This window comes from Musca domestica, unplaced genomic scaffold (genome assembly GCF_030504385.1).
Source record: "Musca domestica strain aabys unplaced genomic scaffold, Musca_domestica.polishedcontigs.V.1.1 48, whole genome shotgun sequence".
NCBI lineage: Eukaryota > Metazoa > Arthropoda > Insecta > Diptera > Muscidae > Musca > Musca domestica.
The window spans coordinates 5,666,745-6,224,176 of NW_026712340.1; the positions used below are offsets into that span (position 1 = coordinate 5,666,745).

A 557,432-nucleotide genomic window follows, 5' to 3' on the forward strand; every position below is an offset into this window, starting at 1 on the left:
TAACATTTTGGATGACCATTGGATTATATTTAGCTGTAAAATGGACTACAACAACTAACAGCCCGACGGAGTGCATAAATATTGGGCAAATGTCCCTAGTCAAAATCCTACTTTCAAAAGCAAAATCTTCCAAATGGATTTGGACATAAGGGGGCTTCTAACATATTGTAGTGTTGTAGGGTATAACATAGTCGGCCCCGCACGACGATAGCCTTTGCTTACTTGTTTATATTAAGTTCGCCATTCCGTTTGTAACACCTGGAAATATAAATGTTAAACCCCACAACGTATATATTCTTCATCAGCATAAAATTCTATGTCGATTTAGCGATGTCCGTCCGTCTGTGGAAATCACTATAACCTCCGAACGAATTGAAGTAGATTGATAAACTTTTACTGAAATGTGTGTTTAGTCTGCAGGTGTTTTGGTACTGAAAATGGGCTATATAGGTCCACGTTAACTTTTTTCAATGATTTTTTAAATATTTTAGCTACATTATTCACCGCAATTGTATCAAATGTCTTATTTGAAGTTCCTTATGGGTACTATAGCCTGTGACAGGTCCAGGTCTTTGTATAGCCCCCATATAACTGTGCCAACATTATTTTAGAATTTGATGTTCCTAATGGGTACAACAGCCTATCACTGAAAATTGTCTTTAGCAGGTCCACGTCTTCCTAATGGTACCTCTATATATTCGTTATCGTTATATATTCGTTATTTTGATGACTTTAGCTACATTATTCACAGGAACTGTTTCAAATGTCATATTTCAAGTTCCTAAAGGGTGCTACAGCCTTGTCTATACAGGTCCTTTTCTTTTTATGGCCCCCATTTAACTGTACCTCACTATATTCGGTATTTTGATGATTATAGCGACATTATTCACCGGAATTTTTAGAATTTCATATTTGCACTTCGTAATGGTTACTTCAGTCTGTGAAAGAAAGTTGTCTATGCCGACCCACGTTCTCATATAGCTCCCAAACAAAACGGTACCTCCAGATATTCAGTATTTTGCGTTTTTGGTACATTATTCATAGAATTTTTTCATGTTTCGAATTTGAATGTTGCTATTGCCTATGGCAAAACCAACTTATGCAGGTCCACGTCTTTGTATACAGGGTGAGAGCATTTTGGTGAGAATTTTCCAGAAAAAAATATTCGTGAAGGAATTCAAGGGCGATAGTGTGATTTCTTTATATTTTGGCTGGAAAACCACAAGTGGCTATCGTAAGAGCACTCCAGCATTTAAATGTGAATAAATTTTTTGTGTCTCCTACCATCGCGTAGCCCGACGTCAACATTTTGGCCGCAGAACTTGGACATTCCAACAGGACTCAGCACCATCGCACTCAGCACGCGCCACCCTAGAATGGTTACAAAATGAGGTTCCTCACGCACAATGGCCACCAACGCACAAGGAGCAAGGTTGGCACTAAAAAATACCAAAGGTTCGATCACATCAAGCAAGCGCTTCGCCGGGAATGGGCCAAAATACCGCAGATCAACATTCGGGCAGAGTGTGACCGTTTCATTGGCCGGCTAAAGGCCATAATTCGTGACAAATATGACCAATTCGAACAAATCTTAATATTTAAAGTTCGTAATGGATGACAAAAACATTTGTATGCAGGTCCACGTTTTCGTATAGCTCCCATATAACGGTACCTCCCGATATTCGGCATTTTCATGATATCAGCGACATTATATACCGGAATTATTTCAAATTCCGTATTTGAAGTTCGTAATGGGTACTACAGCCTATGACAAAAAATTTCGTAAGCAGGTCCACGTCTTCGTACATTCTCCATATAAAAGTTTTCATTTAAGTTGTAGTTTCCGGAAGTTTTTTGAAATTTTTTAAGTTCCTTCCAAATGGTAGAGGGTATTAAAATTTCAGCCCGGCCGAACTTAGCTGCTTTTTTAGTTGTTTGCTTTCATTCAATAAAATTGTTGCTGTTTATTTATCTCACCCTGTATATAATGTTATGATATATTTCCCCCGTTAAATATTATTCAATGACCGTACAAATTTATACGTTTCTTCCCAGTCCTAAACTCTAACCCCAATCCGTCGATTGGTCTATAATTGTGACCTGTAGAGCAACTGCACAATCAGGATTTTTTCCTAATTTTGGTTCATTTCAACCCCTAAATATTTTGCGATCATCTCCAAAAGCAGTAGGCTTCTATTCTGACCCTAATCCCACCACCATAATTGCGAGCGTTATCGTGACGTAACAGACATACGGATGGAAAGAAAAAACCGGAAAAAAAAATACCACCTTAGTAGCGAATAAATATAGTTTAGTGTCAATAAAAAACACACCAAATATACATTGCTACTCATAAAATGATAATGCATCAACAATTGCAAATAAGCGATGCATTTCCGGTGAAAACTAAGTCCCATATTTATTTGATTGAAACGAATCGGCGGAAATGGAAGTTAGCAAACTCGTTTACAAGTTAATGAATTAATAAATAAAAACATTTTCAAAAATCTGGGTCAATAATTTAAGTGCAGTGTTCAACTTTGATATTAATAATAGAGGATAATAATAATGGAATTCAAACCACTTAGAAAACTGTTAATTCGAAACTAGTTGAAGGTATCAGGGGGTTTTCTTGACAGATGCACATGCTCAACATATAATCATATTTGCACAGTTATTTCAATTATGATTCATTTTAAAATAAAAAATATATAAGTTGACATTTTCAGAAATTTTATATAATTATGATGTTATTTGTGTTTAATAATTTTTGTGTTCAATAATTTTAACATCCAAACCATCTAAGTTGATCCTTTAAAAACTAATACCGATTACCACAGGCAATAGTCGTAGAATTGTATACTTATCAAAAACTCATATCCTGCGTTGGGTCGTAAAATATTATTACTATGAATTATAACCAGAATAACAAACATCACATCATATTATTTTTCCTAATATTGACTAAGAAGGTACATATCATTTCAGTTAAATCAAGGAATATGAAAATGTCCATTAATTTGAAAGGACAATAAATTTGTCTAACAATATGAAAAGAATTTCTATTCCTAACATATGCATTTGTATGCAGATTTTGTCAAATAGAATTCAATCAAAAAAGCTACATTATTCACCGATTTTTTTGTTTCGCATTTGAATATTGTAATGACTTATGACAAAAATTGCTTATGCAGGTCAACGTCGTCGTATAGATCCTAATATAACGGCTACATTCGGTATTTTAAAGATTTTAACAAAAATTTTAACGGATTTTATTTATTTTAAAATTGCCAAATTCGTTCCAATCGTTGGAAGGCATTCAAAGGCCGAACTTGCAGCTTTTTGTTTTATTTTTAAATGAATAATAATTGAAATAATTGTGCAAATATATCTCCGAATTGTCTGATCGAAATATTAGTTTTTACCAACAAAACTGTTTAGAATACTTAAAAATTATTTCTCACTGTGTAAAGAGAGACAAAAAACACTTGCAATATTTTGTTATTTCAAAACACATACAATCAAAAACAAATTTTAAGGCTCTCTGCCTAGCCCTAATCTACATGTACAAAAGACGAACTTGTTTGTTTGTTTACTACTTGGAACTGGAGACATAGCATCAGAATCGGAGGTACCTATCAAAAATTTAGATTTTATATGCACATATCTATTGATCGATTACAAATACAGTCTCTAAATTTGAAATGAATAACGGGATTCGATCAGAAAATATGTTTGCCAAATTATACTGAAATCGGTTCAGATTTGGATACAGCTCCCATATATATTTTCGGCCGATTTCATGTATTTGATGCATTACATACGCTGTATACGCCACATTTAAATTAAATTTGGAATGTGTGATGGAATTTGTCTAAAAAATTTGTTTGGCAAATTTTATTGAAATCTAATAAAAACAATTATTTGAGCTTGAGGTCAAGCTCAAATAATTGTTTTTATTAACTATCGAAAAAGGTCGAAAAACCAGAGAAAATGTTTTATTGAAATCGGTAAAAAAAAAACTCGATATATATGTCAGATTCCAAAGAAATTCAAAGTGTATGGCGGAATGGACAAATTACTTTGAAATCGGCTAGGATTGGGATATAGCTCCCATATATATTCTTGGCCGATTACATATATTTGATGCACTAAACACGGTATGTACCTCCAATTTCAATGAAATGTGGAAGGTGTGACGGAATTTGGTGTAAAAGTAAATTTTGTCAAATTATATTGAATCGTTCAAAATTGGCATATGATTTTATTAAGAAGCATTGCCTCACAACCCCTTTGCAATGGTATTAGGATAAAAGTATTAAATTACACAAAAATTTAATTGAGGATACGATTATTAGGATTATTAGGAAGTATGTTGCTACCTCGAATTCTTCAATTGCAACAGAAATACCACTCAACTTCAAAAGATTGCAGTTACCTGCATGCTTGACATTTTCTCATGGTCAGCTGTTCCTGGCATGTTCACGCGTTGGTAGACCGAGCTATTTGTTTGTTTACGCATTAAAATATTACAATACTTACGTTTTTTCAATTTTTGAATTTGTTTTATTTCTTTTTTTTTTTTTCTTAACAAACAAATATTCATATATAAAATTTTGAATGCATATAAAAGCGAAAGGAGTAGCAAAGCGCGCAGGTTCAGCTAGCTTATCTATATAAATAAAAGAGTAGTGAAATAACTGACTGACTACCTAAAATGAACGTCTAGATGAAATTGCGGAAGCTAGAATCTTGAAAATTTGCACGAGGGATAGTATTGGTAAAGGCTGGGTTTTTGAAATTTCGTACTAGAAGGGTACAAAAAGAACCAAAATGTAAAAATTCAAGATGTTGTATTGGACAAACGGAATTAACTAGAATTCTAACATTTGGAATGAGAGTCACAGGTGAAGTGCAGGACCTATGCACCAAAGACTTTTGGAAGTTCAAATTTTAAGGTTACAAAAAGTTCTAAAATAGTGCTAAACCTCTATTATGTGAACGTATAGAGCTAAAAACTAGAACTAAAAGTTGGTATGAGAATCATGTTAAGAAGTACTAAGTGCGTAGCGAAATGTACTCAATGGTACTAAATTTAGAATAGTTGGGTTTCCTGTTGGTGGTAGGTTTGTGATAAAAAGGTGATTATGGAAGTGTACGAAACGTTCTAAATAGTACTATATTTGGTACAATTTATCATTTAGTTAACAGATAATGATTGAAATCATAAAATAGTGAAAAATGTAACGAAAATCACAAAATACTGAATATAGGGAGGTACTATTATATGGGGATTATACCAAAGCGTGGACCAGCCATTTTCTGTCATAGGCCGTAGTATCCATTACGAACTTCAAATACCAAATTTGAAATAATTCGGGTGAATAATGTCGCTAAAATCATAAAAATACCGAATATCGGGAGGTACTATTATATGAGGGGCTAACGAAGACGTGGAACTGCACAGACAATTTTCTGTCATAGACTGTAATATCCATGACGAACTTTAAATACCAAATTTGAAACACTTCCGGTAAATAATGTCGCTAAGAACATCAAAACATCGAATAACGGGAGGTACCGTTATATAAGAGCTATACGACGACTTGGACCTACATGGTCCATTTTCAATACCAAAAGTCCTGCGGACTTAATATACTATTGTGTAAAATTTTATCAACTTATTTCAAGTCGTACGGAAGCTAGAGTGATTTTCACAGACGGGCATCGCTAAATCGATATAGAATTTTATGCTGATCAAGAATATATATACTTTGTGGGATCTAAAATGTATATTTAGTGGTGTTACAAACGGAATTCTATGGTTGAGGGTATAAAAAGTGTTTACCTATTGTATGTCAAAGAATGGAATTAAATAATAAAACGTCATATCGAATTTGACATTAGTATTACTAAAAAGTAAAATCAAAATATTTTGAAAGCTTAGTTTTTGTTTTTCCAATAAAAATAATTTCAATAATTTCATGTATCTGAAAACCACACATGGTTGAGACTTTCTATATAATTGAAGCTATTGCTGATGATTTTCAAAGAATAGTGGCGCTTCTCAACTTGGGGCGAGTTCGTTATTTCGGGGCATCTAAACGGAAAATACGTTCTGCTGAGGAATTCTTTAAAAGTTATGTTACACATCGTTTCCTGGTCGAAGTGCAAGAAACGAAACGTACTATTATTGGTTATGCCGAAGTTAGCAACACGCCCCATGTACCCGCCTTGCCCGAAGATTGCTGGGAAAATTGGCTGAAACATCACTATTGTTCGCCACTGCCGCTGAGTCAGGGAAATACGTTCTTCTTCAACACCTTCATTTACCACAGGGACTACAATCCGCAGCTGCTGCAACATGTCTTGTGTGAAATATTTCAACGTGAAAATAAAATTCGTTATATTATTGCCGTGCAGTGTCCCGAATATGGTGTCAAGTATCCGAAAGGTTTCTATTCAATTTTCGGAATATTGAAAATTTGAAAGAAACAGATATTTTTTTTAGATCGTCCTGATTACTATTGTCTGGAACAATTTTCCACGGTCTACTATCCGAAATGTTTCAGTGCCATTACCTGCCCAAATACCGAGCAAATTCATGTGATACGTCGTGACGATGTCATACCCAAAATGCGTTATCGCAGAGCTTTGTACGGAAAATGGATTTCTATGATCAATTATTTGTTGAAAACTTGTATTTTTAGGCCTGAAGATAATGATGACATTGTTGAATTGGTGGATCGTAATCGTCCCGATGTCAAGCAACAATTGGGTGAATATTATATAGCCGAAGAGCTGCTATCTGAATCTTCCAATAGTGTAATTGTAATAACTGAAGTAAGTATTAACATATTTAACAACACGGATTTGGTACAGTTTGGTCGGTGGTGCTTATAGGCCTCTGTCACAGAATCAAATAAAGAACTGTCACTAACTTCTTAGCACATTAGATGAACAAACATAGTGGGACTCAGGGTAAAATATAATTCAGTCAAGGGTCATGGGCCTTAGACAAAAGTTCTAGCGGGAAGACTTTTCAAACGTCCTTTATATTAATTAGATGTCGGAACGGTTACCAATTGCTGATGATAGTCATATTGTCCTTGCTGATCTTCTTTGAACGGAAGTCATTGATACTTTACCTGGAGGTTTGGCTAAATTATGTGTGCTTCACTGGTAAAGGGCATCGATAGGTAAGCAATGGATTTTACTCGAGCAATAATCTGAAAGGATATGCAAGGATTCTCCTGCTAAATACCATTATAAATAATCAAGAAAGGTTCTAATCACGGTTACAGAGATTCTAAGGATAGATAAGATAAACGGACCCAGATAATGTTGCTCATTAACCGAAGTACAACTGTTACCACTCGACGTGGGTCAGAAACCTAGATTACTACAACAAAAACAAGTAAAAAGAAACTAATTTCACCGGGCCGAACTTTTAATACCCTCCACCATTTGGAAGGAACTTGAAATTTTTCAAAAAAAAAAATCCAAAAACTACCACTTAATTGAAACCCGAAGGCGAGAACCTGCTTACGAAATTTTTTGTAATATGCTGGAGTATCCATCACGAACTTCAAATATGATATTTAAAACAGCTCCAGTGAATAATGTCGCTAAAATAATTAAAAAATCGAATATCGGGAAGTACCGACATATGGGTGCTATACGAAGACGTGGACCTGCATACGAAATTTTTTGCCGTAAGCTGTAGTACCCATTATGAACTTTAAATACGATTTTTTTACAATTCTGGTGAACAATGTCGCAAAAATCATGAAAATACCGAGTACCGTTTTCATATAGCCCCCATATACGAAAACGTAGACCTGCATACGAATTTTTTTGTGTTAGGTTGTAGTACCCATTAAGATCTCCCAAAACGAAGTTTGAAATGATTCCGGTGAATAATGTTGCTGAAATCACCAAATACCGAATATTGGGAGGTACCCTTATACGGGAGCTATACGAAGACGTGGATCTGCACAGACAATTTTCTGTCATAGGCTAGAGTATTCTTTACGAACTTCAAATACCAAATTTTATATAGTACCGGTGAATAATGTTGCTGAAATCATCAAAATACCGAATATCAGGAGGTACCGTTGTATGGGGGCTATACGAATACGTGGACCTACATGGCTCATTTTCTGTCTTAGGATGTAGTATCCATTACGAACTTGAAATTCCAAATTTGAAACAATTCCGGACAGACGGATAGACATACATACGGACAGACATTGCTATATACTTTGTGGGGTCTAAAATGTATATTTCGAGGTGTTACAAACGGAATGACAAACTTAATATACCCTCCATACTATGGTGGAGGGTATAAAAAGCTTGAAATGTAGTATGAAAATAAAGATTAAATTTGATATTTGAAAGTGGTTTTGGAAATGTGTACTAAGTGTGCAAACTGTACTAAATTTGGTACAGTTTGGTTTATGGTGAATCTAGAATTTTGAAATTTTGTCTTGGGTCCCTGTTGGTGGCAGGTTTGTGTTAAAGAGTCTAAAACTGCACGGAAAGTACTAAATAGTACTATATTTTGTACAATTTAGTATTGGGTGAACAGATGGTGCTTGAAATCTAAAATTTAGTATTGCGGTCGCTGTTCATAGTTAGCCTGTTCATATATATGGAAGTTATTTTGGAAATGTGTACTATAATTGCACGAAAATTATGGTATGGTACTGTATTTGGTATTTGGTGAAGGGATGAGACAAAATTCTGAAATTTGATACTTAGATTACCGTAGTATCTTTGTTTGAGAATTGGCGGTGGTTTTGGAAATGTGTACCATAATTTTACGAAAAGTAATATGTGGTATTAAACTTATTATTGGGTGAAGGGATAGGGCAGGAATCCTCAAATATTATATTGAGATTTCTATTGGTATCTGGAATGAGATATTGCCAAATTTGGTATTAAGTGTATGTATAGAGTTTGAATCCCAAAATTTGATATTGAAGTCTCTGTTGGTATCTGGTGTAAAGATCTGTTGGGGTCTTGCAAATTTGGTATTGGGTGTGGGGATAGAGCTGATACTGTGAAATTTTATGCTTAGATTGCTCTTGATTGTTCGAAAATTACTAAATGGTACTAATTTTAGATTACTGTTGGTGTCTAGGATGGGGAGATATAGATTGTTTTGGATACGCCTACTAAATGTTTCTAAATTTGTTATTGGGTAAAGGTATAAAGCTAGAATCCCGAAATTTGATATTAGTCACTATTGGTTTCTAGGGTTTACATGTGAGGACGTTGAAATAGTTTTGTGCACAAAAGTGGACTTGGGCCCATTGTGCCACGGTTTTACTAATATCCTCCTCGGAAAACTTCAAAAGAAAATACTGGAATAATATGTAACACCTTAAAAGTCTGAAAATTTAATATGATGTATGAAGTTTTGATTAAAAAAATGTTTTCAAAGCAAACAAATTGTGCATTTTGAGTACTAAAAAGGCCTAACACGAACTGTTGGAACGAATCCAAAATTTTAAGGTGATGAAGTATCGATCACTTGCTAGTATCTCACAAAAAAAAAAAAAAAACACTTTTCGATTCGATTCGATACTTTATAAAAATCTTGTTCATTGTTCGTTGATAGTTTGTGGATAGAACGTGGAAATTTTCTTCAATGCCTGACCGATAGGTCGTCGTTATCTCATCGCCTGTATATTTTTAATAGCACGTTCACAGATAGTCAATAGCGCGTCGATGGTCAATCGATAGCAAGTCGAAAGTTCATCAACATGTCTGTTATATCTAGCATTTTATGCATTTTATGAAAATATGTCCTCTATGGAAAGTGTATTTGATATCCATCATCTGCCTAAGCTCGCAATATCAAAGGATATCATATCGCAAAATTTCTTTTTTTTTTATCCTATAGATTTCCCATATGACTGCCGGTTTTATTTGGTTAAATGGTCATGTGGATATTTTGCCTCTGCTGGAAAACTATGAACTTGATGCGTTTGGTAATTTGCTAAAATTCAATTCCCAAGAAATATTCAGAGAAAAACAAATCATTGTAAAGTAAGACATACTCCGCAATTTATTTTAATTTCAATAATAATGTTTTAAACCAAACTATAGCTCGATACGCCGACATCCAATAAATAAACTTTTTATTCACAAAGAAATCGATGAAGTATTTAAAAATTTGGATGAGAAAATTTCCAATAACGAAACAGATGAAATTAACTCTCAATGGTAAGACAAACTAGAGTCTATTCAAGGAATCTTCAAATAAAAATGTAATTTTGTTATTACAGCAGTTCAACAGATGAAACGAATGAGTTTTATGGAGGGCCAATGAAATGCTTCGAGAAACTGGAGAAATTCGCGGAAGGTATGAAACGAAATATTTAAAAAAAATCTCTCTGAACACATGACGGGTTCTGTATTTTTCATACCCTCCCCCTTGCAAAGGAGGGTATATTTATAACATCTCTAAATATTCGTCGTAGACCCCATAAAGTATATATATTCATAATCAGCATTAAATTCTAAGTCGACTTAACGATGTCCATATGTCTGTTGAAATCGTGATACAGCCCACATTATTTGACGTAGAGCGTAAAAATTTAGAAAAACAATTTGTATTGTGTCTAGGATGGTTGGTATTGAAAATGAGATATATCGGTCCACGTTTTGGTCCCCATATAACGGTACCTCCCGATATACGGTATTTTGACGATTTTTGCCACATATTTTCACAGATTTGTCTCAAAATTGGTATTTGTAGGTGATAATGGGTCCTAGTTCGTGAGGCGAAACAATGTATGAATAGGTCCACGCTTTGGTATAGCCCCCATATAACGGTACTTCCCGATATTCGGTATTTTGATTATTTTTGCCACATGTTTTCACAGATTTGGGTCCACGATTTGGTATAGCCGCCATATAACGGTACCTCCTTATATTGGTATTTTTAGGTCATAATGGGTTCTTGTTCGTGTGGTGAAACATTGCATGTATATGTCCACGATTTGGTATAACTCCCATATAACGGTACCTCCCGATATTCGGTATTTTGATGATTTTTGGCACATTTTCCAATGAATATGTCTTAAAATTGGTATTTGTGGGTCATAATGGGTTGATGATGACACGGCACATTATGTACCACCACATTATGTCAACAGTACGGTCTAACGATATGGAAAATTTTTGGCAAAATATTTTTGACCAAGGTCTATATCAACTCAATAATATTTATAATTTTAAAGGTAAAATATTAGACTTAGTGTTTTCTTCATCCGTTAATACTTCATTAAGTAAATGTTCACCTTTTGTAGAACCGGAAGATAAATATCACCCAACACTTGTCATAGACCTTGAACTTAATATTCAAACAAATTATGCAAAACCACAAACTAAGCCTCACAAATTAAATTTTTCTAAGACTAATATTAATCTCCTTCGTTCTATATTGTCCAATTCAAGTTGGTCTCATGAAGGTGACATTGAATTGCAAATTTCAAATTTTTATATCGTACTTAAAAATACGTTAACTATATCAGTTCCATTATTGAAGTTCTATCCTGACTCAGGACCAGTTTGGTTTACCCCACATCTTAGGCGCTTGCGCAACATAAAAAGTAGGTTATTTAAAAAATTTAAAGAATGTAATACCACTTTAAATTATACAAAATATTCACAAGCTCGAAGTAAATATAACATTGAAAATTTAAAGTCTTATTCGATTTATTTAAGAAAAATGAAAAATAACTTTCAGAAGAGTCCTAAAAGCTTTTATAAATTTGTAAATTCGAAACGTAAAGTCCGCGAATTTCCTAATAGTATGAAACTTGGTTGCAGGGAATCAGGGGACCACCTTGAAATAGCAAATTTGTTTGCTGACTTTTTTCAAAATACTTACTCTAAGCCTTCATCCAATCATAATGACAATTATGCTTATAATATTAGTAGATTAAATTATTTCCCCCAAATTATTCTGTCTGAGGAGGAGGTTTTAAATGGTCTTCTATCGTTAAAAAGTAGTAATTCCCCTGGCCCTGATGGAGTACCTGCTTACATTTTAAAGTCATGCGCATATGAGCTTTATTTACCTCTAACCACTATATTTAATTGTTCTTTGACATCTGGTTATTTTCCTCAAGTATGGCGATCTAGTTTTATTATTCCTTTGCATAAAGCTAATAATAGAAGTGTCGTCGAAAATTATAGGGGTATTGCAAAATTAAGTGCAATACCGAAATTGTTTGAGTTTTTAGTCTCGCGTAGACTAACGCACTTTGTTTCGTCTTTAATATCGCCTTACCAACATGGATTTGTAAAGGGTAGGTCAACTGTAACTAATTTATTAGAACTTATATGTTATGTACACAGGGGGTTTTCAATAAAATGCCAAACTGATATTATATATACTGATTTCAGTAAGGCTTTTGACAACGTGGATCACTTATTATTATTACATAAACTTGACAAAATGGGTTTCGCAACATTATTTTTATCATGGATATCATCTTATTTGCAAGGGCGTACACAGAGAGTTTCTTTCAATAATGTTCTTTCTAAACAGATAACTGTGTACTCTGGTGTCCCCCAGGGTAGCCATTTAGGTCCTCTACTTTTTGTATTGTATCTAAATGACCTTCCAACGGTTATACGTTACTCTAAGATCCTAATGTTTGCTGATGATGTCAAACTTTTTTGTAATATGGACTCTCACATTAGTTCCCTTAACTTGCAACATGATATCTACTGCCTTGTTAATTGGTGCAGTGTTAATGGTATGACGCTAAATCTCAAGAAATGTAAAAAACTGTCTTTGTTTAAAACACAACCTTTTAAAAGTGATTACCTCATTGGTTCTTACAAATTGGACAATGTAGACTCATTCGTTGATCTTGGTGTAATTTTAGACAATAAATTGCGTTTTAATTTGCATATTGATTCATGTGTAAATAAAGCCAAGTCATTGCTGGGTTTTATAAAAAGATGGTCAAAAGAATTTGACGATCCTTATGTGACTAAGCATTTATTTATTAGTTTGGTTCGGCCCACTTTAGAATACGGTTGCGTATTGTGGAGTCCTTTTTACAAAACATATTCTGCTAAATTGGAATCAGTACAAACCCAATTTCTTTTATTTGCTCTCAGAGGATTAGGATGGGATATAAATGATACACTTCCACCATATGAGAATCGCCTAAAACTAATTGATCTTCCGACACTGGAAAAGAGACGTTTAATGTTAAGAGCTTTATTTATTATAAAACTTTTACGTGGCGAAATCGATTCACAGTTTTTAACCGGTGAATTAAATTTTAATATTCCTGCTCGTAATACTCGAAATTACATACCACTTAAACTTTGCTTGGCTAAATCCAATTATGAATCTTATAATCCTATGAGGTCTTTATGTGATATCTACAACAAATTATATAACGAGATATCATTGACAGGCCCTTTGCATGTCATTAAACACACTATTTTACATCTTTAGTATTAAAGCAAGTAGTTGCCAGATTCTCTACTCTTATCTGTTATATGTTGTTTTATTTCCTGTGTGTTGTCTTTATTTGTGAATTTAAACAACCGGCTGATGTATAACTGTAGCTGGTTTCCCTAACGCACTAACCCTCCATAGTTCGGACTATGGGGTGTACGCGCTCCCTACGTAATTGGGAGTTGGCCCCCTCGGTCGGCAGGGGCGGGTGAGTTTGGCGTTGGGACCGATCGAAAAAAAAAAAAATGTTTCCTTTGCCCTAAGGTAGAGGATATTAAACTTTCGGCCCGGCCGAACTTGATATTTTTTACTTGTTTTTTAAAGCAAAGTATAGATCACATTTATTTTTCGATTATGATGAAATTTTGCACAAATCATTTGCTTTGCCTATGTCTGAGCCCCATTGCAATTTGAGATAATCGGTAATATTTATATATATCTCCCACATACAGGGTGAGATAAAAAAACTGCAACAAAGTCAAACGCGATAATTTTTACATTTTGTTTTTAACATTTATTGAATGAAAGAAAAAAATGTCGGAAATAGGGTTTCGATCAAGTCGTTTCTTTAATTTTCGAACCATTTCTGCTGATGTTGCTGTTTTCTTCCGTGCACTTCCTTGACGTCGGGCTGTGCTACCAGTATCACGGTAACGAGCGGTGGTACGAGACATATTTAAATGCTGGAGTCCTCTAACGATATCCACTTATGGTTTTCCAGCCACGAATAACTTTTTTCTGGAAAATTCTCACCAAAATGTTTTTGTGCGCTTGTAAACAATATAATGAGCTGTCCCTGAAATAATTTTAACAACTGTTTGACGGGTGACTTAGAAATGACAGCAGTCTGAAGTTGGTAGCAGTTTTTTTATCACACCCTCTATATATAACTTTATTATGCGCCAATTGGTTAATATTAGCCCAAATAGTTTGGATCTTGACACATGCGACCAAGTCGGTTCAGATAAAGCTATAGCTCAAAACAATACATTTTTCATCAGATTTTTTATTTTTATCCCTCACCGCCGTAATATGAACTCCATTACACTATTCGAAAAAAGTTACTAAATACAGCTCAGAAATACATTTGCTAAATTGTGTCAAAATCAGTTCAGATTTAGATATAGCTCCCATATATTTCTGTATCTGATTTTAAGTTTATTGTGCACCAAATATAGTTATAATAAACACTTAACACTAAAAAACACTTCACAACAATGATATTTGATACCGGACATCAGATACAGCTCGAAAATAATGTTGCCAAATTTTATCGAGATCGGCTCAGATTTTTATATACCTTTGATATACATCTTTATCCGATTTCACCGTTATTGTGCACCAACTATGAAATATCCGCTTAAATTGGATGGATTTTTTGCACATCCACCGAATTTTTCCAGTTGGTGAAACTCGGTTCTCACCTTGACCTATCTTTACTTTTTAGGATAATTTTAGTACAAATCCCATGTATTCTGACGTTCTTGACTCCTTTACACGGGAAGTTGTAATTACAGAAACCCGGAAGGTACCGTTTTCGAAGGGCTAAAAAACCTGACTTATGTTTTTGTGCTGATCAAGTATATATACAATTTATGGACTCTCTGACGAAAACTTTGGAAATTTCGAACGGATAGTATATGTCAATCTATCTTATGGTGGAGTCTATAAAATAAATGATTTATTAGCAAGTGTCCGCTGTTTGGTTTCTAATTTTTCTGTCTAAAATTTTTTTAACGGCTCATTAGTAAACCATAGAAATCAACAGTGACCTAAATATGAAATTTCAAGATTTCAGGTCTGTAATTTCCTTTTTTTTACCAAATGCAGTACAAATATTGAACGCAAATCCAACCACAGACACCAACAGTGAGATTCAAATCAAATTTCTGGATTTCTGCTCTATTCCTTCATTCAATACCAAATTTAGCAATATTTAATACTTTTCGTACGATTAAAGTACACATTTCCAAAAACAAGTCCATATCTCAATCCCAGATACCAACAGATACGTTATTATCACATTTCGGGATTCCAGCTCTACCCCTTCACCTAATACTCGATTTCCCTTTAGTGCTTTTCGAAAAATTATAGAATACATTACTAAAACCACCTCATACCTCAATTCCAGATACCATATCAAATTTGAGAATTCCAGACCCATCCCTACACCCAATACTAAATATAATACTATTTAGTACTTTTCGTGCACTTGTGGTGCACATTACCGAAACAATCTTTAATTCTTAAATCTACCACCAGCATGGATCTCAATACCAAAACTTCGAAATTCCAGCTCCATCCGTTCACCCTAAACTTAACTATTCCAAGATGAGTACCAATTATAGCATACATTTCCAAAACCACCTCCATATCTTAATTCCAGATACCATCATAGACTTCAATATCAAATGTGACAATTCCTGTCTATCCACTCAATACCAAATTTCGTACCATTTAGTACTTTTCGTTTACATATAGGGTTCATTTCCAAACCACCGATAAGTCTCAAACACAGATATCATCAATAATCTAAATATCAAATTTCAGAATTTTATTACTATCCCTCAACCCCATACGAAATTTGGTACCATTCAGTAGTTTTTATACAAATTTGGGACACATTTCCAAATCACCGCCATATTTCAAATACTGATACCATCCGTAATCTAAAAATCTAATTTAAGAATTTTATCTACATTCCTTCATCTAATACTAAATATAGTACCATTTAGTACTTTTCTTACAATAAAAGTACTCATTTCTACCTCCATATGTCCAGGCTAAACATGAACAGCGACTCTAATGTCAAATATCAGACCTCATGCACTATCTGTTCACCCAACACCAAATTGTACCAATTATAGTACTATTTAGTAATTTTCGTGCACTTGTAGTACACATATAAACAAAATTTCCAAATTCTAACTGTTCCAAATTTAGTACCATTTAATACAGTTCGCACACTTAGTACACATTTCCAAAACCATATTTATGAATCAAACTTACCTTCCAACCTTGATTCTCATACCAAATTTCAAGTTTTTAGCTCTATCCGTTCACATAAAACCAAATGGTACCTTTTTAGAACGTTTCGTAACCTTAACTTCGAATTTCCAAAAAAAAATATCCCATGTGAATTAAATTAAATTTTTAGTACATTATAGTTCTTTTCGTACTTCTTCAATTTTCGAGATTCCAGCTTCAGCAGCTTTGTCTGGGCGTTGATCCTCGGTCAGTTAGTAAGTCAGTTATTTCACCACTCTTTAATATATAGATGATAACATTTCCATTGATAGACGAATACGTTTTATATTTTATAAACAAAAAGTAACTTTTATCTGATCTTTACAACAATTTAAATATTGTACTTAATTTTTATATCCTCCACCTTGAAAAGAAACGCCTATCTCTCTGTTCGTCTGTTGAAATCACCATACAGTCCGCATTATTTGACGTAGAGCTTCAAAAATTGACAGAACAATTTGTATTGTGTCTAGTATGGTTGGTGTTGAAAATGAGATATATCGGTTCCAGCCGTAGCCGCCATATAGCGGTATCGCTACCTTCCGATATTCGGAATTTTGATGATTTTTGCCACATTTTTATACGGATTTGTCTATAAATTGGCATTTGTAAGTCATAATGTGTTCTAGCTCCGGTGGCGGAACATAGTATATATAGGTCCACGTTTTGGTATAGCCCCCATAGTTGGTACCTCCCAAAATTTGATATTTTGATGATTTTTGCCACTTTTTCCCACGGATTTGTCCAAAAAATTGGTATTTGTATTTCGTAATAGGTTCTAGCTCTGGAGGCAGAACATTGAAAATGTAGGTCCACGTTTTTCATAGCGCACATATAACGATACCCATCGATATTCAGTATTTTGATAACCCTAGTCACATTTACCGACGAAATTATTTCAAATTTGGTATTTAAGAAGATTTGGTAGATGACAATCATTGATGTATAAAATTGTCTATGGAGGTTTCCGTTTTGATACGGCCTTCATTTAACAGCCTCACCCACTTTATAGTTTTTTTTTTTAGAAAATTTAACATCATTATCTGAACGGTCTTTCTGTTATTTGTAAGTGGAACTCGTTTGAATTCGGATACTCCTATATAAAAATGTATTCTTGAACCAAGCTGGAGGGTATTAAAAATTCGGCCTAATGTTTTTTTTTTACTTGTTATGGATATAAAATATTTACAAGTGAAATTGGTATAGACATCCAACATTCAGTCAAGACGATCTTTATGCCACTCTGAAAACTTTAAAACAATTTGCTTTTCCAGAACTCAGAAGTTACGACTTCTATGTGAAACTACGCAAACGTCGCAAAAACATTCTCTACAATATTAAAAATGAGCACCCAACCATGGACTTGAATAGCCAGTCAAATGTGTTTGTCATACACCTATTTGGTTTGATGCAGCCGCATGATTTACGCAGACTATTTCGTTATCTGTTGACTGGTTTTGCTGCATTTCCAGAACGCAACTATTGTCTACTGTCCATATCTGTTGCCCAGCCGATGATACCGATCTTATTTGAAATGTTGAAATATTTTATTGTAAGTTACACACTCACACTTCTACAACTAGAGTTTCAAACCTGAAGATACATAACCTCAACATTTTTTAGCCTGTCGTACCACGACCAGGTTGTAAAATCGATGAGCATCTGTATATAACACATCGAAGTGCCATTTATGGTGATCTCACACTCTACCGCGTGGAGCCCGAAGATGTTGATGCTATTAAGCGGCTGCTAAATGATGAAGTGCCCACCATTATGGCCATACCAAGAAGGACACAACAAACCAGGCGTTCAACCATAGCGTCCAAAATTACTTTCGCCATTTCGGCCACGGATACTTCGCATATTTCTCTCATTGCCGATGATGAGGATCAATTGCAATATGATTTAAGAATTGTTACGGCCATTTTGGAAAATATTTTCTCTGATCCATTTAGTAAATATCAATGTTTTACCATCAAGTGCGGCGACTCGACCCAGCCAAAGGAGAAAAATGTCCTTGTGGGTTTTATTATATTGAGGTGAGGATATGTAGTTTAATTTAAAAAAAATATTCATGTTTTGTGTCCTCCCTGTCAATTCAAGACCCTTTACCTCCAATTCCAATTTGGAAAAGCATTTCCTTGTCCCCAAACTCAAAGAAGACCCAATCTGCAACATAGCCGAGGTGATGATATTAAAATTGCATCCCATTTTTCATTTTCAATCGGATGTTGTGTTTCGAGAGCTGGCCCGTCAATCCAACTGTTGGCATTTTTACTATTTTCGACCCACGGTAAATATAAACGAATCAGAAGCGATTTAGTAAAAACTAACACCAGGTCTGTTCTAGTTATATCACTGCCTATCTAATGACTTAATATTGAATATGCAACCCTTGGAACCGCGCCGTAACAAAAAATTATGGTTTGATAAATCATTAGAGGAACTTTCTCGGTCGCAATCATCCACTTCACAGGGAAAATATCAAACATTATCAATGCATGACCTGGACATACATCCAATTGATTTTTCCCAGGATCACTTTGCAGCATATCAAAATAATTTATCGCATTCCTCATATTTTGGCCATACCATGAATATCGTAATTTTGGGTTTTACCGATATCTGTAAAGCGTTTTTGCGATTAATGATATTTAGCTGGCATGGAATGAGGTAAGTATTATCCGCAAAAATTTGGAGAACATAAAAATCTTGTTGTTGCAAAATGGTCAGGCTTAATCCCTTTATTGTTGTTTTAAAAAAAACAACGTTTGTTTATTAGTGGAGAACGATGGTAACCAGGGGGGTAAGGCAGTGAATACCTAGGTTTCGAAAAGGGCCACCAATCCTCATCAGTTCCCTTGTTGCACATTTTCAAAACCACCCCCATATTTCCTGTCAGATTCCGAAATAGACCTCAATATCAAATTTCGGGAATCCAGCTCTATCTCTTCACCCAAAGCCAAATTTATATTTATATATTGTATTTAGTACACATTTCTAAAACCACCTTCATTTTAAACATACTTTCCAATCTTGATTCTCATACCAATTTTTTAAGGTCTTAGCTCTTTCCGGTACCAAATGGTATCATTTTAGAAGTTTAGTACAATTTTAGAACTTTTCGTCAAGATTCTAGCTTCAGTCGTTTCGTTTGGGCTGAACGTTCAGAAATTCCGGAGAGTGGGCCGATAGATCATTTTTTACACTTGTTCTAGTTTTGTAAAAACTCTTCAATTGTTTTGATCTCTTTTCTTGAGGTAGAAAGACAATATCTCTGGATCCAGCAGAGATAGTAACACATATTGAACATTATGGAAAAGTTAGAGTGTCAACAATAGTGGCATCTATTTTGTCAACACTTATTCGACTTTTGGAGGGGATTATAACAAACTATCGATTCAAAAATAAATGTGTTTTGTTTTCATAAACTTTCAAATAAGTGTGGACTTTCGGGTCAAATATACAGCTTCCCAAATTCGTTGTCCAAGAAAAAATTCTTTTCAGAAATCGGGGTAAAAATACCTACTTCGGGAAGAAATTTGCTAAACTAGAGTTAAGCTGACAAAATATATAGGGATGTAAAATTTGAAGGATTGATTTTACTCGGTGATAGGGTTATTATTGATTACAATTTTGAAGGTACACAAATGAGTGCACCAATATTGTCGATTTCCGCAGCTTATCTAAGTCATATCTTAAAATAGTTATGTGCTATGAGCTCAATGTGGGATTTCTATGTTTTTGAAAAAATTATAACCTTTCCGTATTCACACTTGACCTTATGTAAGCAAAAATAAGAAGCACAGGGACACGGTTGTAGATTTTACAAGAGTTATTTTCTTCATTAAAAATTGTACTTTCTGTTTGTCGGGTAGTTAACCGATACTGCCTAAGTTTATTACAAATATTCCGATGCACGAAAATGTGGATCAAATCGAATACTCCATCAGACAGCAGACAGACGGGCATGGCTAGATCGACATCAAATGTCCTGAAATGGATTTCGTTCATAGAATGAAAATGATATGTATTCTCTGGAACCATAAGAATTGTTGAATGTAGTCATGTCTTTGGAATTGCTCCCATATAACAGTATCCCCCGAGTGTATGAATTTTGAAGGTCCTAACAACACTTATCAACTGAATGGACCACAAATAATAGTTCAGTTGTTTGACATATGACTCAAGACCCGACATTTTTTGGGAATTCAAGTTTAGATAAGTTTTCAGCTTTTACTTGCATTTATTTTATTATTATTATTTTATTTTTTTATACCCTCCACCATACTATGGAGGGTATATTAACTTTGTCATTCAGTTTGTAACTCCTCGAAATACTCATGTAAGACCCAACAAAGTATATATATTCTTCATCGGCATAAAATTCAAAGTCGATTTAGCGATGTACGTCTGTCTGTCTGCCTGTCGGTCTGTCTGTTCCTCGCCTGTCTGTCCGTCTGTCTGTTGTAATCACGCTATCTTTCGAACGAATTGAGATAGAAGGCCAACATTTTGCACACATGTTTATTTTGCCAGTAGGCAGGTAAAGTTATAAATGGGTCATGTAGATCCTCGTTTTTATATAGCCCCCATATAACGGTACCTCCCGATATTCGATATTTTGATGATTTTAGTGACATTATTCATCGTAATTGTTTTAAATATGACATTTGAAGTTCGTAATGGATACTACAGCTTATTACAGAAAATTGTCGGTGCACGTCCATGTCTTCGTATAGCCCCCCTATAACGGTACCTCCCAATATACGGTATTTTGATGATTTTAGCGTCATTATTCACCGGAGTAGTTTCAAATTACGCATTTAGAGTTCGTAATGGGAACTACAGTCTGTGACAGAAAATGGTCTATGCAGGTCCAGGTCTTCGTTTAGGCCCCATATATCAGTAGCTCCCTATATTCGGTATTTTGAAGATTATAGGTGCAATACATACAGAAATTGTTTGAGATGTCGTATTTAAAGTTCATAATGGATGCTACAGCCTGTAACAGAAAATTGTCTATGCAGGTCTAGGTTTTCGTATAGCTCCGATATAACGGTACCTCCCTATATACGGTATTTCGATGATTTTAGCTACATTATTCACCGTTTATTTCAAGTTTCGAATTTGAATATGGTAATGGCTTACAACAATGCCACGTCGAAAAGACCCCAATATAAGGGCTATGTTCGGTATTTTTAAGATTTTAACAGAATTTTTAAGGGATTTAATTTTTTTTAAATTTCCAAATTTGTTCCAAATGGTGGAGGGTGTTTAATGTTCGGCACGGCTCGGCCGAACTTACTGCTTTTTAACTTGTTTATATTATTATGTTTTATAGAAATATTTCCGATAATTGCAATTGCTTGCCCCATGTACGGATAACTGTGATCTGTAGTCCCGGTGTAATGGAGGCCGAATATGAAAACGCTTTTCGATGTGACAGCTGTGAAAATGACGAAGACTGCTGGGTGAATTATCGCAATTGTGATGCTTTTGTACGGGATGTTACCGAACGTATGGATCTCAGGAACTGGGTGAGATTTGTGAGCGGTAACGTTAAGGCAGTTGATACGTAAGTTGTAAAATTTTACCAAGGTCAAAAATTGCATTCTGTTTTGGATGTCATTCGCAACATCTCAAATCAAAATTCGAGAATTCAAATTTTAATTCCAAACATTTCAAACGCAATTCGAGAATTCAAATTATAATTCCAAACATATCAAATGTTAGTGGAGACATTTCAATTTGAAATTCCAACTATTTATTTTATTGTAATTCTATTAATAATACGATTATTTTTTAATTCGAAAAAGCAAATACGAAGGCAACAAAAAAAATGTTACAAGCTTTTTCTAAAAATTTAGCAAGTATGGCAGTTATATCGAAGACGTGGACCTGCACATGAAAGTTGTGTCATATGCCATTACAATATTCAAATACGAAACTTAAAAACAAATCCGGTGAATAATGTAGCTAAAATCATCAAAATACTGAAGACTTGGACCAGCATAGACAATTTTCTGTCATAGGCTTTAGTGTACCCATTAGGAACTCTAAATACGAAATTTGAAACAACTCCTGGTACCATATAACGGTAGTTTCCGATTCGGTATTTTGATGATTTTAGCCACATTTTTCATTGGAATTGGCTTAAAATCCACACTAGGAGTTCCTTCTGAGCACTTTAGACACTGCAAAAGAATTGCCTATATAGATCCACATTTTTCAATGGAACTGTCAAAATATCCATACTAAAAGTTCTTTCTAAGCAATTTACCCCCTGGAAGAGAAATGTCTATAGAGGCCCACGATATCGTATAGCCCACATACAACGGTATATTCGATATTTTGACGATTTCAGGAATATTATTCACCGAAGTTGTTTGAAATTTCGTATTAAGAATTCGTAATGGGTTCTACAGCCAATGACATTGCGTATGCAGGCTCACGTCTTCGTATATCCACAATATAACGGTACCTCCCAATATTTGGTATTTTGATGATTTTAGCGACATTATTAACTGGAGTTGTTTAAAATTTCGTTCATAAAATTTAGAGTTCGTAATGGAAACTACAGTCTATGAAGGTCCAGGTCTTCGTATAGGCCCCAAGCAGTACCTCGCTATATTCGGTATTTTGACGATTTTAAGTACAATATTCACAGATATTGTTTGAAATTTCGTAAATGAAATGAAATTTGTCTATGCAGATCCAGGTCTTCGTATAGCCCCGATATAACGGTAACTCCCTATATTCGGCGTTTTGATGATTTTAGCTACATTATTAACCGTTTTTTTTTTCAAGTTTTGTATTTAATATTGTAATGGCGTTTCACAAAAGTTGCTTATGCAGGTCCACGTCTTCGTATAGACCCCAATATAATGGCTATATTCGGTATTTTTTAAATTTTAACAAAACTATATGTATATATTTTTTTGAAATTTTCCAAATCCGTTCAAAATTGTGCCGAACTTACTATTTTTTTTACTTGAATATGGATTACAATAGTTACAAACGAAGCTCTAAAACTACAAATAAAATTATTCGATTTTCGAACTTGAAATTACAATTGAGAAGATTTTAACCACAAAGGGATTTCCCGTATTACATTTGAAATGTTCAGAATTTGTAATAGAATTCTCGAATTACAAATAAAATGCTTTGAATTACATCGGGAAATGTTGTAAATAATCTGGTACTTGTTTCAGCGATAATCACCTTGTTAAATTGGAAACGGAATGTGAAATCTATTATGAAACTTTGCTGCTTATGTGTCACACGGAATATGGGGTACCCAGGGGAATGTTTGATCCCCATCCGTTGCCAGCAAATTATATAGAAATCAATAGTCGTTTCGACAAGCTCTTATTTTATCATCAGCTGGGATTTTTCCAACAAAACATTACTCATCGTTGCACCATTGTGGTCTATGGTCTTCACATCAGGGCCTTTGAATTTATAAACTTTTTAATACAACATGGTGTAGAGTCGAAATCAATATCTCTTGTAATGCCACATGAGGTGGCCAATTTACAAATGGGTCTGATGTTAAATGATTCCAGTATTGATGTTCGTATAGAGACAATTCTTCGCGAAATGGTTGAAGATTTGGGGATACAAATTTACGAACGAATGAATTTAGAGGAATTCGAATATCGCAAAGATTCGAAAATTATAAAAACGGTGGTATTTCAAAGTTTTCTGGGTGAAGAAAAACTGTCCATGGATTGCGATTTCTTTGCAAGTTTTTGGGAGAAATACATTTCCGATGATATGTTGGAGGGTATTTCTTTAAATTGATAAATTAATAAATTATTAAGAAAAAATTTGTTTCTATTTAGTTATCGAAGAAGCTGACCTGGATACTGAGGGCTCCAGTGTGCTGATAAATGAAAATTATCAAACATCCGACCCGTGGGTCTATGCAATTGGCAATTTTGTCAAGCATCGCAATGAACCCAATCACCAGTATCGTTTTGTTTGTCCCCAGGAAGCAGCTGAAAAGGTTTTTGTTTATCGATACTCATTAACATTCGAATAATTATGTTTTGAATTATCTTCCAGATAATATACTCAATGGGTCTCCAAACACAGGATGCTTCACTTAAGGAAGAGAAATTTTCCAAGCCCTACTTATTTCAAGCTCAGCTGCCCATGGATCATTATCTGTTTAAAGTAACCACACCCAAACGTTATTTGGCCAACCACTTGGATAATGAATATGGATTCCCTTTGGTAACTTATTCCAATGGCGATTTTAGTCGGGTACGACTCAATGAACATGGGATGGTCGAAGAAATTGTCATTGTAACAAAGAAGGTAGGTCGCCCCGAGGTAGAGCCCACTACACAAAATTTTAATTAGCTTTATGAAATAGGGATAGTGCTGTGGAAGGTCATTAAAGAGGTTTCTTTACCCAGCAAAAATATTCATAAAAACAAGATGGGTTACTATGTAACTCGATTCGAAAGTTCTAGTAAGCCGAAGGTTGCATTCGATTCGAACTTAAACTCTTGCTATGTAACCGTTTCGGATCGAGTAAAAAGTGACAGTACTAAATTTTGGCAGCACTTTTGAGTGTATTAGTCATTCATCGACGGATGTACCAATGTTCGATTATTTAAATACTTGGCATCCGTATTTCTTATTTACCATGTTAAGCCTATGGGGGAGTTTCCAAAAGACTTGGCAAATATTGTGATGTGATCGCTTTGTGGGGGAGGTACCAGTAGGAAAAGATCTTTATATCTCATCTTCACACCAGATTTTGTGTTAATAGACATATTTGGATGCTTGAACTTTTAAGATGCTTGAAATTTTAAGATAGTCGGATATTTTTTTACTTTTTATGAGAGATATAATTATTCAAAATTTTGATCAAATGATATGTACCTTCTGTAGGCATATGCCTGACGGTATAAAAATTGACCATCAATATATCTAAATACTAGAAACCAACAGTGACCTCAAAGTCAAATTTCAGAATTCAAGCTCTATCCATTCACTCAACGGTAAATTTTGTACCATTTAATACATTTCGAACAATCATAATACGCATTCCCAAATCCACCTCCTTATCTCAAAACTATATGCCATCAATGGCCTGTATATCAAATTTGAGAATTTCAACTCTATCCTAAAACCCAATCCCAAATATATAACCGTACTTTTCGCACAGTTTTACTAGGCATGACCTTCTCTCCACCCTAAACACTAACAGTCTCCGCGATACCAACTTTCCCAATTCCATCTCTATCCCAACACTCAATGACACATTTTGAACACTCATAGCACCCATTTCCAAAACCACCTCCTCAACAAACACCAACAGTGAGTGACATCCACACTAAATTTCAGGGTTTCAATACCAACTCATTTAGTACCTGTCGTACAATTAAAGTACAAATTTTCCAAACAATCTTCATATCTCAACCTCAGATACTAACAGTGACGTTAACATCAAATTTCGGCTCTGTAATTATCCCTTTTCCAAATTTAGTAGCAAATTTGATTATTTCAGCACTATCCCTTCACCCAGTACCAAGATAGCACCATTTAGTACTTTTCTTATAATAATAGTACTCATTTCTACCTCCATATGTCCAGGCTACACATGAACAGTGACAGCAAGAGCAAATTTCAGATTTCAAATACTATCTGTTCACACTAAGCCAAACTGTTCCAAATTTAGTACCATTTAGTACAATTCGAAAACTTAACATATATTTTTCTAAAATCACCTTTGTTTGTCAAAATTACTTTCCAATCCGTTCACATAATACCAAATGGTACAATTTTGAATGTTTAGTTAGTTCGAATTTCTAAAAATACTTTGGCACATCAATCCTACACTCCATGAGTGACTCAATTTAAGACGATTTAGCCATGCCATCCGTCCATCTGATAGTCTGTTATAATAACGCTAGAGTCAAAACAAATTAAGATAGAGACCTAAAATTTGCACAGATCACTCCTTTTTTATAGGCAGGTCAAGTTCGAAGATAGGCTATATCGGTCCACGAAATAATATAGCCCCCAAATAACGGTACCTCCGATATTCGGTGTTTTGATAATTGTAGCCAAATTCTCAAAATCCACACAAGGGGTTCCCTCAGAGTACTTTATCCCCTGAAAGAGAATTAACTATATAGGTCCACGATATCGTAAAGCCCCTATATATCAATACCCGCCGAAAATCCACACAAGGAGTTCCTTCTGAGTACTTTACCCCCTAAAAGAGAATATATAGGTCCACGATATCGTATAGCCCCCATAATAAAGATTTTAACCGAATTTTTAATGGATTTTATTTTTTGAAAATTTCAAAATTCCTTCCAAATGGTGGAAGGTATTCAAAGTTTTTCTCATTTCAGAACAAAGACTATGACTTTTTGAAATTCTTTTGTGGCCGCCATGAATTACTGCTGAATAATTTGCGCTCGCGTTGGTATCTCAAGGACATTGAAAGTTTTCTCGACTTTTTTCAAGAACCCTGGGTGGAGCTTATAATGAACGATCATTTCGAAGAATTGCAAAATTTGAATAAACTGTTAATAACTCCCTCTGCCCAGAAAGTTATGAAAATGGTAAGGCAAGCTGTAAATAAAATTAAAAAAAAATAATAAACAATACAAAATTTTGATATTTTGCAATTATAAAAATTGCAGCTTTCGGATTTTCTGCAATGTTCATGTCAGTACACAATAATAAGTTATCACAGACAGTTATTGGGTATTTTTATGACCATTTATGAAAATCCTGAAGATGCAGCTAGAATAAATCCAGATCTCGAACCTGAACAAAATTGTTTAGTTTAATGTCAAACAGTAAAAAAATTTAATTTATATTCATTACTTCGCCAGAATACCGATCGTGAATCTCGTCACAAAATTATGCGTAGCTATTGTCAAGATCTGGGCATTACAAATCAATTAGAATATGCAGCATTGGAGTTTCTAAAAAAATATCGTTGTGAATTCTCCACCGACATAGCCTTGCCGGAAGATTTTCCAAAGCCACCCAGGAAAACATTGTAGATATATTAATAAAAACTTCTATGAGACATTTTTTTTAATTTTCAATTTTTTAAATAAAAAAAAAACTTTTGAATGAAATCATCTTAAAAAAATGCAATCTCTGCTCTTTGTTCCCCCTTTTTCTCCTTCCATCAATCGATGTTCAACTAAGCACCCAGCGAACATTGTGTCACAAACTGCTTGGCCAGCGAACATTCAGCACTCTCAGTCCATCGATGGGCTGGACAATTTTTAAAGTACTCCATGTAGGTGCAGCCCAACAACATGCCCGCAAATGGACTGCATCCTCGTTGCAAAATGCTGCGACCCATCGGCAACTGTTTGAATGCCTGCAGTTTCCTCTCCGTATTGGGTTGACACTTACGGAATGCTTCGAACATAACATTGGCATATTCCGAATCATTGGAGAATTTCGTTTGTAAATCAGTGCGAATTGCTGTTAGATCAATGCTATCGGCTGTGTTCATGTACTTCGATTCGGTTAGAATGCATTGGGCAAGACACTGAAATCGGTAGTGAGATTTATTTAGAAAAAAACTTTTCTGATGCTAGGAGATTCATTCCAACTTACTGTGGCTGTAGCAACACTGGGCTGCGGATCTGTGGGCTGACCTGTAATACCCATGCGCAGAGCACATTTTTCTGTTACATCATCGCGTCCGCCATCTTTGCAGCATGTTGCAGGATCCTGAAATTGAGAAACAAAAAACATTTTAATTGATATTAAGTTGTCAAAGTTATGAGTAGATAAGAAGAGAAGACTTCTGTCAGTCTTTTTCCAAACTGGGAATAGCAGTATGCAACACCAAAAATAATTAAAGGAAAAACTAAGTAGATTACACTGTGCAACAAAATGCATTTTTTCTCAATAATTTCGGGGACAATCCCTTAAAAAATCCAGATTATGAAAATACAGCTAAAAATAGAAGACATGTTTATCGGCATCAAAAAATCGAGTTAAATGAAGGGAGCAAGATCCCCCATTATCCACACTTTTGGAAATTTTCGGATTTTAGGTATATATGGCATTCGGAAATTCGAACCAAACTAATAAAAAAATCTTTTTGGTCCTCTTTTTAAAATATATTAAAAAATTTAATTTAAACGAGATCGAAAGAAGCCGAAATATCCAACCAATTTATTTATAAAAATTTTAAAAAAATTATATATGAGGCTGTATAAAAAAGTAAAACATTTCTGAGTTAAATTGTGCCGTTCGGAAGCTAGAGTGATTTCCGCAGACGTACAGACAGACAAACGGACATCTCTAAATCGACATAGAATTTTATGCTGATCCAGAATATGTATATTTTGTGGGGTCAGGACACCAGTTCCTAAACGTGTAAGTGATTTCATAAATTGCATATGACTCACACGCAGAGTTTTCATACAAACGATCGGAGTCCACGAAACTAGATATGGATCTAGTTCGTTCGATTGAACTAGGTTGGCACAACTCAACCCTCCATACTATGGTGGTGGGTATAGAAAGGCCAAACCCACATCTTCCGTTGTAAGCTCTTCTTATATAATCTACTGAGCTTTTCCTGCAATTATTTTTGAGTTACAAAGTGCTATAAAACTCCGAATGTGTGTAGTTACCAACAAAATCAAAAGACTTAAGCTACGAACGATGATCCCTCACGATCCCATGAATGTATGTTTCTTAAATCTTTTATGAGAATAAATTGTAAAAGAGATGTGTATTTCTCACTACGTTATGTTTGCTCTAATTATCTCTTTAAATGAAGTGATACAGGGAGAGTATACAGGGTGAGATGAAGAAACAACCAAATTCAGACTGCTGACATTTCTAAGCCACTCGTCCAACAGCTGTTAAAATTATTCCAGTGACAGGTAATTATATTGTTTACAAGCGTGCAAAAGCATTTTGGTGAGAATTTTCCAGAAAAAAAGTTACCGTGCGTAGCCCGACGTCAAGCAAGTGGACGGAAGAAAACAGTAACATCAGCAGAAATGGTCCGAAAAGTAAAGAAGCGACTTGATCGAAACCCAGGTCGCAGTGGCCGAAAAATGGTTCGTGAGCTGAACATATCGCAATATTCTATTCGGCAAATATTGAAAAATGAGCTCGGGGTATAGCCATTGAAATTCCATAAAATGCAAGAACTTACAATGCAACCGAAAGGAAATAGACTCATAAGAACTAAAGATTCGCTGGCCGGAAGTGGTGAACTGCCGAATTTGGTTTTCTCCGATGAGAAAACATTCGTTGTCCAGCAATTTGTAAACAAACAAAATAATTTACTTGCCAAAGAGGTCAGCTGAAAATGTCACCAGAACTCAAGCGCCGGCCATGGTGATGGTGTGGGACGCCATAACAGCCGATGGTCGCTCTCCGCTCGTATTATTCGACCGAATATTATCGCGAAAATACTCTGGAGGGTGTATTAAAGCCTTGGGCACGCAAATATTTTGGCCGCAGACCTTGGATATTCCAACAGGACTCAGCACCATCGCACTTAGCACGCGCCACCCAAGAATGGTTATAAAATGAGGTTCCTCGCTTCATTTCCAGTGCACGTTGGACTATTGTGTCTGGAGTATATTGGAAAGCAAGATTGGCACTAAAAATACCAAAGTGTGGCCGTTTAAAGGCCATAATTCGTGCCAAAAATTTGATGCTATTTCTAATAATTTTAGCTTTCATTCAATAAAATTAAAAACCGGGCGGGGCCGACTTTTTGATACCCCACACCACTTTGCTAATTTAGTAGAGCTCCACGTAACAATTAAAAGTTTTTGTGTGAGAATTCAATCATACACGCTATGATTATAATTATAATTTAAAGTACAAAGGACTAAATATGCCGAAGCATTTGTATCTTTTAAATTCGGACTTGTATTGCCCATTATGTGCACAATTAATTTGAAATCGGATAAAAATATATATGGGAGCTATATCCAAATCGGAACGGACCTCCATAAAATTTAGCAAAGATATTTCTGAGCTGTATTTGATATTTTTCCCTGAATATCGTTGTTACGGAGTGCATATTACGGCTGTGGGTAACAAATATAACAAATCGGATGAACAATATATATGGAAGCTATAGCTATGTCGAAACCGATCTTCACCAAATTTGACATACCAGCTTCTAGACTCAATTCGGTCTTAAATGCCAAATTTCATCCAATTTGGGCAAATATTACACGTTTGGTGCACAATAAAAGGTAAATCGGTCGAAGTTATATATGGAGCTATATCCAAATCTGAACCGATCTCGATAAAATTTAGAAAATGTATTTCTGAGATGTATTTAATATATTTCCCCAAATATTGTTGTTACAGAGTGTATATTACGGCTGCGGAGGACAAAAATAACAAATCGGATAAAACATATATATGGGAGCTATAGCTATATCTGAACCGATTTCGATCAAATTTGGCATACTTATTTCCAGGCCTAATTTGTTTGTATGTGTAAAATTCCAAAATTCCAATTCCACTATTCGGGCTAATATTACACGTTTGGTGCACAAAAAAGGCAAGTCGGACGAAGATATATATGGGAGCTATATCTAAATTTTGACCGATTATCTTCAATTTCAATAGGGTTCGTCCTTGGGTCAAACAAATGATTTTCGCAAAATTTCATCTCAATCGGATAATAAATGCGACCTGCATTTTGTTCTCAAGAATACATGGACAGACGGACGGACGTACGGACTGACATGCATAAATCAACTCAGAAAGTGATTCTATGGAGATCCTCCAAAGTAACTATGGGTCTATCTCGCTTCCTTCTCTATGTTACAAACAAATGCACAAAGACATAATACCCTTACCACTATGTGGTGTAGGGTATAAAAATGTAAAAATTATGGCGTTTGACTTTGTTGCAGTTTTTATATCTCACTCTGTATTTCTCTCTACGATATGTTTGCTCTAATTATCTCTTCAAATGAAATGAGACAGGGGCAGTATAAATACGACGTGGTTTGTGTCTTAAGTCTTTTCACGAAGAGAAACAATAATTAACGATACTCACCACTAATTGAGGCGGTCGCTGGCAATCTATGACGGCCGAGAGTACCAACTAAAATGAAATAAAAAACGATTTAGATTACTTCCTTTCTCTTTTTTAGAACGTATATCACAACTCACTTGATGGCAACAACTGAGAATAACAACAAAGGATATAACACTATTTTTATGGGATAACATTTTGTTTATTTTTATTTTTTTTTTTTAATTTCTTCCCAACACTTTCAAAATAACGAAATTTCAATTGTGATTGTCGGATTAACGAATTTCCCAAAACACAAACCTGCACCGTTTGTCGTTGTGGCCGTTTCAATTGAGATCCAAACGAGTAATAATACGATAATGTTTTAGTATTTTGAATTTATACGCAGTCGGTCAAATGGAAATTTATGTGATTGGCAGTTGACATCTAAATATGTTTTCCCCAACAAATGTCACACTCATGCACACGCACACTTACGACATACCTACATATTACCAGCGAGCGATACAGAGACCATCAAATGGAAAATGTTATAGAAATTGTTAATTTAAGTTGAGGGCATTAGGTAGAAACCCATCACCGGTAGAATTTTAGTTATACAGTATTGTATTTGTTTAGAAAAACATTAACTTCGGCAACAAAACAAAAGCAACGAAAATAAAAATCGATGAAAAACACATCTGAGTGAAAACATCAGTGAACATCGCACCACCATTTAATTGCTTTAGCTTTGACCATTGCGCCAGAAATGACGCATTGTCGCTTCGCAACATTACCATCAACTAGCCATAATCATAATTATGACCACGTTTACATTTCAAACAAACACATCCCCACGCACAGCAAACAATTTTCGCTTAAATGACATGTGCAGAATTTAGTTTCCTATTTGCCATAGCTATTCCCCAAGAGTTTTTCACTCATGTTGGGGGTGAGATAATTGCGGAATATCTAAAAAATTATTATTTTTATTAAAAGTTGATGAATTTAGTACCGCCAATGGCTGCAATGGAAAATCATAATTTTTAATAAGTCTTCAACGGAATGAAAACTTATTTTGGTGCAGTACGGTTAGGTTGTAATGAATGGATAATTTGTTTGAGGATTAAATATTTTAAACGGGTATTTACTTCATAATCACTCTGTTTGTCTGTTTGGCTGGTTGGTGTTTGGTATAACTTTTCTTGGGATTCCACACAACGAAATTTAGATCAAATTTTTCAATTCCTAAACCCAGAAGGCAAAATTATTATCCGATGTTTTAAGCTATGAACATTGAACAATGCCTCTTCCACAAAGGACTATAACCAACAAAATGATGTGTATAAATGATTAATGGAAATTCGTACTAAAAGTTGCATAATAATACTCAAATATACTTAGCAATGAGACCTGGGCCTCAATTCTTGCTCTATGAAAATGTGAAATGAAAACTTTTACAAAGAAAAGAAATGTCAAATGAAAAATTTTATAAAGGAAATATTTATCATTTCGTATTTTCATAAAACAAGAATCAAGGTCCTGGAACTGGAAAAGTAAGAGCTTTAAATTTTTACATATATAACTGAACAAAACATTTATGTTGTATTAGAAATCTACAAGTAATAAAGCAGTAAGTTCACAAAACTAAAATTCTGTTAAAATTTGGGTCTATACGAAGACTTGGACTAGCATAGGCAACCTTTGGCATATTCAAATATAAAACTTGAAACAATTCCGGTAAATAATGTCGCTAAAAAAACAAATATACCGAATAATACTTAGAAAGAACTCCTTATGTGGATTTTCTGATTATATCTTGAACCGATATGGCCCATTTCGAACTTGACTTACCTGAAGACGGCCAATGAAAAGCGCGCTGCCCGAATGTTGCTCTGCGGTATTTTGGTCCATTTTCGACGAAGCGCTTGCTTGAGGTTATTGACACTTTGGTACTTTTAGTGCTGAACTTGCTTTCCAAAATACTCCATACACAATAGTCCAACGAATTGGTATCCGGAGATTTTGGAGACCATTGTGCGCTGGAAATGAAGCGAGGAACCTTATTTTGAAACCATTCTTGAGTGGCGCGTGTTAAGCGCGATGGTGCTGAGTCCTGAATATTTTCGTGATAATACTCGGCATTTATTCTGATGTCGATCAATACGAGCGGTTAGCGACCATCGGCTGTAATGGCGGCCCACACCGTCACCATGGCTGGCGTTTGAGTTCTAGTGCCAACCGAAGGTACACATTTTCGGCTGACCAAAAAGGCAAATAAGCACTGTCATTTTGTTTGTTTACAAACTGCTGGACAACGAATGTTTTCTCATCAGAGAAAACTAAATTCGGCAGTTCACCACTTTCGGCCAAGCGAAGCAACTCTTTTGAGACTATTTTCTTTCTGTTGCAGTGTAAGTTCTTGCACTTTTTGGAATTTCAATGGCTCTACCCCGCGCTCATTTTTATACCCTCCACCTTGGAAAGGAGGGTATATTAACTTTGTCATTCCGTTTGTAACATCCTTAAATATTCGTCGTAGACCCCATAAAGTATATATATTCATAATCAGCATAAAATTCTAAGTCGATTTAACGATGTCCGTCTGTCTGTCTGTCTGTCCGTCCGTCTGTCTGTCTGTCTGTTGAAATCACGATACAGCCCACATTATTTGACGTAGAGCGTTTAGCAGAGTAATTGGTATTGTGTCTAGGATGGTTGGTATTGAAAATGAGATATATCGGTCCACGTTCTGGTATAGGCCCCATATAACGGTACCTCCCGATTTTCGGTATTTTGATGATTTATGCCACATTTTTTAACGGATTTGTCTGAAAATTGGTATTTGTAGGTCATAACGGGTCCCTGTACGTGTGGCAAAACATTGCATGTATAGGTCCACGTTTTGGTATAGCCCCCATATAATGGTACCTCCCGATATTCGATGTTTTGATTATTTTTGCGACTTTTTTTTAACGGATTTGTCTAAAAATTGGTATTTGTTGGTCATAATGAGTTCCAGCTCCGGTAGCGAAACATTGCATGTATGGGTCCATGAGTTGGTATAGCCCCCATATAACGGTACCTTCCGATATACGGTATTTTGATGGTTTTTGCAACATTTTTTCACTGATTTGTCTAAAAATTGGTATTTGTGAGTCATAATGGGTCCTAGTTCGTGTGGCGAAACATTGTATGTATAGGTCCACGTTTTGGTATAGTCCCCATATAACGGTACCTCCCAATATTCGGTATTTTGATGATTTTTGACACATTTTTTCACGAATTTCACTGAAAATTTGGTCGTTGTAGATCATAATGGGTCCCAGTTCGTGTGGCGAGTCATTGTAATTATAGGTCCACGTTTTGGTATAGCCCCCATATAACGGTACCTCCCGATATTCGGTAATTTGATGATTTTTGCCACATTTTTTTCACGTATTTGTCTGAAAATTGGTATTTGTAGGTCATAATGGGTTCTAGCTCCGTTGGCGGAACCTTGCATGTGTAGGTCCACGATTTGGTAGAGCCCCCATATAACGGTACCTCCCGATATTCGGCATTTTAATGGTTTTTGCCACATTTCTTCTAATGTTTCCTTTACCCTAAGGTGGAGGGTATTAAAAGTTTGGCCCGGCCGAACTTAATGTTTTTTTTACTTGTTCAATATTTGCCGAATAGAATATTGCGATATGTTCAGCTCACGAGCCATTTATCGGCCATAGCGACCCGGGTTTCGATCAAGTCGTTTCTTTACTATTCGAACCATTTCTGCTGATGTTGCTGTTTTCTTCTGGCCACTTCCTTAACGTCGGGCTACGCTACCAGTATCAAGGCAACGAGCGATAGTAGGAGACACAAAAGATTTATTCTCATTCAAATATATATATATATATATAAACAGATATCCCCCGGTTTTATTTATTGTTGGGGTCATTCACCATTTTCCAATCGATTTGGCCGCCTCCTCGTATTTTTATCAGCAACATTTTCTAAAAATTTATATGCCTAAGATGTACAAATTCCGGGGAATATTAATACGAAAATTTGCAAAAATGTGGAAGAGAGTGGAACTTTCATGTTTAAATCTGAACCATTTTCACCAAATTTCGTCGATACCAAATATCATTGCTAAGGAATGCATATTACGGCTTTGGGGCCTTAAATATCAAATTGAATGAAACATACCTATATGGGAGCTATATCTATATCTGAATCGATTTTTACCAAACTCCTTTTTTTTTGTATGTGGTATATGCCAAAATCTGCATAATTCGGTCAGCAATTAAGCATTTTATTCATAATGAAAAGTAAAATGGAGCGAAATCCAAACCCATTACCACAAATTTCGTCACTGGGCGAAGTTTTGTCTCAATCGGACAATAAATGTGAACTGTAATTTGAATACCAAAATACGTGGACGAACGGACATACATAAATCGACTCTGAATGTGATTTCATATAGATCGCCAAAAGGAACTATAACTTTTGCCCTGTGCACCAATTAGTTGTGAGATATAAGCATAATCTCTATAGTAATTTTCAAGAAACGAGTAAATCTATAAATTTTGATTCTAGCAAAAAATATAAGTTTTTGGGAGCAAAATCCTAGTTCTGAATCACAGTGTCCGAAAAAATCCATAGCATTTATAAACAATTATTTCCAATTATTTTTTTTAGTAACCAAAAATTAATAACAATTTTGAACAAAATTGAGTCAATTCCATCCAATTAAATATTACAAAAAAAACCTTGTTTATGAACCCATTTTTTCAGGAAGCATATTAGTAACCCTGGCCTATATTTGTATATAATTTTTGTAATTTTTTAACCCCGTAAAAAATTCGTTGCAATTTAGTTGTCAATTGGCCGCGACGGGTGCGTTTAGGGTGGTTACTTGAAATAACATTTGACCATCTCATAATGCAGCAGCATAAAACAACCAAAAACAAAAAAGAGAAAAAAACACTAAATCAAAACCCTTCCAAGTGTAACGATGTTGACAACTCTGTATCACTGAAGCGCAAATAATTATGAATGAAACCGAAGAAAAATACACAAATGTTTGTAGGGGGAAAAGCCGTGTTAACGCTTGTGATCAAGTTCACAACTCAATGAAGGTTGTAGTTGTGATTACCACAACGCATATCCACATGGTTCATCCACGGGTTCAGAGATGAACGTTTGCTAAACACTAATTTCAGCGAAAGTTGAAAAAACTCTGGCACGCATGACATTGGCTGTCGGGTGGGGCAGTAGGATAACCTTTGTGGTAGTTTGCTTTTTCCAATCATGCATGATAACTGAAATTAATATGAAAAGTATTATATTGAGGCAGGTGGTTTATTTTGTTAGTGTTTGTATCGCTATTTAAAGTGGTTTTGTTAACAGAATAGAATAGTGGAATAAAAACCACGCCTTAGGATAAGATCGTCTGTACCAAAAGCCCCCAGACATGCAAAGAACATTTTAAAGGTCCTGTATGTGTAACAGATTTTCAGAAAGGACTAATGAGTAAATCAAAGATCATTTAACATTATAAGTCTTAAATATGGAACATAGTTTATACAAGTAAAAAAGCTTTAAGTAGGCCGGGCGGAACTTTGAATACCCTCCACCATTTTGAAACGTATTTGGCAATTTAAAAAAAGAGAAAACCGTTATTCTGTTAAAATCTTAAAAAAACCGAATGTAGCCGTTATATTAGGGTTTCAAATGCGAAACTTAAAATAATATCGGTGAATAATGTAGCTAAAATCATCAAAATAACGAATATTGGGAGGTACCATTATATGGGGGCTATACCAAAACATGGATCTGCACATACAATTTTCTGTCATAGGCTGTAGTATCAGTTACGAACTGCAAGTATCAAATTTGAAAGAATTCCGGCGAATAATGTCGCTAAAATCACCAAAATACCCAATACCTCCCGTTATATGGGGGCTATACGAAGACGTAGACCTGCATAGACAAGTTTCTGTCTTAGGCTGTAGTCTCCATTACGAACTTCAAAAATCATATTTGAAACATTTACGGTGAATAATGTCGCTTAAATCATAAAAATACCGAATATCGGGAGGTACCGTTATATGGGGGGCTAACGAAGACGTGAACCTATATGGTCCATTTTCAATACCAAAAGTCCTGCGGACTTAATATACTATTGTGTAAAATTTTATCAACTTATTTCAAGTCGTTCGGAAGCTAGAGTGATTTTTACAAACGGACGGACATCGCTAAATCGACATAGAATTTTATGCTGATCAAGAATGTATATACTTTGTGGGGATTAAAATGTATATTTCGAGATGTAAAAAAACGGAATGGCAAACTTAATATAGTCTCCATACTATGGCGGAGGGTATAAAAATCCCATTAGTTGTACGTCCAATAAATGACATCGTATAACTCAAATTTAGGTGTCCTTAGTTTAAAAACTGGCTAATGTCTTCATCATGCACAGCGCCATCTTTTGCATTGTAAATATCATTTTTATTGCAGTGAACATCATTATCGACAGTAATTAGTTGTACTCACTAAACGCAGCTTCCGTTGATAGCAAATCCAATAACCCACTGCAATGTCATCACCCCTAATGGATTAAATATTTCTTTGGTGTTATCAATCCGTTTTGATGCAGCAGAATCTTGTGTTGTCGGATTTTTTATTTTGACTCTCAAAATTCATCGGATGTTCCCTTTCGCTCCTTCTTTTATGTGTTTCTTTGTATCTGGCAACTCTCTTGAAACACTTCCAATTGTCCCAATACGGTAACTCTTCAATATCAGCAGAAACTTGTGGTGTCGGTCGTTTTGTTTTGATTATCAATATTTATCGTATGATTTCTTTCGCTCCTTCTTTCTTTTGTTTATTTTGTTTTTTGTTCAATAAAAGAAGACTACAAAAATAACAAAAAATCAAAAAAATAAGCATATTTTAATCAAATTAAAAGAGAAAAGAAGTTGAACGGGACAAGTGTTTTGTTGTTATTTTTGTTCTAAAGAAAATCCAATTGAAATTGTGCTGTGACAACTGAAAATTTAGTGTGAATTTAAGAGAAAATTAATTAAATCAGAGGAACTGCTGATTGGGGCTAGCTGTTTACAAAGGAATTTACACCGTTGTAAGGTCAGTTGTAAGTTTCCCAACCAAAAAGACCAAAATGTTAATATTTTTCTTTATTTTTTAGGTTAGTATTCGATGTGTGTCAATGAGATTTACCATGGAAATAATGCAGTACCGGAGTACCGGTAACAATAAGCCTTTTAGGTTTTGGGCAGGAATGTAAACAACTACAGCGATATCAATTGCATAAAATGAAATATGTTGCCCATATTGCAAATCGTATGGAAAATAAAAGCTCAATAGTCACCAGAAAGGAAAGTACAAAAGACGGGCAGGTCCGACTATCTGATACTCTACACCAATCTATTTTAACAATGCACTTCTATATTGTACACTTTTTAAAGTGTATCTTAGGTAATGTTTATATCTGTCAGAAGAAGGCATCAATTTCTTTACCCTCCACCATAGTATGGAGGGTATATTAAGTTTGTCATTCCGTTTGTAACACAACATTGAGGCCCCACAAATAATATATATTCTTGATAAGCAGAAAATTCTATGTCGATATAGCGATGTCTGTCCGTCTGTGGAAATCACTCTAGCTTCCGAACGAAATGAAGTAGGTTGATAACATTCTACGCAGGACTTTTGGTATTGAAAGTGGGCCTTGTAGGTCCACGTTTTAGTATAGCCCCCATGAAACAGTACCTCTCAATATTCGGAATTTTGATGAATTTAGCTACATTATTCAACGAAATCGTTTCAAATTTAGTATTTGAAGTTCTTAATGGATACTACAGCCTATGACAGAAAATTGTCTGTGCAGGTCCACGTGTTGGTATAGCCCACATATAATGGTACCTCCAGATATTCGGTATTGTGATGATTTTAGCGACATTATTCCCCGGAATTGCTTCAAATTTGGTATTTGAAGTTGACAGAAAATTGTCTGTGCAGGTTCACGTCTTCTTATAGGCCCCATATAACGATACCTCACGATATTCGGTATTTTAATAATTTTAGCGACATTATTCAACGGAATTGCTTCAAATTTGGTATTTGAAGTTGGTAATGGATAATACAGCATATGACAGAAAATTTTCTGTGCAGGTCCACATTTTGCTATAGCCCCTGATATTCAGTATTTTGATGATTTTTGCCAAATTTTTCACGAATTTACCTAAAAGATTGTATTTGTAGTTCGTAATGGCTTTTAACTCCGGCGGCAGAACATTGAATATTTAGGTCCACGTTTTCATATAGCGCAGATTTCACGATACCCATCGATATTCGGTATTTTGATAATTTTAGTCACATTTACATACGAAATTGTTTCAAATTTGGTATTTAAGACGATTTGGTAGATGACAATCCTTGACGTATAAAATTGCCGTTATGGCATGGACCCTCTATTAAAGTAAGTTTGAAAATTGAACATACGAGTCCATTTTTCTGGTACCTCCCCTACAAAAGTTCAACAATATCCAAAAACAAAAACATAAAAATCTCATAACTGATGAAGTATAAAAATAGCAGTGAAGAGGTATAGAGAACCGATTTTCAAAAAAATTGATGTACTTTCTTCTAGACTGAATTCGGTCGGATGTACCAAAATTCAGGACTTTTGAACTGATATTGGTCATTTTGGTGCACAATAAACATGATATCGGATAAAGTACATATGAGAGATACATCATAATCGGAATCGATCTTGATAAAAGGTAGAGGTATTTTCCAGCAGTGTCTGATGTCCGGTACCAAATATCATTCCTGTGAAGTACATATTACGCATGTGGGGGAGTTAAATCCTAATATCGGATGAAACATATATACGGGAGCTAAAGCTATATCTGAACAGATTTTCCCCAAATTTGATGTACTTACTTCTAGACTGAATTCTAAGGGATGTACCAAAATTCAGGTCATTTGGACTTATATTAGCCATTTGGTGCACAATTAACACAAAATTGGTTGAAGATATATGGGAGCTATATTCTCATCTGAACCGATCACGATAAAATTTGACAGAGGTATTTTCGAGCAGTATCCGAAAACATGTTTACAAAATATCTTTATTGTAGGGCCAGGATTTGTAATTGTTGGGATAGCTTTCAATTTGTACGTAGGGGTAGCATCCTGTATCCAGTACATTTAAAGATTTGCCGTACTTTAAAATTTGCCAAGTCCATACATAAGGTTTATATTCAATATACGAATCGATGAGGAGATATAAAACTATCACTTTTCGAAAGCTAAAGCAGATTTTCTTTTGGAAGTCGATTCCAATTCGGTATCAAAGACATTCAAAATGATGACGAAAAAAATTCTTGATTCTAAATATAACATTTTCAGATTAAATGAAACCTTTTGCAGTGGAAATGAAACATTTTGCAGCGGGAATGAAACCTTTTGCAGTGGAATTGAAACCTTTTGCAGTGGAAATGAAACATTTTGCAGTGGAAATGAAACCTTTTGCAGTGGAAATGAAACCTTTTGCAGCGGGAATGAAACCTTTTGCAAACGAAATGAAACCTTTTGCAACCGAAATGAAACTTTTTGCAAATCAAATGAAACTTTTAGATTTTTAGAAGGAAAAATAAAACATTTTTATTTTTAGTAGGTTTAAAATTAAATCAACTAATTATAACTAATATATAGTTAAAGAGGAATTTTTATTGATTATTAATAACTATGTTTTTAAAAATTTTTTTCTTAAAGCTTTCATAAAACACAAGTGTAGATGCAGAAAGATTGAAAAAAGTTTTTCAAGGTATTTTTTCAAAGAACCCGAATTAGGTACCTTTTTATATTCTCCTCTATGGAAAGGAGGATATATTAAATTTGTCAATCGGTTTGTAACACCTCTAAATATTCGTCGTAGACCCCATAAAGTATATACAATCATGATCGTAGTTGATTTAATGATTTCCACTTTTCTGTCTATTGAAATCACCACTGCTCTATCTCCATAATCAATAAAGCTGCGAAGCGGGAATCCTTTATTAGGTAAGATTAATAGTATACTATAACTATAAAAAATTGTGGTAAAGCTTAATTTTACATTTCAGTCCTGGCCATACCTATAAAGGCCAAAATTTGTAAAAATTTCTCCTTTTTGGCGTTAAGCATTTGGAATTTAATAATATGGAAGCATTTTATATCAAATCAATAAAGAACCATTTGTTATTACAATAATTGAAAATTTAAGAAATAATATAAATAAATGTAGATATTTATAATCAATAAAAAATCCTCTTTGTCAATATATTAGTTATAATTAATTGATTTAATTTAAAAACTACTAAAAATAAAAAAGTTTTGTTATTTTTCCTTCTTTAAATTTAAAAGTTTCATTTGATTTGCAAAAAGTTTCATTTCGGTTGCAAATGGTTTCATTTCGGTTGCAAAAGGTTTCATTTCCGCTGCAAAAGGTTTCATTTGAATTGCAAAAAGTTTTATTTAATCTGAAAATGCTATATCTCATTTCATGTCACTTTTGTTTCGGTCCAAGAAAATAGGCTATTGAAGGAATAGAGTTATAAAGATAAAATGTTTACAAAAATATTCCTCATCCGCTTTGATTCGTATATGATGATTGTTCGCTTTCATCCCATATATGGGACCATGTCCCGTCATACCTCAAAATTTCGACTCACGCCGAGTCTGTATTTCAGGGTTCCTGATGAACTCACCAAGGCATTTCACTCCCATAAAAAAATGTCAACCACCCAAAAATTGTGTTATTAATTTTCCATAAATACGTTTTAAATTTCAATTTTCCATTTTCTAAAATAATAATCAATTAAAGAGTCATGCCATTGACAGTGACTAACCACACATTACCAAAACCTCATTGACGAGGGTTAGAAGGGGGTAATGGTCATTCACCGGACATCCAACACACGCTTGTCAATATAAGTGTTGATTATAAGGGTACTTAGAGGAAGATTTTCCATCGGCAAACGGGTGTTAACAATGCCCATTCAGACACTTTTATTAATTTATTAATTACACCCAGCAAGAATTACAATTAAAAATCTCTTGTTAACATGGAAAAAGAGAGAAAAAGGTCGTATTGGGCGGCGTTAAGGAGGGAGGGAAAGTTAATTCTTTGTGTGCCACTCTATTTTAATTCATATTAGCTTGGTTTCTTTTTTCCACAGTGATCATCCCCATTCAAAAGTCATAAAAAATAAAAGACATTTGATGGAAATTTCATGGTGGCTAAATATTGTGGTTAGTAGCAAACCAAGCGAGCTCGTTAAGTGTTCTTAAGAATGTAATAGATCATTGTTGTTTTGAGAGGTATTTTTCCTTTACTTAGGTTAGAGGACGTGGAAATAAAATACATTTTTTGTTACTCCACTCGAAGACTTTTAGATCATGAAGAAGATTAGCGGATATTAAAAAAATAAATATATAAACTGCCGTGTAAAAAAAGAAAATAAATTATATACGAACAAGTAAAAAGCAGAACAAGTAATACCCTCCACTATTTGGAAGGTAAATTTCAAAAAACTTCCGGAAACTACAACTTAAATGAAAGCTATTATATGGAGACTATACCCATTGCGAACTTCAAATGCCAAATTTGAAACAATTCCGTTATATGGGGGATATACGAAAACGTGAACCTACATACGATTTTTTTGTCATAGGCTGTAGTACCTATTACGAAGTTAAAATACGAAATTTGTTACAATTCCGCTGAATAATGTCGCACAAATCATAAAAATACCGAGTATTAGGAGGGAAGACGTGGACCTGCATACAAAAATGTTCGTCATAGACTGTAGCACCCATTACAAATTTCAAATACGAAATTTTAAATAATTCCAGTAAATAATGTCGCTAATATCGTGAAAATACCGAATATTGGGAGGTACCGTTATATGGGGGCTATATGAAGACGTTAACATGCATACAAAAATTTTTGTCATAGGCTGTAGTACGAACTTTAAATATGAACTTTAAAATAATTCCGGTAAATACTGCCGCTAAAGTCATGAAAATACCAACTATCGGGAGGTAAGGTTATATGGGGGCTATACGAAAACGTGAACTATGCGTGTATGTAAAAGAGAGACAGACGGACATCGCTAGAGCGTTTTAGAATTTTTAAGCTGATCCAGAATATATTTACTTTTTAGGGTCTATCATAAATATTTCGAGAAGTTACAAACGTAATGACAAAGCTAACATAGCCTCCATAGAATGGTGGAGGGTATAAAAAGAATGCCAGGCCAACGGGCGATGTTTCAAATATTCTGCAAATTTCAGTTTATTAAAAGTCCCTATTGTCCTATTTACAAACTTGAGCCCTGAGTTCCTAAATCATTTGAACATTCAAGAGATGTATCCCTTCATTATATGTTCAATTTTTTATACTCTCAGCCATATGGCTAGAGAAATAATGGTTTCAGACCTTTTGTCTCTTTGGACTAAATCCGTTTCAGGACATTTGGAGTCGATCTAGCTATGTTCGTCCGTCTGTCTGTATGGCTGGTGCGCAAGATAATTCTCCAAGGGAGTATCCTATTTGGCCCAAACTTGGTACATCGTAATACTGTAGTCAAACTTAAATCGAGTTCGGAGATGGGCAATATCGGTCCACTCCTTCTGGTACATACCGCACAAAAGGTCAAAATTTTCAAAGAAAAACCAGTAAAGAAATTCTTAACGTCGGGCGGGGCCGACTTTATGATACCCTACACCACTTTGCTAATTTAGTAGAGCTCCGCATAACAACTAAAAGTTCTTATGGGAGAATTCAATCATACACGCTATGATTATAATTATAATTTAATGTTCAAAGGACTTAATATGCCGAAGCATTTATATCTTTTAAATTCGGACTTGTATTTGATATATATGGGAGCTATATCCGATCTCGATAAAATTTAGCAAATGTATTTCTGAGCTGTATTTGATATATTTCCCCAAATATTGTTGTTACAGAGTGCATATTACGGCTGTGGAGGACAAAAATAACAAATCGGATGAACGATATATATGGGAGCTATAGCTATATCTAAACGGAATTTGGCATACTTATTTTCAGGCCTAATTTGGTTGTATGTGCGAATTTCCATACAATTCGGGCTGATATTACACATTTGGTGCACAATAAAAGACAAATCGGACGAAGATATATATGGGAGCTATATATAAATTTTGACCGATTATCTCAAATTTCAATAGAGTTCGTCCTTGGCCCAAACAAATGATTTGTGCAAAATTTCATCTGGATCGGGTAATAAATGCGAACTGTACTTTGTTTACAAAAATACATGGACAGACAGACAGACGGACGGACGGACTTGCATAAATCGAGTCAGAATGTGATTCTATGCAGATCATCAAAAGGAACTATGGGTCTATCTCGTTCCCTTTTGCCTGTTACAAACCAATGCACAAATACATAATATCCTGACCACCTTGTGGTGTAGAGTATAAATAGTTTAGTGCACAGAAAGAGAAAGGATAATCCGATTTTGATCCATCTTTGCGAATCCTAATATTTGAATCAGTGCTAGGTCAGGTGCGATAATAGACAATATTGGTCCACTCCATTAAGGACCTTCCCCACAAAGTGTCAAATTTTTGAATTATTGTAACTCTTATAAAATGTGACATAAGAGTTCGATTGTCTTCAAATTTCGCACATCTGTATATTATTATTAAACCAAACTGCAGCCAACTTCAGACTGCTGTCATTTCTAAGCCACTCGTCCCGCTGCTATTAAAATTATTCCAGTAACAGCTCATTATATTGTTTACAAGTTTACAAAAGCATTTGAGAATTTTCCAGAAAAAGTTATTCGTGATGGAATTCAATTGTGATAGTGTGATTTCTTTATATTTGGTTGGAAAACCACAAGTGACTATCGTTAAAGCACTCCAGCATTTAAATGTGAATTAATCTTTTGTGTCTCGAAAAATGGCTCATGAACTGAATATATCGCAATTTTCCATTCGACAAACATTGAAAAATGAGCTCGGCGTAAAACCATGGAGATTCCAAAAAGTGCAAGAACTTACACCGCAACAGGAAGAAAATAGACTCAAAAGAGCTAAAGAGTTGCTTGGCTTGCACAGTGGTCGCTGCCATTGGCCAAAATTCAAAAAATGAAAATCAGATATTTATTTTCAAATGTGTACACATGAACTCTTAAGAGGTTAAGCTTTTTAGAAAGCATAATAATCTTGGCTTCATTCTAACGGGACACTTCGAAAAGAGCATCAAAAAGAAGAGAAAATGTAGTTAGTTGCTTTTTTCAGTGGGATCAGCGAAAAAGTGGAGTAAAAATAGAACTGTATTACAAAATTAAATACATTTTAAAATGACATATCTTGGCATAATTATTAAAAAGCAAGGTATTGACTTATTTTTAGTGCAGTAATTTGTGTGTTTAGTAGTTGTGTATAATATAGACGATGTAAGTGTTCTGAGTTGCCTTTAAGATTAATTTTGAAAATAAAATTGGATTTCAGTTAAAGTTTTAATTGTTTTCCCCCCTGAATCCTCCAATGTGATTTTTTTCACGCCATTAGTAATGGTCCTAAGATTCTAGAAGTGCTAATTTAACTTTCAGATTTTGTCAGATTTGTATGTTATGCCCAATATACTGAAGTCACTTCGCGCCAATTTTGTCAGTTCTATGGTGCTAGTGACATAGAATATGTTTTTATTGTTTGGGATCGATAAGGATATAATTGAGGGGTATTCAATAATGTTGCCTGAATTATCTTCTGGGTATAATATTAATGTCGAAAAATTTAAGGCCTTTGCACTGGAAACGGCTAAAGAGTTAACAAATAGATTTCCATGGCACTATCTTCCACCCGCAGCTCATAAAATTTTAATACATGCACCCGACATTATAAATTTGTCATTGTATCGATTGGAGAATTATAGGAGGTGGCCGTGGGGTCTAGAAACAGAGATATAAGAAAATTTTCGACTAAATCATACCCGAAAAAATTCTCGTGTTTCAACAAACACAGATCTTATTAACTGTCTTCTTCTGAGCTCTGACCCTGACCCTTTTATAACGGGACAGCGAACGTTACCAAACAATAAAAAATATGTTATTAAAATCTGCATTTGATGTACTTGAATAACACTGAAATTTATAAATATCCATTAGTAACTTTGATTTAATTTTATATTGAATTGTTTATTTTGTTTACAAAAAAATGTCTATTTTGTTTATAAAAAAAATAATAAAATTTGGAATTGATTTGTATAAAAAACTTCTATTTTTGGAGGTACCTTTACAGGGGGACTCTACCTGAAGGCGGGCCGTTCCAAATAATTTTCAGTAAGACTATTTTTTAGCTCTTTAGAACGTAAAATGTCAAATAACAGAACAATCTAGTGTAAAAATGTGACAAAAATTGGGCAAATAACCCTTATTAGGGAGGTACGTTGTGAGGGGACCATACCAAAACATGCATCGACCATATCCATTTTGTCACATTTTTTATTTTTATCCCAACAAGGTACCATAACCAAAGAATCATATTGATATCTGTACTGAAAGTATTTTTGGCCGCTGTTCCCATACGATCTCGACCACTGTGGCTTGGCGGAAAGTGGTGAGCTGCCGAATTTGTTTTTCTCCGATGAGAAAACATTCGTTGTCCAGCAATTTATAACAAATAAAATGATTGTGTTTACTTGCCAAAAAGTTCAGCTGAAAATGTGCACCTTCGTTTGGCCACCAGAACTCAAGCCCCGGCCATGGTAATGGTGTGGGCCGCCATAACAGCCGATGGTCGCTTTACGCTCGTATTAATGGACCTTGGCATCAGAATAAATGCCGAATATTATCGCGAAAATATTCTGGAGGGTGTATTAAAGACTTTGGCACACAAACTCTTGGCCGCAGACCTTGGACATTTCAACAGGACTCAGCACCATCGCACTCAGCACGCGCCACCCAGGAATGGTTACAAAATGAGTTTCGTCGCTTCATTTCCACCGCAAATCTCCAGATACCATTCCTTTTTATTATTGTGTCTGAAGTATTTTGGGAAAAATACCAAAGTGTCGATCACCTCAAGCTAGCGCTTCGCCGGGAATGGACCAAAATACCGTAGAGCAACATTCGGGCAGCGTGTGATGGTTTAATTGGCCATTTGGAGGTCATAATTCGTGCCAAAGGTGACCAATTCGAACAAATCTACATTTATATCTAAAATTTTACAAATTATGGCGTTTGACTTTGTTGCAGTTTTTTGATCTCACTCTGTATTTAAATAATCGAACATTGGCTGAGGGTATACATCTGTCGGCAAAACCGACTGATACTTTTTAACTTATTTAAAATAAATTCAATCATTAAACGGTATTTGTTTGATAGCATGATTGGTGCTACAGGCCAAGCAAAAAATATAAAATATTTTCAACAATTTAGTTTTTATTAATTTTTATTATTATGATGGCCTCGAAGGGATTGTTCATAATTTTGTATATTTTTGTTTTAAATTTGTGGTTTTACTCCTACAACAAACTACATCGTAATTGCTTTGTGGTTTATTTCCAACATTATATCTTCCATGAAATTATTCTATTAAGGGAAATTTATTTTTATTATAGAAACACGTTTTCCAATCCTAAGTAAATAAACTTTTGTTTGGCCAAGAAAAATTATTATTATTATATTTTGTAACCATAAAAAGAAGAAGAAAAAGTCGACGGCGAAAAATAATAATCCTTTTTACAAAACAAACATTGTAATCTCTGTAAATCTGCCTTCGCCTTCGTCATCATCTTTGTCTTCGTCTATTGCCTCAATTGGTCAATAATTTAGTTGGAGTTGTTAAGCTTTGATCGAAGATATTTTGTGACCAATTTCCTTCTAAAGCCATCCTAAACAAAGTTTTAACGAAGTAAAAAACTGGTTGTAACCAATGTCTGATCACATCTAACACCCGATACATTTAATGAATTTTTTCGGCGCTGACCGACAAAATTGGCAAAAACTAAAACTTATTGTTGTTGTGCCTGGCCGCTACCATTGCATTAGTGTGGTGGTAGGATCGACTCGGCTCATTGTAATTGGTTTGAAGCACAACCTCACGCCTTATTTTAGACAGAAGTTTGAAAGAATGCCTTTAATACTCAATTTCTTAGAACGGAGGGTATATTAAATTTTTCATTTCGTATATAAGACCTACAACTATTCGTCGGAGAACAGTGAAAGGATATACAGGGTGAGATAAAAACTTCAATAAAGTCAAACGCCATGATTTTCACATTTTTTTTTAATTTTATTGAATGAAAGCAAAAAATGTCGGAAATAGCATCAAATTCTAGAATAAGTTTAGATTTGTTCGAATTGATCACCTTTGGCATGAATTATGGCCTTTAAAAGACCAACGAAACCGTCACACGCTGCCCGAATGTTGCTCTGCGGTATTTTGGCCCATTCCCGACGAAGCGTTTCTTGAGGTGATCGACACATGGCATTTTTTACCAACCTTGCCAACCTCGCTTTCCAAATACTCCAGACACAATAGTCCAACGGATTGCTATCCGGAGGAACCTTATTTTGTAACCATTCTTGGGTGGCGCGTGTTGAGTGCGATGGTGCTGAGTCCTGTTGGAACGTCCAAGATGTTTGCGTGCCCAAGGCTTTAATACACCCTAGAAGAATATGTATGCTAAAATATTCGGCCTTTATTCTGATGCAACGGTCGATTAATACGAGCGGAGGGCGACCATCGGCTATTATGGCGCCATCGCCATGGCCGACGCTAGAGTTCTGGTGCCCAACGAGCGATGATTTAAATGCTGGAGTGCTCTAACAATTGCCATTTATTGTTTTCCAGCCAAATATAAAGAAATTACACTATCACGCTTGAATTCCATCACGAAAACCTTTTTTTCTGGAAAATTCTCACCAAAAAGGTTATGTACGCTTGTAAGCAATATAATGAGCTGTCACGGGAATAATTTTAGAAGCTGTCGGACTAGTGGCTTAGGAATGACAACAGTCTGAAGTTGGTTGCAGCTTTTTTATCTCACCCTGTATTGGAGCTATAGCTGCATCTGAACCGATTTTCATCAAATTTGATGCACTTGCATCTGGACTGGACATTTCGTCTATATTGGTGTACAATAAACCCATATGCCCCATATATATATATATATATATATATATATATATATATATATATATATATATATATATATATATATATATATATATATATATATATATATATATATATATATATATATATATATATATATATATATATATATATATATATATATATATATATATATATATATATATATATATATATATATATATGTATATATAAGAGCTATAGCTATATCTATATCTAAACCAATTTTCACCAAATTTGATGTTCTTGCATCTAGACTGAATTCGGTCGGATGTCCCAAAAATCAGGTCATTTCGACTGATTTTGGCCATTTGGTGTACAATTAATCCGAAATCGGTTAAAGATATGTATGGAGCCATATTTAAATTTGAACCGATTCTCATCAATTTCAATAGGATTCGTCCTTAGGCCAGGTAAATAATTTGTGAAATATTTCATCTTAATCGGATAATAAATGCGACCAGACGGACTGACATGCCGAATTCGCCTCAGAAAGTGGGCGAGGTACCAGAAGAATTGGACCGATATTTCTAATCTCCGAACATGAGCTTGGGGCATATGGGATACTGTCTTCGGGAGTTATGTTGCGTTAAAAAAAACAAAACTTGTTCGCACTGAAAACCTATTTGAATTTATTTTGAAAGTCATTAAAAATCATTCAATTCCTTTAGAGTACTGTCTTCCATTGAATTCCTCCTTTTTGTCTTTTTCTCTTTTCTTTTTTCTTTCATTGTTTGGCCTATAAAAATACTAAGCCTTAAGTTGGTTTTGTTTTCTCTTAGACCAATACTACTCCCCCGAATTGGCAATAATGTGCGTGAGATATGCATTATTTATCTTTAAAAGATTTTTCTTTGTTGCCTTCTCTTTTTGAGGAGCAATTTCGATATTTTCGACCAGACACGAATTGAAATTTCTCTACTAAGTTTCGTTCAGCCAAAAAAAAAAAAAATCTTCCTGGTTTCAATAAGACGAAATAATAGAGTATCATCAATTGCCTCATCAAATGGGGAGTGAGTATCAATATCAGGCACTCTTCCACCGCCATCATCAACAGCATCATCATTATCACACTGTGCAACACAAAAAAAAAAAAAAACAATAATTACAAGAAAAACTCAGTAGACTCTAAAGGTATAGCTAGAAGAAGAGATGTAAGTCGCAGGTGGCTAAATTTATTTTCTCTATATATATATATTAGAAAATATTTTCTCGATATATAAAAAAAATACTTCTCTTCTTTGGTGACATATAGTGAAGATTTAACGAAGTTTTCTGAGATCTATAGCAAAATGTGTTGACAAAAAATTATGTGGAATATTTTGCCTTCTAATCTTGTCTAAGGAGAGTTTTTAACACTTTTTGGATGACTCGCTTAAGGGTCAAACAAATCATCAAATTTTAGAATAAGTTTAGATTTGTTCGAATTGATCACCTTTGGCACAAATTATGGCCTTCACACGGCCAATGAAACCGTCGCAATCTGCCCGAATGTTGCTCTGCGGTATTTTGGCTTTTTTGAGGTGATCGACACTTTGGTATTTTTTAGTCCAACGGATTCGTATCCGGAGATTTTGGTGGCCATTGTACGCTGAAATGAATGAAGCGAGGAACTTCACTTCATAACCATTCTTGGGTGACGCGTGCTGAGTGCGATGGTGCTGAGTCCTGTTGGAATGTCAAAGGTCTGCCAAAATGTTTGCTTGCCCAAGGCTTTTATACACCCTAGAAGAATATTTTCGCTATAATATTCGGCAATTATTCTGATGCCACGGTCGATTAATACGAGCGGAGAGCGACCATCGGCTGTTATGGTGGCCCACACCATCACCATGGTCGGCGCTTGAGTTCTGGTGACCAACCGAAGGTGCACATTTTCAGCTGGCCTCTTTGGCAAGTAAACTCCATCATTTTGTTTGTATACAAACTGTTGGACAACGAATGTTTTCTCATCGGAAAAAACCAAAATCGGCAGTTCACCACTTTCGGCCAAGCGAAGCAACTCTTTAGCTCTTTTTAATCTATTTTCTTTCTGTTGTTGTGTATTTGTGATATGTTCAGCTCTCGAGCCATTTTTCGGACACTGCGATGCGGTATTCGATCAAGTCGCGTCTTTACTTTTCGAACCATTTCTGCTGATGTTGCTGTTTTCTTCCGTCCACTTCTTTGACATCGGGCTACGCTACCAGTATCACGGTAACGAACGATGATACGAGACACAAAAGATTTATTCACATTCAAATGCTGGAGTGCTCTAACGACAGCCACTTGTGGTTTTCCAGCCAAATATAAGAAATCAAACTATCACGCTTGAATTCCATCACGAATAACTTTTCTGGAAAATTCTCACCAAAATGCTTTTGTACGCTTGTAAACATTATAATGAGCTGTCACTGGAAAAAATTAAAAGCTGTCAGACGAGTGACTTTAAAATGACAGCAGCCTGAAGATGGTTGCAGATTTTCATCTCACCCTGTATATAAAACCTTGAAAGTCTGAAAGTTTAGTACGATATATGAAATTTTGGCTAGCAAATTTTGTCAAACTGAAAAAATTGTACATTTTGAATATTTTAAAGACCTACGCCGAACTGTAGGAACTAATCTGCAATGTTAAGGCGGACTTTTCGTTGACGAAGTAGCCGGCACTTGCTAGTTAGTAACACTGTCGAAGACACCATTTTTCCAAAGAATCGTATTCCGAAAATTTCGAAAATGTGCCCCCTCTGCTTAGGTTGCTTTGTAAGATATTGGGTTTTATGTCATTTTGTTGGACAGTGTTATGAAGATCATCTACTCCAAAGGTGGCTCTAAAGACACATGGCTGCTGGCTAGTTATTGGCAATTGAACGACTAACTTTGTTGCTGTTATTTTGGGTTATTGCCGGAGAAAGATTTTGGAAAATGTTTGCAAAAATTTATGAAATTTCCTTCTATTGTTTAATGGCCAAATCTAGCATTTCATTTTGTTTCTCATTTTTTACCTTGTTAATTTATACTATCATGAATTTTGCCATAAAGATATTGAGCATTTTAATGAAATATTTTCGATTACTTCCTTTCCCCTTTTTCATCTCTCATTGGACAATAGCATGTTTATCTCTGAGTTGCCTTGTGACCGAATAACAAACAACGGAACTGAAGAATTTTAACGACATCATTTTGAATGACTTTACAAGAGGATATTTTGTAGGCTAGGCATCGGCAAGGGTTAGCGGTGATGGTGGTGATGAAGATGACGACGTCGATGACCACTGCACAACTGTTAGTTGGGAACTGTGTCGCATTTACGTTATTTTTTTTTTTTGTATCTTTGCTTTAATTAATGTTTGTTTTTTTTTGGGTCCATTTTTTCCCACACACATAGGTGCCCATTTGCCGTCACACACATATTTGCATGCTTTGTTATGTATCCTGTTCATGTTCTGATAGAGTGGAGTGAAGTGTTGGTTCCCTTCTTTTTCTTCTGTTTTGAAATGCATTTCCTCTTCTTTGTGCGACGGCGAGGAAAAGTAGTGATTATTTATTCACTAAATAGCGATTAAACCCATCATTCGCATGTTAATTTATGCAAGACCCGTTAATGAAATTCGTTTGTATCGATTTCCCCTATTTTGGGGCCTGTCAGTTTTGAAAGAGACGAGGGTGCCATTAATAGATGAGGTAACTTTTTACGAGGCATTCTGATTGGAAATTTTGAGCCAAAGAAAATGTAGTAATATTTATTTTTTCAAGTGTCCTTAACAATTTTTTTTTCTTAAACAAACTCAGTAATGTTTTGAACAAAGAAAATTACATTAATTTTTTAAAGAACGCGGAATATTTAATTCAAGGAAGGTCGATCTTTTAAAAAAAAAGAATCCAAGAATTTGTGGGTTCATATATAGAAAAAAGTCTTCCTGAAGAAGACCTCTGGAAGGTTATCTAACAACAGAAGACCTGTCTTATAACTATGAAAGACCTGAAAAAGTTCTACCATCCATAGAAGATCTGGAGTATGTCTCATGTCCATGGAAACCAGGAGAAGACCTTACAAAATTGGAGAAGGCTTTACACAGACGGCCGGATGAAAGTCTTTAATCCATAGACAACCAGCTGTAATTATTTTATCAAAGAAGAAGCTTAGTAGGTCTCAAACCTAAACAAGGTCTGCTGAAGGTCTTTTTTCAAAAATGTTCTGGAGAAAGTCTTCTAAACATAAATGACTTGCAGAAGGAGATATATCTGTAGAAGAGCTGGACGAAATATTCTACCTATTCATAGAAGCTCTGTTTATGGAATTCTATCTAGAGAATATCTGGAGTACGTCTTTTATCTATAGAAAACTTGCACAAAATTGTCTATTATAAAACAACCTGCAAAGGGTTTTATGTACCTAAAAGATCCATCCATAGAAGATTTGCCGGTATCGCCACCTTTATAAGACACCTCTAAATGGTCTTCTCTCCAAAGAAGTCCTGGAAAAAAGCTTTTATCCGTCAAAGAACTGGAATATGCCTTGTAGCCATAGAAAACCTGAAGAAGGTGTTTTATGCATTGAAATCTGATGCAGATCTTCCCATAGAAGACCTGAAGAAGGTTTTCAATCCATGGTAGACTAGGATAAGGTCTTCTCTCAGTGGAATACCTAGAGGGGTCTAAAATCCGCAGAAGTTTTTCTATTTACAAAATACCTGGGAGGGGGCTAACACTTCAGATCCATATCCATATAAGACCTCACAAGTTTTTTATACCCTCCCCTATAGAATGGAGAGTATATTAAGTTTTTCATTCATATTTGGTATTTGAAGTTCGTAATGGATACTATAGCCTATGACAGAAAATTGTCCGTGCAAGTCCACGTCTTCGTACAGCCCCTATATAGCGGCACCTCCCGATGTTCGGTTTTTTGATGATTTTAGCTTTACAACCAAAATTCTCCAAAATCTTTAATTTTTAAGTTTACCTAGGAGGATATTAGTAAAACAATTGCACAATGGACCCACATCGATTTTTTCCGTCCACAACTATTTCAAGGTCTCCAGATGTAAACCCTAGAAACCGGCAGTGACTCCAATATTAGACTTCAAAAAAAGCTCTATCTCTTCACCTAATACCAAATTAACAAACACTTAGTACACATATCCAAAAAAATACATCACGCCATCTACGTCACCAAAATCGATCCAAAATTAGTACAAAGTTTCCGAATCTCAACTTTATCCCTTCCCCAACACCCAATTTAGTACCATTCACTACTTTTCGTACAATTACAGTACACATTTCCAAAACCACCTCCATGTCTTAACCACAGACACCAACAGTAAAATCTATATCGAATTTCAGGATTTCGGCTTTATCCTTCACCCAATAACAAACTTAGTACTTTTCGTACAATTATTGTACACATTTCCAAAATCACCTGCATGTCTCAATTCTAGATAGCAAGCGTGACCCCAATATCTAATTTTGGGATTTCGCCTCTATCCCTTCACCCAATTTAGTACCAATCACTACTTTGCGTACAATTACAGTACACTTTTCCAAAACCATTTCCATATCTTAACCACCGACACCAACAGTAAAGACTATATCAAATTTCAGGATTTTAGGTATATTCCTCCACCTATTCCTTAACCTAATACCAAACTTAGCACTATATAGTACTTTTCGTAAAATTCTTGTACAAATATCAAAAATCACCTCTTTATCACCAACCTACCACCAACCCCAATACAACTGTTCCAAGTTTAGTACTATTTCGTACAGTTCGCACACTTTGTACACACATTTTCAAAACCACCTCCATGTATGAAACTTACATTCCAACCTTGATTCTCATACCAAATTTCAAGTTTTCAGATCTGTCGGTTTACATTATACCAAATGGTATAATTTTAGAAGTCAGTATCATTTTAGAACTTTTCGTATTCAAAAAACCATTTGGTACATCTATTCTGCACTCCATCAGTGACTCTCATTCCAATTTTCAGAATTCTAGTTCATTCCGTTTGTCTCATAATTTCATTATCTCATTTTAGCTTATTCCGTGTGTCCACTACAAAGTAATAAATTTTTAGTACATTTCGTATCCTTTTAGTACCAATTTCCAAAATTCTAGCCTTATCGCACCTCAATAACCAAGACGGTACTTCATACAATTTCAAGATTCTAACTTCAGTCGTTTCGTCTGGACGTTGGTTCCCGGCCAGTCATTCCACTACTCTTTTATAAAGATAGAAGACCTAGAGAACGTCTTATATCCTTTCAAGATATATATATATACATAGGCAGGGTGAGATAAAAAAAACTGTAACAAAATAAAGCGCTATAATTTTTACATTTTTTTAATATTTATTGAATGAAAGCAAAAAATGTCGGAGATAGCATCAAATTTTAGAATAAGTTTAGATTGGTCGCCTTTGGCCTTCAAACGGCCAATGAAACCGTCACACGCTTTACAAATGCTGCTCCGCGGTATTTTGTCCCATTCCCGGCGAAGCGCTTGCTTGAGGTGATCGACACTTTGGTATTTTTTAGTACCAACCTTGCTTTCCAAAATACATCAGACACAATAGTCCAACGGATTGGTATCCCGAGATTTTGGTGGCCATTGTGCGCTGGAAATGAAGCGAGGAACCTTATTTTGCAACCATTCTTGAGTCACGCGTGCTGAGTGCGATGTTGCTGAGACCTGTTGGAAAGTCCAAGTTCTGCGGCCAAAATGTTTGCGTTTCCAAAGCAATTTTTTCCAGAATATTTTTGCTATAATATTCGGCATTTATTCTGATGCCACGGTGGCCCACACCATTACCATGCCCGGCGCTTGAGTTCTGGTGCACATTTTAAGCTGACCTCTTTGGCAAGTAAACACGATCGCTTTGTTTGTTGACAAACTGCTGAACAACGAATGTTTTCTCATCGGAGAAAACCAAATTCTCCCGTTCACCACTTTCGGCCAAGAGAAGCAACTCTTTAGTTCTTTTGAGTATATTTTCTTGCTGTTGCGGTGTAAGTTCTTGCACTTTTTGGAATCCCAATGGCTTTACCCCGTGCTCATTTTTTAATATTTGCCGAATGGAATATTGAGAAATGTTCAGCTCACGAGCCATTTTTCGGCCATTGCGACGGGGTCTCGATCAAGTCGCTTCTATTCTTTTCGAACCATTTCTGCTGATGTTGCTGTTTTCTTCCATTCACTTCCTTAACGTCGGGCTACGCTACCAGTATCACGGTAACGAGCGATGGTACGAGACACAAACCACTTGTGGTTTTCCAGCCAAATAGTCTGTAGTAGGTTGCAGTTTTTTCATCTCACCCTGTAAAGGTTATTTTGCTTAATGAATCCATAGAAAAGGTCTTATGTCCATAGATTAAATTTGAGACTTGTAAAAGATCTGTCATACGGTAAACTCCTAAAGTGTCTTCTTTGCATAGATGAACTTCTTTCTACGGCAGATCAGCAAAAGGTAATCTTATAAAAAAAAACCTTTAGAAACCTTGAAATGTAAATTTGTTTAACAAAATCTGTTTTTATTGTGAACCGTTATTCGTTTGGATTCTGGTGTGATTACAACATACAAACGATAGGTTAACACCATTTTCGCTCGTAATCGCTTGAACAGCTAACCCTCAACCTAACCCCCCAAAATCCGTCACTTTACAAAAATTGCACAACAATAAAAAACAGGAAAATCAATAAGAAAAAACCTTTAAGCCCATCCCATAAATTAGTTAAAATTCAATCAATACCAAGTTCAAAACAAATTGAACTGAATCTAAAGCAGCCCAGCTAAGTAGCAGAAGAAACGACAGGATTATCAAACAATTTAACACCAATTTGCCACCAAAAGCAGCCAAGAACAAAACTAAAGGAAATCGAAAAACGAGACGGGAAGATCAGCAGTCAGCAGTGGCACAGTCGATGGCAACTTAAATGTGGCAGTTGCATTGCCAGTGAATCAAAGATCAGCAACAGCCAAGACCCAACTTCTAAGTTGATGAAATTGAAGGCTAAGAAAGATCAAATTGAAGTTTGCCAAAGAGAAAACCAAATCAAGTTCCAAATGTTAATGGAGATGCCAAAGTCAAGTTAAAGTGTTAAAACGGTTCGGGGCCACAGAGTGAAGCCCTCCAAATTGTCTGTTTGCATATTCTAAATAGACATCCTGAGGAGGAACGAGAGAAGAGCGGAACATGGGCAAAATTGCAAGCGGAGCAAAGGTGTCGATTTGGATTTACAAATAAGATTCGATACAGTAATTTTGCAATCAACTTCAGTAACACCAACAACAATAACAATTACCGGGTAATTTGCCACAAAATAACACATTTATTGTTTCTTGATTTGTTTTTGTGGTCTACCTTTGGGCCACATTCAAAACAACACCCGAAGAAGAAGAAAAAAAGATAAAGAAGAGGTTGGGTTAGCTGACTTTTCAAACATTGACATCCATACGAATGATGGAGTACTGAATGTGATTTGTTGTTTGAATTCCAGGGAGACCAAATAAATGCCAAATACCAAACAAATTTTAACAAAGCATCCAAAGTAGCCAGGATCTGTGCCAATTGCAAGGTGTTAAAATCAACAAATATATTTTTATGGGTACGTGTTGGGCGCCAAACGCAATGCACTCACGGCAGCAATAAAAGGTGATCGGGAGGGGGTGTTTATGTCTGTTGGATGATAATGTGTTTTCTTTTGGATTTGGTATTAAATTCAAAGGCAATCATAGAGGTTGCCACCGCAAAAACCAACTAAAGTTATTGCGTGTAATACGTGCTGGGGCGTCTAGAGCCTATTGTATTTTGCATTCTGGTATTTTTGGAAATTTAGAATTGAAGAAGTTGTTGTTTTGGGGTCACTCGGGCTTAAGGCAAGGAAGCTAATCTTAACGGAATTGTACAGTACATCTATGGCAAGATATTTATTTTCCTTATTACAGCTTTTAAAGTATGGGAAGGGGATGGGGAAATTGGCTTAACTGTTACAATAGTATTAAATGCATATATTTTCAATGTTTCTATTTTGAGAAGTAAATAAAATATGGAATTAATTTATTTTAGTTAGTAAGAGGATAGGACAAGACGGCGGTACACGGATGTGATATTATTCTGTTCATAACCTTTATCTTCTTTTGTCTTCGATTTCTAATTTCTATATGGTATATGATAGAAAATATATTGAAACTAAGTCCAGCTTTAGACCAGGTAATTATAATTGCCGCAATATTACGCCTTCATTTACTTTACCTCTATCATCGACAAGTGAGTATGTGATAATTTTTCGGAAATGTTAAAATGTGAGTGAGATACAGATAAAATATTTGTATGGGCAAAATTACAAGAAAACCCCCCTTTATGGGAAAGTACTTGATGGAGGAGACCGGTATTGTCCATTTTGGCATCTGACCTCGCGCTTATGCAAATATTAGGATTTGCAAAGTAAAGTGCAAAAACGGATTATCCTTTCTCTTTCTGGAGGTACCAGAAGGAGTGACTTATATGGAAGCTATAGCTATATCTGAACCGATTTGATGTATTTGCTTCTACGCGGAATTCGGTCGGATGTGCCAAAAATTCAGGTCATTTGGACTGATATTGGCCATTTGGTGCAAAATTAACCCGAAATCGGTTGAAGATATATATGTGAGCTATATCCAAATCGGATTCGATCTCGATAAAATTGGACAGAGGTATTTTTAGCTCCATAAGTTATCTGATAGCAAATATCATTATTGTAGAGCGCATATGACGCATGTGAAGGACATAAAACTCCAAATTGGATGATACATACAGGGTGAGATGAAAAAACTGCAACCAATTTCAGACTGCTGTCATTTCTAAGCCACTCATTCGACAGATGTTAAAATTATTCCAGTAACAGCTCATTATATTGTTTACAAGCATACAAAGGCATTTTGGTGAAAATTTTCCAGGAACAAAATTTATTCGTGATTGAATTCAAGCGTGATAGTGTGATTTCTTTATATTTGGCTTGAAAACCACAAGTGGCTATCGTTAGAGCACTCCAGCATTTAAATGTGAATAAATCTTTTGTGTCTCGTACCATCGCTCGTTACCGTGATACTGGCAGCGTAGCCCGACGTCAAGGAAGAAATAAAGAAACGACTTCATCGAAACCCGCGTCGCAGTGGCCGAAAAATGACTCGTGAGCTGAACATATCGCAATATTCCATTAGGCAAATATTGAAAAATTAGCTCGGGGTAAAGCCATTGAAATTCCAAAAAGTGCAAGAACTTACACCGCAACATAACTAAAATAGAATCAGAAGTGCTAAAGACTTGCTTCGCTTGGCCTATTGTGTTGAACTGTCGAATTTGGTTTTTCCGATGAGAAAACATTTTTGGCTTGATCACGCAAACATTTTGGCCGCAGACCTTGAACATTCCAACAGGACTCAGCACCATCGCACTCAGCACGCGCCACCCAAGAATGGCTACAAAATGAGGTTCCTCGCTTTCTAACACACAATGGCCACCAAAATCTCCGAATACCAATCCGTTTCACGTTTGTGTCTGGAGTATTCTGGAAAGCAATGTTGACACTAAAAAATACCAAGGTGTCGATCACCTCAAGCATGCACTTTGCCGGGAATGGGCCAAAGTACAGCAGAGAAACATTCGGGCAGCGTGTGACGGTTTCATTGGCGGTTTAAAGGCCATAATTCGTGCCAAAAGTGACCAATTCGAACAAATCTAAACTTTTTCTAAAATTTAATGCTATTTCCGACATGTTTGTTTTCATTCAATAAATTAAAAAAAAAATGTGAAAATTAAGGCGTTTGACTTTGTTGCCGTTTTTTTTTTTAATTAACCCTGTATATGGGAGCTATATCTGAACCGATTTAATGTGCTTGCAAAATGCTGGTCAATTAACCCGAAATCTATTGAAGATATATATGGTAACATATCTAAATTTGAATCGATTCTCACCAATTTCAATAGGGCTCGCCCTTGGGCCAAACAAAAATTGTTTGGAAAATTTCTTCTCAATCGGAAAATAAATGCGAACAGCATTTTGTTCAGAAACATATATGGAGAGACGAACTGAAATGCATAAATCGAATTAGAAAGTGATTCTTTGAAGATCCTCAAGAGTAACTATGGATCTAACTCGCTTCTTTCTCCATTTAACAAACAAATGCGCAAAGACATAATACCCTTACCACTACGTGGTGTAGGGTATAAAAATATGAAAATAAATTTAACCGAATTTTGAAACTCGTTTCTGAATAACTGAGCGCTACACTGCCTCTACCCACCGAAAAGACAAATTAACAAAATCCTAAATGTGCACCAAATGTCATTTAAGAGAATTGTCCCATTAATAAATTGCCTCCTGATGACCTTATAAGGAAACCAGTAAAGAAAGTCTTAAAGTCGGGCGGGGCCGACTTTATGATACCCTACACCACTTTGCTAATTTAGTAGAGCTCTACATAGCAATAAAAGTTTTTATGGGAGAATTCAATCATACACGCTATGATTATAATTATAACTTAAAGTTCAAAGGACTAAATATGCCGAAGCATTTGTATCTTTTAAATTCGGAATTGTATTGCCCATTTGGTGCATAATTAATTTGAAATCAGATAAAGATATATATGGAAGCTATATCCAAATCTGAACCGATCTCGATAAAATTTGGCAAACATATTTCTGAGCTGTATTTGATATATTTCCCTGAATATCGTTGTTACGGAGTGCATACTAAGGCTGTGGGTAACAAATATGACAAATCGGATGAACAATATATATGGGAGCTATAGCTACATCTGAACCGATCTTCACCAAATTTGACATACTACCTTCTAGACTCAATTCGGTCGTAGATGCCAAATTCCATCCCATTTGGACAAATATTAAACGTTTGGTGCACAATAAAATGTAAATCGGACGAAGTTATATATGGGAGCTATATCCAAATCTGAACCGATCCCGATAAAAATTTAGCAAGTGTATTTCTGAGCTGCATTTGATATATTTCCCCAAATATTGTTGTTGCAGTGTGCATATTACGGCGGCGGTGGACAAAAATAACAAATCGGATGAACAATATATATGGGAGCTATAGCTATATCTTAACCGATTTCAATCAAATTTGGCATACATATTTTCAGACCTAATTTGGGTGTATATGCAAAATTCCATACAATTCGGGCTGATATTACACGTTTGGTGCACAATAAAAGGCAAATCGGACGAAGATATATATGGGAGCTATATCTAATTTTTGACCGATTATTTCCAATTTCAATAGGGTTCGTCCTTGGGCCAAACAAATGATCTGTGCAAAATTTCATCTGGATCGGGCAATAAATGCGACCCGTACTTTGTTTACAAAAATACATGGACAGACGGACGGACGGACAGACGGACAGACGGACATGCATAAATCAACTCAGAATGTGATTCTATGCAGATCATCAAAAGGAACTATGGGTCTATCTCGTTTCCTTCTGCCTGTTACAAACAAATGCACAAAGACATAATACCCTGACCACCTTGTGGTGTAGGGTATAAAAATACATCCTGATAGAAAACATACTAAAGCTAAAGGTAACCAAAAAATTCGATGAATATATTTAAATGCGTGAGCGTGACTTTCTTCTAAAGACGAACCTTTTTGCCTCTTAAGAAACAAAATGTGCTTTCTCGAAAATTGAATGTCGGCCACAAAGAAATATCCTTGCAAAAACTTTGTTTATCAAGTTATGGGTTTCCTAATACAGTTTAGAGAGTCGCCACTACCCACAAATCAATCTATACTAATCCACTACTTTTACATGGGCACCAAATAAGTATTTATGTGTTAATAAAGATGGTAATATGTATACATTACTGCAATGTAGCTTCCAATTTGTTGCTGAAATGTTGATGAGAGAAATAAAACATTTTATCCCTTTTAACACACGCAATGATCATTTATATGAAATTGCCCATAATCTGCAAAACAAAGTGCCACTAATTTAAATTATAATTTATAAAATGTACAACAGAAATCCGCCCATTTTTCTCACTCGTACGACAATTAGTACACGACAAATTACACTATACATTTTTTTTTCTTTCAACATGCAATTGTTTTCGCACACAAAGCAACCCTTCAAAATAATAGAATTCCCTTTTTTGTTGTCTCATCAATTTGTTGCATTCGCTTAAAAAATAATTATTCAAAATTGTTAATTTGACATACAATTCTACACTCGTTTACAAATTGTGAATAATCATAATTCAGAGATCATAATCGGGACTAAATGATGATTGTCTGCATTTGTCTTTTTCTGTGTATTGTTAGACCCGCAGCAGCAGCAGCAACATTAATTTTAGATGAGGGGAGCGCAACACTCACACACAGTAGTCCAAAATGAATACTCAAAACCGTCGTACGCTTGCGTGTCTAATAAACATAAATTGTAAACCTCTTGTTTTCTGCTCGTTTCATTTTGTGACTTTGTCTTATTTGGAAATACCTACCTCCTTCCATTTAGATGTTCTTTTTTACAACCTTTTAGACGTTTGTGTGAATGTGTTCAGCCACAACAACTAGTATTGTTTATGTGATACAAATGATATCCCGTCACCAAAAAAACGGCAGAAGAAAATGCGAACGTCATGTCATTGATTGTTTAAAGTGTGATCAACAATTTGTTCTTGTGGTTAATTGTAGACTAACTAACACACAAGTCATTTGACCTTTTGTTTTACACCATTCCCAATGAGACAATAAAGATATTCAATAGACAGAGGTATTTTAGACCTGATACAGGTCTCTCTATTAACATGAAGTCCATACAGTTCTTATATAGGCAGAAGTCTTCATAGAGGTTCTCTAAGGACCGGCGACGAATAGTTGATTCAAAAAGGACTTCTATAGACATGGGATCTCATGTAGATCTCCTATAGTCAGAAAACCTCATTCATAAGTTTCCATATAGGTCGTATAGAGACGAAAGACTTGCTACAGCTATTCTGGGGCCAGAAGACCCGTTACAGCTCTTCTAAAGACCAAAGACCAATTACTGCCCTTTTGAGGCCAGAAGACTAGTTATAGCTCTTCTGGGGCCAAAAGACTAGTTATAGCTCTTCTGGGGCCAGAAGACTAGTTACAGCTCTTCTGGGGACCAAAGACCAATTACTGTTCTTTGAGGCCAGAAGACCAATTATAGCTTTTCTGGGCTAGAAAACCAGTTATAGCTCTTCTGGGACTTTAAAACCAGTTATAGCTCTTCTGGGGCCTGAAGACCAGTTATAGCTCTTCTGGGGCCACAGAAGACCAGTTATAGCTCTTCTGGGGCCACAGAAGACCAGTTATAGCTCTTCTGGGGCCACAGAAGACCAGTTATAGCTCTTCTGGGGCCACAGAAGACCAGTTATAGCCCTTTCGGGGCCACAGAAGACCAGTTATAGCTCTTCTGGGGCCAGAAGACCAGTTACAGCTCTTCTGGGGGCAGAAGACCAATTAAAGCTGTTCCACGAACCAAAGACATTTTTTATCACATTTATGTATTTTTGTATCAATATTTTTATACCCTAAACCACAAGGTGATCACGGTATTGTCTTTGTGCATTTGTTTGTAACAGGCATGGAATCACTTTTTGAGTTGATTTATGCATGTCAGTCCGTCTGTCCGTCCGTCCGTCTGTATCTTGTCGTATAGAGACGAAAGACTTGCTACAGCTATTCTGGGGCCAGAAGACCCGTTACAGCTCTTCTAAAGACCAAAGACCAATTACTGCCCTTTTGAGGCCAGAAGACTAGTTATAGCTCTTCTGGGGCCAAAAGACTAGTTATAGCTCTTCTGGGGCCAGAAGACTAGTTACAGCTCTTCTGGGGACCAAAGACCAATTACTGTTCTTTGAGGCCAGAAGACCAATTATAGCTTTTCTGGGCTAGAAAACCAGTTATAGCTCTTCTGGGACTTTAAAACCAGTTATAGCTCTTCTGGGGCCTGAAGACCAGTTATAGCTCTTCTGGGGCCACAGAAGACCAGTTATAGCTCTTCTGGGGCCACAGAAGACCAGTTATAGCTCTTCTGGGGCCACAGAAGACCAGTTATAGCTCTTCTGGGGCCACAGAAGACCAGTTATAGCTCTTCTGGGGCCACAGAAGACCAGTTATAGCTCTTCTGGGGCCAGAAGACCAGTTATAGCTCTTCTGGGGCCAGAAGACCAGTTACAGCTCTTCTGGGGGCAGAAGACCAATTAAAGCTGTTCCACGAACCAAAGACATTTTTTATCACATTTATGTATTTTTGTATCAATATTTTTATACCCTAAACCACAAGGTGATCACGGTATTGTCTTTGTGCATTTGTTTGTAACAGGCATGGAATCACTTTTTGAGTTGATTTATGCATGTCAGTCCGTCTGTCCGTCCGTCCGTCTGTATCTTGTCATGTATTCTTGTGAACAAAATGCAGGTCGCATTTATTATCCGATTGAGATGAAATTTTCCAAACAACATTTGTTTGGTCCAAGGACGAACACTATCGAAATTGGAGATAATCGGTAAAAATTTAGATATAGCTCCCATATATATCTTCGTCCGATTTGCCTTTTATTGTGCACCAAACGTGTAATACCAGCCCGAATAGTATGAAATTTTGCACATACAACCAAATTAGGTCTGAAAATAAGTATGCCAAATTTGATCGAGATCGGTTCAGATATATCTATAGCTCCCATATATATTGTTCATCCGATTTGTTATTTTTGTCCTCCGCAGCCGTAATATGCACTCTGTAACAACAATATTTGGGGAAATATATCAAATGCAGCTCAGAAATACCTTTGCTAAATTTTATCGAGATCGGTTCAGATTTGGATATAGCTCCCATATACAACTTCGTCTGATTTACCTTTTATTATGCACCAAACGTCTAATATTTGCCCAAATAGGATGGAATTTGGCACATACGACCGAATTGAGTCTAGCACGTAGTATGCCAAATTTGGTGAAGATCGGTTTAGATATAGCTATAGCTCCCATATATATTGTTCATCCGATTTGTTGTATTTGTTACCCACATCCGTAATATGCACTCCGTAACAAGGATATTCAGGAAAATATATCAAATACAGCTCAAATTTTATCGAGATCCCATATATATCTTTCTCTGATTTCAAATTTATTTTGCACCAAATGGGCAATACACGTCCGAATTTAAAAGATACAAATGCTTCGGCATATTTAGTCATTTGAATTTTAAATTATAATTATAATCATAGCGTGTTTGATTGAATTCTCCCATAAAAACTTTTAATTGTTGTGTGGAGCTCAACTAAATTAGCAAAGTGGTGTAGGGTATCATAAAATCGGCCCCGCCCGACTTTAGGGCTTTCTTTACTGTTTTTTTTATTAATTTTTTTGGAAACTGTGTTCATTCAATGTCGGCAATAGATTTGGTAATTTTATAAGCCAATGGTGGCAGGTAGCAAGTGTAACTTCGGCTCTCTTCTCATCTTCGTACTTAGGCAAACAACAAATCCTCCGCTAAAACAACACAAGTTTTTCTCAGTTTTTCATTTTAAGCTGTCCTCCAAGTTTATGCTGATTGTACGCTTTCGAAATGCCTTTGCGATCAACGCAGTTGTCATTATCTGCAAAGAACACCACCACCATCATCGAATCGAATTACAATTCGATTTTGCAATACGTCTTAACTTTATCTCTGGCTAATATCTCTAAGTTGGCACTTTGTGGTTTTCAATTTCAGGCTATTTGTGGCCAACGATGTTTTGCTAATTGCATGTTGACGTTTTTCATGGTTAGCTTTATTGGACCGCCTTTGCGGCTGCCATACATTTGTTCGCCCGTCATTCATGAGCAATCATTGAAATTCTCTGCTTCGTCTTCTTTTGTTGAGGTATTAATTAAATGCCAACTCTGATATGGCAACAAAATTGCATTTAATTTGTATTCGAAATGAGATAATTTAAATGAAGCTGATGATGATGACGACGATGATGATGAAGATGAGGTGTGATTCGATACGGATTGCTTATCTATTGTGGTAGATTACCCTTCATTTTTTATTATTTCTTTTTTTTTTGATTCGGTTTTATTTAATGGTGTAATGGTGAAGTTAAAAAAGAATCTGTCAAAGGTCTTCTTTTCATAATAGAGCTGTTCAAGGCCCTTATTACTTACTTATAGAACCGCTGTTAAAAGCATTATAACAGCAATGTTATGAGTAAATCCTTTTAACAGCTCTTAACAGTGGTTTTATATTCATAACATAGCTGTTAAAGGTATTCTATTCAGAAGAGCTGCTACAGTTCTTTTATTCATAACAGAGCTTGAATTTCATAGAAGTTCTTAAATATTGGTGAGAATTTTCCAGAAAAAAGTTATTCGTGGTGGAAATCAAGCGTGATAGTGTGATTTCTTTATATTTTGCTGGAAAACCACAAGTGGCAATCGTTAGAGCACTCCAGCATTTAAATGTGAATAAATCTTTTGTGTCTCGTACCATCGCTCGTTACCGTGATACTGGTAGCGTAGCCCGACGTTAAGGAAGTGAATGGAAGAAAACAGCAACATCAGCAGAAATGGTTCGAAAAGAATAGAAGCGACTTGATCGAGACCCCGTCGCAATGGCCGAAAAATGGCTCGTGAGCTGAACATTTCTCAATATTCCATTCGGCAAATATTGAAAAATGAGCTTGGGGTAAAGCCATTGAAATTCCAAAAAGCGCAAGAACTTACACCGCAACAAAAGAAAATAGATTCAAAAGAACTAAACAGTTGCTTCGCTTGGCCGAAAGTGGTGAACTGCCTAATTTGGTTTTCTCCGATGAGAAAACATTGGTTGTCCAGCAGTTTGTAAACAAGCAAAATGATCGTGTTTACTTGCCAAAGAGGTCAGCTTAAAATGTGCACCTTCGGTTGGCCATCAGAACTCAAGCGCCATGGTGATGGTATAGGCCGCCATAACAGTCGATGGTCGCTCGACCGTGGCATCAGAATAAATGCCGAATATTATCGCGAAAATATTCTGGAGGGTGTATTAAAGCCTTGGGCACGCAAACATTTTGTCCACAGACCTTGGACATTCCAACAGGACTCAACACTATCGCATTCAGCACACGCCACAGAAGAATGGTTACAAAATGAGGTTTCTCGCTTAATTTCCAGCGCACAATGGCTACCAAAATCTCCAGATACAAATCAATTGGACTATTGTGTCTCGAGTATTTTGGAAAACAAGATTGGCACTAAAATGTACCAAAGTGCCGATCACCTCAAGCAAGCGCTTCGCCGGGAATGGTCCAAAATACCGCAGGCAACATTCGGCCAGCGTTTGTCGGTTTCATTGGCCGTTTGAAGGCCGTAAATCGAGCCAAAGGTGACCAATTCGAACAAATCTAAAATTATTTTAAAATTTGATGTTTTTTCCGACATTTTTTGTTTTCATTCCATAAAAATAAAAAATGTAAAAATTATGGCTTTTGACTTTGTTGCAGTTTTTTTTATCTCACCCCGTAATTATGAATGATCTGTAATATTAATATTATTTAATCGTGAATTTTTAATAAATATTTTTTTTTAATAATGAATTTTCTACAAATATTTATTAAATGTAGAAATTGTTTAAACGTAATTTCAAGAAATAATTTTTATTTCAAAATCTCCGTATACCAATCCATTGGAGTATTGTGTCTGGAGTGTTTTGGAAAGCAAGGTTGTCACTAAAATGTAACAAAGTGCCGATCACCTCAAGCAAACGCTTCGCCGGGAATGGTCCGAAATACCGCAGGCAACATTCGGGCAACGTTTGTCGGTTTCATTGGCCGTTTGAAGGTCGTAAGGTGACCAAACGAACAAATCTAAACTTATTTTTAAATTTGATGTTTTTTCCAAAATTTTTTTTGCTCTCATTCCATAAAAATAAAAAAATGTAAAAATTATGGCTTTTGACTTTATTGCAGGTTTTTTATCTCACCCTGTCGAGATCTTATAGGACATATATTTATGAAAGATCTGTAATATTAATATTATTAAATCGTAGATTTTTTATAAATATTTGTTAATAAAGAATTTTCTACAAATATTTATTAAATGATGTTGATCTAATTGTTTAAACATAATTTTCAAGAAATATTTTTTTTTAATATAAATTTAAAAAAAAAAACATTACCCCGTACCAATCCCATTCCTAAGACGGCTGCTCACTTTTGCTGTGGTAAATTGTTATAAATTTTCCACGCTCGGATCAATGTTTTACATGAAAGAACAACAACTACAGTTTTTTTATCGCACTACAAATATTCCAATACCATAGTGGCCATAGTTGAACCAACATCTACTAATTTGACAAATGGACACAATTTGTAATATCATTTTTCAAATGGTGTAAGAAAATCTCATTTGATGGCGGTATAAAGCCACCACATAGCAGCAGCTCCCAAACTTATTGTAATTGTGCTGGTAATACCACATTATATAACATAATAATCCTTTAGTTGCGACCATTCAAATGCCATGTGAAGAGATATTTGTGCTCATTTCTCCTTCCATCCTCATCACTACTAAGCCAGGCATTCCCAAGGTTTATTACCTTATCATACTCCGTTTGTGGCCGGCCAGTTTCACATTGTAAAATCTTCTTTCCAACACACTGAGAGTGGTCTGCGTACGTTTGTCCATCCATTCTACTTATTCTCTACTCCTTTTGTGGCATCATCATGACAACAAATTAGATTCTTTGACCACCGGTCATTAAAGCGTATTTACTACGCACCCAGCACAAGCTCAGCCATTTGGTTGGTTAGTGGACACATGTTGAGATTGAGACAAACCTGCAAAATAGTTTACATGGGATAGAGATGAGAATGTCCATGTTACAACGATTCACATTACAAGTGGTGTGGTGTCCTATTCTCCCCTACCCAAAGACCCTCATTTGGATAGCTATGTGTGGCTGACTGACTGGTTGGCCTTCTAGAAGAGCTTTGCATTTCTCCGGCATTTGCTATTCGATGGTAAATTTATATTGATGGCAAATTGATCGAAACATAAGTTAAATTAATTTATCTTGTCGTTGGACAACATCCAAATGTGATGTTAACATTTTTGGCCATAGTCGGACACAACGATGTGGGTAAATTTTGCCAAACTGTGTATAGGTGCCAAGGCAATGAAACGGGTTTTCGGACCATTATTGATTGGATGGGTGGGGGAGGGGTGGAAAAGGAGAATTTCAAATGAATTTTAAAAGTGGAATAAATATAAAAAACTATCTCAGAGAAGAGTATTTGAAAAAGGGATGATAAGGGTATTTTTTCCCTGAAGGTATTCTATTCATAAAAGATCTGTTAAAGGAGATAAGAGCTATTATAAATCTTCTTTTATAACAGAGCCCTTAAAAATATTCTATTTACCCACGAACTGTTAAAGGTTTTCTATTAAGAACAGAGCTGTTAAAGGTTTTTTTCGTAAAAGAGCTGAAGGGTCTTCTATTCGTAGAAGAGCTGTCAAACGTCTTCTACTCACAACAGAGCTGTATTTTATTCGTACAAGATATGTTAAAGGTCTTCTATTCGTAACAGAACTGTTAAAGGTCCTCTTTACATAAAAGACCAGTTAAATGTCCTCTATTCATAGAAAAGCTTACAAAGGATCTCTATTCATAGTATAGCTAATTAAGGTCCTCTATTCATAGAGGAGCTGTTATATGTCCTCTATTCATTAAAAAGCTATTAAATGTCTTGTATTCATAGAAGAGCTGTTAAAGGTGTGCTATTTATAGAAGATCTGTTAATGGTCTCTATTCATAGAAGAGCTCTTAAAGATTTTCTCTTCATAGAAGATCTGTTAAAGGTCTTCTATTCATAGAAGATCCGTTAAGACCTCTATTCATAGAAGTTTTGTTAAAGGACTTCTATCCATAGAAGAGCTGTTAACGGCATTTGTTCATAACAGAGCTGTTAAAGGTCTTCTATCCATAGAAGAGCTGTCAAACGTCTTCTACTCACAACAGAGCTGTATTTTATTCATACAAGATATGTTAAAGGTCTTCTATTCGTAACAGAACTGTTAAAGGTCCTCTATACATAAAAGAGCTGTTAAACGTTCTCTATTCATAGAAAAGCTATTAAAGGTCCTCTATTCATAGAGGAGCTGTTATATGTCCTCTATTCACAAAAAAGCTATTAAAGGTCTTCTATTCATAGAAGAGCTGTTAAAGGTGTGCTGTTTATAGAAGATCTGTTAATGGTCTTTATTCATAGAAGAGCTCTTAAAGGTTTTCTATTCATAGAAGATCTGTTAAAGGTCTTCTATTCATAGAAGAGTTGTTAAAGGTCTTCTATTCATAGAAGTGCTGTTGATGGTCTTTGTTCATAACAGAGCTATTAAAGTCCTGCTATTCATAGAAGAGCTGTTAAGGGTCTGCTTTTCATAGAAAAGCTATTAAAGGTCTGATATGCATAGAAGAGCTGTTAAGGGTCTGCTATTCATAGAAGAGCTGTTAAAGGTCTTATATTCATAGAAGAACTGTTAAAGGTCTTCTATTCATAGAAGAGCTGTTAAAGGTCTTCTATTCATAGAAGAGCTGTTAAAGGTCTTCTATTCATAGAAGAGCTGTTAAAGGTCTTCTATTCATAGAAGAGCTGTTAAAGGTCTTCTATTCATAGAAGAGCTGTTAAAGGTCTTCTATTCATAGAAGAGCTGTTAAAGGTCTTCTATTCATAGAAGAGCTGTTAAAGGTCTTCTATTCATAGAAGAGCTGTTAAAGGACTTCTATTCATAGAATTTTAGACGAGGTATTAAAGGTCTTCTATTTATAGAAGATCTGTTATAAGGGGTTTTTAAAGTCATCTATAAACCTTCTTTTCATTACAGAACTGTAAGAGGTCTTAATTTTATAGAAGAGATATTTGAGGTCTACTATCCATACAAGACCAATATTCAACGACGACTTTTACAAAATCTCCCTTCAATAGAAAATCTATGGAAGGTCTTCTATGTATAAACCCTTTAAAATAGGGGCTCTTTATAGAAGACTTGCTAGTTTTCTGTCTATAGATTTTCTATTTACAAAATACCCCTTCAAGATCTTAAAATTCGTGCTGGGAAACATATCGTCTTCCCCGTTAACCGTTTCACATTTCAAATCTGAATATTCGTAATAAATATGAAAATTGTTATTGTTACATGTTTTTGGGTCATTTAACTGCGACAGGTGCCACAAGGTCTTCGGAAATGAAAAAATGAGGGGAAACATAAAGTAACATAAAAAGATGTTAATTTTTGTGACAAGAAGACATTTGAATTTAACATTTTATTGCGTTGATAATTGCCACATTAACCGACACAAAAACATTTGAGATGAAACAACAAGACGCTTGCAAATGCCGATGGTGGTGATGATGATGTTCACCCTGATGGATGCCAACAACAACGGCATCTCAGTAACACATAAGAAAAAAATAACTAAGCACTAAAGGAGACTCACAAGCTGCCCATGAGGTGCTGTTGGCTAATGTGGCACAGCTAATGAACATTTTTTTTGGCCACAATGCCGGCCGGCATCGTCTAGAGTACTTCTTTTAACTTTTCATTATTTTCTTGAGGCTGAGGTGTAAAAAAAGATCATAAAAACCAGATCGTAAACAATCTCTCAAGATGAGTTTCAAAATGATGGTAATAATTAAGAATTTAACAAAACACTCTTGACGACAACTCTTCAACGAAATGAAATGTGGATACCTTGTCTGGTCTTTAAAATTATGGCCAACATGCTGGCAAGCATCAAAAGTTAAAAATAATTTTTTGTTTTCTAAAATTTATTTTCTAATTTTCCCTTACATTAACACTTTGACCGGCATTTTGAAGAATTGTAATTGTCTAAAATTACTCTCCTTTCTACCCCTTCCGTACAGTTTCTATGAATTGCAGAAAACAAAGGAAACATAAAATTGGAGATTCAAAGTAAAAGTGCAATTAAATGAAAACTTCCGGTCATTGTAGATTTTTTTTAATCGTTGCTACTGGCATCAATCCTAGCAGCAATTACCCCAGGATGGATTCCATTATTGTAGAAAACGGAATCCAACTGACCATGGTGGCCACGACAAAAGTAAAAACAATTCCAACTTTTATGAATGAATTGGAAGTGCGCAACTTAAAGGAGCAGAGGGAAATGTTTGATGCAGCACGCACTTGGCATCAATCATAAATGCACGGAAAGGAATATACATATAAAATTATATATCATATCTAAAGTGTGAGATGAAAAAACTGCAACTAACTTCAGGCTCCTGTAATTTCTAAGCCACTCGTCCGACAGCTGTTAAAATTATTCCAGTGACAGCTCAGTATATTGTTTACAAGCTTACAAAATCATTTTGGTGAGAATTTTCCAGAGAAAGTGTGATTTCTTTATATTTGGCTGGAAAACCACAAGTGGCTATCGTTAGAGCGCTCCAGCATTTAAAATTGAATAAATCTTTTATGTCTCGTACCATCACTCGCTACCGATCGACGTGAAGGAAGTAGACGGACGTCAAGTAAGTGGACGGAAGAAAACAGCAACATCAGCAGAAATGGTTCAAAAAGTAAAGAAGCGACTTAATCGAAACCCGCGTCGCAGTGGCCGAAAAATGGCTCGTGAGCTAAAAATATCGCAATATTCCATTCGGCAAATATTAAAAGCTGAGCTCAAGGTAAAGCTCTTGAAATTCCAAAAAGCGCAAGAACTTACACCGCAACAGGAAGAAAATAGTCTCAAAAGAACTAAAGAATTGCTTCTCTTGGCCGAAAGTGGTGAACTGCCGAATTTGGTTTTCTCTGATAAGAAAAAATTCGTAGTCCAGCAGTTTGTAAACAAACAAAATGATCATGTTTACCTGCCAAAGAGATCTGCTGAAAATATGCACCTTCGGTTGGCCACCAGAACTCAAGCGCCGGCCATTGCGATGGTGTAAGACGATGGTCGCTCTCCGCTCGTATTAATCGAACGTGGCATCAAAATAAATGCCGAATATTATTGCGAAAATATTCTGGAGGGTGAATTAAAGCCTTGGGCACGCAAACATTTTGGCCGCAGTCTTTGGACATTCCAACCGGACTAACTCGGCACCATCGCACTCAGCCTTGAGCACGCAAACACTTGTCCGCAGACCTTGGACATTACAACAGGACTCAGAACCATCGCATTCAGCACGCGCCATCCAAGAATGGTTACAAAATGAGGTTCCGCAGAGCTACAGTCGGGCAGGGAGTAACGGTTTCATGGGCCGTTTGGAGGCCATAATTCGTGCCACAGGTGACCAGTTCGAACAAATCTAAACTTATTCTAAAATTTGATTCTATTTCCAACATTTTTTGCCTTCATTCGATAAAATTAAAAATTATGGCGTTCGACTTTGTTGCAGTTTTTTATTTCACCCTGTATATATCATATATGTACCTAAAAGTCCTTTTAGATCCTTTTTGAAGTCTTCGTTCGATAGTTGGCCTTTTAAAGATCTCCTAAACAAAACAATACCTCCTATCTTCTACCCATACAATGCCCTTTACGATTCCTCCGTGGATACAATACTTTTTAAAGATATTCTAAGACACCAATACGGGTCTTCCAGAAATTAAGTGGAAATCGATTCAGATTAAGATATATCTTCTTTATATCAGTTCCATCCAATTTCAAAGTTCAACCACTCTAAGATCGCAATGCGCATTCCATAAAACTGCATAAGAATAAAACTGCTTAATTTGGTTTGTAGTGGAGCGCATATATGATGCCAGTCAATCCCGTTCGACTTCTGTCCTTTCATAGAGTCCTTAACAAACCTTCAACCCTTTACAATTCTAGCACTTGGAAAACATTTTTTTTCAGTGTCTCACCGGGTTATTATTCTAATCAAACACTTTCGTGTCTTGATGACTAGTTTCATCATAGTAAAGACATCATCTTCCATGGTGCATGGATGCACACTCAGCCTCCTTGCCAGCCTGCCTGGCATCACATTTTACGCAAGAAAAAAACGCCGCCATAGTAAACTTATGTCGGCTGCCCCAACTAATTGACTTCATTTAAGTTTCTTTTTTTTACCCATTCAGTTTCTGTTCTTTGTTTTAAACTGGAACCAAATCTTTTTTCTTCTTCTGCATAAATTTTTCGTTTCCCTACTCCCTTCGCCCTACTCTTGTTGTTGTGCAAATAATTACAAATAATCAAAGATGGGGCGAATAAGAAAGATTGACTTAAATTGCCCGAGGTTATTTGCGGTGCAAAACCGAACTGGGCTGGGCGGGAAACAAGAGGTGTCCGTTTGGTTTGTTTAATAATCCATAATTATTTTTAAAGTGCAAATGATTAATTGAAATCGTGGTCTTAAAATTCAAAAGCTAAAGGAGAGGAAATTGCGACTGACATCTACTTCCGCAGCAATGACGGGCGTAAATAAAAAGGGGGTTTTCTGGGAAAATTCTGAGCAGAGTTTACTGATTATTTAGAAGAAGAAGACGTTATTTTTTTGCGAATCTTAAATCTTTGGTGGAATACTTGATGGTATATGTAGTCTAACGGGGCCGTCAATATATGAAATATAAACGATTCATCAGATATTCCCTGAATTAAATATGAGTCTATTAAAATTGTTAACAACTTTATCGTCTACAATTATTTCAAGTATTATGCTAGGAACACAATTGGAGCGAACGACGAATTTTTTCGCGGCGTATGTTCGTCGTCAAAAATAAAAACCATATGTGTATATGGAAGTGCACACAATCACGGCGCCGGCGAAAATTTCGTCGGTCGCCGCGAACTCAATTAGCTTTATTTCTATTTCATACGCCGGCGAACGGCGACAAAACAGTACAAGGTGGCCATACTTGTACGAATTTTATGTGATTTAGTAAATAAAGTTACTTTTTACTTAAAAAATTGTTATGGTCACTCTACTATCTGTTATTCGTAAAAAACATAAATAATTTGTTTATTTATTTGTGCACTTGCGCCTGAGTGAAGATGGATATCAGTGAATTTATAATAGAGAAGATGGACATAACTGAAATTATAAACAATTATGAGTTCTTGTATAATTTTCATTGTAGTCAACAAATGAGCAAAAAGTAAACAACTTCATCAGCTGTTTTATAATTTCGTCGGTATTGTGTTCCATACGACGAATTTTCGCGGCTCATTTTGTCGCCGCGTAGGGCGAAATTCGTCGTTCGCTCCAATTGTGTTTCTAGCATTACGTTCAGCATTATTAAAACGCCAGCCTTGTGCATACAGAGAGTATATTATATTTCTCAACCGAAATCCGTTTTAGGACATTTGAAATCGAACTAGCTGGGTCGGAGCTCACAAAAAATTTAGAAGGTTCAATTTGGTTCAAACTTGAAATATCGTGACATTTGTGTGAAATATACATCCAGTTCGAAGGTGGCCATCATAAATAACATATTTATATTATTTAAAGAATCAAGTATCAATGCCCGGACTAAATTTTGATATTAAAATCTTGAAATTTTGGGCGAGGATCACTCCTGGTCACTAATGGAGATGGATAGTTGTACCAGAGGGCTTTTTGGAAATTTACACTTAAAGTGTGCGAAAAGTACAAAAATATACTACATTTGGTACCATTTCGTATCATGTGAACGGTTTGACTTAAGAACTTAAGATCTAAAATGGGAATATAGGTTGAGGAGTAGAGTCGATACAAGGAGGTAGTTTTGAAAGTATATGAAAAGTACTAAACCGTACTAAATTTAGTACAATTTGAATTTGGACGAACGGATGAAGCTGGAATCCCGACATTTAAAATTAACATTACTGGGATTGGGATATTACTGCGATCACAGGATTGGGATATGGAGAATGTTTTCGAAATTTATACTAAATTGTACTAAATTTTTAGAAAAGACTTTGTCTACAAAATCACCCTTTATAAATGAGAATTATTTTCGGGTTGCTCATAAAGAGAGTTGTTTACTATCAATAAAATGTTTTTTCAAGTATTTATAAAAGCAATATTCTTAGCACAATGTTTTACTTTTTAGTACAAACTAATTAAAAATTCGTTAATTTGGACAGGGTTAATTATTTTAAAATCTCCCCTTGACTTAAATCCGTTCCAGTAATGTTTTTTAATATGGCCAGGGTCAGCTGGCTGAACTGAAATTCAGTATTTTAATAAGTTTTGACACAGTTTTCAGTACAAATTTTCAAAAAGGACCTTAACTGATGCCTCGCACCTATTGCGTCTAGGATGGTATAGTAAATGAGACATATAGGTCCACGTTGTGGTATGGCCGCCATATAACGGTACCTCACAATATTCGGTATTTTGATGATTTTCGCCTCATTTTTCACGGATTTGTCTAAAAGTTGGTATTTGTTGGTCATAATGGGTTCTACCTCCGGTGGCGAAACATTATATGTATAGGTCCACGTTTTTGTATAGCCCACATATAACCTTTAATTTGCACATTTTTCCACAGATTCCACGATTTAACGATGTCCGCCTGTCTGTCTGTCTGTCTGTTGGAATCACGATACAGCCCACATTATTTGACGTAGAGCGCCAAAATTTAGCAGAGCAATTGGTATTGTGTCTAGGATGGTTGGTATTGAAAATGAGATATATCGGTCCGCGTTCTGGTATAGTCCCCATAAAACGGTACCTCCCGATATTCGGTATTTTGATGATTTATGCCACATTTTTTTACGGATTTGTCTGAAAATTGGTATTTGTAGGTCATAACGTGTCCCTGTACGTGTGGCAAAACATTACATGTATAGGTCCACGTTTTGGTGGCGAAACATTGCATGTATGGGTCCATGATTTGGTATAGCCCCCATATAACGGTACCTCCCGATATTCGGTATTTTGATAGTTTTTGCCACATTTTTTCACGAATTTCACTGAAAATTTGGTAGTTGTAGATCATAATGGGTCCCAGTTCGTGTGGCGAGTCATTGTAATTATAGGTCCACGTTTTGGTATAGCCCCCATATAACGGTACCTCCCGATATTCGGTAATTTGATGATTTTTGCCACATTTTTTCACGTATTTGTCTGAAAATTGGTATTTGTAGGTCATAATGGGTTCTAGCTCCGTTGGCGGAACCTTGCATGTGTAGGTCCACGTTTTGGTATAGCCCCCATATAACGGTACCTCCCGATATTCGGCATTTTAATGGTTTTTCCCCACATTTCTTCTAATGTTTCCTTTACCCTAAGGTGGAGGGTATTAAAAGTTTGGCCCGGCCGAACTTAATGTTGTTTTTTTTACTTGTTTTTCAATCAATAACTTACTTATACTTACTCGTACCTTAAATAATAACAAAATACTCTGATTGACCAATTGGAGCAAATCACTCATTGATAGTCATGCTCATATACATTTATTGTACTTAATTTATACGACAAACATGCACACACACACATCTACAGATGAATAAACAACTGAATATATGGGCCCTTATTCAGGCCTTTTTAGTTGTTAACAAATCTAAATGAAATACTATTACGAATATAATGCAGCTATGTTGAGTTGACTTCAAAGTTGGCATTGCTGCTTCTCTGCACTCGAGTAGTTTTTTTTTTCAACTCAATTACCCCTTCGAGATGTCTAACAAATATACACATGTATTAAATGATTGAAGTGACAAGAAACGAGTGGCGATAGGAGGGCATCATAAGATAAAGACTCAACTAAACAGAGACCACAACATGTTTGTGGCCAGTATCTAAATTCAATAACCAACCCCTATGTGATTAAACAACATTCACACAACTATTCATAGAGTGGCAGATAGTCAATGAAGCGTTACGAGGTCAGGTAGATAATAAACAGTCGAACAATGTATTAATAATGTATTTGCGATAAATATAATTTCACAGTCATGTTTAGCGTTGTGTTCGCGTACATTTTTAAAGGTAAAACTGTTGAAAGAAAGACTTTTTTAATTTCTTTCAGAGAACGGCGGAAATTTCAAAATTGTGTGGGAAAATTAATTCTGAATTATTTCTGCAAAAATTTTTTACATTTGTAAATATCTTTAAAACATAAATAAGTAAAAACGCATTAAGTTCGGCCGGGCCGTAAGGGTAATGAAAACATTTAAAAGCAATAGGATTTTGGGTCCACTTCCATTTGCTAGTGAAGTCGGTTGGTAAAAAGAGCCCACTCTACGTACAAACAAAATAACAACATATAGGGAAGTACTGAAACATGGGGGCTATAACAAAATGTCAACCTATATAGGCAATGATCTGCCACGGGATCTGGAACACATTGAACCCTAAGTACCCAAATTTTAAACAATTCCATTTGAAAATGTTGCTTAAATCATGGGAGCTATAGTTATATGGGGGCTATAAGATAACGTGGACCCATATAAATAATGTTTTGCTAGAGGAGATAGACCCCGTTAAAAACTTTTAATACCGAATTTTTAATAATTATGTTAGAAAAAGTGATCAAAGTACCATGTAAGTTACATGAAGGCTAAAGGAAAATGTGGACCCACATACAAAATATTTTGCCACAAGAGGTAGAAACCATTATAAAATTGATGAACCGAATTATCGACAATTCTCTTTAAAAGTGTGGTTTAAATTCCTAAATTACCGAATGTCGTGGAGTACTTATATGGGAGCTATAAGAAAACATATATGTAAAATGTTCATATACAGGAGGTGGAATCTGTTACAGACTCTAAGTATCGAATTTCCATTTGAAAATATTGCTTAAATCATCCAATACCGAATATCGGGAGGTACTGGATATACGAAACTTGGCCTGCCTATTGACAAAATACACATATATGCAAAATTTTAGACTCCTATCTCAAATCGTTCGAAAGCTTGATTACATGCGACACACACGGTATCATTTAATACGGCCAAAACGTGCCACATCGAAATAACGCTTTTAGACCCTAGGTCCCTTTGGAACATATCCATTTCAGGACATTTGGAATCGATATCCCTCCCGCTGTCCGATATCCGATTTGATCCAAACTTGGTACATTGTAATTGTATTGTCAAACTTAGATCAAGTTCGGAGATGTGCAAATTAGGTCCACTTCTTCTAGTACGTTCCCCACAAAAGGTCAAAATTATCGCAAAAAATAATTTTCCGTATAGAACAAGAAAGGATCATACAATTTTGTACGGATCCCAAGATTTGTGTCAGAACTATGTGAGGTGCGAAAATGGACAATATCAACCTACTAATTGTAACTCTTATAAAGTGATACGAAAAAAGTATCAGATTCCCTTGCAATTTCACACATCCCAAAGGGGTCAACATTTTGAATAACCATTTCCTTCAAATTTCACACATCCCAATATATCTATTAACACAAGATCTGGTGTGAAAATGATAGATAACAGCCCACCCCTGATGGTACTTCCCCCCACAAAGGGTCACAATTTTTAATAATTATATCTCTTACAATTGCGAATGTCACCAACTCCTTTAAAACTTAGTAACCAGATATCTGAAATGAATATAGAATTCACCGGCTCACCCCTTCTGGTATCTCCCGGAAAAAAGTTTTAGATTTTGATTAACAATTATTCGCATAAACTTGGATATAAATGGTTAATTTTCTTTTCATTTTGCTCAACCCAATATGTTTTCCAGTATTAGATCCATTATATCTGGCACCTCACGCACATTTCTAATTTTTTGCAAAAATTATGACATATCTCATATAAAGATATGTCCAAATCTGGCACATTTATATTAGAATTTGGTCAGATACGATATGGACAACATTAGCCCCCTTCTTCGGAACCTCCCCATAAAGAGTCAATAGTTTGGATAATCATAACACAAGTCAATCGAATAGTGGCTAAGGTATAAATCTGTCGACAGATACTTTTTAACTTGTTTTTGGCCATTTAATAATTTGGTATGTCAAACTGTCACAAGTTTTGGGTGAAGATGCTTTCTAACCCTTTCACTAAAATATTTTTTTAAAAATATATTAATGTACTGTTACCATTGACCCTCAATAGAACAATCTTAAATTTTTTACCCAAAATGTTTAAAATAACTTCTGGGGAGAATATCCCAGGCAAAAAACAAGGGAACTAATGAGGATTGGTGGCTCTCTCCGAAACCTAGGTATTCCCTGTCTTACCCCCTGGTAAACATTACCATCGTTCTCCACTAATAAACAAATGTTGTTTTATAAAAACAACAATAATGGGGTTAAGCCTGACGATTTTTGCAACAACAAAATTTTGGGCAATCGTAAATGAAAACAAAATGTCTGAACCATATCAGCATCTGAATGTAGTTTTATACACCAAAGCATTGTTTCCATTAAAAAAAAATTCTTCGACTTTTGAATTTCACAACTTTTAGTATGGAATGCATAATATTTGAGATTTTTGTAGCCACTTGAAACGATTTCATAAAAGAAAATTTAATATATGTAAAAAAAAACAACAATATTTTCTTTTTGAAATATTTTTTCTATAAACATATAATTAATCTTTTAAAAGAAAATTATTAATTATTGAGAAAGTTTAAAAATAAAAAATATGTATATTGTTTTTGCATAAGTTTCAAAAACTACCGCATCCTTTTCATGAACAGTCCTTACATTTTCAAATACGACTCAATTGATAATCCGCATGTGAATAGTTGTTGTATTTCTTTATATGATTCACTCATTTCAAGCCCCTTTTCTGCATGTTAAAATTCCCAACAAGTCTCGGTCTTTAACTCATTCATTTGGCGGTTTCTCAATGCTCTATCTCTACAATTTCCCCTTTGGAAATGCACTCAATAGAGCGAAATATCCTCTGACAGCTAAGACAACTGTTGATTTTGTTAAATATGTATGAGTAAAAGAGAACAGCGTTCATATTGTCCACATAAGATGTTTTAGTTGGCTCTCCCATTTGTTAATGTCATATTACTTGTGTGGCCCTGTCCACCTCTCCACTAGACGAACAAAACATCACTTCATACCCCTTTGTCTAAGGCTCTGTGATGGGCGCTCTCCCAATCACAACTAAAACAGGCATCAATGGAAGCGCCAAGCAACAGGAGCGCCATGAGTACAAAGCAACATATAATTCTAAAAACCTCAAGCAAACCTCAAAATATACAAACATTACCATAACTTAATAAATACCTTAAGAAAATGGCAATTACGACAATAAAAGTGTTGCCAGATGTTTATTAAATATAATTCAATAAAATATCTTTTAAAGTGCATTAATCTATGTATATAACAAATATTTTCCTTTTCCCATTTCAGGTATGATTCGAAATTTTCAGATAAATAATAAAAAGGTAGGTCCACTCCAGTGTTATTAGATATTTTTCTAATATATCGCCAAATCAAATGTGAGAAATCGCCTAACCAAAAATTACTCTAGTTTATTCTAAAAATTATACCACATTTGTATTTCTTTAAATATAATTTATAATTCAATTATTAGAGGGAAATTTATATTTACTATAAACTAATTAGGTGCAAGTATATCAAATTCGGTGAAAATCGGTTTATTTAAAGCTATGGTACCCATATAGATTGTTCATCCAATTTTTTTTTTTAAATTAGTCCTCCACAACCGTAATATGCACTCCGTAACAACGATGTTTGGGGGAAAATATCATATACAGCTCAGAAATACCTTCGACAAATTTTATCGAGATCGGTTCAGATTTGGATATAGCTCCCATATATGTCTTTATCCGATTTCAAGTTAATTGTGCCCCAAATGGGTAATACAAGCCCGAATTGAAAAGGAACAAATGCCTAAACAAATTCTGTAAAACTCGATTCAGAGAAGGATATTCCTCTCATATATTAGTTCCCTTGGACTTTATAACTTTAATCATAGTTGTATTTGTTATGTGAAGAACAAAGGCCTAAAATGGTAAAGACTAAACAAAATGCCTTGTGAACAAATTGTTTGTATCTATACTATATAAAATAACAGTAATGACAAATAAAAGATTGAATAATCCAAAAAATTGGTTTCAAAATTATGTTCCATACTATGGAGGGTATATTAATTTTGTCATTCCGATTGTAACTCCTCGAAACACTCATGTCAGACCCAACAAAGTATATATATTTTTGATCAGCGTAAAATTCTAAGACGATTTAGCCATGTCCGTCTATCTGTCTGTGTGTCTGTCTGTCTGTCCGTCTGTTGTAATCACGCTATCTTTCGAACAAATTGAGATAGAAGGCTAAAATTTTGGACACATGTATATTTTGCCAGTAGGCAGGTTAAGTTCGTAAATGGGCCATGTAGGTCCAAGTTATCATATAGCCCCCATATAACGGTACCTCCCGATATTCGGTATTTTGATGATTTTAGCGACATTATTCACCGGAATTGCTTCGAATTTGGCATTTGAAGTTCGTAATGGATACTACAGCCTAAGACCGAAAATTATCTGTGCAGGTTCACGTCTTCGTATAGCCCCCATATAACGGTACCCCCCCGATATTCGGTATTTTGATGATTTTAGCAACATTATTTACCGGAATCGTTTTAAATTTGGTATTTGAAGTTCGTAATGGATACTACATCCTAAGTCAAAAAATTAACCATGTAGGTCCACGTCTTCATATAGGACCCATATAACGGTACCCCCCGATATTCGGTATTTTGATGATTTTAGCGACATTATTTAACGGAATCTTTCCAAATTTGGTATTTGAAGTTCGTAATAGATAGTGCAGCATAAAACAGATAATAAGCCATGTAGGTCCACGTCTTCGTATAGCCCCCATATACCATACCCCCGATATTCGGTATTTTGATGATTTTAGCGACATTATTTACCGGAATTGTTTCAAATTTCGCATGTGAAGTTCGTAATAGATACTTCATCCCATGCCAGAAAATTGTCTGTGCAGGTCCACGTCTTCGTATAGCCCCCATATAACAGTACCCCCTATATTCGGTATTTTGATGATTTTAGCTACATTATAAACAGATTTTTCTTCAAGTTTCGCCTTTAAATATTGTAATAACTTATGACAAAAGTTGCCTATGAAGGTCCACGTCGTCGAATAGGCATTCGGTATTTTTAAGATTTTAACAGAATTTTTAACGGATTTTATTATTATTATTATTTTTTTTTTTTTGGAAATTGCCAAATTTGTGCCAAGTGGTGGAGGGTATTAAAAGGTCGGTCCGGCCGAACTTACAGCTTTTTTACTTGTTTTTGTTTTCTGTTTTGTTCATATTGTTTGAATTGTTTCTCTTTGTCGTAAATGTTTTGAGTTGGCCTGAAAGAATTACGTTATTATTTATTTTAAGTGATTGATTGCTCGCGAAATGATTGATTACTCGCGAAAAGGCATTCCAAAACCACAAATTGCATCTTAATCCGCAACCTTGTTTTGGAAGAATTCACAATGGAAAATGCCCTTCCCAAGCAGGCATAACTAGTTCAAATAACTACCGTATTCAGAACAGCTAGTGATAATTCTTTAAAGTGGTGTGTATCTGCCGTATCACGGTAATCATAAACTTTCGGCTAAAAATCGCGTAAATTTGTTGGAATTTCATTGTTAAAATATTGATTCCAATTTATAAATTGTAATTCCGCTGCTGAGTTTTATACACATCTAATAAAATGCTTAGATCCATACACTTATTTATGATTTCTTGGACAACCACAAATTTAGTTTGTGATAATTGAGTGCCACATTATAAAACTGATAATGGTGCATAAACCCTGAAAACATTAATATTTTCCGAAAATCTTTTTATCTTCTCTTTAAAAAGGTATATTTTTTCTGCATCCATTTCCATCTTGCATAGTTCGTCTAGAGGCAGAAAACAATTGGATTTGTCAATGACAGTGCTTAGTTCATCTATCTTCATTTTTCACATTTTGCCCTTTATCTAAAACTGGAGGTTTAAAAAATTTTGATACAAGGCGTAGAAAAAAATTTTTCGTGAATATTTCCTACATCCATGTTGTCAGATTTAAATTTCAAGTTTAAATGATTCATTTCATATATTATAGTGCTTGCAAATATTAAAAAAAATCTGTTTTTATTTTTATTGAAGAATTAATTATAAATATTTTGGGCCGTTATGTCCTTTTCGTAGGAAGATATTATTGAGCAATCGTACTTCAGCTGTACTCACTACTCCAAAATCTAAAATTGTGCTATCATTCCAGCGTCATGCTCCGAATGTTCAATCCTACCTTTTTATACCCTCAGCCATATGGCTAGAGTGGTTATATATAATTTGATACGGCCAAAACGTGCCTCATCGGAATAACGGTTCTGGTCCAAACTTAGTAAATCGAAATTTTATTATCAAACTTACATCGAGTTAGGAGGCAATGAGAGCCACTCATATTCAAAATTTTGATTCTTTGTAGGGGAGGTACCAGAAAGAATGTTCCGATCTCTATAACAGATCTTGTGTTGGTAGAAATATTAATATATGCCAAGTCCGAAAGTTAATTTCGCGTTTTATGAGCACCATGGGTATTCAAAAATTTGACCCTTTATGGGGGAGGTATCACAGGGAATGGACCGATACATCCCATCTACATAGCACATCTTATGTTAGTAGAAATAATGGGATGTGTGAAATATGAAGAGAACCGGATACTTATTTCGAATTTTACGATCGTTTTCATTATTCAAAATTTGTACCCTTTGTGAGGGTATCTTCACACCAGACCTTGGATCAATAAAAATATTGTGATGAGTGAAATATTTTTTTACATTTACGGATTTTACAATCGTTTTGGTTATTCAAAATGTTGACCCTTTGTGAAGGAGGTACAACGATGAATAGTTCGACCTCTACCATCTTTATAACAGATCTTGTGTTGATAGAAATATTAACATGTACCAAGTCTGAATGCAATCTGATGTTAATTTCGCGACCTTGGGTTAGTGAAAATATTGTAATGTGTGTAATTTGAAGACAATCGGAGTTAAAATTATTCAAAATTTTGACCCTTTGTGGGGGAGGTACTTGATTGAGTGGACCGACGTTGTCCATTTTCTCACTTGACCTTGCACTGATGCAAATATTAGGAGTTTAATCGGATTATCCTTTCACTTTCTGTGAAGCAAAATATATATATTTTTTTTTTTTTTGAAAAATTAGACTTTTTGTGGGGGAGGTACCAAAAGGAGTTTACCGATATTGCCCATCTCCGAACTCGATAATATTACAATGTATTTTGGACCAAATCGGATACTCGCTTCGAGAGTTATAGTGTGCTCCAGCCAGACGGACAGACATCGGCCGGACGCACACTGCTAGATCGATGGTAAGAGTTCCCTGCCCTTGTGGGGCACTTAAGTTACATTTAACATATCTGCATAGATTAAAAGCTAGGCGAGTTCACACATACTGTATTTTGGAGAGGCAATAGTCCAGATAACTAATACATCCACTTTGATTTGAAGTCTTTAGTTGAGTATGGAATCCCAATTATTCCCTTACACACTGGCAACGCCACAATCATCCATTCATTTGTTGGTTCATTTGACTCGCACTTCATTGTTGTTGTTGTTGGTGCTGATTTTGTGGCGCGCGTGTGTTGTTTTTGGTTTGTTGTTGCATGAGAATGAATCTCAGAATGTAGTGGTATTGGTGTATTTCCACTTCTCCTTCAGTATCTGTGTGTGAGGAGATTAGCTATCGTTGGTGTCCGAGCGCAAACGACCCACCATCATCGCTCACTCGCTCGATTGCTTGCTGGCTTGCTTGCCAGCCTAGCTCGACGACTCAATGTTCAATGTGCGCCTGCTACTCATTTTCAGTCCGGTTTTGGATTTGTCAACGATCGCAGCCAGGCTGTCCAACCAGAAAATTTAAACTGTTTGTTGTGTGTCGTGGTTTTACGCTCGTCGTTCCCTAGCAGGCTGCCTTGTCGGTTGCGTTTATTTGTTCGGCGATTTTTGTTGTCAACAGTTATCTTGCTCTGACGGTTGGTTTTTCACGCAGTCACTCTGTCAGCCATTCCCTTGCGAAGAAAACTCAAGTTTTAACAGAACGCCGATTTTTACCGCCGTTTGTTGCATTGCGCGATAGATAACAGCTACAACGTTTCCGAGTGGTGTGTGCAATTTTATTTTCGAATATCACCTACCGACGGCCAATGTTTTTGTTTTGATATTTCCAAGATTATCCCAGTGTGGTTTAAAATAAATCTATTTGAATTTCTGAATTGGTAACGAATTTGAAAACCCACCAAGTGTTCGGAGTTGTTTTTATTTTTCGATTATCAAGGCTTGACAACAGAATTGTGCAGTGGTGTATTCGGAGTGGACTTTGAATATTTTTGCATTTCTTTGCCATCCACCCGTATGATAAAGAAAATTGAATAAAAAAGGTGACAACGAAGAAGAAGAAGCATAAATTATTTAAATTGAAATAATTATTAATGCATATGTGACACATCTTTGGCGAAAATATATTTCAACGTGCAGATACGACATACATACCTATTACCTATCCGATAATTCTTATTTTGAAATTACTGAAAAAAAAAGAGAATTGAAAACATTCAGCCCTGCTCTGCCAATGTGATAAGAAATTAAACGTAATTAAATTTGTGGAAAAAGAACAACAACAACAACAGCAATATAAAAATTTACGATTACGATCGATTGAAGACAAACACATCGATCCAACAAAAAACAACTACAGCCAGCTAGCCAACAAGTAAGACTTTAAATTAATTTACTTGGATTTTTTAGATTTTATTTACGACAGCAAATGTATATGTTCTCGGAATTTCGCAACGTAATATTGAATAACACAATGTTTAAAACTATTTTTATTTTCAATGTCAAAATAGTTTGGCCATTTGCGAACAATCTGCAAATCGCTGAAATGATTTGTTATAAAAATGAATAAATTTATAATATTGATGTACCTATATTTGAAGCATTCGGACCCAATCAAAACGGTCTTTCAATGTTTAAATCTTATATACTTTAATTGTGATTGGTTACATTAATACCATACCGAAGTCGACTAAATTAAGACAGCGATCCTTAATCAGTAATTCGAAGGAATTTTTACGATCGTTCTACCTCCCACTGTGAAAAATATTAACAGGTACAGTTTAGAAAATATTAACAGGTACAGGGTGAGATGAAAAACTGCAACAAAGTCAGACGCCACAACTTTTACATTTTTTGAAATTTTATTGAATTAAAGCAAAATATGTCGGAAACAGCATTTAATTTTAGAGTAAGTTTAGATTTGTTCGAATTGGTCTACTTTGGCACGAATTATGGCCTTCAAACGGCCAATGAAACCATCACACGTTCCCGAATGTTGCTCTGCGGTATTTTGGCCCATTTCCGGCGAAGCGCTTGCTTGAGGTGATCGACACTTTGGTATTTTTTAGTGCCAACCTTGCTTTCCGAAATATTCCAGACACAATAGTCCAACGGATTGGTATCCTGAGATATTGGTGGCCATTGTGCACTGGAAATGGAGCGAGGAACCTCATTTTGTAACCATGGCGATGGTGCTGAGACCTGTTGGAAAGTCCAAGGTCTGCGGCCAAAATGTTTGCATGCCCAAGGCTTTAATACACCCTCCAGAATATTTTCGCGATAATATTCGGCATTTATTCTGATGCCACGGGCGATTAATACGAGCGGAGAGCGACCATCGGCTGTTATGACGGCCCACACCATCACCATGGCCGGCGCTTGAGTTCTGGTGGCCAACCGAAGGTGCACATTTTCAACTGACCTCTTTGGCATGTAAACACGATCATTTTGTTTGTTAACAAACTACTGGACAACGAATGTTTTCTCATCGGAGAAAACCAAATTCGGCAGTTCATTACATACGGCCAAGCGAAACAACTCCTTAGCTCATTTGAGTCTATTTTCTTACTGTTGCGGCGTAAGTTCTTGCCCTTTTTGGAATTTTAATGGCTTTGTCCCGAGCTCATTTTTCAATATTTGCCGAATGGGATATTGCGATATGTTCAGCTCACGAGCCATTTTTCGGCCACTACGACGCGGGTTTGGATCAAGTCGCTTCTTTACTTTTCGAACCATTTCAGCTGATGTTGCTGTTTGCTACCAGTATCACGGTAACGAGCGATGATACGAGACAACAGAAAACATTTATTCACATTTAAATGCTGGAGTGCTCTAACGATAGCCACTTGTGGGTTTCCAGCCAAATATAAAGATATTACACTAACGCGCTTAAATTCCATCACGAATAACTTTTTTCTGGGAAATAGCATCTAATGGCTTTCAAACGTATCAGATATAGTCGATCAAAGTATTCCGATTTTGTACTTCATCTTATGCACATAAAATATTGGTATGGGTAAAATTACTAGAAAATCGAACATTTTTATCCAATTTTATGCAAAACCATAAATCCATACTCATCTCAGGTTTCTGCTTAAGAGAAATTTCAGATGTAGCACGTTGTAAAAAATCGCTGACTTATTTCGCTAGTTATGACAAATAAAAATATTGATCCTTTATGGTTAAGTTACCAGAAGGGGTTCGCAGATGTGTATTATCTTCACAAGGGATCTTGTGTTACCAAAAATGTTTGCATGTGTGAAATTTTAAGAGAGTTGGATGATTATTAATCTTGAATTATATGTGTGGAGCTACCAGGAGAAATTATCCGATCTCTACCATCTTTATAACTGATCTGGTGTTGTTGGAAACATTGAGATGTAGCAAATCTGAATGGAATTGGATATTAATTTCGCGTTTTATGAGCTTCATGTTCATGTTTATTCAAAATTTTGACCCTTTGTGGAGAGGTATCAGAAGGAATGGACAGATATATTCCATCTTCATAGTTAGACTTTGAGTTAATTAAAATATTGTGATATGTGTAATTTGAAGACAATCGGACTCTTACATCACATTTTATAAGAGCTATAATTATTCAAAATTTTGACCCTTTGTAGGGAAGTACTTTATGGAGTGGACCTATATTGTCCATTTCGCACCTAACCTAGCAGTAATACAAATATTAGGGAGGGTATTAAAAGTTCGGGCCGCCCGAACTTAGCTGTTTTTTTATACCCTCCACCTTGGAAAGGAGGGTATATTAACTTTGTCATTCCGTTTGTAACATCCTTAAATATTCGCCGTAGACCCCATAAAGTATATATATTCATAATCAGCATAAAATTCTAAGTCGGTTTAACGGTGTCCGTCTGTCTGTCTGTTGAAATCTCGATACAGCCCACATTATTTGACGTAGAGCGCCAAAATTTAGCAGAGCTATTTGTATTGTGTCTAGGATGGTTGGTATTGTGCGTGTGGCAATAAAGGTAACTCCCGATATTCGGTATTTTAATTTGTTTGCCACATTTTTTCACGGATTAGTCTAAAAATTGGTATTTGTTGGTTATAATGGGTTCCAGCTCCGGTGGCGAAACATTGCATGTATGGGTCCATGATTTGGTGTAGCCCCCATATAACTCCCAATATTCGGTATTTTGATGGTTTTTGCCACATTTTTTCACTGATTTGTCTAAAAACTGGTATTTGTGGGTCATAATGGGTTCCAGTTCGTGTGGCGGAACATTGTATGTATAGGTCCACGTTTTGATATAGTCCCTATATAACCCAATATTCAGTATTTTGATGATTTTTGACACATTTTTTCAAGAATTACTCTGAAAATTGGTAGTTGTAGATCATAATGGGTCCCAGTTCGTGTGGCGAGTCATTGTAATTATAGGTCCACGTTTGGGTATAGCCCCATATAACGGTACCTCCCGACATTCGGTAATTTGATGATTTTTGCCACACTTTTTCACGGATTTGTCTGAAAATTTGTATTTGTAGTCATAATGGGTTCTAGCTCCGTTGGCGAAACATTGTATGTATAGGTCCATGATTTGATATAGCCCCCATATAACGGTACCTGCCGATATTCGGTATTTTGATGGTTTTTGCCACATTTCTTCTAATGTTTCCTTTACCCTAAGTTGGAGGGTATTAAAAGTTCGGGCCGCCCGAACTTAACTGCTTTTTTACTTATTTTATTTGTATCGACTACTGTTACAAAACCTCAAACTGCCTCATCTTGCAATTATAAGTCGTAAAAAAAACATTCCATTTTCTTATAATCCCCGCAATATATGTAACCTATTTTTCCTTCCATCTTTATTTTCATATTTCTTTTTTTCTACTTTGGCGGACAGCTTATGTCTGTGCCTCAATTATTTTCATAAATCGATTTATAATGTGTCATATTTCCCGCTCTTTCTGCCTTCCCGCGCTTCTTACATAATTAATGTAAACACCAACTTCTTTGGACTGATAAGAAGCGTCGTTCTTTCACAAATTTTCCATTTTATTTAAATTCAAATCTCAAGTGGTTTTGTGTTGAAGCCGTAAAATACATATTTCACAGATGATGATGATGATGCAAACATGCAACTGCATTGGACGATCACTGCTCAACGTGTTAACCCATAAAGGGAAATCTTCTTATCAGCAACTCAACATCGTTGCAACTCAAAATTATCGATGCAGTAGTTCAACATTTCTATTGGCATCTCCAAAATAAAATAAAAAAATTATGAGATAATTTTTGTTGTTCATTGTTTGTCGTGGACAAAAAAAAACTGAAGAAATATGGCTACTATAATCGAATATAGACATAGATTACCAGTGGATTCAGAATGTTAATACACAATGTTTAGCATTCTGAATGTAATTCTGATAGAGTTAGATAAAGATGTATTTAGTGATCATTTTTTCGACAAATCGGATCCCCATTATGTTTTTATACCCTCAGCCATATAGGGAGGGTATACATCATTTGATACGGCCAAAACGAGTCTCATCGTAAAAACGATTTTAGACAATAAGTCTCATTGGATGAATTCCGTTTCAGGGCATTTGGAGTCGATCTAGCGATGTCCGCCCGCTGCTGCGCACGATAACACTCGAAGTGAGTATCCGATTTGGCCCAAACCTGGTACATTGCAATTATTCTTGATCAGCATAACATTCTAAGATGATTTAGCACTTCCCATCCGTCTGACTGTCTGTTGTAATCACGTTAGGGTCAAAACGAATTAAAAGTTCGAAATCGGTATATATCGTATAGCCCCCATATAACGGTACCCCCCGATATTCGCTATTTTGACGATCGTAGCCAAATTTTTCAATGGAGTTGTTTGAAATTCTAGACAAGAAGTTCTTTGTGAGTACTTTACTCCCTGGAAGAAAATTGTTTATATAGGTCCAGGATATCGAATAGCCCCCATACAATGGTACTCCCCGATATTTGCTAATTTAATGATATTATTTACATTATATTGTTTTAAATTTCGTATTTAAAGATCGTAATGGGTACTGCAATCTATGACAAAAATTGCGCGTATAGCCCCCATATAATGGTACCTCCCGATATTCGGTATTTGGATGATTTTAGGGACATTATTCACTGGAATTGTTTCAAATTTCGTATTTGAAGTTCGAAATGGGTACTACAAGCTATAACAGAAAATTGTGTATGTAGACCACATATAACGGCACCACATATAAGGTCCGCAATATCGTATATTCCCCATATAACGATACCTCCCGATATTCGGTATTTTCATGATTTTGGCGACATTATTATTCGGAATTGTTTCAAATTTCGTATTTCTGATTGGTAATGGAAACTACTGCTTATGACAAAATTGTATATGCAGGACCACGTTTTGGTATAGCTCCAATATAAAGGTTTTTCTTTGAGCGGTATTTTTCGACAGATTTTTTTGTACATTTTTCAAGCTCGTTAAAAATAATGGAGGGTATTAACATGTAGCATATTTTTTACTTGTTGCAGATGTAAGATGGAAAAACAACAGTTTTTTCCCGATCCCTCTACAAGCTGCAACTTTAGACCAGGACTGGGTAGGAGGATATCATTTTTGATTCTTATCGGGTGAAATGAAAAATACAAAAATTTACATACTGCCGTGAATATTTTTAGTGTTGAATATCAGTTCACTGCAAAATGGCAAATGCATGAAAAGAGCAATTTCAACCTGACAAATACATAAAAAATAGCAAATACATGAAAGAGCACTTTCAACGTTAATATTGAAGCCGATCTACAAGCTGCAACTTTAGACTAATACGCTCATCGGAGAACTTCAAAACTAAAGATTTTGAAGATTTTTAGTGAAAAAGATAAAGAAAAAAACTTAAATATGAATAAAGTGTTGTCGAACTGTTGCAGCTGAACAGTTAGTACAATGTATGGAATTTTAAAAATATGCCGATGTTCCAGCCAAATCATTGTGATGTAAGTTTCACCATTTTGAAGTATTTTAGATGAAATGGGTCCCCATATTTTTGATCTCGTTCTCGTTTTTGATTCTCGTTTGATAAAAAAATATTGCGATGTACCTGGGCTGAGCTGAGCCGATACATCTTTAGAGCGTTAACACACGCAATATCCGGTCAGACAGACGAATGGAAATCTCTAGATCGAAATCGAATTTTTCCAAAACGGATTTTACTATAAATCTCAGAATAAACCATATATCTAGACACAATAATTGTTATGAAACATAATTATAAATTTTAATTATAATTTTTTTTAATTATAAATTTTTGTATTAAAAATGAAAATTATGTGTTTGCTTTTTTTATTGTTAATGTAGAGCGACGCCAATATTTTGAGACATATTCCGCAACATTAATTATAGAGCTTAAATGGCGAGCTTTGGTTTACTTCAAGAATCATTGGCATAATAAGTCGACCATGTCGGTACACTTTTTGCCATCGTCCCTATATAAGGATAAACTTCGCTTTCAAGTATATTTTAAGTTTTCGTACCATTCTTGTTTAAAGATATGCCCTGATTTTTATACTCTACACCACATATTGGTAAGAGTATTATGTCTATGTGCATTTGTTTTTAACATGGAGAAGGAAGCGAAATAGACCCATATTTACTTTTAAGGATCTTCATAGAATCACTTTCTGAGTCGATTTATCTCAGTTCATCTGTCCATGTATTTTTGTGAACAAAATTTATTACCGGATTGAGATGAAACTTTCAAAACAATTTTTGTTTGGCCCAGGGACAAACCCTATTGAAATTGTTGAGAATCGGTTCAAATTCAGTCTAGTATCAAGTACATCAAATTTGGTGAAAATCGGTTCAGATATAGCTCTAGCTCCCATTTAAATGTTTCATCCGATTTGGTGTCAAAGTCCCTCACATGCGTAATGTGCACTCCACAACAATTATATTTGATACCGGAAAATTTTATCGAGATTGGTTCAGATTTTTATATACCTTCTATATACATCTTTATCTGATTTTACGGTTAATGGCCAACAAATATGTATATTAGCGCAAATTGGATAGATTTTCAACCGAATTTTTCCATTTGGTGAAACACGATTCTTATCGAAATCATATAATAGCCTTCGAAAAATTTGTTGAAAATCTATTCAGAGTTGGATATAGTACACAGGTTGTCACTACTCTAATGCCATGATACGCAATTAATTAAGGTTCATAGTTGGTATGATCTAATTCACATAAATCCCCAAATAATTTTTTATGTTACGGGAGCTCTGCTATATCCGCATAGTAATGTCGGGTATCATATAGTCGGCCCCACCCGACTTTTAACCTTTCATTAATGGTTTATGTTGAGGATTTTGGTCATACTTTCCCTCTATTTCCATTAGATAATTTTGATTATAGTTTTAAAAAAAGAATTATTTCTTTAATGACAAATTCATAATTTTTTTTTTTTGAAAAATAATATATTTTCACAAAAAAAAAATTATGTAAAGTTGTTCTAATTATAAATAAATGTATAGGCTCCAATCAATATTTTTCAAGTCAATAATGAAAAAATATCTGTGGGGATAAGCTGTTTAAGCAAAGATACAGCCCATCGACATTTTGCCCGGGTTCAGAAATGTTTAATGAAGAGAAAGAGAGGGGGAGAGAGAGTGAGTGATAGGAAATTACATTTAACTCGTTATAAACAAATTATTTATTATTATAAAAATATATTGATAAAGGCACAATATATTTAAAAAATAGCAATATCTGTAATTTCCCTTACAAAATGACGTGGTGTCCGTTGGAATTGCAATTTTCCAATTTCGAAAAAAGGAAAGTTGTGCTGCTTTGTGCTCAATTGAGCCGAATTTTTTTTTCGAAATTTGAAAAAATTTCTGAGATATTTGAAAAAAGATTTTTTTGTTGCAAAATCGTCAGGCAAAATCCCATTATTGTTGTTTTTATAAAAACAACGTTTGTTTATGAGTGGAGAACGATGGTAATGTTTACCAGGGGGTAAGGCAGGGAATACCTAGGTTGCGGAAAGAGCCACCAACCTCATCGGTTCCCTTGTTTCTTGTCTGGGATATTCTCCCCAGAAGTTATTTTAAAAAATAACTTCTATGACAAAAAACATTTTTTACCCAAGTGACGAGATCGTAAGCTCAATAGAAGAGGAACAAAAGAATTACATAAAACTAAAATTCTTTTGGAAAATCTTCTAAATCTTACAACCGCACTTATAAACATTTACATCTTTCTCCACTTGTTATGCTTTCGTTCAACCTGAACGAAGTAACATAACCATGTAAGTTTGTTTTGTCTGTTACAACAAAAACCCCTTCGTCGACCGTGCCTGTGTCTATTAATAGAACAGTGTTTGGCTTGCTTGTTTGGGATACCATATTTTTTTCGAAAAAATCTGAGAGAATTGCAATTTTCGAATTTCGAAAAAATTGAAGTTGTGCTGAGTCGTACTCGGTTTGTGCCCATTTGTGCCGTTAAAATTTTTTCGATATTTACCAATTTCGAAAAAAAGCGACAATTTCGAAAGTATATCAGAATTGCAATTTTCGAAATCGAAAAAATTAAAGTTGTGCTGGGTCGTGCTTGATTTGTGCTAACTTGTGCCGTTTATTTTTTCTTAATATCTTTAATATCTTTCCAGATATGGCAATTTCGAAAAAAACCTGTATTTTTCAGAAAAATTGATGTAATTTTTGTACAAATTCTCTCAGGTTTATCGAAAAAAAATCTTTTTTCGAATATCTCAGAAATTTTTTCGAATTTCGAAAAAAATTTTCGGCACAATTGAGCACAAACCTAGAACACAATTCAGCACAACTTTCCTTTTTTCGAAATTCGAAAATTGCAATTCCAACGGACACCACATTAGAAAATGTCATTCATTCAATAGCTTTCAATTTATTTAGATATTTTATATCGTTTTAATTATTATATTTTGTTTATCGATGTTTATGTTCATCTATAATTTGTGTTGCGTTGGCTGCAAATTTATTCCAAAATGTCTTAAATTTCCCTCCCGATCACTCTCTCCTCACCCAAGTAAACTTCGAGAGGCCTTTGCCTTTGCCTTTGTATGAAAAATTTGCTATTTAGGGAGGGAAATCAAATTCTGAATCACTGTGCGTTCCTGTTAATAATCTTCTCATATTTAGTAATATTTCCGCACAACATCCTTATTTTCAATATCTCAAGGTATGCCAAGCCAATGAAAAGTTTAAATTAGGCCCCTTTCTATCATGTTATATTTGAATTCCTTTCATACTTGAACATGCACTTCCCTAAGGCCAACAAAAAAAACTGTAGATTCTTAAGTAAGATTTTTACGATCATTCTTGCTTCTTGTTAGGCGATAATTTTTTGAATGGTTTATATTTTGTCATAACTTAAAAGGCAATTAAAAAACTTTATTTAGATATTTTATATCGTTTTAATTATTATATTTTTTTTATCGATGTTTATGTCCATCTATAATTTGTGTTGCGTTGGCTGCAAATTTATTCCAAAATGTCTTAAATTTCCCTCCCGATCACTCTCTCCTCTTCCAAGTAAACTTCGAGAGGTTTTCCCTCTGTATGAAAAACTTGCTATTTAGGGAGGGAAATCAAATTCTGAATCACTGTGCGTTCCTGTTAATAATCTTCTCATATTTAGTAATATTTCCACATAACACCCTTATTTTCAATATCTCAAGGTATGCCAAGCCAATGAAAAGTTTAAATTAGGCCCCTTTCTTTCATGTTATATTTGGATTCCTTTCATACTTGAACATGCACTTCCCAAAGGCCGACAAAAAAAGCTATAGATTCTTAAGTAAGATTTTTACGATCATTCTTGCTTCTTGTTAGGCGATAATTTTTTGAATGGTTTATATTTTGTCATAACTTAAAAGGCAATTAAAAAACTGATATTCCCTCTTTACTTAGGCGGCAGCGCAACATTCGGGTATTTAACGATCTTCATTATCATCAGTTGTAGCGGCTCAAACATTGATGGACACGATGCCATGAAACTAACTCTGGGGACAACAATGATGAAGAACAAAAAACCGATTATCTTTACAAACACTCCAGAGAAGGTTGAGAATATATCGCGGTTGCGGCGGCATCATTATGCCACAACTCTTCATCATCATCATCTGCATCGTTATCGTCATCGTCTTCAACGAACGCATTCAGTTCGTCGTTTTTTGTTGTTTTTATTCAGTGGGAAATTTATGCGTTTAATGAACTGCAAATGCATATCAGCGACAGGGAGGAAGAGCAGACCTGTAGCGGCAATGTTTAGCATTTAGGCCCATCATCTTAGATATGTCGCCAAAGATAAGAGTTTGAGGAAATCCACGCTTAACTGAAAATAAACTCCTCTAAACGGCTACTTAAAAACTAAAGTGAGGGTATTAATGCAGCAGTTAACTGGCCAGCGACTACAACACAAAATATTATGAATGCCGGGTCTTTATTCGCCGGTTTGTACGTTCGGTGGTCGGAGACACACACACGAGGTTGTTGTTGTTGCCACATAAAATTCACAATAACTTGCAAATATTCAGTGAGCCTTAGCGGGGCATCAAAAGTTGGGATGGAATAAACTTTTTTGAAATCGAGCTTGGATACTTGACAAAGTTGTCCATTGTTGTTGGTGTTGTTGCAAAGGAAAATTTCCCCTGTTTGGAAATCATTGTCTCTTCTCACACCAAATTCAAAGCGACAGTTGAGTAGTTGTGTTGTCTTCGTTGCAACTGGTTCTAGAAATTTGCGAATGCAATGAGTGAATGACAAACTGACATAATGTCCATCCATATATCTGTCGGCCGACTCTGTTTTATTTTTCTCCGACGCCTGTTGTTTTTGTGACCGACAGACCGCCAGTCGCCCAGCCAGTCAGGCAGTTAACATTTTTGCCGAAACCGTGTTAACATTGTTAGCAAAATCTACACACAACAACAACTAAAACTACACAAGATGATGTTTTTAACTTCTAGAAACATGATGTTGTTGCTGCTGCTGCAGCTGCGGCTGCCGTTGATATTGATGTTGGAGTTGCTGTTGTTGCTTCCTTGTAAAGTTTGCCTTTTTTATAATTTTTGAAAAATTAATGTCGTAAAAACACTTTCCCGCTACTATATGTCTCTACAGAATAGGGGGACTTTCATTGGGTTTCCTATGGATAGAAGAGCCTAAGAAAATCTCTTATAGGAAGGAAAATTTATGTGTATAGAAGAGCTTTAAAAATCTCCAATAAAATACCTTCCAGAGGTCTTTTTCGATAGACGACCTTTGAGATGTCTTCTACTGGAAGTAACGTTTTAAAAGGTCTTCTATTAATAGAATACAGTCAAAGAATTTTTAAGAAAAGGAGATCTTCGTAAACGTAACACCTTCAAAAGCTCAGGGATAAAAGGTTTTCCAAAAATTATCTTCAGGTAAAAGGCTTTAAAAAGGCCTTCCTTGGATAGAAGAACTTCAGATGTCTTCTCTATATTAAAGACCTTCAATAAGTTTCCTATGGATGTGTTCTTGTACATGAGAGCTGCAAGTGAAATACTTCTACGGATGTATAGGAGCTTCTTAAATTTACAGGGTGAGATGTAAAAACTGCAAGCAATTTCAGACTGCTGTCATTTCTAAGCCTCTCGTCCGACAACTGTTAAAATTATTCTAGTGACTGCTCATTATATTGTTTTCAAGCGTACAAAAGCATTTTGGTGAGAATTTTCCAGGAAAAAAGTTATTCGTTATGGAATTCAAGCGTGATAGTGTGATTTATTTGTTATATTTGGCTGGAAAACCACAAGTGGCTGTCGTTAGAGCACTCCAGCATTTAAATGTGAATAAATCGTTTGTGTCTCGTACCATCGCTCGTTACGGTGATACTGGTGGCGTAGCCCGACGTCAAAGAAGTGGATGGAAGAAAAGAGCAATTTCAGCACAAATGGTTCGAAAAGTAAAGAAGCGACTTGATCGAAACCCGCGTCGCAGAGGCCGAAAAATGGCTCGTGAGCTGAACATATCGCATTCAGCCGATGGTCGCTTTCCGCTCGTATTAATTGAGAATCGGGAAAATATTCTGGAGGGTGTATTAAAGCCTTGGGCACGCAAACATTTTGGCCGCAGACCTTGGACATTCCAACAGGACTCGCACGCGCCACCCAAGAATGGTTACAAAATGAGGTTCCTTGCTTTATTTCCAGCGCACAATGGCCACCAAAATCTCCGGATATCAATCTGTTGGACTATTGTGTCTGGAGTATTTTGGAAAGCACTAAAAAAATGACGGTTTCATTGGCCGTTTGAAGGCCATAATTCGTGCCAAGGTGACCAATTCGAACAAATCTGAACTTATTCTAAAATTTGATGCTATTTCCGATATTAAAAAAAAAGTCACAAATTATGGCGTTTGACTTTGTTACATTTTTTTTTAATCTCACCCTGTATATTCTTAATCAGCAAAAATTATTTGTCGAATTAGCGCTTTCCGTCCGCCTGTCTGTTTCCAGTATGTGGAAATCACTCTAGCTTCCAAACGAAATTAAGTAGGTTGATAAAATTTTATTTCAATGTCTACAGGAATTTTGGTATAGAAAATGGGCTACATAGGTCCAGGTTTTGGTATAAACCCACAGTAGCAACAGATTTAAGGTTTTTGGGTGTTTCAGTCACTATTTCAAACCTATACGTCATAGTTTTTTGATAGTTTGTATAGTTATAGTTTTGGTATAGACCCCATGTAACTTTACTTCCAGATATACAGTATTTTGTTCATTTTTGTCACAATTTTTAACGGAATTGTTTCAAATTTCAAAAATTTCAAATACCTCCTATGACAGAAAATCTTCTGTACAGATCCCAGACTTCGTATAGCCCTCATATAAAGGTACCTCCCAATATGCGATGCCTGTAATGATTAATTTGAAAATATAATAGCAAAGACACACACCACTTGCATTTTGTGTTGGTGCACAAGGGGTTAGTCGAAAAATAGTTTTTTATAATAAGTTTTTACTATTTTTTTGGATAAATCGACGTATTAAAATAAAAAGAAACAATACTCCTAAATTAATTTAACTGAAAAATTTTACAAAACTTCATTGAAAAATTAACAACGAATTGCCAGACGGATGAATTGCACAAAAACTTTGATTATCTGAAATCATATAGGATTACCTGAAGGCTATGTATTCTCAGAAAGTACTCCTCGAGAGTACTTATTACTGGGTACATTTAAAGTTGTCTTTAATGTTGTCCAACTTATTTATTTATTTATTTATTTTTTGTTAGTGTTGTTATTTTCTTGGCTCGATGATGAGGTTGAACTTGGGATCTTTTGATTGGTAGTTGAGCACATCGTACAGTCAGCCACTGCTACGTTTAAAGATTTAAGGCGTCGAAAAACATTTAGTTTCTTTCTGTCCCCAGTCCCCACAAACCCCACAATCCTTCCGTGCCGCCGTTACTCATTACTTGGTAATTTGAAAGGATGTAGTTTTGCCTTTTAAGTATTGCAGGAACAATTAATTATTTTTTGTTATTTTTTGCGATACCCGTCTGTTTGTCCGTCTATTGTGATTGTGTGCTATTTTTTCGAAGGAACTGAGATAGAAAACTAAAGTTTTGCAGAAATGAGTATTTCAAAGACATAGAAGTATAAAGATGGGACAAGACAGAGTCAAAATATTGTCACCAGGTGTAATTACCTCTGTTGTTACGATATCATAACAACATAATCACCAATGTTAAGTTGTTTAACAGCAAATGCAATATTTAAACGTCAGTAAAATTCAATTTTTAGTTCAAATTTTTGGTTTACAGAAAATTTTATTCTTAAAATTGATCTGAAAATATAATTTTTATGCTAACATGTCACTGTTGTGAGCAGGGCCTCTATATATTTCTCACATTAACTATTTTTCCATTATGCATTTTGTCCAGTCTTTACCATTTGAGGTCTTTGAGTATTTTTCCAGTAGGCGGTTTAAGTTCGTAAATGGACCATTTAGCCCTCTCAATAGTCGGTATTTTAATAATTTTAACATTTCAAAATTCGTATTTAAAGTTGGTAATAGGTACTTCAGCCTATGACTAAAAATCGCTTATGCAGGTCCAAGTCTTCTTTTAGCCCTCTTTTAGCCCCGATATTCGGTATTTTAAAGATTTTAGCAAAAACATTAAACGGAATTCTTTCAAATTTCGTAAATGAAGTTCGTAAAGGTCTCTACAGCCTATGTCAAAAAATTACTTATGAAGGAAAACGTCTTCGTATACCCTCCGTATAAGGTGTTTCATTTGAGAGGTATTTTTTACGGATTTTTTTTTTTTGAAAAATTGCAAGTTTCTTCAAAATGGTGGGGGTATTAATAGTTCAGCCCGACCGAACTTAGCTGCCTTTTTACTGGTTCGTGTTTATAAATGTTTTCCATATGGGAAATATTTCCAGACCCGAGATTTCAAACAATATCACCCAACGTTTAGTTTCCTTTTCGGTGAGGTAGGTATAAGGGGCCAGTTGTGTAAAAAAGATCCAACAAAGAAAGTGGACAACCTAAAAAAAGAACATCAAGTTTTGTCATTTACAAACGACAACAACAACATGGAACATGGCAAATCTTTTTGCGGTTTTTTTCGTTTCGTTGCTGACTTTTTTTACATTTCCACAGAACGTGAACTAAGAAATTTACAAAAAACCGCTGCGAAAGACCACAAAAAAAACTACAAAACATTTTTAATGTTTGGATTGTAGCAATTTTTTATTTGCATTCAAGCTACGAAATATTTACACAAATAACAGCGAAAAAAAAACAGATCCCCAAAACAACAACATGACAATGACAAAGAAAACACCAGAAGAAACTACCAAAAGGAAATGAACACCAAACATTCAGTCAAGCAGCCAAACAGCCCAAACAGCCCGATCCCGCCAACAACACTCCGAACCAATGCAAAAAGTCCCGAGTTAAACAAGAACTGACAAATCCCTGGATTTCTTCAAGATAGAGTCAAATGATGTTGGTGTTACTGTTTGTTGTCATTGTCCGCGTCGTTGTCGTCATCCCGGTGATGCTGACGGAGGTGGCGGCGGTGGTGCTGGTGTTGTTGTCCTCGTCTCTCGCCTGTAAAGTTGGAAGCTCCGGCAAAATAATAAAAAAGTCAACATTGATACATATGTGCAACACGTAGCACAAGGTCCAAAACTTTACCTATCCCACAACCAGCGGCAACAACAACTACAACACCACCACCACCACTAGGCCAAAAAGAAATCAGTTTTGCGACAGCAGCCAACAGCACTTAACAAACAAGCCAACCAACTAACTACACATAAAGGCAACAACAAGAACAACACCCCAACAAAAACATCAACTCCAACGACAACAATTCGGCAGTCTCTGGAGGGAAAATTACGCAAAAGCGCAGGCGCAACATGGTGCTGCCGTCGTTAAGTTGGAGCGCGCATTCAAATCCAAATTACTGCCGCTTGTTGTGGCATTTGCAAACTTAACTCACCCCCTCCTCTTACCGGGCTCGCTCTGTCTGTCGTCTCTTTTCCGATGTTAGATCTGAATGCTAAGGAGTTTTTTCGGTTCGTTTCAGTGTTTTTCTGGAAGTTGGAAGTTGTTTAATGTTGTCGTTGTTCCTTTATTTTTTTTTTTCTGTGTTTCGCTTACGGATTCTTTGTTGATGACTTGTAGTTATTTGAAAATCTGTTCATTTTTCTCTGCAGACAGACACAAGCACACACATTTTTATACACTCTCTTGCCTGGGCTGATTTCCCTAACTAAGCCTTTAAATTTAAAACCAATGAGGCCTTAGGAAGATGTCGATTGCTACCCCACTCCTCCGGAGAAAAAGCCACTTAAATAAGTGGTTTGGTATAAAAACAAACTCAAATTAACCTCATCGCCGAATAATACGTTTACACGCAGAATATTATAATAGGGCTTTTACAAATTCATTACGATTATTGGTATATTCCCTGGGGCCTTAGGTGGAATAACTGTTCCATATTTTCGAAGTAAGGATGTTGGATCCAACAAAATTACAATTTTTTGTCCTCGCCGTTTTCTAATTTTGTACCCTCAGCCATATGGCTAGAGAGGATATACAGGGTGAGATAAAAAAGAGCAACAAAGTCAAACGCCATAATTTTTACATTTTTTGTTTACATTTTATTGAATGAAGGCAAAAATGTCGGAAATGGCATCAAATTTTAGAATAAGTTTAGATTTATTCGAATTGGCCACCTTTGGCACGATGTATTGCCTTCAAACGGCCAATGAAACAGTCACACGCTGCCCGAATGTTGCTCTGCGGTATTTTGGAACATTCCCGGCGAAGTGCTTGCTGGAGGTGATCGACACTTTGGTATTTTTTATTGCCAACCTTGCTTTCCAAAATACTCCAAACACAATAGTCCAACGGATTGGTATCCGGAGATTTTGGTGGCCATTGTGTGCTGGAAATGTAGCTAGGAGCCTCATTCAAAGACATAGAAGTGTAAAGATGCGACAAGACAGAGTCAAGATATGGCAACCCTGTGAAAATACCTCTGTTGTTATGATATCGTAACAACATAGTTAGAAATGTTATGCGATTTAAACCGCTTAGGCAATATGCAATTAATTTGGAAAGTGTATGGAATAGAATTTTGAAACCCAATTTTTGGATTTTTCAAACTTTTGTTTGTCATTTTTTTCTATAAATATATTTTTTTTATATTAACATGGTCCTGCCATAAGCTGTTACCCAGACAGTATAGACACAAACCATTTGCTCAGAATGCATTTTGTCTAGTCTTTACCATTTTAGGTCTTTGCCTCATTTTGTACCCATTCTTGGGTGTCGCGTGCTGAGAGCGATGGTTGCTGAGTCCTGTTGGAATGTCCAAGGTCTGCGTCCAAAATGTTTGCGTGCCCGAGGCTTTTATATACCCTCCAGAATATTTTCGCGACAAAATTCGGTATTTATGCTGATACCACCGTCGTTTAATACGAGCAGAGAGCGACTATCGGCTGTTATGGCGGCCCACACCATCACCACGGTCGGCGCTTGAGTTCTGGTGGCCAACCGAAGGTGCACATTTTCATCTGACCTCTTTGGGATTTGAACCGCGGACCTCTGTGTGCAGCCAACTAGAAGTTGCCGTCTGTACGTTCAGAGCCATTAACCCGTCTTCCTAAAGCAGCACTAAAACAAGTGTATGCATTGGAAGCAATGTAGTTGTTGTGGACAAAAAATCCATCACTACAAAAACAAAACGTTACTGTGAAAAAGATCTGCCAATAGAACTTGAGTCGAACCTGGAGAGTTTCTAGTGTATAATTCGCATATGCTAATTTGCAATAAGTTCGAAATATATACTACTTTCCAGAGAACGGCCCTTGTAAGCCATCATCCACATCAAATATGCCTGATGAGCCGCTTAACCAACGGCGAAACGCGTCGCATAGTGGTGAGTGTGTGATAGTGTCTATCTGGCTTTCCTTTTCACTGCAAATTTCAGATCATTAAGCTCGTCTCGAAAGAGAAAACAAACACTTAAATCACAATCATTTTGCTTGTTTAAAAACTGCTGGACAACGAATGTTTTCTCATCGCAGAAAACCAAATTCGGCAGTTCACCACATTCGGCCAAGCGAAGCAACTCCTTGCGGTTGCGGTGTAAGTACTTGCACTTTTTGGAATTTCAATTGCTTCACCCCCAGCTTATTTTGCAATATTTGCCTAATGGAATATTGCGATATGTTCAGCTCACGAGCCATTTTTCGGCCACTGCGACGCGGGTTTCGATCGAGTCGTTTCTTTACTTTTCGAGACATTTCTGCTGATGTTGCTGTTTTCTTCCGTCCAGTTCTTTGACGTCGGGCTACGCTACCAGTTTCACGGTAATGAGCGATGGTACGAGACACAAAAGATTTATTCACATTTAAATGATGGAGTGCTCTAACGATAGCCACTTGTGGTTTTCCAGCCAAATGTAAAGAAATCACACAATCACATTCTGGTGAGAATCGGAAAATTCTCACCAGAATGCCTTTGTACGCTTGTAAACAATATAATGAGCTGTCACTGGAATAATTTTAACAGTTGTCGGACGAGTGGCTTAGAACTGACAGAAGTTTAAAGTTAGTTGCAGTTTTTCATCTCACCCTGCAGGTGTGTGGTTTATTGTAAGATTTACAGTGAATTTTTTGTAGAATATTTCATATTTTGACACCTACTTTGAGCCGTCAAAAAGTCCAAGAAAAAATTTGTCAAAAACAAGTACTTTCTAACTTGTTTTTGTCAAATTTTTTCTATCTTTTTTATGTCGGTTTTGCCGACGGATTACCCTTTATTGGGTTTGTACCGAGGGAGTGGGACGATATTTTCAATTTCGAATCTGACCTATATCAGATATAAATATTACAACGTGCCAGATTTGTACTAAATCGACTACTTCCTTAGCTTTGTATGACATATGTGATCATTTTTGAAAAGTCTTAAAATGTGCGTGAGGTAATAAAAATTTGAAGAAATTGAATATTTATTTCCAATTTTATGCGAATAGTTGTTAAAGAAAAATGTATCCATTTGTAGTGAAGGAACTAGGAGAGTGGAGTCTTATGGTTGAAAGATATATTTTAAAACTCGAATAATCTCTGAAGTTTTTCATAAGTTATGAAAAATAAAATTATTGAAAATTGTGGCCCTTTGTGGGGGAGGTACCAGAAGAAGTGGGCCGAAATATCCAATCTTCACACAGGATCTGGTTAATAAAGATATTGAGATTTGTACAATTTTATCGGATGCTTATTTCGGATTTTATGAGAGACATAATTTTTTAAAATTTTGACCCGTTGTGGAGGTGGAACCAGAAAGAGTGGGTCGATATCTACCATCTTCACAACATGTCTTGTGTTCATAGAAATATTGAGATGTGGCAAGTCTGATTTGAATTGGATGTTTATTTTGTGTTTTATGAGCATCACTGATATTCAAAATGTTGACCCTTTGTTGGAGAGGTACCAGAAAAAGTGGACCGATATATTCCATCTTCACACCAGACCTTGGGTTAATAAAGATATTGTGATTTGTGTAATTTGGAGACAATCGGACTCTTACTCCTCTTATGTGTAGCGCACAATCTATACCAAGGCCACTCATTAATGAGGCAATTAAGGAATCTTGCTTTAACATTTTTGAGTAATAGCCTAATGTTTTTTTTTTCTGGTAACTTATTGGCTTCGTTATAAAAAATCACGTCAATTTTTTTCTACTCCCGTCTAATGACACTTTTGTCCCACTGTTTGCGTAGGCAATAAAATAAAAGAAAAATAAAATAAAGAAAAACAAAAGGTTTTAGTTTTTCGTATAAATATAATTTAAACAATTTATTTAAATATTGTTCGGAAAAACAATATTTTTACCTTGATTACAATTGGTGGTGGTTTGTTGCGGACGAAAATCCAAAGCCAAGTAAGTAAAAAAAGTAAGGAAGAAAAAAGCAACGAGTACGCTAGGTGTTGCAAAGTGGCGGAAAACCTTAGTCATTCGTTAGAATTTGACATCACTCACTTTGTGCGAAAACACAAAGTTGCATTTGCGCAAGTGATGAGCAAATTCTAAGAAAGAACACATTCCATATTTTAGGATAATTTTAATTATACATTTGCCGGCCGCCTTGGAACATCCAGCGATGTTGCAACTTATAAACTATTTATAAGCTATTTTATCTGTGTAAAATAAATTCAAGGGTAGAACCGTCAATAGTGAGCGTACGTTATAAATCCATTTATTAATCCATTTTATCTTAATACTATTGGCTCGGAGAGCCACAGGCAACGAAAAAATTGCCTTCTAAAGCTTGGTCGGGATGACCCAATACGACTTAAAGTTAAAACTACGACTACATACTACAAGGGCCCATAATAACCCAACCAAAAATGGTGAGCTGGGCCCATGGAAAACCCGGGTTCGAGAAAGTTTGAGACTTTATAATTTTTGGGTAAACATCGGACCCAAGAACAATACCTATATGCCCCGCTCTATAAAACTCCGGATCCGCCAGTTGTAGCCCCGCGTAATGCTCCTTAATGCTCTCCGGTGCGGACGCTGAAGGCTTTACGATGTGGTGTAATGGCATCACCTGAGCAAACAGCATTACGTTTTGAGCCCGTTCATACATGGACTCTACCTTAATTTGGGAAAACATTCCCTGTCCCATTGGCACCATACCCAATTGTAGTTTCTGCACAAGAGACTGACAAATTCTACTATGCCCCGAGCAAGAATCTAACAGAGCTCGGACAGGAATTTTTCTACTGCCCAATTGAAGATTTAATATAATGGTGGGCGCTAATGTTACAGTAGGTTGAAAGGAAAACAAAGGAACGGACAAGGGGATAGGATTGGCAAAGGGAAGGAACGGAGACATTTCAGAGGAAGAATTGGGAACGGAACAATGAGGAACAATTTGTCTGCCGTTTGGATTTCTAAGATTAGGATTTGGGGAATTGTTGGTAGGATGCAAAAGGGTATGGTGATCCCGCTGACATATTTGACATCTTCTAGGACTTGGGCAATTTCTATAGAAGTGGTTCCCAGTAAGACAATTCGAGCATAAACGCTTCGACACAATGACTCGAACCTTCGCTGCATGGGACAGTCTATGGAACTTACGGCAGTCCCGAATTTTATGGCCCTGATTGCAAAACGCACATCGTTGATTGCTACTACTCGAACCTGAGTTTTTCCATGCCGGAGCGGTCGACGGTGTCGACCTATTCTGAACCGCGGATGCGGAATTAATAACCTCAACGGAAGGCTTAAGTGCAATCTCCCGGATAGGAGCTGCTTCCGTATTTTCTACCACTGTACTGGAGGCACGAAGTGTGGGTGCAATCTCCCGGATAGGAGTCACTTCGGCTCGACTTGCCAGAAGGGCACTATTTTCTAAAGGAGGGCTTTGTGCAATCTCCCGGATAGGAGTGGCCTCCATTTGATCGCTATTAATTGGCTTTGTTTCCGATCTAGCTTCAGGAGCCATCTGGTTTTGGAGGTCCCTCTCCTCATCAGACATTAAAAGTTCGTCCTCAATATTGGGGAGGGTAGCGGCAATCTTGCTCATGTTTTCCATTCTGCGAAAAAGGGAGAGATGCCGCAATAATAACAAAAAACAACTATTGGTTGGCCAGAATGACCAACTTTACTATTGGTCGTCTTACAACACCGTTTTCTGTGCGAATATCTGCCACGCGATTGTGACCGTCAACGCCCGGAAAAACGTCAATTACCCGACCGAGTTTCCACGATGTAGGAGGTAGTTGTTCGTTACGAATAACCACTAAATCATCCGTCTGTATATCGCGTTCCGGAAATTTCCATTTGTAACGTTTATGAAGATTTTTTAAATACTCTTCCTTCCACCGGAGGCAGAATTGTTGAGTTAACGCTTTCATTTTTCTAAATCGATTCACGATATGCAGGGGAGATTCGTTTATCAATGGCTCCGGAGGAGCAAGAATCGGAGCGCCTATTAAAAAATGACCTGGAGTAAGTGCCACTTGTGAATGTGGACTATCGTTCATAGGGCAAAGTGGTCGAGAATTTAAACATGCTTCAATTCTCGATAGAAGAGTCGATAATTCCTCGAACGTATATTTAGCGTTATTAGCACATTTCCTAAAATGTAATTTGAAACTCTTCACGGCAGCCTCCCACAGACCGCCCATATGTGGGGCCCCAGCAGCAATGAAATTCCATGAAACCTCTTGACATTGCAATTTGGAACATACACGCTCACGACTTTCTTCCAACATAACTTTAAAATCTTTCTCTAATTTCCTAGAAGCTCCAACGAAATTGGTGCCGTTATCAGAAAACATAGTTTTAGGACAGCCTCTACGCGAAATAAACCTGTAGAAGGCAGCTAGGAAAGTTGTCGTAGACAAATCTGAAGCAGCTTCTAAATGTATAGCTTTTGTAGAAAAGCATACGAAAACGCATACATAACCTTTGGTTATCTTACAGCACCTACCAGTAAAGGATTTGATCTCAATTGGACCAGCAAAGTCTACACCGGTCGTAGCAAATGGCCTGGTAAAGCTTGTCCTCTCCGGGGGGAGAGCTGCCATAATTTGAGTACAAGCTCGATTTTTATACAATGAGCAACGTTTACATCTACTGATTATAGTTCGAAGTAAAGTCGTTAGCCGAGGAATCCAATATTCACTACGAATAATTCGCAACATTAGTTGATTTTGTCCATGAATGGACCTTATGTGAACGTCATTTACTAGCAAATGAGTAAATTTGCAGTGATACGGCAGCAAGATGGGATGACGTTCGGAATAGGAAAGAGTAGGGGATCTTACTAAACGACCATTTAACCTCATAATTCCAACCTCATCTAAAAACGGATTTAACGACAAGATCGAACTTTTAGAATCCAATTGTCTATTATTAAGTAAACAATTATATTCTTCCGCATAATGTACCTTTTGGGATAACAACGCTAAACGTGATTTAACCCTATTGATTTCAGAACTTGACAGGGTTCTCTCTTCAAAACTATGCTTGCCTTTATGTAGAGGGTGGGTTTTATAGAAAAACCGAAAAACATATCCAACTACACGTATCGCCGTGTTTAGTGATGAAAACCTTTCTAAAATATCCGTATAGTTGGAGAAAAATGTTACATGGCTTTTAACGGCGCACATCTCTAAATCGGTATCAAGGGTGGATAAATCTGAAAGATTCCAATGGGAACTGTCTACGCTAAGCCATCTAGGACCACGCCACCAAATTTGAGACATCGCCAACTCAGCAGGCGAAAGCCCTCGACTACCTAAATCCGCTGGATTATCTTCCGAACGCACATGGTACCAGGTTCCCTCACGTATGTTCTCATGTATTCTGCACACCCTATTAGCCACAAATGTAGTCCACGTTGAAGGAGATTTTTTAAGCCAGGAGAGGACAATCGTGGAATCGGTCCAACAGTATATATCATGCACTTCTATTCCAATTTCCGAAATAATAGATTTTAAAAGCTCGGACGCTAAAACTGCCCCACAGAGTTCCAACCTTGGCAAAGAAATCGACTTAAGGGGAGCCACCTTGGTCTTACAAGAAAGCAAATCAGTGAAAACGTTCCCATTCGGAGCGACAATACGTATGTATATTACCCCCGCGTATGCCTTTACAGAGGCATCAGAAAAAACGTGAAGCTGTACCTGACAGTCTGGGGCATACCGAACCCAACGAGGAATTTGGATGGAATTGATATCCTTATATGTTCTAACAAACTTTTGCCATTCACTTGCCGTCGCAGACGGTAGTGACTCGTCCCAATCTATTTTATCCTGCCATATTCGCTGCATTATGATTTTGGTTACTATTATTACGGGACCCAACCATCCAACAGGGTCAAAAAGTTTAGCAATACAGGATAACACTTCTCGTTTAGTATAACTAGGTTTTTGAACAAGGGGTTCTGCATTGAAAAAGAATAAATCGGTTTGTGCATTCCATCGAATTCCTAATGGCTTAGAGCTACTGGCTTCTACAAAGGTAAGAAGTTGGGTGTCATATAAATGTTCAACTGGCAAATTTTCTAAGATCGTGCGATTATTCGATGTCCATTTTCTCAATTCAAATTTAGCTAACGATAATGCTTTTATTAATTCATCACGTGACTTTTGAGCAAGGGATAAATCGTGATAACCTGCTAGCACGTCATCGACATACATACACCTTCTAAGTATATGCGCAGCTAAAGGAAATTCTTTTTCTGTATCAGCAGCTAGTTGCAACAAAGTGCGTATAGCCAAATATGGCGCACAATTTACACCGAAAGTAACTGTCTGGAGCTCATAATCTTGAACAGGTTGATCGGGCGAATCACTAAAAACTATTCTTTGGAGAGGGGTGTGTTTGGAAGTAACTCTAATTTGGCGATACATCTGTGTTATATCACAATTAAACACGTACTTAAATAACCTCCATCTTAATATAAGCAGGACTAAGTCTAACTGTAAGGTAGGACCCACATACAAAATGTCGTTAAGACTTTTACCACTTGAAGTTTTACTTGAGGCATTGAAAACCACCCTTAACTTTGTAGTTGGTTTCTCAGGATTTATTACAGGATGATGAGGCAAGTAGCAAACATTCGTGCTTGCTGACGGAGTCGTAACTGGCCTCATATGATCTAAGTTTAAATATTCATTTACCACCCCATCGTAAACTTTTTTGATATGTGGCTTTCGTAAAAGTGAAGCCTCGTTACGAAGAAATTGTTTCAAACAATTTGTTCGCGAATATCCCAAAGCAGTCTGATTTACATATTCTGGCTTAACAGGCAGGGTGACAATATACCTGCCTTCAGAGTCCCGGACTGTCGTAGATTTGTAGTTATCTTCACAAAACTTATCGGAAGGGGACAGAATAGTCCGCTTTGGTGGTTCCTCTATTTCCCAAAACCGAAGGAGAGTTTTGTCTACATCCTCTGCTTCCGAATAGGCTATGGTCGTAGAATATACCCTGACATTAGAATATGGAAGTGGCCCTGTAACTATCCACCCAAATATGGTATTTTGTGCAACCAAAGTACCTAAGATATTGATATGCGTACCCGGTAATATAATTTTGGGATAAAGGTCTGCACCTATCAGCATATCTACTGGTCTACAGTCGAATAACTGTGTATCTGCCAGACGAATATCGGGTAGACGGGACATGAAGTCTGAACTTACTGAAAATGATGGCAGCTTATCGGAGATATTGGAGACTACCAATGCAGTTAATTGCAATTTTAGGGAATCATTGATTGGTGAGCCAATATTTATTGAACACACTTTTCTCGACGTAGTGGTTAAAGTCTGATTGACACCTGAGATCGTAGCAAGAGTGGAATTGGTCGAAATCCCTAGTTGACGCTGAATTGTTTCAGTAATGAATGAAGCCTCAGAAGCTGGATCAATTAAGGCGCGAGCTGGATATGTGACACCATGATGTATAATATGTATAATTGCTGTCCCTAGCAATACACTTCTATTCTGGGAGACATGAAAGACCTGTCTACTTGCAATTCCCGATGAAGTTGTGGGAATATTTGGATTAAGTTCTGATGATGATCTTATGGCAGACACATTGGCAGGGGTTTGGGACGGAGTCGTGTGTCTTACTGATGTTTCGAAATTTGACCTTTCACGATGCAAAAGCGTGTGATGTCGTTTGTTACACATGCCACAACTGTGCTTACTTACACAGTTCTTCACATCATGTCCAACAGTTAAACAGTTCATGCAACAACTGTATCGACGAAGTACAGAATAACGATTCTCAATTGATAATTTTAAAAACTCCGGGCACAAACGCAACGCGTGAACGATTTTAGGGCAAAGAATGCAAGTTTTGCCCGCAGAGGAACGTGATGTCTTAGTAGAGATCATTTTGGAGAAGTGGGAGCGAACCTTTTTTTCAACCTTTTGAGATGAGTCTATGCCCCGAATATCTTTGAGACACGTAAGTGTCTGAATTCTCTCTGATAGAAATCCATCCAATTCTTCCCAAGTTGACAATGCTGATTTATCTTTTACTGTCTGTTCCCATAAAGTCACTGTATTTTTAGGCAATCTTTGAATGCAAATAAAAACTAATATGGGATCCCAATCTTTTGTCGAAACCTCATAGATCGCCATTGCCGAAATACACCCATTTACTACTCGTTGAATATTTTTTAAACCAGAACAAGTCTCATTATCTAGAACAGGAATATTGAATAGCAACCTCAATTGATTATGGACAAGTATGCGGACATTGTCATACGTCGCCTTCAATGCCTTCCATGCTAAATTAAAACTCTTATGTGTTAAGGGGAATTTTGAAACGATATCTTTCGCTTCACCACCTGTTTTTTTCATTAAATGACATAATTTTTCAATATCGCTTAGCCGGTTGTTATTGATAAATACCGCAGAAAATAAGTCCCGGAACGTTGGCCATGATAGAAAATCACCATTGAAGATATCAATATCACAAGGAGGTAAATTCATGTTATGAAAATTATTTTCATTCCCTAGTACGGAAACATCACCTGCGGCCTCAGCTGGAAACGAAATTTGTGAAATGGAAAGGATTTCGTTAGCACTTTGGCGCTCTACTCGAGGAGAACTAGATATATTTTGAACCATGGGGGCGGGAGAATTCTTTGGAACCGTTCGTAGGTCATCAAGTTTCCTATTTATTAAAGCCAAACTATTAATATAAGCCTTGAAAGCGGCTTGATATTTGCCCTCTGACGAAGTTATATCTTCAACATCAGCACCAGCGGTAGTCTGTAAATGATTGAGGCATTTATCAAACATATCTTTTACTCTGTTCCATATTTCCTTAACTTCACTGGAAGTTCAAGTGCATAAATATCAAAGTCTTCTTCTCGAAGAGACATGAAATTGGCTTCAGACTTAATAAGCGAATCTGCAGCTCTTATGAAAAAATCTAACGGAGTAAGCGACATGATAACAATCAATAAAAACGCTCCGAGCAAAAGAATAAAGAAATGGAATTGTCACCAATTAGTTTCCTTTTTGAAAAAATCAAAAAAAAGAAAAACTCCAAGAAAATTTTCGTTATAATTATCAACTTTAAGCTTTTAGTAATATGTGAAACTAAAGAAGAGACAAATTGCAAAAAATCGGAGTATACAAAACCGTACTAAAAACAATCACGGTTTATCTTATTGTATGTAAAAATACAATAAACTCGCAAAACTCTGTCGAATATAAAAAAAATATGTTTTCCCAGTGTATTGCAGAACAGGCACAATTTTTTCAGAGTACCAGATTTCGTTTATTGTTTTGGTAAACACCCAAGAATTTATTTACGAAGGAAAATTGCAAAAGAAAAAAATAAATAAAATTCAGAAATTCAAGAACAAAAAAAAAATTAAATAAAAAACTCAAAAATACCTCAATTTTGACTGAATGTAGGGTGCACGGACTGTAAAATGCACTCTACGGTCTAACAACAACAACAAAATTTCCAAACGAATCAAAATATAATTAGAAAAAATTAAATAAAAATTGTAAATTTGATTTTAATATATATGCAAAAAAATTTTCGAAATCGCTTTTCGGGACGAATGTAGGGTGTAACGTAGTTGACTCTACTAATCAACTTCAAAATGATTACCGCTTTCCAAAAAATAATCAAAAAATTATAATAATATAAATTATTGAACTTTTAATACAAACTTTCCACACACCCTACGTATATTAACTTTCAGAGGGGACCTCGTATATTAACAAGATATGTATGTGTGTGTGCTTGTATCAAACGATCAACGATATCCAAGCAAGCAGTGCTGATGGTTAGCCAGTATAGTTGTTAGTGTTTTTTCTCTATTTTTCTTTTTCGTCAACTGGACGATGGATTAAGAAAGCACCAACAACAATGTTAATATTTTAAACAGAATATACTGGCACCAACAATTTTTAAAAGGTTCACTGCACTTTTTGATTATTATTTTTCGTAACCGAGAATATGAATTGTAGTTATTCTTGAAGAGAATAACAACAAATACAATGCGCCGCGGTGCTGTAAGACGGATGTAGGCAAAGTGTAAAACACTGGTATATTCTCTTTATAAATAATACAAAAAAGACACTCGCGGATGCTCACTTTTATATTGACGGTACTCACCTTAAAATTGTATAAATAATATGAAGATGAGGGATGATGAGTGTGGAGATGATGGACAGCGGTTAGTTGTTTGTGGTGTTGACGGAGTCAGCCTTGATTAGAAAAAAATGAACAATTAGTTGTTGTTGTTTTTAGGCAGCAATTCTTTCTGATCCGGCTCGAATGGACCAATGTTTGCGTAGGCAATAAAATAAAAGAAAAAATAAAATAAAGAAAAACAAAAGGTTTTAGTTTTTCGTATAAATATAATTTAAACAATTTATTTAAATATTGTTCGGAAAAACAATATTTTTACCTTGATTACAATTGGTGGTGGTTTGTTGCGGACGAAAATCCAAAGCCAAGTAAGTAAAAAAAGTAAGGAAGAAAAAAGCAACGAGTACGCTAGGTGTTGCAAAGTGGCGGAAAACCTTAGTCATTCGTTAGAATTTGACATCACTCACTTTGTGCGAAAACACAAAGTTGCATTTGCGCAAGTGATGAGCAAATTCTAAGAAAGAACACATTCCATATTTTAGGATAATTTTAATTATACACCCACATTTTATTAACGTTTTTTCTTCCTATATCATGAGTTTGGTGTTAAGGTTTGTGTAATTTTTTCTTTCTGTGTATGCCTGACATCATTGTCATCGTATCAGGAAGAAAAAATCTCTATTCAAACTCCCCACTCTCACACCCTCCCTCCACATCTTCTCTTCAACAAATCTCCTCTTTCGTTTTGTAGGTCATGCAATTTGCGTTTGTCTGTAACTTCTTCCTCTTCGCCTTTTTTCCGCCGTTCGGCTTCGCATGAAAACTGATCAGCAATTTCATTTATGTCAAGAATTTTTAAAACAACTCCAAGAATGGCAATTTCTGAAGACATATTAAGGCCTGGAGCTGAAGTCAGGCAATTTTATTTGAATGTCTGTTTTGGGATACGCAAAGGAAAATAACGCAAAACCAGAAACAAAAACTTAGGGGAAATATGTCTTTCCTGAAAGATGTTGACAACTTATTTTGTTGTCAAATTGGGGGAAAATAATGTAGTTGTTGTTGTTATTGTTGTGTAAATTTTGGATGCTGGTCGAAAATCATTCCCATGTCCTATAATTTGATGAATCTTTTAGGAAGTCGGTGGGAATAGTTTGTATGTTTTTTTTAATATCGAACGAAAGACATTTTTTTCGAAAATGGGCCATGAGTGATAGGTATGTCATCACAAGCTTTTTTTTTGTCAAAAAAAAAACTTTTTTCCTGCCAAAGCCCTTACAGAAATTTGTATAGCAATTTTGTCCTTGGTTAAACACCTAGAGAAGGTTTATTTATATTTTAACAAAAATTTTATCAGAAGTAAAAATATGTTTCCTTCCACATATGAATTTATGTTTACATGTCCTGTAAATTTAGACTCCTAGAGCGCTAAACTCTTCTTAAAGAATTTCGTTGTTCTTATCTGAAACTCAATGGAAAAGACAATTGACCCCTTTCTTTCTTCAACTCATTAAAAAAACATGGATTTCCTTGCTCTTTCTTGAAATTCTTCTTTTGTCCTTTAACCAAAAGTTACTTTTTCAGACAAATAATTGATTAAGAAAAAGTGAACTTCACATCAGTCCATTGAAACTCAATAATTTCCCATTGAAGACCAATTCCAGTGATATCATTTAAAATAATGACATTACGTTTCGGAATTTCCGAACTTTGCCCACAACGATATCAAAAACATCAAATTCACCTTCTTAGATTAAATCACAAATCAATTCAAATCGAGGTGATATCACTTGAAAAGGGCCATAAACGCCATCAGGATATAGGCTTGATTTACTAAACCCGGCATTGCAGCCGACACACATCCACGGCTATTGAGATAATTAACGATGCGTTCGGCTGCACAAAGAGGCAGGCGAGAGAAACTAAACATAAATATTCGCTGGTTAAGCCATCACATAATGACGCTTTTTAGCTTCGGGTTTGAAAATGTACTGGTCTGTAACCAACACAAAAATCTTTGAACAATCGCACTACAGCATCAACATCATCTTCCACTTCATTACAATTATCATCATTATCATCAATGTGGACGACAACGTGGAAAACGACAACAACTCTACTAGACGATCAATCTTTGGCAGTTTGGAATTGCAGTCGCTTCGCCAACATCACCATCTCCATCGTCATCATCAATAAATTGGTTATGGTCACTGTTATTTTATCCTTATTATCATTACATGGTACTAGATATCCAAAGCATGGCAGATCAAATAGGAAAGTCTCTCTCTCCCTCTTTGCCTGGCTTCAAAAAAATGTTTTTAAGCCACCTCACGTATTTGGGTTTCATCTAAGCAGCGAATCGATTCATCCAAGTGGTCTTTAATATATTTTTCTTGGGTTCCTTAGTTGTTGTTGTTATTGTTGCACTACAATAACAACAACAGCCACAAGAGACATGGGGTGTTCTGTGCGTGTTACAACAATATATTTTCAAAGCCATTTAAGTCAAAACTAGACAATAATCTAAAGAAACACAGCTTAGAACAGTGGATACCAACAGCTTAAACGAGAACCTATAAAGGTGCATTTTTCGGGGGCTTATCAGAAAGGATCTGGTCATCTTATATAAGAATATGAAGTGATCTATGAAAAGATTAAGTGATCTATGAGAAGATCAAGTGATCTCATATGAGAATATCAAGTGATCTTCTATGAGAAGATCAAGTGATCTATGAGAAGATCAAGTCATCTATCAGAATATCCAGTGATCTTCTATGAGAAGATCAAGTGATCGTCTATGAGAAGATCAGGTGATCTTCTATGAAAAGATCAAGTGATCTTCTATGAGAAGATCAAGTGATCTTCTATGAGAAGATCAAGTGATCTTCTATGAGAAGATCAAGTGATCTTCTATGAGAAGATCAAGTGATCTTCTATGAGAAGATCAAGTGATCTTCTATGAGAAGATCAAGTGATCTTCTATGAGAAGATCAAGTGATCTTCTATGAGAAGATCAAGTGATCTTCTATGAGAAGATCAAGTGATCTTCTATGAGAAGATCAAGTGATCTTCTATGAGAAGATCAAGTGATCTTCTATGAGAAGATCAAGTGATCTTCTTTGAGAAGATCAAGTGATCTTCTATGAGAAGATCAAGTGATCTTCTATGAGAAGATCAAGTGATCTTCTATGAGAAGATCAAGTGATTTTTCATGAGAAGATCAATTGATCTTCTATGAGAGGATCAAGTGATATTCGATGAGAAGATCAAGTGATCTTCTATGAGAGGATCAAGTGATCTTCTATGAGAAGTTCAAGTGATTTTTTATGAGAATATCAAGTGATCTTTTATGAGAAGATCAAGTTATCTTCTATGAGAAAATCAAGTGGGAAGTTTCTTCCAGCTCGTCAATGAGGACACCCATGTCAGTTTGTCTTTATAAAAAATCGATCCGGCACGTCTATTAAGACTCGCTTTAAATCAACAACAAATAAAAACTAACAGTTCGTTTTCAATTCTTCGCCGTGTCGTTTGCCTCTTTCAGCTTCTCAAGAAAGACTTCGCTCCCTTATAATACCACCATCCAATGCGACAATAAGGATAATTTTTTACCTCTTCAAATCGTGTCCTCACATATGAACCGGGCTAATGGACGACATATACAAGTTATAACATTCTCTATACACGTTCATAATTCTTCTCTGGCCAAGCTTAGCAGTTGTCCAACGTAGATGAAAAAAAAAATACTGATCCATGGAATGACGGTAATGCGTTACAATCCATACATTATCCATGACGATCAATCAATTTGATCTTAGATTGTTGTTGTGGCTGTTGTCGTCGTCCAAAAGACTGGCCATCATTATGCCAGCCGTTGTGCCATTCTTCGCCCATGGTTGGATGGTTGCTGAAATTAAGCTTAAATACACCATTGCACCTTACCACCGCCATTCGTCGCCCAGCACGCTGACAGCTGACATATGTTTGGCTTGTGCAAAGTCAAAGCTTCTGCTGCCAGGATTACCTGACTGACTGACATCATGATGCCCATCATGCCATCTCATAGGATGGTGTTGGCCAAGCTATCGATCAGTGCCAGTCGGCTGGCGTCGTTCTAGACGCTCATGTGGCGCACAGGTTTAAAAATAAAAGTATTTCAAATCGATTGTTGTTGTAATTTGAAATATGTTTTGTTTCTGGTCCTCCATGGCCATATTGATTTCTGTTCCAGATGCCGGTCGGATGGTTGGTTGTTCGGGGTCCATGTTGTTGATAATGATGTTGCTTTCGATCGAACGTGAAACAATTGCTAGATAATTTAATATTGTCCTCTTTGCAATTTCAAATTACTGTAATTTTCTGCAACATTTTTTTGCCTTTGTTGTTGTTATCGGATGACTGACTATCTGTGGCATCTTCTTATGAATGAATTCATCATTGAACGTTTTAATCCTGATCTTTTAATACTCCATTGGAAATTATAGTCTATCATGGAATATAGCCGGCAATTACTGTCATCCTTAGCAGATTCCAAAGCTATATTTTTGTATCTTTAACAACTTTCAGCGTGTCTTTAGTGGCAATTATGAGATTTAAGACAATTTATTTTCTTTAAATGATCTGGAATGAAGTTTTCATTGGATGGAAGATTTTTTTTCATTGGATGAAGGAAGTCTTTATAGATAAGGTGAAGGCCGAGCTTTAAAGAGAGTCTCCATTAGCCAGCTTCAGGGAGTAGAGGAGAAGAGTCTCTTATACATAGAGAGTCTCTATAGACGAGCAGAAAGGGAGTCTCTATAGACGAACAGAAAGGGGGTCTGTATAGACGAGCAGAAAGGGAGTCTCTATAGACGAGCAGAAAGGGAGTCTCTATAGAGGAGCTGAAAAGGAGTCTCTATAGAGGAGCAGAAAGGGAGTCTCTATAGACAAGCGGAAAGGAAGTGTCTATAGACGAGCGGAAAGGAAGTCTCTATAGACGAGCGGAAAGGAAGTCTCTATAGACGAGCTGAAAGGTAGTCTGTATAGACGAGCTTAAAAGGAGACAAGCGGAAAGGAAGTCTATATAGACGAGCTGAAAGGGGTCTATATAGACGAGCTGAAAGGGAGTCTATATAGACGAGCTGAAAGGGAGTCTATATAGACGAGCTGAAAGGGAGTCTATATAGACGAGCTGAAAGGGAGTCTATGTAGACGAGCTGAAAGGGAGTCTCTATAGACGAGCTGAAAGGGAGTCTATATAGACGAGCTGAAAGGGAGTCTATATAGACGAACGGAGGGGAAGTCTCTATAGACGAACGGAGGGGAAGTCTCTATAGACGAACGGAGGGGAAGTCTCTATAGACGAGCTGAAAGGGAGTCTCTATAGACGAGCTGAAAGGGAGTCTCTATAGACGAGCTGAAAGGGAGTCTCTATAGACGAGCTGAAAGGGAGTCTCTATAGACGAGCTGAAAGGGAGTCTCTATAGACGAGCTGAAAGGGAGTCTCTATAGACGAGCTGAAAGGGAGTCTCTATAGACGAGCTGAAAGGGTGTCTCTATAGACGAGCTGAAAGGGAGTCTCTATAGACGAGCTGAAAGGGAGTCTCTATAGACGAGCTGAAAGGGAGTCTCTATAGACGAGCTGAAAGGGAGTCTCTATAGACGAGCTGAAAGGTAGTCTCTATAGACGAGCTGAAAGTGAGTCTCTATAGACGAGCTGAAAGGGAGTCTCTATAGACGAGCTGAAAGGGAGTCTCTATAGACGAGCTGAAAGGGTGCCTCTATAGACGAGCTGAAAGGGTGTCTCTATAGACGAGCTGAAAGGGAGTCTCTATAGACAAGCTTAAAGGGAGTCTCAATAGATGAGCTAAAAGGGAGTCTCAATAAATCAGCTAAAAGGGAGTCTGAATAGATTAGCTAAAAGGGAGTCTCAATAGACGAGCAGAGAGGGAGTCCCAATAGACGGGCTGAAAAGGAGTGTCAATAGAGGAGCTGAAAGAGAGTCTCTTTAGACGAGCCGAAAGGGTGTCTCTATAGACGAGCTGAAAGGGTGTCTCTATAGACAAGCTGAAAGAGGATTCTCTATAGACGAGCTAAAAAGGAGTCTCAATAGATGAACTGAAAGAGAGTCTCAAAAGACGAGCTGAAAGTGAGTCTTAATAGACCAGCTGAAATTTAGCCTATTTTTATAGACGACATCAGAGAGAGTTTGTTTTGTTAGACGAGCTCAAACGGAGTATGATTCTATAGATGAGCTCAGGAGGAGTCTTTTTGTAAATGAGGTATGAGTGTGCGATCTTCAAGCGAATCTGTTTATAGATGAGCTCAAAGGAAGTCTCTTAAAAAACTTTCGAACATTTATCTCTTTATGCAGCTCCTTTACGTATTTGATCTATGAATTTTATTTGAATAAATATACTTTAAAAATCTTTTTCTAAAATTAAATTTAAATTTTATTGCAATCACAGATTGAAACAAATAAATAAAACATTGCTTGTGCAGAAAGTAAAATTGTTGCTTGCATCCGGTGCTACAGTTTATTTCATTTTTTTTATTTTAAATTATTTTCATTTAACAATTTTTGTTTCTTTTTTTTTGTCAATTAACATACAAAGTTCTTTTGCTGTGATTTATTTTATTTAATTATGATAATTAAGGCGATTTGTTTATTTTTTTCACTGAGCCATGATAAGACGACAAAAAGTCAACAATTCTCAATACTTAGAAGACGCCTTCTGCTTGTGCAAAATACAGATAATCAGCAAATCATTTCTAAAATTGTATTTTATTCAATTGTAGATTAAAGTCTATTGAAACGGATTAGAAGATTTCTTGCCTTTGATATTCTCTCTACGAAATGAATACGCATTTTTAATTAGAAAAACTGTTTAGGTTTCGTATTTGAATTAGGAAATAAACAAAACTTAAAATTTGTATTTTTTTACAAATTTGCATCTTTGAACAATGTGTGTTGAAATATATAACCTGGCCAGACAGGCTATTACAAACCCTCTTCTCTGAAACAGTGTTATATCTGCTACGATGACAAAATTATGATATTACAATAAGATCAAGTGCTAGAAATCAAGCTATTGTAGATGTAGTGGTGGTCGGAGTGTTCATTTAAGACACCATTTGCAATGCCAACTTTGAAGTCCAGATGACGTGATATGCTCCAACTGACCAAAATGGTTAAGTTTAACAAACATAACTAAGTCGGAATCATTTCTTAGACTGAATGCAATTGCAATTGTCGCCATAACTTTGCTTGTGATGCCGTGATAAAAAAACACACTTTTAAAGAAAAGTCGAAATTGAAATATAGATGGCGCCAATTTTTGCCTTAGCTGATAAACAAACACTCCACTTTGGAACAATGTTATATCAGCTATTATAAAATTATGATATTACAATAGGCTCAAACCAAGCGTTAGAAATCGAGCTATTATAGCCGAAATCGTGTTTATGCCAGAAGCCGGGCCGAAATTAATTCTCTTGGCATGGTAACTTCGAAGTTCAGATGGCGGTATAGGCGAAAATGTTGGACTAAAGACTGTAGCCTCACTTTCCTCATGATGTCAATTTCAAAAAACACTTATAAAGAGCGACCAAAATTGGGAGTATGGGCCAAAATGTTAATACCTCGATCTTTAGGGCAAAACACTTCGATTTTAATTTGGATTCAGTAATTGTTAAAAAAAAATTGATAAAAATCTATGAATTTAGTTATCACTTGCAATTCGGTTAAAAATGTGACGAAACCCGTATAGTGAAAGGTATCATCCATAGGATTAGCTTTTTTAGAAATTAAAAACGACATAATTCACAAAATTCGGTTTACAAATGACACAAAACCCCGAAATCCATTTAAAAAATGTGGCAAAAGCAACGAAAATTCAGAAAATGGGGTCAACCAAAAAACGAACGGGATATAGCCCTTATATCCCATTTTTATATCCTCAGCCAAATGACTAGAGAGGGTATATATCTAGGTCTCCTTGGATCAAATCCTTTTCAGGACATTTGGAATCGATCTAGCGATGTTCGACCGTCTGTGTGTCTGGCTGGTGCGCACGATAACTCTCGAAGGGAGTATCCGATTTGTTCCAAACTAAGTACATCGTAATATTATTATCAAACATATATCGAATTTGGAGATAGGCAATATCGGTGAACTCCTTCTGTTACCTTTCCCACAAAAGGTCGAAATTAAAAAAAAAATCTGGTCATGTACAAAAAAAATCAATCAAAAATCAATCTACTCCATCAAGTACCGCCCAATTATTTATTATCAATCAATAATTATTACTCCTATAAAATCTGATGTATGAGTCCCATTGTCTTTTCAACACAAGATCTGTTTTAAAGGTATTATGGAATAGTATTGTGGAATATTTGGTCGTCGATTTCTCAGTCATCACATAACTCTTACATATCATTATGCCCTCAGCCATATGGCTAGAGAGGGTATGTATCATTGAGTACGGTCAAAACGTGCCTAGTCGAAATAGCGGTTTAAGACACTAGGTCTCTTTGGACCAAATCCGTTTCAGGACATTTGGAGTCGATCTAGCGATGTCCGTCCGTCTGTGTGTCTGGCTGGTGCGCACGATAACTCTCGAAGGGAGTATCCGATTTGGTCCATCGTAATATTTTCGTCAAGCTTAGATCGAGTTCGGAGATGGGCAATATCGGTTTACTCCTTCTGGTACCTCCTCACAATAGGTGCAAATATTCAAAAAAAAAGTGTTTTCTGCACAGAAAGAGAAACGATAATTCGATTTTGCCACAACTTTTTTAATTTTTGCGGTGCGAAAATGGACAATATCGGTCCACTCTATCAATGAATGAATGATTAAAACTCTTATAAAAATCATAATATTTGCGTTAGTGCTAGGTTAGGTGTAACAAGTTAAAAAGACAGTAAGTTCGGCCGGGCAAACTTTGAATACCCTCCACCATTTGGAACGAATATAGAAATTTTCAAGAAATAAAATCCTTAAAAAATTACAATTTTAAAAATGCCGAAGATAGTAGTTATATTATATATAGTGTATACGACTTGGACCTACATATGCATTGTTTGTCATAAGCCATTACAATATTCAAATTCGAAACTGGTATTAAACGGTCAATAATGTAGCTAAAATCATCAAAATATCGTATATAGGGTGGTACCCTTATATCGGAGCTGTGAGAAGACCTGAACCAACTTAGACAATTTTCTGTCACAGGCTGTAGCATCCATTACGAACTTCAAATACGACATCTCAAACAAACCGAATATAGGGAGGTACTGATATATGGGGCCTATACGAAAACGTGGTCCTTCACCGACAATTTTCTGTCTTAGGCAGTAGTATCCCTTTGGAACTTTAAATATGAAATTTGAAACAATTCCGGTGAATTATGTCGCTAAAATCATCAAAATACCGAATATCGGGAGGTGCCGTTATATGGCGGCTATATGAAAACGTGGACCTAAATGGCCCATTTACGAACTTAACCTGCCTACTGGAAAAATAAACATGTGTGCAAAATTTAAGCCTTCTATCTCAATTCGTTCGAAACATAGCGTAATTACAACAGACAGACAGACAGACAGACAGACAGACGGACATCGCTAAATCGACTTAGAATTTTACGCTGATCAAGAATATATACTTTGTTGGGTCTGACATGATTATTTCGAGGAGTTACAAACGGAATGACAAAGTTAATATACCCTCCAAAGTATGGTTTAGGGTATAAAAATGAATAATATCGACCCTCTTCCACAAATGGTCACAATTTTGAATAATTATAACTCTTATAAAATTTTGAATATCCAAGAAGCTCATAAAAAGCGAAATCAACATCCGATTTCATTCCAGACTTGGTACATCTCAATATTTCCATCAACACAAGATGTGGTATAAAAATGGTAGAGATCTGACCATTTATTTTGCTCCTTACCCCACATAGAATTCAAGATTTTGAAAAACAAAACGTGCAAAGGAGGCGATATAAGCATCCAACTCTCTTCAAATATCACACAAACAAACATTTTTGGTAATACAATATTTTTTGTGCAAATGATATATATCTGTGAACCCAATACTTTTATCTGTTATAACTTGCGAAACAAGTCAGCGATTCTTTACAACTTGATATATCTAAATATACCTCTCTTTACCAGAAACCTGAGATGAATATAGAATTTATGATTTTCCACAAATTGGATATAAATGTAATATTGCCCATAGCAGTATTTTTATCTGTATTAGATGAAGTATGAAAATGGAATACTTCGGTCGACTATATCTGGTACCTCAGGCACATTTTAACATTTTTTAAAAATTATCATATATGTCACGTAAAGTAAAGGAAGTTACCAAATCTGGCACGTCGCAATATTTATATCATATTTGCTCATTCATTTGGAACCAACTCCATAATGGGTTAAACATTTGAATAATCATAACAGAAGTCAAAATATTTCAAATTTAAGTTTACTAAAATTGAGCTCGAGGTCTTTGTTGTTTTTTTTTTAATAATATTTATTTATTATTTTCGATATTTCGTCCTCCGACGGAAGACATCATCAGGAACAATCTTTAAACATATAACAAAAATATAAAATCTTAGCTGAGGGTATACATTTGATACTTTTTAACTTGTTTAGTTGTATCTTAGCCTTAACTACGTACTCTGGACATTAAAGATCTAACAGACATCACATAATCCATTACAATCCGTGGGGGATTATATTATTGATCAATATAAAAATCTAAGGCAATTTAGCCCTGTCCGTCCGTCCGTCTGTTGCAATCACGCTAGAGTCAAAACGAATTAGGATAGGAAGCTAAAATTTTGTACAGATCTGTTTTTTGTCTGCAGGCATGACAAGTTCGAAGATGGGATATACGGTCCACGATATCGTATAGCCCCCATATAACGATAAACCCGATATTCGGTATCTTGATGATTTTTGCCATAATTTTCAAAGGAATTGTAGCAAATTTTGCATAAGCTGTTCCTTCTGAGTAATTTACCACTGAGAAGTCTATGTAGGTACATGATATCATATATCCCCCATAAAACTTTACCTCCCGATATTCGGTATTTTGATGATTGTAGCCAAATTATTCAATGGAATTGACTGAAAATCCACATAAGGAGTTTCTTTTGAGTACTTACCCCTAGGAAGATAATTGTCTATATATGTCCACAATATCGTATAACCCCAAACATCGTTTTAAACACTCATTTCATCTCGCATATGTAGTTGTATCTCAGGCAAGGCTTTTTTAGCCTCTGTTTACCTATAAAATATCGATATATAAAGTTTAAAATTTCATTTCAAACTCGCAACTCCGCAGAGACATTGCCTTCCCAATTTTATGGCAACCTATTTCAGTACCGTTTTCCGTTTCCTAAAATAAAATAATAAAATTTTAGAATTAACATTTTATTTTATAAATTGCTATATCCAAATAAAAAATAAAAAAGAAGCCAAACATCTTTGCAATATTTTATTTCATCTCTTTGGACTCATCTCCTGCTAAATTTGATTAAAGAAAAGCCAAACAAATGTTTGGACATCAATATGTCTTGATGGCATTACAACTACAAATTGGATGGACAATGTAAATGTCTCCACCCACCCATATCGATTAGATTGCCAAGATATGTAAAAGTGTCCTGAAATTTTAATTTTTCAAATGTGTGTGCGTGTGTAACAGATTGGACATGTTCTACAACTGGTAGTGAAATCAATGAATGACAGACATTTAACACAAGTTGGACACAAGCTTTAACACAGCAACAACAACAAACGAACCAACAAATATTTTACATAACTAAAATAAAGAAAAACTACCACTTCACCTTTTCCTTTGAAATTAATAGCAAAATTTGGAAGAGTTGATGTTGGAAATTGGTTCTTGAGTCTCTCAATAGTTGATTAGCCTTCAATACAAATCTCTTTATCCCAAAATAGGAAATAAAAATATTATTTCAAAGTTGTCATTTAATTAAGTTTTAACAAAATTTACCCACAAACACACTGATATTTACCTGGCCAGATAATAGGTTGACGTTCTTTGTCGCTGGATTGTCCTCTGTTCGATTTGTGCTATAAAAATGATTTTGACACAAAACCTGAAAAGGGAGGTCTATTTGATTATTGAATGTGTATGGCTTTGTTTTGTTTGAGCTTTCCCAAAATATACGTCACATTATATATGAGTTGTTTAAAAATACAAATTAAATAAAGATAATTGGAAGAGGTAAACAACATGTCTCGTATTTTCTTGACAGAAATGTTGCTTGCAGAAATTTATGAGTGCAAAGTCACATTACAGTTTTCAGAAGAGTTTTTGTGGATAGAAGAGTCTTCTGCAGCCATTTCTTCTGCAGCCATTCTGTGTCCACAGAAGAGAGGCCATCTTCTGCAGACACAGAAGAGAGGTCCTATTCTGTAGACACAGATGAGAGGTCTTCTTCTGTAGACACAGATGGGAGGTCCCTCCAGAAGAGAAATCCTCTCCTGTAGACACAGAAGAGAGATCCTCTCCAGTAGACACAGAAGAAAGATCCTCTTCTGTACATAGAAGAGAGGATCTTTCCTGTACACAGAAGTGAGGTCGTCTTCTGTGGACACAGAAAAGAAGTCCTCCTCTATACACAGAAAAGAGGTTCTCCTCTGTTCACAGAACATAGGTCCTCTTCTTTTCACCGAAGAGAGGTTAATACCTTTGTAAATTACAAACCAAGAAGACCGCAGAAGAAGAATACCTTTCTTCAGAAGACCTCTCTTCTTCTGGAGGAGAGCTCTCCTCTTCTGTGTACAGCAGAAGACCTCCCTTCTTCTGGAGGAGAGCTCTCCTCTTCTGTGTACAGCAGAAGAGCTCGCTTCTTCTGTGTACAGCAGAAGAGCTCGCTTCTTCTGTGTACAGCAGAAGAGCTCGCTTCTTCTGTGTACAGCAGAAGAGCTCGCTTCTTCTGTGTACAGCAGAAGAGCTCGCTTCTTCTGTGTACAGCAGAAGAGCTCGCTTCTTCTGTGTACAGCAGAAGACCTCTCTTCTTCTGTGTACAGCGGAAGACCTCTCTTCTTCTGTGTACAGCAGAAGACCTCTCTTCTTCTGTGTACAGCAGAAGAGCTCGCTTCTTCTGTGTACAGCAGAAGAGCTCGCTTCTTCTGTGTACAGCAGAAGACCTCTCTTCTTCTGTGTACAGCAGAAGAGCTCGCTTCTTCTGTGTACAGCAGAAGAGCTCGCTTCTTCTGTGTACAGCAGAAGACCTCTCTTCTTCTGTGTACAGCAGAAGAGCTCGCTTCTCCTGGGTACAGCAGAAGAGCTCGCTTCTTCTGTGTACAGCAGAAGACCTCTCTTCTTCTGTGTACAGCAGAAGACCTCTCTTCTTCTGTGTACAGCAGAAGACCTCTCATCTTCTGTGTACAGCAGAAGACCTCTCTTCTTCTGTGTACAGCAGAAGACCTCTCTTCTTCTGTGTACAGCAGAAGACCTCTCTTCTTCTGTGTACAGCAGAAGACCTCTCTTCTTCTGTGTACAGCAGAAGACCTCTCTTCTTCTGTGTACAGCAGAAGACCTCTCTTCTTCTGTGTACAGCAGAAGAGCTCGCTTCTTCTGTGTACAGTAGAATACCTCTCTTATGTGTACAGATGAAGACCTTTCTACAAAATCTCACTACGTTCCCCTGTACTCAAAATCATATCCCCTCCCATGTATACATGTATGTGTATGAGACAAAGACATCTTAACTTGCTTCTGCAACATTTTTATTGGACAAATTCGACCAGGGGCCAATTAAAATTTCAGACCAATGAAAATCTTGAAATATCTTCCATCTCAGTTTGTCATTTTGCGCATATTTGGAGTAATTTGTTTGGAATGAATGGCTGGGCAATTACCACTGCTCTTCCCCCACCCGCCATCACTTGTTTCCCCATCCCCATGTCATTCGCATATAACTTGATTTAATAAACGATTTTTTAATTACAACTTTGAGTATTTGTTTACGTCTGGTTTTTTGGTCTCAGTATTTTTATTGCAATGTTGCTGGGAGTAATTTAAATGGAATTAGATATCAACATTTATTCATTACTGTCATTACGAGACAGTCGTCAGCGCCAATAATTGCCATATAATGAGGTTATAAAAAATGTCTAACAACAAACAGCAGCGGTGAGATTAGACAACAGAGAGTGATGGATGCCAAGTCATTTTTTTATTGTTTCAATTATCAGAAAAAATAATATACTGTTATTTTAGTCTTCATTGATTTAGATGTTGTTTGTTTGTTTCTCATTTTTGAGTTAGATTTCAAGTTAAAAGACTTGGTAATTCTTGATAAGCTGGATGATGTGGAAATTAGAGACCCATCAAATTTCTGATATTTTGGATTTTTATTGCCCTTTTAAATAAATAAATAAATACTTTCCCTAAAATTAACTTAATTTCCATGCACTGAAGGTGTGACTTTCTCACTCACCATCTATGTGTTTGCCGAATGTCCCATCTCCATTGTTACAAGTTTAATTTCCCTTCAGGAAGAGTTACTTATATCCGTTGAAAATATTACATACTCTCAATATATGTACCTTTTCCAAAGCGTTCCCTTCTTTATGAATTAGTTATAAATGAAATGACCAGAAGACATGTCCATCAATTGATTCGCTTTTCGATATTTTGCTTTGTCCCTTGTTGTTCTCAATTTTTAGAAACTTTATAAGCCACATACTGTTCTTGTTGTTTTCTGTAACGTTTCTGTTTTTTTTTTTTTGCTCATAATACTTTGACTTTATTTCAAGACCCTTTCATTAATTTATTTTTTATCTCTTTATTTTAATCTATTTTCAGTATTAACAGGAGGTGGCATTTGAATATTTGTTGGTAGTTTTAGATTGTCAAATAAGCTGAGCAAAAAACAAAACATTTTGTGCTGCCAAACTAAAACCATAAGTTAATATTGGATACTTGCTAAGAGAGTTCGGTGTTCATTGATGAATTGCATAGAGGTTTGAAGAAGTTAACAATCATTTACTGAAATCGTAATAGAAAAGGTAAAATATGGAGTTTTTTTATTAATCTAAACACTTATTCATATGCTGTGGACTTTTAGAAAAGCTTTTCTTATTATACCCTCCATCTTTTAAAAAACGTGAACCTACATAGGAAATTTTTTGTCATAGGTTCCAATACCCATTAGGAACTTTAAATACAAAATTTTTTACAATTCCGGTGAATAATGTCGCAAAAATCATGAAAATACCGAGTGTCGGGAGTTATCGTCATATGGAGGCTATACGAAGACGTGCATACGAATTTTTTTGCCATAGGTTGTAGTACTCATTAAAATCTTCCAATACGAAATTTGAAACGATTCCGGTAAAAAATGTTACTGAAATCATCTAAATACGACTATCGGGAGGTACCGTTATATAGGGGCTATACGAAGACGTGGACCTGCATACAAACATTTTTGTCATAGACTGTACGAACTTCCAATACGAAATTTGGAATATTTTCGCTATAAACATGAAAATACCGAATATGAGGAGGTAACGTTATATGGGGGCTATACGAAAACGTGGACCGACATGGCCCATTTACAAACATAACCTGCCAACTGCTAAATGTTAGACTTCTATCTCAATGCATTCGAAAGATAGCGTGATTACAACAGACAGACGTACAAACAACCTTGCTTCCCAAAATACTTCAGACACCAACGGATTGGTATCCGGAGATTTTGGTGGCCATTGTGCGCTGGAAATGAAGCAAGGAACCTCATTTTGTAACCCTTCTTGGGTGGCACGTGCTTAGTGCGATGGTGCCGAGTCCTGTTGGAATGTCCAAGGTCTGTGGCCAAAATGTTTGCGTGCGTAAGGCTTTAATACACCCTCCAGAATATTTTCGCAATAATATTCGGCATTTATTCTGATGCCACTGTCGATTAATACGAGCGGAGAGCAACCATCGGCTGTTATGGCGGCCCACACCATCACCATGGCCGGCGCTTAAGTTCTAGTGGCCAACCGAAGGTGCACATTTTCAGCTGACCTCTTTGGCAAGTAAACACGATCATTTTGTTTGCTTACAAATTGCTGGACAACAAATGTTTTCCCATCGGAGAAAACCAAATTCGGCAGTTCACCACTTTCGGCCAAGCGAAACAACTTTTTAGCTCTTTTGAGTCTATTTTCTTTTTTTTTCTACTTGTACTTTTTGGAATTTCAATGGCTTTACCCTGAGCTCATTTTTCAATATTTGCCGAATGGAATATTGAGATATGTTCAGCTCACGATCCATTTTTCGGCAACTGCGACGCGGGTTTCGATCAAGTCGCTTCTTTACTTTTCGAACCATTTCTGCAGATGTTGCTGTTTTCTTTCGTCCACTTGCTTGACGTCGGGATACGTTACCAGTAACGAGCGATGGAACGAGACACAAAGATAGCCACTTGTGGTTTTCCAGCCAAATATAAAGAAATCACGCTTGAATTCCATCAGGAATAACTTGGTTTCTGGAAAATTCTCTCCGAAACGCTTTTGTACGCTTGTAAACAATATGATGAGCTGTCACTGGAATAATTTTAACAGCTGTCGGACGAGTGGCTTAGAAATGACAGCAGTCTGAAGTTGGCTGCAGTGTTTTCATCTCACCCTGTATATTCATTGATCAGCTGTCTGTCCGTCTTTGGAAATCACTCCAGTTTCCGAACGAAATGAAGTAGGTGATAAATTTTTACTCTAATGTAAATTATGTCTGCAGTGCTTTTGGTATTGAAAATGCGCCATGTAGGTTCACGTTTTGATATAGCCCACATAAAATGGTACCTCCCTATTTTCGGTATTTTGATGATTTTAGAGACATTATTCACCGAAAATGTTTATAATTTGGTATTGGAAGTCCGTAATGGACATTACGGCCTATGACAGAAAATTGTCTGTGCAGGTCCACGTTTTGATATAGCCACCATATAATGGTACCTCCCTATATCCGGTATTTTGATGATTTTAGAGACATTATTCACCGAAATTGTTTCAAATTTGGCATTTGAAGTCCGTAATGGACACTACGGCCTATGACAGAAAATTGTCTATATCCGGATGATTGATTTTAGCGACATTACGCACCGATTTTTTTTCAAGTTTCGAATTTGAATGTTTTAATGGCTTATGACAAATATTGTCAATGCAGGTCAACTTCGTCGTATAGATGCTTATATAATGGCTACAGTCGGTATTTTTAAGATTTTAATAGAATTTTTTTACGGATTTTCTTTTTTTAGAAAATTGCCAAATTCGTTCCAAATGGTGGAGGGTATTTAAAGTTCGGCACCGCAGAACTTACAGCTTCTTCACTTATTTTACTTGTTTTTATATATGGCTGCTATACCAAAACTCATTTTCAATACATTCTAGACACAATACAAATTTATGGGGTCTACGACGTACATTTAGGGATTTTACAAACGGAATGACAAAGTTAAGTTCAAGGTGGAGTGTATAACAATATTTTTCAAATTGTCCCCCATATAACGGCACTAAACTGTGTGTGTGATAAAGAATATGTTCTCTAGATGGGTCTTCAGACATATTTTGCTGTTGCGAAAAATCTTTTCTCTCTCTCTTCTTGAATTGGAAAATTCCGGAAGTTTTACAAGCATACAAACGTATGTAGCTTGCTTTACTTCCAAATTAAATTATTTTCTTCCTCCAGTCCAGGTACCATAATCATATTCTAGCTTAGTACTGCCTTTCTTGCCAACCAATTATGCTACAATGTGAAATCAATTCCAGATATTTGCTTTTTTTCTCGCCACCCTTCAATTAAAATCTTCGCAAAAGCAACAACCAACTCTGGTCCCTGGACAAACATTGGATTTCGTATTCCGCCCTGCTATTCAAGCTCTACAATAATTCTCTAATAACGGTTATTTGTGCAATGCTGTGGCGTTGCTGGTAATGATGAAACTGCAATGACTGGCTGGCTGGCTGTGCGTTTGCGCAACTTTGGTAAATCTGCCAGCTAAACTTATTTAGTTGCTATTGTTTTCTCAACAACGAAGCCTAGATATGATACGATTTTTGTTACAAAGGGACGCGCTGTGAAGGAAAACAAAACTAAATCCAAACGTTTAAAGAAAATCAGTTTTTTAGGACGTTTTTTTCAATTTTTCCTTGGGCAAGCATTTAGGCCCAGAGTTAAATAATGCGGCATAATTTATACGCCTGTATTAGAGAGGTATATCCGAAAAAGGGGGAATACTTCATTGAATGTGAAGGGAGGTTGAACCCAAATCCAAGAAAAAAATCATCGACTTCAATTGAAAATCCCTCTCGAAAGGTTTTAAACGTTTTTCTTTCAGTTCATGGCGTAGCAAAGTCTCTTCGATTTTAGTTGTAACCTTTTTTTTCGAAACGAAATCAAACCAATTGAATGTGGTCCCAAAGTGTGTTAGGATATCCTATGCAATGTTGCTTCAGAGAAAGCCCATCTACCTCCTAGGCTATTGCAATTATTATTGTTGTGGTGGCGGCGTATCTCAAAATTTTCCTAGCTACAGTTGATTTTATTTTGTTGTTGTTGTTGTTGTTCTTGCTTTGTGCTTTTATTGGACGTAATACCAACACGTACAAAGCTTTAGCCAAGAGGTACGCCTCTATCTCTAGTGTGCGATCTAGTTTAACGGCATGGCTTTGAACGGCTAGGATGACTGACGAAGACCAAGTCTACGTCTACGTCCATGTCCACGTCCACAATTCCAGCTATGTTGTGGTGGAAAAGCTAAGCTTACAATTGTTTTCGGAGGGATTTATTTTAAGCCAACATAGAAAAAGAAACAGAATTCGGCGTAAAGACGAAGATATTATTGTTTACAGAATGGAAGGTGGTTCGAAAATGCTGGTGTTGCAAAATAATATTTCAATCCTTAAAATGAACAAATGAAAAAGATAAAACTAAAATTTCTGGAAAATTATACTGCAAAGATTGTTTGTCCTTTTAAATTGGTCTTTTTGGCGTATTATAACAGTTTTCTTAAACTGGTATGTAGCCTTTTCTAATTCTTATGCATACAAAATGTTTCTAACTCCGAACATAGTCTTATGACGTATTATAAAAGTTAGTATAATAGTTTTCTCAAACTGTTATATAGTCGTTTCTAACTTTTAGACATACAAAAAATATTTCAGCTTATTTACACTGTAGACATTTCTATGAAAGTTGTTTAAAAACTGGTATATGCCCAAACAATGTTCAAAGTCGTCACAGATGGTAAAATATCGAGACACGATGACGGACTAACCATTGCCAGGAAGACTGGAGAGAGACTGTAAGATACAGGATACTGGGCCTTCCAACGCCACTCCTTCAGACGACTTAGTGGAGACCGCTCTAACTGGAGGCTCAGATCTAGAGTAGGCCAACGCCTACATACCAAGATCAAGCAGTCCTGGAATTAACCTCCTTTACTCATGTCCCCTCTATTATCAACGCCGACAGATCAATATAAACACGCTTATAACCTAGTAAGCACATACTAGATTGTTCTCATTATCCAGAAAATTGTGAAGTGGACATTTGCAAAACGTCCTCAGCTGTATAACAGTTTTCTCAAACTGTTCTGCACTCGAAAAATAATCTTCTTAATAATTATAATGTTAGTGTTTGTATAACAATTTTCTAAACCATTTATTCATTGGTTTAAGCAAACGTAAATAAATATGACACGTATAACTGTATGTATAACAGTTTAATTTGATTTTTATAGTCCTTTAATATTAAGAGAAATAAACTCGTTTCTTCAAACAAACATAAAAATTAATTACTATGACAATTTGTATAACAGTTTTTATAACTGTTATACAAATTGTCATACATTTGTTTTCGAAGTCTTTGCCATAATTACGATACTTAAAGCATTTGAGTGTTTAAAAATTCAGCCAAATAAGGAAAGATTTTGAAATTTCTTTCTACAGGGTGAGATGAAAAAACTGCAACCAACTTCAGACTGCTGTCGTTCCTGCGCCACTCGTCCGACAGCTGTTAATTTTTTTCCAGTGACATCTCATTATATTGTTTACAAGCGTACAAAAGCATTTTGGTGAGAATTTTCCAGAAAAAAAGTTATTCGTGATGAAATTCAAGCCCGACGTCAATGAAGTGTACGGAAGAAAACAGCAACATCAGCAGAAATGATTTGAAAAGTAAAGAAACGTCTTGATCGAAACACGCATCGCAGTGCCGAAAAATGGCTCGTGAGCTGAATATATCGCAATAGTCCATTCGGCAAATATTGAAAAATGAGCTCGGAGTTAGGCCATAATTCGTACCAAAGGTGACCAATTCGAACAAATCTAAACTAATTCTAAAATTTGATACTATTTCCGACGTTTTTTGCTTTCATTTAATAAAATTTAAAAAAACATGTAAAAATGATGGCGTTAAACTTTGTTGCAGTTTTTTTATCTCACTCTGTATATGTGGTAAATTTGAAATTATAAACAATGGTATTTGCAATTTTAAAATTTTTTAAAATTTGTAATTTAATTTCTTTAGCATACTCTCAAATTTTCTGATGCTTTTCAAAATCAGTTTACAATTTTTTTTAATATTAGCAGTAAAGTTCCATATGTTACAGTTATAGCAGTATGTATAACAGTTTTATTTACCTTTTAAAATCCTTCAAAGTTTGTTAAAATGTATTGGACAAATTTAACAGTGCAGTTTTTTTACGAGTTTATTCCTATAACAGTTTAATATAACTGTTTCTCACTATTTCACCATTGTAGAAATTAAATATAACAGTTATTGATTTTTGTACAAAAGTTTATTTGACTTTTGTGATCCCTTTAAAGTTTAGAAAAAAACAGTCTTGCATAACTGTTATACTGATCATTTAAGGTTATTTTTTCGACATATATGCCATGTTTATGACACTTGAAGCTGATAAACATTTTAAAGCCCTCCTCGTAACAAGATCTACAATGTATAACACCCGCCTTCCTTCGTTTCGGGTTTTTTTCATTTTTGGGTTTCATATTATTTGGCCATCTTTCTTCTTGTTTCGGCTTTGGTGGAAGCCCAGCCATAGCAACACTGTAAAAGATTGATCGTTGCGATGAAGTGTCTATTTGACTGTTGCAAGCAGCGGTATTTCTAGCGAACCTATTTCTTACGTTTTGTTGTATAGTTTTTGCCTAACTTCGATTTTCAACGGAATTTTCCAAAAAAAAGAAGCACAAATGGAAAAACTGTCTGAGGATTTGTTTTTTCTTTTTTTCTTCATTTCATTTTTTTTCTTTCATCTCAATTTTTTTGGAAAAGTTTCGCCTTGATTTTCTTTTTACGCCAGTTTCAGAGCCCTGTTTGTTTCGTTTTGTTGAAATCGCCGTTGTTTTTTCGTTTTGCTTGGATTTCTCGTTTGCTTTTATGTTGAAATGTTTGCAAAGGCTATCTCTGGAAAAGCTTAAAATAATCGCGTAGTGTTGAAAGGTGGTAGGCGTTGTAAATTACAATAAAATGAATATAATTGATGTAACTCATTGTAGAGACGATGACGGCAAAGAATGATGATGATGGTGGCGGCTGGTGACGCTGACGAGTCTTCCTACCTCCATGAATGATAGATAATCTTATGTTTTTTTTTTTTTTTTTGCATTTCAAACGAAATTTAAGAATAAATAATGACCATTAAAATAGTTTTGAGGTAAAAAAAAAAAACAAATAAAACATTATAAGCAGGTGCTGGCTCGTTTTTGAGGAAGTCATTTTCATATTTCATTGTGCAAGAAATTCTGTAAAGAGTAAGAAATTCTATATGTGAGAGACCTGTGAAAGGTATTCAAAGTAATCCTGTCAAAGGCCTTATTACTGTAATTGACATATGAAAGAGTTTATTCTGTAGAAGACGTCTTGAAGGACTTCTTTTTGTTTAAGACCTTTGGCAGATCTGGGACCTCTAAAAGGCTGTTGAAAGGTATAACGAGTGGTTTTATTATAAGTCTGAATAAAGCGCACACTCAGGGTGAATTTGAGGACCCACAAACATTTTTTACAACCAAGATTGCAGACTCGGACCCGGAGTCTAAGAGTCGCAGTCGAACAATTTGAAAAAAAAAAATATCTCGACTCGCACAAGTTTTCCTATTAGACAGTGCGACAAAAATGAATTTTTATTTTCAAAAATTACGGAGATATCCGAAAGTAGAGCTAAAAATACACGTGTATCGAACAGTAACCAACCATCGAAAAGTAACCAAAATAGGGGGGGGGGGCAAGTTTCCCCCTCTTCCACACTTTTAGAAATTTTCAGATAAAAATTCCTAAGAATCTGTGCATTTTAGGTATACAGTGTCTTCGTCAATATTGCTTTTAAAAATACAAGGATCGAAATTTGGTCGAAAATTTTAGCCTTCAAGCGTTTTGTTTTTTAAATCTTGACTCATGTTGGGGAGGTACAAAAAAAATGGTACGATTTCTACCATCTTTATAGCAGATCTTTTGTTGATGGAAACATTGAGATGTACCAAGTCTGAATGGAATCGGATCGTTTTGGTTATTAAAAACGTTGACCCTTTGTGGGGGAATGGTCCGATTTCTACAATCTTTATAACAGATCTTTTGTTAATGGAAATATGGAGATATACCAAGTCTGAATGGAAACGGATGTTAATTTCGCGTTTTATGAGCTTCATGGATATTCAAAATGTTAACCCTTTCTGGGAGAGGTACCAGAAGGAGTGGACCGATATATCCCATATGCATGGGATGTGTGAAATATTAAGGGAACCGGATTTCGGAATTCGAATTTTATAATCGGTTTGGTTATACAAAACTTTGACCCTTTGTGGGGGAGGTACCAGAAGGAATTATAACAGATCTTGTGTTGATGGAAATATTGAGATGTACCAAGTCTGAATGGAATCGAATGTTAATTTCGTGTTTTATGGGAAAGGTGCCAGAAGGAGTGGACCGATATATTCTATCTTCACACCAGACCATGGGTTAATAAAAATATTGTGATATAAAGTTGGAGCAAAATCGGATTACCTTTCTCCTTCTGTGTAGTAAAATATGTTTTTGAAAATTTGACCTTTTGTGGGGGCCAATATTGCCCATCTCCGAGCACCATCTAATTTTCTAATAATATTACGAAGTACCAAATCGGATACTCCCTTCGAGAGTTATCCTACGCACCAGCCAGCAGATAGACAGACAGACGAACGGACGGACATCGCTAGATCGACTCCAAATGTCCTTAAACGGATTTGGTCCAAACCGTCAAAAACTTTATTTCGATGAGGCACGTTTTGACCGTATCAAATGATATATACCCATATCGCTGAGGGTAAAAAAATCAGAGAATATTCTTTATTTTTTGATCATTCTTCGCTGGACTTTTTTTGAGTTGACGCTTGAAAATACAATGAAATTTCATTTTAGGTGGAAGGTGTCAAAACAAGATCATTCTACACAAATGTTCACTAAAAATCTCAGAATAAGCCATGTACCTAATTACAATAGTACAGACCTGAAGCCCTTTTCAAATCCCTTTTCAAATTTTCTACACATGCGAGATATATCGAAGCTCTGCTGGACATCGAATTACAATAATATTTTCTCTTTAAAAGGTCTGCACAAAATACTTCTTTTATAGGAGATCTTCTGGTTTCTATACCTTGTACCTATAAGGATTGGATAAAAATGTTATTCATCTTTGATTATCCCGTGAGCTTTTATATCCCAAAAACAAATTCGAAATATACCTTGTTATTTGTAAAAACAAATTTTTTCTCTGAAAAAATCCGCTAATCGATGAATACAGGCAATAAATAATTCTAAAATATACCGCATTGTCACAAATTTAAAAGTCAAATTCAAAATGATCTTTTTATTTCTGCGACTCTTCAAATATTCGACCATCGAATAGCAGGGGGTAAACAACGATCATGTATAAATATGAGAATTTGCAACAAAAGGCCTCAGACCTTTCCCTGTGTGTCTGGGTACAAAGAGAGGAAACAAAATTCTTCAACAATTTATGACTTAGAAATGCCATTGGAAAAACAAAACTCCACAAATAATCCATAGACACTTACATTTTGGTTTCAAAGTTCCGGAAACACCTATTTTTTGTCCAATTCTTTGCTTTGTAGGCATGCAATTACCTTTGGCACCTTGGAAGACAAACGATCTATATACACATCTATGTATATGAAAGTATGTCTGCGGTAAACAAAAGCTCGGAACAATAAACGTGTCTTTCCACCTCATTGTAAAACAGTTTTTTTTCTGCCGCTTTAGTTTTTCCATTGTGAAAAATTTGCTTTCCTTTTGTTTTGTTATTCGTTGATTCAATCAATAAACGCTGAATTACCAGCGATCCGATACGAAACTCGTAGGAATAGATGTGCGAACAAATCGTCGCCATGCCAACCATACACGCAAAACATATGTATGTATGTCGTCCATGGTGAGAGTCAGTAGCGTAAAAACGGTCACATGCGGCTGACTGAGCTTTGAAAGACCAATAACAAGACCATGACAGCTAAAGCCACTCCCCATAAAATGATCTGTAGAAAAGTGTTATACTGGATGCAGACATTAAAAATTATAAGAAGTATCAAAGTAATGCCAAAGAAAGAAAATATTTCCATCATATTTTGGAAACGATACTCAATGAAGATTGTTGATGAAGAAAGAACGTCTTCTAACTATGAAAGATCTACCACTCTACAGAAGACCTATCTGAGATATTGTGCCTATAAAAGATATTCTATCGGGAGAAAATTGGTAGAAGATCTTTAATGTGTAGAAGATCTCTAGGAGATCTCCTACAGGCGAACAATTTGAGGGCCTTTACAAATCCGATTTAAGATCTTCCATCGATGGGAGACCTGTCTGATCTATTTTTGCAGACTCATAAAAAGTTCTCTAAAGGTTGATTTTCTAGGAAAAATAGAAACGTTTTATTCTGAAAAAAAAAAAAACAAATACAATTTAGGAAAAAAACGTAAATCTTTATTTGAATTGATTATGCGGCCATATAAATTAATGTGTGAAGGTTATTTCACGCAAATGTTGAATACTACTGCGCCTCAAATGGTCCTTTCGCTTTGTCCAATTTTTGGCATTCTCTTTCCTATATTTCGGCCGGTATTTCACAAATAAATGCTTCCATGTTGTCCTCCAATCAGTGCATAGACTTGCTCATGGACATAATCCCCATTACAATTATGGGGATTATGACCGATTTTCGATTCGGTCATAGCCCCTATAATGGTATGTCCAAGAAAAAAATAGATCATAATCCCCAGATAATTTCAGACATTATCCCCATAATAATGGGTTTGTGGGAAAAAATTGAGATTTTTTCCTCTGGGTATATCCGGCATCGGCTTTCGCGAACCAAAGTTTTTTTTTAATTATAAACTTTTTTATCCTCTAGGTATGTCTGGGATATATATACCCGCTTCCACAACGGACATAATCCCAAATTTATTATGGTGGCTATACCGAAAAAATCTGTCACATTCTCCATAATTGCAACGGGGATTATGTCCGGGCGCCGAGTGAAATTTGGTCGCGAGCAGGATTGATCTTGTACGAAAAATTACACATACATAGAAATACAAAAACGGTATGACAAAAACTATAAGAGTGCTCGGCAAGAGTAGTATCTGCTCAATTTTGAACAAATTTTACTCATATTCGAGCATTTGCTCGATTTTTTCTGATTCCAGGAGCGTCCTTTCTCGAGTTCCAGTGAGTTTCGCTCTTTGTACAAATTTGAACAAGTTTTTTTAGAGGTCTGCATCCAATGCGTCATTTAAAGAGGGTTCATTTGTATAGACATGAGCTTTAAAATGGCTCTACAAAAAATAGGCTTATATCGCACGATCTGGCAGCCAATTGACCGGTCTCGAACGTGTAATAAAATGCTCACCGAACTCTCCTCTCAAGAAGTCCATCGTTAGGCGTGCTGTGTGGCATATTGCATCGTCTTGTTAAAACCACATGTTATGCAAATCAATATCTTGTATTTTTCGGAAAAATGGATATTATCTCACTGTAGCGTTCGCCATTAACAGCTACATTAGGGTTCGCAGCATCTTTAAAGAAGTATGGTCCAATGATGCCACCAGCCCATAAACCGCACTAAAATGTAATTTTTCTTTTTCAATGCTTCTGGCTGATCTTAACTCCAATTTCGATATTTTTGACAGTGAAGCAAAACACAAAAAGTGTGTAAGGTCTTTAGACCAGTGTTCCCAAAAAGATAATATCTAAAACATCACCCATCATCAAAACGTCTAAATATCAAATGCAAAATTCAAAATTTCAAAGAATTCTGAATATTAAATTCAAATGAAATATCTGAATTTCAATTGGAATATTCAAATAAAAAAGCTGAATTTCAAATGAATTATCTATATTAAATATAGAATTGCTGAATTACAAATGGTATTATCTGAATTTTAGTTGAAAATGATTGTGTAGCATATTTCAAAGTCATTTCTAGGAAGAGTAAACATTCCATCTATATATTTATATACCAATCTGTTCTACCAAGATGTTCTACGATAAAATACATAGAATTCATGTACTTTCTAAAAAAATCACCGCCACTAGAATATAATAACTTTTCGACAAAAAAAGAGGAGCATTTTACAGTCATTAACTCCTTTGTGAAGACACTCCACCATTCCTAACATACTCCCTTACTAATATTATTCCTTTAAAAAATTGTAGTTATGGCTAAGCATTAAATGTTTCCTCCTTTTCTTATTCTCTTGAAACGAAAAAGGCAACAAGAAGCAAACTCCTCCATTGAACACCAAACGACGGCAAATGGAAGTCTCGTGACTTTTTGCGCCACATTGAAGAAACATTGTAGCTCGTAAAGCAGAAAACAAAAACGTAACAACAAACAACAATTAAATGTTTTGTTGTCGCCAATATTTGTTCAACGTCAGAAAACAATTTCAACAACAACGTAGACGACGACGTCGTCTCGTTGGCTACAACAAATTGTAGGACAACTGCAACAATTTTATTTTATTTTTCCCCCTTAACATAGGTTAGGTCTGTTTTCGGGGTCCCTTTAAAGGGTTATGAGCTATGCGTTAATGATATTGCCAGGTGTCGGGCATAAAATCGACAGTGGAAGAAAATTCGACGAGTGAACTTATATATTAGGCTTTGAATCAGTGGGCTTATAGAAATTCATACTAACAAGTTAAAAAGTATCAATGTTTAAATATATTTTGACTTCGGTTATAATTATTCAAATTGTGTACCCTCTATGATGTAGGTTCCCAACGAATGGGCCAATATTGTCTAATTCGTATCGGACGTGCCAGGTTTGGACTATATCCACTATTTCCTTCACATTATATGAGATATGCGATAATTTTTAGAAAATGTTAAAAAGACATAGTCGACCGACGTCGAAGATATAGTCGACCGACGTATTTCATTTTAATACTTCATCTAATACAGATAAAAATATTGGTATAGGCAAAATTTCAAAAAATCGAACATTTACAGGGGAATATAAAAAAACTGCAATAAAGTCAAACGCCCTTTCCCGACGAAGCGGGTATTTTTAGTGCCAAACTTGCTTTCCAAAATACTACAGACACAATAGTCCAACGGATTGGTATCCGGAGATTTTGGTGGCCATTGTGTGCTGGTAATGAAGCGAGGAACCTAATTTTGTAACCATTCTTGGGTGGCGCGTGCTGTTGGAATGTCAAGGTCTGCGGCCAAAATGTTTGCGTGCCCAAGGCTTTAATACACCCTCCAGAATATTTTCGCGATAATATTCTGATGCCATGGTCGATTAATACGAGCGGAGGACGACCATCGACTGTTATGGCGGCCCACACCATCATCATGGCCGGCGCTTGAGTTCTGGTGGCTAACCGAAGCTGCACATTTTCAGCTGACCTCTTTGGCAAGTAAATCATCATCATTTTGTTTGTTTACAAACTGCTGGACAACCAATGTTTTCTCATCGGAGAAAACCAATTTCGGCAGTTCACCACTTTCGGGCAAGCGAAGCAACTCTTTAGCTCTTTTGAGTCTATTTTCTTTCTGTTGCGGTGTAAGTACTTGTACTTTTTGGAATTTCAATGGCTTTACCCCAAGCTCATTTTTCAATATTTAGCGAATGGAATATTGCGATATGATCAGCTCACGAACCATTTTTCGGCCACTGCGACGCGGGTTTCGATCAAGTCCCTTCTTCACTTTTCGAATCTTTTCTACTGATGGTGCTGTTTTCTTCCTTGACATCGGGCTACGCTACCAGTATCACGGTAGCGAGCGATGGTACGAGACACCAAAGATTTATTCATATTTTAATACTGGAGTCTTCTAACGATAGCCACTTGTGGTTTTCCAGACAAAAAAAAGAAGTCACACTATCACGCTTGAATTCCATCACGAATAACTTTTTTTCTGGAAAATTCTCACCAAAATGCTTTTGTACGCTTGTAAACAATATAATGAGCTGTCACTGGAATATTTTTTACAGCTATGGAACGAGTGGCTTAGAAATGACAGCAGTCTGAAGGTGGTTGCAGTTTTTCATCTCACCCTGTACACCCAGGTATGGGCAAAATTCCAAGAAAATCGAACATATATATCCAATTTTATGGGAAATCATAAATACCATATTTATCTCAGGTTTCTGGTGGAGAGAAATACTGGGATATAGCAAGTTGTAAAGAATCGCTTACTTGTTTCACAAGTTATGACAGATAAAAGTATTGACAATTGTGACCTTTGGTGGGTGAGGTACCAGAAGGGGTTCGCAGATACATGTATTACCTTCACAACAGATCTTGTGTTATCAACAATGTTTGTATGTGTGAAATCTAAAAAGAGTTGTATGCCTATTTCGCTTTTTTGTGCATTTTGTTTTTCAAAATCTTGAACACTATATGGGGGAGGTACCAGAAGAAATGCCCCGATCTCTACCATATTTATAACAGATCTTGTGTTGATGGAAATATTGAGATGTACCTAGTCTGAATGAAATCGGATGTTAATTTCACGTTTTATGAGCTTCATGGATATTCAAAAATTTGACCCTTTGTGGGGGAGTTACCAGAAGGAGTGGAACGATACATCCCTTATTCACAGCAGATCTTGTGTTAGTAGAAATAGTAGGATGTGTGAAATATGAAGGGAACTGGATGCTTATTTCGGATTTAATAATCGTTTTGGTTATTAAAAACTTTTGGCCTTTGTGTGGAATGGGAATGGTCCGATCTCTACCATCTTTATAACAGATCTTGTGTTGATGGAAATATTGAGATGTACCTAGTCTGAATGAAATCGGATTAAAATTGAACGTTTTATGAGCTTCATGGATTTCCAAATTCTGACCCTTTGTGGGGGAGGTACCAGATGGAGTGGAACGATTCACCCCTTATTCGCAGCAGATCTTGTGTTAGTAGAAATAGTAGGATGTGTGAAATATGAAGAGAACTGGATGCTTATTTCGGATTTAATAATCGTTTTGGTTATTAAAAACTTTTGGCCTTTGTATGGAAGGTACCAGAAGGGAATGGTTCGATCTCTACCATCTTTACAACAGATATTGTGTTGATGGAAATATACTGAATGGAATCGGATGTTAATTTCGCGTTTTATAAGCTTCATGGATATTTAAAATTTGACCCTTTGTGGGGGGATACCAGAAGGAGGATTTTCACACCAGACCTTGGGTTAATAAAAATATTGTAATATGTGTAATTTGAAGACAATCGGATTCTTACTTCATATTTTATAAAAGTTATTATTATTCAAAATTTTGACCTTTTGTGGAAAAGGTACCAGAAGGAGTGGACCGATCTGTCCCATCTTAGAACTCGATCTAAGTTTGACAATAATATTACGATGTACCATGTTTGGATCAAATCGGATAATTCCTTCGAGAGTTATTGTCCGCACCAGCCAGCAAACAGACGGACGGACATCGCTAGATCGACTCCAAATGTCCTGAAACGGATTTGGGGGTCCAAAACCGTTATTTCGATGAGACACGCCTTGGCCGTATCAAATGATATATACCCTCTCTAGGCATATAGCTGAGGGTATAATAGTAGGTTAGAAGATTGATTTCTAAGTAGCTTTGATTGTCAAAACATTGTCATTCTACTTCATTTGGTCACAAATCGTAAAATGTTTGAATAATCATTTCTCTCGAAAAATGTAGAATTATTCCCCGTTTTTTAGACTTTGAAAATTGTTCAGCATTAGATATGGTAGTGAATATGAGGTAAATTTAGTCATATGCTGATGACATAAATATATCTGTCGGTTTAAATGTAGAAGTAGGTTAATGAAACAATTGATTTTGGAAATAAACTTGAACGTGTTTTTTTATTATTTCTTGCTAGGACTAGAACAATATCAGCAGTGCTTTGTTGTCTAGCATCTCCTCCTCATACCTAGATTTAAAAACTGGATTTTCGTCTCCAACCCCGTCAGGGAATTGATTCCATCGAACTTTACCTGAATTTGTAACCCTAACATTATAACCCTTCCACTAAAAAATTGTCATAAAAAAAACTCGGATAAACTTTAATTGCAACAGATTTTTTTCAAATGTTTGTTGTCGTCGTTGTCATCATCATCGAGGACATGTCCATGTTTTTGTTGCTCCGCTTGTTGTTGTTGCTGTAAAAATTGATCTTCATTCATTAGACAAAACGTGATAGTGTTTTACAAGCAGCCAAATCAAATGGCCCTTTAGGGTATTGGAAATCCGAAAAAAGGGAGAGGATAAATATAGCTACTTTAAGCCTTCTAACGAAGGGAAATATCAAAAAAGTTATCGCTTTTTCTGCAATGACATTTGGATTCGTTGGCAAATAACTATCATTAAGAATTGAATGTCTTAAGAGCTATTCATTAGTGCGGCTCAAAAGAAGTCCGGTCCATAATAATCAACTATTTTCTTCTATTAGGATCACAAAATTGACTTATAATGTGTTGAAATTATTGTAATTGTTTAATTCGCCATAGCACCACTTTTCGCTCTCTCTCCTTACCCCTTTTACCCTCTCAGTAGATGAAATGATTAATAATAGTTCCCATTTGACATGAAAGAGATCACTTGTTGAAAGAACTTTTTTCTCTTTCCCCTTCATCTGTTATTCTGTTACTTGAGAAAGAAAAAATTATGTTGTTAATCCCAGGAAAAAACAACTCCATTGGTCGAAGCTACTTCTCTTCTTTTAACATCTTAGACCGTAATTTTCAATAGAATAATGAATAGCGAATGAAGTATTCTTTCGAACAATACCTGTCATTCTTGGCACGAAGGAATTGAATGGCTGGCCCAAAGAAAAGTAGAAATATTTTGATGTCGATTGAATGTGTTAATGGCCCAAACTGATTGAATGAGATGACTAACTGACTGCCGCTGCTGTTGCCGATGAAGTTGTTGGCCTATGTCGGCAATGAAAAGAACAGCAGGAATTCCAAATCAATGGAATGGTAATAATAATGGTCATTATATTACAATAACAACACAGGAAAATATTCTATGGTATTTGAAGGAGAATCAGATGCTCAATGGAAGGGGTACTAGAAATAATACAATTTAAAGGAGATGAAGAAAGATTGATTTTCTGTGAAAAGATCGATAGATTTCCATGAAAAAATCTACAGAGCATGCACGATAAGATCTGCAGATCTTCTACGACTGATCTTGTTTGAGAAGATCTACCGATTTTTTACGAGACGATGTACTGATCTTCTATGATATCCTCTTGTCTTCTATGAGAGGGCCTTCTGATTTTCAGTGAGAAGATCTACTAATCTTCTATGAGACGATCTACTGATCTTCTGGTCTTCTATGAAAATATACTCTATATGAAGATCTTCTGTGAGAAGATCTACTGATTTTATGTGAGAAGATCAACTGATCTTCTATGAGAAGATCAACTGATCTTCTATGAGAGGATCAACTGATCTTCTATGAGAAGATCAACTGATCTTCTATGAGAAGATCAACTGATCTTCTATGAGAAGATCAACTGATTTTCTATGAGAAGATCAACTGATCTTCTATGAGAAGATCAACTGATCTTCTATGAGAAGATCAACTGATCTTCTATGAGAAGATCAACTGATCTTCTATGAGAAGATCAACTGATCTTCTATGAGAAGATCAACTGATCTTCTATGAGAAGATCAACTGATCTTTTATGAGCAGATCAACCGATCTTCTATGAGAAGATCAACTGATCTTCTATGAGAAAATCAGCTGATCTTCTATGAGAAGATCAACCGATCTTCTATGAGAAGATCAACTGATCTTCTATGAGAAGATCAACCGATCTTCTATGAGAAGATCAACCGATCTTCCATGAGAAGATCAACTGATCTTCTATGAGAAGATCAACTGATCTTCTATGAGAAGATCAACTGATCTTCTATGAGAAGATCAACTGATCTTCTATGAGAAGATCAACTGATCTTCTATGAGAAGATCAACTGATCTTCTATGAGAAAATCAGCTGATCTTCTATGAGAAAATCAGCTGATCTTCTATGAGAAGATCAACTGATCTTCTATGAGAAAATCAGCTGATCTTCTATGAGAAGATCAACTGATCTTCTATGAGAAGATCAACTGATCTTCTATGAGAAGATCAACTGATCTTCTATGAGAAGATCAAATGATCTTCTATGAGAAGATCAACTGATCTTCTATGAGAAGATCAACTGATCTTCTATGAGAAGATCAACTGATCTTCTATGAGAATATCAACTGATCTTCCATGAGAAGATCAACTGATTTTCTATGAGAATATCAACTGATCTTCCATGAGTAGATATAATGATCATCTGTGAGAAGATCCACTGATCTTCTGTGAGTAGATATAATGATCATCTGTGAGAAGATCCACTGATCTTCTGTGAGAACAACATCTGATCTTCTATGAGAAGATCAACTGATCATCTATGAGAAAATCCACTAATCTTCTATGAAAAGATCAACTTCTATGTTAACATCAACCGATCTTTCAATATAATCGTTCATATTTTCCTAATAAAAAGACCTATTAATGGGATTTTATCTGCAAAAAGCCTTCTTTTCACAGAAATCTCCGATGTCCAAAAACTAGAACATGTCATCTGATTGCCTCCAACATCGCTGAGTCACAGTTTTTTCTGTATTGCTCAAAATCTATGCCACATCCTTCGGTCGTTTGGTCAATTGTTGAAATGATATTTTTATTAAATTAAACCAAAAATTTACGATCATTTTTTCCCATTGACTTGTGGGCTTTGATCTTTCAACCAATTAAGTTTTCCCCGTTACGATGGAAGCCACCACACAATTCATTCATGTTCGTATTAGACATGTGTTTAGTTTCCAATAGCAAATGCGAGCGACCGACCATTCGATGGCAATCAGTCGGTAGTGTCATCGTTAATTTACGGCAATTAACCAGAAACAAGAGATCTATGAAATAAAAATTTAATTAATTTAATTGGTGACAAACATGATCGAGTTGTTATGATATTAATTTAATAAGAAAAAAAATGGGTCTATGGGTGTTGGGGCTTTTGAAAGAACAAATAAACAAGATAATTTTGCAATTGGGAAAGAAAAGTGAATCACGAGAAAGCCTGTATGGTGGGGTATTTTAAAATCCAAAGCCTATCCTTTTTGCTAAGATTTACAAGTCGCTTAGTTTTTATCTGCCTTTTGATAATTGGGATCTTAAAGATCGGCATTGAGTCTTTGTCCAAAATTACTGTAGCTTATGATAAATAAAGCTTCAATGACAGTGTACCCTCACCCAATGTTCGATTATTTTATTATATTTCAACTTCTGTTACGATTATTGAAAATTTTTACCCTCTATGAAGTAGATTGCCCCAGACCTGGGGTTAATAAAATATTGTGATCTGTGTAATTTGGAGACAATCGGACAAGAGTTATAGTTATTCAGAATTTTGACCCTTTATGTGGGAGGTACTTGATGGACCAATATTGTCCATTTTCGCACCTGACCTAGCACAGAAGGTAATATTAGGACTTGCAAAGTTGGATTATCCTTTCTCTCTCTCTCTCTCTCTCTCTCTCTCTCTCTCTGTGCAGTAAAACATTTTTTTGAATATGTCGACCTTTTGTGTGGGAGGTATTAGAAGGAGTGGACCGATGTTGCCTATCTCCGAACTCTATCTCGGGCGAACGGGCAGTCGGACGGACATCGCTAGATGGACTCCTAATGTCCTGAAACGGATTTGGTCCAAGAGACCTAGTGTCTAAAACTGTTATTTCGATTAGGCACTTTTTGGCCATATCAAATGATATACAGGGTGAGATAAAAACACTGCAACAAAGCCAAACACAATAATGTTTACATTTCTTTTTTAAATTTTATTGAATGAAAGCAAAAAATGTGGGAAACAGCATCAAATTTTAGAATAAGTTTAGATTTGTTCGAAATGGTCACCTTTGACATGAATTATGGCCTTCAAACGGCCACTGAAACTGAGACACGCTGCCCAAATGTTGCTCTGCGGTATTTTGGCCCATTCCCGGCGAAGCGATTACTTGTGGTGATCTACACTTTGGTATTTTTTAGTGCCAACCTTGCTTTCCAAAATACTCCAGACACAATAGTCCAACGGAATGGTATCCGGAGATTTTGGTGGCCATTGTGCGCTGGAAATGAAGCGAGGAACCTCATTTTGTAACCATTCTTGGGTGGTGCGTGTTGAGTGCGATGGTACCGAATCCTGTTGGAATGTCCAAGGTCTGCGGCCAAATGTTTGCGTCCCCAAGGCTTTTATACACCCTCCAGAATATTTTCGCAATAATATTCGACACTTATTCTGATACCACATTCGATTAATACGAGCGGAGAGCGACCATCGGCTGTTATGGCGGCCCACACCATCACCATGGCCGGCGCTTGAGTTTTGGTGGCCAACCGAAGGTGCACATTTTGAGCTGACCTCTTTGGCAAGTAAACACGATCATTTTGTTTGTTTACAAACTTCTGGACAACAAATGTTTTGTCATCGTAGAAAGCCAAATTCGGCAGCTCACCACTTTCGGTCAAGCTAAGCAACTCTTTAGCTCTTTTGAGTCTATTTTCTTTCTGTTGCGGTATAAGTTCTTGCACATTTTGGAATTTCAATGGCTTTACCCCATTGGTACGGGACACAAAAGATTTATTCAAATTTAAATGCTGGAGTGCTCTAAAGATAGCCACTTGTGGTTTTCCTGCCAAATATAAAGAAATCACACTATCACGCTTGAATTCCATCACGCATAACTTTTTTCCTGGAAAAGTCTCACCAAAATGCTTTTGTACGTTTGTAAACAATACAATAATTTTAACAACTGTCTGACGAGTGGCTTAGAAATGACAGCAGTCTGAAGTTGGTTGCAGTTTTTTCATCTGACCCCGTATACCCTCTCTAGTCATATGGCTGGGGGTATAAAAAACCACCTTTCGAAAGTATCGAATGTAGCGACCGTCGGCATCTTTCCACCTCTACTATAAGCATATATCCATTAATAAATCCAAAAATATCTAAATAAATAATTTCCCATTTTTTCCCATTGTTTTACAGATAAACGGCCCCCCTCTCGCTCCCAATTCGAAGGTAGGTGGCAATAAAGCTATTAAAATCAAACAAACAAATAAAAAATGATATCAACTCAACCATTTAACAAACCAATCCAATCTAGTTTATTATGTTGTTGCATTTTTAATGGCCATGGACGTGGAATATGACTTAAAGTATTCCATGCATGTGCAACCGTCGTTGCTTGGCACACGTATTAACCCAAAACTCCTTACTCGGGCAGATCGAATAGAAATTATCCTCAACGGCAAAAAAAGAGTCATATCAATTGTTTAACAACAACGGCTACAATTTCGCCAAGCATAACAAGGCAAAACAAAAATATTCTCCAGAAATTGGAAAAAAATAGAAATCATGATTTTCTTTGTTTTAGCAAAAAAAAAAAACAACAACAAAAGAAAAGTTAGATCCCCCAAAAAACAAACAGCTAGCTATCCGTACTACTATCGAACGATCCAAAACGAACCAACTAACCAACAACAATAAAATCTAAAATCATGGATGTGCAGCAGCAGCAGCAGCAGCAGCCACAGCAATTTAGCAAGGGATCATGCATGAATCTCGATTAGATATTCTACGAGAAATAATTTGAAAATGATGACAGTTAACGATATAAAGACGACAAAACCAAACAAACAAAAAAAAAACTGCAACAATTGTTGTTGCTGCCCCCTAGAAAAATAGTAACAACAATAAAAACAAACAAAATATCGATACGAGCTGAAGAGAACGCCACCGCATTGCAAACCTAACAGTAGATACAGTAAATAAATTATTTTTGGAAGAGTTTTGTCTGATATGGGAATACAGTAGCGTAGGTGGTGGCATTGATCAAATAACCTGACACCCCTGACACACTTAAACGGATTGAAAGATCACCAGTTCGATTTGAGTTATTTAGAAACTGGGAATTCTCCACCCACCTAGATATTTGCGCCAAAAATTGATCAGATTTCTGACGCCTGACAAGAAATCTATTCTGTCCATCCAACGTTTTTCTAACAAAGCGAGGTCAATCTGACCAGTTATGTCACCTTCAACGTTCAGATTTGAGAATTTTATAAGCTGAATCCATAAAACTAAAATCACTGGATTCTTACGGGAGAAATTTATCAGCAGATAACTTAAAGATTCTGTCAAATGTGACCCCCAGAACTTTGGGTAATTAGTGGGTGGAATTAACTGTCTAACGCCGACCAGCACATTTTGTTGAATTAGTGAAACACATGAGATCGTCCTCAACGAAAAACCAGACGATCATAATTAATGTCTGTGCAAAATGTCAAAGCTTTACCTTTAATATAGCGTTTTATTTCATATTCCAGTTTCGAGGGTGGCGATGTCTTCAAAAATTATATCTGATAACCTGAACGTTGTTAGAAGGCTCGGGCGTCTCTCTAAGGCCACAGATAACAAACTCTGTGAATTTAAACTAATAAGTTTTTCCTGGCGCTTCTAAAGGATTAGAAATCGAGAAGGCTATGACAAAAGGGGAAATTATGCTTAATTGTGCTAGGTTTGTGCTCTATTGTTCCGATTCGAAAAAGTATTATATACGAAAAACGATTTTTTCTAAAAAATATTTTTTGCATCTTTCGAATTTTGAAAAAATAAAAGTTGTGCTGAATTTTATTCGGTTTGTGCTCATTCGTGTTCCTAACATTTTTTTTCGATATCTCTTACTATTTACGAAAAAAAAGATATTTTCGAAAGTATGCCAGATTTTGAATTTCGAAAAAATAAAAAAGCACAAATCTAGCACAACCTTCCTCCTTCGAAATCTAAACGGACAACACATCAGAATATCGCCGCTCATCTGAGTCAAAAATTTTACTTAGTTCAATCCAGGGTTGTTTTAAGTCGTTTTCTTGAGGCCTGTAAGTCTTTACATATCCTGTTCCACACTGTGATAAAGGGTATTACTTCTTTCTGCGTTTAATATATGTCCGCCTTTCCATCTGCATGTATGTTAATTTTGATGGAAATCGGTGCAGACATAGCTATAGCTTCCATATACATGTTTCATCCGAACCCAATACAAGATAGGATTATGACCCGAATTTTGGCACATCCGACCGAATTAAGTCTAAAAGTGAGTTTGTCAAGATCGGTTCAGTATTGGATATACCTCCAATATAATCTTTATCTGATTTCAGGTTTATCGTGAACCAAATCATCCGGTTTGATGTTAAAGTCCCTCAAATGCGCTATATGCACTCCATACAGCTCGAAAATACCTCTGCCAAATTTTATCGAGATCGGTTCAGATTTGGATATAGCTCCTGTATATATATTTATACAGGGTAAGATGAAAAAACTGCAACCAATTTCAGACTGCTGTCATTTCTAAGCCACTCGTCCGACAGCTGTTGAAATTATTCCAGTGTCAGCTCATTATATTGTTTACAAGCGTACAAATTTTGGTGAGAAAAAAAGTTATTCGTGATGGTATTCAAGCGTGATAGTGTGATTTCTTTATATTTGGCTGGAAAACCACTAGTGGCTATCGTTAGAGCACTCCAGCATTTAAATGTGAATAACGTTAACGTAATACTGGTAGTGTAGCCCGACGTCAAGGCAGTGGACGGAAGAAGATAGCAACATCAGCAGAAATGGTTCGAAAATTAAAGAAGCGACTTGATCGAAACTCCGGATACCAATCTGTTGGACTATTGTGTCTGGAGTATTTTGGGAAACAAGGTTGGCACAAAAACATACCAAAGTGTCGATCACCTCAAGGAAGAGCTTCGCCGGAAATGGGCCAAAATACCGCAGAGCTACATTCGGGCAGCGTGTGACGGTTTCATTGGCCGTTTGAAGGCCATAATTCGTGTCAATGGTGACCAATTCGAACAAATCTAAACTTATTCTGAAATTTGATGCTATTTCCGAAAATTATGCTTTAATTCAATAAAATTTAAAAAAATCTAAAAATTATGGCGTTTGACATTGTTGCAGTTTTTTTTATCTCACCCTGTATATGTTTCATCCGATTTGGGGTTTTAAGTCCCTCACATGCATAATATGCACTCCACAACAGTGATCTTTGGTACCAGGAACAGCTCAGGAATAAGTCCCTAAAATGAAAATGTGCACCAAATGATTAATATCAGCCCAAATGGACTGAATTTTGCCACTTTCGACCAAATTCAGTGCAGAAGCAAGTAAATCAAATTTTGGTGAAAATCAGTTCAGATATAGCTATAGCTCCAAAATATATGTTTCATCCCATTTGGCGTTAAAGTCCCTCACATGCGTAATATGCACTCCACAACAAGGATATTTGATACCGGACATCAGATACAGCTCGAAAATACCTCTGACAAACTTAATCGAGATCGGTTCAGATTTTTATGTACCTTCAATATACATCTTCATCCGATTTCTCGGTTATTGTCCACCATGTATGTAATATCTAATCAAATTGGATAGATTTTTTCATATTTAACCGAAGTTTTCCATTTAGTGAAACTCGGTCCGCTATATCTATTGTTCCAACAAATCAATGTTATTTGGTGTTACTAGAGGTACAAATCCTCAAATGTCAAATATGTTGAAAATCGATTTATAGTTGGATATAGTTCCTAAATTGTAACTACTCTAAAGCCATAAAACGCATTCAAATAAGATTCATAGTTGGTATGATCTTCTTCAGATGAATTCGCAATATAAACTTTTTTGTTATGGGATCTCTACTAAATACCCATAGTGGTGTAAAGTGTCGTATAGTCTGCCCCGCCCGACTTTTGACTTTCTTTATCTTCTTAGTTTTTAACTTTTTGATACAGCTTCTCCATTCTTCTTCTTTTAACACGAATTTTCAGCTGGAAAAAATCCCTGATGACTATCGAAGATAGTCAAAATATCGGAAAAATAAATAGGAATACAAAAAAAAAATAAATTGGAAACGAGCTCTTAAGTCAAACTTTGTGAAGGCCTCTATTCTTCCCTATTTTATTTCCAGTCTCTCATTAGGGTAATAGAGAGACTGGAGGAATTAAAGAGATATTATGCTTCTCTGTTTAGAAACGATCATACCCCTCCATTGTCAATAACCTGCATACCCATCCCCTTTAGAATATTCCAATAAATATGAAAATTTTACAATTGACTGACAATTTCATGACTTTTTTCTTAGTATCCCCTTTGACCACACCTCTGCTGACCAATTGTGATTGTGTGATGTGTTTTACTCCTAGATTTTTTTTTTGGTTGGTGTTCATTGCGCTACATAACAACGACGACATACATTCATGCCGACCGTTCGTCTGTCGCTGTTATTTTTTTTTTTTTTTTGAATAAATTTGGTAGGTACTATTTTTATAGTAAATCGTGCATTTTATTTGCCACAAAACTAGCAACCGAAATCAATAAAGGCAAAGCTTCAATGATCGGGAGGAAAAAATCTCCCCCAACAACAGCAGCCGCAACAGCAAAAACAACAAGAAAAAACCGCAATTCAAAGATTCAATACATTTGATATGACTTGATGATGCCTAAAACTGCAGTGGAGAGGCATCAGCTGAGGAGAGGTAACGGGCAAAAATTGTATCTAAAATCTAAGTATGATTGTAAATATTTCCTTTTTTTGGCTATGCTGGCCAGCTAGCAAACCAAGTTGCTAATGCTGATGTTTTATGAGGAATTGTATGTACGTGGCATGCCGCCATCATCATCGTCGTCATCGTGCAGCGCATAAAATGCCGAAATGAAAACAAAAAATAAAAGAAACCAACTCGCCGCTCCATTCAGATGATCAGAAGTGAACGATTGCCACGATGCACTCGCTCACCGCCAAATCGAGCTATGCTAGGCTCGAAATCAAGAGATATTTTAATAGTCTTGTTGTTCTGGTGGCCGATTTTTTTTTTTTTTTGTTGGCCACCAGGAGGTGGGGGTTTTTCGTATTCATGACAATGATTAATTGATAGTAACGAAAGTTAAGCCGCCGTACTGAACCGTTTGCAGATTCAAGAAATTGATATTTTATTTAGCAAAGCACAAGCAAAAAAATCGAAAATGCAAAAAAATAGCTCGCAACTGGTTATTTCAAATTTTGCAAAACCAACAATCAACCACCTCCTCCTTCTGCTTAATCATCCTTGCAATTCAAAAGAAGGCATTCCTGTTTATGATGAAATAATTTAAAAATCACTAGTCTTAGTAGTCGCAGGCTAGCTAGACGACAGCTGGAGAAAAAACATCCATTTAAATTAATTGACAACATGTATGCCTGCCCGCTAGCCAGCCAGCCATCCAAACCAACCAGACAGCTAGCCTGTCTGTCCAGTTGGCTGACAGTTAGTTATACATATGTCAACATGGTAATTTGACATTTAATGACATGCTTTTCTATGTTCGAATCGTCCGAAAACCAAACAAGCAACCAGGTTACAACTTTGTGAACGGATGTCAAATGATGTTTGATTTCCCGAATAGAGAGGGGGAGGGGTTTCACATCTCTATATAGTTATCGTACAATCTAAGTGTGTATGATTGAAGATATTGCGGATTTTAGAACGGAATTGCATGCGCAAGTCATGAAATCCTTTAATCAAGAATTCCGCCACATAAAAAACACAATGAGCATCAGGAAGATATAAAAAGCTTTAAGAGAAATTATGAAGTGAAAATAAGGAGAGATCGTACAAATTCGAACAGCACTTTTGATGCACGGTTAATGTACAGGGTACGATAAAAAAACTGCAACAAAGTCAAACGCCATAATTTTTACATTTTTTATAATTTTATTGAATGAAAGCAAAAAATGTCGGAAATAGCATCACATTATAGAATAAGTTTAGATTTGATCGAAATGGTCACCTTTGGCACGAATTATGGCCTTCAAACGGCCAATGAAACCGTCACACACTGCCCGTATGTTGCCCTGCGGTATTTTGGCCCGTTCCCGTCGAAGCGCTTGCTTGAGGTGATCGACACTTTGGTATTTTTGAGTGCCAACCTTGCTTTGCAAAATACTCCAGACACAATAGCTCAACGGATTGGTATACGAAGATTTTGGTGGTCAAAATGTTTGCGTGCCCAAAGCTTTAACACACCCTCCAGAACATTTTTGCGATAATATTCGGCATTTATTCTGATGTGGCATCAGATTAATACGAGCGGAGAGCGACCATCGGCTGTTATGTCGGCCCACACCATCACCATAGCCGGCGCTTGAGTTCTGGTGGCCAATCGAAAGTGCACATTTTCAGCTGACCTCTTTGGCAAGTAACACGATCATTTTGTTTGCTTACAAACAGCTGGACAACGAATGTTTTGTCATCGGAGAATACCAAATTTGGCAGTTCACCACTTTCGGGAAAGCGAAGCAACACTTTAGCTCTTTTAAATTCCTTTTGCTTTCTGTTGCGGTGTAAGTTCTTGCACTTTTTGGAATTTCAATGGCTTTACCCTGAGCTCATTTTTCAATATTTGTCGAATGGAATATTGCGATATGTTCAGCTCACGAGCCATTTTTCGACCACTGCGTCGCGGGTTTCGATCAAGTCGCTTCATTACTTTTCGAACCATTTCTGCTGATGTTGCTGTTTTCTTCCGTCCACTTCCTTGACGTCGGGCTACGCTACCAGTATCACGGTTACGAGCGATGGTACGACCCACAAAAGATTTATTCACATTTTAATACTGAAGTCCTCTAACGATAGCTACTTGTGCTTTTCCAGCCAAATATAAAGAAATCACACTATCAGGCTTGAATTCCATCACGAATAACTTTTTTTCTGGAAAATATTCACCCAAATATTTTTGTACGCTTGTAAACAATACAATGAGCTGTCACTGGAATAATTTTAACAGCTGTCGAACGAGTTGTCGAGCTTAGAAATGACAGCAGTCTGAAGTTGGTTACAGTTTTTTCATCTCACCCTGTACACAAAGAATACCAGAAAGATATGAAAACCTTATGCGATTTTCCGACATCACTACCAAATCCCTCTTATGCTTACAAATGCGTAAAAATGCTGATTTCTTTCGCACCTCCGCCTTAAGAGATCCTCATGTAGACTCAATATCATAGTCACGTCATTTTTTTTTTCTGCGGAAGTATAGATTTCAAAGAAAACTTTTAATCGTAGCATTTCTGAAACCTTAGACTATGAAATAAAGTCACAAAGTTAGGGCAAAATATCTGACCTTTGTCAGACTGTTAGACCATAGATGGGTCGAGGCAAAAATGCAATGGAAGCATAACATCAAGACGAAAAAGAGGCATCAGCAACAAATAAAAGCATCAAAAGTGATAGATATGAACTCAAATATCCACATTAACATTTCAAGGATAGTCGTCCACGTCTCATATACTTCAAGTTCGAATTTTCGAAATATCCAAATATCCATTTTTTCCATTTTTTTTTTCGCAGAAATAATTTTAATTCATGGCGTTTTGACGCCCCAACTTATGCATCTGAATTTATGTTTTCATAGGGAACTAGCCGTTTTTCGCAATAAACTAAACCAAAGTAAAATCTCAAGGACCGTCATCCATGTCTAGTAACCCTCTATGAAGAAATCTACGCTTATTTCACACCTTTTTCATTGAGACCCTCATGTAAAGTTTACATAACCTACTTTCAGCCGACCAAGCGTTAACTGACATTATTAAACCCATTTTTGGAACTTGGTACTTTGTTACAAAAATACAGTACTTTTGAAAAACATGACTTGGCCAAATTTTTTCTCAGCAATTAGTGTACATTTCATGGCATTTCTGACGCGTAAAGGTATGCCCGTCATTTTATGTTTTCCTAGACAGCTATCAGTTTGCTCAATATCTATAGCTTGCTCTATTTATTGAATAAATTAAGATTGCCAGGAATCGTATTTCTTTAGAGCAAATTTCCACAAAAAAAAGTGTTTTTCACACCTCAGCCATTAGAGATCCAGTACAGATATTATACCCCTATGCATATTTAGTAGAGCTACCCGCTACAAATAAACGTTCATATTGGAAATTTACGTAAAGTAGATCATACCAACTATGAACCTTTTTTAAATGCGGATTATGGCTTTAGAGGAGTAATAGTTTGGAATCAGGGGGAACTTTGTTTGAATCGATTTCCACCAAATTCGTACCTCTAGCACTAAATAACATTGCTTGACATTTTTGATACTAACCTTTTGCTAATAGTTTTGCTATACTTCAAGGCCCTCTTTTATTAGAAAAAAACTTTTACTAGAAAAAATCCTCACTTACTGAAAAAAAAAATATTTTTCAGTTCCTGAGGACACATACAGATAAAGCGAAAAAAAAGACCCTAAGGAACCGGGGGCTTTTTTTCGAAAAATAAGGTTTTTTTGCCTTGGTTTCAGAGGCTCGATTATGGTCTAAAGAACAAATGCCTTTTTTAAATGCGGATTATGGCTTTAGAGAGTTATAATTTGGAATCTGGGGGAACTTTGAATCGATTTCCACCAAATTTGTATCTCTCGCTCTAAATAACATTGCTATAGGGTGCATTATAGTCATATTCAAAAGGATTATATTAGGAAAAAATATATCGGAGCAATATATATATATATGGGAACCGAGTTCCACAAAATGGAATAATTCGGTTGAACGTGAAAAATTCCATCAAATTTGGACTGATATTATATGTTTGGTGCACAATAACTGTGAAATCGGATGATATTCTATAGGGAAGCTATATCCAAATCTGAACCAATCTCAATAAAATTTGCCAGATGTATTTCTGAGCTGTGTATTGCGAATGTGAGAAAGTTAAACACCAAGTGGGATGAGCTAAAGCTATATTTTATGGAGCTAAAGCCATATCTTAACCGAATTTCCAAATTCTAATTATTCTAAACTGAATTCAGTAACTCCTGCCAAAATCCACTCCATTTGGGATGATATTATCCATTTGGGGTACAAAAAACTTGCAATCGGATAAATGTTTATACGGGAGCTATATCAAAATCTGAACCGATCTTGATAAAATTTGAGAAGGGTATTTCTGGGCTGTATTTGATATCTGGTATTACTTTTCATTGTCGTAGAGTGCATATTACGAATGTGGGGGACTGGAACAAATCGGATGAAACATATGAATGGAAGCTATAGCTATATCTGAACCGATTTTTACCAAATTTGAAGTCTTTACTTCCAGGCGGATATGCCCAAATAGATCCTATTTGGACGAATATGAAACATATGTCGCACAATAAAATTGAAATCGGACGGCGATATAAATTAGAACAATATCTAAATTTGAATCGATTCTCACCAAATTCAATGGGGTATGTCCTTGGTCCAAACGAATGATTTGTGGAAAGTTTCATTTGAATCGGATAATTAAGGCAACCTGTACTTACATGGACGGACTGACATGCAAAAATCGACTAAGAATGTGATTCTATGGAGATCATCAAAAGGAACTATGGCTCTATTTCGTTTCCTTTTGCAAGTTACAAGCAAATGCACAAAGACATAATACCCTGTAGTGAAGAGTGGCGTAGGGTTTAAAAATGACTCAGTTGCTCGAGATTGATTTTTTTAGTAGTAAACATTTCTTCAGTCCTTAAGAACTTTGGTTTCAAAAACCAATTTTTTCAATATTAAATGTTCGACTCGGCTCTTTTGAACCGTTTTTTTTTTTAATAAAAACTGCTCAAATTTTTCACAACACAATCTACATTTTGGTCTTTCGGAATTAGCTGCGGAGACATAGAAGATATTTAATCGTTCGGGGATATTTGGTATCCTCATCATTTGATGCTCCCAAATTGTATTGAATTAAGTCTTGGAGTCCAAGTGTCTATAACTCCGTTCCAACTCCTTTTCTGGAAAACTTTTTGACCAACAACCAATCTAGAAAGTTGTAAATACATCAACATCAACAAAACATCATTGTTGAAACCAACAAACAACATGTTGCTCCTACAGAATACCACTTAATTTTCCAACCACAATACACTATAACAACAAACAAAAACAACAACCTCCAGAGATCATTTGCTCCTTTGTGTAAATCTGTGGAGGAACAAAGAGAAACAACAATTGCGCTTGTCCAGAATGGTAGCGATGATGTTGTTGATGGCTGATGAGTGTCTTGAAAGGAGTTGTGATTGTTGTAACGACAACAACAAAAACAACGCAGCACCAGCCACATAATGATTGATTGCCAATGGCATTTGACAAATGACGTGAATACTACACTTTGAGCTTCAGGTTGCTGATGGCTTGTTGTATACACAGCAGATCATTTCCTAGAATGTTGTTGCTGTTGTTCTTGGTATTTTCCTAGCCTTCTAACAATGGGTCCGTCCGAACATTACAAATCCATCAGTTGTCTGATGCCAACGAAAGAAAAAGGTAAATAGCTAAACGCGTACTGAAGTAGGAGGTGTTATAGCTGGCGGACGTTTGACTTGATGTAATTTACACCATGGCCAAGTAAAGAAAAAGGCCGACCACAAAAACTTTTTTTTCCAAAATTTTTTGTTATTGTTTTTTTTTTTTCAACGATATTGGGAAAAGCCATAATTTTCCCCTGCTTTCTTGCATGGACAAAGGAGTCTGTGAATGGCTTTTTGATTAGATTCTTAGGTTTTCGTTGCATTTTTTGTTGTTTTTTTTTTTTTTTTCCAAATATTTAATATCTTTATTGTATGGCTAGCTGGATGTTTGGGCTCTGGAAGATCACAACCACCACCGTCATCATCAGTGGAAATCAGCATCAGATATACCATACATCATTGCTATGATATGAGATTGCATGCTTTCTCGAGGTAATTGGATGGATGATGGTAATGGTAGCTTGTAGCCAACCATATGTTATTGCTGTTATTTGAGCAACACGCAAAACTATCTGCGAGTAAAAAAGATACCAACACACACACACACATACTTACAACCCCAACCCAATGGAGGATAAAGGAAATTATTTATGGTCGACACTTTTATTGACCATTTATGTCAGATATTGTGCATAATTTCTATTAATAATGACAATGCTGGGCACAATTTATGAGATCATATCCCGACTGACTTGACTCTTTGGTTTTATGCTGGCCATGTATGTTGTGGTCCATTTACTTGGTTGGTTGGTACAGGTATAGGATTGTTTACTCATTGATCCCGATTCGAAAAGCTTGTATTTTAAAGACATTAATCACACTGTATGTCGTGTCATGTTATTGTCACCATTTGCCTAGAAGCCGCCTGTCCGTCCAGGAAGCCCCCCTTGTTATCTTTCGAAACGTTGTAAACGAAAACGTGCGTGTCAGGCTTAAGTGTTCCATACGCTATTTTCGATTTTTTGAGATATCGGTGATTTTTAAGGTCTAACGGTCAGTTTTCCGATATATGTTTCAAATGTTACTTTATATGACACATATTCAGGGCATTCCAGTTATTTTAAAAATTGTTTAATAAAATAATGTTCAGTTATTAATGGAGAAAGGTGGAAAGTTTTAAAAGAAATGCTGAAAGAATTTTAGTTTTATTTAATTCTTGGGTTCCTCTTCTATTGAGCTTACGATCGTAACTTGAATACAAAAAGGAGTCATAGGAGTTATTTTTAAACTACTTCATAGGAGAATATCCCCAGACAAATGCCAAGGGGATTGACGACGATCGGTGGCTCTTTTCGAAACCATGTTATTACCTGCTTTACACCCTTTCTCCACTAGTAAAAGTCTAACTGTATAATCACAACAAACTAACTACGGTATCCCAAAACAAAATGACAATACAGTTCCAAATATAAAAAAATAAAGATTTTTTCGCTTCCATTAACTATGGCGAAAGCGACTGCCGTGATTATTAGAAATCATGCCGTACACGCTATTCAGTCATGCTTAAAACCAGACCTCCTGAAAACTCACTCGAATTTATACAAATTGTGAAACTCAGTCGAATTTCTGCAAGAGCGCTCCTTGTAGCAGAAGAAAAGACAAATTCAATTTTTCGATGTCGCTCGAATATGAGTGAGCACATTTTCCTCGTTTTTGTGTTCAAAATCAAGCAGATTCCACTCTTATCGAGCACTCATTTAGTTTTTGTCATACTGTCGTTGAATTTCTATACATGTGTATTTTTCTGTGGAAAATTACACCCCCTCTTCCCCTTTTCCTTACTCTTAGAGCAATCTCTTGGTTTAGTTTGAGCAATTCTGCTCCCACTCTAATTTTTCAAACAGCAGTGCTCCCACACAAAACAAATGAGTCAAGAGTAGACTCCGAAAAAAACTCCCACTATTCGAGCAATCCTGCTCGCAAGCAAGTTTCGTTCCCCACAGAAAATAAGCAAATCTACTTGAAACTATTGGGGACATGGTTCATTTACTCCAGACGGATGGAAAGCAATATCGATGACAGATGTGACTTCTAAGTCATTTCTGGGATATTTTTTTTTTGCAGGACTAAAACACTTTCTTGCTCAGCATGTCAGTCGGTTTTGCCGACAGATGTATAATTTCAGCCGATATATATCATCTTCACACCAGATCATGTATTTGTAACAGTATTAGGATGTGTGAAGTTTGAAGAGAATCGTATTCCGCTATTTACAAACGTTTCGTTATTCAAAATGTTGACCCATTTGTGGGGGAGCAACCAGAAGTAGTGGACCGATATATCCCACATTCACCCCAACTTTTGTATTAATAGAAATAGTGGAATGTCTGAAATTAAAAAAGAATCAGATATTTATTCCGCATTTTATGATCATTTTGTTATTTCAAATGTTGACCCCTTTCTAGGGGAGGGAGCAGAAGGAGTGAGCCGATGTATTCCATCTTCACACCAGATCTTGGGTTAGTACAAATGTTTTGATGTGTGAAATTGAGTGAGAATCGGATCAGAAGAAGTGGTCCGATTTATTCCATATTCGCACTAGATTTCGTGTTAATAAAAATATTGTCATGTGTCGAGTTTGAAAGTAATCGGATGCTAATTTCGCATTTTATGATACTTATAATTATTCTAAATTTTCACCCGCATTGGGGGAGTTACCAGAAGAAGTGGTCCGGTCTATCTGTACTTCATACCAGATCTGATTTTATAAGCGTTAATATAATTCAAAATGGTCACCCTTTATGGGTGAGGTATTTAATGGGGTGGGACGATATTGTCAAATTTTCTCACCTCACTTTGCACTAATCCAAATGTTGGTATTTGTAAAGTTTGCGGAAAATTGAAGGATCATTTTATGTTCTACTAGGAAATTATTTTCTTTCAAAAATTTGAACTAAACTATTACGATGTACCAAGTTTGGACCAAATCGAATACTCCCTTCGAGAGTTATAATACGTATCAGCTAGACAGACAAATAGACGGACGGACGGACACTCCTAGATCGACTCAAAATGTCCTGAAACGAATTTGCCCAATCTCCAAAACCGTTATTTCGATAAGGCATGTTTTGGCCGTATCAAATGATATATACCCAATGTAGCCATATATGTAGCTGAGAGGATAAAAATGGTCACTGAAGTCACTGATCACAAAAGCAAAGTATTTTTGAGTCGTCATAATGCACTGACCGATCTTCACGTCGTGTCTTTACTGATTGTGTCCTCGGAATGTAAGAAACTGATTCGGAATTTCGTCGAACAATCATCTTGACTGATGAGGTTCATTTCCAACTCGGCGGCTATGGCAAAAAATAAAATTGTCCCATCCTGAAGAATCCAAGAGATATTGTTGAGAAGCCTCTACATCCTCACCGTGCGACGATTGGTGCCGTCTAAACATTCTTTTTCGACAGATGATTATTGATTTTCAATGGTCGCAGTTGGGTGGCATTGATCTTGGCAACGTTTATCTTCAACGAAACCCTTACACTTTTATAGAATTTTTTTTCGGACCGATCTTGCAACTTTCTCCTTTGTTTTGTCCAAAAACAAAAATTTATTGCGAAACTCGACTTTGCGATTTTTACTCTGGCGAAATTCAATTTCATATTTTAGACTTTTTTCTAACGATGTTTAACGAAATTCGACATACTTACTTATCCCTAGTATGTTGAACTCAGCTACAATGAATCAAGGATCTATTGTGTAATAGTAGAGGTTTTCCTAAATGGAGTGAGTGGCTACCTTTCCAACAGGCTCCAAGTTATATTCCTATCCTATTTGAAAGAGGCCCCCTTCCTTAAACTTTGTTTAAGTACCCATAAACCCCAATAAATCCTTGCTCCATTATTACAAGATATTAATCAAACACACAAATCCCAACAACAGCACCAAACTCATAATAAATTGATAACAACAAAATTTGCGATAAAAATCAACAAATAAAAATTTGTCCAACATCAACCCATTCAATTATGAAGTTCTCCAGAGCAATTGGTCGGTTGTTGGTAAAGTAGTTTAAATCCTTATCTTAATCACTTTTACCGAACATCCAACCAGCTAGCCAGCCAGTCACAGCGTGTGTGTGTTGGCCAAAAAGTAAATTCAATTTATTATAAAAATACAACAACCAACCATAACAACAACAACAAAAATTATAATGACAATAACTGGGGTCAGTCTTTCTAACTTATTACCCAGATTTTTTTCTCTCTGTGGTTTTTTGCTGGGCTTAGCCGTTAACGCCAACACATCATCAACGAGAACTTTTTGGAGGGAAGCTTTTTGCCCGGTTTTTTGTTTTTCTTTCTTCTCCTGGTGGCCAACAAAACAAAGCAAACGTTGAACAGCAACAACAATCAAATTGAATGAAAAATTTATTAAGAGTTGTTCATATGTTGAGAAAAAGATACAACACTACCAACAACAACTGAAACACACACACTAAAATAACAACAACAAATCACATATAGATTTAAATGTTTGATAATCATTTTTGCAACGACATTTGATTGTTGTACCATAAATTTGGTTGGATGCTCGCTCGCTCGCTTGCTGATTTGGTCTGCTCAGATGTGTTGTGTTGTTGGCTGCGGGAAAAACGCTGCCACCTCAATGTTGTGGAGGATCCGTGTACTTCAGCACTCACTCCTCCAATGTCATAACTTTTTGCCACGAATGATGAGAATTACTTAAAGGTGGCCTTCATTTGGTCGGCTGGCTGGCAATTCGGCTGAATGTCTGTGTCCTCCAACGCAACCATTGTGTCCACAATGAACAAAGACAGCAAACTTCTGCATTGTATGTTCTTTGGCAATGGACAATGCTGTCCCCAAAGCGATAAAGCCATAAGCATATGCATGCGATTGGAATGATTGTGTGTTGTACGTATGCTCTTGAGATGAGATATGTACGAACATATGTCCCGTGTATCCTTTCTTGGTCATATTCATACATACACATGTGTGTGTGTATCCATACATGGTGGTACAATGATCCTGCTTACATTCTGCTTACTGGCCACATCGTAAATTTGTAATGTCTTCATATTAAAAATTTGTCATATAATGTTTTTTATTGCTTTACAATACATGAACACCTACAACATTGAGGAAAACATAACTATGTACATATAATAAGCATAATATATTTTACAAAAGAGGTATTAGGGTGGGTCGAAGGAAAACTATTCATTTTTGTTAGTTGTCCCTTTTGAAATTTGACAAAAATAGAACACTAACAAGTAAAAAAGTATCAGTCGGTTTTGCCTACAGATGTTTACCCTCAGCCAAATTTCGATTATTTAAATATAGTTCGATTTCTGTTATAATTATTGTTGACCCTCTATGAAGTAAGTTTCTAAGGAATGGACCAACGTTGTCATTTTGTATCGGACCTAAATAAATATGAATATTAAATAAATATTGCGACGTGCCAGGTTTGGACTACGTCGACTACAGGGTGAGATAAAAAAACTGCAACAAAGTCAAACGCCATCTTTTTACATTATTTTTTTTTTTAATTTTATTGAATGAAAGAAAATATTGTCGGAATTAGCATCAAATTTTAGAATAAGTTTATAAGTTTCGAATTGGTCATCTTTGGCACGAATTATGACCTTCAAACGGCCACTGAAACCGTCACACGTTGTCCGAATGTTGCTCTGCGGTATTTTCTCCCAAGCGAAGCGCTTGCATGAGGTAATCGACACTTTGGTATTTTTCAGTACCAACCTTGGTGGCGGTGGATTTTGGTGGCCATTGTGCGCTGGAAATGAAGCGATAAACCTCATGTTGAAACCATTCTTGGGTGGCGCGTGCTGAGTCCTGTTGGAATGTCCAAGGTCTGGGAGCATAATGTTTGCATGCCCAAGGCTTTAATACATCTCCAGAATATTTTCGCGAGAATATTCGGCATTTATTCTGAAGCCATGGTCAATTAATACGAGCGGAGAGCGACCGTCGACGGCCCAGACCATCGCCATGGCCAACGCTTGAGTTCTGGTGGCCAACCGAAGGTGCACATTTTCAGCTGACCTCTTTGGCAAGTAAACACGATCATTTTGTTTGTTTACAAAATGCTGGACAACGAATGTTTTCTCATCGGAGGAAACCAAATTCGGCAGTTCACCACTTTCGGCCAAACTCACCCTGTATGTGTCTGGTTTCGAAAATTTGCATTTTTTTGGTGGATGTACCACATATTCCATATTCACACTAGCTACACCATAAATACAAATATTGAGATGTGAAAAATGTTATGGACGTTAATTCCCCTTAAAGGAGCCATTATTATTCCAAATCTTGACCTTTTGTGGGGTAGGTGCAAAATAAGTAGACTAACATTACCCATTTAGGTTGAATAAATATTATGATCTGCAAAGTTTAAACGATATGAGATACTTTCATCGCTCAATATGATACTTGTATTTTATTTATACCTTCAGCCATATGGCTAGAGAGGATATACGGCCTAAATGTGCCTCATCAAAATAACGGTTTTAGACGATTGGTCTCTTTAGACCAAATTCGTTTCACGACATTTGGAGTCGACCAAGCGATGTCCGTCCGTCCGTCTGGCTGGTGTGCCCGACAACTCTCAAAGGGAGTATACGATTTGGTCCAAACTTGGTACATCGTAATACTATGATCAAACTTAGATCGAGTTCGGAGATGGTCAATATAGGTTCACTACTTCTGGTAGATCCCCCATAAAAGATCGAGAATTTCAAAAAAATATTTTGCTGCAAAAAAAGAGAAAGAATAATCTTATTTTGCTCCTAATTTCCAAATCCTAATATTTGCATCAGTGCTAGGTCAGGTGCGAAAAATTGAATAATTATAACTCTTATAAAATCTTATGTAAGAGTCCGATTGTCTTCAAATTACTCACATCACAATATTTTTATTGATCCAAGGTATGGTGCGAAGGTGAAATATATCGGTCCATTACTTGTGGTACCTCCCCCACAAAAGGATTAAAATTTTCAATATCCATGAAGCTCATAAAACGCGAAATTAACATCCGATCCCATTCAGACTAGGCACATCTCAATATTTCTATCAATACAAGTTTACCTGTTATATAGATGGTAGAGATCGTACCATTTCTTCTGGTACCTCCCCCACCAAGTGTCAAAGTTTTGAATAACCAAAACGATCATAAAATCCGAAATATGCATCCGGTTCTCTTCATATTTCACGCATCCCATTATTTCTACTAACACAAGATCTGCTGCGTAGATGGAATATATCGGTCCACTCCTTCAGGTACCTTCCCCACAAAGGGCCAAAATTTTGAATATCCATGATGCTCATAAAACGCGAAATTAACATCCGATTTTAAGGGAGTTAAATGTAAAGAGATTAATAGATGAATTTGCCGTAACTGGGGACAACGCACCTTCCACCAGTTCAATCGATGGGCCATGGACGGTTCCAAAAACTGCTATACATAACTGCTCTTGAATATCAGTATTTTATTTAAAATTTAAAAATGGCATTCTAGTGGAGATGCTAGCAGTTTAGGCGACTTCAAAATAGTCTAGATGGCTGTAAATGAAGATTTTGTAAGAGGAAGATAATATTTTAATACAAAATAAAGAACCGAATGCAGGCTGATCCTAACTCATCGGGTCATATATTTTTATTAAAATGTAATTAAGGCCTCTCACAGTCTATGAAAAATGTAGCATAGTAAACTATTATTTTCCTCACAAAAATATAATTTAAAAAGAAAAACTATTCTAATTCTCTCATATCCAAGCTTCCTTTATAAAAATCCACAATAATCTTTCCACTTAGTCGAACTCTTTTCTATAGAAATAACTTTAAACTCTGAGTTCGACTTTATTCCATAGAAACAATTTTAGTGCCTCAACTCCATTACGACCATATATTACAGAAAACATTACCCTAATTTATCTTATGAAAATATATTTTTTTAATAATCTTAATAAAATTTCAATTAAATTTAATTTCCTTCTTGTAGATAAACTTACAATATTAACGCCCTGCTTTGTTGTAACTTAAGAAAACCAAAAGAAAATAAAGGACAGCCACAAATAAAAATATCAACAAGAAGACGTCGTTATCCTTTGGTATAGCCTTGTTAACAAAATGGTTTTGGTACTGAATGGTGTCCTGCAGGACGATTGTCCGATGGACACGACCAGTCTGTTCATGCAACATCCTGTCTACAGAGATTATGCCCAGCAATTGTTATCGATACCCACAAAGTCGGTAGGTCCGGTGGGTCTTCTGTACGTAGGTCAACGTGAAATGGCTGCTGCAGCACCGCATGATAAAAATATCAATATAATTGGTACAGATGATGCTACCACCTGTATTATTGTGGTGGTAAGGCATTCAGGTGAGTCAGATGAACACATGCACGCACGCACACACACAAAGAGATGCAAGGATTATGTTTTCTTAAGGAATATTTCTTTTATGTTTCTTATTTCTTTATCTTCCTGGGCCTTAAATTGGCTTCATTTTACTTTTGCTTAATATAAAAAGAAAGCTCGTCCTTAAGAAAGTATAAAAATATCCTTGTTTTAATTGAAGTTTTAAAAACATTTTTTTGTTTGCGGTTGTATGTGATATCGCAATTATTGTTATTCTTGTTGCTGTTTTACATTCCTAATTTTCATGTTATCCTTATTTTAGGTTCTGGTGCTGTAGCATTGGCCCACTTTGACGGCACTGGCGTCGATGAAGCTGTCTGCACTATGGTGGCCCGTGTCCAAGAGTTGGCCTTAGGTTATCCGGAGGGTCGCATTGAATTGCAATTAATTGGGGGCTATCGTGATCCACAGAGTTATGGCGAAGAGGTTTTCTACAGTATAATGCGTAAGTTGAATTCGCAAAGACATATTTAAATGTTAAAAGAAAACTAAGAAACATTTTGAGATTTTTAATATTGAAATGTTGTTTTAGAAAAAAATCAAAAATAAGAAAGTGCTGGAGACGACTGTAAGGAGTCCCAATAAAAGAAAATCAAATCAAATCTTAATATACGATTAGAAATTAGATTCAATAGACTTATTTAAAGCTATTTAATGGCGACCTTTAACGGAGTCGTGACTTACTGCTTAAAATGATTTTTAATAGAAAATCTAAATAGATGACTTTATTAACTCTACAGACAACTTTAAAGTAGTCTCAACAAAAAACTTTGAGAGAATCTGAATAGACGGCTTCAAGGATGTACGATATCACAGAAGTATTAATGGATGATTTAAAAAAAAAAGAACTTAAAAGAATCTCAATAGATTTGATTTAAATTGTCTCTATAAGCGACCTTTTTAGGAGCCTCAGTAATCGACCTTAAATGAGTTTCAGTAGAATGCAACTAAAGAGGAAGCTAATGAGAGGGATTTAAATGTGCCTTAATAGTTTTTAAACTAAGGTAACTATTTAAATATTGTCAATACAGGATGAGATAAAAAAACCTGCAACAAAGTCAAACGCCATAACTTACAATTTTTTTTTTAAATTTTTTTTTTTAATGAAAGCAAAAAATGTCGGATATAGCTTCAAATTTTAGAATAAGTTAAGATTTGTTCGAATTGGTCAACTTTGGCACGAATTATGGCCTTCAGTGGCCAATGAAAACGTCACACGCTGCCCGAATGTTTCTCTGCGGTATTTTGGCCCAGTCTCGGCGAAGCTCTTGCTTGAGGTGATCGACACTTTGGTATTTTTTAGTGCCATTCTTGCTTTCCAAAATACTCCAGACACAATAGTCCAACGGTTTGGTTTTCGGAGATTTTGGTGGCCATTGTGCACTGGAAATGAAGCGAGGTGCGTGCTGAGTCCTGTTGGAATATCCAAGGTCTGCGGACAAAATGTTTGTGTGCCCAAGGCTTTAATACACCCTCCAGAATATTTTTTCTATAATATTCGGAATTTATTCTGATGCCACGGTCGATTAATACAAGCGGAGAGCGACCATCGGCTGTTATGGCAGCCCACACCATCACCAAGGCCGGCGCTTGAGGTGCACATTTCCAGCTGACCTCTTTGGCAAGTAAACACGATCATTTTGTTTGTTTACAAACTGCTGGACAACGATTTTTGGAATTTCAATGGCTTTGTCCCGAACTCGTTTTTCAATATTTGCCGAATGGAATATTGCGATGTGTTCAGCTCACGAGCCATTTTTCGGCCACTGCGACGCAGGTTTCGATGAAGTCGCTTCTTCACTTTTTGAACCATTTCTGCCGATGTTGCTGTTTTCTTCCGTCCACTTCATTAACGTCGGGCTACGCTACCAGTATCACGGTAACGAGCGATGGTACGAAACAAAATATATTTATTTACATTTAAATGCTGGAGTGCTCTAACGATAGCCACTTGTGGTTTTCCAGCCAAATATAAAGAAATCACACTATCACGCTTGAATTCTATCACAGATAACATTTTTTCTTTAAAATTCTCACCAAAATGTTTTTCTACGCTTGTAAACAATATAATGAGCTGTTACTGGAATAATTTTAACAACTGTCGGACGAGTGGCTTAGAAATTACAGCAGTCTGAAGTTGGTTGCGGTTTCTTCATCTCACCCTGTATATCAAAATGTTTTGATATACTTTTGTTACTTTTTTGATATACTTTTGATGTTACTTTTGTTTTATTCGACATATATGTTGATCCCTTGAAGAAAAGTTAACAGAAAGAAGTAGGTATAGTAATTTTTTAATTAATTCTGAATACGTGGATTCTTTGTTTAATTTGAGATTTATATTTATTTCATTTTTGACATTTTGTGGAAATGTTGACCCATCTTGGGTACTCTGATGAACTATTTGGAATAGAAGATCGAAAATCGTCAACTGAAAATGGTAGCTTCTATAATTTTACAACCAACCACCAACACTAGGTGAGATTACTTCATCACTTATCGCCTATGTTGTTGATCGATTTAAAATTTCGGAGTCCCCTAAAGCTTTATGTAATTTCAGCTTTGGCAATTATTTATTTAATTTGAAACACATCAATTCAACAAGCAAGTGGCCTCGCAGCATGAACTTATCATTACACTTGGCTGGGTATGGAAGTTTCAGACTATTATATAAACACATCCATTCTGTATTCCATCTTTTAGGTGTTTAAATAGTTGAACTTAATATGCCGCAGGTCTAGTCATTCTTGTCAAATCTTACTGTCCCAAATTTGCTCAAAGCTCACGATTACTATAATGTAGTTTCTTACTGGTGCAATATTCTCTGCTGAAGATATAAAAAAGATTTTGGGGTTTGATTTTTTAAAATAACATTCAATGAAATACTCAGTAGTTATTTATCATCTTTAGAAAACGAAAAAGGTAGATTTCTTTGTTTCGCCTAAAAATATGCAAAGTTATTTTATTTTTTTTTTTTAAAAGGGTGCTGTATCTCGATTTGAGCAAACAGACGGAAATCGTTAAATGGACTTTGAATTTTTTGCTAATCATGAATATATATAATTTATGGAGTGTCCGCATTTCTATGGTGGTGGGTTTAAAAATGCTCTTTTTAGTGCTCTGTAAAATATAAAATTTGGTCTTCGAATAATCATTTTGTTTCAGGAAAGTCCTATTTAATAGTTTTCTATTCTTTGAGAAAGGTGTGCTACATGGAAATATGTTAATAACCTTATTCTAATTTTATTGCTTTGGTCTTGGAACATTTAAATAATGTCAATTTTGTTGACACTGTTGATCTTCAAAACCTTACTTCTTGCAAATATATTTGATAAAATGTTCGTATCAAAGCAATTAATGTATCACAGCAGAAATGTATTCATAACCAAATAATGAGTTCTCTAATTAATTGTTGGCAGTCGTAAATACTTACAAATCAATCTTCTATTATGTTACTACTATTATTTCGCCCGAAATAATTAGTTATTCTTTGGCTATTAAAGCTGAAAAATAGCTAACAATATTTTTCGAAGCCGATTCTTGAACTCACAACTTTCGTTACTCCTTACTTGGTAATGACAAAAGTAAATTATAACACATGATTTTCAACCTACTTATGGTTTGTTGGTATGGTTTAAGGATGCTCAGCTACACGGCAGTCGACAACTGCTACACTCGGAGACCTTTGGTTCATTGTGCGAGCGAGTGTTAGCACGTGATTCCAAAAAAAAAATTTAAGAGAAAATAAAAAAAATGTCTAGATTAGATGAAAAAACTGCATCCAACTTCGACTGCTGTCATTTCTAAGCCACTCGTCCGACATCTGTTAAAATTATTCCAGTGACAGCTCATTATATTGTTTACAAGCGTACAAAATCATTTTGGCGAGAATTTTCAAGAAAAAAGTTATTCGTGATGGAATTCAAGTGGACGGAAGAAAACAGCAACATCAGCAGAAATGGTTCGAAAAGTAAAGAAGCGACTTGATCGAAACCCGGTTAGCAGTGGCCAAAAAATGGCTCGTGAGCTGAACATATCGCAATATTGCATTCAACAAATATTAAAAAATGAGCTCGGGACAAAGCCATTGAAATTACAAAAAGTGCAAGAATTTACACCGCAGCAGAAAGAAAATAGACTCAAATGAGCTAAAGAGTTGCTTCGCTTTGCCGAAAGTAGTGAACTGCCGAATTTGGTTTTCTCCGATGGGAAAACATTCGTTGTCCAGCAGTTTGTAAACAAACAAAATGATCGTGTTTACTTGCCAAGGAGGTCAGCTGAAAATGTGCAGCTTCAGTTGGCCACCAGAACTCAAGCGCCGGCCATGGTGATGGTGTGGGCCGCATTAACAGGCGATGGTCGCTCTCCGCTCGTATTAATCGACCGTGGCATCAGAATAAATGACGAATATCATCGCGAAAATATTCTAGAGGGTGTATTAAAGCCTTGGGCACGCAAACATTTTGGCCGCAGACATTGGACATTCCAACAGGGCTCAGCACCATCGCACTCAGCACGCGCCACCCAAGAATGGTTACAAAATAAGGTTCCTCGCTTCATTTCCAGCGCACAATGGCCACCAAAATCTCCGGATTCCAATCCGATGGACTATTGTGACTGGAGTATTTTGGAAAGCAAGGTTGGCACTGAAAAATACCAAAGTGTCGATCACCTCAAGCAAGCGCTTCGCCGGGAATGGGCCAAAATACCGCAGAGCAACATTCGGGCAGCGTGTGACGGTTTCATCGGCCGTTTGAAGTCCATAATTCGTGCCAATTCGAACAAATCTAAACTTATTCTAAAATTCGATGCTGTTTCCGAAATTTTTTGCTTTCATTCAATAATATTTAAAAAAAATGTAAAAATTATGGCCTTTGACGTTGTTGCAGTTTTTTTTATCTCACCCTGTATTCAGGATAAATGTTATAGTTTATATCTCCCACCTACCAAATAGCCTATCTCTCTTGTTAGATTTTTACCTCTTCTTCCTCTTCACAAGTCTAGAGTGGTCAGCAACACTGTTATCTCATTATGATGGGCACTCCGATATTTATTTCTCTTTGAAAATATGATATGCACCCAGATCTCCTACTTTTCCTAGAAAGTTTTATATTTTAATACTCTTCAAATGTATAATGCCTTGTTATTGTGGACATTTCTTGCAAGTTAAAATCTCCCACTCTCTCTCTCTATCTCCATTGTTTTAACTAATAAATTATCTATTTGGTTTCGTTTTTCTTTTCTACTTCCAGAATCATTCCACAAACATCATCTTGAAATTGATTTAACACAAGCCTGCGTTGGGGAATTAAATACAATTTTACGTGGCGATATCAATTGCCCCATTATATACGGCGTGGGAGTAAATATAAAAACTGGGGAAATATTTCCAGCCACATTTCCCGAACGGGGACCAGATAGGGAATTACGTGATGCTCGTAACTTTATGGGAGCACAAACGGTAAGAAAACGCTTACAACACACAAACAAGCAATGCGATTTTTAATTGTTCCTACTGCCGTTACTTGTAATTGCAGGTTCTTGATATATATGACGCCTCTTTGGGTCTATTACGCATCGGACCCTTTAATTATGATCCCTTAAGGGGTGCCGATTTGTGGCTGGCACAAACCGATGAATTTCTATTGCAACATTTATCCACAAGTCCTGATGTGGAACCACCACATTTTACACATCATGTAAGTAAAATCCTTCAAGAGATTTCGGGGATTATTTACTAATTCTCTCTCTCTATCTTTCCAACAGATGAGGGCAACCATTAAATTCATACAAGAAAACCAATTTCCTGCTATTACTGTTTTCCGAGACAATCGACCTCGCTATTATAGACGCGATGAAACTACGGGTTGCTGGACACTGGTTAGATATTAATAAATGTTTGCTTTATATAACTGTTTTTTATGTTTCGTTTATGCGTTTCCTAATTGAAATTATAGTTTTCCTAATGTATGTATATGTGTGTTTGTATGTATGCATAGTCGTCCTATATTATTTGCTTTTTAATTGATTTTACACATATATTTTTTATGCTTTTTTTAATGCAGACAGAAGGAATTTATGAGCAAGAAACATTTTATGTCTTATTATTTTAGACCGAGTATACGGTGTTATAAATCTGTTCTTACTGTTAAAGTAGCTGTTAAAGTAGCTAGCATCACAAACTGATGTTCGAACCAAAACACTTATAGGCAACTTATATGTATACTTGCCGCAAGCGAATTATTTATAAAAAAAGACATCTGAGCTACAGTAAAACTGTTAATTGACACTATATGCCCATGCTTAGATTGGTCGAACGTGTGTCTTTATGGTTCCTTTAAATACTTATTCTCCACCTGGTCTTAATGTTCGGTTTTACTCATTTTTATTGGCTTCATAGCTTTCTTCTATTGATAATAAAACTTTTAGTGTTGTTTGTTCTAGTTATTGTTCGTATACTTTTTCCTTAAAATTGTTACCCAAATCAATGTTGTAACAATTCCCCGACTATTATTTGATTTGTAAATACATTTCTCTTTTATTGTTTATTTTTGATTTCAAGTTTATCGCCTACTTGTTTTGTATTGTTACAATGAAAATCCATGATAAATAACAAATATATTTTAATCTTTTCCCTATTTTTCTTGTCTATTTCAAAGATTTTAGATTGAAAATTTCTTAAAAAGAAATTTCTAACATGAAAACTGTTTATTTCGGTATGCGCCTTATTAAAGAAAGTAAACAAAAAATGGATTTAAGTGAAAAAATATTTAAAGCAAAACACACACACAAACATAAACTCTCTTTTAATAATAAAGAAATTGTTTAATTTTATTGAAATTATTTAGTAAAATGTATAAGAATTTAAAACAGATGACATTGTACTCTAAATATAACAAAAAATAAATATATATATATATATATAACAATGCTGGCAAATTTATATACCATAAAAATGATTTAATATTGAATAAAATATCAAAACAAATCAATAATGTATTTGTAGTTTTACTTAAAATGTAATAAGAATTTAATAATCAATATTTAAATCATTAATAGGAGGACAATTTTTGGGGAAGGTTCTAGTTTTTTTAAGTTGCATCCCCTTAGGCGTGTTATACTGTCACATGCAGAGTGGTGGAAACATTCCCACTTTCGATGTTTCTTCTCTTACTTTGATCCTTGTAGTTAAGTAGGTCCTTAGTCTGGTTAACATGAAAAGCGTGTAGAGATTTTGTAAGGTATTACCCTGGTTACATTGAAAAGAGCTTCTAAAATATCGATGTAGATAACCGATGCATACCTTCCTAGTCAAAGATGTTTTCAAGGTGATAGTACATCACCACGGTTTAAAATGCTAAAGGCAAATTAGCATTTGCAGCGAAAATTTTCAGTTTTGTCTGCTAAAAATTCTTCAGCTAAGACACAATAGCAGTGAACGGCTGAAACTAAAATGAAATAAGCCTTAACGAAATAGCTCAGCACCAAAAAGTCAGCACGACTGCTACTGCTACGACAGATCAACTTTCTGGAACGACTTGTGTTCTACTCGGCCATAGATGGTCAACACATCGACTTGAACTGTTTTTTGCATCAGGGTCATATTTTTTAATGATTAAAAGAGGTCATCTGAAGCCCATTTAGACCGACACTCCCAAAGTAACCATGAAATGGTGTTTCCCTAAAAAATCTTGTCAGTTTTCTTGGTATCATACCACACCCTAATGACCCAATTAGTGAGTTCCTAAAACAACTATTGTTTGTTTAAAACTCTTTAACTTTTCTGATATTTTTTTTTAGGTACAGTTTCTTTTGTGCTGACTAGGAGACAGACCTTGGGACTAAATGATGCCTAATACAAGTCAATCCCTATGTTGATACCCACATAATTTCTATCAGTGTTGGAGTTTTGCAGTCAGTTGATACCCTCATAAGATATTAGACTCCATACTAATTCCTTGCTATGGTATGGAGACTACACCATGGCCGTGGAAGCCACTTCATGAAAACAAAAGAATTTAACTTCCCACTCATGCTACGCCAAGCCTCAGCTATAATTGAAGAAAGTTTTTGCAATTAATCTGCATCCTTCATCATTTTTTTAAGACTACGTTCATTTCAGCTGTATTTTATTATTTACACAAGGTACATATTTTTTAGCATTTTATAAATAAACTCCAAACTATTACACTCTTAACAAAACTTAAAAAAAAATATTTGATGTTCAGTCACAATTCACATTTATTGAATTTACTAAAATCTGGATGCCACCACGGCAGTACTTTATATTTTTGTATGTGCTGATATTTCCATGTGATTCGTTGGTCTCCTGTCAAAGATACAAAATCCAATTCTAAATTTGTCGATCTCATATCGGTAGACAGCAGTTCCCTTGTATCCTTTAACCGTATTGTGGAAGATGAGTTTGTACAAAGAAAATCAGACGGAAATGGTATGAAACGATCACAGCATATTATCAAAAGTTTCAGGCCATTGCAATTATCTACAGAAGAGGGTGCAGTACTTAATGCCTTCGTAGTTTTTGTATTATTATTCCTCTCAGTGTGTTCTTCATTTTCGGCTAAAGATTCCCAATCATTGACAACTGTATCAACCTGTTCATTATTCGTTGATGATGAATTCTTTGTAGACGCTGCATTATGTTTAGAAATTGTGGCAGCAGCATTATCCCGAAATTTGTAAACCATTATCCAAACGCATTGCACGGTCAGATGCCATGATGATTGATATGTTTTTCCAACCAAAGATTCCAACTTGTAATTGTCTTTAAGACGATCAACAAACGGAGGATGACAGAAGAATAGCGCCTTAATAACTTGTTGCCTCAATATGTTGGTATCACACTGCGTTAACTGATGCATTTGTAAATGGGATGGTAATTGTAATACCCACTTATTTCTATCTTTGGATTTTTGACAATGCTTCCTATACAACTGTATCCAAAAGTGTCTTGATTTTAAGCATTCAGCTGATTGTGTACAAATCATGGCGAATCTTTGAACATCTTCAGGTGCAATATAGTTAGCCAAATGGAACCATATGTCATTGCTGATATATGAGTACTCTGTTGTAGACGATTCGTTGTCACGCATTACTTCTTCTAAAGCTTCTACGGCAGCTCCTAAACATTTGCCCCTACGTGCCCTTGGCTTGAGTTCCAAATAATCTGATTGTAACAAGAATGTTTCTGAAAGAAAATATAAGTGATTCTGTACAATAAGCAGGAAATTCTTCACATATTAAACTTACGACATTTGCCTCTGGTCCTCAGCTTCCATTGAAGTTGCTCCTCGTCTAAATCCATATCAATAGGATCCTATTAGGGATAGGTAAGTCCGATTAATCGAACTCGAACACTATTCATTGTCGATAGTTCGACTTATGCCACAGCTGATATTGTATGAAAGAGTTGCCACATGTTAGTTTTAACATTCTTATTGGGATTTAATTGCATTCTCTTCAAAAACTTTTCTAACAACAAATAATTTCTCATACAGTATTTTAAGTCGGCACAAATGCTGATCCAAACATACTACTTCAGCATGATTGTATTAGAGCTCTTTGCACGTTTAATCTGCTTCATGAGGATTTATTTGACGTATATATATATTAGAGCTCTTTGCACGTTTAATCTGCTTCATGAGGATTTATTTGACGTATATACAATGGAACTGACAATAGTAAATTCTAAAATCCGTTTTTTTACTAAATCCATTCACACACATTCCAGGTGAATTATATGTCCGGCATCCACTAATATCATTCACATTGTTATCATTCCTATATACACATATTTTGTGTAAGAAGAAGAGGGCTATCATTCTTTTGTACATTATTGGTTAAGTAAGAAGAAGGGTGTTAATATTTTGTTTGCGTGGACATTTACTCTGGAAAAATGAATGTGAGTTTTTTTCAAATATTTCCCATAAATAGTAAATAATTCAAATCTACCTATATCGCCATGCAGGAGGCTGACATTCCCATTGATATACATACGCTTAAGCTACAAGATTGGCTTGTGAGCAGGCGTATTGTACCCAAAAACATACAATCCAATTTGAAAGACATTCGTTCCAAAATAACTGCAGCCTTGCAAGATATGCCATCCCATGAAAAACTCATAGAGCTCCTAAAGGGTACAAGTAAGTACAAACATGAATGCTTTCCAATTTATGGAATTGGTATAATATGGAACTCTTTACAGACATCAACTATTTCCATTGCAAGGAAATCATTGAGATTCTAAAGCAAACGGAAAAGGATACCAAGGGTCTCTTTGGCAGCTATGGCAGTCAGCGAATGAAAGATTGGCAAGAAATTGTGCGCCTTTATGAAAAGGATAATGTGTACTTGGCGGAAAGTGCTCAACTCTATGTGCGTAATGTTAACTATGAAGTCCCCAACGTTAAGAAACAAATGACAAAATTCGAACAACAAAGTGATGAATGCTTAAAACGCAGCAATGATTTGGGTAAACCGGAAGCACAACTTCTGGCCGAACATGCTGCTTTGCTACAGCAGATTGGCGTAAAAGGTGAAAATCTACGTGAGGAGTTTACTCAGGTCCTTTCTGGGCTGCCTGAAATTTATGCGAAAAGTATAAAGCAAATAGGAACCTTGGATGAGGCTTTGCAACTGTATGCCACGACTACGGGTCAAACCAAACAACAGTGTTTACCAATTACCAGGCATTTAATTGATTTTGGCAATACAACAGTTTACCAATATATTCACAAGGAAGCACCTCTCTCTGTCGAGGAGCCACCAATTAAATTGAATTTGAGTGCAGAAAATGAAATGAAAAGCAATGATAATGAAATAGATTTCGGCGATGATAATAACGGGGCTTCCTCCACCATTTCTGGCGAAATGATTGATTTTGGTGAATTGAATTTGGAAACTGGTGGTGAAGGCGGCATCGATTTCGGAGATGCTGGGGATACTGGTGACATTGATTGGGGTATTGAAAGTGCACCCACTGAAGGTGTGGAAATCAACTTCGACATACCCATCGAGGAGTATGGTATCGTTGTGGAAGGAGCTGGCATGGATGGTGGTGTTGCCAAGGGTGATCAAGCTTATACACTTCTTGATTCGCCTTCCTATCGTGAACGTTTTATTGATGAGTTATATGAACTCGAGGCCTTCTTACGTATGCGCTGCTATGAACTGCGTCAGGTTACTGCCAGCAGTAATGTTATGTTTTCTCTCATGGAGTCCATTTCAACCCACGATGAAGAGTCTTTGCGTAAAATGTTGACCAACCTTGATGTTATCCTAACAGAGATGAGCAGCGAACAAACTCGCCATCTTTTCCAATTGAAACACTCACCCAAATATGCTGATCTCTTAGCATCAAAATTGAAGCAAATGCTTAAAGCTGTAGAGAAAATACGTACCACCAAACAGGTGTTAAAAGATCGTTCTGTGGAATTGAAAGAACAACGAGTTGCACTAACACCGGTCCTGGAGAAATTAATAGCCCAAACAAAAGATTTGCAGGGCAAGATTGAACAGGACATATCGAAACGTTATAAGAATCGTATAGTTAATTTATTGGGTGGTGTTTAGATAAATTGCGGGGATGGAACTTGTATGTTATTGTTATATCATTTGCAATATATATTGTATGTTTGTAATTTAATTTGGCTGCAGAATAAATTGTACCTACATGCCTTTACTTTTTTAAATAAAACTTTTTTGTTAAAACAATAAATATTTTTAATTTAAAAAATATTGTTTAATAAAAAGCTCGTACATAAAAACATATTAACAACGCCTTTAGCGAAATCATATAAATCTTATGCTGGACCGCTTTTGTTAGAAGAGCTTTAACAAGTTTTCTGTAGAAAGAAGAACTACTAAAGACATGCTACACAAAAAAAATTTGATATAAAGTTATATTAGAGGTAGAGACTTTTAGTAGTTCATCTATGCTGCGACTACTTTTGCAAATGTTGTAGATATGAAATGCCTTTAATAGATAAAAAACTTCCAAAGGGGCTTTATGCATAAAATTTCTCCAGGTCTCCTTTAGATCGGCATTTCCATTCTACTCATATAAAGCAGCAGATTGTTATGGTATGATTGCAGAAACGTTCGAAGGTAAGAGAGGTAAAGCCTAATAGTTAAATTTATAATAACACAATGCTCAAATCTTTTCAAACCATATGCATACTCTGTGGATATTCTGACAAACCTCACAGTTTCCCACAGTAAATACCCTACGAAACGCAGAGACACTAATACTTTATGAACATTGCCTTTACAACGACGGCAAAACTGCAGCGCGATGATCAGACGAAAGGAATAAGAAAAAATCCCACGTTCAGTGTAAGTGCCTTCTCCTTCATGAAGTTAAACAAGATTTCAAAGTTTGTTGAGAAGCAGAACATTTGAATTGATCGTTAAAATGCATTAAAATCTCACTAATATGAATAGAAGAAATGATTGTTTTTCTCCCAAAGATTTATTATTTCATTAATTTTATAGTTTTCATTTACTTTTTCAACTTTTTGTGTAAATGTTGACATTTTGAACACATTTTTGTATTTTTCTATTTTTAAATTCTGCTGGACTTGTCAACACTTGTCAAGCATTTTTTCTGCCGATACAAACATTTTGAAAATATTGCCTCTTTTGTTTCCAGTTAGAGAGCGAATCAAGTGCAGTGGAAACGCCACATAATCTCATGTTGGGGTCAGATACCTGATACCGCAGTGGCCAGTCAGTATGTTTAACTGATTGCAAGATCAGATCCACTTGTACATGTCTTTAAGGATAAAAAACCTTTTTTAAACTCTTTCAGATTGCACTCCAATAGTACCACAAGTAAATGGCCCGAGCCCTCTGTTTCTGAATTTCATCATTACCATTCAAATAAAAACTCCATGTAATTAAATTATTTTTCTTTTTTATTTAATATACAAACGTTTTTTTTTTCTTTAATTTTATAATTACAATTTTAGGTATATTTCTCCGTTTTTAGGTATTATTATTATTATTTATTAAAATCTGGGTGTGTGGTGTATTTATTTTTTATCCTTCTAGCATACTTTTTAAGATGTATTTTTTTTTTTGTTTATTGAATTTTAACGCTAAACGTTTTGTTTTCTTATATAATGTGTTTGTTTTTGTTGTAAGTTAATATTATTATTGTAATTTGATATATTTATAACTTTATTTTTTGTTTTGTTTTTAATATGTAAAACTCTCACTTTTTTATTATAAATAAAAAATTGCTTAAACAATAAAAACAATATATAGCAAAATATATATATTTATATATAAAATACACAAAAATATGTAAACAAAAATAGTTTGTAAAAATTAAAACAAAATTTATACTTATAGAATTGTGTTTTAATTAATTGGTATTGATTAACGAGTATACATTAGTATGGGTGTTGTGAGACAGAAAGAGAGACAGAGAGATAGAGGGATCGATAGAGACACAGTGGAAGAAAAACTAAGACATTAGTAAATAATGCATGCAAAGTTTGAAAGAGGTGGGTGGGTTTATTTGAGGGGAGATTTATTGTATTGTTGTCTCTGTTGTTTATTTTAAGACAAATTAGGCAATATATTTATATATTATTTGTTTTGTATTTTTTATATAAATAATAAACACTTGTACTAATTTAAAAAATATATGAGTTTCTTTCAAATTATTTTGCTTATATTTAAGTATTATATTTTATGTATTTATAAACTAAAATTTGTTCTTTTTTAAAGAGAAAAAGAGGAAAAAGAGAGTATGTTAGAGAAAAAAAGAGAAGAGTATAGCATTTTTTGTTAAGGTTGATTAGGGGAACAATACAAATAAGGAGATTTTTTCATTTAAGAAATTACAAATTTAAAATCAATCATATTTTTTTTATTAATATACACTCTTTTCTTTTATTATATTACAATATGGATAATATCTAAAGTCTAATTTTTATTGCTTATTTTTAGTTTTTTTTTTTCTTCTGCTTTTGTATTTTCTATATAGTTTATGATAAAAATTATTCTTAAGTTATGTATATTGTTTTTTTTTTTTTGTTTTACTTGAAGTATATGATTTACATTATTAAAATAATTATATTTGTTTATATAAAAACAAAACTAACTGGCTTTTATTTTGATAATAGGAGGTGACATTTGACCTCCATATAGTTATGTTATGTTGTTGTTATTCTCTTCTCCTGTTATTAGAAAAATTTTAAAAGCCTTAAATAAAAACTAGTAAAAAATTTGTTCATTTTTTCATAAAAGTTTTGAGATATATATCTAAAAAATGAGAAGCATGAGGCTGGGTGGGCTAGGCTATTTATAATGAAAAAAAGAAACAAAAAATAAATTAAACATAAATTCTTGTAATCGAGTCGTGAAGATGTTTATTATTTCCATTTATTTTTTATTTATAAATACAAAACAATTTTTGAACAAAAAAGAAACTCGGTGTTACCAAATAAAAAAATACTTCCAATATGACCTCCTCTCTCAATTAAGCCTATGAGTTTTCTTCAAATCTCAGCAATAAACTCCATTAATACATCTTTGAAAGGCGAGTTTTTTGGACATAAGCTAGATTCCATATTACAATTGTTAATGTCATATGTGGTGAGATATTATTTTGCAAGTCTTCTACGTGTGAAGTACCACTTACAGATCTTTTGTAGGTAGACATCTATTCGCAAGCCATATATCAATGAATGACTTGCAGATAGATGCCCTGAAATTTCGATAGATACAGTTGACATAGAAAGTCTGCTTTTAGACTATATCCAAAAGAAAATCCTACTCCTAACAAAGAATATGGAAATCTCCAACTTTTCGTCAACAGATGTGCTTTTAAAGCCCTTCATTTTACAAATTTATCTTCCAAGAAGATTTCCTAGTAAAATAATATGAAAATCAAAAGGTTTTCTATCTATAGAATACCTATTGGCGGTAATCTATAGAAGGAAAATCAAAATATTATATTTTATAAATATAAGGTAAATAGAAAAGTTAAGAGGGTTGATGTTTATATTTCAAGTAAAACCCGAGAATGGAAATGTTCCAACATTTTTCGGCCAATCTTTTGGGAATTTTACCAAAAGGGTTTTGAATTCGGACAATAATTATCCGTTACTAAACTTTGGTCCTGCTGATATTATAATTTCTGAAATAGACCAATAGTAATGGGGCAGACAAGTAACTTCCATCCGAGCTGAGTTTCCTATAAGTAGCTGGATATTCAAAACGAATAAAGCGGGATCCAAGTCAAAATTAAATTAGGAATTGCACATATGTAGCCATGGGTGCCTAGTCCATCCAAAAGAGGAAACATTCATTCGAATGGAATGGACGTGAGGTTTCTTTCCATGTTATACCTACGTTCTTGTCATATATTCTCGGGTAAAATCCATACTATCTTACATAGTTTCCTTTACTAGTCTTACGGCTTATGTCAAATATTCTAAAGCTATAAATGGCTATGGAAAAGGTCTAATCACTATTGTCCATATAATCTTCTACACTTTTCTCACTACATCTTGGGACGTAGTTCTCCGAATGTATAAAGTTTCTTACGATAACTGTCATATGCACATACGAAACATCAAGTATTCTTTGCTCTGCCCCCTTTCAATTGGTAAAACGAGTAAAAACGATCATGTTCCTTCCCTTATTCTGCCAAATTCGATAAGTAAAAGTTTTTTAAATAGAGGACAATTCCTGGGTTCTCTTAAAATTACCTGAAACTTATATTTTCCAGCTAGATCAGCTTCTTTAGTCCCCAAAAAACTAGTCAGTCGGAGCTGTGGATATCCAAAATATCAAACTTATTACCAGAATTCCAGAATACGAAATATGAATAGCAACCCTCTTATATTAATACGGTTGCAATTACTATTTAGACAAATATCAAAACTCCATTCTAAATGAATAGTACCATAGTTAAGACTCGTATAAAGATGGATGGTAATAACTTCGCATTTTAAAGATGTATATTGAATTTATGAAAACAAATTGATTTAAAATCTATTTGCAATGGGGAAGCTACATCTAAGAACGGGTCACTTTGCAAGTATTATCTTATTTTGGTGTGACACAATCTATTAAAAAAATGTATCCTATTTGCTACTCCTTATTTTTTCGTCTTCTTAAATATGTAAAGTATTATTGATTACACTGTGGGGAGACATTTAAAAATGTATCTATAACAAGAAATCCTTCAACATTTACTTCCAAAATTAACCAACAAAAATGGCTGTAATTTGGATGAGGATTTCTTGGATTTTCTTGTTAAACATACATTATCTTTACCACATATACCACTCAATGCTGTTTTATGTTATTAAAAATAATTGTCGCATTTTATTTAGCAGAAATGTAATTTATAGAATTTTTTTGTCTGTTTCTTATTGTTGCTTCAATCTATTTGTAATTTAGTTTTTATCGTGATTTTACTACATACAAAATGTATTTGTTTTTTCTTATTTTGTGTTATTAAATTTCTTGTTGTTGTTATTTTTATACCTAAATTTCCACACGTGATTGGAATTATCTACACCTAGAGATTACAAACCTTATTCACCAATTGAATTAACAACAAACAATATAAAATACGGAAGCTTTTTGTTGGGTTTGGCTTCAAACCTTTTTGCAATAAGGCAAGATGCAGTCGTTTTAGTTGAATAGAAAAACCATAGTTAAAAAAGTAATTAAAGCTTCCGTTCTTTTGGTTCAAAAACAAAATAGAATGGGGTTTCTCCTGTGTTGGGATGTGTTTTGGATGTTTGTTGTAAGTGTGTGTGTGTGTTTTTTTAGAAAAATTTACAAGCTACACTAATTGTTTAAAAAATAATATAAACAAAACAACTTAAAAGTAATTAACTTACGGATTAATATGAAACATCGCCTCTCTTAGTTTTTGTATTTGTTGATGATGATGTCGCCGCCGCCGCTACAGCTGCTGCTGCGGATGGGTTTGATGAAGTTGCCGAATTGCTGGCTGTTACAGATGCTGTTGTTGATGGTTGTGATGGTGTCATTGCCGGTGGAGGTGGTGGCCACCAATGCAGCAAATCACTTTGCGAATGGGCCGCTCCCGCATGGCCCGGATGATGATGGGCAGGATGCGTTCCCGCTGTTTTAGCACGCTGATGGTGGTGATACTGTTGCTGCATGTGATGGTGATGATGGTGGTGATATGGATACTGGGGAGGTGTTTGTGCATGCTGATAATGATGGTGGTGGTGGTGTGCTGCTGCCGCTGCAAGTCCCTGATGATAGACTTGTGCTGCTGTTCTTGTCGTACTGGTATTATTACTACCGCTACTACTCGAATTTCCGCCGCCGCCTCCAGCCCCACCGGTGGGCATGACCTATTTTAAATGTCAGTCATTTTTCACAGAATAGTACAATAAATCGGGCTGCTGTACATGTTGCTGTTGCATGTGATGCATATAATCGCTTATTGGAGGCAGTACGGCCTTACCATCATCACCGCCCAGAACTGAATAGCCACCGCGATCGTATACATGTGGATGGCTGGCATGCGGAGGTGGTGGTGGCAATAGGTGGGATGCAGCAGCTAGAGGATGATGGGCGGTGGGTGCCAAAGGATGCCCACCCAAGGCGTGAGCATGCGTTTGTAACGCATGTGGATGATATGGTTGAAAGCTATTCTTTTGCTGTTCACCCATGTCAGCCAAACTGGAGGCATGATGGGCAGCTGCATGATGGTGGGGATCATAGAGCGAGCCTGGTGCTCCATATACCCCAGCGTGGCGTATCAAGCCACTAGCTCCGGCAGTAGGCTGCAAGCCATACGCTGATGCAGCACTGGCCGCTTGATGTTGCTGCTGCTGTTGTTGATGATGCACACCCAAAGCACTTTGTTGCTGCTGTTGGCTTTGCGCCGCCGCCGCAGCAGCTGCTGCCGATGTAGCTGTTGTACCACCTGCCACAGGCACCGATCCTTGCTGCATTAATTCGAAATTGTATTCCATTGGATTGGGATTGTTGTCAATGAGATTCGTCAAAATACTGCCAATATTGTTATAGCTATGGGGATCGGTTGTACCACCAACATTGGCAACACCGCCAGCTGCCTGCTGACTAGCAGCGGCTTGTTGTTGAGCCTGTTGAGCCTGAGGCTGCTGAGTTTGTTGTTGCTGAACCTGCTGTTGTTGCTGGGCGGTGGTCTGTTGTTGGCCACCATTGGCACTGTAGGCCATTTGGTTGGGTGTCTGGTTCGCCTGGGGCCACATGTTCTACAAAAATAAAAAAGGAAAGAAATTTTAATCCTCCTCTCATCCCCCTGTAACACAATTTACTTTTAGACTTACCTGAAAACTCATCAAATCCTGTTCCTGGTGTTGCTGCTGAGGCGTTTTGTTTGCCACCATTGGTGACTGTGGCTGTTGAGCGCTGCTCAACTGATTTGTTTCTGCACCCGGTGTACTGCTGCCAGAAACGTTAATTGGAAGACCCATGAATTCGGAAGAATCGACGATGTAAAACTTATTTGGATTATCTTTATCGGATGCTGATAGATTGCTTGCATTCGTCTGTTGCTGTTGTTGTTGCTGTTGTTGTTGGGGATGTGCGCCAGCACCACTTGCTCCATGTCCAACAAAATTGATGTTACCCCAGGCATCTGTGGTGTATTGCTGCTGCTGTTGTTGCTGATGATTGACGGCAACACCTGGCTGTTGTTGTTGTGGTGTGGCCTGTGGCTGCGGCGTATGAGCCTGAGGCGATTGCAAACGTGTATGTTGTGGCGAATGCATTGGTTGCTGATGCTGCTGTTGCAGCTGTTGTGCTGGTGTTTGATGGGGATGAGGCGATCTTTGTTGATTGTGTCTCTGGTGAGCGGTGGCTTGTTGATGCTGTAATTGTTGTTGCATCATGTGTTGGTGGTGATGCATTTGTTGTTGATGTTGCTGCTGCTGTTGGGCGGCACTCTGCAAATGTTGCTGATGTGGCGACGAAAAGTGCGGGTGCTGTTGCGGAACATGACTGTGGGGATGTGGACTCTGGGGTGTATGACTGCGCATATGTGCCTGCTGTTGTTGTTGCTGCTGTTGCGGCGGTGGTGGTGGCTGTTGAGTAGTTTGCATTTGTTGCTGATGATGTTGCTGTTGGTATTGATTAATGATTTGATGTTGTGGATAAGCACCAGGATTAGTGATGGTTGATGTTGGGCCGCCAGCGGCACTTTGATCGAAATGAAATTGTGTCTCCGGTTGTGTGGGCCCACCGCCACCAAAACTATTAATTCGGGGCAAGTTATTGTCCGGCGTGTGACTATTATTAGGTGTGTGACGATGATGCTGTTGTTGCTGGTGCGGAGGTGGTGTTGGTCTTTGCTGTTGTTGCGGATGCGGATGCTGACTGTGTGGGGTTAACATGGGCTGTGCTTGCTGCTGTTGTTGGTGTTGCTGCTGTGGTGCCAGTGCCGTTTGTGGTCCCTGTGATGTTGGATGTGGTTGCTGTTGCTGCTGCTGACCCAACAGCTTTTCAGCACTAAAGTTTTGACTGTACATGGAATTCGGTTGAGATTCGCTAGACTGCAATGAATGCTGTGATGTCGAAGCAGTTGACGATTGTGAACTATTGTTACTTATGATGGCAGCATTGAAGGGATCTTGTTGTGAGGATGACGAAGTTCCGGGTGTTGTTGATAGAGGTGGTGGTGTGGCAACAGCCCCCATTTTTTGTTGTTGTTGCTGTTGTTGAACCGTTTGTTGTTGTGCCTGTTGTTTTGGTTTACTAGCATTCGATTTCTTTGCAACTTTAGCCGGTGGCGGGCCGGGAACATCAGACATTGGAACTAATTCTATGAATAGTGGAATATAGTTGGTGGATAGAGAAATAAAACGAAAATATGTTAGAGAAAACATAACCAAATCAATGTTAATATTATTTCAAGTTAAAAAAATAAAAACAAAAGCAAACTACGTAAGTTTTAATTTAAAAAAATACTTACCATCACCTTCCTTTGCGAACCGTTTAACCTTTTTGGGGGACGGCTGGTTACCATGCACAGTTTGTTTGTGGCGTACAAGATGAGTTTTCCATTTAAATGTCTTAAAGAAGATAAAGGAAAATATTCATTAGAATTAAACAAATAATAAAGACCTTCGAGTCCGAGTGTCCAAAATGAAAGGAACTCTACAACAGAAACGCTTAAAAGAAAAATAAAGCTGAGCCTAAACTCTTTTGCCATTACATCTAAATCATCATTTCAGTCGAGACTAGAAAACGAACTGCAATCCTGACCGTTTTAATTGTGTAGGACGGAAACAATCATTCGTTTTCATTCAATTTCAAATTCGTAATCTTTACATACCTGTTCACAGTAACAGCAACTATGTGGTCGCTCTTCCGAATGTGATGGTAAATGACGTTGCAACGATTTAACTGAACCAAAACGTTTGCCACACAATGGACATTTGCATTCGGAGGAATCTGTATGAGCGTTGCTGTAATGATCTTTTAAAGCTGGATATGTAAAATACGAAGAGTTGCAAATATCACAGACCTGCGAAAAAAAAACAAACAAAATATATATTAATATAAATTATAAAGAAAAAAGTATTTTTCTCTCAATTTAAACTTACATATGTCCTTTTAATCTCAGTATGTAACTGGACATGACGTTCTAGATTGGCTTTTAGCGTAAAACGATTTTGACATATGTGGCACTCAAACAAATTATCCTTTTTATGAACACGAACGATATGTTGATACAGAGCATTCTTCGAGGGAAATTCATCGCCGCACACTTCGCAAATAGCACCATCAGCCTTGTGGCCCGTATCATCTAAATGTTGTTGATGTAGTTTTTTGTGAGAGAACTTTTGACCGCATTCAATACAAGAGTAAGCTAAATGGGATTGGGGACAAAAATCAAATGGTATGATATTTACTTAAGTGTTTATTCTAATGACAACTTATGGAATCAAAAAACAAGTTACTACTTTTATTTACGAATACGACATTGGGTTGGAAGAAGCAAGCTTTAGTTTGGTTAAATGCAATGAAATTTACTCTCAATACTATGTTAGTCATCGATTGTTATGATTCTTGACACAAACTCACTTTTGAATTCCTTCTTATTGTGAGATTCAACATGGGCATGGAATTGTTGACGCCTTGAATAAGATTCACCACAAGTCTCACAGACAAATGGAAAGTCCTTGGCATGTACCGTGCGATTATGATGGATAATTTCCTGCAATGGACAAAAATAAATTTAATTAGTGGAAATTTACAAGAATTTCATTTGTCCTCACCTCCAAAGAAGTACCATTGGCTTTGCCACAATCATGACAATATCCTGGATGTATTTTATAGTGATCCAGTAGAGATTTTCGTTTGCGATATGACTTGGGACACAACAAACAATTGTAGATGGGCTTCTCCTTTTTCGAGCCGCCACCGGAAGCATTTGCACCGCCGGGCGTTGCCTGCAATGAGGTACTACTACTGCTGCCACCATCAATGAGCTGCTGCTTCGGTTCCATGCCATCATTTGTATCATTTTCATGATCCTCATCATCTTCATCGTGTGACATATCTGGATCATCATGATCAAATGATGCATTGGCCGATGAATTATTACCCGTGGGGGTATGAGGATTGGCTAATATACCACCACTCTGTGAATTAGTTGAGGCCATGGAACCGGAGCCTGTCAAAAATGAAGTATGATCGGGTTGCTGTTGTTGTTGCATCATCATGTGTGTTGGCATAGTTTGCATATGAGGAGGCATCTGTTGCGTTTGTTGCTGCTGCTGTTGCATATATTGCAAATTGTCTGGAGTGGTTGGTGGTTTGGGACCAACACCAACACCTGCCGAACCACCACCACCACCTCCGGCACCGCCAACACCCAATATATTATCTATGCTATTGATGGCATTATTGGTGGCATTAATTTGCATGCGTTGTTGTTGCATTTGTTGGTGTTGTTGATTGGCGGACTCCATCATACCACCCATCATTGCCAATGGATGATTTTGGGCCGGCATATGCTGCTGTGAATTGTAAGGCCCAGCTTGTTGATGCATTTGCTGTTGTTGTTGCTGCTGCTGTTGCATTAGATAACGCTGTTGCGGGGTTTGCTGTTGATGACCTCCTTGGAAATGCTGTTGTTGTTGCTGCTGTTGACCCAAATTGTTATTCATAAGATTGGCAATATTGTGTTGCTGCTGTTGTTGCAGTTGGTGTGGTTGTTGTGGTGGCTTTCCCCCTGGCATTTGTGCCATATTTGGAGCACCCACTTTCATACCATCTTCCGACAATTGTTGATTATGCATCACATGCTGCTGCTGCTGCTGTTGATGATGATAGATTTGTTGCTGTTGATCCTTGGGCATCATATTATGATTACCCGGTCCCATGGCCATGCCATGTGACTGTTGTTGATTTAAATTATTGGGGATAAGGTTATTTTGTGGGATATTACCCGCCGTAGGTGTAAGACCATTCATAAGAAGATTTCCGGTGTTGGAATTTGGTTGTTGTTGCTGCTGCTGGGATAGGTGATTTTTGAAATTTGTTGCACCGATATCATTACCCACACCCCCGCCAATACTTCCAACCCCACTACCACCAATAAACGGTGATGTCAAGGTGGAAGCACTATCTGTTGTTACCATATCATTGGGCAGGGTATCCATACCATTACCGCTATTACTACTGCCACCGCTTACACTAACACTGGCTCCACTGCCGCTACGTTCAATAACATCTTCGATTTCGGGTTCCATAACCAAACCATCAATCAGCCGTCCCGGTCCCATGCCCTCATCAATGATCTCTTCGAATTTCATTATTTCTTGGGAAGCTGAGGATAACTGAGATTCTGATTCTAGCTCGAAATCCATTTCAGAATCGTATGCATTGCCCACCGCACTGCTGGACGCTGCTAGAATACGTCTCCTCTGTTGCATAAGCAACATTTGTTGTTGTTGCTGTTGTTGTTTTCGTATTTTCTGTTGACGCCACTCCTCTTCGTGCTCTAGGCGCAACGACTCCAGTACATGTTTTGGTGGTGTCGTGCCCAATAGACGTCCCGTGAATACGAAGTCTTGTTGAAACTGTCGCAGGAATTCTTTGTTACGTTCTTTCAGGGCTATCTTTAGATGTAAACGAAATTGTTCTTGGAACACACGTATACTCAGTTCTTCCGATCTCCAATGGAAATGAATTGTAAACTCATTGTCCGGATGGAAGACATAACCTTCACCCAAATGGGAGACACGTTGTAGTTTTTCAAACAACAAACGCGACTGATGCAATTTACCAAGACTGCTTTTACCACCGTAGGCAAAGCCTGCTCGTCTTCGTGTTCTCTTGAGGCTATCTGTAGGGGCAAGGGCATCTAAACTATTACTTTCATCACCATCCGCTGTTGTGGCTATGCGACCAAGACGTCGGGCGTGTATTACGGAAGAGGGTATCAAATCCAAAGGATCTCTACTATTCGCTTTCAGAGAATTAACAACTCCGCCAGATGCTAATGCGGCTGCTGCTGCTCCTTGGGGATAACGCCGTATTCTTTTATTGTGGAAATTTGAATTTTCGTTATCCGCATCATCGGCATAATCACCGTCGTCTTCATCCAGGCACATAAATTCCTCTTTACATAGGATTTTTTCAAAATTCTGATTTAAATCTGTCGACGAGGCATTCTCATCCTCGTTCTTGATATCCTCCTTTTTGGTGGCTAGCAACAGTTGTAATTGTTTCTTCGATACTCCTTTGGTAGTGCTCGCATAGTCACGATCTAAAAGATATGCAAAGACGCTGGGCACAACTTTTTCGCAGGTTTCGGAATATTTAAATTTTAGATTTTGCAGCAGATAATGAAGAGCATCACAACGGGATACAGGATCAAAGCCATTCAATGAATTAAGTGTTTGATCCACCTGGAAAAAGAGAGGGAGAGAGTGTTTAGACTTTGTTTAATGGGTATTCAACAAAAATAGAGAAAGTTGCAATAGAAAGAAAACAACAGTGTTGCCAATGTGCGAGTTGTGTTAGAACAAAAAAAACGTAATTAATGGAGAGTATGAAAAACGCCAAATAAGGAAATTTTTGAATTACAATTGCCTTAATAAACAAAGATTTGGGGAATTAGAATTATCATAGCTTTAAATAAGATGTAACTTCAATTTATATTTCTAAGACAAAAATTCCTATGCGCTTTATGGTAAGACTTTAAAAGGTGTCACAATTTAATATTTTCAGATAATAAAAATAGCCATTTAAAAGTAATACTTTCAGTTTATACATAAATAAAACTTAAAAAAATTGTATCTTGCTCTGCGGTAAAAATTGTATCTTGCTCTGCGGTATCTTGTAATTTGCTCTGATTTGGGCCTTTAAGAATGCAGACTCCCATGCAAACACATATTTTGCCACCCCAAAAACCAAAAACACAAAATTTTCTCAGAGGGAAGAAAACACAATAATGTTTTTTTTTTCGTTTCTGGACTACTATTTGATACTTTTCTACTTTTCTGTCCAGATTTAATGTTTTTTCTTTCAAGTTTCGGCCAATTTATAGTTGGAAATGATCAGCTCTACTTTGCAGCGATTTAAACATTCTAAGGAATTAAGAAGTTTTTGGTCTTTATGAGTAAGTCAAGCAAAACCCTGGTTTTTACCCTTGTTTTAAAGTCGTTGTCTCTTTTTTAGAGCGATATTCCTTTTCATATTGACTTCATTTCACTATTTTTAACATTTATATTAAGATAATGGACAGTTATAAAATTTGCTCTGATGAGCCACATGTCACAGATAGTTTTAATAATAATTAATTGAAAAAAATATTAAATTTAAATAATTTTCACTTCAAGTTAAATACGAGTCTCACATCCACATAGTTGAATTCACATATTGCGATTACATAGCGCTTTTTCCGCTAACAATAACATTGACAACACTAAAAAACACACGTCAATTTTAATTATCTCAGAGCCCTACTTAAAGAAGAGCGCAAGCAAATACCAATGCGAAGTTTTTAATTACTCCCAATGACACAAATATACAACACCACGAAAAAGAAGAAGAAGAAGAAAAAACAACAATGACGATGATGATGATAACATATGTATGTTAACAACAACACCACCAACAATTAGTTACAAACTAAATGGATGCTCTTATTAAAAATGAACTCTCAACGGAAAATGGGGGAGGGATAGTGTGAGAGAGTTTGTTTAAAATAGAGTGGAGAGTTTTACCTATATGATCGTTTGCAAAAGATGGTGTTCCCTCACTTCTTTTGATAGATTCAAATTTTATTTAATTTCTTTGGTAAATAGTTACTTCCAATAAGCAGATTATTACATTATGGCGCGCACAATATCTGAAGGTCTCTTAATTTATCACTTTAAACAACGACCACTACACCAAATACGGATGTAAGTAATCACTCAATGATAACGGCAATGAAAACTTCCAAATTAAAACAAAAAAAGACCCCGAAACAAACAAAAAATATCAGCACCGAATTGATATTAGTTTTGTGTTTTTTTTATTTCTTGTTCCTACAATGAAGTGGCTGTGTCAGTTTTTATTTTACTAGATATTTCGTAAAATGAAAAAAGAAACGACAAATATTAAGCGCACACACCACACCGACCCGAAATTCACTTGTTTATCTTCCGCCGCAGATTTAAAAACTATTTTCAAACACCAAAAAGAAAAAAATGTACGAAAAAAACGCAAAATACAAAAATACGACAAAAACTGAAGAGAGAACACCACACAAAACAAACAGCAACAACACGAACGAAGCAAAACTAAAATTTAATTTGTGCCACTTTTCCCCCATATATCAATCTATTAAACCGTTTTTGTTGTGGTAGTTGTTGTCGTTGCTGTTCGTATAACGCTGAGAAGTTGAAGTCAAGCTTAGAAGAGCGCGCAACAGCCAGCCAGTCAGCCAGTCATCCAACCCAACTAACCAATACAACTAAACCCCAAAATGGGGGCAGAGACGTTGGCTGTGGCATAGAAACTGCGCCGTCAAGTCAGACAGAAGTCGTTTGATTTGTAGTTTACAATAGTAGTTGTTATCTGTGTGTGTGATGATCGTTGTTGTTACCGCTGTCGCTGCCGCCGTTGTCGTTTTCGATATTTTGTAGTTCTGCTAGTCGTGTTGCTTGCTTGGTAATCAACGAAGAATGCATACCTACTACACACAGATGTTTCTATGGATATTATGTTGTTCGAAGTGTTATTACTGCCTAGTCGTCTCATTCTGCCTGTTTCCATTCGTTTTCCCCAACTACTACGAAGAGCAGCTATAGCTCGGTTTTATCTAGTTCCGCTTGCCACCACCAATACAAACAAATGTTCTTCAAACGTTGTTGCCATTATTTATGGTGTTATTAACTGCAGATGTTGTTCTCTTATCTTTTTCTCTATGTCCCTCACAGTCTCTCTCAAAAAAAGAGTGAAAAAATTGTTGGTTGTGTTGCTGCTGTTATGTACTCATTGTTTCTTATGTTGTATTTTCGTATTTCAAGCCAAGCGAAAACGCCACCCACCCACAGAAATACATGCACTAAACAGCACATGCATGCATCCCTGAACTTGTTACGAGGTTGGTATGAAAGTCCTTTTAAATAACTTACCAAAGGTCTTTTATGGGTAGAATGTAACAACAACTTACCTAGGAATTCATATTGAAGCCATTTTGGCAGGCCCAAGTAGCTAAAAATTAACCTTTACATATGCAAATGCATTCAAAAGATTAGAAAATATACCATATGGGATGGTGTATAAGGCCCAGGCCTTGGAAGGAACTGCCTGGGCTTTTGGCCTTTCAAGGTCTTGCAGAGATAAATTTCTTCCATAAGTCCCATAGAAATTGAGGACATATATCGTTTGAAAGTTATTATAAAGACATCCTTCGAAAGATCTCCAATGGCAACCTGACCTATTGGACTCATTTAGGTCCTCCAAGGAAGGTGACATAGAGTTCTTCTAGGTTATGCAAATCTCTCAAAGATCTTCTATGAAGTTGAGACCTTTTAGAGCTCTTTTTTTAAGATATATTTTAAGATCGTTTGTTGTAAAAGAAGGTATTTTCTATGAGTAGAAGACAATATAAAGATCTTCTATTGCCAGAGCATCATGAAACACCTTTAGGGTTAAAAGACCTGTTAAACTCTTCTGTGGGTAGAAACATTTTTTAATCGTTTTTGAAAATATAATTTATTGTAATGCTTTAAGGTGGACAAAAGAGGTTTGGAATGCTCTTCTTGACTGGGATTGAAAAGTCGTTCAAGCTTGTCAATGGGCCTAAGGCCTTCTATTAAGATAAGACCATTTAATGTATGTCTTATCTTAATAGAAGACCTTAGAAAGTTCTAAAGATAGAACACATTTTAAAGCTCGTTTGCGGATAGGACATTTTTAAAGGTCTTAGTGTATAGAAGTGTTTTAAAGCTGTCTTAGAACAGATAGAAGACGTTTAAATCATTTTACGGATAGGAAATTTTTCAAGTCCTCTGTGTATGGAAGTGCTTTTAAAGCTGTGTTAATGAAAGATCTTTTTAAGCCCTTCATTCCATAGGGAATACCTTTTGCAAATATTCTGCCATTGCCGATCTTTTGATATTCGTGCATTCCAAAATATATATTTTATAGTTCTCTTATGCATACAAGAGATTTTAAAGCTCTGTTATGCTTGGAAACATTTAAAAGCTCTTCTACCCAAAAAAAGACTCTTCTACGTTAAAACGGTATTTTAAAGATCTCATAGGTATGTATGAGATACATTTAGAGCTCTTCTTCGTGCAGAAGACCTTTTAAAGCTCTTATAAGGGCGATAGACCATATGAATCTATTCTGCATAAAGAATACTTTTAAAGCTCGTCTATCAAAAGAAACCATTTACAATTCTTCAATCTATAGAAGACCCTTTACAGCTAAGCATTTTAAAGGTCTTATATGCTTACAGTTGTTCTATATAACGACGTCCTTTAAAGCTCTTCTATTAAAAAAAGAAGCTCAAAAAGTCATTAAATTTCTTCAGCTTTTAAGGTTACTCTATACAGCAGACCTTTTAGAGTTCATCTATGTGTACAACTTTTATTCTATCAACAGAAAACTTTCCAACGAAAACATTTCAATTTTTTTTGGTTTGCTATGAGATTTTCTATAGAAGACTTCAAAAGATTCTTCCCTCAGGGATAAGCCAGTTTCGAACATGAAACTTCCTTACGGTCATCTGCTGCTAAAAAGCTCTCCTCACGATCTTCTATTGGTGTAAGACTTTCCAAATGGGATTCTATTGTCAAATTCTATGAGGTCTTCTACGCACATAAACTCTTTATAAAGTAGCTGAAAACAGAAAACGTATTCTTGGCAAGAGGATCTCTTAGGAAAATTCTATGGGTAGATCGTGGCCTCGCAAGGTCCTTCTAGAAAAAAATACCTTTGAGATGAAATAGGTACCTATAGAAAGTTACTGCCTATTGTAATTTTCTCAGTGTAAAGCAAAGATTGTTTAGTTTTTCCTTTTTGTACAATTTTCATGTTCTTTCTGTTACTAGCCCCAATAATATCCCCCTCTATCGAGAAGCGACAAAAGAACAATGTCAATATGCATGTACAATACAATGTACATACCAACACACCTTCATACATTCGGCTACATCTTTCTCTGATGTTAGGTAGGTAGGTATATAAAGAACAACTGTGCAACGTTGCGACCAACCGAACGACCCCCTAACAACACCTTACCCGCACACACAACAACATCATGTTTTTGTTGCCCACTGTTTGTTGGATTTGGTGGTATGTACGTATGGTGGTATATGTGTGTGTAACAACTACATGACCATCGTTGCATGGGTATTGTATTGAGTTGTTGCTGTTGGCATTGCCATCATTGCTGTTGTTGTTATTTTTGGTTTTACTATGAAAACAAATACACACGCAAGTGCACATGTAAAAGAATGGTGTGTACTTGTTTTTATTATTACAGCAAGTTGTTGTACTTGTTTTTTTTGTTTCTTTCTTACATCGTCTACCTCTTCACACATATTAACGTCGTCATCATCATCGTGATGGTGTATCGTTCTTTTTTGCCGTTGTTCTTCTTACTTCTGCTCATTGTAAAATTGTATAGCCACACTCAAACAAACAAGTCGCACACAGAGCTACACTCCTACATCACAAATAAGAACAAGAACATGACGCTGACTGCAGCCGTCAACGTTGAAATTCAGCGACAGAGCACAGCGTACTGATACATAACAAAGACACAGTGGGTTTGTGTAAGTAGAGAGTGCATTTTAGAAGTCGGCAACATAAGTATATACAAACATAGGTAAATATACCAGAAATATCTACACAAACTTATGGTCAAAACGTCAGGAGGAACGGACACACTGACAGTGGACGTAAAATTTGTCAGACAGATAGGTGAACAATACAAATAAAAATAAAGTTAAATCGCGATGCCTTAAAATTGGCCAACACACACACTCTCTTTCTGAATATTAACAGCAGAGTGAGAGTGTAATTTAAATAACGTCATTATCAATGCCCATAGAGAAAACAATAAACACTTGCATTCACTGTATTACACATGGGTACCCACAGACACGCACACACATACACTGTTGTTACCAGATTTGTAGTTCTATTCTTCTTCAATTTTAATTTAATTGAATGCAATGTTTTTGATCTATTTTTATTACAACTTTTAGCTCTTTATTGGACTTTCTATAAAAAAGAAACGAACGAACGAGCGCACATACACACCCTCATACACACCTTACGCATTGTTGATGTGCTACAGAGAGTGAGAGATAAAGGAAAAAAGGCAATAGCAATATTCCATTAGAGAGGTAAGGCCCACAGAGAGAAGAGAAGATCCATAATCTGAGGGGTTCATTTGTACTTGTTCTTGCTTATAGTGGTATATTTCACAAAAAATAAAAATCTTTTAATGAGAATATTATTGATTCATAAAATACAATAACAACGTGTGTAGCAGGCAAACACGCAAGATTATAATTTTTCCTGTCAAAGGTAGTGGGGTATTTCTTCTTAGCCGGTTTTAATTTGTTTATATTTTCATTGCGTGCACATGGGCGCGTGTGTGTTAGTGTTTGTGCGGTTGTGGTTTTGATTCATTCATTCACTCATTCATTAAGATGTCATTTTTGTTGTTTTTCAATGTTTTATTATATAAATGTTAATTATAAAATTAAATATTTAAATTAATTTTATAAGGGGGATTTGTGTTTGCATTAAATATTTATTGAGGTGGTTTTGATTGCTTTTTGTAATGTTGAAAACAGTGAAACCTTTAACAAATGGAAAAGCTATATTAAGCTGATTTATTATATATTCTCAAAACAGACCTTTTTGTATTTCGAAAAAGGCTGATTGTTTTCTATAAGAATATCATGGGACCCTCTATAAGGAGACGATGCTTATTCTTGACAAAAAAATAATTGTTATCCTATAGTAAGGCACAATTTCTTCTATCCGTTGAAAAACTCGTCTATTCACATAAGAAACTTGTTCCATCCATATGAGGTCTTCATCTACCAATATAAGGTCTTACCTATCAATAAAAAAACATAGAAGAACCCTTCTATCCATAGGAGCCCTGTATTTACTGTAAAAGATCTTTTAAAAAAACTTTTCTTTCCATAAAAGACGTCTTCTTTCCTTTCGTAGAATACAACTTCTATCCCCTGAAGATCTCTTCTAGCCACAGAAGAACACTTCTACTTTTGAAAGAACTAGGTCATATGCAATTACTTCTACCCTACGTTACGTTAAAAACTAACTAAACAACCATTATTACCAGCTGACATTGATGCATTAACTAAAGGCCGTAATAATAACACTCATGCTCTCTCTCTCTCACACACACGCACATGAGAAATGCGAGTAGAGTAAATAACAGTCGTTGTTTATTGCCATAAAACATGCTAAAAATACGATTATATTTTATTTTTCATTTTTTTATTTTCTCTTATTTTTTATATTTATATTAAAGCAAATTAAATTTATTGCTGCGGGCTATGTTGCGTGTATGTGTGTGCGCGCTCAGAGTTGTAACGTTGAAACGAGTGAGTGGGGGAGGAAGTGGCCGAGGAAGAGGGAAAGAGAGTGTGGTGGGGAAACACAACAACACGAACGACGGCCATAATGCTCTTGTGGATGAATACCATGTAGTGTTAGGAAATCAGGGACGGGGTAGTGGGGGAGCAACACAAGCACACGGTGTGGAAACTAGTTGGGCGAAAGATAAAAGAAGCTTAAGAATAAAAAGGAAAAAAATAACAACGAAATTCAGCAGCTGTACGTTGGGTAGAGTATGTCTAAGAGTAGATACCTCTATGTATGTAGGAATGTGCTTTTGGTCTGTATATACAATGGATGGGTATGAATTGAATGGATGGCTGGTTGGTTGGCCGGCTGGTTTGGTTGCTTGTTTCGTTAGGGAATGAAGAAAGAGGCAAGGGGTGTTCGTGGGGTTTCGTCCCCACCAGGCACAGGCCAGCCAGCTTTGTAAGAAGAAACAAGAAAACAAAGCAGTAATGTACAATATGTGTTGCGTTGAGCGGCACTACAACACTGGGAGAGTAAATAGACAGAGAGAACGAGAGAGCAATATTAGCAGAGAACACTACGTTGACAGAGCAACATAATCAACAACAGAGCGCATTGCTGCTGGTGGCTGCAGCTGTAAATAAATAATAAAAATAGGAGGATATGAAGAAAACTTGCTTATCAAGAAGAGAAAGCACTCAAATAGAAAATGTATTATTTGTTGTTATTTATTATTATTTTTTCCTTATTAAACACTGTTCGTTGCTGTTGTTGTTGCTACCGCTACTGTCACTATTATTATTAGTGTTGTGTTTAGTAGAGACGACAATTATTTGCCTGTGTCTCTGTGTATGCGTGTTGTGTTGCCAATGTGTGGCATGTATTAGAATATGTTGAGGGGGCATTGTTTTTACTGATGTGCTTGTGTGACGACTGGCTGAGTGCAGTTGTTGTTGGTATTGCAATTCATTTTGTTGTTATTATTGTAATGACTCTGAGTGGGAAGTGGGACAAATGCATTTTTAGAAGCTGTCATACGACTATTTGATAAAGAGGTACAAGAAGCAGCAGCAGAAGAAGAAGCAATAACAACGTCGTTTTATCCACACAAAAATAAAGACGACTAGGGAAAACTAAGAAAAAAGGCAATCTTGAATAAAAACACCAACAACAACAAATCTTTCACACATTCACAAATTGCCGTAAATAACAAACCAAAAAATAAAAACTAGTGCAAATACATATTTTAACAATTAAGTTTAAAGACATGTAGGAATGTGTAGAAATATGCGTGTGTGTTTGTTTATCTTCTCTACAGTTGAGATGAAACGAATTTACTACTGCTGACATGTTAACACACAAAAACTAATGAATAACTTGAGAAATCCATCCATAAAAACAATAACAAATTACCGAAAAATAATTGAATAAAAATGCAACTCTCTCTTTTGTTGTTAGAATCTAGTGTTAACGGTTTAATTGTTTTATCGCAAGAAAATGTCTAAAGGACTGGTGAATTAAAAAAACTAAAAACTGCTCAATTGATAGCTTTAGGGAAACTCTTTTAAAGAAATACCACATTTTGATTTTCAGAAAAAAATGATAAAAACATCGGGTTTTGAGACTCGGCTAAAATATAATATTTCAAGGAGTCCTTTCAGAATATAAATAAATTTCATATAATCAGATTTTCAAAAATCTGATGAATTTGTTGATTTCGGATAAGTATTTCCTGATATTAAAAACCGATGGCCCCGGACTCGACCCGAATCTACTAAACCAATTTAGACTATATAGGATCATTAAGAAGCTTATGATATTATGATTATATAATACCTATCCAAAAATTATTAAAAAATTTTCGGGAGTTAAATAAAAATTATCGACGTTTTAGAATCGCATTTTTCATGAAATCCCCCAAAGTCTAAAAAGACCCTATTGTGGAGGACTACAGTTTACATGCTAAATTATAGTTGATACTAATCTATCCTTTCCATAATGATTAAATATATCTTAGTATTATATTTCTTCTCGCAGCTACTTAAACAAGTATAAAACTAGGAAAATCTTCGGTTCACGTAGCCGGTATTGAACATACCACAATGGAGAAAATCTGAAAGCCTCGGTCGAAAGCCGGCAACTTATAATAACTTTGGTTCGTATAGCCGGTGTTGGACATACCCAGAGAAGAAAATTGCAAGCCCTGGTTGCAGGCCGGCTACTTAAAAATAATGTAATTTAGAATAACTTTGATTCAGGTCGCCGATGTTGCACAAGCTTAGAAGAGAAAATCTCAAGCCCCGGCCGAAGTCCGGCTACTTAAAAAAGTATTAAATTCAGAAAAACTGGTTCGAGCATTCGTTGATGGGCAAACTTGGAAGTCCCGTCCAAAGTCTGACTTCTCAAAAAATTATTAATTTCAGGATACGTTTGTTTTCGAATTAAATTGTCTCTGGATCCGCAAAGATAATGACACATATTTTAGTATTTTGGAATGCTTAGGATTTCATCTATGACTTGGTATATTTTATGGACCCTCAAAATGGACCATTTTTCGGTTTCTTGAGGGGACTTTTTTTAAAAATCCGGTCCAAAAAATTGATAATTTTGTAAAAATTCCCAAACTATTTTTAAGTCCCTCATCATATTGCGTATTTTTAGTGATTCCGTTTCTAACCCGGGTATTGAACCCGAAATTTCGCTATAAATTCCCGGGAACCTAAGTTCGTAACCCAAGAAAAATTGATGTCCGTCAAGATAAATTTAAATTTAATTAGCAAAGACACAAACCAAGGTGATTTTTTCTCCGGTTCACAAAGGGTTAATAAAGAGAGAGAGAGAGAAAGAGAGAGAGAGAGGGAGAGATAGAGAGAGGGAGTAGTAAACCAGAGAAAATTAAAGGTAAACTAAATTATATTAGTTTTCATCAAGTTTCATAATTTTCCCTACAAATTTCAAATTTAAAATGAAATCGCTAAATAAAAACCTAACTAAAATTTACGTTGAAAAACTTTGAAACCCTTAACCGTTTAAACCGAGAATAAAATATTTAAAAATGAAGCGGTGTCGTGGCTGGGCACAAATGAAAGATCTCGAGGAGTACTTTCCGAATCTGTGGACCTTATAGTCAAAAAGAATTTCAGACTTAGGAATTTTTTGCATTTTCTGAAGAATTATCGCTCAATTTTAGGGAAATCGCAGATAAAAGGGTCCACAGAACAGAAACTAAAAATGAAGCGGTGTCGTGGCTGGGCACAAATGAAAGATCTCGAGGAGTACTTTCCGAATCTGTGGACCTTATAGTCAAAAAGAATTTCAGACTTAGGAATTTTTTGCATTTTCTGAAGAATTATCGCTCAATTTTAGGGAAATCGCAGATAAAAGGGTCCACAGAACAGAAACTAAAAATGAAGCGGTGTCGAGGCTGGGCACAAATGAAAGGTCTCGAGGAGTACTTTCCGAATCTGTGGACCTTATAGTCAAAAAGAATTTCAGACTTAGGAATTTTTTGCATTTTCTGAAGAATTATCGCTCAATTTTAGGGAAATCGCAGATAAAAGGGTCCACAGAACAGAAACTAAAAATGAAGCGGTGTCGAGGCTGGGCACAAATGAAAGGTCTCGAGGAGTACTTTCCGAATCTGTGGACCTTATAGTCAAAAAGAATTTCAGACTTAGGAATTTTTTGCATTTTCTGAAGAATTATCGCTCAATTTTAGGGAAATCGCAGATAAAAGGGTCCACAGAACAGAAACTAAAAATGAAGCGGTGTCGTGGCTGGGCACAAATGAAAGATCTCGAGGAGTACTTTCCGAATCTGTGGACCTTATAGTCAAAAAGAATTTCAGACTTAGGAATTTTTTGCATTTTCTGAAGAATTATCGCTCAATTTTAGGGAAATCGCAGATAAAAGGGTCCACAGAACAGAAACTAAAAATGAAGCGGTGTCGAGGCTGGGCACAAATGAAAGGTCTCGAGGAGTACTTTCCGAATCTGTGGACCTTATAGTCAAAAAGAATTTCAGACTTAGGAATTTTTTGCATTTTCTGAAGAATTATCGCTCAATTTTAGGGAAATCGCAGATAAAAGGGTCCACAGAACAGAAACTAAAAATGAAGCGGTGTCGTGGCTGGGCACAAATGAAAGATCTCGAGGAGTACTTTCCGAATCTGTGGACCTTATAGTCAAAAAGAATTTCAGACTTAGGAATTTTTTGCATTTTCTGAAGAATTATCGCTCAATTTTAGGGAAATCGCAGATAAAAGGGTCCACAGAACAGAAACTAAAAATGAAGCGGTGTCGAGGCTGGGCACAAATGAAAGGTCTCGAGGAGTACTTTCCGAATCTGTGGACCTTATAGTCAAAAAGAATTTCAGACTTAGGAATTTTTTGCATTTTCTGAAGAATTATCGCTCAATTTTAGGGAAATCGCAGATAAAAGGGTCCACAGAACAGAAACTAAAAATGAAGCGGTGTCGAGGCTGGGCACAAATGAAAGGTCTCGAGGAGTACTTTCCGAATCTGTGGACCTTATAGTCAAAAAGAATTTCAGACTTAGGAATTTTTTGCATTTTCTGAAGAATTATAGCTCAATTTTAGGGAAATCGCAGATAAAAGGGTCCACAGAACAGAAACTAAAAATGAAGCGGTGTCGAGGCTGGGCACAAATGAAAGGTCTCGAGGAGTACTTTCCGAATCTGTGGACCTTATAGTCAAAAAGAATTTCAGACTTAGGAATTTTTTGCATTTTCTGAAGAATTATCGCTCAATTTTAGGGAAATCGCAGATAAAAGGGTCCACAGAACAGAAACTAAAAATGAAGCGGTGTCGTGGCTGGGCACAAATGAAAGATCTCGAGGAGTACTTTCCGAATCTGTGGACCTTATAGTCAAAAAGAATTTCAGACTTAGGAATTTTTTGCATTTTCTGAAGAATTATCGCTCAATTTTAGGGAAATCGCAGATAAAAGGGTCCACAGAACAGAAACTAAAAATGAAGCGGTGTCGAGGCTGGGCACAAATGAAAGGTCTCGAGGAGTACTTTCCGAATCTGTGGACCTTATAGTCAAAAAGAATTTCAGACTTAGGAATTTTTTGCATTTTCTGAAGAATTATCGCTCAATTTTAGGGAAATCGCAGATAAAAGGGTCCACAGAACAGAAACTAAAAATGAAGCGGTGTCGAGGCTGGGCACAAATGAAAGGTCTCGAGGAGTACTTTCCGAATCTGTGGACCTTATAGTCAAAAAGAATTTCAGACTTAGGAATTTTTTGCATTTTCTGAAGAATTATCGCTCAATTTTAGGGAAATCGCAGATAAAAGGGTCCACAGAACAGAAACTAAAAATGAAGCGGTGTCGAGGCTGGGCACAAATGAAAGGTCTCGAGGAGTACTTTCCGAATCTGTGGACCTTATAGTCAAAAAGAATTTCAGACTTAGGAATTTTTTGCATTTTCTGAAGAATTATCGCTCAATTTTAGGGAAATAGCAGATAAAAGGGTCCACAGAACAGAAACTAAAAATGAAGCGGTGTCGAGGCTGGGCACAAATGAAAGGTCTCGAGGAGTACTTTCCGAATCTGTGGACCTTATAGTCAAAAAGAATTTCAGACTTAGGAATTTTTTGCATTTTCTGAAGAATTATCGCTCAATTTTAGGGAAATCGCAGATAAAAGGGTCCACAGAACAGAAACTAAAAATGAAGCGGTGTCGAGGCTGGGCACAAATGAAAGGTCTCGAGGAGTACTTTCCGAATCTGTGGACCTTATAGTCAAAAAGAATTTCAGACTTAGGAATTTTTTGCATTTTCTGAAGAATTATCGCTCAATTTTAGGGAAATCGCAGATAAAAGGGTCCACAGAACAGAAACTAAAAATGAAGCGGTGTCGAGGCTGGGCACAAATGAAAGGTCTCGAGGAGTACTTTCCGAATCTGTGGACCTTATAGTCAAAAAGAATTTCAGACTTAGGAATTTTTTGCATTTTCTGAAGAATTATCGCTCAATTTTAGGGAAATCGCAGATAAAAGGGTCCACAGAACAGAAACTAAAAATGAAGCGGCGTCGAGGCTGGGCACAAATGAAAGGTCTCGAGGAGTACTTTCCGAATCTGTGGACCTTATAGTCAAAAAGAATTTCAGACTTAGGAATTTTTTGCATTTTCTGAAGAATTATAGCTCAATTTTAGGGAAATCGCAGATAAAAGGGTCCACAGAACAGAAACTAAAAATGAAGCGGTGTCGAGGCTGGGCACAAATTTAGAAATTAATTAAAAATGTGTTGCAATTATTTTTGTATTTTCTGTATTTATAATTTGAATTCAACATTTTTTTGTCAGTGCATGTATATTACCTTCGGTTCAATTTTAACTCCAATCAATGCTCTCACTATTTTTCGAAGTTCGAATTGAATTTGTTAGATTTGATTTTAGCTTTATATTTGCTCTCACTGAGGAAAGCTCTAAAAGCTTTTACAAAAAACCGAAAAATTTAACAAATGTTCTTCATGTATAGCAGAGTCGTGAAGAGGGAGAGAGAGAGTGAGAAAGAGAAGCACGATCCTGCGTAAAGTGTTTGTGAGAAGACAAAGAACTAAGTGCGCGCTCCCAAAATGCGAACGTTACTATTTCTTTTTTTTTAGGAATTTTTTTTTTTGTTTTAAGAAAATGCTTCGCCAGAAGAGTGCAATCCGGTGTTGGAAAACATATATTTTTGTACACATGGGCCATTATTTCGTTTATGCTTATTCTGCACTAAGTTAATTTTACACCAACAAGTAGTAGGTTGTAGGAAAAACGTGAAAACACTATTTTTTATTTCAAATGTTTAATTTTTATTTTCAAATTCATACTTTGATACAACAATTACTTTTTTATTTTTGCAAATTTTTATTTTTGCAAATTCTTTTTGACTATAAGGTCCACAGATTCGGAAAGTACTCCTCGAGACCTTTCATTTGTGCCCAGCCTCGACACCGCTTCATTTTTAGTTTCTGTTTTGTGGACCCTTTTATCTGCGATTTCCCTAAAATTGAGCGATAATTCTTCAGAAAATGCAAAAAATTCCTAAGTCTGAAATTCTTTTTGACTATAAGGTCCACAGATTCGGAAAGTACTCCTCGAGACCTTTCATTTGTGCCCAGCCTCGACACCGCTTCATTTTTAGTTTCTGTTCTGTGGACCCTTTTATCTGCGATTTCCCTAAAATTGAGCGATAATTCTTCAGAAAATGCAAAAAATTCCTAAGTCTGAAATTCTTTTTGACTATAAGGTCCACAGATTCGGAAAGTACTCCTCGAGACCTTTCATTTGTGCCCAGCCTCGACACCGCTTCATTTTTAGTTTCTGTTCTGTGGACCCTTTTATCTGCGATTTCCCTAAAATTGAGCGATAATTCTTCAGAAAATGCAAAAAATTCCTAAGTCTGAAATTCTTTTTGACTATAAGGTCCACAGATTCGGAAAGTACTCCTCGAGACCTTTCATTTGTGCCCAGCCTCGACACCGCTTCATTTTTAGTTTCTGTTCTGTGGACCCTTTTATCTGCGATTTCCCTAAAATTGAGCGATAATTCTTCAGAAAATGCAAAAAATTCCTAAGTCTGAAATTCTTTTTGACTATAAGGTCCACAGATTCGGAAAGTACTCCTCGAGACCTTTCATTTGTGCCCAGCCTCGACACCGCTTCATTTTTAGTTTCTGTTCTGTGGACCCTTTTATCTGCGATTTCCCTAAAATTGAGCGATAATTCTTCAGAAAATGCAAAAAATTCCTAAGTCTGAAATTCTTTTTGACTATAAGGTCCACAGATTCGGAAAGTACTCCTCGAGACCTTTCATTTGTGCCCAGCCTCGACACCGCTTCATTTTTAGTTTCTGTTCTGTGGACCCTTTTATCTGCGATTTCCCTAAAATTGAGCGATAATTCTTCAGAAAATGCAAAAAATTCCTAAGTCTGAAATTCTTTTTGACTATAAGGTCCACAGATTCGGAAAGTACTCCTCGAGACCTTTCATTTGTGCCCAGCCTCGACACCGCTTCATTTTTAGTTTCTGTTCTGTGGACCCTTTTATCTGCGATTTCCCTAAAATTGAGCGATAATTCTTCAGAAAATGCAAAAAATTCCTAAGTCTGAAATTCTTTTTGACTATAAGGTCCACAGATTCGGAAAGTACTCCTCGAGATCTTTCATTTGTGCCCAGCCACGACACCGCTTCATTTTTAGTTTCTGTTCTGTGGACCCTTTTATCTGCTATTTCCCTAAAATTGAGCGATAATTCTTCAGAAAATGCAAAAAATTCCTAAGTCTGAAATTCTTTTTGACTATAAGGTCCACAGATTCGGAAAGTACTCCTCGAGACCTTTCATTTGTGCCCAGCCTCGACACCGCTTCATTTTTAGTTTCTGTTCTGTGGACCCTTTTATCTGCGATTTCCCTAAAATTGAGCGATAATTCTTCAGAAAATGCAAAAAATTCCTAAGTCTGAAATTCTTTTTGACTATAAGGTCCACAGATTCGGAAAGTACTCCTCGAGACCTTTCATTTGTGCCCAGCCTCGACACCGCTTCATTTTTAGTTTCTGTTCTGTGGACCCTTTTATCTGCGATTTCCCTAAAATTGAGCGATAATTCTTCAGAAAATGCAAAAAATTCCTAAGTCTGAAATTCTTTTTGACTATAAGGTCCACAGATTCGGAAAGTACTCCTCGAGACCTTTCATTTGTGCCCAGCCTCGACACCGCTTCATTTTTAGTTTCTGTTCTGTGGACCCTTTTATCTGCGATTTCCCTAAAATTGAGCGATAATTCTTCAGAAAATGCAAAAAATTCCTAAGTCTGAAATTCTTTTTGACTATAAGGTCCACAGATTCGGAAAGTACTCCTCGAGACCTTTCATTTGTGCCCAGCCTCGACACCGCTTCATTTTTAGTTTCTGTTCTGTGGACCCTTTTATCTGCGATTTCCCTAAAATTGAGCTATAATTCTTCAGAAAATGCAAAAAATTCCTAAGTCTGAAATTCTTTTTGACTATAAGGTCCACAGATTCGGAAAGTACTCCTCGAGACCTTTCATTTGTGCCCAGCCTCGACACCGCTTCATTTTTAGTTTCTGTTCTGTGGACCCTTTTATCTGCGATTTCCCTAAAATTGAGCGATAATTCTTCAGAAAATGCAAAAAATTCCTAAGTCTGAAATTCTTTTTGACTATAAGGTCCACAGATTCGGAAAGTACTCCTCGAGATCTTTCATTTGTGCCCAGCCACGACACCGCTTCATTTTTAGTTTCTGTTCTGTGGACCCTTTTATCTGCTATTTCCCTAAAATTGAGCGATAATTCTTCAGAAAATGCAAAAAATTCCTAAGTCTGAAATTCTTTTTGACTATAAGGTCCACAGATTCGGAAAGTACTCCTCGAGACCTTTCATTTGTGCCCAGCCTCGACACCGCTTCATTTTTAGTTTCTGTTCTGTGGACCCTTTTATCTGCGATTTCCCTAAAATTGAGCGATAATTCTTCAGAAAATGCAAAAAATTCCTAAGTCTGAAATTCTTTTTGACTATAAGGTCCACAGATTCGGAAAGTACTCCTCGAGACCTTTCATTTGTGCCCAGCCTCGACACCGCTTCATTTTTAGTTTCTGTTCTGTGGACCCTTTTATCTGCGATTTCCCTAAAATTGAGCGATAATTCTTCAGAAAATGCAAAAAATTCCTAAGTCTGAAATTCTTTTTGACTATAAGGTCCACAGATTCGGAAAGTACTCCTCGAGACCTTTCATTTGTGCCCAGCCTCGACACCGCTTCATTTTTAGTTTCTGTTCTGTGGACCCTTTTATCTGCGATTTCCCTAAAATTGAGCGATAATTCTTCAGAAAATGCAAAAAATTCCTAAGTCTGAAATTCTTTTTGACTATAAGGTCCACAGATTCGGAAAGTACTCCTCGAGACCTTTCATTTGTGCCCAGCCTCGACACCGCTTCATTTTTAGTTTCTGTTCTGTGGACCCTTTTATCTGCGATTTCCCTAAAATTGAGCGATAATTCTTCAGAAAATGCAAAAAATTCCTAAGTCTGAAATTCTTTTTGACTATAAGGTCCACAGATTCGGAAAGTACTCCTCGAGACCTTTCATTTGTGCCCAGCCTCGACACCGCTTCATTTTTAGTTTCTGTTCTGTGGACCCTTTTATCTGCGATTTCCCTAAAATTGAGCGATAATTCTTCAGAAAATGCAAAAAATTCCTAAGTCTGAAATTCTTTTTGACTATAAGGTCCACAGATTCGGAAAGTACTCCTCGAGACCTTTCATTTGTGCCCAGCCTCGACACCGCTTCATTTTTAGTTTCTGTTCTGTGGACCCTTTTATCTGCGATTTCCCTAAAATTGAGCGATAATTCTTCAGAAAATGCAAAAAATTCCTAAGTCTGAAATTCTTTTTGACTATAAGGTCCACAGATTCGGAAAGTACTCCTCGAGACCTTTCATTTGTGCCCAGCCTCGACACCGCTTCATTTTTAGTTTCTGTTCTGTGGACCCTTTTATCTGCGATTTCCCTAAAATTGAGCGATAATTCTTCAGAAAATGCAAAAAATTCCTAAGTCTGAAATTCTTTTTGACTATAAGGTCCACAGATTCGGAAAGTACTCCTCGAGATCTTTCATTTGTGCCCAGCCACGACACCGCTTCATTTTTAGTTTCTGTTCTGTGGACCCTTTTATCTGCGATTTCCCTAAAATTGAGCGATAATTCTTCAGAAAATGCAAAAAATTCCTAAGTCTGAAATTCTTTTTGACTATAAGGTCCACAGATTCGGAAAGTACTCCTCGAGACCTTTCATTTGTGCCCAGCCTCGACACCGCTTCATTTTTAGTTTCTGTTCTGTGGACCCTTTTATCTGCGATTTCCCTAAAATTGAGCTATAATTCTTCAGAAAATGCAAAAAATTCCTAAGTCTGAAATTCTTTTTGACTATAAGGTCCACAGATTCGGAAAGTACTCCTCGAGACCTTTCATTTGTGCCCAGCCTCGACACCGCTTCATTTTTAGTTTCTGTTCTGTGGACCCTTTTATCTGCGATTTCCCTAAAATTGAGCGATAATTCTTCAGAAAATGCAAAAAATTCCTAAGTCTGAAATTCTTTTTGACTATAAGGTCCACAGATTCGGAAAGTACTCCTCGAGACCTTTCATTTGTGCCCAGCCTCGACACCGCTTCATTTTTAGTTTCTGTTCTGTGGACCCTTTTATCTGCGATTTCCCTAAAATTGAGCGATAATTCTTCAGAAAATGCAAAAAATTCCTAAGTCTGAAATTCTTTTTGACTATAAGGTCCACAGATTCGGAAAGTACTCCTCGAGATCTTTCATTTGTGCCCAGCCACGACACCGCTTCATTTTTAGTTTCTGTTCTGTGGACCCTTTTATCTGCGATTTCCCTAAAATTGAGCGATAATTCTTCAGAAAATGCAAAAAATTCCTAAGTCTGAAATTCTTTTTGACTATAAGGTCCACAGATTCGGAAAGTACTCCTCGAGACCTTTCATTTGTGCCCAGCCTCGACACCGCTTCATTTTTAGTTTCTGTTCTGTGGACCCTTTTATCTGCGATTTCCCTAAAATTGAGCGATAATTCTTCAGAAAATGCAAAAAATTCCTAAGTCTGAAATTCTTTTTGACTATAAGGTCCACAGATTCGGAAAGTACTCCTCGAGATCTTTCATTTGTGCCCAGCCACGACACCGCTTCATTTTTAGTTTCTGTTCTGTGGACCCTTTTATCTGCGATTTCCCTAAAATTGAGCGATAATTCTTCAGAAAATGCAAAAAATTCCTAAGTCTGAAATTCTTTTTGACTATAAGGTCCACAGATTCGGAAAGTACTCCTCGAGACCTTTCATTTGTGCCCAGCCTCGACACCGCTTCATTTTTAGTTTCTGTTCTGTGGACCCTTTTATCTGCGATTTCCCTAAAATTGAGCGATAATTCTTCAGAAAATGCAAAAAATTCCTAAGTCTGAAATTCTTTTTGACTATAAGGTCCACAGATTCGGAAAGTACTCCTCGAGACCTTTCATTTGTGCCCAGCCTCGACACCGCTTCATTTTTAGTTTCTGTTCTGTGGACCCTTTTATCTGCGATTTCCCTAAAATTGAGCGATAATTCTTCAGAAAATGCAAAAAATTCCTAAGTCTGAAATTCTTTTTGACTATAAGGTCCACAGATTCGGAAAGTACTCCTCGAGACCTTTCATTTGTGCCCAGCCTCGACACCGCTTCATTTTTAGTTTCTGTTCTGTGGACCCTTTTATCTGCGATTTCCCTAAAATTGAGCGATAATTCTTCAGAAAATGCAAAAAATTCCTAAGTCTGAAATTCTTTTTGACTATAAGGTCCACAGATTCGGAAAGTACTCCTCGAGACCTTTCATTTGTGCCCAGCCTCGACACCGCTTCATTTTTAGTTTCTGTTCTGTGGACCCTTTTATCTGCGATTTCCCTAAAATTGAGCTATAATTCTTCAGAAAATGCAAAAAATTCCTAAGTCTGAAATTCTTTTTGACTATAAGGTCCACAGATTCGGAAAGTACTCCTCGAGACCTTTCATTTGTGCCCAGCCTCGACACCGCTTCATTTTTAGTTTCTGTTCTGTGGACCCTTTTATCTGCGATTTCCCTAAAATTGAGCGATAATTCTTCAGAAAATGCAAAAAATTCCTAAGTCTGAAATTCTTTTTGACTATAAGGTCCACAGATTCGGAAAGTACTCCTCGAGACCTTTCATTTGTGCCCAGCCTCGACACCGCTTCATTTTTAGTTTCTGTTCTGTGGACCCTTTTATCTGCGATTTCCCTAAAATTGAGCGATAATTCTTCAGAAAATGCAAAAAATTCCTAAGTCTGAAATTCTTTTTGACTATAAGGTCCACAGATTCGGAAAGTACTCCTCGAGATCTTTCATTTGTGCCCAGCCACGACACCGCTTCATTTTTAGTTTCTGTTCTGTGGACCCTTTTATCTGCGATTTCCCTAAAATTGAGCGATAATTCTTCAGAAAATGCAAAAAATTCCTAAGTCTGAAATTCTTTTTGACTATAAGGTCCACAGATTCGGAAAGTACTCCTCGAGACCTTTCATTTGTGCCCAGCCTCGACACCGCTTCATTTTTAGTTTCTGTTCTGTGGACCCTTTTATCTGCGATTTCCCTAAAATTGAGCGATAATTCTTCAGAAAATGCAAAAAATTCCTAAGTCTGAAATTCTTTTTGACTATAAGGTCCACAGATTCGGAAAGTACTCCTCGAGATCTTTCATTTGTGCCCAGCCACGACACCGCTTCATTTTTAGTTTCTGTTCTGTGGACCCTTTTATCTGCGATTTCCCTAAAATTGAGCGATAATTCTTCAGAAAATGCAAAAAATTCCTAAGTCTGAAATTCTTTTTGACTATAAGGTCCACAGATTCGGAAAGTACTCCTCGAGACCTTTCATTTGTGCCCAGCCTCGACACCGCTTCATTTTTAGTTTCTGTTCTGTGGACCCTTTTATCTGCGATTTCCCTAAAATTGAGCGATAATTCTTCAGAAAATGCAAAAAATTCCTAAGTCTGAAATTCTTTTTGACTATAAGGTCCACAGATTCGGAAAGTACTCCTCGAGACCTTTCATTTGTGCCCAGCCTCGACACCGCTTCATTTTTAGTTTCTGTTCTGTGGACCCTTTTATCTGCGATTTCCCTAAAATTGAGCGATAATTCTTCAGAAAATGCAAAAAATTCCTAAGTCTGAAATTCTTTTTGACTATAAGGTCCACAGATTCGGAAAGTACTCCTCGAGACCTTTCATTTGTGCCCAGCCTCGACACCGCTTCATTTTTAGTTTCTGTTCTGTGGACCCTTTTATCTGCGATTTCCCTAAAATTGAGCGATAATTCTTCAGAAAATGCAAAAAATTCCTAAGTCTGAAATTCTTTTTGACTATAAGGTCCACAGATTCGGAAAGTACTCCTCGAGACCTTTCATTTGTGCCCAGCCTCGACACCGCTTCATTTTTAGTTTCTGTTCTGTGGACCCTTTTATCTGCGATTTCCCTAAAATTGAGCGATAATTCTTCAGAAAATGCAAAAAATTCCTAAGTCTGAAATTCTTTTTGACTATAAGGTCCACAGATTCGGAAAGTACTCCTCGAGACCTTTCATTTGTGCCCAGCCTCGACACCGCTTCATTTTTAGTTTCTGTTCTGTGGACCCTTTTATCTGCGATTTCCCTAAAATTGAGCGATAATTCTTCAGAAAATGCAAAAAATTCCTAAGTCTGAAATTCTTTTTGACTATAAGGTCCACAGATTCGGAAAGTACTCCTCGAGACCTTTCATTTGTGCCCAGCCTCGACACCGCTTCATTTTTAGTTTCTGTTCTGTGGACCCTTTTATCTGCGATTTCCCTAAAATTGAGCGATAATTCTTCAGAAAATGCAAAAAATTCCTAAGTCTGAAATTCTTTTTGACTATAAGGTCCACAGATTCGGAAAGTACTCCTCGAGATCTTTCACTTGTGCCCAGCCACGACACCGCTTCATTTTTAGTTTCTGTTCTGTGGACCCTTTTATCTGCGATTTCCCTAAAATTGAGCGATAATTCTTCAGAAAATGCAAAAAATTCCTAAGTCTGAAATTCTTTTTGACTATAAGGTCCACAGATTCGGAAAGTACTCCTCGAGATCTTTCATTTGTGCCCAGCCACGACACCGCTTCATTTTTAAATATTTTATTCTCGGTTTAAACGGTTAAGGGTTTCAAAGTTTTTCAACGTAAATTTTAATTAGGTTTTTATTTAGCGATTTCATTTTAAATTTGAAATTTGTAGGGAAAATTATGAAACTTGATGAAAACTAATATAATTTAGTTTACCTTTAATTTTCTCTGGTTTACTACTCCCTCTCTCTATCTCTCCCTCTCTCTCTCTTTCTCTCTCTCTCTCTTTATTAACCCTTTGTGAACCGGAGAAAAAATCACCTTGGTTTGTGTCTTTGCTAATTAAATTTAAATTTATCTTGACGGACATGAAAAATTGCTCATAATGTTTTACTGAAGAAATTAAAAATTCGCATAAAAAATGTGTAAGGGATAGGTCTCCGTTGAAGAGATGCTGGGAGTGATCTTCGAAACATTTCATTTTAGAAATGTTGCTGTTTTACACATGAACAGATCCCACTATGCAAATTGTAGGAGGGATAGGTCCATACGAAAGGTTCATTTTAGCACTTTCGGATCCATCAATAATTGGAACATTTCATTTAATAAATTAAAAAAATCGTAAATTTTGTCTAAAACCTTAATTAAGAAAGTCAGACCGGCCGAATATTTAACAATTGAATAATTAATATCAATCGATGGCTATCTCATATATTTCTCGTACCAAAATCCTTCATATCTGAATTGATCTTCAGTTAATTCGACTGACTTATATACCGAATTCGGATTCATGTGTAAAAATTCATCGCAGTTGGGCATAAAATATGCCTTTGGTTCACAATGAACCTGGAATCGGATGAATATGTATATGAGACCGATATCTAAATCTGAACAGAGTTTGACAAAATTTAGCAATGGTATATCTAGGTTACCAAATATAATTGTTATAGTGAAGACATGACGGTTCAAGTTTGTTAAAAGCGGAAGCTGGTGCAATATTTATATGGGAACTATAACTATATCTGAACCTTATATTTTTAAAATTTGTCCGACGGACGGACATGCATGAAAATCACCAAATTCTGTCAAGTTTCCCAATAACACAAAACCATAGTGTGTTCAAATTTTCGCTATATTAGGGGAATCTGACAATATTCCATGCCATCCATCTACGCCCTACGACAACAGTGACAATGGCTATATTTCCCCCCAAGATTTCCCTTTTTATCCCTTTCGTATAACTTTTTATCTACCTGGATCGAATTATTGAATCTTAGATCAGCCATTAGAACATACATTTACACATAGGTAGGGTACATAAATTACGTAAATGATTTATGATTCACACGGGAGGACCTTTGCAAAGTAAAATAAACAGACTATAACTCAACACATACGAGATTTTATGATCGATTTCTATTACAGAGGCTCGCAGACAAAGTAACACACACACATACTCACAGGCAAGCAGCGTGTTACAGTCGGTGTCTGTTGCTGTTAATGTCAACGCTACAGCTGGGACGGTTTTTCCTTTCCCACATATATGACCCCTAATCCCCCTCACCACCTCATTTTCACGAATACACCATAAATTCAATTCACCTACACCACTGCTTAGCAAAATGTAAATGATGAGAAAAGGGGGGAACAAACAGCAGCTCTGGCCTTTTCATATACACTGCCAATGTGCGCGTATGTGTGTGTTTACATTGTATATATCAGCGCTGTTATACCTTCCATTTTTTATTGCCTCAATAAAACAATAAAAACACTGCAAGAACAACAATAACAACACCAACTAAATCTAACTAAAACAATATAAGCAAATTCAGTATGCATTTTTCCACTCTCCATCTCACACACTCACTCTCTTTCTCACAATTTTCGTTTTTTGTTCTTTTTAAACTCAATTAAAAGTGATAAAAAAAAAACAGAAAACTTAAATTGCCGAACACATTAAAAACAAACTTCAGGGGAATTAATTAAGATGAAATAACAATAAAGCAGGAACAACAACAACAATAAAAGCAATAATAACAACAAACAAACGGGGTTTCGAAGAAGTCAAGTTGGATGTTGGATAAAAATGCATAGAACCCAGAACTTGTATCTATTCATATGCAGTTGTCTGCAAAGTAATACATTTGGGATTTTCAAGAAAGTGAAATCAGGAGGCTCTCCTCCTGAAGATTCGGTTCTGAAGACATTTGTTCTATGAGAAGACCACTTTGACTTGTATGAGAAGACCCCTTTTGTCTTCTATGAGAAGACCACTTTGTCTTCTATGAGAAAACCACTTTGTCTTCTCTGAGAGGACCACTTGGTCTTCTGTGAGAAGATCACTTTGTCTTCTATTAGAAGACCCCCGTGTCTTCTATGAGAAAACCACTTTGTCTTCTCTGAGAGGACCACTTGGTCTTCTGTGAGAAGACCACTTCTTCTTCTATGAGAAGGCCACTTCTTCTTCTATGAGAAGGCCACTTCTTCTTCTATGAGAAGACCACTTCTTCTTCTATGAGAAGGCCACTTCTTCTTCTGTGAGAAGACAACTTTGTCTTTTGTGAGAAGACCACTTGGTCTTCTATGAGAAAACCACTTTGTCTTCTCTGAGAGGACCACTTGGTCTTCTGTGAGAAGACCACTTCTTCTTCTATGAGAAGACCACTTCTTCTTCTATGAGAAGGCCACTTCTTCTTCTGTGAGAAGACCACTTCTTCATCTGTGAGAAGACCACTTTGTCTTTTGTGAGAAGACCACTTGGTCTTCTGTGAGAAGACCACTTGGTCTTCTGTGAGAAGACCACTTGGTCTTCTGTGAGAAGACCACTTTCTCTTCTGTGAGAAGACCACTTTGTCTTCTGTGAGAAGACCACATGGTCTTCTATGAGAAGACCACATGGTCTTCTATGAGAAGACCACTTGGTCTTCTATGAGAAAACCACTTGGTCTTCTGTGAGGTGTCCACTGGGTCTTCTGTAAGTCTTCTATGAGAATACCACTGTGAAAAGACAACTTGGTCTTCTCTGAGAAGACCATTTGGTCCTCTATAAGAAAGCCACTTGGTCTTCTATGCCACTTGCTTTTAAAGGGGAAGGCCACTTGGTCTTCTATGAGAAGACCTCTCGGTCTTCTCCTTTTGTTCCGCAGCTATTTTAATGTTTTGTGTAAAAGCTTGAGTAAACAAGCATTATTATTCATATCCTAGTCTAATACATAAATATTTATTATCTTTCATATACGTAGTTGATATGTTCGTATATATGTATGATTATGTTAACATGAAAAGCAATAAAAAAACATAAAAGTAAATATTTTCTAAACACAACAAAAAGCAAATAGCAATTTTAGAAATTGAAAATAACAACAACACAATTGAAATAACAGCGAGATACAGCGGGATATACAGTGAAGCAAGAATTTGATGAATTCCATAATAGGGGAATAACAAGTAAAAAAGCAGTAAGTTCGACCGGGCCGAACTTTGAATTCCCTCCACCATTTGGAACGAATTTGGAAAATTTAAAAAAAATAAAAATTATGTTGGAATCTTAAGAACACCGAATATAGGAAGTCGCCGTTATATTGGAGTCTGTACGAAAACGTGGACCTGCGTAGACAATCTTTTCATACGCCATTACAATATTCAAATACGAAACTTTGAACAATGTAGCTAAAATTATCAAAATACCGCATATAGGGAGGTACCGATATAAAAGGGGCAATACAAATACGTGGTCCTCCATACGCAGAGGCAATTGAAACAATTCTGGTGAATAATGTTTCTAAAATCATCAAAATACCTAATAACGGGGGGATCCGTTGAATGGGGGCTATACGATATCGTGGATCAATATAAACAATTCTCTGCCAGGGGGTAAAGTACTTAGAAAGAACTTAATTTGTAGCTAAAATCATCAAAATACCGTGACCTGACCAAAAAGACAACTCTATGAAAAATTTCAGCTTCCTATCACATGCCGTTTGGAATCTGTCGTGATTACAACAGACGGAGGGGCGGCTTCTTTGGCAAGGACCATTTTAAATTCTTGGTCCCTATTGGGCAAAAATGCCAATTACAAACATCATTTGACATTCCATTATTTTAATCTTCAACAAAATTCAGTGCATACAATAGAGACGTGTTTGGGTAGAAGAAAATGTACTCTCAAGGCAGTAATCTCCTGTTGCATACCTACTTGTTAAATAGGATCATATTTGCCTCAATCCCAGTGACATGGATCTCGCATTGAGCATCAAGAGCATTCTCGAGGAGTATAAAGCAAACAAATAGCTATACCATTTGAAGATGAAGTGATATTGAATAAACATTAATAACTTCAATCATGGGGTAAAATATATTAGAACCCCAGACACTTTTAATGAATGTGTCTCAGGGAACGGTAAGAGATACTGCAAATTTCATCCGGAGCACATAGTCAACAAAACTTTGGGTTCGAAAGAAATCAAATATCTTCCTTACTTCCCCATATATACCCTACTTAAGCTATTCAAGAACACTGTTTAAATCTTACAGGACTGAAGTCAAGTTTTAATATTGTTTTCATTAAAGGAGTCGGCAACTGCTTTACTCGGAGACCTGTGAAACATTGTTCTTATCCTAGAAGGAATTTGGGATATGATAGATCAGAGATATATAAGCAAGAAAGAAAGGCTTAGTAGAATGGTGTGCATAACCAGCAGATCTTCTTCCATTTTGAGGTCTGATGTTTGGCCCGTCAATATGTTCACCGCGACTCTTGGATCTCAGGTACTAATTGATAGAAGAGAGCAGCTTCTTCTCGAGATTGCCAGCCAGATATCCCTAGAATTCCATCTATCGCAAATTGCTTCGATGAGATAATCCTAAAACGGCTGACATAATAGTTTATCGGTGATTTGTCTTCTGAAAACGACCCCGATCTAACCCTTCTGCCATTTTCCCCATTATATTACTATGGTCTGGGATCCAATAAAGCTTAATGAAGACTAGTATTTTCAAGAGGGCATTCTTACAATCAAGAATTAATCTCGATTTGTTGACACATGAATTTACAGTTGACAGGGCCGCTCGACTTCCAAAATTTATAGCCGCTGGTCTTATTATGATATTTCTACGTTATCTTACCATTTCGGCTGCCTTAATGATTTTAAAAATCTCAGCCTGAAAAACGCTGTTGTATAGTTGGATTACCGAAGAAAATAAAAAGTCCTACGCTCGCGCAGATTTTAAAAAAAAGTAAGCTTGCGCAGGGAGGACTTTGCCAAGCAACTATTTGAATACACTCAAAACAAAATATCTATTAACGAAGAAAGGGTAAGATTTTTCTGAGAATATGGATGGAAATGTACAATGTGTAATTTGCATCGTATTACCTTGAATTTGAATTGCTACTGTTGTCATTAAAATTTGAGAGTATAAGGGGAGCAGATCGAATACTTAATAGGCAGACCGTCCAGGGAAGTTCACCAGTAACCCAAGCGTCCCTATCAGGTATTATAACATTCATATAGTTGAAGCTGCAAAAGGTGTTCCTTTAATCATTAATTCAGGATTAGTGCGTGATTAAAATGAGAAAAGTGTCGTCCGTCCTGTTGCTGCTTGAAACCGAGACCGAATATCCAGTGACTGGAAAATTTTCAATGCAAATTGTGGAGTTCTCTTTAGAGCTCCGGTTGTTAGTTGGTTGGTTGGTAAGCTTGGACGTAGACAATCACAAAATCGCGTGCCACCAGCCGAGGCACCCATAGGACAGAACATTCATTTTTTGGTGAATGGTCCTAGTTCAGTCTCAGCAGAGCCCAATATCATGGCCCGAACTGGACGGCTGTACTGCTGCATTTTTTATCAAACCTAAAATAGTTCCAAGGAATCTTCCACTACATCATTAGAAAACCAAACTAAGGATAAAGAGTGGCTTAAATGAAAGGTATCAAGGAATACTTTCTAAATTATATGAACCTTATAGGACAAATTTTAATTTTAGACACCTTCTTATTCTAAGTTTTTGGGCAGTGCTATGTAATTTGCTAAAATTGATCGAAAAAATTTTCAGAAAATTATAAAATCCCCAAGTCCAAAATTCTGTCTATCTTTATTGTCTGTATATTTGGAAAAAACTCAGTGTAAAGTTTCATTTAGCCCGCGTCTCAACATTGCTTCAATTCAGTATATTCCGGCAAAAATTAGTTCCAATTTTTGCTATATATAATTTTCTTCCTCCTCTCTTTCACTCACTCTTTCTCTCTCTTAATTAACCCCTTATTAACCCTTTCTGAACTCAAGAAAAAATGTTCTTAAGGGACATGGCCTATTGTAGGTTCCATATATGCGAAATTTAAGTTAACTGCACAAAAAGGGAAAGGATAATTCAATTTTGCGTCAACTAATATTTGCATTAGTGCTATTTCAGGTGCGAAAATGGAAATCTCTGTCCACTCCCCCACGAAGGGTCAACCTTTTTAATAACTTTAACTCTTATGAAACGTGATGTTAGAGCCGATTTTCTTTACATATATCACACATATCACCATATTTTTATTAACCCAAGGTCGATTGGCATGCAACCACCAACTTCTATATTTAACTCGTATTCACTCCAACATAGTTCTACTGTAATCCAAGTAAAAAAATGTAATATCACATCTCTTAAAACGACGTTAGAAACGACAAACAAAACGAAAACAACAACAAAAGAAGAACAAAATAAAAACAATATTACTTTTTTGAGAGAGTTGGAATATGGCTTTAGTCTGCTATGGCTGCTGGTACCACTAAGGCATCCCATTGGACGGACTGACAGCAACCAACCCGGCAAATCAAATAGCGAAATGTCGTTGTGACTATATATATTTTTTTGCTGCTGCCTTGCCGGCATTTTAGGCAGACTGTCTGTCTGACGGACAGGCCAATAACTACTCCTACCACTAACCACACTTTCATCTCCTACTAAACAGCCTGGCTGCCTGACTGTATGGTTGGTTAGCTGAACGTCTGCTAGATTGTAGGATTTTTTATTTTGGATATGGAAAAAAAGAGTCCTCGAAATCACCCAAATTGTGTGTAAAGGAATAACCCAGCAAACAATAACATAATGTGAGTTGTACCCATCACAACATTCTAGTGTCAAGCAAATGAAATTTTGAATGTTTTTAGAATAAAACAAGAAAAGAGAACAAGAGTTGGGGAGAAATTTTGCGTTTTTCTGGCATGCCAAAAACAACAACAACAAAACCCAACTGCGGCGGTATGGGGAAAATGGGGGAGGTGTGCAGGGGGGTCTAAGACAAGCCATGGTACTTGTTGTTTAGTCAGCCATTAATAACGGAAGTAAAGAAAGGTATATGTGTTTGTGTGTTTCAGAGAATACTGAATGAGTGAGTGTGGCCGTTATTGGTATCTAGATAGTTAGTTAGTTGGTTGGGTGGGAAGGTAGCGCTACGTTGTTTTCTATGAGTGGTTTGTGGGTCGTACAAATTTTAAAGTGGAGTTCGGGGGAGTTTGGAAGGCACGGAATCCCATTCATACTGTAAAATGTGAAGAGCGAGCGGGAAGGGGTGCGGCAAATATGCATATTACATTATTATGAAACAAGAGAGAATGAACGAACCTAACAAACAATTTGTGTGTAGTTGTGGTGGGTGGGGGTTTTTTTTTGTCGATGGCAGATTGTAGGGTGGCATGGGTGGCTATACAAAAAATTACATACACACACTCACACAAATCCAAATTTACTTTCATGCAAATACACACACAGACAGACAAACACCATCATCTATGTTGTAGATATGTATAGACCATGTACATTATGTCTGTATGTAGTATGTTGCTATGCTGTATAAAATGCCAGGAAGGTTATGTTAAGCCCGCCGCCAGAGTATTGAGAGTAATGTGGTTGGGGTTACCCGGTAGAGAGTAAAACACACACTCACAAACCAGCCATCCAAAACATAGAAAAATTGGATTTTAAAAGGCTTTAATTTTGAGTCGAGGAAAAGCTTTATACATAAATTTCAAAATAACAAAAAAAAAAAAGAAAATAACAAAAATTAAAAAAAAAAAAAACAGTAACGACAACAGCAACAACATGAACGAAGGAACATCCAACAAAGGAGGAAGTTAATTTAAATTGAAAAGGGAAGTTGGTAGGATAAAACTCTTTAAGCTTTAAAGAAATTGAATTTTATAGAAAAGAGTAGGATTAGGGAATAAATACGGTAAAATTAGGAAGAAAAAATACAGCAGGGCGGGAACTACTACTTTGACTAAAATCTATGAAGATACCAAAAAAAAAAAAATAATAATAGGAATCCACACTTAAAAAACCATTAAAATATATCTATATCTTTCCATGGGGAAGCAAAACGTTGAGCCGCAATCGAATGTCATGTTTTTCTGAAATCGAATATAGGAATGTTATACGGGGTTAAACATAAACATGGAGCTGATGGGCCCTTTTATTGTCATACATTGTAGAACATTGTCTACTGGCAAAATACACATGTGAGCAAAATGTTAGCCTTCTATCTCAATTCGTTCTAAAGATAGCATGGTTACAACAGACAGACGGGCATCGCTAGAATTATACGCTGACTAAGAATACAGGGTGAGATGAAAAAAATGCAACCAACTTCAAACTGCTATCATTTCTAAGCCACTCGTCTCACAGCTGTTAAAATTTTTCCAGTGATAGCTCATTATATTGTCTACAAAGCATTTTGCTGAGAATTTTCCAGAAAAAATTTATTCGGGATGGAATTCAAGCCTGATAGTGTGACTTCTATATATTTGGCTGGAAAACCAAAAGTGGCTATTGTTAGAGCACTCCAACATTTAAATCTGAATAAATCGTATGTATTTCGTACCATCGCTCGTTTCCGTGATACAGGTAGCGTAGCACGACGTCACGGAAGTGGACGGAAGAAAACAGCAACATCAGCAGAAATGGTTCGAAAAGTAAAGAAGTGACTTGATCGAAAGCCGCGTCGAAGTGGCCCAAAAATGCCTCGTGAGCTGAACATATCGCAATATTCCATTCGTCAAATATTGAAAAACGAGCTCGGGGTAAAGCCATTAAAATTCCAAAAAGTGCAAGAACTTACACCGCAATAAAAGAGCTAAAGAGTTGCTTCGCTTGGTCGAAAGTGGTGAACTGCCGAATTTGGTTTTGTCGGATGAGAAAACATTCGTTGTCCAGCAGTTTGTAAACAAAAAAAAACAAACAAAATGATCGTGTTTATTTGCCAAAGAGGTCAGCTGAAAATGTGCACCTTCGGTTGGCAGGGTCTTGCATGAGTATTTCGAGGAGTTACAAATGGAATGACAAAGTTAAAATGGAATGATAAAGTTAATATACCCTCCCTAGTATGGTGGAGGATACAATAACACAGCAATTTCGTCCGATTCTAAAATTTTTTTTATCATATTATGGAGGGTATATTAAGTTAGTCATTTCATTTGTAACTTATCGAAGTAGCTATTTAAGAACCAACAAAGTACATATTTTCTTCATAAAAGTAAAAAAAAGTTTAAGACGATGTCAACGTGTCCGTATGTAGTAATCACTTTAAGGGATCGACCAAAATGGCTAAAATGTTACGCCTGAAATGTTAATTGTATTAAAAAATAGGGTATAAATGGCCAAGTTTTCTTATACCTCTTTATTCTGATGATTGTTGCAAAATTTTCCACCGCAATTTTTTTTTTTAATTTTGGCATTTGATATTCTTAATGTATACAAACCACTTAGCCACGTATTTGTATTAGCCCATGTAGCGGTAGCCCTTTACATTTGGTATTTTGATGATAAGTAGCTACATTTTCAACGGAATTGTTAGAAATTTGATTTCTAGTATCCTTTGAATCAAAAATTGCAGGTTATTTTGAGAACTAAACGGTTCCAGAGTTATACCTATATAATCGTCAAAGAAATTTGCCAGAGAAAATAGGCAAGCCGACATTTCGGGCCAAATAGGGAGGGTAACCTGATTGAATATCTTCTCCTTAAAAACTTATAGATCCACTATTTTAAGGATTTAAAGACAAAGAAAATAGAAATTATATTACCAGGTCCATTCTGCAAACACTAAAATACCTAGATGCTTACTAACCTCCGTTTTTTAACCAGATCCACTTTCTCCTAGCAAAATAAGTTTTAAAAATTCCTGTAAAACATAAAACTTAAATCATTTAATAAAATGTCATAGTTGTTTGTTTACATTTTCGCCATGGCCATCGCGTAAAAACATCAATATTTTCTTTATTCAACATTAACAACAACGACAACAAAACAAGTATTTTCTCATATCCAATAAAAAAAAGCGCAACGAATAAAAATACTGGTTCTAAACGATGTCCCAAATACCAGCTATCGTAAAATAAAGAGTAAATTAGATAAACGTTGTAAACAAAAAAAAAAGAAAAACAATAATAAAATAGTGGCAACGAATGGAGGGATGTAGGAACGGGCGAGCAAGCTAACAGACGGACGGACGAACAAATGCGATCCATTTAATTAAGATTTGTTTCTTCTTTTGTTCTTGTTTTTTTTTTTTTTGTTTTTGTTGTTTTCAACAACATTTATCTTAACTGTACTCCTCCTCTTTCCACTAACATACATACAAGCGCGCCACACACACACACACGCACCGATGCTATGTTGCCCGAAAACACACATTCGCATGCACACCAAAAACAACAAACACATACACGCAACTCGCTGCCTACTCTGTGCCCCGTTCCCATCACATAGCAATACACAATGAAACGAATAGAAAAAAGAAAACAAAATAAATAAAAAACACACAGTGCAAGTAGAGCGCGCCTCAAATAACCCCCCAACCGACAACAACGACAACGATGTCGACGATGAAGAAGAAGAGCAGCAAAATTGGAATTAAGGTATCAACAACGCCGTCAGATAGACAAACCACCAATAAACAGGCGAACGGGCAAACGGAATGAATGCCTGACTGACTGACTGACTGACGAACAAACATAAACATATCATCATCGTCATCATACCCACCAACCATGATGTTGAATAATTTACAATGTATTATAGCGATTACTTCCTTAATTATGTTTAATTAAATACAACTCAATTATATAAAATAAAAAAACAGGCAACGGTATAGTAAACGAAGAAGAAGCAAAGATTTCAAAGCCGATACCGAAAGTGAAGAATCGTAAGCCGCCGATAAATACGTCCATCCGTATATTCTGTGTGTTTCAAAACATTAAAAATAGTGCTAGTTAGTACTATACTTTTTCGATGTCATAAAGGAAAAATCGGTAATCGTAGAAAAATTTTTAGATTTTTGGAAATTCTGGAACAGGGCAACTTTGTGAAATTTTTAAAGTGGAGGTAGGTAGTCTGAACTTCACTAATTCATAATACCATCCTTTGTCAGACCGTTTGCAACTACCCTAAATATTCTGTTCTGTTAATGATTTACAAATGCTGAAAATGTGTTTGATGGTTTTAAGGATTTGAAAATGGACCAACTTTTGATATAAAATCATCTAACTGTACGTTCGATGTTGATTATTGATTCAAGTTTCTACAAAACCGAATTCCACTCTAGGTTTCTGGTGACCATTATCTCTTCTTAGAACAATTATCAGCTTATGTCAAGTTTTTTGTATAGTTTCCGTTTAAGGTGCTTCCCATTTTTGTATAATTTGAAGGGTTTGACGAAAATTGGTTACAGATTTGCAAATAATTTGCGTTGTCGGGTTTTCTGATATTCATAAAAAGCCCGACAAAAAAACTATTAATATAGCCAAGTTTTGAGTTAACATAGCCAAGTTTTGAGTTAACATAGCCAAGTTTTGAGTACTTAAAGGGGACTTTACCCTTTTGCAAAAAAAAAATCTTGAGAATTTTCTTAAGATCTGTTTAAGTTCCTCGAAAAACTCAAGCTTTCGAAATAGTACGCTTTGCTTGAAGAAAGTAAAGCTTTGTCATGTTCCATTGATGAAATAAACTACAAAAAAGGATATGAATAACAAAAAACCTCAATCATTGAACGCCAACAATTGATAACTAATGAAAATTGGAAAATATGCCTCTCCTAGGTACATATTGCAATCATTATAATTCATAAGGTTTCGTTTACAAAAGGTTTAAATAAATAACAAAATCCTCGAAGATACCTTAAATCGTATAAATCCGTTATATACCAGAATCAATGGTCTCCATGTCGACTTCAGTGTAGCTGCGCCTCCTGTAACATAACTCATATACCAGAACGTGGACATACTTTAAATACATTTGACCATATTTTATTCAGTTTTTAGGCTACAAAGGTTTACATAGAACGCGGACATTTCTAAATCGATCATCAACACTCGGCAAAATATTTAAAACTAATACGTAGGTGTATGGATCGTAAAGAATCTGAGAAACTTTAATTACAGTCATTGCTTCTGTTGTGTTACATTTTTGCAATGATGTATAGAATAGTCGATTTTATGAATCTGAGGAATATTATGGGCTTTCCGTATAACGTGGTGGTAGTTACAACATACGGGTTGCGCCAAAAGCAGAGGAAGAGATTAGCCCTAGTCTCGAGTGATCCATATACAAGGAATGTGTAACAGTCAAGTGCAAAATTGCAGTCATTGTGCCTCGCTGATCGACAGACATCGACTGTATAATTTGTCCATTTTTGACACTCTTTTGAAGGCAACAACTGTCTGTGACATTGCCCCTTTGAAGTAATCGATCCTTAAACGCAGACCACCCCAACCCAATACAGTAACCAAAAGTCCCTTTTCTGCAGATCTACGGATTTCATATACTAGGAACGCTCCATTTTCTTTCAAGTTGGCCTTAATTCAAATGTTTGGGTAGCAGAGAAAATTTTAGAGACATCTTCATATAATATTGGTAAAACAACTGGATGGACCGCTATTCCGCAAGGCAATCATAGCGTTCTCGAATCCTAGCAAATGGGCATGGTTGCTCCACAACTAGGGACGGTTTGCTGCTTACTCCTTTGTCCTTTGGACGACATTATATTATTTTTCTTGGGGAAGTCCACAATTCCTGTGTTCTTAAGACCAATCAATGCAAGATGGGTATCAACACCGGCTACGCGAACCAAAGTTTTCTAAATTTGAAACCCTTCCGCCGGAGTTTGAAATGTTCTCCTCTGGGTATGTCTAAAACCGTCCGCACGACCCAATGTTTATTTCTAATTTTGATACTTTTTTAATTAGCCGGTTTGGTACTGGTGCTTGAAATTTTCTTTTCTGGGTCCAACACCGGCTACGCCACCTAAGGCTTTCTTAGATTGATATTTTAAGACTATCACTTTTGAACAGATCCCAACTCTGGTTATAAAACAACTCTGATTATAAAACAAAGATTTAGTGATTAGCTGGGAATTTAAGACTTTCACCTATGGACAGTTGTTAACAGAATGGTTGTTAGCGTTAAATACCATTTTTGTACGAATCTGCACATTCTAATCCTTATATCCTTAATAATATAGAACAAGGAAAAATACCCCCTACTGAATATCTATCCAACAAGTGGTTACAAGATGAAACTATCAACAGATACCATCCCACAATAAAAATCAATTTTTAAAAAGCGCCTGAAAATGGATCCGACTTTCTTTGTTAAGCCGAAAATGTGGACCTAGCTGCGATTTTTACCATTATTTACGATAGATCTTTTATTCTGGTGTTGTAACAACAAGAAAGTTATTCCGTAGATTCATAATTAATATTCCAGTGATTAGGATTAATTTACACTTGAACCTTTAGGTGGATTCGTTTTTGTGTTAATGATTTTTCTTGATCTAGGATGTGTACCAAGTAGACTTAAATATGTGAAAGCGTAAACGCTTTTTTGGCCCAAAACAACGGTTGAGTTATATAAAAAAAATCGGGCGGATACATCCATTTCTATAACCAAAGATAAAGTCATTTCTATAAAAAAGTCATATAATATAAACACATCATCGCTCGTTGGATAGATATTTTCATTACTCCAGTTTCATTAGTTTTTCATTATTTTGAATAAATATTTCCCGAATGAAGAACGAAGAAAGCCGCATCTTAAATAACGCCGGCCTTAAAAAAGAAACATTTGACTTTGTTGTCTTCCAAAGGTTTTGAGCGAGCCAACGAATGGAACAATGAACGAATATGGTAAAAATACAAACCAAAAAAACACGAAACGAAAAAATTTAATGAAAATGAATGGTTGTTAGCGTTTTTTCTGTTTCTGTTGTTTTTTCATTATGCCATTCGTATAAGTTTTAATTACCAGTATTTTAAAATCCAATTGTTTTGCTTTTGTTGTTGCTGCTACATCGGCGGCAGACGCCGCAGCCGCAGTATTTGTTGTATCCATTTTGTGTGTGTGTCGGTCGGATTGATTTGTTTGATTTCTTTTATGAATTTGAGAATTTCTTTCTTTACTTTATTTTACTTCTTACATTCTTCTCGTTTTTTTTTTGTAATGTTTTGTTGTTGCTGTTACTATTTATTGCATGAATTTGGTAGTGTTGTGTGTGCAATGCTTTTTTATTTATTATTTGCTTCTTTACTACTATATATTAATTTTAGCATTTGTTAACAGAATGGTTGTAGTTGTTTTAATTTATAGCTTTCCTTTTTTGTTTTCTTTATTTACCACTATGCTGTTTATTCCTTTTTGTTTTTTAATGCCCACATCACCACACATTTTCTTATTTATTTGTTCGTTTATGGAGAGTAGAAGAACACACAAATAAACTCGCATCTTTTTTATTCTTCTTTTGCTTTTTTTTATTGTTGGTGTTGTTGTTATAAGCACACACCAGCGCACATGCACTCACACTCGCCGTATTTGTAGCGTACCATCACTTCACATTCTATCACTGTATCTCACTTGCTCTCTCACACACATAGCAAATTGTTGTCATCGTCGCCGTTGTGCAGAGCTCGCTCTGCTACTTTTTTTGTATTCTTATTTCGTATTTCTTTTTTTTTTTGTTTTTTATTTTCTTGCTTTCCACTACTATTTTTTCATTCGTACTGCTATGTGATGTCGTTGTCGACGATGGGGTACGTTAACCGCCGATTGCGCGCTATTCTTTCTCTTTCACATTCGTTTTGTACAAGTAAATGTGTGTCTGTGAATATCTCTTCTTCTTTCTCTTATTAGTAGCTCGTCGAGGTTGTCGACGATTTAATATACTATTTTTCTTATTATTGACTTTTCTTGTGAATTATGTGTTTTTCTTATACTTTTATCTTGGATTTCCTTTTACACGCGTTATCCTCTCTTCTCGGGTAGTAGATTCTCTTGTTTCCTTTCGGAATTTTCACATTTCTAAATTAAAAATATTTCCAATTTAATTCCAGTCGTCGTTTTTAGATGTACACACATTTTTTGGGCAACATGCAATGAATTTTTCACTTTTTGCTGTTGATTTTTGATTTCTTTATAGAACACCACATTTACACAATAGTAGCAGCAGCTATTTTCACGTTTCTTTTTCGTTTTATTTTCTTTTTTCTGGTTACAAATATACCACCACCACTACGACTATCTCTTTGGTATTTTGTGAATTATTTTTTGTATTTCAGGGGGCTTCTCAAACTATTAACAATTTTTTTTTCTTTCTACATCATCATCATCTACACTACCACCACACCACACAATTCACTACTGACTGCTGCTGCACTACTGCCACACATGATTTGTGTGTGTGCGGTTGGATGTGTGTTTCGAGTTGCATAAATTGTGTTGGGGCCCAAAGCTTTTTGTTGCTATTTTTCACTTGTTTTTGACATAAAATATATGAATTTCTGCTCGATATTTTCTTTTAATTCTTCTTGCCACCTTTGCTTGCATCGCTATTGTGCGCTGTGGCACTATTTTTTAAAAAAGACCAGAGCGAAAACGGCCATTCGTCGATTGGATTTCTTCGTGTTTTTTTGCAGAACCGTCGCGTTGTAGCAATGATTTGGCTATTTCGCAGCGATTTTCTTGTAATACACATGCATTTTTATGTGTTCCGCACACTCTCGGTTATATATTTCATTGAAATATATTTATTTAAATTGTATTTATTAAAATAACTATGATTTATCGAGAAATTTACGCGCTTTTAATGACTGCACACACGAATTCAATTCTCCTTTACTATTCTTCTTCGTCGTTCGTTTTTTAGGGTTACCGAAGTCGACTTTGAGACAACCGATTAATCGCCTTTTTCTATAAACTAAAATGTCGTTAAAGAAAATCTAGCTATCGATTTTTACGTTGTTTTTGGATGATGAAAATTATTACTGTACATTTGCAAAATTTGCTGGGCTCCTATAAAAACTAATGTACACCAGAGTGTAAAGAAAACTAATTATCAGAAGAATTAATACATTTAAAAAGAACCACAATCACTTACATAATTGTAATGTTATTGTCGTTAGGATTTTATATTAATTGACATGTCCCAGAACTGCATGGATGTGAAAGTTTATACTATATAACCTATTATAACCGATTTCCATTTATGATATAGAAAATATTGCAAAACGAATACAATTACAAACTTTTATATTTCGGTGTGCATTTTCCGTACTCAAGACACATTTCAATGTTCCAGAAACAGCAGAAGTCTACTAGTTTCACAATTTTTCGATATCATAAGAGATTTCCCCCGATTGGTAGCAAAAATTGGTCTGTTCCAGAACTGCAAGAATGTAAAAGTTTTTAAAAAGATAACTGATTTTCCCTTTATAATATCGGAAAAAATTGCAAAACTAGTAGATTCTTGCAGGTTCTGGAACAGAGCATAAAGAAGCTATTAAAACTTTCAGACATGACATCCCTTTTACTACTACTTAGTAGACAAACTTGGCTGAGTAAAAATCACTTTTCTTTCCGGTTTGTTCTCCCGGCCTGTTAACGGATTGGAAAATTAGTACATTAATATTATTATCATCTCAAAAAATATGGCTTTTATGGCAAAACCATGGTATAATAAGGAGGTAGAACAGCTTTATAAAACTACCAAAATGCAGCTCTGAGGCTATGCCCGCTTGCTGTAAGTATAATTCAAAATTATATGCAACCAGTTTTTTTTTTCATTTATTTATATGATCTTAACCATGGACAATGAAATCAAGGTAGGGCACTTATACTAATCGATTTTACATTTTTTTTATTTTCCTGGCCTAGCATGCCAAATAAATTTGTGCATGTGGATATGAAAATTATTGAGAAAATATTCAAATTCAGTTGTAATCATGGCACAATTACGGAAAGTAGAACAAAGCTACCCTCTAATTACAATTTATTTTGGTGCCCCTAGTCAAGTTGGGTATTGCTTTGACTTAAAAAGAAAATAATTTTAAATTTAGATGCAACAAAAATGCATATTTCCCACGTTATCGGACAACAAAATGTATTATTTTGGGATGAAACAACATTGTCTCTCTATCTTGGATTCAATTTTGTGGAGAAAATCCAATATTTCATTTATATTTTTCTCCAATATAGTAATTTTGTAAAAAAAAGGAAAATAAACAAAACCATTTGTTGCATGTTTAAAAATATATCTGACACTATAAGACTCCGGAACAGAGCTGCATTTTCCTTGTTTCTTCGAAGTTGAGCTACCTTTCTTATTGTGTCATGTTTGTAATGAAAATGCGGATTTCAACGTATGTATGGACAAAAATTAAGCTTTTTGTAGCGAACTAAATCTTTAGAAAAATATAGAACATAATTATGAAAAGAAACGTAGAACTTTCATTATTTTCTATCTTTTCATTGTACAATGAATTTCTGCAGGTTCTGGAACAACAACAACCAAAACGTTTTTACTACGATAATCTAATTTTTCTATGTGGTATTGAAGGAAGTAACCCTAATTAGCAGGTTCTGGAACACAATCACTGAAAATTCTTCAATGTGGACACGGGCTATTAAAATGAGCTATACAAGCCCTCGATAGTCGATAAATAATTATTATTAATCTCGACTATAGATTCCTAAAAAATTGCTGTAACGGCGTTCACAATTTATAATTCAAGACTCTGACACATCACTCAACAGAAGATTGCAAGGAATGATCGCACATTGTGATAGAATTCAATTCGCTTTTTAGAAAAAAAATGAAGGAGTATTCAAATGTATTATTTTTATAAAAAAATGTCTCCCGTCTATACATATGTTTTAAAGACCTTTGGTCTATAGAATAACAAATCTGCAAAATACCTCTTTACTATTTTTTATGTACAGAGATTCTTTCAAATATTTTTTTTATCTTCAGAAATACATCTCAATTACAGATTTGCAGAAGCATGAATAATTGAATATTTTGAAATGGTCATAAATATTGACTTTTCGGTTTTTTAAACTATATTTTGTGATCAGTGTTTAGTGTTTTCAGTATAATTGTTGAATACTTTAAAATGACAACATTCCTAATTCAATGGTAAAAATACTTATATTTGCTTCCACAGCGTCTGCTTATAGAAGAAATATTAGACGTTCTATACCTACAAAACTATGCATGGATATGAATGTCTTCTATTTATAAAGTGCCTTTTGTAGGCCATCTTAAGATCAAGGTCTTAAAGAACTTCTACCTTTAAAAGTCCAATTAAAGGTATTCTATATAAAATAGCTTTTTATAACATATTTATGCCCGGAAAAATTTTCCACCTGTTAGGCGGTTAAAAAAATCTATATTTCCAGAGCCATGCTCATACAAGGTTAGTTGTTGTAAAGCTCTATTTAAAGTACAGGATGCTTGATTTGTAACAACAATCGAGGAAATATTGTTTCTACTGTAAAACCTCTGAGTATACTTTTCTTTTTAAATTAAATACTTTTCCGGATCCTACATTTTATGGTAATGATACATTTTCAACAAAATATATCATCAATCTCAAATTACTAACTCCGTCTCAGACAATTTATTTCCCCCAAAAGAAAATCTCTTAAAATAATGTAGAAGTAATACTAATATCACAGGATACCTGAGGAATGTGGAACGCTTTTGTTCCGATTTATAACATTAAGCGAGGATGTGTTGATTCCACAATAAATCCTATGAGATCCTAACTAAGCAAGAGACCTTTTTTGTTTAAAGTAAACCTTTTCTGGGAATTTTCGATTTATCTCAAAATTCTAAATCCATTCCATAACATTTTACAGAAATTTTATTTCCTTTAAAGAAAATCTCTTAAAATTAAAATCCCATTTAGAAAAATTACAAAATTATAATTTACTTTTCCGACATTTACAATTTAGGGTTTTTGGGCAGCTTGTTTTTCCTTCTTGGCAGCCTCGGCCTCTGCTTCTAATTTGTTGTATTTCTCAATTAGCTTTTCAACATCAGGTTTAGTGAGAATTTTAATTTCTGTCTTGTCGTTTACCCTCTGAAGCGTGGCCATTTCAATTTTCTCTGAAGTCAATTTGGTGGTATCCAAAGTTTTACTCAAAACCTTAACGGCCAAATCTTTAGCCTGATCCAAAGTAATTTTTTCATTTTCGCTCAGTTCCTGCTTCAGTTGTGAAATGGCTGCACCGAAATTATTACCAATACATGTTGCCTTCCAGCCACCATAGTTACCACTGGGATCCGATTGATACAGCTGATAACCATAGTGTTTATCCCAACCCATATAAAGAATGGATACACCGAATGGTCGTTTGCCACCGTACTGGGTATAGGCCTGTTTGATGTCACACAAATAAGATACCAATTGTTCACAGGGCATGGATTCGCCGTAACTGAATTGATAACGTTGAGCAATGATGCGCAATTCATTGGTCAAGACATTGGCATCCGATGTAATACCAGCTACGGAACATACCATGTTATCGTTTAGCTTATAGATTTTCTCAGCAAAGATACTGGGATCCAGTAGTTTGTTGGTGTTGCGGCATTCGGCGGCCAAGAGGATACCATCCTCAGCCAAAATACCCAAACAGGTGCCGGCATGTGAAATAGCCTCCATAGCATATTCTACTTGGTACAAACGGCCCTCGGGCGAGAAGATGGTGGTACGGGAATCATAACGACGTGCCTTGATAATAGGAAAACAAAAATTAATGTCAATATTTTTTTTAGCAAATCATCATTGGCAACAAATTTGCAAAACAAAAAAACATAGCAAATATGCCATACTTTTTATAACAAAAACACATCTGGTGCAGTAAATAGCTCCAATACTTACCATATTTGTTTATTTTAATTCTTTGAAGGCTATTTCAGTAAATTAATGCAGCTTATTAAAAAATCGGCAAAAACAGTTTGGACTGACTTTTGCTGAAAATTACTTGTCATTGCACGGATTGTTTGTGTAGGGTTGTATAATTTAGTACTTATTTATGCTACCTTTTTTAAATAACCAAACAATCATATGTTTGGTGTAATATCGGCCACATCAACGATATGAAGTTATACAATGTTCTCACATGAACGGTTTTAGAAATATCAGGTTGTCAAACAAGCAAAAATGTAACAAGTCTGGCGCCCTATTTTGTCTAATCATACAAACAGTTTTTATAAATCTGTTCATTGCTTTCAATAATATAGAAAACAGTTATTTCTGAAGAAAGGTTGACAATCAAAGTTTAGATACAACATTGGCACTACCGTTTTAATTCTTAATCCGGTGTGGAATCTACATACCATGGTAGAGCATCAACGCTTGGGAACATTGATATGTATGTCAAAAAAATTTAAATGTGTTTTCAAATATATGTAGATTTTTATATGTTATCTTATACGACGTCATTCGGAAGTTATTATAATACGCTTTTTCAACAATTTTTGACCATGCCATGGCGGAAGAATACAGCTAGTCGCATCAATGGAAAAATAATTCAAATCATTCAATTTTTTAAAAATTGTAGAAAAATGCATGTCATAACAACCTCCGATTGGTGTCGTATATAAAAACTTAAAAAAAATTAAAGACTGCAGATCGGTTTTTGGAGGCGAAACCCGAAGAAAAAATTACATAGTTCAGAAATCTTCTTCCTTACAAAAATAAATTTTTGGCCAATTTTCCACGTATACAGGGTGAGATGAAAAACTGCAACCAACTTCAGACTGCTGTCATTTCAAAGCCACTCGTCCGACAGCTGTTAAAATTATTCCAGTGACAGCTCATTATATTGTTTACAAGCGTACAAAACCTTTTTGGTAAGAATTTTCCAGAAAAAAAGTTATTCGTGATGGAGTTCAAGCGTGATAGTGTGATTTCTTTATATTTGGCTGGAAAACCACTATCGTGGCACTCCAGCATTTAAATGTAAATAAAGCTTTTGTGTCTCGTACCATCGCTCGTTACCGCGATAATGGACGGAAGAAAACAGCAACATCAGCAGAAATGGTTTGAAAAGTAAAGAAGCGACTTGATCGAAACCCTCGTCGCAGTGGCCAAAAATGGCTCATGAGCTGAACATATCGCAATATTCCATTCGCAAATATTGAAAAAAAAACATTGAAATTCCAAAAAGTGCAATAACTTACACAGCAGCAGAAAGAAAATTGAACTCAAAAGAGCTAAAGAGTTGCTTTGCTTGGCCGAAAGTGGTGAACTGCCGAATTTGGTTTTCTCCGATGAGAAAACATTCGTTGTCCAGCAGTTTGTAAACAAGCAAAATGATCGTCTTTACTTGTCAAAGAGGTCAGCTGAAAATGTGCACCTTCGGTTGGCAATTTCGCGCTTCATTTCCAGCGCACAATGACCAAAATCTCCGGATACCAATCCGTTGGACTATTGTGTCTGGAGTATTTTGTAAAGCAAGGTTGGCACTATCAAATACCAAAGTGTCGATCACCTCAAATAAGCGCATTGCCAGAAATGGACCAAAATACCGCAGAGCAATATTTGGACAGCGTGTGACGGTTTTATTGGCCGTTTAAAGGCCATAATTCGTGCCAAAGGTGACCAATTTGAACAAATCTAAACTTATTCTGAAATTTGATGCTATTTTCGACATTTTTTGCTTTCATTCAATAAAATTTAAAAAAAAATGTAAAAATTATGGCCTTTTAAATTTGTTGCAGATTTTTTATCTCACCCAAAAGTCATTTCAAATAAGACTATCCATCTCTGCATTTTTTGTAATTTACCTTGTCAAATTTCATTGAATAAAAAACAGGTTCCCATCTCTGATTTGTGTGTATATGTATGGATTTATAAATATAAATTTTGATCATGAGTTTATGAGAATATAAATTTTAATTGACGTTTAATAAAAGGATTCTTGAACAATGAATATGAATTAATATGAATCTACCATGAATATAGCCGTGTAAACAATCTATAAATCGGCGATATTACACATGCATGCCTCAGTTGAGCAAAGTGGCATCAATGAGATCAAATGTAAACAACAACTGACATTTGACAATTGGGTTTGATGTTTTGTTTTTAAATTTTCAGCGCACCGCGCCACCCAATTTTGCACTTTTTCAAACAAAGTCAATATATTTATATAAAAATGGGTGATATTATAAATGTAAACACAATAAATAAAGAAAATACAACTTTATATCTAAATAACCGAGTAAATATTCTGTGTTTTTTTTAGAATATGGAAGTTTTTAAAAAGCTGGACTTTGACTCTTCCAATCAGTGGATATTCTACGATGAACGTTTCCACAAATTCTTTGATTTCTTTGCAAATAATATTACGGATTCAAATATTCTATTGGAGACTGAGATTTTGGATCACGAAGAATATGTGAAGCGCAATGAGTATTTGGGAGCGGTGGAAAGGAAGCCACGTCTGGATGATTTGGAAAAGGAATATATGGGATTGTTTTCGCACACCAAGGATGAGGTGGATAATTTGCAACAGGACTATGACATTATGGAAATGGCATACAACGATTACAATACTATGGTGGAGGATATGAGGTAGGGAGAGCTTTAAAATAATGTGTTTTTGAAATAAATTCTTTAATATCTTTTTTTTTAGAGAAACAAAACATCTTTTAAATTGTGAATTTAGCCGCTTGGAAGAGCGTTTTAATACGTTGAAAAACAAAGAAAAAGACTTATTGTCACAATGCCAGGCAAAGGCCAAACAACTGGAAGACATGGAAATGGAAAATCATAAAAAATGTGAAGAGGTCTTGAAGACATTTTCAAAAATGGTAAATAATACGAAGTTTTTGCAATGTTCTGATTACTAACTTCAAACTGTTCAACACGTCTAGCAATCCCCACCTTTGTTCATGCACCAGCTGCCTTTGGATCAATACTTTTTGAAGTGTGAATCATTTACCCAATACTTTTCCCTTTATATTAAGGAAAATTTCAAAATCCAAGAATTTATCGAACTCGAAACAAGTCTAACAGAAAACCAAGAAACGATCGAGAAATTGGGGAAATTAAAGAAAGGGTGAGTCTAAGGCAGAGAAGTAAATGTCTATTTCCAGATCGCTAATACTGCAAAAAAGTAAATGATGATGCTGAATGTAAAAGTCGTCCGCATGTGTCACAGCTATCTGTGATAATTTAAAAAGTAGGAACAAGGTCCTAATGGCGCTAGGAGGCAGAGCTTGGGGCGTAAACAAGGAAACATAGTTTTATAACGCTATAGGTCGGTCTGTGATGAGATATGCGTACCCAGTGTGGTGCGAATATAAGAGCTACGCAGTGGAGAAATATCTAGATCTGTCAGAATGCAATATATCGGTGGACCATCCACATGAGGAGGCAAAGGTTCTCCCCGTACGTCAGCATAATCATATGCTTTTGTTCTAGTTCTAACACCTCCTTGGAGTTTGAAGCCATCCAAACCACGTTCAAAGCTATAGGAGATAGCCTGTAGATCAAGAAGCCTATCGGGCAGATGAGTGGCATTGGTACTGATGCATCTATAATATAAATGTCGTCGTCTGTGTCCACCACCATCCATTGCCTAGACAAAGCAGGGTAGTTTTGGCCCAACTACATTCCGGTTGGGCAGCTGTCTCAATTAGTATAGGACACGATTTGATGGAGATGTGTCCAGCGTGCGATACAGGCCCGCACAATACGATGCCGATCTTCAATTGCCATGCCAAATATACCCGACTCACTTCTGTAGATATTTGACTGCAGTCAGCAAAGTTATCTGAATTCTTGGACTTGGAGTTGGAGCCAGGTTAGCAGAGAGGATGCAAAATATATCTCTGTTTCAACAACAACCACAATGTTCATGGACGATCTCCTTTTAGAACTTGAGTTAGAAGCCGAACCAGATTACAGAAAATATAATCACAATGAACATAGCAGTACGGGTTGCTACAACAATAACAAGCTTAATTTTAATGGTGATCTGACAGTATATTATCAAAGTTCTAATACTGGCAAATAAGCAGGCAAGGTTGTTATAGATGATCGAATCGGCCGAATTAAATTTTTTTCTTGAAAGGAAAGGTTTAACCAATTACTCCTCCTAGCTTTAGATATAGTCCCCGTCCTCTATAATTAATAAAAAAAAAAACTTTGCAATGGTCGTATCTCAGTATGTGTGAGGAATATTTACCTATTGAATGTGCAGATTGATGGATAAACAATCTCAAGCACTACTTACACCAAAATCTTAGGGTCATTGTCAAATATGTCTAGTCCGCAATATTGCAACAGTTCGAACTGGGGGACATCCAAAGGATACATACAAATTATTATATACTTCGTAGACCACTGCGGTGACGTTTGTCAGAAAGAATTCACCTGATATATGAATTAAGTTTCAAATATATATAACTTGAAACTTTGAATATTATTGAAACTATTTTACAGATATCTCTTGTCAGATATTATTTGAAAAACTCAAAATATATTTTATTCACATGCTTTCCTTTTTTTCTTTGCAGCATTGAACAATATACTCTAGCCTATGTAATGGAAAAGGCCAAAAGTCATGCCCTGAGATGTGCCATTGATGCCTTGAATCTCACACAAATCCATGTCATCAGTCTTTCCGATATGGAAAGAGAAACTCATGAATTGGCTCAGGCCAAATCTCGTTTGGAAATTGCCCATCAAACGTTAATGGTTGATCTACAACACCAGGTGCAGCAGAAGGCTCAACAAACTGTCGAGTTGATACTCTATGAAAATACAAAACAAAAATTGGAGAGGGCACTAAAACGCCACGAAAATGATCGTAATCTTAGAAAAATTATTTCCGAAGCATTGTCTAATGCTGAGCTAATATGGATGACCATACAAATGGATATGGAAAAGAAACGTAATCGTTTCGACAATACAGAACAATTAACCAGTGATTCACAACGCTGTGCCATGCGTATACAATATATGAAAAATTCCCAATCTCAAGGTTTAACAACTGAATTTATCCAGCAACTGAGCCAAATGTTGGCTCAACATTTGCAACAGCAGCTACGTTGTGAGGTGAAGGCATGCCTCTATGAGTATGAAAAGTTTAAACGTTTAATGGCTTATGCACTACAAGGATTATTGAATCGTAAACCATATTCTTCGGCCATGGAAAAGTTTAAAGAAATGTATGTTGTTGTATTTGTTTATTGCAAATGCTTTTAGTGCTATTAATTATGTTAATGTATTGGGTTTTTGTCGTCTTTTTGTTTTTAGTAATCGCATTGAAAGCATTTTACGTCCTTTTGTTTATGACAGTCCGGTTAATGCCCCCATGTTTGAAAATGTCCACTATTTAAGACCAATTTTTAATGTTAAAACTCAACAATATCGTATCGAGAAACATTTAAGGCAATTACGTACAGAATTTCATGAGAATGTAACCGAACGTTTGGTAAGTTTGGGAAGGGGGAGGATGAAAAATGGCATCATTCCTTATAGATTAAAAAAATGAAAAGACATTTCATTGATCTCTATTTACGCCTGAAATATATTTCTAATACTTTTGTTTGCTTTTGAATATCAGGAAAAGGACAAATTGTGGCGTTATAGCCAATTGCTGTGGATCTGGTTTTTAACCGAGCCGCGTCGTGTCTTACATGCCATTGAAGAAGCCAAAAAGGCAGCCGCAAAAGTTCCCCAAATGACTGGCATTAAAACCTTGGGTGGCATAAAACGTAAATAAAATCGATAAAAGAAAGCAAAAATGGAAATGCAATTTTAATTAAATATTTATATTATTACTACAATTCTTAAAATCTTCCGGTTTATAATTGTTAAGACTAGTGTTCAATTGTTTAAGTCTAAAAATAAAGAATATTTAAAATGACTTTAGCTAACAGCAAGTAATCAAATACAGACATTGTTTTCAATTGGTACCCAGAAAAGTATTTGGTCATGTCAGGTCCCACTGCTATGATTTTCATCCACTGATGGGCGAATTCACAGTTTGTGGATACTAAAAGCTCAAAATATAATTCAAAGATGCGAGTTAAACAAATGTTTCAATGTCAGGAAAGCCTAAGAGAAGTGAAGCTTGGGAGATGCCGAAGAATATAGAGGAGCACTCAGCTATTGCAACAAATTTGTTGGGATTATAGTTTTTTCAGGGCAGCAGATGCGGAAGTGAGGAAGATTTGGTTAAATTAAAAGAGTTCGAGAAAGTTTGGAAAAGGCTATATCGAATGATTCTTTCTTTATTGGACCAATCAATGGAATTTACTCCCACATTACTCTTCCAAATTGGAAAAAGGTAAGAGCATGTAATATATCTAGGAAAGGAAAGGAAATGAAAATATTCATAAACTTTTTCATGTTGGAAGTTACTTGCAGTGTAGTAGAATATGCAACTCGTATCTGAGAAAATAATAGCAGCAAAGGAAAGCTAGATTAAGTACCTAGCAAGGATTCAAGATATTTGCATATCAGGAAGACTTAAAGTAACGCATGGGCTGGTTTCGTTGAGTAGATAGAAAGAGCTGACGTGCCTGTTTCGTAATAAGATCAGAAAGAATCTGATGTCCAATGGAAGCTTTAAGCGAAGAGATGGCACTAACTCTCGTCTGGAAACTCTTGACTTTTTGTCAGCCCCCTAATGTTCGAAGTGAGAGAATGCAGGTTCGGATTCAACTTGACGAAGACGGATCGCAACCATACAGATGAAGCCGGAACGCTGTTCAGAGTCAAATTCCAAGAAAATACAGGGTGAGATAAAAAACTGCAACAAAGTCAAACGTCATAATTTCTACATTTTGTTTTAAATTGGTAACCTTTGCCAATGAATCCGCCACACTCTGCCCGAATGTTGCTCTGCCCATTCCCGGCGATGCGCTTGCGTAAGGTGATCGACACTTTGGTATTTTTTATTGCCAACCTTGCTTTCCAAAATGCTCCACACACAATAGTCCAAAGGATTGGTATCCAGAGATTTTGGTGGCCATTGTGCTCTGCAAATGAAGCAAGGAGCCTCATTTTGTAACCATTCTTGGGTGGCGTGTGCTGAGTGCGATGGTGCTGAGTCCTGTTGGAATGTCCAAGTTCGCGGCCAAAATGTTTGTGTGCCTAAGGCTTCAATACACCCTCCAGAATATTTTCGCGGTAATATTCGGCATTTATTCTGATGCCACGGTCGATTGATGAGAGCGGAGAGCCACCATCGGCTGTTATGGCGGCCCACACCATCACTATGGCCGGCGCTTGAACTGACCTCAGCTGACCTCTTTGGCAAGTAAACGCGATCATTTTGTTTGTTTACAGACTGCTGGACAACGAATGTTTTCTCGTCGGAGAAACCCAAATTCGACAGTTCACCACTTTCAGCAAAGCGAAGCAACTCTTTAGTTCTTTTGGGTCTATTTTCTTTCTGTTGCGGTGTAAGTTCTTGCACTTTTTGGAATTTCAATGGCTTTGTCCAGAACTAGTTTTTCAATATTTGCCGAATGGAATATTGCGATATGTTCAGCTCATGAGCCATTTTTCGGCCACTGCTACGCGGGTTTCGATCAAGTAGCTTCTTTACATATCGAACCATTTCTGCTGATGTTGCTGTTTTCTTCCGTCCACATCCTTGATGTCGGGCAACGCTACCAGTATCACGGTAACGAGCGATGGTATGAGGCACAAAAGATTTATTCACATTTAAATGCTATAGTGCTCTAATGATAGCCACTTGTGTTTTTCCAGCCAAATATAAAGAAATCACACTTTTACGCTTGAATTCCATTACGAATTACTTTTTTCTGGAAAATTCTCACCAAAATGCTTTTGTACGCTTGTAAACAATATAATGGGCTGTCACTGGAATAATTTTAACAGCTGTCGGAAGAGTGGTTTAGAAATGACAGCAGTCTGAAGATAGTTGCAGTTTTTTCATCTCACCCTGTAGTGTGATTGCTGAAAAATAGGTGTGTGGTTACCCTAAAATTTGTAACAATTGTTACAAATTGTTACTGGAAGTCGTCTGTTAACCCGAAAGTTTGCAAAAGAGAGCGGTTGGAGAGAGAAATTTTGACAGTTCTTTCAATGAGAGTTTGCAAATTCTTGCTGGATGAATTTCTTCTTGCAATCACTTGTAACTCATCTTCTTCGCATTCATCGACATTCAATCAGATGTTTTCTATTGTTTGTTTATTTCTTTTTGTTTTTGGAGAATTAATTTACAAAATGTGAAAAACGTAAACATTAATATGTAATAAGAAAATAAAAGACGTTTAAAGGATTCTGGGGAACACATAAAATCTATCTTTCTTTCGTTGCTCATATTTTTATGTTATTGCTAATTTCCTTTTTATTTATAAAACTTGTAAAATTGGTGGTGGTTCCTTTCTTTTCATTCTTTTAATGGGGGACAAATTTGTTTGTTTTGACAAATCAGCTGATTAGTTACAAGCTTCTGCAGGAATGCCGTCTATTTACTTTTCGCATTTTCCTTGCGAAAGAGAATAAAACTACCTTACTCTCTCAGATAGATGTTGCTGGAGAATTCCTGCAGGAAAATTAACCAGACACACCTAATATTGGAGACCTGTCCACTGCATGTTGAAAAATAGAAAGAAACAATTGAGGTCCCACCCTCTGTGGGAGTTAATTGACTATGCTGGTGATATAGACCCCATTTTAAAGTTAAGCTCACGATATTCGGTATTTGGATGATTTTATACACATTTTTTAATAGAATTGTTTGATGTTCGTAATGGATACCAACCCCTCTGGTAGGGAATTATCTATATGGTCTAAGGTTTTTATATGGCACTCACTCCATTGACGGCTCAAAAATGCATTTAATTTTTTGTCATTGATAAAGCTGACTTCTCTAGACCCATGGTACAATTACAGAGCCATGGGTAGACCTTCTATACCTAAGGGTGTCTGAGGTTGTCAATTGGCAGGATAAGGAATCAAAAATCTCAACATGGTCATGTTCGGGAAATACTACAGAAATCAGCAAATTATATTAAAAATATGGAATGTTTGGCTAACTCCGCATAGCTTTCTAAATTCAACAGAGCAATAAATAAATAAATAAATAAATTCGCAAAACTCAATACTAGTATATTGCTAATCTTATCGATTCAATAGTGGTACGATTGATGTATTTTCCTAGTAGAAAAAAACAAAAACCAATCAAACCCCAAGAATTCTCAAGTGAATCAAAATACCCCAACTATTTCAAATTTTTTACATGTAAATCTAGAAATGTAATTTCTTGCCAATGAAATACAATTGACCTTTTTTGGAGAGTTTCTATTTTTCTATTGAATTTTTATTTGTTATCGTTTTTCCCCCCAAAAATACAAATGAATTTTCATGGAAACGTAACGATAGAATGTGTTTTGTCCCACAAAAGAATATGAAGCCAGACGATATGAACACCGACACCGAAATGCCTGACAAAAAGGACATTAAATAGCGACATCAGCATCAGCCACACACACAAACAAACACACACATAGTAGCGTAGAAACATCAATGGAAAATCCTGAAAAGAAGACGGAGATTTTAATTATGCAGCAACAGTCACAGCATCGTCATTATTAACACTAGATCTTCGACCTATGGACCGAGTGACTGACTGAACTTACTAACCACAGTGACAATGTTGTTGTGCTCAGAGATTTACCATAACTTAACCCTGAACTGCTCCTCCACGCCCCGGCACACGTACCAACCGTTACAGTTGTAAACAAATGAAGTGATGAAAACCATTCATGAAAATCGAAAGGATACGCAAATGTCTGTGACAACGCACAAAGACACATACACACGCAAATGTGTACTCACGATGACAGTGACACACCTACATAAACAACAAAAATACACTTTGGCACGAGACTATGACATTGATGAACATTATTTCTACGGGTAAATATATTATGACAAATTTGGACAACATAAATGAATGGGACCGGCAAGTGGCCAACAATGCGAGGGGAAGTATGAGCATTTTAGCATTTACAATTTTACTAAAATTATAAAAATTATGATGATAGCCAAGTACTCACTCACAGTGACAGGCAGCTCAATCTTTTGAAGACTCATTATGATGTTAGAGTGGAACCAATCTGTATCCGACAATATATCGACATCTTCATCGATCCCAGAAATGTTTATATATAAGATATTTCTCTCAGAAATGTTAAATAGTTTTTTATTGATTTGAGTGTGTGTAGTAGCAAACAGTTTTCGATAATGCTGCGGAAGGGTGCGGGATCTTGTACTAAATCCAAGAAGAAAAAACAACAGAATGTATTGCAAGCAAAGTTCCGAGAGGGTTCCTCGAATACGAGTAAGGAGTGAAACTCTCTCAAATTCGAACGAGAGCACTCTTGCGAGAAAAAAAGATATCGAGTATATTCTTTTTTGTATCTCTCGAAAAATTGGAGTAAAATACGCTAGAAGCCGACAAGGTTCTACTTATGTCGAGTATTTTTTTTTTAGTTTTCGTCATTCCGTTGCCTTATTTGTAAGTATGGGTTTTTTTATCCACAGCTGCAGACTATGGTAAAATTAAGAAGGTGTCATTTCAAATAAGCATACACAAATCTGCATTTTCTGTAATTTACCATGTCAAATTTCACTGCATGAAAACTAGGTTTCCAACTCCATCTCCATCCATCTCTGATTTGTTTTTTACAATGGATTTATAAATATATATTTTGACAATGAGATCTTGTCAAACGAATAATTTTGAAAAAAAATGTAAACATACAATAACGTCTGCACTACTAAAAAACGAATGTGTGGAAGATCATTGTCGCTAATCCGCGTCCACGAAACGAGAGAATTTCACTCCCTAATCGAATTTGAGACGTAGTACTTTTGTGAGTAGAAAATGGAAAAATAATTTCTTTATCTCTCGAATAACAGTGAGTATGCTCTGCTCGTTTTCGAGTGGATGTAAAACAAACTCAAAATCGAACGGATTTCACACTATTTCAGAGCTCTGCAAAAAAGCCCCTGCAAAAGATACGAACTAAGAACTCTCGACGATCAACACAAATCAAGTTCGTGAAGACGTTCGAAATAACTAATGTTTCCTAGCTGTAAGAAAACTCCGAACTCAGGAAGACTATTCGATCAAAGGCAGGATATGTTCTGGGAAAAACTATAGATGACAAACAAGTAAAAAAGCTGTAAGTTCGGCCAAGCAGAACTTTGAATACACTCCACCATTTGGTACAAAATTTGGCAATTTTCAAAAAAATAAAATCCATTACAAATTCTGTTAAAATCTTATAAATACCGAATGTAGCCGTATATTAGGGTATATACGACGTGAACCTACATAGGATTTGTTTGTCATAAGCCATTACAATATTCAAATGTGAAACTTAAAAAAATCTCTTTACAATGTAGCTAAAATCATCAAAATACCGAATATAGAGAAGTACCATGGGGATTATAAAACGTGGACCTGTACAGACAATTTTTTGGCATAGGCTGTAGTATCCATTACGAACTTCAAATACAAAAGGTGAAATAATTCCGGTAAAAAATGTCGCTAAAATCATCAAAATACCGAATATCGGGGGGTACCGTTATATGGGGGCTATTCGAAGACGTGGATCTGCACAGACAATTTTCTGTCATAGGCTGTAGTATTCATTACGAAATTCAAATACCAAATTTGAAATAGTTACGGTAAATAATGTCGCTAAATAATCAAAATACCGAATATCAGGGGGTACCGTTATATGTGGGCTATACGAAGACGTGGACCCGCACAGACAATTTTCTATCATAGGCTGTAGTATCCATTACGAACTACAAATGCGAAATTTGAAACAATTCCGGTAAAAAATGTCGCTAAAATCATCAAAATACCGAATATCAGGGGGTACCGTTATATGTGGGCTATACGAAGACATGGATCTGCACACACAATTTTCTGTCATAGGCTGAAGTATTCATTACGAAATTCAAATACCAAATTTGAAATAGTTACGGTAAATAATGTCTCTAAAATCATCAAAATACCCAATACCGGGAGGTACCATTATGTGGGGGCTATACGAAGACGTGGACCAACATGGGCCATTTTCTGTTTCATGTTGTAGTATCTATTACGAACTTCAAATACCAAATTTAAAACAATTCCGGTAAATAATGTCGCTAAAATCATCAAAATACCGAATATGGGGTGGTCCCGTTATATGGGGGCTATACGAAGACGTGGACCTACATGGTCCATTTTCTGTTTCATGCTGTAGTATATACTACGAACTTTAAATACTAATTTTGAAACAATTCCGGTAAATAATGTCGCTAAAATCATCCAAATACCGAATATCGGGAGGTACCGTTATATGTGGGCTATACGAAGACGTGGATCTACATGGACCTCCATACTATGGTGGAGAGTATAAAAACATTAAGTTTGAGTAAAGATTTGAGTAAAGATTTGAGTAAAGATTTTTATATAAAAGTATCTGAATTCAAACGTGTACACTACACATACCAGTAAGACCGTTCGGATACTCCTACTAAACTTTTCAAAAAACCACAAAGTGGGTGAGGCCTTGTATGAGGGCCATACACCGGGAACGGCATTTTATACTTCAAGGAATGTCATCTACCAAATCTTCTTAAATACATAATTTGAAAAAATTTCGTGTGTAAATGTGACTAGGATTATCAAAATACCGAATATCGGTGGGAATCGTTATATGTGCCCTATAGGAAAACGTGGACCTAGATTTGCTATGTTCTGCCATAGGAGCTAGAACCCATTATGAACTATAAATATCAACTTTTAAACAAATCCGTTGAAAAATGTGGCAAAAATCATCAAAATACCGAATGTCGAAAGGTACCATTAAATGGGGGCTATAGCAAAACGTGGACCAATACATAATATGTTCCCCAAACGAGCTAGAACCCATTATAAACTACAAATACCAATTTTTGGACAAATTCGTGAAAAAATGTGGCAAAACTCATCACAATACCGAATATGGAGGTACCGTTATATGGGGGCTATACTAAAACGCGGACACAATACAAATCGTTCTGCCAATTTGTGCAGCTCTCGTCAAACAATGTAGGCTCTATCGTGATTTCAACAGAGGGACATCGTTGAATCGGCTTTGAATTTTATTTCGATATTCGGAATTTTGATGATTTTCGCCACATTTGCTCACAGATTTGTCTAAATATTGGCAATTGTTGGTCATAATGGGTTCTAGCTACGGTGGCGAAATTTAGTATGTATAGGTCCACGTTTATGTATGGCCGGCATCTAACGATACCTTCCGATATTCGGTATTTTGATGGTTTGTGTCATATTTTCCACGGATTTGTCCAAAAATGGGAATTTGTAGTTCGTAATGGGTTCTAGCTCCGGTGGCAGAACATTGAATGTTTAGGTCTACGTTTTCCTATAGGGCACATATAACTATACCCACCGGTATTCGGTAATCCTAGTCGAATTTACCAAGGAAATTGTTACGAATTTGGTATTTTAATAGATTTAGTAGATGACAATCCTTGAAGTATAAAATTGTCTATGGAGGTTCCCGTCATGGTATGGCCCCCATAAAATGGCCTAACTGAGTTTATGGTTCTTTAAAAACTTAAACAGCATTTTCGAAATGGTATTACTGGTATTCGTAGTTAAAGGGGCACACACGTTTGAACTCAGATACTTTTATATTAAAATGTTTTCTTTAGTCAATGGTGGAGAGAATTAAAAGTTTTTAATGTTTTTTTACTTGTTTGTAGATGACTTAAAAATACCTTCAATAGAAGAGATATAGGTCTTCGCTTTTCATAGAAAAGCTTTAATTTTGGTAGAATAGATTTTCGATACTGTCTTCTAAAAAATGTCCAGTAAATAGGATTGCAATAGTCATATTTTAGTAGTCTAAGAAACACTTTACTTATTGAGAGCCATTTGATTTTTTTTTCATCTCACCCTGTATATACCTTATGGGGTCCACGACGAATATTTAGGGATGTTACAAACGGAATGACAAAGTTAATATACCCACCTTTTCAAGGAGGGGGGCATAAAAACAATATACCTTTCTCAGAAATTACATATTGATCAAAAAACGTATTTTGAAATTCTCTCTCGCTTCCAATTTGTTATTACAGCAATGTAAAAAAAGTAGTAGACAAAATAAATTACGATCGAATGTGGTGATCCAAAAATTTACAGTGATCGAAATGTTTCTCTATGCGAAACAGAATTTGATGACAAATGCGGTGACGTGGCCCCTCTGTTAAAAAAATGGTGTCATAATCATAACGTAGAAAACCTCTCAAGTATCTTTTAGGCTTATTAATAACCCTCCAGGGGTAGGACTTCTATGTAGAACAACCCACAGACTCTATGACAGGGAAGACCTCTTGAAGGTCTGAGTACATGGCTTCTCAAATATCTTAAATGTGTATAAGGCCTTTCTTTGAATAGCAGAGCTCTTAAATATTTTCTATTCATTCACTAAATTCTCCTATCTATAGAAGACTTCTTAAACCTTACGTTTCCTGCCTCGTAACCAAATTTTCTTGAAACTGAGCAACAGGCGGTGTTGAAAAGAACAACAACAATAAATACCTTGCTCTTGTAAACAAAACAACAAATGGTAAATCATCCAAGACGCCCAATATAAGTATGCTGTGTTGTGATGTCTTCGTTAGTATTAAAGCTATGATGTATCCGAATGTGTATCTGTACATGTGTGTATGTATGGGTGTGTGTTTGTGGGAAAGTACCAAAGTTCGTATCCAAAACAAACCGAAGATGCCGAATGACTTTAATGTTAAACGAAAACTTCATGATGTTTGTTTTGGCATATGTAAACGCAGGATGAAGTATGTGTGAGAGAGTCCTGGTGTCGTTGGTTTCAGTGTGTCTGTACGTGAGAGAGTGTGCTTGTCAAACAAATGCTACGTTGTGTTGAGCTGTGTGACTTCTTTAGCTATTTTGCATAATTGTTATGGCCAAGACAACATGCTTGCTTAACACCCTGTCCCACACACCAATCCAAGCAACCAACCACCCACCCATCGACTCTAGGCAAGACATATCCTTAGACATAGTTACGACTTTTATGGTCGTTTTATGCCGAAGCAGTATGGTCTGTGCTTTGATCCTGGTGGATATTTTTTGCTATAAAAGCCGCATCAGGATATGCAACAGTTTCATTCGTTTATCATCAGTCGAATCGGTTGGAACTCTATTATTGGGACTACTCTGGAAATTTGTTCAAGGATTACTCACAACGGCGCTAGAAAAACACTGAAACACTTGAGGAATATTGACATGGATTAAGGATTAAATTTGTGCAATAAGTGAATTTTAAGAAAATTAAAGTATTAAAACAGAAAGTAAACAGAGCCTGTGAGAGAGAAATAAAACGAAGAGCAAGTAAATGGATATCAAGTGAAACGAAATGTGTTTAAGTTTATGCATAAGAATCCTTGAATCCTAGAATAAAAGTAATAACAAATATGGTGAAATGTGTGAATTGCTTGGTGTGAAATGGCCAAACATTGGAATTTATAATTGAAAGGAAATGTTATTTTGTTTGAATTTCAAACATTGTTTAACGGCAAAGGAATGAATTAATGAAGTGCGTCGGATAAGACAAGACGGCAAGCAAAATAGCTGTGAGTGAATGAATGAGGAAAAAATTACAGTTTTAAAAAGTGTTGGAAAAAATAAATTTAAGATTACCAGTTTAAGAAAACATTGTCAAAGCAACAAACAAACAAATAGGCAGAAAAAGTGTTACAAATAATATTCAGTTCGAGGAATTATCAATGGTGCGTATAATCGCTGTACACGTAGACGTATGATTTACGCCGATTCCACGAACAATTATACGCAAATAAATTTGTCATGGATTGTGATTTTTATGGCAATTTTGTATTTAAGAAGATATATTTCAAATTTATTTGGAAAATTGGATGTAAAAAGATTTTGAATTAAATCACATGAATGTGTAATGAGATTAAGAACATGTTAATAATCATGCCCAAAGAGCTTAAAAAGAAGATTCTAAAAAATATTTTTTTGGGGGATATTTTAATAAAGTATTTTCTGAGATTATAAAATTTATAAATAAAAATAGAATTTAAAAATACCCTCCAGAGTGTATCTTTAAAAAAATTTCAAATCATATTTTCTAAAAAACCAAAGAATATAAATTCATATTTTAAATATGTTATTTGGCTCATAAATTGAGTCATTGTTCTGGTTACTTAAATTTTTTTTGAAGCGCTAAATAAAATATTTTAAAGTAGTTCCGAAAATAGAGTTTTAAATTCCATTATTGTTTATACCTCAATAGGGCTTTAAGAAATATTAATAAATATACAGAGTGAGATGTAAAAACTGCAACCAGCTTCAGACTGCTGTCATTTCTAAGCCACTCGTCCGACAGCTGTTTAAATTTATCCAGTGACTCATTATATTGTTTACAAGCTTACAAAAGCATTTTGGTGAGAATTTTCCAGAAAAAAAAGTAATTCGTGATGGAATTCCAGCGTGATAGTGTGATTTCTTAATATTTCGCTGGAAAAACACAAGTGGCTATCATTAGAGCACTATAGCATTTAAATGTGAATACATTTTTTGTGTCTCGTACCATCGCTCGTTACCGTGATACTGGTAGCGTAACCCGACGTCAAGGAAGAAAACAGCAACATTAGCAGAAATGGTTCGAAAAGAAAAGAAGCGACTCGATCGAAACCCGCGTCGCAGAGGCCGAAAAATGGTTCGTGAGCTGATCATTTTCCATTCGACAAATATTGAAAAATAAGCTCGGGGTTAAGCCATTGAAATTCCAAAAAGTGCAAGAACTTACACCGCAACAGAAAGAAAATAGACTTAGAAGAGCTAAAGGGTTGCTTCGCTTGGCCGAAAGTGGGGAACTGCCGAATTTAGTTTTCTCCGATGAGAAAACATTCCTTGTTCAGCAGTTTGTAAACAACAAAACGATCGTGTTTATTTGCCAAAGAGGTCAGCTGAAAATGTGCACCTTCGGTTGGCCACCAGAACTCAAGCGCCGGCCATGGTGATGGTGTGGGCCGCGATAACAGCCGATGGTCGCTCTTCACTCATTTTAATCGACCGTGGCATCAGAATAAATGCCGAATATTATCGCGAAAATATTCTGGAGGGTGTATTAAAGCCTTGGGCACGCAAACATTTTGGCCGCAGACCTTGGACATTCCAACAGGACTCAGCCACATCGCACTCAGCACGCGCCACCCAAGAATGGTTACAAAATGAGGTTCAGCGCTTCATTTCCAGCGCACAATGACCACCAAAATCTCCGGATACCAATCCGTTGGAGTATTTTGGAAAGCAAGGTTGGCACTAAAAAATACCAAAGTATCGATCACCTCAAGCAAGCGCTTCGAAGGGAATGGACCAAAATACCGCAGAGTAACATTCGGGTAACGTGTGACGGTTTCATTGGCCGTTTGAAGGTCATAATCCGTGCTAAAGGTGACCAATTTCAACAAATCTAAACTTATTCTAAAATTTGATGCTATTTCCGACATTTTTTGCTTTCATTCAATACAATTTGAAAAAAAAAATGTAAAAATTATGGCCTTTGACTTTGTTGCAGTTTTTATATCTCACCCTGCATATATTCGCTCAAAACCAAATTTAATAACATTTAGCACTTTTCGTACTAAACTAGGACGCATTTCCAAACCACCACCAAATCTCAGACACAGATACCATCAGTAATCTTAATATCAAATTTCAGAATTGTATCTCTATCCCTTCAACAATATAATCTTAATATCAAATTTTAGAATTGTATCTCTATCCCTTCAACAAATATCAAATTTAGTGCTATTTAGCATCCGGTTCTCTTCAAATTTCACACATGCCATTATTTTTACTAACAAATTATCTGCTGTGAAAATGGGATATATCGGCGCACTATTTGTGGTACTTCCCCCACAAAGCGTTTACAATTTTGAAAAACAAAACGTTAATAAAACTTGAAATAAGTATCCAACCGTCTTCAAATTTCACAAATCCAAACATTTTTTCCCTTTCCCTTAGCCAGAAATCTGATATGAATATATAATCAATTGGAATTTATGATTTCGTATAAAATTGGATATAAATGTTCGATTTCCTTTAAATTTTACACATACCAACCTTTTTATCTGTATTAGATGAAGTGGAATATTCCGGTCCTCTGTATCTGGTACCTCACGCATATTTCCACATTTTCCAAAAATTTGCACATATCTCATATAAAGTATAGGAAGGAGATGAAATTGTACAAATATTGCACGTTGTAAGATCTAGGTCAAATACAAATTGGAAAATATTGGTCAACTGCTTCGGAACCAGCCCCATAAAGGGTCAACAATTAGAATAATCATAACTCAAGGCTGGGGGTATATATCTGTCGGCAAAACCGATTAATACTATTTTACTTGTTAATATATAATCCGGGAGCTTTTTTGAGTACACCCTGTAGGAATTCTCGATTTAAGCTTTAATTTTCCTTTGAAAATCGTCTTAAAAATCAACATTAAAATATGTCTGTTCTTCTACAATTTTTTTTCAACAATCGTCGATTTTACATTTTTCAAGAATTAGCTTTAAATATCAGCGATAAAAGTTCAGTTTACTGTTCTCAAAATATTCTAAAACTATGTCTTCAGTTTCGACTGACCTTTTAAAAATGTTCCCTTGCATATAACGCTGATGATTCGTTGAAAAAAATAGTCCTTGATAACATTAAACATTTATTTTTACTTTTCTTTAAACGGAAAATTTTTAAAGAACTAAACGCTTGAATTATTGCCTTACTGGAGTATTTTTGTTTATACCAAATATTAAGTGATCCATAGGAAGAAAAGGTATTCTTGGAATTCGCTTCAAATGCTGGCAATAAAAAGCTTAAGGTTACAAATTGTCCTGTTAAATTCTTGTTAACATTTACGACAAATACACTTTGCTTTGATGTGTGTGAGTGTGTGTTTTGGCATACAACACAATACAGATGTAAGTGTTAATGTTAGCTCCCATCATATGTTCTGGCGTATGTGTGACATATTTTATATTTAAATTATACTACTTATATATGGTTGATATAAAATTTAAAACTTCCCTCTACCGAAAATTCTTAACATGTTAATATTTCAAAATAAATATCATAAAGGCTATTATTATGTTATCATGTTATGCTGTTTTGTTTTCAATAAATATTTTGTAGCTTTAAAATATTTCAAAGACTTTGTGGCCATAAAATGTTTACGATTTTCCGTTTAATGTGTATGTGGCTTTATTCAAAAAAAAAATCCTTTTGTTATTTTTCTGTTATCTCTTGTCGGCTATTATTTGGCGTGTCATTTTTCTGTAAGTGGGAATTGAAAGTTTAAATGTGGAATTTGTTTAATATTTTAATCCACTAGAACATGGATTATTTAGGACGAAAAGAGATATTTTTGCGATTATTAGAATAATATTTTTCAAAGAATAACCAAAGCTATAGTGGTTCATTTATTTTCAGATTATAATGTTTAGGAAAATCAGGGCTATAGTCATCAATATTTGAAGAGTATTTGCCAAAAGGGACATTTTAAGATTACTTTTTAAAGAACAAACACAGCTATGTCAGTGGATATTAAAATAATATTTTCATGGGCAATCAGAGCAATATAACCGAAATTAATGTTGTGGAAACATGTTCAGTATTTTCAAAGAGCAAGTGGAGCTACTGTCACTGTTATTTTAAGAGTATTTTCAAAGGACAGCTAGAACTTAGGAGACTTTAATCATATTTTTAAAAACAAAACCAGAGCCATGTATATTTTAAGAATAACTCTTGAAAAAAGGCACAAGTAAAGTAAAAAAAGCACTAAATTCGGCCGGGCCGAACTTTGAGTACCCTCCACCATTTCAAACTAATTTGGAAAAAAGAAATAAAAAGAAAAAAACAAATAAAAGAAAAAAGAAATCTTTTAAAAATTCGGTTAAAATCTTAAAGATACCGAATGTAGCCGTTATATTGGGGTCTATACGAAGACGTGGACATGCATATGCAACTTTTGTCATAAGCCATTACAATATTTAAATACTAAACTTGAAAAAATCTGGCGAATAATTTATCGAAAATCAGCAAAATATCGAATATAGGAAAGTAACGTGGTGCTATAGGAAGACCTGGACCAGCATATACAATTTTCTTTCGCAGGCTGTAGTACATATTAGGAACTTTAAACAAACAATTTCAATTTCAAACAATTTCAGTGAATATTGTACCTAAATCGTCCAAATACCGAATATATGGAGGTACTGGTATTTGGGCCTATACGAAGATCTGGATCTGCATAGACAATTTTCTGCCATAGAATGTAGTTCCCATTACGAACTCTATATACGAAATTTGAAACAATTCCGGTGAATAATGACGCTAATGATGGAATTTGAAACAACTCCGGTTAATAATGTCCTTAAGATCATCAAAATATCGGATATAGGGTGTACCGTTGTGTATGGCCTATACGATATCGTTGACCTATATAGGCATTTCTTTTCTAGGGGGTAAAGTGTTTAGAAAGAACTTCTGGTATGGATTTTTAGACAATCCCTTTGAAAAATGTATCTCAAACCATTAAAATGCAGGCTATTGGGAGGTACCGTTACATGACAATACAGAGTGAGATGAAAAAAACTGCAACCAATTTTAGACTGCTGTCATTTCTAAGCCACTCATCCAACAGCTGTTAAAATTTTTCCAGTGACAGCTCAGCTAGTGTGATTTCCTTATATTTGGCTGGAAAACCACAAGTGGCTATCGTTAGAGCACTCCAGCATTTAAATGTGAATAAATCGTTTGTGTCTCGTACTATCGCTCGTTACCGTGATACTGGTAGCGTAGTCCGACATCAAGGAAGTGGACGGAAGAAAACAGCAGCATCAGCAGAAATGGTTCGAAAAGTAAAGAAGCAACTTGATCGAAACCCGCGTCGCAATGGCCGAAAAATGGCTCGTGAGCTGAACATATCGCAATATTACATTCCGCAAATATTGAAAAATGAGCTCGGGGTAAAGCCATTGAAATTCCACCAAATGTAAGAACTTACACCGCAGCAGAAAGACAATAGACTCAAAAGAGGTAAAGAGTTAATTCGCTTGGCCAAAAGTGGTAAACTGCCGAATTTGGTTTTCTCCGATGAGAAAAAATTCGTTGTCCAGCAGTTTGTTAACAAACAAAATGACCGTGTTTACTTGCCAAAGAGTTCAGCTGAACATGTGCACTTTCGGTTGGCCACCAGAACTCGAGCACCGGCCACCAGAAGTGGTGTGGGCCGCCATAACAGCTGATGGTCACTCTCCGCTATTATTAATCGATCGTGGTATCAGCCACCGATGGAGTGTATGGTAAATGTACTACAATATTTTTGAAAATTCCCACTATAAGTGTATGAAAAGTACTAAAGTGTACTACAATTGGTACCGTTTCGTATCATGTGAACGGTTTGAAATTTGCAACGGTAATCGAGGTTAAGGAGTAGGGTCGATGTAAGGTGGTCATTTTGGAAGTGTGTACTTATGTACACAGAAAATCCAAAATAAACAATTTGAATGACTTGATTTGGAATATTTTTCAAAAGACAAACAGATCTTATGGCGGAGATTTTAGGGATATTTTTATCAAAGAATAACATTGATAATTTAGGATTATTTTTTAGAGGACAACCAGAATGATAGTTTTTAATTTTTGAAAATATAGTTTTCAAAGAAAAACTAGAATTATTGTCCTGAATGTTTTAGGACAAACAGAACTACCGTACTAAACTTTGATGGATATTTTCAAAGGCAAAAACAGAGCTATTGTTTCGCAATTGTTAACGATAGTTACCAAATGACAACCGCGACTATGATTTCTGAAAATCCTAAATCCTAATTTCGAAAAACTTTCGATGTCACTAAAATTCATATTTAAATTTTCATTAATTCTAGAATTTTAATTCACTTCAAAAATATATCACATTTTTTTTAATTCACTTCTTCTTTTTCGTTTTCTTACCCAAGAAGGTTTTTGGCTGAAATAATTAATACCAAATTATGAATGATAATGGCATAGCTGCACAATGAGCCATATAAACGTTGGAAATTATTCATAAGGACAAAATAAGCAACAAAAACTAAAACAACCACAAGACATCCAAAAGGTCCCTGTTTTTCGGTCAACAAGCACGTGCCCATTCCAGACAATCATAAATTCACAGCAACAACCAAAACACAATAAAAGACACACAAAAACGATAACAACAATGCGTTACAAAATCAAGGCCAAGAAAAACAGTAACTATAACACCCCAACCCCGTGGCGGAGAATTAAAAGTAACACCGCCAACCTAATACTCGCTTGCGGATGTTGCCTTGTCCTAATCATCACCACACTGGCCATTGTCTATGAGACAAAAAGAATTATGAATGAAGATCCAGGTTATTGGCAAATTGATATAACAGATGTGGATGATGCTGGGGCAGAGGCTATGGATACGCCAGGTCAAAATCCAGAAATTGGGATTTTAAAAAATTTACCTGAGGAATTACATGTTTTTGCCACGGGCAGTTCGTCAACGTCTTCGAATGAATATACATTTGGCTCCTCATCGCTGTATTATGACGAGGGTGGTAGTGGCGCTGGTAGTGGCAATGGGCCAAGCGGTTCCGGAGCAGGGGCATTAAATGGCGACACAAATGTAGCCAATGCCATGGAAGAGGTGAAGATGCGACGAAAACGAGCAACTATTGAATATGATGAAATGGGCAATCGTGTTTACAATGTTGGTGTATTGATGGCATCGCATTTGGGTGAGTATTGCAGGTGACAATGTGTGTGTGTGTGTGTAAGAGAGAGAGAGGGAGAGAAAAATTACCTTGTTTTGTTTTTATTGTAACAAAAATGGATTATTAAATGTTATATTGCTGGTCAAAATTTTATTTTTTATTTATTTATTATTTTTAGTTTTGAAGACGGTAAAAGACGCGCTTCTTCAGCAAACGGTACAGATGTTCTTATCTTTTTCGTTTGCCGTCGAAATGGCTCGAATGGTAGATTTTGAGATATAATTCGAATCCCCAATCGAAAGAAAAGGGTGAAGTTTTAGCTATACCTAGTTTTTTTTGGCACCTCTGCCTAAAACGAAATTAGAAAATATTGTCGGTTTTGTTGGGGAACATTGAATCGAATATTTTTTTAATATACAGTGGAAACAGAGATTTATTTTCTTTGGTGACTTATAGTAAAATTTGATGAAGAATATTTTTATCCCTCCACGATACATGGTATGTAGGGTATATTAAGTTTCTCATTCCGTTTGTAACTTTAATTGATCAGCGTAAAATTCCAAGACGATTTAGCCCTGCCGTCCGTCCGTCTGTTGTAATCACGCTAGTCAAAACGAATAAAGATAGGGAGCTAAAATATTTTGCACAGATCAGTCTTTTGTCTGCAGACAGGTCAAGTTCGAAGATGGGCTATATCGGTCCTCCATATCGTATAGCCCCCATATAAAGGTACCCTCCGGTATTCGGTATTTTGATGATTGTAGCCTTATTTTTAAATGAAATGGTCTGAAAATCAAAAGGAGTTCCTTCTGAGTAATTTACCTCGTTAGAAGAGTGTTGTCTATATAGGTCCACAATATATGATATCGTCCCCCATATAACTGTACCTCCCTATATTCGGTGTTATGATGATTTTAGCTACATTTTTCAATAGAATTGTCTAAAAATCCATACTAGAAGTTCTTTCTAAGCACTTTGTCCCCTGGAAGAGAAATGTCTATACAGGCCCACGTTATCGTATGGCCCACATACTGATATTCCGTATGGATTGATGGTCTTAGGTACAATATTCACCGAAATTGTTTGAAATTTCGTATTTGAAGTCCCTAATAGGTACTCCAGCCTGTGACAGAAAATTGCCAGGTCCAGGTTTTCGTATAGGCCCCATAAATCAGTACCTCCCTATATTCGGTATTTTGATGATTTTAGCTACATTATTCACAGTTTTTTCAAGTTTCGTATTTGAATATTGTAATGACTTATGACAAAAGTTGCCTATGCAGGCCCACGTCTTCGTATAGATCCCAATATAACGGCTATATTTGGCCCAAATTAAGTAACATTTAATATACATATCCAAAACAATCTACATCTCTCTATCTTAAACACCAATGGTACAATTTAATACTTTTGGAACAGTTTAGTACGTATTTGCAAAACCAACACCCAATTTTAACACTAGATACCCACAGAGACCTCAATATCATATTTCGTATTACAGCATTCTATACCAAAATTTACAATAGTATCTTTTGTCTAATTTTAGTACTCATTTACAAAACCGTTCCATACTTCAATCCTAGATACCAACAGTTATTGTAACATACAATTTCACAGTTTCACCTCTATTTCTTCACCCACTACCATAGTTAGTATCATTTAGCACTTTTCGTACAGATATAGGATGCATTTCCAAATCTTAACCGCAGATACTAACAGTTATCTAAACATCAAATTTCAGGATTTCAGCTCTATTCCTTCATCCAGTACCAAATTTAGTACTTTTCGTACAGTTATAGTACATATTTCCAAAACCATCTGCATATCTCGATTCCGGATACCAAGAGACATCTCAATGTGAAATTTGAGGATTTGAGGCCTATCTCTTTACAAAATACCAAAATTTGTACCATTTAGTACTTTTCGTATAGATATAGGACGCATTTCCAAATCTCAACCGCAGATACCAATAGTTATCTAAATATCAAATTTCAGGATTTCAGCTCTATTTCTTCACCCTATACCAAATTAAATACTTTTCGTACAATTCCAAATACCATCCGGCACCTCAATGTGAAATTTGAGGATTCTAGCCTTATTTCTTCACCCAATACCAAAATTAGTATCATTTAGTAATTTTCGTATAAATATAGGACGAATTTCAAACCACTGACAAACTCAAACACAGATACCATCACTATTCTAAATATCAAATTTCAGAATCCTTTCCCTTTATATCCAATACTAAATTTAGTAGTTTTCATACAATTATAGAACAGATTTCCACTATACATAGACATACCTACCACTAGCTGGGACCGCAGAACAAAATTTCAAATTTCCAGCTTCATCATTTCAAATTTCCAAATTTAGTACCATTTAGTACAGTTTGCACATTTGGTACACATTTCCAAAACTACCTTCATATATCAAAATTACTTTGCAACTCAGTCTAATCACACCCGACGCACCAAGACTTTGATATATTTGATCAAAAATATTGTCTTAGACATCATCCTTCTGAACTAGAATTTGAGAAAGAGAATTTGGCATAAAATTACATGAAATATGGTTTTAACCTTAAAATGTGTTTTTAGGTATAATTTAGAATTTTGATGAGTTTTGGGACCTGTAGTAGAATTTTATGACAAATAAAAAGAAGTTTTTGACCATATTTTGAAAAAACAAGTAAAAAAAATTAAGTCGAACTTTTTATACCCTCCACCTTAGGGTAAAGGAAACATTTTTATAAAAAGTATCTATCAAGCGTATTTTACTTTAAACTTCATATATCAGTAAGACCTTTTGCATAATGCAGTTAAACTTATCAAAAAAAAAAAAAAAAAAAAAAAAAAAAAAAACTCATAAAGTGATTGAGACCGTTATATGGGGACATACTAAAACGGGAACCTCTATAGGCAATTCAAGGATTGTCATCTATCAAATCTTCTAAAATACCAAATTTGAAACAATTATGTGGGTAAATGTGACTAGGATTATAAAAATACCGAACATCGCTGAGTATCGTTATATGTGCGCTATAGGAAAACGAGGAAATAAATATTCAATTTTCTGCCGGGCTAAAGCCCATTATAAACTGAGAATACCAATTTTTATCAAAATATCGGATATCGGCAGGTACCGTTATATGCGGGATTATACCACACGAGCTACAACCCATAACCAACTACAAATACCAATTTCAGGACAAATCCGTTAAAAAATGTGCAAAAATCATCAAAACACCGAATATCGGGAGATTCCGTTATATGGAGGCTATGCAGAAACGTGACCCACAAATTCCAATTTTTAGACAAATCCGTGAAAAAATGTGGCAAAAATCATCGAAATACCGAATATCGGAAGATATCGTAATTGGGTGCTATATAAAAACGTGGACCTATACATACGCCCCACGAGCTGGAACCTATTATGACTTACAAATACCAATTTTAAAACAAATCCGTGGAAAAATGTAGTAAAAATCATCAAAATATCGAATATCGGGAGGTACCGTTATATGGGGACAATATCAACACGTGGACCGATATATCTCATTTTCAATATTAACCATCCTAGACATAATACAAATTGTTCTGCTAACTTTGATGCTCTGCCTCAAAAAATGTGAGCTGTATCGTGATTTTAACAGACAGACAGACGGACATCGTTAAATTGACTTAGAATATTACGCTGATTATGAATATATATACTTTATGGGATCTACGATGAATATTTAGGAATGTTACAAACAGAATGATAAAGTTAATATACTCTCCTTTCCAAGATGGAGGGTATAAAAAAAGGTCAAAAAAAAGCTCGACAAGAATAATCCTCGCATTGTTCACAGTAATATTGTCGAAGACAAAAATGTGGAGGTGGGGGGAACTTTCTGTTTTACTTAAGTTTCTTTGCGCTGTAAACTTTCAAAACGCCAATAAAAATGCGCACATTCTATGTCGAGCTCTACTTTTATAATTTTCTTTATCTTTATTTTCGTCTATGTAGGAATATTAAAGAAAAAAAAAAAGAAAAAAATGTTAAAGGATTTACCGAGAAATAATTCTTAACATTTCTAAATGAATTTCTTCAATTTAAAAATAAAAATCAATTTAAAAATAAAAAAAAAAAACACAAAATGTAATCTAACACCCAGCTTAGCCAGCAAATAGCCTCAAATGTAAATAAACAAAAGACCCCTTTTCTTGTTATTGGCCATCTTTTATTTCTTGCTAACTATATTATGTGTCTGCCTCTCTCTCTCTATGTGTGTGTGTGAGTACTCATTGCTCTCCCCTTTCTTATTTATAACAGATTCACCTTTTGACTTGGAGCGTTGCGGTCCGGCTGTTGATTTGGCATTGGATGTCATTAATAAGGAATTTCTGAGACCTCATAACATTACGTTAAGGAAGGTTCAGGCAAGGTAAGGTATCGTGAATATGACTCAATTGATATTGAAGGAACAGAGAATGAGCGGGATTCTAAATAAGTGTAAAATAATTAAATGGATTAAAAATGATTGCTTGGTTTTGTTGCTGGAAATCAAATATTTAACTGTTTCAATTTTATTGAAAATAAGCAAACGAGAGGGTAATGGATATCAGACTCCTTAAATATTAATCTTTATTTTTAATTGAATTTAATTAACTAAAACCATGAAGCACTTCATGCCAGGTTTTGTAACCAGCAAAGTTAATTACGTAATGTTGCTGTGTTCAATTAAGTAGCTAAGCCCAGGAAGTAGGGCAATAACTTTTTTTAATATTCAATTTCAAATAATTGGTTTTTGATTGGTGGTAGGAAATCCGAACCCGTCAGGTTGTGTATAAAGGGGTCGTTTTTTAATTAAGTGCCAGTAGGTTTTATTTTACAGTAGATTTGAGCTTTTGTTAAAAAAAAAACGTTTCAATGATATTTGGTTTGAAAGGTCACATAGTGATGTTGGGTATCATAAAGTCGGTACCGCCCAACTATTGTCTTTCTTTACTCAATTGGTCAATTTAATTTTTCTATCGGGAGAGGTTTTGAGTTTTTATTGAGAGGCATTTTGTTTTGGAAGAGAGAACCATTTGGAGACTTACAGAGGAACATTTGATCTTTTTATAGAAAACTATTTGTTGTAAAGGAACGTGTCTTAAGTCTTATTATAGAAATCTAAGTTGTCTCCTTAGAAACTTCTCAAAGAAAATTTTCTTATGGAAGAAAAATTAAATCTTTTTTGTAGAGCGTCATTTGGTTTTCTTAGAGATATCTACTTATTTTTAGTACAGAAGACCATTTGACCATTTTGGATTTATTGTAGAAGGAAACCAAAGGGTATCTTAAAGAAGACCAAATTCTCCCCAGAGGAATATCAGATGCGAAAATCTAACGGTTCTCTTTAAGTAAACAAATTGGTCGTTTACAAGAAAATCAAATTATCGCCCCAAAAAGGCCAAACGGTCGTCATGGGGGAATCAAACGGTCTTTTATAAGAAGAGGAGATGAACTGTTCTTAAAAGGGTAAATGGTTTTCTATTAAATGTTAAATGGTTTTTGTGAGAATGCAAAAAGATCTTCTACAAAAAGATTAAAATGTAATCTCTTTGAACAATAACTGGTCTTCCATAGAAAAAAATTATGGACCTTTATAAGGAATCCACATAACTTCTTAAATAATTTAAAAAGCTTGTCTCTAGGAAAATTATATTGTTCCTCTCTCTCACTCTCTCCCCTTCTTTCCTTTCAAAGAAAAACGTTGGTCTTCCTTTTACAAAATGGCTTTAGGTCTTTTATTTTCATAGCAGAGCTTAAGGTCTTTATGATATGCATAAATAATCTGTTAAAATCACGATACAACCCACATTATTTGACATAGAGCTTCAAAATTTGGCCTAAATGAGATATATCGGCCCACGTTTTGGTAAAGCCGCCATATAACGGTATCTCCCGATATTCGCCACATTTTTCCACGGATTTGTCCAACAATTGGTAGTTCATTATGGGTTTCCGGTGGCCGAACATTGAATATTTAGGTCCACGTTTTTCTATAGCGCACATATAAATATACCCACCGATATTCGGTATTTTGATTATCCTTGTCAAATTTACAAACGAAATTCAAATGTGTGTGTGGTATTTTAGAAGATTTGGTGGAAGATTTGGTTGAAGTATAAAATTGTCTATAGAGGTTCCCGTTGGCCTAACCGATGCTATGGTTTTTTGAAAAGTTTAACGGCATTATTCAAACGGTCTTACTGGTATTCGTAGTTAAACGTGCACACACGTTTTAATTCAGTAAATTTATATTAAAATGTTTTCTTTACCTAAAGGTGGATGGTATTAAAAGTTCGGCCCGGCCAAAATTAATATTGTTTTACTTGTTCATAGAAAACTTAAGAAGACCTTCAAAAAAGAGACTTTTCATAAAAGAGCTTAAGGTCTCATAATTTTCGTAGAATAGATTTTATATATTGTCTTTTATAAATAGACCACAAAGTCCACTAAATAGGGCTTAAATATCCATCTTTTAGTAGATTAACAAACTCCGTACTTATTTTATACTATTATTGAGGGTCATTTGATTTTTCTACAGAACACCATATATTCTGGACAATATTACCTTAATCCTTCTCTCTTTGAAATTACTTTATTTTACATTCACATTTGTTGAATCAAATGATTTGTGTACTAATGTCTGATGCGAGTATGCCTGTGGCATTATGAACTTTTCCAAAAGTAAAAGTTAATGAAATCACAGAAGTCTGGGTGTTTGTATGTCTGTCTGTCTGCTAGTCTGTCTCTTTTACTTCAATGATTATTCTCGCAGTTAATGAGTTTTTATTTGTATCCTCCCAGTTGTGTCGGAGAATTACGACTACAACAGCAATGGCAACGGCAGATTGAAGCAATTTTCTTACAAATGATTTTCTTTCCCTCCCACATTTTCCTTGTTGTCTTTGCAGTTATCCCTCCTGTAGCGGTGCCAAAGCTCCCGGTTTGGCAGCTGATATGCATTTTAAGAACGATGTGATTGCCTTTGTGGGACCTGCATGTGCCTTTGCCCTGGAACCGGTGGCACGTTTGGCTGCCTATTGGAATTCACCCATCATCACCGGCATGGGTGATCAGGTAAGATGTACTTTAGGCGAGGAATTACAAGGAAAATGCAAGTCATTCAATGCCTCTGAAGTGTTTTCGATTTAATTAACTCATGCGGGAGTTAATTAGGTTTGGCTTTATTTCATTTTGCATGACAAATGGCTATTAAATCTATTCACGCAAATTCTGGTGATTGTTGGCTTAAGCAGAGGGAAAAGCAAATCAAATATCAGTGTAATTGTTTAATTCCAAATCTGTTGTTTTCGTTGTCTTCCTTTATTGTTTTCTTCTTTAAAATGCAGCCTCCATCCGAAGGTGAATTAACGGTGACATCTGGAATACTGGGACGAATACACAAGTGGAAAAATGAAAGTACGGTAAGTAACAGTGACGAATAAGAGACCAAGAAGTGAGGAAATCTATAATAGGACTTTTTTCATACAAGAGCTAAAAGTCATTAATTTTGCTTTTTATAAAAGAGCTACAGGCCTTCCCATGTCTTCTTCCCTTCAAAGAATTAACTACAATGATTCTACTTTTATAAGAAAAGTTATAGATTATAAACTTTACATAGAAGAGCTATAGGCCATGTTTAAAAAGAAGACCTTTAGGTCTCTTCGATCCAATGAATAGCTATTATTCCCAAAGGATTGCTTTGGGTCTTTTATTTCCCATAAAATAACTTTAGGCTTCCTTCGAATTTTCCTAAAAAGAGCTTCTGCCTTTTATTCTTCTTAGGAGAGTTTTCATTGAAAAACCTAAAGTATTCTACTTTTGATAAAATAGCTTGAAGTTTTCTACCTCTGATAGTAGATATTAAGATCTTCTATTTTTCACAGAAGAACTTGTGGTTTTTATTCATAGACTATGTTTCCATACCCTCAGACATATGGTTAGCCAAAACGTGCCTCATCGAAATAACGGTTTTAGACCATAGATCTATTTTGACCAAATCCGTTTAAGGACATTTGAGGTCGATCTAGCGATGTCCGTCTTTCTGGTGCGCATGATAACTCTCGAAGGGAGTATCCGATTTGGTTCAAACTTAGTACATCATAATATTATTACCAAACTTAGATCGAGTTCGGAGATGGGCAATATCGGTCCACTCCTTCTGGTACATCCCTTACAAAAGGTCGAAATTTTCAACAAAAATATTTGTCCAACTTTACTAGGTTAGGTGCGGAAGTGGACAATATCGGTCAACTTCATCTAACACCTCCGCCACATAATGTCTACATTTTTTAAATAATTATAACTCTTCTAAAATTTGATGTAAGAGTCCGATTGTTTTCAAATTACACACATCACAATATTTTTATTAACCACCAGACGGTGTGAAGATGGAATATATCGGCCCATCCTGCTGGTACCAAAGGGTCAAAATTTTGAATATCCATGAAGCTCATAAAACGCGAAATTAACATCCGATTCCATTCGGACTTGGTACATCTCAATTTTTCCATCAACACAAGACTTGTTATAAAGATAACAGAGATCTGACCATTACTTCTGGTACCTCCTCCACAAAGGGTCAAAGCCAAAACTAATATAAAATCCGAAATAAGCACCTGGTTCTCTTCACATTTCACACATTTCATTATTTCTACTAATACTAGATCTGATGTGAAGATGGGATATGACGGTCCATTTCTTCTGGTACCTCCCCCACAAAGGGTCAAAATTTTGAATGTCCATAAAGCTCATAAAACGCGAAATTAACATCCGATTCAGTTCAGACTTGGTACATCTTAATATTTCCATCAACACATAATCTGTTCTGAAGATGGTAGAGATCGGATCTTCTGTTACCTCCTCAATATAGGGTTCAAGATTTTGAAAAACAAAACGCTCAAAGAAAGCGGAATAAGCATCCAACTCTCTGCAAATTTTATGCATATAAGCATTTTTGCTGACACAAGATCTGTGGTAAAGATGATAAATATCTGTGAAGTCCTTCTGGCACCTCACCCACAAAGCGTAACAATTTTCAATACTTTTGGAATTCTCGCTTTCTATTTTTCTCTGAAGAATTTTAGGTTTTAACTTCTCATGGAGAAGCTTTAGGTCTTTCACTTTTCATAGAAGAGCTGTGGGTATTCTCGTAGGGATGCTATGGGTCTTCTACATCACATCAAACTTAATATCGTTTCGTTTGATTCATTTTAATCCTCTTAAAAGCCTTCAATGTTTTCCAATTCTTTGATTCTGAAAAATCGTTATAGATTTATCAAAAACCACGAAAATGCCATTATTTTCACTCTCTCTCTCTCTCAGCCTTTGTTTTTTTGTCCTTAGCCGCGTTTACCAATTCAATTAAAATGTTTTTCTTTGGCATTATTTTAAAGTCAACACACTCATACACACGACATACATACATGCTGTAAAGCAAACATAGGTTTATCGTCACACACACAAATGCACTCACATTTTCACTTATCTTCAGAAGATGGATTAATAACTTTGTTGAAAAGAGATGGAAGAGTAGTGGGATGGAAATATTGCAAGTCAATGTAGGTAAAGTATAGAGTAATTGAGAATATCAATTTAAACTTTCTATCGAATATATAGCCCAAAAGGAGAATGGTTGTGACATATTCTCTTTTATAAATATAATGTCCCCATGAAAATGGCTATGAAACCATTGACTATTTCACCTAGCAACTGGAGCCCCTATAAATCCACTCTTTCAAATTATTTACCACTTTAAACCATTTCCATCTTCTTAACACATTGACCGGTCTCCTTCTGTCTGGCTTTTCGTTCGTAATGTGTCCCAAGCTTATTATTTACTTTACTGTGAACTATTTTATTGGTCACAATGAGCAAATATTTTCTCATTTAAGTCACAATTTCACTTAGACCCACACATACAAACCAATGCGGGCTTATAGCTCCATAAAAGCTAAGGTTAAGGTTAAATGTCTGATTTAGGCTGATTATGACATGTATTATTTGTAAGGGCGGCAGCTAGTTTTCCAAAAAGATACATTTTTAAGACGTACTATAAAAATAGCTTTTCAGCAAAAAAGACAGAAAGAGAGAAGACCTACAGCTATTAAGGACAAAGGAAGACGTAAAGCATTCTCATGGAAAATAAAAACATAAAGCTCTTCTATGGCAAATAGAAGGCCTTAAGCTCTTAATAAAACACCTAAAGCTTTGCAATAGAATATAGAAGACCTAAAGCTTTTCCATCGTAAATAAAAGACCAAAACGACATAAGGCTATTCTATAGTAAATAGAAGACCTAAAGCGCTTCTATTTTAAATAGAAGACATCAAGCTCTTTTATGAAAAATAGAAGACCCGAAGCTTTTCTATGTAAAATAGTAGACCTTAAGCTCTTCTATGAGAAATGAAGGCCTAAAGCTCTTCTATGAAAAAATAGAAGGCCTAAAGCTCTTCTATAAAAAAATAGAAGACCTAAAGCTCTTCTATGAGAAATAGAAGACCTAAAGCTCTTATATGAGAAATAGAAGACCTAAAGCTCTTCTATGAGAAATAGAAGACCTAAAGCTCTTCTATGAGAAATAGAAGACCTAAAGCTCTTCTATGAGAAATAGAAGACCTAAAGCTCTTCTATGAGAAATAGAAGACCTAAAGCTCTTCTATGAGAAATAGAAGACCTAAAGCTCTTCTATGGGAAATAGAAGACCTAAAGCTCTTCTATGGGAAATAGAAGACCTAAAGCTCTTCTATGGGAAATAGAAGACCTAAAGCTCTTCTATGGGAAATAGAAGACCTAAAGCTCTTCTATGGGAAATAGAAGACCTAAAGCTCTTCTATGGGAAATAGAAGACCTAAAGCTCTTCTATGGGAAATAGAAGACCTAAAGCTCTTCTATGGGAAATAGAAGACCTAAAGCTCTTCTATGGGAAATAGAAGACCTAAAGCTCTTCTATGGGAAATAGAAGACCTAAAGCTCTTCTATGGGAAATAGAAGACCTAAAGCTCTTCTATGGGAAATAGAAGACCTAAAGCTCTTCTATGGGAAATAGAAGACCTAAAGCTCTTCTATGGGAAATATAAGACCTAAAGCTCTTCTATGGAAATAGAAGACCTAAAGCTCTTCTATGGGAAATAGAAGACCTAAAGCTCTTCTATGGGAAATAGAAGACCTAAAGCTCTTCTATGGGAAATAGAAGACCTAAAGCTCTTCTATGGGAAATAGAAGACCTAAAGCTCTTCTATGGGAAATAGAAGACCTAAAGCTCTTCTATGGGAAATAGAAGACCTAAAGCTCTTCTATGGAAAATAGAAGACCTAAAGCTCTTCTATGGAAAATAGAAGACCTAAAGCTCTTCTATGGAAAATAGAAGACCTAAAGAGAAATAGAAGACCCAAAGCTCTTCTATGAGAAATAGAAGACCCAAAGCTCTTCTATGAGAAATAGAAGACCCAAAGCTCTTCTATGAGAAATAGAAGACCCAAAGCTCTTCTATGAGAAATAGAAGACCCAAAGCTCTTCTATGAGAAATAGAAGACCCAAAGCTCTTCTATGAGAAATAGAAGACATAAAGCTCTTCTATGAGAAGTAGAAGACCTAAAGCTCTTCTATGAAATTTAGAAGGGCTACAAACCAACTTATGAAAAGTAGAAGATATACAGATCTCCTATTGAAAAAGGGAACATTCATATATACATAAATATATGTATTTTTCTAGTATGAAAATAGCTCATAATTTTTTCATTTCACAATTTCGCTTATCCTTAATTACATACTTGGGCTTACATACATTCTCCCTGGGCTTATTATAATAGGCATTTAAGTAATGAAATATGTGACAGAGCATAAATTAGACATAATTCGAGAGAATTTCACTACAATGTCTTCATCACGAAGCAGAAAGCTATCTTAGCTCTCCAAATACTGTGCTATGGCATAATGACAAAATTAAATTCAAGCCGATAATCAAGGCCATTGATATTGACCACTTAAATTCTAATCTCTTATCATTCCCTTCCACCCCCCATTTCATTGATTACAACAGGGCATGTTTAAGGACAAGACCAAATACCCAACACTGACACGCATGTCGTATTGCCAGTGCCGTTTGAAATTAGTTTTCGCCAGTGTCTTTCGTCAATTTAATTGGAAACATGTTGCTCTGTTGGTGGATCGTTCCGATTTGTTTTCGCTGACGGTGGGGAAAAATCTGGAATATGGTCTGCGGCAGGAGGGCCTCTTAAGTTTTGTACGTGAGCTAAATGGCAATGAGCAGGAACCGTATGAGCTGTATTTAAAGGATGCCAGCATGTATGCCAGAGGTAAGTTAAACCGAAAATCTTTTTAACAAAACGTTTGTTTTTGTTAATTGAAATGTAAGTGTGCGTGTGTGGGTACGTATGAGTGTTTGTGTGTGTGAAGGGTCCTTAGGGAGAGATTAATATATCTTTTCTTTTTTTTTTTGGAAATTTGCATATGCTTGCCTTTTTCATTTCTACCAGTGGTAATATTATCTGTTCGTGGCACATTGGTAAGAAAATTCATGTTAGCCGCCTATTCTTTGGGTATGACAAATGGTGATTGGGTATTCTTGGATGTGGAGATTTTTCAGGTGGGTGTGGAAATTGAGTTAATTGAATGTAAATTCTTTACAAGTTTATTTCCCTTCTCCGATAAAGAGCTCCTATTGGGGTGACCATGACTGGGAAATGGGTGATGCCGATGATGGAAGAGCCCGTAAGGCCTATGAAGCCCTGTTGCGTGTGTCTTTGTTACAGCCCTCGAGCCCCAAGTATCAAGGATTTGCGGACAACGTCAAGGAAATGGCCTTGAAAAATTACAACTACACCTTTGGAGAGGGAGAGGAGGTACACTTGTTTCAAACTTTGAAATTTAGACAAATCTGAAAAAATTCAATTTTAGGTCAACTTTTTCATTGGTGCCTTCTATGATGGCGTCTATTTGCTAGGCATGGCCCTCAATGAAACCCTAAGTGAGGGAGAAGATATTCGCGATGGCATGGCCATAACCAGACGTATGTGGAATCGCAATTTCCATGGCATAACAGGTCATGTGCGGATCGATGATAATGGCGATAGAGATGCAGATTATTCGATATTGGATTTGGATCCTATTAATGGAAAGTTTGCAGTTGTGGCCCATTACTATGGGTTGCATAGGTAAGCAAATTCGTTTAATGTAAATTGTAAAAATGATGAGGACGAAGTTATCGTAGTGGGTCTTCTTGCTAAACATGCCTTGTAATTCCGTTTTGGGTGAACGGAAGGAGCTGGCAATGTGTTTGTGAATGTGTGCAATTTGTGATAAAGCGGTGATTCAGGAAATGTGTACTACAAGTACACAAAAAGTACTAAATAATACTATAATTGGCATAATTTGGTGTTGGCTGAACAGATAGTGGTTGAAATCTGAAATTTGTTTTGGATATGCGTACTAAATGTTACTAAATTTGGAAAATTCTGAAATTTGATACTGAGATCACTGTTGGTTTCTAGGGTTTCACATTGAAAAAGTTTTGGACAGAAAAAAATGATATGGGTCCTCGGTAAAGTTCAAAATGAACGATTTTAAAGTCTTTTTGGTGTAAAAGGTAAACATTTTCTGATATTTCTTTCCGAAAAGCAAACAACTTGATTAATATATAAAACCTTGGAAGTCTAAAAATGAAGTACTATGTATGAAGTTTTGATTCAAAAAATGTGTCAAACTGAACAAATTGTGAATTTTGAGTACTAGAATGGCCTAACACAAACTGTTGGAATGAATCTAGACTTTTAAGGTGGACCTACTGCTGGCGAAGTCGGAGGCACTTGCTAATAAATCACATACAATGTGAACCGAGATCCCGATTTTGTCCAAACTTATTGCCCAAACAAATTTTGAATAGTAATAGCTCTCATACAATTTAAAACGATTAAAGAAAGGCTTAAAAGCGGGACCGACTTTATGATACCCTACACCACTTTGTATATTAAGTAGAGCTAGCCATAACAAATAAACGTTTTTATGGAGAATTTATTAAGGATTTAATTCAATTATAATTTAAAGTCGAAAGAAACTAATATATGTGAGAATCGAATTCAAAATCCATCTTATTTGAGCTGATATTACACTTTATAGGTCCAATAAATTTGAAATCGGTTGAAGATATATATGGGAGCTATATCCAAATGTGTGTATTTGCTGTATCTAATAGCTGGCGCCAAATATCGTTGTTGTGGTGACCGTTTTACGCGTATGAGGGACTTAAATACAAAATCGGAATACACTTTCTTAGAGGCTGATTTTTTTTCGTATATGCCAAAATCTATTTAATTCCGGCTTATATTAACCATTTAGGGCTCAATAAACTTGAAATCGGGTTAATATATAAGGAGCTATATCCAAATCTAAACCGATCTCGACAAAATTTGCCAAAGGTATTTCTGAGCTGTATTTGATATATTTCCCGAATATGGTTATTACGGAGTTCATAATACGGATGTGGAGGAAAAAAATAACAAATCGGATTAACAATATATATGTGGGTGCTATAGCTATATCTGAACCGATTTCGATCAATTTTGACATGCTTGTTTTTAGCCTCGTCGTTTGGTCGTTTATGCCAAATTCATCCTATTTTGGCTTATATTACACATTTGGTGCACAATAAAGGGCAAATCGGACGAAGATATATATGGAAGCTATATCTAAATTTTGACCAATTATCTCTAATTTCAATTGGGCTAAACAACTGATTTGCGCAAAATTTTATCTCGATCGGGTAATAGATGCGACCTATATTTTGATTACAAAAAAATATGGACAGATGGACGAACGGACAGACAGACATGCATAAATCGACTTAGAATATGATTTTTACAGAACATCAAAGGAACTATGGGTCTATCTCGCTTCCTTCTTGATGTTACAAACAAATGCACAATAACATAATACCCTGACCACAGTGTGGTGTAGGGAATATTTAGTGTTTGATTTTCTGAAAACTTCGCACATCTCAATATTTCTGCTCGTATTATATACAGTTTGAAAATGGGATATGGCAGTCTAATCTCTCCAATAATAGATCTGAAAGGGTAAATCTCTAAAGGGTCACGAACTTTTACTATTCTATTTTCATGCATCAACTCGAAAAAAGGTCAAAAAATGTATCAATAATAATAGGAAATATTGAAATATTTGAAAGATTGATGCAAATATTTTGTTTATATATAATGAAAATACAGATTTCTTTTGTTTGGTGGTTTACTGTGAACCTTACCTGTGAACCTTCTTAACCATATTTTTAGACACTATGTAAGGACTTCCTATTTAGGGACTTCAACGAATTTTAATCCAAAAATTGTACAAAAAGTAAAATTAGGTTACTTTGCGTTCTAACTATTAAAATGCATAGTATTGTTAACGCTATTGCTTGTTAATTCTTTTTTTTCTTAGGAACTATTCCGGTGTACATGGCAAAAAGATTCACTGGCCCGGTGGCAAAGAAGGACCTCCACCAGATATTCCAAAATGTGGATTCCTAGGCAATTCGCCGAAATGTCATGGCAATGGTAAGTTTCTATCCAAACCAATCCACAGCCTTTCTCAATTGTTGGTTTAATATAAATTCACTTTCAGAATTGATCATCGTCTATGCCATGTTTGCACTGATTATCTTCCTGGGGTTTACATTCTTGGTCGTGTATCTTATGTGCAAGTAAGTTTTCAGTTTTTTGTTATCGTACTACTGACGAATTCTTTACTTCTCAGGCAAATGAAATTGAATAATGAACTGAACAATATGTCGTGGAGGGTACGACCTGATGATGTGCTGCTGGAAGTTGGACGTTTGTATGGCAGCAAGGTTGGCCTGCAGAAATTAAATGCAGAGGTAAGAGGATCCAACGGATAAGGATTAGTTTACACATCTGCTCTGCTTCAGAAACTGCAGGATTGTAAAGATGTTATTACGAAATTTAAGTTTTAAAAAAATTGCAAAACTAGCAGGTTTCAAAGCTCAGATTTGCTCATTTCCACTCGGAAGCGAAACTTGCACCCGAGCAGGATTGCTCAAAGAGTGGGAGTTTTTTTACGGAGTACACTCTTCACTCTTTTGTTTTGTGTGGGAGCACTCCTGATTGAAAAATGAGCGTGGGAGCATTTTGTTATTACGAAATTTAAGTTTCAAAAAATTGCAAAACTAGCAGATTTCAAAGCTCAGATTTGCGAAACTTGCACCCGAGCAGGATTGCTCAAAGAGTGGGAGTTTTTTACGAAGTGTACTCTTCACTCTTTTGTTTTGTGTGGGAGCACTCCTGATTGAAAAATTAGCGTGGGAGCATTTTAATTGATTTTATTGTTTTTGTTACGTTTGCCACTGGTGGTTGCAAATACACAAAAATACATACAAACACAACTCTTTGCTCGGCAAGGGTAGATCTGCTCGATTTTCAATAAATTTTGCTCCCACTCAAAAACGAGGAAAATATGTTCACTCCTATTCGAGGGACATCGACAAAATAAGTGCTCAACATTTTTTTCTGCTCCCAAGAGCGCACTTGCTCGAATTCGAGAGAGTTTTACTATTAGATTCATATACTAAAAGAATTTTGCAGCATTTTTGTAGTATACATTTAGGCGCAACCAGCAATATTTCAACTATGTCATAACTTATACATTGGGTGTATTTGTTTAAACAATTTGCAAAATAGTGGTATTATCTCCATGTGCATTTGTTTGTAACATGGAGACGGAAGCGAGGTAGATCCATAGTTACTTTTGGGAATCTTCATAGAATCACTTTCTGAGTCTATTCATGCATGTCAGACCGTCTGTCAGACCGTCTGTCCGTCCGTCTGTCCATGTATGTTTGTGGAGAAAATACAGATAGCATTTAGTATCCGATTGAGATGAAATTTTCCAAACAATATTTGGTTGGCCCACGGACGAAACCTATCGAAATTGGTGATAATCGGTTCAAATTTAGATATAGCTCCCATATATATCTTCAACCGATTTCGTGTTAATTGTACACCAAATAACCAATATCAGTCCAAATGACTTCAATTTTGACATATCCGACCGAATTCAGTCTAGAAGCAAGTACATCAAATCGGTAGCTATAGCTCCCATATACATGTTTTATCCCATTTTGTGTTTTAAGTTTCTTACATGCGAGATATCAGATACATCCCAGAAATACCTCTGTCAAATTTTATCGAGATCGAATGAGATTTGGATATAGCTCCCATATATATCTTAATCCGATATTAGTTTTGTTGTGCATCAAATGACCTGAGTTTTGGCACATCCGACCGAATTCAGTCTAGAAGCAAGTACATCAAATTTGGAGAAAATCAGTTCAGGTATAGCTATTGCTTACATACCTATGTTTCATCCGATTTGGGGTTTTAAGTCCCTCACATACGTTATATGCACTTCAAAAGAATGATATTTGGTACCAGATAAGGTATGGAGCTCAAAAATACCTCTGTAAAATTTTATTGAGATCGGATCAGATTAGGATATGGCTTCCATACATATTTATTATCCGATATCAGGTTTATTGTGCACCAAAAGGCTAATATCAACCCAAATGAACTGAATTCATCCTAAAAACTACTTCTTCAAATTTTGGTGAAAATCGGTTCAGATATAGCTATTGCTCCCATATATATTTTTCATCCGATTAGGTGTTAAAATCCTTCAGATGAGTAATATGTACTCTATAACAATTATACCGGTCATCAGATACTGCTGGAAAATACATCTGCCAAATTTTATCGAGATCGGTTCCGATTTCACGGTTATTGCTCACCATATATCTAATATCAGCCCAAATTAAATAGGTTTTTTCTATACACAACTGAAGTTTACTATTTGGTGTTACTAGATCCGGTATATCTATTGATCTAAAAAATATTTTGTAATATAATCCTTATCGAAGTCATATCATTATTATTTGGTTCATAGTTGGTATGATCTACTTAACATAAATTCCCAATATAAACTTAGATGGTGTGGGGTATCATATATTTGGCCCAGCCCAACTTTTGACCTCTCCTTACTGGTTTCATTTTAAAAATTGTGGGATCCTCTAAAAATATTCTCAAAATATTCAAATCATAAATATAAAAAAGTCACTAACATAAAGTGTAAACAAGCCTTAAGCTCTTTTTCACTCGAAATTATACCTACCAAATCTCTCTTTCTCTCTACAGAATTTCTCTTTGCAACAATATGGTATACATTCGGGAAGAGCGTCCATTGCAAGCTGTACTTCGCTGCCCTTGACTCAGGTATTCACCACCATTGGCATATTCAAAGGTGAGCGTGTGGCCATCAAGAAAATCCACAAAAAGAAAGTGGATATAACCTCAACTTTGCTGTGGGAAATCAAACAAGCTCGCGATGTAAGCCATGAGAATACTGTACGTTTTGTGGGAGCCTGTATAGACTTGCCGCGGCCTACAGTGTTGATTTTAACCGAATATTGTCCAAAAGGAAGTTTAAAGGATGTTCTAGAAAATGACGCCATACAACTTGATTGGAATTTCCGGATGTCCTTGATCCATGACATTGTCAAGGGTATGGCATATTTGCATAACAGTGATGTTCAGGTCCATGGTAAACTGCGTTCGTGTAATTGTCTCATTGATGGTCGTTTTGTATTGAAAATCTCCGATTTTGGGTTAAGGACACTGACAACACCATCAGAGTTTGTTAAGGATCAAAATTATTTCAATAGTAAGTAGCGGCCATGGTAATCAGGGATGGGACTTTTTCATAGGGAAACAAAAAAGTGGTTTGGTGAAAAATCAGATGTAATAATAAAAAGTTTGGTTCATTGTAGAATTCATGTGGATTGCTCCAGAGCTGCTGCCGCTAACCGTCTTTCCCGGTAATCCTGCAACCCAGAAGGGTGATGTCTATTCCTTTGCCATAATTTTGGAGGAAATTGTTGTGCGTGGTGGACCCTATGAAACAGCACGTCAATTTATGGATATACAAACAATATTGAATCGCGTCGAATCTCATGAAAGTCCACCGTTTCGTCCATTTGTGGGTCAGCGTGATTGTCCACCCGATGTCTTGGATTTAATGGAGAAATGTTGGGCAGATCACCCGGATGATAGGCCGGCATTTGGGGCTATACGTTCCACTGTGCGATTGATAATGAAGTAAGTATTGGTATGGGAGAGATTATGAGTGGTGGTGGGAGAAAATAGAGAATAAAATTAAAGTTTTTATTTTTCTAGTGAGATTTATTCAGTAAGCTCTTTATGGGGAGTAAAATGGGTTTATCTTTTCCATACGAAACATTAATCTAATAGGGATTAAAAATTTGAATTTGAAAATCATTTTATTATTTGTTAATAAATTTAGCCCATTGTCTCATGTTTGTACCCTTTCAGAGGCTTTTGTGAAAATCTTATGGACGATTTGCTGCGGCGCATGGAACAGTATGCCAATAATTTGGAAAGTTTGGTTGAAGAGAAAACCGAACAGTTGAGTATTGAAAAGAAACGTACCGAAGAATTGCTGTATCAGGTTCTGCCACGACCAGTGGCCACACAGCTGCTGGCCGGTGAAATGGTACAGCCGGAACAATTCGAATGCGTGACCATATATTTCAGTGATATTGTTGGCTTTACGGCTCTCTGTGCTCAAAGTGGACCCATGGAAGTGGTGGACTTTCTCAATGATTTGTACAGTACTTTTGATCGTATTATTGGATTTTATGATGTGTACAAGGTATGGGGAGAGTCATGTCTATTTGAATTTAGTTTTATCTTTTTTTCTTCTTGTTTTTAGGTGGAAACAATAGGCGACGCTTACATGGTGGTATCGGGTCTGCCGGAACGTAATGGGGATAATCACGCCCGAGAAATAGGCCTAATGGCTTTGGCCATTTTGGACGCTGTAAAAAGTTTTAGCATAAAACATAAACCTGAGTATCAATTGAAAATTCGAATTGGAATTCATTCGGGCCCGGTGTGTGCTGGGGTGGTGGGTCAAAAAATGCCACACTATTGTCTGTTTGGAGATACAGTGAATACTGCATCGCGCATGGAATCTACTGGGATGCGTAAGTTTAGCTGCCCCATTAATTATAATATTTAAAATTGAGGTTTTTTTTAAAGAACATTCTGGCCTTCTATGAGAAGACCATTCTGAACTTCTATTGAAAGACCGCCTGGTCTTCTTCTATGAGAAGACTTTCTGGTCTTCTTCTATGAGAAGACTTTCTGGTCTTCTTCTATAAGAAGACCTTCTGGTCTTCTTCTATGAGAAGACCTTTTGGTCTTGTTCTATGAGAAGACCATTCTGGTCTTCTATGAGATGACCATTTCTGACCTTTTTTGAGAAGACCATTCTTGTCTTCTTCTATGAGAAGGCCTTCTGGTCTTCTTCTATGAGAAGACCGTCCTGTCTTCTTCTATGAGTATACCTTCTGATATTACGGTCTTCTAAGAGAAGACCATTCTGGTCTTCTTCTATGAGAAAACATTATGCCCTTTGTTTATGGGAAGACCATTCTGGTCTTCTTCTATGAGAAGACCATCTGTTCTTCTTCTATGAGAAGATCTTCTGGTCTTCTTCTATAAGAAGACCTTCTGGTCTTCTTCTATGAGAAGACCTTTTGGTCTTGTTCCATGAGAAGACCATTCTGGCCTTCTATGAGATGACCATTCTGACCTTTTTTGAGAAGACCATTATGGCCTTCTAAGAGAAGACCATTCTTGTCTTCTTCTATGAGAAGACCTTCTGGTCTTCTTCTATGAGGTCTTCTTCTATGAGAAGACCGTCCTGTCTTCTTCTATGAGAATACCTTCTGATATTATGGTCTTCTAAGAGAAGACCATTCTGGTCTTTTAAGAGAAGACCATTCTGGTCTTCCTCTATGAGAAATCATTATGCCCTTCGTTTATGGGAAGACCTTCTGGTCTTCTTCTATGAGAAGACCATCTGTTCTTCTTCTACGAGAAGATCTTCTGGTCTTTCATCTATGAGAAGACCTTCTGGTCTTCTAATATGAGGAAACGGTCCTGTCTTCTTCTATGAGAAGACCTTCTGATCTTCTTCTATGAGCAGACCTTGTGGTCTTCTAGGAGAAAACCATTTTGACCTTCTATGAGAAGACCATTCTGACCTTTTTGAGGAGACCATTCTGGTCTTCTTCTATGAGAAGACCTTCTGGTCTTCGTTTATGGAAAGACTTTTTGGTCTTCGTTTATGAGAAGATCCAATGGTCTTCTTCGAGAAGGCCTTCTGGCCTTCTTCTATGAGCAGACCATTCTGGTCTTCGTCTATGAGAAGGCCTTCTAGTCGTTTATAGGAAGAGCCTCTCTTGTTCCATAAGAAAACTGTCTTCTTCTTTCTTTAAGAACTCGTTTAGGTCTTCTGTAAGAAGACCTTGTGGTCTTCCATTAAAAGACTCTGGTATTCTATAAGATTGCCTCTTTTAGGCAATCGTCTTGTCTTCAAAATGAAAAATTTCTGGACTTTTATGAGAACATCTTCTGGGCTTATATAAGAACATTTTCTGGACTATGAGAACATCTTCTGGGCTTATATAAGACGAACTTCTGGTCTTCTATAAGTAAAAATTATGTTTTTATATGAGAATACCTTTGGGTATTCTATATGAAAACTTTTTGGTTTTCTATAAGAAACCCTTTTAGTCTTCTACAGGCAAGCCTTCTGAAGAATCCTCCAGATCCTTCTCCATTAAAATCTTATTTTCTGATTTCTTTTCGTTCTATTCTGGTTTTTTTTAGCCCTACGCATTCATGTCTCATCGGCAGCAAAGGTAATTTTCGATAAGTTTGGAACCTTTGAAATGGAATTGCGCGGCGAAGTCGAAGTCAAGGGCAAAGGTACGGTGACAACATATTGGCTTGTTGGTTGCTCCGAACCGGATCCAAGGCCACCAACACCACATAAAAATAATAACGATGATGTTCCATTCCCCATCCTCTTTCCGGCCATTGGCAAATAAGGATTTTTGGAACCAATACAAAATGTATGTTGCTGTTATGAGATACGCTCTCTCACTCTCTCTATGTTGCTTATAAACGAACGAAATTACCATGCTTTATCCCACTGTAGTTCAATTATAGTTAAGTATTGGAAAATGTGTGCTCAGAAAACCAAATTCGAAATTTCTCTTCCATAACTACGAAGTGATATGTTTGAATATTCGTTTTACTTAAGATTGTAGATGTAAGATGAGGAATTTTTTGCGAGTAGGAATATATGAAATGTTAGGTTATGTTAATGTGTATTTTATATGTATGTATTGTGAAGACTAATAGTTTGCAGTGTAATAGGCTTTTTGGAGATATTGTGGAGAATTTTGTATTTTTCCAACCGTGCGGTAAGTATTGCTAGTTTTAATATTCATATGTACAAGAAGTAGTATGTTCACCGAGTATGAGAACAGATATATTTTATATGAATGATTTTGAATGTATATTTTTTGAAATAAATCTTAATGTTAAATGTTTAACATAAAACAATATGTGTATTGTTTTTTTAGAAAAAACCAGTAAAGAAAGTCTTAAAGTCGGGCGGGGCCGACTTTATGATACCCTACACCACTTCGCTAATTTAGTTGAGCTCCACATAACAATTAAAAGTTTTTATGGGAGAATTCAATCATACACGCTATGATTATTATTATAATTTAAAGTTCAAAGAACTAAATATGCCGAAGCATTTGTATCTTTTAAATTCGGAGTTGTATTGCCCATTTGGTGCACAATTAATCTAAAATCGGATAAAAATATATATGGGAGCTATATCCAAATCGGAACCGATCTCGATAAAATTTGGCAAAGATATTTCTGAGCTCTATTTGATATATTTCCCTGAATATCGTTGTTACGGAGTGCATATTACGGCTGTGGGTAACAAATATGACAAATCGGATGAACAGTATATATGGGAGCTATAGCTATATCTGAACCGATCTTCACTAAATTTGACATACTAGCTTCTAGACTCAATTCGGTCGTAAGTGCCAAATTTCATCCAATTTGGGCAAATATTAGACGTTTGGTGCACAATCCAATGTAAATCGGACGAAGTTATATGTGGGAGCTATATCCAAATCTGAACCGATCTCGATAAAATTTAGCAAATGTATTTCTGAGCTATATTTGATAAATTTCACCAAATATTGTTGTTACAGAGTGCATATTACGGCTGCGGAGGACAAAAATAACAAATCGGATGAACAATATATATGGGAGCTATAGCTATATCTGAACCGATTTCGATGAAATTTGGCATACTTATTTTGAGGTCCAATCTGATCGTACATGCGAAACTCCACACTATTCGGACTGCTATTACACGTTTGGTGCACAATAAAAGGCAAATCGGACGAACATATATATGGGAGCTATATCTAAATTTTGACCGATTATCTCCAATTTCAATAGGGTTCGTCCTTGGGCCGAACAAATGATCTGTGCAAAATTTCATATGGATCGGGCAATAAATGCGACCTGTACTTTGTTTACAAAAATACATGGACAGACGGACGGACGGACAGACGGACGGACGGACAGACGGACGGACGGACGGATAGACGGACGGACGGACATGCATAAATCGACTTAGAAAGTGATTCTATGAAGGTTCTCAAAAGTAACTATGGGTCTATCTCGTTTCCTTCTCCATGTTACAAACAAATGCACAAAGACATAATACCCTTACCACTATGTGGTGTAGGGTATAAAAAGAATGAAATCTAGAGAAGGGTGGTCGTCCTCATGGAAGATCTGACTATGTAAGATGGTTTCACTTTCGAAGACAAGAAATTTTTGAAATAGAAGGTCTCTAGGCCTTGCTATAAAAAGATTCGATATTGTTCAAAAAAAAAAAAAAAAAAATAAAATAAAAAATAATAATAATAATAATAATAATGGAATATCTTTCGAAGTTTAGCTACTTTGCGCCTAATTTGATATTGAAACTATTTTGTAGGTGGTTTGCCTTTTTATTCCTGAGGATCAGCTATTTTTATCATGCAAAGATGCCCCGATATCTCTAATATGCCAAACTCTTAAATGAATTAGAAAATCTTTCAACTTTTTGGAATTTTGAATGAGGAGAATTGCAATCATACCTTTGCCAATATTCGTCGCCTGAAGAAGCACCCTATAGACCAGAAGATATTCAATATACGAAGGTCTTACTATATAAGGATCTATGGATGAGCAAAATATATGTTATTAAAATCGGCTATATCTGCGTGTCTGGTGAGCCAGTGCCTACTTCTATTAAACTTAGATCTGGTCGAAGATAGTCAAAATTGGTCAACTACTATACAGGGTGAGATAAAAAACCTGCAACAAAGTCCAACGTCATAATTTTTACATTTTTTTTTTTAATTTTATTGAATGAAAGCAAAAAATGTCGGAAAAAGCATCAAATTTTAGAATACATTTAGATTTGTGTCGTGGTCATCTTTGGTGAAACCGTCACACGCTGCCCGAATGTGGCTCTGCGGTATTTTGGCCCATTCCAGGCGAAGCGCTTGTTTGAGGTGATCGACACTTTGGTATTTTTCAGTGCCAACCTCGCTTTCCAAAACACTTCAGACACAATAGTCCAACGAATTGGTATCCGGAGATTTCGGTAACCATTGTGCGCTGGAAATAAAGCTAGGAACCTCATTTTGTAACCATTCTTGGATGGCGAGTGCGATGGTGCTGAATCCTGTTGGAATATCCAAGGTCTGCGGCTAAAATGTTTGCGTGCCCAAGGCTTTAATATACCCTCCAGAGAGCGACCATCGTCTGTTATGGCGGCCCATACCTTCACCATGATCGGCGCTTGAGTTCTGGTGTGGTGGTCAATCGAAGGTGCACATTTTCAGCTGACCTCTTGGGCCGTTCACCACTTTCGGCCAAGCGAAGCAACTCTTTAACTCTTTTGAGTCTATTTTCTTTCTGTTGCGGTGTAAGTTTTTGCACTGTTTTGAATTTTAAAGGCTGCACCCCTCATTTTTCAATATTTGCCGAATGGAATATTGCGATATGTTTAGCTCTCGAGACATTTTTCGGCCACTGCAACGCGGGTTTCGATCAAGTCGCTTTTTTACTTTCCGAACCATTTCTGCTGATGTGGCTTTTTTCTTTCGTCCACTTTCTTGATGTCGGGCTACACTACCAGTATCACGGTAACGAGAGATGGTACGAGACACATAAGATTTATTCACATTTAAATGCTGGAATGCTCTAACGATAGCCACTTGTGGTCTTCCAGCCGAATATAAATCACGAATAACTTTTTTCTGGAAAATTCTTACCAAAATGCTTTTGTACGCTTGTAAACAATATAATGAGCTATCACTGGAATAATTTTAAACAGCTATCGGACGAGTGGTTTAGAAATTACAGCAGTCTGAAGTTGGTTGCAGTTTTTTCATCTCACCCTGTATATTACAAAGACATAGAAGAATAGAGATAGGACAAGACATTGTCACCAGTTGTGAATACCTCTGTTGTTTTTATATCGTAACACCATAGTTACCAATGTTAAGCAATTTAAACCGTTAAGACAATATGCAATGAATTGGGAAATTGTACTAAATGGAATTTTAAAACCAAATTTTTGGATTATTCTAAATTTCTTTTGTTATTATTTTCTATAATTGTGTTTTTTTATATTAACATGCCTCTGTCATGAGCTGTTATTTAAGGTAGTATAGCCACAAACCATATACTAAGAATGCATTGTGTCTGGTCTTTACCATTTTAAGTCTTTGGTCCTTAACATTTTAGGTCTTTGCAAGGAGTCTTTAATTGTTTCTTTCAACCCCAATCCAATGTTAAATAACATTAACACTTAACATAGCAACCCTAAAGCTTTTTTCTTGAAGCTTTTAAAAAGGACATTGAAAAGCTTTTTTGTTTGGACAATACTCCGCATGTGTGTGTGTGTGCATGTGGGCAAATGTCAAAACAAACATATGATAGGTAGATACAACAACAAAGTCCCATTTATTATCCTTACAATGACTTTAGCTGTCAAAATGTGAAAAAAACGGTGCTGAAAGAACAAAAACGGAAAGAAAAATTTCACACAAAAATATCCTTTAGAATACGCTTAAAATAAATTGAATTGAAAACTACTTCATAAATTTAGAAAATGAATTGAAAACAACTTAGTTGTTAGTGTAGTTACTTGTAGTTACAGACAACAAGGACAGTGAAAATAGCAAATAATGTAGTGAACTAACCTCAGACTTTATACATAGAATAGAGTCCTTGCAAAAATGTTGCTCAACGCAAAGTTCAAGTTAAAGGAATAAAGGAATTCAGTTTTGTGTTTTGGAGGATAAACCACCACCGTTGAAATAAAATAAATAGTCTATTGCCGGGGAGTATTGTACAATTCCACCAACAACCAATAGCCAGCCTTCTGCTCCTTTGTTCATCTTGTGTAACCTAGTCTATCAACAACATCCGGTCATCATGAAAATAATGCGTTTGCGGCATGCCAAATTGATTGTCGTCCTAATTGTCATTGCCAATCTGATACTTTTCTACTATTCCTGGAAATCGACATTGTGGAAAAACATTGCTGCCTCTCTCACCCTGCCCAGCATGGAAACATATGATTTGCTCAAGAAACCCTCACAGGCACATGTGGAGAAGTCACCCAAGGAGAAGGCGAGAAATGCCTTCAAACACATACGTAAATCTATTACCATTGTCTTTCGTACCTTCTACACATTTGAGAATGACATCAAGGATTCGATTGACAGCATTTTGGATGTGATACCAAATATGCCGATTGTGGTCTACCTAGAGGGCATACCCTATCCACCGTTGGTGTATCAGCGAAACAACTCTGCCGGTGGCCAGGAGACAAGTGTGCGTTTTGTTAATTTAGGCTTTGATCTGGTCAAACCGGTTCACGAACTCAACCCCCTCTCGGCCGTACATACCAAATATGCTCTCTTTATGCCCGACAGTGTCCGCTTGAGCAGTAAAAATCTGTTGCAGAAAATCTTACGGGAAATCAATACCAACAGCTGGGAAAATAAAGATGCCAAAGCTGTGCTGAAATCCAAATCAATGATAGCACCCGAGGAAGTGGTGCGTCGGGTGATTATTGTACCATTTGCCGGGAATTTGAAATCATTTGTGGGCTGTATACAAATCACGTTGGATTTGCCGAATTGGACGATACAATATACGGCCGTAAATAGTACAAGTGATAAATGTGATTTGGTAAGGGATACCGATGCTGGAAAACTACTGAGAAATGTTGAGAATTGAAATTTACATTCCGTACTTTCAGTTTTTACAAAAACATGCTTTGCTGGTGGATGTTGGGGTGCTAAAAGAAATGCCAGAACCACTAGCTGCACCATTTCCGGAAATGTTCTATATCCAGGCGAAGTTGAGTAATATAACGGTAAGTATAAGTAATTTTTAAATGAGAACCTAAAGGTGTTCTAGGGAAAGGAAATCATTTAAGAATTTTCTATGGACAAAATATCGCCTAAATGTCTTCTATGGATAGAAATCTCCGTAAGAGTATTTAATTGATAAAATTCGATCGACGATTTCTTCGGAAACGAGACTTAAAAAAAATTGATGAAGATCCCCTAAAGATGTTCTACGAATGGAAAACATTCTTGAGCCTTTCTATGGATAAAAGACTTCATAAAAAACTTCTACCGTATAGCATTGCTATATGGATTTTTAAAGGGATTTCAAAGGATTCAAAGACTGTAGTTTCCATTACGAACTCTACAAACGAAATTGGAAACAACTCACGTGAATAATGTAGCTAAAATCATCAAAATACCGAATATACGGAGGAACTGTTATATCGGGGCTATGCATAGACAATTTTCTGTCATAGGCTGTAATATCCATTACGAACTTCAAATACTAAATTTGAAACAATTCCGGAGAATAATGTCGCTAAAATCATCGAAATACCGAATATCGGAAGGTAACGTTATATGAGATCTATACGAAGGCGTCGATGATATGCACAGAAATTTTCTGACAGGCTGTAATATCCATTACGTACTTCAAATACCAATTTTGAGTCAATTAAATCACCAAAATACCGAATATAGGGAGGTACCATTATATGGAAGCCATACCAAAACGTGGACCTACATGGTCCATTTCCATTTGCAATACCAAAAGCCCTGCAGACATAATATGCATTTGTGTAAAATTTTATGAACCTACTTCATTTCGTTCGGAAGCTAGAGTAATTTTCACAGACGGACATAGCTAAATCGACATAGAATTTTATGCTGTTCAAGAATATACAGAGTGAGATAAAAAACGGCAACAAAGGCAAACCCCAAAATTTGTACATTTTTATACCCTCCACCTTGGAAAGGAGGGTATATTAACTTTGTCATTCCGTTTGTAACATCCCTAAATATTCGTTTTAGACCCCATAAAGTATATATATTCATAATCAGCATAAAATTCTAAGTCGATTTAACGATGTCCGTCTGTCTGTCTGTCCGTCTGTCTGTCTGTCTGTTGAAATCACGATACAGCCCACATTATTTGACGTAGAGCTCCAAAATTTAGCAGAGCTATTTGCATTGTGTCTAGGATGGTTGGTATTGAAAATGAGATATATCGGTCCACGTTCTGGTATAGTCCCCATATAACGGTACCTCCCGATATTCGGTATTTTGATGATTTATGCCACATTTTTTCACGGATTTGTCTTAAAACTGGTATTTGTAGGTCATAGCGGGTCCCTGAGCGTGTGGCAAAACATTGCATGTATAGGTCCACGTTGTGGATATAGCCCCATATAAAGGTACCTCCCGATATTTAGTATTTTAGTTTTTTTTACCACATTTTTTCACGGATTTGTCTGAAAATCGGTATTTGTTGGTCATAATGGGTTCCAGCTCCGGTGGCGAAACATTGTAATTATAGGTCCACGTTTTGGTATAGCCCCCATATAACGGTACCTCCCGATATTCGGTAATTTGATGATTTTTGCCACATTTGTTCGAAAATTGGTATTTGTTGGTCATAATTGGTTCCAGCTTCGGTGGCGAAACATTGCATGCATGGGTCCATGATTTGATATAGCCCCCATATAACGGTACCTCCCGATATTCGGTATTTTGATGGTTTTTGCCACATTTTTTCACTGATTTGTCTAAAAATTGGTATTTGTTGGTCATAATGGGTTCCAGCTCCGGTGGCGAAACATTGTAATTATAGGTCCACGTTTTGGTATAGCCCCCATATAACGGTACCTCCCGATATTCGGTAATTTGATGATTTTTGCCACATTTCTTCTAATGTTTCTACCCTAAGGTGGAGGGTATTAAAAGTTTGGCCCGGCCGAACTTAATGTTTTTTTACTTGTTTTTTTAATTAAATAGCATCAAATTTTAGAATAAGTTTAGATCTGTTCGAATTGGTCACCTTTGGCACGAATTATGATCTTCAAACGGCCAATGAAACCGTGTGTGGCGCGTTCTGGAAATCCAATGTCTGCGGCCAAGGCTAGAATATTTTCGCGATAATAGTCGGCATTTATTCTGATGCCACGGTCGATTAATACGAGCGGAGAGTGGCCATCGGCTGTTATGGCGGTCCACACCATCACCATGGCCGGCCCTTCAGTTCTGATGGCCAACCGAAGGTGCACATTTTCAGCTGACCTCTTTGGCTGACCTCTTTGTTTGTTTACAAACTGCTGGACAACGAATGTTTTCTTATCGGAGAAAATCAAATTCGGCAGTTCACCACTTTCGGCCAAGCGAAGCAACTCTTTAGCTCTTTTGAGTCTATTTAATTTAAGTTCTTGCACTTTTTGGAATTTCAATGGCTTTACCCCGAGCTCATTTTTCGATATTTCAGCCACTGTGACGCGGGTTTCGATCAAGTCGCTTCTTTACTTTCCGAACTATTTCTGCTGATGTTGCTGTTTTCTTCCGTCCACTTCTTTGACGTCGGCCTACGCTACCAGTATCACGGTAACGAGCGATGTTACGCGACACAAAATATTTATTCACATTTAATTGCTGGAGTGCTCTAGCGATTGCTACTACGAATAATACGAATACGAATAACTTTTTTTCTGGAAAATTCTCACCAAAATGCCTTTGTACGCTTGTAAACAATATGTTGAGCTGTCACTGGAATAATCTTAACAGCTGTCGGTCGAGTGGCTTAGAAATGACAGCAGTCTGAATTTGGTTGCAGTTTGTTTCATATACTTTGTGGGGTCCAAAATTATTATTTCGATGAGTTACAAACAGAGCGACGAACTTTATATACCCTCGTAATATGTATGGTGGAGGGTATAAAATACAGCGCGGTAGGTGTATCACTTTCAAAATAAATGAGGCGAATATATATTGGAGCTACATGTAAATCTGAACCGATTTCGATTAAATTTGTCAAAAGTATTTCTAAGCTGTATCCGATACCTCGTACCGAGTAGAATTGTTATAGAGTTCAGAATTGTTATAGAGTTCACTCTTAGGAACCTATATCTCAAATCGGATGAAAGTTATATGTGGGAGCTATATCTTAATTCTGTCGATTTGGCAGATGTTGTTCTCATCATAACCAGCACCTACTCATTATAACTTAGGTCTACAACATGCTATTGGTCCCATAGTGCAGTGAATTGATTACACTGACCATAAAATGGAAGAAGCTCGCGATGAACTTTCTTAACAGAGAACACTTTTTGTAATAATAAAAATCAATGATTATAAACCAAACTGATAATGTGTATGTAGTAGTGAAGCAAAACACGAAATGTGTGTGTTGCAAAATCACCCTTTAGTGTAAATTGGTACTACTAAACTACTCAATGAATTTAATATTCTTTTTTTTCAGAAATTCGTTTTCCCCACCTCATTTCAAGATGGACGACGGCTATTTGCGGCGTATCACACCAAGCAGAGACGTACCGATATTAGACGACGACAGTTTCGTGAAATGTATAAAAAATTACAAATTAAACGCATCGTTCGACGATCGCACAAGGTGTCCATTAAAAGCGATTCCAAAGATTCCTCATCGTATAATGTCCAACATAATTTGGTATTGGATACCCAGTTCTCTTCGTCGAATTTCTCCTTGCCCCAAGTTACCGACATCGACTTAATCGGTTGTGAACGTACCACCAAATCGTGTGTGGGTACCGTCTATAATCAACGTCCATTTTATGTCTATCTGGGTAAACATACTCCGCCCTGTTGTTTGGATAAACTAAAGAGTACCTTCAACCATGTCCTTGAGGAATTTGAGAATGTCGGCATTCGCTATTGGTTAGACAATCAGGCTCTGCGCACAGCCATAGATACGAATCGTTTGTCACCGGACGCCTACGACATTGACATAAGTTTTAATGTCAACGATTTGGAGCGTTCCAATTCGCTGAAGAAATCGCAAAATAAACCCTATGTTGATAATGAGGGTTTCTATTGGATCAAGGCCACCGATGGTCATTATTTCAAGGTGCAGTTTTCCAAAATAAATCAAATCGGAGTTAATCTCTTGCCATTCGAGATCAGTGGCAATGTGGTTAAACCGAATGGCTTCTTTGGCTGGAAAGCAAAACCATTCTCTGCCGATTTCCTACATCCCATGTCGACGGTGCTATTTTTGGGTAAAAATATTATGTGTCCCAATAATGTAAGAGATTATTTAGAATTTAAGAGTATTCCATAGATGGCGTGAAAGCAAAGGAAATAGAATTGAAGTACTTTATGAGTTTATAAAACAACAGACTTTTAGCCACATAAGTACCCAGAGTTCTCTACAGATATAAGTGAATAACATCCTATCCTTACATAGTCTAATCGTAGCTTATTTAGATTTAGTTAGGTTATGTGATTTTGTTTTGACACTTTCAATATTCTAGAAATGTGGCATGCCACAATAGTTTAGTTAAGTAATTTGCCAAGCACTGAAAGTTGCATTGAAAGTAAAGTTTCCTTCTACGCTTCTACGCCATTTCCAAATGTAATTCATTTTATTTTAGTATTTATTCGTAATATTTCATTTATAGATCTGGTATTCCATTTGTAACATCGAAACATTTAAATTGTAATTTGAAAATTCCATTTGAAATTCGAAACATTCTATTTAAAATCCGAATTATTACATTTGCTATTCGAATTACTTTATCCGCCAATATATACGAAAATGCAAAAAAATTATTTTGAATTATAAATGGAAAATTCTAATTTGAAATAGAATATAACAAATTTCAAACTACAACTGAAAAGTTACGAATATCAAATACAATCTTTTGAATTACATCTGAAAAGGGTGTAGTTAGACACACTTTTACAATTCCTGTGCCATAGATTTTTAGAAAATTTTGACAAATGTTGATTGTAATTAAATTACTTTTAATTATCCCCTATCTCCCCCTCGGTTCTCCATTGTTAATACATTTAATATAAATAAACGCAACCAAAAGCTATGTTTTTCGAAAAAAGTTTAGCCTTATATTTGTCAGTAAGATATAGTGAGTTTAAAACACCTACACGTACACCTACATACATACACTAACACACTTATTCAGTTATATTATATAGATATATAAATAAATACATAATTACATACATATTCCTAATTGATTGATCATCTGTAAAGAAATAACACTACCTATATAACTAAAGAAAAAAAAAAATAACACCAACAATAAATAAAACACTTTAAAAGTATTGAAAATAGAATTTTCTTTTTGGAGTCTATATATATATTCGGTATTTTGATGATTTTAGTTATTGTATTGCTGACTTATTCTCGAGTACATATTGAATTTATGATATATATATATATATATATATATATATATATATATATATATATATATATATATATATATATATATATATATATATATATATATATAAAATCATAAAATCATCAAAATATATATATATATATATATATATATATATATATATATATATATATATAGAATAAGTCAGCATATATATAAAAAGCATCCGAAGTAAGCATCCGATTTCCGTCAAATTTCAAACATCCCATATATATATATATATATATATATTATGGGATGTTTGAAATTTGACGGAAATCGGATGCTTACTTCGCTTACTTTATAAACGGTCTTAAGTTAGTAGAATTATGTGGATGTGTGAAATTTGAAGACAATCGGAAATTTCGACCTTTTGGGTGGTACCAGAAGGAGTGAACTGATATTGCCCATGATTCGATCTGTGTTTGATAATAATATTACGATGTAGGGTAAGTGTACCAGTAGTTTGCACTTTTAGGATTTTCGTGTTTTTAATCGCTCACAATTCTGAATGGAAGTTTTCAATTATTACAAAGTTAATTTATTCAGATTCGAAATTTTGTATAGTTTTTTGCAATAATAAATAAAGTTTTAATAACTTTTTATTCAATTTCATAAATTTGTAGTTTCATTAAAACAATGCTTTTTTGCCAGTAGTCGGCACCACTTGCCAATTGTCGGTATGGCATGTTCCAACAGTCGGCATACCAATTTTTTGTAAGCATAATTAATAAAAATAATAAATTAATTCATTAAAATATAAAATATTTGTTTAGTTAAACTGATTCGACGTCTTTATTGTACTTTTCTTAAGAATATGGATTGTTGAGGACCTTCACAGACAAAAAATTTATTTTTTTAGAATAAATCATCTTTTCTTAGCGAAATTGTACACAAAGATAGCTGACAATATATTTGAAGTAAACAAAATACATTTAGTTATAATTGTTTAATTTATTTGGGCTTAAAAATAAAAAGTGCCGACTACTGGGACATGCCGAACTTAGGCACACTAACCCTACCAAGTTTGGACCAAATCGGATACTCCCGTCGAGAGTTATCGTGTGAACCAGCCAGCCACGGACGGACATCGCTAGATCGACTCCAAATGTCCTGAGAAGGATTTTGTCCAAAGAGACCTAGGATCTAAAACCGTTATTTCTATGAGACACGTTTTGGCCGTATCAAATGTCATATGACTGATGGTATAACATATGCAGGGCCACGTCTTTGTATAGCCCACATATACACCCCTTTATTCGGTATTAGCCACATCATTAACCGGAATCGTTTAAAATTTCGCATTTGAGGTTCGTAATCGATACTACATCGAATATTCAGCTCTTTTCAATGAAATAGTTCCGGCTTTAGTTCAGCGATTTAAAGTTATAAAATAATTTAGTCTTTAATTTATTAGCAGTTCACTCATGCACTCTTTCTGTTTAGCAGTCTATTTGGCTCACATCTGATTTTGTATATAAACATTCGCTGCTTACATGAACCTCAGTCTCTTACTTTTGTTCTGAAAGTCTCTTTATAATTTCAAACATCCATTATTCTAGTTAATCTGTCATAAATCTGTCATCATTCTATATCTGGTTGTGGTCTTTGCTATTTACTTTCGTATGATTCGCTCGTTTCAGAGTGGGAGCAAAATTCGCTCGTAAACACGCAGATTTCAATCTTGCCGAAGACTTCTATTAACTAAACCTTTTATTTAAAATAAACGTTTCAATACCACCGGTAACAAAATAATTGAATTTACTCACATTGCAACTTGCCAAAATAATAAAACACACACACACACACACACATCTTTTTGGACCATCACATTTATTTTTCAACTCTGGACAGTTGTGGTGGTATCTTTGATGATTTCACCCTCGGGTAGTTCTCGCACCAGGGAAAGTAACTTTTCCAATTTTTGCACCTGCAACACAGACTGTTCCAAGTTCTGTTGTTTCTTGGGGGGCTTAACCATCTGACGCAAGTTGGGTGACAATTTCAGAGAGGTGACAGTGCCTCTGCAATAAAAAACTACAATCAATATCTAACTTATAGACTACAAATCGAACTAATTATTTACTTATCATCGCCCACAATGATAAATGGCAATTTCTCGTTAAACGACAAACGCGTCAATTTATTCTTCCTCTTCGGCACCACAGCCTGAATACAAATCGCTTTGTATTTGTTCACATTCAAATCGAAGACATAAACCTTTCCCTCATTAGTAACGGCTGCAAACACCGTACTCGAATACGGTGCCCATTTAACATCTCCCACTGCGGAGCCCAAATCGAAGATGAACAATGGTTCAGGACGCATGTCTTCCCAGATTTTAACACGCCAATCTCCGCTGCACGATATGAAAATATTCGAATTGAAGCGATTAAAATCAATACGATATACGGATAAATTATGGGCTCGATATGTCATGAGATATTTTGAGCTATAGGCAATGCTGCATTTGTAGATGCATCCCTCTTCGGTGCCCACTAGAAATATTTCAGGATCTTCGGGATGAAATTTCATGCAGGAGCCACAGCTACGCAGACGTAGTTCGGTACCATCTGGTCCCGAGACAATACCGTTTTCAAGGAACAGCGTTATTATTGTCGTCACCATTAATTTATTTTGCATCAGTACCCAATTGAAGACACGACCTCCCGAGGATACGGAATAGAAATTGATTTCACCATCGGCCATATCGGGACCCCATTTTATCTGTAAGGTGGGAGATTTTGAAAAATCATTAAGAAAAAATTAACAGAATAATTCTAAAGAACATCTAGAGGGCTTATTGTTAAGTAGGGGGTAGTAGAAGGTTTCAAAGTCTTCTAGAGCAGAAAAAAAACTTAAGACATTCTGGGGCGCAAGAAGTCCTCGAAATGTTCTAGGACGACAAATAACCTCGAGGTCTTTTAGGTCAGAAGAAGATCTTAAGGTTCCTTGGGCCAAAGAAGAACTTCAGATGTTCAATCGGAAGAAGATCTCAAGAACTTGACTGCAAAGGACCACAAGATGTTCTTGAGCGAAAAACGACCTCAAGGTCTTCTAGGGTAGAAGGAGACCGCAAGGACTTCTAGGCCAAGGGAGGACCTCAAGGTGTTTTAGGACCTTAGAGTCTTCTGGGGCAGAAGTAAGCCTAAAGGAATTTTAGGACATGAGAAGACGTAAATATCCTATAGAGCAAAAGGAGACCTCAAGGTCTTCTGTGGGATGAGTAAGACTGCAGGCTCACCTATGGAACGAAGAAGACCCCAAGATCTTCTATGCAATGAAGAAAACCCCAAGGTCTTCTGTGGAACGAAGATGACATCAAGGACTTCAATCGAATGAAGAAGACCTGAAAGAATTTTGTGGAAAAAAGGGATATCGAGGTCTCGTATGGAATAAATAAAACCTCAAGGTCTTTTATGGAAAGAAGAAGACCTCAAGTTCTTCTATAGAACGAAGAAGATCTCAAGTTCTTCTTTGGAACTAAAAAGACCTCAAGTTCTTCTATTAAACTAAGAAAACTTCAAGGTCTTCTATGGAACGCCTCATTGCCTTCTAGTGCAAGAAGAAGACCTTAAGTTATTTCAGGGCAGAAGGCTTCTCTGTCTTCAGAAGCAGAAGAGGACCTCACCGTCTGCAAGGGCAAAGGAAGATCTCAAGGTCTTATGATGCCCAGTATTTTATACAAAGAACAAAGTCTCGTCTTCTTCCGGAAAATTCAGTTAGGATTGTTCAAGGTTATGTCCTACAGTAAAGATATAGGACTCCCACACCAATAAAAGGAGATCTTAAGGACTTTAGGACTTCTCAAGGAAGACCTTCAGGAGTAGTCCTTAAAATTTTAATTGAGAAGTCCTAAAAAATTTCTAAGTAAAACCCTAATATCCCCTTTTGTTGGTGTGTAGTCCTATATCTTTATTGTAGGACATATCCTTGATCAACCCTAACAGAATTTTCCGAAAGAAGAGGAGAATTTGTTCTTTGTATAAAATACTAGGTACTCTTCTGATGAAGAGAAGTCTTAAAATTTTTCTAAGTAAGATCCTAATATCCCCTTTCGTTGGTGTGTAGTACTATACCTTTATTGTAGGACATATCCTTAATCAACCCTAACAGAATTTTCCGAAAGAAGAGAAGACTTTGCTCTTTATATAAAATACTTGGTAGTCTTCTAATGCACGTATCTCTGGATCAAAACCTTTAATACCTACCTCCCAGACACATTCGATGTGTTTATCGCCAACACCCATAGATACATACAAAGGTTCTCGATAATTCTCCTTCAGATTATAGACATGGACATTACCATCGTACAGACCAATTGCCACTAGGAAAGGATATTTTGGATGGATATCACAGCACATTACACCACTTTCGGTCATGACTGGAATCGAAAGGTTAAAAAATGGAACTTTAATAAATCTCCTTTCCTCATAACAGACTACCCACTTATATAGTCTGGATACGATGGATTCTTGACAGTAAAAAGACATATGGAACCCTCGCTGGGCTGTTTCATGAAGTCGTCTGTAAGAATATAAAAATTATGTAAAAAGTATTCGGATATATTTTCCTTGATTCCTTACGTGATCCAAAGCACACCGCAAACAAATCGTAATAGTAAGGATTAAACATGACATCGGTTACGCTCATTTTCTTGGTCCTTTCGTATTGAAATTTCCACAACGGTAGCAAAGTACCCTCGCCGTCTCTGAACTCATCGGCCGGATCCTCCCAATAACGATAATCATGAGCAATGTCCTTGTAGATATTTTGATTTATCATGCGTTCCAGTATCTGCCAGCATTTCAAATACTTCTTGTTCAGCTCCTCGGCCTGTGCTGCTTTCAGTTCCTGTTTGCTCATTTTCAACTCATCCTTGCGTTGCGCTTTCTTATCATCCTTTTTGTCGCGTTCCTTCTGCTGCTGTTCAAAATCTTCTGCATAGCTGTCATAAATGACCCATTGCAAGACATTGGCGCCATACTGGGATCGTGGGGGCGGTATGGTTTGGGTGTCGACATTCTGACAAAAAATATTGAGAGAGACTAGTTTTTAAAATCTCATGGAAGTGTGCTCCTCCTTACCCTAGTTGGATTGGTAAATGTCAATGCCGCTCTTTCACAAAAGTTAAATTGATTGATGAGCTTGCGTTTTTTACCTCCAGCGGCTGCGGCAGCTGGAGCTGCATCTGCGGTTTCTTCTTCAATCTTTTCACCCTCTTCGGCCTCGCCACCCTCTTCGGCAGCCTCTTCTTCGGCTTCTTCTTCGCCTTCAGCCTCCTCAGCCCCTTCCTCACCCTCTTTGCCTTCTTGGTCCTCACCTTCTCCACCCTCTCCGGCTTCACCGTCATCAGCTTTGGGTGGAGCAGCTTCAGCTTCCATTAACGAGTAACGGGGAGCCGGCAGGGGATAACCTAAGGACAAAATATGTGTAAAATAATAATTTCCACACAAAAAATAATACCCTAACTTACCAATTTCCCCACTTTCCTCCATTTGATATTTCGCCTCATCCGAATCGATATGAAGAGAATTACCGTCGAATTTTAGCAGGGTAACTGTATTACCGGCTGGCGGCAGGGGTACATAGGCCTCTTCCTTGAAACTATAGACGACCAAATTATGCACCACATTTGTATTGGTCGTCGTCAGAACTTTGGTTATTTCTTCTGATAATTCGGCTTCGGTTAAATCCAATTGGTTGTCAGGCTTGACCAATTGGCGCGACTTTACCCAGGCATCCAAGTCATCAGCATCACCACCACCAGCGCCATCTGTGGGTGGCTTTGGTTTGGCCGTTGAGGCACGATTAAGCTAAGATCCAAATAAGAAATCAAAGAAATTAACACTCCATCCCTGCTAATTGAAGCAATTTTTTGAAGATAAAATTTCTGTGCCAAGAGAAGAAGAGAGTATTGTGTGAATATTTGGACTCACCACAGAAAGCGTACATACATTCACATAAACATACATTTACTTAATCTACACTATATCGCTACAAATAGTTTTACGGCGGAGAGAAAAACTCGTGTGTTTTAAGAAGTTTGAAAAAAAAAAACGTTTCATGCCACATGCAGTTTTTGTAGTTTTATCTTTTTTACCTCATCCTCTTCATTGTCAATGACTGAACCTGTTTCGTTTACATTTCCAGGCTCTATGGACTCAGACTCAGATACGAAAGTTTGCTCAGAAGCCATGGATCGGTATTTAAATACTTTTTTTTTGCTATCTAAATTAACTAAATTATTTTATTTACAAAAGAAATGAAATAAAGATTGCATTAAAAATTATAAAGCTAGATATTCAGTTGTATTTACAGCAGTTTTTATAAGACAAATAATTTTGTGATTTTACCCAGTATGGATTTGATATTAAACAAATAAAAAGTGGGGACAGTGATTGAGAATCGTTCCTAAATATGAAATTTTTTTATCTTATATTTTTTAGTTTCAGTTTTTATTAAAATTTCAAAATTGGACAAATATTCCGTATATGTAGTAGTTTACACATTTGCTCCATTCGTGTTATCTTCCGAGAACATTTACTCACCAAAAGTTAGTTGAGACAAAAATATGCAAAATATTTATCATACAACAAAACAATGAACCATGGAGTTCCTGCCCACAAAGAAACACACATTTTTATACCCTACACCACAAAGTGGTAAGGGTATTAAGTCTTTGTGCATTTGTTTGTAACATGGAGAAGGAAGCGAGATAGACCCATAACTACTTTTGAGCATCTTCATAGAACCACTTTCTGAGTCGATTTATGCATGTCAGTCCGTCCGTCTGTAGCATTTATTATCCGATTGAGATACAATTTTCCAAACACTATTTGTTTGGCTCAAGGATGAACCCAATTAAAATTGGTGAGAATCGCAATATATCTACCATATATATCTTCAATTGATTTCGGATTAAAAGTGCACTAAATTGCCAATATCAGTCCAAATGACTTGAATTTTGGCACATCTGACCGAATTTCGTCTAGAAGTAAGTACATAAAAAAATCGGTTCACATATAGCTATAGCTGCCATATTTATTTTCCGTCCGATTTGGGGCTTTATGTCCCTTACATGCGTAATATGCACTCCACAAAAATAATATTTGGGACCAGATCAGATACAGCCCAGAAACACCTCTGTCAAAATATTTGAACGAATTTAGTCTAGAAGCAAGTACATCAAACAATTAGGTTCAAATATAGCTATAGCTCCCATATATATTTTTCATCCAATTTGGTGTTTAAGTTCCTCGCATACTCCACAACAATGATCTTTGGTACCAGATACAGATCAGAAATAAGTGCATAAAATTTTGTCAATATCGATTTAGATTTGGATATAGCTCCCATACAGGGTGAGATAAAAAAAATTGAAACAAAGTCAACCGCCATAATTTTTAAATTTTTTTTCATTTTATTGAATGAAACAAAAAATTTCGGAAATAGCTTCAAATTTTAGAATAATTACGAATTATGGCATTTTTGGTCCATTCCCGGCGAAGCGCTTGCTTAAGGTGATCGAAAATTTAATATTTTTTAGTGCCAACACCTTGCTTTCCAAAATACTCCAGAAACAATAGTCCAACTTATTGGTATACGGAGATTTTGGTGGCCATTGTGCGCTGGAAATGAAGCGAGGAACCTCATTTTGTAACCATTAATGGTCTGCGGCCAAAATGTTTGCGTGCCCAAGGCTTTAATACACCCTCCAGAATATTTTCGCGATAATATTTGGCATTTATTCTGATGCGGTCGATTAATACAAGCGGAGAGCGACCATCGGGTGTTATGGCGGCTCACACCATCACCATGGCCGGCGCTTGAGTTCTGGTGGCCAACTGATTTTCAGCTGACCTCTTTAGCAAGTAAACACGATCACTTTTGTTTGTTTACAAACTGCTGGACAACGAATGTTTTCTTATCGGAGAAAACTGAATTCGACAGTTCACCACTTTCGGACAAGCGAAGCAACTCTTTATCTCTTTGAGTCTATTTTCTTTCTGTTGCGGTGTAAGTTCTTGCACTTTTTGGAATTTCAATGGATTTAGCCCGAGCTCATTTTCCAATATTTGCCGAATGGAATATTGCGATATGTTCAGCTCACGAGCCATTTTCGGCCATTGCGACGCGAGTTTCGACCAATTCGCTTCTTTACTTTTCGAACCATTTCTGCTGATGTTGCTGTTTTCTTCCGTCCACTTCTTTGACGTCGGGCTACGCTACCAGTATCACGAAGTTTGGCACTTACAACGGAATTCAGCCCAAAAGCAATTACGAAAAATCGAAAAATCGGTTCAGATATAGCTATAGCTTCCATATATATGTTTCATCTGATTTGGTGTTAATGTCCCTCACATGCGTAATATGCATTCCACAACAGGGGTATCTGATACCGGACATCAGCTAAAACTCGAAACGACCTCTGCCAAATTTTTATCGAAATCGGTTCAGTTATTCGGTTATTGTCCACCATATATGTAATCTCAGCCCAATTGAATAGATTTTTTTCATATTCAACCGAATTGTACCATTTGGTGTAATTCGGTCCGGTATATCTATTGCTCCAATATAATCATGCACTATAGAGAAATATTAATTGCTTCTAGAGGTACAAAAGCCTCCGTCAGATTTGTTAAAAATCGATTCAGAGTTGGATATATTCCACAAGTTGTGACTACTTTAAAGCCAAGATACGCATTCAAATAAGGTTCATAGTTGTTAAGATCCACTTCACATAAATTCCAATATAACCTTTTTTGTTACAGGAGATCTACTACTGTTGTAGGGGGTCTTATAGTCGGCCCCGCCCGTCTTTTGACATTTCCTTATTGGCTTGGTTTGGTTTCTTTAAGTCACCCGACAACACAAGGAAATTTGGTAAGATATATCGTATTTAGTATTAAAAGCATGTCTGCAAACGGCAGACGATTTTCAAATTTCGGAATGACACTGGTTTCAACGATTCAAATTTGAAGTCATACATAGAGCCTATAATTAGCTGCGTAAAATTAAAATCACTTCTCTTAATGTTAATAAATCACATAAACATTCAATCAGATTTCATGTTAATCTTAAAAAGTTGTCATGGGGATTAGTTTTCATTTTTGTTTTTAATATATCTTCACATATGGAGTAATTACCAAATCTTCTTCATCCATTTGAAATCAAATATTTTTAATACGTTGCAGTTTCCACTTTATCCGATCAAAATAAAATAAATCCGTTTAAAATTACCGTTGAGCTAACTAAATTCAATTAATCTCAGCAATCGTATTGAGTTTCTGCTAAACCAATTTCAATGACAATTAATTTAATATATTTGTCACAATGTACAACTGTTAGCCAGCCAGCCAATGGAGGAGCCATACTGGGTACTAACCACAAAAAATATAATATAATCTATATATACCTGATCTATATATAGATTATCCTTCTGCCTTGAGTGTTTTAATGCGAAAACAACAATAAAACACCAATGTCTAATTAATCAAATATTTACAATGTTTGATGTTTATCCAATTATATGTATTTGGGTGTGTGTGTGTGAGGGAGTTTGTTTGAATGTTTAATTTAATGCATAAAATTAATATCTACAAATTGGTGGGAGTGTGTGTTTGTATATAATTTGCTTATGCTAATTGTTTTTTCGGTTTAATTTATTTTAATCCACTTGACTAATAGTTATGTTATTTATTACGATATCTACAACAGGAGCACATGGCTAAAAAGAATTCATGATTACAACCAAATGACTCGAATAAAAACTTTTTCAATTAACATATTATTTGTACATTTTAATTTTCTTCATAAAATCCACATTCATTTTAACCATGTTTGACTGTTGTGTGTTGTTGTTGTCGTTGTCAGCCTAATAATAATTATATAGATAGATATTTTTATTTGTTTATTTTTTGTTTCTTTCATTATACCACAACAGCTTTATTTGCAAGTTTCCACATTTTCTTTCAAATTGTTTCAACTGGTTAATTTTTCCGAATTCCAAATCCAAGTTATTTTTCACTTGCAAAGAGTTTTCCGTTCAAAGAGTTACTAACATGAAATGACGAAAATTAAATTTGTTTTGCCTTCCGCGAAGCGCAGCAAAGCTGGTAAATATTCTAAAGTTTTTGTTTGGTTGTTATGATTTTGTTGTTGTTTTCTTTGGTTTACGTCCATAGTTTGTTTTCTACTTGGAAATGTTGGTTGTTCCATTCATATTTCAGAGAAGGAAATGTACAGTGAGTTTCCGATAAAAAAAAGCCTTGGTTTTATATACATATTATATACATTATGCATCACATTGGACATTAATATATAAAAAACAGTAAGGAAAGGTCAAAATTCGGGCGGGGCCGACTATATGATACCCTACAACACTATGTGTAGAGCTCCCGTAACAAAAAAGTTTACGGTGCATGGTACGGAATATATAAAAAATATTTATTGGAGCAATAGGTATACCGGACCGAGTTTTACAAAATGGTAAAATTCGGTTGAATATGAAAAAATCTATTCAATTTGGGCTGATATTATATATATGGTGTGCAATAATCGTAACATCGGATGAAGATGTACATCGAAGGCACATAAAAATCTGAACCGATTTGGCAGAGGTATTTTCATGCAGTACCTGATGCCCTGTATCAAATACCATTTTTGAGGAGTACATATTACGAATGTGAGGGACTTAAAACCCCAAATTGGATGAAACATATATAATGGAGCTATAGATATATCTGAATCGATTTTCAAAAAATTTGAAGTACTTGCTTCTAGACTAAATTCGGCCGGAAGTTCCAAAAGTCACTCCATTTGGACTGATAGTAACCACCTGGTGCACAATAAACGTAAAGTCGTTCGAAAATATATGTGGGAGATATATCCAAATATGAACCGATCCTGATAAAATTTGGAATCGGTATTGCTGAGTGGTAGCTAAAAACGCCGAATTCGACTTAGAAAGTGATTCTATGAAGGTTCTTAAAAGTAACAATAAATCTTTTTCGTTCGTTTGGATGTTTTATTCACATTTCTGTAACTTTTTAATAATAAAGAGGAAAGGGGCCGACATTTTAAGGAGCATAGAATTATAAACTGTCTTTTAAAATATTTTTCAGGACACTTCAAAAGAAACTACATTAAGTATATACATTCACTACAGATTCACAATTTGGTATAGTTCCCCATTATGTATGTTAATGGTTCCAAATGAATTTCTCACTTTTTAGTCCTCATACAGCGATACTAACCGGCTTTACCCTTTTTTTAGTTTTTGAACAAATTTTTCAAAATTTTCGTACGTGTCAAAAAAAAGCATAAGGGCCGAACTGTGAATACCCTCTACTATTAGGAAAGAATTTGCAAATTTTCAAAAAAAAAAAACACAAAAAACATTAAAGAAAACATTTTTATATAAAAGTATCTGAATTCAAACCTGTTCCACCTTAAACTTTAAATACCAGAAAGACCTGTGGATAATGCTGTTAAACTTTTCAAACAAAGCCATAAAGTGGGTGTAGACCGTTGTATGAGGGCCATACTAAAACGGGAACCTTCATAGACAATTTTATACTTCAAGGATTGTGATCTACGAAATCTTCTTAAATACCAAATTTGAAACAATTTCGTGGGCAAATGTGACTAGGATTATCAAAATACCGAGTATCGGCGGGTATCGTTATATTTGGGCTATAAGAAAACGTGGACATAAATATTCAATGTTCTGCTGCCGGAGCTAGAGCCCATTATGAAAATGTGGGTTAATTTATCAAAATACCGAATATTGGTAGGTACCATTATATGAGGGCTATACAAAAAAGTTGTTCTGCCAAATTTTGAAGCTCTACTCAAAAAATGTGGGCTGTTTCGTGATTTTAACAGACAGACGAACATCGTTAAACCGAATTAGAATTGTATGCTGATTATTAGTATACATATATTTTATGGAGTCTACGACGATTATTTAGGAATGTTACAAACAAATGTAATATACCCTGCTTTTCAAGGCGGATGGTATAAAAATCCGTTGTAAATAAAATACTGCTTAAATGATAAAAATGCGGATTATACAAAGTAACCTTTATATTGGGGTCTATACGAAGACGTGGAACTGCCTATGTCATAGACTGTAGTACCCATAAGGAAATTGAAATACGAAATTTGAAACGATCCCGGTGAATAATGTCGCGAAAATAATCAAAATACCGAATAAAAGGAGGAACCATTCTATTACTATTATACGAAGACGAGGGCCTGCAAAGCCAATTTTCGGCTACAGGCTGCTGATTTCATTATAAACTTACAATACAAAAATTGAAACAAGTCCGGTGAATAATCTCGCAAAGATCATTAAAATATCGAATATCTGGAATTAGAGTTATATGGGGACTATACCAAAACATAGACCTATATTAACAGTTCTATGCAAGGATATTTCTTACAAAATGGGAACACATTTTGCCAATTAACAGCAAATTCGGGTTAACATTGTGACAAAAACACCAAAAAAACATCGATTCTAATAAATTTTAAGAAATATTTCCATATTATATGGTTCATATTCTCCCACTCTATTATACACTCGAACATGAGGAAACCCTAACAAAAGTCTTGTAGGAAACCACTGTACATTTCATTCATAATAGCATAAGTTTGTAAACAAAAGGGGGTTTCAAGCATTACCCTAACTGAAAAAAGGGTTCTTGTTGTTGCTATTTATTTTCATGCATTCATTAAAGTCAATATTCAATCATTTGTTTTATTTTCTTCATTTCACTCGACTATGTTTTACAATGCCACATATAAAAACCGAAACAATTGCAAACAAACTTACTTACTGCCAGATAGGCAGACAGACAGTCAAACACAATTGGCAAACAATACGTCAATAACATTTCCCTCAATACTACAGAATACTCGTCGTCGGAAAGAGAGAGAGAGAGCGTGGTAGACATTGAACTATAGAACAAGGATGTATTCAAGGATAGTTTGTAAGAATGGGTAGATTAAATGGTTAAGTGATGATGTCTCGACTATATATGGCGTGTAATGTCAAATGTCATTTTGTGAACTTTAACCGTTAATAATAGCCAAACAACAAATGCAACAAAACGGCAAAATGTAAATGAATAACAAAAGAATGCCGCTTTCATCACCTTTTATGGCTGAACTTTAATAGTTTTGCTTGAGTTTTGTTCGACTAAATCGACTTTTGTAATTGTTTTAATTACTATTAATTTAATTGGCAGAGTATAGGAAGTAGGCATTAAGATTCCTTGAATTCTTTTTGTCACAAAAACGGTAGTTCCTGAATGCTAATTTTTAGAGGGGCATTGTTTTCAAAGAGTTAAATATGAACAAGTAAAAAAACAGTAAGTTTGGCCGGTCTGAACTTTGAATATGGGCATATACGATATTATGGACCCATATAAACAATTCTATTTCAGGGGGTAAAGTATTCACGAAGAACTCCTTGTGTAGAATTTCAGACAATTCCATTGAAAATGTGGCTAAAATCATCAAAACACCAAATATCGGGGGGTACCGTTATATGGGGGTTATACCAAAACTTGGACCTATAATTACAATGACTCGCCACGCGAGCTAGAACCCATTATAACCTACACACACCAATTTTTAGACAAATTCTTGGAAAAATGTGGCAAAAATCCTCAAAATACCGAATATCGGGAGGTCCGTTTTATGGGGGCTATACCAAAAAGTGGACCTATATAGATGATTCCCTTCCAGGGGATAAAGTACTCACAAGGAACTCCTTGTGTGAATTTTTAGACAATTCCGAAATATTGTGGAGGGTGTATTAAAGTCTTGGACACGTAAACATTTTGGCCGCACACCTTGGACATTCCCGCTGGACTCAGCACAATCGCGTTCAGCACGCGCCACCCAAGAATGATTACAAAATGAGGTTCCAGGCTTCATTTCCAGCGCACAATGGCCACCAAAATCTCCGGATACCAATTCGTTGGACTATTGTGTCTGGAGTATTTTGGAAAGCAAGGTTGGCACTAAAAAATACCAAAGTGTCGATCAACTCAAGCAAGTGCTTCGCCGTGAATAGGCCAAAATACCGCAGAGCAACATTTGGGTAGCGTGTGACGGTTTCATTGGCCGTTCGAAGGCCATAATTCGTACCAAAGGTGACGAATTCGGACAAATCTAAACTTATTCTAAAATTTGATGCTATTCCCGACATTTTTGCTTTCATTCAATTAAATAAAAAAATGTAAAAATTACGTTTAATTTGGTTGCAGTTTTTTTTGAACTCACCCTGTATATATGGGAGCTATATCCAAATATGAACCGAAATTGACAAAATTTGAAACATTTGTTCCATAGCTGTATTTGATATCTGGTACCAAAGATCATTGTTGTGGAGTGCATATTACGCATGTGAGGGACTTTAAACCCCAAATCGGATAAATCATATATATATGGTAGCTATAACTATATCTGAACCGACTTTCACCAAATTTGAAGTACTTGTTTTTAGAATGAATTCGGTCGGATGTACCAGGTCATTTGAACTGATATTGGCAATTTGGTGCACAAGTAACCCGAAATCACTTGAAGATATGTATGGGAGCTATATCTAAATTTGAACCGATTCTCACCAATTTCAGCAGGGTTCGTCCTTGAGCTAAACAAATATTGTTTGGAAATATTCATCTCAATCGGTTAGTAAATGCTACCTCAGAAAGAGATTTTATGAAGATCCTCAAAAGTAACTATGGGTCTATCTCGCTCCCTTCTTCATGTTACAAACAAATTCACAAAGACATAATACCCTTACCACTATGTGGTGTAGGGTATAAAAATCCACCAAGAACACATTATGGATATCAAGTAATGGATCGTTTTACATTATGCAATCATGTAATGAACCGCATAATTTCCTTCATATATACTGGTCAAAAGAAAGCTTTTATTAATTTCAGCATCAGGAAAATATTATAGGTCCACGTTTTTGTATAGTAGCCATATAACGGTACCTCAGGATATTCGGTATTTTAATGATGTTTGCCACATTTTTCCACGGATTTGTCGAAAATTTGGTATTTGTGGTTCATAATGAGTTCTATTTACGGCGTCAGAACATTGAAAATGTAGGTCCATGTTTTCCTATAAGCGAATACACACCGATACCCGATGTTTTGATGATCCTAGTCACATTTACCCACGAATTTTTTTAAATTTGATATTTAAGAAAATTTGGTAGATGACAATCCTTGAAGTATAAATTCCCATTTTTGTATGGCCCCCATACAGTGGCCTCACCCATGGTTTTTTGAAAATTTTAACAGCATTATCCAAACGGTCTTACTGGTATTTGTAATTTAAAGTGGAATACGTTTGACTTCAGATACTTTTACCCAAAGGTAGAAGTTTGGCCCGACCGAACTTATTGTTTTTTACTAAATTCAAATATTTTGCTTACAGAAATTTTCTTTCAGTGTAGTTATTGCATTTCATATCCTTGCATTTTTTGCACCTACACACAAATATGGAAATATGTTTTTTTGTCTCCATCATCATTCGACATTTGCTATTGTTTTAATAACTTCCGTGACAAAATTAAATATCAACAATTTTGGGCGGTGGTAACGGTGCTGTTTGGTATCAAAAATTGGAAAACTCAATTAAGTGTAACTTCATATCGAGGCATATTAAAAGGTAATAATTTTTTGTTCTGCATGATGATAACCCGTTCTCTTTGCCAGAATTGAAATATACAGGGCGTGAGGGTTGAAAATAATAATAAGTTTGATTTTTTGATATGAAATTGCATAAAAGCCACTTGACTTTCATATAAATTGCCATTATCAGGTGGAATTTTGGAAAGAAAGGATAACAAAAGAACAAATGGGATAAAGTGAAAATGAAAACTATAGACAATGAATTTATTAAAGTGGATTAGAAAATATTTGAATAAAAAAAGTTGACGAAAATGTTATAATGGAATTGTGTAAAAAAAATCAAAACAAACCTTAAATCCGAATAAACATTTTTTGCAAAGTTAAAAAATCTATATATACAGAAAAAACCGATGTATAAAGTATAAAACTTGCAAAATGTCCGTAGAATGTTAAAAATCAAGTGTTATATGCTGCTATTTGAAAACGTGGACCTTCACAAAACATATGGAAGTACAGTTATGTTTTGTCTATAAATAAAACTTGGACCTATACCTTACTGACAATATATATTCCCAATTTACAGCAAATTCGATTTAAAGCTGTGACTAAAACTCCTATACAAAAACATACCCATTTTCAATACCAAAAGTCCTGCAGACCTAAAACACTTCTGAGTACAATTATATTAACCTATTTCATTTTGTTCGAAATTAAATTTGATAAAATCTTCAAAAAAGTAAAGTATCTCATCGAAATAGCAGTCTCTTTGGATTAAATCAGTTTCAGGACATTTGGAGTCGATCTAGAGGTGTCCATCCGTCTGTCTCGCTGGCTGATGCGCACTATAACTCTCGAAGCGAGTATCTGATTTGGTCCAAACTTGGTACATCGTAATATTATTTTCAAACAAAGATCGAGCTCGGATATGGGCAATATTGGCCCACTTCGTCTGGTACCTCCCCATTCCGATTTTGCTCAAAATTTGCAAATCCCAAATTAGTGCTAAGTCAGGTGAGGAAATGGACAATATAATGTCCATTTCCAACACCCTCCACCCTCTTCTTATACCCTACACCACAATGTGGTCAGGGTCTTATGTCTTTGTGCATTTGTTTGTATCAGACAAAAGGAAACTATATCGATCCACAGTTCCCTTTTATGATCTGCATAGAATCACATTCTGAGTCGATTTATGCATGTCCGTCCGTCGGCCTGTCTATCTGTTCATATATTTTAGTAAACAAAGTACAGGATGCATTTACTGCCCGATCCAGATAAAACTTTGCACAAGTCATTTGTTTGGAAATAAGAATGCCAAATATGGTCGAAATCGGTTCAGACATCGATATAGCTCCCATATATATTGTTCATCCGATTTGATATTTTTGTCCTCCGCAGCCGTAACTCGTTCGATTTGCCTTTAATTGTGCACCAAACGTGTGAAATTAACCCAAATGGGATGGAATTTGTGACTTACGACCAAATTGAGCCTAGAAACAAGTATATCAAATTTGGTGAAAATCTGTTCAGATATAGCTATAGCTTCCATATGTATTGTTCCTCCGAGTTGATATATTTTTTATTTGTTATATAAAGTTTTACTGAATATGCAAATGGGTGTATGGTATCATAAAGTCGACCCTCCCGACATTTAGACTTTCTTGGCTGGTTCATCATGTCCTCATAAAATGCAAAATGAGCAACGGATTCTCTTCCAATTTCAAACATCCCAATATTTGTGTTAACACAAGATCTGACATGAAGATGTTACATATCGAACCACTTATTCTGGTACGTTCCCACATAGGGCTAAAATCTTGAATAATCATGAAGCTCCTAAAACTCGGCACATTCAAATATTTGTATCAACACAAGTTCAGGTGTGTGGATGGAATATGTCGGTCCACTCCTTCTCGTATTTTCCCCATAACGGGTCAAATTTTAAAATAATAATATCTCTCCTAAAATACAATAAAAGGATCCGATTCTCTTCAACTTTTCAAATATCCCAATATATATTTTACACAAAATCTGGTATGAAGATGTTATATATCGGACTACCTTTCTACCATGGGTAAACATTTTGAATAATTACGACTCTCATACAAATACGAAATAAGCACCCGATTCTCTTCAAATTTCACGTATCCAAACAGACATAGATTCGGTACGAAAAAAACTCAACAGCAGTCCGCTCCTTCTGGCACATGCCCCACAAAGGACCAACATTTTCAACATTTATACCACTATACAAGACAAAAAATAAATACAAGGAAAATCGAGCAGATAATGAAAGAAGACCTTAAGAAGAAGACATATGTCTAGGCGTTTTGAAAGCTTACATTGCAAAGTAACCTAAATTGAAGAGGAACGTTTCTCCAAAACTATTAAACGCAGTTTCTTAAAAACTGTGACACCTTTTACCTAAAACGAAATTAAATGTTACTTCAATGCATTAACTCGAAACCAGTAAGGAAAGGTCAAAAGTCGGGCGGGCCCGACTATATGATCTCCTACACCACTATGCGTATATAGTAGAGCTCCCGTAACAAAAAAATTTATATTGGGAATTTTGTGGAGTAGATCATACCAACGATGCGTATCATGGCTGTAGCCACAATTTGTGAACTATATCCAACTCTGAATCGATTTTCAACAAATTTAACGGATGTATTTGTACCAATAGTACCAAATAATATTGCTGTATAGTGCATGATTATATTAAACAAGTAAAAAACATTAAGTTCGGCCGGGTCAAACTTTTAATACCCTCCACCTTAGGGTAGAGTAAATATTAGAAGATATGTGGCACAAAGCATTAAAATGCCGAATATCGGCAGGTACCGTTATATTGGGGCTATACCAAATCGTGGACCTTCTCGTATTTTCCCCATAACGGGTCAAATTTTAAAATAATAATATCTCTCCTAAAATACAATAAAAGGATCCGATTCTCTTCAACTTTTCAAATACCCCAATATATATTTTACACAAAATCTGGTATGAAGATGTTATATATCGGACTACTCTTTCTGGTACCTTTCTACCATGGGTAAACATTTTGAATAATTATGACTCTCATAAAAATACGAAATAAGCACCCGATTCTCTTAAAATTTCACGTATCCAAACATTTTTATTAACGCAAGATCTGGTGTGAAGGTGATAGATATGGGTCTACCTTTTTTGATACCTCTCCTACAAAGCGTAACAATTTTCAACAGTTATATCTCTCATAACATGCGAAGCATGTCGGCGATTCTTTTCAAACTTGGTAAATCTACATATTTTTTTCAATCAGAGATCTGGTGTGAATATACAATTTATCGTCGCACTCATCCTTGTACCTCCCTCAGTGAAGTGGAAGTGAAGTGAAGGAAGTAGTCGATACAGTCCAAATCGTTATCACCTCCATAAAGGGTCAACATTTTGAATATTCATAATGTAAATCAAAATACCTAGATGATATAGACTGAGGATATACATCTTGAAATACGCCTCAGTTTTGTAGCGGTAAAATTATTGCTGAAATATTCCCGAAAATCCTAGCTTTACACTCTCCATCTGAGATGTTTTATTATATTACTTATAATGATAATGCAGAAGAACTCTGAGCTAGATAGAGATATTTGAGGTCCCCTATTGATAGCAGACTTTTGAGTTTAAGTTGAGTTCTATAGAAAAAATGATAGTCCAGAAAATAGATAGATAGATAGATAGATAGATAGAAAATAGTCCAGCTATTCTATAGATATATAAAGGACTGCCTCTGAAGACATTTAAGCAGTTTTTAAAGCTATTGACAACATTTTTCCATTATTTGGTATTTGAGGTCTCCATGGAGTATTTTCACTCCGCACATGTTGTGGCGGAATTGGTTATCATTTAATATCAAGGGTTTCCTTGAGTACATCAACTCTGTACAGAAAAAAAAAAACAAAATGTTGCGTTTCAGCGCTCACCCGGCTCACCAGATTCAAAAAATTGAGAATATTTTAAAAATTGCATTCATGTTGGGACTTTTCGCTAAAACGAAGAAAGTTATCTGAAAATAAACCAAAATCTCATAGAAATCGAACAGACGTAGATTCGGTACGAAAAAAACTCAACAACAGCCTGCTCCTTCTGGCACATGTCCCACAAAGGACCAACATTTTCAACATTTATAACACTATACAAGAAATAATTACAAGGAAAATCGAGCAGATAATGAAAGAAGACCGTAAGAAGAAGGCATATGTATAGGCGTTTTAAAAGTTTACATTGCAAAGTAACCTAAATTTAAGAGGAACGTTTCTCAAAAACTATTTATGTGGAGTAGATCATACCAACGATGGATCTTGTTTGAATGCGTAGCCACAATTTGTGAACTATATCCAACTCTGAATCGTTTTTTAACAAATTTAACGGATGCATTTGTACCTGTAGTACCGAATAATATTGCTGTATAGTGCATGATTATATTAAAAAATATTTATTGAAGCAATAGATATACCGGACCACCAAATGGAAAAATACGGTTAAATATGAAAAAATCCACCCAATTTAGGATGATATTGCATATATGGTGGCAAATAATCGTAAAATCGGATTAAGATGTATATCGAAGGTATATAAAAATCCGAACGATCTCGATAAAATTTGGCAGAATTATTTTCTAGCTGTATCTGATGTTCGGTATCAAATATAGACTTAAAACTCCAAGTCGGGTGAAACATATAAATGGGAGCTAAAGCTATATCTGAACCGATTATCACCAAATTTGATATACTTGTTTCTAGGATGAATTCAGTCGGAATTGCCCAGATTCAGTTTATTTGGGCTGATATTAGCCCTTTGGTGCACAATAAACCTAATATCGGATAACGATGTCGGATATGGAGGCTATATCCAAATCTGATTCGATCTCAATAAAACTTGACAGAGGTATTTATTTTGGGCTATATTTGATATCAGAGATTTTCACCAAATTTGATGTACTTGCTTCTATACTGAATTCGGTTGGATGTGCCAAAATTCAGTTCATTTGGGATGATATTAGCCATTTGGTGCACAATAAATATTAAATCGGATAAAGATATATGTTAGAGTTATATTCAAATCTGATCCGATATCGATAAAATTTGACAGAGGCATTTTTGGGCTGTATTTGATATCTGGTACCAAAGATCAATGTTGTGGAGAGCATATTACGCATATGAGGGACTTAAAATCCCAAATAGGATGAAACATATATATGGGAGCTATAGCTATATATGAATCGATTTTCACCGAATGTACTGCATATGTACTTGCATATATACTGAATTCGGTCGAATGTGCCAAAATTTAGTTCATTTGGGATATCGGATAAAGATATATATGGGAGCTATATCCAAATCTGATCCGATATCGATCAAATTTGGCAAAGGTATTTTTGGGCAATATCTGATACCAAATATTATTCTTGTAGAGTGCAAATCCTGTATGTAAAAAATTGCTATAGGTCTTCTCAGAAATCCGACGTAGATATTTCAGAAGTCTCCTATGTCTTTTGTACAGAAAATAACCATTAGAAAACTTATTCTTTACGAAGAAACTTTAGAAGGCCTTCCTTTTCCAAGTGATGTCTGGCAAATCTTTCTCTTATGGGTAAAACCAATTGCATTTTTTCTCTGAGTGGTTTAGCTCTGGAAACTTTTCTCCATCTATAGAAGATCTATAGAACACCTCTCCCAATAAAATTCTCTAAAAGGTCTTCTCTCATAATAGAAGATCTGTGGGTGGCATCTGAGAGGTATTCTCTGTATAGAAGACGTCTAGAAGACAACTAAATTTCTTCTCACTGAAGAAGATATCTGAGAGGTATTCTTTCTATAGAAGATCTCCAGGATTTGTTTTTACTATTTATGAATTCCTGGCACCTAGAGTAGAATTTTGTGACAAATAATTTTGTAGAATATTTTTCTTGCAACGATCCAGTTTAAAAATAATTTTAACCAGTTTTCAAAAAAGGGCCATAATCCTCGTATTGTTTTCAGTAATGTTGCCAAAGACACCATATATCTAATATGTAGGATATACCTATTGATATTCGGCATTTTGTATGTGATTTCCCGATCTTTGATTCGGTTATGAAATTCATGCACGAGCCACATGACAGCACTAGATCTAAGTTTCAATTCTTGTTCCATGAGAATATGAAACAAATGCCTTTATAAAGGATATCAATTTAACTTGAGCTTTCGTCCTGAATAATGAATTCTGTTAGGGTAGGGAAAGTGAGACATTGTGATTTAGGTAGCGTATCATTTGAATAATCAAACACCTACCCAAACACACGTTCAACTATTTTTCCTTGTATACGTATTCGAATGTTTAATTTTTTTATTTTATTTCCATTGGCGTTTTCCCGAAACTTACCACTTTATGTGAACCTTTGCCTTTTAATGTTGATTTGTCGCCACCAGCTCCAGTGGAACCGCCGCCGACGCCACCAGCTACACTTTGTAAACCAATTTTAACTTTTCTGTCAACAGCAGCCATTTTCAGATTTGGAATACCTTAACACATCAAATATTGGTCGGACTTCGTTAATATAATCATACCAAGTAAATATCTTGTTCCACGAGTTTTTTATTTAGTTTCGACAACAATTGTTTATAAGAAAAAATATATTAAATAAAAATTATTGCAATAGATTTGTTATGGACATTTAATTTCTTTCAATAAATAATAAAATTGTCAAAATGATTTTGACTTTTTTTGGATTTCGTTTGTTTTTTTCTTTCTTTGATTAAAGGAAAACAGAAACAGGTAGGAAACGAAATTGACAATAAAAATCAAACAAATAAAACAATCGAAAAATATTTGTTACTATAGAAATTTAGGGTTATCGATTTGTTGTGCCAACCGGCAAACCCAGCCCCAGCCCACGCTCTGTCGTAATAAACAATGACATGACATGGCAAGATTCTTTTTCAATCCCTTAATGTTTTGAAATGATAATAGCGATTTTTGGGTCCTGGTAAGTAGAGATGTTGCAAAAATTCCTTTTCATCAAATTGATTTGATTCGTAGACAAATGGTTCTCTTGCTTCCATGCTGTATTCCGAGTTTGATGCTATCTGCCCATAGACACTTCCATCGGTTTCGAGTTTAAAGGATTCTTGACTTTGTAAGGGTGAGGTTTGCGGCGATGTCACAAATTCTTTGGGTTTTTGGGAAAGGCATTCTTTTTGCTTTTCACGTTTCGCCAAAACTCGTAGAAGTATTGGATTCCTATATGTGATGAGTTATAGATTGTATATTAAGTTAGCAGTTCAAAAAAAAAAATATTTCAATGAATGGAAAGAGTATATTATGGCTAGACAAATACGGTCTCAGCGAAAATCAATGTAGTCGGAGAGTCAAAAAATTAGAAGAAACCCAAAACCTAGGGAATTTACGTTTCTCTAAAAAAATCCTATAGCTCTTTTCAGAAATCCGACGGCAGATATTTCAGAGGTCTCCTATGTCTTTTGTTTAGAACATTTAGAACATTTATTTTTCAAAATGGTACAATAAAAAGGTAGGGTAGAGCTACCAACTGAGTACAATTTTTTTCTAAGTGTGCCCGACTTCTGCCAATTTTGTGTATGTATTTATTGTTTTGAAAAATGAAAACAAAATATTTTAAAAACCAATGATTGGAAGACACATACATTGCGGCTCGCGCAGTAATGCTATTAACAAGTTTAGCCATGAAATTGAAATATTGGAGAGTTTGGATCTTATTTTTGAGAGAAAATCCAGGCATTTCATTCATTTTTCGCGCTATTTAAAAAAATTGAAAACAACTTGTTGTATATAATTTTGAATGAGTCTGACAGGAAGCGAGCATAGCCTCAGGGCTGTATTTCTGTAGTTTTACGAAGCTGTTCTACCTCCTTATTGTACCATGATTTTTCACAAACAACCTTTAGAAGGCCTCCCTTTTCTAAAAGATGTCTGGGAAAATCTGCTTCTTATGGGTAAAACCAATTGAATTTTTTCTCTGAGTGGGTTAGCTCTGGAAACTTTTCTCCACATGGATAGTATCCTATATATAGAAGATTTCTGAGGAAACCCTTAGAATACAACTAAAAGTTTTTCTTACTAAAGAAAACATCTGAGAGGTATTCTTTATATAGAAGATCTCCAGGAGGTCCTATCTCAGCTATGGGAGATTTTTTCCAAATTTAAGACCTCTGGGAAATTTCAACCTCTGAGAGAAGGCCGTTGGGGTTATCTTCACATAAAAGGTGTCAAAAAATTAGAAGCAGAGAGTATATGCTTGGGGAAAATTGACAAAGCCAAAGAAAGAAGATCGGAAGGTTATCTACCCTCAAAGAGCAGAAAAAATGTTTAACAAAATCAATTGGGAAATAGTATCAATACCCACGAAATAAATTACATCAGAGAGTATCTTAATATAGGTTACCTCTTTAAACTTTTGTACACACTGATGATATCCTATGAACTGAAGACCGCTGAGAGATCCCCTCTCAATAAAAACCTTAAAAAGGTCTTCTCTCACAATAGAAGATCTCTGGGTAGTCTACGCTTAATGAAATATCTACGGAAGTTATTCTGAGTCTGAGAGGTATTCTCTGCATAGAAAGCCTCTAGAAGGTATCTCTCAACGTTAGTCAACTAAAACTTATTCTTACTAAAGATTTCTTCTTTCTGAGAGGTGTTCTTTCTATAAAAGATCTCTTCAAGAGGTGCCATATTTATGTTAGAAGCTTGTGTAGGGTTAACCTACTTTAAAAGGATTTATTTTAAGTATACGTAATGGATATGACAATTTTAATCCAAATCCAGGGGGTAAGCACAATTTTTTGTAAACGTACTGTTATAGGGAAATTTGATACTTGATATGAATATTTTGGTCCTTGACGTCATCATTCTAAAATGATGCTTTGTAGGAGAATTTTGCATAAAGCCACAAGAAGTACGACTTTAAACCTAATATCTGTTTGAAATATTCATGAATTCCTGTTGTTAAGGAAGAGTTGGCCATTCGATTGATTCTGGGACCAAATACCAATTTAGACAAATCCGTGAACAAATTTAGCGAAAATCGTCAAAATACCGAATATCGGGAGGTACAGTTATATGGGAGCTATACCAAAATGTTGGCCGATATATCTCATTTCCAATACCAAACATCCTAAACACAATACAAATTGTTCTGTCCAATTTTTAAGTTCTACATCAAATAATGTGGACTGTACTTTGAATTCCCGGGCCAAACTTTGAATATCCTCCACCATTTGGAAGAAACTTGAAAAATTTCAACAAATTTTAAAAAATTCCATTTAAATGTTGACCTTTATAAGGGGGCTATACGAAGACATGGATATGTTTTGTTTATGAATGTTTAAACATAGGCTGTAATACCCATTACAAACTTCGAAACCGAAACAATTCGGGTGAATTATGTCGCTAAAATCATTAAAATACCGAATATCGGGAGGCACCATTATATGGGAAAACGTCATGGCTCATTTACGAACTTAACCTGACTACAGGCAAAATGAACTTGTGTGCAATATTTTAGACTTCTATTTCAATTCGTTCGAAATATAGCGTGATTACAACAGACAGACGGACACACAGACAGACGTCCTAGAATTTTACGCTCATCCAGAATTTGTAGGGTCTATCATGAATATTTCGAGGAGTTGCAAACGGAATGACAAAGCTAATATACCCCTCATAGCATGGTGGGGGGTAAACAAAATCTGCTGAAAAAATACGTGCGAATTTGTTAAAATATCGAATATTGGGTGCTATACGAAAATATAGACCTGTATAGCCAACTATCTGGCAGAAAATGCGGTACATATTGTAAAATTTTGAGATAACTCCGTTTAAAAATTGGCTAAAAGCGGCAAAATATCGAATATAGGGAGAAATGCGAATGTGGGGAAAAACGATGATGTGGATCCGTACAGGTAATTTTCGGTAGTAGGAAGTGGTACTCATAACGAACTCTAAATACCAAATTTGAAACAATTCAATCGAAAAATGTTACTTAAATTATCAAAATACCGAATACCGTTAGGTACAGTTATTTGGGGGCTATAAAAACAGGTGGGCCTATGTAAACAATTTTCTATCAGAGAAGATAGTCCCTATTGGCAACACCAATCATCAACCTCGAAATATTTCGTTAAACAATGTCGCAAAAATCGACAAAATGCCGAATTTAGGGAGGTACCGGTATTAAGTAGTACCTATTATGAATCCCAAATACTAAATTTGAAAACATTCTGGCAACGGTGTGACACAATTAATCAAAATACGGAATATCGCAAGATACAGTTATATCGGACCTTTACCAAAATGTTGACCTATATGTACATTTTCTGCAAGAACTGTAAATTCTGGATAAAATTGTGACTTATCTACTCATAACACCTTAAATCTGCCCGCATAGTTATATGGGGGCTATACCAAAGCGTGGACCTATACAGCCCACACAGTAAATCTTGCTGTCCTAAAATGAATTCAGTGAAATTTTGTCCACATAATTCACTCCGTTCGGAAGCCAAGGAGATGTTCAAGAAAGGACAGACAGACAGACGGACATGGCTAAGTCGACTAAGAATCTTATGCTAATCAAGAATATATATCGTTTTGTCGGGGAGTTACAAATAGAATGACAAAATTAATATACCCTCCAAAGCGATTTTCTGTAATTCAATTATCTTGCGTAACAGTATAATATAGTCGCCCAGCCCGACTTTTGATTTTTCTTTACGGGTTTTTCGTTCTATCGTAAACAAAATTCGGTTTTCGTAATAATATTTTTACATTCCTGCAGCATCTCAGTTTGCAAAATGTATGGAAAATCTTGAATATGACTTTTGTCTGACGGTCTTTTGATACTTACGTCGTTGTGTTCAACCACTCATCAATGTCCTCATCGGTTTTAGTTTGATCTCCAATATAAGGATTCTGGATAATGAATTTGTTCCTCTTCAAAATCACCGCAATATCTTGCTCAGTTTCTTCATCCAGACCACAGGCGAGGTAATCTAAATTCAATATTTTTTCATTTGAATTCAGTGATAGCATCATCTGATCTGCAGCTTTTGGGCCAATGGGAATAGCGGTAATATCCAAATGCATTAAAACTGAATGTTGCCTCAGCAACTCATGGGCCACACAACAAATGAACCCATCTTCCGATAAATAAGTTATACCTCTCAAATTCAACGAAGAGATATGTGGAGTACCCAAAATATTCGATATCAAAGCATGAAGAGCATCATCATTTATTGGATTACGTGCAAGACCCAAATACTCCAAAGTTCCTTGGGTGTAATGGCTTAAAGTTTCACCCAATGTCCTTAGGGTCTCCTCGCCCAATTGATTTGATTCCAATTCCAGACCACGAATGCTTTGCGTATTTTCAAACAGTTCATATAGGGCATTGCCACAATCATCCATTAGCTGGTCATAGCCAAAGTCCACAGATTCTATTTTCTCGAGGTGTTTTAAACCCCGAATTAGGGTCAAAAGTTTTTCGGCATCCATTCGGCTGTTGCGTAAACGAAATATTCTTAATTGTGGTGCCAAGGATATGCCGCTGGAAAAAATGGAATTTTAGCTCCGATGTCTTTCTTAAAAATATCTAATGAACTCACTAGGCCAAGTTCTTTATATCCTCGTGGGAGAAATTGTAGTGACGCTGATGATATTGCCTACCCTGCAGTGGCCCCGAAAATTCTAAGGTGAAATCTGTCAGGCTCTTCAAGTGTTGTACAAATCTCAGATCAATGTGATGACAGTGTTCGGCAGGGTAATTATAACCCCTCTTGTGTTTTAAATATAGCTCCAGATTTCGACGATCCACAATAAACTGCTCACCATCATCTTCACTTTCGGAAATTTCAATTTCGAAAACACTTTTCGGTAGTTTGTTTTTCTTTTTCTTCTTCTTTTTAAGTTCTTCGGCCGCCTGTTCCTCCTCGTGACGTCTGGCCTCACGTCTCAGACGTCTTTCTTCTTTTTCCTGACGAGCATTGGCTTTGTCTTGTCTAAGAATTTGCCGGGCAATTTTGCGTTGCTCTTTCTCTTCCGCCAATTGTTGGGCCAAGGCTATTTGGGATTCAGTCTTGGCTTTTAGCTCTTCGTCCACATCACCCTCCTCGGAAGTAGGTATGGGTGAATCAGTAATCTCATCATTCGTATCATCATCTTCTTCCGTCGTTGATGAATCCTTTTTCAAACTAAAATATTTCTCAAAGGATCTTTCCATCAGCGACTGCAAACGTTTGATATGCAACTCAAGAACAAATTCCTGTATCTTTTGCAACAATTCTGACATTTCCTCCGCAGGCCAATATTCGGCTGGACAAGCCTCCACCATTTCCACTAGTTTCAAAGAAATTCCCAAATTCTTCCAATTTATATTCGATTGAAGGGACAAACTTTTGTCAGGATGTTTATTTAGCACCAATCTCTTCCAAAATCGTTCCGAGGTTATGTGACAGCATTGGTTTAAGGGCATATCAATATCCAATGAATCATAATGTACCATTAACTTTAAAGGATCATCAGCTATGATGGGCAAGGGATCAGGACCGAATGCCCGGGCCAAACAACGCACTGAGAGATCTGCCAATGTCCCCAAGTTGTAGTTCTCTATAAATAATTCGGGAAAGATTGTTCGTCGTCGTTCCAACTTTTTGACATTCTCCGATGGTCGGTAGAGTTCGTGAACCAAACGCAAATCTGGTTCATTCGGAAATGCGAAGGTATTTACATGTATTGGTGTGGAAAATTCTTCTAGGGATGTTTGTTCTTCCATTTTGTGTTTCAAAAATTTTTATAATTTTTGATTTTTAAAAATAAAAATTGAGTGTTAAAATCTCCAAGTTTATTTTCTAATATTAAAATTGGTCATTCGATTGTTTATTAAAAAACACAATTTCTTTTTTTTAATATTTTCATAAAACGTTTATACATTTTGTTTATTTATATCTAAAAAGAAAGAATACAAAAAATCTTAAAACTAAAAACGCAATTTCTTAATATATTGCACAGACACCTCTGGCAAATGGATGCATATGAAAAATACCATTGGTCCGAAAATTATGAAAAATAAAAACCAAAAATATATGCAAAACCATGTAAAGGCATCCATTCGGATTTTGGGACACACCGGAACTGCAGCGCTAATCTCTGCTTACAAACGAATGGATGACTAAATTCTTGTATTAAATTTAAAAAAACACACACAGACTTAAAATTTATAATATCACTTGACCTGATTGGTATGCAGTAGTTGTAGTTAACATTCAAATCGATATTCAAAATAATGAATATAATAACATTTGAAATAAAAGAAAAATAATACAGGTAACTTTTGTTTGGAGATATGAAAAAATATATAAAGTATTTCAAATGAAATGCATTGATAATATTTGATGTAAAGGCTAAATATATATAATATGTAAGTAATAAGGATGCCGAATGACTACTCAGCTGAACAAGGGGGGATTTACAGGTCGCCTATGGATGCCACCTGAAATGAAACCAAATGAAATTATTTATTAATATTATTTTTTACTTATAAGATATTACAAAATTAAATCTTATTTTAAATTCAACAACAAACAAAAATTAAACAAAAACAAGTAAAAAATATTAAATTCAGCCGGGCCGAACTTTTAATACCTCCTACCTTTTAATCAACCTTTGGGTAAAGAAAACATTTTTAAATAAAAGTGTCTGAATTCAAACGTGTTCCACTTTAAACTACAAATACCAGTAAAACCGTTTGGATAATGATGTTAAACTTTACAAAAACCCATAAAGTAGGTCAGGTCATTGTATGGGAGCCATACCAAAACGGGAACATCCATGGACGATTTTATACTTCAAAGATTGTCATTTACCAAATCTTCTTAAATACCAAATTTGAAACAATTTCGTGGGTAAATGTGAAAAGGATTATCAAAATATCGAATATCGCTGAGTATCGTTATATGCGCAATGTTCTGCCGCCGGAGCTAGAACCCATTATGACCTACATATATCAAATTTTAGACAAATCCGTCGAAAAATGTGGCAAAGATTATCAAAACACCGAAAATAAGGAGGTACCGTTACATTGGACCTATACTAAAACATGACCTACATATACTATGTTCTACCACAGGAGCTAGAACCCACTATGACCTACAAATACCAAAAAAAATGTGGCAAAAATTATCAAAATACCGAAAAACGGGAGATACCGTCTTATGGGAGCTATACAAAAACGTGGACCTATATATACTATGTTCTGCTCCCGGCGCTAGAACCTATTGTGAACTAAAGATAACAATTTTTAGAAAAATCCGCGAATAAATGTGGAAAAAATCATAAAAACACCGAATATCGGAAGGTGCCGTTATATAGGAAATATTCCAAAACGTGGACCTATATATACTCTGTTCCGCTACCAATCCCAGAACCTATGACGAACTACAAATACCAATCTTTACACAAATCCGTGGAAAATTTTGGCAAAAATCATGAAAATACCGAATAAAGGAAGGTACTTTTATTTAAGGCCTATACAAAAACCACAGGAGCTAGAACCCATTGCCAACTACAAATGCCAATTTTTAGACAAATCCGTGGATAAATGTGCAAAAATCATCAAAGTACTGAATATCGGGAAGTAACGTTATAAGACGGCTATTCCAAAACGGGAACCGATATATCTCATTTTCAACACCAACCATCCTAGACACAATAAATACAAAGCTTTTCGTCAAATAATGTGGGCTGTATCGTGTTTTCAACAGACAGACGGGCATCGTCAAATCGACTTAGAATTTCATGCTGATCATGCGGTCTTTATGCGGTCTACGACGATTTTTTAGGGATGCTACAAACCGAATACAAAGTTAATATACCCTCCTGTACACTATAGATAAAGACAAAAGTATTAAATTTAGCATATTGCATACTTTTAGGCGCTTTCCACAATTTCTTGAAAGCGTAAAATACTGTGTCACTTTAGCCATATCCGTCTGTCTGTAGGCCCTTTTAAAGACAGAGGATTGATACTGAACGGAAAATATCGATCCTCCATGTGACGGTACCTCGTGATATTCGGTATTTAAGAGGTTTCAGCCAAACAAATCAGTTGTGATTTGAGCTTTGGGTTCCCAGTGGTTCGATTCATTGCTAGCAAAATATATGCAATGCAGGTCCGAACGTTGGTGCCGCCCCTTTATAATAGCCACTCCTGATTTTCGATATTTTGAAGGTTTCTACCTCAGTTTCCAACTCAATAAGCTGAAATTCGATATTTCGGGCTTTGTTTTAACTTCTCAGCTCATATAACAGGATTTTAAAATTTTAGGGTTCCTAAGGGTAATTAGACTAAAGTTTGAGTTCTCACAAAGTAGGATACACGGTAAAATGAAGTCACGGTAGACTGAGTTAGAGAAAGTTGCAAGTAAAGAGATCTACCTCTATGGATTGTAATGTCAGAATTACTATCATGAAACTATTAAAAATTGCAAAACTTGTAGATTCTTTCAGGTTCTTGCATTTTTATTATTTCGGAAAATACAACACAGAGCTGCAAAATGCAATCATTTGCAACATTTTTTACTACCCAGGAATTTATTCGTAGTTCAGCTTTTTTGGAGAAAAAATTTAAAAAAGGTTATTTTCTCATTTGGCTCATTTTTATACTCTCCACCATACAATGTCACTCCGTTTATAACTCCTCAAAATATTCATATCAGACCCAACAAAGTATATACATTTTTGATCAGCGTAAAATACCAAGTCGATTTAGCGATGTTCGTCGGTTGTAATCACTTTTCATCTTTTGAACGAATTGAGATAAAAGGCTAAAAATTTCCCCAAATGTGTATTTTACCAGGCGTCCGTTCGTAAATGGGCCATGCCGGTCCAGATTTTCGTAAAGCACCCATATAATGATATCTCTCAATATTCGGTATTTTTATGATTTTAGCGACGTTATTAATCAAAATTGTTTCAAATTTCGTATTTTAAGCTCGTAATGAATAATTTAAAATAATTTAAATTATGGGCAACAAATTGTAAAATGTTGAGATAAGACTGTATTGTCCTACCATTTTAGATTCAATCTTGTGGAATAACGCCGAAATTCCATTCTTGTTTCGGGGGTTGTTCCTAATATAAGAATTTTGTAAACAAAAAATAAAAATAAACAAACTGTTGTATATTTAACAGTCTTTTTACATTATAAGACTCCAGCACAGAGTTGCATTTTTCTACTTGAGCAACCTTTCTTATTGAGCTATGAATGGAGTGGACCGATTGGCGCAAAACGGATTATACTTTCTCTTTCTGTGCAGTGAAATATTTTTTTTGAAAATTTGTTTTTTTTTTGTTTTGAGGTGCCGAAGGAGTGGACCAATATTTCCCATCTCCGAACTCGATCTAAGTTTTCCAAAAACATTACGATGTACCAAGTTTGGACCAAATCTGATACTCCATTCGAGAGTTATCGTGCGCACCAGCCAGTAGGCAGATAGACCGACTTACACCGCTGGATCGACTCCAAATATCCTGAAACGGATTTGGTCCAAAGAGACCTAGGGTCTAAAACCGTTATCTCGACTAGGCAGATTTTGGCCGTATCAAATTATAAATATCCTCTGTAGCTATATGGCTGAGTGTATAAAAAATGCCAAGGTATCCAGTCTAATTTATTGTTGTTTTCCATTATAATTTATCCATAAAAATTAATTATTTTTTTTATTAAATAATTACATACCCACATTTTATGTTTCGATACCCAGCTCGATGGTTTTTGTTTTCGTTCAGTTCTGTTTTTCGTTGAGGTTTTTTCAGAGATAACAACGTCTTTTGGTTATTCTATTCGATTTGGTACTAAATGACGTTTGGCCAAGCGAACAACAAAAAAACAAAACAAACAATGACTTCGTTTATACCAGGGCTAGGCAAAGAGTATCCCTTGGGATGTCTGTGTGTTCACCAACACAATTGTAAAAAATAACTTGTTTTGAGTTTTCTGTCAAAATGGTTTTGGGAGAATATTTAGTATTGTTCGAGCAGTCGATGAGGAATGTGCTGTCGGATATTTTTATGAATGCACCGTAAGAAATAATTGTGTACATAAATGTACATTTTCAGGAAGCTTTAAAGATTTTTCTTCTTTAATTGAATTTTTTATTGGCTTTGCAATATTTGGTTCAAATCAAATGCACTTTTCAACACTTTTGAATATTTAATTTTTATTTCTGAAACAGGTGTGACAAAGATGGTCATGGACTTATTTGGGTTTTGATTTGGTCACACAAAGAAATATTTCCAGTTTCATTTCGATAGTGATTAAGAAAGATTCTATATATCATTTTGTTCTGCACATAAAAAATGGCTGAGGACATTGAATATGAATTTTTATTCGCCGAAAATTATTTTGTGAAACTAGAATGCTTGGTTTGCCAACGCACGTTATCTCGGTCGATGCCTTATTATTTGAAAAGGCATTATATATCCTGTCACGGACAATATCGTAATTTTACTGACGAGGAAAAAACGTCATTAATTCTCAAATTAAAAAAACCTTTTTATGAAAGGTTTATTTTGGATTATAAGGAGGACAGATTAGCAAAAACCTCTGATGACGAATTCCTCCTAAGAAAAGCATCCTTTGTTGTATTTGCGGCATTAGCTAAACAATGCCGTCCATTTGTTGACGGTATGTTTTTCAAAGAACTTTCTTTGGAAATTTTGCATGTTTTTTGGGGAGAAAACGCAATTAATTCAGAGAAATACCCAAAGATAAAAAGAGAAATTATGAAAATATATTCAATGTTTGGGTCCACATATTTATGTGAATCTACATTTTCTTATTTAAAAATCATAAAAAGTAAATCCAGGAACTCCCTTACAGATAACCATATTGAAAATTTATTGCGCATTAAATGTTGTCCATACCAATTAAACATTGATGAAATAGTTGAACCAGTAATGTAAATTCAAGATTAAATGTATTTCTGAAGCAACAAAATTGTTTACTAAATTTAGATTCCATAAAAAAACTTCCATTTAATCTATAATAATTCTCTTTATGTACACGTCTTCTTTAAATATTTATTTTGAATAAATTAATAATTTTGTTATTACTCATATTATTATCATTATTTTAATAATTTTCATTTCCATAATTTGATAAAACTTCGTCACCTTAAATATTTTTTGCATCATTCGTGTTATCTATTCTCTTACAAAATAATTTATAGTTTATTTAATAGTTTTAATATAACAGCGTTTTTTTTTAATGAGTTGAAAAGTTTAAGTTGCTATGAAACCTGAAATATAAAAATCAAAAAAAACCAACAAAATATTTCTCAATGTGCAAAGAGAGCCAAAAAAACACTTGCAATATTTTGTTATTTCAAAACACATACAATCACAAAAAATTTTTGATGCTCTCTGCCTAGCCCTGCAATAAACACAAATCATGGGCAATACACAATGGGATTGTGTTTGAGAATAAACGGATTATTGTAGAAGTGTAATCTGACTTCTGATATATAGGTAAATACATGATTTTTATCTACTAGGAGGCGCAAAAGTAATCCTCCTATCAGAAAATGCTATAAATTTTACGATTGGCCCCTAATGTCTTAACATGGTACAATAAGGAGGTAGAACAGCTTCGTAAAACTACATAAATACAGCCCTGAGGCAACGCCCGCTTCCTGTCAGAATAATTCAAAATTATATCTAACAAGTTGTTTTCATTTATTTGATATTTTTTGTTAATTTTTAAAATGAGTCAAATAGCTCGAAAGATGAATGAAATGCCTGGATATTCTCTCAAAAATATGATCCTAAGTTTTCAGTCTTTCAATTCCGTGGCATATCTGGTTAATATCATTAGTGAGCGCCCCGCAATTTAAGCTTCCTCCATTCATTGATTTTGAACAAATTTTGTTTTTATTTTTCAAAACAATAAATACAGACACAAAATTGTCATAAGTCGGGCACACTTAGAAAAAAATTTTAATCAGCTGGTAGCTCTACCATACCTTTTTATTGTACCATGGTCTTAATAGCAGCCAAAACAAACCGGAATGACTGTCAAGAACATATGCATGTACAAGGTGGCCCAAAAGTAAACTTCCGATGTTTCTTGGCTGTAATTAAGACATTAGGGCCCAATCGTAAAATATATCGCATTTTCTTGATGGGAGGATTACTTTTGCGCCACCTTGTAAGATATAATTACTTTGTAGGGCCAGGCAAATGTAGGCACGAGTGAACATAATGAGCGTAATTCTCTCCACACAGACAAGCATAAACAAGCCCTATTTAATAGACATTCCAATTAGCCCAGCTGATTTCGGCCATTATCTCAAAATACAATTGTCTATATTTGGAATTCGCGTAAACAGTGAAAAGTTGTCAACATACAATAGGTCTGTTTGGTTACTTGTCCTGCAGGAATTATTTAATAGTTTCTTTCTGAAAGTGTAACGCGGTTTTATTAGCTAGAAAACTGTGAAAACTAAACAGACGGAATGTCAACATAAACTTACAAGCAATTAGATGGTTTGTCAAAAACGAAGCAATTTGTCCGCCATAAAATGCACACAAATATTTATAATGAACCGAGGACAAAAAAGTAGATTTGAGATTTTCAAAGTAAAAATAATTAACCTACCCAAATATAAATCACCAGAAGGAGAAGAGGAAGAGTTACAAAAAGAAATTTGTCCAGCAAGAATTTGCAAACTCAGTGAAAGAACTGTGAAAATTTGTTTATCGAATCGCTCGCTTTTGCAGAACTTTTGTGTTAACAGACGACTTTCAGCAAAGTCGGGCACAAATTGCCAAAAACAAAATTAAGGAGGCAAAGTCATTTCATATAAGACTACCAATCCCTGTATTTTCTATAATGTTTATATTTAACATTTTTGTTGCATACTTTCAGGCGATCGCCACAATTGATGTGTGCCATAATTTTGCCAGCAAAAACTACTTAGTAACGTATAATAATTATTATTTAAGATTAACCCACTGGGTTTAATAGATCCAGTGCGCTAACCCTGTGAATTTAGATCAGGGCTAGGCAGAGAAATCCAAAATTATTTTGTGATTGTATGTGTTTTGAAATAAAAATATTGCAAGTGTTTCTTGCCTCTCTATACATAGTGAGAAATATTTTGTTAGATTTTTTTTATACCCTCCACCATACTATGGAGGGTATATTAATTTTGTCATTCCGTTTGTAACTCCTCGAAATATTCATGTCAGACCCAACAAAGTATATATATTCTTGATCAGCGTAAAATTCTAAGACGATTTAGCCATGTCCGTCTGTCTGTCCGCCTGTCTGTCTGTCTGTTGTAATCACGCTATCTTTCGAATAAATTGAGATAGAAGGCAAAAATTTTGCACACATGTATTTTTTCCCAGTAGGCAGGTTAAGTTCGTAAATGGGCCATGTAGGTCCAAGTTATCATATAGCCCCCATATAACGGTACCTCCCGATATTCGGTATTTTGATGATTTTAGCGACATTATTCACCGGAATTATTTCAAATTTGGCATTTGAAGTTTGTAATGGATGCTACAGCCTAAGACAGAAAATTATCTGTGCAGGTCCACGTCTTCCTGTAGGCCCCATATAACGTAACCCCTGGTATTCGGTTTTTTGATGATTTTAGCGACATTGTTTACCGGAATCGTTTCAAATTTGGTATTTGAAGTTCGTAATGGATACTACATCCTAAACCAAAAAATGAGCCATGTAGGTCCACGCCTTCATATAGCCCCCATATAACTGTACCCCCCGATATTCGGTATTTTTATGATTTTAGCGACATTGTTTACCGGAATCGTTTCAAATTTGGTATTTGAAGTTCGTAATGGATACTTCATCCAAAGTCAAAGAATGAGCCATGTAGGTCCACGTCTTCATATAGCCCCCATATAACGGTACCCCCCGATATTCGGTATTTTAATGATTTTAGCGACGTTATTTACAGGTATTGTTTCAAATTTCGTATGTGAAGTTCGTAATGGATACTTCAGCCCATGCCAGAAAATTGTCTGTGCAAGTCCACGTCTTCGTATAGCCCCCATATAACGGTACCCCCCATATTCGGTATTTTGACGATTTTAGCTGCATTATAAACAGATTTTTCTTCAAGTTTCGCATTTAAATATTGTAATAATTTATGACAAAAGTTGCCTATGCAGGCCCACGTCGTCGTATAAGCATTCGGTATTTTTAAGATTTTAACAGAATTTTTAAAGGGTTTTATTTTTTGGAAATTGCCAAATTTGTACCAAATGGGGGAGGGTATTAAAAGTTCGGCCCGGCCGAACTTACAGCTTTTTTACTTGTTTAATTTTATATCTGTTATCGTAAAATACATTTTTTGAAAAAAAAAATCGATGTTATATTTGCACAATTAAATATTCTATAAATTATTTTGGAAGATAATAAATAACACGAATGATGAAAATAAAAATAAATAAATATAAGGTGACGTTCTCATAAAGTTCTATTACATTATAGAAACTATGTATATTGAGATAATGGTTTAAGCAAAATTATAAATAAGTAACCCGCCAAAAATCCGCCATTTTTATATATATATATGTAAGACAAAGGCATGACATGGCCATCTTTGTCACATCTTCTTTCAAAATCAAAATTAAATATCTAAAGGTGCTGAAGTGTGTATATAACCCAAACATTCCACCAATAATAAATCTGTAAAGTTTTCTGCAAAAAAAAAATTAGGAAGTTATATTTACGTACACCTAAATTTCTAATGGGGTATTCAGAAAATTATCCGGTAGCACCTACCTTATCGACTGCTCGAATAAAACTAAATATTCTTCCAAAACCATTTTGACACGAAATTAACATCCGATTCCATTCAGCAAATTGGCAATTCTCAATATTTTTATCAACACAAGATCTGCCATAAAAATGGCAGAGATCGGATCATTGCTTCGGGTACCTCCCCCACAAACGGGCTACGTTTCGAATAACCACAACGATTATTAAATCGGAACTAAACAGCCGGTTCTCTTCATACTTCAAACATCCCATTATTTTTACTAACACAAGATCTTCTGAGAAGATGGAATGTATCGGTCCGCTCTTCTGGTACCTCACCCACAAAGGCTCAAAATTTTGAATAACCAAAACGATCATAAAATCCGAAATAAACATCCGGTTCACTTCAAATTTCACACATTCCATTATTTTTACTTACATTAGATCGCGAAATAAGCATACAAATGTCATCAAATTTCCCACATCTACACATGATAGATATCTGCCCACCCGTTCTGGTACCTCAACCCCAAAGAGACACAATTTCCAAAACTTATATCTGTCGTAATTTCGAAACAAGTCGGCGATTCTATACAACTTGCTATATTAGGCAGAAATCTGTTATAAATATGCAATTAATCGGAATTTATGATTCCGTATAAAATTGGATATACATTTTAAATTTTGCACGTGCCAATATTTTTATCATTTGTACAAAATAACATTTGCACAGAATAACATGTGAAAGGCAGCTTAACTGCAAAGGATGCAGGAAAAATACAACTCTGTACGCGAGTTTTATTGTGTCAAATAAACTTTTAAAGCATGCTACAATTGGCTTTGTTTATTTTACTATTATTTCAAATTCTTAGAATGGGGGAAAACTTACAAAACATTAATGAAATGTTGAGGTTATTCTACGGAATTGAGTTCAAGACAGAAAGACGACAAAATTGAAAAACAGATAATTTCATAGGACACTTAAGTCTTAAACCTAATAGTTTTGTAATATAGTCTTGTAAAATCAAGCCAGAACAATACGCTACCACTTCCAAAACCACTTCAGACAAGATGTAAAACTACTCTGGAAATAGCGAATACCATATATTTATTACATGGTAGAAGAATACAGGTAATATGTTTTGGTTTGGAAAAGATTCTTAAAATTATAGAAGTTATTGTGTGTATGTAAACATACGACCCCTTGATTATAGATTATGATAAAGGGCATTTTATTTAAAAGTACTTGTCCAAATTATTATTTCGGAACACCAAACAAAATCATTTTTAAATCCATTCGCAATAAAATACCAATGAACTACCATGAACGCCAATTGTTATGGGTAATTAACTCAAATACCGATTTCGATCTTTGTCGTTGATGGCGGTCATTTATTTTATTTGTTTAAAATTCATCGAAATTTCAAATTAGTTTCAAATCCGCGTTCAATATGAACTACCAACGGATATTACGCATAGCCAGTGGATATCTACTTTTTACGGGCTATCAAATTCGTACTTTGGATGTTAAAAGTCAACGATATCGTGTATCCTTATGGAGTGTGCTGTACTTTGTGGGTCTCCTTATCATTTATTTGATTTGCTTTGGACATCACTTCGAAGAATCGGCTTTGTTAAAAATCACCTTTGATTTATCACCATTTCTGAAACATCTACTGCTGTTTCAAATATGGTTAGGACTGAAAACTTTTGTTTTTTGCATGATTGAGTGGAAATTTTTGACAAAAGTTTTCAATGGATTGCTGGTGGTGTTGGTGGGCACAAAGGCTCCTCAAAAAGTGTCTACGGCGAAAAAAGTTATCCGCGAAGAGTTATTGACATATTTGATATTTTTCTCCACCCTTTTTGTTGCCTTTGCTTTTGGTTTATACATAGCCATAGAAATGAAATTTGAATTACCTCCCATGGACCACATAATGATTGCCTTGGCATTATTTATGCCCCACTTTATGGTGGCTGGAGCTCTAAGATTCCACACTTTGTCTCTGTGGCTTTTGCGAACGAAATTATCGGAATACAAAGATCAGCTGATAATTCAAGACCCAATAAGCCAAAAATCAAACGTAATCGTAGAAATTATAAATCCTGTTTTGAAAACCGATCTAGAGGAGAATAGGAATCCAAATGAGGAGTTCTCATCCATGGATGAAATTATTAAAAATGATGAATTAGAAGTGAACAAGACACCAGTGGAAGATATAACTCCTATGGATATTTATCGATATGTCTCCGAAGGAGTTAATGGCATTGCCAGGTACTTGAGTTCCACCAATAAAATCCTTCAAAGACAATTATTAATTTTGAACGGTCTCAACTACAATTGCCTGCTCTATGGCATCTATACGAAATTGTATTTTGAAAAATCTTGGCATCTCATATTTACCGATCGCAATCGCCGTGTCTTTTATGCTGCTAATTCGGTCATATTTGTTTGCATATTTTTGGATTATCTCTTTTTGACCATGACGCTGTTGAGTTTTAGGAAAACGGTAAGTTTGAAAAGTGGAAATTGCATAACGTATTCATATACCTTTTGTTTTAAATCACAATAGTTCGCCAATAAGGAAAATCGAACTAAATGTCAAAATTTCTTTGCTTTTCATTTGCTGTTTGTTTGGTTTTTGTACTGCGATTTCAATCACAATAATACATCTTTAAACTAAATTTGGTAATCAGCTGGGCCATGGAACATGACACGGTCTACTTATTAGGCCATCCGATAAGACAAGCTGATTTCATCCGTTTTGTCAAAATAGATGCAGTTGTAAATTAGACGTATGAAAACGTAATCAAGAAAACTAGTAGAAATGTCAGAAATAGATGGTATTTCATCATAATAACATTTTCAGACAATTTGGGTGTTATTTTTTGCCAGGTAAAATATTTTTGAGGAGAACATCTCATTAAAAATATATGTACGCATAGAACAATTACAGAAGGTAGGACAAAGCTACCACCTAAATACATTTTTTGTCTCTTGTGCCCCTATTCTGTCAAAACATACACACCTTTTGAATCATAGTACAATGAAATAAAGGTCACCTCATTTCAAATTGGCATTCCCAGCTCTGCATTTTTTTAATTTACCTTGTCAAATCTCAATGCATAAAAAACATTTCCCACCTCTGATTTTGTGTGTATTCAATGAATTTATGAATATAGATTTTGACAATAAGATGTTGTCAAATGTATAAATGAAGATGTTGTCATAGGTATAAATTTAAAAAAATTATAAACATATGATTACATGACTTTACCTTCTTAGTTCTAAAATGGTTTGAATAAAAAATACAATTTTCAGTTGAAAAATAAATACCAATTTTCCAAGTTAGGGTGGAAATACATAAAGCGCTTATCTGGCTGGCTTAAGTCATCGGCTGACTTCTTCGGAAATGAACAAAGGAGCCTAGGGCCAAAATCGAACTATGTCAACCTAAAACTACTTTGTTCATCTACGAAGAAGCAAGCCGATGACTTAAGCCAGCCAAATATGCTCTTTATGTATTTGCAGCCTTACTGATCAACAAATTGTACAATTTTTAGATAAAACATTATTGTCCTACTATTTTAGATTCAATTTTGTGGAATAACCACTCATGTTTTGCGTTTTTCCCCAACATAAGAATTTTGTTAAAAAAAACGTAAAATAAACAAAATCAATTGTTGTATATTTAAAAGATTATTTGACACTATAAGACTCCGACACAGAGTTATATTTTTCCTAGTTTCTTGAAGTTGAGCAACTTTTTTGATTGAGCCATGTATGAACGTACTTAATAGTATTATCAAGTTTACACCCTGTGTTAACAAAAAAAACCGAAAGTTTATGAAAATGAAATGAGTTATGGAAAAGAAGGGAGTCGAATAAGGTAAAAAAGTTATTCAAATTTGTAAAAATTGTTGAAAAACGCGCATTATAGCCTCCGCTTGACGTCGTATAAAAAAAACATATAAAAAGCTACTTATATTTGAAAAAAAAAAAACATTTTAAAATTTTTAGACTTATCATGGTAGAAGAATACAGATAGATGCATCAACGCTTCGGAACACTGAAATGTCAGAATTTTTTAATGATTTCCTATAGGACTCCTATCAGTGGTTGTTAAGAAAAGCATTAAAAAATTACAAATTTAAATAATTTTCATTTAAAGTTTTCAATTTCAAAATTACAGTTAATTGTCTCATCAGCTGTGTCGATGCGTCTACCTGTATTGTTCTACCACGGGACTTACACGAGTAAAATCATAAAATTCTTCGTTTTTAAGGCACTATCAGACGAAATGCTATTTACACTTTCATTATCCCTGTATATTTCCCTCTGTATATCAAAATTTGATTCACAATAGCTCCGTTTCCGTATTTTTTTTTTTTGTGATAAGGTTAGCAAAAGAGTGAACTGTCGTGAATTGTTGTAATATGCTCTTAGAGAAGTGGTTAAAAAGGTTCGGGAAAGAAAAAGTGAGCAAAAGTATTTTCAAAAATATTGTTATTTTGTTTGTTTTATTATAACGCGTTTAGATACAGATCCATTCAACTAAATTTATCATAAAAAGTAGATATTCTGACAACCAGATTTATTTTAAATCTGGTGTGGAATCTACATACTAACCATGGTAAAAGAATACAGGTAGCTGCATCAACGCTTCTTAAAAAGTAAGTAGATTTGTATATGTTTTCCTATACGACGCCAATCGGAGGCTGTTATGATATGAATCTTTGAACTATTTTTTTACAAATATGAATAATTTTTTTTATTCAAAAAGTTCTAATACAAAATTGGTTTGACAGTTCATTGTCCCAGCAGCTGGGTCGATGCGGCTAGCTGCATCTACCATGATACTAAGGGAAAGCATCCCTGGGCACGGCAATACAGGTAGATGCATCAACGCTTGGGAACATTGATGTCAAATAATTGTATATGTCTTTTCAGATATATGTAGATTTTTATACGTTTTCTTATACGACGTCATTCGGAAGTTAGTATAATACGCGTTTTCAACAATTTTTATACCCTCCACCGGTAGGGTATATTAATTTTGTCATTCCGTTTGTAACTCCTTGAAATACTCATGTCAGACCCAACAAAGTATATATATTCTTGATCAGAGTAAAATTCTAAGACGATTTAGCCATGTCCGTCTGTCTGTCCGTCTGTCTGTTGTAATCACGCTATCTTTCGAACAAATAGAGATAGAAGGCTAAAATTTTGCAAACATGTATATTTTGCCAGTAGGCAGGTTAAGTTCGTAAATGGGCCATGTAGGTCCAAGAAATCATATAGCCCCCATATAACGGTACCTCCCGATATTCGGTATTTTGATGATTTTAGCGACATTGTTTACCGGAATCGTTTCAAAGTTGGTATTTGAAGTTCGTAATGGATACTACAGCCTAAGACAGAAAATAACCTATGTAGGTCTACGTCTTCGTATAGCCCCCATATAATGGTACCCCCGATATTCGGTATTTTGATGATTTTAGCGACATTATTTAACGGAATCGTTCCAAATTTGGTATTTGAAGTTCGTAATGGATTCGTAATCCTAAGTCAAAAAATGAGCCATGTAGGTCCACGTCCTCATATAGCCCCCATATAACGGTAGCCCCGATATTCGGTATTTTGATGATTTTAGCGACATTATTTAGCGAAATCGTTCCAAATTTGGTATTTGAAGTTCGTAATAGATACTGCAGCATAAAACAGAAAATGGGCCATATAGGTCCAAGTCTTCATATAGCCCCCATATACCGTACCACCCGATATTTGGTATGTTGATGATTTTAGCGACATTATTTACCGGAATTGTTTCAAATACGGCATGTGAAGGTCGTAATGGATACTTCAGCCCATGCCAGAAAATTGTCTGTGCAGGTCCACGTCTTCGTATAACCCCCATATAACGGTACCCCCCATATACGGTATTTTAATGATTTTAGCTACATTATAAACAGATTTTTCTTCAAGTTTCGCATTTAAATATTGTAATAACTTATGACAAAACTTGCCTATGCAGGCCCCGTCGTCGTATAAGCATTCGGAATTCTTAAGATATTAACAGAATTTTTAACGGATTTTATTTTTTGGAAATTGCCAAATTTTGTACCAAATGGTGGAGGGTATTAAAAGTTCGGCCCGGCCGAACTTACAGCTTTTTTACTTGTTACAAATTAAAATAATTTTTCATTCAAAATTTTCAATACCAAAATGGGTTTGGCAGGTCATTGTGCCAGCAGTTGTGTCGATGTGCCTACCTATATTCTTCTACCATGGCACAGCTTTAGTGGGGTATAATATATAAGTCGCAAATGTTCCTGCCAAGGCGTTGCTTATATTTTGCATTCGAACAATAATAAAAATAATTATGTGTTTATTACTCTTTCAAGACGAGCTTAATGATCTGAAAGCCAGATGGACACGCTCACCACTATGAGTTTGTTAAGCTGTTCATCAGGTATATTTGGTATTGATGATGGTTCACAAGGGCCATTCTCTGGAAGTAGTATTTATTTCGAACTCATTACAATTAAGCATTTGCGAATTAAACACCAGAATCAAAAGCAAATTTTCTTCACAGCAAAGTTTATTTTTGGGGTGATGGAATTTTTGTTAACTATAACTACATTGTTTGCACTATTGCATACACCTGTTATAGTGCTGCTGTAGGAAGACGGGTTAATGGCTCTGAACATTGAGACGGTAACTTCTAGTCCACGGCTCAAAGCCCACAGCCAGGCTCGGCTGAATTTTTAATTTTTGAGTTTTGCCTTGTTAAGCCGATGGTCATATTTTAGGTTACCTTAATTTAGTTAGTGAGTTTAGTCATTAAATAAATGGTACAATAAGGAGGTAGAACAGCTTCGTAAAACTAGAGAAATACAGCCCTGAGGCTATGTCAGTTTCCTGTCAAATTTGCATGCAACATATTGTTTTCATTCATCCAACATTTTTCCTCACTTTTAAAATCAGTTAAACAGCGAGGAAAATGAATGAAATGCCTGAATGTGCTTTCAAAAATATGATCTAGACAGATCTATCTTTCAATTCCATGGTCAAACTGGCGAATAGCTTTAATACGCGTCTCCCAATTTACACGTCTTCCAATCATTGATTTTGAAAATATTATGTTTTTATTTTTCAAAACAATAAATACATACACAAAATTGGCAGAAGTCGGGCACACTTAGAAAAATATTGTAATCAGCTGTTAGCTCTACCTTACCTTTTTATTGTACCATGATTTCCTTTGGATTCTTACAAAACACATATAATTATAATTTTTTTCATTTTAATTTTTTTTTCGATTTCAGAAAAGTGGGTTTTATAAGATGATCAATAAAAAAATTGAGACCAAAACATTATCAGAGGACAAATTGACTATTTTAAAAGACCTCAAACGTGGTTTGAAGAAAGAAATGAATTTAAAGCTGTTCAATATTGTCGACTTCAAAATATGGAACTTTGTTATTGTAAGATACACAAATGGCTTATGCCATGTTTACGTTAGAACTTTTTGTAGGGTTAACCCACTTTGAGAGGATTTATTTGAAGTAAAAGTAATGGGTATGACAATTTAAATCCAAATCCAGTGGGTTAACCCTCATATATATAAACGTACTATTACCGAAAATAGTATTATAATCATGAAATAATTGTTGCTTTCATTTCAGATTCAATTACTGATGTTACTGTCAATAGCTGTCACAGTGTTATATCAATATTTTAATGATCAAATTGTGGAACTAATGCATATTGTGGAGAGCAGTAGCGACGAATGAAACCAATCCAGGACTATATTAATTAAGTCTATAACATACATATAAATATTATTTCAAATTAAAAATGTTAACACTACTGTAACTATACCTTTGATCCAGTATCTGCAAGTAACCGTTACCATAACCAAAAAAGCATATTTAATTTGAAAACTAGCGGATATGATATGGTAGAACTAGAAAAGTATCCTCATGTAATAGTTTTTTTACAATTTTTTAAACTATACTTTTGACAACATCTCAGTGAAGTCAAAATTACAGAAAATGCAGACCTGGATATGCTTATTTGAAATGACATTACCTTGCATTAATTGTACCATGCTGCTGGAAATAAACTGCGCAAAAGATTTGAATTATTTTTTATTTTGAAGGATTGTATTTTCTTTCTCTTTGAGTGTCTTTCATGCTCATAGTTTTACTTGTTTTACCAATAAAATAAGTGCGGGAATCAAAAGTATTAATGTGGCAAATATTTGTAAATCTGTTTTTGGTAATAAATATCTTACGAATAAAATATATGAGTTCATGAACAACACAATTGGGTGTGTTTATTAATTTTTCAATAAATAACTTCAATACAATTAAAAATGTATTACATTTAAGGCAGTACCAAAAACTGCAAGGGTATTCGTGAAGGCGTTGTTTACACTTTGACAAAAACTTAAAACACAAAAACTTAAAATTATATTTGCTTACGATAGTTTTTTGAAAGACGCATTAATTTCCTTGCAAACACTCACCAAAGTAAATGAATATTTTTTTGTCTCCAATTTTTTTTTTTTTTTGCGCCATTTTGGCTTTTTTTGTTTTTTTGATTCACCAGCTCAGCGACTATTCTCTCTTTCTATGGATATATGTAGACACACAGTGCTAAACCACTAGATCTTATAATAAATATTATTATGAATAAATATTTTACGAATAAAATATATGAGTTCATGAACAACACAATTGGGTGTGTATATTAATTTTTCAATAAATAACTGCAATACAATTAAAAATGTATTACATTTTAGGCAATACCAAAAATTGCAAGGGTATTCGTGAGGGCGTTGTTTACACTTTGACAAAAACTTAAAACAACAACAAAAACTTAATATTATATTTCCTCACGATAGTATATTGAAAGATGCATTAATTTCCTTGCAAATACTCACCAAAGTAAATGAATATTTTTTTCAAAATTGTTTTGCCTCCAAATTTGTTTTTTTTTTCTGCGCCATCATATTTCATAATTTTTTCATCTCATCGAAAATTCTCTCTTTCTATGGATATATGCATGGTACAATGATATCAAGGTAGGGCTATGATACCATATGATTTCAATTTTTTTATTTTCTTGGCCTAATATGTCATCTTTTTTTGTTTATGTATGTGTTTTCTTTTTAATAACAAAAAAATTGTTCAGAAATCATTCAAATTCGGATGTTTTCAAAATGTTTATTTCATCGTATGCATCGACAAAATCTAGAGTTTTTGTAGCGAAATAATCCTTTAGAGATATATAGAACCTGGTTTTGAAAATAAGTGTTGACCTTTCATTCAGTTTTCGCGGTTTTCAATTATTTATTCAAAATAAATGCAACAAGTTGTTCGATTTTTTATTGTTTTGATACTAATTCTAACATTACAAGCCAATCAGGTAGATCTCTATACTTGTAATTTTTTCAAAGTTGACCTACCTTCTCTTCATTGTACCATGGATATATGTAGGCACACAGTGTTAACCCACTATATCTAATAATCCCTGTGGGCAACCTTTATAAAACGTACGTAAACGTACTTTAACTAAACGATTCGGGCGAAAACGGTTGGCAACACTATCTTAGTGACTCTTTTATAATTTTTATCTGGCAATGCCATTTTATCCAACTTCTAACGCCGTAACTTCATACGCACTTAACTCGGTTTTCTTAGGCTTCATAAACAAGCGGCATTTGTTTGACAATCGTGTGTATGCAAAAAAAAATCACGTAGAAAATAGTGATTTTGAAAGAAAGTAGTGTTCAAAAATCTTTGAAATCTCTACAGATACAGCAGCAAAATGAGTTCCGGCAACATGCTATACGGTGGTGATGAAATTGGTGCATTAGTCTTTGATCCGGGGCATCACTCACTGCGTGTGGGTTATGCCCAAGAGGATACACCTAAAGCGGAAATACCCTCTGTTGTGGGAGTTGGACCAAGTGTACCAGATACAAATATGGATTTGGAAACCAAAGCTGATAATAATGTGACACAGAATAGTAAGTCATGAAAATTACCCTTATCGGCTTTAAAGTTAATCGTGTTCTCTTTACAGACGCTCCATCACACAAATATTATGTGGATACAACCTATATAAATGTACCACGTTCCCAAATGGAGATCCAAACTTATATGAAGGATGGCATGATCGATAATTGGGATTTATTTGAAAAAGTAATAGACTATGCCTATGCCAAGGTAATACAATCTGAACCAGAATATCACCCAGTATTGTTTTCGGAGGCCTCGTGGAATGTGCGCAACAATCGTGAAAAGCTGACAGAACTAATGTTTGAGAAGTACAATGTACCGGCTTTCTTTTTGGTGAAAAATGCAGTTTTGGCTGCTTTTGCCAGCGGCAGAGCAACAGCCTTGGTTGTAGATAGCGGTGCCACCCATACCTCTGCCGTGCCGGTACATGAAGGTTATGTGCTGTCACAGGCCGTTGTTAAGTCACCTTTGGGTGGAGATTACCTTTCCATGCAATGTCGTCAGCACTTGGAAAAGATTGGCATCGATTTAACACCATCCTATCAAATTGCTTCCAAAGATGTAGTCAAGGAAAGAGATAATCCACGTTTCACAACACGTAAAATACCAGATAATTTAACTCAGTCATGGCAAAACTATATGCAAAAATTACTGCTGCAAGATTTTCAAATGAATATTTTACAAGTTTTGGAGAATCCATATGATGAAAGGGTGGCATCACAAATACCTACCGTGCACTATGAATTTCCAACGGGCTACCACCAGGAGTTCGGCTCAGAACGTTTCAAACTGGCTGAAAGTCTATTCGATCATGCACCATTGGGTGCCGGACAATTGGCGTCGACAAGTGTTGGCATGTGTGATGCTGATGTACGTCTATCCCTGTACGGTTCTGTGGTGGTAACAGGTAAGTTCGCTTAACAATGATGAAGGCTAATTTCGTACCAATAAGGATGAAAACGCATTATTCAATTTTAAATTGGGAAATTTGGACAGTTCCAAAATGCGTGTAGGAATTTCATCAAGTACTAAATGGGGGCTTGGTAAAAACGTTACGCCATTTATTATCGAGGTATTTTATTCGTCAATAAGAGCCACTACGATTCGGAATGATGTTTAAATTGGACGGTACTCTATGCTTGGTTTTGAAATTCCAAACATTTTAGTAGTAAAATTTCAACGCAGAGAAATATTGCAAGTTCTATAGTGACTCATGTGATAACATGATCAACGAGTCTACACTCCAAAGGGTTTTCCCATAAAAGTGGTTAAGGCAAATTTAATGTAGGAGTGAAATTTCAACGCTCTATGAGAAATATTGCAAGCTCTCATGTAATAACATGAACTTTTACGCTGATCAACGAGTCTACACTCCAAAGGGGTTTTCCATAAAAAGTGTTAAGGCAAATTTTAAAAAGTTCAAAATTTTTCACCATATTTTTAACAGTAAACAAAAACCAAAAAACATTTTGAAGTTTTTATTTCGATCATTGGTTTAGAAATACCAAATTAAAAATGATATTTTTGGAAATTTGGAACCCTATATCTCGGGAAGTATTGATTTACCCCAAAAATTTATGTCGCTGTGATAACGATGACAAGATCTACCTTCGGTAAGAATTTTAGAATTTTCCGCCAGCTGGAGCTTAACTCAATTTGTTTCGCTTAAACATTTTCCTGACGCCAATAATTACGAATAAAACTTGGTATGTTAAAGTATTAATTGCTCCCATATTTTAAACTAATTTAAAAAAAAAATCTTCCAGTTTTGCTTTCAATGTAATTGTTCTTTCTCTTTTACAGGGGGAAACACACTACTACAAGGCTTCCCCGAACGATTGAATCGTGATCTGCAGCTACGCGCACCATCTAATACACGTCTGAAAATGATTTCTGCAAATGGCAGTGTTGAGCGAAGATTCGGCGCCTGGATAGGAGGCTCAATATTAGCTTCCATTGGTACATTCCAACAAATGTGGATATCATCTCAGGAATATGAAGAATCGGGTAAAAGTCAAGTTGAAAGAAAATGTCCTTAAGATAGATTAACTTCTGAAAACAGTGGGTACGACAACATAAATTGATAATACAAGGGGGAATTAAGTAATATAAGCACGACAAATAAAATGGGATTTATAACTTATATAACTGGTTGTTGTTTCTTTGTGGGGTTTATTAAAAATAAATGCATTTCTTATTGCATAAAAATAAAACATCAGCTTGAAATGGAAGATATAAATACTAAACAGCAATTGACTTCAGTTTCATTTGCCTCCCATGGTATTGTTAACAACGAATTGCTGAAAAATACATAAATTAATGTCAATACGTTTTGTTAAGTGATTTTATATTAACACTAACCTTGGCCTCTGTAATTGCCTCTGACCAATCATCTTCCGCCACCTTCACAACAGCCTTAACCAATATTTGTTTGACTTTTTCCACATTCTCCGAAAATGTTTTTAAAACATCTTGCACATTGACACTTTCATGACCCTCACGCCAACAATCGTAATCTGTAGCAATTGCGACAGCAGCATACATTAAACCAGCCTCTTTAGCCAATACGACTTCGGGACACGTGGTCATGTTGATAAGATCACCACCCCATTGACGGAACATATTACTTTCGGCACGTGAAGAGAATCTTGGACCTTCTATTGTTACCATTGTTGCCTTATCGTGGACATTAAAACCTAATTCCTTTACGGTTTTTAATAAAATTTGTCGGCAACGTTCATTGAATGCTGGATACATGGGCAAGTGGCAAACACCTTTAGGGCTTTCTTCTCCACCATCGTGGAATGTTTGACAACGCTTTGTGGTGCGATCAATAAAATCGTTTGGTATAGCCAAGGTGCCTGGTTTAATTTCTTCACGCAATGAACCGCATGCTGTGGATACCAAAAGATGTGTACAACCTGCTTGCCTCAAGGCCCAAATATTTGCACGATAATTAACATTTGAGGGCATAATATTGTGTTTACGACCGTGACGTGCCAACAGTACACATTTGACACCTTGAATTTCACCCTCGATCAGGACATCGGAGGGATCACCATATGGTGTGGTCACTGTTGTTTCATGGCGATTCTCCAAAATATCTGGATCATCTAAACCCGACCCGCCAATTATACCAATCTGAAAATAAATGTTTTGAAACAAGTTAGTTTTGAAAAAAAAAAAAAAAAAAAATAGAGAAATAAATTGGGGTTTGTTCCTTCGTTTCTCTTGCATTTAGCACAAAAGACGCTATTTATTTAGAGGATATGCTTGCATGTCATTTAGATCCTAGATAATTATGCCACTTTTAAATATTAAAAGGCTTTCTTTAATGTTAGACTCTGATTGTACTATCACCACCGTATCTGATGTAAACTTAATTTCATAGAGACGGCGTCCATCAGTAACAGGGAAGATGGAAGAGGAATATGTCACTTCCCCTTCAATATTAATTCAATAAATTTGTATATGTGAATCTGGACTATTGATCATCCAAGGCCATAATTAATAATTACTCAAATATCTTAATGGAAAGCCCCATATATGGTTATTTCAAAGCTTCTTCCCTTTTACTTCTCTCTTCCATTACAAATACACTTTCCGATATTACTCAAATATCTTAATGGAAAGCGCCATATATGGTTATTTTAAAGCTTCTTCCCATTCACTTCTCTCTTCCATTACAACTACACTTTCGATATTTTCGGTTGGGCTCATGTTTATTTTTTGCCGGTAGGCATCTTTTCAATATTGTCGTTCGTGGCCTACGAACTTTATACCAACTTCTCACCTTGATTTGTTGAGATGACATTCTGCGCTGCCTCTTATGTGCCAGTTTCTTGGATGGTCAAAACACAATTAAAAAGAATAATTCTATAATTCTATGTAATAATCTAACGAAACTCTTCCTTCCGCAAAAGTTCAGTTTCTTGATAACCTATTACAGAGCTGCCAAGCTTAGCAAATTCTAATTGGAAAATTATGGCAACGCTGTTTGAAACAATTCCTATCAAATAAAAAGCGTTCCAAGCCATTTTTAAAGTGCCCCGTACACGGTCAAAATGCATGGCATGCAATTTTATGCATGAATAAAAATCAAAAAATTTTTGAATTTTTTTTGTGCATGACGCTCGATTTTGACGTGTGTGCGGTTGAGGGATCATGCTTTTTCTCATTTGCGACGTTTTTCACAGCGAATTGTTTACAAGCGTAAAAAAGCATTTTGGTGGGAATTTTCTAGAAAAAAAGTTACTCGTGATGGAATTCAGGCGTGATAGTGTGATTTCTTTACATTTGGCTGGAAAAACACAAGTGGCTATCATTAGAGCACTATAGCATTTAAATGTGAATAAATCTTTTGTGACTCGTACCATCGCTCCTGGACGGAAGTTCTGGAGGGTGTATTAAAGCCTTGGGCACACAAACGTTTTGGTCGCAGACCTTGGACATTCCAAAAGGACTCAGCACCATCGCACTCAGCACTCGCCACAGTAGAATGGTTACAAAATGAGTTTCCACGCTTCATTTCCAGCGCACAATGGCCACCAAAATCTGCGGATATAAATCCGTTGGACTATTGTGTCTGGAGTATTTTGGAAACCAAGGTTGGCGCCATGGTAGAAGAATGTAGGTAGACGCATCGACACAGCTGCTGGTACAATGAACTGTCAAACCAATTTTGGAATTGAAAATGTTGAATGAAAAATTATTTAAATTTGACGTCGTATAAGAAAACATATTAAAATCTACTTATATTTAAAAAGACATTAAAATTTTTTGACATATCAATGCTCCCAAGCGCTCACCCTGTAGATGTCGGATACTGAGAAGAAATACTTTTGAGTTGTTGGAAGTTTAACGGTTGTCGCAATCACTTTGGGATGCTAAATGTGAAAAATATAGCAATCGGCTTATTAAAGTAAATCAATCGTCCCTATTATGGTTGTCGTCGACGTCGCTAAATGAAGTGGAGGCATGGTAGAAGAATATAGGTAGTTGCATCAACGCTTGGGAACATTGATATGTCAAATTTTTTAAAATGTTGTATCAAATATAAGTATTTTTTAAATGTTTTCCTATACGACGCAATTCGGAGTTTGTTATAATACGCATATTTGAACAATTTTTACAAATTTCAATAATTTTTCATTCAACATTTTCAATTCCAAAATCGGGTTGACAGTTCATTGTCCCAACAGCTGTGTCGATGCGACTACCTGTATTCTTCTACCATGAAGTGGAGGTGACAATAATTATATTAGAGTTGTCGTTTTTTGTCGATAGCTACAATATGCAGTGTCCTCGGTGGCAACACTGCTATCAATAGTCGAGTACTCGGTTTTCACCCGTAGTCGAGTTCGGCAAACGATAGTAGCAACTAGTTCCGCGCTCTTTAGTGAAGATGTTCAATTTTCTCATGTCCCATTCGTAAACAAAGAGTATCCGGAGTCTTTGCTTTCGGGTATTTTTTATCGGGTATTCCATTGTAACCTCCATATTCGTACGAACTAGTTCCGGGCTCTTTTAGTGAACATGTTCAATTTTCTCATGTCTCATTCGTAAACGAGTACTCCGAGTCTTTGCTTTCGTTTATTTTTTATCGGGTATTCCATTGTAACCTTCATATTCGTACGAACTAGTTCCGCGCTCTTTAGTGAAGATGTTCAATTTTCTCATGTCTCATTCGTAAACAACAGAGTACCCCGAGTCTTTGCTTTCATTTTATTTTTTATCGGGTATTCCTTTGTGACCTTCATATTCGTTTCGTTACGTTCATTAAACACATCTTGCAAACACATTGTTCATTAAACACATCTTTAATAAACAATCTTACAAATACATCATATACATCATGGTGGGTGGCGATGGTGGCCGTGGCATTCAAGTTCTCAACATTTCCAATGTTAATGCCCAGGGCAAGACTGTTCTGAATGATGGCAAGCTGTTGGAGTTGATACAACAATATCCCTTTATCTACAATCCTCGAGTGAGGTCCTACGGAGACCCAGACTATACGATGTGGGCATGGAAACGTATTAATGCTGCCTTTAATCGTAGCTATGAAAACGATCCCTTTGCGGCATTTTCTATATCCGATTTAATTAGTCGCTGGCAAGTTTTAAAACCTTTAATACAATGCCTGAGCAAGGCATATGATCTACAGGCCATACCCAGCTCTTTAAGGCAATCTGTGCTGCACATCAATGCTGAATTGGAGGATCCAAGATCGAATTCAAATCCGAAATCCAATAACCCGGCCCAGAATCTTTTACAAGACTACATGCCAGAAATTGCTGAATTGCCGCTGGAAAAACGTTTAGCCCTGGAGAAAGATATCTTGGAGGTATTATTCCGGACTGAATTGGATAGTAAACAGGTGAAAATGCTAGATTTCAACGAGGCGAAACAAGCCAATCATGAAGCTGATGACTTGCTTAATGATATCGGTTTCAAAGCCGTCTTCGAAAGAGCATGGAAACAAAGAAGACTAATGAATAACAACACAGATGTTGCAAAACAACTATATGGTATCAATCCAGCAAGATTAGTTCGCTTATCGGAGGCCCACAAGCATATACGGCCGTGTTATGTTAATGTTAAGCGCATGAATTTGGAAGATTATCTTCCATTGGCACAGATTAAGAAATTCTATAGTAAAAGATAGTTGTGAAGATAAATAACCCTGTGCAATAGGGTAAGAGAACCGGAACCGGTCTGAGTATTTTCACAAGCATGTTCGTCACCAAACTGATTTCGAGCTCCAACTAAGGCATAGTGTTATTTTTCTATAACGAATTGTAGCTCCTACAAACTAATAAATAATATAAATGTAAGTTTTAATTGAATAAGTTATGTATAAGAAAGATTTTGCCATTGAATAAAATAATCTACACTTTATCTCAAAAGTTATTCTTTCACACCTGATGGCATTTATTAGCTTCTAATTCATCTTATGATAATATTAATAAATTATAAAACGAATCCGAAAACTTGGAGGTAATATTTAACAATAATGGCATGAGGACTACATCTGGCACCATATTTTTGTTTGTCTACATGAGGGAGGAAGATCTTACTGAGTATATGAAGAAATCGTCACCCCACAGGCCAGAAACTCACACTTAATAATTGAATTGTTCTCAAAACTGGTGGAAACAATGTTGAAAGTCAACGTGATTGTCGAAGTGAGCTTCAATATGGACATCTAAGCTTAATTTAGTAGACATTATTGGTAGAAACGGCTAAATATCTGTTTTTAGAGCTAGACCCCCAGTCAAAATTTTTATAACCTCCACCATTCTGTGGAGGGTATATTAACTTTGTCATTCCGCTTGTCACTCCTCGAAATATTTATAATAGACCCTACAAAGTATATATCAGCGTAAAATTCTAAGACGATCTAGCTATGTTCGTCCGTCTCCCTGTTGTAATCACGCTATCTTTCGAACGAAATGAGATAGAAGGCTAAAATTTTGCATACATGCATAGTTTACCAGTAGGCAGGTTAAGTTCGTAAATGGGCCATGTCGGCCACGTTTTCGTATAGCCCCATATAACGGTATCTCCCGATATTCGGTGTTTTGATGATTTCAGTAACATTATTCACCGGAATCGTTTCAAATTTCGTATTAGTAGATCTTAATGGTTACTACAACCTATGGAAAAAAATCGTATGCAGGTCCACGTCTTCGTATAGCCCCTATATAACGGTACCTTCCGATATTCGGAAGTTCGTAATGGGTGATACAGCCCATGACAAAAAATTTTTGTATGCAGGTTCACATCTACGAATGTCCCCCATATGATGGTACCTCCCGATATTCGGTATTTTGATGATTTTATCGACATTTTCACCGGATTGTTTCAAATTTGGTATTTGAAGTTCGTAATGGGTACTACAGCCTATGACAAAAATTTTCGTAATCAAGTCCACGTCTTCGTATAGCCTCATTTAAGTAATAGTCTCCGGAAGTTTTTTGACTTTTTTTAAGTTCCTTTCAAATGGTGGAAGGTATTAAAAGTTCAACCCGGCCGAACTTACCTGCTTTATTATTTGGCAGAGGAATCCAACGCCAATGTTTAAACCGTAAAACAAGACTGTTACTTTTCTCCATGAAATTTTTATCCTATTTGTTAATTGTTTGCATCTTTATTGTATTTCCCTGATGATTACTGTTGAAAACAGTCGAAAATCCCTAAAGTCTAAACAAGATTAAATTTATTTTAGTTTTAAGAAACTCGCGTTCATGTAGGAAATTGTTGTATTATCAATATCAAAAAGGAAAAATCGGTTGTCGCAATTAAAATTTTTTACATTCTTGCAGTTCTGGAACAGAACAAGACTGAGTGCTTCTCACTTGGTATTCAATCAGTTTAATATTATATACTGTATAACATATAAAATTAGCATTAGTCCCAGAAATGCATTTCAAACCCATTTCGTGGAGTCCCAACTACTTGCAATAATCTAAATGTACAAAAAATGTCAGAAAAGTAATCACCAGCGTACATCAATGTTACTAACGGTAGTAGCCGCTCCTAAAATTGAAAAAGAAAGTCAAATCATTATATTATGGTATTATAAATTAGATTTTTCTTTATTCATAACAATGCTGCCTTTATGTTTTTCAATTGTAACATTTTTATGATTTCATTTTTTCTTTTTGTATTATTGTTTTACGGCAATAAAAATGCATTATACCAACAAAACAAAATGCGAAAACAAAAATAAAAACAATTACAATTACAAAATATGTGTTTGTTTTTTTATGTAAAAAAATAACTTTTCGTTTTACAACGGCTGGCGGTTGGCAGCAAGTTTTTTTTTATCCCGGTATAGTTTTTTCGTAGTTCGTTATATGTTTTCAACATGTTATATACACAATAAATGTTACTACTTAAGGGTGTTTTAAACATTTTTATTTATGACAGTAATTAATTACATTGTTGGTGTCTTTAAGTTATTGTATAATGATTTATGCACGAAAGTAGGAAACTTATAAGCTTGTTTAGCATAGAAAAGTATACGTGGAAAATCATTGTGATTGTGCTGAATATAACCAAAAGTTAACTTGGGACCAATTTGAACTATCCGTTCAGGATTTGTTTTGAAAAAGCCTGATTGATACTTCCGGTGGAAAGAAAATTACTGGATTATACAGCATCAAACACATCCGTTAGTCTGACTGATAATCTTCTGTACTAGGTTATCGTTGCACTGGAAACTGATGGTGACCGAAAACGTTATGGAAGCAGATTTCTAATCATCGATAATTTCTAGGATGTGGACGAGAAACAAAATATGTAGAGCAACGTTAGATCTAGCAGGCCTAGGAGTCATAAACCTGGTGATGAGTCACACGCTATTCACTGAATTCTTGTAAGAAAGTTTGGACCTCATCACGCATTTCTAGACACTAAACAATTCAGATGCAGCAATGCATCCAAGACTTCGGACAACTGCGACATATTTCAAGTGGTCATCTTTGCAATCAGTAGACAACTGACTAATGGAATCATTGAATTGGCTATCCGTTTACTACAACGCATAGATGCATTAAAAGTTCGCATATTAGGAAACAAATTGGCAGATGAATAGACAACTTACGCGTGTGAGTCAAAAACTTGGTGAAGCCATTGTTCCATTTGATTCAATTGATAAAAACAGTTTAGTGAAAATGTGTAAATTCGACTGAATGTAGGGTGTCAAAGGCAATTTGGAACTGCCAAACATTTCTCCACCCTCTCGAATAAACTCCTCCTTAAAACTTGTGTGGGCTTCACTATACGGCTTAGAAGTTCAAATCTGATACAATTGAACACTTAATGTGCCACAATTCACAGCTTCTACATCTTTCCTATTCCCAAATTTCTCATTTCGTCCTTGGATCAACACGATGGACCAAAGGTCTCCGAGTGAAGCAATTCAATCCCATCCAAAGCATTTTAAAAAATACTTAAACTAATAGGAGACGAGTAAAGGATCCAAAACTTCTTCAAATGGTTTATTCTGATTTGCGCTTATCAACTCTACAAACATCTTGCAAGATGATCTGTTACGATTTTATAAAGCTTGTCTTACGGAAATAAAATATTTCGTACTGATCATATTTTGTTCACCATTTGGTTATCAACGGACCATTATCTGGCTTCTCAATATTGCCTTTAAATTTTTTTTTTCTCGAGGCTACTGAACATAAACTCCAAATTCCTCTTCAGAACATTTCAATTGTGGTGTAGGTTGTCTTAGACGCTAACTCAACATGGGAGTCCTGGATATTGTAAAGCTGACAAATGTTTTAAGAGATTTCATATGAAAAACTTGTGATATTGCTGTAGTAACGATTTCAAAAAACTATAAAAAATTGAAACTGACACAGAGGCTGCTCGGAAATTAGGTTGAAAACACACAAAAAACACTTGATCAGATATTCAAATGTATGATCTATGTTTAAAAACCGTCAAATGATCAAATAGAATGATATTTTGACCGTACCTAATATATGAATAGGAAAATATGCTGTCCAGAGACTCCCCTAAATAGACAGTAGAATCTACGGTCCGGAGCCACTTATTTTTCTCGCCAAGTACTCTCCACCCAAAGTACCCTAGCAGAACTGTTACATAGCAACAAATATTGCCTAGACAAAACAGTTGGTCTGTTCCAGAACTGCAAGAATGTAAAAGTTTTTACCACCATAACCGATTTTGCCTTTATGATATCGAAAAAAAAAAATTGCAAAACTAGTGATTCTTGCAGGTACTGGAACAGAGCAAGTATTTTGTGGGACAATGTTTATTATTGTTCTGCTTCTACAACGTGGCAGACAAAGTTTCAATTATTTTAGTTATTTTCAATCACAGATAAAATATGCTTTCCATGATTTTATAATCGTTAGACTTGACTTCTTATAAATTATATAAATAACATTTATACTAATATCGAATTATGTATATCAATATCAGTGGCGGATTATTCGGTATTGGATTATTTTCATTAAGTAGAATAAAATTGTTCATATTGTAGAGTTTTTTTTTCACAAGCAATACTGGCAATAAATAAAAATACCAACAAAAAAGACTAAAAATCAATTAAAAACGAATTCATTATTTTACATTTTACGAAAACTATAAATAAATATTTAATTTCGTTTACATTATTTGATTTGTTTTTCTCTTTTAAACTTAAACAAAATACAAGTATTTTTCTACAAAACAAAAAAAGTTTGCTATTACAACCTCGTCGTCATTGTCGCCAGCAGTAAAGCGTCTACTAAATTCCATTATTTTACGCTTTCGTGTGGTGAAAATATTCTTTAACTTGATCGTTTTTCATCTCATTTATATATTATTATTACTAATGAACTTATATTTGATTATTTTACAAACTTCAAACTAATTAACACAATTAAAAATAAAAATTAAATGATATACAAACGCGCATAGATGTAAACCAATAATTAATTAAAAATAATTAAATATATATAAAAATAAAATAAAAACAAAACAAAAATATATGTATCTATGTATATGTTTAGCAGGAACGAAAAGGTAGATAGAGGATGTAATTGTTGTTGATGTTATCGATAATAAGGTACTTTAACAAAATGACAACTGGATTTGGGATCTTCTTTCATCAATCGTCCTTCACTCATTATTTCTAAAATAATTGATCGGCTAAAGTACCAATAAATGTGGCTAAATTCATGGCAGAACCTTCTTTAAACTTAAGGCCAACAGTTTTCCCATACGCCTGTATGAAAATAGCTCTAACGGCATTTAAACGTTTTTTACGCCTGAAAAGCAGAGAGGGAAATAGAATTATTTATTAACACTTAATTCAACTTTGGGAATAATTGTTATGTGAGTTTAAAACAAGAAAAGATAATTTTGAAGAATGGATTAAGGATAGTAAATGGTGTCCACAGAATGGATTTATTTTGAAATTTATATCTTCCTATTTCGTACAGTAGTTTACTTTAAATGAAATACATTAAAAGTTAATTAACAATTTTATACTAATTTTTTTCCTTTTTTAAATTGTGAGTAAAGCTTTAAGTCTAATTTAAATAGACATACATATGTGGTAATGTGTACTTACATTATTGTTGACGTTTTACTCGAACCATTCATCAGATCCTTATCGTTGATACCATTCGTTAGGAAATTTAGTGCACCGCCACCGTTACCGCCATTGTTTATACCATTACTACTTAAACTGGCATTGCTGCCATTACTGGGTGTATTTGAATGGCAATTGTAGCCATTTCCTGTCGTACTTCCGTTTCCTGTCATTACGTAGTGACCACTGTTACACGATGTTATCGATATATTATCCGGTTGTTGTTGTGATATAAAATGCATCATATAACTGCCATTCATCATGGAATCAATTGATCCGGTGTCGGTAACCACTTGCCAACTACCATTCGATGATGTGGACTCTTGTCGTTGACGTGTAGCGCTAACACCTGGCACTGATATAGGACTAGTTTTTGATCTGTAACATATAAAAGGGGAAACAACATGTTTATTTTACTATGCGTAAGACAATGAAACCATAATGGTCTGTCATGTAATAGTGCTTTACATGAATCACATTAAGTGCATGGTTTTTCAATTAATGTTTTTCCTTTTTATTCGAACTTTTTATATTTTAATGAAAGAAGTGTTTTTCGAGCTTGAGGTCTTTGTTGTTATAATTATTTTAATCTTCCAATATTTCGAAATTCGATGAATTTCATCTTCAGGGAAATAGGCCTACAATAAAAAATAAACAAAGTACGACTTATTAACTATATCACAGTTTTTTCTAATACTAACAGGTATATTAACACAGAACAAAGATCGCTTACATGTGTATTTTTTTTTTTTTTTTTTTTGGTTTTTCTTTTTTATACGGAGTTTCGTTTTTTTGGTAGCTAGGACCAACTTTAGCTGTTGATGGAATAACCGAACTAATGACCTTTCAGCTACGAATAGTCTGAGCGATTATAGCTGTGAGTATACGCACACATTTTCGATCAAAGCTGCTCCTTTATGCTAATTCTGAATACTATGCCTTGCATAAAATGTAATGTGGTTTCAATTTTTAAGAGTATAGGTGCTGAAAAGATTTGACTTTTGAAAAAACGTAGAACTGAATGAAACCGCAATAAGATGAAAGCATCGCTAGGAATCCCTCGGAGCACAAACAAAAACTGTAAGAACCCAAAAAGACCAAGAGGATCAAGTACTTCGCCTTCGTAGATCTTTATTGGGCGGTGGCGATCACCCGTTACTCTACCCCTCAACACCTCTTGTAACCTCTGGAAAATTTGTGAAATTTAGGTCAATAATCTGAGGAATTATAGCAGCGAGTATAAGCTCACATCTTCGAGCAAACTGTTCCTTTACGCTAATCCTGAATACCATGCATTGTATAGAATGGAATGGGATTTCAATTTTCGATATAAATGGGGTTTCGATTTTCACATAGTTGCTGAAAGGATTTGACTTTTGTATGAAACCGCATTAAGATGAACGCATCGTTAGGAATCCCTGTGAGCTCAAATAAATGCTGTTCTAAAGCAAAAACCCATAAAGACTAAGAGGATCTAGTACTTCGCCTTTGTAGATCTTAGGCGGTGGCGATCATTCGTTACTCTACCCCGTAACACCACTCATAACTTATGGAAAATTTGCTGAAAATTTAGGACAAATTTTCCAGATTGGTGATGCAGGAAGTTAGTCGGCTGGGATCGGTCCACAATAACGGAGAGGTTGATGATTCAAATTGAAACAAATTTCCATCTGTATATAATGGTATTTCAAACATTCACGGAGTCACAGAAAAAAGAGGAAAACTGGATAGACTAATTGTAACTAACATTCAATATAAAAAATTCGATTGAAATGCCTATTTTAGATTGAGAAAAATGCAGTTAGGGACAACTAGGGTTTAACTCTAACCTTCAATATTCATTCTTTCTATATTGTCACTAGTAGTATTCAGAAATGTGGCAAGTTATTTGGAGGATGGTCCAGAATTGTCTAGAGAAAGACAGTTGCAGTGTTACTTTTACTTTTTTTGAGTTACAGCGCTTGGTCAAGTATCATACGGGTTTTATTCTGGACCGTACACCCACTTCTTGTAAGAAAGGAAATGTAGTTGTTGTCAAATAATGAGCGCTTATCTTATTATCCTTGGCGACTCGAATATTTTGAGAACGGGAAAACTTGAATAAATTATCGACAGAGTCGGATTAAAAATTTAGGGATAAGTTAGGTCATGCTGAATTATTATCTAACCTAGCCTTTAGGATACATAAAATAGACTGTATACATACCTTTTAGGATTCGGTGAACGACTTGTAAAAGGATTCATAACCATTTGTTGTTGTGCTGTTACTGAGGCTGTTGGCATTGTTGTTGTCGTCGTTGCAGAAGTTGCATAAAAATTATCCGTTATGGACATATCACAGTTGGAACTATTAGAAAAACTATCATTGCTGTCTTGATCGTAACTTAATATAAAGTCTCTGTAAAATGAAAAAAAAAAAAACGATATAAAAATAACTCTCAATATGGAAATTAAAAGGAAATCAACAACTTACTCTTTAAGTGGCTCATCATCACAGCAATCAGACTTAATAACAATAACACTACTACCACTACTACTTGAGGTTTTAGTACGTTTCCTTTAAAAAATCGAGACAAACAAAGGATTAGTACCCATCTAAAATAAATATAAAGCATAAAAACACTTACCTATGTTCTACAATACTAAATTCTTCATCGGTTATATATTTAAGCACATGAAAACAAAAGAACATTATGTCTTCGCCACGTTTCAAACGATCGGGCAGCTGATGGCCAAACAAATACCAGTCATAGGCCAGCGTTAAATAGGCCATTTGTAGAGCATTTAAATTCTGATGAATAAGACCATCGGCCCATAGCGATAGCCGTACTAGGGATATAAACAGCGGTGTTCGATCCCAGCCACTAATGCAATGTATCAGAAGACCTGAATTTTCTTCTTGTATATATTTTAGGCAGGCCTTTAGATAGTTTTGTGTTATTTGCACCAAATCCCATTGTTTGTAGTCACTCCAGTTAATATTCAAATCAGCTGTTGGACCAACTTTCGGTACACTTATAATGGCATCATTAAATGATTGTTTCCAATTGTAATATAGATTCTTGGCCATATAATTATTGTCACGAAATTTCTTAAAGAATTCACAGCCAGGATAGGGTAGCGATAGTATATTGAATTCTTCGTAGTGATTTTCTGGATCAGCCTTTTCCGATGAAGAGACCCTGGAAAGAAATAGGAGATAAGGAAATTTGTTATATAGGGATATTGAAATTCATTGGATTATATGAATAAAAGTTACTTTTCTTATGAATACTTGAAATCTTTACGTATATAAGGTGAGATACAAAAACTACAACAAAGTCAAACGCCATATTTTTATATATTTCTTAATTTCATTGAAAGCAAAAAAAGCAAAAAATGTTGGAAATAGCATCGAATTTTAGAATAACTTTAGATTTTAGATTGACCACATTTGGCAAGAATTATGGCCTTCAAACGGCCGATGAAACCGTCGCACGCTCCCGAATGTTGCTCTGTTGTAATCTATTGCGAGTCTTAATACCATATTTTCATAATTTCGTGGGTAAATGTGACTAAGATGACTAGAACCAATATGCACAATGTTGTAGAACCCATTATGAAGTAAAAAAACCAAATTTATTAGAAAATGTGGGTTAAATCGTCAAAATGCCGAATATGCGATGGAACCGTTATATGTGCGCTATAGGAAAACGTGGACCTAGATATTCAATGTCCTGCCACCCATTACGAGCTACAAATACCAATTTATTGTCAAATTTGTAGAAAAATGTGGTTAAAACCATCAAAATACCGAATAACGGGAGGTACCGTTACACGGGGCTATACGAAAAAGTGCACCTATATGTACAATGTTCCTCCATCGGAGATAGAACCCATTACGACAACAAATACCTTTTTTAGACAAATCCGTCGAAAAATGTGGCAAAAATTATCAAAATACCGAATATTGGAAGGTACCCTTATATAGGGGTTATACGAAAACGTGGGTCTATGTATACAATGTTCCGCCACCGGAGCTAGAACCCATAACGAACTACAAATAACGATTTTTAGACAAATCCGTGGGAAAAATGTAGCTAAAACTATCAAAAATACCGAAGGTCAGCAGGTACCGTTACATGTAGGTTATACGAAAACGTGGATTTATAAGTACAATGTTCCGCCACTACCAATTTTTAGAAAAATTTGTGGTAATATGTGGCTAAAACTAATATAATTTCGAATTTCGGGAGGTACCGTTATATGGGAGGCTATCCCAAAACGTGGACCGATGTACTCCCTCTGATTGGTTTATATATAATTACATGAAATTGTGTCAATATATTTTCCTATAGTTAATATTCCTTCTTAATATTCAATTAGCATACATCCAAAAGCATTGCATGTCAACTAAGAAAAAAATGGGCACTTCATTAAAATTGTATGGCAGAGCAACCCCACTAAGGACTTTTTAAAATTTAGGAACTTCCCCATCCTTATTGAATGGATGCATGGAATGCTAGGTAGCAGGGGAAGCAGAAGATAATTATCGCCGTCAATTCGAAAACTATTAAATTGAAAAAGAAAACACCTTGAAGAAGGGGACACCTTTTTGAAATCGTACTTTTCTATCGCCTTAGAACGGGATTCTAAGGTTCCAACTTCTGGATCGTTTGGTTAAAGCATTAACAAAAATATGCTAAATATGCATAACTGGACAGGTGGTGGTTAAAATCCTAAACAAATCAGATGATCATATTTACAGACTTTTCCAATATGTTGAAGAGAACAGCCTTCCTACTCATTCAATGATTTCTAAGGAGTATATTTCAGTAGGTCGATTTGTAGTATCTAACAGGAAAAACTGAACGGGTAGCGAAAGTTCCCCTAATCTCATGACAATATATACAAAGCGTTCCAAGTTGGCTCCTAGCTACCAATAATAATGCATAAAGATTACTAGATTTTTGGAACCGGTGATTATATACGAGTATATCGAGAATCAAACACTCACTAGTCAATTACTGTAAACATGAAATAATTTTTATATAATTTTATAATTTATATATATATATATAATTTTAATTAAGCTTTGCTGAGTTGCTGGTTATAGCAATATTAAAGTATTAAAATGGATTTCTCAATTGAAGTGACTGTTAAAGCGCCGATTAGCTATGGCAGTTGGCAACTAGTTGTTAGATCGATCCGAGAGTTATAGATATACTAGAATTAAGCCAAACAATTAAAGAGCCATTAACTATTTCCATTTTTTTAATTCCTGATAATCTCGCATATTTACATGAACATTGACCCATGGCAAAAAGGTGCTACTTACTTAAGTAATAATATATAACAATCATACGCAAAATTAACACTTACGCCATAAAATACTTGATTTTCCTTTTTTCCACCATCAAATCGACAATTGCCGACACATTCAGTGCATTCAACAATTGTATGTCACTCTTAATCACTTCATCGTATGAAAAAGGCGAAGATTCATTCAAGGCATGATTCATCAAAGAGTCTTCATTGTTGTCGTTGTTCTCATCGTCGACAATATGATTCCCCCGATCGCTGTAGTTTGTGCCGTTCAAACAGTCGTAGGCATAGTCGACCACCTTGCGTCCATATGTTTCGGGCATTACGGATATGGTGGCCGATCGACAAATATACTTGCCACGATACATAATCACAGGAACAGCAAACCGTTGACGACACCGTGCATATTTGGCCATGGTAATGAGTTCACGTATCTTATTGACGTCATACAAGTCTTCATAGATGGTATGCTGATATGATGTTGAGGTGGATGTGGTGCCATTGCCACCGCCGCCACCACCATTTAACCCCACGCTGGTATTTGGTGTTGTTTGTGGCATTAAATGTTGAGGATATTGCATTTGTGTGGAAAAATACGGATGCGGCGGTGCTGGTGCTGCTGTTGGTAAGTTGTTGGGGACTCCGTTAGTTGTTGTTTGTGACATGGACCCGTTGGCAAATGTCACAAAGGCATGTATACCATTATTGGCTGTTCCCATATTGAGTGCTGTCGCCGTTGAAGACGACAACGACGACATAGAACCATTACTGCTGGTGGTATTAGCTGTTGTTGAGTTATTCGCATAATGGAGATGATGTTGATGGTGGAATCCATTTATGCTGCTATTCTGTGGCGTTGCATTTTGTGAGAAAATATTCGTATTGTTGGCGGTGATCGTAGATGCCATGTTGTTGGGTCTATTGTGCTCATATTCTGGTATAAAAATCCGACCCGGATAACGTGGACTGAGGATTCCATTTGTATTTTCTAGTTCGATCAGGGAATAGTCTTGTTTAAATAGGAATTCACATTTTTTCGTAATGTCTTCTTCCTGAAAAGAGATGGAGAAGATTGAAAAATATCGAAATAACCTTCATATAATGAGTTTAATATTAAACAATTGAAATTAAGACCTATATGATATTTGTTTATTTTACACCAATTAAAATTCCTCGGTCGTAAAGATCATCTTCGCTTGGCTCAGCGTAAAATCCAATGCCAATTTAGCCATGTCGCGTTGACGTTTGAATATTTGAATTTGGGGTTTGCCATAAATGTTGGGGAATACATCTTAAATATTGGGCTCCTTTTGTAATCCTTCGAAAATGTTAAATCTTTAAACTGTGTACTATCAAATCAACTTGGAACAGGCCTATTGGCTTTGAATAGTGAAATTATGTGAAAACTGGCAGCGAGTTCGAAAAATGTGTAAAAAATTGTATAGGCCAAAATTGAGGATTATTTTTTATTATTTTATATTATTTCCTTTGAAAACTTCCCCAAAAAATGAACTAATTTTACTTAAACTGGATACGTGTTAGATTAGGAGTAAAAAATGCAAACACATAATTCTCACTTGTAATATATAAATTTCGAATGTAATTATACCCTACAACACTATGTGTTGGGGTATTATAAGTTTGATTGGCCCAAAAATTATGTAACACCTCGAAATATAGGTTTCCCACATAGGAAAGTATATATGGATCTTCCTAGCTCGCCGAGCTGAGTCGATCTAGCTATGTATGTCCGTCCGTCCGTCTGTCCATGTTAATTTGTAATCGCTCTACAGGTCGCAATTATGGCCCGATCTTCACGAAATTTAGAATGGAGGTGGGTCTGGGATCAGAATAGAACCCTATTTCTTTTGGAGATGATCGCTAAATGTTTAGGGGTTGAAATGGACCAAATACTGAAAAAATTTCGGATTTTGCAGTAGCTATACAGGTCCAATTATAGACCAATCGACGCGGAATTTCGCATGTAGCTAGAGTTTAGGGCGGGGAAGAAGCCTACCAATTTGAATGGTCATCGGATTATACTTAGCGGGTAAAATAGACCATATCTTTTGTGTTGAAAAAATTCAAAATTTTTCTTTAAACCGCTAATATTTTAAATCCCGGCGAAATCACAAAGCCATGACAAGGTTACTTCTGATCTTTACATTGATGTTAACATCCAACAAAACGGATATATAGCAAAATATGTGCGATATATACGTTTATCAAAGAAGATATGCTTGAAAAATCTCTTATATGTCGAGAACGGCTGAACTGATTTCCACAGTTCTCATTAATTCAGAATGGCCTCTTGGCAGGAAAGAAAAAACGTCTAAAAAAATCTAATAAAAATATCTCTCTAAAGATGAAAATATTGATTTTGTAAAATTTTCTCATATATTTTCAATTTTGTCATATTTTTGGCATATTTTCATTTTGAATTATGTGGCGTTTCCACTACACTTGAATCGCTCTCTATTCGTTGTTTGACCCTTAACTATGAAAAAACAACTTAATTCTTCACACAAATTTTATAGCATGTTTCCATTGAAAACCGAACAACGTTGTTCGCTCTCAGAATTAGGTACACGAATTAAACCGTTCATACGGCACGATTCGTAATTCATAGTAAAATAATTCCTTTTTTCAAAAATTTTGTTTGTTGATTTTAATGGGAATTTATACGAAAATACATGAAATTCTCACTAATATGAATAGAAGAAATTATTGTTTTCCTCCCAAAGATTTATTATATCATTAATTTTACAATTTTCATTCACGATTTCAACTTTTTCTGTAAATGTTGACATTTTGAACACATTTTTGTGTTTTTCCATTTTTAAATTCTGCTGGAGAGACACTTGTCAAACATTTCATCTGCCGATAGAAACATTTTGAAAATGTTACCTCTTTTGTTTGCATTTTCTGTGGAAATTTTAACTCGTGGACAAAATGCGTACCTCGAATGAGAGAGAAAACAAAATTTACTTACGTTTGAATGTACATACGCCATTCAACATTGTAGTTTTCATTCATAATTTTCAGTCTTCCCAAAAATTTTTAAAAATTCATCAAATTTTTCTATTTTTTAATTTTTGAATGTCATAATTTATTTTTTCGATAAATGCTCTCATTTGTTAGGGATGGGACATTTTTTCGTTGTTCTGAGAGTGATTTGATTTGAACAACGTACAAATATGAGTGTTCGCTCAGGAAATTTTGTGTGAAGAATTAGGTAGTTTTTTCATAGTTAGGGGTCAAACAACGAATAGAGAGCGAATCAAGTGCAGTGGAAACGCCACATTACTGAGCGAACACTCATATTTGCAAGTTGTTCAAATCAAATTACTCTCAGAACAACGAAAAAATATGTTCCATCCCTAACAAATGAGAGCATTTATCGAAAAAATAAATTATGACATTTAAAAATTAAAAATAGATAAAATTGATGAAATTTAAAAATTTTTGGGAAGACTGAAAATTATGAATGAAAACTACAATGTTGAATGGCGTATGTACATTCAAACGAAAGTAAATTTTGTTTTCTCTCTCATTCGAGGTACGCATTTGGTCCACGAGTTAAATTTTCCACAGAAAACTGCAAACAAAAGAGGCAATATTTTCAAAATGTTTCTATCGACAGAAAAAATGTTTGACAAGTGTCTCTCCAGCAGAAATTAACAAGTAAAAAAACATTAAGTTCGGCCGGGCCAAACTTTTAATACCCTCCACCCTAGGGTAAAAGAACATTAGAAAAAATGTGGCAAAAAACATTAAAATGCGAATATCGGGAGGTACCGTAATGTAGGGGCTACACCAACACGTGCACCTATAATTACAATGTTTCGCCACACGACCTAGGACCCATTATGACCCACAAATACCAACTTTTACACAAATCAGTGAAAAAATGTGGCATAAATCATCAAATTACCGAATATCGGGAGGTACCGTTATATGGGGACTATACCAGAACGTGGACCTATACATGCAATGTTTTGCTACATGCTCAGGGACCCGTTGTGACCTACAAATACCAATTTTCAGACAAATCCGTGAAAAAATGTGGCATAAATTATCAAAATACCGAATATCGGTAGGTACCGTTATATGGGGGCTATACCAAAACGTGGACCTATACATGCAATGTTTTGCCACACGCTCAGGGACCCGTCATGACCTACAAATACCAATTTTCAGACAAATCCGTGAAAAAATGTGGCATAAATCATCAAAATACCGAATATCGGTAGGTACCGTTATATGGGGGCTATACCAAAACGTGGACCTATACATGCAATGTTTTGCCACACGCTCAGGGACCCGTCATGACCTACAAATACCAATTTTCAGATAAATCCGTGAAAAAATGTGGCATAAATCATCAAAATACCGAATATCGGGAGGTACCGTTATATGGGGACTATACCAGAACGTGGACCGATATATCTCATTTTCAATACCAACCATCCTAGGGACAATACACACACTTGTGCCAAATTTCAAAGGTCTACGTCAAATAATGTGGGCTCTATCGTGATTTCAACAGACAGACGGACAGACAGACAGACAGACGGACATCGCTAAATCGTCTTAGAATTTTATGCTGATTATGAATATATATACTTTATGGGGTCTACGACGAATATTTAGAGGTGTTACAAACGGAATGACAAAGTTAATATACCCTCCTACCCATGGTGGAGGGTATAAAAATGGAAAAACACAAAAATATGTTCAAAATGTCAACATTTACACAAAAAGTTGAAAACTTGAATGAAAATTGTAAAATTAATGATATAATAAATCTTTGGGAGGAAAACAATAATTTCTTCTATTCATATTAGTGAGAATTTCATGTATTTTCGTATAAATTCCCATTAAAATCAACAAACAAAATTTTTGAAAAAAGGAATTACTTTACTATAAATTACGAATCGTGCCGTATGAACGGGTTAATTCGTGTACCTAATTCTGAGAGCGAACAACGTTGTTCGGTTTCCAATGGAAACATGCTATTAAACATTTGGTAATATTTCTACAGCTAACAAAACTAAGTAGTTAGGATACCAGGATATCATATACAGATCGCATTTATGGCCCGATCCTTACGAAATTTTGCATGGAGATAAGATGAGGGTCAGAATAGAGGCCTACTCCTTTTGGAGATGATCGCCATATATTTAGGGGTTGAAATGGACCAAAAAACTGCAAAATTGTCTGCAGGTCGTAATTATCGCCCGATTCTCACACACATTTGAATGGGGGTTAGCGGACATTACAAAAGCCAAGCAGTTTTGGATGGCCATCCAAAAATATTCAATGTGTGAAATAGTTTGCCATCTTTTGTAGACAAAATACGAAAATGTCCATTCCAGTGACGTTTTTGAGAATTCACAAATACAGGAAAGACGCACTTCTGAATATTTCGTTAACGCTGATTTCGTTGAAGAATATAGCCAAATGTCTGTATCTCATATAGATGCGTTTCAGTCAAAAACCAATAATAAATGTTAATCTTTTGCCACTTATGAGAGATTATAGGTCTTTGGGAAATATTGGTTCCAGATCTAGGAAGACCATTTACGTGCAACATCTGCCAATAAATTGGAAATGAGCAAATTAGTTTAAGTTGCATTTATTCGAAAATTAGAAAACGGAACCTGATAGTTTTCTTTTATTATTTGTCACAATATCTTGTGGAATTCTTTCGAGTATCTCGCCTATATAAACTGTATCGTTTATTATAGTGTTGTAGGGTATTCAACGGTCGGCCCCGCTCGACTGTAGCCTTTGCTTACTTGTTTTATTTTAATTTTACTATAAAAAATTACTAAAACTAGATATATGGTTTATTTTGAGAAATTTTGTGTAGAATATTTCTTTCTTTGACATGATGAAATAAATTAGGAAATATTTTTGTATTTTTTGGCAACATTGATATAAATTCTTTCTTGATGACTTACAAGGTGATGACTTATAGCAACATTTTGTGAAGAATATTTTTTTCTTTGCATAAAGTACAGCCCTAAAATGTATATTCAATGTTAAGACTGCTGTCGTTTCTAAGCCACTCGTCCGACATCTGTTAAAAATATTCCAGCTCATCACATTGTTTACAAGCGTACATAAGTATTTGGTGAGAATTTTCCAGAAAAAAAGTTAGTCGTGATGGAATTCAAGCTTGATAGTGTGATTTCTTATATTTGGCTGGAAAACCACAAGTGGCTATCGTCAGAGCACAACAGCATTTTCGTTATCGTGATACCGGTAGCGTAGTCTGATGTCAAGGAAGTGGACGGAAGAAAATAGCAACATCAGCAGGAATGGTTCGAAAAGTAAAGAAGCGACTTGATCGAAACACGCGTCGCAGTTGCCGAAAAGTGGCTCGTGAGCCATATCCCAATATTCCATTCGGCAAATATTGAAAAATGAGCTCGGGGTAAAGACGTTGAAATTCCAAAAAGTGCAAGAACTTACACCGCTTTGCTGAAAGTGATGAACTGCCGAATTTGGTTTTCTCCGACGAGAAAACATTCGTTGTCCAGCAGTTTGTAAACAAACAAAATGATCGTGTTTACTTGCCAAAGAGGTCAGCTGAGGTCAGTTCAAGCGCCGGCCATGGTGATGGCCTTGGGCACAAAAACATTTTGGCCGCAGATCTTGGACATTCCAATAGGACACTTTTTGCTTTCATTCAAAAAAAAAAAAATTTAAAAAAAGTAAAAAATATGACGTTTGACTTTGTTGCAGTTTTTTTATCTCACTCTATATGAATTCCTAACATTTGGGTAAGATATAGACTTTTCATGTCTTTTGGGAGAATTTTGTGACAAATAAATTTGTAGAAAATTTTGTCTTGCTACCATCACAAAAAAAGCTACAAAAAGACCACTTGTTTCGTATGGTTATCTATAGTACTGCAGAAGAACGGATTCCAAGGAATCTTTATTCGAAAATTTCAAAAAGTGTTGAGTTACTTCCGATGTAAACTTTCAAAACGTGTCTCTGTTTAGCTCGACTTTCATAATCTGCTGGATTTTTCCTGTGGACAACTTCGCATTCATAACCCTTCCTACAGTAAATTCCTCGTTTCTTTGGGGAAGATTAATTTCGAAAGTGGGCCAAGGCCATTACCACAGACCGAAAACTTAACAAAGTATCACCCTTTTTAGCAATGACATTGTTGATAATTCTGAAATATTTTCATACAGATTGTTGAAATAATTGAATAATTAAATATAGTTGTCCGGTCTCTGAATGAAATTCCATAATAATTTTAATTAACTTTCAAAATAACACAATCTCAATTATTCGCTCGCGTGCAGGCACGTGTCAAATATTTAGTAAAGTCAATACGGAAGTGTATGAATGAAAAACTAAACGATGTTTCAGAAAAAAAATTAATTAATGCATAATTCACATACATACTATGCACATTTGGTATATACGTATGCACAAATGAAAAATTAATTAATACTTAAAAAGCCAACCAATGTCAACTAGATGTGCATTACAATCACTGCCCCCTTATCTCTCTCCCACGGCAAGGAAACATTTTTATTATTGGAAAAAATAACATCAAGATTTATTGCAAAATAATTTTACTCGGCCACTTTTCATCCATTGTCAGTGAGTGCATGTCGTTGTGTTTTTTGTTTGTTTTGAACTCCGAACAATTAAGGTAAACAACAAAGACAAAAGCAACAACAAAATATCGCGTTTAAAATGAGTTAAACGTGCAATGACACAAAAATGTATTCGTCGTCGCCTACAACAATAACAGACGATGAAAATGACGACATCATCTTTTAGCACATTGTTAACTGGCGCTCGAAACTCAAAATTACAGGTAAGTAGCAGGCGGGCAGGCGAGCGAGAAAAATACCAGCCACAATCATTAACTGTATATAATACAATGACATTAACGAGGGTGGTAGCGAAATTAAAAGCTAGGCATTGATCGATCGTATTTGATTTGAATTAATATCCATTTCGGTGCTTGAAGGTTAGTTTTTCTTTAAAAGAAAATTAAAAAAAATAAATAAAAAGTATCTGTCGACAGACAGGTTTGACAGAGGTTGACCATTTGTATACCTTTTTGTGACGAAACATAAAGACTGGACGCATATATGCCAATTTGACCCTTTGTGGGGAAGGTACCGGATAAGTCCGATATTCATACTAGATCTAACTTTGCTGGAAGTTTAGTATTCTATGAAGTTTAAAGAATCGGTTTATTTTTTTAGCATTTTATAAGAGACATATTCAATCAATATTTTGACGGTTTGTGGGGGAGGTACCACAGGATGAGATAAAAATACTGCAACAAAGTCAAACGCCATAATTTTTACATATTTTTTTTAAAAAAATTATTGAATGAAAGCAAAAAATGTCGGAAATAGCATCGAATTTTAGAATAACTTCAGATTTTAGATTGGCCACATTTGGCACGAATTATGGCCTTCAAACGGTCAATGAAACCGTCACACGCTGCACGAATGTTGCTCTGCTGTATTTTGGCCCATTCCCGGCGAATCGCTTGCTCGAGGTGATAGACACTTTGGTATTTTTTAGTGCCAACCTTGCTTTTCAAAATACTCCAGACACAATAGTCCAACGGATTGGTATGCGGATATTTTGGTGGCCATTGGGCGCTGGAAATGAAGCGAGGAACCTAATTTTTTAAGCATTCTTGGATAACGCGTGTTAAGTGAGATAGTGATGAGTCCTGTTGGAATGTCCAAGGTCTGCGACCAAAATGTTTGCGTGCCCAAGGTTTTAATACACCCTCTAGAATATTTTCGTAAAAATATTCGGCATTTATTCTGATGCCACGGTCGATTAATACGAGCGGATAGCGACCATCGGCTGTTATGGCGGCTCACAATATCACAATGGCCGGCGCTTGAGTTCTGGTGGTCAACAGAAGGTGCACATTTTCAGCTGACCTCCTGACCAAGTAAACAGATCATTTTGTTTGTTTACAAACTGCTGGACAACGAATGTTTTCTCATCGGAGAAAACCAAATTCGGCAGTAACACCACTTTCGGCCAAGCGAAGCAACTCTTTAGCTCTTTTGAATCTATTTTATTTCTGTTGCCATTTTGCACTTGAACTTTTTGGAATTTCAATGGTTTACCCCGAGCTCATTTTTCAATATTTGCAGAATGGAATATTGCGATATGTTCAGCTCACGAGCCATTTTTCGGCCACTGCGACGCGTGCTTCGATCAAGTCTCTTCTTTACTTTTCCTGCTGATGTTGCTGTTTTCTGCCGTCCACTTCCTTGACGTCGGGCTACGCTCCCAGTATCACGGTAACGAGCGATGGTACGAGACACAAAAGATGTATTCACATTTAAAAAAAAAATATCACCAAAACGCTTTTGTACGCTCGTAAACAATGTAATGAGCTGTCACTGGAATAATGTATATGTATGTATATTTCAAGAAAATTTCTAACTCTATTCGCATTTTATGAAGGTTTTAATTATTCCAAATGTTGAATCTTTGTGGAGAAGGTATAAGAAGGAGTAGTCTATATCCCATTTTCACACCAGATCTTGTGTATGCAGAAATATTTGATGCGCCAATCGGATCGGATGCTTATTTCGCATTTTGTGAGCGTTTTGGATATGCAAAATGTTGCTTTTTTTATGGCAAAGGTACAGGAAGGAGTGGACCGATATTGTCCTAACCTTGCACTAATGTAAATATAAGTAAGTGTAAAGTTGAAAGATAATTAAATGACCCTGATTCCGTTATTTCCCTGATATTGTTTTTTCGTTTAGGCACATTTTCACGATATCAAATTATAGCCATATAGCTGAGGATGCAATGAAACAGCCTCTACAAAAGGCGAGTATCTAATAAGTCAAAGAAAATCTCATCCTTTCAAAATATTTTCGCCCTCGTTCCACGATTCCCACCTTAAAATCAATTGTCTGCAGCGAAAAACATAAATAAAATCAATGCACCATTTAAGTGTCTTATTGCTGTCAGACACGACAACAAAAGTCCACAATCACAACAACTAAGAACCGCCAATATCGAAATAAAACAAAAAAACATAAACAAATATAACAACAAAGGAAAACCAGAAAAAATGCAAGCTATAAGAGACAGCGAAATATTGTACATTACATTTACACAATTGCCAGTGTAGTTGTATGCTCGTCGGTATGTGTGAATAAGTAAATTTACAACAATAATAAAAATGTGCAATTTTACCCACAATCAACGAAAAGAAACAACATTGTTGGAGGCGAAAGCGGTGGAGAGTAGCAGCAGTGGCAACGAGCTGTTACATCAACAAAACCCAGAAGAGTGTTGCTGTAGTTGGTTTATTGTTGTTGATGTCGTCGTTGTAGTCGTGGTAGCCATTGTCGTCACCAGCATTGCACCGACGAGCTGAAATATCTGAGCGCCTGCTTCTTTGGCGGAGCAATAGTTTAGTGAAAAAACAACAACATGTTCATCATTGTTGCCACTACTGCTTGGCCACAACTATCAACTTCATCATCATCATCGTCACCATCACTAACAGCTTGAAAAATAGTTTTTCAACCAATAGCTGGCTGTCAGCTTTCCTTGGTAGGTATTTACGAGTAGTTGGTCTTTTTGCATTTTCGTGGTATGGGGCTAGAAGGTACATGTGTACTTACCTTCGCATGCTATTGTAAATGTTGTTTGAATTTAGGTAAACATTTGAATATATATTAGAAACTCATGGAAGATATCTTTTTTCTACACTGACATGCAAAAGTGTGAGAATTCTGGCGTCAAGGTCATAAATACTCAAGATAGGCAGTTGAACGTTGCGTCCTCAGCAAAAACTTTAACATTACTTACAATGAAAACCACATATCATCCGGATTACCGATATCCCAAATGACAACTATATATCCGCAACTAAAAATAATTTATTTCTACCCATAAACTTCGTAAGGAAAATAACTTACTTCTATCATACCAAGTAATGATTAACAGCGGCAAAGAGGAAGCACGTCCAACTACAAAACCTAAGGTTCAAATCTACACATCAGCAAACAAAAAATAACATTAGAAAATACGAAAAGTTTGCCGAAGCACATACAAGTCGATAAACAACAATTTATTTTCGTTGCAGTGGCTGAGTTCAAGTCCAACTACCAATCAGAAGATCGTCAGGCAAAGAAAATAACAAAAGGAAACAAGTTAAAAAGCAGTAAGTTCGGCCGGGCCAAAATTTGAATACCCTCCACCATTTGGAACGAATTTGGAAATTTAAAAAAAATAAAATCCTTAAAAAATTATGTTAAATTTAAAAAATACCGAAAATTGCCGTTATATTGGGGTCTATACGACGTGGCATCGTTTGCCATTAGCCATTACCATATTCAAATTCGAAACTTGAAATAAACGGTGAATAATGTAGCTAAAATCATCAAAATCAAACAATTTTCTGTCACAGGCTATATCATCCATTACTAACGTCAAATACGATATCTCAAACAATTTCGGTGGGTATTGTACCTAAATTCGTCAAAATACAGAATATAGAGGGGTACTGATATATGGGGCCTATACGAAGACCTGGACCTGCATAGACATTTTTCAGTCACAGAGTGTAGTTCCCATTACGAACTCTAAATACGTAATTTGAAACAATTTCGGTGAATAATGGCGCTAAAATCATCAAAATACCGAATTTTGGGAGGTACCGTTATATACGAAGAACAATTTTCTTTCATAGGCTGTGGCATCCATTACGAATCTCAAATACTAAATTTTAAACAGTTCCGGTGAATAATGTCGCTAATATCATCAAAATACCGAATATAGGGAGGTACCGTTATATGGGGGAGGTACCGTTATACGTGGACCTGCCCAGATAATTTTCTGTCATAGGCTGTAGTATCCATTTCGAACTTCAAATACCAAAGTTGAAACAATTCCGGTGAATATTGTCGCTAAAATCATCAAAGTATCGAATATCGGGAGGTACCGTTATATGGGGGCTATATGAAAACGTGGACCTACATGGCCCATTTACGAACTTAACCTGCCTACTGGAAAAACAAACACGTGTTCGTTCGAAAGATAGCGTGATTACAACAGACAGACGGACATGGCTAACTTAGAACTTAAAATTTTACGCTGATCAAGAATATATATACTTTGTTGGGTCTGACATGAGTATTTCGAGGAGTTACAAACAGAAAGACAGAGTTAATATACCCTCCATAGTATGGTGGAGGGTATAAAAATGAAGTGTGGTGGAATCAAACACCAATTCAGCTCTGTTATTCTAAAAATAGAACCACTGCTATTGTCTTATTTATTGACTCTTGAAAGCACCAAACTGTCAATAAATAAGAACTTACTTCTCATGATAAATCCATGCTAAACAAGTAAAAAGACATAAAGTTCGACAGGACCGAACTTTTAATAGCCTCTACCTTTGGGTAAAGAAAATCATATTTTTATAAAAGTAGCTGAATACAAACGTTTTAACTTTAAACTACAAATACCAGTAAGATTGTTTGGATCGTTTTATAACCAAAACGGAATCAATACGAATTTTTAGACGAAAATTTGGCAAAAATCATCAAAATACCGAACATCGGGAGGTACCTTTATATGGGTGATATACAAAAACATGGATCTATACATACAATGTTTCGCCAACGGAGCTAGAATCCATTATGACTTATAAATATCAATTTTTAGACAAATCCGTGAAAAATGTAGGGAAAATCATCAAAATACCGAATATCGGGATTTACAGTTATATGGCGGCTATACCGATATATCTCATTTTCAATACCTACCGTAGACTAGAGACAATAAAATTTGTTCTGCCAAGTTTTGAAGCTCTACGTAAAATATTGTGGGCTGTATCGTGATTTCAACAGACAGACAGACGGAATCGACGTTAAATCGACTTAGAATTTTAGGCTGATTATGAATATGTCTTTTATACTCAATAACAATAGTAAGGGCTGTTACAAACGAAATGACAAAGAGGAGGTTATTAAAGGAATCAGTATGCTGTTTTGTAAATAGCTACTAAAGCCAAAATGTACTTAATTGGCCGATTGTTGGTTAAAGAGATTTCTGGGTACACACCTCTTTCAGTGAAACTGAAAAGGTGTTGCCTATGGAAGGAAGACGCTTTACTGCAGGTTTGGTAAGACTTCCGAAAAACGGACTCGAAAGAAAAGAGCGAAACTCTAATTTGAGCGGGAACGTTCAATTTTCGATTACCTGCTCTATTTTTCGTATTGCACGAAAAAGCGAGAATACATCACTCTTTTTAGAATGGAGAAAAACTCGCTCAAAACCAGATTCTTCTTTTGGCGAGAATTATTTTAGTTTTTTTTCACATCGTTTTTGTATTTTCTCAACAAGCAATTTGTCTAAACATTATAAACTTTATTGGCTAGCAGGGAGGAATCAACACAATCTCTGCGTCGCTATCATTTGGTACCACTTACAGTCATATGTGTTTTGAGAAAAATCAAGCTTAGAGCACTGAGATTCAAATTGCAGTCATATGTATCTTGATCAAAGAAATCAGCAGGCCATCATTTGTGGAGGTAAAACGTTAAATAAAGAAATCGAAAGCAAATGTCTCTTTAACGAATGGATTAATAGTTTTACGCTTCACAGTAATCGAATAACAATAATGTAAATAAATACCTCTAACAATCATTTAAGAGACTTGTAGCTTTTTCTATAAAGTATTGTCTTGGAAACCCGGATTTTTAAGCCTTCACAATGGATGGGCAAACAGAAAATTGTAGATAGAGTATGAACTACTTTTCACTTCATCAGATGTCTCTTAAGAAGTAGTCGTGTTTCTTTTTATTCATTGCATTTCATTGCCTTGATTCAGTTTTGTTTTGCTTTTCAGAGGAGCATTGCTGCTATCAATGGCAGCTGGAGCTGGTGATTTCTTGTTTATCTGCGCGAATGGATGGATGGGTGGTTAAACTAACTGACTCGCTAAATGTTGGTCTGGCTCTGGTTCATTGGAATGCGGTTTGATTTTTCTGTGTTTTGTATACTTTTTCTTCTAAACTTTAGTAAAGCACAGATTAACAGAAATATTTGTAGAGAGTAAATGAGATGCAAGTATCTCGTAAACAACAGCTAACCAGTTTCATTTGGAGTAAGTTGTGATTTTTCTTTAAGAGGAACGTTTAAACAGTGGTCACGGCAATATGAAGCTACATGCATACATACATATATGTACATACATATATAATGAATGAAAACTGACGAAGCTCAATGCACCCACCGGTGGTCATACATTCACCATTTCGGTATGAATTACTGGAATGTTAAACCAAACGTCTGAGCAGTTGTCAACAGTGGAAATACAACGAACAGCAAGTCAACTAATCGAATGAACCAGTTCTGTTTTTTGTATTTAAAACAAAAACATCACGTTTTAAACCACTGAACGACAACAATCACCCAGAAATCATTACAATGTAAATGGTAAACAAATAAATAAACTAGTGTAAGAGATAGTGAGGTCAGGTTACTCCCACATTTTCTTGTTTTGATATTTACATTAAGTTTTAAGGTCAATTTAAATTTTAAGTTGGGTGCAGACTTCAGAGAGTGCATTTTATTAATGAAGGGTGGGATCTTGATTGATGGCATTGAGAGTTGATTGATTCGCATTGACAGTCCTTATATTCCTTTTGATAGGGAGAAGGTAAGAACTGTATCTAACAAACATTCTAGAACTTTACATCCTTGCAGTACTGATAGTATAGAGTCCAGTAGGGACATAATGCAGCATTTGCGAGTGCGTTCCTTTTCTGGACCTAAATAATGACAAGTATATACATTCTGCAGCTGTAAAAATGTGTAAAATAAAGTAGTAAAATAAATTTTGAAATTTTATCAGCAAAGACTATAACCACTTGAATGTTAGTCAGGTTTATAAAAGTTTGACTGAAATTGTGAAATGAAAAACAATTTAATATCAATAATTCCAAAAATTCATCAAATTTCTTTGGAAAATTATAAAGAATTGAAGAAAAAATAATAGTAATGTCGATTCAGCAGTGTTGAGGTAAGAAGGAAAGGTTCGCAGTAGCGTTCCTTCTATGACCACATAGCGATGCACTTTCAATTCGCATATGTAAAGAAAAAGCCAACCGGCATATAAGAACTTTAAAATAACTAACATAGTTCACATACCTGGGTGTTCCCGTCGGGCAACACACTATAGGGTGCTTGGATAGGACTGGGTCGAGGACGTAAGTTAAGATATATTAATGATAGGTTTTTGTACCTCAGCACGAGAGGCCAACGGGATTTATTTGTAAACTTCAGCAAGCCCTGACATAACCGGCTTTCCCAAAAGGTTTAAAATTTAGCATTTAGCAATATATATATATTGGACACTTTTAGATGAGTTAAGGCAAAAATTAAATGACAGCTGATTTGGTTGGAGATTGGCGGCAAAAACTTCAAATCAGGATTTACAATTGAATGTTATATGAGGGAATAAAATCTTTTCACGTAGGGCAAAAATTCCAAAATACCAGAAATTGGGAGGAAGCTGATTCTTCTATGACAAGTGAAGCACAGGGAAAAATCTATAACGGGGCTCATAGGTTATACATGCATGCATTCCGCAATGATTTTTTTATTAATATTCTTGGATTTCTTTTCATTTTACGCATAGTATGTTGCAGATAATAATACGATGATTATTTAACGAGGAGAAGAAATATATATAAATATAAAAAAGTAGCATTCTACAAAATAAAAACTAAAAATACCAAAATTCTATTTAACGAAATTAAATTGAACACGTGACCAAAACTTAAAAGAGTGAAAAATAAAGTGTACCGATATGGCCCATTTTTTGTACCAAAGATTCAAAGCTCTATCCTAAATGTTGCGAAATATATCTCAAAATATAGGGTCCCCTTTGTATATGGCAAAACTATATGAAGGTCTTAAAAAATTTTGGCCCAAGAAATGTATAATTCCTTTGGGGTTTTGTTCTACATGCGGGAGCTATCACATACACTTGGAATTTTTCATAACACAGACTAGCTAATGGATGGTAAAGTTATAAGAAAATTAGCAGAGAAATGGAAAAAGGTGCTAGGTGCGCCTAAGTTCGACATGTCAAATAACTAAGAATGGAATTGACCAAATAATGAGATAATTGCAAAAAAACGTCAACAGAGTTCTCTGCTCTCTCTCTTTAAAAAAAGCAATGAGCTTCGATCATTTATTACGAGAGAATAACGGAATTCGTCAGTGAGTGTCTTCCAACGCGTGCGATAGTGTCTGTTTGTAAAGAAAAAATTAGTGGTGGCGTCAACTTAATAATCAATTTAAGTACATTAAATTTAATACTTTTGGAATCAGAAATATTTTATAATAGTAAATAACAGCCTAAAGATCAATAACGATCATTTTATAACTTAAAAACATACAAATCAATCATTTTCCGTTATATTATTTAATGCCGACATTAGGAAGAGAAAAAAAGAGATTTATCAGTAGTCGGTTGGGGGTACCGATAACTAGAAAAATGTGATTTTTGACCAATTGCACCAAAACTTAAAGTATTAAAAAGTAATCCAAAAACTACACAAATAAAGAAATAGTTTTGAGTCGGCAGTTGCTTTTATTTGTGGTTTTTGACCAACTTTTCTAAATTAAGTAGGTTTTTTAAATCAGCTATTTGACTTTTTAGATAGCGGTGGGATTTTTGAAAAAAAAAAATGTTGGCTATCTAAAGCAAAAAGATCAATTCCAAATATAAAAGTGGTACTTTTTTCTTTATTTTAAAAGAAAATCCATATGTTACTGAAGGTAACCATACTATTCTTGATTTTCTACATATATTTGGTTTAGAATGATAATTAAATAAAACACTATTTAAAAACGAAATTAATTTCAAATTCTGGATTAAACTGTGAATTAGTAATATAGCATTATTTTATACTATTTAAAATAAAAAAATATACAAAATATTATTTTTTTACGGAAATACCATATGCCGACTACTGTCAAATAGACATGCCGAGTATTGGAAAATTGTGCCGACTACTTGCAAAAAACTACATTTTTAGTAAAATTGCAAATTTTGCCAATTTAATAAAAACAAATTCAATTTTTTTTTATTATTTCGAAAAGTAAACAAAATTTGGAATAACTTTATTATTTCAGATTTCACTCAGAATGTTGAACGATTGAAAAGTCGAAAATCCTAAAAGTGCCGACTACTGGCACATTTACCCTACTTTTGAAAAAAAAAAAAAATAATAATAAGCCAGATTTCATCAAACAAAATATTGGTGAATATTTTTTCTTCTTTTCTTTTAAACATTTATCTTTTTTTTTTTTGAGATATTTTCACAAACTCACACAAAAATAGACCTTAACACTAAAATGAAATGTGAGATTTATAGTTAAATTTTGTGTATAATATTTCCTTTTTTGCCGCCTTCCGCCAATATTGAAATTTTATATTACTTTTAGAATTCTTGGAGTTTACAGGGCGAAATAAAAAATGCAACAAAGTCAAACGCCACAATTTTTACATTTTCAAATTTTATTGAATGAAAGCAAAAAATGTCGGATATAGCAAAAAAATTGGAATAAGTTTAGATTTGTTCGAATTGGTCACATTTGCTTGAGGTGATCGACACTTTGGTATTTTTTTGTGACACAACCTTGCTTTCCAAAAAATACTCCAGACACAATAGTCCAACGGATTGGTATCCGCAGATTTTGGTGGTCTTTGTGCGCTGGAAATGGAGCGAGGAACCTCAATTTGTGATCAGTTCTGTTTGGATGTCCAAGGTCTGCGGCCAAAATGTTTGCGTGCTCAAGGCTTTAATACACCCTCCAGAATATTTTCGCCATAATATTCGGCATTTATTCTGAGGCCACGGTCGATTAATACGAGCGGAGAGCGACCATCGGTTGTTATGGCGGCCCACACCATCACCATGGCCGGCGCTTGAGTTCTGGTGGCCAACCGAAGGTGCACATTTTCAGCTGACCTCTTTGGCAAGTAAACATAATTTTGTTTTGTTTACAAACTACTAAACAGTTCACTACTTTCGGCCAAGCGAAGCAACTCTTTAGCTCTTTTGAGTCTATTTTCTTTCTGTTGCGGTGTAAGTTCTTGCACGTTTTGGAATTTCAATAGCATTACCCCGAGCTCATTTTTCAATATTTTCTGAATGGAATATTGCGATATGTTCAGCTTACGAGCCATTTTTCGGCCACTGCGACGCGGGTTTCGATCAAGTCGCTTATTTACTTTTCGAACTATTTTTGCTGATGTTGCTGTTTTCTTTCGTACACTTCCTTGACATCGGGCTACGCTACCGGTATCACGGTAACGAGCGATGGTACGAGACACAAAAGATTTATTCACATTTAAATTATGGAGTGCTCTAACGATATCCATTTGTGGGTTTCCAACCAAATATAAAGAAATCACACTATCACGCTGAATTTATCACGAATAATTTTTTTTTTTTTGGAAAATTCTCACCAAAATGCTTTTTTTTACGCTTGTAAACAATATAATAATTTTAACAGCTGTCGGACGAGTGGCTTAGAAATGACAGCATTCTGAAGTTGGTTGCAGATTTTTCATCTCACCCTGTAGGTAAGATTTAGACTTTTGACGTCTTACAGGACCTATAATAGAATTTTATAACAAATAATTTTGTAGAATATTTTGACTTTCTACGATCCCGGGTAAAGGGAGTTTTTAACCATATCTTATAAAAGGACCAAAAAGACCCCTGTTTTACAAATACCCCTATGTTAAAGATACCAATCATCGTAATCGTTATGTGTAATATTGACGAAGACACTACATTCCAAAAATTTACGGATTCCAAGGAATCTTTATCCGAAAATTTGTAAAAGTGTGGAAGAGGGGAAACTTGCCCTTTCTTTAGGTTACTTTGCTGTGGAAACTTTCAAATCTCCGATACACTTGTCTTCTTTTTTTTTGCTCTACTGTCAAATCTGCTGGATTTTCTCTGTAATTATTTTGTCGCACAGTGTAATTCTTTAATTTTATTTAGCTATATTTTTTTTAGAATGTGTGTTATTTTCAATTTTATTTTTAAAGCGTCCTCCTTAAGCAATTACAGACATCTTTAAACAAATATATGGGATAACCAAAAGCAAAGGAATTCGTATTTAAAAACTATCTACCATGGGTGGTGACTCCTTTTCCCAGATTAGTGCTACGCCCATGCCAACTACAATTGAGATTAAAAAAATGCTATGTTTGCTAAAACAATTTAATTTCAAAATCAACATTTGCGTAATAAACTTGAACTTGAAAATATTTTTTCTATATTTTTGTTGCTGTTGTCGGTAAGTCCACTTGTTTGTTGATGCATTTGATTAGCAAAAAGCCAAGGCAGAAGCTGAGGGGATTGCAGCCAACAAAAGATAAGATAAATGTTTGCTATTTTAAAATCAAAAACCTAGTGCAGAAACAATGACATTTAATACGCTGCTGCTGGCGAGAATGATGATAACATTTGGTTTTAACATTTTATACATTATTGTTTAAAATAATTATTCAAGTACTTTGCTCCGAAGTTTGGATAGCTTGCAAGCAACAGAATTCAATTAAGTTTGTTTCTTTTTTTTAAATTTTAAAGAGTAAAAACAAAACATAAAAGTTTTAACACCATCATACATTTCCAATAATTTTTATTGCGAAAGCTGCGTCGTCGCTTAAATGTTGATAACCTTTAATTGTTTTTTTTTTTCTTGTTTTATTTTGTTTATCTCATAATTTATAAAATTAGAAAAATTGTTTGAAGCTTTTTGTTATTGTACTTTGCTGCGTACTTAGCTGGCATTGATATTTAAAACATGCTTTGAGTGGTGTACGGACCTTGAAGAGATAAATATTTAGCATTTAAGTTTTGAGTGATTTGAACTAAAGGTTGATATATTCGGTACTTGGAGTATCCTATGGAGAAACTATGGTTAGGAAGGAGATTCATTGTTGATGAAGGACCTTGTGGAGAACTTCGGTGTATAAAAGGTTCTATGGGTCAATAATACTTGGGAGCAGATTGTCTAGATACGGACTACTTCCAACACATTTTATAAGAAATATGATCATTTTTGAAATATGTTGAAATGTGCGTGTGGTACTAAATATAGTGGACCGAAGTATTCCACTTCATCTAATACATAAAATTCCAAAATTCATATTCGATCTCTGGTTGAGTGCAATATTTAAATAAACCAACTTAGAGAAGAACCGCTGACTTGTTTAGCACGTTATGTGAAATTGATTATGAGAGCTTTGAAAATTGTAACCCTTTGTGGAGAAGCCAATCTTGTGTTAGTAGAAATATTGGGATGTGTGAAATTTAAATAGAGTCGGATAATTATTTCGTATTTCATGAGCCTTTTGATTATTCGAAATTTTGACCTTTGTGGGCGAGGTATCAGAATCACCTCATTAGATTGGAAGAAATATCGGGATTTGTGAAATTTGAAAAGAATCGCAATGTGGCTAAGAATATAAAAATATATTTTCACTTATTTAAACATTCCATATAAATGATTGATTGATTCCGAATATAAATGGTTAAAATCGGCGATTTTTGACGAAATTCTATGTGTCGGGCTGAATTCGGCCCCACTGTGCCCCACATTTCTGGCAGAGCATATTAGTATCAACGGAAAGATTATGAAGAGTACTTCCTACCCAAATATAAGATTAAAATTCCATTTAAAAATCGCTTTTTTGTGTCAGGATAACTTTGACTCTCACTGTACCCTTATGGATGATAGGAACGTAGTCGCATAACACCCCAGCGTTAAGGGTGTCCTACTGAAATGGGAACCAGAGCATAGGTTGGATTAATTAAGAATCATTGGGATTCGGACATTTAAACAGAGATTACCTGTCAAAGTCTTGTTTAATTTGAAGCTACCTAACATATTTATTCGGCTTCCGCAACCTGTGGTCGCGTATCGGTACAATCAGACCCCGATGGCTTTGGTCTGGTCCATTCTTTTCTAAGTGTGCAAAGTGTACAGCTTAAAATTATTACACAGAGTTTTTGAAAAGAACTCCTCAAGTTCCGCTAAAGCTTCACATTCAGTTTCAGTCTCCGTGAGGAGTTGTAAGGCTGTTGGAGAGCACTTGAAAGGGCACTGGGAGCAGATATTGGTTTCAATATTCATGATCGTAACATCCAATCAATTACACGCATCTTTATATTTCAATCTGCCTCCTACACTTAATACTAAGTTAGGTTAAGTCATATAATCACAAGAAGTTCGTAAGAAATATTTTTAATAAATAAATTTAGTGGCTTGCAGCCACTCAAAAAGGAAAGACGTGGTGTCTTTTATAAATTTAAGGACCGCGGTTTACTTCTACAATGTCCTCAAACTAAATCCTCTTTATGGTGCTCTTTAAAAAGGAAACTTTCTCAAATTCTACTGTGCTTTAGAGACGTGCTCAAAATCTCTATATAGCCGATCTCACGATGACCTTTTGTATATGACAGAACATAATCAGAGATTTTTAATACCATATAACTATGATGCCAACCGAAACCACTTATATACAGATAAGAAAAAGTTTCTAAATCCAGTTTAAACTGGATTATTTTTTAATTATCAACAAATATTTGGTAATAGAAAAAGGTGATAACTCGAAATCAATACCTGTCAGCAGTCAACGCAACACACCACGCTACTTACCCTAAGGGGTTCAAACAATTTACTGTAATAATTGTGGCGCCATGAAAATAATTTAGAAATATTTTATAGAAAGTATGTAGTGTTGAGTTGTGTGTGTGTGAGAGAGCGAATAAAAATGCAAGCTATAATTAACACCTCACTCTTTGCACCTTGAAGTATAAGAAAAATATTAAAGTCAAAACAAAATGCAAAAAAAAAAAACAACAACAGCGACGCGAAGACAAGAAATATTGAGCAATAAAATACAAAACATTGACGATATAATGTAAAATCAAATAATAAAAATACAAAACAAAATAGAAAGGATAGGGATAGACGGTTAAGACGACACGGAGTCATTATACAGCAGATTATTAATCAAAAATGTATCAGCAGCCATTAAGCGGGGAAAACGATTATAATTTTGAAACCTATCACAGAATTTAAAATTAATAGCACAGTTGAGGAAAAAAATTGAGACGTTGTGATTAGGATAACAAAACCTACCTTCGGTAAAAAGTTCACAATTTTCGGTCAGTTGGGCATAAACTCAATTTAAGCCGAAAAAATATGGAGCGAAGTGAAAGAAACATGTTTTCGATACACAATTAACAATCGTTCAGGAATTAATTCACCAAGAAACTAATAAAATTTACTTCTGAAACCATTATATCCATAGTTTCTCACTTAACAACGTAGGGTATAAAAAACAAAAATAAACAATATTTATAGCAAATAACAACAAAGCTATTCCTAGAAACGTGCTAGCGCAACGTCAACGATGATGACAACGGCAATCTTCTTCTTTCGCTTCTATTGACGAGCTCTTAACAAGAATACCTTAGCTAGCTGGACTTATTTGCTACTTGTCAGTTGTTGTCATTCAACCAATCCTTCTTCCCCTGAAAACCATTATTATCACCAATGGTTTGTTTTTGTTACTGCGATTGTTTCTTTTTTTGTGGTTGTTGTAAATAAACAATTTAATTTCTATTTGCTTATCTTGTTCAGTTAGAAAGAGTGTAAATAACAACAACATAAAAATAGAAGTAGTTTAAAATTGCACACATTTTATTTCAATGAAACAAAGTTAAACGTACAATGTAACAATATTGAAATAGTTTCAAAGTTGGAAATGGTATTATAATTAGAAAGGGCTTTGCAAAAATATGAAAAGTTGTATTATACTTCTTATTTTAGCGCATATACAAGTCCTGTCTCTGTTTTAAGAAAGGTAATTGTACGACATTTCCGGCTAAGATCGTCTAATGGAATTCTTAAAAAAGAAAAAGGAAAATATGGAAGGCTGAGAAAGTAGTAGAGTGGCAATAAATCAGAAATTCGTGTTTTAAACAAAGTGAGGATGGTCACTACTGTTTGTAACGGAAACATCGGAAATTTCGGCTACCTACCTACCTATTTGACTTAGGTCAGCAGTTGTGACTACTTCAGTAACAACCACTGGTTTAATATTTGACTATCAATGACCTTGAAAACCTTGTGGTGAACTGATTAGGTTAGGCGTACGTACGTTAATAACTTCTACTCGGTGTATCTAGTTAGACATATTGTGGTCTTTATCAGTCTAGCCGCTTTTTGGTCTTCATCGATGGTCTTATTCGGAATCCAGGAAGAGATGAATGGAATAAGAATGTTTCTTTTCAGATCAGAATGGAAGAATACATAGGAGCCACAAATCAGAACCACTTCTTCACTTCGCTCCTTATAAATATCACAATTCCTTATGCCCTTCACAATATTTTCTTTGCAGATCGATATCTTTTCGAACAATTACTATTAACCGTCGTTAAATTAATGCTGTTTTACAATCAAATGATTCTGGTTTTGTACTTCCCAAGATATTCTAACTCACAATTGGGCCACACATGCCCTTTACAAACGCAATCATTTTGGTTTTGAAAAACTGAATCGGGGATACTACCAAACCCTTCTGTCCTAAATTTTATTACTGTTCATATTTTCAGTCTTAAGAAGAATAAATAGTTTAGGGGGTCAATTGCGAATGGGCTTGCCATTATATTCAATCTGAACATTTCACAATATTAAAACCTTTCATATTTTAAAGAGGATGACGTTTTCTATGGGTAGCGAAGTCTTGGTTTATGGGCCAAATTAGTTTTTATCAAATCCAAGGCGGTATGGAAATATAGATTGAAAATGTTAATATCATAAAGTAAAGAATCATTTATATAATGTTAACCAACCAAAAGAGACAGTGAGAGTACTATCAACTTTTTGAAATTTAACCTTATTCTCTTCCCGCAATCCCATAAAATCTATGTTTCTGTATTCTCATCGGTGATGGAATTTAGAACGGTTGATAGGTTAGGGTTAGGTTAAAGTATGCATGGTTGTGCAAACAACCACTTAATAAGGAGACCTATTGACCCATTGTGTTCATCCTATTTTAGAGAAGAAATTGATAAGAGTTGGGCAGTGGCAGAGTAAGTGCTCCACCGTCTCAATTTCCCCCTCGTCCTGGTAAAGCCTGTAGTATTCAGTATCGTATCTCTGTTAGGTATATGGATATCAAGTAGTACGGTTGATACTTTTATTCCTAAAAAGATAAGTGCTTGTAAGGCTGAATCGGGATAGCCTCGCCTTCGTCATATGTTGTTTAAAATAAGAATAGGACAAGGGCTGTTTTGTTCCATAAGAAGTTTACCTCAGAAACTCATACAAAATTAAAGATAACTGAAGTATATTTCATTCTAAAATTGTTACAATAAAAAAACTCATATTTATGTCTTCAATTAATTTTCATTAAATCCAAAGGAACTGTTGGTTAGCCATGAAAGATATGGGTAGGTTGGTTTGAAAGGTCTTAGTCCGCCGAGCAAATTAAACACATAGTTGACAATACTCTTAACTTATAGTACTTCCTCTCAATTTCATCTGCAAAATCATGATCAGGTTTGTTGTGTTGTCGATAACCTTTAACTTCTGAGGTGACATATTTTACAACGTGGTGGTAAATTTTACCCCTCTAAATATTACAGAAAAAAAACTTTGTTAAAATTTTTATTTGATAATAATTTGTTTTTCAAAAGTAAGCTTAAGCTTGTATATTTTAAATTACAATAAGTAAAAAAAAAAAACATTTTTTTATGTAAACAAAATTTTTATTCATTGTAATAGAATAGAGAATTTCAAGAAAATGTGAAAGGAGGGTAAAATCTACCACCGCCGCAGAAGTTAAAGGATAATAAACATTTCTCATGGACAGGCTATGGTCATTTACCAGATTAAACCATTATTATTGTGATTAGGATATTAAAATCTTACTTGAGTGTAATTAAAAAAAAAAACAGGGATGCGTTTTTATGAATAAAGCTGAATTTGCTGACGCACTACCTTTTTTCGCCAGACTATGGATGATGATGACTTTGTTTAGGCGCCATGTCCCTAACTTTAGTGCGATCTTACAGGTCAATCCAATACGGTAACTAGTAATATGCATATATTCCTTTCTTATGCTACCTATTAAGAAACACTTTATCATTAGAAGACAGCCAAAATGGAAAAAGAACATAGTAGCACAACGGGATCAGTGAATTTAGATGTCGATAGATAGGCAGCCTTAAAAATTAGAGGCCCATTCTGCAAAAGAAAGTAAGAAAGTCCTCTTGAAATGGGTGACTTCATTAAGCTTTGTTGGGTTTTAGGCCATAGTAATATAATGTCAAATCTATATCACGGTGGCCATATTGATTGGCCGCTGCAGTATCCGATGTCTGACCTCAAAATGGGGGAATGAAGAAAAAGTAGAGATAATTGAGCACATACTATACCGATGTTATCAAAAATGTGGCAACGACTATTTGGTAGGTGGGAAATATAAACTCTAATATTTTTCACAGATATAGATCCCATTATCATCTATAGGTATAGAAATCCTGGCTAGTAAACCATCCTGCTGGAACCTCTTCAAACTTATTTTTCTTCTTTTCTTCATACTATCTGTAGTGTTCTTTCCAAGCCGGATGATACAAAGATACCATTCACATTAACATATTGGTCAGAAATCTTATTTCCTTAACTTCGTGAATCATTCGTCACCAACTATTCATATCTTTCTTTCAGTTTGCTTTCAAATCAAGCACAAGGATGAGGAAAATTAGCCACAAGTCATCAAAAGAGACGATTGTTGTTCTTAAAACTAACCCCATACTATTGGCGAAGAAGTCTCATCAATAATATAATTTCCATCAAAACTAGTTTGCGGTTTCGATAAGGTTCACAACTAAAAGAAGCAACGCCCCTGCAACTGCAATGACACATGAAACAAAATACACATATAGTAGTTACATATAACAAAATCTACTTACCAATGTACCTTCCTCGCATGGACCTGCTTCGAAGGATTTTCTTTCGAAAATTTCTAACAAATCGTGCAAATCCTTTTGCGTCACTTCTTGCGTATTGGCCATTGTGCTGGTGGTGGTTGTTGTTGCTGGTGTCTGTGATGATGATGCATTTAATTTATGCAACAACGTACAAAAATATATTTCCCTATCTCTTCTCCTTCAGCTGTTTGCTTCTAATGTTTGTTGTAGTTATTATATGTTCGTATTTGTTTTGCGATTCTTTGCTGCTTTTTGTTGTTATTCCTTGTTTTTGTTGTCAGCGTAAAATATTTGTTCATTTAAATAATCTATTAAAACACGACGCACACATTCAGTCAGAGCATAGAGCAAAGCGAACCGATGCACACGTACACAATAAACAACGACAACAAAAACAAATCACACTTGTCGTTTTCTTTTTGTTTGAGTGGTTGTTGTTGTTGCTAATTTTGTTTTGTTTCATATACACTTTTTCACTTTTTGATGTTTCATTTGAATTGGTTTCTTTTTGTTGTTTTCGTTTTCAATTTGTTTAGCCAGCAATGCCAATGAGAAAAATATTTAAGTTGTTGTTGTTATTTTTTCCTTCTAGTTTTGCCCCCAAAACAGATAATAACAAGACGACGACTGCTTGCCTACAACAACAAGAACACACTCAACTAACTATATTAAAATCAGCCACAAATATTATTAGTATTGTTTATTGCGTATTTTAAATGAATGCTATGATGATGTGTTGATGTTTTTTTATGATTGTTACTGTGGTTGTTGTTGTTTCATTGGCTGCTAGTGGTGGAAAATCGAAACGCCTTGCCGTCTCCTTTACTTTTTTTTGGTTACTCCTCAACTTCCGAAAACGAAAACCTTATCGTTTGGGTGTTTTTTGTTGCGCAAATAAACTATGGGCCTTTTCACGTGAACTATGTTCGCATATATATTTTTTTATTAGAAAGTAAATACGCAAAAATTTTGCACAAGAACAATTCTGTTCTGTTTCTGCTCCGTTACACACCCGCACAAAATAATAAATAACTATGTTGATGGCGTTTGATGAGATATTTTTTGTTAATAAACAGCGAATTTGACAACGCGTCTACTGTTAGAGCTGGTAAACTAACGATGGCACTATCGATAATATCCATATCTTTTTCCATGTTTTGTTATCAATTGATAGTTTCTGCAATCGAAAATATCGTAACTCTCGTAGGGGTCTTACACTGCCTTTACACGGTGACATTTTTTAACCATGCCATTTTTTTTTGTTGGTAAAAGGTGTAGAGAGACAAGGATAGAAGAAAAAATTGCACGATAAGCCACCGCACAGGGTTACATGCCATTTTCTTTGCATTTCTCTTTTTGCTTCTTCCAAAATTTTTATGATTTTGACATTTCATATCGTTTCTTTATTGTAATTTTTGATGCGTTTCTTTTATTGTGATTTGATGTTTTTAGTGATTGAATTGTTTAGTGAATTATATGAAAATTAATTGGAAGTATTAAAAAAGTAAAAAAAGAAAGTTAAAATAAAAGTTAATAATGCAATATTTAACACCTCAATAACTTTTTCCATCATTTCTTCTTTAGATTCACACATTTAATTTTAAATCACTTCTTTATAAATATCTGTTACAAACAATTAGCTCTATACGAAATACTGAATAAAATAAAATGTCAGAAAAAATGCCAAGCACTATTATCGTAAAATGCCACCGTGTAAAGGCGCGAAGATTTACGCAGAAATTTTAAAAGAGAATTGATAAAAATGCCAGCTAAAAATTGCACCGTGTAAAGACAGTGTTACTTAAATAAATGCGTATATGCACGATTTTATTCACCACTGAAGTTAAATACACTTATACCTCGGTTAGCGTCGAAAATTGGGACCAAAAAAAAAAACGATTCACAAATGGTCTGTTCCAGTACCTGCAAGAATCTACTAGGTTTGCCATTTTCTTCGATATCATAAAGGGAAAATCGGTTATCGTAGAAAAACTTTTACATTTTTACAGTTCTGGAACAGACCAAAACTGAAACGACACAAACCGAATCATAGTTTTACATACATTTATATCAATTTTCATTCAATTCGTTCCATGATTCACAATTTTAGCAAAAAGAAAAACATGTAATTTAAAACTACCAACGAAGACAAACTTGTAGATAATACAAATACAATAGATGCAATAGAATTTCAGATACAAACCCCCATTAGACTTTTTATGCTCGAAAAAATTTTTCAACGTTTGATAACACTCAAGTACATTACAAAGGGGAATTACCTTTTCTTTGTTATTGTGTGTATAAGTGGTGGTAAGCATAGTACAATAAGAAGTTAGAACAGCTTTATAAAACTACAGAAAAACAGGCCCGATTCTGTCAGAATTAATCAAAATTAAATGCAACAACTTGTCTTCATTTATTTTGTATTTTTCCTCATTCTCGAAATTAGTTAAATAGCATGAAAATTAATGTAATGCCTGGATTTTGTATTAAAAATATCATCCAAACTATTTTATCTTTCAATTCCATGGTAAAACTAGTTAATATATTTAATGTCAACCTGCAACGTACGTTTCTTCCAAGCATTGATGGTGGAAATATTTTATTTTTTTTTAATAAATCTGGAAGCTTTACCTGACCTTGTATGTTTGTGGCAAGAATACAATAGTAAAAACAATTTGAGGCAGAGACTGCGATAACATAAATTAATTTACTAATATTGCAATCGAAACAAGATACAGCAGAAAGAAATACATTATTGATTAAGATGTAGTCCTATCTCTCAATTTGGCTACATGATCAAAATAAGAAAAGAATTCCATCGTGCAGGGACGTTATTTAAAATAAAGCTCTTAAGAAAGATAATGCATAAAGGTGTGGTTAGGTAAGCAATACCTTAAGAATGTTTCGTAACCAGTAAGTTTTCGTAAGGTTTGGGTTTCGAAGTTACCGAATTTTATCGGTAACTCAAAAAATGAGTTAGAGAATCCCACTACTGATTGAATAAATCCGGATTAAGCAATAAATCCTGATATCGTAGATTAATCCGGATAAAATATTGTATCTAAACGCGCTAATATCCCACCTAAGAACCAGAGCGTAATTTCCAACTTTAATTTGTACTATTTAAGACGAACTTTTCGGCAACTTCCGGATTCAGCAGACCAAAAGTATAAACTGTCTATGAAAGACTTCTGGAATAATTACAACATAATAGATTTTTTATCAAAAATATTTTAGTGTATTTGTAAGGAAAAAGGTTACTTAAGTTGCGTCGCTTTGACTTAATCGTATTTGGGTATAGTCTAAAAGTGCTTAATATAACTTATACGCCAATGAATTTACAGTTAAAATCCACTCGTTTTGGAAAGTCTAAGCCAACTTTAACTGTAAACAAGCAACGTTTCTTGTTTTTGTGGTGAGATCGAGTGTACAGGGTGACACAAATAATGAATAATTCAATTTATTTTTTGAATACAAGGTACGCTAATTTTGAAAAAGTTGCAAGTAAAGAGGCCTAGCTGTATGGATTGTAATGTCAGAATTACTATCAAAACAAATGCATTAGGTTTTTTGTATTGAATAAAACCAGCGCCGCTCAAGAAAAAATATGTCTTTCCAGTCAAATTTCTCTTTGCTTATTTAAATCAGGAACAAAACAGTGTCAAGTCATTATTTATACAAACATTTTTTATCCATTTGCTTTATAAATTATTTTGGCAAACATTTATGTTTAAAAACAATTAAATGTAATCGTAAAATATAAATAAAAACAGAATTTAAATTTTCTCTTAAATTATCTCTTTTTTCGGCTCATGTTCTAGAACATACAACATTGTTGGTACAATAATAACAAGGTAGGGCTATGATACCATATGATTTTAATTTTTTTTTTGTTTTCTTGGTTTAATATGTCAACTTTATTTGTTTATTTGTGTGAATTCACTTTCAATAGTAAAATAATTGTTCAGAAAATATTCAAATTCGGATGTTTTCAAACGTGTGCATCGGCAAAATCTACAATTTTTGTAGCGAAATAAACCTTTAAACATATATATATATAGAACATGATTTTCAAAAGAAATTTTAACCTTTCATCCAGTTTTCGCGGGCTTAAATACCATATGATTTTAATTTTTTTGTTTTCTTGGCTTAATATGCCAACTTTATTTGTGTGAATTCACTTTCAATAATAAAACAATTGTTCAGAAAATATTCACATTCGGGTGTTTAAAAACGTGTGCATCGACAAAATCTACAATTTTTGAAGCGAAATAAACCTTTAAACATATATATAGAACATGATTTTGAAAAGAAATTTTAACCTTTCGTCCAGTTTTCGCGGGCTTAAATTATTTACTCAAAAACAATACAACAAATTGTTTAGTTTTTTATTGTTTTTATTGTAACTCTGACATTACAAGCCAAACAGGTAGACCTCTATACTTGCAATTTTTTCAAAGTTAACCTACCTTGTCTTCATTGATACATACCTAGTAATAAGCATATTGATTGCAACTGAATTTAACTATTTTCTAAACAATTTTCATACAATTAAAAATAACATAAACATACACATGTTAAGCCAGAGCCTCAATTATTGTTCTATGGAAATGTGAAATGAAAACTTTTATATAGGAAAGAAATATCAAATAAAATTTTTTATAAAGGAAATAGTTTTCATTTCATATTTTCATAGAACAAGAATCCAGCCCCGGGACAATAAAAAATTGAAATCAATTGGTTGCAGTGCCCTACCATGGCCTACATAAGGTCGGCTAGTAGACCTTACCCTCTGTGAAGTTGGTTTTTAAAGAATGGGTCAATATTGTCCATTTCGTATCGGACCTAAATAATTAGGCTTAGATATAGCAAGTTGAAAAGGATCGCTGAGTTGTTTCGCAAATTATGACAGATAAAAGTATTGAAAATTGTGTCCCTTTGTGGGTGAGGTACCGGAAGGGGTTCGCAGATATATAGCATCTTCACAACAGATCTTCTGTTAACAAAAATGTTTGTGTGTGTGAAATTTCGCTTTCTTTGAGCGCTATGTTTTTCAAAATCTTCAACCCTATGTGGAGCAAGTAGCATAATAAATGGTCCGATCTCTGCCATCTTTATAGCAGATCTTGTGTTGATGGAAATATTGAGATGTACAATGTCTGGAATGGAATCGGATGTTTATTTCGCTTTTTATGAACTTCATGGATATTCAAAATTTTGGGCGTTTGTGGTACCAGAAGGAGTGGACCGATATTGCCCAGCTTGACACCAGACTTTGGGTTTGTATAAATATTGGGATGTGTGAAATTTGAAGACAATCGGACTCTTACATCATATTTTATGAGAGTTGAAATTATTCAAATTTTTGACCATTTGTGGGGAGGTACCTGATGGAGTGGACCGATCCACACCTAACCTAGCACTGATGCAAATATTAGGATTTGCAAAGTTGGAGCAAGATCTGATTATCCTTTCTCTTTCTGTGCAAAAAATATATTTTTTGCAAATTTCGACCTTTTGTGCTGGAGGTACCAGAAGGAATGGACCGATATTGCCCATTTTTACACCAGACCTTGGGTTAATATAAAATTTGGGATGTGTGAAATTTGAAGACAATCGGACTCTTACATCACATTTTATGAGAGTTGTAATTATTCTAAATTTTGACCATATGTGGGGGAGGTACTTGATGGAGTGAACCGATAGTGTCTATTTTTATACCCTACACCACATAGTGGTAAGGGTATTATGTCTTTGTGCATTTGTTTGTAACGTGGAGAAGGAAACGAGATAGACCCATAGTTACTTTTGAGAACCTTCATAGAATCACTTTCTGAGTCGATTTATGCATGTCAGTCCGTCTGTCCATGTATTCTTGTGAACAAAATGCAGGTCGCATTTATTATCCGATTGAGATGAAATTTTCCAAACAATATTTTTTTGGCCCAAGGACATAGCTCCCATATATATCTTCATCCGATTTCGGGTTAAATGTGCACCAAATGTCCACTATCAGTCCAAATTACCTGAATTTTGGCACACCCAACCGAGTTCGGCCTAGAAGCAAGTATATCAAATTTCGAGAAAATCGGTTCAGATATAGCTATAGCTCCCATATATATCTTTCATCCGATTTGATCTTTAAGTCCCTCACATTCCTACTATGCACTCCACAACCGTGATATTTGGTACCAGGTATTAGATGGAGCACAGAAATAGCTGTTTTAAATTTTATCGAAATCGGTTCAAATTTGGATATAGCTTCCATATATATCTTCATCCGATTTCGGGTTAATTGGCCACCAAATGGCCAATATCAGCCCAAATGGCCCGAATTTTGGCACATGTGACCGAGATTAGCCTTAAAGCAAATACAACAAATTTGGAGAAAATCGGTTCAGAAACAGCTATACCTCCCATATATATGTTTTATCCGATTTGGTGTTTAAGCCTCTCACATTCGTAATATGCACTCCACAAGAATGATATTTGGTACCAGATAAAAGATACAGCCCAGAAATAGCTGTTTGTAATTTTATTGAAATCGGTACAGATTTGGATATAGCTCCCATATATATCTTCATCCGATTTCGGGTTAATTGTGCACCAAATGGCCGATATAAGTCCAAATGGACTGAAGTTTAGTACATCGGACCAAATTCAGCCTAGAAGCAAGTATATCAAATTTTAGTGTTTTAGTCCCTTACATTCGTAATATTCACTCCACAACCGTGATATTTGGTACCAGGTATTAGATGGAGCACAGGAATAGCTGTTTTAAATTTTATCGAAATCGGTTCAAATTTGGATATAGCTTCCATATATATCTTTATCCGATTTCGGGTGATTGACCACCAAATGGTCGTAATAGCATCAATTTTGGCAAATCCGACCGAAACCAGCTTAGAAGCAAGTACACCAATTTTAGTAAAAATCGGTTCAGATATAGCTATAGCTCCCATCCGATTTCGTGTTAATTGTGCATCAAATGGCCAATATCAGCCCAAATGACATGAATTTTCGTACATAAAACCGAATTCAGTCTAGAAGCTAATATGTCAAATTTGGAGAAACCCGGTTCAGAGATAGCTATAGTTCGTAAAATGCACGATAGAATTAGATAGATTTTGATTTTGTACCAAATATCTCATAGAGCTCTGAAATGCCCTGTATAAACCTTTTTACGAGAGCTCTACTAAATATGCATAGTGGTGTAGGGTATCATATAGTCGGCCCCGCCCGACTTTTGAGCTTTCCTTACTGGTTACACTTGATCTAGTACTGATGCAAATGTTAGGATTTGGAAAGTTGGAGCAAAATCGCATTATCCTTTCTTTTTCTGTGCAAAAAATATATTTTTTGAAAATTTCGACCATTCGTGGGGGAGGTACCAGAAGGAGTGGACCCATGTTTCCCATCTCCGAACTCGATCTAAGTTTGACAAAAATATTACGATGTACCAAGTTTGGACTAAATCGGATACTCCCTTCGAGAGTTATCGTGCGCACCAGCCAGCCAGACAGACAGACGGACGGACGGACGGACATCGCTAGATCGACTCCAAATGTTCTGAAACGGATTTGGTCCAAAGAGACATAGGATTTAAAACCGTTATTTCGACTAGGCACGTTTTGACCGTATCAAATGATATATACCCTCTGTAGCCATATCGCAGAGGGTATAAAAAGGAAATGAGCAATAAAAGATTGATGTTATGCGTTCCCCGGAATCCTTTAAACGTGCTGCTAATGGTGTTCGCTTAAAAAGTTGGAAATAGTCTTTTATTTTCTTATTACATATTAATATTTATTTTCACATTTTGTAAAGTTATTCTCAAAAAACAATTAGTCTTGCTCATTCCAAAAAAAAAAAACATTTTCAAATTGAAAGCACAAAAGAGATAAAGAAATAAACAAACAATGGAAAACATCTGATTGAATGTCGATTAATGAGAAGAAGAAGAGTTTCATGTGATTGCAAGAAGAAATTTGTCCAGAAAGAATTTGCAAACCCTCACTGAAACAACTGTCAAAAATTCTCTCTCCGACCGCTCTCTTTTGCAGAACTTTCGGGTTAACAGGCGACTTCCAGTAACAATTTGTAACAATCGTTACAAATTTTATGGTAACCATACACACCAGACACGTCTTCCGTAGATTTACAGATTTACTTCCTAAGCACACATTTTAAAATAGTTTAACTTCCATTAAAAAATTTTCCTAATAAATCATTGAAAATAAAATAATTTTAGTTTTTAGTTTGTTTTTATCGAAGGAATTTTTATTTTGTTTTAAACGTGCTCGTCGTCTTTTTTCCACCATATAAATGTTTTGTGTTTGCCATATTGGTTTTCTCATTTTTTTCTTAATTTTAAATCAATACATTCATCAAATCTCTTAAATCCAATTTGTTTGTTTGTGTTTTTTTTTTTTTTTGGATTAGATTTTTTGTTTTGTTTTTGTATACCAGTCTTTATTTTAAAATTTCTTTTAATTCACATTCAATTCATGGTTTATTCTATTTGTAACTACCATATCTCGCTCACGGTACGAAAAAAAATGTTAACATGGAATATATAAATGTATTAAATTAAATAAAACTTTTATGAGAAAAACATAAAAAATAAACAAGGGAAACGGGGACGTTTTTAATAAACTTTTTGTGTTTTAATAAATATATATATTTTTTTCATATTTTATGATAATGTTTTTTTATTATTAGTTTTTTTTTGTTTCTTGATTAAACTTAAATTACATTTATATGATTTTTTATTCGTAATTTTTAAATTTTAAATGGTTGTTTTGTTTTTCTTGAATAATTATTTTTTATGCTTATGTTTTTAGAATAATAATTTTTAATAGTTTTAAATAAAAGTATTACAATTTAATTGCAATACCCTGTAGGGAATTGATAGAGGGATTAACTGTATGATTCCTTGCCATTAATTTTTAATTTATTTTTTATATATAAATTCTATGTGGTATTTTTTTCATATAAGTTATGGTATGCCTAGGAGTGGGATGCCTGTATTAAAAAATTGTTAAAATTAACCAAATTATTTTTATATTTTCCTTGTAAACTAACTAGCTACTAGGCCATAGGATTACAAAAAAAACTAATCTCAAAACTAACTTTCTTAGGGAGTTAGATACAGGTATTTTATGAAAGAAAAGCCCAGCTTATGAATTGCAAGCGAGATAAATGGCGAACATGAATTTCACTCCATTCTCATGCAAAAACCCGAACTTCTTTCATGAAATATCCTGGCCATTTTGGTTAATTATTCAGACAGTTTTGACATATTGTTCTGTAAAAAGGAAGAGGGGTTTGATGTTGATGAATTTAATAATTATTGGTGGGAGTAATTAAGAGATTTTTTAAAAAATGAATTAACAAGGACTTTGGTTTCTACAATGAATTTTCTTTTTTTTTATAATATTAAATGTGAGGCGGTTTTGGGGAGGGGTCTATGAAAGTAGCTTTCCTATGATGTATTCATAAAATAATAAACAATATAGTACAAAAAATGTAATTTTTCTCTTTCATTTTTTTTTTGTTTTATGATGTATAAAATTAAACTTATAAAAATCATTTGTTTGTTGTAATTCTCAATATTTTTGTTGTTTTTCGCTTGGGGTTCTTTCATACATTTAAAGTACAAATCAATCAAGTACTTTTCCTATAAGAATAACATAGTTAATAATAACATAAGAAGTTTAAAAGAAAAAATTTAAAGGAAATATATAATTTTTAAAGAGAGGGTTCTTTTTTGTTGTGGTTGTTATTTATAAACATTACAAAAAGGCAACAGAGAATAGAGCTAAAGGACATTTATAATAAGGAATCTTCACTTCCGTTGTTGTGGTTCTTGATTTTCGCCTGCTTTTAATATACAAACCTATTCATATTATTTAGCATACTATTGCCACCACAACCACTGGCCGGCGGTGGTTGTTCTTCGTCATCATCATCAAAACTATCTCGTCGTGAGCCTTTGTTCTTGTTATTAACACCCTGATTTGAATTTGCCAACACTGCATTAGCCTTGAATCGTCGCATTTTTAATTCTTCCGAGAATGCATAGTTGTCGTGGGTAACCATGTCCCTTAGATCGCGAGGTAATTCTTCCAATGTCAACAGCGACGGTACATCGACTTTAATGACTTTTGTCGATGCCGATGTGTCGGGTGTTTCATTCGATCTCGCTCCCATTTGATAGAACAGTATATAGGGTGTATTGGGTGGTGTTAAATTGTGCAATTCTTCGGTACGTGATGGCGTTACAATGCTGTCATTGAATTTGTACCATTTATTTGTGGCATCGGCTGCATATGTGTAATAGTGTCCAGAATCCATGCTAAAACCGGAATGTACAACGCCGGCATAGATGTCATAATGTACGGTGGAAATTTCTTCGAGGGTTTCGGGTGAGCACACTTTAAGGGATACCTGGAATGGGGATGGCGAAAGGATATAAACAAAGATTAGCAAAGAAGGTAAAATAATATCCATATGTGTGTTGTTGGTCGAAATCAAGTAACATATATCCGAAAAACTAATATACAGGGTGAGATAAAAAACTTCAACAAAGTCAAACGCCATAATTTTAAAATTTTTTTAATTTTATTGAATGAAAGCTAAAAGTTTAGATTTGTTCGAGTTGTTCACCTTTGGCACGAATTGGGGCTTTCAAACAGCCAATGAAACCGTCACACGCTGCCCGAATGTTGCTCTGCGGTATTTTGGCCCATTCCCGGCGAAGCGCTTGCTTGAGGTGATCGACACTTTGGTATTTTTTAGTGTCAACCATGCTTTCCAAAATACTCCAGACACAATAGTCCAACGGATCGGTATCCGGAGATTTTGGTGGCCATTGTGCGCTGGAAATGAAGCGAGGAACCTCATTTTGTAACCATTCTTGGGTGTCGCGGGCGATGGTGCTGAGTCCTGCTGGACTGCCCAAGGTCTGCGGCCAAAATGTTTGCGTGCCCAAGGCTTTAATACACCCTCCAGAATATTTTCTCAATCATATTCGTCATTTATTCTGATGCCACGGTCGATTAATACGAGCGGAGAGCGACCATCGGCTGTTATGGCGGCCCACACCATCACCATGGCGGGGCTTGAGTTCTGGTGGCCAACCGAAGGTGCACATTTTCAGCTTACCTCTTTGGCAAGTAAGCACCATAATTTTGTTTGTTTACAAACTGCTGGATAACGAATCTTTTCTCATCGGAGCTCATGGGAGAAAACCAAATTCGGCAGTTCACCACTTTCGGCCAAGCGAAGCAAATATTTAGCTCTTTTGAGTCTATTTACTTTCTGTTGCGGTGTAAGTTCTTTCACTTTTTGGAATTTCAATGACTTTATCCCGAGCTCATTTTTCAATATTTGCGGAATTTAATATTGCGATATGTTCGGCTCACGAGTCATTTTTTCGGCCATTGCGACGCGGGTTTCGATCAAGTCGCTTTTTCACTTTTCGAACTATTTCTTCTGATGTTGCTGTTTTCTTCCGTCCAATTCCTTGACGTCGGGCTACGCTTCCAGTATCACGGTAACGAGCGATGGTACGAGACACAAAAGATTTATTCACATTTAAATGCTGATGCTGGAGTGTTCTAACGATAGCCATTTGTGGTTTTCCTGCCAAATATAAAGAAACCACACTGTCACACTTGAATTCCATCACGAGTAACTTTTCTTCTGGAAAATTCCCACCAAAATGCTTTTGTACGCTTGTAAACAATATAATGTGCTGTCACTGGAATAATTTTAACAGCTGTCGGACGAGTGGCTTAGAAATGAAAGCAGTCTGAAGTTGGTTGCAGTTTTTTCATCTCACCCTGTATTTTTGGAATCGGAGTGTCCGAGCTATAGAAGTATTTTTCCAATAATGTAGTTTTCAGCAAGGTAGGTCAAGTTTTCAACAAGGTATTTTCTCACGCTTTACTGACAATTTCCTTTTCGTACTAAATTTTACTTATTTCTATCAGAATTTGAGCTTGTTTTTTCCATCTCTTAGAGCGAGCAAATTAAGTAAATTTGATACTTTCTCCACTCATTATTGACCGGTGTTGGGCAATATGTCCAAAATGAATATTAAACAAAAAACAACAACAATTTTTTTTCCAGAAAACACATCCACTACTCACCTTTTCATCATGAAATACCTTGTGCATCAATTTGGCACGCATATGATATTTTTGATCATATTTAAAATGTTTCAGTGTCAATATTAGATTCTTTGGCGCACTTATAACATTTATATAACGTTCAGCATCCGATAGTTTCTTGCAGCGTTCACAAAAATATTGATTATCACCATAGAGTTTTTCCGATGAACAATAGTATTCAATGAGGTCCTGTACTGAATAATTGGAAGCACAATCATTTTTAACATCGGGAAAGGATAGCTGTAAATCACGAAAGCTATCGATGTTGCAACTTTTCCAGCCGCATGTTAAACATTTATAGGTGGTGGCCAGTTTGCCGGTGAATGTCTTTTCGATTGTCGAATATGTTGTTGCAGCAGCTGATGCAGGAGATGCCGTTGCGGAGGCGGAACCGGCTGCTGCATGCGATAGATGTTTGGAGTTTGAATGTTTTAAAGTATTGTCTTTAGTATTTGTGGTTTGTGTGCATAAGGAATCGGCGGCTTGCGTGGATATGTTTTGGCTATTTGTTGACTTTTTAGGTTCGACAGCCTCTTTGAGCTCTACATCATCGTCGTCTAGATCGTCTTCATCATCACCAAGACCATTATTATCGCCACCATTGCCATTTGGTTGACATAAAGCCGATGCCCCCCTTGAATCCGAGGGTGAGCTGAGTTCATTGTTCTTATTGGCTTTCTTATTGAAGGTAATTTCCTGTTCATGTAATGTCTCCAAAAGATAACCCAAAAACTCCGAACTATCTTGTTGTAGACCCGGTGAAAATCCTGGTGGTCTTGTGGCATTCAACACCTTGGATGGTGTCAGTTCTTGGCGGGTAGAATAGAGCATTAAAGCTATTTGTTGTTGCATTTTTATCAATAGTGGGGACTTGGATTCGGATAGAAGGATTTCACGGGTAAATCTAAAAAGAAAAAATACACAAATTTAAATATTTCCAATATTTTTTTTTTCTTTTAGGGGACTATTTACTCTTTTGTCATGGCCAATGCCTGCAGAACACTGTTCATATAGCAGGTGTTGCCCAAGTTGACCAAACCCACTTTGGCATTGCCTTGATTTGAATAGTTCTCAACACCCGTCGAATCGAAAGTTTTATTGCCATAGGCATAACTTAAATAGTTACTGGAGGGTTGGAAATCTTTCAGGGCCAACTCAATTGGTTCATACATGTCATCATAACGGAAAAATCTAACCATTAATGCACTTGCTCTATCTACCAATTGCTTCAGTATGGCCTTGGTGCTTTCGGCATATTCTTCGGAACTATTGGATTGCTGTTTCAGCATTGTTATGACTCGGGGAAAACGAGGTATGATCTGAAACAGAAGAACATATATTAATGTTGAAAGCTTTTTTATGTTTACCTACAACACTTACCTTATGGAACACCTCAGGTGTTTGGTCTGTAGACAACATATGAAATACAATTGGTGCCACTTTGGGCCTTAACACTGGCACAATTAACGATGAAAACAATTGATCAATATTCTCCAATGCAATTTGATCCACCAAGGTTGTCTTTTGCTGCTTCTGCAAGCCATTCAAAATGGCCATTATCCAAATATTGAGATTTTGACAAAAGTTACAAATTCGCAACCATTCACACAGTAGCCCCACTGTTTTGCGTATACTCTGATCTGGGACATCGACATCGAGCAGCGATTGCACAGCCTCAAGAATCATATCCGTACTGAAGAGTTGAAATATCACGGCCAGAGCACACGAGGGTTGTTCACCATCGCTCATGGTAATCAATTCACATACCAGTGGCAAGAAGGTGTGATAATAGATCACCTTTTCATTGTTTTTGGCAAAAAATGCCCCCACCTTGGCCATGTCATCTTTGAAGCGTTTCAAGTCCGCTGCCGATTGTCGCGGTATTTGTACCCGCGCCAATTTCCATATTAAATGGCTATATATCTCCATCATTTTCTTGCTCAAATCCATTTCTTGTTGTTTCTTTTCGACAAATTCGATCAATTGCAAGATTTGGGCAATATCAGTGGTTTGAGATGCCATTGGTGTGGAATTGCTACCGGCTACACCACCACCCACATTGGGTGATGCCGAGACATTTAGCTTTTTTGCCTTAGCAAAGGCTCCTGTATTGCCGCTGCAGCCGGGCAATTCGGCATTACTCGTTACACCCAAACCGGATGGGTTAAGGCCACCACCCCCACCGCCATCGCTATTTGCCCCATTTGCATTCATTTTCTTCGATTTCGTTATTGTCCCGGTAGCTTTTACACCGGTGCCATTCACTTGATTAGCATCCGCTGATGAACCATTCGACTCAGTGTTGTTTTGCTTAACAGCCATAACGCAATGAAGTCCGAAATGAGATGTGTCCTGGGATTGCTGTTGTTTGCTCTCTCACCAAACGACTCTACAGCCTCACAGTGGAGATGAGAACAAAAAAAAACCTCCTCCAACCAACAACAACGGCGAGGTCGTCAGTTCAGTCGTCAGGTGTCCTTGATCTGCTGTTGTTTTTGTTGTTGCAATGTTTTGCTATGTGTGGCAAAGTCTAGCGTCGACAACAACGAAGTCTGCTGTGCTCTGCGACGACAACGGCAACAACGATGATGCACTACTACTGAGCAATGAACTTTTTTTTCGCCAAAACAAAAACTATATTATTTTGATCGTACGTTTGTTGTTGTGTATTATCCAAGCAAATTTTGCACTATTTTCTTTTCCTGTTTTTGTTTTTTCGCTCCAATTTTGTCACTGGAATTCTTTTTCCTCTGTTGTGTAAAATTTATGTATCGTATTTTTACGCCTTTCTTTTTTTCCACTCTATTTTTCTCGTGTCTGTTATTTTTCACTTCTTGATTCGATGCTGCTTATTACGTTGCACTTTTGAAGGGTTAGAGGATAATTTCGGATCTGTTTCGTTTCCCTATAAATATTTATTATCTTTTTGTTTGCTCCGAGAAAATTAATTAAAAATTACACTTATTATTGGTTTGCGATTTGGTAAGAAGATGCTTTCGATAAACAGTGATGAGGATGTGTAATCGATAACGAAAATGCACAACACTATTCGATAACAACGAGTGAATAACGAACGAGGGCAACTCATGGATTAATTTACTTAAGCAACATTTATACGAGGTTGAATTTAAAAGACTGATTACATTTGGACTATTGGAGAGCTTGCCAGAATGTACGGACACGGTCTACGCGGACCAAAGGTTTTCAAAATTGTCTCCTCTGGATATGTCAACACCGGCTACAGAAAATAAGTGTTTCATTGTTTATAAGTGTTTCGTTGATCACTTAAAGATCTTTAGTTTCGTCTGTTTACTCTTCACATAAACTACCTAACTTTCTGAGCAATAACTTGTTTGAGAATTCCTGCAGGAAAACAAACCAATTTTGTAAAAATTATTATGAAATTCATGCCAAAATCCTGCTTAAAATAGAACTAAAAGATGAAGAAATGTTGGCAGTTGTTCAATTGTTCCCATGTGTAGCATAAGTACAGGTGATCTGACATTTGTAATCTTCCTGGAAATGTCAGTGTCAAATTAAAATTGCGGGTTCACGTAGATGACAAAGTTTTGCGGCTGATCACTTGTAAAATGATAAAAAATGATTTCGATAAATTTATTATACAGGTTGAGGTCTACCATGCCTGTATGTAGGTAGGTGCATGGTACAATGAAGAGAAGGTAGGCCAATCCTGTTTGGCTTTTTTTTTTTTTTTTTTTTTTGTACTTCTACGTCGTCAAGTATGTTGGTGGTTAGAACACTTTCGTGCCCATTCACCATGACCGGTTATTGGTTACTTGAAAAGTATCAGTACTCTTTTATTTTCGTTTTCTTTTTGTTTACAGTATATGTGTGTTTACAGAATGTAGTGATATGAATGAAATACATAAGAAATCAAAACAAAAAAAAAATCAAAACTAAAGGAAAAAATAAAGAACTGTCAGCAAATATGATGATTATTTACAAATAAAAGTCAAACTTCAATTTTGCAAAGTGCAATAAAGTTGATTAATTCATCTATATTTTGTTGGTTTTTGGACATCAGGATTTCCGGTAAGTTATTAAATTTCTTGAACAAATCAAAATCATTCCTATGATTTTGATGCTTTTTGCAGAAAAAAATTATGTGTTTTTCATCTTCAATTTCGTTGCAGGTTTCACAAAGATTTGAGTCAGCAATTCCAATCCTGTGGAAATATTTTTTGGTGTAAGTATGACCAGTGAGCAATCGATTAACAATCTTTATGTTTTCAGGTTTCATGTTTGATGAAAAGAACCAGGGCTGTTTAGCAGGCGCCGGGAAGAATTGGTAGAAGTAAGTTCCTTTAGTCCGTGAGATGTCCTTGTAATTTTCTATAAACTCATTCCACAGGAGTGACTCAATGCGTTTCGACGCATCTGTGACCGACAGACAGAAGTTGATTGGTGAACCAACATTTGCTGCATGCTTCGCAAAATAATCGGCTGTTTCATTGATTGGTATACCGACATGGGAAGGTGTCCAAACAAACGAGATTTTAATTAAATGCGAATTAACTATTTTGTTTAGAATATTGTACACAGTGAAATTGTGAGATGTGTTGTTTTTAAGCAGAAGACAAGCATTTTTGCTGTCTGTAAATAAAGCAGCTGTGCTGACACCGTCTTCGATCATCAAATCAATTGCCTTTTCAATTGCACATAGTTCACCAGTAAGAGAAGAAAGTTTTTCATTAATTTTGAAAACAAAATTTTGATTAGCAGATATATTGCAGACAGCGCAGCCTGTGTTGTTGTTAAAAACAGCAGCATCCGTCGCCCAAATAGAAACGCCTTCGGATCTGAAGTCGTTAATTAATTCGTAGTAGTGTGCTTTGAAATATTCTGTTGGTGTATTGTTTTTGGTAGTATTAAATATATCCAGCATGAAATCTACCTTGTTGGTCGGATGTTGATTGTAACCAATTTTGAGATTTTCAAAAATTGTGCGAAACTTTGTATAGACATATCCAAGACTAGTTTTTCTTGAGGTATTTGAGGTGAAGTATTCATACAGAGAAGAGTTGTATATTTTAAGTCTTATCAATTCTTTAGCCGCCAAGTGTTGAGCTCTTAAATCTGTTGGTAGCATACCAGCAAGAGCGTATACCACATGATTTGGAGTGGAAGGCACCAGTCCCAAATTTTTTCTTAACAACTGATTTTGAAAGCTTGTTAGCTTCTTGTTTATATACATTGGTCTGTGAGCCATCGATGAGATTGCATATTCGGTCTTTGAAAAGATAAGTGATTTTGACAGGTTTATAGCTTTTGCGGGATGAATTCCACTTTTTGGACCCGTGACCATTTTTAAAGCATTAACAGTATTTCTGCAGGATATCATCACCTCTTCGTAGTGCTCCTTGAGTGATAGACTGTTTTTAATATGTCTCCCTAAAAATTTGATGGACTTAACAACATTTACTTGGACTCCATTTAGTAAAATGTTGGGATTTCTCCGACCTCCTTTAGCCACGTACATTACTGAAGTTTTCTCAACATTGACGTCAAGGTTTAGTTTTTTTAATAAGGATACCATGTTATTGGTTTTGATTTGTAAAATATTGTTGGCACTATCAAAGTCATGGCTTGCCACAAGCAAAATAAAATCATCCGCATATTGGAAAATGTTTGTGTTTTCATCAGCTAAACCATGGAGGCCTATTGTGTATAGGTTGAATAGTGTTGGGCTTAAACAACTGCCTTGAGGGATCCCATTGTATATATTTAGGGTGGAGTTTCCCATACAAAGAGTCCTTTTGCAGAGAAAATTGATTATCCATAATCTTATTTGGAGTGGAATGTTTATTTCTATTAAAATCCTCTTCAGGTAATTTATATCGACACACTCATAGGCTTTCGATACATCCATCGAGAGAACAATCACCTTGTCATTTTTTTCTTTGGAGGTGTTTATTGTGTGTAGTATGTCATTAATGCATGTTGAAGTTGACACATGTTTGCGGTATGCATAAGATCTAGGTGGAAGAGTTTTATGTTCATCTAGAAAATCATTGAGCCTTTGTTTGACCATGAGGTTTAAAATCTTTGCCAGTACAGATATTAAAGCAATTGGCCGAAAATTTGTGCAGATGTCTAAATTTTTTCCTTTTTTCGGTATGGGAACAATTTTTATTCTCCTCCATTCTTCAAAAAACTCACAGTTTTTCCATTGATTATTAAAGGAATTCAAAAGGTGCTGCTTACTATCTTGGGATAGTTTATTAACCATTTCATAAGTGATTCCATCCAGACCAGCTGCAGATGGTTTAGTTTTTTGCTGTAGAACATTGTCTAGTTCTTCCATGGAGAAATTTGCAGATTGATTGTTATAAATTGAAATGGATATAGTTTGTCTGTTGTTGGGAACCTGTTCACTCAAATGACGTAAGAAGGCTTCGTTGTTGTCAGTGTTCCATTTAGAAGCAGATTGGGGTTCGAAAACCGATTTACAGCTCTTTACATAACGGAAAAGCGATTTTGAATTAGATAATTGGCTTAAATCTGACAGTTTACGACGTTTGTCGCGATTTTTGGCACATTTTACGGCTTTTTTGAATTTAGATATAGCGTTGATTGCACTCAGGGCATTTTCAGTGGTTTTGTATCTATCAAATTTCTGTTCTGCGGCCTCTTTTTGACGTAAGAGTATGGTAATGTCATTATTCCACCATGTTTGAAATTTTGTTTCAGCAGTAATGAGAAAAGTTGAATTTTTTATTGTTGATTTTAGCTTCGATTGAATATCATTCATATTGGAATCAATTTTTAGATTTGATAAGTTTTTGAAGAGATGTTTTTTTGCTAGGAAGTACTGTTGCTTTGATGTGAAATTATCTATGTTAATAAGGATTGGTCTGTGGTGGCTTCCTCCTATGCTTGTATTTTTTACATTCCAATTAAAGTTTGAAGACATATTTGTGAAGGTAAGATCTAACACAGAACCGAAAGAACTGTCAAATAGATTCTTTTTAAAGGTTGCTGAGCCATCATTAACACAACGAAATGCCGAACTGTCCATCAAGGTTTGCACAGTGGATCCTCGAACTGTGTCAAAAACGTCACCATATGCTTTACATCTTGCATTAAAATCCCCGCCAATAATGACATTTGATTTTCCATTTAGAAAGATTAAAAGTTTTGATACTTCAGTTTTTAAAACATTGGATTTTACAGAATGCGGAAAGTATACTGAGACAATCGTTAAATTTTGAGACAGGTTTGTAGTTTGACATATTAAGATGTCTAAATCCGATGCAAAAGGTAATTTTTTCATTTTAATAGTTTTTTTGTGCAGGATGGCAACGCCACCATAATTGTCGATTCTTTTTTTACAGAATAATCCATAATTGTTTACGTAAGATGATGATGCATTTTCATCTACATTAAAAATTTCGCTTAAGATGCATATATCGACAGAAAATTTGTTTAAGTAAAGTTCTAAATAATTTTTATTTTTATTCAAACTTTGTATGTTGTGCTGTAAGATTATCATGTTCGGTTTGGTTAGAACTGGAAGGTCCATCTATTGCTGGTGCTTTTAAGGCATTTGAAAAACTGTCTAAGATCTGTAATCCTTCTGTACACTTGGCATTGGTTAATGCGGCAGCCATTTGTTGAGTGAAAGTGGATAATATTTTTTCATACTCAGAAACTTTGAAAAAATTTGAGAATTCAAAGGATGGTTTAGAGGGTACAATCGTTTCCTGTTCAGCTGTAATATGTGTTCTACGAGGTATTGATGCTGCTACTTTATTGTAATTGACTTTAGTTCTCCTTCTGTTGAGTTCATCATTGAAGGAAGTAACTGGTCTTCTGCTTGTTTTAGAAATTTGGGGAAATTGATTTTCATAATTTGGTTCATCTAAAATTTCAAAGTAATTGTTTGAAACTTTAGGGATACATTCTTTCCTTGAAAGGTTGGTGATTGCCATAGCCTCCAGAATATTTTTTTCATTGCTGTATCTTTTGCATTTTTTGACATCCATGGCATTGTGATCTTCCATGTTGCATAGTATACATCTGGGTAGAATACAGTATGTTTTGCATTTAATTGTCGACAAACATGTATCACATTTTGGCTCTGTGCAGTTTGTGGGACATTCAATGTTTATCCCGCAAAGAAGGCATCTTTTTTTGGCTCTACATTTTACGGCTATATGACCTAAACGACCGCAATTTTTACATAAGCGTACAAGTGGAATATATAAATCCGTCTCCACTATAGAGTTGAACATTTTAAGTTCTTTTACAACGTAGTCCGCTACAATACCTACTTTAATGGTTTGCGACGGCACATACTGACCATTTTCATTTTTGTATTTGAAACGATATACTGATACAGCTTTGAAATCATTGTCGCTGCTGTTGATTTGATCATATATCATTTTGCCAGTGAATTCTACTGGTACGGATTTAATAACATAAAATTTTTGTACAAATCTATCTGGGATAAAAGCATTCAAACCAATAGATTTTACATTTGGATCCAAAACAAAATTATTTGCCGAGTTATAATTGTTGAAGCTCAGGCGGAAGGTTTTATATGCAATATTCTTTGATACAAAATGAGCATTTATGTTGGCACTGGCTAATTTGGCATACAAATGTAATTCTGAGTTCTTTCTTCTAGGGCAAATGGGCTCATCAGAAGTAAGAAGTACATAATATGGACCTGGATGGGCTGGGCTGTAAAGAATTGTTTGGTTTTCATAGTTATCATAGCTGTAAATATCTGTTTTGTTTGTGTTTTTGGGTATATTGGATGGATTGGAGGGATTGTTATTGTTGGAGTGACAGTTGTTAGTTGTGTTGGTGGAGATGGACTTTGTATCATTAAAATATTGATTTTCATATGGTGTGAGAGTGGTGTTTTCTTTTGCTGGTGTTGTTTTTGCAGAGCACTGCGGCATTTTATTTTGCATAGAAGGCTGATTATTTTTAAACTTCTTGCTTCCAGGGTTGCTAAAAAGCTCAATTCTTTTCCTCGGGTCTAAACGAGGAGGCGGCTCCTCATCACCCATTTTCGCAGAAAATTGTATATTTTGTTGAAATTAGGAATATTAAATTTCAGCAAAATCACCAAATAAAATAATGTTTGTGTTATTGGTTAGATGGAAGGAATGTGTGTATTTGTGTGTGTATTGGTGTTCAAAGCAAAACAAACAAAACGCATAAAAAAGAAAGCGAAAAGGCGCGCACGTAGTCTAAAGTCAACGAGAGTTGAGAGACGACTGCCTGTTTGGCTTGTAATGACAGAATTAGTATCAAAACCATGTTCTATATGTCTATAATGCTAGGAACACAATTGGAGCGAACGACGAATTTCGCCCTACGCGGCGACAAAATGAGCCGCGAAAATTCGTCGTATGGAACACAATACCGACGAAATTATAAAACAGCTGATGAAGTTGTTTACTTTTTGCTCATTTGTTGACTACAATGAAAATTATACAAGAACTCATAATTCTTTATAATTTCAGTTATGTCCATCTTTTCTATTATAAATTCACTGATATCCATCTTCACTCAGGCGCAAGTGCACAAATAAATAAACAAATTATTTATGTTTTTTTTATACGAATAACAGATAGTAGAGTGACCATAACAAATTTTTAAGTAAAAAGTAACTTTATTTACTAAAACACATAAAATTCGTACAAGTATGGCCACCTTGTACTGTTTTGTCGCCGTTCGCCGGCGTATGAAATAGAAATAAAGCTAATTGAGTTCGCGGCGACCGACGAAATTTTCGCCGGCGCCGTGATTGTGTGCACTTCCATATACACATATGGTTTTTATTTTTGACGACGAACATACGCCGCGAAAAAATTCGTCGTTCGCTCCAATTGTGTTCCTAGCATAAAGGATAATTTCGCTACAAAAACTTTGTTATGTGTGCATATGCTCGGCATACGATTAGGCCATCCGACTGTCACAGAGACTCCCAGGGCTAGGGATCTCAACCCGCCAATCGAATCCAACACACTAACATTGAAAGGGGACTTTACTACAATTGCTCTACTCTACGATATACAAAATAGGAGTCATCATACAGGGATCTCGGTGGATCGATCCCACACTCGCCCACCCTACCTGGATCCAGTATTTCCATTTCTTGCGTTTCTCTGAATCCCCTTGAACCACACGCTTCGAATCACACACTTACTTCATACCACCTTCCCCCCCAAGTTATACAAATTTAGCAACACATATTAGTATCTACTGTTTACAAAAGAATCATTTTTAATTTTATTAAAAAAAATAAGTTAGCTTTAAATATTTTCTTAATTTTTTTCTCTACTATTTTTTTTCTTACATTAAAATTGACAAACTGTATGGTATAAAAAAAAACAAATTAAGAATAATACCGGGCTTTCTTAAATCTATGGCTTTAATTACTCGGTAGAAACCAATATATTATCCTTTGCCTTGCTTTTCCCGCGCAATATTCCGCGTCTATACGAAATTACTAGCCACCTAAAAGAGCTCTCTTAACCGGCCTAATTGCCGCTAAAATTCCACGGCCTAAACTATCAGATCGAATCACAAGGACTCAAGATAATTTTACTGTAACACCTCCTAGCCTTTGAAAATAAACGCGGTATTTTTCCCTTACAAACTGATTATTACTTAAATCCTAAGAACTATAACCTATCTTATTACTAAATCTTTATACTGAATATTATATTTTTTTTCTCGAAATTTATGATTATTAACTCTTTTTTTCTTTTCTTTTAGTTCCAAAAAAGGAGACAGCAAATTTTATGGACGTCACATATATATATAAATATATCTATCAAGGACAACACAACGGTAAGACACCTTTTACCTGAGCAGTGATTTATAACGTTATTGATTAATTCTTCTTATCTCTTCTTCCAGTTTACGCTTCTTTCCGGAGGAAACAGATTTTGAACGCCAGGCAAACCCTGAAATGAAGCTGGACTTGTTGACTGGTCCTTTTACAATGCCGGCGTTCTGGGCGGGATCAATAACAGGCACAGCAAAAAGCTCAAAGTTGCAGCTGGCCAGTTTACAATTCAAATCTCCACACCCTCAATGTAACTTTTTTTGGCTTTTTTCTCCTGTGGACAACTTGCCACTACCTTGCGTTACCAAAAAGAAAAGGCAATTTCCCGCCGTTGTGCTGACCAAAACCGGACAATTTTCGGTGCTTCCAAAAAAGCTTGATACACCACCGGAATATTCCTGTTGGAGCAACACACATCACATATAACAACACATTACTCAACAAACCACTGTTACAAACTACTTACACAATAAAAAAATCGCAACACACAAATTAAATTTTTCCACTTCTTCACTGCTCTCTAGCTAAGTTTCACCGGTAACGTCTTATTCTTAACTTTGGCTTTTCTTATGCTCGCAGCCTTTTATACCCCTCTTCTCAGTGAATCCCGCCAGACGCTCATTTTCCACGAAACACCATTTTCCTGAGCCATTTTCAATTTTCATTCCTTTTTCTTTTCAACTGTCAATAGCCATTTTTTATTCTATTGTGAATTCTCATTTCAGCTCACCCCGGAGTAGTAGTAGGTTCCCACCTACTCAGCAATCATAGGGCTGCCTAGTCACTTCTTAGCCTGAGTCACCCTGTCATTTACTACCTTTATAATACTCTTTTACTCAACCCTGTTCGAGCCTAATTTCGTACGTAGCGAACCCTAACAAACCATTTCCGGCATTTTGATCCCATCGCCACCCAAACTACACCCCCCGCAGAAATTACAAGCAAATTGAAATCTCGAAGCATCCTCATCATCCTCACTAAAAACCCAGGAAAACTGAGCAGATCCATTTGAGGACCAATTATGGGATGCACTACCAACAGAATTGGGATAATTTCTGCGGTGGTTGTGGACAGGTTTTGCCAAAAAACCCGGCCCCATATATTTGTTGCCTTTTTGCGCCGAATGTGAACGGCCTGCAACAAAACTTCAACTTCGGCCAGAAAATCGAGGACGGAGGTGATGTGCAGGGCCGCCTAACTCATTTACGTGGGGACTTCCCACTCCCTGAAGGTCTCATGCCGGGCATAAGCTCCGAACAGCAGGCTGGTCTAAGCCCTCCCCCTCATGCTGGTAAGTATCCCCCATCGAAATAGAGCCACATAAATTAATTTATTTTTCTAATCTGTCCATCAGATCTGTGAAACATGTCTTGCTGGTTCGCCTGATAATTCTCGATCCGACACCCTGAAAATATCGTGTCACTACCAAACATCGATCGAGTTCCCCTATAGCAGGTTAACATTTGGGAAGATCAAAAACGCTCATAAATTTTAAAATACGCATTCATTCATTTATACAATCCCGCATTCAGTATTTCTACTAAGACAAGCTCAGCGGAACGGATGGGATTTATCGGCCCACTCCTTTGGGACCTTCACTACAAAAAGGTAAACATCCGGAACAACCCAATAATTCTATCAACCCAAGACCTTGTGTGGAGTTGGAATATATTTGTCCTCGCCGGCGGATCTACACTGGTAATACCCACCAGCTCTCAATGAAAAATTATCCGATTCCATCAAAATTTCACACATTCTTCTTGGTTGGATATAATCTTCAAAGTTGGAATCTATACGTACTTTGATACAAACATAATTTGATCAAATTATTGAAATCATGGTACCATAAAAAAGTAAGGTAGAGCTAAAAGCTGATTACAATTTTTTTTCCAAGTGTGCCCGACTTCTGTCATTATTGTGTATTATTTGTTTTGAAAATAAAAAAAAATATTTTCAAGGTCAATGTTTGGAAAAACGAACACTGCGTGGCCGGCGTTCAAAATATTACCCTGTTTTGTCCTGGAATTGAAGGATTAAACAGTTTGGATCACATTTTTAAAAAAAAAATCCGTGCGTTCAATAACGCATTCAAAAAAATAACAATTATCAAAACATTTTGTCGCATACAATTTTGCAGTATTTTGACAGAAAGCGGGCATAGCCCTAGGAATGTATTTCGGTACTTTTTTGTTTGTTTTGACCATTTAATAACTTTCATTCCTTAATAGGTGGTGAAACATTTTGCATGCGGAAATATTTGTGCCTATGCCTGTCTTGTCGTCGTGGTTGCCGAAGAACGGATTTTGTATGCGGTATATGCTGATGTGATTGATAGGTAAACAAATACCATAATCGTGGTGTCTACGTGATTGTCTGGTAGAATGTAGTTTTCTGTATGTTCGCTTTTTATGTATGGGAATCTTTCATTAATTTATGCCGGAATAAACCAGATGGTGCTATTTTTATCGCCACCGGGTGTGTTTGAGTACATTTTTTTTTTTTTTTTCAAATTTGTATGTCGCGTAGAATATTTTGTAAAAGAAATTAGACAGCTGTGATAAACGTGAAACTAGAGTCTGATTACTTTGAATTACCCAATTAGGGGAACAGATCAGCTGATATTTTTGAACCTTAATACGAATGAATTCAGTACGAAGGTGATTTTACTATCGTATTTAGTTTCATCAGACACATTTTCTATGTTTTGTTTTGATTCATTCGATTTTGAATTAAACAATTGCTGATAAATGTGATATAGAATTGGTACCAAATGTGAAATAGTTTTTGAAAGTTATTTTAGAATTCTTTTTATAAAAATTGAATTGGGAAAGGGGATTGAACAGACTTTCTTTTCCACTTATCTTTTAAGATCTTTTGCATGACAGATTCCAATCGCCTTTCCATTTAGATCTTCGAGAGAATACATATTATTTCCTATGGGCTTTACTATACGACACTTCGTAAATTTCCGGGCAAACTTAGCATTAAAATTTTTCCCAAAATCGCTAAGAACATAGTTTCTTTTATATACCTCTTGACCCGGAGAGAAAATAATCGTACGAGCCCTTGCGTTATACCTTTTTGCGCTTTGTTGATAAGCCTGATGCATATTCTGTCTAATTTTATTTCGGATTAGTTCCATCTTGTCGTTACGATCTAAATGTATAATTTCATGGTCCGCCAATGAGTGGAGCTTCCGAGCTAATTTATAATCTGAACCATGGGTATACATACTATGACCAAACAGCGCGAAAAATGGCGTTACACCAGTTGCAGTATGAATCGATGTTCTTAAGGCGCACTCTATGTCTGTTAGATACAGGTCCCAATCTCTGTGGTCATTTTCTAGATATGCCCTAATCGCCGCCAATACTGATTGATTGACTCTCTCAGATGCATTAGACTGCGGAGCATATGGAGCTGTTTGGATATGATTGATTCCATATGTTTCAATCATGTCTTTGAAAGTTTTAGATACGAACTGTGCCCCATTGTCGGAATGTATCGTCTCGGGTACGCCAAACTTACGAAATATATCCTCAACCATAAATTTTACCACATGGGAAGCTGTTGCCTCTTTCATTGCCTTAAGAAATGTAAATTTGCTAAAGTGGTCCACCACTATAAATATAAAGGCGTTGCCACTTTTAGACCGGGGGTATTTCCCGAGGAAGTCAACGTAGAGTTTCTGGAAGGGAAGATTTGTCACGACTTCATTTCCGATCTGAGGCTGAGTATTTTCATTGGTAGGCTTTGTCTCTTTGCAAACAGTACATTTAGACACATATTGCCTAACCTGGGATACCATTAGAGGCCAGTAATATTTTTCTCTTAAACGAAAAATGGTTTTTGATATGCCTCCGTGAGCTGACGTAGTTCTATCATGGGCTTGCTCTATTAAAGAATGGGTCAAAGACTCTGGGACCCACAATTTCCACTGAAACTCTTGTGTTTCTGGGTTATAGGACTTGTGATCTCTTTTAAATACCATATTGTCGACAATCTTTAGATCGGGGAGATTCTCCTTTTTATTTGCAATAATTTCTCTAAGCTGTTTGTACGAATCACTTTCAAACTCGGTGGTCTCGAATTCAAAAACCCGATTCATGTCTATTTCGTCGGCATTGGGTAGGCGGGATAGCATATCGGCGACAACATTTTCCTTTCCTTTTCGGTGCTCGATTTTGAAGTTAAATCCCTGAAGTTGCAATGACCAGCGAGCTAAACGACCACTGAGGTCCTTTAGACTCATCAGCCATTGTAAACTAGCGTGATCTGTTATCACGGTGAATTCCATTAGCTCCACGTAAGGACGGAAAGTTTTGATAGCCATCACCGCCGCCAAGCATTCCTTCTCTGTCACGCTATAATTTCTCTGACACTTATTGAGTTTTTTCGAATAGAAAGCGATCGGATGTTCATGTCCTTCGGCATTCAGCTGAAATAGAACAGCGCCGATGCCATATTCCGAAGCATCACATTGAATAAAAAAGGGTTTGGAAAAATCTGCGTGGCGTAACACCGGTGCGGAAGTTAAGGCCCTCTTTAAGTTTTCAAATGCCTCCTTTGCCTTTTCCGTAATTACGAATTTGGGCGATTTCTTCAGGGTATCAGTAAGGGGAGCTGAAAGTGACGCGAAGTCTTTAATAAATCTTCGGTACCATCCTGCTGTACCCAGAAAACTTCTCACTTCCCTAGCACTTTTGGGAATTCTAATTTTTCGAATTGCTTCTACTTTTTCGGGGTCAGTACGCAACATGCCTTCTCCAATAATAAAACCCAAATATCTCAACTGACGAAAACAAAATTTTGACTTGGTTAACCCGATTGTTAAATTCGCTCGGTCAAGGCAATCGGCTACTTCATTCAATAGACGAAGATGCTCGTCGAAATCACTTGAAATAATCAACAGGTCGTCCAGGTACACAAAGACATTCTCCTTGAGTCGTTGGGGAATGACTTTGTCCATCAGTCGACATAACCTTTGTGCAGCATTACACAATCCAAACGGCATCACACGGAATTGATACAATGGACGACCTGGGACCGTAAAAGCGGTGTACGGCTTGCTTTCTTCGTCTAATTCGATTTGCCAGAACGCATATTTAAGATCCACGCTGCTAATGTAATGAGTTTCATCAATGCGACTTAGTATTCCTTCAATGTTTTGCAGGGGGTATGCGTCCTTGACTGTGAGCTTATTTAACTTTCGAGCATCCAGACAGAAACGATTTTTTCCGGGCTTTCGTACGATAGTTGTACGATTGCTCCAAGGGCTTTCACTTTCCTCAATAACATTAAGTGCTAACATATTATCGACTTCTTGGTACGTGATAGCTTGAACCGCTGGAGACATTGGATAGTGGCGGTCTTTAACCGGTTCCGCACCTTCCACGAGCTTAATCGAATGCTTTTCTAACTTAGTACAACCTAGCCCATTTTCTTCAAAGGTCTTGAATTTTTTTACTATGCATTTTAATCGATTCTCTTGATCATTTGTTAACTCGTGAGGGTTGAGTTTGTAGTCGGGACCCGTATCAGTCATATCCCTGAAAACTTTTTCTATATTAATTTCAGCAGCTCCTATCACATCAGGGGCTAATTCGAATGTTCGCCAGAAGTCTATTCCAAGATATAGTTCTTGTTCCAATTGAGGACATAGATACAGTGTCATAAATTTTTCCTGCTCTTGGTATTTTATGATGGCTTTAATTTTCCCTAAAACATTATACTGTGTACCTCCGGCGGTGGTTACCCTGCTGGACATTGGTATAATTGGAATGCCAAGTTCTTCTATTATCTCTCGGCAATTTTTCCCTAACATAGTAACCGAAGCGCCGGTGTCTAGGAGCCCATTCATGATTTTTCCTTGCATACTGATTTCCGAGAAAACTCTGGGATCTGAGGCAATACCAGTTACTCTCGAAATCGTTTCTATCAAATATCTTCGCTGCTCACGCCACTTCTTGGATTTTTGTCTCAATTCAATAATTTTTTTCGGGATTACAGTAAACTCTGAGTTAAAAATTCTCTCCTTGACCTTAGCATAATTTCTTTGGCGATCTTCTAATGGAATGTAATGCCTCTGACCTGCAGAAAAATTTTTCGATTCTACACTACTCTTATCTCTAAATATATTATCGTTGTTTTTTATTAAAATTCGGACGTTTTTGGGTGCTAATTCTTCCGATTCACAGGGTTCTCTGACGGGTGTGTTTCCCCTGTTACTTCCACACCCCTTCGGGAGTTTCCCTGTTGACAGACAGGACACTTTGGGGTTACTGTGTCCGGCTTCCCACACCTATAGCAGAACAATTTCCGGACTTCTACTGGACAGTCCATAAAAACATGCCCCTTTTCTCGACAGTTCCAGCAGATCATTGGGACTCTAATTTGGCTTTGTATCCGGATAGCTGACAGCTCTTCACCAATATTCTCCTCCGGTACTTCTACAGGCTTTTCATAAATTTCATCATATATTTCATTTACTTGGCGGATAGGTCGCTGGGGGAACGTTACAGCTCTATTTTCGCGCCTAGGGAAATTTCTCTCGGCTTCAATACATTCTATTCGTAGCTGTTCAACCGACGAAATGGTCATCTGATATACATGTCGTTTTATATCTTCACGTATATATCCCCTTAGGATCTTAATCATTTCGTACTCGTAAATAGGTTGAAGTAATCTAGATCGCAAAATTCCCATCTCGTGAAAATAACTATTGATGCTTTCATTTGGCCTTTGTTTCCTTTCTAACAAATCCCTGAGTATGTCGAATTTGGATTGTGGGGTTTGATACTGGCTTATCAGCGCTTCTTTAAGACCCACCCAATCGGTGTAAACATTACTTTGTCTATGCAGCCAATACCATTCTCTGGCTTGACCAGAAACCAGAAAGGCGAAATCCCTCAACACTTCAGACCATGGAATATTATATTGAGCCTGCATGATCTCTAACCGCTTAATAAAATCCATAACTCTTAAGCCTTTCGGGTCACCACTGAAATTTAAACCAAGTTTATCAACTCGTATTCCTAGTGGTTCCACTCTAAACGTATTCGTTATCGGGCCAGTAAATTGATCTGATAATGGAGTTTGACTAGCACTCGGAAATTGGATAATTGGTGGCATATTCCTATTTACTGCGTCATTATTATTGTTTGACGTCGGATTAGCATTACTATTTGTAATAGAATTAGAGGCTATTGTAGCCGTTGGGGGTACAATTAATTGTTTACGCACAGTGTCGGATAGTTCTCTCATGCCTTTTGATAAAGAATCTATCATTTTCTTCACATCAGATATTTCTGTTTCGACCATTTTTTTAACTTTATCTTCCAATGACTTCTGGACAGACGCTGCTTCATCTTGTACTAGTCCATGTAAGTCGGAAGTAGTTGGACCATTATTATTCAAATTATCACTCACTGTTGGCACATGATTGGTGTTCTGATCTCTTCGCATTATCGTGTCTGCTAGATCGATAAATTGCAAAGCACTCATGTTCCTATCCTCATTCGCCATTTCGTCCGACCCTATTCGTCTTTGCTTACTCTGCTCTGGAAAATAAGTCGATCGGTTTAGGTCAAAATTTTCGGGTCTGTCTCTCTTATTTCTTTTACTATTGCGGGTATTGTAGATCATGACCTATACCCAAAATTTATCTTCTCATTTGTTATCAATTGAATCTCGGACGAAACCTTTTCTTGTAAGTAAGTTTTAAATTCAGTTAACCTTTTTTTCAAATATGAAACATCGGCAAAACAAATACTTTTTATAAATACATTCGATTACAATTACACATACAAATTTTCAAATTTGACAATTACAACATAGATCTACGGGGGAAGTGTAATTTTCAGAAGCAGTGTGTGTGTGGTTTTTTTTTATTTATTTATTTTTTTATTATTATTATTATTTTTTTTTAATAATTTTAGTGCCCTTTATGAGGTGTATGACTCTTCCCTTAGACATTCTTATTCTTCTAATAAATTATAGTGCTTTGTTAACTTCGGACCCCTGACATATCTATTACATTTCATAAATGAAAGCTCAGGGTTTTTATATGCAATACTAAGATTTTTGCATCTCTCAGATCAAAATCGCTATTGCTGCTACTCGATGTACTTATTCCTGTCTATAATTTATTTGGGTTATTTCACAAAAACAAATTTTAACAGTAGGATTCTCAATACAAATTGTTTTATTCCAGCTCGGAATTACAAGCTATTGATTACACCCTACTTAGAACAGTGGAGAAAACGTTCCCATAATATATTTGATATAGTAATATCGCACTTCGTAACCCATCTCTCTAAAGTTCGGATGCATACTAATATCACAGAATATTATTTGTCAAAAACATTTTCTTTTGTCTATTTAAAATCTACTAGCATTCTATGGCTGTGTGCGTCGATGTTACTGCACAGAGTTACTAACCTAATATCACAGTTTAACACGGCCATGTTTGAGTCGCCATTTTTGACAGTGGTATCAGGTACAATAAAGCTTTATTTTAGAATATTGGGCGCCATCTCTGTTATGTGTGCATTTGCTCGGCATATGATTAGGCCATCCGACTGTCACAGAGACTCCCAGGGCTAGGGATCTCAACCCGCCAATCGAATCCAACACACTAACATTGAAAGGGGACTTTACTACAATTGCTCTACTCTACGATATACAAAATAGGAGTCATCATACAGGGATCTCGGTGGATCGATCCCACACTCGCCCACCCTACCTGGATCCAGTATTTCCATTTCTTGCGTTTCTCTGAATCCCCTTGAACCACACGCTTCGAATCACACACTTACTTCATACCACCTTCCCCCCCAAGTTATACAAATTTAGCAACACATATTAGTATCTACTGTTTACAAAAGAATCATTTTTAATTTTATTAAAAAAAATAAGTTAGCTTTAAATATTTTCTTAATTTTTTTCTCTACTATTTTTTTTCTTACATTAAAATTGACAAACTGTATGGTATAAAAAAAAACAAATTAAGAATAATACCGGGCTTTCTTAAATCTATGGCTTTAATTACTCGGTAGAAACCAATATATTATCCTTTGCCTTGCTTTTCCCGCGCAATATTCCGCGTCTATACGAAATTACTAGCCACCTAAAAGAGCTCTCTTAACCGGCCTAATTGCCGCTAAAATTCCACGGCCTAAACTATCAGATCGAATCACAAGGACTCAAGATAATTTTACTGTAACACCTCCTAGCCTTTGAAAATAAACGCGGTATTTTTCCCTTACAAACTGATTATTACTTAAATCCTAAGAACTATAACCTATCTTATTACTAAATCTTTATACTGAATATTATATTTTTTTTCTCGAAATTTATGATTATTAACTCTTTTTTTCTTTTCTTTTAGTTCCAAAAAAGGAGACAGCAAATTTTATGGACGTCACATATATATATAAATATATCTATCAAGGACAACACAACGGTAAGACACCTTTTACCTGAGCAGTGATTTATAACGTTATTGATTAATTCTTCTTATCTCTTCTTCCAGTTTACGCTTCTTTCCGGAGGAAACAGATTTTGAACGCCAGGCAAACCCTGAAATGAAGCTGGACTTGTTGACTGGTCCTTTTACAATGCCGGCGTTCTGGGCGGGATCAATAACAGGCACAGCAAAAAGCTCAAAGTTGCAGCTGGCCAGTTTACAATTCAAATCTCCACACCCTCAATGTAACTTTTTTTGGCTTTTTTCTCCTGTGGACAACTTGCCACTACCTTGCGTTACCAAAAAGAAAAGGCAATTTCCCGCCGTTGTGCTGACCAAAACCGGACAATTTTCGGTGCTTCCAAAAAAGCTTGATACACCACCGGAATATTCCTGTTGGAGCAACACACATCACATATAACAACACATTACTCAACAAACCACTGTTACAAACTACTTACACAATAAAAAAATCGCAACACACAAATTAAATTTTTCCACTTCTTCACTGCTCTCTAGCTAAGTTTCACCGGTAACGTCTTATTCTTAACTTTGGCTTTTCTTATGCTCGCAGCCTTTTATACCCCTCTTCTCAGTGAATCCCGCCAGACGCTCATTTTCCACGAAACACCATTTTCCTGAGCCATTTTCAATTTTCATTCCTTTTTCTTTTCAACTGTCAATAGCCATTTTTTATTCTATTGTGAATTCTCATTTCAGCTCACCCCGGAGTAGTAGTAGGTTCCCACCTACTCAGCAATCATAGGGCTGCCTAGTCACTTCTTAGCCTGAGTCACCCTGTCATTTACTACCTTTATAATACTCTTTTACTCAACCCTGTTCGAGCCTAATTTCGTACGTAGCGAACCCTAACAAACCATTTCCGGCATTTTGATCCCATCGCCACCCAAACTACACCCCCCGCAGAAATTACAAGCAAATTGAAATCTCGAAGCATCCTCATCATCCTCACTAAAAACCCAGGAAAACTGAGCAGATCCATTTGAGGACCAATTATGGGATGCACTACCAACAGAATTGGGATAATTTCTGCGGTGGTTGTGGACAGGTTTTGCCAAAAAACCCGGCCCCATATATTTGTTGCCTTTTTGCGCCGAATGTGAACGGCCTGCAACAACTTTAGATTTTGTCGATGCATACCTTGAAATAAACATTTTGAAAACACCCGAATTTGAATGTTTTCTGAACAATTTTTTTGTTATTGAAAAGAAAACACATACATAAACAAATAAAGATGACATATTAAGCCAAGAAAATAAAAAATTAAAATCATATGGCATCATAGCCCTACCTTGATATCATTGTACCATGGGTAGATACAACAACGCTTGGGAACATTTATATGTGTTTTGTCAAAAATAAATATATCTTTATATGTTTTTTTTTTATACGACGTAAATCGGAGGTTATAATGACATGCATTTTCAACAATTTTTACAAATTTCAATGATTTTTCATTTAAGATTTTCAATTCCAAAATCGGTTTGACAGTTCACTGTCCCAGCAGCTGTGTCGATGCGACTACCAGTATTCTTCTACCATGGGTTGAGGTTTTCAAATTGTTGACTTGACATACCGTATTATGTAAACTCAAATATTTGGTCTGTTCCAGAACTGCATGGATGTAAAAGTTTTTACTACGATAATCGATTTTCCCTATATGATATCAAAAAAAAAATGCAAAACTACTAGAATCTTGCAGGTCCTGAACAGACCAATTGTTCTCCATGTGGTTGTTTTATTGCGTTCAAAGGGCTCGTTTCAGTTTATCCCCTTAAATTGCAATAATACCTATACGACGCAAATATTTCTCGTTTAGCGTTTACAGCAGTTTCTCCTTTCACCTCATTTGCCAAACAAGGCATATTTTCTAGTCATTCGCCATGTTGAAATTACTCCAGAGTGGACATGGACTTAAGTTTGCCATTGATGAAACTATTGTCGATAATATCGCAAACAGTTAAATATCGAAGTAAGAACGATATTTTGCCAGCTCCACATATGATTAGCCGCCGCCGTCGTAAGAATTTGGTTGCTTCGTTGTTTGACCGGAACAACACAACTCTATCTTAAAATCCTACAAAATAATCTTGAAATAAATAGTTAATATTTTACATTTAAAATATGGCAATCGATCCAAATTTTATTGAAGTCAATGAAATTACCGACTATTGGACATTCTTAAGAAGTGTAAGTAGGGGAGTTGGTGGAAAAATAAATACTGACTGCAACGAATTGTTTGTTTATCTTTTCAGATAGACTGGATGGATCCATGGTTAATTGGTCTAATAGTCTTGCATGTACTGACAACAACAACTACTCTACTGACCAGGAATAATACAAATTTCCAAATATTTTTATTTTTAATATTGCGTAAGTAGAATTAACTTAGTTTTTTTGCAATATATGGATCTTCGAGTCGAGAGATGATGAAATGAAATTTGCATACTACATGTGTGCATATAGCTGGTTGTATACCCAATACGATAAATGAATGCAAACACCCGTTCGCCCATAAAGGTTAGGGACCTTTTGAAATGTTTTGATGTGTGTTACCTTGAATTGAAGTGATACCAATATTTCTTGCGATATTTCGCGTTGTGTTGTGCATTTTAGAACTTTTATGTGCCGACCATTCGGAGACATTCTTAAATCAATCTAGCTCATTAATATGAGCATTAAGTTTTATTCAACTTGTATTGAGCTACGTTGTGCTTCCTATTTTGCAGCATTTCTGTTTTATTGGTATTACGATTGTAGCCAAAAAAAGTAACAGGAAATCCAATATAATAGTTCTATGAAAATGTATAAGTCCTTGAATAAATTCTCCTTAAAAGTATGAGAAAGGGGAACAAATTGAGTTTAGCTCCAGATGGCGGAAAATTCTTAAAATTTTTGCCGAAGGTAGGTCTTGTCATCCTAAACACAGCGAAATAATTTTTTGGTATCCATACTTCTCGAAATATAGGGTTCAAAATATTAGTAAAAACTCTCAATGTTTTTTGAAAAAAATTCCCAAAAAAGTTATTTTAAGATTTAAACTTTTTTTTAAATCGACGGCCTTCGGTCGGTGTTTGGGATTTTTTCCGCTGGTGTATGCCCAACACCAAGTTCATTTTATGTGGCCGGCCTTCGGCCTGGACTTGAGATTTCCTCATCTGGGGTATGTCCAACAACGGCTTCGCGAACGAAAGTTTTTTAGAGTAGTGGGTCTTCGGCCGTCCTTGGGATTTTATCCGGCTTGAGGTTTTCTACTCTGAGGTATGTTAAACACCGGCTTCGCGAACCAAAGTTTATTTAATATTTTTTAAATAACTGAAAAAATATAAGGAATGTACCTTTTAAAATTTTGAGCCCTATATCTTGTCCCATCTTTGTTGTTGTAATCAGGATACAATAATCTACCTGTAGCGACATTTTGAAGTTTTTATTTCGATTATCGGTTTTTATTTCGTAAAAAGGTGTATTTCTGTATCGCTGTGTTTAGGAAAACAAGGTCTACTTTTTCAGAATTTTCTGCCATCTGGAGCTACACTCAATTTAAGCAATCCATGTTGGGTGTAGCAAATATATATATTCTTCTAAGTTTTAATTTATCCCTGTTTGTTGCTCTTGTAAAATAAAAATAAAAAAATATAATGTTCTTAAAAATTCCAAATATTTGTAAATAAGTTCATTATCTATATTCTCTTTCCCCCCTTTTTAGTGTCTGCCGTATACTTTTCCGAATCCATAAATGAATATGCAGCCATGAATTGGCATTCATTTTCCAAACAGCAATATTTTGATAGCAATGGCCTATTTATATCTACTGTATTCTCAATACCAATACTGTTGAATTGTATGCTTTTGATTGTAAGTATGAACAATAATAGTACAAAGTACATTACCATGAATGTGGATAAGGACTATAATATAGATACAAAAAACAGTTTATTATAGTCATTTTTTTTTTTTCATAAAAGTATTGAAGAATTCAATTTTTTTGCATTCTTTATAGGGCGCTTGGTTGTACAATTCAACACAAATGATGGCAAAATTGAAAATTGCCCAATTAAAGGACAAAGCACGAAAAGAACGTCTACAACAACAACAATCACAAGACGATCAAGATCATATGAAACAGCAGTAATATACCAAGGACACAAACAATAACTATTTACTTAATAATATTATTATTTTTAAAACAAAAAACAAAACACACATATGCATACTAAAAAGAGCAACGACTATACAAATGACTTACTGAATTACTTATAAAATAACTAAGTTCAATTGTCAATTTATCTCGTAAACTATATGTATATAAGGTTTCCTTCGCAAATAGCATAGCAATTAAAACATTTTCTGTTTCAAGCCGATTATATATAGACTTTTTTTATTTTTGAAATCCGTAGGTCGTGTATATGCTAAAGTGTCATTGCTATAGACTATTTTTTACAACAATACCAAACATAAGTGTTCCCCTTAATTAGATTTTTTTCGTAAAAGACTTAAAACATAGTGATGTTTTTTTTTTATATTTTGCGTGTTTTCATAAAAAGTAATATCTAGTTATATGTCATTTTTAATATAAATAACATTTTTTATAATTTTCAAATTTCATTTAAATGAAATTATATATAGAAATATCAATGTATGCCATAGCCATGTAAAAGCTTTATATGTATAGATTTGTAGTATGTAATACAAAGAATATATAATAACAACTGTTGAAAATCAAATAATTTATTTATTTTAATTTCTAGAATTAAAAAGGGAAAGAAAGAGAATACTCTTGAGATATACAAGTTGGTACTTCGTCTATTATATATTTTATTATGTCTAATCATTCCTCTGGAATTCTATTAACAAACATTTTTTTTAATTTTTACTTTGCCAAGGATATCAAGCTGTTAGTACATACCCAATTTAGTTTGAGTTAGCATCGCTACTCAATGGTAATTTATTATATATTTTGCTATCACTGCTTTTGTGATATAAGTGATGATGTCAGTATTATTATATAATAATTATTCCCATTTTACCAATCTCAGGGCAGAAAACATACATTTCTTGACAAATCTCCGCATTACTCTATGATAGAATTTTAAAATTTGTTATCACTGTATTTTTTGTCATTGTTTAAAAAGTAAAAAGTATTTGACAGAACATTTCCAGTACGAACAATTTTTTTCCATTTCCACTCCACTTGTGTCTATTAAAGGTGATTAGAGAATTAGAGGGGTTTAAAGTTGAAGTCGCATGGTACTAATCATGACTCAATCGGAAAGTTAGCTTAACTTCAAAGGAAATAGGTAAAATGTAAGTCGGTAGTGCAATATTATTTTGTCTAATATACTTATTATTTATAAAAATTTTATATTATTATATAAAATTTTTACAATAGGGGAGAATTCACAAAACATGAAGGAAATGTTGGGGTTTCTGATTTCAAGATAGGAGAAAGAAATATTTGTTTTATTCAAAATTTAAAGTTTAAAATTGTTTTTATCATGTACAATGGAATGCGAACCAAAAGCACCATTACAAAAATATTTTTCAAATTTTAAGTTAACTTAAATTTACAGTACAATCAGTACAATTTTTAAACACCCCCTTATTTTATCATGGGCAAGTAAGCACTAACAAATTGCCGCCTAATGCCAAAAAATAATTTCAAAGACGAGCGAAGTCTTACTTTATGGGCCGTTTTATATGTCAACCCCAATGAAAACAAAATAATTGCATTTCATTCAACTCTAAAAACACCAGGGGAATATTTCACTTTCGAAACGTCTACATACATTCCTGCAAACGATAGCCGTTACCATTGTGTTCAACAGTTTCGATAACTCTCGAGAGAAATCTAGAGCGAGAGAGCGCGCGCATTTTTTCAACAGCATTTATCGAAATGAGATGGTTGTTATCGATTGGATTAGAATGCTCAGCAAACATCATAATCACCATTATTAAACCCAAGCAAAATCAGACGGTCAGTCATGGAACAAAGTTAACAAAGCTATTTAAACATTTAAACGAGGAACGTTGAAGTTGGAAGAACAACACGAAAATATACACAAAATAATAAAGTAATAATTCCAATAAGAATTTAGTCATTTACAAATGTTTATAAATATAAAAAAACAACAAATATACGACTCAAAGAGAGACACTTTGGCAAATAAAAAGTGCAAAAATGAATCGAGAAAAACAGTAATAAAAAGCGTGTTGTGTTAAGAAATTGCAAAAAGAACAAAAATATGGAAACTGTTGCGACAAGTACATTGGGCAAACAAATTTCATAAAAATATTACCTTTTTATGTGTATTCCACGTTGGTGTGTTTCGTTGGTGGTGAACCGCTCCCCTAGCACAGCAAAAAAGGAAACGAGGAACATGAATTTCTTATATATTTAACAGCTGTTTTTTTGCCCGCAACTTTGTTCTCTACACTCTCATACGGCATTTGGAATCCTTTTTTTTTTGTTGGCCCCACAATTTTCTTTCTGTTGAGATCTGGAAAGATATTGTGTTGATTATTTGTTGGCTAATTTGAAAAATTGAATTAAAAGCCATAAATTTTTATGCCGAGATAAAGCATACATATTAACAATAAAAAGGCGAAACAGAGGTCATTCAAAAATTCTCTCTCTCACTATATAGAATCTATCGGACACCTTACCCCCTGCCCGGCAAAACTGGTACGGCTCGACAACACCGCCGTCTGTCTTGTGGAATACGTGACATACGATATTTTGTGTTGGTGTTGTTTTTTTTCGCACAGACAAGATCCAAAGTTTTCGACATCAGCGTTGCAGGCCTGCCTCCCACCTCCAACACATTAATTGTTCCAACTTTGGCAAACATTTGTATTACAACAAACCTGTCAGCGTCTCTCCTCCATTCAAGACCTCTATTCCACTCTGTTTGTTTGCCGAGAAGCAACATTGTACAGTTTTGTTGTTATTAATTAATTCTACTACTGCTGCTAGTCTACATCAAAACAAAACTAAAAACAAAAAAATATTAAACAAAACAAACGACGACGATCACAACAACAGATAAAACGACAAAATGCGGTTATTTCCAGTTCGCTTGTCGAGCATACCAAAAATGCTCGACTTCTATTCACAATTCAATCCATCACCGCTCTCTATTAAGCAATTCATTGACTTTGGTAAGTAGATTCATTGTATGAGATTTGTATGTAAATATTAATGAGTTTAAATAATATGCATAGGTTTTAAGAGAGTCTGGAAACTTTTGGGGAATGGGATTTGCATTAACTTCTCTCGTTCTACCCTGCTAAGTAGACAGTAGATCTAAGTCGCTTTAGCTTGCGCAGCCACCATTTCTTCGCAATAAGAATATATCAAAATTTCTGGAACCAACATATGTTTCAAATGCAAAACGAATAAATTAACTATATTAAGCTTCATAAATGGCCAATGTCTACACTCTTGAAAGATTTAAAAGTTCCTACCATAGTACAACAATAGCTAGTGGTACACAGAACTGTCAGACATTTTTGGATAAAAAATTTTGCAAATTTTTGAAAATCGCAATTTCATAAAACTAATGAACAATCTTGTATAGGAGAACGTTTACTATTTTATTTTGTAAAATGTTTTTGACATACGTATCAACGATCACAAAAGCGGATGTATCTACATTTATTCTTCTACCACGGTGTCAACAAAGAAATTTAATTTAAAAAGAAAAGCAGAAAACATTCCATAAAAAAATTCTGGAACAAATCTTTATCTAAACAATTAACGAAACAAAAAACCAAGATAGGATGTATTTCTACCCGAATAACAGCCAAATATGTTTATGGCACAGGTCTCATAAATGTGTGCATATTTATGTATGTGTATGTACTTGCTAAATAATATAAGCCTACAGCAAATAATAGTAGCTGCTATTAAGATAAATAAGGATTAAATGAATGTTCCGAAGGAAAATAAACAAATGTTCTATTGTATCAAAGGAAATGAGTAGATTATATAACAGATAACCTACATAGTCATTTCCAGAGAGAAATTAAAAACAAAGACTTAAAAGTTTAAAATTTATGCTTTTTACTATATACATGCTTAGGAAGCTATTCCCCTTCTTGCATAAAATTTTAAGGTATATCCATATCAGGTCGTCCTTGGGTAAAGAAAAAAAACCTGTTCCAATCTATCAATAAGTAGGTCAGATATAAAGGTGAAAGTACATAAAACGCTTTTTTTGACTGGCTTAAGTTATCGGCTGGCTTCTTCGGAAAAGAACAGAGGAGCCTATGGCCAAAATCGAACTAAGTCAACCTAAAACTCCTTTGTTCCTCTAAAAGGAACCAGACGATGACTTATGTCAGTCAAAGGAGCTCTTTATGTACTTCCACTTAAGGCATTACATTGACTGGCCATTGTAGTATCAGATAACTGTCCTTAAAATGGGATAACATTGCCTATGATTCTGAAGACTATGTTCATCCTCACAAAGAGGTAGAGACACTTGAGCACCTACTATGCTGTTGTTTCAGGTCATCGCACAAGAGTCGAATGCTATTCAGTAGACGGGATGTAGAATATCTAACATTTTTCTTAGATATAGATCCCATTATCATCCACGGGTTTGCTGAAAGCAACTCCTAAATATGTTAACCACTTCTCTAATCATCTCTACAAATCTTCCTTTTCTTCCTTCTATCCTATCTTTAATTCTTTTTTTCCAGAATGAAAAACAATGGACCAAAGTTCTCCAAGCAAAACAGCTGTCGACTCTTGTTTAGCTGTGCATCCTTAAACCAAAACTTAAGTTGTAAAATATAAGTGGTTACTACGATAAAATTCTTATTTTTTCTTGCACGGAAAAGAGGGAGAATGGAAACGTAACTGAAATGACTGAGATAGATATAGATATTGAATTGAGTATTGACCTAAAGTTTAAAAACATGATGTCCACTTTTTTCTCAATGCAAGTATTTTTCCCTTGGAGATCTGTTTCAACAGATTAGCTACTAGTTCTTTTAAAAATATTTCTGAAAAAAAACATTGTTTCTCAGAAAATGTTAAAGAATGGTGGTATTTTTTATTAAAAACATGACTATAGTCCTAGACATTATGTCCACTATTTGCAATTGTGCGGATAAGAGGGAGAAGAGTAATGTAACCGAATAGACTGAATAAAAATTCTGATATTGATTTGAGTAATGATCTAATATATAGCAACGAGAAGTTCATGATGCCCACTTTTTTCTCAAACTTACCATATTTCCAGTGGATCGTTGTTTCAACAGATTTAATTTTTTGCTATTAGTCCTAGTTACTCAGAAAAATGTTGTTGAAGAAATGAAGAGTACTAGTTTTTTCCTCATCGTCAAAAGCAAAATAATAGTCCTAGATATTATATTTACAACTACTATTCTTCAGGAAATACTTTTATAAATTTTGCGATTTTTACTGTAAAATTAATCCAGAGGAACATACTAAAACTTCTTGATTAAAAATCAAAAATTTGCCGCATGTTTCATTATGCGTACGTATGACAACTCTATTGCCTGGCAAATACATAGAACCAATACAATTGAATAAGACCTCCAAAAAAGTTGGTGTTTTCATTTATTCATTTCTTATTGATTGAAAAATCTCCTTTTATCGTCAACATCCAAATGACGACCTTTTTTATATGACTAATACCATTTGGGATCTCATTGCTCAATGTTATCCTTTAACAAAACGAACGAACAAACTCAATGCATTTATTGTTTTTCTATCCGGCCAACGACACTGGCTCTGGCTACATGAACCACAAATACACGTGTCAAGAGTTTGGGTGTTTGCGTTTTATTGTTTATTCCTCATTTCGTTTGCCAGCCTAAAGGATGGAAATTTCCTTATGGCAGCTGTGCTATAACCCAACCGCTTGTTGTGAAAACATGTGTTACTTTATCATTGAAACGTCCTTGACACCATATTACTTTTCCATGCGGCCCGGCATACATTCACCCTGTAAATGTAATGACGTTGGTGCGCTCTTTCTTTCTATTCAATATTACAATATATATTTCTCTGTGTACTACTACTAACTCTCTGAGACAGCTTTTTTTGTCACAAAGAAAAGCTTGTTTCGTTTGCTTTGGAGGATTTTGTTGGAGGCAAATGGGAAACCTGATTGTTTGACAACGGGAGGGAAGACAATGTATAGTCTTTGGAAAACAATAGGCCTAGTTGATGAGATTTTATTTTTTTGCGGCTCTCGTTTAGACGTAAATGGAAATGGAATTTATTAGGGAAACAAGTTTTTCTTCTTTTGTTGTTGTTATATCCTCTACTAGATTTGTCAGAAAAAACAAACATATTGCAACACACATCGGTACATTCATATGTTTGTATATAGAATGTTGTTTAGATATATTTGCAATTATTAGATTATACATACATACATACATACATATACGATATACATCTTTATATACAAATGTATAAATTTGTGTATTTATTTTTACATTTCCGCTATTAAACAATAAGCTTTAAAGATGAACGATTTTTATACGTTTTAAGGAGATGGTAGTAACTTATGTAGGAAATCGTTATGACAATTTTTGGGCTTAAATTTTTCATCTATTATTTTTGTTTCTATGGAAAAATTTATTTCATATTGTACATTCGGTTGAACTCCCATTTTCCATCCCAAGTCCAAAAAATATAGAGTATCACAAACAAATTTCATGTTATTTCAACCAACCTTTATTTTCCTAAGAACTTTAGTTTTGTCGATCAATTTAAAAAATATATATACTAAGGAAGTACATGTTATGAGCCAACCAGCCAATCAGTAACTCAGTCGTTGACCTCGCCACCACCATCAATGTTTTTATATTGAGATTTATTTGTTGACATCATATGGTCTTTTTGTGTGTTTTAGAAAGCAGCTGTGCATGTGTAAATAATTGAACATTGTGTTCAGCATTTTTCAATTCATTTTCGGTTATTGAACGCTTTCGGAATTGCATTGTAGTGATGAAACGTATATTTATATTTATTAAATAAATATTTCACATCACACTGTTTTTTAAGAAATCATAAACGGAACTGGTCGATCATGTGATATACTATATCACCTTAATTGTTTAAGTACTGCAAAAAAAAAAACAAACATTACAAGCTGAAAAACCTGGTCTTTAGATAATATAAGAAAGGTTTAGACACTACTTTAAGACGGTGATATCTTCTGCCGAGAGAACAAATGAAAAAATAATATGACGTGAACATTGAGCACATACAAACTCAAATACTTTGCAGGCACGATCGCACCGGTGGACTGCATACAAATTTATACAGAAAATTTTAAGATAAAACCACAATTTTTTCAGTTTATAAGAATGTGGATCCTGTTCATTTGAAGAAATTCAGAAATGTATGGCTAATGGAAGCGTGGTGTAACTTTTAAGAAGTCGTGTAGGCTTTCCACTCCATTACGAGGACATCATTCCTATCCTATTACAAGTCAAATCTCAAAATAATAGTAGGCGTTACATCAGGACGATGATGGTCGAATAGGAGGAAGACAGAGTAGACTGTTGCAGATATGAGGTTGAAACTGATGTACGGAACGGATGTCTGTTGCAGCAGGATCCAGTCTATCAGCTATCTCGCGAACCACGGGCCTGTTAAGTATTTAGAGAGCCACCTGACCATCTGTATATATGGGGTTTCCGATATAGGTATTTAGATATTCAAAGAAAAATGTAATTTTTAATAAAAGATCGGATGTTATATCATGTCAGCCAAATGGCACGCTCACCGAAAACATAATTTTCATGAAATTTTGCATAATTCAATCGTTTATGGGATGCCATACTCTCTCAATAGTCTCACGATTACCATCTATGAGGTTTTGAATCGACGCTGGGCTGTTGGCGTAGACCTTTTCTTTCAAAAGCCCTCAAAGGAGAAGTTCCAAGGGACTGTTGGCGTAGAGTTGTTCTTTCAAAAGCCCTCAAAGGAGAAGTTCCAAGGGACAAAACACAATAATCGTCTGCCACAATTTCAATTGCCACTTTGACAGATTATCCGGTCCGAAAACTTTTTGAGTAAAAGAGCGGTGGTCTCGATGTTTGTAGGACGGTCTTATTAAAAGTAAGATCAATACCATCCAATTCAGAACATAAAAATGCATAAATTATCCGCCGTGACTGTTGATCCAACTTAATTTTCGAAAAAGTAAGATCGGACCTAAACCTTATCAAACGTCCACACATTGAGGAAGGAGATGCTTCTCAACAACAGCTTTTGGGAGGTTTCAAGCCTCAGTTGCGATAAGTCTGTCTGTTGACGCAGCCACAGGGGTGAGTCTCATCCGTCAAGATGATTTTTCGATGGAATTTCCGATAATTGTTAAATTAATTTAAAATGAATTTCAAGAACTCCTATCAGCAAAGACAGAATGTTGTTGATGATCGGGCGTGATGTGATCTTGTGTTAACTGAACTTTAAAAGCCCTAAAATTCAAGTCTTATTCAAAATGCTGTGTAATGACATGTGGAATGGCCGATTCTAGTAAACGACGAGGGAAGGAAAAATCTGGGATTTCTTCAAATTTTTTTTGGACTTCAGTAGTAAAATTCTTATTTGTGCTTGAGCGATATGCACAAGTTTCACTCTTTACATCTGTAACTTGTCTCAAAGGCTCCAATTTATCCACCAAATAATGCATTGCATTGACGGTGCTTCCAACGAAACAAAAATGCTTTTGTTTTGCGAACTACGACTGCAAGATTTTCATCATTTTTGCAGTAAATATTAAAAAAATTATGTTGTATGTATCAAAATAACACCTCTTGCTGGAAAACTTTGCATCAAGGTACTTGTCCACTTACGATAGCACTAAAGTGAGATCATCAAGCGTAAGTAGCAAAAATTGTGTTGAGATTTTCCCTTTTAAAAAGAACAAGCTCTGTTTTAGCTGGGTAATCATTTGCATAATTTGATTCCGAATTGGTATCGTATCACGACAACTTTTCCATATAGACATAAGGAAAGAAGGCTATCATCGGATGGCGATTAAAAAAATCCTGAACTTGGCGTTTAGTAGCTCAGATTCAATAGATTTCAATCGGGGCATGTGTATGAGTACTTATTTATGAATGTCTAATATATACCTAATCCATTATAAAATATTAATGACCTACATTGCATACATTTTCCATATTATTAACAAATAAATGTATATTTCTACAATTATAGTAATAATTATTTATATATTCGGACTGATTGATAATGAAATTAAAACAATACACAGCTAAAATGGAATAAGTGTTCAATGACATCTTTTTGGTTTCCTCGGAAATACTGACAGTATTAAGAAAGTCGTGTTAACTAAATATTTGTTCATATTTGTTCAAGTTTTTGTTTTGAAATCCGATTTTACAAATAAAACTCTCAAAAATTAATTGATGGTGAGATAAAGTCAATTATGACAGTCAGTATAGTGAAAATTGTGTACATACGAGTACATACCTACCCACAGTGTCAATTTGTTTCTTATCACATTCTAAAAATGCTGCCACTAAACCGGATCGCTGCGGTTTTTATTGCTTTCTTTCCGTAAGCCAAATAAAATTATGCGTGAGGACAAATGATCGATTGCCGATCGAAATCTATATTTACTTTCTTGGATCCTTGATAGTCGGTCCGGTCGGTTTCTGACATGCTCGTCAATATTCAATACTGGTAACAATATTCTTATCAAATTTTAAATCAACTTAGTGTCTATTGTGGGGATTGGGAAAATTGTGAAAAATGCTCCTCTCTAATTTTTTTATATATATTCTTGATCAGCGTAAAATTCTAAGTCGATTTAGCGATGTCCGTCTGTCTGTTTGTCTATCCGTCTGTCTGTCTGTTGTAATCACGCTATCTTTCGAACAAATTGAGATAGAAGGCTAAAATTTTGCACACATGTTTATTTTTCCAGTAGGCAGGTTAAGTTCGTAAATGGGCCATGTAGGTCCACGTCTTCGTATAGCCCCCATATAACGGTACCTTCCTATATTCGGTATTTTGATGATTTTAGCGTCATTATTCACCGGAATTGTTTCAAATTACGTATTTAGAGTTCATAATGGGAAATACAGTCTGTGACTTAAAATTGTCTATGCAGGTCCATGTCTTCGTATAGCACCCATATGGCAGTACCTCCCTATATTCGGTATTTTGAAGAGTTTAGGTACAATACCCACCGAAATTGTTTGAGATGTCGTATTTGAAATTCGTAATGGATGCTGCAGCCTATGACAGAAAATTGTCTATGCTGGTCCAGGTCTTCGCACAGCTCCCTATATACGATATTTTGATGATTTTAGCTTCAAGTTTCGAAGTTGAATATGATAATGACTTATGACAAACAATGCCTATGTAGGTCTACGTCGTATATGCACCAAAATAACGGCTATATTCGGTATTTTTAATATTTTAAAAGAATTTTTTTAAGGATTTCATTTCCAACTTCCTTCCAAATGGTGGAGGGTATTCAAAGTTCGGCCCGGCTGAACTTACTGCTTTTTAACTTGTTATATCTATTTTCTGAGCAAATAATTAACAACAACATTTTTATTTTGAAATCCGCACTGCGAGATAATGCACAGTGTGAGTTTAGTGACTTGTTGAAATAAACTGTTGAAACAACTGTGCTTGTTGAAATAAACATAGTGGTAATTTTTCCTCCAGTTTAAAACATGGGACCTTCAGGACACAAGTGATTTGAAGGCGAAACAAAAAAGCTTATATTATTATTATTATTATGTGCATTTTACTTTATTTGACACATCTCATTTCCTCTTCAATTCAATGGTTGTAAGATCCAATTCGACAAATAGATAAATATATTTACAGCAACGATGGGCTATGCATCTATTAGGTACAGTCAAACATTGCTGCACTGAACACTGGCCGTATGAAAGAACTCAAATTGTTTTTGAAAATTACTATTTCAATATATTTTTCGAAGGATATTTTCAGTTTCAGATGAATCTATACATTTGGATTCTACTATGAATACAGTACCTAAATAAACATAAATAAATTTTGTCCATGTACTCATGTATGTATATTCATCTGAGTGTACATAGATCATAATATTTACATTGTCCACTACTGCTGCCATTCATCTAATCAAAATCACAATTTTCCTTTTTATTTGCAAGTAAAATGAATAAAACAAGAAATCACAAGAAAATTTTCCCAGAACACGTCAAATGCTGCCCACAAAGCACACGAAGGAAAAAATGCGGCAAGAAGAGACGAAACGGAAAGTAAACACGCGAAATTATCAATGACAAATACATTAAAATAAGAAGAGAGAACGAAAAAAGGCCGGGCAAATTCAATTGGGTGACTATATGGCTGGCTGGCTGACCATCTGATCCATTTACTTTGTGTGTGTTACTTTGTTGCAGAGATGGGCATAATGCACTGTATGTTTAGTGCACTAATAATTTCACAATCACTGTTCATTTAGTGGTAGTGCAATTTTTAATTCCACTACCACTAAAGGGTTAGTGGTAGTGAAAAATAAATTGCACTACCACTAACCCTTTAGTGATATTTAAAAAAGAATTGCACTACCACTAAATTTTAGTGGTAGTGAAATTTCAATAGCACTACCACTAAATTTAGTGGTATCTAAAAAAACTTGCAATAAATTAGTGGTAATTCATAAACAATAGCACTAAATTAGTGCTATTTAGAAAAGTAATCAAATTTTATGAATATGTATAATATATATTTTGGATTGTTGTTCCCTACTCACTTCAATAAACTTCATTATAGCTGGTATAATACTTATATACATAGTGTTTTTTTGGCTTCGCTAAAATTTAGTGGCAGTGCAAATTTTTTTTGAAAAATCACTAAATTTAGTGGTAGTGCTATTAAAATTTCACTACCACTAAAATTTAGTGGTAGTGCAATTTTTTTTTAAATATCACTAAAGGGTTAGTGGTAGTGCAATTTATTTTTCACTACCACTAACCCTTTAGTGGTAGTGGAATTAAAAATTGCACTACCACTAATTATTTAATTCTTAGTGCACCAAAAATTTAGTGCAATATGCCCAACCCTGCTTTGTTGTTGGGCTGGCAACCGAACGAATTGTTTCGGGGGAGTGGTGTTGCAATTAAAAATGAAAGCTATGAAAAAATCAACACAAACGTTGTTTTCACCATCGACTGACCAACATCGTCACCGCATCATCAATTCTATCAGATTCAGATTTTTTTCTGTTCATTTTGACGCACATTATCGCAAAAAAGAGGAAAAACTGTCAAAGCAAAACAAATGAGAAGAGCACACGAAACGAAGAAAAGAACTTGAACAAATTTGTAGGTGTATAGTATGTTCAGTTTGGTGAACATTCGAGATAAGTCTTGAGGACTTGAGAACTCAGGAGAAGCAAAATGCATTTCATGGAATTTGAACTTTATTATACCCTCCACCATAGTATGGAGGGTATATTAAGTTTGTCATTCCCTTTGTAACACCTCGAAATATATATTTTAGACCCTACAAAGTATATATATTCTTGATCACCATGAAATTCTATGTCGATTTAGCGATGTCCGTCCGCCGAACGAAATGAAGTAGGTTGATAAAATTTTACTCAAATGTATATTATGTCTGCAGGACTTTTGGTATTGAGAGTGGACCATGTAGGTCCACGTTTTGGTATAGCTCCCATATATTCGGTATTTTGGTGATTTAAGTGACACTATTCACCGGAATTGTTTCAAATTTGGTATTTGAAGTTCGAAATGGTTACTACAGCCTAAGACAGAAAATTGTCTGTGCAGGTCCACGTCTTCGTATAGCCCCTATATAACGGTACCTCCCGATATTCGGTATTTTGATGATTTTCACCGAATTTCTTTCAAATTTCGCATTTGAATATTGTAGTGGCTTATGACAAAACTTGCCTATGCAGGCCCACTAGTATAACGACTACAATCGGTATTTTTAAGATTTTAACAGAATTTTTAACTGATTTTTTTTTTGAAAATTGCTAAATCATTTTCAAATGGTGGGTATTTAAAGTTCGGCCCGGTCGAACTTACAGATTTTTTACATGTTCTACAGGGTGAGATGAAAAAACTGCAACCAACTTTAGACTGCTGTCATATCCAAGCCACTCGTCCGACAGTTGTTAAAATTAATCCAGTGGCAGCTCATTGTAATGTTTACAAGCATACAAAAGCATTTTGGTGAGAATTTTTAAGATGTAATTTTCTGAAGTATTTTGGAAAGCAAAGTTGGCACTAAAAAATACCAAAGTGTCAATCACCTCAAGCAAGCGCTTCGCCGGGAATGGGCCAAAATACCGCAGAGCAACATTCGGGCAGCGTGTGATGGTTTCACTGGCTGTTTGAAGGCCACAAGTCGTGCCAAAGGTGACCAATTCACAACAAATCTAAAAATCTTTGCTTTCATTCAATAACATTTAAAAAAGAAATGTAAAAATTATAGCGTTTGACTTTGTTGTAGTTTTTTTTATCTCACCCTGTATGAGACGAATAACATTAAGACAAAGAGTATTAAAACAGAATTTTACTCATTTTTACCTCTTTTAATTGTTAATATTGCAATTATCCATCCCTGTAATGTTGATAATTTATTATTACTTATCTCGTTGTTTATATATTGTTTCCGAACAAATCAACAAGGTTCTTCCTAACAATAATGATCTCATTTGAACACTGTTTGTATATAGATGTAAGTAAATAAATCATTATGGAACATGTTTGAAGCAAAAACGGCATTGCTGTGATTATAACAACAACGAAACCCATTAGAAGACATTAAATTGACACAGTTGAATGAAATTGCTTTCTTTTCAGTTCGAAATTTCCCTACAAATTAACACCTATTTAATAGTCCAAACGACGTTTATAGGCATCTTATGGCATGATGGTGGCAGCGGTGTAATTTATTTATTTAGATTGTCAAAGTCTCACTGCCGAATAGCTTACATGATCTATTCCAAAAAATATATATACATATGGATGTTTGTTAAACAAAATGACGGGCGATAGCTTTGTTATTGTTGTATAACAATGTATATTACTACTGTTATAATATGTAATAATAATATTTGCATTGCTTGTAATAATGGATAGTAGCTTATCTAATATTCAATAAAAAAGGAGATAATGACGAGATATTGAATTACTAGGAAATAACTCGTTAAGATTAATTTAAATGAAATTCTATCACCGATTGTAATGTTTATGGGAGTAATATACAGTATTTGTTAAGTTGGATTAATTAATTAATAAATATTGAGAATAAGGCAGTAATTGATAACACTTTGTATTACGTATTGAAATAATAATTTGACTTTGTTTAACGCTAAAACATAGATTACTATTAATTTGAGTTCTAATTTTTTGTATGACAAGTCATTGTATGACTCCTATGTATTTTAATACCATTTTTGTTTTTTATTTATAATTTAAATTCTTGACATATTTTTTTTTGTCTAAATATTGGGCGATGATATGAACATATATGTATGTATAAGGCAATGTTTATTTCAATTGAGCACATACACGTTTTGAATATGCCCCAAATTTTCTATCCGTAAAAAAATTCCTTGGACTTTGCACGATTGGCCGTGCCTCCTTTACTTAATTTTTTTCTCGTGCTGTTTTTTTTTTTGCAAATGGAAAATTTTTTTGCCACGTAAAGAGCTTATATTGTTTTCACGAGTTTTCTGTTTCTTAACGTCAATGGCCAAAGTCTAAATGAATGAATGTACAACGATCAATGTCCACGCAATGTCAAACAGGAAGATAATTGCTGATGAGCCACCGCCTCCTCCTCCTTTCACCAGAAACACATGGACATAATCATTGGATAATTGCCATAAATTTGAAATATGCTTTGACAAGACACAGAGAAATCATTCATTATTGGATTATAGGAAAATTCCATGATTCCATGATATTTAGTGGTTTTCTTTAAAGAAAATATTTAATTTTTTCATTTCATTATTAATATTTCAGTATATGTGTCATCGATATGGATGTTTGATATCTGATCCTCCAATAACCGAAAATAATGCCTACAGTGATATTTATTCCACAGATTTTAGGAGGGATCATTTTTTTGTAGTGGGATCACTGGGCTTCTCTGGGTAGGTATTTTGAATGATGGCATCACACAGGGATTGGAAATCACACAGAGATATAAGTTATCGATTTTTATACCCTCACTGAGCCATTGCGTTTCTCTAGGTATTTTGAATGTTGGCATCGCATAGGGATTTGAAATCACAAAGAGATTCAAGTTTCCGATTTTTATACCCTCCGCCATGCTTTGACAAACGTAATGGCAGATTAAATATAACCTAATTCTGCCATTACGTTTCTCACTCCTCGAAGTACTCACGTTAGAACCTACAAGGTATATAGCTTCTTCATCGCTTTAAATTTCTAAGTCGAGTTAGTGATGTCCATCCGGCTGTCTGCTGTAATCACGCTATCTTTAGAATTAATTAAGATTGAAGGAAATTTTGCACACATGTATATTTTGTTTTGTCAATTACATCATAAGGCCATGTCAGTCCATTTTTCCGATTTTTTGTATTTTGACGATTTCTCCTACATTTTCCATCGAGATTGTTTAAAATTCGGTGTTTGCAGTTGTTAATGGGTTCTAACTTCGGTAGCAGAAGATTGTCTATATAAGTCCCCGTTGTCGTATATTTAAAGTTCGTAGAGGCAGAACCTCCTGTGGTAGAACATTGTCAATATATGTCTACGTCGTAATGTAGTCCCAATATAAGCATTTTTCCACGAAATTGTTTGAAATGTGGCATTTAGGGTTTGATATGGATTCTACCGAATGTTGCTCATTTTCAGCTGACCACTTTGGCAAGTAAACACGATCATTTTGTTTGTTTAAAAACTGCTGAACAACAAATGTTTTCTTATCGAAGAAAACCAAATTTGACAGTTCACCACTTTCGGCCAAGCGAATCAACTCTTAAGATCTTTTGAGTATATTTTTTTCTGTTGCGGTGAAAGTTTTTGCACTTTTTGGAATTTCAATGGCTTTACCTCGAGCTCGCTCTTCAATATTTGACGAATGCCGAACGCGCCATTTTTCGGCAACTGCGACGCGGGTTACGATCAAGTCGCTTCTTCCGTCCACTTCCTTGACGTCGGGCTATGCTACCAGTATCACGGTAGCGAGCGATGGTACGAGACATAAATGATTTATTCACATTTAAATGCTGGAGTGCTCTAACGATAACCACTTATAGTTTTCTAGCCAAATGTAAAGAAATCACACTATCACGCTTGAATTCCATCACAAATAACTTTTTTCTGGAAAATTCTCATCAAAATGCTTATGTACGCTTGTAAACAATATATGAGTTGTAACTGGAACAATTTCAACAGCTGTCGGACGAGTGGCTTAGAAATGACAGCAGTCTGAAGTTTGTTGCAGTTTTTTCATCTCACCCTATGTAGTAGAATTTTATGGTAAATACATTTTTAGGATATTTTGTCTTGCTACGATTCCGTTTAAATGGAGTTTTAAGCTATTTTTTTAAAAAAGGGCCAAAAAAGGGTTACACTTTTCGACCAAAATAAACCTCGAATTACCTAAAATGTAATTATGCCAGAGAATCTTTATCCAAAATTTTCAAAAAAGTGCAAGAGGGTAGAACTTGTCCTCTTTAGTTGTTTACCTTCCAATGTAAACAAAGCGACGATACACTTTTCTTCTAGTTTATTGGGCCAAAAAGTTTGTAACACTTCGAAATATTGACCCAAGACATAGGGTGTTATATATGGATCTTCCTATCTCGCCGAGCTGAATCGATATAGCTATGTGTGTCTGCCCCTCCATTTGTCCATGTTAAATTGTCACGTTACAGGTCGCAATAATGGTTAAGGTCAAAATAGGAGCCTATTGTTTTTGGAGATCATTGCCAAATTCTTAGGGGTTGAAATGGACCAAAAAGCAGAAACATTTCTTGATCTTACAGTTGCTCTAGAGTTTACAATTTTATAAACCAGAATCGAACTCGAAATTTGTCAAAAATTATCAGGAAGTTCTACAGACACAGTCCTTAACAAAGGTGTGAGTCAAACAACGACATTTTCTGTGTAGACAAACAATTCAATTTCTTACGTGATCTAAAAATTCTTTGCAATGCTTTAATAAATTCAGTATCTATTCCAAAACGCGTTTACGACACGTCCACGTGTTTTACAAAAATATTTTTTACATAGCATAATATGAGAAATGTTAATGCCCTTTTTATTTTTCTCCCTCCTCCAACGTTTTTATTTTTTCCTCTTTTTTTATTTATGGAAACAAAAAAAAAATAAAGGGAAGGGGGTGTCGGGCCATTAGAATCATTTCGAATGCCCTTCGATGAGGTCTTCATTACGTACTGCCTTTTTGGGGAAACAAGTTTATTACTGTTGTTGTTTTTCGAAAGAAAGACTAAGTGTTGTTGTTGTTCACAACACCATCTTTACTTTTACTTTCATTTCACCCCTATTGTGGTAACAATGCTTATCTATCTGTCTGTATATGGTGTTGCGTTCTTTTTAATATATAGAAATTATTTATAACGATGTTGTAAATATTTAACCAGCTCTTATTGAAACTGCAATAATGGTGTATTTTCGTAATGGTTCTCTTCGATACCTACCAGTAATGACAACAACAACAACCAAGATAATTTTTCTATTTGTTTCATTTTATTTATGACAGCTATTTGGAAATACTATAGGTATTTACGTATTGGCTATTGAGCACTACTTTGTAATCTGCCAACAAATTCATTCACGTTTATTACCACATCAACTCAACAAGTTATCTAAAGATTTAGTATTTGTTTATGAAATGTTGTTTAAAAAACTATTTATTTGTAGTTGGGTGAAAATGACGATCGTGAATTCCGTGTGATTTTGTTGTTCACTTATCTTTTATTACAAAACAAATGTTTGTGATTTGCCGCTGTCATTGTATCCAAGGAATAGAACTGTAAAATATTGAGTATGAAGATTTGTATTGAAATAAGTTATTGTAAATAAAATGTAATTCAAATTGCCTATCGGTAATTTCAGCTTTCGGCATTAACTTAATAAACAGTTTAGGGAAACGGGCCGAAATTCTAGATCCATCCTCCAGCTGAAACGACGGCAAATATTTCGTAGTCGTACAATATATATACCAATATGAAAATGCATCGAACATTCTTTGTGAAATAAAAATAGTATGCCCAATGAAAGACTGTGTTGCAGGCCGTTCACATTCGGCGCAAAAAGGCAACAAATATATGGGGCCGGGTTTTTTGGCAAAACCTGTCCACAACCACCGCAGAAATTATCCCAATTCTGTTGGTAGTGCATCCCATAATTGGTCCTCAAATGGATTTGCTCAGTTTTCTTGGGTTTTTAGTGAGGATGGTGAGGATGCTTCGAGATTTCAATTTGCTTGTAATTTCTGCGGGGTGTGTAGTCTGGGTGGCGATGGGATCAAAATGCCGGAAATGGTTTGATAGGGTTCGCTACGTACGAAATTAGGCTCGAACAGGGTTGAGTTAAAGAGTATTATAAAGGTAGTGAATGACAGGGTGACTCAGGCTAAGAAGTGACTAGGCAGCCCTATGATTGCTGAGTAGGTGGGAACCTACTACTACTCCGGGGTGAGCTGAAATGAGAATTCACAATAGAATAAAAAATGGCTATTGACAGTTGAAAAGAAAAAGGAATGAAAATTGAAAATGGCTCAGGAAAATGGTGTTTCGTGGAAAATGAGCGTCTGGCGGGATTCACTGAGAAGAGGGGTATAAAAGGCTGCGAGCATAAGAAAAGCCAAAGTTAAGAATAAGACGTTACCGGTGAAACTTAGCTAGAGAGCAGTGAAGAAGTGGAAAAATTTAATTTGTGTGTTGCGATTTTTTTATTGTGTAAGTAGTTTGTAACAGTGGTTTGTTGAGTAATGTGTTGTTATATGTGATGTGTGTTGCTCCAACAGGAATATTCCGGTGGTGTATCAAGCTTTTTTGGAAGCACCGAAAATTGTCCGGTTTTGGTCAGCACAACGGCGGGAAATTGCCTTTTCTTTTTGGTAACGCAAGGTAGTGGCAAGTTGTCCACAGGAGAAAAAAGCCAAAAAAAGTTACATTGAGGGTGTGGAGATTTGAATTGTAAACTGGCCAGCTGCAACTTTGAGCTTTTTGCTGTGCCTGTTATTGATCCCGCCCAGAACGCCGGCATTGTAAAAGGACCAGTCAACAAGTCCAGCTTCATTTCAGGGTTTGCCTGGCGTTCAAAATCTGTTTCCTCCGGAAAGAAGCGTAAACTGGGAGAAGAGATAAGAAGAATTAATCAATAACGTTATAAATCACTGCTCAGGTAAAAGGTGTCTTACCGTTGTGTTGTCCTTGATAGATATATTTATATATATATGTGACGTCCATAAAATTTGCTGTCTCCTTTTTGGGAACTAAAAGAAAAGAAAAAAAGAGTTAATAATCATAAATTTCGAGAAAAAAAATATAATATTCAGTATAAAGATTTAGTAATAAGATAGGTTATAGTTCTTAGGATTTAAGTAATAATCAGTTTGTAAGGGAAAAATACCGCGTTTATTTTCAAAGGCTAGGAGGTGTTACAGTAAAATTATCTTGAGTCCTTGTGATTCGATCTGATAGTTTAGGCCGTGGAATTTTAGCGGCAATTAGGCCGGTTAAGAGAGCTCTTTTAGGTGGCTAGTAATTTCGTATAGACGCGTGAATATTGCGCGGGAAAAGCAAGGCAAAGGATAATATATTGGTTTCTACCGAGTAATTAAAGCCATAGATTTAAGAAAGCCCGGTATTATTCTTAATTTGTTTTTTTTTATACCATACAGTTTGTCAATTTTAGTGTAAGAAAAAAAATAGTAGAGAAAAAAATTAAGAAAATATTTAAAGCTAACTTATTTTTTTTAATAAAATTAAAAATGATTCTTTTGTAAACAGTAGATACTAATATGTGTTGCTAAGTTTGTATAGCTTGGGGGGAAGGTGGTATGAAGTAAGTGTGTGATTCGAAGCGTGTGGCTCAAGGGGATTCAGAGAAACGCAAGAAATGGAAATACTGGATCCAGGTAGGGTGGGCGAGTGTGGGATCGATCCACCGAGATCCCTGTATGATGACTCCTATTTTGTATATCGTAGAGTAGAGCAATTGTAGTAAAGTCCCCTTTCAATGTTAGTGTGTTGGATTCGATTGGCGGGTTGAGATCCCTAGCCCTGGGAGTCTCTGTGACAGTCGGATGGCCTAATCGTATGCCGAGCATATGCACACATAACAGAGATGGCGCCCAATATTCTAAAATAAAGCTTTATTGTACCTGATACCACTGTCAAAAATGGCGACTCAAACATGGCCGTGTTAAACTGTGATATTAGGTTAGTAACTCTGTGCAGTAACATCGACGCACACAGCCATAGAATGCTAGTAGATTTTAAATAGACAAAAGAAAATGTTTTTGACAAATAATATTCTGTGATATTAGTATGCATCCGAACTTTAGAGAGATGGGTTACGAAGTGCGATATTACTATATCAAATATATTATGGGAACGTTTTCTCCACTGTTCTAAGTAGGGTGTAATCAATAGCTTGTAATTCCGAGCTGGAATAAAACAATTTGTATTGAGAATCCTACTGTTAAAATTTGTTTTTGTGAAATAACCCAAATAAATTATAGACAGGAATAAGTACATCGAGTAGCAGCAATAGCGATTTTGATCTGAGAGATGCAAAAATCTTAGTATTGCATATAAAAACCCTGAGCTTTCATTTATGAAATGTAATAGATATGTCAGGGGTCCGAAGTTAACAAAGCACTATAATTTATTAGAAGAATAAGAATGTCTAAGGGAAGAGTCATACACCTCATAAAGGGCACTAAAATTATTAAAAAAAAATAATAATAATAATAAAAAAATAAATAAATAAAAAAAAACCACACACACACTGCTTCTGAAAATTACACTTCCCCCGTAGATCTATGTTGTAATTGTCAAATATGTGTAATTGTAATCGAATGTATTTATAAAAAGTATTTGTTTTGCCGATGTTTCATATTTGAAAAAAAGGTTAACTGAATTTAAAACTTACTTACAAGAAAAGGTTTCTTCCGAGATTCAATTGATAACAAATGAGAAGATAAATTTTGGGTATAGGTCATGATCTACAATACCCGCAATAGTAAAAGAAATAAGAGAGGCAGACCCGAAAATTTTGACCTAAACCGATCGACTTATTTTCCAGAGCAGAGCAAGCAAAGACGAATAGGGTCGGACGAAATGGCGAATGAGGATAGGAATATGAGTGCTTTGCAATTTATCGATCTAGCAGACACGATAATGCGAAGAGATCAGAACACCAATCATGTGCCAACAGTGAGTGATAATTTGAATAATAATGGTCCAACTACTTCCGACTTACATGGACTAGTACAAGATGAAGCAGCGTCTGTCCAGAAGTCATTGGAAGATAAAGTTAAAAAAATGGTCGAAACAGAAATATCTGATGTGAAGAAAATGATAGATTCTTTATCAAAAGGCATGAGAGAACTATCCGACACTGTGCGTAAACAATTAATTGTACCCCCAACGGCTACGGTAGCCTCTAATTCTATTACAAATAGTAATGCTAATCCGACGTCAAACAATAATAATGACGCAGTAAATAGGAATATGCCACCAATTATCCAATTTCCGAGTGCTAGTCAAACTCCATTATCAGATCAATTTACTGGCCCGATAACGAATACGTTTAGAGTGGAACCACTAGGAATACGAGTTGATAAACTTGGTTTAAATTTCAGTGGTGACCCGAAAGGCTTAAGAGTTATGGATTTTATTAAGCGGTTAGAGATCATGCAGGCTCAATATAATATTCCATGGTCTGAAGTGTTGAGGGATTTCGCCTTTCTGGTTTCTGGTCAAGCCAGAGAATGGTATTGGCTGCATAGACAAAGTAATGTTTACACCGATTGGGTGGGTCTTAAAGAAGCGCTGATAAGCCAGTATCAAACCCCACAATCCAAATTCGACATACTCAGGGATTTGTTAGAAAGGAAACAAAGGCCAAATGAAAGCATCAATAGTTATTTTCACGAGATGGGAATTTTGCGATCTAGATTACTTCAACCTATTTACGAGTACGAAATGATTAAGATCCTAAGGGGAAATATACGTGAAGATATAAAACGACATGTATATCAGATGACCATTTCGTCGGTTGAACAGCTACGAATAGAATGTATTGAAGCCGAGAGAAATTTCCCTAGGCGCGAAAATAGAGCTGTAACGTTCCCCCAGCGACCTATCCGCCAAGTAAATGAAATATATGATGAAATTTATGAAAAGCCTGTAGAAGTACCGGAGGAGAATATTGGTGAAGAGCTGTCAGCTATCCGGATACAAAGCCAAATTAGAGTCCCAATGATCTGCTGGAACTGTCGAGAAAAGGGGCATGTTTTTATGGACTGTCCAGTAGAAGTCCGGAAATTGTTCTGCTATAGGTGTGGGAAGCCGGACACAGTAACCCCAAAGTGTCCTGTCTGTCAACAGGGAAACTCCCGAAGGGGTGTGGAAGTAACAGGGGAAACACACCCGTCAGAGAACCCTGTGAATCGGAAGAATTAGCACCCAAAAACGTCCGAATTTTAATAAAAAACAACGATAATATATTTAGAGATAAGAGTAGTGTAGAATCGAAAAATTTTTCTGCAGGTCAGAGGCATTACATTCCATTAGAAGATCGCCAAAGAAATTATGCTAAGGTCAAGGAGAGAATTTTTAACTCAGAGTTTACTGTAATCCCGAAAAAAATTATTGAATTGAGACAAAAATCCAAGAAGTGGCGTGAGCAGCGAAGATATTTGATAGAAACTATTTCGAGAGTGACTGGTATTGCCTCAGATCCCAGAGTTTTCTCGGAAATCAGTATGCAAGGAAAAATCATGAATGGGCTCCTAGACACCGGCGCTTCGGTTACTATGTTAGGGAAAAATTGCCGAGAGATAATAGAAGAACTTGGCATTCCAATTATACCAATGTCCAGCAGGGTAACCACCGCCGGAGGTACACAGTATAATGTTTTAGGGAAAATTAAAGCCATCATAAAATACCAAGAGCAGGAAAAATTTATGACACTGTATCTATGTCCTCAATTGGAACAAGAACTATATCTTGGAATAGACTTCTGGCGAACATTCGAATTAGCCCCTGATGTGATAGGAGCTGCTGAAATTAATATAGAAAAAGTTTTCAGGGATATGACTGCTACGGGTCCCGACTACAAACTCAACCCTCACGAGTTAACAAATGATCAAGAGAATCGATTAAAATGCATAGTAAAAAAATTCAAGACCTTTGAAGAAAATGGGCTAGGTTGTACTAGTTTAGAAAAGCATTCGATTAAGCTCGTGGAAGGTGCGGAACCGGTTAAAGACCGCCACTATCCAATGTCTCCAGCGGTTCAAGCTATCACGTACCAAGAAGTCGATAATATGTTAGCACTTAATGTTATTGAGGAAAGTGAAAGCCCTTGGAGCAATCGTACAACTATCGTACGAAAGCCCGGAAAAAATCGTTTCTGTCTGGATGCTCGAAAGTTAAATAAGCTCACGGTCAAGGACGCATATCCCCTGCAAAACATTGAAGGAATACTAAGTCGCATTGATGAAACTCATTACATTAGCAGCGTGGATCTTAAATATGCGTTCTGGCAAATCGAATTAGACGAAGAAAGCAAGCCGTACACCGCTTTTACGGTCCCAGGCCGTCCATTGTATCAATTCCGTGTGATGCCGTTTGGATTGTGTAATGCTGCACAAAGGTTATGTCGACTGATGGACAAAGTCATTCCCCAACGACTCAAGGAGAATGTCTTTGTGTACCTGGACGACCTGTTGATTATTTCAAGTGATTTCGACGAGCATCTTCGTCTATTGAATGAAGTAGCCGATTGCCTTGACCGAGCGAATTTAACAATCGGGTTAACCAAGTCAAAATTTTGTTTTCGTCAGTTGAGATATTTGGGATTTATTATTGGAGAAGGCATGTTGCGTACTGACCCCGAAAAAGTAGAAGCAATTCGAAAAATTAGAATTCCCAAAAGTGCTAGGGAAGTGAGAAGTTTTCTGGGTACAGCAGGATGGTACCGAAGATTTATTAAAGACTTCGCGTCACTTTCAGCTCCCCTTACTGATACCCTGAAGAAATCGCCCAAATTCGTAATTACGGACAAGGCAAAGGAGGCATTTGAAAACTTAAAGAGGGCCTTAACTTCCGCACCGGTGTTACGCCACGCAGATTTTTCCAAACCCTTTTTTATTCAATGTGATGCTTCGGAATATGGCATCGGCGCTGTTCTATTTCAGCTGAATGCCGAAGGACATGAGCATCCGATCGCTTTCTATTCGAAAAAGCTCAATAAGTGTCAGAGAAATTATAGCGTGACAGAGAAGGAATGCTTGGCGGCGGTGATGGCTATCAAAACTTTCCGTCCTTACGTGGAGCTAATGGAATTCACCGTGATAACAGATCACGCTAGTTTACAATGGCTGATGAGTCTAAAGGACCTCAGTGGTCGTTTAGCTCGCTGGTCATTGCAACTTCAGGGATTTAACTTCAAAATCGAGCACCGAAAAGGAAAGGAAAATGTTGTCGCCGATATGCTATCCCGCCTACCCAATGCCGACGAAATAGACATGAATCGGGTTTTTGAATTCGAGACCACCGAGTTTGAAAGTGATTCGTACAAACAGCTTAGAGAAATTATTGCAAATAAAAAGGAGAATCTCCCCGATCTAAAGATTGTCGACAATATGGTATTTAAAAGAGATCACAAGTCCTATAACCCAGAAACACAAGAGTTTCAGTGGAAATTGTGGGTCCCAGAGTCTTTGACCCATTCTTTAATAGAGCAAGCCCATGATAGAACGACGTCAGCTCACGGAGGCATATCAAAAACCATTTTTCGTTTAAGAGAAAAATATTACTGGCCTCTAATGGTATCCCAGGTTAGGCAATATGTGTCTAAATGTACTGTTTGCAAAGAGACAAAGCCTACCAATGAAAATACTCAGCCTCAGATCGGAAATGAAGTCGTGACAAATCTTCCCTTCCAGAAACTCTACGTTGACTTCCTCGGGAAATACCCCCGGTCTAAAAGTGGCAACGCCTTTATATTTATAGTGGTGGACCACTTTAGCAAATTTACATTTCTTAAGGCAATGAAAGAGGCAACAGCTTCCAATGTGGTAAAATTTATGGTTGAGGATATATTTCGTAAGTTTGGCGTACCCGAGACGATACATTCCGACAATGGGGCACAGTTCGTATCTAAAACTTTCAAAGACATGATTGAAACATATGGAATCAATCATATCCAAACAGCTCCATATGCTCCGCAGTCTAATGCATCTGAGAGAGTCAATCAATCAGTATTGGCGGCGATTAGGGCATATCTAGAAAATGACCACAGAGATTGGGACCTGTATCTAACAGACATAGAGTGCGCCTTAAGAACATCGATTCATACTGCAACTGGTGTAACGCCATTTTTCGCGCTGTTTGGTCATAGTATGTATACCCATGGTTCAGATTATAAATTAGCTCGGAAGCTCCACTCATTGGCGGACCATGAAATTATACATTTAGATCGTAACGACAAGATGGAACTAATCCGAAATAAAATTAGACAGAATATGCATCAGGCTTATCAACAAAGCGCAAAAAGGTATAACGCAAGGGCTCGTACGATTATTTTCTCTCCGGGGCAAGAGGTATATAAAAGAAACTATGTTCTTAGCGATTTTGGGAAAAATTTTAATGCTAAGTTTGCCCGGAAATTTACGAAGTGTCGTATAGTAAAGCCCATAGGAAATAATATGTATTCTCTCGAAGATCTAAATGGAAAGGCGATTGGAATCTGTCATGCAAAAGATCTTAAAAGATAAGTGGAAAAGAAAGTCTGTTCAATCCCCTTTCCCAATTCAATTTTTATAAAAAGAATTCTAAAATAACTTTCAAAAACTATTTCACATTTGGTACCAATTCTATATCACATTTATCAGCAATTGTTTAATTCAAAATCGAATGAATCAAAACAAAACATAGAAAATGTGTCGGATGAAACTAAATACGATAGTAAAATCACCTTCGTACTGAATTCATTCGTATTAAGGTTCAAAAATATCAGCTGATCTGTTCCCCTAATTGGGTAATTCAAAGTAATCAGACTCTAGTTTCACGTTTATCACAGCTGTCTAATTTCTTTTACAAAATATTCTACGCGACATACAAATTTGAAAAAAAAAAAAAAAAATTTTACTCAAACACACCCGGTGGCGATAAAAATAGCACAATCTGGTTTATTCCGGCATAAATTAATGAAAGATTCCCATACATAAAAAGCGAACATACATAAAACTACATTCTACCAGACAATCACGTAGACACCACGATTATGGTATTTGTTTACCTATCAATCACATCAGCAAATACCGCATACAAAATCCGTTCTTCGGCAACCACGACGACAAGACAGGCATAGGCACAAATATTTCCGCATGCAAAATGTTTCACCACCTATTAAGGAATGAAAGTTATTAAATGTTCAAAACAAACAAAAAAGTACCGAAATACATTCCTAGGGCTATGCCCGCTTTCTGTCAAAATACTTCAAAATTGTATGCGACAAAATGTTTTGATAATTGTTGTTATTTTTTGAATGCGTTATTGAACGCACGGATTTTTTTTCAAAAATGTGATCCAAACTGTTTATTCCTTCAATTCCAGGACAAAACAGGGTAATATTTTGAACGCCGGCCACGCAGTGTTCGTTTTTCCAAACATTGACCTTGAAAATATTTTTTTTTATTTTCAAAACAAATAATACACAATAATGACAGAAGTCGGGCACACTTGGGAAAAAAATTGTAATCAGCTTTCAGATCTACCTTACTTTTTTATTGTACCATGATTTCAATAATTTGATCAAATTATTTGTGTATCAAAGTACGTATAGATTCCAACTTTGAAGATTATATCCATAACCAAGAAGAATGTGTGAAATTTTGATGAAATCGGAGAATTTTTCATTTAGAGCTGTTGGGTGTTACCAGTGTGGATCCGCCAGAGAGGACAAATATATTCCAACTCCACACAAGGTCTTGGGTTGGTAGAATTATTGGGTTGTTCCGGATGTTTACCTTTTTGTAGTGAAGGTCCCAAAGGAGTGGGCCGATAAATCCCATCCGTTCCTCTGAACTTGTCTTAGTAGAAATACTGAATGCGGGATTTTATAAATAACCGAATGCGTATTGTAAAATTTATGAGCGTTTTTGATCTTCCCAAATGTTGACCTGCTATAGGGGAATTACCAGCGAGTTTCCCGGACTCGGAACTCGATCGATGTTTGGTAGTGACACGATATTTTCAGGGTGTCGGATCGAGAATTATCAGGCGAACTAGCAAGACATGTTTCACAGATCTGATGGACAGATTAGAAAAATAAATTAATTTATGTGGTTCTATTTCGATGGGGGATATTTACCAGCATGAGGGGGAGGGCTTTGACCAGCCTGCTGTTCGGAGCTTATGCCCGGCATGAGACCTTCAGGGAGTGGGATGTCCCCACGTAAATGAGTAATGCGGCCGTGCACATCACCTCCGTCCTCGATTTTGTGGCCGAAGTTGAAGTTTTGTTGCAGGCCGTTCACATTCGGCGCAAAAAGGCAACAAATATATGGGGCCGGGTTTTTTGGCAAAACCTGTCCACAACCACCGCAGAAATTATCCCAATTCTGTTGGTAGTGCATCCCATAATTGGTCCTCAAATGGATTTGCTCAGTTTTCTTGGGTTTTTAGTGAGGATGGTGAGGATGCTTCGAGATTTCAATTTGCTTGTAATTTCTGCGGGGTGTGTAGTCTGGGTGGCGATGGGATCAAAATGCCGGAAATGGTTTGATAGGGTTCGCTACGTACGAAATTAGGCTCGAACAGGGTTGAGTTAAAGAGTATTATAAAGGTAGTGAATGACAGGGTGACTCAGGCTAAGAAGTGACTAGGCAGCCCTATGATTGCTGAGTAGGTGGGAACCTACTACTACTCCGGGGTGAGCTGAAATGAGAATTCACAATAGAATAAAAAATGGCTATTGACAGTTGAAAAGAAAAAGGAATGAAAATTGAAAATGGCTCAGGAAAATGGTGTTTCGTGGAAAATGAGCGTCTGGCGGGATTCACTGAGAAGAGGGGTATAAAAGGCTGCGAGCATAAGAAAAGCCAAAGTTAAGAATAAGACGTTACCGGTGAAACTTAGCTAGAGAGCAGTGAAGAAGTGGAAAAATTTAATTTGTGTGTTGCGATTTTTTTATTGTGTAAGTAGTTTGTAACAGTGGTTTGTTGAGTAATGTGTTGTTATATGTGATGTGTGTTGCTCCAACAGGAATATTCCGGTGGTGTATCAAGCTTTTTTGGAAGCACCGAAAATTGTCCGGTTTTGGTCAGCACAACGGCGGGAAATTGCCTTTTCTTTTTGGTAACGCAAGGTAGTGGCAAGTTGTCCACAGGAGAAAAAAGCCAAAAAAAGTTACATTGAGGGTGTGGAGATTTGAATTGTAAACTGGCCAGCTGCAACTTTGAGCTTTTTGCTGTGCCTGTTATTGATCCCGCCCAGAACGCCGGCATTGTAAAAGGACCAGTCAACAAGTCCAGCTTCATTTCAGGGTTTGCCTGGCGTTCAAAATCTGTTTCCTCCGGAAAGAAGCGTAAACTGGGAGAAGAGATAAGAAGAATTAATCAATAACGTTATAAATCACTGCTCAGGTAAAAGGTGTCTTACCGTTGTGTTGTCCTTGATAGATATATTTATATATATATGTGACGTCCATAAAATTTGCTGTCTCCTTTTTTGGAACTAAAAGAAAAGAAAAAAAGAGTTAATAATCATAAATTTCGAGAAAAAAAATATAATATTCAGTATAAAGATTTAGTAATAAGATAGGTTATAGTTCTTAGGATTTAAGTAATAATCAGTTTGTAAGGGAAAAATACCGCGTTTATTTTCAAAGGCTAGGAGGTGTTACAGTAAAATTATCTTGAGTCCTTGTGATTCGATCTGATAGTTTAGGCCGTGGAATTTTAGCGGCAATTAGGCCGGTTAAGAGAGCTCTTTTAGGTGGCTAGTAATTTCGTATAGACGCGTGAATATTGCGCGGGAAAAGCAAGGCAAAGGATAATATATTGGTTTCTACCGAGTAATTAAAGCCATAGATTTAAGAAAGCCCGGTATTATTCTTAATTTGTTTTTTTTATACCATACAGTTTGTCAATTTTAGTGTAAGAAAAAAAATAGTAGAGAAAAAAATTAAGAAAATATTTAAAGCTAACTTATTTTTTTTAATAAAATTAAAAATGATTCTTTTGTAAACAGTAGATACTAATATGTGTTGCTAAGTTTGTATAGCTTGGGGGGAAGGTGGTATGAAGTAAGTGTGTGATTCGAAGCGTGTGGCTCAAGGGGATTCAGAGAAACGCAAGAAATGGAAATACTGGATCCAGGTAGGGTGGGCGAGTGTGGGATCGATCCACCGAGATCCCTGTATGATGACTCCTATTTTGTATATCGTAGAGTAGAGCAATTGTAGTAAAGTCCCCTTTCAATGTTAGTGTGTTGGATTCGATTGGCGGGTTGAGATCCCTAGCCCTGGGAGTCTCTGTGACAGTCGGATGGCCTAATCGTATGCCGAGCATATGCACACATAACAACTGAAATGTAAAGTTTCAGCTACTTTGATAGGAAATTGTGGAAAAGACCCTCAAAAGAGGTACTGTTATATAGGGGCGATAGCAAAAATAAGATTTTTTTGCAAGCAAAAATTTGGCGCATAGCGCATAGGGGCGATAGCAAAAATAAGATTTTTTTGCAAGCAAAAATTTGGCGCAATGAGAAGCCGAAATGTAAAATTGCAGCTGATAAAGTTTAAAGTTGTTGCTAACAGCATCGAAATACTTATGGGCTCTTCAAAAAAGTTTTCAACGCGTTTCAATCTTATGGCGAGGGGTGTATCAAAGCTATAATACCCAACCCTTGTTTTGGTTGTATATAGAGAATGTGGTCAAATATAATTTTCCATATCTTTATATATCCATATATTGTTTTATTTACAACAAATAAACTCTTATCGCTTGTTTACCTTCCGTCCAGTTCAAAGTTATTGGTGTTGTTTTCTGTTTTGCAATTATCGCGTTGTTTTAATTAACAATTAATTAATTTTTCCTTCTTTGTCTTTTGCAATGCGCTCTAAAGGTTTGTCTTTGACAAAAATAGCCTTCAGGTCAAAACGACTGAAAAGTTGTATAAATTTATTGCTGAAACGCAAAAATATGCAATCGAATTTACTTGGTTATAACAAAAAGATATGGGCTATTTGGTAATTTATTGCAACAAAAAATTTAGGAAGATTAAAATGTCCCAAAGGAAGTTACTGTTTTTTTTTTTGAGTGGTTACATAAACAATTTCTTCCTTATTTAAAATTTAAATACTTTGTATTGGACAAACGGAATGAGACAGAATTCTGAAATTCGGAATGAGAGTCAGCAGATAGATAGATGAACCAATGAATTTCCGCTAACGTTACAAAAAGTTCTAAAATGGTACTAAACTTCTAAAATGAATGTGAATGGATAGAGCTTAAAACTTGAAATTTGATATGAGAAGCAAGTTTGATATATGAAGGCGGTTTTGGAAATGTGTGTTATAATTGTACGAAAAGAACTAAATAGTACTACATTTGTTTGTTGTTTGTTTTTTCTTTTAAAATCGTAAAAATGCAGAATGTAGCCGTTATATTAGGGTGACGACAACGTGACCTGTATAGGTAACTTTTGTCATAAGTCATTACAATATTCAAACTCGTAACTTGAATAATGTTGCTAAAATCATCAAAATACCGAATATAGAGAGGTCTTATTATATGGCGGCCATACCAAAACGTGGACCTGCACAGACAATTTTCTGTCAAAGGCTGTAATATATATTACGAACTATAAATACCTAATTTGAAACAATTCCGGTGAATAATGTCGCTAAAATCATCAAAATACCGATGTGCCGTTATAGGGGGCTATACGAAGACGTGGATCTGCACAGACAATCTTCTATCATAGGCTGTAGTATTCATTACGAACTTCAAACACAAAATTTGAAACAATTCCGTTGAATAATGTCGCTTAAATCGCCAAAATACCGAAAATAGGGAGGTACCATGGGGGCTATATCATCCATTTTCAATATCAAAATTCCTGCAGACGTAATACATATAAATTAAATAATTTGATTAACCTACTGAATTTCGTTCGGAAGCTAGAGTGAATTCCACAGACGGATGGCATGGAATCGACATAGACTTTTCGCTGACGAAGTAGTGGAAAATTGCTAGTAAATTATAAATCAACAAGTCTATACAATAGGTACTATACAAACCTATTTTGTCAATGGTTTTAGTTCTCATTGAGTTCAAAAATAGAAATATTAAAATATCCCATATTAAATGCAATTCCCACTAGTAATGAAATCAGGATCACCTCGCATTTCCAAAATGTTGCATCATTCCAATTTTCATATAATAATAAAAAAAAACATTTAATGTCAATGGACAAAGTCAACAAATTTGATCACATGCCGCCCGCCATCGTTTCGCTCGTTTTTTTTAATATATATGTAATGAAATGGTTAATACCCATAAAGAATTTTGAACGTGATGAAATTTTCATCGAATGGCAAATTATTGGATAATTGCCATAAATTGTTTACAAAATATTCCACTGGTATTACTATTTTTTTTTTTGCAATGGCCATTAATAAATTTAAACAGAAACGCATATTCAGCCATCTTTTACGTCATTGATCTAAATTTAATTGTCATAGTCTCCTCATCTATAGGATAACCTTCAGACCGTCTCTGTATATTTGTTTATAATTTTTTTTTATAAAAATACAAATTTTTATTAAGAAATATATACAAATAACTATCTTCTATACCTATACAAGGGGAAAATGTTTGTACGTTTGTTTGTTTGTAATTTATGGACTCGAAAACCGCTGAACAAATTTTCCTGAAAATTTCCAAGTGTGCTACAACATCTGATGAAAGTAACCTAGGTATTATAAATTTTGGAAATTCCAATTGGAACTGGAGATATAGCATCAGAATCGGAGGTACCTCCAAAAAAATTAGATTTTATATGCACATATCCTTTGACCGATTGCAGATATAGTCTCCAAATTTGTAACGGAATTTGAAAGGAACATACATTTGGCAAATTATATCAAATTCGGTACAGATTAGAATATAGCTCCCATATATATTTTTGAGTGATTTCGTATATTTGATGCAACATACACGATATGTATGTTCGATTCATCAGAAAACAAATTTGTTAAATTATATTGAAATCGGTTCAGATTTGGATATAGCTCCCATATATATTTTCGGTTGATTTCACATATTTGATGCACGAAACGCGATATGTATGTCCAATTCCAAGGAAATTCGGACAGAAAGACGAACTTTGTTACCAAAAAATGTTTGTCAACTTTTATTGAAATCGGTTGAGGTTTCGGTATAGATCCCATATATATATATATATGCACCAAATACGATATATATAACCGAATCCAATGAAATTCAGAATGTGTGGCGCAATTAGGTAACAATAATAAATTTGACAAATTAATTGGAAATCGGTTAAGATATAGCTCCCACATATATATTTTCGGACGATTTCACGTATTTGACGCACCAATTTTAATGAAATATGGAAGGTGTGACGGAATTCGGTGTAAAAGTAAAATTTGTCAAATTATTATTCAGATTGGGATATGATTTTATTAAGAAGCTAACAGTAAAAAAACTACACAACAATTTAGTTGAGGATACGACTATAAGGGGGTTGTTGCTCGAATTCTCTAATTGCAACAGAAATGCAGTTTCCGGCACGCTTGGTATTTGTTATTAAATTAATAAGTTCGAAGGACAAACCCTTCGTGTATGCGGACTAAATTTGGCATGTTCCTGCTTTTCTCATGGTCAGCTGTTCGTGGCATGTTCACGCGTTGGTAGACCGAGCGATTTGTTTGTTTACGCATTTAAGTATTACAATAATTGTGTTTTTTAAATTCTTGAATTTGTTTTATTTTTTTAGACCAACATATATTTGTATATAAAATTTTGAATGCGTATAAAATCAAAAGGGGTAGTACAATATAAAAAAAAGAATCCGCAAAAAAAGTATGACATCATCTTATTGTCAAAATGTATATTTTTAAATACATTGTACGTACACAATTCAGAGATGGGAATCTGTTTTCTATGTTGTGAAATTTGACAAAATAAATTGCAGAAAATGCAGAGATGGATACATTTATTTGAAATGACTTTACCTTCTTAATTATACCATGCTTTGTTTGCAGAACATGCCAGAATGTCAAAATATTACTAAAATAACCGATTTTTCCTTTATGATATTGACAAAAATTCTAACAATTCTTCTAATACAACTAATGAGTTTTTGCAAGTTCTGGGACAAAGCATTCAAAAAACAAGAATTTAGCCCCTTCTGGCTCCACAAAAGTAATGTACTTTTTATGTGGAATTTCCGTCGAAATTTTGAAAAGGTTGCAATTTCTTTACTCCCCTAAAACATTTAAGCATACAAAATGTTTAATTTTTTTTTATATATTTTCACCGAAAGTTTATTTTTCCACATAGCTAGAAATCTTGCTTGATATGTATCTTATTTTCAAAATTGAGAAAAAACAATAACAATGGTAATATCACAACAAAACGCCAAAATACAACAACTACTACCCTATGCTTTTTGCAGACATTGTTCAAATAATAAACAAGTCCAAAGATCAGTGGTAAACGTGTTTTCGCCCCCACCCCTTCCCTTTTAAGGGGAAATAGTGAGAATTCTCCAAAAATAATAACAAAAATAAAAGAAAACAAAAACAATAACAGAGTAGCGGTAACAAAAACAAAAAGTCGAACAACCTCGAAAAAAAAAACTTTAAATGTCTAGCAAAATATTTATAAAAGCGAAGAAGTTCCAAAACATATGCTTACTCATATGTGTGTATAGGTGGCGCTTGTGTATGCGATAGACTACGTACGAGCGTATTGTATAAGCGTTTAATTTGCTACACATGTTTGGTTTTGTTGTTGTATCTTCTACTATGTTGGTGTTTTGGTTTGCCATAAAAAGAGAAAAAAGTAAACACATAGAAAAAAAAACTAGAAATATCCGGTTCATATGATGATATGACGAAAATTGAGGGCCGGTACTAGAAGAAGCATAATAATGCTCGTGCAAAATAAACAAACAAAACAAACAAACATAGCTTCATACATATGTATTCACAAATATACATACATTTTTATATGCCCAAAAAATATAGCTGCTCCCCATAAAGGCTCGCCATTGATGATAGCTGTTTTGTTATTGTTTTTATTTCGCTTTAAGACATGAAGCTAAAAAAACAACACACACACCCCCTTTTATCAAGTTTATACTCTGTTATGGTTCGATTTTGCGACAGTGGAAAGGGTCAATATTTTATTCTGCCATTAAATTGCATTTCCAAATTCTGTGGCCAGACATTTTGAGCCCATATTTGTTTTGATTTTCTCTTTGTTTTAATTTAAACGAAAATATGATGACGCTTCACTTTTTTTATTTGGAAGGAAATGATAACATTTATTGAATTAATTATCTCCAAGTTCAATATGGAATTCTATTTAGAATTGTTTGAATATATATTCTTTTTATTTTGGAAACAGAGAAAGAGAGTGAGAGAGCAAAAATCATGATTTTGATATGGTAATTTACGTCGAATTTTTTCATATAAAATGTTCATCGAAATTCTATTTTCACCTAAACGTTTGTTTTCGTTGATTTTAATTCAAACATTAAAATTTTTCTGGAAGAAAAGTGAGTTATTTGGGAAATAAGGGAGTTAAACGAGGTTAATGTCACGTTTTATTCCTCCTTCCATTTTCAAAAAATATATTTTCTGCACAGAAAGAGAAACGATGCAAATCCTAAAATTTTTGCGTCAGTTCTAGGCCAACTGCGAAAATGGACGATATCGGTAGTCCCCCACAAAGGGCCAAAATTTCGAATAATTACAATTCTTATAAAATGTGATGTAAGAATCCGAATGTCTTCAAATATCACACATTTCAATATTTTTAATAAACCAAGGCCTGGTGTTAAGATGGATAACATCGGTCTACCCCTTCTGGTACCTCCTCACAAAAGGTCGAAATTTTTCAAAAATATATTCTCTGCACAGAAAGAGAAATGATAATCCGCTTTTGCTCCAACTTTGCAAATCCTAATATTTGCGCCAGTGTTAGGTCAGGTTCGAAAAATGGACAATACCTGTCCACTCCATCAAGTATCTCCCCGAGAAAGGGTAAACATTTTGAATAATTACAACACTTTTAAAATGTGATGTCCGATTGTCTTCAAATTTCACACATTCCAATATTTTTTTTAACACATGGTCTGGTGTTAAGATGGAATACATCGGTCCACTCCTTCTGGTACCTCCCCCACGAAATTTTGAATATCCATTAAGCTCATAAAACGCGAAATTAACATCCGATTCCATTCAAACTTGGTACATCTCAATATTTCCCTCAACACAAAATCTGTTGTAAAGATGGAAGAGATCAGACCATTCCTTCTGGTACCTCCCCACATAGGTCTCAATATGTTGAAAAACCAAATTCGCAAATTGCACAATTTTTAATACTTTTATCTGACATAACTTGCGAAACCCGTCAGTGATTCCTTACAACTTCCTATATCTAAATACTTCTCTACCAGAAACCTTAGATTATATAGAATTTATGATTTCATATAAAATTGGACATAACTGTTCGATTTTCTTGTAATTTTGCCCATACTAATATTTTTATATGTATTAGATGAAGCATGAAAATGAAATACTTTGGTCGATTATAACTGGTACCACACGCTCATGTTAATATTTTCTAAAGATTAGCACATGTGTCATGTATAGTGAAGGAAGTTACCAATCTGTTACCAAGTTACCCCATATACAGTCAGAGCCAAAAGAAATTTTACACCTTCATACACAGTAGTATTAACATTTTTTAATGCCTTTGTAACTTGATTTTGCGCAACCTTTTTTGTGAAATAAAAACATTATTGAATCCATTTCGAATTAAAAAAAAAAAAACAACAATAAAATTCACACAACAACAACAAATTTATTCAAAAGAGTAAATAAAAAGCATATTTCACGCGTCAAAAGAAAGTTTACAGTAAACAAAAAACAAAGAAAGGCAAAAAGTTCGTATTTTGTGTGTTTTCCTTTTGCGTTAATAACAGCTTGCAATCTTCGTGGCATTGATTCTATAAGAGTTTCTGTCACTTCGGATGGAATTTTTGACCATTCGTCCATTATAACCGATTTCAACATATCCTTATTCGTAAATGTCCTTTTTCTTATCTGGCGGTCGAGATACTCCCATAAATGCTCTATAGGATTGAGGTCTGGAGATTGTGGGGGATGATCCAACTGTTTGGGTACATGGTACAACATCCATTCTTTCACAACTTTTGAAGTGTGCTTTGGGTCATTGTCTTGCTGGAAGACCCATGTAGAATCCAAACCCAATTTCTCGACACTGGGGCGTAAATTATTTTTTAAAATATTTAGGTAGTCTATTTTATTCATAGTGCTTTCGATAAACACCAAATTACCCACTCCGCTCACCGCCATACATCCCCACACCATCACTGAACCCCCGCCATGCTTAACGGTCGCTACCATATTATTTTCTGCCAGCTCTTGGTTCTTACTTCTCCATATTTTTCCCAATTTCTTTTTGCCAAATATCTCAAATTTGCTCTCGTCACTGAAAACAACATTTTTCCAGAAAGTAATATCCTTATCTTTATACTTTTTTGCATAATCCAGTCGTCGCTTTTGATTAACCTTGGATATATACGGCTTTTTTTCTAGCAACACGACCATGTAATCCATTGGCGTGGAGTGCTCGTCGTATTGTACTGGCACTTACTGTCTTTCTTGAAGATTCCGATATTGCTTCTGCGATTTTCACTGCACTTTCGGCTGGATTTTGCTTCACAGTCCTTACTACGGACCGTATCTCAGTTTCGTTTAGCCGTTTTGGCCTTCCAACTTTATGAAGATTTTCTACTTTTCCGAAATTTTTATATTTATCAATTATTTTTTTTACTGCTGCATGGCTTCTATTAATAATAGAACCGATTTCGCGTAATGATTTGCCCTCATTATGAAATTTAATCACTATTTCTCTTGTATCGGTAGAAGTCTGTTTACCCATCATAGATTTCTGGCTTAAGAACACTTAGCAAATCTTTTCTTGATGACAATTAGAACAGCAATGACTCTTTACAACTCCTAACATACCAAACCAAAAAAAATAACGGCAATTAAGCATTCTTTGTTCTTGTACCAGAAGCCTTTCAAACTGAGAAGACTAACTGTAATCTTTCTTTTGACGCGTGAAATATGCTTTTTATTTACTCTTTTGAATAAATTTGTTGTTGTTGTGTGAATTTTATTGTTGTTCTTTTTTAATTTGAAATGGATTCAATAATGTTTTTATTTTACAAAAAAAAGTTGCGCAAACTCAAGTTACAAAGATATTAAAAAATGTTAATACTACTGTGTATGAAGGTGTAAACTTTCTTTTGGCTCTGACTGTATATATCGTATTTATTTAAATCCGATATGAAATAGACAATATTGGCCCATTCCCTCAGAACCCACTCCATAGAGGGTCAACAGTTTGAATAATCATAACAGAAGTCAAAATAAATTTAAATAATCGAACAATGGCTGAGGGTATTCGTCTGTTAATTTTAACTCAATTAAATGTGAAAACTGTAAATATTTTAAATCATTGGTCTTATTGGGCGCCTGGATATACATTCAACAATAGCTGCGACGATATTTGCCACATTTTAAGGCTTAAAAATGTCAAACTCCAGCAACATTGTGTATGTGGGGCTTATGTCAAAACGACACTCTTTTGTTTTGTGCGGGAGCAATCCCCAGTCACATCTGATTGAAAATTTAGAATGGGAGTAGAATCGCTCAAGATAGAGCAAGAATTTGTTCTAAGAGTGAAAATGGGTGAAAAAATATCTTGTTTTCTGATATAAGGAAGTGTTATTATATAAAGCAATACCAAATAATGGACCAACATTTGTAGCGGGAAAGATCAAATTGTGGGTGTTTTTTACGAAGTGTTTGAAAAATTAAAGTGGGAGCAGAACCGCTCAATATAGAGCAATAATTTGCTCTAAGAGTGAAAATGAGTGAAACAATTTTTTGTTTTCTAATATTAGGGGGATAGAGGAAAGAAGGGGTGGTGGGTGATCTTGGTACAACAAAAACTAAAAGAGTGTTCGGTAAGAGTGGAATCTGCTCGATTTTTGCCGAAAGCGTGGAAAATATGCTCACTCATATTTGAGCGACATCGGAGTTTGAGTTTGATCGTTTTTTTTCGCTCCCGGGAGCGCTCTCGCTCGAATTCGAGTGAGTTTCACTCTTTGTTCAAATTCCAGCTAGTTTTTCGGATGTCTGCTTTAAGGACTGAAAAATGCAAAATTACAACAAGTTTGCTTGACAAAATGAGTCTAAACGTCTATCGTTAAAATAACAGCTTCGATATTCTGGGAGTTTTACTCGAACTCGAGCGGATGTACTTCTGCAAGTGAAAAAAGAGATGAAGTGAAAAAGAGATGAATTTTGCTATGTCATTCCAAAAAGAACGATTAGACTTTGTTTTTTTCCGAGTTCGAGTAAAATCTACTCGAAATTGAAGAGATTCAACTCTTGTCCAGTACTCTTTTACAACAAAAACCTCAACTCGAAAGAGAAAATCATCTAAACAAAAAACATTTAAGGAACATTGTCACCAATCTGTGCCAACAAAGCATATGATGAGGTTGTTGTATTGTATTTTTCAAAATCCACCCATCCCTTGCTTCACACACACACATACAAATCAGCAAACAGAATAATGGTTTCCACTCGATTGTGGTCTTAGAATAAACTCTTGCTCTATTCTGATTCGGACTCATAATATTTTTCTTTTTCAAGAGTAACTCACGACTGCTCGCACAAACAAGTGGAGAGTAAACTTCCTGTTAAACTTGCTAGTAAAAACAAGCAAATCTGATCTCTAACATTTGGAGGCTAAAGCCCACATAAAACCATGATTCCCACAAAGAATCCGAAACATATGGGGGCTATACCACCAAATGGTTCTATATGGAATATTTTTTGAGAAGAGTTAATCTTTCACAGAGAAGTCGAAATGTCAAATTTGGGTTAATTTAGTAGGAGAGGGCAGAAAACTCTAAAATACAAAAAATCAGGAGGTTCCGTTACATAGAGGCTATAACTAAACGTGGACCAATATATTCAATTTTAAATACCAAACATTGAAGGCATAATGTCAATGACTGTGCAAAACGGACAGACGAGCGGTTAGGCGATAGATAGGGCTAAATCGGCTGAATATACATATATACTTTATAGCGTCTCCCACGACTTTTTGAAGTTATTGCAATAGTAATGGTAAATTAAATACACACCCATCTAATGGTGAACTAAAATTTATGGCAAAAAAAAAAACTTTTTTATCAAAACAATTCAAAGTGTGCCGCATTAAGTGATTAGCACACGTTTGCCAAAATTTCAAGAAAAAAAAAAAAAACTCGACACACCAAACGCCCTAATTTATGTCTAGACAATATTATCGTCATCGCTCCAGGCTTGACTTCTTTTGCTTTTATCGCCACCATAATAACGTCAAATGTTTATTTTGATAGATTGCACATGATGAAAAGGGAAAACATTTGAATATGTATATTGATTCGAAGGTTCTAAGACCAAAAAAGAAAATTATAAGACGTTGTTCTTTCCAATGGCTGAATTCCTAAAGCTTCCCATTGCCATTTAGAAAGAGGAGGCCGGTACTACGTAATAGAAACTTCCATTCCATATATCACGAGACATTTGCTGGCCTCTTTAGCCATTTCAAAACATTGATTAATGGGTGGTATTCAGATAAGTTATTGTTTATTGTTATAATTTTTTAATACTAACAACATATTGCTGTGCGATTTGCCTTATCATTATAAAATATTATTTAATTATTTTGTTTTGTTCTCTTCTCTTTTTATTTTTAGGTCAAAATGCCTGCGAAAAGAAATCGTTTATTTTTCTGCGTAAAGAACTTCCGGTGCGTTTGGCCAATATTATGAAAGAAATTGCTCTATTACCTGATAATTTACTCAATACATGCTCAGTGAGTCAAGTCAGTTCATGGTATATGAAAAGTTTTGAAGAGGTGTTGGAATATGAAAAGGCCGAGCCCACACACGATAATCTGCAATCGTAAGTTGAGATCTTATTTTGTCTTAAGACAGCCCAATAATATATCGTCATATAATTCTATTACAGTTTCTGCAGCGCCCTGGAACACATACGCAATCGTCACAGTGATGTTGTTCAAACAATGGCCCAGGGTGTCATTGAAATGAAGGAAACGGAAAATGGCAATGTTGATTCATCGATGGAAACCTCAATACAATATTTTCTGGATCGTCTTTATATGTCGCGTATTAGCATACGCATGTTAATCAATCAGCATAGTAAGTGAAATGCATCATTCTTCAGTCAGTCTTGAATAATTTTCACAAATGTCTGCGAATTTTCATACTCGGACCAGACAGAGTACAATGTGAAACATTATATATGTATATTTTTCCACAGTCTTCTAATCAAATTGTATTCTTTTCTGATTAGTTAAGAAAATTTAAGTAGCGGACTTGGAATGTGATTTATGATGTTTTTTCATTACACTTTCTACTTGTTATAGTGCTTGGCAACGACCGTGCGTGGCCTAGTTATATAAATCTGTTTTCGATGCAACTTAAATATTAAATCGTCTATGCCCCTTTTTGTGGTAAACGATAAGCATGTCTAGACTTCTTGTGTGGCACAATGGGCTACATATAGTGTAACCGCTTCCCAAGGATATAATGAAATCTTTAGTCCAACCATTATTGTGAAAAATTTTTTCCACACGTATATACGGGAAGGGATCAAAATGAAAGTTACGAAAGCTGACAATAGATCAAGATTAAAGATAATATCTAAGGTAGCCATTCATTTTTGACATCTAACAAAATAAAACGCAGGTCGTAAGCTTTGCTGAAAAAGCAAGTTCTGGAAGTGAAGTATTTAAACATTCCAGAGTTAGCAAGGGTACATTTCACTGTTCGTCAGTACAAAAAAAAAAAAAATACTGCTAGGTACTAATCAGATGGGATCAACGCTGGCGGAGCATATTGACTGCTCCACGTTCTGCACAGTAAACTAGGATGTCCCCATCCGAATAAGAGGAAAGGGTCACAGTTCCCGTGACTTGGCAAACCGTAATTTCTCTTGGGTCAGACCCTCTCCGAATAATCGCCTCCATAAGCAAATAGCCGGATTTCATAACTTCGGGACGTCGCACTTTTCTTAACCAAAGTTCACTGTCCAGAAATCAGAGAGGTTACCAACCTTCGCTTCAGAGGTATACCCAACCCTTCCGATGTTCAGGAACAACAAGAATTTCCGAAACATTATCAAAAAAAAAAAAAATCCCAGCAGAAGCAGCAGGACTAGAATATAAGTTGATTGATCCCCGTCGTTCTAACCCTTCTGATGCCTGAATCAGAGAACTGACTCTGAAAGTCAACCGATTGGTACCGGAGCATAAGAGAAAAAAGTGGCTAGACTAGACTAAAGTGTTGCAACATTGGAATAGGTATGAATAATATGTGGTTAACGGTTAAATCGCTCTCGAACCCTGGGAAAAGGATGATGGGACCTCAGTCACTTTTTACGACGGTGACTGATCCAATTTACGATGAGCGATGTTGCAAATATCATCCGAAACATTATGTCATCCAAAGAGTTGTTCCCAGACGGAATCTCAGTGGTAATGTTGAAACTTTTCAATCTGTGTTCCCGCTACTGAATCCAGGCAAGGATACCAACAAAGGCGAATCATTTCTCTTTTGTCGCCAATAGCAAAGACTCTTGAGGAAGCTATCCAGTTGCCAACCATCAATAAGGATTCCGTCCACAACATAGCACATATCCCCACATATTCCTCGACGATTAAACTAGAATAAACCGTGTCATAGAACAGTGTTGGTAGCGCTTGACCTTTCAAAGACATTTGATACAGTAAACCACGCCACATTGTTTGAGGATGTGGAAAGAAATAACCTCCGGCCAAGTTTTAAAACGTTGTAAATGAGTTAACCCAGTCGTACGAGGAATTCCGGAACAAGTAATCTAAACCCCGTTGAGTTAAACAGGGAATTCCCCAAGGTGAGGTGATATCTTCGGAACTGTTTAACCTCTACCGAAGAGATAGATATAGATATGGATGATTGTACGATCATGGCGTCCGTCCCCAGTGCTGATGACACCTTCACCTTGAACACCTTTCTGGTGGAGCTTTCCGCCTACTTCCACGCGAGGAATATGAAAATATTCAACACTAAATTAACTACCTGCCAGAATGCTGCACTGGGAATTGTGACAGGATGCCTTCTTATGACGTCAGTGGACCATCTACACGTACGACAGCTTTTTGCTTTCGTTGCAGTATCTGCTTGGGTGTTATCGTGCGAGGTCTTCCAATGCTACAAGAGACAGCCTCTAGATCAAGATCAGACAGGTCTGAGTGGCATTCATACTGTTGCAGTCACAGATGCCATTAATAATTATAGTATTAATGCGGTTCTCGGAGTCCACTCCATCCATTGTAGCAGAAGAACGTCGACTGTCTAGATAAAACCAAGGTAGTTTTGACCCAATTACGTTCGGATGGTACAGTCGTCTAAATTCGTATTGGACCGTCGTGTAATAAAGTTGCCTACACGCTACAATTCTTTAATTGCCCTGTCAAACTTACTCCGCTCTCTCTAGAGAAGAGTACAGTCCGTAAAAGTAGCAAGTATTTTTTTTTAACCTGGAGTTGGAACCGAAATTTAATTTTGTAAAAGGTTCCTTTGATTGGGCGCAAACGTTTGAAGACTGCGACTACTAAGGGATCTTGAGTTTAATTTTTTTAAATATTCACCAAAAAAAGCTCTCTTTGAACACAAACAGTGTGCTATTTCTAGCTTAATTCGATCTGATACTCATTTACTGATCACATTTTTCTGTTGTCATTATTTAACAAAAAAATTGCCAAATTCACTTAAATATTATATCACACGATATTACACTTTTAAATTTATTCCACCAGCTCTCCTGTTCGGTGAATCAATGGAACGTCAAGGCCGTCATGTTGGTTGCTTAGATCCTGCCTGTAATATATCGGATGTTGTTAAAGATGCCTATGAAAATGCTCGTTTCCTTTGCGACCAATACTATTTGGTTAGTCCTGCATTAGAAATAGAAGAACACAACTCAATGGATGGTGAGACTCTGCCGATACGTACCGTTTATGTGCCATCGCATTTGTATCATATGCTCTTTGAGCTATTCAAAAATTCCATGCGTGCTGTTGTTGAACATCACGATCAGGATAAATGTGAGACGCTGCCACCGTTGAAAGTGTTGATTGTGCGTGGCAAAGAAGACATTTGTGTTAAGGTACAATTATAAATGTTATGCTATGTAAAATTTAAATTGATTATTATTTTTTTTCTGGCTTTCAGATCTCAGATCAGGGTGGCGGTATTCCACGTTCACAAACTGATCAATTGTTTAAGTATATGTATAGTACGGCTCCCCAGCCATCTAAATCGGATTTACACACCGTTCCTTTGGCCGGTTATGGCTATGGTTTGCCCATATCACGTTTATATGCCCGTTACTTCCATGGCGATATTGTTTTGTTGTCATGTGAAGGTTATGGCACTGATGCCATTATCTATTTGAAGGTGAGTTCGTTAGTAATTAATATCAAATAACTAAATGATTTTCCCAAGGAAATTATTTGTCAAATTACATTTATATAATATCGATTAAAGAAGTAGGCTTTCGAAAATGTATTTACATTGGTCAGGATCATGGCCCAATTATAAGGTCGACAAACAAGACCAGCTGATACCTTTACAACTTCCACAAATGTCAATAATACTTGTTTTCTTTGTCTAAACATTTTTAATTTACGAAAAAAAATAGAAATATGAAAGAAAGGGGGTTTTTTGAATTAGCTCCATGCTGCTGACAATGTGGAGACCCAATTATGTAATCTAAATGTTTATACAAAAATACACAAATGCTGTAGACACAGCTAAGGTCTCGCAAAGAATCCCTCAACTGAAGCTAAAGAAATCCTTAAAACGTGGCTAGAAAAATGCGTGCAGCTGTAATACAATTCGTGAAAACCCCGCTATTTCGTTTTATTTGAAGAGAAATAAGATTATAAAAACATTTAGCAATTCAATTATTTTCTGTGGCGTTATGTAAATAAATTACAAAGCCTGTGTAGGTACGCGAACGGCATTAGCGGACACTTTCTCTCGCATGTACATTGGAAACTGTACGTTGTCGCTGTGTAGTAGATCAGGAACCAAGTCCACGTCCTAGACTTCAGATCACGAACCCAGATCAATCACCTTCATTAAGCCCACACCCAGCCTTTCGATATTGATGCCATGATAATTTATAAGCTTCCATCGCCTATATGTGTTGCATATTTCATCCAGAGCGCGATAGAAAACCTTTTCTCTCACCCTCTCTTCTCGCAAAACAAAACTCTCGAAAAAAAAAAAAAACAAAAATATATTGTTGTTTTACTCCAATAAAATCTTGAAGACTTTAAAGGAAATAATAAGTCCAGGCAATACAATAACATCCTCGAGATTCATTCATTCATTTACATTAAAACAATATTTAAATATTTTATATATGTATATTTTGTGTCACAATTGATGTCAGAAATTCGCTGTAATATTTTTCTGTTGAGGCGAAATATTTTCTTTTTCGCTCTAAAACCAATTTTTGACAATAATCGTAGGTGGCAGAGTTGTATTTTGTGGGAATTCGCCTTTTGATAGACCTTATAATTGGACCATGTTCAGGATTATGCTCGAAGGAAAGATAACCCCTGATTGGACTTATTTTATTATTATACATTCAGTTTTTTGTCATTTGGAATGTGTGCGTATGCAAAGATATGATAAAATGTAAAAGAATAACTAGAGAATATCTATACATGTTTATAGTGATTAAACAATGATACAGAAGATCAAATTTGCACCCGAATTCTTAATATCCTTGTTGTCTTTGTATATCAGCAGTTTGCTGATGTATTGCTTTCCCCCAATGGAACAAATGAATTGTAGGCAGTTCGACTGCAAGCCTTATCAGGTATCTCTTGGTTTCAGTAACGTATTTATGTTTGGCGGCTCTTCAGTTAAAAGTGTGTTAAATCTTACAATCTATTTGAGCAGAGCGTTCCGAAACTGGCTTTAAATAATATCTATCTACATGACAGGGATTTTAAATGGAGATCACAAGATTTCTTTCTTCGAACTCGTATGCATGCATTGGTTTTCGCTTCTCAGTAGGTTTGGCGTTTTCACTTAGTCATTTACAGTTTCGGAAAATATTTAATATACAGGGTGAGATAAAAAAATCAACAATGTTAAACGCCATAATTTTTACATTTTTTTTTAATTTTATCGAATGAAAGCAAGAAATGTCTGAAATAGCATCAAAATTTAGAATAAGTTTAGGTTTGTTCGAATTGATCATCTTTGGCACGAATTATAGCCTTCAAACGGCCAATGAAACCGTCACACGCTCATTTTGTAAACATTCTTGGGTGGTGCGTGCTGAGTGCTATGGTGCTGAGTCCTGTTGGAATGTCCAAGGTCTGCGGCCAAATGTTTGCGTGCCCAAGGCTTTATTACACCCTCCAGCATATTTTCGTGATAATATTCGGCATTTATTCTGATGTCACGATCGATTAATACGAGCGCGGAGAGCGACAATCGGCCCACACCATCCCCATGGCCGGCGCTTGAGTTCTGGTGGCCAACCGAAGGTGCACATTTTCAGCTGAACTCTTTGAATAGTAAACATGGTCAGTTTGTTTGTTTACAAACTGCTGGACAACGAATGTTTTCTCATCAGAGAAATGTTTTCAATCGGAGGCAGTTGGCCACGTTCGGCCAAGCGAAGCAACTCTTTAGCTCTTTTGAGTCTATGTTCTTTCAGTTGCGGTGTAAGTTCTTGCACTTTTTGAAATTTCAATGCCTCTACCCCGATCTCATTTTTCAATATTTGCCGAATAAAATATTGCGATATGTTCAGCTCACGAGCCAATTTTCGGCCACTGCGACGCGAGTTTCGATCAAGTCGCTTCTTTACTTTTCGAGCCATTTCTGCTGATGATGATGTTTTCTTTCGTCCACTTCCTTGACGTTGCGATGGTACGAGTCACAAAAGATTTATTGACATTTAAATGCTTTAGTGCTCTAACGATAGCAACTTGTGGTTTTCCAGCCAAATATAAAGAAATCACACTATCACGCTTGAATTCCATCACGAATAACTTTTTTCTGGAAAATTCTCACCAAAATGCTTTAGTACTCTTGTAAACAATATAATGAGTTGTCACTGGAAAAATTTTAACGGCTGTCGGAGGAGTGGCTTAGAAATTAAAGCGGTCTGAAGTTGGTTGCAGTTTTTTCATCTCACCCTGTATTATACTAGAAATTATCATTATAAATGTTCAGTGAAAAGGAGATATCTTCAGAAAATTTTGTATGTGTGTGTATGTTTTGTAGTATATCCCTATGCCGAGTTTTTAGTTGGCAGTAATCTTTCTTTAAGTAATAGGCTTAGATACAAACATGGTTTATAATGGTTATCCCAAATTTTACATCCTATTCCCATTTTTATAATGATTTATTTACTGCTTTTCTTTTCTTACAGGCTTTATCTGACGAGGCTAACGAGTTGCTGCCAATTTTCAATAAGACAAGTTCGAAGTTCTACAGAGCCACAGTGCCCACCGGTGATTGGTCCAATCAGGTAAAACATACAAAAAGGAAACGAGATGTCATACACGCCTCCAACTGAAAACCCATCCAACATGTGAATTATAAAGACTCACACAGCTAACACCAATCTAACACAACCCCCCAAAAACAAACCAAACAAACAACCCACCCACCAAAAAAATACCAACATAACCTCACACAAAAGTTTCATTATTCTGACTAATTGAAATTGGTTTCGTATGATGTAGTCCTTTGGCCTTACATACTTTTGTGTACAGAAAAGAAAACTAATTCTAGGGCTGTGTTAATTTGGGTAAAAAAGCTTTGATAAAGGTTTTGGTTACTCTTTATTGTTTTGGCTAATTTTAGGTGTAAAATAATATTCTTTTAGTTACGAAATTTATATTTATTTCCAATATTTTTCGGCTTTTAATTTAAAATTACAAAGCATGTTTATAAAACACCACGCAAACACACAAAATGTATTTAGCTTTTAATTATTCTAATTTTGGTCGACATTCCAAAATTGTCAAACATAATTTCGGTTAACGCGAGACAAAGAATTGTGATGAAAAGAAGCTGTGTATGTCATAAAAGAAAAACAAAACAAAACTGATGAGAGTGAATGCTAATTGTTGATTTTTTTCTTAGTTGGATCTATCTTCTGTAGCTATATTTGCAAATAAGAAATTTCTATATAATAATTGTGGTTTTGCATTTATGCAAGACATAGTGGCTTTTATTTATTAATTAATTTGAGTTGTAGTTTTTAAAACAATCTTAAACATATAAAGACCACCAAACAGACAAACATACATACATACGTATATTATTGTTATGGTTGATTACTTTCATTTTTATCTGTTGTTCTTTCTATCCTATAAGTCTATACCTACCTTACCCTATGTATATCCTCTATGTAAAATAATAATTATAATAAAAAAACACATAAAATCGAAAATTTTACTTTAATTTTATTCTTTTTAGTTATTAAATTTAAAACTTTGTTTATTAATTTAGTCAAAAAGAAATACATTGTATTATTTGTTTTTTGTTTCGACATTTGTTATTTTGTAAGTGAAATCCAAAACTCAACATCACATTGCGTGCACAAATATTTAATACGTTTTAAATAAATGAAAATAAAACAAAATAATGCATTTTTTGGGAAACACATTTTAAATTATATTGTTTTTGGTTATTGTTTAGTGAATACTCCTACTCTATCACTACTCTCACTTTGACTGGAAACCTACATACCTAAATAATACTCTTTCACTACTCAAACGTTGACTGGATACTTACAGACCTAAATAATACGATTTTTTACTGTTGCTGTTAAAACTTTTTGAAGCAGGTTGGTTTATACCTAAAATCTGGTTAACTTGTGCCAATTTTTAGTGTTATTGGAGCGACGTCAAATACCTTCAACTAGAAGTTTTGTTTTTATATATCGATGTTGTAAGATTTTGTGGAACCTCATAGAATTCTGAGTCGATTTATGCATGTCCGTCCGTCTGCCTGTCCCTGTATTTTAGCACAAATCATTTGTTTGGCCCAATGACGAACCCTATTGAAATTGGAGATAATCGGTCAATATTTATATAAAGCTCCTATATACATCTTCGTCCGAATTGTCTTCTATTGTGACCAAATGTGTAATATTAGCCCAAATAGGAATTTGGCACCAAATTGAGCCTAAAAGCAATAATGTCCAGTTTGATAAAATAGCTCCGATTTGTAATTTTTGTGCCTCACAGTCATAACATGAACTCCATAACAAAGATATTCGGTAAAAGGTATCACATATAGTTGCGAAATGCCATTGCCAAATTTTATCGAGATAGGTTCAGATTTAGATGTGGTTCCCATATATATCTTTATCCGATTTAAAGTTTATTAAATTAAATACACTTTTTGCATACACGAATTCAGCCTGGAGAAAAGTGTGTCAAACTTGGTGAAAATCGGTTCAGATATAATTATAGGTCCTATATATATGTTTCATCCGATTTTGTATTTAAGTCCCTCACACCCGTACAATGTACTCCGAAACAACGATATTTGGTGCCAGCTGTAAGAGACAGTATACAAACACCTCTGCTAAATGTTATTGAGATCAGTTCAGATTTGGGCGTAGCTCCCATATATATCTTTTTCTGATTTCACTTTTATTGTGCACCTAAAGTGTAATATCTGTTCAAATTGGATAGACTTTTGGGGAAAATCGGATCAGATATATATACAGGGTGAGATTAAAAAAATTGCAACAAAGTCAAACGCCATAATTTTTACATTTTTTTTAATTTTATTGAATGAAAGCAAAAAATGTCGAAATGAAATGAAGCGGGGAACCTCATTTTGTAACCATTCCAAGGTCTGCGGCCAAAATGTTTGCGTGCCCTAGGCTTTAATACACCCTCCAGAATATTTTCGCGATAACATTCGGCATTTACTCTGATGTCACGGAGGTGTACATTTTCAGCTGACTTCTTTGGCAAGTAAACACGATAATTTTGTTTGTTTACAAACTGCTGGACAACAAATGTTTTCTCATCGGAGAAAACCAAATTCGGCAGTTCACCACTATCGGCCAAGCGAAGCAACTCTTTAGCTCTTTTGAGTTTAGTTTTTTTTCCGTTGCGGTGTAAGTCCTTGCACTTTTTGGAATTTCAATGGCTTTACCACTCCGAGCTCATTTTTCAATATTTGCCGAATGGAATATTGCGATATGTTCTGCTCACGAGCAATTTTTCGGCCACTGCGACACGGGTTTCGATCAAATCGCTTCTTTGCTTTTCGAACCATTTCTGCTGATGTTGCTGTTTTTTCCTTGACGTCGGGCTACGCACGGTAACGAGCGATGGGGTTGGGGAAATAAATATAAGGAAATCACACTATCACGCTTGAATTCCATCAGAAATAACTTTTTTTTTGGAAAATTCTCATCAAAATGCTTTTGTATGCTTGTAAACAATATAATGAGCTGTCGCTGGAATAATTTTAACAGCTGTCGGGCGAGTGGCTTAGAAATGACAGCAGTCTGAAATTGGTTGCAGTTTTTTCATCTCACCCTTTGTATCAGATCCCTTCGGAAAGGATTAACAAAATAAAAGACACATGAGCATAAGATATCGACTAAATCCCATAAGATATCGACTAAATTTTAATTGTAATGTATTTGAGATTGATGAAAGTGAACATTTTGATAGCTCATCTAGGGTCTTACTTTCACAAACGATACCTAGACACTTCTGCACACATTTTCAATTTAATAAAGTTTCGTTGATTTCGATAAAAATTGGAGGGGAAATATGGCTTGATTTGACGGCATCGATTGACCTAGTATTAGTTCCTAAGACAAATGGATGTTTTTTTTTTATTGCTGTTTTTGATGTAACTGTAAAATCTTGTATTACTTGTCAAAATACAACTCACTTGCTCCTAATAGTTAGGCGCTAAATTTTCAATATCATCCTTTTTGGCATTAATATAATCAGATGACTTTATTTGTTCAATTGACTAATTACTTGGCCTCAATTCCCCTCATGTATCAGAAGTTTTTTTTTTTATAATTTTTGACTAATTAGCCCATTTTGTCGAAATCGAAACCTTTCACTATTCTTTTCCTTTAACGTTGTTATTGTGTACTTTCAATGTAGAACTTTATGCGTTACCCCCTAGAGTTTTTAAAACATGTAAGAATATCATCTCCAGTCAGTTCCTAGTTATACACTTTTTAATGTCCTTACATCTTTAACTTAAACTTTTATACGTAACTTTAATTGGTCCTTTCGCCTTATCCCTTAACAAACAACAATGAACTCTTATGGGTCTTGCTTCTTTTTTCATATGCTTTTCTTTTTTATATATATATATTTCTTATTCTTTTTCTTTTCTCTTTCTTCTTTTATTTTCTACTTTAAATCAAAATACTCTTTCAGGATTTTTCCAATCGTTGGCGTTATTTATACAGTCTTATTCGTTCCAAAGGAAATTAGTTAATTTGTTGTCTTGTTTTATAAAAATACTACTACTACTACTATATCAAATACAAAATGTAATTGAAAAATTGTATTTAACAATTGGCTTTAATGTGTAGACTGACAACATAGTGTTATACTTTTAGTTTTAGTGCATAACTTTTATTTTGTTGTCGTTTTTTATATATATATTTTCTAATTAAGATGAAACACAATAAATGCATTTTTTATAATTTTATCTAGTACTATGACACATTTTTATTTATTTTTAAGAATTTTTAATTTATTTATTAAAATGTATAATATAGTCCTAGACACTGTATAACCTGGAAATTTTGTTCGACTCAGCAATTCAACACAAATTCCAAAATAGGCAAAATTACAAACCATAGCCCCCATATAACGGTACCTCCCGATATTCGGTATTTTAACGATTTAAGTGACATCATTCACTCGAATTGTTCCAAATTTCGTATTCGAAGTTTGTAATGGGTACTACAACCTATAACAAAAAATCCTATGCCTCTACACGTCTTAGGATAGTCCCTATATAACTATACCTCCCTTTATTCGGTATTTTGTTATTTTAGCGACATTATTTATCTGGACTGTTTCAAATGTTATATTCGAAGTTTGTAATGGGTACTACTGCCTATGCAAAAATAATCCTATGTCTCTCCACGTCTTAGGATAGCCCCTATTCAATGGTCCCTCCCTTTATTTACTTTCAATGTATTGTTTCAAGTTTTGTATTTGAAGATCTTAATGGGTACTAAGGCCTATGACAAAAAATTATTTATGCAGGTCCACGTCTTCGTATAAGGTATGTCTGGTTACCCTAAAATTGGTAACAATTGCTGCTAATTTTTGCTGGAAGTCGTATATTAATACAAAAGTATTGCGAAATAAAGCAATTAGATAGAGAGAGACATTTTGACAGTGCTTTTACTGAGAGCTTGAAAATTGTTGCCGGACAAATTGCTTCTTGCAATCTTCTACATTTTTATCCGAAGATATTTTTTGTGCAAGCAATTTGAAATTTTTTTTATTTTTGGAAATTGAAAGCCTAAAAAAGTAGCAAAATTCTATCTCAATGTGCCTTCTGCCTGACTGGTGCGCAGTATAACTCTCGAAGGGAGTTCCTGATTTGATCCTAACTAGGTACATCGTAATGTTATTATCAGACCTAGATCGAGTTCTGAAATGGACAATATCCGTCCACTCCGTCAAGTACCTCCTCTACAAAGGAGGGGGGTGACCGATTGTCTCCAACTTACGCACCACTAAATATTTCTACCGGGACAATATCTGATATGAAGAACGAGTAGAACGGAAAACTCCTTGTGGTACCTCTCCCACAACGGGTCAATATTTTTAATAATTACAACTTTTATAAAATTTAAAATCAGCATCCGATTCTCTTCAAATTTCACACATACCAGTATTTTTATTAACACAAGATCTGTTGTGAGGATGGTAGATGTGGGCCAAAATTTTAAATAACCCTGAAGCTTATTAAAAGCGAAAAGAGCATTGGATTCCTTTTAGACATGGCACATCCCAATTGTTTTTATCAACACCATATCTTGTGAGAAAATGGAATATACGGATCACTTTATCTGACCCCCACGACGGGTCAAAATTTTTAATAATTATAACTCTTATTAAATGCGAAAGAAGCGTCAAATTCTCTTCAAAAGTTAACACATTCCACAATTACTTACTATTGCGAAATCTAATGTGAAGTCTATAGATATCTGCCCACCACTTCCGGTACCTCTCCCACAAAAGGGTCACTATTTTCAATACTTATATTTTTTATAACATCCCAAAGGTTAACACACAGTTTCACAGTTTTCTTGTAAAACTGAATAAAACTACTTAATTCTCTGACTCTGACCAGTTGTCTGCTTATGCAGAGGTTATTTATTGTACAATAAGAAACTAATAATAATTAGAATCTATTTTTCGTGAGCCTTTTTTCTACCCTCCACGATACATAGTATGGAGGTTATATTAAGTTTGTCATTCGGTTTGTAACTCATCGAAATAATAATTTTAGACCTGACAAAGTATATAGCCCTGTCCGTCCGTCTGTCCATCTATCCGTCTATTGTAATCACGTTTGAGTCAAAACGAATAAAGATAGGAAGTAAAATTTTGCACAGATCAGCCTTTTGTCTGCAGGTAGGTCAAGTTCGAAGATGGGCTATATCGGTCCACGATATCGTATAGCCCACATACAAGCTTATGACAAAAAATTGCGTATGCAGGTCCACGCTTCGTATAGCCTCCATATAACGGTACCTCCTAATATTCGAAGATGATCTTAGCGATATTATTAACCGAAGTTGTTTCAAATTTCTTTCAGTCTATGACAGAAAATTGTCTATGCTGGTCTAGGTCTTCGTATAGGCCCCAATGATCAGAACCTCCCTATATTCCGCATTTTGACAATTTTAGTTACAATATTCACCGAAATCGTTTGAAATTTCTTATTTAAAGTTCCTAGTATGTACTACAGCATGTGACAGAAAATTGTCTACCCAGGTCTAGGTCTTCGTATAGCCCCGATATAACGGTACCTCCTTGTATTCGGTATTTAGATGATTTAAGGTACATTATTCACCGAATCTTTTTTTTAAGTTTAGTATTTGTATATTGTAATGGCTTATGACAAAAGTTGCCTTTGCAGTTCCACGTCTTCGTATAGACGCCAAAATAACGGCTATATTCGGTATTTTTAAGATTTTAACAGAATTTTTAACGATCTTATTTTTAAATTTCCAAAACGTTTCAAATGGTGTGCAAATGCAAAGTTCGGCCTGACCGAGTTTACAAATTTATATTTTTTAATCGTTAATTTTATACTCAACGAGGGAAATCTGCGATTTGGGCCCAGCGAAATTTATTTAAGTTTGGAATTCACACGGCATTGGTCCCTGATAGCTGATGATCAATAAACGTGAAATTATTTTTCTGGCATAAATCACAGGCCACTTTTTTTTTCTCCTAAAAAAACAAAGTTAGTGTTGATCTAATCGGTTTTTGGTCAGATCGATTTTTCTGTACGACCAACGGAAACAGCATTGCGCAGCAATTATATTCGGTATTTCGAAGGTTGCTTGGTTTTATTTTCTCATTTTATAGCACACATACGATATTGTATAGCCCACATACAAGCTTATGACAGAAAATTGCGTATGCAGGTCCACGCTTCGTATAGCCTCCATATAACGGTACCTCCTAATATTCGAAGATGATCTTAGCGATATTATTAACCGAAATTTTTTCAAATTTCTTTCAGTCTGTGACAGAAAATTGTCTATGCAGGTCTAGGTCTTCGTATAGGCCCCAATGATCAGAACCTCCCTATATTCCGCATTTTGACAATTTTAGTTACAATATTCACCGAAATCGTTTGAAATTTCTTATTTGAAGTTCCTAGTATGTACTGCAGCATGTGACAGAAAATTGTCTACGCAGGTCTAGGTCTTCGTATAGCCCCGATATTACGGTACCTCGTTGTATTCGGTATTTAGATGATTTTAGCTACATTATTCACCGAATCTTTTTTTAAGTTTAGTATTTGTATATTGTAATGGCTTATGACAAAAGTTGCCTTTGCAGTTCCACGTCTTCGTATAGACCCCAAAATAACGGCTATATTCGGTATTTTTAAGATTTTAACAGAATTTTTAACGGATTTTTTTTTAATTTCCAAAACGTTCCATATGGTATGCAAATGCAAAGTTCGGCCTGACCGAGTTTTCGAATTTATATTTTTTTAATCGTTAATTTTATACTCAACGATGGAAATCTTCGATTTGGTCCCAGCGAAATTTCTTCAAGTTTGGAATTCACACGGTATTGGTCCCTGACAGCTGATGAACAATAAACGTGAAATTATTTTTCTGGCATAAATCACAGGCCAGTTTTTTTTTCTCCTAAAAAACAAAGTTAGTGTTGATCTGATCGGTTTTTGGTCAGATCGATTTTTCTGTACGACCAACGGAAACAGCATTTGTATAGAATTGCGCAGCAATTATATTCGGTATTTCGAAGGTTGCTTGTTTTTATTTTCTCATTTCATTCCAAAATTCCTTGTTTTTGATCATTGCGTAATTTGTCATTTTGGGGCTCAGAATGAATATGCATTCATCCTGTAAAAATTGAAAACACAATTCCTCGAGTCGAGTTGATTCCGCCTTTTTACAAAAATTTTAAAATTATTCTTAAAATCGATATTCTAAGTTGGTCGTAATTTAGAATGTCAGAACAAGATCCTACAGAAATATCTACAATTTGGTGGTGGAGGTTATAAATACCTGCGACGAATGATTTTTACTCAGTTATTACTTTTTGGTTTTGGTTTCATGATTTGTACACCTATTATCAATATATATATATATATATATATATATATATATATATATATATATATATATATATATATATATATATATATATATATATATATATATATATATATATATATATATATATATATATATATATATATATATATATATATATATATATATATATATATATATATATATATATATATATATTCGAACTTTACACCTGCTTTTTACATACACCTCTGCATATCTGGTCATATCCACAAGCTACATTACAAAACTTTATGTGTAAAAAACCCAAAATTATTTTTAGAATTCCGATATGAATACACGACAAATGAATGCATCAGGACCGAAACGTATAAATGGAGCCCTGTAAGATATGGAGAACTAATGTCCATGGCCAATAGGACATCACCGAAGCAGCACAGGCTGTTTGCAATAACAATAATAACAACCATAACAGCAGCAGCAATGACACCAAAAGCTCAACAGCACTCGCTCTTGCCTCCCTCCTCCCCATAGGGATGTAATTATTCGTAAATACTGATTGAATTAAAAAATCATATTCTTGAATCCCAAACAACTCTGCGGACCCCAAACGACAACAGTATGACGACGATATGTAACATTTCTAGCACAAAAAACAACAAACAAAAAAAACTTAGCTTTTAGTCCTAAAAAAAATTAAATAAAAAATCGATATCAGGAAACCAACCGAGTATTTTGTATGGAAATCTTTATGTTCTACACAAATGAGACTCAATAATATTTACTAAAGTTACACAAACATTTATTTAAAAATATTGTTACTATTAAGAAATAGATTACTAAAATTAACTAACAAATTTGCTTTAAACACAAAATGGTGTTGTAGTTTTGTAATTGTTTTGTGTGTCCTTGATTATTTGTGGTTTTCTTAATTTTTAAGCAAAGAAAATGAAACTAGTGTTGTGTAGAGAAAAAAAACAGAAGAAAAAAATAAAAAAGCAAAAATCGATATCAGGAAACCAACCGAGTATTTTGTATGGAAATCTTTATGTTCTACACAAATGAGACTCAATAATATTTACTAAAGTTACACAAACATTTATTTAAAAATATTGTTACTATTAAGAAATAGATTACTAAAATTAACTAACAAATTTGCTTTAAACACAAAATGGTGTTGTAGTTTTGTAATTGTTTTGTGTGTCCTTGATTATTTGTGGTTTTCTTAATTTTTAAGCAAAGAAAATGAAACTAGTGTTGTGTAGAGAAAAAAAACAGAAGAAAAAAATAAAAAAGCAAAAATAAAAACAAAAAACTTTCAAACATTTATTAAATAATATCAAATAAAGTGAAGACCTTTCGCACAGATTCGTATCCTATATTTATCTGCAAAAAATAATACGTTTTGACAAAGGTTTATCGTAAGTACCTAGCGAATTAAACTTTCCTAGTTCAGTCTGACTTCAGACCGAATGGGGAAAGAAATTCCCTAAAATCCCGAGATAGGTTGGTAGGTAGGTAAGTAGGTGGGCCTACCGTTCGAAAATGAATTAATGTGATATGTTTGCTGTGTTCTTTAAACGAAGTTGATAACATTAAAGGAGTTATGAGCATTTTAAAATAGCATATTTTTCCTCTTTAAATATCTGCAATCAAAACGATGCTAAAGACCCCGAAATGTCAATATTTAAGGAGTTATGAGCATTTTAAAATAGCCTATTTTTCCTCTTTAAATATTTGACATAAAAACGATGCTAAAACCCCGAAATGTCAATATTTAAGGAGTTATGAGCATATTTTTCCACTTTAAATATTTGCAATCAAAAATATGCAAAAAAGCCCGAAATGTCAATATTTAAGGAGTTATGAGCATTTTAAAATAGTCTATTTTCCTCTTTAAATAGCATATTTTTCCTCTTTAAATATCTCCAATCAAAACGATGCTAAAACCCCGAAATGTCAATATTTAAGGAGTTATGAGCATTTTAAAATAGCCTATTTTTCCTCTTTAAATATCTGCCATCAAAACGATGCTAAAAACCCCGAAATATCAATATTTAAGGAGTTATGAGCATTTTAAAATAGCCTATTTTTCGTCTTTAAATATATGCAATCAAAACGATGCTAAAATCCCCGAAATGTCCATATTTAAGGAGTTATGAGCATTTTAAAATAGTCTATTTTCCTCTTTAAATAGCATATTTTTCCTCTTTAAATATCTGCAATCAAAACGATGCTAAAAACCCAGAAATGTCAATATTTAAGGAGTTATGAGCATTTTAAAATAGCCTATTTTTCCTTTTTAAACATCTGCCATCAAAACGATGCTAAAAACCCCGAAATATCAATATTTAAGGAGTTATGAGCATTTTAAAATAGCATAATTTTCCTCTTTAAATATCTCCAATCAAAACGATGCTAAAACCCTGAAATGTCAATATTTAAAGAGTTATGAGCATTTTAAAATAGCCTATTTTTCCTCTTTAAATATCTGCCATCAAAACGATGCTAAAAACCCCGAAATGTCAATATTTAAGGAGTTATGAGCATTATAAAATATCATATTTTTCCTCTTTAAATATCTCCAATCAAAAGGATGTTAAAAATCCCGAAATGTCAATATTTAAGGAGTTTTGAGTATTTTAAAATAGCCTATTTTTCCTTTTTAAATATTTGCAATCAAAACTATGCTAAAAGCCCCGAACTGTCAATATTTAAGGAGTTATGAGCATTTTAAAATAGCCTATTTTTCCTCTTTAAATATCTGCCATCAAAACGATGCTAAAAACCCCGAAATGTCAATATTTAAGGAGTTATGAGCATTTTAAAATAGCATATTTTTCCAATCAAAACGATGCTAAAAACCCCGAAATGTCCATATTTAAGAAGTTATGAGCATTTTAAAATAGCCTATTTTTCCTCTTTAAATATCTGCCATCAAAACGATGCTAAAAACCCCGAAATGTCAATATTTAAGGAGTTATGAGCATTATAAAATATCATATTTTTCCTCTTTAAATATCTCCAATCAAAACGATGCTAAAAACCCCGAAATGTCCATATTTAAGGAGTTATGAGCATTTTAAAATAGCATATTTTTCCAATCAAAACGATGCTAAAACCCTGAAATGTCAATATTTAAAGAGTTATGAGCATTTTAAAATAGCCTATTTTTCCTCTTTAAATATCTGCCATCAAAACGATGCTAAAAACCCCGAAATGTCAATATTTAAGGAGTTATGAGCATTATAAAATATCATATTTTTCCTCTTTAAATATCTCCAATCAAAACGATGCTAAAAACCCCGAAATGTCCATATTTAAGGAGTTATGAGCATTTAAAAAAAGCCTATTTTTCCTCTTTAATTATCTGCCATCAAAACGATGCTAAAAACCCCGAAATGTCAATATTTAAGGAGTTATGAGCATTTTAAAATAGCATATTTTTCCTCTTTAAATATCTCCAATCAGAACGATGCTAAAAACCCCGAAATGTCCATATTTAAGGAGTTATGAGCATTTTAAAATAGCCTATTTTTCCTCTTTAAATATCTGCCATCAAAACGATGCTAAAAACCCCGAAATGTCAATATTTAAGGAGTTATGAGCATTTTAAAATAGCATATTTTTCCTCTTTAAATATCTGCCATCAAAACGATGCTAAAAACCCCGAAATTTCAATATTTAAGGAGTTATGAGCATTTTAAAATAGCATATTTTTCCTCTTTAAATATCTCCAATCAAAACGATGCTAAAAACCCCGAAATGTCCATATTTAAGGAGTTATGAGCATTTTAAAATAGCCTATTTTTCCTCTTTAAATATCTGCCATCAAAACGATGCTAAAAACCCCGAAATGTCAATATTTAAGGAGTTATGAGCATTTTAAAATAGCCTATTTTTCCTCTTTAAATATCTCCAATCAAAACGATGCTAAAAACCCCGAAATGTCCATATTTAAGGAGTTATGAGCATTTTAAAATAGCCTATTTTTCCTCTTTAAATATCTGCCATCAAAACGATGCTAAAAAACCCGAAATGTCAATATTTAAGGAGTTATGAGCATTTTAAAATAGCATATTTTTCCAATCAAAACGATGCTAAAAACCCCGAAATGTCCATATTTAAGAAGTTATGAGCATTTTAAAATAGCCTATTTTTCCTCTTTAAATATCTCCAATCAAAACGATGCTAAAAACCCCGAAATGTCCATATTTAAGGAGTTATGAGCATTTTAAAATAGCCTATTTTTCCTCTTTAAATATCTGCCATCAAAACGATGCTAAAAACCCCGAAATGTCAATATTTAAGGAGTTATGAGCATTTTAAAATAGCATATTTTTCCTCTTTAAATATCTCCAATCAAAACGATGCTAAAAGCCCCGAAATGTCCATATTTAAGGAGTTATGAGCATTTTAAAATAGCCTATTTTTCCTCTTTAAATATCTGCCATCAAAACGATGCTAAAAACCCCGAAATGTCAATATTTAAGGAGTTATGAGCATTTTAAAATAGCCTATTTTTCCTCTTTAAATATCTGCCATCAAAACGATGCTAAAAACCCCGAAATGTCAATATTTAAGGAGTTATGAGCATTTTAAAATAGCATATTTTTCCTCTTTAAATATCTGCCATCAAAACGATGCTAAAAACCCCGAAATGTCAATATTTAAGGAGTTATGAGCATTTTAAAATAGCATATTTTTCCTCTTTAAATATCTGCAATCTAAACGATGCTAAAAACCCCGAAATGTCAATATTTAAGGAGTTATGAGCATTTTAAAAAAGCCTATTTTTCCTCTTTAAATATCTGCCATCAAAACGATGTAAAAACCCGAAATGTCAATATTTAAGGAGTTATGAGCATTTTAAAATAGCATATTTTTCCTCTTAAAATATCTGCAATGAAAACGATTCTAAAACCCCGAAATGTCAATATTTAAGGAGTTATGAGCATTTTAAAATAGCATAATTTTCCTCTTTAAATATCTCCAATCAAAACGATGCTAAAAACCCCGAAATGTCAATATTTAAGGAGTTATGAGCATTTTAAAATAGCATATTTTTCCTCTTTAAATATCTCCAATCAAAACGATGCTAAAAACCCCGAAATGTCAATATTTAAGGAGTTATGAGAATTTTAAAATAGCATATTTTTCCTCTTTAAATATCTCCAATCAAAACGATGCTAAAAACCCCGAAATGTCCATATTTAAGGAGTTATGAGCATTTTAAAATAGCCTATTTTTCCTCTTTAAATATCTGCAATCAAAACGATGCTAAAAACTCCGAAATGTCAATATTTAAGGAGTTATGAGCATTTTAAAATAGCATATTTTTCCTCTTTAAATATCTCCAATCAAAACGATGCTAAAAACCCCGAAATGTCCATATTTAAGGAGTTATGAGCATTTTAAAATAGCCTATTTTTCCTCTTTAAATATCTGCCATCAAAACGATGCTAAAAACCCCGAAATGTCAATATTTAAGGAGTTATGAGCATTTTAAAATAGCATATTTTTCCTCTTTAAATATCTCTCAATATTTAAGGATTTATGAGCATTTTTAAATAGCCTATTTGTCCTCTTTAAATATCAGCCATCAAAACGATGCAAAAGACCCCAAAATGTCAATATTTAAGGAGTTATGAGCATTTTAAAATAGTCTATTTTCCTCTTTAAATAGCATATTTTTCCTCTTTAAATATCTGCCATCAAAACGATGCTAAAAACCCCAAAATGTCAATATTTAAGGAGTTATGAGCATTTTAAAATAGCATATTTTTCCTCTTTAAATATCTCCAATCAAAACGATGCTAAAAACCCCGAAATGTCAATATTTAAGGAGTTATGAGAATTTTAAAATAGCATATTTTTCCTCTTTAAATATCTCCAATCAAAACGATGCTAAAAACCCCGAAATGTCCATATTTAAGGAGTTATGAGCATTTTAAAATAGCCTATTTTTCCTCTTTAAATATCTGCCATCAAAACGATGCTAAAAACCCCGAAATGTCAATATTTAAGGAGTTATGAGAATTTTAAAATAGCATATTTTTCCTCTTTAAATATCTCCAATCAAAACAATGCTAAAAACCCCGAAATGTCAATATTTAAGGAGTTATGAGCATTTTAAAATAGCATATTTTTCCTCTTTAAATATTTGCCATAAAAACGATGCTTAAAACCCCGAAATATCCATATTTAAGGAGTTATGAGCATTTTAAAATAGCCTATTTTTCCTCTTTAAATATCTGCCATCAAAACGATGCTAAAAACCCCGAAATGCCAATATTTAAGGAGTTATGAGCATTTTAAAATAGCATATTTTTCCTCTTTAAATATCTCCAATCAAACCGATGCTAAAATCCCCGAAATGTCAATATTTAAGGAGTTATGAGCATTTTAAAATAGCATATTTTTCCTCTTTAAATATCTCCAATCAAAACGATGCTAAAAACCCCGAAATGTCCATATTTAAGGAGTTATGACCATTTTAAAATAGCCTACTTTTCCTCTTTAAATATCTGCCATCAAAACGATGCTAAAAACCCCGAAATGTCAATATTTAAGGAGTTATGAGCATTTTAAAATAGCATATTTTTCCTCTTTAAATATCTCCAATCAAAACGATGCTAAAAACCCCGAAATGTCCACATTTAAGGAGTTATGAGCATTTTAAAATAGCCTATTTTTCCTCTTTAAATATCTGCCATCAAAACGATGCTAAAAACCCCGAAATGTCAATATTTAAGGAGTTATGAGCATTTTAAAATAGCATATTTTTCCTCTTTAAATATCTCCAATCAAAACGATGCTAAAAACCCCGAAATGTCCATATTTAAGGAGTTATGAGCATTTTAAAATAGCCTATTTTTACTCTTTAAATATCTGCCATCAAAACGATGCTAAAAACCCCGAAATGTCAATATTTAAGGAGTTATGAACATTTTAAAATAGCATATTTTTCCTCTTTAAATATCTCCAATCAAAACGATGCTAAAAACCCCGAAATGTCAATATTTAAGGAGTTATGAGCATTTTAAAATAGCATATTTTTCCTCTTTAAATATCTGCCATCAAAACGATGCTAAAAACCCCGAATGTCCATATTTAAGGAGTTATGAGCATTTTAAAATAGCCTATTTTTCCTCTTTAAATATCTGCCATCAAAACGATGCTAAAAACCCCGAAATGTCAATATTTAAGGAGTTATGAGCATTTTAAAATAGCATATTTTTCCTCTTTAAATATCTGCCATCAAAACGATGCTAAAAACCCCGAAATGTCAATATTTAAGGAGTTATGAGCATTTTAAAATAGCATATTTTTCCTCTTTAAATATCTCCAATCAAAACGATGCTAAAAACCCCGAAATGTCAATATTTAAGGAGTTATGAGCATTTTAAAATAGCATATTTTTCCTCTTTAAATATCTCCAATCAAAACGATGCTAAAAACCCCGAAATGTCCATATTTAAGGAGTTATGAGCTTTTTAAAATAGCCTATTTTTCCTCTTTAAATATCTGCCATCAAAACGATGCTAAAAACCCCAAAATGTCAATATTTAAGGAGTTATGAGCATTTTAAAATAGCACATTTTTCCTCTTTAAATATCTCCAATCAAAACGATGCTAAAAACCCCGAAATGTCAATATTAAGGAGTTATGAGCATTTTAAAATAGTCTATTTTCCTCTTTAAATAGCATATTTTTCCTCTTTAAATATCTGCAACCAAAACGATGCTAAAACCCCGAAATGTCAATATTTAAGGAGTTATGAGCATTTTAAAATAGTCTATTTTTCCTCTTTAAATATCTGCCATCAAAACGATGCTAAAAACCGCGAAATGTCAATATTTAAGGAGTTATGAGCATTTTATAATAGCATATTTTTCCTCTTTAAATATCTCCAATCAAAACGATGCTAAAAACCCCGAAATGTCAATATTTAACTAGTTATGAGCATTTTAAAATAGCATATTTTTCCTCTTTAAATATCTCCAATCAAAACGATGCTAAAAACCCCGAAATGTCCATATTTAAGGAGTTATGAGCATTTTAAAATAGCCTATTTTTCCTCTTTAAATATCTGCCATCAAAACGATGCTAAAAACCCCGAAATGTCAATATTTAAGGAGTTATGAGCATTTTAAAATAGCATATTTTTCCTCTTTAAATATTTGCCATAAAAACGATGCTTAAAACCCCGAAATGTCAATATTTAAGGAGTTATGAGCATTTTAAAATAGCCTATTTTTCCTCTTTAAATATCTCCAATCAAAACGATGCTCAAACCCCCGAAATGTCAATATTTAAGGAGTTATGAGCATTTTAAAACAGCAAATTTTTCCGCTTTAAATATTTGCAATCAAAAAGATGCAAAAAACCCCGAAATGTCAATATTAAGGAGTTATGAGCATTTTAAAATAGTCTATTTTCCTCTTTAAATAGCATATTTTTCCTCTTTAAATATCTGCAACCAAAATGATGCTAAAACCCCGAAATGTCAATATTTAAGGAGTTATGAGCATTTTAAAATAGTCTTTTTTTCCTCTTTAAATAGCTGCCATCAAAACGATGCTAAAAACCCCGAAATGTCAATATTTAAGGAGTTATGAGCATTTTAAAATAGCCTATTTTTCCTCTTTAAATATCTCCAATCAACACGATGCTAAAAACCCCGAAATGTCAATATTTAAGGAGTTATGAGCATTTTAAAATAGCCTATTTTTCCTCTTTAAATATCTGCCATCAAAACGATGCTAAAAACCCCGAAATGTCAATATTTAAGGAGTTATGAGCATTTTAAAATAGCATATTTTTCCTCTTTAAATATCTCCAATCAAACGATGCATTTTAAAATAGCATATTTTTCCTCTTTAAATATCTCCAATCAAAACGATGCTAAAAACCCCGAAATGTCCATATTTAAGGAGTTATGAGCATTTTAAAATAGCCTATTTTTATACCCTCCACCATACTATGGAGGGTATATTAATTTTGTCATTCCGTTTGTAACTCCTCGAAATACTCATGTCAGACCCAACAAAGTATATATATTCTTGATCAGCGTAAAATTCTAAGACGATTTAGCCATGTCCGTCTGTCTGTCTGTGTGTCTGTCTGTCTGTCTGTCCGTCTGTCTGTCTGTCTGTCTGTCTGTCTGTCTGTCTGTCTGTTGTAATCACGCTATCTTTCGAACAAATTGAGATAGAAGGCTAAAATTTTGCACACATGTATATTTTGCCAGTAGGCAGATTAAGTTCGTAAATGGGCCATGTAGGTCCAAGTTATCATATAGCCCCCATATAACTGTACCTCCCGATATTCAGTATTTTTATGATTTTAGCGACATTATTCGCCGGAATTGTTTCAAATTTGGCATTTGAAGTTCGTATTGAATACTACAGCCTAAAACAGAAAATTATCTGTGTAGGTCCATGTCTTCGTGTAGCCCCCATATAACGGTACCCCCCGATATTCGGTATTTTTATGATTTTTGCGACATTGTTTACCGGAATCGTTTCAAATTTGGTATTTGAACTTCGTAATGGATACTACATCCTAAGTCAAAAAATGAGCCATGTAGGTCCACGTCTTCATATAGCCCCCATATAACGGTACCCCCCGATATTCGGTATTTTGATGATTTTAGCGAAATTATTCAGGGAAATCGTTCCAAATTTGGTGTTTGAAGTTCGTAATAGATACTGCAGCATAAAACAGAAAATGGGTCATATAGGTCCACGTCTTCATATAGCCCCCATATACCGTACCCCCCGATATTCGGTATTTTGATGATTTTAGCGACATTATTTACCGGGATTGTTTCAAATTTCGCATGTGAATTTCGGAATGGATACTTCAGCCCATGCCAGAAAATTGTCTGTGCAGGTCCATGTCTTCGTATAGCCCCCATATAACGGTACCCCCCATATTCGGTATTTTAATGATATTAGCTAGATTATAAACAGATTTTTCTTCAAGTTTCGCATTTAAATAGTGTAATAACTTATGACAAAAGTTGCCTATGCTGGCCCACGTCGTCGTATAAGCATTCGGTATTCTTAAGATTTTAACAGAATTTTTAACGGATTTTATTTATTAGAAAATGCCAAATTTGTACCAAATGGTGGAGGGTATTAAAAGTTCGGCCCGGCCGAACTTACAGCTTTTTTACTTGTTCCTCTTTAAATATCTGCCATCAAAACGATGCTAAAAACCCCGAAATGTCAATATTTAAGGAGTTATGAGCATTTTATAATAGCATATTTTTCCTCTTTAAATATCTCCAATCAAAACGATGCTAAAAACCCCGAAATGTCAATATTTAAGGAGTTATGAGCATTTTATAATAGCATATTTTTCCTCTTTAAATATCTCCAATCAAAACGATGCTAAAAACCCCGAAATGTCCATATTTAAGGAGTTATGAGCATTTTAAAATAGCATATTTTTCCTCTTTAAATATCTCCAATCAAAACGATGCTAAAAACCCCGAAATGTCCATATTTAAGGAGTTATGAGCATTTTAAAATAGCCTATTTTTCCTCTTTAAATATCTGCCATCAAAACGATGCTAAAAACCCCGAAATGTCAATATTTAAGGAGTTATGAGCATTTTAAAATAGCATATTTTTCCTCTTTAAATATCTCCAATCAAAACGATGCTAAAAACCCCGAAATGTCCATATTTAAGGAGTTATGAGCATTTTAAAATAGCCTATTTTTCCTCTTTAAATATCTGCCATCAAAACGATGCTAAAAACCCCGAAATGTCAATATTTAAGGAGTTATGAGCATTCTAAAATAGCATATTTTTCCTCTTTAAATATCTCCAATCAAAACGATGCTAAAAACCCCGAAATGTCAATATTTAAGGAGTTATGAGCATTTTAAAATAGCATATTTTTCCTCTTTAAATGTCTCCAATCAAAACGATGCTAAAAACCCCGAAATGTCCATATTTAAGGAGTTATGAGCATTTTAAAATAGCCTATTTTTCCTCTTTAAATATCTGCCATCAAAACGATGCTAAAAACCCCGAAATGTCAATATTTAAGGAGTTATGAGCATTTTAAAATATCATATTTTTCCTCTTTAAATATTTGCCATAAAAACGATGCTTAAAACCCCGAAATGTCAATATTTAAGGAGTTATGAGCATTTTAAAATAGCCTATTTTTCCTCTTTAAATATCTCCAATCAAAACGATGCTCAAACCCCCGAAATGTCAATATTTAAGGAGTTATGAGCATTTTAAAACAGCAAATTTTTCCGCTTTAAATATTTGCAATCAAAAAGATGCTAAAAACCCCGAAATGTCAATATTTAAGGAGTTATGAGCATTTTAAAATAGCATATTTTTCCTCTTTATATGTCTCCAATCAAAACGATGCTAAAAACCCCGAAATGTCCATATTTAAGGAGTTATGAGCATTTTAAAATAGCCTATTTTTCCTCTTTAAATATCTGCCATCAAAACGATGCTAAAAACCCCGAAATGTCCATATTTAAGGAGTTATGAGCATTTTAAAATAGCATATTTTTCCTCTTTAAATATCTCCAATCAAAACGATGCTAAAAACCCCGAAATGTCAATATTTAAGGAGTTATGAGCATTTTAAAATAGCCTATTTTTCCTCTTTAAATATCTGCCATCAAAACGATGCTAAAAACCCCGAAATGTCAATATTTAAGGAGTTATGAGCATTTTAAAATAGCATATTTTTCCTCTTTAAATATCTCCAATCAAAACGATGCTAAAAACCCCGAAATGTCCATATTTAAGGAGTTATGAGCATTTTAAAATAGCCTATTTTTCCTCTTTAAATATCTGCCATCAAAACGATGCTAAAAACCCCGAAATGTCAATATTTAAGGAGTTATGAGCATTTTAAAATAGCATATTTTTCCTCTTTAAATATCTCCAATCAAAACGATGCTAAAAACCCCGAAATGTCAATATTTAAGGAGTTATGAGCATTTTAAAATAGCCCATTTTTCCTCTTTAAATATCTGCAATCAAAAAGATGCTAAAAACCCCAAAATGTCAATACTTAAGGAGTTATGAGAATTTTAAAATAGCCTATTTTTCCTCTTTAAATATCTGCCATCAAAACGATGCTAAAAACCCCGAAATGTCAATATTTAAGGAGTTATGAGCATTTTAAAATAGCATATTTTTCCTCTTTAAATATCTCCAATCAAAACGATGCTAAAAACCCCGAAATGTCCATATTTAAGGAGTTATGAGCATTTTAAAATAGCCTATTTTTCCTCTTTAAATATCTGCCATCAAAACGATGCTAAAAACCCCGAAATGTCAATATTTAAGGAGTTATGAGCATTTTAAAATAACATATTTTTCCTCTTTAAATATCTCCAATCAAAACGATGCTAAAAACCCCGAAATGTCAATATTTAAGGAGTTATGAGCATTTTAAAATAGCATATTTTTCCTCTTTAAATATCTCCAATCAAAACGATGCTAAAAACCCCGAAATGTCAATATTTAAGGAGTTATGAGCATTTTATAATAGCATATTTTTCCTCTTTAAATATCTCCAATCAAAACGATGCTAAAAACCCCGAAATGTCCTTATTTAAGGAGTTATGAGCATTTTAAAATAGCATATTTTTCCTCTTTAAATATCTCCAATCAAAACGATGCTAAAAACCCCGAAATGTCCATATTTAAGGAGTTATGAGCATTTTAAAATAGCCTATTTTTCCTCTTTAAATATCTGCCATCAAAACGATGCTAAAAACCCCGAAATGTCAATATTTAAGGAGTTATGAGCATTTTAAAATAGCATATTTTTCCTCTTTAAATATCTCCAATCAAAACGATGCTAAAAACCCCGAAATGTCCATATTTAAGGAGTTATGAGCATTTTAAAATAGCCTATTTTTCCTCTTTAAATATCTGCCATCAAAACGATGCTAAAAACCCCGAAATGTCAATATTTAAGGAGTTATGAGCATTTTAAAATAGCATATTTTTCCTCTTTAAATATCTCCAATCAAAACGATGCTAAAAACCCCGAAATGTCAATATTTAAGGAGTTATGAGCATTTTAAAATAGCATATTTTCCTCTTTAAATGTCTCCAATCAAAACGATGCTAAAAACCCCGAAATGTCCATATTTAAGGAGTTATGAGCATTTTAAAATAGCCTATTTTTCCTCTTTAAATATCTGCCATCAAAACGATGCTAAAAACCCCGAAATGTCAATATTTAAGGAGTTATGAGCATTTTAAAATATCATATTTTTCCTCTTTAAATATTTGCCATAAAAACGATGCTTAAAACCCCGAAATGTCAATATTTAAGGAGTTATGAGCATTTTAAAATAGCCTATTTTTCCTCTTTAAATATCTCCAATCAAAACGATGCTCAAACCCCCGAAATGTCAATATTTAAGGAGTTATGAGCATTTTAAAACAGCAAATTTTTCCGCTTTAAATATTTGCAATCAAAAAGATGCTAAAAACCCCGAAATGTCAATATTTAAGGAGTTATGAGCATTTTAAAATAGCATATTTTTCCTCTTTATATGTCTCCAATCAAAACGATGCTAAAAACCCCGAAATGTCCATATTTAAGGAGTTATGAGCATTTTAAAATAGCCTATTTTTCCTCTTTAAATATCTGCCATCAAAACGATGCTAAAAACCCCGAAATGTCAATATTTAAGGAGTTATGAGCATTTTAAAATAGCATATTTTTCCTCTTTAAATATCTCCAATCAAAACGATGCTAAAAACCCCGAAATGTCCATATTTAAGGAGTTATGAGCATTTTAAAATAGCCTATTTTTCCTCTTTAAATATCTGCCATCAAAACGATGCTAAAAACCCCGAAATGTCAATATTTAAGGAGTTATGAGCATTTTAAAATAGCATATTTTTCCTCTTTAAATATCTCCAATCAAAACGATGCTAAAAACCCCGAAATGTCCATATTTAAGGAGTTATGAGCATTTTAAAATAGCCTATTTTTCCTCTTTAAATATCTGCCATCAAAACGATGCTAAAAACCCCGAAATGTCAATATTTAAGGAGTTATGAGCATTTTAAAATAGCATATTTTTCCTCTTTAAATATCTCCAATCAAAACGATGCTAAAAACCCCGAAATGTCAATATTTAAGGAGTTATGAGCATTTTAAAATAGCCCATTTTTCCTCTTTAAATATCTGCAATCAAAAAGATGCTAAAAACCCCAAAATGTCAATACTTAAGGAGTTATGAGAATTTTAAAATAGCCTATTTTTCCTCTTTAAATATCTGCCATCAAAACGATGCTAAAAACCCCGAAATGTCAATATTTAAGGAGTTATGAGCATTTTAAAATAGCATATTTTTCCTCTTTAAATATCTCCAATCAAAACGATGCTAAAAACCCCGAAATGTCCATATTTAAGGAGTTATGAGCATTTTAAAATAGCCTATTTTTCCTCTTTAAATATCTGCCATCAAAACGATGCTAAAAACCCCGAAATGTCAATATTTAAGGAGTTATGAGCATTTTAAAATAACATATTTTTCCTCTTTAAATATCTCCAATCAAAACGATGCTAAAAACCCCGAAATGTCAATATTTAAGGAGTTATGAGCATTTTAAAATAGCATATTTTTCCTCTTTAAATATCTCCAATCAGAACTATGCTAAAAACCCCGAAATGTCCATATTTAAGGAGTTATGAGCATTTTAAAATAGCCTATTTTTCCTCTTTATTCCTCTTTAAATATCTGCCATCAAAACGATGCTAAAAACCCCGAAATGTCAATATTTAAGGAGTTATGAGCATTTTAAAATAGCCTATTTTTCCTCTTTAAATATCTCCAATCAAAACGATGCTAAAAACCCCGAAATGTCAATATTTAAGGAGTTATGAGCATTTTAAAATAGCATATTTTTCCTCTTTAAATATCTCCAATCAAAACGATGCTAAAAACCCCGAAATGTCAATATTTAAGGAGTTATGAGCATTTTAAAATAGCCTATTTTTCCTCTTTAAATATCTGCCATCAAAACGATGCTAAAAACCCCGAAATGTCAATATTTAAGGAGTTATGAGCATTTTAAAATAGCATATTTTTCCTCTTTAAATATCTCCAATCAAAACGATGCTAAAAACCCCGAAATGTCAATATTTAAGGAGTTATGAGCATTTTAAAATAGCCTATTTTTCCTCTTTAAATATCTCCAATCAAAACGATGCTAAAAACCCCGAAATGTCAATATTTAAGGAGTTATGAGCATTTTAAAATAGCCTATTTTTCCTCTTAAAATATCTGCCATCAAAACGATGCTAAAAACCCCAAAATGTCAATATTTAAGGAGTTATGAGCATTTTAAAATAGCATATTTTTCCTCTTTAAATATCTCCAATCAAAACGATGCTAAAAACCCCGAAATGTCCATATTTAATTAGTTATGAGCATTTTAAAATAGCATATTTTTCCTCTTTAAATATCTGCCATCAAAACGATGCTAAAAACCCCGAAATGTCCATATTTAAGGAGTTATGAGCATTTTAAAATAGCATATTTTTCCTCTTTAAATATCTCCAATCAAAACGATGCTAAAAACCCCGAAATGTCCATATTTAAGGAGTTATGAGCATTTTAAAATAGCCTATTTTTCCTCTTTAAATATCTGCCATCAAAACGATGCTAAAAACCCCGAAATGTAAATATTTAAGGAGTTATGAGCATTTTAAAATAGCATATTTTTCCTCTTTAAATATCTCAAATCAAAACGATGCTAAAAACCCCGAAATGTCCATATTTAAGGAGTTATGAGCATTTTAAAATAGCCTATTTTTCCTCTTTAAATATCTGCCATCAAACGATGCTAAAAACCCCGAAATGTCAATATTTAAGGAGTTATGAGCATTTTAAAATAGCATATTTTTCCTCTTTAAATATCTCCAATCAAAACGATGCTAAAAACCCCGAAATGTCAATATTTAAGGAGTTATGAGCATTTTAAAATAGCATATTTTTCCTCTTTAAATATCTCCAATCAAAACGATGCTAAAAACCCCGAAATGTCAATATTTAAGGAGTTATGAGCATTTTAAAATAGCCTATTTTTCCTCTTTAAATATCTGCCATCAAAACGATGCTAAAAACCCCGAAATGTCAATATTTAAGGAGTTATGAGCATTTTAAAATAGCCTATTTTTCCTCTTTAAATATCTCCAATCAAAACGATGCTAAAAACCCCGAAATGTCAATATTTAAGGAGTTATGAGCATTTTAAAATAGCCTATTTTTCCTCTTTAAATATCTGCCATCAAAACGATGCTAAAAACCCCGAAATGTCCATATTTAAGGAGTTATGAGCATTTTAAAATAGCCTATTTTTCCTCTTTAAATATCTGCCATCAAAACGATGCTAAAAACCCCGAAATGTCAATATTTAAGGAGTTATGAGCATTTTAAAATAGCATAGTTTTCCTCTTTAAATATCTCCAATCAAAACGATGCTAAAAACCCCGAAATGTCAATATTTAAGGAGTTATGAGCATTTTAAAATAGCATATATTTCCTCTTTAAATATCTCCAATCAAAACGATGCTAAAAACCTCGAAATGTCCATATTTAAGGAGTTATGAGCATTTTAAAATAGCCTATTTTTCCTCTTTAAATATCTCCAATCAAAACGATGCTAAAAAACCCCGAAATGTCAATATTTAAGGAGTTATGAGCATTTTAAAATAGCCTATTTTTCCTCTTTAAATATCTGCCATCAAAACGATGCTAAAAACCCCGAAATGTCAATATTTAAGGAGTTATGAGCATTTTAAAATAGCATATTTTTCCTCTTTAAATATCTCCAATCAAAACGATGCTAAAAACCTCGAAATGTCCATATTTAAGGAGTTATGAGCATTTTAAAATAGCATATTTTTCCTCTTTAAATATCTCAAATCAAAACGATGCTAAAAACCCCGAAATGTCCATATTTAAGGAGTTATGAGCATTTTAAAATAGCCTATTTTTCCTCTTTAAATATCTGCCATCAAAACGATGCTAAAAACCCCGAAATGTCAATATTTAAGGAGTTATGAGCATTTTAAAATAGCATATTTTTCCTCTTTAAATATCTCCAATCAAAACGATGCTAAAAACCCCGAAATGTCAATATTTAAGGAGTTATGAGCATTTTAAAATAGCATATTTTTCCTCTTTAAATATCTCCAATCAAAACGATGCTAAAAACCCCGAAATGTCAATATTTAAGGAGTTATGAGCATTTTAAAATAGCCTATTTTTCCTCTTTAAATATCTGCCATCAAAACGATGCTAAAAACCCCGAAATGTCAATATTTAAGGAGTTATGAGCATTTTAAAATAGCCTATTTTTCCTCTTTAAATATCTCCAATCAAACGATGCTAAAAACCCCGAAATGTCAATATTTAAGGAGTTATGAGCATTTTAAAATAGCCTATTTTTCCTCTTTAAATATCTGCCATCAAAACGATGCTAAAAACCCCGAAATGTCCATATTTAAGGAGTTATGAGCATTTTAAAATAGCCTATTTTTCCTCTTTAAATATCTGCCATCAAAACGATGCTAAAAACCCCGAAATGTCAATATTTAAGGAGTTATGAGCATTTTAAAATAGCATAGTTTTCCTCTTTAAATATCTCCAATCAAAACGATGCTAAAAACCCCGAAATGTCAATATTTAAGGAGTTATGAGCATTTTAAAATAGCATATTTTTCCTCTTTAAATATCTCCAATCAAAACGATGCTAAAAACCTCGAAATGTCCATATTTAAGGAGTTATGAGCATTTTAAAATAGCCTATTTTTCCTCTTTAAATATCTGCCATCAAAACGATGCTAAAAACCCCGAAATGTCAATATTTAAGGAGTTATGAGCATTTTAAAATAGCATATTTTTCCTCTTTAAATATCAATCAAAACGATGCTAAAAACCCCGAAATGTCAATATTTAAGGAGTTATGAGCATTTTAAAATAGCATAGTTTTCCTCTTTAAATATCTCCAATCAAAACGATGCTAAAAACCCCGAAATGTCCATATTTAAGGAGTTATGAGCATTTTAAAATAGCCTATTTTTCCTCTTTAAATATCTCTAATCAAAACGATGCTAAAAACCCCGAAATGTCCATATTAAGGAGTTATGAGCATTTTAAAATAGCCTATTTTTCCTCTTTAAATATCTGCCATCAAAACGATGCTAAAAACCCCGAAATGCCAATATTTAAGGAGTTATGAGCATTTTAAAATAGTATATTTTTCCTCTTTAAATATCTCCAATCAAAACGATGCTAAAAACCCCGAAATGTCAATATTTAAGGAGTTATGAGCATTTTAAAATAGCATATTTTTCCTCTTTAAATATCTCCAATCAAAACGATGCTAAAAACCCCGAAATGTCAATATTTAAGGAGTTATGAGCATTTTAAAATAGCATATTTTTCCTCTTTAAATATCTCCAATCAAAACGATGCTAAAAACCCCGAAATTTTCAAAATTTAGGAGTTATGAGCATTTTAAAATAGCCTATTTTTCCTCTTCAAATATCTGCCATCAAAACGATGCTAAAAACCCCGAAATGTCAATATTTAAGGAGTTATGAGCATTTTAAAATAGCCTATTTTTCCTCTTTAAATATCTCCAATCAAAACGATGCTAAAAACCCCGAAATGTCAATATTTAAGGAGTTATGAGCATTTTAAAATAGCATATTTTCCTCTTTAAATATCTCCAATCAAAACGATGCTAAAAACCCCGAAATGTCAACATTTAAGGAGTTATGAGCATTTTAAAATAGCCTATTTTTCCTCTTTAAATATCTGCCATCAAAACGATGCTAAAAACCCCGAAATGTCAATATTTAAGGAGTTATGAGCATTTTAAAATAGCATATTTTTCCTCTTTAAATATCTCCAATCAAAACGATGCTAAAAACCCCGAAATGTCAATATTTAAGGAGTTATGAGCATTTTAAAATATCATATTTTTCCTCTTTAAATATCTCCAATCAAAACGATGCTAAAAACCCCGAAATGTCAATATTTAAGGAGTTATGAGCATTTTAAAATAGCCTATTTTTTCCTCTTAAAATATCTGCCATCAAAACGATGCTAAAAACCCCAAAATGTCAATATTTAAGGAGTTATGAGCATTTTAAAATAGCATATTTTTCCTCTTTAAATATCTCCAATCAAAACGATGCTAAAAACCCCGAAATGTCCATATTTAATTAGTTATGAGCATTTTAAAATAGCATATTTTTCCTCTTTAAATATCTGCCATCAAAACGATGCTAAAAACCCCGAAATGTCCATATTTAAGGAGTTATGAGCATTTTAAAATAGCATATTTTTCCTCTTTAAATATCTCCAATCAAAACGATGCTAAAAACCCCGAAATGTCCATATTTAAGGAGTTATGAGCATTTTAAAATAGCCTATTTTTCCTCTTTAAATATCTGCCATCAAAACGATGCTAAAAACCCCGAAATGTCAATATTTAAGGAGCATTTTAAAATAGCATATTTTTCCTCTTTAAATATCTCCAATCAAAACGATGCTAAAAACCCCGAAATGTCCATATTTAAGGAGTTATGAGCATTTTAAAATAGCCTATTTTTCCTCTTTAAATATCTGCCATCAAAACGATGCTAAAAACCCCGAAATGTCAATATTTAAGGAGTTTTGAGCATTTTAAAATAGCATATTTTTCCTCTTTAAATATCTCCAATCAAAACGATGCTAAAAACACCGAAATGTCAATATTTAAGGAGTTATGAGCATTTTAAAATAGCATATTTTTCCTCTTTAAATATCTCCAATCAAAACGATGCTAAAAACCCAGAAATGTCCATATTTAAGGAGTTATGAGCATTTTAAAATAGCCTACTTTTTCCTCTTTAAATATCTCTAATCAAAACGATGCTAAAAACCCCGAAATGTCCATATTAAGGAGTTATGACCATTTTAAAATAGCATATTTTTCCTCTTTAAATATCTCCAATCAAAACAATGCTAAAAACCCCGAAATGTCAATATTTAAGGAGTTATGAGCATTTTAAAATAGCATATTTTTCCTCTTTAATATTTGCCATAAAAACGATGCTTAAAACCCCGAAATATCCATATTTAAGGAGTTATGAGCATTTTAAAATAGCCTATTTTTCCTCTTTAAATATCTGCCATCAAAACGATGCTAAAAACCCCGAAATGCCAATATTTAAGGAGTTATGAGCATTTTAAAATAGCATATTTTTCCTCTTTAAATATCTGCCATCAAAACGATGCTAAAAACCCCGAAATGTCAATATTTAAGGAGTTATGAGCATTTTAAAATAGCATATTTTTCCTCTTTAAATATCTGCCATCAAAACGATGCTAAAAACCCCGAAATGTCAATATTTAAGGAGTTATGAGCATTTTAAAATAGCATATTTTCCTCTTTAAATATCTCCAATCAAAACGATGCTAAAAACCCCGAAATGTCAATATTTAAGGAGTTATGAGCATTTTAAAATAGCATATTTTCCTCTTTAAATATCTCCAATCAAACGATGCTAAAAACCCCGAAATGTCCATATTTAAGGAGTTATGAGCATTTTAAAATAGCCTATTTTTCCTCTTTAAATATCTGCCATCAAAACGATCTAAAAACCCCGAAATGTCAATATGTAAGGAGTTATGAGCATTTTAAAATAGCATATTTTTCCTCTTTAAATATCTCCAATCAAAACAATGCTAAAAACCCCGAAATGTCAATATTTAAGGAGTTATGAGCATTTTAAAATAGCATATTTTTCCTCTTTAAATATTTGCCATAAAAACGATGCTTAAAACCCCGAAATATCCATATTTAAGGAGCCTATTTTTCCTCTTTAAATATCTGCCATCAAAACGATGCTAAAAACCCCGAAATGTCAATATTTAAGGAGTTATGAGCATTTTAAAATAGCATATTTTTCCTCTTTAAATATCTGCCATCAAAACGATGCTAAAAACCCCGAAATGTCAATATTTAAGGAGTTATGAGCATTTTAAAATAGCATATTTTTCCTCTTTAAATATCGCCAATCAAAACGATGCTAAAAACCCCGAAATGTCCATATTTAAGGAGTTATGAGCATTTTAAAATAGCCTATTTTTCCTCTTTAAATATCTGCCATCAAAACGATGCTAAAAAACCCCGAAATGTCAATATTTAAGGAGTTATGAGCATTTTAAAATAGCATATTTTCCTCTTTAAATATCTCCAATCAAAACGATGCTAAAAACCCAGATATGTCCATATTTAAGGAGTTATGAGCATTTTAAAATAGCATATTTTTCCTCTTTAAATATCTCTAATCAAAACGATGCTAAAACCCCGAAATGTCCAGATTAAGGAGTTATGAGCATTTAAAATAGCCTATTTTTCCTCTTTAAATATCTCCAATCAAAACGAGGCTAAAAACCCCGAAATGTCAATATTTAAGGAGTTATGAGCATTTTAAAATAGCATATTTTTCCTCTTTAAATATCTTGCCATAAAACGATGCTAAAACCCCGAAATGATCCATATTTAAGGAGTTATGAGCATTTTAAAATAGCCTATTTTTCCTCTTTAAATATCTGCCATCAAAACGATGCTAAAAACCCCGAAATGTCCAATATTTAAGGAGTTATGAGCATTTTAAAATAGCATATTTTTCCTCTTTAAATATCTCCAATCAAAACGATGCTAAAAACCCCGAAATGTCAATATTTAAGGAGTTATGAGCATTTTAAAATAGCATATTTTTCCTCTTTAAATATCTCCAATCAAAACGATGCTAAAAACCCCGAAATGTCCATATTTAAGGAGTTATGACGCATTTTAAAATAGCCATACTTTTCCTCTTTAAATATCTGCCATCAAAACGATGCTAAAACCCCGAAATGTCAATATTTAAGGAGTTATGAGCATTTTAAAATAGCATATTTTTCCTCTTTAAATATCTCCAATCAAAACGATGCTAAAACCCCGAAATGTCCATATTTAAGGAGTTATGAGCATTTTAAAATAGCCTATTTTTCCTCTTTAAATATCTCCATCAAAACGATGCTAAAAACCCCGAAATGTCAATATTTAAGGAGTTATGAGCATTTTAAAATAGCATATTTTTCCTCTTTAAATATCTCCAATCAAAACGATGCTAAAAACCCCGAAATGTCATATTTAAGGAGTTATGAGCATTTTAAAATAGCATATTTTTCCTCTTTAAATATCTCCAATCAAAACGATGCTAAAAACCCCGAAATGTCAATATTTAAGGAGTTATGAGCATTTTAAAATAGCATAGTTTCCTCTTTAAATATCTCCAATCAAAACGATGCTAAAAACCCCGAAATGTCCATATTTAAGGAGTTATGAGCATTTTAAAATAGCCTATTTTTCCTCTTTAAATATCTCCAATCAAAACGATGCTATAAACCCCGAAATGTCCATATTTAAGGAGTTATGAGCATTTTAAAATAGCATATTTTTCCTCTTTAAATATTTGCCATAAAAACGATGCTTAAAACCCCGAAATGTCAATATTTAAGGAGTTATGAGCATTTTAAAATAGCCTATTTTTCCTCTTTAAATATCTCCAATCAAAACGATGCTCAAAACCCCCGAAATGTCAATATTTAAGGAGTTATGAGCATTTTAAAACAGCAAATTTATCCGCTTTAAATATTTGCAATCAAAAAGATGCTAAAACCCCGAAATGTCCATATTTAAGGAGTTATGAGCATTTTAAAATAGCCTATTTTTCCTCTTTAAATATCTGCCATCAAAACGATGCTAAAAAACCCCGAAATGTCAATATTTAAGGAGTTATGAGCATTTTAAAATAGCATATTTTTCCTCTTTAAATATCTCCAATCAAAACGATACTAAAAACCCCGAAATGTCAATATTTAAGGAGTTATGAGTATTTTAAAATAGCATATTTTTCCTCTTTAAATATTTGCAATCAAAAAGATGCAAAAAACCCCGAAATGTCAATATTAAGGAGTTATGAGCATTTTAAAATAGTCTATTTTCCTCTTTAAATAGCATATTTTTCCTCTTTAAAATATCTGCACCAAAACGATGCTAAAACCCCGAAATGTCCATATTTAAGGAGTTATGAGCATTTTAAAATAGCCTATTTTTCCTCTTTAAATATCTGCCATCAAAACGATGCTAAAAACCCCGAAATGTCAATATTTAAGGAGTTATGAGCATTTTAAAATAGCATATTTTTCCTCTTTAAATATCTCCAATCAAAACTATGCTAAAAACCCCGAAATGTCCATATTAAGGAGTTATGAGCATTTTAAAATAGCCTATTTTTCCTCTTTAAATATCTGCCATCAAAACGATGCTAAAAACCCCGAAATGTCAATATTTAAGGAGTTATGAGCATTTTAAAATAGCATATTTTTCCTCTTTAAATATCTGCCATCAAAACGATGCTAAAAACCCCGAAATGTCAATATTTAAGGAGTTATGAGCATTTTAAAATAGCATATTTTCCTCTTTAAATATCTCCAATCAAAACGATGCTAAAAACCCCGAAATGTCCATATTTAAGGAGTTATGAGCATTTTAAAATAGCCTATTTTTCCTCTTTAAATATCTGCCATCAAAACGATGCTAAAAACCCCGAAATGTCAATATTTAAGGAGTTATGAGCATTTTAAAATAGCATATTTTTCCTCTTTAAATATCTGCCATCAAAACGATGCTAAAAACCCCGAAATGTCCATATTTAAGGAGTTATGAGCATTTTAAAATAGCCTATTTTTCCTCTTTAAATATCTCCATCAAAACGATGCTAAAAACCCCGAAATGTCAATATTTAAGGAGTTATGAGCATTTTAAAATAGCATATTTTTCCTCTTTAAATATCTCCATCAAAACGATGCTAAAAACCCCGAAATGTCAATATTAAGGAGTTATGAGCATTTTAAAATAGCCTATTTTTCCTCTTTAAATATCTCCATCAAAACGATGCTAAAAATCCCGAAATGTCATATTTAAGGATTATGAGCATTTTAAAATAGCCTATTTTTCCTCTTTAATATCTCCAATCAAAACGATGCTAAAAAACCCCGAAATGTCATATTTAAGGGAGTTATGAGCAGTTTAAATAGCCATATTTTCCTCTTTAAATATCTCCAATCAAAACGATGCTAAAAACCCCGAAATGTCCATATTTAAGGAGTTATGAGCATTTTAAAATAGCATATTTTTCCTCTTTAAATATCTGCAAATCAAACGATGCTAAAAAACCCCGAAATGTCAATATTTAAGGAGTTATGAGCATTTTAAAAATAGCATATTTTCCTCTTTAAATATCTCGCAATCAAAACGATGCTAAAAAACCCCGAAATGTCAATATTTAAGGAGTTATGGAGCATTTTAAAATAGCATAGTTTTCCTCTTTAAATATCTCCAATCAAAACGATGCTAAAACCCCGAAATGTCCATATTTAAGGAGTTATGAGCATTTTAAAATAGCCTATTTTTCCTCTTTAAATATCTCCATCAAACGATGCTAAAAACCCCGAAATGTCATATTTAAGGAGTTATGAGCTTTTAAAATGCAATATTTTTTCCTCTTTAATATCTCCAGTCAAAACGATGCTAAAAACCCCGAAATGTCAATATTAAGGAGTTATGAGCATTTTAAAATAGCCTAGTTTCCTCTTTAATATCTCCAATCAAACGATGCTAAAACCCCGAAATGTCCATATTTAAGGAGTTATGGCATTTTAAAAAGCTAATTTTCCTCTTTAAATATCTTCCAATCAAACGATGCTAAAAACCCCGAAATGTCCATATTTAAGGAGTTATGAGCAGTTTAAAATGCCTATTTTCCTCTTTAAATATCTGCCACAAAACGATGCTTAAAAACCCCGAAATGTCAATATTTAAGGAGTTATGAGCAATTTTAAAATAGCATATTTTTCCTCTTTAAATATCTCCATCAAAACGATGCTAAAAACCCCGAAATGTCAATATTTAAGGAGTTATGCGCATTTTAAAATAGCATATTTTCCTCTTTAAATATTCCATCAAAACGATGCTAAAACCCCGAAATGTCCATATTTAAGGAGTTTGAGCATTTTAAAATAGCATATTTTTTCCTCTTTAAATATCTGACATCAAAACGATGCTAAAAACCCCGAAATGTACTATTTAAGGAGTTATGAGCATTTTTAAAGTAGCCTATTTTTCCTCTTTAAATATCTGCCATCAAAACGATGCTAAAACCCCGAAATGTCAATATTTAAGGAGTTATGAGCATTTTAAAATAGCATATTTTTCCTCTTTAAATATCTCCAATCAAAACGATGCTAAAAACCCCGAAATGTCATATTTAAGGAGTTATGAGCATTTTTAAATAGATACTTTTCCTCTTTAAATATCTCCAATCAAAACGATGCTAAAAACCCCGAAATGTCCATATTTAAGGAGTTATGAGCATTTTAAAAATAGCATATTTTTCCTCTTAAATATCTCCAATCAAAACGATGCTAAAAACCCCGAAATGTCCACTATTTAAGGAGTTATGAGCATTTAAAATAGCATATTTTTCCTCTTTAAAATATCTGCCAATCAAAACGATGCTAAAACCCCGAAATGTCCATATTTAAGATTATGAGCATTTAAAATAGCATATTTTTCCTCTTTAAATATCTCCAATCAAAACGATGCTAAAAACCCCGAAATGTCAATATTTAAGGAGTTATGAGCATTTTAAAATAGCATATTTTCCTCTTTAAAATATCTCCAATCAAACGATGCTAAAAACCCCGAAATGTCATATTTAAGGAGTTATGAGCATTTTAAAATAGCCTATTTTCCTCTTTAAATATCTCCAATCAAAACGATGCTAAAAACCCCGAAATGTCCATAGTAAGGAGTTATGAGCATTTTAAAATAGCCTATTTTCCTCTTTAAATATCTGCCAATCAAAACGATGCTAAAAAACCCCGAACTGTCAATATTTAAGGAGTTATGAGCATTTTAAATAGCCTATTTTTCCTCTTTAAATATCTTGCCATCAAAACGTGCTAAAAACCCCGAAATGTCAATATTTAAGGAGTTAGGAGCAGTTTAAAATAGCATATTTTTCCTCTTTTAAATATCTCCAATCAAACGATGCGACCAAAACCCCGAAATGTCAATATTTAAGGAGTTATGAGCATTTTAAATAGCATAGTTTTCCTCTTTAAATATCTCCAATCAAAAAAGATGCTAAAAACCCCGAAATGTCCATATTTAAGAGTTATGAGCATTTTAAATAGCCTATTTTTCCTCTTTAAATATCTGCCATCAAAACGATGCTAAAAACCCCGAAATGTCAATATTTAAGGAGTTATGAGAGTTTTAAAAATAGCATATTTTTCCTCTTTAAATATCTCCAATCAAACGATGCTAAAAACCCGCGAAATGTCAATATTTAAGGGAGTTATGAGCATTTTAAATAGCTATTTTTCCTCTTTAAATATCTCCAATCAAAACGATGCTAAAAACCCCGAAATGTCAATATTTAAGGAGTTATGAGCATTTTAAAATAGCCTATTTTTCCTCTTTAAATATGCCATCAAAACGATGCTAAAAACCCCGAAATGTCAATATTTAAGGAGTTATGAGCATTTTAAAATAGCCTATTTTTCCTCTTTAAATATCTCCATCAAAACGATGCTAAAAACCCCGAAATGTCAATATTTAAGGAGTTATGAGCATTTTAAAATAGCATATTTTTCCTCTTTAAATATCTCCAATCAAAACGATGCTAAAAACCCCGAAATGTCAATATTTAAGGAGTTATGAGCATTTTAAAATAGCCTATTTTTCCTCTTTAAATATCTCCATCAAAACGATGCTAAAAACCCCGAAATGTCAATATTTAAGGAGTTATGAGCATTTTAAAATAGCATATTTTTCCTCTTTAAATATCTCCAATCAAAACGATGCTAAAAACCCCGAAATGTCATAGTTAAGGAGTTATGAGCATTTTAAAATAGCATATTTTCCTCTTTAAATATCTCCAATCAAAACGATGCTAAAAACCCCGAAATGTCAATATTTAGGAGTTATGAGCATTTTAAAATAGCCTATTTTTTCCGCTTTAAATTATCTCAATCAAACGATGCTAAAAACCCCGAAATGTCCATATTTAAGGATATGAGCATTTAAAATAGCATATTTTCCTCTTTAAATATCTCCAATCAAAACGATGCTAAAACACCCCGAAATGTCCATATTTAAGGAGTTATGAGCATTTTAAAATAGCCTATTTTTCCTCTTTAAATATCTGCAATCAAACGATCTAAAAACCCCGAAATGTCAATATTTAAGGAGTTATGAGCATTTTAAAATAGCATATTTTTCCTCTTTAAATATCTCCATCAAAACGATGCTAAAAACCCCGAAATGTCAATATTTAAGGAGTTATGAGCATTTTAAAATAGCATATTTTTCCTCTTTAAATATCTCCAATCAAAACGATGCTAAAAACCCCGAAATGTCAATATTTAAGGAGTTATGAGCATTTTAAAATAGCATATTTTTCCTCTTTAAATATCTCCAATCAAAACGATGCTAAAAACCCCGAAATGTCAATATTTAAGGAGTTATGAGCATTTTAAAATAGCATATTTTTCCTCTTTAAATATCTCCAATCAAAACGATGCTAAAAACCCCGAAATGTCAATATTTAAGGAGTTATGAGCATTTTAAAATAGCCTATTTTTCCTCTTTAAATATCTCCATCAAAACGATGCTAAAAACCCCGAAATGTCAATATTTAAGGAGTTATGAGCATTTTAAAATAGCCTATTTTTCCTCTTTAAATATCTCCAATCAAAACGATGCTAAAAACCCCGAAATGTCAATATTTAAGGAGTTATGAGCATTTTAAAATAGCATATTTTTCCTCTTTAAATATCTCCAATCAAAACGATGCTAAAAACCCCGAAATGTCAATATTTAAGGAGTTATGAGCATTTTAAAATAGCATATTTTTCCTCTTTAAATATCTCCAATCAAAACGATGCTAAAAACCCCGAAATGTCAATATTTAAGGAGTTATGAGCATTTTAAAATAGCATATTTTTCCTCTTTAAATATCTCCAATCAAAACGATGCTAAAAACCCCGAAATGTCCATATTTAAGGAGTTATGAGCATTTTAAAATAGCCTATTTTTCCTCTTTAAATATCTCCATCAAAACGATGCTAAAAACCCCGAAATGTCAATATTTAAGGAGTTATGAGCATTTTAAAATAGCATATTTTTCCTCTTTAAATATCTCCAATCAAAACGATGCTAAAAACCCCGAAATGTCCATATTTAAGGAGTTATGAGCATTTTAAAATAGCCTATTTTTCCTCTTTAAATATCTGCCATCAAAACGATGCTAAAAACCCCGAAATGTCAATATTTAAGGAGTTATGAGCATTTTAAAATAGCATATTTTTCCTCTTTAAATATCTCCAATCAAAACGATGCTAAAAACCCCGAAATGTCAATATTTAAGGAGTTATGAGCATTTTAAAATAGCATATTTTTCCTCTTTAAATATCTCCAATCAAAACGATGCTAAAAACCCCGAAATGTCAATATTTAAGGAGTTATGAGCATTTTAAAATAGCATATTTTTCCTCTTTAAATATCTCCAATCAAAACGATGCTAAAAACCCCGAAATGTCAATATTTAAGGAGTTATGAGCATTTTAAAATAGCATATTTTTCCTCTTTAAATATCTCCATCAAAACGATGCTAAAAACCCCGAAATGTCAATATTTAAGGAGTTATGAGCATTTTAAAATAGCATATTTTTCCTCTTTAAATATCTCCAATCAAAACGATGCTAAAAACCCCGAAATGTCCATATTTAAGGAGTTATGAGCATTTTAAAATAGCCTATTTTTCCTCTTTAAATATCTCCATCAAAACGATGCTAAAAACCCCGAAATGTCAATATTTAAGGAGTTATGAGCATTTTAAAATAGCATATTTTTCCTCTTTAAATATCTCCAATCAAAACGATGCTAAAAACCCCGAAATGTCAATATTTAAGGAGTTATGAGCATTTTAAAATAGCCTATTTTTCCTCTTTAAATATCTCCATCAAAACGATGCTAAAAACCCCGAAATGTCAATATTTAAGGAGTTATGAGCATTTTAAAATAGCATATTTTTCCTCTTTAAATATCTCCAATCAAAACGATGCTAAAAACCCCGAAATGTCAATATTTAAGGAGTTATGAGCATTTTAAAATAGCATATTTTTCCTCTTTAAATATCTCCATCAAAACGATGCTAAAAACCCCGAAATGTCAATATTTAAGGAGTTATGAGCATTTTAAAATAGCATATTTTTCCTCTTTAAATATCTCCAATCAAAACGATGCTAAAAACCCCGAAATGTCATATTTAAGGAGTTATGAGCATTTTAAAATAGCATATTTTTCCTCTTTAAATATCTCCAATCAAAACGATGCTAAAAACCCCGAAATGTCAATATTTTAAGGAGTTATGAGCATTTTTAAAATAGCATATTTTTCCTCTTTAAATATCTCCAATCAAAACGATGCTAAAAACCCGAAATGTCCATATTTAAGGAGTTATGAGCATTTTAAAATAGCCTATTTTTCCTCGTTAAATATCTGCCATCAAAACGATGCTAAAAAACCCCGAAATGTCAATATTTAAGGAGTTATGAGCATTTTAAATAGCCTATTTTTCCTCTTTAAATATCTCCATCAAAACGATGCTAAAACCCCGAAATGTCAATATTTAAGGAGTTAATGAGCATTTTAAAATAGCATATTTTTCCTCTTTAAATATCTCCAATCAAAACGATGCTAAAAAACCCCGAAATGTCCATATTTAAGGAGTTATGAGCATTTAAAATAGCCTATGTTTCCTCTTTAAATATCTGACATCAAACGATCTAAAAACCCCGAAATGTCAATATTTAAGGAGTTATGAGCATTTTAAAATAGCATATTTTTCCTCTTTAAATATCTCCAATCAAAACGATGCTAAAAACCCCGAAATGTCAATATTTAAGGAGTTATGAGCATTTTAAAATAGCTATTTTTCCTCTTTAAATATCTCCAATCAAAACGATGCTAAAAACCCCGAAATGTCATATTTAAGGAGTTATGAGCATTTTAAAATAGCCTATTTTTCCTCTTTAAATATCTCCATCAAAACGATGCTAAAAACCCCGAAATGTCAATATTTAAGGAGTTATGAGCATTTTAAAATAGCATATTTTTCCTCTTTAAATATCTCCAATCAAAACGATGCTAAAAACCCGAAATGTCAATATTTAAGGAGTTATGAGCATTTTAAAATAGCCTATTTTTCCTCTTTAAATATCTCCATCAAAACGATGCTAAAAACCCGAAATGTCAATATTTAAGGAGTTATGAGCATTTTAAAATAGCATATTTTTCCTCTTTAAATATCTGCCATCAAAACGATGCTAAAAAACCCCGAAATGTCATATATTAAGGAGTTAGTGAGCATTTTAAAATAGCATATTTTTCCTCTTTAAATATCTCCATCAAAACGATGCTAAAAAACCCCGAAATGTCATATTTAGGAGTTATGAGCATTTTAAAATAGACTATTTTTCCTCTTTAAATATCTTCCATCAAAACGATGCTAAAACCCCGAAATGTCAATATTTAAGGAGTTATGAGCATTTTAAAATAGCATATTTTTCCTCTTTAAATATCTCCAATCAAAACGATGCTAAAAACCCCGAAATGTCCAATTTAAGGAGTTATGAGCATTTTAAAATAGCCTATTTTTCCTCTTTAAATATCTGCCATCAAAACGATGCTAAAAACCACCCGAAATGTCAATATTTAAGAGTTATGAGCATTTTAAAATAGCATATTTTTCCTCTTTAAATATCTGCCATCAAAACGATGCTAAAACCCGAAATGTCAATATTTAAAGGAGTTATGAGCATTTTAAAATAGCATATTTTTCCTCTTTAAATATCTCCAATCAAACGATGCTAAAAACCCCGAAATGTCCATATTTAAGGAGTTATGAGCATTTTAAAATAGCCTATTTTTCCTCTTTAAATATCTGCCATCAAAACGATGCTAAAAACCCCGAAATGTCAATATTTAAGGAGTTATGAGCATTTTAAATAGCATATTTTTCCTCTTTAAATATCTCCAATCAAAACGATGCTAAAAACCCCGAAATGTCCAATATTTAAGGAGTTATGAGCATTTTAAAATAGCCTATTTTTCCTCTTTAAAATATCTCCATCAAACGATGCTAAAAACCCCGAAATGTCCATATTTAAGGAGTTATGAGCATTTTAAAATAGCATATTTTTCCTCTTTAAATATCTGCCATCAAAACGATGCTAAAACCCCGAAATGGCAATATTTAAGGAGTTATGAGCATTTTAAAATAGCATATTTTTCCTCTTTAAATATCTCCAATCAAAACGATGCTAAAAACCCCGAAATGTCAATATTTAAGGAGTTATGAGCATTTTAAAATAGCATATTTTTCCTCTTTAAATATCTCCAATCAAAACGATGCTAAAAACCCCGAAATGTCCATATTTAAGGAGTTATGAGCATTTTAAAATAGCCTATTTTTCCTCTTTAAATATCTCCAATCAAAACGATGCTAAAAACCCCGAAATGTCAATATTTAAGGAGTTATGAGCATTTTAAAATAGCCTATTTTTCCTCTTTAAATATCTCCAATCAAAACGATGCTAAAAACCCCGAAATGTCAATATTTAAGGAGTTATGAGCATTTTAAAATAGCCTATTTTTCCTCTTTAAATATCTCCAATCAAAACGATGCTAAAAACCCCGAAATGTCAATATTTAAGGAGTTATGAGCATTTTAAAATAGCATATTTTTCCTCTTTAAATATCTCCAATCAAAACGATGCTAAAAACCCCGAAATGTCAATATTTAAGGAGTTATGAGCATTTTAAAATAGCCATTTTTCCTCTTTAAATATCTGCCAATCAAAACGATGCTAAAAACCCCGAAATGTCAATATTTAAGGAGTTATGAGCATTTTAAAATAGCATATTTTTCCCTCTTAAATATCTCCAATCAAAACGATGCTAAAAACCCCGAAATGTCATATTTAAGGAGTTATGAGCATTTTAAAATAGCATATTTTTCCTCTTTAAATATCTGCCATCAAAACGATGCTAAAACCCCGAATGTCCATATTTAAGGGAGTTATGAGCATTTAAAATAGCCTATTTTTGCCTCTTTAAATATCTGCCAATCAAAACGAGGCTAAAAACCCCGAAATGTCAATATTTAAGGAGTTATGAGCATTTAAAATAGCACTATTTTTCCTCTTTAAATATCTCCAATCAAACGATGCTAAAAACCCCGAAATGTCAATATTAAGGAGTTATGAGCATTTTAAAATAGCATATTTTTCCTCTTTAAATATCTCCAATCAAAACGATGCTAAAAAAACCCCGAAATGTCCATATTTAAGGAAGTTATGAGCAGTTTAAAAAATAGCAATATTTTTCCTCTTAAATATCTCTCATCAAAACGATGCTAAAACCCCGAAATGTCAATTATTAAGAGTTAGTGAGCATTTAAAATAGCATATTTTTCCTCTTAAATATCTGCCAATCAAAACGATGGCTAAAAAACCCCGAAATGTCAATATTTAAGGAGTTATGAGCATTTTAAAATAGCTATTTTTCCTCTTTAAATAGCTCCAATCAAAAACGAGCTAAAAACCCCGAATTGTCCTATGTAAGGAGTTATGAGCATTTTAAAATAAGCCTATTTTCCTCTTAAATAGCTGCCATCAAAACGATGCTAAAAACCCCGAAATGTCAATATTTAAGGAGTTATGAGCTTTTAAAATAGCATATTTTTCCTCTTTAAATATCTCCAATCAAAACGATGCTAAAAAACCCAGAAATGTCCAATAGTTAAGGAGTTATGAGCATTTAAAATAGCCTATTTTTCCTCTTTAAATATCTGCCATCAAAACGATGCTAAAAACCCCGAAATGTCAATATTTAAGGAGTTATGAGCATTTTAAAATAGCATAGTTTCCTCTTTAAATATCTGCCATCAAAACGATGGCTAAAACCCCGAAAATGTCAATATTTAAGGAGTTATGAGCATTTTAAATAGCCTATTTTTCCTCTTTAAATATCTCCAATCAAAACGAGTCAAAAACCCCGAAATGTCCATATTTAAGGAGTTATGAGCATTTTAAATAGCATATTTTTCCTCTTTAAATATCTGCCATCAAACGATGCTAAAAAACCCCGAAATGTCCATATTTAAGGAGTGATGAGCCATTTTAAAATAGCATATTTTTCCTCTTAAATATCTCCAATCAAAACGATGCTAAAAACCCCGAAATGTCATATTTAAGGAGTTATGAGCATTTTAAAATAGCATATTTTCCTCTTTAAGATCTCCAATCAAAACGATGCTAAAAACCCCGAAATGTCAATATTTAAGGAGTTATGAGCATTGTAAAATAGCCATTTTTCCTCTTTTAAATATCTCCAATCAAAACGATGCTAAAAACCCCGAAATGTCCATATTTAAGGAGTTATGAGCATTTTAAAATAGCCTATTTTTTCCTCTTTAAATATCTGCCATCAAAACGATGCTAAAAACCCCGAAATGTCAATATTTAAGGAGTTATGAGCATTTTAAAATAGCATATTTTTCCTCTTTAAATATCTCCAATCAAAACGATGCTAAAAACCCCGAAATGTCAATATTTAAGGAGTTATGAGCATTTTAAAATAGCATATTTTCCTCTTAAATATCTGCCATCAAAACGATGCTAAAAACCCCGAAATGTCCATATTTAAGGAGTTATGAGCATTTTAAAATAGCCTATTTTTCCTCTTTAAATATCTCCAATCAAAACGATGCTAAAAACCCCGAAATGTCAATATTTAAGGAGTTATGAGCATTTAAAATAGCCATATTTTTCCTCTTTAAATATCTCCAATCAAAAACGATGCTAAAAACCCCGAAATGTCAATATTTAAGGAGTTATGAGCATTTTAAAATAGCATATTTTCCTCTTTAAATATCTCCAATCAAAACGATGCTAAAACCCCGAAATTTCAATATTTAAGGAGTTTATGAGCATTTAAAATAGCATATTTTTCCTCTTTAAATATCTCCAATCAAACGATTGCTAAAACCCGAAATGTCAATATTTAAGGAGTTATGAGCATTTAAAATAGCATATTTTTCCTCTTTAAATATCTCCAATCAAACGATGCTAAAAACCCCGAAATGTCCATATTAAGGAGTTATGAGCATTTTAAAATAGCCTATTTTTCCTCTTTAAATATCTCCAATCAAACGATGCTAAAAACCCCGAAATGTCCATATTTAAGGAGTTATGAGCATTTTAAAATAGCCTATTTTTCCTCTTTAAATATCTCCAATCAAAACGATGCTAAAAACCCCGAAATGTCATATTTAAGGAGTTATGAGCATTTTAAAATAGCATATTTTTCCTCTTTAAATATCTCCAATCAAAACGATGCTAAAAACCCCGAATGTCAATATTTAAGGAGTTATGAGCATTTTAAAATAGCCTATTTTCCTCTTTAAATATCTCCAATCAAAACGATGCTAAAAACCCCGAAATGTCAATATTTAAGGAGTTATGAGCATTTTAAAATAGCATATTTTTCCTCTTTAATATCTCCAATCAAAACGATGCTAAAAATCCCGAAATGTCAATATTTAAGGAGTTATGAGCATTTTAAAATAGCATATTTTCCTCTTAAATATCTCCAATCAAAACGATGCTAAAAACCCCGAAATGTCCATATTAAGGAGTTATGAGCATTTTAAAATAGCCTATTTTTCCTCTTTAAATATCTCCAATCAAAACGATGCTAAAAAACCCCGAAATGTCCATATTTAAGGAGTTATGAGCATTTTAAAATAGCATATTTTTCCTCTTTAAATATCTCCAATCAAAACGATGCTAAAAACCCCGAAATGTCAATATTTAAGGAGTTATGAGCATTTTAAAAATAGCATATTTTTCCTCTTTAAATATCTCCAATCAAAACGATGCTAAAACCCCGAAATGTCAATATTTAAGGAGTTATGAGCATTTTAAAATAGCATATTTTTCCTCTTTAAATATCTTCCAATCAAAACGATGCTAAAAACCCCGAAATGTCCATATTTAAGGAGTTATGAGCATTTAAAATAGCCTATTTTCCTCTTTAAATATCTGCCATCAAAACGATGCTAAAAACCCCGAAATGTCAATATTTAAGGAGTTATGAGCATTTTAAAATAGCCATATTTTCCTCTTTAAATATCTCCAATCAAAACGATGCTAAAAACCCCGAAATGTCATATTTAAGGAGTTATGAGCATTTTAAAATAGCCTATTTTCCTCTTTAAATATCTCCAATCAAAACGATGCTAAAAACCCCGAAATGTCCATATTAAGGAGTTATGAGCATTTTAAAATAGCATATTTTTCCTCTTTAAATATCTCCAATCAAAACGATGCTAAAAACCCCGAACAGGTCCATATTTAAGGAGTTATGAGCATTTTAAAATAGCATATTTTCCTCTTTAAATATCGTGCCATCAAACGATGCTAAAACCCCGAAATGTCCATATTAAGGAGTTATGAGCATTTTAAAATAGCATATTTGTTCCTCTTTAAATATCTCCAATCAAAACGATGCTAAAAACCCCGAAATGTCAATATTTAAGGAGTTATGAGCATTTTAAAATAGCATATTTTCCTCTTTAATATATCTCCAATCAAAACGAGGCTAAAAAACCCGAAATGTCCATATTTAAGGAGTTATGAGCATTTTAAAATAGCCTATTTTTCCTCTTTAAATATCTGCCATCACAACGATGCTAAAAACCCCGAAATGTCCATATTTAAGGAGTTATGAGGCATTTTAAAATAGCCTATTTTTCCTCTTTAAATATCTGCCATCAAAACGATGCTAAAAACCCCGAAATGTCAATATTTAAGGAGTTATGAGCATTTTAAAATAGCTATTTTTCCTCTTTAAATACTGCCATCAAAACGATGCTAAAAAAACCCGAAATGTCATATTTAGGAGGTTAGGAGCATTTTAAAATAGCATATTTTTCCTCTTTAAATATCTCCAATCAAAAAACGATGCTAAAACCCCGAAATGTCCATATTTAGGAGTTATGAGCATTTTAAAATAGCATATTTTTCCTCTTTAAATATCTGCCATCAAAACGATGCTAAAACCCCGAATGTCAATATTTAAGGAGTGATGAGCATTTAAAATAGCATATTTTTCCTCTTTAAATATCTCCAATCAAAACGATGCTAAAAACCCCGAAATGTCAATATTTAAGGAGTTATGAGCATGTTAAACTAGCATATTTTTCCTCTTTAAATAATCTCCAATCAAAACGATGCTAAAACCCCGAAATGTCCATATTTAAGGAGTATGAGCATTTTTAAAATAGCCTATTTTTCCCTCTTTAAATATCTCCAATCAAAAAGATGCTAAAAACCCCGAAATGTCCATATTTAAGGAGTTTATGAGCATTTTAAAATAGCCTATTTTTCCTCTTTAATATCTGCCATCAAAACGATGCTAAAACACCCCGAAATGTCAATATTTAAGGAGTTATGAGCATTTTAAAATAGCCTATTTTTCCTCTTTAAAATATCTCCAATCAAAACGATGCTAAAAACCCGAAATGTCAATATTTAAGGAGTTATGAGCATTTTAAAATAGCATATTTTCCTCTTTAAATATCTCCAATCAAAACGATGCTAAAAACCCCGAAATGTCCATATTTAAGGAGTTATGAGCATTTTAAAATAGCCTATTTTTCCTCTTTAAATATCTCCAATCAAAACGATGCTAAAACCCCGAAATGTCCATATTTAAGGAGTTATGAGCATTTTAAAATAGCCATATTTTCCTCTTTAAATATCTCCAATCAAAACGATGCTAAAAACCCCGAAATGTCCATATTTAAGGAGTTATGAGCATTTAAAATAGCCTATTTTTCCTCTTTAAATATCTGCCAATCAAAACGATGCTAAAAACCCCGAAATGTCCATATTTAAGGAGTTATGAGCATTTTAAATAGCCTATTTTTCCTCTTAAATATCTGCCATCAAAACGATGCTAAAAACCCCGAAATGTCCATATTTAAGGAGTTATGAGCATTTTAAAATAGCCTATTTTCCTCTTAAATATCTGCCATCAAAACGATGCTAAACAACCCCGAAATGTCAATATTAGGAGTTATGAGCATTTTAAAATAGCTATTTTTCCTCTTTAAATATCTGCCATCAAAACGATGCTAAAAACCCCGAAATGTCAATATTTAAGGAGTTATGAGCATTTTAAAATAGCATATTTTTCCTCTTTAAATATCTCCAATCAAAACGATAGCTAAAAACCCCGAAATGTCAATATTTAAGGAGTTATGAGCATTTTAAAATAGCATATTTTTCCTCTTTAAATATCTGCCATCAAAACGATGCTAAAAACCCGAAATGTCCATATTTAAGGAGTTATGAGCATTTTAAAATAGCCTATTTTTCCTCTTTAAATATCTGCCATCAAACGATGCTAAAAAACCCCGAAATGTCAATATTTAAGGAGTTATGAGCATTTTAAAATAGCATATTTTCCTCTTTAAATATCTGCCAATCAAAACGATGCTAAAAACCCCGAATGTCAATATTTAAGGAGTTATGAGCATTTTAAATAGCATATTTTTCCTCTTTAAATATCTCCAATCAAAACGATGCTAAAAACCCCGAAATGTCCATATTTAAGAGTTATGAGCATTTTAAAATAGCCTAGTTTTCCTCTTTAAATATCTGCCATCAAAACGATGCTAAAACCCCGAAATGTCATATTTAAGGAGTTATGAGCATTTGAAAATAGCATATTTTCCTCTTTAAATATCTCCAATCAAAACGATGCTAAAAACCCCGAAATGTCATATTTAAGGAGTTATGAGCATTTTAAATAGCCTATTTTTCCTCTTTAAATATCTGCCATCAAAACGATGCTAAAACCCCGAAATGTCCATATTTAAGGAGTTATGAGCATTTTAAAATAGCCTATTTTTCCTCTTTAAATATCTCCAATCAAAACGATGCTAAAAACCCCGAAATGTCAATATTTAAGGAGTTATGAGCATTTTAAAATAGCATATTTTTTCCTCTTTAAATATCTCCAATCAAAACGATGCTAAAAAACCCCGAAATGTCCATATTTAAGGAGTTATGAGCATTTTAAAATAGCATATTTTTCCTCTTTAAATATCTGCCAATCAAACGATGCTAAAAACCCCGAATGTCCATATTTAAGGAGTTATGAGCATTTTAAAATAGCCTATTTTTCCTCTTTAAAATATCTGCCATCAAAACGATGCTAAAACCCCGAATGTCAATATTTAGGAGTTATGAGCATTTTAAAATAGCATAGTTTTCCTCTTTAATACCTGCCATCAAAACGATGCTAAAAACCCCGAAATGTCAATATTTAAGGAGTTATGAGCATTTTAAAATAGCCTATTTTTCCTCTTAAATATCTCCAATCAAAACGATGCTAAAAACCCCGAAAATGTCATATTTAAGGAGTTATGAGCATTTAAAATAGCATATTTTTCCTCTTTAAATATCTCCAATCAAAACGATGCTAAAAACCCCGAAATGTCAATATTTAAGGAGTTATGAGCATTTTAAAATAGCCTATTTTTCCCTCTTTAAATATCTCCAATCAAAACGATGCTAAAACCCCGAAATGTCCATATTTAAGGAGTGATGAGCATTTTAAAATAGCCTATTTTTCCTCTTTAAATATCTGCCAATCAAAACGATGCTAAAACCCCGAATGTCCATATTTAAGGAGTTATGAGCATTTTCAAATAGCCTATTTTTCCTCTTTAAATATCTCCAATCAAAACGATGCTAACAACCGCCGAAATGTCCATATTTAAGGAGTTATGAGCATTTTAAAATAGCCTATTTTTCCTCTTTAAATATCTGCCATCAAAACGATGCTAAAACCCCGAAATGTCAATATTTAAGGAGTTATGAGCATTTAAAATAGCATATTTTTCCTCTTTAAATATCTGCCATCAAAACGATGCTAAAAACCCCGAAATGTCATATTTAAGGAGTTATGAGCATTTTAAAATAGCATATTTTTCCTCTTTAAATATCTCCAATCAAAACGATGCTAAAAACCCCGAAATGTCAATATTTAAGGAGTTATGAGCATTTTAAAATAGCATATTTTCCTCTTTAAATATCTCCAATCAAAACGATGCTAAAAACCCCGAAATGTCCATATTTAAGGAGTTATGAGCATTTTAAAATAGCCTATTTTCCTCTTTAAATATCTCCATCAAAACGATGCTAAAAACCCCGAAATGTCAATATTAAGGAGTTATGAGCATTTTAAAATAGCATATTTTTCCTCTTTAAATATCTCCATCAAACGATGCTAAAAACCCCGAAATGTCCATATTAAGGAGTTATAGCATTTTAAAATAGCCTATTATTCCTCTTTAAATATCTCCAATCAAAACGATGCTAAAAACCCCGAATGTCCAGATTTAGGAGTTATGAGCATTTTAAAATAGCTATTTTTCCTCTTTAAATATCTGCCATCAAAACGATGTAAAAACCCCGAAATGTCAATATTTAAGGAGTTATGAGCATTTTAAATAGCTATTGTTCCTCTTTAAATATCTCCAATCAAACGATGCTAAAAACCCGAAATGTCCATATTAAGGAGTTATGAGCATTTTAAAATAGCCTATTTATCCTCTTAAATAGCTCCAATCAACAACGATGCTAAAAAACACCGAAATGTCCATTTTAAGGAGGTATGAGCATTTTAAAATAGCTATTTTTCCTCTTTAAATATCTAGCCATCAAAACGATGCTAAAAACCCCGAAATGTCATATTTTAAGGAGTTATGAGCATTTTAAAATAGCATATTTTTCCTCTTTAAATATCTCCAATCAAAACGATGCTAAAAACCCCGAATGTCAATATTTAGGAGTTATGAGCATTTTAAAATAGCATATTTTTCTCTTTAAATATCTCCAATCAAAACGATGCTAAAAACCCGAAATGTCCATATTTAGGAGTTATGAGCATTTTAAATAGCATATTTTCCTCTTTAAATATCTCCAATCAAAACGATGCTAAAAACCCCGAAATGTCCATATTTAAGGAGTTATGAGCATTTTAAAATAGCATATTTTTCCTCTTTAAATATCTGCCATCAAAACGATGCTAAAAACCCCGAAATGTCCATATTTAAGGAGTTATGAGCATTTTAAAATAGCCTATTTTTCCTCTTTAAATATCTGCCAATCAAAACGATGCTAAAAACCCCGAAATGTCAATATTTAAGGAGTTATGAGCATTTTAAAATAGCATATTTTTCCTCTTTAAATATCTCCAATCAAAACGATGCTAAAAACCCCGAAATGTCAATATTTTAAGGAGTTATGAGCATTTTAAAATAGCATATTTTTCCTCTTTAAATATCTCCAATCAAAACGATGCTAAAAACCCCGAAATGTCCATATTTAAGGAGTTATGAGCATTTTAAAATAGCCTATTTTTCCTCTTTAAATATCTCCAATCAAAACGATGCTAAAAACCCCGAAATGTCCATATTTAAGGAGTTATGAGCATTTTAAAATAGCCTATTTTTCCTCTTTAAATATCTGCCATCAAAACGATGCTAAAAACCCCGAAATGTCAATATTTAAGGAGTTTATGAGCATTTTAAAATAGCATATTTTTCCCTCTTTAAATATCTCCAATCAAAACGATGCTAAAAACCCGAAATGTCAATATTTAAGGAGTTATGAGCATTTTAAAAATAGCATATTTTTCCTCTTTAAATATCTCCAATCAAAACGATGCTAAAAACCCCGAAATGTCCATATTTAAGGAGTTATGAGCATTTTAAAATAGCCTATTTTCCTCTTTAAATATCTGCCATCAAACGATGCTAAAAACCCCGAAATGTCAATATTTAAGGAGTTATGAGCATTTTAAAATAGCATATTTTTCCTCTTTAAATATCCCAATCAAAACGATGCTAAAAACCCCGAAATGTCCATATTTAGGAGTTATGAGCATTTTAAAATAGCCTATTTTTCCTCTTTAAATATCTGCCATCAAAACGATGCTAAAAACCCCGAATGTCAATATTTAAGGAGTTATGAGCATTTTAAAATAGCATATTTTTCCTCTTTAAATATCTCCAATCAAAACGATGCTAAAAACCCCGAAATGTCCATATTTAAGGAGTTATGAGCATTTAAAATAGCCTATTTTTCCTCTTTAAATATCTGCCATCAAAACGATGCTAAAAACCCCGAAATGTCAATATTTAAGGAGTTATGAGCATTTAAAATAGCCTACTTTTCCTCTTTAAATATCTCCAATCAAACGATGCTAAAAACCCCGAAATGTCATATTTAAGGAGTTATGAGCATTTTAAGATAGCATATTTTTCCTCTTTAAATATCTCCAATCAAAACGATGCTAAAACCCCGAATGTCCATATTTAAGGAGTTATGAGCATTTTAAAATAGCCTATTTTTCCTCTTTAAATATCTGCCATCAAAACGATGCTAAAAACCCCGAAATGTCAATATTTAGGAGTTATGAGCATTTTAAAATAGCCTATTTTTCCTCTTTAAATATCTCCAATCAAAACGATGCTAAAAACCCCGAAATGTCCATATTTAAGGAGTTATGAGCATTTTAAAATAGCCTATTTTTCCTCTTTAAATATCTCCAATCAAAACGATGCTAAAACCCCGAAATGTCAATATTTAAGGAGTTATGAGCATTTAAAATAGCATAGTTTTCCTCTTTAAATATCTCCAATCAAAACGATGCTAAAAAACCCCGAAATGTCAATATTTAAGGAGTTATGAGCATTTTAAAATAGCCTATTTTCCTCTTCAAATATCTCCAATCAAAACGATGCTAAAAACCCCGAAATGTCCATATTTAAGGAGTTATGAGCATTTTAAAATAGCCTATTTTTCCTCTTTAAATATCTGCCATCAAACGATGCTAAAAACCCCGAAATGTCAATATTTAAGGAGTTATGAGCATTTTAAAATAGCATATTTTTCCTCTTTAAATATCTCCAATCAAAACGATGCTAAAAACCCCGAAATGTCCATATTTAAGGAGTTATGAGCATTTTAAATAGCTTATTTTTCCTCTTTAAATATCTCTTTAAATATCTGCCATCAAAACGATGCTAAAAACCCCGAAATGTCAATATTTAAGGAGTTATGAGCATTTTAAAATAGCCTATTTTTCCTCTTCAAATATCTCCAATCAAACGATGCTAAAAACCCCGAAATGTCCATATTTAAGGAGTTATGAGCATTTTAAAATAGCCTATTTTTCCTCTTTAAATATCTGCCATCAAAACGATGCTAAAAACCCCCGAAATGTCAATATTAAGGAGTTATGAGCATTTTAAAATAGCATATTTTTCCTCTTTAAATATCTCCAATCAAAACGATGCTAAAAACCCCGAAATGTCCCTATTTAAGGAGTTAAATAAGCTAAAAACCCCGAATGTCCCATATTAAGGAGTTATGAGCATTTTAAAAATAGCCTATTTTTCCTCTTTAAACTATCTGCCATCAAAACGATGCTAAAACCCCGAAATGTCAAGATTTAAGGAGTTATGAGCATTTAAAATAGCATATTTTTCCTCTTTAAATATCTCCAATCAAAACGATGCTAAAAACCCCGAAATGTCAATATTTAAGGAGTTATGAGCATTTTAAAATAGCATATTTTTCTCTTTAAATATCTCCAATCAAAACGATGCTAAAAACCCCGAAATGTCCATATTTAAGGAGTTATGAGCATTTTAAAAATGAGCCTATTTTTCCTCTTTAAATATCTTGCCATCAAAACGATGCTAAAAACCCCCGAAATGTCCAATATTTAAGGAGTTATGAGCATTTTAAAATATCATATTTTTCCTCTTTAAATATCTCCAATCAAAACGATGCTAAAACCCCGAAATGTCCATATTTAAGGAGTTATGAGCATTTTAAAATAGCCTATTTTCCTCTTTAAATATCTCCAATCAAAACGATGCTAAAACCCCGAAATGTCCATATTTAAGGAGTTATGAGCATTTTAAAATAGCCTATTTTTCCTCTTTAAATATCTGCCATCAAAACGATGCTAAAACCCCGAAATGTCAATATTTAAGGAGTTATGAGCATTTTAAAATAGCCTACTTTTCCTCTTTAAATATCTCCAATCAAAACGATGCTAAAAACCCCGAAATGTCCATATTTAAGGAGTTATGAGCATTTTAAGATAGCATATTTTTCCTCTTTAAATATCTCCAATCAAAACGATGCTAAAAACCCCGAAATGTCCATATTTAAGGAGTTATGAGCATTTTAAAATAGCCTATTTTTCCTCTTTAAATATCTGCCATCAAAACGATGCTAAAAAACCCCGAAATGTCAATATTAAGGAGTTATGAGCATTTTAAAATAGCCTATTTTTCCTCTTTAAATATCTCCAATCAAAACGATGCTAAAAACCCCGAAATGTCCATATTTAAGGAGTTATGAGCATTTTAAATAGCCTATTTTTCCTCTTTAAATATCTCCAATCAAAACGATGCTAAAAACCCCGAAATGTCAATATTTAAGGAGTTATGAGCATTTTAAAATAGCATAGTTTTCCTCTTTAAATATCTCCAATCAAAACGATGCTAAAAACCCCGAAATGTCAATATTTAAGGAGTTATGAGCATTTTAAAATAGCCTATTTTTCCTCTTCAAATATCTCCAATCAAAACGATGCTAAAAACCCCGAAATGTCCATATTTAAGGAGTTATGAGCATTTTAAAATAGCCTATTTTTCCTCTTTAATATCTGCCATCAAAACGATGCTAAAAACCCCGAAATGTCAATATTTAAGGAGTTATGAGCATTTTAAAATAGCATATTTTTCCTCTTTAAATATCTCCAATCAAAACGATGCTAAAACCCCGAAATGTCCATATTTAAGGAGTTTATGAGCATTTTTAAATAGCTTATTTTCCTCTTTAAATATCTCTTTAAATATCTGCCATCAAAACGATGCTAAAACCCCGAAATGTCAATATTTAAGGAGTTATGAGCATTTTAAAATAGCCTATTTTTCCTCTTCAAATATCTCCAATCAAACGATGCTAAAAACCCCGAAATGTCCATATTTAAGGAGTTATGAGCATTTTTAAAATAGCCTATTTTTCCTCTTTAAATATCTGCCATCAAAACGATGCTAAAAAACCCCGAAATGTCAATATTTAAGGAGTTATGAGCATTTTAAAATAGCATATTTTTCCTCTTTAAATATCTCCAATCAAAACGATGCTAAAAACCCCGAAATGTCCATATTTAAGGAGTTATGAGCATTTTTAAATAGCCTATTTTTCCTCTTTAAATATCTCCAATCAAACGATGCTAAAAACCCCGAAATGTCCATATTTAAGGAGTTATGAGCATTTTAAAATAGCCTATTTTTTATACCCTCCACCATGGGTAGGAGGGTATATTAACTTTGTCATTCCGTTTGTAACACCTCTAAATATTCGTCGTAGACCCCATAAAGTATATATATTCATAAGCAGCATAAAATTCTAAGACGATTTAGCGATGTCCGTCTGTCTGTCTGTCTCTCTGTCCGTCTGTCTGTCTGTTGAAATCACGATAGAGCCCACATTATTTGAAGTAGACCTTTGAAATTTGGCACAAGTGTGTGTATTGTCCCTAGGATGGTTGGTACTGAAAATGAGATATATCGGTCCACGTTCTGGTAGAGTCCCCATATAACGGTACCTCCCGATATTCGGTATTTTCATGATTAATGCCACATTTTTCACGGATTTATCTGAAAATTGGTATTTGTAGGTCATGACGGGTCCCTGAGCGTTTGGCAAAACATTGCATGTATAGGTCCACGTTTTGGTATAGCCCCCATATAACGGTACCTACCGATATTCGGTATTTTGATGATTTATGCCACATTTTTTCACGGATTTGTCTGAAAATTGGTATTTGTAGGTCACAACGGGTCCCTGAGCGTGTGGCAAAACATTGCATGTATAGGTCCTCGTTCTGGTATAGTCCCCATATAACGGTACCTCCCGATATTCGGTATTTTTGATGATTTAGCCACATTTTTTCACTGATTTGTGTAAAAGTTGGTATTTGTGGGTCATAATGGGTCCTAGTTCGTGTGGCGAAACATTGTAATTATAGGTGCACGTGTTGGTGTAGCCCCTATATAACGGTACCTCCCGATATTCGGCATTTTAATGTTTTTTGCCACATTTCTTCTAATGTTCTTTCACCCTAGGGTGGAGGGTATTAAAAGTTTGGCCCGGCCGAACTTAATGTTTTTTTACTTGTTCCTCTTTAAATATCTGCCATCAAAACGATGCTAAAAACCCCGAAATGTAAATATTTAAGGAGTTATGAGCATTTTAAAATAGCATATTTTTCCTCTTTAAATATCTCCAATCAAAACGATGCTAAAAACCCTCGAAATGTCAATATTTAAGGAGTTATGAGCATTTTAAAATAGCATATTTTTCCTCTTTAAATATCTCAATCAAAACGATGCTAAAAACCCCGAAATGTCCATATTTAAGGAGTTATGAAGCATTTTAAAATAGCCTATTTTTCCTCTTTAAATATCTCCAATCAAAACGATGCTAAAAACCCCGAAATGTCCATATTTAAGGAGTTATGAGCATTTTAAGATAGCATATTTTTCCTCTTTAAATATCTCCAATCAAAACGATGCTAAAAACCCCGAAATGTCCATATTTAAGGAGTTATGAGCATTTTAAAATAGCCTATTTTTCCTCTTTAAATATCTGCCATCAAAACGATGCTAAAAACCCCGAAATGTCAATATTTAAGGAGTTATGAGCATTTTAAAATAGCATATTTTTCCTCTTTAAATATCTCCAATCAAAACGATGCTAAAAACCCCGAAATGTCCATATTTAAGGAGTTATGAGCATTTTAAAATAGCCTATTTTTCCTCTTTAAATATCTGCCATCAAAACGATGCTAAAAACCCCGAAATGTCAATATTTAAGGAGTTATGAGCATTTTAAAAATATCATATTTTTCCTCTTTAAATATCTCCAATCAAAACGATGCTAAAAACCCCGAAATGTCCATATTTAAGGATTATGAGCATTTTAAAATAGCCTATTTTTCCTCTTTAAATATCTCCAATCAAAACGATGCTAAAAACCCCGAATGTCCATATTTAAGGAGTTATGAGCATTTTAAAATAGCCTATTTTTCCTCTTTAAATATCTGCCATCAAAACGATGCTAAAAACCCCGAAATGTCAATATTTAAGGAGTTATGAGCATTTTAAAATAGCCTACTTTTCCTCTTTAAATATCTCCAATCAAAACGATGCTAAAAACCCCGAAATGTCCATATTTAAGGAGTTATGAGCATTTTAAGATAGCATATTTTTCCTCTTTAAATATCTCCAATCAAAACGATGCTAAAAAAACCCCGAAATGTCCATATTTAAGGAGTTATGAGCATTTTAAAATAGCCTATTTTTCCTCTTTAAATATCTGCCATCAAAACGATGCTAAAACCCCGAAATGTCAATATTTAAGGAGTTATGAGCATTTTAAAATAGCCTATTTTTCCTCTTTAAATATCTCCAATCAAAACGATGCTAAAAACCCCGAAATGTCCATATTTAAGGAGTTATGAGCATTTTAAAATAGCCTATTTTTCCTCTTTAAATATCTGCCATAAAAACGATGCTAAAAACCCCGAAATGTCAATATTTAGGAGTTATGAGCATTTTAAAATAGCATAGTTTTTCCTCTTTAAATATCTGCCATCAAAACGATGCTAAAAACCCCGAAATGTCAATATTTAAGGAGTTATGAGCATTTTAAAATAGCCTATTTTTCCTCTTCAAATATCTCCAATCAAAACGATGCCTAAAAACCCCGAAATGTCCATATTTAAGGAGTTATGAGCATTTTAAAATAGCCTATTTTTCCTCTTTAAATATCTGCCATCAAAACGATGCTAAAAACCCCGAATGTCAATATTTAAGGAGTTATGAGCATTTTAAAATAGCATATTTTTCCTCTTTAAATATCTCCAATCAAAACGATGCTAAAAACCCCGAAATGTCCATATTTAAGGAGTTATGAGCATTTTTAAATAGCCTATTTTTCCTCTTTAAATATCTCTTTAAATATCTGCCATCAAAACGATGCTAAAAACCCCGAAATGTCAATATTTAAGGAGTTATGAGCATTTTAAAATAGCCTATTTTTCCTCTTCAAATATCTCCAATCAAAACGATGCTAAAAACCCCGAAATGTCCATATTTAAGGAGTTATGAGCATTTTAAAATAGCCTATTTTTCCTCTTTAAATATCTGCCATCAAAACGATGCTAAAAACCCCGAAATGTCAATATTTAAGGAGTTATGAGCATTTTAAAATAGCATATTTTCCTCTTTAAATATCTCCAATCAAAACGATGCTAAAAACCCCGAAATGTCCATATTTAAGGAGTTATGAGCATTTTTAAATAGCCTATTTTTCCTCTTTAAATATCTCCAATCAAAACGATGCTAAAAACCCCGAAATGTCCATATTTAAGGAGTTATGAGCATTTTAAAATAGCCTATTTTTATACCCTCCACCATGGGTAGGAGGGTATATTAACTTTGTCATTCCGTTTGTAACACCTCTAAATATTCGTCGTAGACCCCATAAAGTATATATATTCATAAGCAGCATAAATTCTAAGACGATTTAGCGATGTCCGTCTGTCTGTCTGTCTCTCTGTCCGTCTGTCTGTCTGTTGAAATCACGATAGAGCCCACATTATTTGAAGTAGACCTTTGAAATTTGGCACAAGTGTGTGTATTTTCCCTAGGATGGTTGGTACTGAAAATGAGATATATCGGTCCACGTTCTGGTAGAGTCCCCATATAACGGTACCTCCCGATATTCGGTATTTTCATGATTAATGCCACATTTTTTCACGGATTTATCTGAAAATTGGTATTTGTAGGTCATGACGGGTCCCTGAGCGTTTGGCAAAACATTGCATGTATAGGTCCACGTTTTGGTATAGCCCCCATATAACGGTACCTACCGATATTCGGTATTTTGATGATTTATGCCACATTTTTTCACGGATTTGTCTGAAATTGGTATTTGTAGGTCACAACGGGTCCCTGAGCGTGTGGCAAAACATTGCATGTATAGGTCCACGTTCTGGTATAGTCCCCATATAACGGTACCTCCCGATATTCGGTATTTTGATGATTTATGCCACATTTTTTCACTGATTTGTGTAAAAGTTGGTATTTGTGGGTCATAATGGGTCCTAGTTCGTGTGGCGAAACATTGTAATTATAGGTGCACGTGTTGGTGTAGCCCCTATATAACGGTACCTCCCGATATTCGGCATTTTAATGTTTTTTGCCACATTTCTTCTAATGTTCTTTACCCTAGGGTGGAGGGTATTAAAAGTTTGGCCCGGCCGAACTTAATGTTTTTTTACTTGTTCCTCTTTAAATATCTGCCATCAAAACGATGCTAAAAACCCCGAAATGTAAATATTTAAGGAGTTATGAGCATTTTAAATAGCATATTTTTCCTCTTAAATATCTCCAATCAAAACGATGCTAAAAACCCTCGAAATGTCAATATTTAAGGAGTTATGAGCATTTTAAAATAGCATATTTTTCCTCTTTAAATATCTCCAATCAAAACGATGCTAAAAACCCCGAAATGTCCATATTTAAGGAGTTATGAGCATTTTAAATAGCCTATTTTTCCTCTTTAAATATCTCCAATCAAAACGATGCTAAAAACCCCGAAATGTCCATATTTAAGGAGTTATGAGCATTTTAAGATAGCATATTTTTCCTCTTTAATATCTCCAATCAAAACGATGCTAAAAACCCCGAAATGTCCATATTTACGGAGTTATGAGCATTTTAAAATAGCCTATTTTTCCTCTTTAAATATCTGCCATCAAAACGATGCTAAAAACCCCGAAATGTCAATATTTAAGGAGTTATGAGCATTTTAAAATAGCATATTTTTCCTCTTTAAATATCTCCAATCAAAACGATGCTAAAAACCCCGAAATGTCCATATTTAAGGAGTTATGAGCATTTTAAAATAGCCTATTTTTCCTCTTTAAATATCTGCCATCAAAACGATGCTAAAAACCCCGAAATGTCAATATTTAAGGAGTTATGAGCATTTTAAAATAGCCTATTTTTCCTCTTTAAATATCTCCAATCAAAACGATGCTAAAAACCCCGAAATGTCAATATTTAAGGAGTTATGAGCATTTTAAAATAGCATATTTTTCCTCTTTAAATATCTCCAATCAAAACGATGCTAAAAACCCCGAAATGTCCATATTTAAGGAGTTATGAGCATTTTAAAATAGCCTATTTTTCCTCTTTAAATATCTGCCATCAAAAACGATGCTAAAAACCCCGAAATGTCAATATTTAAGGAGTTATGAGCATTTTAAAATAGCATATTTTTCCTCTTTAAATATCTCCAATCAAAACGATGCTAAAAACCCCGAAATGTCCATATTTAAGAAGTTATGAGCATTTTAAAATAGCCTATTTTTCCTCTTTAAATATCTCCAATCAAAACGATGCTAAAAATGTCAATATTTAAGGAGTTATGAGCATTTTAAAATAGCATATTTTTCCTCTTTAAATATCTCCAATCAAAACGATGCTAAAAACCCCGAAATGTCCATATTTAAGGAGTTATGAGCATTTTAAAATAGCCTATTTTTCCTCTTTAAATATCTGCCATCAAAACGATGCTAAAAACCCCGAAATGTCCATATTTAAGGAGTTATGAGCATTTTAAAATAGCATATTTTTCCTCTTTAAATATCTCCAATCAAAACGATGCTAAAAACCCCGAAATGTCAATATTTAAGGAGTTATGAGCATTTTAAAATAGCATATTTTTCCTCTTTAAATATCTTCAATCAAAACGATGCTAAAAACCCCGAAATGTCAATATTTAAGGAGTTATGAGCATTTTAAAATAGCATATTTTTCCTCTATAAATATCTCCAATCGAAACGATGCTAAAAACCCCGAAATGTCCATATTTAAGGAGTTATGAGCATTTTAAAATAGCCTATTTTTCCTCTTTAAATATCTGCCATCAAAACGATGCTAAAAACCCCGAAATGTCAATATTTAAGGAGTTATGAGCATTTTAAAATAGCATATTTTTCCTCTTTAAATATCTCCAATCAAAACGATGCTAAAAACCCCGAAATGTCCATATTTAAGGAGTTATGAGCATTTTAAAATAGCCTATTTTTCCTCTTTAAATATCTGAAATCAAAACGATGCTAAAATCCCCGAAATGTCAATATTTAAGGAGTTATGAGCATTTTAAAATAGCCTATTTTTCCTCTTTAAATATCTGCCATCAAAACGATGCTAAAAACCCCGAAATGTCAATATTTAAGGAGTTATGAGCATTTTAAAATAGCATATTTTTCCTCTTTAAATATCTCCAATCAAACGATGCTAAAAACCCCGAAATGTCAATATTTAAGGAGTTATGAGCATTTTAAAATAGCATATTTTTCCTCTTTAAATATCTCCAATCGAAACGATGCTAAAAACCCCGAATGTCCATATTTAAGAAGTTATGAGCATTTTAAAATAGCCTATATTCCTCTTTAAATATCTGCCATAAAAACGATGCTAAAAACCCCGAAATGTCAATATTTAAGGAGTTATGAGCATTTTAAAATAGCATATTTTTCCTCTTTAAATATCTCCAATCAAAACGATGCTAAAAACCCCGAAATGTCCATATTTAAGGAGTTATGAGCATTTTAAAATAGCCTATTTTTCCTCTTTAAATATCTGCCATCAAAACGATGCTAAAACCCCGAAATGTCAATATTTAAGGAGTTATGAGCATTTTAAAATAGCATATTTTTCCTCTTTAAATATCTCCAATCAATACGATGCTAAAAACCCCGAAATGTCAATATTTAAGGAGTTATGAGCATTTAAAATAGCATATTTTTCCTCTTTAAATATCTGCCATCAAAACGATGCTAAAAACCCCGAAATGTCCATATTTAAGGAGTTATGAGCATTTTAAAAACAAACAACAAAACATTGCATGTATAGGTCCACGTTCTGGTATAGTCCCCATATAACGGTACCTCCCGATATTCGGTATTTTGATGATTTATGCCACATTTTTTCACTGATTTGTGTAAAAGTTGGTATTTGTGGGTCATAATGGGTCCTAGTTCGTGTGGCGAAACATTGTAATTATAGGTGCACGTGTTGGTGTAGCCCCTATATAACGGTACCTCCCGATATTCGGCATTTTAATGTTTTTGCCACATTTCTTCTAATGTTCTTTTACCCTAGGGTGGAGGGTATTAAAAGTTGGGCCCGGCCGAACTTAATGTTTTTTTACTTGTTCCTCTTTAAATATCTGCCATCAAAACGATGCTAAAAACCCCGAAATGTAAATATTTAAGGAGTTATGAGCATTTTAAAATAGCATATTTTCCTCTTTAAATATCTCCAATCAAACGATGCTAAAAACCCTCGAAATGTCAATATTTAAGGAGTTATGAGCATTTTAAAATAGCATATTTTTCCTCTTTAATATCTCCAATCAAAACGATGCTAAAAACCCCGAAATGTCCATATTTAAGGAGTTATGAGCATTTTAAAATAGCCTATTTTTCCTCTTTAAATATCTCCAATCAAAACGATGCTAAAAACCCCGAAATGTCCATATTTAAGGAGTTATGAGCATTTTAAGATAGCATATTTTTCCTCTTTAAATATCTCCAATCAAAACGATGCTAAAAACCCCGAAATGTCCATATTTACGGAGTTATGAGCATTTTAAAATAGCCTATTTTTCCTCTTTAAATATCTGCCATCAAAACGATGATAAAAACCCCGAAATGTCAATATTTAAGGAGTTATGAGCATTTTAAAATAGCATATTTTTCCTCTTTAAATATCTCCAATCAAAACGATGCTAAAAACCCCGAAATGTCCATATTTAAGGAGTTATGAGCATTTTAAAATAGCCTATTTTTCCTCTTTAAATATCTGCCATCAAAACGATGCTAAAAACCCCGAAATGTCAATATTTAAGGAGTTATGAGCATTTTAAAATAGCCTATTTTTCCTCTTTAAATATCTCCAATCAAAACGATGCTAAAAACCCCGAAATGTCAATATTTAAGGAGTTATGAGCATTTTAAAATAGCATATTTTTCCTCTTTAAATATCTCCAATCAAAACGATGCTAAAAACCCTGAAATGTCCATATTTAAGGAGTTATGAGCATTTTAAAATAGCCTATTTTTCCTCTTTAAATATCTGCCATCAAAACGATGCTAAAAACCCCGAAATGTCAATATTTAAGGAGTTATGAGCATTTTAAAATAGCATATTTTTCCTCTTTAAATATCTCCAATCAAAACGATGCTAAAAACCCCGAAATGTCCATATTTAAGAAGTTATGAGCATTTTAAAATAGCCTATTTTTCCTCTTTAAATATCTCCAATCAAAACGATGCTAAAAATGTCAATATTTAAGGAGTTATGAGCATTTTAAAATAGCATATTTTTCCTCTTTAAATATCCCCAATCAAAACGATGCTAAAACCCCGAAATGTCCATATTTAAGGAGTTATGAGCATTTTAAAATAGCCTATTTTTCCTCTTTAAATATCTGCCATCAAAACGATGCTAAAAACCCCGAAATGTCCATATTTAAGGAGTTATGAGCATTTTAAAATAGCATATTTTTCCTCTTTAATATCTCCAATCAAAACGATGCTAAAAACCCCGAAATGTCAATATTTAAGGAGTTATGAGCATTTTAAAATAGCATATTTTTCCTCTTTAAATATCTTCAATCAAAACGATGCTAAAAACCCCGAAATGTCAATATTTAAGGAGTTATGAGCATTTTAAAATAGCATATTTTTCCTCTATAAATATCTCCAATCGAAACGATGCTAAAAACCCCGAAATGTCCATATTTAAGGAGTTATGAGCATTTTAAAATAGCCTATTTTTCCTCTTTAAATATCTCCAATCAAAACGATGCCAAAAACCTCGAAATGTCCATATTTAAGGAGTTATGAGCATTTTAAAATAGCATATTTTTCCTCTTTAAATATCTCCAATCGAAACGATGCTAAAAACCCCGAAATGTCCATATTTAAGAAGTTATGAGCATTTTAAAATATCCTATATTTCCTCTTTAAATATCTGCCATCAAAACGATGCTAAAAACCCCGAAATGTCAATATTTAAGGAGTTATGAGCATTTTAAAATAGCATATTTTCCTCTTTAAATATCTCCAATCAAAACGATGCTAAAAACCCCGAAATGTCCATATTTAAGGAGTTATGAGCATTTTAAAATAGCCTATTTTTCCTCTTTAAATATCTGCCATCAAAACGATGCTAAAAACCCCGAAATGTCAATATTTAAGGAGTTATGAGCATTTTAAAATAGCATATTTTTCCTCTTTAAATATCTCCAATCAATACGATGCTAAAAACCCCGAAATGTCAATATTTAAGGAGTTATGAGCATTTTAAAATAGCATATTTTTCCTCTTTAAATATCTCCAATCAAAACGATGCTAAAAACCCCGAAATGTCAATATTTAAGGAGTTATGAGCATTTTAAAATAGCATATTTTTCCTCTTTAAATATCTCCAATCAAAACGATGCTAAAAACGCCGAAATGTCAATATTTAAGGAGTTATGAGCATTTTAAAATAGCATATTTTTCCTCTTTAAATATCTCCAATCAAAACGATGCTAAAAACCCCGAAATGTCCATATTTAAGGAGTTATGAGCATTTTAAAATAGCCTATTTTTCCTCTTTAAATATCTGCCATCAAAACGATGCTAAAAACCCCGAAATGTCCATATTTAAGGAGTTATGAGCATTTTAAAATAGCATATTTTTCCTCTTTAAATATCTGCCATCAAAACGATGCTAAAAACCCCGAAATGTCAATATTTAAGGAGTTATGAGCATTTTAAAATAGCATATTTTTCCTCTTTAAATATCTTCAATCAAAACGATGCTAAAACCCCGAAATGTCAATATTTAAGGAGTTATGAGCATTTTAAAATAGCATATTTTTCCTCTATAAATATCTCCAATCGATACGATGCTAAAAACCCCGAAATGTCCATATTTAAGGAGTTATGAGCATTTTAAAATAGCCTATTTTTCCTCTTTAAATATCTCCAATCAAACGATGCCAAAAACCTCGAAATGTCCATATTTAAGGAGTTATGAGCATTTTAAAATAGCATATTTTTCCTCTTTAAATATCTCCAATCAAAACGATGCTAAAAACCCCGAAATGTCCATATTTAAGAAGTTATGAGCATTTTAAAATAGCCTATATTTCCTCTTTAAATATCTGCCATCAAAACGATGCTAAAAACCCCGAAATGTCAATATTTAAGGAGTTATGAGCATTTTAAAATAGCATATTTTTCCTCTTTAAATATCTCCAATCAAAACGATGCTAAAAACCCCGAAATGTCCATATTTAAGGAGTTATGAGCATTTTAAAATAGCCTATTTTTCCTCTTTAAATATCTGCCATCAAAACGATGCTAAAAACCCCGAAATGTCAATATTTAAGGAGTTATGAGCATTTTAAAATAGCATATTTTTCCTCTTTAAATATCTCCAATCAATACGATGCTAAAAACCCCGAAATGTCAATATTTAAGGAGTTATGAGCATTTTAAAATAGCATATTTTTCCTCTTTAAATATCTCCAATCAATACGATGCTAAAAACCCCGAAATGTCAATATTTAAGGAGTTATGAGCATTTTAAAATAGCATATTTTTCCTCTTTAAATATCTCCAATCAAAACGATGCTAAAACCCCGAAATGTCCATATTTAAGGAGTTATGAGCATTTTAAAATAGCCTATTTTTCCTCTTTAAATATCTGCCATCAAAACGATGCTAAAAACCCCGAAATGTCAATATTTAAGGAGTTATGAGCATTTTAAAATAGAATATTTTTCCTCTTTAAATATCTCCAATCAAAACGATGCTAAAAACCCCGAAATGTCAATATTTAAGGAGTTATGAGCATTTTAAAATAGCATATTTTTCCTCTTTAAATATCTCCAATCAAAACGATGCTAAAAACCCCGAAATGTCCATATTTAATAGTTATGAGCATTTTAAAATAGCCTATTTTTCCTCTTTAAATATCTCCAATCAAAACGATGCTAAAAACCCCGAAATGTCAATATTTAAGGAGTTATGAGCATTTTAAAATAGCCTATTTTTCCTCTTTAAATATCTGCCATCAAAACGATGCTAAAAACCCCGAAATGTCAATATTTAAGGAGTTATGAGCATTTTAAAATAGCATATTTTTCCTCTTTAAATATCTCCAATCAAAACGATGCTAAAAACCCCGAAATGTCCATATTTAAGGAGTTATGGGCATTTTAAAATAGCCTATTTTTCCTCTTTAAATATCTGCCATCAAAACGATGCTAAAAACCCCGAAATGTCAATATTTAAGGAGTTATGAGCATTTTAAAAGAGCATATTTTTCCTCTTTAAATATCTCCAATCAAAACGATGCTAAAAACCCCGAAATGTCAATATTTAAGGAGTTATGAGCATTTTAAAATAGCCTATTTTTCCTCTTTAAATATCTGCCATCAAAACGATGCTAAAAACCCCGAAATGTCAATATTTAAGGAGTTATGAGCATTTTAAAATAGCATATTTTTCCTCTTTAAATATCTCCAATCAAAACGATGCTAAAAACCACGAAATGTCAATATTTAAGGAGTTATGAGCATTTTAAAATAGCCTATTTTTCCTCTTTAAATATCTGCCATCAAAACGATGCTAAAAACCCCGAAATGTCAATATTTAAGGAGTTATGAGCATTTTTAAAATAGCATATTTTTCCTCTTTAAATATCTCCAATCAAAACGATGCTAAAAACCCCGAAATGTCAATATTTAAGGAGTTCTGAGCATTTTAAAATAGCCTATTTTCCTCATTAAATATCTGCCATCAAAACGATGCTAAAACCCCGAAATGTCAATATTTAAGGAGTTATGAGCGTTTTAAAATAGCATATTTTTCCTCTTTAAATATCTGCCATCAAAACGATGCTAAAAACCCCGAAATGTCAATATTTAAGGAGTTATGAGCGTTTTAAAATAGCCTACTTTTCCTCTTTAAATATCTGCCATCAAAACGATGCTAAAAACCCCGAAATGTCCATATTTAAGGAGTTATTCGCATTTTAAAATAGCCTATTTTTCCTCTTTAAATATCTGCATCAAAACGATGCTAAAAATCCCGAAATGTCCATATTTAAGGAGTTATGCGCATTTTAAAATAGCCTATTTTTCCTCTTTAAATATCTGCATCAAATCGATGCTAAAAATCCCGAAATGTCCATATTTAAGGAGTTATGCGCATTTTAAAATAGCCTATTTTTCCTCTTTAAATATCTCCAATCAAAACGATGCTAAAAACCCCGAAATGTCCATATTTAAGGAGTTATGACCATTTTAAAATAGCCTACTTTTCCTCTTTAAATATCTCCAATCAAAACGATGCTAAAAACCCCGAAATGTCCATATTTAAGGAGTTATGAGCATTTTAAAATAGCATATTTTTCCTCTTTAAATATCTGCCATCAAAACGATGCTAAAAACCCCGAAATGTCAATATTTAAGGAGTTATGAGCATTTTAAAATAGCATATTTTTCCTCTTTAAATATCTCCAATCAAAACGATGCTAAAAACCCCGAAATGTCAATATTTAAGGAGTTATGAGCATTTTAAAATAGCATATTTTTCCTCTTTAAATATCTTCAATCAAAACGATGCTAAAAATCCCGAAATGTCAATATTTAAGGAGTTATGAGCATTTTAAAATAGCATATTTTTCCTCTTTTAATATCTCCAATCAAAACGATGCTAAAAACCACGAAATGTCCATATTTAAGGAGTTATGAGCATTTTAAAATAGCCTATTTTTCCTCTTTAAATATCTGCCATCAAAACGATGCTAAAAACCCCGAAATGTCAATATTTAAGGAGTTATGAGCATTTTAAAATAGCCTATTTTTCCTCTTTAAATATCTCCAATCAAAACGATGCTAAAAACCCCGAAATGTCCATATTTAAGGAGTTATGAGCATTTTAAAATAGCATATTTTTCCTCTTTAAATATCTCCAATCAAAACGATGCTAAAAACCCCGAAATGTCAATATTTAAGGAGTTATGAGCATTTTAAAATAGCTTATTTTTCCTCTTTAAATATATCCAATCAAAACGATGCTAAAAACCCCGAAATGTCAATATTTAAGGAGTTATGAGCATTTTAAAATAGCATATTTTTCCTCTTTAAATATCTCCAATCAAAACGATGCTAAAAACCCCGAAATGTCAATATTTAAGGAGTTATGAGCATTTTAAAATAGCATATTTTTCCTCTTTAAATATCTCCAATCAAAACGATGCTAAACACCCCGAAATGTCCATATTTAAGAAGTTATGAGCATTTTAAAATAGCCTATTTTTCCTCTTTAAATATCTCCAATCAAAACGATGCTAAAAACCTAAAAACCTGCTAAACACCCCGAAATGTCCATATTTAAGAAGTTATGAGCATTTTAAAATAGCCTATTTTTAATAGCATATTTTTCATTTTAAAATAGCATATTTTTCCTCTTTTAATATCTCCAATCAAAACGATGCTAAAAACCCCGAAATGTCCATATTTAAGGAGTTATGAGCATTTTAAAATAGCCTATTTTTCCTCTTTAAATATCTGCCATCAAAACGATGCTAAAAACCCCGAAATGTCAATATTTAAGGAGTTATGAGCATTTTAAAATAGCATATTTTTCCTCTTTAAATATCTCCAATCAAAACGATGCTAAAAACCCCGAAATGTCCATATTTAAGGAGTTATGAGCATTTTAAAATAGCATATTTTTCCTCTTTAAATATCTCCAATCAAAACGATGCTAAAAACCCCGAAATGTCAATATTAAGGAGTTATGAGCATTTTAAAATAGCATATTTTTCCTCTTTAAATATATCCAATCAAAACGATGCTAAAAACCCCGAAATGTCAATATTTAAGGAGTTATGAGCATTTTAAAATAGCATATTTTTCCTCTTTAAATATCTCCAATCAAAACGATGCTTAAAACCCCGAAATGTCAATATTTAAGAAGATATGAGCATTTTAAAATAGCATATTTTTCCTCTTTAAATATCTGCCATCAAAACGATGCTAAAAACCCCGAAATGTCAATATTTAAGGAGTTATGAGCATTTTAAAATAGCATATTTTTCCTCTTTAAATATCTCCAATCAAAACGATGCTAAAAACCCCGAAATGTCAATATTTAAGGAGATATGAGCATTTTAAAATAGCATATTTTTCCTCTTTAAATATCTCCAATCAAAACGATGCTAAAAACCCCGAAATGTCCATATTTAAGGAGTTATGAGCATTTTAAAATAGCCTATTTTTCCTCTTTAAATATCTGCCATCAAAACGATGCTAAAAACCCCGAAATGTCAATATTTAAGGAGTTATGAGCATTTAAAATAGCCTATTTTTCCTCTTTAAATATCTCCAATCAAAACGATGTTAAAAACCCCGAAATGTCCATATTTAAGGAGTTATGAGCATTTTAAAATAGCCTATTTTTCCTCTTTAAATATCTGCCATCAAAACGATGCTAAAAACCCCGAAATGTCAATATTTAAGGAGTTATGAGCATTTTAAAATAGCCTATTTTTCCTCTTTAAATATCTCCAATCAAAACGATGCTAAAAACCCCGAAATGTCCATATTTAAGGAGTTATGAGCATTTTAAAATAGCCTATTTTTCCTCTTTAAATATCTCCAATCAAAACGATGCTAAAAACCCCGAAATGTCCATATTTAAGGAGTTATGAGCATTTTAAAATAGCCTATTTTTCCTCTTTAAATATCTGCCATCAAAACGATGCTAAAAACCCCGAAATGTCAATATTTAAGGAGTTATGAGCATTTTAAAATAGCCTATTTTTCCTCTTTAAATATCTCCAATCAAAACGATGCTAAAAACCACGAAATGTCCATATTTAAGGAGTTATGAGCATTTTAAAATAGCCTATTTTTCCTCTTTAAATATCTGCCATCAAAACGATGCTAAAACCCCCAAATGTCAATATTAAGGAGTTATGAGCATTTTAAAATAGCCTATTTTTCCTCTTTAAATATCTCCAATCAAAACGATGCTAAAAACCCCGAAATGTCAATATTTAAGGAGTTATGAGCATTTTAAAATAGCATAGTTTTCCTCTTTAAATATCTCCAATCAAAACGATGCTAAAAACCCCGAAATGTCAATATTTAAGGAGATATGAGCATTTTAAAATAGCATATTTTTCCTCTTTAAATATCTCCAATCAAAACGATGCTAAAAACCCCGAAATGTCCATATTTAAGGAGTTATGAGCATTTTAAAATAGCCTATTTTCCTCTTTAAATATCTGCCATCAAAACGATGCTAAAAACCCCGAAATGTCAATATTTAAGGAGTTATGAGCATTTTAAAATAGCCTATTTTTCCTCTTTAAATATCTCCAATCAAAACGATGCTAAAAACCCCGAAATGTCCATATTTAAGGAGTTATGAGCATTTTAAAATAGCCTATTTTTCCTCTTTAAATATCTCCAATCAAAACGATGCTAAAACCCCGAAATGTCCATATTTAAGGAGTTATGAGCATTTTAAAATAGCCTATTTTTCCTCTTTAAATATCTGCCATCAAAACGATGCTAAAAACCCCGAAATGTCAATATTTAAGGAGTTATGAGCATTTTAAAATAGCCTATTTTTCCTCTTTAAATATCTCCAATCAAAACGATGCTAAAAACCTAAAAACCTGCTAAACACCCCGAAATGTCCATATTTAAGAAGTTATGAGCATTTTAAAATAGCCTATTTTTCCTCTTTAAATATCTCCAATCAAAACGATGCTAAAAACCCCGAAATGTCAATATTTAAGGAGTTATGAGCATTTTAAAAATAGCATATTTTTCCTCTTTAAATATCTGCCATCAAAACGATGCTAAAAACCCCCAAATGTCAATATTTAAGGAGTTATGAGCATTTTAAAATAGCCTATTTTTCCTCTTTAATATCTGCCATCAAAACGATGCTAAAAACCCCGAAATGTCAATATTTAAGGAGTTATGAGCATTTAAAATAGCCTATTTTTCCTCTTTAAATATCTCCAATCAAAACGATGCTAAAAACCCCGAAATGTCCATATTTAAGGAGTTATGAGCATTTTAAAATAGCCTATTTTTCCTCTTTAAATATCTCCAATCAAAACGATGCTAAAAACCCCGAAATGTCCATATTTAAGGAGTTATGAGCATTTTAAAATAGCCTATTTTTCCTCCTTAAATATCTGCCATTAAAACGATGCTAAAACCCCCAAAATGTCAATATTTAAGGAGTTATGAGCATTTTAAAATAGCCTATTTTTCCTCTTTAAATATCTCCAATCAAAACGATGCTAAAACCCCCAAAATGTCAATATTTAAGGAGTTATGAGCATTTTAAAATAGCCTATTTTTCCTCTTTAAATATCTCCAATCAAAACGATGCTAAAAACCCCGAAATGTCATATTTAAGGAGTTATGAGCATTTTAAAATAGCATAGTTTTCCTCTTTAAATATCTCCAATCAAAACGATGCTAAAAACCCCGAAATGTCAATATTTAAGGAGATATGAGCATTTTAAAATAGCATATTTTTCCTCTTTAATATCTCCAATCAAAACGATGCTAAAAACCCCGAAATGTCCATATTTAAGGAGTTATGAGCATTTTAAAATAGCCTATTTTTCCTCTTTAAATATCTGCCATCAAAACGATGCTAAAAACCCCGAATGTCAATATTTAAGGAGTTATGAGCATTTTAAAAATAGCCTATTTTTCCTCTTTAAATATCTCCAATCAAAACGATGCTAAAAACCCCGAAATGTCCATATTTAAGGAGTTATGAGCATTTTAAAATAGCCTATTTTTCCTCTTTAAATATCTCCAATCAAAACGATGCTAAAACCTAAAACCTGCTAAACACCCCGAATGTCCATATTTAAGAAGTTATGAGCATTTTAAAATAGCCTATTTTCCTCTTTAAATATCTCCAATCAAAACGATGCTAAAAACCCCGAAATGTCAATATTTAAGGAGTTATGAGCATTTTAAAATAGCATATTTTTCCTCTTTAAATATCTCCAATCAAAACGATGCTAAAAACCCCGAAATGTCAATATTTAAGGAGATATGAGCATTTTAAAATAGCATATTTTTCCTCTTTAAATATCTGCCATCAAAACGATGCTAAAAACCCCGAAATGTCAATATTTAAGGAGTTATGAGCATTTTAAAATAGCATATTTTTCCTCTTTAAATATCTCCAATCAAAACGATGCTAAAAACCCCGAAATGTCAATATTTAAGGAGATATGAGCATTTTAAAATAGCATATTTTTCCTCTTTAAATATCTCCAATCAAAACGATGCTAAAAACCCCGAAATGTCCATATTTAAGGAGTTATGAGCATTTTAAAATAGCCTATTTTTACTCTTTAAATATCTGCCATCAAAACGATGCCAAAAACCCCGAAATGTCAATATTTAAGGAGTTATGAGCATTTTAAAATAGCATATTTTTCCTCTTTAAATATCTCCAATCAAAACGATGCTAAAACTCCGAAATGTCCATATTTAAGGAGTTATGAGCATTTTAAAATAGCCTATTTTTCCTCTTTAAATATCTGCCATCAAAACGATGCTAAAAACCCCGAAATGTCAATATTTAAGGAGTTATGAGCATTTTAAAATAGCATATTTTTCCTCTTAATATCTCCAATCAAAACGATGCTAAAAACCCCGAAATGTCCATATTTAGGAGTTATGAGCATTTTAAAATAGCCTATTTTCCTCTTTAAATATCTCCAATCAAAACGATGCTAAAAACCCCGAAATGTCCATATTTAGGAGTTATGAGCATTTTAAAATAGCCTATTTTTCCTCTTAAATATCTGCCATCAAAACGATGCTAAAATCCCCGAAATGTCAATATTTAAGGAGTTATGAGCATTTTAAAATAGCATATTTTTCCTCTTTAAATATCTCCAATCAAAACGATGCTAAAAACCCCGAAATGTCAATATTTAAGGAGTTATGAGCATTTTAAAATAGCATATTTTTCCTCTTTAAATATCTCCAATCAAAACGATGCTAAAAACCCCGAAATGTCCATATTTAAGGAGTTATGAGCATTTTAAAATAGCCTATTTTTCCTCTTTAAATATCTGCCATCAAAACGATGCTAAAAACCCCGAAATGTCAATATTTAAGGAGTTATGAGCATTTTAAAATAGCATATTTTTCGTCTTTAAATATCTCCAATCAAAACGATGCTAAAAACCCCGAAATGTCCATATTTAAGGAGTTATGAGCATTTAAAATAGCCTATTTTTCCTCTTAAATATCTGCCAATCAAAACGATGCTAAAAACCCCGAAATGTCCATATTTAAGGAGTTATGAGCATTTTAAAATAGCATATTTTTCCTCTTAAATATCTGCCAATCAAAACGATGCTAAAAACCCCGAAATGTCAATATTTAAGGAGTTATGAGCATTTTAAAATAGCATATTTTTCCTCTTTAAATATCTCCAATCAAAACGATGCTAAAAACCCCGAAATGTCAATATTTAAGGAGTTATGAGCATTTTAAAATAGCATATTTTTCCTCTTTAAATATCTCCAATCAAAACGATGCTAAAAACCCGAAATGTCAATATTTAAGGAGTTATGAGCATTTTAAAATAGCCTATTTTTCCTCTTTAAATATCTGCCATCAAAACGATGCTAAAAACCCCGAAATGTCAATATTTAAGGAGTTATGAGCATTTTAAAAATAGCATATTTTTCCTCTTTAAATATCTCCAATCAAAACGATGCTAAAAACCCCGAAATGTCCATATTTAAGGAGTTATGAGCATTTTAAAATAGCCTATTTCCTCTTTAAATATCTCCAATCAAACGATGCTAAAAAAAAACCCGAAATGTCCATATTTAAGGAGTTATGAGCATTTTAAAATAGCCTATTTTTCCTCTTTAAATATCTCCAATCAAAACGATGCTAAAAACCCCGAAATGTCAATATAAGGAGTTATGAGCATTTTAAAATAGCCTATTTTTCCTCTTTAAATATCTGCCATCAAAACGATGCTAAAAACCCCGAAATGTCAATATTTAAGGAGTTATGAGCATTTTAAAATAGCATATTTTTCCTCTTTAAATATCTCCAATCAAAACGATGCTAAAAACCCCGAAATGTCAATATAAGGAGTTATGAGCATTTTAAAATAGCATATTTTTCCTCTTTAAATATCTCCATCAAAACGATGCTAAAAACCCCGAAATGTCAATATTTAAGGAGTTATGAGCATTTTAAAATAGCATATTTTTCCTTTTTAAATATCTCCATCAAAAAAATGCTAAAATCTGCATAAAAACGATGCTAAAAACCCCGAAATGTCCATATTTAAGGGAGTTTATGAGCATTTTAAAATAGCCTATTTTTCCTCTTGTAAATATCTCCAATCAAACGATGCTAAAAAAACCCCGAAAGGTTCAATATTTAAAGGAGTTATGAGCATTTTAAAATAGCCCTATTTTCCTCTTAAATATCTGCCCATCAAAACGAGGCTAAAACCCCGAACGAAATGTCTCATAGTTTAAAGGAGTATGAGCATTTTAAAATAGCCTATTTTCCTCTTTAAATATCTCCAATCAAAACGATTGCTAAAAACCCCGAAATGTCATATTTAAGGAGTTATGAGCATTTTAAATAGCCTATTTTTCCTCTTTAAATATCTGCCATCAAAACGATGCTAAAAACCCCGAAATGTCAATATTTAAGGAGTTATGAGCATTTTAAAATAGCCTATTTTCCTCTTTAAATATCTCCAATCAAAACGATGCTAAAAACCCCGAAATGTCCATATTTAAGGAGTTATGAGCATTTTAAAATAGCCTATTTTTCCTCTTTAAATATCTGCCATCAAAACGATGCTAAAAACCCCGAAATGTCAATATTTAAGGAGTTATGAGCATTTTAAAATAGCCTATTTTTCCTCTTTAAATATCTGCCAATCAAAACGATGCTAAAAACCCCGAAATGTCAATATTTAAGGAGTTATGAGCATTTTAAAATAGCCTATTTTTCCTCTTTAAATATCTCCAATCAAAACGATGCTAAAAACCCCGAAATGTCAATATTTAAGGAGTTATGAGCATTTTAAAATAGCCTATTTTTCCTCTTTAAATATCTGCCATCAAAACGATGCTAAAAACCCCGAAATGTCAATATTTAAGGAGTTATGAGCATTTTAAAATAGCCTATTTTTCCTCTTTAAATATCTCCAATCAAAACGATGCTAAAAACCCCGAAATGTCAATATTTAAGGAGTTATGAGCATTTTAAAATAGCATATTTTTCCTCTTTAAATATCTCCAATCAAAACGATGCTAAAAACCCCGAAATGTCAATATTTAAGGAGTTATGAGCATTTTAAAATAGCATATTTTTCCTCTTTAAATATCTGCCATCAAAACGATGCTAAAAACCCCGAAATGTCAATATTTAAGGAGTTATGAGCATTTTAAAATAGCCTATTTTTCCTCTTTAAATATCTCCAATCAAAACGATGCTAAAAACCCCGAAATGTCAATATTTAAGGAGTTATGAGCATTTTAAAATAGCCTATTTTTCCTCTTTAAATATCTGCCATCAAAACGATGCTAAAAACCCCGAAATGTCCATATTTAAGGAGTTATGAGCATTTTAAATAGCCTATTTTTCCTCTTTAAATATCTCCAATCAAAACGATGCTAAAAACCCCGAAATGTCAATATTTAAGGAGTTATGAGCATTTTAAAATAGCATATTTTCCTCTTAAATATCTCCAATCAAAACGATGCTAAAAACCCCGAAATGTCATATTTAAGGAGTTATGAGCATTTTAAAATAGCATATTTTTCCTCTTTAAATATCTGCCATCAAAACGATGCTAAAAACCCCGAAATGTCAATATTTAAGGAGTTATGAGCATTTTAAAATAGCATATTTTTCCTCTTTAAATATCTCCAATCAAAACGATGCTAAAAACCCCGAAATGTCAATATTTAAGGAGTTATGAGCATTTTAAAATAGCCTATTTTTCCTCTTTAAATATCTGCCATCAAAACGATGCTAAAAACCCCGAAATGTCCATATTTAAGGAGTTATGAGCATTTTAAAATAGCCTATTTTTCCTCTTTAAATATCTGCCAATCAAAACGATGCTAAAAACCCCGAAATGTCAATATTAAGGAGTTATGAGCATTTAAAATAGCATATTTTTCCTCTTTAAATATCTCCAATCAAAACGATGCTAAAAACCCCGAATGTCAATATTTAAGGAGTTATGAGCATTTTAAAATAGCATATTTTTCCTCTTTAAATATCTCCAATCAAAACGATGCTAAAAACCCCGAAATGTCAATATTTAAGGAGTTATGAGCATTTTAAAATAGCCTATTTTTCCTCTTTAAATATCTGCCATCAAAACGATGCTAAAAACCCGAAATGTCAATATTTAAGGAGTTATGAGCATTTTAAAATAGCATATTTTTCCTCTTTAAATATCTCCAATCAAAACGATGCTAAAAACCCCGAAATGTCAATATTTAAGGAGTTATGAGCATTTTAAAATAGCCTATTTTTCCTCTTTAAATATCTCCATCAAAACGATGCTAAAAACCCCGAAATGTCAATATTTAAGGAGTTATGAGCATTTTAAAATAGCCTATTTTTCCTCTTTAAATATCTGCCATCAAAACGATGCTAAAAACCCCGAAATGTCAATATTTAAGGAGTTATGAGCATTTTAAAATAGCCTATTTTTCCTCTTTAAATATCTCCATCAAAACGATGCTAAAAACCCCGAAATGTCAATATTTAAGGAGTTATGAGCATTTTAAAATAGCATATTTTTCCTCTTTAAATATCTCCAATCAAAACGATGCTAAAAACCCCGAAATGTCAATATTTAAGGAGTTATGAGCATTTTAAAATAGCATATTTTTCCTCTTTAAATATCTCCATCAAAACGATGCTAAAAACCCCGAAATGTCATATTTAAGGAGTTATGAGCATTTTAAAATAGCCTATTTTTCCTCTTTAAATATCTCCATCAAAACGATGCTAAAAACCCCGAAATGTCAATATTTAAGGAGTTATGAGCATTTTAAAATAGCCTATTTTTCCTCTTTAAATATCTCCATCAAAACGATGCTAAAAACCCCGAAATGTCAATATTTAAGGAGTTATGAGCATTTTAAAATAGCATATTTTTCCTCTTTAAATATCTCCAATCAAAACGATGCTAAAAACCCCGAAATGTCCATATTTAAGGAGTTATGAGCATTTTAAAATAGCATATTTTTCCTCTTTAAATATCTCCAATCAAAACGATGCTAAAAACCCCGAAATGTCCATATTTAAGGAGTTATGAGCATTTTAAAATAGCCTATTTTTCCTCTTTAAATATCTCCAATCAAAACGATGCTAAAAACCCCGAAATGTCCATATTTAAGGAGTTATGAGCATTTTTAAAATAGCCTATTTTTCCTCTTTAAATATCTCCAATCAAAACGATGCTAAAACCCCGAAATGTCAATATTTAAGGAGTTATGAGCATTTTAAAATAGCATATTTTTCCTCTTTAAATATCTCCAATCAAAACGATGCTAAAAACCCCGAAATGTCAATATTTAAGGAGTTATGAGCATTTTAAAATAGCATATTTTTCCTCTTTAAATATCTCCAATCAAAACGATGCTAAAACCCCGAAATGTCCATATTTAAGGAGTTATGAGCATTTTAAAATAGCCTATTTTTCCTCTTTAAATATCTGCCATCAAAACGATGCTAAAAACCCCGAAATGTCAATATTTAAGGAGTTATGAGCATTTTAAAATAGCATATTTTCCTCTTTAAATATCTCCAATCAAAACGATGCTAAAAACCCCGAAATGTCCATATTTAAGGAGTTATGAGCATTTTAAAATAGCCTATTTTTCCTCTTTAAATATCTCCAATCAAAACGATGCTAAAAACCCCGAAATGTCAATATTTAAGGAGTTATGAGCATTTTAAAATAGCATATTTTTCCTCTTTAAATATCTCCAATCAAAACGATGCTAAAACCCCGAAATGTCAATATTTAAGGAGTTATGAGCATTTTAAAATAGCATATTTTCCTCTTTAAATATCTCCAATCAAAACGATGCTAAAAACCCCGAAATGTCATATTTAAGGAGTTATGAGCATTTTAAAATAGCATATTTTTCCTCTTTAAATATCTGCCATCAAAACGATGCTAAAAACCCCGAAATGTCAATATTTAAGGAGTTATGAGCATTTTAAAATAGCCTATTTTTCCTCTTTAAATATCTGCCAATCAAAACGATGCTAAAAACCCCGAAATGTCCATATTTAAGGAGTTATGAGCATTTTAAAATAGCCTATTTTTCCTCTTTAATATCTGCATCAAAACGATGCTAAAAACCCGAAATGTCAATATTTAAGGAGTTATGCGCATTTTAAAATAGCCTATTTTTCCTCTTTAAATATCTCCATCAAAACGATGCTAAAAACCCCGAAATGTCAATATTTAAGGAGTTATGAGCATTTTAAAATAGCCTATTTTTCCTCTTTAAATATCTCCAATCAAAACGATGCTAAAAACCCCGAAATGTCCATATTTAAGGAGTTATGAGCATTTTAAAATAGCCTATTTTTCCTCTTTAAATATCTGCCATCAAAACGATGCTAAAAACCCCGAAATGTCCATATTTAAGGAGTTATGAGCATTTTAAAATAGCATATTTTTCCTCTTTAAATATCTCCAATCAAAACGATGCTAAAAACCCCGAAATGTCATATTTAAGGAGTTATGAGCATTTTAAAATAGCATATTTTTCCTCTTTAAATATCTGCCATCAAACGATGCTAAAAACCCCGAAATGTCAATATTTAAGGAGTTATGAGCATTTTAAAATAGCATATTTTTCCTCTTTAAATATCTCCAATCAAAACGATGCTAAAACCCCGAAATGTCAATATTTAAGGAGTTATGAGCATTTTAAAAATAGCATATTTTTCCTCTTTAAATATCTCCATCAAAACGATGCTAAAACCCGAAATGTCCATATTTAAGGAGTTATGAGCATTTAAAATAGCATATTTTTCCTCTTTAAATATCTCCAATCAAAACGATGCTAAAAACCCCGAAATGTCCATATTTAAGGAGTTATGAGCATTTTAAAATAGCCTATTTTTCCTCTTTAAATATCTGCCAATCAAAACGATGCTAAAAACCCCGAAATGTCAATATTTAAGGAGTTATGAGCATTTTAAAATAGCATATTTTTCCTCTTTAAATATCTCCAATCAAAACGATGCTAAAAACCCCGAAATGTCAATATTTAAGGAGTTATGAGCATTTTAAAATAGCCTATTTTTCCTCTTTAAATATCTGCCAATCAAAACGATGCTAAAAACCCCGAAATGTCAATATTAAGGAGTTATGAGCATTTTAAAATAGCCTATTTTTCCTCTTTAAATATCTCCAATCAAAACGATGCTAAAAACCCCGAAATGTCAATATTTAAGGAGTTATGAGCATTTTAAAATAGCCTATTTTTCCTCTTTAAATATCTCCAATCAAAACGATGCTAAAAACCCCGAAATGTCAATATTTAAGGAGTTATGAGCATTTTAAAATAGCCTATTTTTCCTCTTTAAATATCTCCAATCAAAACGATGCTAAAACCCCGAAATGTCCATATTTAAGGAGTTATGAGCATTTTAAAATAGCCTATTTTTCCTCTTTAATATCTGCCAATCAAAACGATGCTAAAAACCCCGAAATGTCAATATTTAAGGAGTTATGAGCATTTTAAAATAGCATATTTTTCCTCTTTAAATATCTCCAATCAAAACGATGCTAAAAACCCCGAAATGTCCATATTTAAGGAGTTATGAGCATTTTAAAATAGCCTATTTTTCCTCTTTAAATATCTGCCAATCAAAACGATGCTAAAAACCCCGAAATGTCCATATTTAAGGAGTTATGAGCATTTTAAAATAGCCTATTTTTCCTCTTTAAATATCTGCCATCAAAACGATGCTAAAAACCCCGAAATGTCAATATTTAAGGAGTTATGAGCATTTTAAAATAGCATATTTTTCCTCTTTAAATATCTCCAATCAAAACGATGCTAAAAACCCCGAAATGTCAATATTTAAGGAGTTATGAGCATTTTAAAATAGCATATTTTTCCTCTTTAAATATCTCCAATCAAAACGATGCTAAAAACCCCGAAATGTCAATATTTAAGGAGTTATGAGCATTTTAAATAGCCTATTTTTCCTCTTAAATATCTGCCATCAAAACGATGCTAAAAACCCCGAAATGTCAATATTTAAGGAGTTATGAGCATTTTAAAATAGCATATTTTTCCTCTTTAAATATCTCCAATCAAAACGATGCTAAAAACCCCGAAATGTCAATATTTAAGGAGTTATGAGCATTTTAAATAGCATATTTTTCCTCTTTAAATATCTCCAATCAAAACGATGCTAAAAACCCCGAAATGTCCATATTTAAGGAGTTATGAGCATTTTAAAATAGCCATATTTTTCCTCTTTAAATATCTCCAATCAAAACGATGCTAAAAACCCCGAAATGTCAATTTTAAGGAGTTATGAGCATTTTAAAATAGCATATTTTTCCTCTTTAAATATCTCCAATCAAAACGATGCTAAAAACCCCGAAATGTCAATATTTAAGGAGTTATGAGCATTTTAAAATAGCATATTTTTCCTCTTTAAATATCTCCAATCAAAACGATGCTAAAAACCCCGAAATGTCACTATTTAAGGAATATGAGCATTTTAAAATAGCATATTTTTCCTCTTTAAATATCTGCCAATCAAAACGATGCTAAAACCCCGAAATGTCAATATTTAAGGAGTTATGAGCATTTTAAAATAGCATATTTTTCCTCTTTAAATATCTCCAATCAAAACGATGCTAAAAACCCCGAATGTCAATATTTAAGGAGTTATGAGCATTTTAAAATAGCATATTTTTCCTCTTTAAATATCTCCAATCAAAACGATGCTAAAAACCCCGAAATGTCCATATTTAAGGAGTTATGAGCATTTTAAAATAGCCTATTTTTCCTCTTTAAATATCTGCCATCAAAACGATGCTAAAAACCCCGAAATGTCAATATTTAAGGAGTTATGAGCATTTTAAAATAGCATATTTTTCCTCTTTAAATATCTCCAATCAAAACGATGCTAAAAACCCCGAAATGTCATATTTAAGGAGTTATGAGCATTTTAAAATAGCATATTTTTCCTCTTAATATCTGCCATCAAAACGATGCTAAAAACCCCGAAATGTCAATATTTAAGGAGTTATGAGCATTTTAAAATAGCATATTTTTCCTCTTTAAATATCTCCAATCAAAACGATGCTAAAAACCCCGAAATGTCCATATTTAAGGAGTTATGAGCATTTTAAAATAGCCTATTTTTCCTCTTAAATATCTGCCATCAAAACGATGCTAAAAACCCCGAAATGTCAATATTTAAGGAGTTATGAGCATTTTAAAATAGCCTATTTTTCCTCTTTAAATATCTGCCAATCAAACGATGCTAAAAACCCCGAAATGTCAATATTTAAGGAGTTATGAGCATTTTAAAATAGCCTATTTTTCCTCTTTAAATATCTCCAATCAAAACGATGCTAAAAACCCCGAAATGTCCATATTTAAGGAGTTATGAGCATTTTAAAATAGCCTATTTTTCCTCTTTAAATATCTGCCATCAAAACGATGCTAAAAACCCCGAAATGTCATATTTAAGGAGTTATGAGCATTTTAAAATAGCCTATTTTTCCTCTTTAAATATCTCCAATCAAAACGATGCTAAAAACCCCCGAAATGTCCATATTTAAGGAGTTATGAGCATTTTAAAATAGCCTATTTTTCCTCTTTAAATATCTCCAATCAAAACGATGCTAAAAACCCCGAAATGTCCATATTTAAGGAGTTATGAGCATTTTAAAATAGCCTATTTTTCCTCTTTAAATATCTGCCATCAAAACGATGCTAAAAACCCCGAAATGTCAATATTTAAGGAGTTATGAGCCTTTTTAAAATAGCATATTTTTCCTCTTTAAATATCTCCAATCAAAACGATGCTAAAACCCCGAAATGTCAATATTTAAGGAGTTATGAGCATTTTAAAATAGCATATTTTTCCTCTTTAAATATCTGCCATCAAAACGATGCTAAAAACCCCGAAATGTCAATATTTAAGGAGTTATGAGCATTTTAAAATAGCCTATTTTTCCTCTTTAAATATCTGCCAATCAAAACGATGCTAAAAACCCCGAAATGTCAATATTTAAGGAGTTATGAGCATTTTAAAATAGCATATTTTTCCTCTTTAAATATCTCCAATCAAAACGATGCTAAAAACCCCGAAATGTCCATATTTAAGGAGTTATGAGCATTTTAAAATAGCCTATTTTTCCTCTTTAAATATCTGCCATCAAAACGATGCTAAAAACCCCGAAATGTCAATATTTAAGGAGTTATGAGCATTTTAAAATAGCATATTTTTCCTCTTTAAATATCTCCAATCAAACGATGCTAAAAACCCCGAAATGTCCATATTTAAGGAGTTATGAGCATTTTAAAATAGCCTATTTTTCCTCTTTAAATATCTGCCATCAAAACGATGCTAAAAACCCCGAAATGTCAATATTTAAGGAGTTATGAGCATTTTAAAATAGCATATTTTTCCTCTTTAAATATCTCCAATCAAAACGATGCTAAAAACCCCGAAATGTCAATATTTAAGGAGTTATGAGCATTTTAAAATAGCCTATTTTTCCTCTTTAAATATCTCCAATCAAAACGATGCTAAAAACCCCGAAATGTCCAATATTTAAGGAGTTATGAGCATTTTAAAATAGCCTATTTTTCCTCTTTAAATATCTCCAATCAAAACGATGCTAAAAACCCCGAAATGTCAATATTTAAGGAGTTATGAGCATTTTAAAATAGCCTATTTTTCCTCTTTAAATATCTCCAATCAAAACGATGCTAAAAACCCCGAAATGTCAATATTTAAGGAGTTATGAGCATTTTAAAATAGCCTATTTTTCCTCTTTAAATATCTCCAATCAAAACGATGCTAAAAACCCCGAAATGTCCATATTTAAGGAGTTATGAGCATTTTAAAATAGCATATTTTTCCTCTTTAAATATCTGCCAATCAAAACGATGCTAAAAACCCCGAAATGTCAATATTTAAGGAGTTATGAGCATTTTAAAATAGCCTATTTTTCCTCTTTAAATATCTGCCATCAAAACGATGCTAAAAACCCCGAAATGTCAATATTTAAGGAGTTATGAGCATTTTTAAAATAGCCTATTTTTCCTCTTTAAATATCTGCCATCAAAACGATGCTAAAAACCCCGAAATGTCAATATTTAAGGAGTTATGAGCATTTTAAAATAGCCTATTTTTCCTCTTTAAATATCTGCCAATCAAAACGATGCTAAAAACCCCGAAATGTCAATATTTAAGGAGTTATGAGCATTTTAAAATAGCATATTTTTCCTCTTTAAATATCTGCCAATCAAAACGATGCTAAAAACCCCGAAATGTCAATATTTAAGGAGTTATGAGCATTTTAAAATAGCCTATTTTTCCTCTTTAAATATCTGCCAATCAAAACGATGCTAAAAACCCCGAAATGTCAATATTTAAGGAGTTATGAGCATTTTAAAATAGCCTATTTTTCCTCTTTAAATATCTGCCAATCAAAACGATGCTAAAAACCCCGAAATGTCAATATTTAAGGAGTTATGAGCATTTTAAAATAGCATATTTTTCCTCTTTAAATATCTCCAATCAAAACGATGCTAAAAACCCCGAAATGTCAATATTTAAGGAGTTATGAGCATTTTAAAATAGCCTATTTTTCCTCTTTAAATATCTGCCATCAAAACGATGCTAAAAACCCCGAAATGTCAATATTTAAGGAGTTATGAGCATTTTAAAATAGCATATTTTTCCTCTTTAAATATCTCCAATCAAAACGATGCTAAAAACCCCGAAATGTCAATATTTAAGGAGTTATGAGCATTTTAAAATAGCCTATTTTTCCTCTTTAAATATCTCCAATCAAAACGATGCTAAAAACCCCGAAATGTCAATATTTAAGGAGTTATGAGCATTTTAAAATAGCCTATTTTTCCTCTTTAAATATCTGCCATCAAAACGATGCTAAAAACCCCGAAATGTCAATATTTAAGGAGTTATGAGCATTTTAAAATAGCCTATTTTTCCTCTTTAAATATCTCCAATCAAAACGATGCTAAAAACCCCGAAATGTCCATATTTAAGGAGTTATGAGCATTTTAAAATAGCCTATTTTTCCTCTTTAAATATCTGCCATCAAAACGATGCTAAAAACCCCGAAATGTCAATATTTAAGGAGTTATGAGCATTTTAAATAGCCTATTTTTCCTCTTTAAATATCTCCAATCAAAACGATGCTAAAAACCCCGAAATGTCAATATTTAAGGAGTTATGAGCATTTTAAAATAGCATATTTTTCCTCTTTAAATATCTGCCAATCAAAACGATGCTAAAACCCCGAAATGTCCATATTTAAGGAGTTATGAGCATTTTAAAATAGCCTATTTTTCCTCTTTAAATATCTGCCATCAAAACGATGCTAAAAACCCCGAAATGTCAATATTTAAGGAGTTATGAGCATTTTAAATAGCATATTTTTCCTCTTTAAATATCTCCAATCAAAACGATGCTAAAAACCCCGAAATGTCCATATTTAAGGAGTTATGAGCATTTTAAAATAGCATATTTTTCCTCTTTAAATATCTCCAATCAAAACGATGCTAAAAACCCCGAAATGTCAATATTTAAGGAGTTATGAGCATTTTAAAATAGCCTATTTTTCCTCTTTAAATATCTCCAATCAAAACGATGCTAAAAAAACCCCGAAATGTCAATATTTAAGGAGTTATGAGCATTTTAAAATAGCCTATTTTTCCTCTTTAAATATCTCCAATCAAAACGATGCTAAAAACCCCCGAAATGTCAATATTTAAGGAGTTATGAGCATTTTAAAATAGCCTATTTTTCCTCTTTAAATATCTGCCATCAAAACGATGCTAAAAACCCCGAAATGTCCATATTTAAGGAGTTATGAGCATTTTAAAATAGCCTATTTTTCCTCTTTAAATATCTGCCAATCAAAACGATGCTAAAAACCCCGAAATGTCAATATTTAAGGAGTTATGAGCATTTTAAAATAGCATATTTTTCCTCTTTAAATATCTCCAATCAAAACGATGCTAAAAACCCCGAAATGTCCATATTTAAGGAGTTATGAGCATTTTAAATAGCCTATTTTTCCTCTTTAAATATCTCCATCAAAACGATGCTAAAAACCCCGAAATGTCCATATTTAAGGAGTTATGAGCATTTTAAAATAGCCTATTTTTCCTCTTTAAATATCTGCCATCAAAACGATGCTAAAAACCCCGAAATGTCAATATTTAAGGAGTTATGAGCATTTTAAAATAGCCTATTTTTCCTCTTTAAATATCTCCAATCAAACGATGCTAAAAACCCCGAAATGTCAATATTTAAGGAGTTATGAGCATTTTAAAATAGCATATTTTTCCTCTTTAAATATCTCCAATCAAAACGATGCTAAAAACCCCGAAATGTCCATATTTAAGGAGTTATGAGCATTTTAAAATAGCCATATTTTTCCTCTTTAAATATCTCCAATCAAAACGATGCTAAAAACCCCGAAATGTCCATATTTAAGGAGTTATGAGCATTTTAAAATAGCCTATTTTTCCTCTTTAAATATCTCCAATCAAAACGATGCTAAAAACCCCGAAATGTCCATATTTAAGGAGTTATGAGCATTTTAAAATAGCATATTTTTCCTCTTTAAATATCTCCAATCAAAACGATGCTAAAAACCCCGAAATGTCAATATTTAAGGAGTTATGAGCATTTTAAAATAGCATATTTTTCCTCTTTAAATATCTCCAATCAAAACGATGCTAAAAACCCCGAAATGTCCATATTTAAGGAGTTATGAGCATTTTAAAATAGCCTATTTTTCCTCTTAAATATCTCCATCAAAACGATGCTAAAACCCCGAAATGTCATATTTAAGGAGTTATGAGCATTTTAAAATAGCATATTTTCCTCTTTAAATATCTCCAATCAAACGATGCTAAAAACCCCGAAATGTCAATATTTAAGGAGTTATGAGCATTTTAAAATAGCCTATTTTTCCTCTTTAAATATCTCCATCAAAACGATGCTAAAACCCCGAAATGTCCATATTTAAGGAGTTATGAGCATTTTAAAATAGCCTATTTTTCCTCTTTAAATATCTGCCATCAAAACGATGCTAAAAACCCCGAAATGTCAATATTTAAGGAGTTATGAGCATTTTAAAATAGCATATTTTTCCTCTTTAAATATCTCCAATCAAAACGATGCTAAAAACCCCGAAATGTCCATATTTAAGGAGTTATGAGCATTTTAAAATAGCCTATTTTTCCTCTTTAAATATCTGCCATCAAAACGATGCTAAAAACCCCGAAATGTCAATATTTAAGGAGTTATGAGCATTTTAAAATAGCATATTTTTCCTCTTTAAATATCTCCAATCAAAACGATGCTAAAAACCCCGAAATGTCCATATTTAAGGAGTTATGAGCATTTTAAAATAGCATATTTTTCCTCTTTAAATATCTCCAATCAAAACGATGCTAAAAACCCCGAAATGTCCATATTTAAGGAGTTATGAGCATTTTAAAATAGCCTATTTTTCCTCTTTAAATATCTGCAATCAAAACGATGCTAAAAACCCCGAAATGTCAATATTTAAGGAGTTATGAGCATTTTAAAATAGCCTATTTTTCCTCTTTAAATATCTCCAATCAAAACGATGCTAAAAACCCCGAAATGTCAATATTTAAGGAGTTATGAGCATTTTAAAATAGCATATTTTTCCTCTTTAAATATCTCCAATCAAAACGATGCTAAAACCCCGAAATGTCCATATTTAAGGAGTTATGAGCATTTTAAAATAGCATATTTTTCCTCTTTAAATATCTCCAATCAAAACGATGCTTAAAAACCCCGAAATGTCCATATTTAAGGAGTTATGAGCATTTTAAAATAGCCTATTTTTCCTCTTTAAATATCTCCAATCAAACGATGCTAAAAACCCCGAAATGTCAATATTTAAGGAGTTATGAGCATTTTAAAATAGCATATTTTTCCTCTTTAAATATCTCCAATCAAAACGATGCTAAAAACCCCGAAATGTCAATATTTAAGGAGTTATGAGCATTTTAAAATAGCATATTTTTCCTCTTTAAATATCTCCAATCAAAACGATGCTAAAAACCCCGAAATGTCCATATTTAAGGAGTTATGAGCATTTTAAAATAGCCTATTTTTCCTCTTTAAATATCTGCCATCAAAACGATGCTAAAAACCCCGAAATGTCAATATTTAAGGAGTTATGAGCATTTTAAATAGCATATTTTTCCTCTTTAAATATCTCCAATCAAAACGATGCTAAAAACCCCGAAATGTCCATATTTAAGGAGTTATGAGCATTTTAAATAGCCTATTTTTCCTCTTTAAATATCTGCAATCAAAACGATGCTAAAAACCCCGAAATGTCCATATTTAAGGAGTTATGAGCATTTTAAATAGCCTATTTTTCCTCTTTAATATCTGCCATCAAAACGATGCTAAAAACCCCGAAATGTCAATATTTAAGGAGTTATGAGCATTTTAAAATAGCATATTTTTCTCTTTAAATATCTCCAATCAAAACGATGCTAAAAACCCCGAAATGTCCATATTTAAGGAGTTATGAGCATTTTAAAATAGCATATTTTTCTCTTTAAATATCTCCATCAAAACGATGCTAAAACCCGAAATGTCATATTTAAGGAGTTATGAGCATTTTAAAATAGCTATTTTCCTCTTTAAATATCTCCATCAAAACGATGCTAAAAACCCCGAAATGTCAATTTAAGGAGTTATGAGCATTTTAAAATAGCTATTTTTCCTCTTTAAATATCTCCAATCAAAACGATGCTAAAAACCCCGAAATGTCAATATTTAAGGAGTTATGAGCATTTTAAAATAGCATATTTTTCCTCTTTAAATATCTCCATCAAAACGATGCTAAAAACCCCCGAAATGTCAATATTTAAGGAGTTATGAGCATTTTAAAATAGCATTTTTCCTCTTTAAATATCTCCAATCAAAACGATGCTAAAACCCCGAAATGTCCATATTTAAGGAGTTATGAGCATTTTAAAATAGCATATTTTTCCTCTTTAAATATCTCCAATCAAAACGATGCTAAAAACCCCGAACTGTCAATATTTAAGGAGTTATGAGCATTTTAAAATAGCATATTTTTCCTCTTTAAATACTCCAATCAAAACGATGCTAAAAACCCCGAAATGTCAATATTTAAGGAGTTATGAGCATTTTAAAATAGCCTATTTTTCCTCTTAAATATCTCCAATCAAAACGATGCTAAAAACCCGAAATGTCCATATTTAAGGAGTTATGAGCATTTTAAAATAGCCTATTTTTCCCTCTTTAAATATCTGCAATCAAAACGATGCTAAAAACCCCCGAAATGTCAATATTTAAGGAGTTATGAGCATTTTAAAATAGCTATTTTTCCTCTTTAAATATCTCCAATCAAAACGATGCTAAAAACCCCGAAATGTCAATATTTAAGGAGTTATGAGCATTTAAAATAGCATATTTTTCCTCTTTAAATATCTCCAATCAAAACGATGCTAAAAACCCCGAAATGTCAATATTTAAGGAGTTATGAGCATTTTAAAATAGCATATTTTTCCTCTTAAATATCTCCAATCAAAACGATGCTAAAACCCCGAAATGTCCATATTTAAGGAGTTATGAGCATTTTAAAATAGCCTATTTTTCCTCTTTAAATATCTCCATCAAAACGATGCTAAAAACCCCGAAATGTCAATATTTAAGGAGTTATGAGCATTTTAAAATAGCCTATTTTTTCCTCTTTAAATATCTGCCAATCAAACGATGCTAAAAACCCCGAAATGTCCATATTTAAGGAGTTATGAGCATTTTAAAATAGCCTATTTTTCCTCTTTAAATATCTCCAATCAAAACGATGCTAAAAACCCCGAATGTCCATATTTAAGGAGTTATGAGCATTTTAAAATAGCCTATTTTTCCTCTTTAAATATCTCCCATCAAAACGATGCTAACAACCCCGAAATGTCAATATTTAAGGAGTTATGAGCATTTAAAATAGCATATTTTTCCTCTTTAAATATCTGCCAATCAAACGATGCTAAAAACCCCGAAATGTCAATATTTAAGGAGTTATGAGCATTTTAAAATAGCATATTTTTCCTCTTTAAATATCTCCAATCAAAACGATGCTAAAACCCCGAAATGTCCATATTTAAGGAGTTATGAGCATTTTAAAATAGCCTATTTTTCCTCTTTAAATATCTGCCATCAAAACGATGCTAAAAACCCCGAAATGTCCATATTTAAGGAGTTATGAGCATTTTAAAATAGCCTATTTTTCCTCTTTAAATATCTCCAATCAAAACGATGCTAAAAACCCCGAAATGTCAATATTTAAGGAGTTATGAGCATTTTAAAATAGCCTATTTTTCCTCTTTAATATCTCCATCAAAACGATGCTAAAAACCCCGAAATGTCCATATTTAAGGAGTTATGAGCATTTAAAATAGCCTATTTTTCCTCTTTAAATATCTGCCATCAAAACGATGCTAAAACCCCGAAATGTCAATATTTAAGGAGTTATGAGCATTTTAAAATAGCATATTTTTCCTCTTTAAATATCTCCAATCAAACGATGCTAAAAACCCCGAAATGTCAATATTAAGGAGTTATGAGCATTTAAAATAGCAATTTTTCCTCTTTAAATATCTCCACTCAAAACGATGCTAAAAACCCCGAAATGTCCATATTTAAGGAGTTATGAGCATTTTAAAATAGACTATTTTTCCTCTTTAAATATCTCCAATCAAAACGATGCTAAAAACCCCGAAATGTCAATATTTAAGGAGTTATGAGCATTTTAAAATAGGCCTATTTTTCCTCTTTAAATATCTGCCATCAAAACGATGCTAAAAACCCCGAATGTCAATATTTAAGGAGTTATGAGCATTTTAAAATAGCATATTTTTCCTCTTTAACAGATCTCCATCAAAACGATGCTAAAAACCCGAAATGTCAATATTATAGGAGTTTATGAGCATTTTAAAATAGCATATTTTTTCCTCTTAAATATCTCCAATCAAAACGATGCTAAAAACCCCGAAATGTCCATATTTAAGGAGTTATGGCATTTTAAATAGCTTATTTTTCCTTCTTTAAAATATCTCCAATCAAAACGATGCTAAAAACCCGAATGTCAATATTTAAGGAGTTATGAGCATTTTAAAAATAGCCTATTTTTCTCTTTAAATATCTCCAATCAAAACGATGCTATAACAACCCCGAATGTCAATATTTAAGGAGTTATGAGCATTTTAAAATAGCATATTTTTCCTCTTTAAATATCTCCAATCAAACGATGCTAAAAACCCGAAATGTCAATATTTAAGGAGTTATGAGCATTTTTAAAAATGCCTATTTTTTCCTCTTTAAATATCTGCCATCAAACGATGCTAAAAACCCCCGAAATGTCAATATTTAAGGAGTTATGAGCTTTTAAAATAGCCTATTTTTCCTCTTTAAATATCTCCAATCAAAACGATGCTAAAAACCCGAAATGTCAATATTTAAGGAGTTATGAGCATTTTAAAATAGCTATTTTTCCTCTTTAAATATCTCCAATCAAAACGATGCTAAAAACCCCGAAATGTCCATATTAAGAGTTATGAGCATTTTAAAATAGCCTATTTTCCTCTTTAAATATCTTCCAATCAAAACGATGCTAAAAACCCCGAAATGTCAATATTTAAGGAGTTATGAGCATTTTAAAATAGCCTATTTTTCCTCTTTAAAATATCCAATCAAAACGATGCTAAAAACCCCGAAATGTCAATATTTAAGGAGTTATGAGCATTTTAAAATAGCCATTTTTCCTCTTTAAATATCTCCCATCAAAACGATGCTAAAAAACCCCGAAATGTCAATATTTAAGGAGTTATGAGCATTTTAAATAGCATTTTTTCTCTTTAAATATCTCAATCAAAACGATGCTAAAAACCCCGAAATGTCAATATTTAAGGAGTTATGAGCATTTTAAAATAGCATATTTTCCTCTTTAAATATCTCCAATCAAAACGATGCTAAAAACCGAAAATGTCCATATTTAAGGAGTTATGAGCATTTTAAAATAGCCTATTTTCCTCTTTAAATCTCTCCAATCAAAACGATGCTAAAAACCCCGAAATGTCCATATTTAAGGAGTTATGAGCATTTTAAAATAGCCTATTTTTCCTCTTAAAATATCTCAATCAAAACGATGCTAAAAAACCCGAAATGTCCATATTTAAGGAGTTATGAGCATTTTAAAATAGCCTATTTTCTCTTTAAATATCCCAATCAAAACGATGCTAAAAACCCCGAAATGTCCATATTTAAGGAGTTATGAGCATTTTAAAATAGCCTATTTTTCTCTTTAAATATCTCCAATCAAAACGATGCTAAAAACCCCGAAAATGTCAATATTTAAGGAGTTATGAGCATTTTAAAATAGCTATTTTTCCTCTTTAAATATCTCCAATCAAAAACGATGCTAAAAACCCCGAAATGTCAATATTTAAGGAGTTATGAGCATTTTAAATAGCATATTTTTCTCTTTAAATCTCCAATCAAAACGATGCTAAAAACCCCGAAATGTCATATTTAAGGAGTTATGAGCATTTTAAAATAGCCTATTTTTCCTCTTTAAATATTCCAATCAAAACGATGCTAAAAACCCGAAATGTCAATATTAAGGAGTTATGAGCATTTTAAATAGCTATTTTTCTCTTTAAATATCTCCAATCAAAACGATGCTAAAAACCCGAAATGTCATATTTAAGGAGTTATGAGCATTTTAAAATAGCCTATTTTTCCTCTTAAATATCTCCATCAAAACGATGCTAAAACCCCGAAATGTCAATATTTAAGGAGTTATGAGCATTTTAAAATAGCATATTTTTCTCTTTATATCTCCAATCAAAACGATGCTAAAAACCCCGAAATGTCAATATTTAAGGAGTTATGAGCATTTTAAAATAGCTATTTTCCCTTTAAATATCTCCAATCAAAACGATGCTAAAAACCCCGAAATGTCCATATTTAAGGAGTTATGAGCATTTTAAAATAGCCTATTTTTCCTCTTTAAATATCTGCCATCAAAACGATGCTAAAAACCCCGAAATGTCAATATTAAGGAGTTATGAGCATTTAAAATAGCTATTTTTCCTCTTTAAATATCTCAATCAAAACGATGCTAAAAACCCCGAAATGTCAATATTTAGGAGTTATGAGCATTTTAAAATAGCATATTTTTCTCTTAAATATCTCCAATCAAAACGATGCTAAAAACCCCGAAATGTCAAATTTAAGGAGTTATGAGCATTTAAAATAGCCTATTTTTCCTCTTTAAATATCTCCATCAAAACGATGCTAAAAACCCGAAATGTCCATATTTAAGGAGTTATGAGCATTTAAAATAGCCTATTTTCCTCTTTAAATATCTGCCATCAAAACGATGCTAAAAACCCGAAATGTCAATATTTAAGGAGTTATGAGCATTTTAAAATAGCCTATTTTCCTCTTAAATATCTCCATCAAAACGATGCTAAAACCCCGAAATGTCATATTTAAGGAGTTATGAGGCATTTTAAAATAGCTATTTTCCTCTTTAAATATCTCCAATCAAAACGATGCTAAAACCCCGAAATGTCAATATTAAGGAGTTATGAGCATTTTAAAATAGCATATTTTCCTCTTTAAATATCTCCAACAAAACGATGCTAAAAAACCCCGAAATGTCCATATTTAAGGAGTTATGAGCATTTTAAAATAGCCTATTTTTCCTCTTTAAATATCTGCCATCAAAACGATGCTAAAAACCCCGAAATGTCAATATTTAAGGAGTTATGAGCATTTTAAAATAGCATATTTTCCTTTTAAAATCTCCAATCAAAACGATGCTAAAAAACCCCGAAATGTCAATATTAAGGAGTTATGAGCATTTTAAAATAGCATATTTTCCTCTTTAATATCTCCAATCAAAACGATGCTAAAAACCCCGAAATGTCAATATTTAAGGAGTTATGAGCATTTTAAAATAGCCTATTTTTCCTCTTTAAATATCTCCAATCAAAACGATGCTAAAAACCCGAAATGTCAATATTTAAGGAGTTATGAGCATTTTAAAATAGCATATTTTCCTCTTAAAATATCTCCAATCAAACGATGCTAAAAACCCCGAAATGTCCATATTAAGGAGTTATGAGCATTTTAAAATAGCCTATTTTTCCTCTTTAAATATCTCCATCAACGATGCTAAAAAACCCGAATGTCAATATTTAAGGAGTTATGAGCATTTAAAATAGCTATTTTCCTCTTTAAATATCTCCAATCAAAACGATGCTAAAAACCCCGAAATGTCAATATTTAAGGAGTTATGAGCATTTTAAAATAGCCTATTTTCCTCTTTAAATATCTCCATCAAAACGATGCTAAAAACCCCGAAATGTCAATATTTAAGGAGTTATGAGCATTTTAAAATAGCCTATTTTTCCTCTTTAAATATCTCCATCAAAACGATGCTAAAACCCCCGAAATGTCATATTTAAGGAGTTATGAGCATTTTAAAATAGCCTATTTTTCCTCTTTAATATCTCCAATCAAACGATGCTAAAAACCCCGAAATGTCAATATTTAAGGAGTATGAGCATTTTAAATAGCATATTTTTCC

General features: G+C 34.8%; 23 protein-coding genes and 6 long non-coding RNA genes across 45 annotated transcripts; 13 read left to right on the top strand and 16 right to left on the bottom strand.

Moving 5' to 3' along the window:
* Positions 1-5,931: 5,931 nt before the first annotated feature.
* Positions 5,932-27,658, top strand: LOC101898840 (cilia- and flagella-associated protein 61-like). Of its 2 annotated transcripts, none has more exons than XM_011295620.3 (16): positions 5,932-6,454; positions 6,512-6,656; positions 6,711-6,843; positions 9,911-10,056; positions 10,117-10,233; positions 10,296-10,372; positions 17,800-18,077; positions 18,149-18,564; positions 18,629-18,818; positions 18,876-19,198; positions 21,870-22,103; positions 23,740-24,314; positions 24,373-24,536; positions 24,596-24,850; positions 26,905-27,117; positions 27,394-27,658. In XM_011295620.3, the coding sequence occupies exons 1-16, from the start codon at positions 6,004-6,006 to the stop codon at positions 27,565-27,567; spliced, it is 3,891 nt and encodes a 1,296-aa protein (XP_011293922.1). In that variant the 5' UTR covers positions 5,932-6,003; the 3' UTR covers positions 27,568-27,658. The 2 variants fall into 2 exon arrangements, with proteins under 2 accessions (XP_011293922.1, XP_019893554.1); XM_020037995.2 differs by having other exon boundaries at positions 10,299-10,372.
* Positions 27,636-31,951, bottom strand: LOC101898675 (uncharacterized). The gene is made up of 4 exons (XM_005186863.4): positions 31,697-31,951; positions 31,581-31,628; positions 28,139-28,255; positions 27,636-28,070 (listed from the first exon to the last, which is right to left on the bottom strand). The coding sequence occupies exons 1-4, from the start codon at positions 31,754-31,756 to the stop codon at positions 27,714-27,716; spliced, it is 582 nt and encodes a 193-aa protein (XP_005186920.1). The 5' UTR covers positions 31,757-31,951; the 3' UTR covers positions 27,636-27,713.
* Positions 31,952-38,389: 6,438 nt separating this feature from the next.
* Positions 38,390-175,967, top strand: LOC131800396 (protein N-terminal asparagine amidohydrolase-like). 3 transcript variants are annotated; one of them, XM_059127822.1, is made up of 9 exons: positions 86,501-87,418; positions 129,549-129,751; positions 150,320-150,352; positions 168,641-169,021; positions 169,321-169,503; positions 174,311-174,519; positions 174,596-174,757; positions 174,825-174,938; positions 175,718-175,967. In XM_059127822.1, the coding sequence occupies exons 4-9, from the start codon at positions 168,769-168,771 to the stop codon at positions 175,727-175,729; spliced, it is 933 nt and encodes a 310-aa protein (XP_058983805.1). In that variant the 5' UTR covers positions 86,501-87,418; positions 129,549-129,751; positions 150,320-150,352; positions 168,641-168,768; the 3' UTR covers positions 175,730-175,967. The 3 variants fall into 3 exon arrangements, with proteins under 3 accessions (XP_058983806.1, XP_058983805.1, XP_058983807.1); XM_059127823.1 differs by lacking the exons at positions 86,501-87,418; positions 129,549-129,751; positions 175,718-175,967 and adding an exon at positions 38,390-38,664 and having other exon boundaries at positions 174,825-175,028; XM_059127824.1 differs by lacking the exons at positions 129,549-129,751; positions 175,718-175,967 and having other exon boundaries at positions 86,502-87,418; positions 174,825-175,028.
* Positions 106,386-115,216, bottom strand: LOC131804722 (uncharacterized). The gene is made up of 2 exons (XM_059127821.1): positions 114,733-115,216; positions 106,386-108,164 (listed from the first exon to the last, which is right to left on the bottom strand). Exon 2 carries the CDS (start codon positions 108,161-108,163, stop codon positions 106,934-106,936), a length of 1,230 nt encoding a protein of 409 aa, XP_058983804.1. The 5' UTR covers position 108,164; positions 114,733-115,216; the 3' UTR covers positions 106,386-106,933.
* Positions 175,968-177,281: 1,314 nt separating the features above from the next.
* LOC101888886 (transmembrane protein 183) lies at positions 177,282-178,465 on the bottom strand. Its single transcript, XM_005183220.4, has 2 exons — positions 178,329-178,465; positions 177,282-178,266 (listed from the first exon to the last, which is right to left on the bottom strand). The coding sequence occupies exons 1-2, from the start codon at positions 178,381-178,383 to the stop codon at positions 177,287-177,289; spliced, it is 1,035 nt and encodes a 344-aa protein (XP_005183277.1). The 5' UTR covers positions 178,384-178,465; the 3' UTR covers positions 177,282-177,286.
* Positions 178,466-178,867: 402 nt separating this feature from the next.
* LOC131804739 (CDK5RAP3-like protein) lies at positions 178,868-180,795 on the top strand. Of its 2 annotated transcripts, XM_059127873.1 has the most exons (3): positions 178,868-178,980; positions 179,047-179,221; positions 179,284-180,795. In XM_059127873.1, exons 1-3 carry the CDS (start codon positions 178,975-178,977, stop codon positions 180,648-180,650), a joined length of 1,548 nt encoding a protein of 515 aa, XP_058983856.1. In that variant the 5' UTR covers positions 178,868-178,974; the 3' UTR covers positions 180,651-180,795. The 2 variants fall into 2 exon arrangements, with proteins under 2 accessions (XP_058983856.1, XP_058983857.1); XM_059127874.1 differs by lacking the exon at positions 178,868-178,980 and having other exon boundaries at positions 179,041-179,221.
* Positions 180,796-181,975: 1,180 nt separating this feature from the next.
* Positions 181,976-230,987, bottom strand: LOC109612514 (uncharacterized). 2 transcript variants are annotated; one of them, XR_009343254.1, is made up of 9 exons: positions 229,096-230,987; positions 190,352-192,991; positions 190,158-190,290; positions 189,677-189,942; positions 189,406-189,597; positions 189,043-189,142; positions 187,400-188,892; positions 185,948-187,324; positions 181,976-183,386 (listed from the first exon to the last, which is right to left on the bottom strand). XR_009343254.1 is itself a non-coding variant. In XM_059127872.1 (8 exons), exons 1-8 carry the CDS (start codon positions 229,180-229,182, stop codon positions 186,446-186,448), a joined length of 5,790 nt encoding a protein of 1,929 aa, XP_058983855.1. In that variant the 5' UTR covers positions 229,183-230,987; the 3' UTR covers positions 181,976-186,445. The 2 variants fall into 2 exon arrangements, 1 of the variants encoding a protein (XP_058983855.1); XM_059127872.1 differs by having other exon boundaries at positions 181,976-187,324.
* Positions 230,988-233,969: 2,982 nt separating this feature from the next.
* On the bottom strand, positions 233,970-235,164 carry LOC101901528 (proteasome subunit alpha type-4). Its single transcript, XM_005183208.4, has 2 exons — positions 235,008-235,164; positions 233,970-234,857 (listed from the first exon to the last, which is right to left on the bottom strand). Exons 1-2 carry the CDS (start codon positions 235,008-235,010, stop codon positions 234,075-234,077), a joined length of 786 nt encoding a protein of 261 aa, XP_005183265.1. The 5' UTR covers positions 235,011-235,164; the 3' UTR covers positions 233,970-234,074.
* Positions 235,165-237,086: 1,922 nt separating this feature from the next.
* LOC101888528 (augmin complex subunit dgt3) lies at positions 237,087-241,036 on the top strand. Its single transcript, XM_005183218.4, has 7 exons — positions 237,087-237,306; positions 237,379-237,707; positions 237,769-237,946; positions 238,010-238,194; positions 239,657-240,310; positions 240,399-240,576; positions 240,709-241,036. The coding sequence occupies exons 1-7, from the start codon at positions 237,289-237,291 to the stop codon at positions 240,865-240,867; spliced, it is 1,701 nt and encodes a 566-aa protein (XP_005183275.1). The 5' UTR covers positions 237,087-237,288; the 3' UTR covers positions 240,868-241,036.
* A 16,175-nt stretch (positions 241,037-257,211) lies between these two features.
* LOC101888358 (atrial natriuretic peptide receptor 1) lies at positions 257,212-280,433 on the top strand. The gene is made up of 16 exons (XM_005183217.3): positions 257,212-257,994; positions 262,285-262,396; positions 264,918-265,083; positions 265,356-265,430; positions 270,047-270,323; positions 270,504-270,613; positions 270,681-270,869; positions 270,925-271,181; positions 273,460-273,575; positions 273,643-273,721; positions 273,775-273,895; positions 276,225-276,750; positions 276,857-277,184; positions 277,419-277,758; positions 277,819-278,092; positions 279,786-280,433. Exons 1-16 carry the CDS (start codon positions 257,448-257,450, stop codon positions 280,004-280,006), a joined length of 3,738 nt encoding a protein of 1,245 aa, XP_005183274.1. The 5' UTR covers positions 257,212-257,447; the 3' UTR covers positions 280,007-280,433.
* A 3,602-nt stretch (positions 280,434-284,035) lies between these two features.
* LOC101888188 (ribitol 5-phosphate transferase FKRP) lies at positions 284,036-290,725 on the top strand. Its single transcript, XM_005183216.4, has 3 exons — positions 284,036-285,257; positions 285,328-285,444; positions 288,885-290,725. Exons 1-3 carry the CDS (start codon positions 284,496-284,498, stop codon positions 289,719-289,721), a joined length of 1,716 nt encoding a protein of 571 aa, XP_005183273.1. The 5' UTR covers positions 284,036-284,495; the 3' UTR covers positions 289,722-290,725.
* A 1,915-nt stretch (positions 290,726-292,640) lies between these two features.
* Positions 292,641-313,171, bottom strand: LOC101888011 (dynein intermediate chain 2, ciliary). Of its 4 annotated transcripts, none has more exons than XM_005183215.4 (8): positions 312,894-313,171; positions 296,303-296,642; positions 295,914-296,242; positions 295,413-295,851; positions 295,276-295,353; positions 295,038-295,210; positions 292,913-293,553; positions 292,641-292,850 (listed from the first exon to the last, which is right to left on the bottom strand). In XM_005183215.4, the coding sequence occupies exons 1-8, from the start codon at positions 313,014-313,016 to the stop codon at positions 292,667-292,669; spliced, it is 2,307 nt and encodes a 768-aa protein (XP_005183272.1). In that variant the 5' UTR covers positions 313,017-313,171; the 3' UTR covers positions 292,641-292,666. The 4 variants fall into 4 exon arrangements, with proteins under 4 accessions (XP_005183272.1, XP_058983835.1, XP_058983836.1 ...); XM_059127852.1 differs by lacking the exon at positions 312,894-313,171 and adding an exon at positions 300,765-300,904; XM_059127853.1 differs by lacking the exon at positions 312,894-313,171 and adding an exon at positions 299,976-300,008.
* On the bottom strand, positions 313,087-319,381 carry LOC101887845 (uncharacterized). The gene is made up of 3 exons (XM_005183214.3): positions 318,149-319,381; positions 317,392-318,090; positions 313,087-313,751 (listed from the first exon to the last, which is right to left on the bottom strand). Exons 1-3 carry the CDS (start codon positions 319,312-319,314, stop codon positions 313,451-313,453), a joined length of 2,166 nt encoding a protein of 721 aa, XP_005183271.1. The 5' UTR covers positions 319,315-319,381; the 3' UTR covers positions 313,087-313,450.
* A 46-nt stretch (positions 319,382-319,427) lies between these two features.
* On the bottom strand, positions 319,428-323,833 carry LOC105261788 (uncharacterized). Its single transcript, XM_011294097.3, has 2 exons — positions 323,278-323,833; positions 319,428-320,031 (listed from the first exon to the last, which is right to left on the bottom strand). The coding sequence occupies exon 2, from the start codon at positions 319,648-319,650 to the stop codon at positions 319,519-319,521; it is 132 nt and encodes a 43-aa protein (XP_011292399.1). The 5' UTR covers positions 319,651-320,031; positions 323,278-323,833; the 3' UTR covers positions 319,428-319,518.
* Positions 323,834-329,773: 5,940 nt separating this feature from the next.
* On the top strand, positions 329,774-336,277 carry LOC101887677 (uncharacterized). The gene is made up of 3 exons (XM_011294102.3): positions 329,774-330,839; positions 335,659-335,817; positions 336,019-336,277. The coding sequence occupies exons 1-3, from the start codon at positions 329,781-329,783 to the stop codon at positions 336,124-336,126; spliced, it is 1,326 nt and encodes a 441-aa protein (XP_011292404.1). The 5' UTR covers positions 329,774-329,780; the 3' UTR covers positions 336,127-336,277.
* A 1,742-nt stretch (positions 336,278-338,019) lies between these two features.
* Positions 338,020-340,509, top strand: LOC101901362 (actin-like protein 6B). Its single transcript, XM_005183207.4, has 3 exons — positions 338,020-338,369; positions 338,426-339,268; positions 340,165-340,509. The coding sequence occupies exons 1-3, from the start codon at positions 338,168-338,170 to the stop codon at positions 340,398-340,400; spliced, it is 1,281 nt and encodes a 426-aa protein (XP_005183264.1). The 5' UTR covers positions 338,020-338,167; the 3' UTR covers positions 340,401-340,509.
* A 4-nt stretch (positions 340,510-340,513) lies between these two features.
* LOC101901194 (S-methyl-5'-thioadenosine phosphorylase) lies at positions 340,514-342,306 on the bottom strand. The gene is made up of 3 exons (XM_005183206.4): positions 342,155-342,306; positions 340,723-341,502; positions 340,514-340,661 (listed from the first exon to the last, which is right to left on the bottom strand). Exons 1-3 carry the CDS (start codon positions 342,173-342,175, stop codon positions 340,626-340,628), a joined length of 837 nt encoding a protein of 278 aa, XP_005183263.1. The 5' UTR covers positions 342,176-342,306; the 3' UTR covers positions 340,514-340,625.
* Positions 342,307-344,181: 1,875 nt separating this feature from the next.
* Positions 344,182-345,261, top strand: LOC101887505 (uncharacterized). Its single transcript, XM_005183212.4, has one exon. The coding sequence runs from the start codon at positions 344,216-344,218 to the stop codon at positions 345,026-345,028; it is 813 nt and encodes a 270-aa protein (XP_005183269.1). The 5' UTR covers positions 344,182-344,215; the 3' UTR covers positions 345,029-345,261.
* A 1,993-nt stretch (positions 345,262-347,254) lies between these two features.
* Positions 347,255-383,013, bottom strand: LOC131804707 (myotubularin-related protein 14-like). The gene is made up of 7 exons (XM_059127795.1): positions 381,865-383,013; positions 355,847-356,841; positions 353,113-353,667; positions 352,959-353,042; positions 352,692-352,883; positions 350,465-350,863; positions 347,255-350,159 (listed from the first exon to the last, which is right to left on the bottom strand). The coding sequence occupies exons 1-7, from the start codon at positions 381,964-381,966 to the stop codon at positions 350,024-350,026; spliced, it is 2,463 nt and encodes an 820-aa protein (XP_058983778.1). The 5' UTR covers positions 381,967-383,013; the 3' UTR covers positions 347,255-350,023.
* A 7,117-nt stretch (positions 383,014-390,130) lies between these two features.
* On the bottom strand, positions 390,131-397,074 carry LOC131804726 (ubiquitin carboxyl-terminal hydrolase 35-like). 2 transcript variants are annotated; one of them, XM_059127841.1, is made up of 4 exons: positions 395,442-397,073; positions 395,034-395,380; positions 394,041-394,965; positions 390,131-392,334 (listed from the first exon to the last, which is right to left on the bottom strand). In XM_059127841.1, exons 1-4 carry the CDS (start codon positions 396,381-396,383, stop codon positions 391,771-391,773), a joined length of 2,778 nt encoding a protein of 925 aa, XP_058983824.1. In that variant the 5' UTR covers positions 396,384-397,073; the 3' UTR covers positions 390,131-391,770. The 2 variants fall into 2 exon arrangements, with proteins under 2 accessions (XP_058983824.1, XP_058983825.1); XM_059127842.1 differs by lacking the exon at positions 390,131-392,334 and adding an exon at positions 393,302-393,531 and having other exon boundaries at positions 395,442-397,074.
* A 7,300-nt stretch (positions 397,075-404,374) lies between these two features.
* Positions 404,375-405,389, top strand: LOC131804716 (uncharacterized). Its single transcript, XR_009343239.1, has 2 exons — positions 404,375-404,894; positions 404,964-405,389. It is a non-coding gene; the product is annotated as an uncharacterized LOC131804716 (long non-coding RNA).
* LOC131804719 (uncharacterized) lies at positions 404,911-405,499 on the bottom strand. The gene is made up of 2 exons (XR_009343242.1): positions 405,359-405,499; positions 404,911-405,290 (listed from the first exon to the last, which is right to left on the bottom strand). It is a non-coding gene; the product is annotated as an uncharacterized LOC131804719 (long non-coding RNA).
* A 266-nt stretch (positions 405,500-405,765) lies between these two features.
* LOC131804714 (uncharacterized) lies at positions 405,766-414,850 on the top strand. Of its 5 annotated transcripts, none has more exons than XR_009343237.1 (6): positions 406,018-406,183; positions 406,247-406,347; positions 406,425-406,750; positions 407,121-407,227; positions 414,281-414,355; positions 414,425-414,850. XR_009343237.1 is itself a non-coding variant. In XM_059127820.1 (6 exons), the coding sequence occupies exons 1-5, from the start codon at positions 406,178-406,180 to the stop codon at positions 414,327-414,329; spliced, it is 339 nt and encodes a 112-aa protein (XP_058983803.1). In that variant the 5' UTR covers positions 406,018-406,177; the 3' UTR covers positions 414,330-414,355; positions 414,425-414,850. The 5 variants fall into 5 exon arrangements, 2 of the variants coding, with proteins under 2 accessions (XP_058983802.1, XP_058983803.1); XM_059127820.1 differs by having other exon boundaries at positions 406,425-406,500; XR_009343235.1 differs by having other exon boundaries at positions 406,247-406,750.
* On the bottom strand, positions 413,763-416,289 carry LOC131804720 (uncharacterized). The gene is made up of 2 exons (XR_009343243.1): positions 414,820-416,289; positions 413,763-414,751 (listed from the first exon to the last, which is right to left on the bottom strand). It is a non-coding gene; the product is annotated as an uncharacterized LOC131804720 (long non-coding RNA).
* Positions 416,290-416,369: 80 nt separating this feature from the next.
* On the top strand, positions 416,370-419,106 carry LOC131804713 (transmembrane protein 18-like). 2 transcript variants are annotated; one of them, XM_059127817.1, is made up of 4 exons: positions 416,370-416,569; positions 416,635-416,752; positions 418,086-418,234; positions 418,380-419,106. In XM_059127817.1, the coding sequence occupies exons 1-4, from the start codon at positions 416,504-416,506 to the stop codon at positions 418,509-418,511; spliced, it is 465 nt and encodes a 154-aa protein (XP_058983800.1). In that variant the 5' UTR covers positions 416,370-416,503; the 3' UTR covers positions 418,512-419,106. The 2 variants fall into 2 exon arrangements, with proteins under 2 accessions (XP_058983800.1, XP_058983801.1); XM_059127818.1 differs by having other exon boundaries at positions 416,371-416,569; positions 416,639-416,752.
* A 1,186-nt stretch (positions 419,107-420,292) lies between these two features.
* Positions 420,293-475,180, top strand: LOC131804712 (pyruvate dehydrogenase (acetyl-transferring) kinase, mitochondrial-like). Of its 3 annotated transcripts, none has more exons than XM_059127814.1 (8): positions 420,293-420,450; positions 421,024-421,537; positions 458,731-458,938; positions 459,005-459,195; positions 461,856-462,205; positions 462,271-462,495; positions 465,503-465,601; positions 474,231-475,180. In XM_059127814.1, the coding sequence occupies exons 2-8, from the start codon at positions 421,435-421,437 to the stop codon at positions 474,294-474,296; spliced, it is 1,242 nt and encodes a 413-aa protein (XP_058983797.1). In that variant the 5' UTR covers positions 420,293-420,450; positions 421,024-421,434; the 3' UTR covers positions 474,297-475,180. The 3 variants fall into 3 exon arrangements, with proteins under 3 accessions (XP_058983797.1, XP_058983799.1, XP_058983798.1); XM_059127816.1 differs by lacking the exon at positions 474,231-475,180 and adding an exon at positions 469,515-469,708; XM_059127815.1 differs by having other exon boundaries at positions 420,300-420,450; positions 421,270-421,537.
* LOC131804718 (uncharacterized) lies at positions 437,307-439,318 on the bottom strand. Its single transcript, XR_009343241.1, has 2 exons — positions 437,802-439,318; positions 437,307-437,732 (listed from the first exon to the last, which is right to left on the bottom strand). It is a non-coding gene; the product is annotated as an uncharacterized LOC131804718 (long non-coding RNA).
* On the bottom strand, positions 444,784-446,396 carry LOC131804715 (uncharacterized). Its single transcript, XR_009343238.1, has 3 exons — positions 445,994-446,396; positions 445,398-445,930; positions 444,784-445,026 (listed from the first exon to the last, which is right to left on the bottom strand). It is a non-coding gene; the product is annotated as an uncharacterized LOC131804715 (long non-coding RNA).
* Positions 446,788-447,729, bottom strand: LOC131804717 (uncharacterized). Its single transcript, XR_009343240.1, has 2 exons — positions 447,283-447,729; positions 446,788-447,213 (listed from the first exon to the last, which is right to left on the bottom strand). It is a non-coding gene; the product is annotated as an uncharacterized LOC131804717 (long non-coding RNA).
* Positions 475,181-557,432: the final 82,252 nt, after the last annotated feature.

Coding starts and splice junctions, on each gene's coding strand:
- LOC101898840 (XM_011295620.3), top strand. CDS start 6,004: ATGGTTGAGACTTTCTATATAATTGAAGCTATTGCTGATGATTTTCAA. Junction 18,565..18,628: donor GTGGGTTTTATTATATTGAG/GTGAGGATATGT, acceptor TGTCAATTCAAG/ACCCTTTACCTCCAATTCCA. Junction 19,199..21,869: donor TTTAGCTGGCATGGAATGAG/GTAAGTATTATC, acceptor TATGTTTTATAG/AAATATTTCCGATAATTGCA.
- LOC101898675 (XM_005186863.4), bottom strand. CDS start 31,756: ATGTTATCCCATAAAAATAGTGTTATATCCTTTGTTGTTATTCTCAGT. Junction 31,629..31,696: donor TTCTCAGTTGTTGCCATCAA/GTGAGTTGTGAT, acceptor ATTTCATTTTAG/TTGGTACTCTCGGCCGTCAT. Junction 28,071..28,138: donor CCAGTGTTGCTACAGCCACA/GTAAGTTGGAAT, acceptor TACCGATTTCAG/TGTCTTGCCCAATGCATTCT.
- LOC131804722 (XM_059127821.1), bottom strand. CDS start 108,163: ATGGAAAACATGAGCAAGATTGCCGCTACCCTCCCCAATATTGAGGAC.
- LOC131800396 (XM_059127823.1), top strand. CDS start 168,769: ATGGTTTTGGTACTGAATGGTGTCCTGCAGGACGATTGTCCGATGGAC. Junction 169,504..174,310: donor GGTTTTCTACAGTATAATGC/GTAAGTTGAATT, acceptor TTCTACTTCCAG/AATCATTCCACAAACATCAT. Junction 174,520..174,595: donor ACTTTATGGGAGCACAAACG/GTAAGAAAACGC, acceptor TTGTAATTGCAG/GTTCTTGATATATATGACGC.
- LOC101888886 (XM_005183220.4), bottom strand. CDS start 178,383: ATGGATTTAGACGAGGAGCAACTTCAATGGAAGCTGAGGACCAGAGGC. Junction 178,267..178,328: donor GAGGACCAGAGGCAAATGTC/GTAAGTTTAATA, acceptor ATTTTCTTTCAG/AAACATTCTTGTTACAATCA.
- LOC131804739 (XM_059127873.1), top strand. Junction 179,222..179,283: donor AGAGCTCCTAAAGGGTACAA/GTAAGTACAAAC, acceptor AACTCTTTACAG/ACATCAACTATTTCCATTGC.
- LOC109612514 (XM_059127872.1), bottom strand. CDS start 229,182: ATGGATACAACAAATACTGCGGCTGCGGCGTCTGCCGCCGATGTAGCA. Junction 192,992..229,095: donor AATTGGATTTTAAAATACTG/GTAATTAAAACT, acceptor CTCTTTTTCCAG/GTGGATCAAACACTTAATTC. Junction 187,325..187,399: donor AGGATTTGATGAGTTTTCAG/GTAAGTCTAAAA, acceptor TTATTTTTGTAG/AACATGTGGCCCCAGGCGAA.
- LOC101888528 (XM_005183218.4), top strand. Junction 237,947..238,009: donor TGAAGACATTTTCAAAAATG/GTAAATAATACG, acceptor CAACACGTCTAG/CAATCCCCACCTTTGTTCAT. Junction 240,577..240,708: donor AGAATGTAACCGAACGTTTG/GTAAGTTTGGGA, acceptor TTTGAATATCAG/GAAAAGGACAAATTGTGGCG.
- LOC101888358 (XM_005183217.3), top strand. CDS start 257,448: ATGCGTTACAAAATCAAGGCCAAGAAAAACAGTAACTATAACACCCCA. Junction 270,870..270,924: donor CCTTTGGAGAGGGAGAGGAG/GTACACTTGTTT, acceptor ATTCAATTTTAG/GTCAACTTTTTCATTGGTGC. Junction 277,759..277,818: donor GATTTTATGATGTGTACAAG/GTATGGGGAGAG, acceptor TCTTGTTTTTAG/GTGGAAACAATAGGCGACGC.
- LOC101888188 (XM_005183216.4), top strand. CDS start 284,496: ATGAAAATAATGCGTTTGCGGCATGCCAAATTGATTGTCGTCCTAATT. Junction 285,258..285,327: donor CAAGTGATAAATGTGATTTG/GTAAGGGATACC, acceptor CCGTACTTTCAG/TTTTTACAAAAACATGCTTT. Junction 285,445..288,884: donor CGAAGTTGAGTAATATAACG/GTAAGTATAAGT, acceptor CTTTTTTTTCAG/AAATTCGTTTTCCCCACCTC.
- LOC101888011 (XM_005183215.4), bottom strand. CDS start 313,016: ATGGCTGCTGTTGACAGAAAAGTTAAAATTGGTTTACAAAGTGTAGCT. Junction 295,852..295,913: donor CATTTACCAATCCAACTAGG/GTAAGGAGGAGC, acceptor ATTTTTTGTCAG/AATGTCGACACCCAAACCAT. Junction 292,851..292,912: donor ATCATTGTGGGCGATGATAA/GTAAATAATTAG, acceptor TTTTTATTGCAG/AGGCACTGTCACCTCTCTGA.
- LOC101887845 (XM_005183214.3), bottom strand. CDS start 319,314: ATGGAAGAACAAACATCCCTAGAAGAATTTTCCACACCAATACATGTA. Junction 318,091..318,148: donor GATATAAAGAACTTGGCCTA/GTGAGTTCATTA, acceptor CATTTTTTCCAG/CGGCATATCCTTGGCACCAC. Junction 313,752..317,391: donor GAGTGGTTGAACACAACGAC/GTAAGTATCAAA, acceptor CATCACATATAG/GAATCCAATACTTCTACGAG.
- LOC105261788 (XM_011294097.3), bottom strand. CDS start 319,650: ATGGATGCCTTTACATGGTTTTGCATATATTTTTGGTTTTTATTTTTC.
- LOC101887677 (XM_011294102.3), top strand. CDS start 329,781: ATGAACTACCAACGGATATTACGCATAGCCAGTGGATATCTACTTTTT. Junction 330,840..335,658: donor TGTTGAGTTTTAGGAAAACG/GTAAGTTTGAAA, acceptor TTTCGATTTCAG/AAAAGTGGGTTTTATAAGAT. Junction 335,818..336,018: donor AAATATGGAACTTTGTTATT/GTAAGATACACA, acceptor CTTTCATTTCAG/ATTCAATTACTGATGTTACT.
- LOC101901362 (XM_005183207.4), top strand. CDS start 338,168: ATGAGTTCCGGCAACATGCTATACGGTGGTGATGAAATTGGTGCATTA. Junction 338,370..338,425: donor TAATAATGTGACACAGAATA/GTAAGTCATGAA, acceptor TTCTCTTTACAG/ACGCTCCATCACACAAATAT. Junction 339,269..340,164: donor CGGTTCTGTGGTGGTAACAG/GTAAGTTCGCTT, acceptor TCTCTTTTACAG/GGGGAAACACACTACTACAA.
- LOC101901194 (XM_005183206.4), bottom strand. CDS start 342,175: ATGTCATCTCAACAAATCAAG. Junction 341,503..342,154: donor TGTCATCTCAACAAATCAAG/GTGAGAAGTTGG, acceptor ATTTATTTTCAG/ATTGGTATAATTGGCGGGTC. Junction 340,662..340,722: donor AGGCAATTACAGAGGCCAAG/GTTAGTGTTAAT, acceptor TGTATTTTTCAG/CAATTCGTTGTTAACAATAC.
- LOC101887505 (XM_005183212.4), top strand. CDS start 344,216: ATGGTGGGTGGCGATGGTGGCCGTGGCATTCAAGTTCTCAACATTTCC.
- LOC131804707 (XM_059127795.1), bottom strand. CDS start 381,966: ATGGCCAATACGCAAGAAGTGACGCAAAAGGATTTGCACGATTTGTTA. Junction 353,668..355,846: donor AAAATCAAGTATTTTATGGC/GTAAGTGTTAAT, acceptor ATTTCTTTCCAG/GGTCTCTTCATCGGAAAAGG. Junction 352,884..352,958: donor GATGATGAGCCACTTAAAGA/GTAAGTTGTTGA, acceptor TTCATTTTACAG/AGACTTTATATTAAGTTACG.
- LOC131804726 (XM_059127841.1), bottom strand. CDS start 396,383: ATGGCTGTTAAGCAAAACAACACTGAGTCGAATGGTTCATCAGCGGAT. Junction 395,381..395,441: donor CACCTGAGGTGTTCCATAAG/GTAAGTGTTGTA, acceptor CTTCTGTTTCAG/ATCATACCTCGTTTTCCCCG. Junction 394,966..395,033: donor GCATTGGCCATGACAAAAGA/GTAAATAGTCCC, acceptor TTTTCTTTTTAG/ATTTACCCGTGAAATCCTTC.
- LOC131804714 (XM_059127819.1), top strand. CDS start 405,919: ATGCACTACCAACAGAATTGGGATAATTTCTGCGGTGGTTGTGGACAG. Junction 406,184..414,280: donor AAGCCCTCCCCCTCATGCTG/GTAAGTATCCCC, acceptor CTTTTCTTTTAG/TTCCAAAAAAGGAGACAGCA. Junction 414,356..414,424: donor CTATCAAGGACAACACAACG/GTAAGACACCTT, acceptor CTCTTCTTCCAG/TTTACGCTTCTTTCCGGAGG.
- LOC131804713 (XM_059127817.1), top strand. CDS start 416,504: ATGGCAATCGATCCAAATTTTATTGAAGTCAATGAAATTACCGACTAT. Junction 416,753..418,085: donor ATTTTTATTTTTAATATTGC/GTAAGTAGAATT, acceptor CCCCCTTTTTAG/TGTCTGCCGTATACTTTTCC. Junction 418,235..418,379: donor TGAATTGTATGCTTTTGATT/GTAAGTATGAAC, acceptor CATTCTTTATAG/GGCGCTTGGTTGTACAATTC.
- LOC131804712 (XM_059127814.1), top strand. CDS start 421,435: ATGCGGTTATTTCCAGTTCGCTTGTCGAGCATACCAAAAATGCTCGAC. Junction 462,206..462,270: donor AAGAAGACATTTGTGTTAAG/GTACAATTATAA, acceptor TCTGGCTTTCAG/ATCTCAGATCAGGGTGGCGG. Junction 465,602..474,230: donor CCGGTGATTGGTCCAATCAG/GTAAAACATACA, acceptor AATTATTTTTAG/AATTCCGATATGAATACACG.